Source organism: Macrobrachium rosenbergii, chromosome 54 (genome assembly GCF_040412425.1).
Source record: "Macrobrachium rosenbergii isolate ZJJX-2024 chromosome 54, ASM4041242v1, whole genome shotgun sequence".
Lineage (NCBI taxonomy): Eukaryota > Metazoa > Arthropoda > Malacostraca > Decapoda > Palaemonidae > Macrobrachium > Macrobrachium rosenbergii.
Genome location: NC_089794.1, coordinates 1,863,249 through 2,370,000, shown reverse-complemented (window position 1 = coordinate 2,370,000; position 506,752 = coordinate 1,863,249). Strand labels below are relative to the sequence as shown.

The following is a 506,752-nucleotide window of genomic DNA, read 5'->3' as shown; positions in this document are numbered from 1 at the left end:
TTACGCATTTGTGACTCCACAGGGGAAAACAACTGCGGTATCTTTGTCTAAAAGGTTTGTCTCGTAAAGGTTGTTCATCATCATCACCGTCACAGGTTACCCCCACAAACTCCTTCGTAACCTGAGAAGTGTTTGTGTTTGTGTTTGCACAAGAGATCCCAACCAAACACAAACACCTGTGGGTCCTTGAGGTCAGGTTGCCACAGGTGAAGAAGAGACGTGGGAGAGGGCGGGATGGCTGTAGACTCCCCGAGCGACAAGAAAAGCGAAAGAAGGATGTTCCTCCCATCAAGAATCATTGAGAGGCTGAAACACTTCAGTGAAGTTATAACTTGGCTATTTTCAGCCTTTGACTAGAAAATGGAAGGAAATCATTTTTGGATATAAAGCTAAAGAATCTATAAAGTTTTAGTCACATGTTTGGCTTACAATTACGAGTTACCTATTTAAGCTAGATTTTAATCAGTTTATTTTAAATTAAACTAATACATAACATCAAAGGGATTCTGGTGGAGAGTTAAAGTGGCAACAATAAATGACGGAAATGTTTAAAAGAAAGAAAAAAATCTACAAACACAACAGATTAATTCAAGCACAGCTACGCACTTTAGCAAGGCACATTTTCAAGGTGGGATTTCAAGGCTGCTTCTCGGTTTTAAATGGAGTCCGTTGGGAAGGGAAACCAAGTATTCATGGCTAGTCTCGACGTGAAGAAAACTGCAACGCTGGAATAATGAGAAATAAACAAAAAAAAGGGAGAGAAAACTTTCCCCAAAGTAAAGAGGAAAATAATCGGGTACAGAGGTGGAGGAGTTGAATTCCTGATCAGCAATCAGTCAGAAATATTTCCTTTAAAAATAAAGTTAGAAGATAGCAAACTCATTCCCTTCCCACTTTCGTCCCTCGACCGCCCCCCCCCGTTCCCCTTGCTAAACACCCCTTTCTATTTTTCCACCAATTTCAGTGAACCCAGAGTACCGCTGACAGAATCATATCACCAACAATAATGCTTTGAGAGAGAGAGAGAGAGAGAGAGAGAGAGAGAGAGAGAGAGAGAGAGTCCCCATCTGCTTATCCATGTAATAATTCACCCGTTGGAAACTTCCAAAGTTTGAGGCCAAAAAGACATCTCAGACTCACACTGCCTTCTCATCAAAGTCTGGCTGTTGTGAGATATTGAGGCAAAACAGAAAAGCCTGATTTCGGTCTCTGCAATGTTTTCCACTCGACAGAATTAGGCAAATGGCCCTTCTATATCATCCACTCGGTTTAAACTCCTTTTTCTGTACAAATGAGACCTGCTCGCGGATTGGAAGGAAGAAAGGAAGGAGAGAAATTATATCCGTACCAGAAGCAAGTTCTGAATCTCAGTCTCGGAATCTCAGACTCATTGAATCAGTGTCTCGTTTATCTCGAACTTTGTTCCAAAAGGTTCGTTTATTTACAACCGAGAAGACGTTTGGAGAAGCTTCAATGGGAAATGTGTCAAGATTCAAACGGTTCGTTTCGTTCAGAATTGACTTTTGTTAATCCTTCTTTCCTCATTTCGTTATACACTGGGGTAGTAACTAGATGACGCATTAAACTAAAAAATATAAAAATCTTATTTTACTAGTTCTGGCATAAATCTTCAAACTTCGGGTTCTGTGATTTTTTTTCATAATGTTCGAAACAATTTATGTCATCTTACAAGAGGGCACGATGGAGGCCCGACGGAAATTGTGGCGACAGAGGGCCAAGTTTGTCGGCCCCAACTCTCTCTAAATCAGCGTGCGAGGTCATAAGAGGTTGCAGAGGTTTGACATCTTGAAAGAGTTAGTGAGGAAAATCATATGATCCATTTTAACTTGACTTTTCCTTCAGAGGTGATTTCTGTGTGCCTAGGTAATTCATGTGATCAGACAGTTTCTCTCTCTCTCTCTCTCTCTCTCTCTCTCTCTCTCTCTCTCTCTCTCTCTCTCTCTCTCTCTCAAAAAAAAAGTGGGAAGGATAAGGAAAATACAATTTCCATAGTAAGAATATAAAATGGTCAGAAATAAATGAAGAAATAAACAAAGACTGGGAAAACATATTTGTAATTGATAATATACAGGTTAATATGGATATATTATATAGAATATTAGAGAAAATAGTGGATAAATATATACTGAAGAAGAAAAGTAAACATCAGTCTTGCATACCAAGAGACAGAAGGATCCTGTTCCAGAAAATCAGAAAGTGGAAAAAAGCTCTTTCGAAAGAAAAGAATGCATGGAAAGTAATGGAACTAAAAAGTAAGACAGAAAATGCAGAACAAAAGATTATACAATCAAAAGAAAATGAAAAACGGGACCTAGAAGAAAAGACCCTACAAAATATTAAGCAAAACCCCAAAATTTTTTACTCATTATGTGAAAAATATGAATAAAAGAAGAGTAGAAATAGGCCATCTAAGAATTGAAGAGCAATTAACGAATGAAAAAAAAGGAAATATGTAACATATTAGTAGAAAGATATAAGAGTGAATTTACACCTAGAATTGCTAATGAAGATAATGATACAGAAATAAGAGATTAAAATAGTGAATATTTATCGGACATGATATTAATGAAGCCGATATTGTGCAGGCTATTAATGAAATTAAAAATGGATCAGTGTCAGGGAATTCCGAAGACATTTTTCCCTGGTAAAGATAGCACTGCTTATTTGTGATTAGGTATGGTAAATCAAATCAGAAATTTAGAAATAAATGTTTAATTACAAATTTTAATACATTAACACCACTATGGATTATGAAATTAAGAGATAGATTATTGAAATAAGGAAATAAATAACGAACAACAAAAATATTAAGTAACTTATCTGTCTGACACCCTTTTAATATTAATTACCAAAATAATTCACCAAATATCTTGTTACGAATAAATACCTCAGCAATTGCTCAAGGAAAAATAAACCTTACAACACAGTACATAACACAAGTCACTGTTCATGGGTCTCTATGACATTTATCATACGCTAGATAATACACCAATTTGAATTTCGGATTCAGAGTCACTTATATAACGTATGCTTCAATGTAACAACGGGAACCTGTGATAATAGTTCAAGTATTTTCAAAAGTGCAGTAATTGCTCCGGGATTGTTTAAGGTCATGCACTGTTTCCCCAAGGGTCGAGGATTACCCTAGTGCATGGCTAGGTGATTATAACGTGACTAAAGAAAATACAAAATTTATTTTTCCAAGTCTATTATGGAACGGAAAAAACTACAAGGACAAAATCGTTAACAGAAACTTCTCCAAAACTGTAACTTCAAATCCAGTAAATAGATGGTGTTACTAACATTATGAAATTCTGAAACTTCGCAAATACTGTAACTTCAAATCCAGTCAATAGATGGTGTTACTAACATTATGAAATTCCCTGACAAAACCCCCATTAAGCCTTTTATATATAAAAGGTGAACATGGAATTTCATAGATATGACAAAATACCTTAACCTCTACTTAACAAATCAGCAAATATATTATTGGTACCCTTCACATGAACAACAGAGAAAGAATAAACTTGTAATGCCAAAGACCAACGCATTAGCCTTTCATTACTAGACTTTGAAGTCTCTAAATACATGAGTGGCTTATGATCACTTTCCAAGAGGAATTTTCTACCCATTAAGTAGTACTCAAACTTCTTTATTCCCCATACAATGGCCAAGCATTCTCGCTCGATGTTGCATATCGAGTCTCGGGGGGAAGAAGTTTCTTGCTTGTGAATGCAACTGGATAAGGTTCACCGTCTATATACTGCAGCAAAACTGCTCCTGGACCTGTAAACGATGCATCCTTTCTCATTAATCTAATATACGTCACACAAGCTGTGCTAAGGCCAAAAGGTAATCTTACATATTGCATTAGTCCAAGATTAGTTGAAAAGGCTGTATATTTGCAACTCTCTGGTGTTAGAGGAATCTGATGATATGCTTTGATTAAGCAAGCCGAGGGGTTATCCTGCAGATATCAAGTTCTGTAATGTACATAAAATCTGAAACTTATGTAGATCTTGCCCAAAGCTTGGCATGGGCTCACAATCAAAATCTGTAATTGCATTTAAAGTTCTAAAATCAACAACCAATCTGTAGTTACCTTCTTTCTTTTTGACAAGCAATGCAGGAGATGAATAATTAGAAGATGAGGGCTCTATTATTCCAAGATCAAGCAAACTTTGTACTTCGTCATTGAAATCCTTAGTTAAATGAGCTGGGATTGGATAATATTTACGAACAAAGGGTTCAGTAGTCTTAATCTTAATATTATGCTCTTGTAAAGAAGTTTTACCTGGTTTATCTGAAAATACATGTCTGTACTTCTGACGTAAGTTATGAAGATCATCTTTTTGTACATCTGAAAGATTAGGGTTTATGTTGCATGTACTCTGATTGATATCTACACTTTCAATTTTCAGATAATCATTCTCATCAGCATTAATAACAGCAACTTTGTTAACATGAACAGTGTTTATCATTCCAATCATATCTTCATCTGCTACATGTAACATATTAACATTCTCTCTACGGTAATATTTCTTCACAAGATTGATATGATACAGTCCCTTCTTACCCTCTACGTTTACCCAGTAGTCAACTGGACCATGCTTATCAATTATCTTGTATGGACCTCTCCATGAGAACTGCAATTTACCTTGTTTTTCTGGAATAAGCAAAAGCACTTCATCATCAGCTTTAAATCGGCGCTTACTACTCTTCAAATCAAAATAAGACTTATATGTACTGGAAGATATATTCATGTTTTGAACAGCCAAATCAGAAACATCAGACAACTTTTCACGTAGTTCCAAAACAAAAGAATAAAGATCAGTTTCCTTTGCAGACATCTCCGAATTTGTCCATAGTTCCTTCAATATTGTCAAGGGACCTCTCACTTGACGGCCATATAAAATCTCAAATGGTGAGAAACCTGTTGTATCACTTGGATTTCCCATCATGGCGAACAGTGCAGCTGGAAGGAAACGATGCCACTGATTATGTTTTAACTCACATATTTTCTTCAATGTACTCTTTAAAATCTGGTGTTGCCTTTCTATTCTTCCATTGGCAGCAGGGTGATATGGGATACTGAAAAGAGGTTTGACTCCTAATAACTTGTGTACTTGCAACATAAGTTCTGATCGAAATTGTGGTCCTCTGTCAGAAAGAATTTCTTTTGGCACTCCTACTCTGGAAAAAATAAATATTAATGCTTCTGCAATGTCTTCAGATGTTATGTTCTTCAAAGCTACCATGGTCAGAATATATCTATGACCTGCTTCACTAGGAGGAGAAATCGGGCCCACTAAGTCTATGGCAACTCGATAAAATGGCGTAGAGATCACTGGTAATTTAACCATCTGAGCCTTCTTTACTTTTCCAACAAGAGAAGATTTTTGGCATACATCACAAGAATTGCAATATTTATATATGTTAGACGTCATACCTTGCCACCAGAAAATTCCACTAATTTTACTAAAGGTTTTCCTATGAGAAAAATGTCCACTTACCGGAATATCATGTGCAAGGCGTAAAACTAATTTTATGCATTTAACTAGTACAACCAACTGTTCTTTTCCTAGTAACTGAGGCTTTTTACATTTCTGTATTTTCCTGTAGAGAAGTCCATTTCTCATCACGAACTCGTACTGCAAACCATTCTTGCAACATTTGACATCTCCAGACTGACTCATTTCTCTTGCATATTTCAAAGCTTCGCAATTCTGCTGTTCTCTAAGAAAAGATTCATGATCAATGGATATATCAAATGGTTCTGGTAAAGAAAGAGGGTGTACAATATTTCTCCATTTTACCTGTGCTCTTGTTACTGCATTTACTTCTATGGAAGAATCCGTATTTTTCCGAGGAAACAAATTATGGTCTTGAACACCTGGAATATTGCCTAATAAGACAGTACAGTACTTTATTGGAGCCTTCAACAGCGTTAACCCAACCTGTAAAGAGATTACATTTCAAATAAATCTTGACAATAGGAATCTGTCCTTCCTGCCCAAATAATCAATAAGAAGTAGAATATGAACAATTTGTTCCAGGATCAGGAATTAAATCTTCTGATACCACTACTCCTGAACAACCTGTATCTCTAAGTATTGTAGATACTGTAGTACCATTCACTGTTCCACATACCATAGGTCCACATACTCCTGTGTTATCCAGAACTTGTCCTATCTCAAGAGAAGATTCAGATTTCTTTTTGGGTAACTTGTTAGGACAGTTTCTTGAAATATGTCCACTCTGACCACAACCGTAACATGAAATCTTACCAGGACGTGAAGAATTAGTTTTCTCTGGTTTCTCACTCATACTGATCTTGTCACTGGAACTAGATACATTTGCATTGTGCCTAAAGGACTTCTGCTCATCCTTAGGATAACATTTGTGTGCCGAAGCATATGTGTCAGCCAATGATGAATAATCCTCTGGAGTTCTAGGTTTACGCTCCTTAAGGAAAAGACGCATTTCCTTAGGTAAAGTAGACATGAACTGATCACAGACGATAATGTTTCTCAAATCTTCGTAGTCTTTCGTTATCCTAAGACTATTTATCCACAAGTCAAAATTTCGAAATAATATATTCAAATATTGTTCATATGTGCTCTTGGAATCCATTTTTGCAGTTTTAAATGCTGTCCTGTACCACTCACTAGTCTTCTTGAATCCCTTCAAAAGAGCTTCCTTCAATGAATCATAGTCACTCGTAACATCGTCTGAGAGCGACGTGTAGATATCTAATGCCTTACCTCTTAAAAGTGATGCCAACTGAACTGACCAAGAGTTTCCGCTCCCAGTTGAGAGAAACTGCTACCTTTTCAAACCTTACTAGGCAGGCGGTGATATCATCAGCATCACAAAAAGGAAGAGTTCTAGTAGTATCCACAGCAACTGTCACATGGCTAGGGTTAGATGTTGCTCCTCTGAGCTTTTGCAATTCAAGTTCATGTGCCCTCTGCTTATCATTTTCTTCGAATTTAATCTTCAGAGCCCGTTCTTCTCTTTCAGCATGTCTTTTATCACGCTCATCACTATCTTTGATTTTCTTCTCTATAAAGTTCAAAAGAGCTTCATCTGAGAGTCCCATGGACAAACCTTCATCCTTCCAGAATTTATAAGACTCCATTTTACAATATCCAGTCTTTAACCATTGCCTACAAGCAACTTAATTTAAGAAACATTAAAGATACCTGTTACACATTGACAATAAGCAGAAACTGAATTGTACTAGAAATAATTATTATGAATAAAGGACAATCACACACTTTCATTACATAACAGTAACCATTCACCAAGTATCAAGATTCAACAATAAAGTTTTAATAAAAATAAATATAAAGTACAAAACAATAACTTTAAAATTGTCAAACCAGTATATCTCTAGAGTCAGCTGGACTCTTAAGTAACAACTATGTTACCGGACACTGCTTCAAGAATTCGGTTTACATTTAATTAACTATCGGAAGTCTCCCACTTGCGACCTTCCAGCCGAGTTCTTAAAATGCCCCACATACTCAAAATACAATTTCACCACTCCAATTAAAATTGCACTTTTATATGTTGTAATGAAAATAAATTATCACCAAACCAATCACAAAGTAACGCAGGCCACTATTAACAAGGAAATGTTTAAATTAGCCCTGGTCCGGCACACCGCTTAATGTCAGGGAATTCCGAAGACATTTTTCCCTGGTAAAGATAGCACTGCTTATTTGTGATTAGGTATGGTAAATCAAATCAGAAATTTAGAAATAAATGTTTAATTACAAATTTTAATACATTAACACCACTATGGATTATGAAATTAAGAGATAGATTATTGAAATAAGGAAATAAATAACGAACAACAAAAATATTAAGTAACTTATCTGTCTGACACCCTTTTAATATCAATTACCAAAATAATTCACCAAATATCTTGTTACGAATAAATACCTCAGCAATTGCTCAAGGAAAAATAAACCTTACAACACAGTACATAACACAAGTCACTGTTCATGGGTCTCTATGACATTTATCATACGCTAGATAATACACCAATTTGAATTTCGGATTCAGAGTCACTTATATAACGTATGCTTCAATGTAACAAAAGGGAACCTGTGATAATAGTTCAAAAGTATTTTCAAAAGTGCAGTAATTGCTCCGGGATTGTTTAAGGTCATGCACTGTTTCCCCAAGGGTCGAGGATTACCCTAGTGCACGGCTAGGTGATTATAACGTGACTAAAGAAAATACAAAATTTATTTTTCCAAGTCTATTATGGAACGGAAAAATACAAGGACAAAATCGTTAACAGAAACTTCGCAAATACTGTAACTTCAAATCCAGTCAATAGATGGTGCTACTAACATTATGAAATTCGAAACTTCGCAAATACTGTAACTTCAAATCCAGTCAATAGATGGTGTTACTAACATTATGAAATTCCCTGACAATCAGCAACAAGACCAGACGGAGTCCCTGCCATTTTGTTGAAGAAAGTGGTTCATTCAATCGCAAGCTGCTCACAATATTATTAAGACATAGTGTAGATACAGTCAAGATTTATGATGAGTATAAATTAGCATATATTTCCCATATTTTCAGAAGTGGATCAACACTAGAGTCAAGTAATTATAGGCCTGTGAGTCTGATATCTCATATTATGAAAGTGTATGAAAGGGTAATGAAGAAAAATATAATGAAACATTTAATGAAAAATAGTTTAATATAGGACAACATGGTTTTGTACTTGGAAAAAGTACACAAACCCAACTGTTAGTCCAGCATGAAAGCATATATAAAGATATGATAAACGAAAAGGATACAGATGTGGTTTACCTAGACTTTGCAAAAGCTTTTCACAAGGTAGACCATAATATATTAGTGAAAAAAATTAGAAAACATAACATTGTGGACAAAGTAGGAAGATGGATAAAAGAATTTTGCAAAACAGAAAACAGATAGTGATTGCAAATGACGAGAAATCGGATGAAGCTGAGGTAATATCCGGTGTGCCACAAGGTACGGTGTTAGCTGCATTGCTGTTTGTGATTATGATTGCAAAGATAGACAGTAATGTTAAGGACTCGGTAGTGAGAAGTTTTGCCGATGACACAAGAATAAGTAGAGAAATTACTTGTGATGAAGATAGGAACTTGCTACAAAGAGACCTAAACAAAATATATAAATGGGTAGAGGTAAATAGGATGGTATTTAACTCTGATAATTTGAATCAGTAAACTATGGTAATAAAGAAGGAATGCTATATGCATATAGAGAAACTAATAACGAGACAATCACAAATAAGGAAGCAGTGAAAGACCTTGGTGTGATGTTGAATAGGAACATGTTATGCAATGATCAAATAGCAATACTATTGGCAAAATGCAAAGCAAAAATGGGAATGTTGTTCCGGCACTTCAAAACAAGAAAAGCCGAACACATGATTATGCTTTATAAAACGTATGTACGTAGTCCACTTGAATATTGCAATATAATATGGTACCCTCACTACCAAAAGGATATTGCACAAACAGAGTGTACAAAGGTCCTTTACAGCTAGAATAGAAGAAGTTAAGGACCTTGACTACTGGGAAAGACTACAATTCTTAAATTTATAAAGTCTCGAAAGGAGAAGAGAACACTACATGATAATACAGGCATGGAAACAGATAGAAGGAATTACTGAAAACATCATGGAGCTAAAAATATCAGAAAGAGCAAGCAGAGGTAGATTAATAGTGCCCAAAACTATACCAGGAAAACTAAGGAAAGCACACAGGACATTAATCCACACGCACCAGCATCGATAATGCAGCGTTTATTCAATGCGCTACCAGCTCATCTGAGGAACATATCAGGAGTGAGCGTGGATGTGTTTAAGAAAAAGCTCGACAAATATCTAAGCTGCATCCCAGACCATCCAAGATTGAAAGATGCAAAATATACCGGAAGATGCATTAGCAATTCTCTGGTAGACATCAGAGGTGCCTCACACTGAGGGACCTCCTGGGGCAACCAGAACGAACTGTAAGGTAAGGTAAGGTAAGGTCTCTCTCTCATTTTAGGTTCATTTCCCATTGCAACAGACCCCATGTGGTTGTTGTGCAAAATTTTGCTATTTTTTTGTTACAAATAAGCTTGGAGCGTTATGCTACTCTTGACCCTTACATTATCCATTATTCTTCAGTGGAGAGAGAGAGAGAGAGATTAGTTTTTTCTTATTTCGTTCCTCAACCCGGTAATAGTTTCGGACGGGTGAAGAATTTCCAGGTACTGGGAAAACGTCTTTGGAGGAAAATTGACAGGATCAGATGATTTCCTTTCTCACCTCTCATCATCTCTTGAAGATGTCGAATCTACGACCCCGTATACTGATTTTAAAGAGAGTTTTGTCCGACAAACTTGGCCCTATATCACACTAATTTTCCTCCCGTAGGGGGAGGGGGTAGTGCCGCCAGTGCACCTCACTTGGTGCACAGTAGGCATTACTTAAGGGTCTTTGCAGCGTCCCTTCGGCCCCTAGCTGTAACCCCTTTCATTCTTTTACTGTACCTCCGTTTATATTGTCTTTGTTCCATCTTGCTTTCCTCAGCCCTCACCTAACAACTGTTTCTTAGCGCAACTGCAAAAGGTTTCCCTCCTGTTACACCTTTCAAGCCTCTTTACTCTGTTTCCCTTTCAGCGCTGAATGACCTCGTAGGTCCCAGCGCTTGGCCTTTTGACCTAAATTCTGTATTCCATTCTCTTCACCCTAATTTACGCCAGGCTTATATGGCGCTCTCGTTAGATGACATAAATTGTTTCAAAGGTCTGAAAAAATATTTCACAGAACCAGGAATTTGAAGATTTTTTTTATTAAATAAGGAAAAAATGTGCTCTGTTTTTTCGTTTACTTTTTTTTACAATTTAAGTTTCATTTGTAATGAAACAACTGTCTTTCTAAGTTTGTTTGGACTTGAGGCAATGACACATCCTGTCTCGTGTAAACAAAATAATAATACATTTTCACAAGACTGAATCTGCATTAGTAACCCTCTCTCTCTCTCTCTCTCTCTCTCTCTCTCCAGTGAAGGATAATGAAGAGAGAGAAGTATTTTTGTTTAACTGCATTAATGCAAAAACTACCATACCTCTCTCTCTCTCTGTGAAACTGGAAGTTTTCCAAGAGCGCGCGCGCGCGCGTGTGTGTGTGTGTACGTATATGTGTACGTGTGTGTGTTGCAGCCTCACAGGATAAGCAAAGAAAAAGAAACAGCTGGAAGCCCTTATCAATGAGAACGTCTTGTTCTGGGTATTACGAAATTCAGGGACTTCTTTGTCGCGTTTTTGCCAAGGAACAAAAAATGAATTAATAGATTTAGTTTCTATCTGTTCTCCAGGGCTTTTGGATTCAATAAGATATTTGAAATGAAATTATTTATTGGGTGGTGTGACTTAATGACTTTTTGCATGGATGGAATAATAAATTTAGTAAGGAATTGCGTCAAAAATGTTCATTTAGAAACTCGAAGGAATTAACATTGATAGATGCCTGAAAATGTGTTCGTGTGACAATAGGTGTTTTTGTTACGAGAACCTTCCATGGCTGATTATTTTAGCCTTTTTTTGAGTGAGAGAGAGAGAGTGAGTTATTTCAATATGATTCTTCCTTAATTAAATGACATTCGAGCTCAAGTTCATCACCTGAAGAGAGAAAAAGAGAAAAACAAAACGCAGAAAATTTGAAAATCTGGATCCGAGAACTGCATGTGAAAATCTTTTTGTGAAAAATCGATCATTCGTCTAACGAATGGGAGAGGGGTTTCTGACGAGAGAGAGAGAGAATTTTCATCGTTCTCTACTTATGGTCGTCGACTTGTTGTACACATGTTTGTGACATGTATGCGACGAGTTGCTGACGTGTGTTTGTGACATGTTTTACTGTGGTGTTGACGCACCGTTTAAACCTCAGATCCGACAAGATTGCTCAGAACTTCGATTCAATTAAAGGTTTATCATATTTTTGACAATTTTGTTTTCTGTTTTGTAATAAAATGGCATTTAACCAAAACAGCGTATAAGTTAATATTTTTAGAAACTAACTGTTGATTAATTTGTGTATATTGTTTATTCATTTTTGTTATTCAGTTACATTCTTTCTTTTTATGAGCTGTTAACAGTGTTGAATATCCTTGTGAATTTTTAAATCTTAGACCATTTCTAATCTTTTTCTTTAAATTCACTGAATTGACGGCAAATGTTTCTGCAAATTTGTACTGTTACTGAATCAGCGAGAAAGAAACATTGGAAAATGGAATTTATCTTTCAGGGAAAGTCTCTTTTTAAGAACATTATTGAGGTGAGTCTGAAAGTGAAAGGAAGGATCAGCTTTTTATACCATACTAGTCTACGTCAATTTCTCAATGAGGACAAGAGTAGGTTACGAGACAGGTATTTAAATTAGAAGTGATTTGAATCCTTGCCTGTCGCCAGAAGAATTCAGTCTTGACGGGAAGACTTGGAAAAGAACTTCGGCAAAAATCTCATTAAACCTCCATTGATTTTTTGTTTCAAAGAGAAATCTGGAAATAGATTGTACTGTACCTCGCCTTACCTGTGGAAAAATCCAACTGGAACCCCTTTCATTAATTTTACTATAACTCCATTCATATTCTCTTTCTCCCATCCTACATTCCATCCTCTCCTAACAATTGTTTCATAGTGCAGCTGCAAAGGTTTTCCTCCTCTTACACCTTTCAAACCTTTCTGCTCTCAATTTCCCAGTCAACGCTGAATGACCTCATAGTTATAGGTCCCAGCGCTTGGGCCTTTGATCTAAATTCTATGTTCCATTCCATTCCAACACCTGTTGACCAATCCCTTGGGACGATAGCTACTTCAACAGTGGCAAATCTTGCTTATTTTTATTCTTGATATTCCACCTTCCTACCTCCTCCTATTTCCGCTTTTTTATTCTTGATATTTCGCCTTCCTACCTCCTCCTATTTCCGCTCTTTTATTCTTGATATTTCGCCTTCCTACCCTACCTCATCCTATTTCCTCTTTTATTCTTGATATTTCTTCCTCTTTTTTCCGCTCTTTTATTCTTGATATTTCGCCTTCCTACCTCCTCCTATTTCCGCTCTTTTATTCTTGATATTTCGCCTTCCTACCTCCTCCTATTTCCGCTCTTTTATTCTTGATATTTCGCCTTCCTACCTCCTCCTATTTCATTCTTGATATTTCATTTCCGCTCTTTTATTCTTGATATTTCCTTCCTACCTCCTCCTATTTCTCTTTTAATATTTCGCCTTCCTACCTCCTCCTATTTCCGCTCTTTATTCTTGATATTTCGCCCCTCCTCCTATTTCCGCTCTTTTATTCTTGATATTTCGCCTTCCTACCTCATGATTTGGCTCTTTTATTCTTGATATTTCCCTACCTCCTCCTTTTCCCGGTACACTGAGCAGCTTTCGCTAACTTAACAGAATAGCCCTGATTAAGACGATAAGGAATGTGGTAACCGATTGACGTCCGTTTCCTGTATATTGCTTTTGAAATGAATAATGGAAGAAGCTTCTAAAGTTTTGTAGGATAAGATTAAACGGGGATTCAGTGTATTTAATGGAGGCTCTAGTCACTGATAACTGTGGCCAATTTGTCTGTTTCGTATCACTTAAATTGTCCAACTTTAAACTATAGATAGATATAGTTGTAGAAGACTTTCAGTAATGATTTTTGCAGAAGGAAAAGAAAGGAATCTAATACTGTTTGGGCCATAGAAATCACATTGATTGGTAAAAAAAAAAAAAAAATTTTTATTTCAGTATTAACAAAATATATGGGCTGTCTTAGTCAATAATAATTCCCTAAACATCATACATCCATCCATTCAAAAAACCACAGTAATGTATATAAGCGACTGTATTTTTAAAAATACAAAAAAGTTTTAAAAAAATTAGTTTTCGACCGTTTACATAACGGTCCCCTTCGGCCGACTGAATAAAAATACTTGTATTTCTTTAAAAGACAATTGACGAAATTTTTTGGTAACAGTCCAGGAAACCATCGAGCAATCTTTCGGCTTAGATTAAGAAATGCAATGGCTGCTTCCCCGCGTCTGTGTCTCGGTCGTACGGTGTTCCTTGCTATTATAGTGACTGGGTCATTCGTGGGTGGGGTGGTGTGGGGTGGGCGGTGAACTACTTTCAGCACCGGTTTCTGCGACAACAACTGCCACTTCGACAAGCCGTGCGGGGAGAGATGAGGGGGACACAGTATATATCGTATTCATTATCTGTTAATATACATGTAAGTGGGAACATTCAGGATGTACAACAAACCTAGGAAACTTTAAACTTTCTACATTTCTTAAACACTTGCAAATTTCATCAAACCTTGAACATAATGATTCTGGCAAAGGGTCATCCCACCCGTAGTTACTCCACAAACATTTAAGAAAATATTTACCTCTCACCTGCATTGGTAACAATAATCCTAGAGAATCAAACATTCGAGCTACTACTGATAAAACCTTTCGTTTGGTTAAAGGTCCTTTATACTCACAATTTACTTCCTTCAGTGACATCTCATCTTGTGCTAGATACCACTCTAAACCCAAAACGTTTACTCTTTCTTTGATAACATCTCTGGTTCTGTTAAACTCTGAATCATTACTGACCCATTCTTGTAGAGGCATATTAGCATCTTCAAGAATCGCATTTATTACTGGATACTCATCCATCAAGACTGACACATCCTTGTAAGTTTTACTAAAATTATCTACATAGAAATTCTTCATCAGAGATGATGCACGGGGATTATCATGTAAAGATAAATGATGCAAAAGGGTTTGCTGCAAGAGAAAGGGGGAGCATGTAGCTCCAAAACAAACTACACAAAACCGGTAAGTTACAGTAGACTTCAAATCGGAGGGATCAGTTATCCATAGAAATCTGCAATAATCACGACAGTCAGGTGAAATGCCTATCCTTAAAAAGGCTTTACTGATATCTGAAATCACAGCTACTGGGTTTGTACGGAAACTCAACAGGGCATCAAAAAGTTTAGTAGTTAATGAGGGACCAGTTAATAAACAATCATTTAAGGAAAGTTCTCCTTTAGCCTTTGAAGAAGCATTAAAAACTATTCGAATGGGAGTTGTTTCTGAATCCTTCAATACAGCATGGTGGGGGTAAATAATGCCCTATAATAGGGGAGCCTGAGGGAATTAATTCTATAAACCCAGACTGAACGTAATCTTTGATAATCTTATCATAATGAGCATACAAGGAGGGGTCAGATTCGAATCTATGTAACGAGGAATTTAATTGACCAATGGCTATTCTATAGTTAACAGGCGGTCTACTTTCATCTTTAAATGGTAAGGACACTTCATACTTATTGTCAACCCTTTTTACTTTATCCTTAAAACACTTAACTGATTCTCTTTCTTCAGGACTAATTTCAGATTGACGGATACCAACACTTTCTAAATCCCATAATTTTCTAACTTCACAACAAGAATTAATAGGGATTTCCTCTACTTCTATTCTTGAACAACATACATTTGATGTAGTAATCTCATTAGATTCTACATCGTCATAAGACCAACTAGGAAGAGGTCCAAAAATTAGTGCACCACCAGAACTATTCAATATCTGTATTCCAGAGCAAATTTGACTGTTCTGAATGAATTTTCCATAGTAATCAGCTCCAATGACTAATGCTATACCATTTACTTCATCTGAATTTAAATCATTATCTGCTAATTTTATGCCTTTACTCGTCAAGAACGCAGCTGACTTACTTAAACCTGGAGAATAAATTCTGGAATTAACTCTATCGAATGCAATGGCATTAATGACAGTACGAATCTTACCTAGTCTCACCACAACTCTTACTATATTACAATTAACTTCCATGGCATCACTGCCAAATGGTTTTACCTTTAAGGCTACTGTTGCTATGGACGGTAGACTAAGCTTATGAGCTAATTCCGTTGCGATAAACGTTCTTTGTGCACCAGAATCAAAGAGTGCTCTCTCAAAGGAACGATGTCCATTCCCTGACACAATTACATTAGCAGTAGGAAGAGCAGTCCAAACACAAATCTTATAGTCTGAGAATGATCAATACCCAAAGAAGCAGTCATAACTACTGGGGAATCACCTTTACTTACAGCACCTTTAGAATCATTATGAGATTTCCCAGAATTAACATTTGATTTACTAACATTAGCACTATTTACACTCAACTTTGGTGGAGCAGGATTAACAGGGTTTTCTGTTTTCTTACAAATCATCGGGTAATGAGGCCCATCACATATATTACATTTCGGCTTGTTTCTACATTCAGAGAATAAATGACCTCTTTTGAGGCAAGCAAAGCACAATCTTAAATATTTAACTCTGTCCCTTCTACTATCAATGGTTTTGAAAGTCTTACAATCGCGAGAGGCATGGTTCGATGAGCAAAACACACAATTATTGTAAGGACCACTATTACTAGGTTTACTGTTACTTGGTTGTGCTCTCTGCACGTTTTGCACATTTGAGGGAATCACTTTAGAATAGTTACCCTGATCCCGTTTTCTCTTATTAGAATTCTCACCATCGTAACAAAATTCCATTAATTCACAAACATATTTTGTGGTGAATACAATATAGCCTACTAGGCTAAACAACTGCTTTAAGTGGTGCTTGCTATCACCCTACTATTAATCAGTTTATTAACTGCAAGCTACAGAACATAAGACTGATCATTCATCCAACAAGTAATGTTGGACTAGCAGAACTATTCATTCAGTGGTGAATAACACATTAGAATAGATAGGTTACTCTAGGTTAGCTAAGTAATCACTGGCCTAGATGTTACAAACTGTAAAGTTTGTAAGTATAACTAAATCTGTACATTGACAGGTACTGTAGTTTGAACTCCCACTGGTACAATCACCATAAGTTCTAAGCTTAGGCTAACAAAATCGTAACTAACTGTTAAATATATCCCAAAATGCAAGCCTACCGTAGCTTGTTGACTTGATTATAGCTACTACTATTAGGTCTAGGTTCAAATGAAAAGCTGTTAATTTATAACAAAATATAATTAAAAAAATATATTGTCCTAGTATTATCATACTTTCCTTAAGGGTCTGAACATAGCTTACTGAATAATTAACTGCATTAGTGACAGGCAAAAATCAAGAGTCCACTTGGTGGCAATTTAAACACGAAATAGGCTATCGTTATCCTTAATTAAACAAGCAGTCATCTTACTAAAGCTTATTGGGTAGAAACTTAATCACATTGGAAATATCCCTACGATCTTGTGAACTAAACTATCTTAAATAAAACATATCCCAAAATGCAAGCTTATCATTGTTCTTCCCAACAACATTAGAAATGACTCGAAAATTCAGGTATCTTAATTGCTGGGAGTTTAGGGGAAATTCAAATTAGTTAAAATGGGAGCAAATGGAACATTAAGGAGGAGGCAAATGACAAAGGGCTGTTGATTTATATCTCCCACAGTGTCAATCTCGCTCATAGTTTTTCATACAGTAGCAATAGCTTTCAAACTTAACATCTAGTTATTGCAAACAAAACTTCCTCATAAAAACTATCATATTCACTATCCAGAAATGTGAAATAATCGTCACATTCTGTGAATCAACTATACTATCTTTTAAAAGCGTCGTGTTTCAGACCCTCAATAAGACAACGTTCATACATTACAAGGGTCGATTTTGGTGTATCAGTATCACCAATGCAGTTATCTGTCTCATCAATAGCAAATCTTGTATGGCTTTAAAGGAAATAAAAACTTTCCCATTGGAAATATCAATAACTAAACTGTTAATCTTGGAATCCATTTTCTTGTTAATGGATCAATAAGAAACTTGCTCAAATATCAAAAGGGTTAATGTAGCCGAAGGAGGAGGCAAATTATTTAAACCTGATTGAAAATATAACTAATCTTATTCATAGGTAGAATAACATTCACTGAATGATAGATAATTGCCTATGACCACGTATCATGTTCATCATCACTTCACAAAATAATCTGGACCAACTATCTTCAAAAACCTAAGTTCAACAACAAGGGTCAATTTTGGTGGATCTATCACCAATGCAGCTACCTTCATCAAGAAATCTTTCAAGAAATAATTTCCTTCAATAATCACTAATCTTGGAATCCAACAATAATGTTCAATAAAAAATGTAAATTATCTAAACCTGATTGAAAATATAACTAATCTTATTCATAGGACGAATAACATTCACTGAATGATAGATAATTTGACCACGTGCTCTTCATCACTTCACAAAATACATCTGGTCACGAAAACCTAAGTTCAAAATGGCTACGAAATTCAACAGGAATTTCTTCACAGAGTAATCACTAAATACGAACAATAATGTTCCATAAACAATAGATTACTTGCAAAACACTCCAAGTAATTCAATACCTTACCCTGCTCGCCAAATAACTTTGGACACTTGCCAGCTATACTATAATGACTTTAAAGCCAACCATCACCAACGTGAACTTTATTGCAAATTATCTTTAACATCCAAAAAAATCCTTTGTGAATCGTTATGGCATCCGGTTCGTTCGAAGGACCAAAGCAAATTACTACTATGTGAAACTTTAAAAATTTTAGGGCCACATTCGGTACGATTTCATTCAACCTTAAGCCCTCCTGCACTAGCTTTGAATGAGACCAAGTTACAGTGCTGAGGAGTTTACTAACTTACTTAAATATACCATGAAGTCAAGAAACATTGCATTTTTATCCAACAAAAATGCAGTTAAGAAACTATCAACTATATTTCCTGCACCAATTCTTTTTGGGTGATGCCACACGGGTTCACAAATACGCATTTAAAAGTTTAACACATATAATTAATATTTAAAGAACACAACAATCATCAAAGTTACGTTAAGAAGCAAGAAAACTTTAACACATTACTGCAAAAATTAACAAAACGTTACGTTACTTCGATAGAGGAAAACATAAATGGCCAAAAAGGGATTTCAGAATATTCTTATGAAGAAGTTACTGCATGGCGACGACAATTCACGAGGTGATGGGGCTGGATTCTACAAGAACTTCTTTTACATGCCTTCCTGGAGTTAGCTGCTAAACAGACAGAGCTTCACCTTTACACCCTAGAAGAAAACTCGGGAAGAGTATATTGCATAACACAGTTGTCACATCTACAAAATTACAGGGTTACGTAACAAAACATCAATTTAAAAACAAACATTAAGTGCTTTAATCGTAACCCAACATACAAAAAAAAGGGTTTCGTCCAGAAGGCAAGCTTAAATCACTGCCATGTGCCCTTACAATAAGAAAATAACATATATATTCTCCACAGGAAGAAGTTTGACAACACTGTAATGATACGTCATCTAATTTTATATAGATGGACAAAATTTGCAAAAAAGGTGGTTTATTACTTTGAATATCAATGTACTAATTTATACCAACTCATTGCTATAGTTACTATAATAAAAACTTCTTCTGTGGAGCAAAAATAATCATATCAACGTATTTTCATAGAAACTGGGAAATACATCAAAATAAGTATTAAAAAAAAAAACTTGGAAATTTTATTCAAGGGGGAATAAATGGCAATTTTTGACAATAATGAAGAATTAGCAGCAACCCCAGTTACCCCACGAAAAAGAAAGGTAATTCTACTGGTGCAAGTTATAGGCTTAATGGTTAGGGTTTCCAGGTTTGGGCACAAATCTATAAATATAATATCAGATTCAAACCTGGGATTCCCCAGGAAATATAGAATTACAATATATATGTTTTCCAGAATAAATAATCATGCACAGTTATTCCAGAACATCAGAGAACATGAATTTGATTTGGAAGAAGATTCTTAATGACATACTTTACAATTATTATTGTTATTAATTTCTTTATCATGGGATAAGTATCAGTACCAGTCATGTTTAATTATATATATTTATTTTAAACTACTACTCAGTGATGCTATTTTGATTTTCGATGTTTTGGGGTGTTTAAAGATATATATGAGTGGGCCTGTCAACTCACATATCTTCGTGTTAATTCGTTATCAGTTTAGTTTACATTATAGAAAGAAGTGACGTTCTAAGTTGTATACTTATTTTTTACCAGAGTGTTAATACAATATAGTAATAATTTGTTCATAACAATTGTTCATAACATTAATTATTCATAATTCCAATTTTTTTCGTTTTTGTAGAGAGAAATGTTTCATTTGTATCTTTTTTCTTAATTATGTAAATTGCAAGATATTAATGACTACAAAGAAATCATACATATATTCATTATTTTGTCAAATTATAAAAATGTGTTAAATATCAGAAAGTGTAATATAATAATTACGATAAAATCTACAATTTTGTACGATATTTTTACTGAAAAAACCATAAATTATCCATAATTTTGAGGAGCAAGTACGATAATTCCAATCGGAGAGTATGGCAACACTGCTCCTGGGCTCTCCTCTCCTCTCCTCCTCTGTAGCGACATAGTCACCCTGCTGCCCCCATCCATTTGTCATTGTCTGTTTCACCACAGTCTATAAGAAAGGATGGAGGCAGAGGATCCAACAGCGACGGTTGTTAACCCCTGCTTAAGTGGTATGTTGGAAGCAGTTCATGAGGCCGAAGAATTTCTGTTTAATAAAATGGAAGAAAAAACCAAAGGTAAAGAGTAGCACTGTTGCCGTTCATTCATAAATTGGTTGTAGCCTTAGCCGAATTATTTTGTGGGATCATTTTTGATAGCATTCTCACGATGACAAATCTTTTATAAGTTTACGCTAAATTTTCCTTAAACCATAGAGTCATCGGATTCCGGAGCTGAACTTGTTATTTCCTTCCCTTGGTTCACAACTTTGCTCACCTTCACCTGAGAGCAAATGAGTCGGCTAGCCTAGGCGCTACCCGCCCGCCCGCCCGCCCGCCTGGGCTGCCTACTGTTAAAAAGGACATTTTTCGTAAGCCTCCAGCCAGCCACTGGTACTGTAATTCTAAGCCGGCTGTCCGCGGTGAGCTAGACTGTGGCAATTGGCGTTTTTCTATGTTATTTTACTCTACTTCCTTTACAAGATTTTAAAGTCATATTTTGTCGGCCGGTTGTAACTAAACTGTGATTGACCTTTGAAGACTACACGACTTGAATTACCTAACGCAGGGTAGGTCTAAGCCGGCATTCCGCGGCAAGCCGCCCCCCCACCTCCATAGCTAATACGGGCAAAATTGTAACCAGTAAACACCTCTAGGGTACGTTATGTTGGTATTTTTAGGGGTGTTTACTGGTTACAATTTTGCCGTATTAGCTATGGAGGGTGGGGGCTTGCCGCGGAATGCTGGCTTAGACCTACCCTGCTTAGGCAATTCAAGTCTTGTACTCTTCAGAGGTCAATGACAGCTTAGTTACAGCCGGCCGACAAAATATTACTTGCCCTTATGGACATTAATTGCTTTCAGCATAAAATATAGGTTTTTCTGTTGTTTTATGATGTGATTTGAATGATTTTGAGTTTTATTTCCATCGCAAATGAATACTTATCCTTCCCCGGTAAATGGTATAATGTATACAAAATTAATAAAATTACGACTTGTCAGAATACTGCACCCCCTCTCCATAGCTAATAAAAACTGTGTTTACTGATTACAGTTTTGCCGTAAAAGGGGCAGTATTCTGACAAGTCGTAATTTTATTAATTTTGTATATATCATTTGCCGGGAAGGATAAGTATTCATTTGCGATGGAAATAAACTCAAAATCATTCAAATCACATCAAAATACAACAGGAAAACCTTTTTTTTATGTTGAAAGCAATTAATGTCCATAAGTAAAATTATACCATTAATTTACCCACAGAAAACGTCAATTGCCATAGTCTAGCTAGTTCAGCAGAATTACAATCCTAGTGAGCCAGACTGTGGCAGTTGACGTTTTCCTTGTTATTTTACACTACTTGCTTTACAAGAATTTAAAGTAATAATTTGCCGGTATTATTTTATAAGTTGCTAATACAACGCTATGACATTGTAACCTACATTTTTTTAAAAGAGCTCTTCATTCTCGTTATTTTGAACCCCATAAACACTATGCACAAATGATAAATAAAAAATGAATGAAATTACATTATGGTAAAACTTACCACTTATGAGGTAAGAATACCCCCCCCCCCTTCAGGGCTAATATGGCAAAATTGTAACCAGTAAACACCCCTAGGTTAAGTTATATTGGAATTTTAATTTTCTTTTAGTGCCCCATCACTTCGTAGTCATTTTTGCATGAAAAACCCAAAATGGTTTTTCATGCAAAAATAGCTGGCTGGAGTCTTATTGGCAACTTATAAAATTTTACCTTTTTGTTGGCCAGCTCTAACTAAACTGTAATTGACCTTTGAAGGCTACACGACAGGGTACTCTAAGCCGGCATTCCGTGGAGAGCCCCCCACCCCATCAGTAGTGTAGTCTTCAAAAGTCAATTACAGTTTAGTTACAGGCAGCCAACAAAATATTACTTTAAAATTCTTGTAAAGCAAGTAAAATAACAGAGGAAAACGTCAATTGCCATAATCTCTCTCACCGCAGAACTACGACTTAGAATTGCCCAGCCAGCCACTTCAAAGACTTCAGCTAGCCAATTTTGCATGAAAAACTATTTTGGGTTTTTCATGTAAAAATGGCTAGGAAATGGTAGGACACTAAAAGAACCTAAAAATACCAACCTAACGTACCCTAGGGTCGCTTACTGGTTACAATTTTGCCGTATTAGCTAAGGAGGGGGATGGGGGCCGGTATCGCCATAATTTGTAAGTCGTAATTTGATTAATTATTTTTCTCTCATTAAGCATTTGCGAAGGTTGTGTGTTGAGAAGAAAATTTTCAATTTGATGTGTTTTACCCAAGAAAAATAGAAATTATAAAGTGGGAGGTGCTGGATTCTTCCGAAAAATAACCGTTAAAAATGCCTGAGCCCGAAGCTATAGGCTCAGCCTAGTATCCTGCAAAAGCATGGGGGACCCAGTAGCAAACCAAGGTTTGTTTCGGGGGTTGGGCGGGGGGAATACGAAAGAGTGAAAGGTAAATATTGACAAAGAGGTAGCCTATTGAAACTTCCCCGTGACAGGCTACTAGGCTGGTGCATGCACGTGCTGATTGCGACGAGGCTGGGCTAAGGGAAGGTTTCGTGGAGGTTTTGAAAGCAACGTCCTGCACTGAGTAACTAAGTATGTCATGACCTAGGTTATGTTATTTGTGGGGTCTAAGGGGCCAAAGCCCTTTGCCAGGTTAGGTCACAACCTAATTATTTCTTGATTAAAACTTTTACTCCAAACCATCATTGCATTCTGGATTAGAAGCAGAACACCCTTAGCCAATATCCTACAGTTCAGAGGACCACAGTGGGACTTGGGTGAAACGCAAGTATGGATTTCACCCAGGCTAACAAGGAGTGTGGTTCCTTACCCTAGCCACAAGCCTTGCCTATTTGAACCCCCCAACCTAACTTAACCCAGGGGACTGAGTGCTTACCTAGCCATGGTACTTTTTCCCCCAGACCCCCTCCTTACCTAACCTAGGGCAGTGTAAACTGCAATGAATAGGGCTGTGACCCACCCTAAACACACCTGGCCTAACGTACGGCGCTAGGTCCTTTCCTGGCCCACCTAAGTTACCAGGTCCATATGTAGTGTATAATGTCACTTTAAAAGCATGCAATAAATTGTACTTGTTCCGACATGATATACAAACCATCATTCTTTTACATTAGGAATTACTTACAGCGAAGCTGGACACAGCCGTTAAACTCTTGAACAATGTTGTTAGGCAGTAACTACTGCCAGGTAGGTGGGGACACCCACCTGGCGGAATGTAAACATTCCAGTTTGCTTTCAGCCGTCATGCATTGCAGATGTATTTTTGGATCTCTTTGCTTGACTGTCGTTAAGCTCTTTATTATCCCGGTGGGATCTTCCCGTATTTTTTGCTGTGGTTCCACCTGTGTCTGTCTTGGGTTTGACAGCCAAGGCTGTATTTAGAGAGGCGTAACCAAGTGGTAATGCTTCTCTTCCAGTAGCCCTTTATGTAGATACTGAAGGCATTCCCCTGTACGTTCGCAGATATTAGTTGGGATGTAATATCTTTGCTCCCCTACATTGATCGGGAGGTAAGAGTTCGCTTCCCTTCTTGGGCGCCTGTCCTCCGTGTACAAGGGCATGACTACTTCCTTCCTGCTTGTACAGAGTGTTGTTTTTGCCACCTGCGCTATAGAGAGTTGCAGGGGGAGAGGTTGTGGGCGCCGTCGGTAAGTTCTGCTTCCACGGCACCCTTGGTAGCCTCCCCTCCTTCCTTCTCTCTCCCTGTAAGTTCTTCCTTATCTCTCCTTTGGTAGAGATCTCTCTCCTTCACCCTCTTCACTCACTCGTCGGGCGAAGACCCCGAGGATGGGGCTGCGGGCGGTTGGGCAGCCTCTTCCAGAGGCCTCCTCTCGCTGCATAAGTTAAGTATACCTTAGTTTAACCGGACCACTGAGCTGATTAACAGCTCTCCTAGGGCTGGCCCAAAGGATCAGACTTATTTTACGTGGCTAAGAGCCAGTTGGTTACCTAGCAATGGAACCTACAGCTTATTGTGGAATCCGAACCACATTACAAGGAGAAATTAATTTCTATCACTAGAAATAAATTCCTCTTATTCTTCATTGGCCGGTCGGAGATTCGAACTCGCGGCCAGCAGAGTGCTAGCTGAGAACGGAACCCACTCGCCCAACGAGGAACTTCTCGCTGCATAGGGCAGTTCTACCTTGTAGCGAGAGGAGTCTCCCTCAGCCAATCATCTTTGCTTTTTCTTTCAGGTTGAGAGAGCATCGCAGACACAGCAGTAGTTGGCTGGATATCTTAGGGGATATCTTGCATGAAGGAGTCCCTACGTTCATTCAATGTTACTTTGGGATCAACCACAGTACCTGGTTGGAATGGCATAGTTCCATGTTGGGATCATTCTGACTCTGGTCCCGCCAATGTGGATCGATCACTGTCATTACCAGCCTTCATGTATGCTGTGGCACTGCCTCTGGCGTATCTGTGGTCCATCTGCTCCTGCTGTGTCCTGTGTTATGCTCCTGTTAACTCGACGACAGTCTTTGGGTGCTCTTCTTGGTCTCCTGCCGCAGCCATCCTGATCGTTCCTGTCGCTGCCGGTGACTTTCTTCTGACATTCTTGGCTGTTGCTGTAGCTCCTGCCTTCCAAACCACTTCCATAGCTCATGCATGGGCTGTCCTGATCATACCTGCTGCTTCTCCTGGTGGTCGTGTCCTGGGCCACTTCTGTTGTGTTCCTGCCTAGCTGTCCTGGAGGTTATGATGTTTTGTGTCCACCATGCTGTAGAAGATGTCGGAGTGAAGGTGAAGGAAGTTGCCCTGTGGAAACAGCCGCCGTCTTCTTCAGCTTATCTTCAATTTCATCTTCTGCTGCCTCTTCCCTTCCTCTCCCAAGGTTCGAGGGGGTCCCGGGAACTGGACAGACCTCCGTTGGCCAAAGGAGAGGAAGGCTGCTTTTTTCCCCTTGGTGCCCTTGGACGTCTTGGGGCTTCCTTCTTCCAAGGAGGCAGTGAGTCTCTCGTTGGCTCTTCCCGACCTTCAGGTTAGCAAACCGATTTGCACACCGCTGGGTTTTGTGTTTCGGGAGTCGCGGATGTGCAGACCTTGGTTTGTGATTCCGTTCCCAGTCCTAGGTTTCACCTCTAAAACGGGGGCTGCTTTGGGCGCTTGTTCGTGAGCCACTCCAAGTGCCTGAGATATGGTGGAATGTTGAGTATCCCGATCTGGTCTGGAGAGTACCCTCCCTGGCCCAGTTCGGGGGCAGTGTGAGAGAAAGGGCCAAGGCGCCTACTAAGCATTTCAACGCCCGTGTCTTATCGTATTATTGTAATTACATCTAAACTACATTGCTGATTGACATGTCATTGTAAAACAGTTCGTTTTAGACCTTCCCCTATTTAGGAAAAATACAATAAGGTATGTACTCCCTCTCGTTGATGAAATTTATATTGATACATTATTAAAAAAACCTGAGTGAAGGCATAGTCATTAATATGACAATGGGCAACTCAGCCACTAGAGGCGGTTCCAGTTGTATGCTATCGTGACGTATGACTTCTTCCTTTGCCACACCCTCCCATTCATGAACGACTACTAACGTGTAGTAAAATAGGTTGGCAAGCTTGTTGGTCTGTGGTAAGGTTGAAAGAACACTGATGTTTGGTTTCGTAGGAATAATTCTAAAACTTGAATTCAGTTGAGTTTTTGCCCTTGAGTAATTAACTGATTTTCCTTTGAATATTTGCAATATTGATGGACCTGTTTCAAAACTAAATTATATGTTTTGTCAAAACTAAATTATAACTGTTTCTGATTTTTAGATTCGTTTGAACCAATACCTTTGGTAGTGTATGATATTACTGGGATAATAATACCAACTTTGTTTCTGATTTTTAGATTCAGCTTATTCTTCTATATATAGAACCATTAGCTTTATATATATATATGCAGAATATATATATATATATATATATATATATATATAACTTTATATTATATAATATATATCTATATTATTTATATATATATATATTATATATATATATATATATATATATATATATATATATATATATATATATATATATATATATATATATATATATATATATATATATATATATATATATATATATATATATATATATATATATATATTTATATAATATATATATATATATTTATATATATATATATATATATATATATATATATATATATATATATATATATGAATATATATATCATAGTATGGCTTAACTTATATATGCATCCCCTTTCACATGTGAAGTAAATGTGTGTGATCAAATTATAGTAGTCATAATGAGGTCGACTGAATGGATAGGGGTGGTGGGATGTTCATAGTATATGAAGGAAATTATTTTATTTCATATCATTATAAATAATAATGCAGTGCATTTTAAATGTTACAACGAATATGTCAAAAGACCAAAGGTAGAAAATAAAAGGAACACAGACATACATTTTCTCAACCCCCTTAATTTTACAAATCGGCATCATCTAAAATGAAATCATGCTCTTCATCCTCACTGGAAAGGGTTATGATTACAGGATCCATGATGTCGTGGACATTGTCTGCTAACCAATATTCCCTTTCAAATGCTTCAGAACGCTTAATGGCACCAGCCCACACTTCTTTTGTTGCACACAATTTTGCCTCCTCTAACCGTGCCATAAGATCTGCTCGGGTAAAGCGGTGTAGGGAAGAGCGTACATATCTTTTCATGACACCCCATACTTGCTCAATTGCATTAAGCTCTGGATGTGCTGGTGGTAACCGGACTACCTCATGTCCCCACTCACGAATGGTGTTATCAACAGTGTACTGGGGAGGTGGTCTGTTCTCCTGCATAATGAAAACAGCTCAGGTCGGTTTGGCGTATGGTGGGTAAGGGATATTGTGCCGCTCTAACCATCTTATCAGGTCATCTCTTTTGGTGGCAGTATTTGGACAATGCGTCCCCTCTGTAAGTTGACTGTGGTATGGCGCATTATCGATGACGAGGACTGATGGTTCTTCTAGTGAAGGCAGCAATTGCCTAGTGAGCCATCTGAGGAACAGTTGGGCATTCATTTCACCATGATAGTCTCCACTGCTGTTCCTGGCGGCATAACATAAAAAGGCCTCATTAACAAAACCGTTGCTGGTACCGGCTGCTACCACGACAAAACGTTCACCTTCACCTGGTTTTACCTGACGGCTGTAGGTGGCACTAGTGCATGGTTGAGTGGAGTCCACCCACTCTTTGTTGTGACTCATCCATTTTGTAAACCAAGTTTCGTCTACATATACCACCTCCCTTCCTTCTTCGCGGAACTGTCTGAGAGACCTGAGAGCACGGATTCTTTTGCAGACTATATCTAAAGACACTCTTCTTGCATAAATTTTCCGCTGAGCTGTCTTATAGCGGAATCCCATCTTATGAAGTATTCGCCATAAAGAAGTTTCTGAAGTTTTTTGTGGTATTATTCCCTCCTTCTTTAGATCTTTTGTTAGAGTTGAAATTGTGAAATTTTGCTTGGCTGAAAACTTCTGGTGTACAAATCTGCGAATATTATCAATAGCGAACTCATCGTATACGTTCATCTGTTGAATTAATGGCACGGTTTCTGGTGACTGTGTGGTAGACATTTGTACTGATTTTGATGGAGGTGTTAGCACTGATGATGGCAGCTGGGATGATGATGGCTGTGGAGTCGGTGGTGGTAGCAGGGATGATGATGGCAGTGTAGTTGATAGTGATAGCTGGGTTGATGATGGCAGTGGAGTTGGTGTTGGCAGCTGGGTTGATGATGGCAGTGGAGTCGGTGGTGGCAGCTGGGTTGATGATGGCAGTGGAGTTGGTGTTGGCAGCTGGGTTGATGATGGCAGTGGAGTTGATGGTGGCAGCTGGGTTGATGATGGCAGCAGAGTTGGTGATGCCAGCTGGGTTGATGATGGCATTGGGGTTGGTGGTGGTACTTGTTGCCCTACAACTGGGCGTGACCTTGTGTGGCGGTTGATCATCCTACAAACGGAATTGGTTGACATATTGAATACCTCAGCAACACGGTCGTATGGTCTGCAATGATAAAGAACAACCATTTTAATCAAGTTTACTCTTGATGGATCTCTGAAGGTTCAAGGCATATAATTGACAGTCTTAGTATATTGCAGTGTCCTTTCATTCCATTATGAGAATCCTTTCCTTGAGGGGACCAGCTGGGTAAAAATTTTTATTTTTTATTTTTTTACGGCAGGAATAGGATTCATAGCCTATTTGATAACAGATAGTGGCCATCTGCTGTGGAAGAAATTTTTGTTCAGCGAATTTTGGTTTTGCGATGCCATAATTTTTTCCAAGAAAAATTGCCATTTCATTATAATGACTTACCAAAACACTGTAAAAGCTTTTATCTCTTTAAAATCGACACGTCCGAGATATAAATTTTCAAACTGTTTGGAACGCTGATACAATTGGCGGGAGACCCAACCCCACCGGATGCCGTGGGGTAGCGTGGCAGGAGACATACCCATAGACCCAGGTCAGTTTCATTCTCGGGCGTATTGGGAACGCATCTCGCGCGTCCGTCTGCCTCAAACTGTTTGGTTTCCTTTGTCTGCTTGCGCTTAGTTGTGGCGTCTCTCCTTGGTGAAGTACTCAATTGCCTGTTTATTAATCTAGCTAGCCTAGCTCTGGGAATTCGTAGCTATGTCGGATTCAAGCTTCTCGGGATCCAGAGTTTGCGGAGGGAATTTGTGCTCCGCCAAACTAGTTAAACTTAAATACGATTGCCATTCTTTGTGTACAGCATGTAGGGGTCAAGAGTGTTCCCAGGAGAACACATGCAGTGAATGTATGGAATGGAGTCAGGAGTTTTGGCAAACATACAGTTCCCATCAGATAAAGCTGGTTAGGGATAGGGATAGGAAAGCCTTTTAAGCGTAAGGAAGCTAGGCTATCATCTTCTTCGGTGGTGGCATCGGCGTCACCTCCTCTACCGGCTGTTCCTTCCTCCTCTCCTACCCCCTCCTCTACCGCTGCTCTTTCCCCTCTCATATTCCCCCCTCTTCTTCACCAGCTTCCCAGTTTGTTTTCCCTAAAGCCAAGCCCAGCCTCGAGGCTGATAAATCAGAATTCGTTCTTTTCAGAAATCAAATGGAAGCGCAAATGAACGGTTTCATGGAGTCGGTCTTAAGTTTAGTGCGCTCGCACCGTAGTCCGGGCGTTAGCGTCGGTGATGACGTCAGTGTTGGTGTTGGTGATAACAATGTGGTTGTTCGCGATCGCGTTTCAGGCGAGTCTGCTCGTTTTTCTGAATCTTTTGAGCAAAGGCAACTGTCCTGCTCGCCTTCTGAGGCTAGAAGACAGTCCGGCGCTGGCGAAAAGGTCAGAAATTATTGCCTACGAGCAGGCTCGTCCTCTAAGGCACAGGAAAGCCTTAGTCCTGGTGGCGGAAGTAGTAAGCTTGACTCGCCTTCGAAGCGTTGAAAAGCTTCAGGGAGACGTGAAAGTGATCCATCGACGCGTCAATCTTCTCGCCATCGCCGACATCGCAGGATGGTGTCCCCAGAAGCTTCATCAAGGCGGTCGCAGTCGAAGCGGCACTACCTAAGATTAAGCTCTTCAGGTGAGAGTAGCAGCAGTTCATCTTCAGTCTCTTCATATTCCAGCTCTTCGGATCCCCCCCCTCCTTGTCATCGCAAGTGGGATCAGACCTCTCGGCCCTTAAAGAGGCAATCTTCGGATAATTCCTGCCCTAGGGTTACTAAACTCTTCAAGAAAAGGACAGCCAGCCCTATACCTGGTTGCTCAGCGTGGGGATCCGATCAAGAAAATACATTTCAGACGCTTCCTCCCAGGTCACCTAGTGCAGTCAAGAGGCCTAGCCCTCTCCAGGAAGTTCCGCCGCAAGTGCCTGGGCCTCTTACTCCTCCTCCTACACACGAAGTGTCTGCTCCTTTGGCTACATCCTCGCCCTCCCAGGAGTCTATTCTGTTGGAAGAGAAGCTAGAAAAGGTAGTCCGCAAAGTCCTTGGTATTCCTGAGGATAAAGAACTCGTTCCTCCTCAACTCCTGGACGGTCTGGGCACGGAACCGATTCTTTCTGGTGAAGAGGAAGGCCCAGGTGAATCGGGGCCTTCTTCTCATTACGCTTCTCTACTCAGCTTTCTGCTGCAGTCGTACCACAACATTTTCAGCCGACAGCCCCTCTTCTCCGACTTCTACGTTGCGTCTAGGAAAACAAGGTCCTGCCACTTCACTTCCCAAGTTGGTACTCTCCACCGCCTCCAAGAAAGCATTAAAAGAGGTAGAGGCGTGGTTGGAAGCTAAGAGGTCCTCGGGTAAGTCGTCGTTTGTGTACCCTCCTTCAAAGCTGTCGAAAAGGAGGCAAAATTATTACAGCACAGGAGCTTCTCCTTCACTGGGATCCGCAATTTCAGCACAAGGGGACTTCGGCTCCCTTGTGGACCCCTCAAGACTCATTTCATTCGAGGCAACCAAGACCTTCTTTTCTGCCCTAGATGTAGAACATTTTTCCAGGAACCTCTTCAAGCTCCTAGAGATTGTCAGCTTTATCGATTGGTCAATGGGAGCTATTTTTAAACAGGTGGAGCAGGCTAATGTCGCAGAAGCTGTCTTGGAGAAAATCACGGGGTTCCTTTCCTGCACCGATATTGCTATCCATGATGCGGCAGGCGAAATTTCCTCCCTCTTCGCCATGGCCACTCTGAAGAAGAGGGAAACTTGGTGCTCGTTCTTGTCTAAGGCTGTGACTTCTTCGCAGAGAACAGCGTTGATGTTCGCACCCTTTGACAAGGAGGGTCTCTTCCCAGAAGCAGTAGTGAAAGACGTCCTGTCAGCCATGGATAAGAGGGCGTCGTCGCACATCCTGTCTATGTCTTCCACCAGACCGAGGCCTGCTCCTGCTCCTTTGACCAAGATGGTATCTCCTCTTAACAGGCATCCGTTTCGTAACTCCAGGTCCAAACCTTACTCAAGGTCCCGCTCCAACTCCAGGGGTCACAAGTTCTCCTCGAAGCCACAAGGTCATCATCCCAGTAAGTAGGATCCCTGTCCTCCATGCGCCGGTGGGGGCCAGACTCAGCCTCTTTTGGGAGGAATGGAGAGACAGAGGTGCAGATCAGTGGGTGGTGCAAGTGCTCCAGCTAGGCTACCGCCTTCCGTTCACCCAACCTCCTCCTCTCTCCAGTTCTCCCATTTCCTTGACAGCATACTCAAGAGGCTCAGTCAAGTTTTCGGCCCTAGAGACAGAAGTCCGGTCTCTCTTAGGGAAAGCGGTCATCGAAGTAGTGCAGGACGTGTCAACCCCAGGTTTCTACAACCGCCTGTTTGTAGTCCCCAAGTCATGAGGAGGTTGGAGGCCAGTTCTCGACGTAAGTGCTCTCAATCGGTACTTAGTGAAAACCAAGTTCTCCATGGAAACGAACCGCTCAGTTCTTCAGGCACTAACTCGGGGGGATTGGATGGTGACCCTCGACATGGAAGATGCCTACTTCCACATTCCAGTACATCAGGACTCCAGGAGGTATCTTCGCTTTGTTTTCAAGGACAGAGTTTACCAGTTCCGGGCCCTCTGCTTCGGCCTGTCAACAGCCCCGCAAGTGTTCACCAGGATTCTCGCCCCGATAGGTCATTGGCTCCACCTGGAGGGAGTTTGGATCTCCTTGTACCTAGACGACTGGCTACTCCGTTCATCATCAAGGGACCGCTGCATGGAGGACCTTCACAGAACCCTAAGGTTAGCTCGGGACTTAAATTCTGCAAACAATTGCATATTTCAAAGAATCGAGCTTCAGTTCCTTCAAACAGAGGATTCTTTATTTGGGGATGACTCTGGACAGTCTAGCTTTTCGGGCTTTTCTGTCTCCCAAAAATTTAATCCTCCAGCCTTCAGATTTTGGAGAAGTTTCTCCTCCTGGACAGTTGCTCCGCCCGTCAGTGGATGGCTCTTCCTGGGAACTCTGTTCTTGTGAATATTATGTTTCTGGAGCTTCCCAGTCTGCAGTGAGACCTTTAAAGTTTTTCCTCAGGGCTCTTGGAACAGAAGGACAATAATTATAATGACGGCCCTTCAACAATTCCCCATCGTTTTAAGCATGGATCTTGTGTTTCTGTGGTTTTAGATCCTAATTAGGAGGGTCTTTCGAATAACTCATCCCAAGGAAAATTAATCCAATGTAAAAGAGTGTATGTTGCAACAACAGAAGGCATTTGGTCCAATGTTCAGCATGGGGTTCAGTGCCAGCTAATCCAGCTTTACAATCAGGTAGTCTTAGACTAGTAGTTGTAGTATAGTTTAGGAGTGTCAGAAAAAATCAGCCCCAGACCAGCTATGTTAGATAGCCATTGAATAGACAGGATCGCTCTGCCAGGAGAGCCGAGCCAAGGGGTATGGGGGCTGTACATGATGGTTCAGGCCAACTTTGCGTGGTGTTCAGATCACACAAATGGCACTGGATGAATGATGGGCTAGGTGTAGGGAGATCCGGAAACAGTTGAATCCCATACAGGAATGTGTGCCTTATTTAAGGTGGTAAAAGGATAACCCCTCTTCTAATCAAAAGTGAAATCATGGCAGAATGTGATGCCAATCCAATTTTGAGCAGTAGAAAAACAAACTGATTTGTGTTGTCTTTGTCAGAAGGACAAAAAGAGGTGGACCCTGACATCACCTCCAGTTTGTCATCATGTCCTAGAATCATGATGGGTACACAATGCTGGCAAGGAACATTCCCTTGTTCAGTGAAATTAATGAAATGCCAGTGATAATGGATCCAGACCCAAGGCTGGATGAAGGTGATTTAGAATTTGCCACTTCAGGAAAAATGCAGCAAAATACCATGTGAACTGTCTTGTTTAACAACACTAAACTGGACCATCAAGAAAGCGACAAGTGACCAGACCAGCAACACTGAGACTAGTCGCTGCAAAACTCCCGAACCAGTCATGACAATGTGGTTTGCATTTTCTGTCTGGTTATTCTGACTAAAGTGGCACCTGCATCTGATCTCAGACAGGCTAGTACTAGAGGGCCTTGACTTGAAATTGCGTGAATGTGCAGAGATACTTAGTGATGGCAAGCTGATAGCTAAGTTGACTGGTGGGGATGTCATTGCACAGGAGTTTAAGTATCAAGTGCCTGTCTTTGTGCCCCTACCTAAAAAGGTCCTACCTGAGGAGCCTTGAGAAAGACCAAGGTAGCACTGAGTCAGAAAAGATGTGTATCCACTATATCTTGCCAGAAATAGATCTCTCTGGCAGAGGCTTTTAAAGATCAAACCAGTTTTCCCAGGCTACTGACACGTGTGTGACAGACCTTTAAATCTCTTCGAGACAAACCCTGGGGCTTTCTGTTATAAGATTTTGGGGCTTTTGATTTTCCAGGTACTTTAATCTCCTTCCTTGGTGCCCTGCTCTCTCTCTCTCTCTTTTCACTGGTTTACGGTTTCTTTTTTTTTGGATGATGATCACCTTTTTTTTTGTCGACTTTTGGTAGATAAAATGTTTTATCATTATTACACAATTTATACTTAAAATTTAATTAATGCTATAGAAATAGGTGATATATTTCTTGTTCATTTTTACAAAATGGTTGAATTAAAATAAACTTCTTTTCGCCTATATCCACATCTATAACAGGTAGTAACGATCATCTTAAGTTTTAAATGAGGTTATTTTTTCAATCAAACTTTTTTTCCAACCACCACTGAGGTAAAAGCAAGGTGCGTTTTGTTTTTCAAGAGGTTTCCCTAGTCCTAATGGTATATATCATTTATTCAAAAAACTGTCATCAGACAATGCAGCCTATGTTGATGAAAAACTGACTTGTCTGACAGCCACATCTTGCCGGGCATCCTATTGAATTTCTCAACTCTCTCTTTGTTCTTCCAGTTTTGAAACATTGTTTATGCTTCTTGACTAAAATTTTAAGGTCTGCCAGTTTGAACTATTTTTCACCATTGGACTTCACTTGAGCCCAGTGTATTTTGATCTACCCAAGTTTCGTCGAGAAACATGATTTCTGCCCTGACTAAATTTGCAAGTGCACTGCTGTGTCTCTCTCAAAAATCTTGACCGAGCTACAGCACATCTTGCCTTTCCAAGAAAATTGCTTTGCAACCTTTTTTTTGAGAGACAGACAGAGATCAACTCTGTATCCTGAATGTTCTTTTTCTCTTGCCAAACTTAGTGTTATGCTTTATTTCATATTTTCTCTTTAGGAAATTTATTCTTTACTTGTTATCCCCACTATAAACGGGAAATCTGCCTGTGACTAATAATACTGTGATGACCGTGACCACCCCAACTCCTGGAGAAAATACAAGCTGCACCAGGATTTAAACGCACAATGGATCCGTTGGAGGTACTGGCTTAGGATTGGAGATGGCCATACATAGAAACTCTGATTCCGTTTCTTGTAATTGCTTAAAAAAACATTATCAATCGTGAACCTATATAATAGACTTGGAGCTGCAGTAACGAAAAAGGTTTTATTTGATATCTGTAATGGGAGAAATGATTTCATCTCATTCATTGTTATGACAAAATCATATATTCTCCAGGAAGACTTCAGACAAATATTTACATTCTACATTTTTCGAAAGGGTATAGTTCTGTCAGAACTGATGACATACAGTTTGAAAACAACCTTTGTTCAGATGATCCAGTCTGGAAAGATGTATTTCCATGTCTGCCAACAACGTCTGGAACAATTCTTGCACCAAGCTTCCACGAGACTCAAAGACTTCGAAGACAGCAGAGTCCACAGTTCCACTTGAACACATGGTGTTGAAGGAACTTGCCATATTCACCAGGTTCCGTCCAATTTTAGCTGTCCTCTAATGAGAGGTGCACAGCTGATGCCCTACAGCAATAATACAAACTCTGGCCTTGGCCAAATTCACCTCAGGGACATGACCCTAGAGAGTTGTGGAGAGTTGCACAAGGAGTTCTGGCTGGCAAGAACATTGTGCTCAAGACCAGTGAAGTTCTCAGCAATGAATCTTGTCCATGAGCAGACCAATGTTCTGGCATATTGGGCATGGAAAATGGATCCGCTCAGCACTCAGAAGATGGATGGTGGCTTCCCAGAGATCATCCTGACTACTGAACCATGTCTGCCTCATGACGAACAGAGGACAAAGTAAGGAGTCTAATGAGCAGACATTTGTGGCAGAACAAACACCAACTGCATTCTGAAGACATTCTGGAGAGAGTCAACTCAAGCTGTCATTGGCTTTGTGTCACTTGGGAAGTCCTAAAGAAGAGAGCCAGGATCTGTATTCCATTGACAACAAAGACATTGCCCACCCCAGCTCAGCAGAACTATCTACAGACACACCTTGGAGAGGCTGGTTTCAGAAGTTTTGAGACTCTTTGGAAACAATGCAGTCTCCTTCTATGAGCCGATAAAGATGTGAGAACAGAACTGACTTCTATCAGGCAAGAAGCTGCTGTAGAACAGTCAAGCAGAAACTTCTGAAGGAGGATTGCCAGCTTTGTTGCTCAAAGCTATTTATATCCTGTCAGAGCCGTGAATGTGATCTGCAGGAATTCTTCCAGGACGAGAATCAAACATTCCCAGCTTCCCTTAGTGAGGGTGGTAGGCAGTCTTTGTCAAAGTCTCTTTGACCTCGGTCCTGGAGAGTCATGTTACACTAGAGGACAAAGAACCAAGACTGATGTCCTCACATGATGGATCAGCCTTGGTCCATGCCCTCACTAAACCAAAGAAAGGAAAGACTGTTTGAGGGCTTCTCAGACTGGCTTGCCTGTGATAAATCCTTAGCAACAAGTACACATCATCACATCTTGTATGCACTTGATGGACAATACATCCAGCCTCAAAATTGAGACCAGGTTAAAAGAGGAATGTGGGTGACAAACAACAAGAACTGCAATCAATTCTGCGCAGCAAGACACGATGCCAACAAGATAGAGTTGTTTCTGTTCCTGGCTTTACAAAGTTGCTTGAGATGTCTGACCACAAATGTTGTTTGCCAAAGAGTCCTCAATAAAGCACTTCATGAGGCTAGTTTCAGGGACTGGAAAAGTTCTCATCGGAAGCTGACACCCACATCTTTCTCCATGTCTGTCTGTGGAGCCAAGACCATCATTGAAGCAAATGACACAGATGTTCTTGTCAATGTCTTTGTTGTCAATCCACTGGAATAGGGCAGAGAAGCTATGGGTGGAATTCCTGAAAAGGGACTTCTTCCTGGAAGTGTTGCGCTTATTGCTGACAGCATGACCTGACTCTCTGGAAGAAGGTCTTCTCTTTTTCCCTGATTGTTCATGGCTGTGATTGTGTCAGCCTGCTCAAGAAGACCGCCTCAGACTGGAACATCTTTCCAGAACCTCTGTCTTCTCCAAACTGAGTCACTACCCTCTCAGATCTGGAAGCCAGTGACCTGATCCATCTCCTGAGTGGTTTGTCATCTCTGTCAAGATCCAGCACTGCTTTTGTGGAAGGCTTAGATTGATCTGCTTGCTTGCAAAGAGCATGGAGGCCATTTCAAGAGCCATTGCTCCAACAACTGGCGTGCTGGTCTTGGCTGGTTGTGTGTGCCCCTTGCCAGACTCCTTGTGTCAGCTCACAGCCAGAGAACTCTCTAGTGGGGATGGCAAAATGTCCCTGAGAAGAATGGCAAGTCCTCTGTCAACAGACTCAGCCCTTAGCCAGAGGTAAAGCTACCAAATTGGATGCAAAGCAGGCTGTCAGGAAAGGTCAAGTGCAAGCTGGGTCTTCCTGCACAGCTCTGTGCACAAATTGAAGTCTCATAAAAGGACCTCTCTTCAGTAGATAATTCAGGCAAGTTCCAACGTGACAACACCATGTTCCTACCTGGAACTCCTGGACTCTGAGGTGTAGGTTGAGGAAGGTCACACCACTTAGTCTCATTTCTCTTTCCTTTCATTTTTGTTTGCTTTCAGTCTTAGACACAAGGTGTTGTATGCTGACCTCATACCATGTACTATTTCAGTTGAAAATGAAATGCAAACTGTCTGATCACATGAATATACCATTAAATAAAAACAGTTGGTCTCTCATGTTCCAGATGTGGATAGAAAAACTTTTATGGCAACCATTTTGTACGAGCATCTTGTTACAATTCATTTAGTAATGGTTTTCAATAAAATGTGTGGTAAAAAAATTTTTATAACCTAAAAGTCGATATTAAAAAAATGGCATATTTCCATCCAGTAGATGCTCCAAACCAGTTACCAGATAATTGTCTTTTGAAAAATAGCCGCCATCTTGTTTTCAGGCCACTGCCACTTTTCTAAGATTGCGTAGTTTTAGGAATGTTTGAAGCAATAATCAGCTGTTTGATTAATCTGAATCTTTTTACAGCAATTTTGCACTATTAGGGATTCTGATAAACACGGAAAAGTCGAGAGTTCCTTCACAGAGGATTCTTTATTTGGGGATGACTCATTCAGTCTAGCTTTATTTTTTCTGTCTCCCAAAAGGGTCTCCTCCTGCCTTCAGACGGTGGAAATAAGTTTCTCCTCCTGGACAGTTGCTCCGCCCGTCAGTGGATGGCTCTCCTGGGAACTCTGTCGTCAGCGGAGCAATTTGTAAGGTTAGGCCGTCTGCACATGAGACCTGTCTTTTTCCTCAGGGCTCTTGGGACAGAAGGACCCAAACGGACTCCACGGTCTTCAACATTCCCCTGACGTCAAGGGGCATCTTTCTGGACAAAAACTAAACTAAAGGCTTTACGGAGGGTCTAGATCTCCTCCCAAGACAACCATCCCTGCAGATGTTCTCAGACGGCATCCAATGTTGGGTGGGGAGCACATCTAGCCAACCTCAGGACGTCAGGAGTTTGGTCGGACGAACAGAAGAAGCTCCACATCAATGTCAAGGAACTGTTGGCCATTCACCTCGCTTATCCAGGACTTTTCGACCCACGTCTCAGGCCAAGCAGTCGCTGTTCACGCCGACAACTCGAGATCTAGCCTTACATCCGGAAACAGGGAGGTACCCATTCCTTCTCCCTGTTTAAAAGCTTTAGGACCTTCTTCTGTGGGCGGACAGCAACAGGGTGGCCCTGTTCCCTCGGTTTGTGCAGGAAAGCTGAACGTCCCTGGCGGACCAACTCGGCCGTCGGAACCAGACTCTCCCTACGGAGTGGACCCTGCACCCGCAAGTGTGCCTAGATCTGTGGAATCTGTGGGGCACTCCCATAATAGATCTCTTCGCTACCTCCAAGAACCATCGTCTCCCAGTGTTCTGCTCACCAGTTCCAGACCCACTGACTCACTTGGTGGACGCCATGCTCCTAGACTGGACGAACCTGTTTGCCTATGCCTTCCCTCCTTTCGGGCTCATCAGGCAAGTGATAAACAAAGTGAAATTCCATCAGAAGGTTGAGCTGATCCTCGTTGCCCCGTTCTGGCCAAGGAAGGAGTGGTTCCCGGACCTGCTAGATCTCCTGATAGACTTCCCAAGGCTTCTCCCTCAAAAGAAGTCGTTTCTCAGACAACCCCACCTAATGAAGTTCCACCAGGGATTGTCCACTCTCGCTCTGACAGGCTTCAGACTGTCAGGAAACTCATCAGAGCGCGAGGTTTTTCAAGCAAGGCTGCAGAGGCTATTGCGAGGTGCAGAAGGGACTCCTCGAGCAAATTATACCAATCCAAGTGGACAGTCTTCAGGAACTGGTGTAGAAAAAATAGTATCTCCTCTTCTTCGACGTCTATAACTCAACTTGCCGATTTTTCATTTACTTGAGGGATTCAAGAAAATTGATGCCATCAACCATCAAGGGCTACAGAGCTATGCTGTCCTCCGTCTTCTACCATAGGGGGTTAGACCTATCAAATAACCGAGACTTGTCAGACCTCCTCAAGTCCTTAGACACAGCTAAGACCCCAAAACCTGCCCTTGCCTGGAATTTAGATGTAGTTTTGAGGTGGTTGATGTCTCCAAGGTACGAACCTTTAGAAGATCTTTCTCTTAGAGACCTCACTAAGAAATCCCTTTTTCTGGTTACTTTAGCAACGGCAAAGAGGGTTAGTGAAATACAAGCCATTGACAAGGAAGTGGGTTTTTCACAAGGTAATGCTGTTTGCTCGTTCACCTTGAATTTTCTGGCCAAGAACGAGTCTCCTTCCAACCCATGGCCTCGGTCCTTTACCATTCAGAACCTCTCCGAAGTGGCTGGCCCTCAAGAATTGGAGGCTTCTTTGTGCCCCGTTAGAGCTATCAAAACTTACTTAGCCAGAACGGCCAGCATCAGAGGACGTTCCTCTAACCTGTGGTGTTCAGTGAAAGATCCAACCAGACCGTTATCCAAGAATGCCCTGGCTTTCTTCGTCAAGGAACTCATCTTAGAGGCGCACAGGCACATCAACGAAGAGGACGCACGCCTAGTCAAGTCTCACATTCACGAAGTGCGCTCAATAGCAACTTCAGTGGCTTTCCGTCATAATAAGTCACTTTCGCAGATCACACAGAGCACCTTCTGGAGGTCGAAGTCGGTGTTTGCGTCTCACTACCTTAGGGAGGTCGAAGTTGCGTATCAGGACCTGTTTGCGTTAGGTCCCGTATCGGTAGCAGGCTTGGTTTTAGGGGGAACACACTAGGGGGGTAGGTTCCTTATCTTTTCTTCCCCCTGTGGTTTTATGGTTGCTGAGTTAATGGGAAGCCGGGGGTGCTCAGTTCACCTGGAGTACCCTCCATTCTAGTTGAGCTGCTGAGGGTATAGGGAAGGGGGATGTATTTAACTGTTTTTAGGTTAGGCGGTGAGACCCGTTTTTCAGTCTGGTTGCTTTCCAATTGCTCAGGGCAAGAGCAAGAGGAAGTCACCCCTTGTCTTAGTCAGCGGTGTACTTCCCTGACTGCTTGGGTTGTTATGGAGCAGAGTGACTAGCAGTGCTTACGCCCAAGGCCTCTGCAGGTAATGGAGCTTCAACCAGCAGCAGTACCTCCCTGCAAAAGCCCATCTACCAGGTAAGGTGACTCCTGCCCTTTTGTTGGTATGGATCCTTAAGATACCCATGGTTAGAGTTTGTTCCTTTTTTTTTTTTTTTTGTGTGTAACCTTTCAATAACTGGTACCTCATCCCCTGCCCTTCCACCTTAAATGTGGAATCAGCTTTTACAGTGTTTTGGTAAGTCATTATAATGAAAATGACATTTTTATGATAAAATGATGTTTCATTATACTTACCAAAACACTGTAACGTAAAGGCCTCCTCCTCCCCGCAGGGGGAGACGTTATCTCAGGTTTTCACTAATTGTGTATACCAAGAATGAAACTGACCTGGGTTTATGGGTATGTCTCCTGCCACGCTACCCCCACCGGCATCCGGTGGGGTTGGGTCTCCCGCCAATTGTATCAGCGTTCCAAACAAAGTTTGAAAATTTATATCTCGGACGTGTCGATTTTAAAGAGATAAAAGCTTTTACAGTGTTTTGGTAAGTATAATGAAACATAATTTTATCATAAAAATGTCATTTTTCAAACTCTTCTGTTTTGCTATTTACTGTGAGTTCATGAAATCTATTTGTGTAATACAATAGGTTCAGAGTTACAAGAATTTAATCTGACTTTTTAGGAATACAGTAGTTATTTTTTTTTCAGTTATGAGTTCTTTTCCTTTATTTCCCACTTTTTCCACTTAAAGAAAAAGTGGGAAACAGGAAAAAACCCCATAACTCGGAAAATGACAACTATTCTCTAAAAGTCAAATCAAATTATTGTAGCTCTGAACCAAACCTATTTCTCATGTACATTTCATGAAATCACAGTAAATAGCAAAAAAGAAGATAGAGTTTGAAAATGGTCATTTTTGAGGGGGAAAAAAAACTATGGCACCGCTAAACTAAAATTCAATGAACAAAACGCATTTCCACAGCAGATGGCCATTATTGCATCTATCAAATAGGTAATCAATCAAATTCCTGTCACTAAAGAAAAAAGTTACCCAGCCGGTCCCCGTTCATTAGCTGATAAACAGGCGGCCAATCAAACAGCCCTATGGGATAGGGTGGGGCACGATCGTGGGGTGGGGTGGGATGAGAGTGACGTGGTAGTGGGGTAGGGTTGCTTTAGATTGGGCCATTACAGGTGTTCTTTTTATGGATTTTGATGAGTATGGATAAAATAAGACGACATAGCTTTTGTTTTCTTAATTGCAACGCAACGCCATGGATTGTCATAAAACTGATCATACAGCATTAAAAATGGTTGCACCGTTTGGATTAGGTAACGACATTTAGCATATCCCTCTCTGCTTCGGAACGAAACCTATTACCCCTATCCAGCATTGCCATTCGTACAATAATCATCTTACATGTACGATAATTGGAGGTCTTAGATGATAAAAATGCTGACATTTTCTGTCATGCACGATAATTTTGGAAATTGTAACTATGCAATAAAAAGCATAAATTACCCTAATTTAAACCCATTTTAAGAGAAAATACCTAAAAACCGACCAGTTTCAAGGTGTGTACGATAATAATCAGTAAAATACGATAATTTTGAGGCTGATGTATGATAATTTATTGATGAAAATCTGGCAACTATGGCCCTTTCCAAAGGTTCATGAGCCCTTTCGCTAACAAAAGGGGTCCCATTACTTTTGGGTCATACCAAGAATAAAGACGCAAACTTCCCTAACTGTATACTTGCAACTCAGTAATCATTTCAGCGTGTTTTGTTAATGTACTCTCTAAAAACTGCATTGCCAGACGTCCAATTAACTAAATGTTAATAGACATCTTATCCAAAATATGAAAAAAAAAAAAAAAAAAATACACCCCCTCCCCTCTCCCCTTGAGGCCAAGTAATTTAAATAGCGAATTAAAAACTTCACAGGACAGTTTGTTGGTAGCAACAATAATTTTTCCCTCTTTTTCAAGAGGCTATTCACATAATGCAAGAAAATAATGAATATATATATTATATATATATATATATATATATATATATATATATATATATATATATATATATATATATATATATATATTATATATATAAAATTAAATAAAAACAATGCAATACCAACTTCAAAATGAATTTTGCCCTCTACAATAAAATTTCGCTAGATATGCAATGAATATTTTTGCCTCTTGAGTTTCTTCGATAAAATCTTGGGATAATGCCTTTTTTTCTATCATGTAGCATATAATTGTCCAGACCTTATAGATCCATTTGTGTCTAAAGTACGCCTTGCAGAATTTATTCTCTGGACAACTTTGGTGTTGATGCCTTTGCTTGTCCGATACACCGTTTTAAGGATAGAAGGAAAAATAACAAAGTATAAATTATCTAAGAGGACGTTTCCCCTGTAATTAAGAATACGCAAGAGTGCTAATGTGGCATCTGCTTGATTTTATGCTAGACATTCTTGTAAACACAATGAAAAGGAATCTGAAATTTTCAGAAAACCTTATTTTATTTTAAGCTAAATATAATTTTTGCCTCTTGGCAACTCCATTACAGGGTGGGAAACTGTGAAAGATGATACCTACCTATTCAGGCTAATCCTCAAACGATTGTTTTCTTGCTCCATCTTAAAAACGTTGAAGAGTCGCAATATGAGCATATTACGGCAACCTTGCGGACAATTGCTCATTATGTTGGCCATATTGTAAATGCTATTATATTCAGGTGAATACGAATACAGCAAAACACAATGCTCCGGCTAACGTTGCTTCCTGTCAAAGGTCTCCGAATCTGACTTGACACCCTTGCTCATAGACTAATCAGTGTTCAGGTGACAAATTGATAATTTCTTTGAATTGATTGCTTAGGGATATAATCTCAACTTACTAAGACCAGATATAAATTCATTCTTAAACAGCATAGGCTCAGTATCCTTAAATCCCATCGAGTATCAATATATTTTAGTGTACGACGGGGTCATCCATGAATGGGAGGTGGGGCAAAGGTAAACGTCAGTCGTACGTCATGATCCACACTTCACACCTGAGCCGTCTTAGCGGCTGAGTTGCCTATTGTCATATTAATGACTATACCTTCACCCAGCTTATTCTAATGATGTATCGATATAAATTTCATCAACGAGAGGGAGTACATACCTTATTGTATTTTTTCTAAATAGGGGAAGGTCTAAAACGAACTGTTTTACAATGCCATGTCAATCAGCAATGTAGTTTAGATGTAATTACAATAATACGATAAGACACGGGCGTTGAAATGCTTAGTAGGTGTCTCAGCTCTTCCTGTCAGCACCACAAGCACTCCCCGAGTGCTTACCAGTTCTCGGTCGGGTTCCCAGCTTGGTGTCTATCCTATTGGTTCAAACACCAGAAGAAGCAGGGAAGCGATTCCCCTCGGGAGTCCTGCTGGACTTCTAAGGGACTCACTTGCTTCCTGAAAACAAGTTTCTCTCGTTGGCCCTTCCCGCCCTTGGGTGGGAACTGATTCACATTCTCCTCTGGGGTCTCATGTTTCGGGGGCCGCCTCTCGAGGCCACGCCCTTGTTAGTCTTAGAAGTCTGCGTCCAAGACTGGTTCTGTGCTTGGCTCTTTTCGATATAGGAAACTGGAAGCAGCTGCTCTTGATTTTTGGGAGTTTCGTGGGTTGCTTGAATTCTATGAACACGAGCGCGCTCCTGATGAGAGGCACAGGACAAGAGAAAGGTGTCTCGGTGCCGAAATGCCAGGTGTCTCGATACTGCCCGCCAGCTGCTTTGGTTGCTTGGCCGGATTTCATCCTTGTGTCTTGAACCTTAGGGTTCGAGCATGCAGGATAGCAGACACAGAATTCCCCTTCGAACCTTCTTCTCAAGGGGCCTCGGCCTTGGAGTTTAGAGTTCAGGAAACTAGTGCTAGCTCACGGCAGATGAGTTCCGCCCTGTCCAGTTCCGATCGTGTTTGCGCGATCAGCCTGGCTCAGCTCTGCTTGCTCAGCTTGCTCACCCCACCCATCCCCTGGTCGCGCTTGCAAGACTGGCATACTACCCTTGGATCGCGTTCTCGTGATCAGCTCGGTTTGGTGCAGCTCGGCTCAGCCCCACTTGGTTCTTCTGAATCGGGTTCTCGGCTCTGTTCGAATGAACTTTCAGCTCTTCCCAGGAAAGCATTTTGCCTCGGCACAAGCGCTCTTCCTCCCCCATGTGGCAGTAATCTCCTTCAGTTGATTGTTGCTCACGGTCTGCCTCTCCTGCTGGTCTTACTGGCAGGACAGGTAGAATACTCTTTTTCCTCACCTGTTCTCTTTTCCTCTCGGTTGTTCCGATAGGTGCGAGACGGACAGAGAGAGCTCCGACGAATTTGTTTTTGGAGTTCTGCTGCCTGCCGTGCTTTGGGTGTCGGTCCTTCGATTGTCTCATAGTACAACCAGGTAGCCGAGGAGGATTTATTGGGATCTGTCAAGGTCTCCCTCCAAGGAGAGAGATACAGGAGTTTTATGCTTCGGAAGCAGCGAGGGTCTGCCTCTTCATGTTACAATCTCCCTCATTTTCAGAGAACTTAGCGCCGATTCATCAGCATGAGGGTCCCCGGGACAGGACCGTGGCTCCCCCAATGAATAATCTTTATCACTCGCAACCCTTGCAGTTCCAGAGGGGCCGAGAGTGATGGGGGCCACTGCAGTCCTTGCTTCCGAGAGCGTTCTCAACCAGATGAATTCTTTTCTTCGGACAAGGAGTTCGTTCAGGTCGAGACGCCAAGCCTCTCCCCTTCCTCGACAGAGTACGAATTCTTCTTGCCTAGGAGGGTCTTGCTGACTGCAGTTCTGTGGGCAATTATGGTGCTAAGAAGAGGGACTTTGTCCCAATTCGGATCTCCAGTTTCGTAAGTCCTGAGTTGGCTTGACCCTTAGGAACGAACCTTTACTTGGTTCTGCCTTTCTCTTTCAGAGATTTGCCAGATACCGTGGTAATCAAGGTTCGTACCAGGGCACTGCCTTGTCCTTTAGACAATGGCCAAGACCTTTGGGTCTTAGTCATCTCAGCTCGACCTTGAGTTCAAGCCAGCCTCCCTCAACTCCTAAGAAGTCCCAGGCTTCAGAAGAAGATCACAGAACACATAGCCCCCTTCTTCCCTTCTAGGAAAGTGCACATAACTGTCTCTTTCCACCCTCTTTTCCATAAGGGAGGAGGGAAGAAGGGGAGAGAGAAAGAAGTATCAACCAGGAAGAAGTTCTCCTACTGCAGATGCCTGGATGAAATGATGCTTATCGAGTCTCTGGAGCTGGCAGCAACATTGCCGAGACTTGGGAATGGATTCCTTCGGGAGAAGTATCTATTTCCCTTGGGTCTCAGCATTCTTTTCAACAAACTTCCATCCCGCTTCCTCTTCTGTGCTCCCAATTCTGGAAATGCCAGCCAGGCTAGAGCTAACCGTCTCTGTATCCTGTCATCTTGCAGAAGCTTCCCCATGGTGGAGAATGGAGGTCTGCTCCCAGTCCTCCATCCTTCTTTCCTCTTTCAAGTATGAGGAAAGAGTTAGGCTAATGCCTGATTGAAGGAACCTTCAATATGCTTGAATATATTCCCCCTCACATCGTGTGTCTACTTCCGGATTCACCGATCAAGGAATAAGCACACACCTGTAAAACTTTGTCTTGAAGGTGTGTGACCGAGACTGTTAGTACCTTCTCATCAACATCCTGGACTCAAGGCAGCCTTTTGGCCTTCCGAGAATTCAGGATGAGTTTTGCGACAATCAGTGGTTTTATTGAACAACAAAACCACAGTCGTGGCATTCGTCGACAAATGAGGGAATAGTTTTTTCCTCCTGTTTCATCTGTGGACACTTACAGGTACTTGAGTGTTCTATATCGCACTCGACATCTCAATTAGCCAGATGCATTCCCGGTGGGGATGTATTGGTAGGCGAACTTGGCCTCAGGTTTGAGTGATTGGGATGAACGTGCTGTTCACTCTTTAATTCATGAAGATTCATGAAGAGACTGCTTGACTGAGAAATTCCTACAGTCTTTCTGTTGCCTCCCTGCATAACAAAGTCTGTTGTTTTTTCTTGCACCTTTGTACCAGACCCAGAGGCCATTACAGTGAGGCATGCTGTCTTTTTGGGAAAAATCGATATCTACGTTTGTTCCGACATGATATACAAACCGTCGGTCCTTTACATTAGGAATTATTTTCAGCGTAGGCTGGAAACGGCCGTTGAACTTTCAAACAAGGTTGTTAGGCAGTTAACTACCATCTGGGAGGCGGGAGTACCGCCTGCCCGGATGTAAACATTCCAATTTGCTTTCAGCCGTTTTAGACTGCAGACGTTTTCTCACTCTCTGCCTGACTGCTGTTGAGCTTTTCCCAGTAAGAACTTTCCTTTATCTTTTTCATTATGATTGTGGATAAGTCCTTTAAGCCCTCCTACCCCCAGCCTGTGTGTCCTTGGGTGGGAGGCAAAAATGTAACACATTTAGATCTAGCGTTGACATGGACCCACATGCCCTCTGCCCCACCTGCAGGGGACGTGTGTGTTCACGTGCTTCGCCCTGTACTGTTGCTCCTGGTCTTCCGAACAGTGGAAGAAGTTAGAAGGGAGGAGACGATACCGTAGGAAGCCCGCCAAGGAGTTGTCCGAGGGTAACATGCCCCGACGACTCCCATGGTGGCTGATCCATCGGGATCGTTTCTCCCTCCTGGCAAGCTTCCCCTTCTTGCTGCCTCTCCCTCGGGTGAGACCTCTTCGCCTTCCTCATTTGTTTCATTGGGTGTGGAAGGCCGCGGGGGAGCGGTTGCTCGGAACATCCTCTCTGGGGCCTCTCCTCATTCCGGGGGGAAATTTTTCCTCCCGGAGCGAGTAGAGGCTTTCCTTTTTGACCAGACTCTGTCCTCAGGTTTGGGGGTGGAAGCGTCCTCTGTTGGCCAGGTACCTGATGTCACCTCTGCCTGGCTTTCCATCACTGGAGGGTCTGGTGTCCCATTTGTCTGGCGCTCCAGCGACGACCCACACAGCCACCGCTTCCACCACCACGACTGTCACCATGTTGTCCTTCGGCAAGCTGCCCTGTGATGGTGGCCTCACACCTGGACACCCAGGTGTTGGCCACTCCTGCTACATACTACTCCGTGCTACTGCCTCCTGGGTTTCTGACCCCATTATCCCTGCCTGGCCCCTCACACATGGTGATTTCGTTGGTTCCGTATATGTCGATGCCTGCTCCTGTTGCTGACCTACGCTCCTTCATGACTATGGTTTCAGCTCCTCACTTCCCTGACCCTCGGTCCGGCCTGGCTTCCCATGCACCACCCGTGCCCCTGACCATGGCTTCGTCTCCTGACTGTCCTGGCTCCCGCGCTGCTGTGCCTGCCCCGGTAGCTGCTGGCCCGAGCACCGTCTCCGCTACCCAGGTTGCGCCTGCTTCCATGGCACCCCTGGTTGCTCCTGTGCCTTCTGCTGCTCCTCCGTGGATGGGGGACCTGACCGCCATCCTGAGGAAGATGGCAAAGAAGAAGTTGAAGAAGAGATCGAGGAAGGTGTTGTCATCTTCGTCTTTGTCGTCGTCATCATCTGCTGCCTCCTCTTCCTCTTCCCCTTCCGAGGCTTGCCAGCCAAGGAAGAGAAGCCTGCCTCTCCCCCCCTCCCCCTAAGAAGTCTCGCACCGAGACCTCTAAGGGACTGCCTACTTCCACAGGGAAGGCAGTGGGGTCTTTCGTTGGCTCTCCCCGGTCTACGGATCAGGGAACCGTTGCGTTGACCCCCGGGTCAGTCGTATCGGGAGCCGAGGGCGTGCAGACCGCGGTTTGCACTCCCCCTGCTGTGCCGAAGAAGCCTGCTTCTAAGGCCAGCGGGAATGTGTCGGACACTCGCTTGCGAGTCGCTCCGAGTACCCCGGTCTGGTACGGGAGAAACCTCAATCCGTATGGACTTGGGTGCAGGACGGGAGAAAGAGTACGGGCATGCAGGTGCTCCGACTCTTCCTGCTGGTACTACTTCTAGTACCAAGCCAGGTTCCCGGGAAGGTGCACTGGTCCTTCTGGTCCAGACACCTGGGGAGGCAGAGAAGAGGTCCCCTGCTCAGTCTTCCTGAGAGGTTTCAGCCTTGAAGAAGACTGGGGTGCGTCCAGAGGATAGCGCAAGTTCACGCCAGCCAGCCGCGCACTCGACTCCTCCCAGTCCTCAGCCACGTCCGCGTGGCCAGACTGGCTCGGGGGAGCCGAGTGGGCAGCTTGACTCACGCGAGCCGCTCCACTCTCCTTGGAGACTGCTTTGCCCAGGCGAAAGTGTTCTCCTCGACCCGGGTTGCCTTCACCACTGCAGGTTGATGACTGCTCCCGGCCCACTGCTCCTGTTGGTTCTGCCAGCAAGGCCAGTGGGAGTATCCGATCCTCCTTGCCTGACCCCTCTACCTCCTGGGCTCCTTTCAGGGGGCGCGAGTCGGACAGGAAGAATTCTGGTGAGTTGTCTCCCCAGAGTTCTACCTCGTGGATGTATGTGCTTGGCTCAGTCCTCGGTTCAGCCAGGTCGTATGCCCGCATGGTGCAGGAAGGATCACGAGGGTGTGCCAAGGTTCTCCCTCCTGCAGGGAGAGTAGATCTCGAGGACCGCACCCTGGAAGGACTCGAGGGTCCTCTTCCCCAGGACACGGACACCCCCGAGATACAGAGGACGTTTGCTGAGGTAATTGCGCTGATTCGTCAGCACAATGACCCTGGGGAAGGGACAGCGACCGGCTTGTTCACCAGGCAGTGGCCAAGACCTCCAGGTCTTCGCGTTCCACTGTGGCCAGGCCCTCAGGTCAGGCTAGCACTTCCTCAGCCCTACGAAGTCCAAGTCTTCGAAGGGATCCCATGGAAACACCCAGCCTTCTTCTTCTGGAAAGGGTGGATCTTCCCACCCCTTTCAGCCCGCTTTCCAGTCCAGAAAAGGGGGCAAGGGAAAGAAGAAGAAGGGGAAACGCTATGGGCGGCGTTCCCCCCCAAATGCTGCCGAAGGTGGGGTGGTGCCTGTTGAGCCGTTGGGCAACATGGCAGCGACACTGAGCCGAGACCTGGATAGTGGATGTCCTTTGGGAGGGATATCTACTACCCTTCGAGTCTCAGCCACCCCTCGCCTACTCTCCGTTCTGTCTCTGCACCTATGTCCAAGGAACTCCAAAGGACTCCGCACTACAGCAAGAAATGCAAGCCATGCTGAGCAATGGTGCTGTGGAAGTCGTGTTGGACCGGTCCCCAGGATTTTACAGCTGGGTCTTCCTCGTAGAGAAAGCCACGGGATGGAGACCGGTCATAGACCACTCTCCCCTGAACCGATTCGTTCGCCAGACTTGGTTCACGATGGAAACGACACATTCTGTGCTCACTTCCATCAGGGAGAACAATTTCATGCTTACGGTGGATTTGAGGGGTGCATATTTCCAAATACCCATTCATTCATCCTCTCGCAAGTACCTCCACTTTATCCTCGGGGAGATGGTCTTCCAATTCATAGCACTGCTTCAGGCTCTCGACCACTCCCCAGGTGTTCACGAGAGTGTTCTCTCTTGTGTCAGCTTGGGCCCATTCGCACGGGATACGTCTACTGATGTATCTCGACTGGCTCGTCTTAGCGAGCTCCCTCTTACAGTTGCTGCTGGACAGGGATCGACTCCTTGAGTTTTGCCGCGGTCTTGGGATCATGGTGAATCTCGAGAAGTCAGACCTCACCCCCAAGTACCTGGGCATGCTGATAGACACGGTAGCAGCGAAAGTCTTTACCTCGGACTCTTGTATCAACAGGTTCAGGCAGACAGCACAGCTGTTCCTGTCTCGGCAGGAACAGCCAGCCTGGCAATGGCAAGTCATCATCAGTCACCTGTTGTCGCTGGAGAAGCTGGTACCTCATGGGTACCTTCACCTTCGGTCTCTACAGTGGAGACTAAAGGAGTATTGGTCCCAGTCCTGAGACCCCAAGTCCTTTCTCATCCCTCTTTCTGAGGAGATGAGAGAGGACCTTTGCTGGTGGATGGACGACAGGAACCTCTTGATAGGAGTATCCCTGCATACTCCCCCTCTGGACATGCTGCTGTTCTGGGACTCATTGAATGAGGGATGGGGCATACACCCGGAGGAGTTGCTGACTTCGGGAGTATGGCACAGAGATGACAAGCACCTTCACATCAACATCCTGGAACTCAAGGCAGCCTTCCTGGCTCTCCAAGAGTTCCGGGATCGCGTGATGGGTCACTCCGTGGTACTGATGAGTGACAATACCATGGTAGTGGCATATGTCAACAAGGAGAGGGGGTTCTGGTATCCATCCTGCTCCACCAGTTGACTATGCAGGTGCACAAGTGGGCCGTAGCTCACTTGGTAGGGCTGTCAGCCAGGTACATTCCAGGCAAGAGGAATGTCTTGGCAGGCAAGCTCAGCTGCCAGAATCAGGTGATCGGAACCGAATGGTCCCTTCACTCGGAAGTCACGGGAAGGCTATTCGACCTGTGGGGGCATCCAGTCATCGACCTGTTCACCACCCAGCACAAGAGAAAACTACAGGTCTTCTGCTCTGTTGTGCCGGACCCATGGGCCACTGCGCAGGACGCATTCCAGCACCCGAAGGACAACCTCGACGTCTACGCCTTTCCTCCGTTCTGTCTGATTCGCAGTGATCAGCCAAGCGATGATCACTCTGAATCTCAGAATGATTCTGGTGGCACCCAAATGGCTTCAGGCTGTTTGGTATCCCAACCTGCTAGCTCTCATCTCCGAGACGCCAAGAGAGATCCTCCCGTGGCCCAGCCTGCTGCGTCAACCCCACATAGAGCAGTACCACCAGGCAGTGCTGTCCCTGTGTCTTCACGGCTAGAGGTTATCCACCATCTCCTGCGAGTGGGAGGCTTTCTCATTGTGCAGCAACGTAGATGGCCAGGTACCTCAGATGATCCTCCGCAGCAGTATACCAGGGGAAGTGGTCCATCTTCTGTGGTTGGTGTTGTGGAGGGGGTATCTCTCCGGTTGGAGCTACTATTCAGCAGGTCACAGACTTCTTCATCTTCCTTCGCCGAGAGAAGCTTCTCTCCGTTTCAGCTGTAAAAGGCTATTGCGCTGCACTCGGCCTAGTATTGCAGGTGAAAGGAGGAGACATCTCCTCCTCCTTCGAGATTTCTCTACTGATGAGACGTTTCGAAAGGTCTTGCCCACCCAGGGATCTTAGGCCCCCTGCGTGGGATGTGACTCTCGTTCTAAGGAGCCTGACTCGTGCACCGTACGAGCCTTTACGAGAGTCGTCAGACAGAGATCTGACCAGCTCAGCCGCCAGAATCAGGTGATCGGAACTGAATGATCCCTTCACTCGGAAGTCACAGAAAGGCTATTCGACCTGTGGGGGCGTCCAGTCATCGACCTGTTCGCCACCCATTACAACAGAAAACTCCAGGTCTTCTGCTCTGTCGTGCCGGACCCATGGGCAGCTGCGGAGGACGCGTTCCAGCGCCCGTGGGACAGCCTCGACATCTGCGCCTTTCCTTCGTTCTGTTTGATTCGCAGAGTGATCAGCCAAGCGGTGATCACTCCGAATCTCAGAATGATTCTGGTGGCACCCAAATGGCCGCATACTGTTTGATATCCCGACCTGTTAGCTCTCCTCTCCAAGGCTCCGAGAGAGATCCCCCCCGACCCAACCTGCTGTGTCAACCCCACGTAGAGCGGTATCACCAGGTAGTACAGTCCCTGTGTCTTCACGGCTGGAGGTTATCCACCATCTCCTGCAAGTGAGAGGCTTTTCATGTCGCACAGCAACGGAGATGGCCAGATACCTCAGACGATCCTCCCCTCGAAGTAGGTTCCTTCACGTGGTGAGGGTAAAGGGCCCTGGCTTTTTCTTCTTCTTCTTACGAAGAATAAGAGCCCGGCCCTGACGGATCACCTACAAACCTTTGATTTAAATGGCGTGGATATTTTCACTTTCGTACAAATTTCTTGGACCTGGTAAATAGGAAAAGGTATCATAGCTGGGATTGGGTTTATATCCGAAACTAAATAGTGAGAACGGTGGCAGACCATCAACTGCCCGATAATGTTCGGACCTGAGTTTTCAGGCGGAACTATTCTATGGGACTGGACCACGGATTCCAGGGGGGTCTAGTTCTGGGAATAGGACTCTCGGCATTCTGTCCGGTTTGCCCATAATGTGATTAGGGTGGGGATGATTGTATTCTAGTAATGCTCTCAGTCCTATCAAGCGGGTTGGCTTACACTTGAGCCACTCTAATCATGTTGTGCCATCCCCTTTGGGGTAGGGTAGGGATGCGGACATTTGGGAGTCGGTTCTCATTTGTGCCATTAGTGGAGGAATGAACTCCATGAAAGGCTGATGATATCTTTTTAAGATTTTCAGTTTTTTTTTTTTTTTTTTTTTTTTTTTTTTCCAATACTTTTATCTTTATGGACGGTATAAATAAGGATATAAGTACCCCTGGACCCTGTGATGATAACCAATCGGCACAGACAAAGACCTCTGCAACCTCGTCTCGAATACGCTGTACGGAAAACCCAAATAAACATTCCAGTGTAATAACACTGAAACCCTATGCTCCAGTATGGAGCAAAGATTTAATGGAAATGGTGATTGTGAAATTGGACCAGGAATATATGAACAGTCGTATGACAAATATTTGACCTTTAGCCTGGAAGAACTAAATTGTGACATTTTCAATGTATACAGGGATATTTTAAAGTGTTGTGGCCGAGAGCCTAAGATTAGTCCCGAAGGTAAAGGAAAGCTGACGGTTGAATCTACCTCAGCTAAAGAAAGTGAAAATCTAAAATCATTGTCTCGCCTTGGAGGAGTCAAAGTGGAATGTGCCGTACATGCCTATTGGAACCACTCCAAGGGTATGATATTTGCCCCACAGCTCATGACATATTCTGAGGAAAAGTTGTGGAAAAATTGAAAGATCAAGGAGTAATAAAAATAGAAAGAATGAAGAAAAAAGTAAATGGAGCCCTAGTCCCACTTCCCAACTTGATAATCACTTTTAATTCCACTCGATTGCCTAATATAGTGAAGGCAGCCTGGTTACGCTTCAAGGTCAAACAATACATCCCAAGGCCGAGGAGATGCTTTCATTGCCAGGAATTTGGACACATGTTAGGGTCATGCAGGCAGAAACTGCAAGGCAAACCTGCCATTTGTGTCAAGTGCAGAGAACCAGAGCATGGCATATGTAACAAGCATGCCAGGTGTGTACATTGTGGAGAGAATCACCATTCATCTTCAATAAATTGTGATGTATACATCATGGAAAAGGAGATTCAATCATTACGGGTAACTGAACGACTTACATTTAGAGAGGCAAGAGAGAGAGTATTAAACTTATATGTTAGACCAGGAATATCCTTTGCCAGTGTAGCCACCAACCAGAAAAATAGAATATAAATGGTACAAAGGCCAATCTAAACAAAACACCAGTGATGACTTGTAACCGAGCCTCTTCGGAGGCTGTGCCAGGGATGGCTGGCACTTCTGCCTCTTCGGAGGCTGTGCCAGGGATGGCTGGCACTTCTGCCTCTTCGGAGGCTGTGCCAGTGATGGCTGGCACTTCTGCCACTTTGGAGGCTGTGCCAGTGACTGCTGACACTTTTACCTCTTCGGAGGCTGCGCCAGTGGTTTCTGGCGTTCCTGCCTCCTTGGAGGCTGCGCCAGTGATTGCCAGCGGTTCCGCCTCTTCAGAGGCTGCTCCAGGCATTGCTGGCGCTTCTGCCTCTTTGGAGGTGCCACCAGTCATTGCTGGTGCTTCGGCCTCTTCGGAGGCTGCGCCAGTGGTTGCTGACGCCCCAGCCTCTTTGGAGGCTGCGCCAGTCATTGCTGGCGCTCCCCGACTCATCGGAGGCAGTGCCGGATGTAGCTGGCACTGCTGATCTTCACACCCTCCTCAGGAGACATCAGCTTTGTCTGGTGTCCCTGAAACCGACAACCCCTAAAAGGAAGGCCGCTATAAACAATCGGTCTCCTTCTAGAAAAAAGGAGCAAGGTAGCAAGCTGAAAGCGCTTAAAAGAGGCTCCAATATTACAGCCTCTAAAGGAAAATAAAATTCATTAACTTTCTCCAGTGGAACTGTCAGGGATTGAGAGCAAAGAGGGAAGAATTGAGACTGCTCATATCAGAAGTGTCTCCTGTTTGTATAGCTTTGCAGGAGACCATGATTGGCAACAACATGTGCCCCAGCCCACGAGAGTATACATCTTATTACCCACCTATAATTTAAATATGGGAAGTCATGGTGGTGTCGTTTTGTATGTTCGAAATGATACCCCACAAAATCCTATTAATATCCAGTCAGCTTTGCAAATAATAGGTGTACAGATCCATCTACAAAGAAAATATACAGTATGCTCTCTCTATCTACCACCAAATGAAGTCTCCCCAATCAATGAATTTAAATCTCTTATCCAACAGTTACCACGTCCCTTTATTATTTTGGGAGATATGAATTGCAGAAGCCCTCTTTGGGGTGATATTGTCACCAACCAAAGAGGAAGATGCCTAAGTTCCATCATAGAAGGTGAAAATGTGGGGATCCTCAACTCTGGGGAGTCTACACATTTTCACGTTCAAACAGGCACGCTATCGGCAATTGATCTATCTATATGTAGTGATGACTGCCTTATAGATTTTAATTGGAGAGTTATAAATGATAGATTCACCTGTGACCATTTAGCTTTAGTGGTTGACGTTCACGGCAAAATTTCAAACGCGTCCTCCATCTTCCAGGCTACCTGCCCTCTGATGGAATACAAAACTATTCCAACATGCTTCAGAATAATTTTGCCGTCACGCCGCAACATTGTTGTCAGTACTCGAGCAAATTTCATTGATGACTCTGCCTGATCGAGCTGTTTTCACTTGCGTGATGATGCTCTTGTTGGTTTTTAAGGCTTTGCAATTTTTCTCACCTGGTCAGGTTTTCTGATAATTATGTCAGATTCTGGGTCTTATACCTTAGGGTATGCAGCAAAGGCTGTAAGACTTGGTCAAATGCTAGTCTTGAAACTCATTCAATTTGAACTATGAGGTCTGCAGGTCAGGAATGTTACCGTATGAGAAAAAGTGAGATGAATGTGTCAGAATGACTGAAAAGATTGGAAGGCTCATTTCTTTGGAAATCAAAAAAGCTTGAAAAGATATCCAGGACAATCTTTATTTCTTCTTAAATCTCTCAGAAACCGGAATCCTCCTTAGTTTGGAAGAAACTTAGAAAAATAGCCGTGGCTACTAATTACTCCCTGACTCAACCCCTGAACCTTATCAAGATCAATCCAGATGGACGCCAGATGCAGACCCCAGTTAGTTGCGCCAAATGAGTTTGCTAATCAAATTTTCATGAGCGTAATGGATTGCAAAGAAAAATAATTTATCGACCAAAGTGTTAGTGTGGTGGCAGGAGATGGAACAAATGAAATAGATTTTAATTCTCCGTTGAGACCTGAGAAATACAATGATCCCTTTCCTGGGAGAATTTCATGCTAAATAAATGTAATGAATCAGGGTCCTGCTCTGGATGATATAACAGTCCTTTGTTTCAATGATTAAGCAAACCCCTTGGAAAATACGACTCAACAAGTGTCTTTCTTGAAGCTCCAGTGATTAACAGAATTTACAGGAGCATATCTTCCCATTGAAGATCTGGAATGTTAAAATTATTCAGAAGAAGAAACCTTTCGGAAAAGCCTTCCTGTTTTTTGGGAAGTCCGAAAATTATCGTCCAATTGAAGAGTCTTCTCCCATCATGCTCATGTGCAAGATCATGGAAAAAATGGTAAACCCACGCGTTGATGTGGTGTTTCTCCTTTGGTTTCACGTAAATTTCTGTCCCCTGCACCTCTTCCTCATCACGATCCTGGCTCTACTGATCAACTGACGTTCTACTTGGATCCTCGTCTTCAATGACTTTCTTCGAAGCTTTGCACAAGAAACATCACAAGCATCTTCTTTGATTTGGAAGGCCTGGTTCTTCTCCAGCAAAGCCTTCTGGAGTGTGGCATTTGATGCCTCCTTCATGAATGTAACCTGAGAGGCAATTTGCTCCTCCTCGATCTGTGTCTCTTAAGGCTCCTTTGGTTCAGGCTCAGGCTATTTCAGGCCTGGTTGGAGCAAAATCAGGCTCAGGCGCTCCCTCAAGATTTAGCAGTCAAGAAGCTCAAGGCCTCACAAGGAAGTGTTTTAGGTGAGGCGCCATCCCAGGCTCCTTGTTTGCCTTGGCAATCAATGAGGTTTGTGGCGCCAAATAAGGCTCCTCTTGATATAACAGTTCAGGCTCCTTTGTTGACGACCAGTTCAATCTCCTTTGTGCTTCAAGGATGGCAGGCTCAGGCTGAACCTCAAGCTCTTATTCAGGCTCTGCATCCTTCACAAGATGTGAAGTGGGCTGAGGTTAATGGTTTTTCTCCTATTTCGTTGAGGAAGACTTGTAAAAGTTTAACTATGCAGACTTTTGTCGGATTATAAGAAGCTTTCATCCTTTATCCAGATAATTTTCTGATTTTTCACCATGGCAAAGAATTCCTCTCTGTAAGTGAAACGAGGTTCTCCTACCTTGATTTTTAGTAAGTTAGACCTTTCTATTTCAAATCTGAAGTATATTAAGACCAAACTCCTGGTTGAAGACAAACGATCAGGGAAAACCACTTTCTGTTCCTCCTACAAGCTTTCTACTAAGGTGCAGACAGAACTTGCTACAGACACTGTTGAAGTTTTCTCTAAAGCTTCTGGTCTTTTCTCAAAATTAACGTCTCGTGGATGCTAAGTCGTTCTCTGCGATTACTCGTCTGCAAAGCTTCTCTCTTCAGAGTTGGACCACCTGCTGAAGAACGTTTTCACCAGTCATCAGTTTTATGGACTGGACTATTGGCGCTTTGGGTAGGAAGGTAAAGTCTTTTGGTCTTTCCATTGAGAGCATTTGGTAGATGATTTCTCTTATGTTATTCCTAAAATAGATAAAGGATTCGTGACCACTGAGCTGAGTTAGCATCATCTTCACATTAGGAGTTCTTAGAAGCCCGAAGGATTTGGTGCTCTTTGGAATGACAAGTCTCTAGGACTCAAAGATCGCTCTTCTTTCGCACTGGGACCTAATAAGTCACTTTTCCCTCAATGATGATGAATGAAAATGAAATTAAAACTGTAAAAGTCCACACAGGACCTTTTCAATCCACTGGAACAAAAGCACTCAACCTTCTCTGCCAGCGCAAACTCGTCCTTTTAACTCAAGATTCCATACATACTCACTAAAAAGGTATATAAAATCTAGTTTCCAAAAAGCAAGATTTGTCTCCAAGGCTATCAAACCCTTGTTTAAAAAATCTCATTATTCCATGATTTTTTTTTTCTTATAGTTTTCAATTAATTTGCAGCTTCTCCAGTGGAACATTAAAATGGATATTCTATCCCCTTTCAAGAGAACCCCCTGAAGATTCTTTGACAAATATTCCAGCAACTCGGAAAAATGCTATTCTGAGTGCGGAAATTTGATAATTTTAAAAGGTTATAGAGATGGAAGAAGTCAACTCTCCAGGCTTTAACCGCCTTAACTTGTTCAGCAAGGCAATCAGGGCATTTGGGAGACCAGTCCTGGACTGAGTTCTTCAACCTTTTCGTCCATGAAAACCAGTTTCTCGATGGAGACGACGCAATCCGTCCAGAATTCTCTTGTGCTTGTCTTGGATGGTCTCAATGATCTGATGAACTCCATTTTCCAACACTCCGATTTTCCCGGAGTGAGAAGTTTCTTCGCTATGTTTTCCAGGAGAAGAATTATTTTTCAGGGATTATAGCTTTGAATCTGTCCACAGCCCCTCAAGTATTCACAAGATTATGTCCAAATTATTAAAGCTCTTCATCTCAGAGGAATAAAGATTTTTATCTGATACTGGCTCCATAACTCAGTTTCCCAATCTCAGTCTCAGTGCTTGGTCTGGGATTTGAAAGTAACTTTTGACTTGACACAGAAGCTATATTCCAATCAATTGGAAGAAGTCTCACCTATCTCCCTCACAATCAGGATCTATTTAGGAATGAGACTGGAAACAGTTCTTTTCTGGCTTTTCCGCTCAGATCAAAGAATCTTGTGTCTATGGTATTCTGGAACTTTCTGAATGATTTTTCCATAAATATTTCCTGGGAACTGTGTACAATTCTCATTTTGTCTCATTGTCCAAGGAGGAGGCCCTTCATTTTATTATTACAGGTAAATGGAACAGGATTTAGACTCCTCAAACAATCTCTCGGACCTAATTGGGAAATCTAAGGTGGATGATTGTTTATAAAAAGGTCTCATCTCTTAATCCAAATAACTGTTTTAGTTGGAGAATCATTTGTCTGGATTCTCAGAGCACTCTTCATTGTTACTAGTTTGTGGAATGAGACAGAAAAAGAATGGCACATCAACATTCAACTTGTTGAAAGAATCCACCTGAGTCTCGAACACTTCCTGAACATTTCTAAGGCCCAAATTAGTTCTGGTTTTTCAGACAGCACCACAGCGTTGTCTTACATAAAAAAACATATACTCATTCTTACTCCCTAATCAACGATAGCAAGAGCACTCCTTTTTGGGCAGAGAATAAAAGATTCTGCTCCTAACGAGATTCATTCAGGGAGCCCTCAACGTGAGAGTTTGACTAGTTTTTAATTAGGTTTAATGTTCTGTTACAGAGTTTTTGATCTCATGAATGTTAAGTGTGTGGAGCTTCAACCTCTGTTCCTATGAGTATCAAATACTAATCCTAAAAATTTTCTGTTTGTCCCGGACCAAGCATACGGACGGTTTACTGATTTGGTCAAGTCTGGACCTTTTCTTCCTTTTTTCCAAGATTTATTTGTTGATAAAACACCACTGAACACCAGGATTTTCGTTGATGGCCCCCTTAAAGCCTTCAGATTGGTTCCCATTCATGGATATTTTTATTATGCTTTTATTAAACAGAGTGATTTACTTCTGACATGTTTTATTCAGGAGATGCTGAATAAAACCTGGCAAAATCATCCATATACTGCGTTCAGACTATCGAACGTCTACTCAAAGGTAGATTATTACTAAAGCGGCTCAATCCATCGCTAGAGCCAGAAGACCATCTTCGCCAAGGTCTATGAGTCCAAGTGGAATATGTTTTTTCAAGAGGCAAAGATCAGACATTTCATCTTCAGAACCTCACGGTGAAAACTGCGGATTTTCTTTTGTTCAATAAGAACCTTTCTGGATCCACACTTAAAGGTTAAATGTCCACGGATGTTATTTTCATGTCACAGAGGTTTGGATATCTTGCTAATAACCAAGATATAACGGACCTTATGCCTTTTCAATGTCAAAAAAGAGGTCAGATAGTAATTTGTTTTCGTTCAATCTTGATGTAGTCCTGAATCTTTATGTCTGAGAAATTTGAACAATCCAGTTCTCGATCTTTAAGAGATCTTACGATCTTTTTAGTTTTGTTAGCTACAGTCAAAATCAGTGAGATCCACGCCTTGGATAAGAGAGTATGTTAGCTTCAAAAAGCATTTGTTCTTTTTTCTGTTTTTTGCATGGACAAGAACTAGAAAGAAATTGGTCTGTAATTGTTTTTTGAGATTCCTGGGAGTCTTTTCCTGGTTTGGTAGGTATAGGAATAAGAGGTTCCTAGCCCAGTCAGAGCCTTGAAATTCATTTGGAAACTAAAGATATTAAGGTCCTTAAGATTCCTTATAAAACTTCTAATCAGGAACCCTCTTAGACCAATGTCCAAGAATGGCAGATCATTTTTAAAATCAAATTTCTGTCACTCCAATATTTCAGAGAATGATTTGAAAATGTTCAACAATGAAATTCTAACTCATCCATATTAAACTTCTCTCGCTTATAATAAAACCTCTCCCTTCAAGATATTGTGTTTCAAAATTTATTGTTATTAAGTCTGTATATTATTTTTGCATTATCTCTCGCAATGCAGACAGTGTTTGATTTTTGCAGCACGTTAGGGCCCTTTGTTGTATCTTTCACCTATTACATTAAATTTCTTTAGGAGGATTAACATTCTTTTCCTTATCTTGTTTTATGGCATGTCTAGGTTTTTTAACATTGTCTGTGAGGGTAATTTTTGGTAAATTTTTCCCCACAGTTTTTTGTTTTTATGGTTATGCTTTTAGAGAGGTGTGATACATTTTTTGTAATTCAAATGTTTCTTCCTTGAATTACTGAGCAGGGGCATACTTGTGGTAAATTTTGGCCATGATACTTTGGTGATATAGAGGTTTTAATGTATTAAGGTCAATTATAATATAGTTGCTCTTGGATAAGTTTACTGAGGCAATAACTGTAATCAGATTTATTTATTTTACTGAATTTTCTATTCAAATTATCTAATGTTTCCAACAACTTTTTAGCTTTTACATTTATTAATTCCTCCTAAAGGTTTCAATCACCATATGTAACTTAAGTTGTTTTGTTGGATGACATTTGGATTTTTATTCTAAAATTGCTTTATCAGCTGCATTTGTAATGAAATCAACAAGAAATTTATTAGTTTTATTCTGGTCTTTTGAATATTCAAATGGTGGGATATCCCAGGTAAGTGGAATTCATATTGGACTCCCAATCTGCTTTATAAATGTTATATTGAGGGACATAAGTTGTGTGGGGTTATTTTGTAAAAATAAAAATTAATATTGGGAAATGGTCACTTGTGACCATTTCCCAACTGGTGAGTTCAATCAAATCTCCATCTTCCAGGCTATTTTTGTTGGAATACAAAAAGCTGATTGAGGAAAATTCCAGGTTTTAGCAAAATATGTAGATGACTCTGCTGATGACTTTATTCAGCAAATGTCATGATGAATCTTGAATTTTTAAGTACAATATTGTTCTCGGCTGGTCTTCAGTCCATACCCAGGACATCCCGTATTTATCCGCCGACCGGTTCCCTGGGCACTTAAAATGCCAGGAACTATTAATATAGGTCTGCATTGGTGTACCGTGAGAAAAAATGATATTACTTTAAGTTTGTCTAAGCAAGAATTTTTATTTGGTTCAAAAAATTATAAAAGAATCTTGGATTATCTTTATTTATTCAATAAATTCTGACTCCTCTAACACTAGTTTGGAGATCATTAGAAAAATAGCAGGTAAGTTTGTCATAACAACCTTGTTATCAAGATCAATGGTTGTGAGGTAGCAGACCCCATTTAGTTGCAAATGAGTTTGCTAATCATTTTGAAGATGCAAAGAAAAATTTGATCGACCATTGGCTGAAATTGTTTTGATGGAACAAGTTGAAAAGATTTTAATACGTTGAGACATGAGAAATACAATGATCCGTTTATAATCATTGTATTTCTCCCTAAATAAATGTAATGAATCAGCTCTGGACTGACCATATAACGTTCCATTGATTATAGCAAACCCCTGAAAATATTTTAACAATTCATATTGAGCCTTTTAACAGAATTTTTTTGCATATTATCAAGATCTGGGAGATTTTAAAATTTTCTTTTGCAAAACCTGGAAAAGACTTTCTTTAAAGTAAAAATTATTAATTGCACATCATCATGTTTGTGCAAGATCATGGAAAAAATGGTAAACAAACGCTTGATGTGGTACTTAGAACGGGGTAAATATTGTCCCCAGCACAGTTTCTTATAACGTTTGTTACTCCACAACTGATGTTCTACTTTTTGGAGTCTTGCAAATGTGAAGCTTTTTCCACAAGAGTTGTCATCACATCATTCTTCTTTGATTTGGAGAAGGCTTGTTGATACAACATATATGGCATTTTGAGGATCCTTCATGAATGTAACCTAGGCAATTGCCCCTTGTCATTAAGGCTTTTATTAAAAATAGGCTATTTCAGGTCCTGGTTGGAACAATGTCCATTGGTTTTTAGTCAAGAAGAAGGAATATTCTTAACTGTTTTTGTTTTGTTGTTTGCCTTGGCAATCAATTGTTTTTGTAATTTGATATAACATATTCTCTTTTTGTTGACGACCTTGGTTTCTTTTGTTTTGGCAGTGGCTGTTCTTTCCAATGGCTCTGCATTTTATCTGAGGTTAATGGTTTTAAATTTTCTATAGTAAAACCTTCTATCTGTTTTGTCTGTAAGAGCATTTCCTGTGTTGTTTCTATTTGCAGATCTATTTCATAGGCAAAGAATTGGATAAAATGTTATCCATGAAACATTTGTCCCTGGTTCCTTTATTGATTTTTATATTTTAGATTTCCAAGGCATTAATTTCTTGCTTGAAAGAATTACTTTTCTGTTCTGTCTCATACTGTTGTATGCAGACAGAACTCATTGTTGAGATTTTGTTGTTAAAGAATAAAATTAACGTATGGATGCGTTTTACTCTGCAAAGACCCAATAGTCTTAAAATGCTCAATTTCATCATGGTGGGGTACAATTGTGTAATTTTAAATCATCTCCCATTGACAGAGCATGTTGGTAGATGCTGGTGAGGTTCTGGATCTTCATTACAAGCGTCTGCTTTCAACTCTGGTATATATTCCAGAGGCTACCAAGTCTTTTTGCATATGTATGGGAAGGGAAAGGCGTTGGCATTACAGTTTATGCACTTTGGTTCCCAACTTGCCATTCATTGTGTGGACATGTTTTTCAGGAACCAACAATATGCATACAGAGTTTTCATTTCAGACAATAACATTTGCTTGTCCACCTTTGCTGAATTCTGACATTGTAAAAGTGTTTTGTTTCATTATTTTATTTGGTTTATAAGTAAAATTGTCATTTTATGAGGTAAATCTTAAATATTATTAAAAGTAAAATTTATTTTGCAATTTTTAAGACTTGTTTATTCTTTTCTTTACTTGGTAGATCATATAGTTCTCAATCCTGTCACTTTGGGGTATCTCTTTTAATGAGTCCAACAGTTTATTTGTTTTCAACTGGCTCGTTATTATTCTCATAATAAGTACAATTTTACAAATAATAACATTAATAAAATCATGTTTTTTATTAATATATTTATGTTATCTATAAACTTTTATTGATAAATAATTTTCAGATTGACTTTTTGTCAAATTTTTCTTGTAATTCTCTATAAGCCAAGTCTTTTCTTTTATTTGTCTAAACAACATTTCAGTCGTAGAGTGTCTGTGTCTTAATAAATAATTTTCCAACTAAGGACAACTGCTATCTCTCTCTATTTTCTGGTCAATATCTCTCTCTCTCTCTTCTCTCCTTCAAAGAGCCAACTGTCACTCCCAATACTGCAATGTTTCTGGTAGTCAGTCTTTAACAAGTACAGTAAATAACTTTTTTGACTGATTTTCCCTTTGTACTGGAGCATATGGTTCCAGTGTTATTGCATTCTGAAACACAGTTTTGACTTTTCAAAGAGAATGTGACAGAATGAGGTTTTTAAAATGGTTGATCAACTTCTGCCGAATAGATCTACCATCAATGGGGAGGGGAGTCACAAATATTTCTTTTTTAAGGATACTGGTATTGTTAGATTGAAAGAAAAAAAAAAAAATTTCATTTAAAAGTTTAAACTGAAAACCATCTTTTGATATCTATCATAAGCCTTTCATGGATTCATTCCTCCATAATAAACTGGATATTTCAAGTGAGAACCGACTCCCAAATGTCCGCATCCCTGTGTTATTCTCTCACCCCAAAGGGGATAAATAATTTCATGATTAAGAAGGACAATCTGGCTCAAGTGTAAGCCAACCCTCTTGATAAGACTGAGAGCTCTTCTAGAATACAATCATCCCCACCCTAATCACATTTTGGGCAAACCGGACAGAATGCCGAGAGTCCTTTACCTCCCAGAACTAGACCCCTGGAAATTTGGTCCAGTCCGTAGAATAGTTCCTAGTGTTGCCTGAAAACTCAGGTCCATAATAACTAAGAGTTGTATTAGTCAAAATTGATGGTCCTGTTTGTTCTCACTATTTAGCATTTCAGATATAAACAAAGAGAAAGAACTCCCAACTAAAGTTGTTTTTCCTATTTACCATTCTCCAAATAGCGCGATTTGTAAGGGGGAGAAGTGAAAATATCCAATTCGCCATTTAAATCTCAGTTTTTATGTCAATCATTTATTTCTCTTTTCAAGGGTAATGATCCTAACTTTTAAATGAAATTACAGTAACTTTAATTTCATTTCAAAGAACAAGAATAAAAAGCCAGGAGCATGATTAGGGTCACCACGTTTAAGGAACCTTTAGAAATAAGCTTTATTAGGGAGATGCTGGTGAGGCGCCACTGGATCTTCATTACAAGCGTCTGCTGGTTCGGAGCTGGTATAGATTCCAGAGGCTACCTAAGTCTTTAACCAGCATATGTATGAGAAGGAAAGGCATTGGCATTATTATGAAAATCATCCCAAGCAACCGCATCCGTTTGCTTTTAGAGTAAACTTGATTCTCAGGGAATTAAATATGCCTAGGGTGAAGATTCTAACAGTAAAGTATTCTGTTATTCCCCTGGAAATTTCCAGAGGTAGAATTCTGCAAGTATTTTAATTTCACCAAGTCAGAATTGTCATGTGAGGCCATGCGGTCAATATTTTTAGAACATTCGATGGAACATGGCACCTACACACCAATCTTCACGGATGGCTCAAAGTCTGATGCTGGTGTCGGCTTTGGTGTAGCCTTCCCTGATATAGAGAGGAGTGGAAGGTTATCATCCGTTGCCTCAATTTTTACTGCCGAGATAAATGCAATTTTAAAAGCTTTAAAGGAGATTTTAATTCATAATGGAAACAATTTTATTATATATAGTGATTCAAAAGTGTACTTCAGGCACTGGAATCTTTTAATCCTTTAAACCCCTGATTTTAGAAGTATTAGAATGGTTGTTTTTATTGAAAAGAAGAGAGAAAGAAGTTAAGTTCTGTTGGGTGCCTTCCCATGTTGGGGTGGATGGGAACGAAAAAGCAGACCAACTAGCGAAATCAGTGGTCAACTCTCCAGAACCCACAAGATGCCTACTGCCATCGGGATGTATATCCTGTAGTAGGACAAACAATAAAAAGCGTTGGCAGTCCCAGTGGGAGAATATTTTAACAAATAGAAAAATGCGTAGTATTGCATCATCTGTGTCTCCTTGGTCATATCCCATATGCCAAGGAGACAGGAGACAATGCTATGCAGGTTGAGGATTGGACATACAAGACTCACGCATGGGTTCTTGATGTCCCGTGAGAATCATCCAATTTGTGAAGACTGTGCTGTACTCCTGAGTGTGGGACATTTGCTGGTTGAATGTCCCACACTTAGGAATTTGAGACAAAGGTTCCTGTCTTGGGGACGAGATGAAGTTGATAATTTTAATCTTGCTACAATCCTTGGAAAGGATTGTAACACTCAGCAACTGTATTCTTTTATGTTGGAGGCGGGCCTTCTGAAAAAAATTTAGCTTGTATATAGAATATATGAAGAAATTTATTTATATACATATCATTTAGATACTTTTATATAAAATTTATTTTAAACCTATTTCTTTTTATTCAAATATTTATATGCATACCTTTTAGATATTTTTATATGGAATTTTTTTTTTTTTTTTTTTAAATTTAAATAATTATATACATAACTTTTAGATATTTTTATATGAAATTTATTTTAAACTTAATTTTTATATTTAAATTTGTTTCGGCGTCAATAACCTAGATGTTATGACACCAGATTTAATAAACAAATCAATCAATCAATCAATCAGCCTAGTCTTGCAGCTGAAATGATAGAAGATCTCCCTCCTCCTCCGAGATTTCAAAAATGAGAAGGTTCAATGCTTGGTCTTGCCCACCCAGGGATCTAGCCCCTGTGGTATGTGACTTTGCTCTGACAGCCTGACTTGCTTAAAACTCCTTAAGAGTCATCAGACAGGGTCTGACTCTCAAGACTGTCTTCCTGCTGGCCCTGGCATCGAAAATCAGGATCAGGCTAAACTACACGGACTTTCCTTCAATGTTAAACTGCTCGAGGGGTTGGGGATCCGTTATGCCGATTTCATCACGGATTTCGTGGTGAAGACTCAGAATATTCAGTCCCTGATCAAACTCCCCACCTGATCCCTCCCTAGAGGACTTTGTCGGGCGCGAATTGAACCAGACAAGATACTGTGTCCTGTTACAGTGCTGCAGGTTATTTGAAGAGGACTCGATGTCCATGGCAGCTGAGTGTTGAGAACTCTTCAGAGACAATGGCTCGACCAAGAAAGCCAGGCTCCAAGAACACCATCTTTTCCGGCTTTGTGAGATGATAAGAGAGCGTATTCTGCTGCTGGAGAAGACCAGCCTCCCACCTATGCTACACCCGAGAGTCACTCCGCAATATCAGGTTAGAGTCCCTCACATTCAGGGAACATGTCGGTTCTGCAAGTGCTGAAGGCAGGTGTGTGGTCCCAACAGACCACTTTGGGTTCCTTCTACCTCCAGGATGTTGCTCTCGTTAATCCATTCTTGGACACTTTTTAGATTGGGTCCTGTTGTGGTTGGCTCAACAAGTTGTGTAGCTTATTCAGCTTTTTTTAACAGGACAGGTTGCATCTACCTAAATTTTGCTTGATGATTGGGAGAATGAATGTGGACCTGACTGGCCTCTTCTTTCTCCCCATCTTGGCTCTCTTCCCATGGGCAGGGAGCGGACATCCTGTTACATGCTGGATCTGGTGGTCGATGCAGGTAAGCACAATAATCTCCAAGCTCCTGTTCTAGTCTGTTCTGGTTTATAGAAACAACCCCATCTTCCTCTTGCCTAGGTCACATCATCCGGAGACCATGACAATAAAATAAACCCAATGCTTGCTGATAACCACGGATACTTATTAATGTCACCTGTGCTCCAAGATCTTCGGCACAGCAGGACTTTGCATGAACTGACGATTCCTCTTTCATGCAAAGGGAATGCTTTCTATCGTTGACAATTGATCCAGTGCGTTTCTCTACAACTCGATCATTTTGTCAGATCAGTTTTTCCTTCCTTTTATCAACCAGGAATACGAAGACAAGGTGTGGTGAACTCCAGTCAGCTCATCTATAACTCGGAGCGCTTTCATTCCTCCCTTCAACCTGTGAGTCTTCCTAATGTAAAGGTCTTCGAACAAATCAGTTTTTAAAAGTAAATTGTATTTTTCCGGAACTATACAAACCCCAGGTCCTTTACATTACATTTCTGCTGCCCACCTCATGACCCCTCAGTCTGATACCTGGGTTGAAAGGCAAAATTTGGAATGTTTGCACATCCCAGGGCAGGCAGCCTACCCCCGCCTCCCGGATCACGTTAACTGGCTGACCACCTTGTTCAAAATTCAAAGTCTTGTTTTGACCTATGCTGAAAGTAATTCCTAATTTATAGTTTTGAAAAATACAATTTACTTTTAAAAATTGTTATTTTTCCCTCCGTATTTGTCTGTTTCCACGGGTTCACAACATTGCTCACCCAGAGTTACAGACAAATGCTCCGGTGGACTTCTCGCCTTCTCCCGACCTGATAGCTCTGCTTCCAAGGCATCAAGAAGAGTTCTGCTTGACCCAACCTCCTGTAGCAGCTACCCAAGAAGTGGTTCTTCAGGCAGTACATCCCTGTGTGTTCAGGACTGGGAGACCTTCCAGCTTTCCTTGCAAGCACAGCCTTTTTTGCCAAGTGGCAACGAATATAGCTGGATACTGTATCTGTTGAAGTCCTCTGGAACACTGTCCTAGGAATTGGATCCATCTTTGCTGGTGGGTGTCGTTGACGGAACTTCTTCTCGGGTCAGAGTCGCTCTTCAAGTCTGGACTTCCTAGTCTTCTCTTCACGCCCAGGGTTCCTTCTGTTCTTTCATTTGTGAAGCCCCAGTTCACTCTTAACCTTCCTCATCTATCTGAAGTATTGGCCGCCTTCTCCGACTAATGCCTAGATATTTGTAGAACTCGTACGGTTTCAGGATGAGAAGCTTCTTTGGTCTTGGTGTTACTGTCAACTGTTCCCTGGATGGCATGTGACTCTTGTTTAGGGTTCCTGTCCTGTACTCTGCATGCTATTACCAGGTCTTAGAGATAGAGATGTTTAGGATTATAACCATCTAATCATCTTGCTTGAGCCTTGGCATAGAAGATGGAAGAACAGGTGAAGGGGATCAAAACCTCAACTCCTCCTCAGATGTCAAGTGGACTCCAAACCCCTTGGCATTGTTGTCGGGTTCGAGTATCTAACGTGATTCCCCTCCTCCTTGACCTTGTATCTATGATCCAGATCAGTTGTTACTTTGTCTTCTCCCGCTGTGTACTATCTCCCATAAATGGCTCAACATTCCTAACCTGGATATCCAGGCGCTATTTTCACTAGTTACTATCTCTCCCACCGAGGAAGAAGTGTCTAAAGACACATCTTTCTTCTGGCTCTTCGATGTAGCTTTCGCCTTCCTGGATTAGTTCGGCAGCTGGTGACAATAGGTTTGCTGGTACTTTCCACCTCTGCTTATGAACCCAATTCTGTCTTGTTGAGTGGAATTCCCTTTCATTCGTGCCAGTTTCTGTCGGTCTGGAAGCAAGACGTGATCTTTTGGACCACACTCCCCATCTTCATGGGGATTGCCCACAGGCCCTTGGAACCTTTTTCGACCACACGGCCTCTGGTGGCTGCTCAACAAGTTGTGTTTTCTTACCCAGCTCCTTCAAGAGGACATTAGCATCAATTATCAAAGGTGTTGGTTCTGGAAGTGGGAAGGATCTGGACCCGAGCTGACTTAAGCCTTTCTTCCTCCTTTTCCCCGTCCATTCTACTTCTCCTCCTTCCGGATGAGAATAGGCTAGAACCAATACTTGCTGGATCTGGCCTCTGATTTCAGTAAGATGGCACATGAGCACCCATTCTATTTTGTTTCTAGAACCATGAAGCAATTCCAGTCCTTCCTTTAGTAAGGGGAGGAAGGAGAGACTGGCAATAAGGGTCTCTATCTCGATTCCTCTGCCTCCAACACTAAGATTCTTCCCAGCCTATTTTGAACGAGGTACATTTCCTCACTTCATGCAAAATTCTTCAGTATCTGACATTTGATCTTACAGTTTCCACTGCTGATCAATATGTCAGGGTGCTCTGACTCCTCCTTCTTTCGACCAGGAGATAGCCCAGGTATTTCAACTCCTGTCAGTTCAAGAGACTCACTCAGATTCCTCCGGCAACCAGTTGGTCTTCCTAATGTAAAGGACCAATGGTTTGTGTATCGTGTTGGAACAAATCACAATTTTTGAAAGTTGTGCCATTTTGCTAAATAAGCAAACATCCCGAGGTTCTTTGTCATTGACACTTTATACCTGCCTCATGTTCAGGTCAATCTGAGCCTGGACTGAAAGGCAAATTGGAATGTTTACATCCAGGCAGGTGGGTATTCCCACTGGTTTCCTGATGTTTGTTACTGCCTAACCACCTTGTTCAAGAGTTTAACCTAGAGTTGAGCTTCCTCATTCATCGTAATTGCGTAAATCACCTCAGGTTTGTATAGTTAGTGCTCCTACAATTGCTACTCTTCAAAAATTTGATTTTGTTATACATTCCTTCTTACCAAGTAACTACATAGCTATTCTATTGATATCATTTATGCAACAGCTTAAATTTGAAAATTCGATTGGCGTTCCAACTTTTGGTGGTGACTGGATACTTTTGGGGAAGGATGGTTCAACACTTAACGAGCCCACTGTTTCTCCACGTTGACAGCATAACATGGTTGCCTAACTCTTGCTTTCTTTTGACTTTAGTATACTGTATTTTGCTGGATGATTTTCATTGTTGTTTGTTGAATTATTCTGATGTTGATCCTGGGGTTCTTGGATAATTGCATTAAATTTTTCCATTGCTTCAATTTTTTTTTTTTTTTCCTGCCAGGGTTGATTATGAGTCAGTTCTGCTAGTATCGGTTTTGCAGGTCGTCTTGTATTTTCGGCCTTCCTATCAAATATAACACTCAAACCATTTGTTGTAAATGTCTAGGACAAGCTTGCTCTGCAGTCTTGCTATCGAATGCAAAGAATGGGATCAGGGAAATGGAAGACTGTAACTGGTTACTTAGTAAACTGAGAAAAACAGATGTTCTCCGGCCTCGGCTAAGACCAGCCATCGAATTCAGTTAGTAAGGATTCTATCTTGTTTACATGCCCAGCCAAGGCTATATCTGCATTCTTCCTGGTGGTAACCCCTCCACCCTACCTGTGACTCCATTATCCAACTTGAACGTCTTAAAGATCAATGCCATTGCCAGCCTGGCAGCCAGAATGGACAAGAAAATTGGTCTCTGATTGAACACAGTAGCTTGGATGGGTTCTTCAGTGAGAAGGGATGGATAAGATTAGTCAGGTGGCAGTTGACATCAGTGCAAGTGTTGTGTCAGTGGAGGAGGTGACTCCTCGTCCCACCGATGCTCCTATCTCCACTCTCTCCCTCTCTCAAACTTGCCTAAACCTGGGATCCTTCTTCTCTTCAACGTTGGTGCTGGCCTGGATTTGGCCAGGGAGGTCGACCTGGTTTGCCCATTCATTCTTCTTCAAAAGAAAGGATTACCAGGACTTTAATCAGCCATGTACCACCTTCATCCATCTTGGAATTCATGCACTGAAGGGTGAGCGGATCCAAGTAGCAAAGCTGTCAGCAAGCGCAGCAAGACCAGCAAAAAGAACCACATCCAGGCCATTGAAAAGCCAATATGCTCAGGTTTTCTCTCAAAGAGTCTGAATAGTTACTCCGATCCTGTGCAAGCAGAACAGAGATCTCTTCACTCTGACAAACAGAGCACTGGTTTTTTGGGATGATCAATCGCATCATCATCAGTCGTAACCATCGCGATCTTTGTTTTAATTAAACAGTGGATTCCGAGGATCCATTCATTCTGAGCTGATCTATGGGCTGCCAAGGATCCAGATACACAGTGGGATCTAGAGGTCAAGATGCAATGAGTGAAAACCAGTTCAACCCAGTCCGTCACCTACATCAGTGCTCGATCAAACCCACCCGAGGGCAGAAGGGGCAGCCTGGCACCCTCAGAGCCAATCGTCCCGAGGATCCGTTTTGGAAGAAGATCAAACAACACCCTTATTCATATTATGGACCTTTTAAGTTCCAAACCATCAGTGACCTGATTTGAAATTTGGTACAGTCACCCATTTCATCTGAAACAGGTCTAGAAACAGGCAAGCCTGCCCACCGATCCTAAAAGGGCCCAGCCAAGAAATACTTCTTGTCTTGCTTCCGACTTCTTTTCTCCAGCGATTCCCCTTATTTGCATCTTTCACTTTATGATGAGACAGTTGGTGCATGCCTCAACGGCCACCATAAGATGGTGCTTCGAAATCGTTGAAAAAAGCTCTTCTCAAGCATTGATAGCTTTTTGGGATCACGGGGCCTAAAACAGAAAAGAAAATTCTCCCTGGACCAGATGCCAGTGGATCACAAGAGATCCCATTGCCAGTGATGGTCAACACTTGACGTCGTTGGGAGTTACTGCCTTCCTTTCAATGGGGTTTCTTCCAGTTTAATCTTTCTCTCACAGTCCTATCTCATCCTTCCTCCACAAGATCTGTTTGTGACACCAGCTCAACAACTCAGTGTTTGAGCTAAGCACGTCTTTAAGGTCTTGAGATCTGGTAACCTCACTGACTGGACTGTCTTCATATTAATAAAGAAAATAGAAGACCCTACCGCGCCTGCTTTTCCTTCCTCTCTCTAACTCAATATCAGACTGCTCTGGGAACGTCATCATGCAAACTGATAAAAGCTGACCCCAGGGATGGATCAACTCTCATGGCTATCTGGGTTCGCAGGCAGGCAAAAGGCAGCCGGAGCACAGCTCAGGCTTCATTGTTGGCAAAAACTCTCTCTCTCAGAGATCCACTCTCTTTTTCTCTTTCCTCAACAGGAACTTTCCCAACAGACCAGTGCATCATCACATCAAAAGCAGTGGAACTGCAAAAGAAATCCAGCTGCAGGACTTGGTCATCCTCAGTCCACCAAATTGGTTAGTCTCATCCATTGCACTCCCCCGTTAATCTCATCCTCAGCATTATCGTTTGCACTAGAAGAATCTTCACCATGCAGCAAACATTTCATGCCAAAGCAAACAGCCCCGTTCCAGCGATATTCCAAGGTCGAGTGCTAAGCTCAGGCTAACAAATCTTCTCTTTCTTTCTCTCTGGGCAGCTGCTCTTCCTCCGTCTCTCCAGAGCAGACTGCTTAAGCAGTTGTTTGGAGGCAAGTGGGAAAGACCAGGATGCAGAAACTTTATTTTAAAGGCTTAGGCCTGACTCCATCCCATTTCAACTGTTGACATGGAACCCTTCTCCACATCAACCAACATCCTAGGCTCTAGACTCAGATTATTTGGCCCTACCACCAAGATCTGCACCAGCCTCACTCCAGGCCGGATATAGTCCCAGTCCCTTTGACACTCATGTCTGGGTTCCTACTACTCGCCTGTTCATGGCCTCCCAAATCAAAACAATGCCCTTGGAGACCTGTTCTGGAGAGAATGCTGTAGTGCCATACCATTTTATATTCAGACTGCTCTGCCAACAAAAGAAAAACCTCCTCAAAATTATATCTTCAATCAGATTGGATGGCAACCATGCACACTGCAGGATGCATCTCTCTCTCTCTCTCTTCACTCTCTCTACCTGGTCTGTTCCAAGAGTATGACAAAAGCACAGATGGATGCTTTTTCATTTGACAGCCCCTCAAGTTTTCACCTAGTGGTGACAGCAGTGGCAAAATGGCTACATCTCATGTTCAACATCAGCTCATAATCTTGGCAATTGGCTTGACACGCATTTCCTCCAGTCTTCAAGTTGACCCAAGGACCCAAAGCAATCCACCATTAAAGTTGTCATTTGGAAAATCATTTCCCAGATTCAGTCTTAACATCAATCAAATTCTTTGTTTGGGAATGAAGATCAGCTCTCAGGATTTTCCTGCATCTGTACAGATCTGACAATCTCTAAAAGCCTGCATTCAGACAGTTCAGAAATTTCTAACTCTGCCCATCATGCTCAGCCAACAAATGGATGAGTCTACTGGGAACTCTTGGCATCCATAGAAAACAACGTTATTTCCCTTGGGAGACTTCACAAAGAGCACCACAATTCAGTTTAAAAGCCAGTTGCCCAGATTTTGGAAGCTTCTCCTGAGATCGTTTGTTTCCCAGTCACCCCTCCTGATCAAAGAGGACCTTTGATGGTGGCTTGCCCAGTTCGTTTGTGGAAGGGAAACCTTTACCAGCACTTTCTGAACCCCAACCTCACATTACACCCAGATGCATCGGATCTGGGTTGTTAGAAAAAATGCAAGGAAATCCTCCCATGATCTTGACCTGAGAGAGAATATCAACTGAAGGTCTGACTTTATCCAATACACTTAACAGAGAGTTCAACATTTCTCAGTCTTGGGATAGGACAATCTCCAAGATTTTACAGTAATGCTTTATATCATGATTCTGAAACTCAATGTCATAATGGATGAATTATTTTCATTAATACAAACAGGTATAACTACCCACTTGAATTGTTCACAATGCTCTAGAGTATGCATTAGCTCAGAGATGACTTGGGGAAAGCTGTTGATAGATCTATTTGCAGTGTCAGGAATCACCGTCTTCCTTTGAGATTGGCTTTCCTGAGGCCCTGGACCCTCTTCTGATGTGGGCTCAAAATGTCTTGCTAACCAGGACTCCTCAACCTGGATTTATTGATGCCTTCCCACCATTCCTGTATGTGAAGACGTTATTCAACAAATTCCTCTTTTTGGGCAATGTATCCCCTCGAAGTAGGTTCCTTCACGTGGTGAGGGGGTAAGGGCCCTGGCTTTTCTTCTTCGTTCTTATGAAGAATAAGAGCCCGGCCCTGACGGATCACCTACAAACCTTTCGATTTAAATGGCGTGGATATTTTCACTTTCGTACAAATTTCTTGGACCTGGTAAATAGGAAAAGGTATCATAGCTGGGATTGGGTTTATATCCGAAGCTAAATAGTGAGAACTGTGGCAGGACCATCAACTGCCCGATAATGTTCGGACCTGAGTTTTCAGGCGGAACTATTCTACGGACTGGACCACGGATTCCAGGGGGGTCTAGTTCTGGGAATAGGACTCTTGGCATTCTGTCCGGTTTGCCCATAATGTGATTAGGGTGGGGATGATTGTATTCTAGTAATGCTCTCAGTCCTATCAAGCGGGTTGGCTTACACTTGAGCCACTCTAATCATGTTGTGCCATCCCCTTTGGGGTAGGGTAGGGATGCGGACATTTGGGAGTCGGTTCTCACTTGTGCCATTAGTGGAGGAATGAACTCCATGAAAGGCTGATGATATCTTTTAAGGTTTTCAGGTTTTTTTTTTTTTTTTTTTTTTTTTTTTTTTTCTCTCCTCAAATCTTTATGCAAAGTGAAAATAAAGATTCGAGTACCCTGGGCCCTTTGATGGTAGTGACTTCGGCACAGATGACGACCGATGGAACCTCTTGTAACAACCTTTCTTTGGAAAAAACAAAAAGAATCCAAATATAATCACACTGGAACCTTATGCTCCAGTACACAACAAATCAAAAAAGTAAATATCGTCTTGACCCAACCTTGACTCACTTCGACTCCTCTTTGGGAGTGGAAGTTGGTCAAGGTTTCTAACCATGGAAACAGAACAGCAAATCTCAGCCCTAAAACTAGAAAACTTCTTATTAAAAGACACTCAACGACAGAAATGTCGTTTAGACAAATAAAAATGAAGACGTGGCTTATAGAAGCCACAACAAAAAACCAGTCTGAGGACTATCTGTCAATAAAAAATGTTGACAATGTAAATGTAAAAGTAAAAATGACACTATAAACAGCATTCAGGGTACTATTGTACTTCCTGAAAATAATGACGAACCAGTTGACAAAAATATACTGTTGGACTCTCTTAAAATGAGATATACCAAAATCCAGGACTGTGAGGTATATATAATACCAAGTAAACAAAATCATAAAGTATTAAGAATTGCAAAAATAAAATTTGAGGGTCAAGATTTACCTCAAAAAATAAAAATTTTGGGTCAAAATAGAGAATTGAAACTTAATGTTCCCAAACCACTACAATGTCAAATTGTAGTAAGTATGGACACACAAAGAAAAACTGTCGTAATGAACCTCTATGTGCTTATTGTGGATCTGACGAACATGCCACACAATGGAAATGTAGTGAGCCAAAATGTGTAAACTGTGGACAGGATCATCATGCAAGGTCCAAGGAGTGTGTGTACTATATATACAATACAGAGTTGAAAATGTTGCAAGAACGAACAGGGATGTCTATCAGAGAGGCTAAATTGGAATTAAAAGTGAGAGGAATGCAAGATCCATCTAAGAAACATTCATATTCCTCAATAACAAGAGCAAAAAATGAAGCAAAAACAGAAACAGATAGAAATAACAGAGCACAGACAAGTAAATCTCAAGAAAAATTAATAATTTAGAAATAAAAATAAAATTGTAAAAATAAAGAAACAGGTACAAATGAGATGGATAATATTTTGTCCAATTCATTTGAAATATTAATGCAGATAGAAACACAGGAGGATGCTGCTACTAAAGTGACAGAAGAGGGTAGAGATAGACAGGAAATTAAAGATAAAAAAGGCCTTGGAGAGAACACCACCCAAAACGAAGAAACCAACTATTATTAGAGAAACATCAGTTAAACCAAAGATAAAGGAGATGAAAAAGGAACAAAAACAAAAACAAGCTAAGAATATACCTTTATCTCCTAAAATAATAATAGAACCTATGAAGGCAAATGTCGAGAACACTGAAGAAGTGCAAGAGAATCATACCATAGATGATAATGATTATGTCAAGGGAGAAGAGATTACTCCTTCTCCAGTAATTGGAACAAGAGCAAATGAAAAGAGAAATACACATGATAATACTTGTGGATGTAATGATTGTTTCATTGAATTATGCAATAACAACAAAAGCATAACAAAAGATGGTTTAACAAACATTATAAGAAATTTTATGAAATATAGAAAAAAAGAAAACACAGATTTGAGTAACCATGAAAAGGGTGCATGTGCATTGAGCACTTAGTCTATTATAAGGAAAAACAGATGAATGTCGTGAGTAAATTGTTAGAAAAATTCCAAATTGATAATACAAAAAGAGAGTAAAACCCGACCGCTATAAAAAATATTTTCAATAGTTATATTATACAATGGAACGTAAATGGTCTACAGACCAGATTACACCTAGAGAAATACAACGGTTATTAAAAGAATATGAACCAATGATATTATGTTTGCAACATGTCAACAAAACAATATTAACGATAGGTAAATATACCTTAGCATCTGCATCAAGAGAGAAGAGGGAAATTTAGGTACTGCTATATATGTACATAACAAAGTATGTTATGACAAAGTACCTGTAAAATTTACTGATCTGCAAACGTCGAGTATTAGAATACGAATAAAAACGATAATTATGTAATTCATAATTTGTACAATCAACCTAATAAAAATTATGACGTTGACAAAATCAAAGAATTACTTAATAATACTAAGGAACCAACGTTAATAGTAGGTGATTTTAATGCCCACAACCCAATGTGGGACTGTAATTGTACAGAATCAAATAGAGCAGGAATTAAAATAGAGGAATTCATAGATTCATATGACATGTGCTGTATAAATGATGACGAAATCAGCACATATTTTTCTAAAACACATGGAACATATTCCTCAATTGACCTAACTCTATGTACAGCAAGCATAGTAGACAGATTGGACTGGAATACAGTAGATGACTTGCATACAAGTGATCATTTCCCCATATTAATTTCTTTATTACAAAATAACCCCACCAAACATGCCCCTCGATATAACATCTATAAAGCAGATTGGGAACAATATGAATTCCACACCAGGAATATCCCACCATTTGAATATTTGAAAGACCATAATGAAACTAATGAATTTCTTGTTGATTTCATTACAAATGCTGCTGATAAAGCAATACCAAAATCCAAATCTCATCCGACAAAACACAAAGTCCCATGGTGGTCTGAAAAATTAACAGAATTAATAAAATAAAACACCAAATTGGAAGACGACTAAATAATTTGAATAGAAAGTTCAGTAAATTAAACAAAACGTTACCAATATTAGAAGGAACCTTACAAAAAACTGACTATATTATTATTAGAAATTGATACATTAAAACCTCTGTATAATAAAATATCTGCAAAGTTTAAAAGAGAAGTAATACAGGGAAGAATCATTTCATGGAAAAAATATGTATCAGATCTCTCTAAAAATACTCCCATACAAAAATATGGGAAAAATTCAGGAAAATAAATGGTACCCATGTTAAACCACCTAGACATGCGCCATAATAAAAGATGGGAAAAGAATACTTGATCCTAAAGAAATTAGTAATGTAATAGGTGAAAATTTAGCAAAAGTAAGTAGCAACAAAATTTAGATGAGCATTTCCACACAAAGAAAAATAATATAGAATTAATAACAATAAATTTTGAAACAGTAGAAGATATATATTATAATAGAAAATTTAGTATGGAAGAGCTAGAATTTGCTCTGTTGAACAGCAATAAATCTGCCCCTGGAGGTGACAATATTTGTTTTGAAATGATATGCCATTTAGCACCTTTGGCAAAGACATACTTGTTAGAGTTTTATAACCACTTATGGCTTAGAAATTTATTTCCTGATGAATGGCGTAAAGCTATAATTATTCCAGTCCCCAAACCTGGAAAGGATCCCAGTAATGTAAATAATTACAGACCAATTTCTTTAACAAGTTGTTTGTGCAAATTACTAGAGAAAATGGTAAATGCTCGACTAACATGGCACATACGAGAAAATAAAATTTTAACTCCCACTCAGTTTGGGTCACAGTGTAACAGATCTACATTAGATTCTCTCTGTAACTTAGAAGACCATATACGCCGAGGTTTTGAACGAAAACAAATTACTGTAGCTGTCTTTTTGACATTGAAAAAGCATATGACACTACATGGAGGTATGCTATATTAAAAACTTTACAAAACAACAACATCTGTGGACATTTACCTAGGTTTATACAAAACTTTTTGACAAATCGCAGTTTTCAGGTGAGAATTGATGATGTTCTGTCTAGAACATTTCCTCTAGAAAATGGTGTTCCACAGGAAGCGTCCTTAGTGGCACACTGTTTACGTTAGCAATTAATGATATCAGTAAAAATCTACCTACTGGTATTAAAAGTAACTTGTATATGGATGATTTTGCCATATATTATTCAGCATCTCGAATAAAACATGCAGAACGAATCATTAATAAAAGCATAGTAAAAATAGATGAATGGGCTTTATCTGTAGGCTTTAAATTTTCCATAGATAAAACCTCAAGCAATCATGTTTTATAAAAACAAAAATGGAAAAAAGGAGAAGAAATAGACTTAAAAATCAAAACCATAGTATACCAATTGGCCAAACAGCAAAATTTTTAGGATTAGTATTTGATACTCACATGAACTGGAAAGCCCACATAACATACATGAAATCAAAATGTAAAAGAGCATTAAACCTAATTAAAAAACTGTCGAACACTACTTGGGGAGCCGATAGGCATACCCTTACTTTATTGTATAAAGCAACAGTGCTGTCTATCGTTGATTATGGAAGTGAAATATATGGCTCGGCATCAGACGCAACGCTGAAAACGGTAGACCCAATTCATAATGAGGGTCTTAGAATATGTTCAGGAGCTTTTCGATCATCACCAACATCATCTTTACAAGTTGAATGTGGTGAACTACCTCTGTCTCTCCATAGAGAGCTAGTAACGATGAAGAGTGCTCTGAGAATTCAGACAAATGATTCTCCAACCAAAAATTATTTGGATTAAGAGATGTGTTTATAAACAATCATCCACCTTCTTTCCCAATTAGGGCTAGAAGATTGTTAGAGTCACTAAATATGTATATACAATTGCCTGTAATGTTAAAATTGCCTCCTCCTTGGACAATGAATAAAATGAGAATTTGTACACACTTGAAATATTTATCAAAAAATCATTCATATACTCCAGAATACCAAAGACAACATGCAGTAGAGCATATAATCCGAAAAAGGTCCACATTACGCAATATACACTGACGGATCTAAATCACAATACGGAGGGGATATGCTGCGGTATCCCAAAACAAAACGTATCAGTTCTCCTTCCCAGACAAAGCCTCTGTATTTACAGCTGAGTTATGTGCAATAGTATCGGCCATAAAAATAATTAGAGAAGTCTCATATAATAATTTTGTAATTTATAGCGACTCCAGGAGTGCTATAGAAGCTATTCAAAGCTATAATCCCAAAAATAATATTGTACAACATATAAAGTTCTCAATCCATAAATTGTATAATAAGGGAAAAAATATTGAAATATGTTGGATCCCTGCCCATGTAGGGATTAAGGGAAATGAAGAGGCTGATAAAGCAGCTAAAGAAGCGGTCCACATGACAAGAACAAATGTAGACATCCCTATCAGTGACTATACAAAATATATAAAAACAGTCATTGTAAAAAAATGGCAAAATATATGGAACGAAGAACCTGAAAATAATAAATTAAAACAGATAAAATCCAGTGTTGGAAAATGGAATTCGTCATATCAAAGAGAGAGACAAGCACAAGTAATTCTGACACGTCTTCGAATAGGCCATACTCGTTTGACACATGGACACTTAATGAACAGTCCATGTGGCCCTCTTCCCAAATGCCCAGATTGCAATGTGCTGATAACAGTTAAGCATATACTGTGTGAATGTCCAAAATATAACGTGCAGCGACTATCAAATTTTGGAAATAGACCGATAGAAGAAATTTTGTCAGACTCTTCAACGTTCTCAATAGCACCCATTTTAATGTTCATGAGAAGCTGCAAATTAATTGGAAAAATATAAGAAAAAACAATCAATCAGTATAATGAATTTTAAAACAAGTAAATTTTATGATTTTACTTAATTTATTTTAAATTTTAATATACCTTTTTAGTGAGTATGTATGGAAGCATGAGTTTAAATGTATTTGTTGTGTGAGTGTGTTCCAGTATGAAAGCGTATGCCTTTTTACAGCTTTTAATTTCATTTTCATTTTCGTTTATCATCATTGACAAGTGACCTATTAGGTCCCAGTGCTAGGCTTCTAGCCTAGACTTGTCATTCCATCCTAATCCTTCGGGCCAGCCCTATGAGAGCTGATGGTCAGCTCAGTGGTCTGGTTAAACTATTTTAATAATAATAATAACAACAATGTATCGATGACCCTGGTAGCTCCCTTCTCTCCACAGAAAGAGTGGTTTCCAGATCTCCTCAATCTCCTAGTAGACTTCCCAAGATTGCTTCCACAACGATGAAATCTACTCAACAACTGCACTTTCACTGGTTCCATCTAAGACTATCCACTCGCTCTGACAGGCTTCAGGAAACTTGTCAGAGCGAAAGGTTTTTTGAGATTAGCTGCAGAAGCAGTTGCCGGATGTAGACGTCAGTCTTCCTCCAATGTCTACCAGAATAAATGGACAATATTCCACAGCTGGTGCAGAAGACACAAGATATCATCTTCTTCTACCTCTGTAGCACAAATAGCAGACTTCTTGCTATTTTTAAGGTCTTCACAAGGATTGGCCACGCCCATGATCAAAGGCTACAGAGCGATGCTCAACTCCGTTTTCAGACATAGAGGTCTGGATCTATCTACTGATAAAGACATCAGTGACCTTATCAAGTCACTAGATACTGCAAAGCAAGAGAAATCAGATTCCATATCCTGGAATCTACACCCCTCAGGGATCTTACAAGAAAAACACTATTTCTAGTCACTCTAGCTACTGCCAAGCGAATTAGTGAGTTACAGGCCCTGAGCAAGAAGGTAAGATTCTCACAGGGAGATGCGGTCTGTTGCTTTACTTTGGGATTCCTAGCGAAGAATGAAACGCTATCCTTTCCCTGGCCCCGTTCATTCACAATCAAAAGCTTAATGGACATTCTAGGTCCTATGGACCAAGAGAGAGCTCTTTGTCCAGTAAGAGCATTTAAGTAGTATTAAGAAAGAACTAAGAATATCAGTGGCGCATCCCCTAACCTCTGGTGTTCAGTTAAGGATCCAACACGTCCTTTGTCCAACAACGCATTGGCATTCTTCCTCAGAGACGTGATTTCTGAGTCGCACACTAAGATTTAAGAAGACGACTTGCCAATTTTCAAGGTTAAAGCCTATGAAATTAGGGCAGTAGCAACTTATATTTACTTCAAGAGGAATTTATCCCTATCTTCTATTTTACAATCCACTTTCTGGAGGTGCAAATCATTGTTTGCAAATTTTTATCTAAGTGACATCGAAACTGTTATGAGAACTGCAGTACCCTTGACCCATTATCTGTGGCTGGCATGGTATTTGAGGAGGAAGGGTAGGGGGTACCCTTACACTCCTCTATCTACTTGCCTTGAATTAAGTTGTGGAGTTTCGGAAAGTTGGGACCACGAGCACCTGGAGCCCCATCACTCGTTTTGTCGTGCTATGAATGGTTTATGGTATCTGATCTGTTTTATGGGGTATGTGTAACTTGTGTTTTATGGTTTTGGTTGGTACTGCGCCCAGGGCAAGGGCTTTTGTGTTTTGTATGCTTTGGTAGCTATCGGAGTACTCCTCGGCTGCAAAGCCCCACTAATGTAGAGACGCCTCTGGCTTCACTGCCACGCCACTACTGTCAAGATAAGCTGCATTAGAGGCAGTATTTTCCTGCTGGAGCTCTCTCGTCAGGTAGGTCACAACTAACATTCTTAATGTTAACTAATTACTATTTTAAAAATTCATCTCCATTCATGAGTGTTTTTTGAAGTTCCTGTAGTACATGCCCATGCATCCCACCTCCTGTCAATGTGGGATTCAGCTATGTAGTTACTTGGTAAGTTACTTACAAAAAAAGTGGCATTTTTTTAATAAAGTAAAGTTTTAAGTATGTAACTTACCCAGTAGTTACATTGCTATTGTTTCAAACCGAACGGCAGCTAGAATTCAAATTTTGCGCCAACAAAACAAAAAACAGTATGGTGGCTAGGAGATACCTCCTCTGTCTGCCGGTGGAGGAGTGAGGAACTACTTTAACACAAAAATTCAGTCGTTTCTGCCAGCTTATGCTGTTCACACTTGTTTGCAGCAGCTGCTAGAATTCATTATTATTCTGTTTATTGGAATTTGGTGATGTACTTAGTGTTTTGTCTTAAGGAATTAGTTAGGACAAGCAGTTACATCCTTTCCAGCTTGTGTTATTTTAGCTACCCTCTTTTCCTTGCAGTATGTCAGACTCAAGCTCAGGTAAGAACAGGGCAATTAGAGTATGCAGCAAAGGGTGCAAAAGTAGGTTAACTAAAGAAATTTATGATGCACATATCCTTTGCGCTACTTGTAGGGGTCAGGACTGTAACCCGGATTTAACATGTGATGAATGTAGAGATTGGGATGAAGGGAAGTGGAAAATTTATTTTATTAGGATGAAAAAATTAGATTCTGATAGGAAGTGGAAAGCTGCAGTTAGGGCTTCCTCTAAGGAAGTAGGTAATCAGGATCATGATCTTTCCATATCTCCCATAAACACCCCTCCTGTTAATCAACCTGTTCCTTCACCCAATCTCCTTTCACCCAAAACCGATGCCGTGACCAGCCTCGAAGCCCGTGCGAACGTGAAATTCTCGTTAATGCTCCAAGCCGTTGAGAAGTTGGGAGCTTCTGTAAAATCCTTGGAGGATAAAGTGATGAATGTTAGTGTTTGTGAAGTGGAGGAGGTGGCTACTCGGCCCGCTTGTGCTCCTAGGCAAAGGTCTCTGCTAGACTCCCCATCCCCGGGAGGAAGCATACTGGAGGCCCAAGGGAGGCGAGTGGGATCTGCTCCCGGGTAGTCGCCCCCTCAGGTGGATCTGATGTCAACTCCCAGACCGCTAGGGAGTGCCATTGGAAAGGCGTCTCCAGAGAAGAGTTTGCGGAGTTTGCGAACCTATTGAGTTCGGGAGAATCTTCGCCCAGGCACCAATGGTCTTCGGACAAGTCTCGCCGGCTTAAGAGGTCTCGCGGTTTCTCGCCTGAAGCGGTACCTAAGAAGCAAACGCTTATTCATGCGTCTACTTCCTCTGGTTGTAGCTGGTGGGAGGCTCCAGAGGTTTTTTCGCCTTCCCAAGACGTTGAGAGAGCACAGGCACTTGCTCCAAGGCGCGATTATCCTCTGATAAGAGTAAGAGGATTTCGCTTGATGTGGAGGCGCAAAAGCAGTCGTTTCGACTGGATGATGGAATAACGCCTGAGCGCCAGTACCAGAAGCGCACTCTTGCATCCGAAACCCCGACTCGTTCGTTGGTGCCAGCTCACCACTTGTCTGCCAGACGTTGACTTCTCCAACACGGATTTCAGAGCAGGAAATTGAGGACCTTTCGACGAATGCCATTCTGGCGAAGTTGGATAAGATTTTGGGTTTGGTTCAACCCACGCAGATCAAGACTCGTTCTCTTGTAGTCGTTTCGCCTACACATTCAGAGGAGGAAGCAGCCGAAGCAGACGATGAGGAAATAGAACAGGAGAGCCACAATTCCATAGCCTTCAAGAAACTTTTGAAATTCTTCGTTGAGAGTTTTCCGGATTCGTTCTCTCATGTAGTACCTTCCTCTCCGGACTCTTCTCTTTCGAGGGATTGGAAGAAGAGTGCTTCACAACTTATGAAGATTGTTTTGTCTTTTTCGGCTCGGAAAGCACTAAAAGGAATCGATGCTTGGCTACTTAAGAAAAGGGAGCAGGGCAAGACTGTCTTCTGTTTTCCTCCTTCCAGATTGACGTCTCGGAGACAACTCTGCTACGAGACTGGGGAAGCCTTCTCTTTGGGAGTTTCTGCCTCCTCCCAGGAAGACTTCTCAGGGCTTATCGACGCTTCGAGATGTTCAGTTTTTAATTTGGCGAAGGTTATGTTTTCTACGCTCGAACTGGATCACCTGTTGAAGCACATCTTTCGTATTTTTGAAGTGGTCAGTTTTTTGGACTGGTCCATATCTTAAGTATTTTTGAAATGGTCAGTTTTTTGGACTGGTCCATTGGAGCGTTGGGCCATAAGATCTCGACATGTTCTTCTTTAGATGAGGAGACCTTTACGGATTTATCGGGAGTCCTTAACATGTTAGATCAAGGAGTTATTGACGCTGCTGCGGGACTGACTGCTATGTTTTCCTTAGGCGTTCTTAAAAAGAGAGAATTATGGTGTTCTTTCCTTATGAAGGGCGTGTCAAGAATTCAGAGGTCGGCCTTGTTGTTTGCACCTCTTAATAAAAAGAACTTGTTTCCAGAGGAGCTGTTGGTGGAGATTTCTGCAGCTCTTCAGAAGAAATCTACGCAGGATTTACTGGCTCAGTCCTCCAAAAGAGCAAGAGAGGCTACTGTTGCTTCGCCAGTTGTACGCCCAACTTCGTCGTCTTCTGCATCTTCATCTTTGCGTGGAATGCCCTTTCAAGGTAGAGGAGGTTATAGAGGACTGGCAAACTCAAGAGGAAGAACAAGGGTCCCTCTTAGATCAATTAAGAAAGTTCCCCAGTTTGCCAACAATAAGTGAGAAACACATCCTCTGTGCACCGGTGGGAGCAAGACTTCTACAGTTTTGAAGGCGTTGGGAAGAGATAGGAGCAGAGAGCTGGGTTGTGGAGACTCTGAGAAGGGGCTACCGTATTCCTTTTATGGTTCGGCCTCCCCTTTCAAGAGTACCGATAGCTTTGATGGCTTACTTAGGCGACTCAAAGAAATACATGGCGCTTTCCGGGGAGGTGTCGACCCTGTTAGACAAGAGAGTGGTAGAAGCAGTGGAAGATCAGAGCTGTCCAGGCATCTACAATCGCCTGTTTTTAGTTCCAAAAGCTTCGGGGATTGGAGACACGTGTTGATGTCAGTGCTTTAAACAAGTTTGTAAAACGGACAAAATTCTGCATGGAGACCAACAACACGGTTCTATCATCCATCAGACAGGGAAATTGGATGGTAACGGTGGATATGCAGGACACATTTCCATGTCCCGATCCACCAAGAGTCTCGGAAGTACCTACGTTTTGTATTCGGGATCCAAGTTTTCCAGTTTCGGGCTCTCTGTTTCGGCCTTTTGACAACTCCTCAAGTTTTTACCAGGATTCTAACCCCATTCTCGAAATGGCTTCATCAACAGGGGATCAAGATATCTCTCTATCTCGACGACTGGCTTCTGCGGTCAGGAACTCGAGCAAAGTGCACAGAGGATCTTCAAATAACTTTAAGATTGGCAGAGGAGTTGGGTCTTCTAATCAACCATCAGAAGTCATGTCTGACCCCTTCTCAGAAGACAGTATATTTGGGAATTCAGGTAGATGCAGTGAGTTTTCGGGCTTCTCCGTCGACTCGGAGTCGAATCTTGCCTTCAAAAAGTTTTGAAATTTCTTACTTTCAAAACTTGCTCTGCGAACGAATGGATGAGCCTTCTGGGGACGTTATCATCCCTAGAGATGTTTGTGGATCTGGGTCACCTCCACATGAGACCTTTACAATTTTGTCTGAAAGCGAAGTGGCAGAGGAAGGAATTCCCAGACTCCTCCGTTTTCGAGATTTCCGAAGAAATCAAGAAGGATCTACTTTGGTGGCTGTCAAGAGAAAGATTGACGGAAGGAAAGTCTCTAGCTCTGCTGAACCCCGATCTAACATTCTTTTCAGACGCATTCGACCAGGGATGGGGTGCGGTTCTAGGGGACTTGGAGACGTTGGGAGTTTGGAGCAAAACCCAACAGAAGTGGCATATCAACATGAAAGAATTGGTAGCTGTCCATCTAGGGTTGACAAAATTTGCAGAGCAGATCAGAGGGAAGGTGGCTATAGTCCATTTGGACAATGTAACAGCTCTGTCATATATTCAGAAACAAGGAGGCACTCACTCGTTCTCCCTTTACGAGGCGACGAGGATTCTGCTATTGTGGCTGAAGCAAAATCAGACACAAGTATTAACAAGGTTTGTTCAAGGGAAACTAGACATAAAGGCAGACTTGCTCAGTCACAAGAAGCAAGTGATCTCAACGGAATGGACTTTGCACCCCATGGTATGTTGACAAATATGGAAGTGTTGGGGGACTCTGCTGGTAGACCTATTTGCCACAGCCAAGAACAACAGACTTCCAGTTTATTGTTCTCCAACTCCGAACCATCAGGCTTGGGCTACGGATACCATGGTTCAGAATTGGGAGAATCTGGACGTGTACGCCTTCCCGCCATTCAAGATAGTCAGGGCAGTATTGAACAAACTCAGGACTTACAAGAACGTCAGAATGACTCTGATCGCCCCATTTTGGCCATCGAGGGAATGGTTCCCGGATCTGCTGGAACTTCTGACAGATTATCCAAGGCTTCTACTTCAAAGGAGGGATCTTGTCAGGCAGCCTCACATAAAGTTCCACAAAGGTCTGTCGGTCTAGCGCTAACCGCATTCAGACTATCAACCGTCACCTCAGAGACAAGGGGTTTTCTCAACAAGCTTCAGAAGCTACTCAGAATGCAGAAGGAAATCTTCTTTGGACGTATACCAGGCCAGGTGGAATGTCTTTAGAGACTGGTGCAGGAGAAAGGGAGTCTCTTCTTCTAAGACATCTTTAGCACAAGTGGCCGATTTCTTCTTATATTTGAAGAAGACTAAACTTTTATCTACCTCTACCATTAAGGGGTACAGGGCTATGTTGGGCTCGGTGTTTCGACACTGTGGTCTAGATTTGTCTGGCAACAAAGATTTGTCAGACTTGGTTAAGTCTTTCGATAAGGGGAGGACAGAAGGACCAAGATTAATAGGCTGGAACTTGGACGTGGTTCTCAAGTGGCTTAGGAGTGATATTCGAACCTCTCAGTACAGTGCCTCTAAGGGAGGTGACAAGAAAGACGCTATTTCTAGTAGCCTTAGCTACAGCGAAGAGGGTAAGTGAATTGCATGTCTTAAATAAGTAGTAGGTTTTGCAAAGGGTAACGCGATTTGCTCCTTTAATTTGGGTTTTATGGCCAAGAATGAAACTCCATCCAGGCCTTGGCCATGGTCGTTCGAGATTCGTAATCTTACAGATCTAGTTGACGGAGAAGAGGATAGACTCTATGCCCCGTTAGATGAAATGTAATAGCTATGTGGTTACTTGGTAAGTATATATAAAACTTTATTTTATTATAAAAATGTCATTTTGATTATTTTAATGAAGAGCTCTGTATGGAAATATCATTTAGGCTTACTATTGAATTTTTTTGTCTGAACAATATAGAAAAATGCATTGTTCCCACACGGTATGCAAACCGTCAGTCCTTTTATTAGGAATTACTGTGCAGCTCAAAATGACTTTTGAACTTGCAAACAAGGTGGTTAGGCATTTAACTGTCGTCCTGGAGGTGGGAGGCCCCCCCTGGATGTAAACACTCCAATTTGCTTTTGGTCGTCGTGTGGTGCAGACGTGTTCCTTTGCTTTGTGCGCTGATACTCACTGAGCTGTTTTTTTCCCATTGGGATCTTTCTTTGTTGTTGCTTGTGTTTATATGTGTGTTTGTGTATTTTGATATCATGCAAACCCACGAATCTGAGAAGCCCGTTTGCAAGGCTGCCTTCCCCCAGCCTGTCTCTCCTGTGGTTGGCAGCAAGAAGTGCTGTACAGTAAACCCCCCGTATTTGCAGGGATGTGTATTAACCCCCCGCAAATAGCTAAAATCCACGAATACTGTACTTAAAACCCCTCTAAAAACACTTAGAACTGCCTATTTTGATAGTTCAAACATAAAAAAACTAAAAATGCTTATACCAGAATATTTTAATAGTTTTATCACAAAAAGTGCATTTAGTCATGAAAATGATATAAAAATACAGTAATTAGTGAATATTTCTCAGTGAAAAATACCGCGAATGGGCGAAATTTCCACGAATGTGTATATACGTTCTACAGAGAAATCCGTAAATAGGTGAATCCGCGAATCATGAGACCTCAAATACAGGGTGGTTTACTGTAATTTCTGCTCTTACATTGATGTTGATCCTCACACCCTCTGTACCTTCTGCAGGGGACGTGAGTGTACTCATGACTCTATTTGTGCTGAGTGTTGCTCCTGGTCGGCTGAGCAGTGGGCGAAGTTTGAAGGGAGGAAACAGTATCGGAGGAAGGCTGCCAGGGCGTTGTCTGAGGGTTATACGCCCCTGACTACACCCTTGATGACCACCCCTTCATCCTCATTTCTCCTGGCAGTCTTTCCTTCAGGAGAGAATGTAGAATGGCAGGGGTTGGGGGGGAGATGATCAGGACGACTTCCTCTCCGTGGCCTCCCCTCGCTCCGAGGGGGGAAAATTTTCCCTCAAAGGGAGAGGAGTCTCCCACCACTGACCCAACTTTTTTCTTCAGGTATGGTGGACGAGCATCCTCAGGCAACAGGTCTGGCTGCAGCTTGGCACTCCCCAGTTCTGGTTAGCACTCCTTCCCTGCAGGGCCTCCTGTCCCATCTGGTGAGGCCTGTAGTGACTCATGCTGCCACTACTGCAACCACTACCACTGACTTCGCATTCTTTTGTTAAAATGCTCATGATGGCCTTCGCCCGTCACCCTACAAATACGACTCCTGTGGTGATGGGCATGGCTGTACATCTTCTGGCACCTCAGTATGTGGTGCCACTGCCTCCGGGTTTTCCTGTGGCCCCGCCTGCTCCTGTTGGGTCTCCTGTGGCTGATGTTCCTAGTGTGACTTCTCCTGTGCCAGCTGTCCCCATAGTCTTGGAGGTTCAAGCTGCCCCTGCTGTGCTTCCTCCCCCGGCTGTGTCGATCACTTTGTTGCTGCTCCTGCTCCTGCCGCTCCCATTGCCTCGGCTGCCCTGGCTGCTCCTGTGATGTCTGCTGCTCCCTCTTGGATGGGGGATTTGATCACCACCCTGAAGAAGATGACAAAGAAGAAGTCAAGGAAGAGGTCCCGTAAGGTGTCGTCATCGTTGTCTTCTGCCTCCTCCTCCTCCTCCTCCTCTTCCGTTGCTTGTTAGCCAAAGAAGAAGAAGGCAGCCTCAACCCCCCTCCTAAGAAGTCTTGCCATGGGGCTTCTAAGGGACTGCTTCCCTCCACAGGGGAAGCAGTGGGATCCCTCGTCGGCTCTTCCTGGCCTTTAGGCTCGGGAACCAAATCTCCTACCTCACCAGGGTCATGTGTTTTGGGAGCCGTAGCACGCAGACTTTGGTTTGCGCTTCCGTCGCCAGTCCTAAGAAGTCCACATCTAAGACTGGTGCTGTGTCGGGTGCTCAACATGGTCAAGTCACTCTGAGTGCTCGAGTCTCTAAGGAGTCTTGAGCATCCAGAACCAGCGCCAGGGAGACCTCTCGGCGTCCAGGTTCAGGCACTGGGTGAGAGAAAGAGCTGAGACATGCAGGTGTCTCAGTTCTTCCTGCTGGCACTACCAGCAGTGCTCGGCCAGGTTCCCAACCTGGTGTCTAGGTTGTTCCGAGGGTCTGAACACCTGGAGAGACAGAGAGGAGGTCCCGTGTCCAGTCTTCTCGCTAGGTTTCAGCCTCGAAGAAGACTGGGGCATGTTAGTAGGACAGCGCAAGTTCTCAACAGCCAGCCGTGAATTCGACCCTGCCCAATCCCCGATCACGTTCAAGTGATTGGCTCAGCTCATGTGAACCTCTCCACTCTCCTTGTGACAGCGCTTTTCCAAGGCATAGGCGCTCCCCTGGACCATGTCGCCATCATCACCATGGGTTGATGGACTCACGGCCACAGAACAGGAGGAAGTGCCCGATCCCCCTCACCTATGCCCTCAACCTCCTGGAGGTGCGAGGCAGACAGGAGGAACTCTGGAGAGTCCTCTCCTCTAAGTCCGGCTACAAAGGCCTACGTTCCTAGCTCGGTCCTCTGATTGACTCGGTCGTACGGCCGAGTAGTAAGCGGTCTGCCAAGGTTCCCCCTCCTGCCGGGAGAGTAGATTGGGAGGACTGCACCCTAGAAGGACTAGAGGGTCCTCTTCCTCAGGATGCGGGCACTCCCGAAATACAGAGGACCTTTGCAGAGATCACCACCCTGGTTCATCAGCACAGTGATCTCGGGGAAGGGGCCACGGCCTCTTCTGTGGATTGTCCTTTGTGCCTCGAAACCTTTTGGGGCCCTAAGAAAGAATCAAAGGTTTCAGTGTGGCTACCATGGTCCTCGCTTGCCAAGGAGTTGCTCGACCAGGTGAATAATCTTGTCTCTGGGCAGGAGAATTCCTTCGGTCAAACCGCTCAGACAAGCTCCTTCCCCCTCCTCTCCCTTGACAGAAGTGTATCTACATGTCCTCGGAGGGGTCCTTGCTGACCAAGCAGGTTGATCAGGACCTGGTTTGTCTAGGCCAAGGTCTCTTGCTGCAGCACCTTGTTTCAGAAGGGGTCTCCCTTTCACAGTAAGAAGCAGTGAGCCGGGAGGTTACTGCCAAGGTGGCCCTCCAGGCAGTCTCCTGGTTGGATCTGTGGTCATTCACAGTGTCAAGGTGGCCGCCTTCACAGGTGCTATTGTCCCTGGAGATGACTCCACCTTTGGGAGACTGTGCCAGTCTGGAGGCAGAGCCATCTCCTACCGTGCCCACCAGACGGCAAATGTGGGTAAACCTGGTGCTGAAGAGAAAGGATGCTGTCCTGACTCTGATCGCTAGGCCGACTGTAGGTCCCAAGTTGGCACTGACCTTAAGGAGCGGACCATTGCTGGGTTCTGCCTCTCTCTTTCCTAGAGAGTTGGTGGATGCTGCAGTGGACAAGCGTTGGGCCGAAGACGTGACCGCCTTGTCCATCAGGCAGTGGCTAAGACCTCCGGGTCTTTGCATGCCCCTGCAGCCTGACCTTCGGGTCAGGCTAGCACTTCCTCTGCCCCTAAGAAGACCCAGGGTTCGAAGGGCACCCATGGGAACACCCAGCCTTCTTCTACCAAAAAGGGCTCACAGTCGTGCCCCTTTCAGCCCGCTTTCCAGTTTGGAAGAAGGGGAAATGCTGGGGGCGGCGTTCCCTTCCAGCTGCTGCCATTGGTGGGGGGGGGGGTTGCCTGTTGAGCCATTGGGCAACATGGCAGTGATGCGGAGCAGAACCTGGGTAATAGATGCCCTTTGGGAGGGATATCAACTCCCCTTCAAGTCTCAGTCACCCCTCACCAACTCTCCGGTCCATCTCCTAACCAACGTTCCTGGTTCGCTGAAGGATCTCACACTCCGGCAAGAAGTGCCAGCCATGCTGAGCAAGGGCGCTGTGGAAGTCATGTAGGGTTGGTCCCCAGGCTTTTATATCCATGTCTTTCTCATAGAGAAAGCCTCTGCCGGTTGGAGACCAATCATAAACCTCTCTCCTTTGAACCATTGCATTTGCCAGACTTGGTTCATGATGGAGATGGTGCGCTCCTTGCTCGCCCCATCAGGGGGGAACAACTTCGTGCTTATGGTAGACTTGAAGGATCGTATTTCCAAATACCCATCCATCCATCCTCCTGCAAGTACAATAAACCCCCATATTCGCGATCATGATTTGCGGACTCACATATTCATGGATTTCTCTTTGGGACATATCTACCCATTATTCAGGGAAAATTTGCCCATTCGTGGTATTTTTCACTGAGAAATATTTACTATATGCTGTATTTTCATATTTTCATGACTAAATGCACTTTTTGTGATATAACTATTAAAATACTCGGGTACTGCTTGAGTTACGATAATTCAATTTTGCAATGGGGTAAGCAATTAATACCGATAGGCAATATTATTTATAAAATATTTTAAAATTTGTGCGGGCACAGGCAGCAGCATAATCAGGCAGTGAGAGAGACCAAATTACAATAGACAACTTTTCATCCATCTCTTTATCCCATCTTTTAGTTGAAAAAGTAAAAGAGAATGATAAAAGTATTGTTAGTAACATTATACTCTTGGGTAAATGCGTACAGCCATAAACAACCGACCGAGAAACTTGTTTTGCTTATAACCAAATCGGATAACAACAGCTGTTTACCCGGTATTTCACCCATCGTACAGTAATAAACAATTACCATAGCTTATAGCACATATTACGTTAAGTAGAATAGGACTGATATATTTTTACATTATACCTTTATTCGGTGTGGTACTGTTAAATTTAAGCTGCAAGTTGTAGCTGAAGCTGAGAAAACAATGTTCAAGCTGCTAATGACTATACTGTAAATTATTGTGCATCAGCAACATGGATGAAACTTGATCGTAATTAAAATGGGAAAGTATTTTAATCAAAACTACTGGCCATGAAAGAACACATTACTGTTATTTTTACGCCTATAAACAATAAATACGTAAAACTCATATCATGATAAAATCAAGTGAAAATAGTGAATGGAATCTTGAATATTTTTTACACAAAATAAACGTCCCCAAACGGCCATCTGTTAACGAAAAAATAGATACCTGTATATTAACTTTACAACGAGACGAATTTTAGTTGTATTTCGACTTGAAAACACTTCGTATAACAAAAAATAACCTTGCCCCATATAAATAAAGTATCTAGAGATTCATTTATGCTAACTAGAAGCAAGAAAAGCACTCTGAACTGAATGAAATACGGCGAAATAAAAACAGCATAAATGATTTCCAAACCAAAACATTAATCGCTGTGACCGCAATTTATAATACAAAAGCAATATAAGAATATATATACAATATTATTGGATACAGTGAATTAAGGCATAACATTTTAAAAGATGTTTATTCATTATGTTGATGTTTGTATAATAGGATATGTGTGAATATAATATATAGAGTACAGTATAATGTAGGCTATACTACTGTATACTGTATATATGCAATGTACCATAGTGTAGGCTAAGCTAATTCTTGTAATTCAATTTCTCTTTGCACTGAATTATCATAAAAAGTCACTTTGCATGAACCTCCAGAATTAGCTGATATTAATAATTATACCGTGTATGTATAGAGTATACTTTATAGTGTAGGCTAGGCTACCATATATGTATACATGGTACCAAATACCCTAGTGTAGGCTAGGCTATGTTCAAGGTACATTTTGGTATTTCTTACGTTTTTTCTAACAAACGATGGGTTTTTTTTGGAACCTAACCCCATCGTAAGTAGGATAATACCTGTATAAGCATTTTTAGTTTGTTTTGTGTCTGTTTGAACTATAAATGTAGGCAGTTCAAAGTGTTTTTAGAAGGGTTCTAAGTATTCAGGGGTTTTAGCTATTTGCAGGGGGCTGTGATACGCGTCCCCCGCGAATATGGCGTGTTTACTGTACCTTCGTTTTATCCTTGGAGAGTCAGTATTCCAGTTCAGGGCACTCTTGTTTTGAACTCTCAACCACTCCTCAGGTGTTCAAGCGAGCATTCACCCTTCTATCAGCTTGAGCCTATTCGTATGGGATATTTCTGTTAAGGTATCTCGACAATTGGCTTGTCCTGGTGAGCTCCCTCTCGCAGTTGCTTCAGGACAGGGATCGGCTCCTCGAATTTTGCTAGGATCTATGGATTGTAGTAAATCTGCAGAAGTCCAATCTCACTCCCAAGCAGAGGATAAAGTACTCTACCAAGGCGTGCTGATAGATACGGTAGCAGTGAAAGTCTTCCCCTCGGACTCTTTTATCAGCAGGTTCAAGAAGGCAGCACAGCTGTTACTTTCTTGACAGGAGCATCCAGCTCAGCAATGGCAAGTTTTCATTGGTCACCTGTCATCCTTGGAGAAGCTGATCCCTCATGGGCGACTTCAACTTCATTCTCAACAGTGGAGACTGAAGGGGCACTGGTCCCAGTCTTGAGACCCGCAATCCTTTCTCATTCCTCTTGGATGAAGTGAGAGAGGATCTGGACTGGTGGCTGGACAACAGGAACCTCTCAATAAGAGTATGCTTGCATACTCCCCCTCCGGACATGCTTGTGTTCTCAAATGCATCGACCGATGGATGGGGCATACACCTGGAGGAGTTACTGACTTTGAAAGTTTGGACAAGCACCTTCACATCAATTTCCTGGAGTACAAGGTGGCCTTCCTAGCCCTCCAAGAGTTTCAGGATCGAGTGATGGGAGACACTGTGGTGTTGGTGAGCAACAGCACCCCAGTGGTGGCACATTTCAACAAGCGGGGAGGGCGGGGTCTCGTATCCCTTCCGCTTCATCAGAAGGCGATGCAGGTTCACGAGTGGCCAGTGACTCACTCGGTAGAGCTGTCAGCTAGATACATTCCAGGCAAGAGAAATGTAGTGGCAGACTAGCTCAGCCACCAGAATCAAGTGACAGGGACAGAATGGTCCCTTCACTTGGACATCATGGAGAGGTTGTTTGATCTGGGGGGGGGAATCCAGTCATAGATCTGTTTGCCAACTGCCCCCAACTTGGAACCACCTTGACGTGGTGAGGGGGCTCTTAAACCCCAGGAAGTTGTTCTGGGTTTGAGTCTAAGAGTCCCATATACCATTATATATTTCTTTGGATTAATTTTTGTGGAATTTTCCATTTTTGCTAAAATTTATTGGACCTTATAAATAGGAAAAGAGATCATAGCTGGGAATGGGTTTATATCCAAAGCTAAATAGTGAGGACTTTGGTAGGACCAACAACTGCCTGATAATGTTTGGACCTGAGAGTTATCAGATTGATAGCTCAAAGGCAGAACTATTCTTTAGGGCTGGACCACGGATTCCAGGGGCATCTGGTTCTGGGGATAGGACTCTCGGCATTCTATCCAGTTTGCCCATTACAGTCATACTCCGAACTTACGCGATGTTAGTTTCCAGAACCCCTTGCGCAGGGTGAATTTTCGTGTGTTTGGTATGGTCTCAAAAAATACTAATAAATGCTTATTTCTAAAGTTTAAACACTAAATATGATCCTAATCAGGCTCCCAAATTATTAAGTTAACTTTTAAATGATATTAAAGTTACTGTAATTTCATTTAAAAGTTAGCTTAATACATTACCCTTAAAAAAGAGAAATAAATGGTTGACAAAATTGAGATTTGGAAGAGAATTTCTCTCTCCCCCCCTTCCAATCGATCTATTTTTAGAATCGCCTCAACCTCTTTTTAACAACTTTATTCTGCGTCTCTTTCTGTTTGTTCTGAAATGCTTTTTCATGAACAAACAGCGTTTTATATTTTGACTAATACAACCCCTAGTTATTATGTGTCTATGTTTTAGAACACATTTGCAACACTAGCGCATTTACACTCCGTAGATGATACAGGTCAAATTAGATAAATTTAAACTATCTACTGTACAGGTAAAGACATACAGAGAATTATAAAGTTGTAAAAATGTGTGAGCGCTAACTATGAACGAGAGAGAGAGAGAGAGAGAGAGTGAAATTATTTATCAGTTATTATGGAGAGAATAAGACACGAGAGAGAGAGAGAGAGATATTGTCCTTACTTGAAATATCAAATTATATTATTTATGAATTATTACGGAGAGAGAGATATCAAAAGATGGAAATTCAGTGTTAAACTAATGTTTAAATGAAATTAAAGTTACTGTATTTTCATTTAAAAGTTAACTTAATACTTTACCCTTAAAAAAAGAAATAAATGGTTGACTTAAGAATATAAGAGTGTGTGACACTCTCCTTCATTCCACCGATCTATTTTTAGAAGTCTTCTCAACCTCGTTATTAAAAACTTCTTTATTCTGTCACTTTCTCTTTGTTCTGAAATGCTCTATGTTCTGAAATGTTTTATGTCTATGTTTTAGAATGGCGCATTTACAGTTTGTAAATGGTACGGGCAAAATTAGATCAATTCAAAATTATCTATTTTACAGTTAAAGACATACAGAGAAACAGTGCTGTAATATGTAGGTTGGCTAACTTCGAATGAGATATATATATATATATATATATATATATATATATATATATATATATATATATATATATATATATATATATATATATATATATATATATATATATATATATATTGTCCTATACTTAAGATATGAATATTTTTATGATATTATATAACAGTTGTCCTTACAAGACACACACACACACACACACACACACACACACACACACACACACACACACACACAATTACAAGAAAAATTTGACCACTGATTAGCAGCACTCCCCTTCTTGTCATGTTAAATGACATGTCTGACAGCTTTTGCCTTCCACCTTCTAACAAAAGATGAGGGAAGAATTTGTTTGTTCAAAACAATACGAATTTTGTAGTTACAGTTGTATTTCTGAGTCCAGTCCCGTGTCAGCCGGTGAAATTCCATACTAACACGAATTTCTAGGTATAAAATGCTAGATATACCAGAGAAAAAGAGCTTTCAGGAATGCTGGGGTTACTACCCCCAGATCGAGCGTCTTCCCTAAGGAAGACGTCGGTATAACCAAGGGTGAGTGAAAGGATCACAACCACAGAGCTACACTCGATAGATATCCCCATGTCAAAACTCCTCGAAGAGAGCGGTGAGCCGTTACAGCCCCCACGCACAGGCGTCCACCAGGCCGGCGACACCAGCGCCACCTACATCATTCCATTTTCTAGCACGTGATTATCATCACCAGGATTTTTGTGCTTGTGTTAATTTGGGTGTTTTCCTGCTTTTTCGCCATGTCTTCTAGCAGTTTCACCATCTCTAAGTTAAGTACCATCTTATTGTGGGATTTTTTCGATAAGTTTGGCTGCATCTGTCCATATTTCACAATTATGAGATTGTTGTTATGACGCCACGGCGTCCCCTAGCCAGCCATGCCGACCGTGAGGTTGCCCCTTCAGTCTTTTCTGTCGGGGTTGTCTCCTTGTCGTTATTTTACTTATCTTTTCCCCCCGGATCTCTTCCTGGCGGTGTTTCCTGGGTGGGGGTTTTATTGGAGTTTTGTTTAATTTACTGACCCCCATAGCGAGTCCCCCCTATAGGGTTCCCGTCATTCCCCGCTTAGGTCTCCCCTCCAGGATGAGTTCCCAGGTTGGTCTTACTTATTTACTATTATTATTACAGGCAGTCCCCGGTTTACGACGGTTCCGACTTCGACGTTCGAGTTACGACGCTTTTCAAATATATTCATCAGAAATTATTTCCCGGCTTACGACGCATGTTCGGGGTTATGACGCGTCGTCGTTTTCCGACGGAAGAAATATGGCCCCAAAACGGCAGAATAATCATAATTTGAAGGTTTTTTTATGTAAACTCAATAATAATGCAGTTTACATCGTCTTCAATGCACCCAGAGCATTAAAAGTAAGGTTTTCTTATGATTTTTGACGATTTTCGACGATTTTCCGGTTTACGACGATTTTCGGACGACGCGGCGCAAGAATGGAACTCCCGTCGTAAACCGGGGACCGCCTGTATTTATATTTTTGCGTTGGTGCTATATATATATATTGTTGCCTCTTCGGGGTAGCGTCAGCTCTATGTCTGGCCGCTCCTCGGAGTTAGGCTACGCACCTCGCATGAGCACATTATTCTTGGAATACATTTTTTTATGTATATTGTGTTTGTGATGGTTTTTATTTTATTTTGTGTGTGGGTTTTCTCCCTTGCCTTTCATATTGTTAGGCTCGTATTGCTTCCTTGTCCTCTCGCCCTCCTCGTAGGTTAGGTGTGGGGCGGATCATCGGGTTGAGGGAGTTTTGTTGCTGTTTCCTCCAGTGGCCGTTTTTGGGGTGGCAGAGTGAGCCCCTTTGTCCTCCCCCTTCTTTTCGAAGGGGTAGAGTTCATTGGGTGTGCCTCCTCTAGGCTATTTGCCTTTTTTGCCCCCTCCTTTTCGGTCCTGGTTGGTTCTCGGCACAGAATTTCTCTCCCTGTTATTCCCTCCCCCACCCTCCCCTTACTCCTTTCCGTTAGCCTAGGCCATGCCTAAGCACGGGCGTTTACCTAGGCTTTGCCTAGGCAGGAGTCGGGCGTTGAGTTTTTGGTAGCATCCCTTCCCTCAGGAGTAGGCTTGTCCTGCCAAGCTCGTATTATGTTTCTTGGCGTGGCGTGTGATTGCAGTCGAGCGGGTGAATTACTTTCCCTTGTCTCCTGTTTTCACTCTTCTTAGCCTACTCCTCTTCCCTACCCCCTCCCCCCCCCTCATCTCAGGCCAGCTCTTGCCTTTTCTCGTGCGGGTGACGCTAGATGGCGTTTTCTCCAGTTGGGGACTTCCTCTGGTGGAGAGATTCGTTCCTCCCAGAACTAGTCCCCGGCAGCGCTGTGTTTGTTTTGATGTTTCGTTTGCCACTCTCCAAGATCGAGCGGGTTTCGAACATTCTTTCTTTTGGTCTTGTCCACTCTCCGTCGAGTTGCTTTGGTTGGGTCGTTGGCGCCTGCTCCGGCTTATATTATACTTGGCCTTTCAATGACGGTCGCCTCACCCACCTTTGTTTCTCTGGTGGGGAGATTCGAGAGAGAGAGAGAGTGAGAGGGAGAGAGGGATACCTCCGGTCTCCGGAGGTGATTTTCTCATTATTACCATCACTTGTATCTTATATATATATTTATATTATCTGGCGGAGTGAGCTTGTCACTCCGCCACTACACTTATTTTATGTGTTTTATTGAGTCCGGTGCTCCACCCTGGGGTTCCGCCGTCTTTTTTGCTGGCAGCCCTTGTGGTGGGTCCCTGTTGTCTCAAACCTTCCGTTCCGCCGGAGTATTCCGATGACCGGGAGTATCTTGCCTTCCACTCTAAGTTATGGCTTGGTGGTCTCGTCTCTGACAAGGGGTTTTTCTCTCCACCGGAGCATTCCGGTGGTAAGCGGAAATACCCTGGCCTTCCAGCTTTAGGTTGCTTAGAGTGGTAGGTTCATGTACTTTTTTACACTTACAGACTGTTCGTTGTGAGGAGCCGGGGTGCACCGCTTCTCTCCAGCAACCGTATGGGCATGTGGTGTGCCAGACCCACGCTGGCTGTGCGGTCCGGTTGGACGACCTCATTGTTTGGCACCCCGACGGCTGTGAGGTTTGCTTCGCTCTGTGCGCTGGCATCCAGGACGAGTCGGTAAGATATAGCTTCTCATTTCTTACGTTCCTCATATCTGTGTAGTGCTTATATGGTTTTCGGGCTTATATTTCCGTTCAACCCTAATTGTCCGTTCTCTTACAGGCGGACTGGGTTCGGAAGAAATGTTCCGTCGGGGAAGCCTTATGTCCTCGACGCTAAGTTGCGGGACCTGCTTTACCCCGGCGCCCGGGTGGCTGCTGCGGTTCCCGAAGAGTTGGCCAACCCCATCATCCAGCAGATCCGGGATGCGACCCAGCCACCCCAAGAGGACATCCTTTATGCGGAGGTGTCGGAGGATGTCGCCGCGTTAGACTTGGACCTGGAACCGATGAACACAGAGCCGGACCAAGTGGTAGGTAACGAGGTAAGTGAGGTTGCGGGGGCGGGCGCCCTTTTTGATTCCCCATCTTCCTCTGTATCTTCATTTTCAGGTTTTGTTAAGTCTTCCACCTTGGGTGACAGGGGTCCATCAGCTGTCCCTAAGTTGAAGCTGAAGACTTCATGGAAGGCGAAGGGCTTTAAGTCCTCGTCTTCCAGGAAAGCATCTCCTTTCCCCCCGTCGAAGGCTAAGGTCCCCATACCTGTAGCCTCCGGGAGCAAACCTGGAACCTCGGGCAAAGGCGCGAGTAAGAGGGCATCAAGACCAAGCCCTCCTCGCCAGCCTGCCTTTGACCCTGAGGCGTTTGCAAACTTGCTGTTCGAGAGGTTCTCGGCGGAGGTCGAGTCGAAGTTCTCCCAAATTTCTGAGAAGCTTCACAGCCATGATAAAATACTGGCGGGAATGGCTCGCCCCGGCGGAGTCGAACCGCAGTATGCTATCCCTGACACGGCTGATCTCCCTCCTTTCGATGTCGGGAACCCTTGGCGTTTTGCCCTTCGTGCCATTCAGCACAAGGGGGTACATGACTGTTGAAGGTCTTGGCACGAGACGGTTAGAGGAACTTGAGTTTTTTCCTCCCGATCTCCTGCCCCCTTACCCAGGCTTCGTTAGGCTGACGGAGGAAGCCTGGGTACGCTCAGACAAGGTCCCTAGAGAGACAGTGATCTTCCCTAGGGACCAAGCTCAGTCGGCTCTCCTGCGCACTCTTACGGAGTGGCAGGCAGAGAACACAAAGCTTACACCTTTCAAGGGCAACTACACCATGTTCGCCCTAGGTGATAAGTTGCCAACTCCATGCGTAAACAAAGTGGCTCTGGCTACAGCTCGAGCATGCTTTGATGGCAACCCCTTGCCTCAATTAAGGGGGACAGACTCCACATCCCTGGTATTCCCAGGGGGTGAGGAGTTCTGGAGAGACCCACGCTTTACTGTGGGAAAGCTGGACGCTTACTGTGCGTCTACCCAGTTCAGCGAACAGCTTCCTAAGCTCCCGGAAGCCTTGCTGAAGACAGAATTTGAGGCCCGGACTAGGCTAGCCCGGTCCTTGAACTCCGTCTGCCTCACAGAAGCGACTGCCATCTCCTGTGCAGATGAGCCCTTCTTTCAGGTTCTGGCTAAATCCCTGTTAGCAGGTTTCAGGCAGACCTTTTTGACTTTATGATGGCTAAGCTAGAATGCAGGAGATTCATCTTTGCTGAAGCCACCATACGTCATGAGCCTAACAAGCTCATGAAGAGCTCTATCTGGGGCCCTAACCTCTTCCCAGAGGAAGAGGTAGCCAGTGTGCTGAGTGAGGCTACTAGAGCCAACCAGAGTCTTTGCTCTCGCTGGGGTATCTCAGCTTACAAGCGTAAGACCCCAGAATCTGGCGGCCCCCAGACTAAGACTGGTAAGCGGTTCAGGAGACACAAGAGGCCTCATCATCAGACGGTTGTTCAAGCTGTCCCGGTCTCGGCAGTCGCGCAGCCCTCCACCTCTAAAGCTCATCCCCAACAATACGTGCTGGTCCAACCAGCTCATTCCCTTGCTGCACCCTCGTACGTTGCCTCACCGGCGTACAATCCTACCTATGAAGGCCGTGGGTTCTTTCACAGCCTTAATAGGAGTGCAAGGGGGGGAAGAGGTCGGACCCCTTACAGAGGCAAGTCCAACACCGCCCCAAGAGGTAAACCTGGACGTGGTAGAGGAAACAAACCCGCTTCCTCCCACTGAGAACAGTCAGGTAGGTGGTCGCCTTTACTGGTTCAGAGACCAGTGGTCCTTCAGCCCTTGGGCACACAGCATTGTGTCCAAAGGTCTAGGTTGGAGCTGGACCAAGGACCCCCCTCCTCTGATCAGGTTTTACCAGCCATCCTCCAGAGTCCTACAGGACTATGTGGCGGAACTGCTCAACAAGCGAGCAATAAAGAAAGTAAGGCACCTCAAATTTCAAGGCAGGTTGTTCACTGTTCCGAAGAAAGACTCCGATCAGCAAAGAGTGATTCTGGATCTGTCGCGTCTAAATCATTACATAAAATGCGACAAATTTCGCATGCTTACGGTAGCGCAGGTATGGACTCTACTTCCGGCGTGGAGCCATCACCACCTCTATCGATCTTTCAGACGCTTACTATCACGTCCGGTTGCGCGAGCTTCTCTCCGTTCCTGGGTTTCAGACTCGGGAATCAAGCCTACTCCTTCAGGGTCATGCCTTTCGGTCTAAATATTGCACCCAGGATATTTACCAAGCTGGCGGACACGGTAGTTCAGCAACTCCGGTCCCGAGGGATATCCCTAGCAGCGTACCTAGATGATTGGATAATTTGGGCACCAACAGTTCTAGAATGCCGGAAGGCCACGGCCACGGTCATCAACTTCCTGGAGTCGTTAGGTTTTCAACTGAACAGAGAGAAGTCCCGGTTTCAGTGGCTGGGTCTCCAGTGGGATCTGCTTCGTACACGTTATCCCTCCCGCCTCCCAAGCGGAAGGAGATAGCCTCCCTTACCAGGAAATTCCTGAGAGACAAAGCAGCATCCCGCTGGGCCCAAGAAAGAATCCTCGGTTCCCTTCAATTTGCCTCAGTGACAGACCTGCTCTTAAAAGCAAAATTAAAAGACATAAACAGAGTGTGGCGGAGTCGAGCCAATGTCAGGCTCAGAGACAAGGTCTCCTCCATCCCCCGGATTTTAAAGGCGAGACTGCGGCCTTGGTCCACAGTCAGCGGCCTGTCCAAGACAGTCCCGCTTCAGTTCCCTCCTCCGGCGCTGGTAGTTCACACGGACGCCTCATTAAGCGGCTGGGGAGGGTATTCGCAAAACAAAAGTACAAGGAACGTGGTCTACAATGTTTCAACGGTTCCATATAAACACCTTGGAAGCTATGGCGGTATTTCTAACCTTAAAGAAAATCCGCCCCCCCAGCTGGATTCATATCAGACTGGTGTTGGACAGCGCCGTGGTAGTTCATTGCATCAACAGGGGCGGCTCCAAATCAGGTCGCGTAAACCAGGTTATGGTAGCTATTTTCTCCCTGGCGAACAAGCACAGCTGGCATCTGTCAGCCACCCACCTAGCGGGGGTGCGGAACATGGTGGCGGATTCCCTGTCCAGGACCACTCCGTTTGAGACGGAGTGGTCTCTGGACGGAGAGTCTTTCAATTGGATTTGCCGCCGGGTTCCGGGTCTCCAAGTGGATCTGTTCGCGATGGAGAGCAACTTCAAGCTTCCCTGTTATGTGGCCCTGAACCTAGATCCTCAGGCGTATGCCACGGATGCAATGACCATAGACTGGAACAATTGGGAGAAGATTTATCTGTTTCCCCCAATAAATTTGCTGTTGAAAGTACTGCACAAACTCAGGTCATTCAAGGGTCAACTAGCCCTGGTAGCCCCGTATTGGCCGAAGAGCAATTGGTTCCCTCTTCTTCAGGAACTCAGGTTGCGGAGTCTTCGGATTCCCAATCCCAAACTGACCCAAACAGTACAAACCAAGACTGTGTCAGCTTCCTCAAGAATTCAGAATGCCCTAGTTTTATGGACTTTATAAAGTTCGCAGCTCAAAGGGGAGCAAACATTGACCCCATTAACACTCTGTTTTTAGAATCAGACAAGAGATATTCTACTCTCAGACAATATGACTCAGCAGTCAAGAAATTGGCCTCTTTTTGAAGACATCTGAAGCCCAAACCATGACTACTAACCTAGCAGTTACCTTCTTTAGATCATTGTTTGAAAAAGGCCTTGCTCCGGCCACTATTACCACAGCTAAGTCAGCCCTGAAGAAGGTATTCTTATATGGTTTTAAAATTGACCTTACAGATTCTTACTTTTCATCTATTCCTAGAGCATGCGCTCGTCTGAGACCCGTATCGCGCCCACATTCTGTTACGTGGTTCCTCAATGATGTGCTTAAGTTAGCATCTGAGATTGACAACTCTCAATGCACTTATTTGGATCTGTTAAGGAAAACTTTATTTCTGATTAGCTTGGCTTCAGGTGCCAGAATTTCAGAGCTGTCGGCTCTCTCTAGAGGTGATGATTTTGTTAGTTTCCTCCCGTCCGGAGAAGCCCTCCTTTCTCCTGACCATAGATTTTTAGCTAAAAATGAGGACCCTCAAGACAGGTGGTCTCCTTGGAAGGTGGTGCCCTTTCCACAGGACCAGTCCTTATGCCCAGTCTATACCTTAAAGTCTTACCTTTTAAGAACTCCACAGTGTAAGTCGGGTCCTCTTTTTATCAGAGAGAAAGGTGGAACTCTTTCGTTAAATGCAATAAGGCAACAAATTCTGTATTTCATTAAACAAGCTAACCCGGATTCAGTCCCTAAGGTTCATGATATTCGTGCAGTAGCTACTTCCACTAATTATTTTCATAATATGGATTTTTCAGAACTTACCAAATATACGGGATGGAAATCACCTCTAGCGTTTAAACGCCATTATTTAAAATCACTCAAGCCCTGAAATTTTCTACAGTGGCTGTGGGAGTGTCATTCCCCACCTTAATTATCCATTATCCTTTATCCTTCCCCTCTCCCCGCCCGCCTGCCTCATTTACTTCTCTGCCTGCCCTTCTGGATGATCATGCCTCACTGCCTTGCTCCTCATATTGATATTATTATTGTCTTTTTATTATCTTTTGGGGATTGTATTTTGACATGCTGTAATTTTGGATTGTCTTAGGGGTACTGGGCTGTTTTTTTTTTAGTTATAAGTTCATATTTACTCCTTATAATCTTAAGTATTTTTGAACGTATTTTGCCTGCCATATTGTTTGGTGTATTGACTTTGTATTCTACTTTTAAGGTCGTATTACTGTATTTTCATGTTAATATTAATTTTTTCATGTGAGAGATATCCTCATTAAATCCGTTTCCATAGCTTGTGTTTTTCTTCAGATCACCTTTTGTTTCCTTGTAGTTTGCAGTCTTGGCATGATTCTCTATCACTATTTCACCGGCTGACACAGAGCTGGACTCAGAAAAGGGATTTTGACAAAGGAAAAATCTATTTCTGAGGAAGGCCCCGTGTCACCCGGTGACCCTCCCAGAAGTGGCTTCTGCTCCCCCCCTACTTGCACATGCCAAGCCTGGGGGTGGTGCTAGTCTGGAATGATGTAGGTGGCGCTGTGTCGCCGGCCTGGTGGACGCCTGTGCGTGGGGGCTGTAACGGCTCACCGCTCTCTTTGAGGAGTTTTGACATGGGGATATCTATCGAGTGTAGCTCTGTGGTTGTGATCCTTTCACTCACCCTTGGTTATACCGACGTCTTCCTTAGGGAAGACGCTCGATCTGGGGGTAGTAACCCCAGCATTCCTGAAAGCTCTTTTTCTCTGGTATATCTAGCATTTTATACCTAGAAATTCGTGTTAGTATGGAATTTCACCGGGTGACATGGGGCCTTCCTCAGAAATAGATTTTTCCTTTGTCAAAATCCCTTTATTATTATTATTATATTTAATTTTATTAATCATACTAATATTTGAAGATTAGTACTTATTAGGTAAACAGTTTATTTATCATACAAATGAACATACCTGTATACATGTACCATAAAAATTCATCTCACTAAAAGAGAGAGAGAGAAATTATTACTTTTAATAATATTTAATGTTAATTAATTTACACATAAAAGCTTGAAAACTTATAAATTACATAAAAAATTAAACAAACGCTTTTGCAAGGTTTCTCAGTGTTCGCAACTGTTCGCGTGTCTGTGAAAAACTCGTGTAAGACCGTAAGTTAGGTTCTAATGAAAAATTGTTGTCTGTGAATTCGTGCAACTAGAATCGCGCAAGTTCAGGGTATTACTGTCTATGATTGGGGTGGGGATGATTGCATTCTTGTAATATGTTCAGTCCTGGCAAGTGGGTTTGGCTTACACTTGGTCCACTCTAATCATGTTGCGCCATCCCCTGTAGGGTAGGGGGCGGGTATTTGGGAGTTGGTTCTCACTTGTGCCATTGGTGGAAGAATAAACTCCATGAAAGGCTGGTGATATCTTTTTAAGATTTTCAGGTTTATTTATTATTTATTTATTTTTTTTTTTCTATACTTAAATCTCTATGAATAGTAGTTATAAGGATTCAAGTAGGCCTACCCCTCGGCCCTTTGATGGTACAGTAAACCCCCCGTATTCGCGTTCTCATGGTTCGCGGACTCACGCATTCGCAGGTTTCTCTGTGGAACCTGAACGTCATCGTAATCATGGATGCAAACTACTGGACGATCATGGAAAACAGACTGGACCAAGTGTTGCCTATGTCAGGAGGTTAAGAAAGAAGATCTAAAATCTCCCCAGGCCAATCCTGCCAGAAGAGGGGATGATGGATATACAAACCTGGAAAAGAATATTCCTGTTTCACTCAATGCGCTACCAATCAAGCTAGACCCTGCAAGACTTGACGAAGGTTCTGGGATAGAGGAAACTTTGAGAAAAAATAAGGCACAACATCATGAGAGTTGCAGGCTTCTGTTCAACAACACAAAGTTACACAGAGCTGAAAAAAGAACAAGTCATGTAGGTACTAGTGATGAGGGCAGTAAAAGTAAGATTCCACGAAAGCTCCAAGAAACTAAAACAAAAGAATGATCCTTCTGAGAAACTGAAGGAGGGGAGCTTAGAGAAGCAATGACAATGCAAGTGAATAGGAGAATAAATGAATGTGCCAAAACACTCAGTGATACAGAACTTCTCTCCAAACTAAGTGCAGGAGATGTCATAGCCCAAGAAGTGAAATATCACCCTGGCTGTTTGGTGGCATTGTATAACCGAGAACAGGCATACCTAAAGGTGCGGGAGCAAGAAAAAGCACAGGAACACTGGAAGGATGTATATCCAATTGCATTCTCTGAACTAGCCACCTACATCAGCGAGATGAAAAATGCCAGTGAGAGGCCACCAATTTTCAACCTTGCTGATTTGACCAAGCTTTACAAGCAGAGGCTGGAACAGCTTGGTGTTGACTCGCCTGATGTTCATCCTACTCGACTCAAGGATCAGCTGCTTTTGCACATTCCACAGCTGCAAGCTAATTGCCAAGGACGAGAAGTTCTGTTGGCTGTTGAAACTGATGTAGGTTCAATCCTACAAGAAGCATCCCGTTATGGTGAAGCGATCCGTCTAGCAAAAGCCACTGGGATAATAAGACAAGTCATGCTCCGTCAGAAGTCGAATTTCAGCAGCTACTTTCATGACAAAGACTTAGAACAGACTGTGACACCATCACTGCTTCAGTTTGTATGCATGATCAAACATGGTGCAAACATCAAGTCCCAACTCCATCATGGAGCGTCGAAATCAGACTTTGCTATGTCACAACTTCTACAGTACAACTGCTTCGCCAAATACAAGGAAGGAACGGATGTCCACAGGCATTCCGGGAGCCACATTTTGCAGTCTATATGGGCCTGTACAGTATGTGTTTGCCAAGACGAGGAAGAGACAAATAATTGAAATGCTCCATGAGAATGGGCTCAGCATATCATATGACCGAGTCCTAGAAATCTCAGCACAGTTAGGAGAAGCAGTTGTTGCACAGTATGTGGAAGAGAGAAAGAATTTGTTCACAACTGGAGCAGTTGACAACATAGATCATAATCCAACTGCAACCACAGCTGAAACATCTTTACACGGTACAAGTGTGTCCATTTTCCAGTATCCAAACACAGGAAATCCTGGTGATGAATGTGAGCCACTCAAACTAGATATAGAGTCAAAAATGAAGGTTAAAAAGGTTCCAGAGCTTCCAGAAGCATACACCAATATTCGACCAGCATACATCACCAAAAACCCCAATCCTCCTCCAGTTGCAAGCCAATCCTTACCAGCATCAGAGTCGATCAGGTCACATGTGAAAGAAGAATATTCTTAGTTGGAGGAAGTCTTCCTCACTGAGAATGTGGCTGATGCAGTCAGCATCACATGGTCAGCATATCATGCAACACAGAAAAGGAACCTTCCATTTGAAGTGAGCATATCGGCAATGATGTCTATGTGTCGAGACCAGGCACACACTGTTGCAGCTATCAAGCATGCCATGGAGAAGGTCCGTGATACAGTGGCTTTTTTGAACCCACAGCAGACACCTGTAATTGTTGCTGACCAACCGTTGTATGCTCTGGCAAAACAAATACAGTGGAAGTGGTAAGAATATGGAGAGGACAAGTTCGTTGTCATGTTCGGAGGCCTTCATATAGAAATGGCTTCACTGAGATCGATAGGAACATTACTACAAGACAGTGGGTGGACCAGTGCCATTGTGGAAGCAGGGATGGCCTCATCTGGTACATCAGAGTCTTACTTGTCTGCATCCAGTGTTGCAAAGACAAGACAAGCACACCAGATTACAGCATGCAGCTTGTACAAACTGATGAAGAAGGCATATCATGATTTCTGCTCTGAAGAGTCTAGCACATCAGAAATAACCTTTGAGGATGGGTGTGAAAAATGGAAGAGAGTCCGCAGTTCCAATTCTGGAGTCTGGTGCTGGACATGGAACTCAACGATATTCACCCTCATCCGCTCATTCAGAGGAGACTTCAACTTGTACCGTGAAGCACTTTCAGAACTGGTGCCTTACTTCTTTGCAGATAACAGTGTTAACTATGCCCGGTGGATCACTGGTCACCTCTGAGATATGATGTCACTCGAACAACATTATCCAGACGTGGCCAAGGAGTTTCACAATGGTAACTTCATCATCCACAAGTCGAGAAGAGAATTCTCTGGCATGGCGATTGATCAAGTGTACGAGCACAATAATGCAGTGATCAAAGGTGACGGAGGAGCAATTGGGTTGACAGAAGACCCGTCAGCACTTCGTAGGTGGATGGTCGCTGGACCTGAAGTTAGTCGTCTACTAGCTGGATACGAGGCCATGTCTGGTATGAAGGATGCTACATACAGCAGCAGGCACCGAGTGCCCAGAAATCTTTCTTTGAAAGGGTGAAATCACACACTGCAGCAGACTTGATGGTGTTAGATACAAAGAACATTGCAGACCCAACTCTAGCTGAAATGGTAGCAACACATCACCGGCGAGGCAAAGAGCAGTTCCTATCATTTATGAAAGAGCTAGAGGATGAAGCTGAAAGTCTTTTCTATCATCCAATCAAGAACCCTGTTTCATTCTTCAAACAAGAACAGGCTGAGGGAATTTCTAAGGAGAAAGTCCTAAAAGATGACTGTCAGTTATTCTCGCGACTGTTCATCTCAAGCCAGAACAGACAGTGTGACTTGCAAGACTTCTTCAAGCACGAGAATCAGTCATACCCTGCATCTCTGTGACAGCGGCAAGCTTCATACGTGTCAGAAGTCACAGCTGGTTGAAATTCTTGAAGCGCAAGTGAATGTCCCTTTGGGAGAACCAAAGGGAGATACAATCATCATTGACGGCTCAGCACTTATCAGTGCCTCACCACATCAAAGACATTTAATGACTATGCCAAAGAAGACATCATCCCAAAGGTGGGTCTCTCTCTGTCCTCTTTTTCTTCTACTCCTTTTTTACTTCTTCCTCCAGCTTCTTTTTCAATTCTCTTCCATCTTCCTATCCACCCGCTATGACTACCGCTTCTATATATGTGTATGTATGTATGTATATGTATATATATGTGTATATATATGTACTGTATATATATGTATATTTTCCAACTCTTTGGTTTACATAGTGTGGATATTTCCACCTTCATTAAATTTCCTGTCTGTGTGAAAGGAAAGGGTATCATACCTTGGATTGGGGTTCATGTTCGAAGCTAAATGTGGGAACTCTGATTGGGAGCGTCACCCAATCCGATGATGTTTGGACCAGAAGGGTGTTAGTATGATGTCATATTGACACCCTGAAAGCGGAACTATCCCTGAGATCAGCCCGTGGATTCCAGGGGTGGGCTGTTATTAGGGGTAGGACTCCTGGCATATTTTCCAGTATGCCCACCGACATAGAGTGGGGATGATCGTATTCTAGTAATAGTCTCGGTCCCAACAAGCGGGTTAGGCTTACACTTGTGCCTCTCTGGTATGTTGGTGCTATCCCTTTTTGGGTAGGGTAAGGGGTTTGGACATCTGGGAGTCAGTTCCTACTGGTGTCGTTAGCTGAGAATAGGGCCCCATGAAAAGTCAATGGTGCCTCTTCAGTGTTCACCAGCAGTGTTTTTTTTTTTTTTTTTATGGAAGGTCCCCATGTTGAAGAAATTAGTACCCCTGGGCCAAGTGACAATCAGACACAGTTGACGACCCAATGCCAGGCAAGAAGGAATACAGCCAGGAATCCCCAACAAAAAGCATCTGGTTCCAGTATTGTCACACTGGAACCATTTGCAATAAAGAAAAGCAAGAAGTATGACATAGTTCCTGGGGTCTTTGTACCCAACTCATATGAAAAATATTTAAATGTGAAGCTCAATGGTGACAATATTGATATTTTTGAGGTAAACAGGAAATTGTAAAATGTTGTGGCAGACAACCGAAAATATCCCCTCAGAACAGTAATATGCTCCTGGTAGAGAGTATCTCCCCAGAGGAAAGCATGAAGTTGGACAATATTGATATTTTTGAGGTAAACAGGAAAATTGTAAAATGTTGTGGCAGACAACCAAAAATATCCCTTCAGAACAGTAATATGCTCCTGGTAGAGAGTATCTCCCCAGAGGAAAGCATGAAGTTGATGAGTTTGTCGGCCCTTGCTGGAGTAACGGTGGAGTGCACTCCCCACTCCAGCTTGAACTGCAGCAAGGGTTTGATTTATGCCCCTCAGCTAATGGGTTTCTCTGAGGAGAAACTTTCAAATGAATTGAAAGATCAGGGTGTAATTAAGGTGAACAGGATCACAAAGAAGGTGGATAGAGATCCGATACCTCAACCTACCTTGATATTGACATTCAATACATTAAGACTCCCAGAGTATGTCTCTGCAGCCTGGCATAGATACAAAATAAAACGGTACATCCCGAGGCCCAGAAGGTGTTTCCACTGCCAACGTTTTGGACACACCCTTCAGACGTGCCGGTCGAAAATACAAGAAAATCCTGCGGTTTGTGTCAACTGTGGAGATGATGAGCATGGTATGTGCACAAGGGAACCTAAATGTGTTCACTGTGGTGAGGGACATGCATCATCATCTCAACAGTGTGATATATATTTATTTGAAAAAGAAATTCAGGCATTAAGAGTGATGGAAAGGATAACTTTTAAGGAAGCAAGAGAGAGAGCAAAAGCTAAGATTGTAAGACCTGGTCTAAGTTTTGCCTCAGTAGTAGCAAAACTTAGAAACCAACAGAAAGAGACAAAGTAACCAAAATAAGAAGCACAAAGGTAGAGTCAAAAAAAGAATTGCTGAAAAGACGCCTAACAGATTCATCAGAATCTATTGATGATGGTAATTCGAAGACAAGGTTAAGTAGAACCAACAAGGAAGACGTCAACTTAGAGCTAAGAAAAATTGAAGTGTCAGTTGAGACACACCCTCCACCATCTGCCTCTTTGGAGGCGGGGCCAGCACTCGCTGGCCCGGTGCCAGCTTCTGTTGGTGCCAACTCCTCTTTGGAGGACAAACCAGCAGATGCTGGTCCCCCAGCGCCAGTCCTTGCTGGTGCTTCTGCCTCTTTAAAGGCAGAACTGGCTACTGCCAGCAATAGCAAGACAGTTGAGGAGGTCTCTTTAGAGAACACCTCTGCTCTCTCCGTCTCGATTGAGACAGAGGGAAAAGAAACTAAAAAACCGCTCGGTGTCAAAGACACTGAATGAAAGGATGTTGGCTCTTTCAAGGTGGTTATTCCCCCCAAGAAGCCAACAAAACTGCCCATTAAATTGCCCTCCCCAAGTAGAAAAAAGAACCCTCCCAATCTTGTAAAAAGGAACCATACTGATGGTCCCAGGCAGAAATAAATTCACTTCCATAATTCAGTGGAACTGTCAGGGACTCCGAGCAAAGTATGAGGAAGTGAAGCTTTTGCTCTATGAGCATTCTACTGTTGGGGTATGTTTGCAAGAGACCATGCTAGGTGAATATACCCCTTGTCCTAGGGAATATGTTCACTTCAGAACTGAATTTGATTTGGAAGTGGGAAATCACGGTGGATCCCTCATCTACATCCGTCGAGATACTCCACACTACAAAGTAAAACTAAACACTCCACTTCAATCTGTGGCTGTACGGATTAATTTAAGAAGGCAGTATACCATATGTTCCCTTTACATTCAACCCAATAGTCATGTCTCCCGAGAGGACTTAATATCCTTAATGTGGCAGCTACCAGAGCCATTTCTTCTTCTTGGTGACTTCAATAGCAGACATCCATTGTGGGGAGATGTAATATCAAACCAAAAAGGGAATATGATGGCATCTATCGTAGAAAATGAAGATATAGGCCTTCTTAATACTGGAGAACCTACCCATTATCACATTCAGACTGGTACTGTCTCCTGCATTGACCTTTCAATTTGTAGCTCTAATTGCAGTGTTGATTTTAGTTGGAGAACAAGTGATGACTGGCATACCAGTGACCATTCTCCAATTATAATCAGCACCAATGATGATCCACCTATCCCAAGATCACCACGATGGTGCTTAGAGAAAGCAAATTGGAAAAAATTCAAAGATTTGAGCGAGCTGGAAGGGGATGCCAAAGATTTCCCAAGTGTAGATGATGCCATCGATCTCCTCAATGGAACTTTCCATACTGCTGGCTTACATTCAATTCCTCGAACTAAAGGACTTTTCAGGAGACGGCCAGTTCCATGGTGGACAAAAGAATTAAGGCTGCTGCATCGAGCTACAAGGTCATCATTGACCAGGTGCCGTAGACATCGCACTGTGGATAATGTCATCACTTATAAACAGTGTAGGGCACGATTTCGAAAAGCTATGAAAGCTGCCAGAAGACAATCATGGGCAGGATATGTATCCTCTATTAACAGCAGAACACCAGTCAGCAGCATTTGGAAGAAAATAAGAAAAATTCAGGTAAATTTACACCCAATCCTCCTCCAGTCCTTAAAGTAAATAATAATCATGTCAATGATGCCACAGAAGTTAGTAATATATTTTCTGAACATTTTGCTCGAGTCTCTGAAAAATCAGATAGTTCCCCAGGACATCATTTCAGAATGATGGAAGAACAACAGGTACTTGATTTTTCATCAAACAAAAGTGAATCTTACAATATGCCTTTTTCTGAAAGGGAATTTGACTCTGCTTTAGCCAGGAGCAAGAACACTGCCCTGGCTCCAGATGAGATTCCTTATAAAATGTTTAAACACATTTCAAGGAACACAAAACTTTTATAATCAGCATTATCAATAGAATATGGGATGAAAGCAGCTACCCTAGCATATGGGAATTGGCAACCATGTTACCATTTCTTAAGCCTGGAAAAGATCCTCTCTATGCAGCAAGTTACCGCCCCATTGCGTTAACTTGCTGTTTGTGTAAATTAATGGAAAAAATGGTAAATGTAAGGCTGATGTGATATTTAGAGCACAACAGTATCTTAACACCTTCTCAGTGTGGCTTTCGAAAAATGCACTCCACACTGGATATCTTACTGCAACTTGAAACCTCTGTCTGTGAAGCATTTGCCTCCAAACAACACCACGTGACAGTGTTTTTTGATATAGAAAAGGCATATGACACTGCTTGGAGACGTGGAATTTCTAAAGACAGTGCATAATAGTGGTCTACGAGGAAAATTACCTTTATTTGTCAGATCATTTTTACATCGTAGGTATTTTAAAGTTAAAGTTGGCAGTACTTTATCAGAGAAAAGGTGCCAAGAAGAAGGTGTTCCCCAGGGCAGTGTTCTCAGTGTAACACTTTTTGCTCTGGCCATAAACAGTGTTACATCTGTTATTCCAAAAGAGGTCTTAAAGACGTTATTTGTGGATGACCTGTCAATATCTTTTGCTGCCACCCGGATGACTTTAGCCAAAAGAAAGTTACAATTAACGATAAATAAAATAACAAGTTGGGCTGAGAAACAGGGTTTTAAAATCTCTGTAAGTAAGACTACTGCTGTCCACTTCTGCCGGATTAGGGGAGTACATCCTGATCCAGACCTCTATTTGTATGGCCATAGAATCCCATGTGTAGAACAAGCACGCTTCTTAGGCCTAGTTTTTGACAGCAGAATGACTTGGGTCCCCCATATCAAACATATCAAAGCAAAGTGCTTAGAAGCTCTACACATCTTGAAGGTGCTGTCTCACACCAGTTGGGGAGCTAGTAGAAATCTTATACTAAAGCTTCATAAAACCTTAATTTTATCAAAGCTGTCATACAGTTGTGAAGTATATTCTTCAGCCTCTTCATCTAACTTAAAAATTTTAGATTCTGTTCATCATTCAGGTATTCGTATAGCCACAGGAGCTTTTCGTTCATCACCAATATCTAGTTTGCTAGTTGATGCAGGAGAAATGCCCCTTGAACTCTATCGTCAGTCATCATTGCTTTGATACTGGTTTAGAGTGCAAAGACTTCCCAAAACTGGCTTTTGCTGTGGCAAACAGAAATATTTTTAACAGTTTTTATGAAAATCATCCAAGGTATCCTACTCCTTTTAGCTATAGAATTAAAAAGATTTTAGAGGATACAAATATTGGAAAAATCCCCCTACTTCCTTGTGTGTATCCTATTACTCCTGTCTGGAAGTTACCTGCTGTGAAATTCTGCAGGTACTTAAGTGGAGCAAAGAGGGATAAATCTGATGAGGAAATGAGGGCAATATTTTTAGAGCATGCTTCAGAGCATATGGATACAAGATTTATATTTACCGATGGTTCCCAATCCAATGCTGGCGTTGGTTATGGAGTTTTTAGTGAATCTTTTAACCAAAGAGGTGAGCTTCCTTCAGTTGCTTCAAACTTTACAGCTGAGCTGTATGGCATCTTAGTAGCACTGGAACATATTGCAATACTCCCAGTGTCTGGCTACACAATATTTTGTGACTCTAAAAGTGCCTTAGAGTCCCTGGAAGTCTTCAATACTGATCATCCCTTAGTGTTGAAGATCTTGCAGTGGATCTTCTTGCACCATTGTAGAGGAAGCATTGTTTCTTTTTGTTGGGTTCCTGCCCATGTGAACATATCAGGAAATGAAAAGGCAGACCAGCTAGCCAAATCAGCAGCACAAATTCTGATACCCAGAAAATGTCCTGTTCCATATCGTGATGCATTCCATATTACTGTATATGGAAATCCATCCAGCAATTATGGGCACTTCAATTGGACAGAGTAGGCCCCAATAAAATGAAAGAAATCACTAGTCAGACACACCCTTGGAAATATGACCTAATGCCAAGGAAGTGGGAGGTTGTATTGTGTAGATTACGTATTGGCCATACACGTTTAACTCACGGCTTTGTGATGAATGGAGAGAATGAGCCCTTGTGTGACGATTGCTTGGTTCCACTGACTGTTAGGCATTTGCTGGTTGAGTGTCCCAGTTGTTCTACACATTGAGTGTCTGGTGGAACTTAAGAATCATTTTTTATCAAATAGCAGTGAAGCAGGTGGTAATTATAACATGGCAAAACTGTTGGGAGAAAGTATATGTATTAATAATGTTATCTCTTTTATCGAAGAAGCTGGTCTTCTCAAATATATTTGACAGCTGTGCTGTCTTAGTATATATATATAATTTTTTTTTCTAAAGTTATACTGTTTATCGGATCAAATTTATTAATAGTTCTTTTTAGCAGAATTTTATATATTTATTTATTTATTTATTTTAGCTAGTTTTCTTTTTTGTTTTTCTTTTTAATAAAATTTATATGTAGTTCTTTTTAGCAGAATTTTAATTTTAATTTTTATAACATACTATAAAAATGAAAAGATCACACTTAGTATTCGGCGTCGGTGACCCTGGTAGTTGTGACGCCAGAGAACCCTCAATTAATCAAGTCAAACTAATCAAATCCCAAAGGTGGAATCCTGTGGTGCTTGTTACAAGCAGGTGGACAAAGAAATCAAGTCTGAAATCAGAGACGAGGTCAAAAAGGGGGAAAGGAATCAGAAGAAGAGTGGCAGGAACAAGCAAGACACCAGGAAACTGGCACAGCTTCCTTTGTGACCCCAGCAACAAGACTGAATTGTTTCCCTTCCTGTCCGAAAAGATGTGTGAAGTAGAAACGACAAGCACAGTCATCGTCACAAAAGGAGAAGATGCCATTAGCAACACAGTGAGGTCTCTGGATGCTGTGTCCCCATGTCACGAAGAAGCTGACAGTTGAATATTTGTTCACGCTAGGGATGCAACGACTGACGGGGGCAAGTCTATAATCATCAAGGCTAATGACATAGATGTGCTAGTCATAGCAATATCTGTACTGCCATCCTTCCAGAAACTAGGTCTTCAGGAAATGTGGATTGCCTCTGGCCAAGGAGCCCATATGCGATGGATTCCAGTCCATGAGGTAGTTTCTGCAATTGGGCTTGAGAAAGCTAGAGGGATCCCCTACTTTCACGCATTCACTGGATGGGACGTGTATGCCTTCCATGGGAAAGCGAAGAAATCTGCATGGCAGACTTGGAATGTATTTGATGATATTACTGAAACATTCATCAGTCTCAGCCAGCATCCAACATTGATTCGTGGTCTTGACATGCAGAGGCTGGAAAGATTCGTTGTCCTCATGTATGAGAGATCAAGCGCAGCCACTGGTGTGGATGAAGCAAAACTAGATCTGTTTGCCCGCAAGCAGAGGATGTACAACTCAATTCCACCAACACAGGCAGCCCTCAGAGAATGTGCAAAGCATGCAGCCTGCCAGGCTGGGATCATCTGGGGCCAGGCAACCCACTGTAATCCACACATGAGCAGTCCAGCTGAATGGGGGTGGACACAGAAAGGAGAAGCATGGCAGGTACGGTACATTGGACAACACTACCACCGATTGCAGCAAGCTGTCAAGAATTGACAAAGTGCTCCTGTAAGATGGTTTGCAAAGGAAGATGCAAGTGCTCTCAGGCAGAGCTTCCCTGCACATCACTCTGCAGCTGCATATGTGAACAGTAGCAGATCGAGAAACAGCAGCACGGTATGCATAACTTTGAAAATGTACTAGCCAGGACAAAACTTGCATAAAGAAAGACAAACATCTTGTTGGTCATCTTGAGAAATATGTCTCTGAGTGCTTTTTAAACAGGAAAATATAGTTCAGTGGGCTTCAAAACATAGGAATCCACACTTAAATCATGCAAATCAGACAACTACAAATATTTCTAAGCAAAACATCTACTTTGGGTGGTTATTTTGGTGGTCATCTTGAAAATGGCTGCCATCTTGGATTTTCAATTGGCCAATCGGGCAGATTTGATTAGCATACCTTGGAGGACACTTGTGCCAAATTTGATGCTTGTATCATCATTTGCACGATTTTTCTGTTATCTGCCCCACTATGTGGTCTGAAAAACTTAAAAGAATTAATAAAAATAAAACACCATATTGGAAGATGATTGGGTAATTTGAATAGAAAGTTCAGTAAAATAAGTAAAACATTACCAATATTAGAAGAAAATTTATAAAAACTAACTATATTATTATTAGAAATTGATACATTAAAACTTCTATATAACAAAATATCTGCAAAATTTAAAAGAGAAGTAATTCAAGGAAGAATCATTTCATGGAGGAAATATGTATCAGATCTCTCTCTAATAATACTCCCATACAAAAAATATGGGAAGAATTCAGGAAAATAAATGGCACCATGTTAAACCCCCTAGACATTCCATAATAAAAGATGGGAAAAGAATACTTGATCCTAAAGAAATAATATAATAGGAGAAAATTTAGCAAAAGTAAGTACAGTAGTGATAAAAAAAAGATGAGCATTTCTGCACGAATAAAAATTGTATATATAGAGTTAATAATGATAAATTTTGAAACAATAGAAGATATATAATAGAATAGAAAATTTAACATGGAAGTATTTGTTTTGAAATGATTTGCCATTTAGCACCTTTTGCAAAGTCATATTTATTAGAGTTTTATAACCACTTATGGCTTTGAAACTTATTTCCTGATGAATGGCATAAAGCTATACAGTGAACCTCCAGATTCATGGGATGTGTCCCACCCCCCAAATAGGTAAAATCCAGCGAGGATGGTCAACCCCGCAAATCCATGAATGCTTAAAACCCTCTAAAAACACTTAGAACTGCCCATTTTGATAGCTTAAACCAAGAAAAACCCTGTAAAAATGCTTATACCTGAGTATTTTAATAGTTTTATCGCAAAAAGTGCATTTATTCATGAAAAATATATGAAAATACAGTAATTAGTGAATATTTCTCTGAAAAATACCGCGAATGGGCGAATTTTCTGCGAATGATGGCTAGATATGTTCCACAGAGAAACCCGCGAATGCGTGAGTCCGCGAACCATGAGAACATGAATACGGGGGGTTTACTGTAATTATTTCTACCCCCAAACATGGAAAAGATCCCAGTAATGTAAACAATTACAGACAAAGTTCTTTAACAAGTTGTTTATGCAGATTACTAGAGAAAATGGTAAATGCTTGACTAATATGGCACATTTGAAAAAATAAAATTTTGACTCCTACTCAATTTGGGTCACAATGTAACAGATCTACACTGGATTCTCTGTCTAACTTGGAAGACCACATACGAAGAGTTGAACGAAAACAAATTACTATAGTTGTCTTTTTTGACATTGAAAAAGCACGTTACTACATGGAGATATGCAACATTGAAAACGTTACATGAAAACAGCATCAGTGGACATTTACCTAGGTTCATCCAAAACTTTTTGACAAATCGCACTTTTCAAGTGAGAATTGATGATGTTGTAAGAGGTGCAAAATAATGATCAGGTGGACATGTACTGCTGGTTTATTGGGAAAGCAGGTCGCCTTATAAAGCGGTGTGCGGACGTCATACAAAGGCATACAATAGGATACAGGTGACCCAAGGTCAATTGTTCTCAATGTGATACGGGACAGGTAAATACAAATGACATGAAAGTAAAATTACAAGAATTTACACTAATATTCTGACACATGTACAACGTAAACAGGCATAAATAAATCAGTAATAGATATGTATTTACATAGATAAAAATGTGGCTGTTTAGCATGGCCTAGGCTTGTAGGAAAGGCACTGCAGAAAACGGGAGGTTCACCACAGAAAACCCGTTGAGCAGGGACTTTATAATACTCCCCCCCCAGGCGTAGGTAACGTCTGATCAAACTAGGTATCTGCTGGGCCGCCGGAGAGTACCGCGGCTCCCCAGTCAGGTGGGGGTGCGGTGTGAGCGGGAGCGGCTGTCTGTGGCACTGCCTGGATGCTTGCAGGGGCGTCCACGCGACTTCCTTTCAGGTTGGGCTGGCTGTGGGGGCGACGGTGCCTGCGGAGGGTGCTGCGTGGTGTTGTCGACATCTCCCTCCAACAGTGCGTGCTTGAGGCAGTCTACAGACACCCAGTCGTCCTTCCCATGTATGGCCAACCAGAATGCTTTGGCATTTCTCTCCAGCACGCAGAAGGCCCCCCTGTAGGGCCTGGTTAAGGGCGGGCGGACAGCGTCGTTCCTGATGAAGTCGTGGGTGGTGGAGGACAGGCCGGGAGGCGTGAAAGGTGATGTCCTATCAATGTACGTCCGCTGGCAGGGGGTGAACTTCCCGACCGTGTCACAGAGCCTCTGGACTGTCAGGTTGTGGCGATCCCCTGTGATGAGTTCGCCCGGGACTACGAGGGGCCCCCGTAGATTTTTTCTGCTGCGGACGAGTCGCCATTGGCTCTGGGCACAGTCCTCAGCCCGAGGAGGACCCAAGGCAGCTGGTACTTCCAATCCTTGGCGGTGCAGCAGGCCATGAGGGACGCGTTCAGGGACCTGTGGAATCTCTCTACCAATCCGTTGGCCGCGGGGTTGTAGGCAGTGGTGCTGTGGTGAGAGGTCCCCAGCAGGCGTGCCAGGGCGGACCACAGCTCGGACAGGAAGGCAGGACCCCTGTCGGTGGTTATGTGGTCCAGGACACCGAACCGGCTGACCCAGTTGGAGAGGAGGGCCTCAGCGCACGCACTGGTGGTGGCTTCCTGCATGGGCATCACTTCAGGCCACCTGGTGGAGGGGTTGACGATCGTCAGGAGATATCTGGCCCCACCTGATGGGGGAAGGGGGCCTACCACGTCTACATGGATGTGTCCGAACCGCCTCCCTGGCAAGGGAAACTCACCCACCCCCAACTCAGTGTGCCGCCCCACCTTGCTGGTCTGGCACCGGATGCACTGTCTCGCCCAGGCCGTCGCATCCTTCCGTATACCGTGCCAGATGAATTTCTCTGCCAACAGCTTGGCTGTCGTCCTGGTGGAGGGGTGGGACAGCCCGTGGATAACGTTGAACACCAGACAGCGGCGGGAGGTGGGTACCAGTGGGCGGGGTTGGCCAGTGCTTACATCGCACAGCAGTGTTGGCCCCCCAGGGGCGAGGGGCATGTCCTTCCACCTGAGCGATGTGATGGCGGTGTGGTAGGCTGGAATCTCTGGGTTGGTGGTCTGCTCCTGGGCGAGGTCCCCGTAGCCGATCCCGAGCTGCACCGCGTTGAGCTCGATCCTCGGGAGGGCGTCTGCTACAGGGTTCTTCCTGCCGGGGAGGTATTTGATTGTGCAGGTGAACTCTGTGAGATGCCGCTGCTGCCTGGAAGACCATGTGTCTCCCCTGCTTTGTGAAGGCGTGGAGCAGCGGCTGGTGATCCGTCCAGATTTGAAGGGCGTACCCTCCAGGAGGAACTTGAAGTGACGTACCGCCCGATACACTGTGCACAGTTCCCTGTCGAAGGTGCTGCAGTGGGACTCTGCGGGGCTGAACTTCCTGCTGAAGAAGGCGATGGGCTTGGGGGGGGGGCTCCGGCGACGACCTGCTCCAGGACGGCCCCACAGGCGACATTGCCAGCATCCGTCGTCAGCTGGAGGGGGGCATTGGGGTCCTGGTGGGCCAAGGCGGTTGCCTCGGCGAGGGCGGCCTTCATCAGGGAGAAGGCCTGCTGTTGGTCGGGTCCCCATGTGGCGGAATTTAAACCCACAAACAAAACAACACTCACCCTGATCTTCGGTTGCTGGAGATGGGTAAAGGTCCACGGTCACCAATCACAACACACAAAACCACAAAACAAAATTGCAAACCCTCCACCAACAACGAACGAAAAAAAAAGACACATGCACCATCAATATCAGTACCGGTATCCAAGACAAAAAAAACCAGACAAACTGCCCTTTCACTTTCAAGGTTGGACCTCAACTACTCAAGACTTCCCCAAAACCGAAAAACTCCCGACAGACAGACAGACAGCGCCGTAAACAAACTCCAACAACCGAACCACTCACAACGACAATTACACTCTCTCTCTCTCTCTCTCTCTCTCTCTCTCTCTCTCTCTCTCTCTCTCTCTCTCTCTCTCTCTCTCTCTCTCTCACAAAACGTTGGGAAATGCTAGATACAAACAAATTTATTCATCCCTCTATAATTCTCCCCCCTTTTAGCATTTCCCAACCAACACCTTTCACACTGCATTCAAATCGCCTTACTCAACACCCACGGATGCTCACTAGCAGGTCCTCTAGATCGCGTTCGCGGGCACGTAATCATTCTCTCAGAATCATTCTCTCTTCTTGCAACATTCAAATTCACATCTTCTCCTCCATTCTCTCTCAGATTCACACTATCCTCTTCACTATTACCACTCTCAATTTCATCCACAATCTCATCTATACCCTCTAACTCGTTCCCAAATACCTCCCCCAATTCTTCAACTAACCCATCCCATTCGCTCATTGACCTTTCCAATTCTTGCAACGATTCATTCATGCTTTCTATCACTCATATATTACTGCTACGCTCTCTTACTCTTACACTTCCGCTCACCTCCAACCGTTCACTAACCCCTACACGTTCAGTCAACTCAGTTATATCAAACCCGCATATGCTATACGTTCTATCCATACCATCCCATTCATCCGTATTACACGCTTTATCACTCATTTCCACTTTGGCACTCACACCTATCACACAACTTACGACCACTCCGTTCACTTATGTTCTTCCTTTTCTTACGTTTCCTACCATACTCTATCAAAACAAATTGCTGATCCTCCATACACAAGCTCTCATGCATACTTGGTTCACCCACATTCGATTTCAACCATTTATACACCCCATTCTCTCTCACATATTCCAGTACATCCTTCCATCTACGCAATTGGTTATGATGCGCTCGTATTTCTCTCACACTACCATCTACACATACTTCCCCTACAACATAACTAAGCCCACTGGGACCAACTTTCCACACTTCATACGGACCCTCAAATTTTTCATGCACTTTATTTACATTCAACCGCCCTTTCTCGATTACTTCTTTCAACACTTTCTCGCCCACCTTGTAACTTTCAAACCTCTCATGCGCCTTCTTCCATACCTCCCTATCATTCTCAGATATACCCAATCTCGGTCTCACTATCTTTTCAAAATTTAATACATATTTACATGGAGACATACCAATATCCTTATGCACGGTGGCGTTCTATACCCACAACGCTCGCCCAACATTTACATCCCAATCATTATCACATTCACTCATCATACGTAAGATCTCTGTCAACGTTCTCACCGTTCGTTCCGCCAATCCATTCGCACTGGGCATATACGGCGTAAAGTACACATGCTCTATGCCCCAATCACGCAACATTTGCTCAAACTCCCATCCAACAAATTCAGGCCCATTGTCACTCAACATTCGCGTCGGCTTGCACACACACATTGGCAACATCACTTGACCCACCATTCTCGCTACAGTCTCACTCTTTTTGTTGCGAATCGCCACCGCATATGCAAACTTACTCAAATGATCTACCATTACAACCATTCCCACATGCCCTCTAGCAGTCACAGGCAACGACACACAATCAATCACAACCATCTCAAATAACTCTTTCATCTGCAATCGCAACACAGGTGGATTCGCATGCACACTTTGATACTTACCCTTCTGACAGTCCGCACACGTAATCGCTACATCCGCACAAATTTTACTCAATCCAGGCACATACAATCTCTCTCTCATACATTCCCATAATTTATTTTTTCCCAGATGCCCAAACCTATCATGCACCAATAAACACATACCCACGGCTGCGTCTTCCGAAAATACTGGCACATACACTTCTCCATCCTATATTCCTTCCTGATGCAAAAAATAAACTATACCTTTACATACAACAAATCTCTTAGCACTTCGCTTATACACTTCTAATTCAGATGGCCAACTTCCTACTCTTACACCCCCTAACACACACACTCTTAACATATTTATTTTCATGCACTGATTTTGCATCTGCTTAATTTCCTCTTCACTCAGCAAATCATTTTCACTCCTTGCAATATCTACCATACCTACAAAACTAGTTTTAGACACATCCCCTCCTTTAACCTTCGTTATTTCCCTGCCCCCCTTTTCCTAAAATTCCCCTCCCGACATCCACACTTATATCATGCATTCTCAAAAACTCACATCCCAATAAAATATCATATCATTTGTACTCTCAATCACACAAAAATCACTTTCATCCATCATTACACCCCAATTTCTAACCGTTCACACACTCTTCCAACCACTGCTACCCCTAAATTTCCAATCCTCTTACCTCCCCTGACAATTCCTAATTTCACACGTATTCCTCAATTTCTCATATCCATTCTTAAATATGACATTCATACTACACCCGGTATCTACTAAGGCAATCAATCTTACTCCCTTACAACACACTTGCACACTCATGCACTTGTCAGTCTTTCCAGCAAAACCTCCCTCATGCAACAACCCCTCACATACATGCATCACACGCACCGCTTGCATCCTAGAGGATCCACCCATTTGAACCCCCTTCACACTCAGTTTCTCGAATTCGCTGTCACAGTCACCCTCTTTCGTCTACATACACTTGATACATGCCCTTCCATTCCACATTCGACACACTTCGCTCTCGGTTCTGAACACATTCTCGCATAATGCCCATTCTTACCACAGTTGCCACATATTACATTCACTCGGGTACCCCTACAACCATTAGCAATATGACCCACCTGTCCGCACCGGTAGCATTTAACCCCCCTATCTTTCGTACACTCCCTTACCAAATGTCCCGATTGCCCACACCCGAAACACGCTCCTAAAGCCCACCTACACTCATACTTTGTATGTCCTTCCTTTCCACATCTAAAACACTTCGCTCGACTTCCACTCATCGACCTTCCCCTTTGTACACTACTATCCCTAACCCGTCCAACCCGTTGTTCCTTTACAAACCCACCATTCATCCTCACTGGCACCTCCACATTACTTGCTCTTACACTCCTATCTATTACACTATCGGCCATTCTCATTGGGCCCCTCAACACTGCATCCCTAAAGCTTCCAAACTCTGGCACTCTCTCATCTACCCCAGCCCTTACACTTACACTTCTGCTCTCTTTATAACCCTGTCAAGCTCATAATCTTCTACAATTTCCAAAATTTCTCCCCAAGTCGACCTTTCACTCATCCATCTTTTCTTCTCCTTCTGCTTCAAGTTCACAAATTCTCTAACTCCATCTGGCACTGTCCCTAACAACTTCCGTACTAACTCCTTACATTCATCTATCCCATCATCCCCAAAACTTCTTCCTTGCCAACGTCTCCAGCCTACAAGCATATAGTGACAAGGTTTCCCCAGCTTTCATTCTTGCCTCATCAAATTCATTCTTCCTCTTATACTTAACACTCGCTTTCATACGCCTCGCTTGCTCAACTAGTCTAGCTTTCACCTTGTCATACTCAACATCTCCCACTCTCATAATAACCCTATACATATCAAGCAAAAACCCAGTCAAATATTCTCCTAATTCTCGTGCCCACACTCTCTTACTTTCCCCATACTTATCCTGACAAAACCTTTCATACTCCCTAAAGAAATCATGCACATCCCTACTTCCATACTCATTATACCTTTCACACGGGGGTACCTCCCTCACATACATAGCCTTTCTCACTTCTTTCTCACTTTCACTCTCACTTTCGCTACTTTCACTCTGTCCTTTCATACCCTCTTCCGAATACAAAGAGTCCACTTCCGCACTTACATTCATCTTACTCATTACACTCTTCTTCCCCCTCTTTTTATCCACTTTTATCCACTCACCTCCATCCACCTGGGATTGGTATTTGATACTCACTTGAACTGGAAAGCCCGCATAACATACATGAAATCAAAATGTAAAAGAGCATTGAACCTAATTAAAAAACTATCAAACACTCATTGGGGAACTGATAGACATACCCTTACTGTACTGTATAAAGCAACAGTGCTGCCTGTCATTGATTATGGAAGCGAAATATATAGCTCAGCATCAGGCGCAACACTGAAGATGTTAGACCCAGTTCATAATGAAGGCCGTAGAATATGTTCATGAGCTTTTCGATCATCAACAAAAGTCTTCATTACAGATAGGAAATGGTGAACATCTCTCTCTCTCTTTCGATCATCAACAAAAGTCTTCTTTACATATAGAAAATGGTGAATCTCTCTCTCTCTCTCTCTCTCTCTCTCTCTCTCTCTCTCTCTCTCTCTCTCTCTCTCTCTGATTCACTTAAGGGCTTACGAGACGTTTGTTTGGCGGCCTCTCTCTCTCTCTCTCTCTCTAAAGAGCTATAGCCGATTCACTTAAGGTAGATTCTTGGGCCTACGAGACGTTTGTTTGGCGGCCTCTGATTGGCTGGTACTGGGAGGTCTGGAGCTCGCTCACTGTTTCATTTTAACGTTTGTAGCTCAGAAAACTTGCAATATGTTTGTATTTCTTCATTTATCTCACGTTTTACACAAGATAGGAAAGTTCTGATCATACCATAGGATTTGTTATTAACTGAACAACTAAATCGTGATTTTCTGGAACCAGTAAGATAAAACACAAAGGAATTACAATGAGTAGAAGTGAAGAGAGAAGCATTTCATTCTTTATACCTGTTTTTTACATATCGTCGGATTTTGCATCATTCATGCGATCAAGATGAAATAAAACTCGTGTTTTCATACAATAAATTCACCCTGAATACGCTGGTGCTTTCAGATTTTAGATGCGTGTGGTATGTGTAGAGAAAATGCTAACAGTGAGAGCGTTGAGGCGCCGTTGACAGTTGCCAATTAGCGATATGAGAAGTTTGGAGTTTCGATAGTATTTACCGATTATTATGTCATTACATTTTCTGCACATAAATGCATAGAATTCACATTATGACTGTCGAACTTTTTCACTCCAATATCATATATGTCCGTATGTCTGGACATATCTGATAAGAAAAAATTAATAATCATATGGATACATCTGGTTGTGTTGGCTTCAATTTAGTCTAGATGAGAAATTTGCATTCTGTAGGCTACATGATAAATAACAGGCTAAATAATTATGAGTTCATTATTATGGCTGCTTGCTTTCTGGTCAATAACACGAAAAGCTGATGGTTTTATATGTTCATTCAATGAACGAAAGTACATCTTTTATTTCTTACCATAAAATCTATTGGCGATGTAACGAATATAAAATTCTGTCTTTTTCAGAATTTGTTTGAGCTGCATTTACACCAGAACGTTTATTCCTCTATATACATGTTATATTTGATAATTGTGCAGGCCTGTTATTTATCGTGTAGCCTACAGTATGCAAATTTCTCACCTAGCCTAAATTGAAGCCAACACATCCAGATGCATCCTTATGATTATTAATTTTTTCTTATCAGATATGTCCAGACGTACGGACATAATTATATGATATTGGAGTGAAAAAGTTCGACATTCATAATGGGAATTCTATGCCTTTATTTACAGAAAATGTAATGACATAACAATACGGTAAATATTGTCGAAACTGTTAACTTCTCATATTGCTAACTGGCAACTGTCAACGGCGCCTCAGCTTTGCAGATCACCGTCTCTCGGTTTCTACTGCCAAACTGAGTCAAGAACGGATGCAACATATCACATATCACACACATCTAAAATCTGAAAGCACCAGCGTATTCAGGGTGAATTTGTTGTATGAAAACACTAGTTTTATTTTATCTTGATCGCATGAATGATGCAAAATCCGACGATATGTAAAATCAGGTATAAAGAATGAAATGCTTCTCTCTTCACTTTTACTCGTTGTAATTCCTTTGTGTTTTATCTTACTGATTTCAGGAAATCATGATTTAGTTGTACAATTAATACCGAATTCTATGGTATGACCAAAACTGTCCTATCTTGTGTAAAACGTGAGACAAATGAAGAAATATAAAGATATTTCAAGTTTTCTGAGCTACAGACATTAAAATGCAACAGTGAGCGGGCTGCATACCTCCCAGTACCAGCCAATCGGAGGCCGCCAAACAAACGTCTCGTAGGCCCAAGAATCTACCTTAAGTGAATCGACTATAGTAACAATGAAGAGTGCTCTGAGAATTCAGAAAAATTATTCTCCAACCAAAAAATTATTTGGATTATAAGAAATGTGTTTTTAAACAATCATCCACCTCCTTTCCCAATTAGAACTAGAAGATTGAGTCGCTAAATATAAATATACATTTTATATAAGTAACTTACCAAGTAATTACATAGCTATGGTTCCCTAACCTACGGCAGCTTAGAAATTCAAAATTCGCGTGGTGGCGCTGTTATCGTTAGTGTGTAGATGATAACGTCCCGCCACCATCCGGGACTCAAGGAAACAAACCAGCGGATAGCTCAATTCGTTTTCAGCCGGCTTCCGGTTAACATCGGAAGTTTTTCACGCAGCTGCTTCTTCGCCTTTCGGCTTGGTTTTGCATGAATTTTGGTGAAGTACTCAGAATTTGTTGCTTTGTGGCTTGCTGCCATTGATTGAATTGTTGTTCGAGTTAACTTTAGTGTATTTAGTTAACGATGTCGGATTCCAGTTCATCTAGTATTCGCTTTCATTCCGAGGGTTGTAGAACTAGGCTAACTAAGCTTTCATACGATTCTCATACAAAATGCACTAAATGTAGGGGGGCAAGAATGTAGTAAGGATAATACTTGCATAGAGTGTCAGGGTTGGGAGGATAAGAAATGGAAAACATTGAAATCTCATCTAGACAAATTAGAAAGGGATAAGAAGAGGAAAGCAGCCATTAGGGCTGAAGGTAGGGCTAATGCAGAGTCCATTCCTTTGGAAAATGTAGGGGATGACAGAACTATCTCGTCCCTCCAGTTCTTCCTCCTCCTCCTCCTCCTCCTATCCTAACTCCTCCTACTTTACCATCTGCTCCTGTTCCAGGTTTCCGTGATTACGCTCTTAGTGCCATTGCCAGCCTTGAATCTAGGTTTGATCAGAAATATACTGTATTATTTAGTACCATTATGGAAATGGGGTCAGCTATTAAGTCTCTAATGAAAAAAATGTAAGTGTTGACAGTGCAGTGAGAAGTGATAGTGCTGTGAATATAGACAAAGGTCACTGTCGCGCTCCCCCGCACCGGGGAGAAGACATACCGGAGGTCCAAGGGAGGCTGGCGGGGTTTGCCCACGGGCAGTTGCCCCCTCTGTCGAGCCTGTCATCCGCTCCCAGGCTTCGACGAAACGCCATTGGAAAGGCGCTCCTGTGCATCAACTTTCTGATTCGGATTCTTCCAGTCCACGCAAGAAGCCATATCGCTACTCTTCTTCTTCGTGCCCACTCAAGAGACATGCGAATATTAGCGATTCTTCTCCCCTGGCTGTCAAGAGGCTCAGGGAGACTAGCCCTCAACCTTCCTGCAGCTTTCAAGTCCAGCCTGTTTCTCCTGCTTATTTCTTTGAAGACAGTCCTGAGCGCTATAAGCATTCTAAGCGCCCATCTTCTTCCAAGCGCCAAGCGCCCGCCGACTCGTGCCAAACTTCCACGGGTGAGTACCCGGCACCTGCCAACTCACGCAAGAATTCCGCCAATGAGCGCCCGGCGCCTGCCGATATTCGCCAGAATTCTGCCAATGAGCGCCCGCTGTCTCGCGCCAGATTTCAGCGCTAGACCGCCCGGCGCCAACTCCTGAACTTCCAATACCCACAACCGAATTCCTAGCTGCTTCTTCTGGAACCAATGCACCTTCGTCGGCTATTCCACCTTCTTCGATGGTCCAGGAAGATTCTTTAGTCCCACTTAAGCGACAATTGACCGAGCTTGTGGGTCTTTTGAAGAAATCTGCGTCTGCTCCAGAGTCCAAGGATAAATCATTGTCTCCTACCTCTTCGGAGGAAGAAGAGATTGTTCAGGATACGGTTCCCACTTCTTCCTACTCGTCTCTCCTGCGTTTTCTCTTGGAGAATTACCCAGACTTCTTCAGGCCTGCTTCACCTACTTCTCCAGCTTCTACCTACCTCATGAAAAAGCATCCGTCGGAAAGTACCAGACTACCCAAGCTTGTTCTTTCCTCCTCCTCGAAGAAAGCTCTCAAAGAAGTTCATGCCTGGCTGACCGCTAAGAGAGAACAGGGCAAAGTGACTTTCGCCTTTCTGCCCAGCAAATTGTTGAAGATGAGATACTCTTACTATGCCACGGGGAAGCTCCTTCCTTGGGAGTTTCTGCCTCCTCCCAAGGGGACTTCTCTGGTCTGGTGGATTCATCCCGTAGAAAGGCTTTATTGTCGGCCAAGATAATGTTTTCCTCAGCCGAACTAGACCACCTTATCAAGAATATTTTTAAGGTGTTTGAGATCTTTAGTTTCCTAGATTGGGCCATCGGGCCACTAGGGAGTAAGATTGAAGACTGCCCGGATTTAGCTGAAGATCTTGCCTCCAATTGGCTTGGAGTTATTTCATGCTCAGACAGAGTAATTAGAGATGGCTCTTTGGAACTCGCCTCCCTTTTTCTATAGGTGTCCTTAAGAAGAGGGAGCTCTGGTGTTCGTTCACCTCGAAAGGAGTCTCACCAACGCAGAAGGCAGCTCTACTCTTTGCTGCCTTAGACAAGTCTCACCTCTTTCCTCAAAACATAGTGAAGGATATTCTTTTAGAGTTACAGAGCAAGTCCACCTCTGACTTGTTGACTCAGTCCACTAGACGTCTTAAGGAGCCTGTGCCTTCCTCATCTAGATCATTCTCCCCTCTTCAGTCTCAACCCTTTCGTGAGGGAGAACTACGACCCAGCCTCAACCTAGATCAAACCTCCGACCTCCTACGAAGTCCATCAAGAGGTCTTCCTTTAAATCCAACCCCAAGAAGTAAGAAGTTAATCCTCCATGCCCAGGTAGGAGCCAGACTTCTACTTTTCTGGAAGGAATGGGAGAACAGAGGAGCAGACCCCTGGGTGATCAAGGTTCTCAAGGAGGGCTACTCCATTCCTTTCGTGAAGACTCCTCCCTTAACTACATCTCCTATCGCCTTGACGTACTCAAAAGGTTCCACGAAGTTTTTGGCCCTCTTTCAAGAAGTCGAACTCCTTCTTTCCAAAGGAGTAGTGGAAGAAGTCCTGGAGCCCCACTCAGAAGGTTTCTACAATCGCCTTTTCGTGGTTCCAAAGGCCTCGGGGGGGCTGGAGGCCCATTCTGGATGTAAGCACTTTGAATGTGTTCGTACTGAAGACAAAATTTCACATGGAGACCGTTCGCTCTGTCATGTCCTCACTACAACAAGGGGACTGGATGGTCACCCTGGATATGCAGGATACGTACTTTCACATCCCTGTTCATCCAGACTCTCAGAAATTTCTACGCTTCATTTTTCAGGACAGGATACTACAGTTCCGGGTCCTATGCTTCGGTTTATCGACGGCTCCTCAAGTTTTCACCCAAATCCTTGCTCCTCTGGGGAATTGGCTTCACCTTCTGGGAATCAACATCAACTTACAGTATATCTAGACAATTGGCTTCTACGCTTGTCGTCAAAGGAAAGGTGCGCGGAGGACTTGAAAAGAACTCTTCGCCTGACACAGGAGTTAGGCATCCTCATAAACAAAAAGAAATCCCTTCTGATTCCATATCGGGAGATTCCCTATTTAGGGATGATACTGAACTCTCAGACTTTTTGGGCTTTTCTGTCGCCCAAAAGAGTCGAGAACTGCCTTCAGACTGTCAGTCAGTACCTTGCTCTTCCTTCCTGCTCAGCAGTGCAGTGGATGAGTCTCCTGGGGACCCTTGCTTCAGTAGAGCAGTTTGTAAATCTAGGCAAACTGCACATGAGACCACTTCAGTTTTTCCTCAAAGCAAATTGGTGCAGGAAAACCCAACCAGACTCTTTCATCTTCCAGATTACGTTGGAAATCAAAGAGGATCTCCAGTGGTGATCGTGCAGAAAAAGACTTCGGGAAGGGAAGTCTCTTCTCCCAGTGCACCCAGACCTTCATTTTTATTCAGATGCCTCCAACCTAGGCTGGGGCGCGCTTCTGGAAGGCCGGGAAGTCTCCGGAACATGGACTACAGAACAAAAGAATGCTCACATCAACATAAAGGAACAGAGCAGTTCACCTGGGCTTTCTATACTTCTCGGATCTGGTCCACGGCAAGAAGATTGTAGTACACGTGGACAACACCACAGCTCTTGCATATATTCGCAAACAGGGGGGCCACTCATTCCTTCTCCCTGTACGAGACAGCGAAGGATCTCCTTCTGTGGGCGGAAGAGAACCAACTCTCTCTTGTCACCTGGTTCATTCAAGGGAGGATGAGCGTGATTGCGGACGAATTAAGCCGCCTCAAACAGGTCCTTCCAACCGAATGGACCTTAAATCCAGTAGTCTGCGGCAACCTTTGGAAACTGTGGGGCAAACCCACAGTGGATCTTTTCGCGACGTCGAGAAACCACTCTTTTGCTCTCCAGTCCCGGATCCTCAAGCATGGAGCACAGATGCAATGCTTTTGGATTGGACAAGCTTAGATGTGTATGCCTTCCCTCCCTTCGGAATGATCAGGGAAGTGATCAAGCTGTCAACGCATCAGAACACCTCCATGACCCTTGTAGCCCCATTTTGGCCGAACAAGGAATGGTTTCCAGACTTGATTCCCCTCCTGGTAGACTGCCCAAGACTACTTCTGCAAAAACGGTCTCTGCTCAGACAACCCCTCTTTCTCAGATTCCACCAAAGATTATCCGCTCTGGCTCTGACAGGCTTCAGACTGTCAAGCGCCTTGTCAGAGCAAAAGGGTTTTCGAGACAAGCTGCAGAGGCAATTGCGAAATACAGATAAGCTTCTTCTACAAAGCTCTACCAATCAAAATGGACAGTCTTCAGAAGGTGGTGCAGCCACCATAACGTCTCTTCTTCTGAGACATCTATAAGCCAAATAGCTGATTTTTTATTTTCGTAAAGTCCATCAGGAAGCTATCAACCTCTACCATCAAAGGGTATAGGTCGATGCTCAGCTCAGTTTTTAAGCACAGAGGAATGGACCTGTCTTCTAATCAAGATATCACCGACCTGATCAAATCCTTCAATACATCCAAGAAAGATAGTTCTTCCAACATCTTTTGGAACTTAGAAGTTGTACTGAAGTGGCTCTCAGGTCCTCAATTTGAACCTCTTCGTTCTGTTTCCCTGAGGAATCTCATGAAAAAGACTCTCTTTTTAACGGCTCTCGCTACTGCCAAACGTGTTAGCGAATTACAAGCAGTAGACAAAAGAATAGGCTTTGCACAAGGAGATGCAGTCTGCTCCTTTTCTCTTGGTTTCCTAGCAAAGAACGAGGACCCTACTAAATCTTGGCCTAGGTCCTTTTGTCATCAAGAACCTTATGGATATATTAGGACCTGAGGAAAAAGAAAGACTCCTATGCCCAGTGAGGTCCCTCAGGTACTATCTTCAGAGGACGGAAAAGATTAGAGGACCTTCGAGCAACCTCTGGTGCTCTGTTAAAAACCCAGTTTGCCCGCTCTCCAAAAATGCCATATCCTTTTTTCTGAGAGAATTAATATTAGAAGCCCACTCTCAAATCCAGGAAGAAGTGTTTCCTCTACCTAAGGTTAAAGCTCACGAAATTAGGGCAGTAGCAACTTCCCTCGCCTTTAAACACAACTTGTCTTTTTCTTCAATCCTACAGTCGATGTTTTGGAGATGAGTCCATATTTGCCTCTCACTACGTCAAGGACATAGAAACTGTTTTTGAAAATTGTAGCACTTTAGGACCTTTGTCTGTGGCTGGCATGGTGCTGGGAGAGGAAGCATGAGGAATCTATCTGTTTCTTTGCTATCCACTCGCCTTGTATTGACTTAAGGTTTTGAGTCGTTGGGAAGCCTGGGGGTACATTGTACCTGGAGTACCCACCAGTTCATACTTTATCTTTGATAACGGTTGGGTGTTATGGTTTTATACTGTGGTGTAGGTGACAGTGTTTTCATTTTGTATTCTGGTCTTCGCCCAGGGCAAGGGCATCTTTTAAAACTTTGTCAGCATACGGTGTACTTCCTCCGCTGCAAAGTTTCCCACTAATGTAGTGGCGACCCTTGGCTATACTGCCATGTCCACTACAAGTTGAGAGAAGTGCCGACCAGAGGCAGTACCTTCCTGCAGCAGCTCTCTCAACAGGTAAGGAAACAAACATTTATTCAATGTTAGCGACCTTCCTGGTCCAAACTCATTACTTTCTTAATGTTTTGGAGTAGAATATGTCCATGCTCTTTCCCACCTTCTTACAATGTGGAATCAGCTATGTAATTACTTGGTAAGTTACTTATATAAAAATGACATTTTTATGATAAAATAAAGTTTTATATATACTTACCAAGTACAGTAATTACATGATTGGAGCCCGCCCTCCTCCCCTTGCATGGACATAAGAGCATAAAACGAATTGAGCTATCCGCTGGTTTGTTTCCTCGAGTCCTGGATGGTGGTGGGACGTTATCACCTACACACTAATGATAACAGTGCCACCGCGCGAATGTTGAATTTCTAAGCTGCCGTAGGGTAGGGAACCATAGATATGTAATTACTTGGTAAGTATATATAAAACTTTATTTTATCATAAAAATGTCATATTACCTTTAGTAAAATTACCTCCTCCTTGGACTATGAATTTGTACACACCTGAAATAATTATCAAAAAGTTATTCATATACCCCAGAACACCATAGACAACATACAGTAGAACATATAATCCGAAAAGGTCCACATTAAGCAATATACACCAACGGATCTAAGTCACAATACGGAGTGGGATATGCTGCAGTATTCCCAGAAAAAGTATCAGTTCTCTCTGCCAGATAATGCCTCCATATTTACAGCTGAGTTATGTGCAATAGCATCAGCCATAAAAATAATTAAAGAAGCCTCATGTAATAATTTTGTGATTTATAGCGACTCCAGAAGTGCTATAGAAGCCATTCAAAGCTATAATAAAAAAATAATATTGTACAACATATTAAGTTTTCACTCCATGAGTTGTACAATAATGGAAAAAATATTGAAATATGTTGGATCCCTGCCCATGTGGGGATTAAGGGAAATGAAGCAGTCCTCATGACAAGAGCAAATGTAGACATCCCTATTAGTGACTATATAAGGTATATAAAAACAGTCATTGTAAGTAAATGGTAAAATACATGGAATGAGGAAACTGAAAATAATAAATTAAAACAGATAAAATCCAGTGTTGGAAAATGGAGTTTGTTATATCAGAGAGAGAGACACACACACACACACATGTAATTCTTATGCGTCTTCGAATAGGCCATACTCGTTTGACACATGGACACTTAATGAACAGTCCATGTGGCCCTCCTCCCGAATGCCCAGATTGCAAAGTGTTAATAACAGTTAAGCACGTACTGTGTGAATGTCCAGAATATAACCTGCAGCAATTATCAAATTTTGGAAATAGACCAATAAATGAAATTTTGTCGGAATCTTCAACATTTTCAGTAATACCCATTTTAATGTTCATGAGAAGCTGTGAGTTAATTGATAAAATATAAAAAGCAATCAGTCAGTGTAATGAATTTTAAAACTAGTAAATTTTAAGATTTTACCTAATCCATTTTGAATTTTAATATACCTTTTTAGTGAGTATACATGGAAACATGAGTATAAATGTATTTATTGTGTGAGTGTGTTCCAGTATGAAAGCGTATGCCTTTTTGTAGCTTTTAATTTCATTTTCATTCATTCATCACTACCGAGTGACCTATTTGGCCCCAGTGCTGGGCTTCATCCAAATCCTTCGGGCCAGCTCTGTGAGAGCTGATAGTCAACTCAGTGGTCTGGTTAAAGTCTTTTAATAATAATAATTCCCTTCACATCATGTGTCTACTTCCTGATTCACCGATCGAGGAATAGGCGCACACCTGTAAGACTGCCTTGAAGTTGTGTGGCCAAGACGATTAGTACCTTCTCATCAACATTCTAGACTCAAGACAGCCTTTTGGCCTTCCGAGAATTCAGGATGAGTTTTGCGACACTCAGTGGTTTCGTTGAACAACAAAACCATAGTACTGTAGTGGCATTCGTCAACAAACAGGAGGGAATAATTTTTTCCTCCTGTTTCATCTGTGGACAATTGCAGGTACTCGAGTGTTCTGTAGCGTATTCGACAGCTCAAAGCCAGATGCATTCCCAGTGGGGATGTATTGGTAGGCGAGCTTGGCCTCAGGTTTGAGTGATTGGGACGGAACGTGCTCTTCACTCTTTTCCTCACGAAGATTCACGGAGAGACTGCTCGACAGAGATCATTACCGTTTTTCTGGTGCCTCCCTGCACAACAAAGTCAGTAGCTGTTCTAACACGATATACAAACCGTCAGTCCTTTACATTATTAATTACTTTCAGCACAGCTAGAAACAGCCGTTGAACTTTCGAACAAGGTGGTTAGGCAGTTAACTACCATTCGGGAGGCAGGGGTACTGCCTGCCTGGATGTTAACATTTCCATTTACTTTCGGCTGTCATGTGCTGCAGATGTGTTTCTCACTCTCTGCCCTGACTGCCTTTGAGCTGTTTTTCCTGGTGGAATCTTTAATTTGTTCTTTAATCATGAATGTGGATAAATCTCGTAAACCCACCTTCTTCCAGCATGTGTGTCCTGGGGTGTGAGGAAAGAAATGTACAGGCAGTTCCCGGTTAATGGCAGGCTCGGTTAACAGTGATCTGGTTTTATGGGGCTTGTCTAGCGACAAAAATCGGCAATTTTCGGCACCAAAAATCACCAATTTCTGCTTATCGGCGCCGATAATTGGGTATTGGCGCCGATACAGTAACCGAAAATCGGCGCTTTTCGGTGCCGATAACCCCTGAAAATTGCTGATTTTTGGTTAGCGGCGATTTTCGGTTATCATCACACCCTCAGAAACGGAACCCCGCCGATAACCGGGGACTGCCTGTAACACCTTTCGCTCTAGCGTGGATATGGACCGACACGCCCTCTGCCCCACCTGCAGAGGATGTTTGTGTTTGCACGCTTCTCCTTGTGCAGAGTGTTGTTCATGGTCTGCCGGGCAATGGGCGAAGTTTGAGGAGAGGAGACAATACCATAGGAAGCCCGCCAAGCCGTTGTCCGAGGGTTATACGCCCCCGACAACTCGACTCCTATGGTGGCTGACCTGTCAGGATTGTTTCTCCCTCCCGGCAACCTTCCCCTTCTTGCTGCCTCTCCCTCAGGTGAGGACTCTGCCTCCCCTTCCTCATTCGTTTTGTGGGGTGTGGAGGGCTGCGGGGGAGGGGACGCTCAGGACATCCACTCTGGGGCCTCTCCTTTCTCCGGGGGTGAATTTTTTCCCTTGGAGCGAGTAGAGGCTTCCGTTTTTGACTTGACTCTTTCCTCAGGCTTGGCGGTGAAAGTGTCTCTTGGTAGCCAGGTATCCAACCTCGCCTCTACCTGGCTGCACCTGGGTCTGCCTTGTGTTCTGTCACTGGAGGGTCTGGTATCCCATCTGTCAGGTGCTCCGGTGACAACCCACACAGCCACCACATCCACCACCATGACCATCACCATGTCATCGTTCGGGAAGCTGCCTGTGACGGTGGTCTCGCACCTGGGCACCCAGGTGTTGGCCACTCCTGCCATGCTCCATTCCGTGCCACTGCCTCCTGGTTTCCTGGCCCCTTTACCCCTGCCTGGTCCCTCGCAGATGGTGACTTCTTCGGTGCCATACATATCCATGCCTGCTCCTGTTGCCAACCCACGCTCGTTCCTGACCCCGGCTCCAGCTCCTGGCTACCCTGACTCTCGGCCCGGCGTGGCTTCTCATGCATCATCTGTGCCTTCAGCCTACGCATCACCTACTGGCTTTCCTGGCTCCAGAGCTGCTCCACCTACCCCGGTAGCTGCTGGCCCGAGCGCCGTCTCCGCAAGACGGTGTTCCAGTTCAGGGCGCTCTGTTTTGGGCTCCTGACAGTTCCCTAGGTGTTCACACGAGTGTTAACCCTTATGTCAGCTTGGACCCATTCGTACGGGATACATCTGTTGAGGTATCTTGACGATTGGCTGGTCCTGGCGAGCTCTCGCTCACAGTTGCTTCAGCACAGAGATCAGCTCCTCGAGTTTTACACGGTCCAGGGAATGTGATAAATCTTGAAGTCGGATCTCACCCCCAAGCAGAGGGTAAAGTACCTTGGTTTGCTGATAGATACGGTAGCAGTAGGAGTCTTTTCCTTGGACTCTCTTATCAGCAGGTTCAGGAAGGCAGCACAGCTGTTCCTGTCTTGACAGGAGCAGCCATCTCTGCAAAGGCAAGTCATCATCGGTCACATGTTGTCGTTGGAGAAGCTGGTCCCTCATGGGCGCCAGCACCTTCGGCCCCTGCAGTGGCGACTAAAGGAGTACTGGTCCCAGTCTCGAGACCCCCAGCCCTTTCTCATCCCTCTTTCGGGGGAGGTGAGAGTGGACTTAGACTGGTGGATGGACGACAGGAACTTCTTAATAAGAGTATGCCTGCATAATCCCCCTCCGGACATGCTTCTGTTCTCAGGACGCATTGACCGAGGGATGGGCCACACACCTGGAGGAGTGCCCCCTTGATTTGGGACCACCTTGACTTGGTGAGGGGGATCTTGAACCCCAGGAATCTGTTCATGGGTTTGAGTCCAAGAGTCCCATGTACCATTATATATCTATTTGCAGTCATTTTTGGTGAATTTTCCACTTTAGCTGAACTTTATTGGACCTGATAAATAGGAAAAGATATCATAGCTGGGATTGGGTTTATATCTGAAGCTGAACAGTGAGAACTGTGGTAGGACCGTCAACTGCCCAATAATGTTTGGACCTGAGAGTTATTGGATTGATAGCTCAAAGGCGGAACTGTTCTTTAGGGCTGGACCACGAATTCCAGGGTCGTCTGGTTCTGGGGATAGGACTCTCAGGCATTCTATCTGGTTTGCCCATAATGTGATTAAGGTGGGGATGATGGTATTCTTTTAATACCTTTGGTCCTAGCAAGCAGGTCTGGCCTACACTTGGGCAACTCTAATCATGTTGTGCCATCCCCTGTGGGGTAGGGTAGGGATGTGGACATTTGGGAGTCAGTCTCACTTGTGCAATTGGTGGAGGAATAGACTCCATGAAAGGCTGATGATATCTTTTTAAAGTTTTCAGATTTAATTTTTCCCTTTTTTTAACTCAAAGTTTTATGACAAGTAGAAATAAAAATTCAAGTACCCCTGGGCCCTTTGATGGTAGAGACTCGGGAGAGTTGAGAGCCGCTGGAGCCTCCTCTGACAACCTTTCTCTGGAAAAGTCAAATAAAATTCCCAATGTAATTACACTGGAATCCAATGCTCCAGTCCAAAGTAAGCCAAAAAAGACCAAATATCTTCTCCCTCGATTTGGGACCACCTTGACGTGATGAGAGGGCTCTTGAGCCCCAGGAATCTGTTCCCAGGTTTGAGTCCAAGAGTCCCATATACCATTATATATTTCTTTAAATTAATTTTTGTGGAATTTTCTGCTTTTGCTAAAATTTATTGGGCCTGATAAACAGGAAAAGATATCATAACTGCGATTGAGTTTAATTCTGAAGGTAAGTGGGAACTTTGGTAGAACCATCAGCTACCCAATAATGTTCGGATCTGAGAGATATCAGGTGGAACTATTCTTTAGGGCTGGACCACGGATTCCATGGGGGGCCTCTGGTTCTGGGAATAGGACTCTCGGCATTCTGTCTGGTTTGCCTATAACACGATCAGAGTGAGGATGATGGTATTCTTGTGATACCTTTGATCCTAGCAAGCAGGTTTGCCTTACACTTGGGCCTCTATAATCGTGTTGTACCATCCCCTTTGGGTTAGGGTAGGGATGCAGACATTGGGAGTCAGTTCTCACTTGTGCCAATGGTGGAAGAATAATCCCCATGAAAGGCTGGTGATATCTTTTTAAGGTTTTCAGGTTTTTTATTATTTTTTTTTTACCCCTCTCAAATCTTCTTGTCTAGCATTTATAAGGATTTGGGTACCTCTGGACCCTCTGATGGTGCCGTTCTGGCACAGATGATGACCTCTGCACCCACCTTGGAGATTGAAATTTCTCCAAATGTTGATGACTTCTCAAAAAATAAATTGACAAAAAGCAGTAATAACAAATAACCTGATCCCCCTCCTGACTTCCCCTCCCCTGTACCCTCTAGCCATGCTTCATTGATGACAACTTCAAGCAAAGACATGGACTTCTCAAAGAAATTTCATCCAAAATTAAATCCTCAGCACAGCCAGGTTGTGTGAAAAATTGGAGAATGCTCCATATGGAAGACTTACCAGTCTGTTGTGATTATGAAATGATCTCGACAGCTCTGAAATCATTTGGAACTGTTGTAGAAATCAGGATGAATTTATTGATATTGAGTCTAAATGGGAAACGTGGGTTACCATTAGTAGCCATGATGAGGCTCCAAAGGATAGTAGTATGATAAGTGCCGTACAAATAGGTCATGCTACAGTATGAGGAGCCTTAACAAAGTTCCCATAGACATGGACGTTTATGTGCCATCTAAATGGGCTCAGGATAAACCAGAGAGAAAGCAGAATGCAGAGATAAGGACTCCTAAACCTCCTATGTGGGTGGTAGCTTCAGCCAAGGAGGAAAATTATAACTTACTATAAATTTTGCAGGTTTCCTCAGAAAAAGGTGAGAGGAATAAAGAGCAGTGATATTTCTCGTTTTGGGAAGAACACCGTTCTTATTCATGCCAAATCCACAACTCAAGCATATATGCTGACCTTGTTGGACATAAAAAATGATGAAGTGATTATGAAGATCAAGCCCTACTTAAGCTTTAGTTATGGGAGAGGAGTACTATTTGATAAAGACCTTTATGACATGACAGAAGAAATTCTAGAAATGAGTCCCACTTCAGTTTGGAGAGTGAAAAGGCAACTATTGCCAACATGATCATTTTAACCTTTGTAGACTGTGAAGTACCTTCTCATGTCATATTTGAAAATGAAAGGGTACAAGTATGTCCTTTCCAGCAAAGACCAGTGTAGTGCTATCATTGCTTTAAGTTTGGCCACCCATCAAAAAACTGCAAAAATGATAAAAATTTGTATAAACTGCTCTGGTGTCCATCATGATGATGAATGTAATAAAAAAGCAAAATGTGTAAATTGTCAACTGGAACATAATTCCAAAAACAAAAATTGTGAAATTTACAAATATGAACTGTCTGCACTAAATAAAGCCAATGCAGAGCATATAAGTATCGGTTTTGCAAAAAGACAATTAGGTCAACAACCTAGGAGCTATGCTGAAGTTCTTAAGTCACAACCCCTATCTACCACTAGGGGTGCAGTGGCAGCACCCTCTAATGTAGCAGGTGCATCAACCCTGTGGTAGTGGCCCAGCCATGTGGGTCAGGTGCTCGGCCTGTTGAGGCTAGAGCACAAGCCTCCAAGGAGGATAAGATGGCACGTAACCCAACCACCTTGGAATTGTCTTGGGCAGAGTCTCTGCCTGGTTTAATAGTGACTGAGGAGCAAATGCACCAAAATAGGAGATGTTCCCCCTCACTCTCTCCTCCAATTAAACATGCATCACCTAGTAATAGATATGAAGTACTAAGCTCGATGCAAGAACCCCAGCCTGAATTTAAACAAACTAACAAGAAAAGGAAACAAAATGTACCAGTAAATCAACAGATAATAAACCAAACCTGTCAAGACCAGTCCTTTCCAAATCATCTCTTGATAATCATAAACAAAAGAGAGTAAATGAGAAGGCTTCATTCAAAGGGCTTTTCACCAAGCTTAAAAAATAGTTTTCCCCATCAACACTACAATGGAATTGTAGAGGTATTAGGGCTCGAAGTGAAGAGCTGAAGGTACTGCTCCATGACCATAGCCCAGGTATTGTGTGTCTCCAGGAAACTAAGCTTGGATGCACACAATATAATCCTGGGTTAAATTACAGCATATATAATTCTCCACCACCAATCGGAGATAGAGCTAAGGGAGGTGCAGCAATTATTACGCATAAGTCGTTGCAGCACTTCTTGCTATCAATTAATACTCATCTTCAAACTGTGGCAGTAACTTTCATTTTAGACAAGCAAATTACAATTTCCTCCATCTATCTTCCTCCTGATTTGGATTTCACTTATAATGATATTCATTTACTGATCAATCAGCTTCCTACTCCTTTCCTCCTCCTTGTTGATTTTAATGCTCACAACCCCATATGGGGTGGGAACACGACAGATGCCAAGGGTAGGATGTTGGAGGATATTATGGATGATCTTAATATCATTATGCTCAATAATGGAGCCATGACTTACCCTAACATATACTCCAATACTTATTCGGCTATTGATCTGAGATTTTGCTCACCTAGTGTTCACATTGATTATGAATGGTCAGTAAATGAATATCCAAATGGGAGTGACCACTTCCCAATTCATATAAAAACAGTTAAGAATCAGCCCTTTGAGTCACCTTCCAAATGGAAGGCAGATGAAGCAGACTGGAAGAAATTTAATGAGTCTGTTCTCATGGACAAGAATGTAAAGTCATTTCCATCCATCTCAGAGGCATATAATTACTTCAATGACACCACCATCAACAGTGCAATTGCCTCTATTCCAACAACTACAGGAAATCCCTCTAGACCACCCGTTCCTTGGTGGAACAAAACCTGCCGTAGTATGAGAAAGATCACTAGAAAATGCTATAAAAAGTATAAGAGGAGTGGAACTGCCCAAGCCAAAGTTATTTACCAATGAGCTGTGGCCAAGCAAAATAAATATTTTAAAAAAGCAAAAAGAGTCGTGGATGTACTGCATTAATGGCATTAGCCCAAAACCACCATCCAAAGTGATTTGGAAGAAAATTAAAAAACTAAATGGCAAGTTTATCCCTGAACCTCTGCCTACCCTTAAGATAAATGGTGACCTAATCACCCAACCAGAGAGGTCACAGAAAAATTAGGAGAACATTTCTCGAGAATATTGAGTAGTGAGAACTATTCTGTAGAATTCCAGGACATTAGAAATGCCCAGATTTCTCTTGGTTTAAGCGAAAACAATTTTGAAGCATATAATGCAAAATTTACACTGCAGGAACTTAAAGATGCCTTGCAAAATACCAAACCATCAGCCCCTGGTGAAGATAAAATACTTTATGAAATGCTGAAACATCTCCCAGAAAAGTCAAAGAAATTTCTTTTAGATATAATAAATGAAATCTGGGAAACTGGTGTTATTCCTAAGAGCAGGAAATTATCATTAATCCTCCCAATGAAGAAACCAAACAGGGATCCTGCTTTACCCAGCAGCTACCGACCAATGGCTCTCACCAGTTGTGTTTGTAAGCTGATGGAAAAGATGATTAACACCAGACTTGTATGGCACTTAGAAACAAATAAATTGCTTTCTCCATTCCAGTTTGGCTTTAGGAAAACTAGATCTACTCTTTATCCCTTGCTGAGGCTCTCAAACCAAATACAACAAGGTTTTGCTAAAATGCCAAACAATAGGAGTTTTCTTTGATTTGGAAAAGGCATATGACACCACATGGCATTATGGTATTATAAAAAAGTTGTATAAGATGGGCATTAAAGGAAAAGTGGCCAGATTTATAAATTCGTTTTTATCAGAAAGATATATAAAGGTAAGAGTTGGGAATCTTGTATCACAACCTTTCTTAGAAGAAGAGGGAGTTCCTCAGGGTAGTGTCCTTAGTGTCACTCTCTTTGCTCTTGCCATTAATTAATAGAGTCTTAGAAAAGATATCACCAGTAAAAGGGTCTTTATTTGTAGATGATTTGGCCCTGTACTGCACAGGATATGATGCAGCATCTACTAGCAGGTTCATGCAAAGAGCCATTGATAAAGTAAGCAAGTGGGCTAATGAGGAAGGGCTTGATTTTCCGAATCTAAAAGTGTCGCTGTTTGGTTCTGCAGACGCTGAACTAAGGAAGCCATTCAACTCTTACAGTGAATGGAATTATTTTACTATAATATAATGAAATGAAATTTTGAGGAATTGTATTTGATGAAAACCTCAATTGGCAGAATCATATTGACTAGTTAAAAGAGAAAGTGAAGAGATCACTAAATATTTTGAAAGTAGTATCTAATTTGAATTGGGGTGCTGATAAGAAATCATTGTTAACGCTTTGTAATGCAGTATGTTTATCTAAGTTAGACTATGGCTACCAAGTATACTCATCTGCCTCAAAGACTAAGCTTAAGGAATTGGACGCTCTGCATAATATGGGGCTAAGGATCTGCACTGGAGCTTTAGAACTTCACCCACTGAAAGTATTTATGTAGACTCCCATCAGCTACCACTGGACTTAAGGAGGCATGAGCTAGGTCTGAGACATAGCATGCCCAGAATGCAAAGTGTTGATAACAGTCAAACGTGTTGTATGACTGTCCAAAACATAATCAACAGCAAGGATCAACCTTTGGAAATAAACCGATGGGGGAAATTTTGTCGGAATCTTATACATTTTCAGTCATCCCAATGTTAACATTCATGAAGAAGTGTAACTTAATAGACAAAATATAAATACAAAAGCCCATAGGACGTGTAATGAATAAAAAAATAAAATTATGTAATTTGTTTTGAATTTTAATTTTAATTTTTTTGAAATTTTATATTTTTAATCTTTTAATTTTTTTTTGTATGTATGGAAACGAGCAAATGTATATATCATATATGTGTGTTTCAGAGTAAAAGTATGTTCATTATACAGTTTTTTTCTTTTAAACTTAATTTTCATTTATTCGTCATCATGCGTTTGACCTATTTGGTCCCAGTTCTAGGCCTATAGCCTAGACCTGGTATTTCATCCTAATCCTTTGGGCCAGCCCTATGAGAGCTCTGTGGTCTTGTTAAACTATTTTAATAATAATAGAACTAGAAGATTGTTTGAGTTGCTGAATATGAATATACAAGTGCCTTTAATAGTAAAATCACCTCCTCCCTGGACAATGAATGAAATGAGAGTTTGCACACACCTCAAGCATTTATCACAAAGTAACTCATATACACCAGAACACCATAGAGAACATACAATAGAGCATGTAAGCCGAAAAGGTCCACATTACGCAATATATACAGATGGATCTAAATCAGAACATGGAGTGGGATATGCGGTAGTGTCCCTAGACAAAACTTATCAGTTCTCTCTTCCTAATAATGCTTCGGTATTTACAGCAGAATTGTGCGGAATTGCATCAGCTATAAAAATAATTAAAGAAACATCATTCAATAATTTTGTGATTTTTAGTGACTCAAGAAGTGCTGTAGAAGCTATTCAGAGTTACAAATCAAAAAATGATATAATGCAACAAATTAAATTATTTCTCCATAACTTATATAATAATGGAAAAAATGTAGAAATATATTGGATCCCTGCCCATGTAGGGATCAAAGGAAATGAAGATGCAGACAAAGCAGCCAAAGAAGCAACCCACATGACAAGATCAAATGTGAATATCCCTGCTACTGATTATGTAACATATAAAAATGGGTATCATAAATAAATGGCAATATATATGGGATGAAGAACCTGAAAGTAATAAATTGAAACAAATAAAACCTAATGTTAAAAAATGTGGTTCCTCATATCAGAGAGATGTCTCAGAATAGGCCATATTCATCAGACACATGGGCACTTAATGAGCAGCATACGTGGCCTGGCTCCTGAGTGCTCAGATTGCAAGGTGATAATACTTATTTTTTTGTTCTATCTAATATGATTCTTAATTTTTTACATCCATATTTTAACACAGAATTTTGCTAGTATATCATCATTCACCTATTCATTATCAATCAGATCAACCAGTGCTTAACACCCTCATCTCTCAGATTTTGCTGGAATTTGGTTTATAGGGAAATCATAGACCCTGAATCCATATGCTGTGCCAGGACATCATATATTAACCCTTAAACGCCGAGCCTCTATTTACAAAAGTGTCTGCCGTATGCCGGCGGCATTCGGTAGTTAGTGCCGAAGCGGAAAAAAGTTTAAAAAAAAAAAATCACAGCACGCTTAGTTTTTAAGATTAAGAGTTCATTTTTGACTCCTTTTTTTGTCATTGCCTGAAGTTTAGTATGCAACCATCAGAAATGAAAAAAAAATATCATTATCATATACAGTGAACCCCCCGTATTCGCGGGGGATGCGTCCCACACCCCCCCCACGAATAGGTCAAATCCGCTAATGCTTAAAACCCCTCTAAAAACACTTAGAACTGCCCATTTTGATAGCTTAAACCAAGAAAAACCCTGTAAAAATGCTTATACCTGAATATTTTAATAGTTTTATCACAAAAAGTGCATTTATTCATGAAAATTATATGAAAATACAGTAATTAGTGAATATTTCTCAGTGAAAAATACCGCGAATGGGCGAATTTTCCGCGAATGATGGCTAGATATGCGTGAGTCCACGAACCATGAGAACGCGAATAAATATTGAAATATACGAGTATGACAGCGTGAAAAAGAATTTCATATATAATTGTATACAAATCGCGCTGTGAGCAAAACGGTTAAAGCTAATGAGTTTTTTTTTTTTCGTTGTATTGTACACTTAATTGCGATGATTTTGGTATATAACAAATTGTAAAATGATCAAAGCAACACAGAGAAAATATTATCACAATATGATGCATGAATTCGTAACGCGCAGACGTAAAAAGATTTTTTTTTCAAAAATTCACCATAAATCGAAATGTTGTGCTAGAGACTTCCCGTTTGTTGCAAAACGAAGGTAATTGATTGAATATTACTAGACTGTAAGTGTTTTAGCTTAAAATTGCAGTTTTTTACAATTTCGGTCAAGTTAAAGTTGACCAAAGGTTGAATTTTTTCTATTTATCGTGATTTATATAAAAATATTTCAAAATTGATAAAAGCTACAACCATGAGTTATTTTTTGTTGTATTCTACATGAAATTGTGCACATTTTCATATATAACACTTTATGTAACGCCTAATAGAAAACTGTGCAAAAATTACAATAATGTGACTAAAGAAATTTGAGATTTTCAGCCGAGTTACCGCACGAGGTAAGGAAAAAGTTTTTTTCAAAAATTCACCATAAATCGAAATATTGTGCTAGGGACTTCCCGTTTGTTGCAAAATGAAGGTAAATGATTGAATGTTACTACAATTGCGTTTTTCGACCATTTCGGTCGAGTCAAAGTTGACCGAAGATTGAAATTTTGGCACATCGTGATTTATATGAAAATATTTCAAAACTGATAAAAGCTACAACCATGAGTTATTTTTTGTTGTATTCTACATGAAATTGCACACATTTTCATATATAAAACTTTATGTAACGGCTAATATAAAACGATGCAAACATTATGACAAAGTGACGAAAGAATTTCTGAGATTTTCGGCCGAGTTACAGCGCGCAGAGGTAAGGAAAAAGTTTTTTTCAAAAATTCACCATAAATTGAAATATTGTGCGAGAGACTTCCAATTTGTTGCAAAATGAAGGTAAATGATTGAATATTACTAGAATGTAAGAGTTTTAGCTTACAATTGCGTTTTTCGACCATTTCGGTCGAGTCAAAGTTGACCAAAGGTTGAAATTTTGGCCCTTATCGTGATTTATATGAAAATATTTCAAAACTTATAAAAGCTACAACCATGGGTTATTTTTTGTTGTATTTTACATGAAATTGCGCACATTTTCATATATAAAATTTTATGTAAAAGCTAATATAAAATGGTACAAAAATTACGACAAAGTGACGAAAGAATTTCTGAGATGCGTCACTGATGCTTTCTAGTGGAAGAAGAAAGAAATTCGCGCATGCGCAGCTGGATCACGCTTGTAAACAAAACAACAGCATGATCCGTGAACTCCCAGCATCCCTCAAGGCGCATGATATAAAATTTTTTGCAAACTAGGCCTATAAGTATTTTTCCGCGAATATTTAAAAAAATTTTTGTAGTCGATGTATTTTACGTCCACTTGGCACCCAACAGACAATTTTTGTCAACGTAAAAGACGTCCAGTCTGCGTTAAAGGGTTAACTGTAATGAGTTGTTCTAGCCAAAGAGGAGGCAGCAGAATTCAATACATTTTTCCAAAAAAAGAAATTGATGAAAGCATTGAAAATGCAAAATTTGTGTTGGCTAGCACATGAATCCATAAAGCAGGTGTTGTTCTTTGTTATAACTATTATTTCCAGTGCAGATTAGCAGTAATATAAGTTTTATTTCTTATTCTTTGTGTTTGCCAAGCTCAGTTTTATATCTAAGGACTAAGATATTACAATTCCTGGAATATATAAGCAGTTTATAAATTTGGTGTTTACTTAAGTGACATGAAAAGTACCAACAATGATTTTTTATTGTTTTGTTCACTTGTAAGTTAGTTACATAAAAAGTACCAACATTACCAAACATTTTTATGATTGTTCCTCATAGCTAAGAACCCTGTCTTTGTTTTTATATATTTAAAAAAGGGATTTTGACAAAGGAAAAATCTAATTCTGAGGGAGACCCCATGTCACCCGGTGAAATTCCATTCTAACACGAATTTCTAGGTATAAATATTGCTAAGCATACCAGAGAAAAATGCTTTCAGGAATGCTGGAGTTACTACCCCCAGATCGATCGACTTCCATATGGAAGACATCGGTATAACCAAGGGTGAGTGAAGGAATCACAACCACAGAGCCACACTCGACAGACATCCCCATGTCAAAATCCCTGGAAGAGTAGAGAGCCGTTCCAGCCCCCACGCTCACCCACCCGCCAAGCGGCGACTCCAGTGCCACCTACACCATTCCAGGCTAGCACCACCCCTGGGCTTGGCATGTGCAAGAAGGAGGGGAAACCAGGCCCTGGGAGGGTCACCGGGTGACATGGGGCCTCCCTCAGAAATAGATTTTTCCTTTGTCAAAATCCCTTTTCTGAGCTCGGCCCCATGTCACCCGGTGAAATAGTAACAGAGAACCATGCCAAGACTGCAAAGCTAAAAAGGGAAAAAATGATTAAGAACAAGGTGATTTGAACAAAAAACACATGCTATGAAAAATAGATTTAATAATCATAACTCTCTATACAAAAGCAGCCCAAAACAGGTAAGGGCAACAACTTAACTTTAAGAACAATGCACAGAAACAGATTACAGACGAATTACAGGTGGAAAACGACACACCCAACAAAATAAAGTCACAGACAATTAAACATGAACTTAAAACTAAGGGAAAAGAGAGACCTTACGATATAAAAAATCATTGAGGTACATGGAGCATAAATAAAAAACAGATCCAGTACCCCTAACACAATCCAAATTCACAGCACATCAAAATACAATCACCAAGATAATCCGAATACGGGCAATAGTAACATCAATTATGAGGAGCAAGGCAGTGAGGCATGATTGAACCATAAGAGCAGGTAGAGAAACAAATGAGGCAGGCGGGTGGGGGGAAAAGGAAGAGGATTAAGGATTATTTGGGTGGGGGGATGACACTCCCCACAGCCACTGCAGCAAATTTCAGGGCTTCGAGTGATTTTAAATAGTGGCGCTTAAACACTAGAGGTGATTTCCATCCTGTATACTTGGTAAGTTCAGCAAAATCCATGTTATGGAAATAATTGGTAGAGGTAGCTACCGCCCGGATATCATGAACTTTGGGGACTGAATCCGGGTTGGCTTGTTTAATAAAATATAGGATTTGCTGCCTTATAGCATTCAAAGAAAGAGTTCCACCTTTCTCCCTGATAAAAAGAGGACCCGACTTGCACTGTGGAGTTCTAAGTAGGTAGGACCTCAAGGTATGAACTGGGCATAAGGACTGGTCCTGTGGAAGAGGCACCACCTTCCAACGGGACCACCTGTCCTGAGGGTCTTCATTTTTAGCTAGGAACCTTTGATCAGGGGAGAGAAGGACTTCTCCGGATGGAAGGAAATCAACATGATCATCACCTCTAGCGAGAGCCGACAGCTCTGAAATTCTGGCACCTGAAGCCAAGCTAACCAGGAATAAGGTTTTCCTTAACAAATCCAGGTAAGAGCACTGTAAGTTGTCAATATCAGAGGCTAACTTAAGAACGTCGTTGAGGAACCACGTAACAGAATGCGGCCGTGTTACGGGTCTCAAACGCGCGCATGCTCTAGGGATTGATGAAAAGTATGAATCTGTAAAGTCAATTTGAAAACCATACAAAAATACCTTCTTCAAGGCTGATTTAGCTGTAGTAATAGTAGCCGGAGCAATGCCTTTTTCATACAATGACCTAAAGAAAGTAATCGCTAAGTTAGTAGTCATAGTATGAGCTTCAGATGCCTTCAAGAAGGATGCTAACTTTTTGACCGCTGAATCATATTGCCTGAGAGTAGACTCTCTTTATCCGACTCTAAAAACAGAGTGTTAGTGGGGTCAATGTTTGCTCCCTTATTAGCAGCGAACTTTACAAAGTCCATAAAACTAGGGCTTTCTGAATTCTTAAGGAAGCTGACACAGTCTTTGTTTGTACTACTTGGGTCAGTCTGGGATTGGGAATCTGATGACTCCGCAACTTGAGCTCCTGAAGTAGAGGAAACCAGTTGCTCTTCGGCCAATAGGGGGTTACTAGAGCCAGTTGGCCCTTGAATGACCTGAGTTTGTGTAGTACTTTGAACAGTATGTTTATTGGGGGAAACAAGTAAATTCTCTCCCAGTTGTTCCAATCTATGGTCATCGCGTCCGTGGCATAAGCCTGAGGGTCCAGGTTCGGAGCTACATAACAAGGGAGCTTGTGGTTGCTCTCCGTAGCAAACGGATCCACTTGGAGTCCCGGAACCCGGCGGCAAATCCAATTGAATGACTTTTCGTCGAGAGACCACTCCGACTCCAACGGAGTGGTTCTTGACAGGGAATCCGCCACCACGTTCCGCACCCCTGCTAGGTGGGTGGCTGACAGATGCCAACCGTGTTTGTTCGCCAGGGAGAAGATAGCTACCATCACCTGGTTTACGCTACCAGGCTTGGAGCCACCCCTGTTGATGCAATGAACCACTACAGCGCTGTCCAATACCAGCCTGATGTGAATGTGGTTGGTTGGGCGGAGCTTTTTTAGGGTTAGAAACACCACCATAGCTTCTAAGGTGTTTATATGGAACTGTTGGAACATTGTAGACCATGTCCCTTGTACTTTTTGTTTTGGTGAATACCCTCCCCAGCCGCTTAATGAAGCATCTGTGTGAATCACCAGCTCTGGAGGAGGGAATTGAAGCGGGACTGACTTCGACAGGCCCCTGGCTGTGGACCATGGCTGCAGTCTCGCCTTCAAAATCCGTGGGATAGACGAGACTCTGTCTCTGAGCCTGACATTAGCTCGTCTCCGCCACACACTGTTTATATCTTTTAACTTTGCTTTTAAGAGCAGGTCTGTCACTGAGGCAAATTGCAGGGAGCCGAGGACCCTCTCCTGGGACCGACGGGATGCTGCTTTGTCCTTTAAGAACCTTTTGGTAAGGGAGGCAATCTCTTTCCGCTTGGGCGGCGGAAGGGATAGCCTGTACGAAGACAGGTCCCACTGGAGGCCCAGCCACTGAAACTGGGACTCCGGAGTCAAGCGGGACTTCCCCCTGTTCAGCTGGAACCCTAACGATTCCAGGAACTTGATGACTATGGTCGTAGCCTTCCGGCACTCTTGAACTGTTGGAGCCCAGATTATCCAATCGTCCAGGTACGCTGCCAGGGAGATGCCCCGGGACCGGAGCTGTTGAACTACTGTCTCCGCCAGCTTTGTAAATATCCTGGGGGCTATATTGAGTCCGAAAGGCATGACTTTGAAGGAGTAGGCTTGTCTCCCTAGCCTGAAGCCCAGGTAGGGAGAGAAGTTCCGCGCAGTTGGGACGTGATAGTAAGCGTCTGAAAGATCGATAGAGGTGGTGACGGCTCCACGCGGCAGTAGAGTCCGTACTTGAGCCACCGTAAGCATGCGAAACTTGTCGCATTTTATATAGAGATTTAGACGCGACAGATCTAGAATCACCCTTTGCTGATCGGAACCTTTCTTTGGAACTTGAGGTGCCTAACTTTCTTTATTGCTCTCTTGTTGAGCAGTTCCGTCACATAGTCCTCCAGGACTGTGGAGGAGGGTTGGTAGAACCTGATCAGAGGTGGGGGATCTTTGATCCAGCTCCAACCCAGACCCTTCGATACAATGCTGTGTGCCCAAGTACTGAAGGACCACTGGTCTCTGAACCAGTAAAGCCGACCGCCTACCTGACTGATCTCAGTGGGAGGAAGCAGGTTTGTTTCCTCTACCACGGCCAACTTTTCCCTTGGAGGCGGAGCCAGGCTTGCCTCTGTATGGGGCCCGACCTCTGCCCCCCCTTGCGCTCCTATTAAGGCCGTGAAAGACCCCCCGGCCCTCATAGGTAGAATTGTACGCCGGAGAGGAGACGTATGAGGGTGCCGCAAGAGATTGGGCTGGTTGGACCAGAACAAATTGTTGGGGTTGAGCCTTGGAGGTGGAGGGTTGGCCCACCGCCGAGACCGGGACTGCCTGAACGACTGTTTGATGAAGGGGTCATTTATGGCGACGAAAGCGCTTCCCAGACTTAGACTGAGAGGTACCAGACTCTGGGGTTTTCCGCTTGTAGGCGGAGATGCCCCAACGAGAACGAAGGCTTTGGTTAGCTCTGGTAGCTTCGCCCAGAACACTTTCTACCTCAGCCTCTGGGAACAGGTTCGCCCCCCAGATAGAACTTTTCATGAGCTTGTTAGGCTCATGACGTATGGTGGCATCCACAAAAATGAACTTGCGGCACTCCAACCTTGCCACCATAAAGTCATACAGGTCTGACTGAAACCCTGCTAACAGGGATTTAGCTAGAGCCTGAAACAAGCGTTCTTCTGCGAAGGAGACGGCGGTTGCTTCCGTTATGCACAGGGAGCTCAAGGACCGGCCTAACCGAGACCGAGCATCAAACTCCGCCTTGAGCAAAGCTTCTGGGATCTTTGGAAGCTGCTCACTAAATTGGGAAGACGCACAGTCGGCGTCCAATTTACCTACTGTAAAAGTGGATGGAGCGTCATTCCAGAACTCGTCACCTCCCGGGAATACCAGGGATGTGGAGTCTGTCTCCCTTAGCTGAGGCAAGGGTTTGCCGTCAAAGCAAGCCTGGGCCATTGCTAGAGCGACCTTGTTAAGGCAGGGAGTGGGTAATTTGTCCCCCAAGGAGAACATGGTGTAATTCCCCTTGAAAGGCGTCAACTTAGTGTTGTCAGCCTGCCACTCCGTAAGAGTGCGCAGGAGAGCAGACTGTGCTTGGTCTCTTGGGAAAATCACTGTTTCCTTAGGGACCTTATCCGAGAGTACCCAGCCTTCCTCCGTCAGCCTAACGAAGCCTGGGTAAGGGGGCAGGAGATCAGGAGGGAAAAACTCTAACTCCTCCAGGCGTCTCGTGCCAAGACCTTCGATTGTTAAGGTGTCTTCATGCCGTATGGCACGAAGAGCAAAGCGCCACGGGTTCCCTACAGCGAAGGGAGGGAGGTCAGCCGTATCAGGGATCTCGTACTGTGGATCGGCTCCGCTGGAGCGCCATACCCGCCAGTAGAGAATCATGGCTGTGAAGCTTCTCCGCTAGTTTGGAGAGCTTCGCGTCAACCTCCGCCGAGAACCTCTCGAACAAGGAATTAGCAAAGGCCTCAGGGTCAAAGGCAGGCTGGCGAGGAGAGCTTGGTTTAGATGCTCTCTTACTTGCGCCAATGCCCGAGGTTCCTAGTTTGCTCCCGGAGGCCATAGGTACTGTGACCTTGGCCTTCGACGGGGGGAAAGGAGATGCTTTTCCGAGAAGACGAGGACTTTAGCCCTTCGCCTTCCATGAAGTCTTCAGCTTCAACTTGGGGACAGCAGATGGAGTCCTGTCCCGCAAGATGGAAGACTTCTGAAAACCTGAAAAGGAAGAAGCAGATGACGATGGGGAATCAAAAAGGGCGCCCGCCCCCATAGCCTCACTTACCTCTTTACCTACCTCTTGGTCCGGCTCTGTGTTCATAGGTTCCAGATCCAAATCTAAGGCGGCGACGTCCTCTGAAACTCCCTCGTACAAAGGGTCCTCTTGGGGTGGCTGGGTAGCGAGTTGTATCTGCCGGATGATTGGGGCAGCCAATTCCGCCGGGACAGCAGCAGCCACCTGGGCGCCGGGGTAGAGCAGGTCCCGCAAGTTGGCGTCGAGGACTAAGGACTCCCCGACGGAACGTTCCTTCCAAACCCAGCCACCCAGGCACGGAGGGACTCAAGGGCCTCCTTCTTAGAGGACTCGACAGCCTGAGGGAGAGAGGGAAGTCACAAATAATATATTGTAGCATAAGGATAGAATACAACATAAGCACATATCAAACTGGGAAAAAATGTGAGTGACGGAAGGCGAGGGCTTACCGATTCGTCCTGGACAGTGTTGACCAAGGCGAAGCAAACCTCACAGCCGTCAGGATGCCAAACGATGAGTTCATCCAACCGGACCGCACAACCCGCGTGGGTCCGGCACACCACATGTCCGTAAGGTTGATGGAGGGTGGCGGTGCATCCTGGCTCCTCACAACGCACAGTCTGTAAGTGTAAAAAGTACATGAACCTACCACTCTAAGAAACTTAAACTAGGTAGGCGTGGGTATTTCATTCTACCACCGGAGTACTCTGGAGGTAAGGGGTTCTCCGACCACCGGAATATTCCGGTGGGGCGAGAGAACTGAGTCAACTGGGTCCTACCACAAGGGATGCCGGAATAAAAACAGCGGGACCCGAGGGCAGGATACCGGACTCCGAACAAGTTAATGACTAATGGTGGAGTGAGCAGCTCACTCCGCCAGTGGATATGCATACATAAAATACAAGAGATGGTAACGAACTGGTAATAAACAAATACATTACACCTTCCGGAGTCCGGAGACACCCCCTCCGGAGATCCCCAACCCCTACCGGTAGAAAACAGAAGGAGGGTGAGGCAACCAACTATGCGAGGCCACAAGGGCCGGAGAAAGTGCCGGTCAACCCAACTAAAGTAATCTCGAATCAGGGAGAGGATGATGAGGGAAGCCCAAGAATGTTTGAAACTCGTTCGAGAGCGAGTTAACGAAACAATAAGCCAAGCACATTGCCACCGGAGATCTTTCCTGGGAGAGAACGAATCCCTCCACCAGGGAAAATCCCCAGACTCGGAGAAAACGTCCGTAGACGCCACCCGCACGAGAAGCAAGAGCTGGTTAGGGTTAAGAGGAGGGAGGGGGAAGGGTTGGTGGGGTATGGAAGAGGGTAGGCCCGAACCAGTGAAAACAGGAGACTGGGGAAGATACTTCACCCGCTCAACTGCAGTCACACACCGCGTCAAGTAAATTAATACTAGACGTGAAAGGTCGTAGCCTAACTCAGGGGAAAGCGACCTAAGGACTCGCCAGCTCGTACCTAGTCATAGCCTAGGTCAGTACCTGCACCTAGGCTACCAGGTTGAGAGAAGGGAAGGGAGGGGGAGGAAAAAACGGGGAGAGAAATTTCCGAGCCAGAAACCATCCAGAGTCGAACGTAAGAGAGGGATGCCATGACGGCCAAGAGGAGACGCACCATCGAAAGTTTAACCCTTCTGAGAGAAGGAGAAGACAATGGGGCTCACTCTACCACTCAAACAGTGACTCGTGGAAGGAACGACAACAGAAACTCCCTCAACCTGAAGATTCCTACCCTACACCTAACCTAACTGGGGAGAGCAGGAGACCCAGGAAGCTAGACTAGCCTAACATAAACATAGGGTATAATGAGGCTAAAAACTAGGACCAGAAAATCACCATCGCAAATAAAATAAAATACACATAAACCATAAATACTCGTGTTCGTGCAAGGCACATAGCCTAGCCGAGAGGAGCGTCAGTGTATTACCGATGCTCCTCCGTATAAATAGGGCATAAACAATAACACCAGCACAACAATAAAATCATGATAAAGCAGTTAATACTGTCAATGGGAACACACCTTGGTGGGGGAACCCAAGCGGGAATGATGGGAACCCTAATGAAGGGACCCGACAAGTGGATCAAAATAATTATAGAGAAACACCGCTACAACCCGCCCAGGAAACACCACCAGGGTGGAACCCAGGGGGAATAAGATAAGAATATAACGACAAGGAGAAAACCCAAACAGAACAAGCTGGATGGGTAAATCTCACGGTCGGCATGGCCGGCTGGGCGACGCCACGACGTCATAACAACAATCGGACAAAACTTTAAAATAATGATTGAACCAGCCAAACTTATCATAAAAACCCCGCAAGGAGATGGTACTTAACTTGGTGACAGAAAAGCTGCTCGACGACATGCTAGCCCAGGAGCATTAGGGTTAAACGTGGAAAAAAAATGTAGAAAGCTGAATTTTTGCACAGAGCGTCTTTGAGACCTATCAAGTCAAAATATCCAAAGTCTCCAAAATTTCTCCTTGTGCTTTCCGCGCATTAGCCATAAATCCAAGATGGCCGCCATCGTGCATGACGAAACTACAAATATTTCAATTAACATGGTTTATAGGATTGAAGTACCTCTTTTCATATGTTTTTTTGGATGATAGATCCAAAATAGCCTTATTATTGTGTTTTGGGCTTATCTGAAGGCTTCAGAAGGAAAATGTTTACCAATGCTGACCAGGGTCATTCAACGAAAAACGTCAACCCTTAGTGTGAATCTCAGAATTGATTCAAAATATATGATTTAAGGGAAAATTTAAGGGTAAACCCAAAATTTTACAAATGTAGATATATTTACTCTCTGTAGAATTTTTTCCTTTATCCTGTAGTGATTGGAGTTGGATGTACAATTTACCATAACTTCACATCAATTACCATTCTCAGGACATACTCTACTAGGTTTCTCTTTCTTCCAGAATGTATGCTGTTTGACATAAATAATATGAAAAGATGTACTAGTATTAAGTTGGAATTTATCTATAAGTGGGTTAGTGCTATTTCCTGGATTTTCTACAAGAATATTTGTCCATCAAAGAACGAACAGTATTCCTAGGATTGTATTCTGACTTAGTAAGTATTATCGATTTTTTCCATGCCTTTTGTGGGTGTATACTACATTTTTTTTCCTTTTTTCTTTTGGTTGATTGGGTTGATGTACTAATTCATCATGCATTCACAATAATTACCATTCTCAGGACATACTCTACTAGGTTTTTCTTTCTTACAGAATGCATGCTGTTTGACATAGATTATATGAATAGATGTATATGATGGAATTTGTCTATCAGTCGGTTAATGCTATATCCTGGATTTTTTACAAGGATATTTGTCCATCACAGAAAGAACAGTATTCTTAGGATTGTATTCTGACTTAGTAAGTATTATTGATTTTTCCATGCCTGCTACGTGTCTTCACTACAGTTTTTTTTTTTTTTCTTTGGTTGTTGGGGTTGGGTGTATTAACAATCATACATTCACAATAATTACCGTTCTCCAGACATGTCATACTAGGTTTCTCCTTTTTTTCCAGAATGCATGCTGTTTGACATTAAGGTGTTTAGGATTTAAGCTTAAGAGCAGTTGCTATTCAACTTCAGAGACATATTAGGATATTTGATGGTAACAATAATTAAAGATCAAGATGGCATCTCAGGAACAGTGTGATATTTGTGTTTTTTGTGATAAAGAAATTACTTCTGATTTTACCACTATAACTGAAAAAGAGGAATAACTAGCATTATTCAAATAAGTTCTGATTTAAAGGATGGACTCCATGAAAAATTGACTCATCTGGCCTGCCCAATTCCTGTTCATTTTTCATGTAAAAAGCAATACACTATGCCATCAAGTATAAAGAAAAGGAAAAGTCAAAGGGACGGCCTTCTGGTACAGTTAATACTGAGAAAAATGATGCTTTCCATAAATTGTGTGATCATATTGACAACAATAACCTTCATCAATATTCAATCAGTGATTTGATATCTCTATTAAAGAAATATTCAGATGAAGGGACTATTATACAGCAAAACATTTGAAGGTACGATTGCAAGAGTATTACAGAGATAACTTAATCATTACAAGTGAATATGGTAAAGAAACTATATACACTTTTCTTAATCATGGGAATGCTATTCTCAGAGACAGATATAAAGCAACAGGTCTCTCAGCAGAGGATATTGTTGATTTTGCAGCAACTCTCATTGACGATCAAATACGATCTTTTGTTTATAATTCAACACAGTATCCAAAATTCTCTGACTTGGAAAATAGCGAAACAATGGTTTCAGGACTTCTAATTAGATTCTTGAGTCGACTAACCAAAAGCAAACGTCGACAGTTAGGAATAGCTCACAGTATTACTGCTGCAGCTCGGCCCAGATCATTTGTATCCCCTATCTTATTAGCAATATCAGTTTATATCAACTCTAAGATGGAATCACGTGAGTTGATTGATTTGCTTAGTTCCCTTGGCTTTGCAGATGATTATCGAGAGGTTCAGAGACTTTTATGATGCAGTTGTTCCAACTGATGAGCCAATCTATGAATGGACAGATTCACTTGTTAATTTTGTGTTTGACAATGCCGATGTTGACATCCGCACATTAACAGGGCATGGAACTTGGCATGCTATGGGCGGTATAGTTGGGATCACCCCTGTGGCACTTACGTTGAACCAGTGATTAACCGCTCCACAAAGTTGAGACCAGCCACTGATATTGGAAAGCATGCAGAGATACCTTTGAAGAAATGGAGAAAACCTTCAGAGCCAGGTATGAAAAACGTTATTAGTCCACTGAAACTTATATACCCCAATATCCAAAGTTTGAAATTGGCTACATACCTGGACAATTTGTGGATGGCTAGTTATATTATGTTTGACCCAACTGAGTGCCCTCTGTGGAGTGGATTTAATCAAGCAGTTGTCACTCAAGGGTTATATGACATAAGTCGCATTGAGATGGTTACACTGATGTATCAAAATCTACTAAAGTAGCAGAACAAAATCGGCGAGGAGACCACAATGTTTCTGCAGATGTAATCTTTGAAAATAAAACACCTGTGGTTAACTCTCAACAATCAATTTTGGCAAATCGTAATAATAAGGCACGCATAATAAATAAGATGATGGAAGGTTTGGAAGTTGAAGGTATCAGGTGTTATCAGAGTGTAGCTGATGCTGATTATTTGATTGCAAGCACTACAATTCTAAAGGCAGACAGCAGGCAATTTCCAGTTGTTCTTGTGGGTAATGATACTGATTTGCTAGTAATGCTAATCCATGGGTCAAAGACAAAAAATGTCTACATGCAATTTGGTAAGGATTCTGCATATAATGTGCATAGTATTGTTCAAAACTTGAAATCATCTGTCTCTCGTCACATATTGATAGCACATGCCATATCAGGTTGTGATACAGTTTCAGCACTTTATGGTGTAGGGAAAAAAAAGGCAATAGCCGTGTTGGAAAAAGGGAATGGGAAATATTAGATGTTTTTCAAAGAAGTGATGCCACGCATGATGAGATAGCTAGAGCAGGTGAACAATTTCTTTAAGATTATATGGAGCCCCTAAAACATGTAATTCTCTTGATAAGTTAAGGTATATACAGTATATGCAAAAAAATTAGTAAAATATCTGGAACTTTTCAACTTAAAAGTCTCCCTCCTACTTCTGCAGCTGCAAAGTTTCACTCATACAGAGCTTACTATGCAGTCCAAGAATGGCTTGGTAAGTCAACAGATATTATGCCAACAGAATGGGGTTGGAAACAGCTAGGTGGGTCACTAAGTCCTGTTCTTACTGACAGGTCTGTTGCCTCAGAATCTGTTTTATTGATTGTTTCTTGTGGGTGCAAAATCAATTGTGGTAAGAGGTGTAAATGCCATAGAGCAAGACTTTATTGTACTCCTATGTGTTCTTCTTGCATTGGCCAAACTTGTACAAATGTCCCTGAACTAGATGGAGTAGATATTGAATAAATTTGCAGTTTTTGTCATAGGAAGGAAATAGTATTTGATGAGTGTAAAACTTTGATTCTGACATTTGAAATATTTTCCTGCACTGACATTAAACAATTTTGGTAATTTTTTTTTTTTCTAAGCAAAGGTTGCTATTGTCATCTGTTTGTTAAATGCTGAAAGGATTTTGCAGCAAAAATTGATATCACTTGGTAACTTTTAAATGTGCCACGATTTGAAGATCTGTTCATTCAACAATGATTTTACTGTCTAAGAGTTTCATGGATTTGCTTTTGTGTATTAATCTTATATCTTTAGTTTTTCACCAGGTTGTTAAATTATCAGAAATTACTATATATCTATTATTATTGAAATCTATAATATGAAGATTAAGACTGTAAATGTATCTGTCACTTTTTTAGAGAATTTCACAATAAAACGTAAACACGAATCAATACAATTAATAGCCCTTACCTAATTTTTCAAATTTGTATCTCTATATTGGTCTAAAAGAATAAGTAATGCCAGAAAACGACTTATCAGGCCCAAAATCATACTATTTGGTGTATTATATGCCTATATAATGTTTACATAAATATTCGATACTTTATGCCAGGCATGATGGCAGCCATTTTGAATTTGGCTCTCACGCGGAAAGCACAAGGAGAAATTTTGGAGACTTTGGTGTTTCTAGCTCTACAGACCTCTAACTACCACTGGACAAAAATTCAGCTTTCTACATTTTTTTCCAGGTTGACCCCAATTTTGACCTAATGCTCCTGGGCTATGCTGGGAAATCTTAAAACAGGCCAAAAACACGAGCACAAAAATTTTAGTAGTGAAAATCTCACATGCTAGAAATGGAATGATGTAGGTGGCGCTGGAGTTGCCGCCGGCTGGGCAGGTGAGCGTGGGGCTGGAACGGCTCTCTACTCTTCCGGGGGATTTTGACATGGGGATGTCTGTCGAGTGTGGCTCTGTGGTTGTGATTCCTTCACTCACCCTTGGTTATACCGACGTCTTCCATATGGAAGTCGATCGATCTAGGGGTAGTAACTCCAGCATTCCTGAAAGCATTTTTCTCTGGTATGCTTAGCAATATTTATACCTAGAAATTCGTGTTAGTATGGAATTTCACCGGGTGACATGGGGCCGAGCTCAGAAAATCTATACAGTATATCAAAGCATGAGCACAAGTGAGAAAATAGGTAGTTCACTGACGCCTGACTTATGAATATGGTGTTTACTTATGGGTTAGTTTCGTGAAAAATACTTACATACACAAACGTGTTTTTGCTGATTCTAATAGGTAATGCCCTTTTCTTCATTTTTTACATCTATAAAAAAATTTCTCATTTGATACTTGAGGTCAAATTGTGACCTCAGATTTTGATATTTGTATAACTATTTTATTTTCAACCTAGAGTTTTAAAACTTTTTTATTCTAAATATATATACATTTATGCAATTCTGATCATTATTAACCAAGTTATGGGTCGGTGAAAATATGTGACCTCACATGTGACCTCAAATTTCCCGAGGTCATATCTTTTGAACCGTTTGTCGGATTGATCTAAGAATTTCAGAAATGGATGCAGGGCCTATGATTTCCCTGTAAATAAAATTTTATCAAAATCTGAGAGATGAGGGTGTTAATTTAAAAAAATTTTGGTTGATTTAACAGAGAATGCCCCATATTTCACCTTCATTATGGCGCTGAATAATACGATGGGTTCCGGCGCTTGGTCTTCAAGACCTAAATTTCATAATCAGTCAATCAATACTGTACATACTGCTTAAGAAGTGAGTCACCATATAAAAGATAAAGATTTGTAATCTTACAGTAACAAATTGAAATTTCAAACTAATTTGTTCTTTCCTGGGTACTGTATATCTACCAGAAGTCTTTTTATCAAAATTTGAATTCTAAGCAACCTAACATCTGTCTGTTGCTTAAAGAAATATAACGCTGTATACCAAGTGAATGGATGGTCCTCTAACCCCTTCATTCACTTGTAGATAAGCATTTTTACTGTTCCCAGGTTTCAGTGACTGAACCAACTTTCGCCAAAGGTATTTCCAAATAAAAGACTAGGTTTGTATGATAGGGAAAGTGCAATTACAGGTGTACTTTAAAAATTTATAACTTGTGTAGGCAAGTTCAGCCAAGTTGTTGAATAACACATTTTGCTTACTAGTGTTTTATTTTTTAGTTATATGTTTAATACTCTATACAGCTAAAAATACAACATGATTAATATGTATTTCTTGGGATTCTATACAGTTTTTATTGGCAGTTGGTTATGGTAAGATTTTGAGGTGGCCTAGAGGGAGCTTAGCTAAGGCTAGTGAAGTCACTTTGTCCATTAACATTCTCTGGATGTGCTGTACATGCACCCCCTTTTAAATGTAGACTGTTAGTGTAGATGATCAAGGGATTACTTTATTTGAATTTCATTTATCAATAAAAAATAATTGACAGGGTAAGTATGTTTAACCCATTGTTTAGTATACAGAAATGCATTGAAATTTCAAGTGAAAATCTCAGAAATTCAGCATAGTCATCAGGAGCATGTCACTTTTTACAGTTTCACAATTTTTTTTTTTTTTTGTTTTCAGATCAATCGGATGTTATTTGTTCAGGGCAAGAGTAAATATTGAAAGTTACAAACATCATCATTAACACTTATTTCTCTGAAACTTAAGAAAACAAAATGTGACCATTAGTTAATCTGCCATTATAGATTTGTCCTATTGACTTAAGATGACATATACCTGGAAATTTAAATGAGTTAAATTATGTTGGATTAAAACAAAAAAATTGTCATATACAGTACTGTACTTAGAGAAATAATCATATACTACTTTTGTTGGGTTTAGCTCTTTATGTAATAATGTGGCTTCAAAAGTAAATTAGTGTCATAAATAAGATGATATCTTCCTGTCAAATTACATTATGGCATGAGGGAAAAAATGTAATTAAAAATTTATGATAATGATAGCAGTAGAGTAGCAATAACAAATTGTATATTGTACTTTTTATTTGAACAGCCCAAAGCCAGATAGGAATAGATCGACTGGCACTCAGCAAATGCACAGAAAAGCAAAGGTTAATGAGTGACTCTATGAAATCCCTGAGATTTGCCACTGCTTCAGAAGAAGTGGCTTTAATGCAAGAAAAATTCAAGCTCGCCATCAAAAAGTCTCAAGCTTCAAAGCACAGAGAAGAATTTGAGAAATCAAGAAACAAGGTAAGTTTAAGAGTAATGACCAAAGAATAGTCACTTCAGGTTTTGATTTTCATCCCTGTCATTCTGTCATTACAGGTAGAAATTGTCATTTACTTACCGCAAAACCAGAACATTCTGTTCAAAAGAAGTAGATGAGGGTAACAATCAGGGGTGTGCTGCTTTCTGGGGATAGGGCTCTAGTCATTCTGTCCAGTTTGCCCACCAAGATGATTATAGTGATGATGATTGCATTCATGTAATGCGCTGTTCCATCATGCGAGTTTGGCCTACACTTCAGCCACCATCCCTCTCAATGGGGGGGGAGGCCCTTTGTTGGCCGAACCGGTTGAGCTTCAGACTGTCATTCGATGGGCCAGAGTTCAATTCCCGGGGCCGGCTGATGAAGAGTTAGAGGAATTTATTTCTGGTGATAGAAATTCATTTCTCGCTATAATGTGGTTCGGATTCCACAATAAGCTGTAGGTCCCGTTGCTAAGTAACCAATTGGTTCTTAGCCACGTAAAATAAGTCTAATCCTTCGGGCCAGCCCTAGGAGAGCTGTTAACCAGCTCAGTGGTCTGGTAAAACTAAGGTATACTTAACTTTCTCAATGTGGGACCACCTTGACGTGGTGAGCAGGCTCTTGAACTCCAGGAATCTGTTTGCAGGTTTGAGTCCAAGAGTCTCATATATCAGTATATATTTCTTTGGAATAATTATTGTGGAATTTTCCAATTTTGCTAAAATTTATTGGACCTGATGAATAGGAAAAGATATCAACTTGGAACGGGTTTATATCCGAAGCTAAATAGTGGGAACTGTGGTAGGACCGTCAGTTACCCAATAATGTTTTGACCTGAGGGATATCAGAATGATAGCTCAAAGGCAGAACTATTCTTTTGGGCTGGACCACGGGTTCCAGGGGGCTCTGGTTCTAGGGCTAGAACTCTCGGCACTCTATCCAGTTTTGCCCATGATATGATTAGGGTGGGGATGATTGTATTCTTGTAATACTCTGTCTTAGCAAGCAGGTTTGGCTTACACTTGGGTCACTCTAATCATGTTGTGCCATCCCCTATGGGGTAGGGTAGGGGGCAGACATTTGAGAGTCTGTTCCATGAAAGGCTGATGAAATCTTTTTAAGATTTATTTATTTATTTTTTATACTTCAATCTTTGTCTAGTAGTTTTCAAAATTCAAGTGGCCCTGGGCCCTTTCATGGTAGTGACTCGGCACAGTTGACTACCGCTGGAACTTCTCTGACAACCTTTCTCTAGAAAAAAAAAAAAAATGAATGTAATTACACTGGAACCCTGTGCTCCAGTACAAAGCAAACTGAAAAAAAGCAAATATCTTGACCCAACCATGACTCACTTCGACTACCTCTTTAGGAGTGGAAGTTGGTCATGATTTCTGGCCTTAGAAACAGAGAAGAAAATATTGCCATTGAAATTAGAAAATGTCCCATTGAATCGACATTCTTTTCATTCAGACAAATAAAAGATTAGGTGTTGTTGATAGAAACCAGAACAAAAAATCAATCAGAAAATTACTTAACTATAAAAAATGTTGATAATATAAAGTTATATATAAAAAATGACAATATGAACGGGTGTACAGGATACCATAGTACTCCTTGATAATGATGAAGAACCAATAGAAAACAATATATTGCTGGATTCCCTTAAAAAAAAGGTACAACAGTGCACAAGACTGCGAAATATACAACATAGCCAGTAGACTGAGTAAAGGAAAAACATTGAGAATAACAAAGGTAAAATTTGAAGGCCATGAATTACCCTTAAAAATTAAAGCCATAGGCCAGAGCAGACAACTGAGATCATATGTTCCAAACCACTACAGTGCCAACACTGTAGTGCGTATGGACATACAAGGAAAAATTGCCGTAATACATCTATATGTGCGTTTTGTGGATCTGACAAACATACCACACAGTGGAGATGTGGTGAACCAAAATGTGTGAACTGTGGGCAAAATCACCATGCAAGATCTAAAGAGCGTATGTATTATATATACAATACAGAATTAAAATGACTTAGGAGAGAGCAGGAATGCCTATAAAAGAAGCCAAATTAGAAATAAGTTAGAGGAATGCATAATCCCACTAGGAAACGAACATTTTCTACCATAATAAGATCAAACAATGGAACAAAAATGGAAATAGGTAAGATTAACAAAACCCTGATAGATAAGTCTCAAGGAAAAATAACTACTTTGCAAGAAGAAACTAATATAGCAAAGAAGCAAGAAATGTATACAAATATTTGTTCAAATTCATTTGAAATATAAACAGAAATGGAAGCACAAGAAGGTAATACAAGTACCACAGAAATATTAGAAGAAAGTTATGATGAATTAGAAGCTGAAGAAAAAAAAAGAGGCCTTTAGAGAGAACTCCAAACAAGACCAACAAAAACCCAACTGTTATTAGAGACACATCAAGGAAACTAAAGACGGGAGACCTGAAGAAAGAACATAAGCCAAAAAATGGTAAGAGTGTAGCTTTTTCTCATAAAATGATATAAAACCAAGGGAAACAGATACCCAGAGCATCAAAGAAGCAGTAGAGGAACAAACCATTGACAAGAATGATTATGTGATGGGAGAAGAGATTACAGTACTCCATCACCAATAATTGGTGCAGCAAGAGTAAATGAAAAAATGACACATGGAAACACGTGGATGTAATGAATGTTTCATTGAACTGTGCAAAAAAAAACAAAAGCATAACAAAGGACAGTTGAACAAACACTATGTGAATTTATAAGATAAAGAAATAAAGAAACTACTAGTTTAGACACTCACAAAAAGGGCTGTATGTGCATTGGACACCTAATGTCTTATAAAGAAAAATAAATAAATGTTGTAAATAAAATTTTAGAAAAAATGCAAATTGGTGATCCACAAAAAGAAAATAACCCTTGAACAAACTAATGTAATATTTTCAATGATTGTATTGTACAATGGAACGTAAATGGTCTGTAGACCAGATTACATTTGGGAGAAAAATGACGATTACTAATATTCAAAATATGAACCAATGACATTGTTTATAACATGTCAACAAAACAATATCAACATTATGTAAATATACCTTAGTATCTACATTTAAGAGACAAACGTTTTCTACTATAATAAGATCAAACAATGGAACAAAAATGGAAATAGGTAAGAGTAACAAAACCCTGATAGATGAATCTCAAGGAAAAATAACTACTTTGCAAGAAGAAACTAATATTGTATAGCAAAGAAGCAAGAAACGTATACAGATATTTGTTCAAATTCATTTGGAATATTAACAGAAATGGAAGCACAAGAAGATAATACCCCCCTCGATTTGGGACCACCTTGATGTGGTGAAGGGCGGCTCTTGAACCCCAGGAATCTGTTCCCGGGTTTGAGTCCAAGAGTCCCATAGACCATTATATATTTCTTTGAATTAATTTTTGTGTAATTTTCCACTTTTGCTAAAATTTATTGGACCTGATAAACAGGAAAAGATATAACTAGGGTTGGGTTTATATCCGAAGCTGAATAATGGGAACTGTGGTAGGACCATCAGCGGCCCAATAATGTTTGGGCCTGAGAGGTATCAGGCGGAACTATTCTTTAGGGCTGGACCATGGGTTCCAGGGGGGCCCGGTCTGGGGATAGGACTCTCGGCATTCTATCCGGTTTGCCCATAACACGATCAGAGTGGGGATGATGGTATTCTCGTAATACCTTCAGTCCTAGCAAGCAGGTTTGGCTTACACTTGGGCCACTATAATCGTGTTTTGCCATCCCCTTTGGGGTAGGGTAGGGACGCAGACATTTGGGAGTCAGTTCTCACATGTGCTATTGGTGGAAGAATAATTCCCATGAAAGGCTGATGATACCTTTTTAAGGTTTTCAGGTTTATTATTATTTTTTTTATTTACCTCTCTCAGATCTTTATGTCTAGCATTTACTCCTAGACCCTAGACCCTCTGATGGTTCTGTTCTAGCACAGATGATGACCTCTGCACCCACCTTGGAGATTGAAATTTCTCCAAATATTGATGACTTCTTGAAAAATAAATTGACAAAAAGCAGTAATAGCAAACATCCTGATCCCACATCTGACTTCCCCTCCCCTGGACCCTCTAGCGGTGATGATGACTTTAAGCAAGAACGTGGACTTCTCTAAGAAATCTTCATCCAAAATTAAATCCTCAACACAGCCAGGTTGTGTGAAAAATTTGAGAATGCCCCATATCGAAGACTTACCAGTCTGTTGTGATTATGATTATAACTACTATAAATTTTGCAGGTTTCTTCAGAACAAGGTGGGAGGAATAAAGAGTGGTGATATTTCTCGTTTTGGGAAGAACACCGTTCTTATGCCAAATCCACAACCCAAGCATATATGCTGACCTTGTTGGACATAAAAAATGATGAAATGATTGTGAAGATCAAGCCCCATTTAAGCTTTAGTTATGGGAGAGGAGTACTATTTGATGAAGACCTGTATAACATAACAGAAGAAGAAATTTAGAAATGAGTCCCAATTCAGTTTGGAAAGTGAAAAAGACAGCTATTGCCAACATGATCATTTTAACCTTTGTAGACTGTGATAGTACCTTCTCATGTCATATTTAAATATGAAAGGGTACGAGTACGTCCTTTCCAGCAAAGACCAATGCAGTTTGTAAGGTTCTTCAGTTGTTTGAAGTAGTTAATTTGAAATGGCGTCGTTTCAACTGTCTGCCTGCCCTCCTGTGTTTCGTGTGCAGGGGCAAGGTGAAGTTTGTCTCTTGTTTTTCTTCATAGTCAGTCAGGATTTGGAAAGCGGATCAACCACTTCTCGACCAACCTCATGTCCGGAATGGAAGCAGCAGCAACTTTTGAAATATTGCTGTGCTGTTCATAATTGTTATTGCCTGATGATGGTAATGGTTGAACATTGATCATCGGAAAGGAAGACTTGTTCTTCAATGGCAACGAGCACTGTTGTCCCATCGGCACCATGGGAGTTGTAAGATGGAGGTTCGGTGATGTCTCAGCAGTGTGGCAATGGTTGTCCTCGAGGTTCTGCAGTGATGACGTGGATGGATACTGTTGTGATGAGTACGTCAACTCAGTTCTGAGGATGGTGGTGACTGAGCCTTGGTCATCAGTTTTGGAAGATGTGTTCTTCTTTTGCAACATGGTTGTTGTCGCATCGGCGCTGTGGTGATCTTGCAGTAAAGGATATCGGCGATAGTTCAGCAGTGTGGCGATGGTCGTCCTCGAGATTCTGTGGTTACAGTGTTAGGGTATACCGTTGTTTTGGATACTCCTGAGGATACTGTTTACCATTATTGTTTATTGAACATGTATCAGTATTATTATGATGGAATACGAGTACGAGTATGACTTGTGTTGAGCAGAAGTAGCTCATGTTGATGAATCATATTTATGATGTTAATAATGTATTGTTCATTTGTATGTTATGATGCTTTGTAATGCTGCTAATATTATTGATATTGATGGTTTATTTTACTAGTTTATTGATTGAGTAATTGTTGAAGTTAAAATAATATAGAGAGTTTATGGAAGTTTGATAAAGTAACGTGAAGTTATTTTGAGTAAAAATGATTAATTATGTTAATGATCAAGATTATGATTATTTTTGTCTCTCCACTTTCTAAATCCGAGTCTCAATGTAAATATGTAAAGTAATTAGGATTAATAAACTAGGTTTAAGGTCCCAGATTATTTTCTTGCGCCCCCTTTAAAGGTTTCTCTGTCCACCAGTCCATTCCAGTCTCAATATGATGTGTGGTTTAAGAACCTGGTAGTCACATTGAAAAGTGACTGTAACACAGTGCTATTATTGCTTTAAGCTTGGCCACCCATCAAAAAACTGCAAAAATGATAAAATTTGTATAAACTACTATATGTTGTCCATCATGATGATGAATGTAATAGAAAATCAAAATGTGTTAATTTTCAACTGGAACATAAATCCAATAACAAAAACTGTGAAATTTACAAATATGAACTGTCTGCACTAAATAAAGCCAATGCAGAGCATATAAGTATCTGTTTTGCAAAAAGACGATTAGGTCAACAACCAAGGAGCTATGCTGAAGTTCTTAAGCCACAACCCCTATCTACCACTAGGGGTGCAGTGGCAGCACCCTCTAATGTAGCAGGTGCATCAACCCCTCCAAGATGGATAAGATAGCACTTAACCCAACCACCTTGGAATTGTCTCATGCAGAGTCTCTGCCTGATTTAATGGAGACTGAGGAGCAAAAGCACCAAAAGAGGAGACATTCCCCCTCACTCTCTCCTCCAATTAAACATGCATCACCTACTAATAGATATGAAGTACTAAGCTCGATGGAAGAACCCCAGCCTGAATTTAAACAAACTGACAAGAAGGGGAAACAAAATGACACCAGTAAATTAACAGATAATAAACCAAACCTTTCAAGACCAGTCTTTTCCAAATCATCTCTTGTTAATACTTGTAAACAAGAGAGAGTAAATGAGAAGACTCCATTCAAAGGGCCTTCCACCAAGCCTAACTAATAGTTTTCCCGTCAATACTACTTTGGAATTGTAGAGGTCTTAGGGCTCGAAGTGAAGAGCTGAAGGTACTGCTCCATGACCATAGCCCAGGTATTGTGTGTCTCCAGGAAACTAAACTTGGATGCACACAATCCTTTACTTTATCAAGCAGGCTAACCCTGACTCAGTCCCAAAAGTTCATGATATTAGAGCTGTGGCCACCTCCATTAATTACTTTCATTACATGAATTTCACGGATCTTACCAGGTACACCGGTTGGAAGTCACCTGGTTTTCAAACGTCACTATTTGAAATCCTTGAAGCTCTTAAATTCTCAGCAGTCGCGGCAGGAACGTTGTCCCCCCCTCTGGTTCCCTTTCTGATTCCTAGTCATTTCTCCTCCACTGCCTCAGTTATCCCCTTACGGTCATTTCAGTCAGGCTTGCCTTGACTTCTCACCTGGCTGTGTTATCCATGTATTTGTCTAAATGACACATTTAAGTTATAAGGTTTTCAATATTGTATAGTTATTTGTTTATGTATTTTTAAGCTAACATCAGTTTCTTTTGTACATTATTGTTATTGTTACTAGTGATTAAAAAGTTTCTTTTGGACCTTCAATCTTCTGTTCAGAATTTTTATCTTTTAGTTTAAGAATTATGTTTATTTCTCTGTTAATTTTTTCATCGGCTGACACGGGACCCGATCCAGAAAAGGGATTTTGACGAAGGAAAATCTATTTCTGGAGAGGGGACCGTGTCAAGAGGCGATGACCCACCTCCATCATGTGTCATGTCCCTCCCATAGTAAACATCATTCTAGTGGGGTGTTGCTTTCATGGAATGCGGCTAGCAGTGTTTTGTGTCCACGGGTGGTACATGGGTTTGTAATAATGTGGGACTTTTTGACCTTATCTCATAAAGGTTCCGTGTTTTGTAGTTCACCTTTTTCCATACACGACTCCATCTGATGGAGCTCGCTCTGGGGTAGTAACTCCAGCATTTCATTTATTTCTCTGGTATCTAGCAACGGAATTACCTAGAAATAAGTGCTGAATGGACTTTTTCATCGGGTGACACGGTCCCCTCCCAGAAATAGATTTTCCTTCGTCAAAATCCCTTAATTCTGGGTTAAATTACAGCATATATAATTCTCCACCACCAGTCGGAGATAGAGCTAGAGGTGCAGCAATTATTGCGCATAAGTCGTTGCAGCACTTCTTGCTATCAATTAATACTCATCTTCAAACTGTGGCAGTAACATTTTAGACAAGCAAAATTACAATTTCCTCCATCTATCTTCCTCCTGATTTGGATTTCACTTATAATGATATTCATTTACTGATCAATCAGCTTCCTACCCTTTCCTCCTCCTTGTTGATTTTAATGCTCACAACCCCATATGGGTGGGAACACGACAGATGCCAAGGGTAGGATGTTGGAGGATATTATGGATGATCTTAATATCATTATGCTCAATAATGGAGCCATGACTTACCCTAACATATACTCCAATACTTATTCGGCTATTGATCCGAGATTTTGCTCACCTAGTGTTCACATTGATTATGAATGGTCAGTAAATGAATATCCAAATGGGAGTGACCACTTCCCAATTCATATAAAAACAGTTAAGAATCAGCCCTTTGAGTCACCTTCCAAATGGAAGGCAGATGAAGCAGACTGGAAGAAATTTAACGAGTCTGTTCTCATGGACAAGAATGTAAAATCATTTTCATCCATCTCAGAGGCATATAATTACTTCAATGACACCACCATCAACAGTGCAATTGCCTCTATTCCAACAACTACAGGAAATCCCTCTAGACCACCCGTTCCTTGGTGGAACAAAACCTGCCGTAGTATGAGAAAGATCACTAGAAAATGCTATAAAAAGTATAAGAGGAGTGGAACTGCCCAAGCCAAAGTTATTTACCAATGAGCTGTGGCCAAGCAAAATAAATATTTTAAAAAAGCAAAAAGAGAGTCGTGGATGTACTGCATTAATGGCATTAGCCCAAAACCACCATCCAAAGTGATTTGGAAGAAAATTAAAAAACTAAATGGCAAGTTTATCCCTGAACCTCTGCCTACCCTTAAGATAAATGGTGACCTAATCACCCAACCAGAGAGGGTCACAGAAAAATTAGGAGAACATTTCTCGAGAATATTGAGTAGTGAGAACTATTCTGTAGAATTCCAAGACATTAGAAATGCCCAGATTTCTCTTGGTTTAAGCGAAAACAATTTTGAAGCATATAATGCAAAATTTACACTGCAGGAACTTAAAGATGCCTTGCAAAATACCAAACCATCAGCCCCTGGTGAAGATAAAATACTTTATGAAATGCTGAAACATCTCCCAGAAAAGTCAAAGAAATTTCTTTTAGATATAATAAATGAAATCTGGGAAACTGGTGTTATTCCTAAGAGCAGGAAATTATCATTAATCCTCCCAATGAAGAAACCAAACAGGGATCCTGCTTTACCCAGCAGCTACCGACCAATGGCTCTCACCAGTTGTGTTTGTAAGCTGATGGAAAAGATGATTAACACCAGACTTGTATGGCACTTAGAAACAAATAAATTGCTTTCTCCATTCCAGTTTGGCTTAAGGAAAACTAGATCCCTTGCTGAGGCTCTCAAACCAAATACAAGGTTTTGCTAAAATGCCAAACAGTGGGAGTTTTCTTTGATTTGGAAAAGGCATATGACACCACATGGCATTATGGTATTATAAAAAAGTTGTATAAGATGGGCATTAAAGGAAAAGTGACCAGATTTATGAATTCGTTTTTATCAGAAAGATATATAACTGTAAGAGTTTTGAATCATGTATCACGACCTTTCTTAGAAGAAGAGGGAGTTCCTCAGGGTAATGTCCTTAGTGTCACTCTCTTTGCTATTGCCATTAATGGAGTCTTAGAAAAGATATCATCACCAGTAAAAGGGTCCTTATTTGTAGATGATTTATCTCTGTACTGCACAGGATAGGATATGGTGCAGCATCTACTAGTAGGTTCATGCAAAGAGCCATTGATAAAGTAAGCAAGTGGGCTAATGAGGAAGGGCTTGATTTTCCGAATCTAAAAGTGTCGCTGTTTGGTTCTGCAGACGCTGAACTAAGGAAGCCATTCCAACTCTTGCCTTAAATGGAATTATTATACCTTACTCTACTGAAGTGAAATTTTGAGGAATTGTATTTGATGGAAAGCTCACTTATAAGTTCCTCGGATGAATCGGTAGAGTTCTCGGTTAGCACTGTGCTAGGCCGGAGTTCAAGTCTCCGGCCGGCCAATGAAGAATTAGAGGAATTTATTTCTGGTGATAGAAATTCATTTCTCGGTATAATGTGGTTCGGATTCCACAATATGCTGTAGGTCATGTTGCTAGGTAACCAATTGGTTCTTAGCCACGTAAAATAAGTTTAATCCTTCAGGCCAGCCCTAGGAGAGCTGTTAATCAGCTCAGTGGTCTGGTTAAACTAAGGTATACTTAACTTTTTTCGCTTGGAATAATCATATTGACCAGTTAAAAGTGAAAGTGAAGAGATCACTAAATATTTAAAAGTAGTGTCTAATTTTAATTGGAGTGCTGATAAGAAATTGTTGTTAAGGCTTTATAATGCAGTATGTTTATCTAAGTTAGATTATGGCTGCCAAGTATACTCATCTGCTTCAAAGACTAAACTTAAGGAATTGGACGCTGTGTGTAATATGGGGCTAAGGATTTGCACTGGAGCTTTTAGAACTTCACCCATTGAAAGTATTTATGTAGACTCCCATCAGCTACCACTGGACTTAAGGAGGCATGAGCTAGGTCTGAGATGCACCATGCAGCTGAAAAGCTATAAGGAGAATCCCTCTTTTGAGATCTTAAAAGGCTTTTTGGATCTAGATCTTGTTTACCATTTCAAATCAGACAGCTGGGTGAACTGGAGGATGAAAGCATACAAATGCAGAAGATCCTACAAGTTAAACATCCTGCTATCCCTCCAAGGTTTATTCCAGCTATGGGTGTCTGCATTAAAGTGACCAAGAAGAAAGATCGTTCGGAAGAAGGGGTCAGAAACAAGTTTTTGGAGCATGATGATAGGCATATAAATGACCGGAATCTATAGTGACAGATCAAAATCGGAAGATGGAGTAGGATGTGCAGTGGTGTGTGAGGGGGAATCATATATAAAAAAGTCATCAGACTCCTCATGCATATTCACTGCTGAGGCAACAGCCATAGTTGATGCTTTAAATTTTGCATCTGATGAGAAATTTAAATCCACAGTAATATATAGTTGTAGGGGCTTTCTCTTTATAGTACACAATTGGGGCAGTATGATGGGAACAGTTTTGGAGGTTATTAGCCCTTAAACGCCTGTTGGACTTTTTAAACATCATCCAAAATTCTGTCGAATGCCGAGTGGACGTTGCAAACGTCGACTGAAAATGCTTTTTTTAAATATTCGCGGAAAAATAATTATAGGCCTAGTTTGCGGAAGATTTCAAATCCAGCGCCTCGGCGGATGCTGGGAGTTCACGGATCCAGCTGTTGTTTTGTTTCTGAGCGTCACCCAGACGCGCATGCGCGAATTTCCCCCATCTCGCATCAGAGAGCATCAGAGTAGCGCCTTGCGCGAGCGATATTTTGACGCAGACGTGTTTTGTTGAACTTTTGCGAGTGTTAGCGTATTCGTGCTGCAACAGAACGTTTGCAGAGATGTCGCAAAGGCGTCAGGAGCGTGAAAGGCGCACATTGCCTGTCGGAAGTGAGCGTGTGAGGCGAGTTTTGGACTTGGATGCTGGAGAAGGACCCAGCAACCAGTGACCCAGCTTCTCAGCAGCGTGTTGTTCGGCCACGTGTGACCTATGGCGACCAAGGACCACATCCCGTTCCTTTTACGACCCCTAAGAAGCATCGGGGTGTCCTGAGGGGCATCTGAAAACATTTGGGAGGCCTCCAACAGAAGGACATTGATGAGTACTTGTTGGAGCTCGATCAAGAGCAGGTCGAAAGTCCTGATTTCGGTGGTAGCTGGTCATCTAGCGATGACGACATAACGCCTGACGTCAGCGATGACGAGTATTTGCCCCCAATGTCCGTACGGGATCCTCAGCAGGAAAGTGAACTAGAGTTTAGTGGTTTTAGTGCCTACGAGGGAGAAAGTGAGTTGGAGGAGGAGGAGGAGGATGACTCGATTGTGGCTGGTGGGGACGAAACCGAAAGTGATGGGGAAAGTGAAGGAGACGGCCCAGCTGGGAGTGTGAGAGTGCGAAGACGTGCCCGTGCACGTGCGCGTGCGCGAGTGCAAACCCGTAGAAGGTCGCAACGTCGCGGCAGCTCGGGTGAAGGCCGTTCGTCCGAAAGTGATGAGGGGTGGTCGGAGGACCCCACCCCACCTAACATGCACCCATTCACGGCAGTACCTGGACTGACCGTCCCTGTGCCTCTCACGGTACTGGGGTTCATTCAGCTTTTCTTGATCGGGAATTGCTTGAATTCCTGGTTGCGGAGACGGTAGATTACGCTCGGTACTGCTGTGAGGAATTGCGGACGACGTTGTCGCACCGCTGGCGGGGCTGCAACCTCACGGACATGGCGCACTTTTTGGGGCTCCACATATTCTTTGGGATGATGCCTGCTGCTGACGTCAGGCAATATTGGAGGCGGAATTTTTTTTTAAGTACGCCTAATGTGGCCGGCATTATGTCCCGTGATAGTTTCCTGGCGTTGGACAGGTATTTCAACGCCTTCAACCGAAGGGCTATACCCGAATAACCCCGACCGCCTCATCTTAGTCCGCCCAGTGTTGGAGTTCATTCGTGAACGGTGCCAGACTCTCGTGGTTCCTTCAAGAACCTTTCTTTGGATGAGGGTATGATGCCATACAAAGGGCGTCTAAGTATCAAAGTGTACAACCCGAAGAAGCCAAAGAAGTATGGTGTAAAGTTATTTTTTATTACGGAAGCCAACACTGGATACGTCGTGGACTTCTTGGTGTGTTCTGGGGTCTTCTCCACACTGCGTGACACTGTCTTCGGTCTTGTGAATCGTTTCCGTAACCAGGGATACCACCTGTTTATGGATAATTATTATAACTCGGTATCCCTGGCCCAGGAACTGTATGAAGCAGGTGTGCACGTCAGTGGTACCCTTCGGTTGGTGCGTGGGGCCCGAATGTCCTCAAGAGGTTTACTAGCCACCCGCAACATCTTGCAAGAGGAGAGACAGAGTGGCGGCGGAAGGGAGATGTCTTCGTCATCTGTTGGAAGGGGGGTCCGACTTCGTGCCCATGATTACGACGAGTCATGAGCCTATCCAAGAGGAGATCACCCAGCGGAAGAAGACACGCCGGGGGCCGAAAGTTACATATGAGGAGTTTCGTGTCCAGCGCCCTACTGTCATCGGGCACTACAACAGGCACATGGGAGGAGTTGATCTCTTGATCAACTCATCCAGTATTATCCCTTCGCCAGGAGAACCAGGAGGTGGACACAGAAGCTCCTCAAATACCTCCTTCAGTTGGCCCTCCAGAATGCCTACATCATTTACTGTGGGTATAATTCGGACGCTCGGAGGTTGACCCACATCCAGTTTCTTGAGGTGGCTGGGAATGCCCTCATCAACTTCGATCCGGAGGAGTGGCCTTCCAACGGCGCCCCCCTGCCCCGAGCTCCAGCTCTGCCCCGAGAGGAAAGGTCAGATGTCGTGAGATACCCCGACATCATAATTCCTCATCCTGCCGGCGCCACCCCTGCTGCCGCCGACCTTGATGATGACGCCGCCCCTGAAGATGCCGCCACCCCTCGAATTCCAGTGTCCCGTCGGGTAGCCGACCCTGTGTGTCGGCTGCAGCCAGGAGATCACACACTGGAGCTCATCAAAGGGGGCAGACAGAAACGGTGCCGGGTGTGCCATATGAATGGCAAGAGGAGAGACAGCCGGTACGTGTGTCGCACCTGCAAGGTAGCACTTTGCAGGTTGGATGAGTGTAACCGCAGGTACCACAATGCGGTTATTTATTGGGGTGCGCCTGCCCGAGCGACACCGGAGGGCACAGCGAGCCGCCAAAGGGCGGCCCACCAGCAGTAAGGGCGCGCGTCTCCCTCCTCCGCTTGTGCCCCGTCATGTCGGGAGGAAAAAAATGCAAGACTCTTCAATGGAGGAGGGAGAAAACAAGAAACAGCACGAAGAGTCAGGATTACGAGTGAGTATTCTGCATTTATTTTTTTTTTAGTTTTATATTTACGAGTGAGTATTCTGCATTGAATTTATTTTTAGTTTTATATTTACGAGTGAGTATTCTGCATTGAATTTATTTTTAGTTTTATATTTATTACAAGTTTTTATATATCTGTATTCATTGCTGTTTTGTATAATTTCGTTTTATGCAAAAAGAAAGTTTTTCACAACCATTCCTTTTAGTTATGTTTTCGTAACAAAGTAAAAAACAATATAATTTATATGTGTTTATGTATGAATGTCTGTATATATATATATATATATATATATATATATATATATATATATATATATATATATATAATGTATATATATATATATATATATATAATTTTTTACTTGGGTCTCTTTTGGGTATAATATATTTTGGTGATATTCAATATTTTATTCATTTTGCAACAAACGGAAATATATAGCATATTTAGAATTTTGGTGATTTTTGGGAAAAAAATTTCCTCGCTCACAAGACGCGATATATTAATTTTTTATTATTCGTTACATAAAGTGTTATACATCAAAATGTGGTTTCATCAACAAAAAATAAATTATTCCTTTAGCTCTTCACAGTTTTTTAATATTTTCGCCGAAATCAAAAAAAATTTTAACATTCGGTCAACTTTATTCTGACCGAAATGATATTCCGTAATCCTTTTACTTCATTTCAATCACTTACCTTCATTTTGCAACAAACGGAAAGTCTCTAGCACAATATTTAGATTTTTGGTGAATTTTGAAAAAAAAAATTTCTCCCACTCCGCGCGCGCGGACTCCGCTGAAAATCGTGGCATTTCTTGCGTCAGCTTGCCGTACTTTTTTTTCGCCGATAAAAAAAGTGTTATACATCAAAATGTGCGCAATTTCATGTAGAATACAACAAAAATAAATCATTCCTTTAGCTCTTCACAGTTTTTTAATATTTTTCCGAAATCACGATAACTGACAATTTTAACATTTGGTCAACTTTGACTCGACCGAAATGATGTCATTTAATTATTACATTCGAGTAACAATCAATCATTTACATTTTGCAACAAACGGAAAGTCTCTAGCACAATATTTTCCGCTCCTTTCATGAAAATCGTATTCGTTTCATATTTGTTACATAAAGTGTTATACATCAAAAATGTACGCATTTCAAAATGTGCAGTTTTTAATATTTTCGCCGAAATCACGATAACTGACAAATTTTTAACATTTGGTCAACTTTGAATCGACAAAAAAAAAATCCGTAAGCCATTTATTACATTTAACAATCAATCATTTACCTTCATTTTTCTCTATTTAGATTTTTGGTGATTTTTGAACAAAATAATTTCCGAAAATCCGCGATAATCGTAGCATTTCTTGCGTCAAACATTAAGTGTTATACATCAAAATTAAATACAACAAAAATAAATCATTCTTTTAACTTTTTAATGTTTTCGCCGAAATGATAACGAAAAAACGCATCCGTGAAAAAACGCATCCGTAATTATTACATTCGAGTAACAATCAATCATTTACCTTCATTTTGCAACAAACGGAAAGTCTCTAGCACAATATTTAGATTTTGGTGAATTTAAAAAAAAAAATTCTCCGCTCCGCGCGCGCGGACTCCGCTGAAAATCGTGGCATTTCTTGCGTCAGCTTGCCGTAATTTTTTCGCCGTTTCATATTATTTGTTACATAAAGTGTTATACATCAAAATGTGCGCAATTTCATGTAGAATACAACGAAAAATAAATAATTCCTTTAGCTCTTCACCGTTTTTTAATATTTTCGCCGAAATCACGATAACTGACAAAATTTTAACATTTGGTCAACTTTGACTCGACCGAAATGATCGAAAAACGCATCCGTAAGCCATAATTATTACATTCGAGTAACAATCAATCATTTACCTTCATTTTGCAACAAACGGAAAGTCTCTAGCACAATATTTAGATTTTTGGTGAATTTTTGAAAAAAAAAAATTTCCTCCGCTCAGCGCGCGCGGACTCCGCTGAAAATCGTGGCATTTCTTGCGTCAGCTTAATTTTTTCGCCCTTTCATATTATTCGTTACAAAGTGTTTAGTAAAATTATTTTCATGTTACAACAAAAATAAATCATTAAGCTCTTCACAGTTTTTAATATTTTCAAATCAAAATGGTCAACTTTGCAATTTCATTCGTAGAATACAACAGAAAATAAATCATTTACCTTCATTTTGCAACAAACGGAAAGTCTCTAGCACAATATTTAGATTTTTGGTGAATTTTTGTTTTCGCCGAAAAATCGTGGCATTTCGATAATTTTTCGCCGACATATTATTCGTTACATAAAGTGTTATACATCAAAACGTGCGTAATTTCAACATTCCTTTACTCTTCACAGAATATTTTCGCCGAAATCACGATAACAAAAATTTTAACATTCGGTCATCCGTAAATGATCGATAAACGCATTATTACATTCGAGTAACAATCAATCATTTACCTTCATTTTGCAACTGCAACAAACGGAAAGAAAATCGTGGCATTTCTTGCGTCAGCTTGCAATTTTTTTATATTATTCGTTACATAAAGTTTATACATCAAAATGTGTGAATTTAATGAAAAAACAAAAAATAAATCATTCCTTTAGCTCTTCACAGTGTTTTAATATTTTCGCCGAAATCACGATAACTGACAAAATTTTAACATTCGGTCAACTTTGACTCGAAAATGATCGTGCATTCATTTTACATTAGAGTAACAATCAATCACTTACCTTCATTTTGCAACAAACGGAAAGTTTTTTTTGGTGAATTTTTGAACAAAATACTTTCCGTTTGATGTCATTTCTTGCGTCATTATTTTTCGCCGTTTCATATTATTCGTTACATAAAGTGTTATACATCAAAATGTGCGCAATTTCATGTAGAATACAACAAAAAATAAATCATTCCTTTAGCTCTTCACAGTGTTTAAATATTTTCGCCGAAATCACGATAACTGACAAAATTTTAACATTTGGTCAACTTTGACTCGACCGAAATGATCGAAAAACGCATCCGTAAGCCATAATTATTACATTCGAGTAACAATCAATCATTTACCTTCATTTTGCAACAAACGGAAAGTCTCTAGCACAATATTTAGATTTTTGGTGAATTTTTGAAAAAAATAATTTCCTCCGCTCCGCGCGCGCGGAATCCGCTGAAAATCGTGGCATTTCTTGCGTCAGCTTGCCGTAATTTTTTCGCCGTTTCATATTATTCGTTACATAAAGTGTTATACATCAAAACGTGCGTAATTTCATGTAAAATACAACAAAAAATAAATCATTCCTTTAGCTCTTCACAGTTTTTTAATATTTTCGCCGAAATCACGATAACTGACAAAATTTTAACATTCGGTCAACTTTGACTCGACCGAAATGATCGAAAAACGCATTCGTAAGCCATAATTATTACATTCGAGTAACAATCAATCACTTACCTTCATTTTGCAACAAACAGAAAGTCTCTAGCACAATATTTAGATTTTTGGTGAATTTTGAAAAAATAATTTCCTCCGACTCCGCTGAAAATCGTGGCATTTCTTGCGTCAGCTTGCCGTAATTTTTTCGCCGTTTCATATTATTCGTTACATAAAGTGTTATACATCAAAATGTGCGCAATTTAATGTAGAATACAACAAAAAATAAATCATTCCTTTAGCTCTTCACAGTGTTTTAATATTTTCGCCGAAATCACGATAACTGACAAAATTTTAACATTCGGTCAACTTTGACTCGAAAAATGATCGCAAAATGCATTGCGTAAGCCATAATTATTACATTAGAGTAACAATCAATCACTTACCTTCATTTTGCAACAAACGGAAAGTCTCTAGTATTTAGATTTTTGGTGAATTTTTGAAAAAATAATTTCGTTCCATAAAGTGTTAAAATGATGTCATTTCAAAATTTTTCGCGTTTCATATTATTCATAAAGTGTTATACATCAAAATGAATACAATAAAAAAAAATAAATCATTCCTTTAGCTCTTCACAGTGTTTTAATATTTTCGCCGAAATCACGATAACTGACAAAATTTTAACATTCGGTCAACTTTGACTCGACCGAAATGATCGGAAAATGCATTCGTAAGCCATAATTATTACATTAGAGTAACAATCAATCACTTACCTTCATTTTGCAACAAACGGAAAGTCTCTAGCACAATATTTAGATTTTTGGTGAATTTTTGAAAAAATAATTTCAAAAAAATCGTGGCATTTCTTGCGTCATTTCCTTTTTTTTCGCCGTTTCATATTATTCGTTACATAAAGTGTTATACATCAAAATGTGCGCACTTTAATGTAGAATACAACAAAAAATAAATCATTCCCTTAGCTCTTCACAGTGTTTTAATATTTTCGCCGAAATCACGATAACTGAAAAATTTTAACATTCGTCAACTTTGACTCGACCGAAATGATCGAAAAATGCATTCGTAAGCCATAATTATTACATTAGAGTAACAATCAATCACTTACCTTCATTTTTGCAACAAACGGAAAGTCTCTAGTATTTAGATTTTTGGTGAATTTTTGAACAAAATAATTTCCTCCACTCATGTAATGATGTCATTTCTTGCGTCAGTTTGCCGTAATTTTTCGTTTCATATTATTCGTTACATAAAGTGTTATACATCAAAATGTGTGCAATTTCATGTACAATACAACAAAAAATAAATCATTCCTTTAGCTCTTCACAGTTTTTAAATATTTACATCGAAATAACGACAAATAGAAAAAAATCAACCTTCGTTACATGAAAATAACATCCGTGGACATTTACCTATGTTTATCCAAAACTTCCCAACAAATCGCAGTTTTCAGGTGAGAATTGATGATGTTCTGTCTAGAACATTTCCTCTTGAAAATGGTGTTCCACAGGGAAGCGTCCTTAGTGGCACGCTGTTTACTTTAGCAATTAATGATATCAGTAATAATCTACCTATTGGTATTAAAAGTAACCTGTATATGGATGATTTTGCCATATATTATTCAGCATCTCGAATAAAACATGCAGAACGAATCATTAATAAAAGCATAATAAAAATAGATGAATGGGCTTTATCTGTAGGATTTAAATTTTCCATAGATAAAACCCAAGCAGTCATGTTTTATAAAAATAAAAAGTGGAAAAAAGGAGAAGAAATAGACTTGAAAATCAGAAACCATTGTATACCAATTGGCCAAACAGCAAAATTTTTGGGATTAGTATTTGATACTCACATGAACTGGAAAGCCCACATAACATACATGAAATCAAAATGCAAAAGAGCATTAAACCTAATTAAAAAACTATCGAACACTACTTGGGGAGCCGATAGACATACCCTTACTTTATTGTATAAAGCAACAGTGCTGTCTGTCGTTGATTATGGAAGTGAAATATATGGCTTGGCATCAGACGCAACGCTGAAAACGGTAGACCCAATTCATAATGAGGGTCTTAGAATATGTTCAGGAGCTTTTCGATCATCACCAACATCTTCTTTACAAGTTGAATGTGGTGAGCTGCCTCTGTCTCTCCATAGAGAGGTAGTAACAATGAAGAGTACTCTGAGAATTCAGACGAATGATTCTCCAGCCAAAAAATTATTTGGATTAAGAGATGTGTTTATAAACAGTCATCCACCTTCTTTCCCAATTAGAGCTAGAAGATTATTTGAGTTGTTAAATATATATATACAATTACCTTTAATATTAAAATTGCCTCCTCTTTGGACAATGAACAAAATGAGAATTTGTACACACTTGAAATATTTATCAAAAAGTCATTCATATACTCAAGAATACCATAGACAACAAGCAGTAGAGCATATAATCCGAAAAGGTCCACATTATGCAATATACACTGATGGATCTAAGTCACAATACGGAGTGAGATATGCTGCGGTATCCCAAAACAAAACATATCAGTTCTCTCTCCCAGACAAAGCCTCTGTATTTACAGCTGAGTTATGTGCAGTAGTATCAGCCATAAAAATAATTAGAGAAGTCTCATATAATTTTGTAATTTATAGCGAATCCAGAAGTGCTATAGAAGCTATTCAAAGCTATAATCAAAAAAATAATATTGTACAACATATAAAGTTCTCACTCCATAAATTGTATAATAAAGGAAAAATATTGAAATATGTTGATCCCTGCCCATGTAGGGATTAAGGGAAATGAAGAGGCTGATAAAGCAGCTAAAGATGCAGTCCAAATGACAAGAACAAATGTAGACATCCCTATCAGTGACTATACAAGATATATAAAAATAGTCATTGTAAAAAAATGGCAAAATATATGGAACGAAGAACCTGAAAATAATAAATTAAAACAGATAAAATCCAGTGTTGGAAAATGGAGTTCGTCATATCAAAGAGAGAGACAAGCACAAGTAATTCTGACACGTCTTCGAATAGGCCATACTCGTTTGACACATGGACACTTAATGAACAGTCCATGTGGCCCTCTTCCCAAATGCCCAGATTGCAATGTGCTGATAACAGTTAAGCATATACTGTGTGAATGGCCAAAATATAACCTGCAGCGATTATCAAATTTTGGAAATAGACCGATAGAAGAAATTTTGTCAATCTTCAACGGTCTCAATAGCACCCATTTTAATGTTCATGAGAAGCTGCAAATTAATTGGAAAAATATAAAAAAAACATTCAATCAGTATAATGAATTTTAAAACAAGTAAATTTTATGATTTTACTTAGTTTATTTTGGATTTTGATATACTTTTTTAGTGAGTATGTATGGAAGCACAAGTTTAAATGCATTTATTGTGTGAGTGTGTTCCAGTATGAAAGCGTATGCCTTTTTACAGCTTTTAATTTCATTTTCATTTTCGTTCATCATCATTGACAAGTGACCTATTAGGTCCCAGTGCTAGGCTTCTGGCCTAGACTTGTCATTCCATCCTAATCCTTTGGGCCAGCCCTATGAGAGCTGATGGTCAGCTCAGTGGTCTGGTTAAACTATTTTAATAATAATATGCATGCAGTGGACAATGACAAAGACTACTGGCATAAATTCACGATTGCCACATGTCTGACCATCATCAACCGATCACTGAATGACATGGAGACCCTGAACGTCTGTTGGAGCAAGTTGTGGCCGGAGTGTGTTCATGGTTACAGGGGCTTCTCTCCCGAAGAAATTTAATGTTTGGCCATTAATAAGGCTGTCCAGTTGGTGAGGATTCTAGGTGGAGAAGGCTTCGAGGATATCACCAAGGATGAAATCGGCACCCTCATTGATGCCCACTCTGACCCCCTGACGGACCAGGATTTGGAAGACCTGACGAAGTGTGCCAGTGGGGATGACGATACGCCAGGTTCAGGGGAGGAGCAGGATGAAGAGGAGGGCGGCCTGACTTTGGAACGTCTGTCCCATGTTAAGAGAATGATCAAGGATACGCAGGAGTATGTTTCAACATGGGATCCTTATATGGAACACTCCTTAAAGTTTTCAAACATCCTTGATTTAGCATTGGAGCCCTATAATCAAGCCCTCACCACCATGAAAAAGGAGCGACAGCAGCTGCCTATCACCATGTTCATCAAACGGATGAAGAAGGCCCCTCCAAAGCCTCCCAAATCACCCGAAGTAGTGCCTCTCGAATCGCCTAAAGAAGTGCCTCCTCAATAGCCTGAAGTAGTGCCTCCCAAATCAACTGAAGAAGTGCCTTCTGAAGCACCTCCTGAAGGTGAAGAGGCACCCTCAGATGAATTGTAACTCCTCTGCTTTGCTGTGCAGTCATATCTTCGTCATTCATCGGACTGCACAGCTAATTCATCATCATCTTTAGTCAACATTCATCACTGGTATGATTTACGTATGTAGTAATCTTAATATGTACGTAGTATTAAATTTTTTAAATGTGCATACGTTTTTTTTATTTTTTGTCTCTCGGTCTTTGTGAATTACATATAAATACCAATGGTTCCCTTCTGAAAGAAAACGGGATGGCTTGTAACTGTATGAAAGAAAATGTGCGTGGCTGAATACGTAGGGGGGACCGGATTATTTTCACCTACATCTATAAGCCATACAGTACGTATGTATATTTGTAACGATAAAATGTTTAAGATGGCTTGGAAATTATATAGTGGAGTGGGTAACTACAAAAAAATAGGGGAAAAGTGCAAATGGTGATACAAGCATGAAACTTGGCTCAGCTATTCTTCTTGTCCCTTGGTCTCATTATCAACCTCTGGCCACACAAAATTTTGCCATTTTCCAAGATGGCCGACCGACAGGTTTTCAAAATGGTGTCCTATGGATATTTGAATATTGGTATTTAATTGATTAATCACATTCAAATCCCTAAGTCACTCCCAGTTTATATTAAAATAGTAAAAACAAGCCTCTTTATATGTAGATACATCATTTCTCTGCATAGAAATATCCAAGATGGCTGTCACTATATCAAAAATGTCTGCCAAAATGCCAAAAATTGGTACTTAAGCTCATATATGAGGCTAAAGGTCAGGTAATACATGGATATGGGGTAACTTCAGCCTGATCAGTTAATTTTTTGTAGATTAGAAATCAAGTAATCCCCAGTTAATTAATTTTCATCCTCATTTAGAAAAAAAAATGGGTAATAAGCTTAATGTAAAGTGTAATAATGTAGTGTCAGTGTACTACCAGGGTATACTGGTTGACACTATAGCTGTGAAACTCAGCGTGGGGTTTAGTGCAAGCTAATGGCAGAGATTTATTAGTTTCCCAAATGCTGTTTAGCTAGCCCCACTTCAAAGTTAAACAGCTGCACCTGAATTGACAGGATGTGCCAGCATGGGATTGCCGAGCCAAGGAAGATGGAACTTTAGTCTTCTAGATGGTGTACAGATTACACAGGAATTGAATAGCATTGGATGAATGATCGGGCTAGGGGTAAGATTATGACATATCTGAGCCTAGTTGCATCCCATATCTGAAAGTGCATATATGCTATATAGGTGGTAAAAGGATAAACCCTCAGCCTGTAGAATAAAAGCAATGGCAGGACAATCTTGGAAGTCAGCGTCTTTCCTGAAGGGAGATAGTACGACCAACTGGAAGCCCTGCTGCTTGTGCCAAGAGGACACACGTGAAAGACTAGTTGATGCATCTGGTGCTGGCTATGTTACCCTTGCCACAAACACTCCTGAATTCTATAAGTTAAATGCAATGCCTATACCATTTCATCCCGAAAGGCTTGATGAAGGTGATGGAATTCTGCAGACCTTTGAAAATAGCAAAGCAACATATCATGAATCATGTATGCTGAAGTTCAAAACAACAAAACTAGAAAGGAAAAGGAAGTCATTGTGTAAGACAAAAGAAGATGATGCCCCATCAGCAAAATTCACACGTAGTAGCCAGAAGGCAGATGAAGAAGATGCAGAAGAATCTAGGACTAAGAAAGAAGGAATATGCTTTATTTGTGTCCAACCAGCACCAATCAAAGATTTACAATTGCTCATGACATTGCCTTTACATGAAAAGCTGCAATGATGTGCCACCAACCTACTAGATGAGAAACTTCTGGCCAAGCTTAGTGCTGGAGATATTGTTTCTCAGGACCATATGTATCACCCATCTTGTCTGACAAGTGTGTACAACAGGGAAAGGGCCTGGCTAAATTCCCAGAAAATTGGAGATGATTATGTGCAGTACAGACAAGAGGCATGTGTCCATGCTTTTGCTAAGCTTGAGATGTACATAAGAGACAAGCTGTTGACTACAGATGGGTGCTGCTATTTTACAATGGTAGAACTTTATGATTTGTACAAACAAAGACTGGAACAGCTAAATGTTGATGCTTCCTTTGTGCACCAAACACAGTTGAAAGAACAGATACTTGCCCACATCCAAGAACTGGAGGACTTTAAAAAGGGAAGAGAAATTTGGTTTGCCTACAAAAGGAAAATGGGAGAAGCCCTAGCCACAGCATGTGACTACAATGATGCACTAATCATGGCCAAAGCAGCCAAGATATTGAGGAAACAGATGCTTGAACATGAGATAAAATTTGATGGAACCTTACAGCATACACTAGAAGAGAATCTGTGCCACCAAGTTTGTTGGAATTTGTAAGTGTGCTACAAAACAGTGGCGATATAAAATCCCAACTTAAATATGGAACATCATCTACTGATCTAGCTGTAGCACAACTTTTGCACTTCAACTGTAGAAAGAATCCAGCATCTTCAACATTCTCCAGACATTCTAAGTCAAGAGAACCTCCGTTTCCAATATATATTGGTCTCCTGGTCTTTGCAAAAACCAGGGAGCGTCAGTTAATTGATACATTCCATCACCATGGAATCAGCATCAGCTATGGTAGGGTTATGGAATTGACTAAAGGGTTAGGAGAAGCAGTTGTAACAAGGGCTGTGGAGGAGGAAGTAGTTTGTCCCACTACACTAAGAAAAGGGCTCTTTACAACTTGTGCTGTTGACAATCTGGACCATAGTCCAAGTGCCACAACTGCACAAACATCCTTCAGTGGGACAGGCATAACTTTGTTTCAGCATCCGAGCACTGATGAAAAGGGTGAGGACGGAAACTTGGCCCAAATCATCCAAAGTGGAACAAAGTAAAAAAAAGTACCTTCTCTTCATGAATATTACACAAATGTACCTCCTGCTCACTTTAAACATGAGCATCCCCTCCCTTCATCTGGTGGAAGTGCAGGACACCATAAGTGTGGCTGCAAAAGGGAATGCCATGGCAGGTGCAAGTGCTACAAATCTGGACTTCGCTGCACAGCTCTCTGCAGCTGCACTTGCTAAAACTAATTGATAAACAAAACATATTTGTTTCTCTCGGGAGATACATACTTTTTTATCTTTGGCCGCCATTTTGGAAATATGGTGTTCATATTGTGGCCATTATATGGACAGTATGCAACTTTTATAGGTTTATGAAATGAAAATATTTGAAATATACAGCAAATTTACTGCCTTTTTGGAAAAGTGTCAGCCATCTTGGAAATAGCCAAATATTGAGGTGGCTGGAGGTTGATTTTGATTTATGGGGATAATAAGAGTTCTCATGCCAAATCTGTTGCTTGTTTCACCATTTGCACTTTTTTCCCATTATCTCGCTCCACTAATATTAATATCATTTTAAAGATTAGTACAGTAACAAGGTAATAGTTTAATGTATATTTGATGTATGCTTGTATTTTTAGGCATACTTTGGTGTTTGACCTTTCATGGTAGACATTTATAAGCGTTTTTAGAGGGGGTTCTAAGTATTCACGGATTTTAGCTATTCGCGGGGGCGTCTGGAACGCATCCCCCGCGAATACGGGGGTGTTTACAGTACAACAAAGTAGATATAGATTACACTGAATTACAAATTTCAGCAATAACGGTGAAAGTAGAAAATAATTTATTTGATATTATTAACTTATACAACCAGTCTAATAAAAAGTATGATTTAAACATATTACAGAAAATAATAAAAGATTTTAAGAATTCCATATTAATTGTAGGAGATTTCAATGCGCACAATCCAGTATGGGACTATAACAATATTACACCGGATAAAGATGGAGAAAAAATAGAAAACTTGATGAACACTAATAATCTCTTGTTGTCTGAATGACAACGAAGTAAATACGCATTGCATGAAAACGTATGGAACATTTTCCTCAATAGATGTCACCCTTTGTTCAACAAATATAGTTGACAAACTAGATTGGAATACTTGTGATGATTCCTACTCAAGGGATGATAACTCCTACTCAAGTGATCATTTTCCCATAATAATATCCTTATTAAATAATAAACCGAAACTATACTTGCCACATTATATAACATGCAAAAAGCAGATTGGGACATTTTTAACTTGCATACCAGAAATATACCGCCATATGATTATTTGAGAAATCACGAGAGAAACGAATTCTTTGTATCTTTCATTAAAAAGGTAGCAGACAAAGCTATTCCTCACTCAAAACCCCATAATATAAAAACATAAAGTTCTCTGGTGGTCAGATGATCTATCTGAATTAGTACGAGAAAAACTCTCTCTAGCAAGAAGGTTAGATATTCTAAATAGAAGATTCAATAAAATAAATCTAGACCATTCTTGGAAGAAAATATATTAAAAATGACACCTGTACTATTAGAAATAGATGCATTAAAACTTTTATACAGTATAATAAAATATCAGCTGAATTGAGAAAGGAAGTCATAAAAGGTAAAATAATATCTTGGAGGTCTTATGTATTGGAAATAACAAGTGAAACATCCATTCAAAAAGTATGGGAAAAATTCCTAAAAATAAGTGGAACAAACATTAGACCACCCAGACAAGCTATATTAGATAATGGGAAAAAAATTTAAATCCCTCCGAAATTAGTAACATACTTGGGGAAAATTTTGCCAAAATAAGAAGTGACCAAAATTTGGACAAACATTTAAAAAAAATAAAGAATAAAGCAGAATCTATAATACTTAATTTTGAAACAAAGGCAGATACTGTATATATTATAATAAGAAATTCATCATTCACCTATTCATTATCAGTCATATCATTAATTTGTATATTTCACCTTCATTACAGCGCTGAATAATCCTGGTGGGTTCCGGCACTGGGTCTTCAAGACACAAGTTTCATAATCAGTCAATCAGTATAGAAAAGCTGGAATATGCTCTCTTGAACAGCAATAAATCTGCTCCTGGAGGTGATGGTATTTGCTTTGAAATGATTTGACACCTAGCAACTTTGGCAAAATCATACTTATTAAAACTTTACAATCATTTATGACTCAGATGAATGGTGAAATGCCAAACCTGGAAGAGATCCTAGTAATGTGAACAATTATAGACCAATCTCTTTAACAAGTTGTCTATGCAATTTGTTGGAGAAAATGGTAAATGCACGACTTTGCCATTTGGCTCACAACGTAATCGCCATTTGGCTCACAATGTAATTGATCTACATTAGATTCTCTTTCTAATTTGGAAGACCACATACGTAGGGGTTTTGAAAGAAAGCAGATTACAGTAGCTGTCTTTTTTGACATCCAAAAAGCATATGACACCACATGGAGGTATGCAATATTAAAATCATTACATATTAATAATATACGCGGCTGTCTTCCTGAGTTTATTAAAAACTTTGTCTGATCGCACTTTCCAGGTGAGAGTAGATAATGTTTATTCCAAGACATTTCCACTTGAAAAGGGATTTCCACAAGGGAGTGTCCTTAGTGGTACTCTGTTTGCATTAGCAATTAATGATGTCAGTAACATGCTACCAGTTGGAATTAAAAGTAACCTGTATATGGATGATTTTGCCATATACAGCATCACGCATAAAGCATGCAGAACGAATGGTTAATAAAACCATAATACAAATAGATGAATGGACCTCATCTGTAGGCTTTATGCTTTCCTTAGAAAAAACTCAAGCTGTGATGTTTTATAAAAATAAAAATTGGAAAAAAGGTGAAGAAATAGAATTGAAAGTGAGAAACCATAATATACCAATTAGCCTAAATGCCAAATTTTTAGGATCAATATTTGATGCAAACCTGAATTGGAAAGCCCATATAACTTACATAAAATCAAAATGCAAAAGGGCGCCAGGTCTAATTGAAAAACTATCGCACACAAATTGGGGAGCTGATAGACACACTCACCATACTGCATAAAGCAACAGTGTAATCAGTCATTGACTACGGAAGTGAAATATATGGTTCAGCGTCAGTAGTAGCACTGAAAATATTAGATCCAATTCACAGTGAAGGACTAAGAATATGCACAGGAGCATTTAGATCCTCACCAGTCTCCTCATTACAAGTCGAATGTGGTGAACTGCCACTGTTCCTCCATAGAGAGTTCATAACAATGAAAAGTGCATTAAGAATGGAGACAATCATCCACCTCCATATAGATTGTTTGAGTCACTGAACATCGATATACAAGTACCTTCAACAGTGAAGTTACCACCTCATTGGACCATGAATAAAGTAAGGACTTGCACACAGTTGAAATATTTATCAAAAGTTCCTCATATACCCCAGAACACCATAGACAAAAAACCATAGATCACATGAGACAAAAACGTTCACATTACGCTATTTATACAGATGGGTCTAAATCACAACATGGAGTAGGATATGCAGCTATATCCCAGAACAAGTCATTTCAGTTATCTTTGCCTAATAGTGCCTCAGTCTTCACAGCAGAGTTGTGTGCAGTCGCAGTAGCCATCAAAATTATAAAGCAAATATCATTCAATAATTTTGTTACTTTTAGTGACTCAAGAAGCACTATAGAAGCTCTTCGAGGTTACTATTAAAAAAATAATATTGTACCCCATTTCCGGGGATCAGCCCATCGGAATCCAGAGGGGGCTGGTTTTTGGAGGTGGGACTCCTGACTTTTGTCCGGAAGCCCACCAGTATGGTTGGAGTGGGGAGTCAGCACCCATTATTGGGGGCAGAACTCCAAGCAGGTGGATTGGCTTATACCTGGGCCACTGCAAGCATATTGATGCTATCCTGAAAGGGTAGGGTATGGGGTGTACTGGTGGGAGTCAACTCTCACTTGTGCCATTGGTGGAGAATGCGAATACCTGACTGATCCACGATACTTTCTTGATTTAACCAAGCAGTTTCGGGTGGGTGGATGAGCCATTTTGTGCATGGTGGTCTGTCATGTGCTTACTTGGCATCTTGGGGTCTCTTCGTGGGCTTTGGGTTGGGGAAGCTTGGCAGTAGAAGCTGCCTGGTTTTCCCTTTCTTATGTACTGTCAGGGTCTGTGCGGGGCTCTTGGGTGTTGGGTGTGCACTTTTTGGACTTGTGTATGCAGATTGGTTTAAATTTATGGATTTGGCTATTAGTTCTCCCTCCCCTGGATCGGGCGACTTAATGGCACTGGCAGCAATTTCTGGCATGAACATGGATACAAGCTTGGCTGTTGGACAGAACCAAACACCGAGACACCAGGGTGTTAGTGAATCTGGTGGATTTGATTTAAATAATAGAGTCCTTAATTGCACTAATGTAGGTTTGTCATTAGATTATGAATGTTTATACAGTGTAGTAGAACAATTTGGCAAAGTGGAAAGAATTAGATTAATTCTAGAAAAAAGATAAGCAGTCATTTTTTGCTTTTGTGAGGCACATTCTAAATGACTCACTTCTCAGCACGAAAGTGTTTTCAGTGAAAAACTTAAATGATGAGCCATTTGATTTTATTCCTAAGACTGAAGAACATGGACCAGCCCCATGTACCAGAGCTCTTCCCCCTCGATATGGGACCACCTTGACGTGGTGAGGCGGCTTTTGAACCCCAGGAATCTGTCCAGGGTTTGAGTTCAAGAGTACCATATGCCATTGTATATTTGTTTGGATTAATTTTTGTGGAATTTTCCACTTTTACTAAATTTATTGGACCTGATAAACAGGAAAAGATATCATAGTTGGGAATGGGTTTATATCCGAAGCTAAGTAGTGAGAACTGTGGTAGGACCATCAACTGCCCAATAATGTTCAGACCTGAGAGTTATCAGATTGATAGCTCAAAGGCGGAACTCTTCTTTAGGGCTAGACCAAGGATTCCAGGGGGAGTTTGGTTCTAGGGATGGGGCTCTTGGCATTCTATCCGGTTTGCCCATAACCTGATTAGGGTGGGGATGATTGTATTCTTGTAATACTCTCGGTCCTAGCAAGTGGGTTTGGCTGACACTTGGGCCACTCTAATCATGTGCCATCCCCTATGGAGTAGGGTAGGGATGCGGACATTTGGGTCCTACCGCATTCGGAAGAATATGTCGGTACCACAGGTACTGAAGGCAGGTGTGTGGTCGACAGACTACCTTCACTTCCTTCTACCTCCGGGATGTTGCACACAAGTCCTTGGACACTTTCATTGGGTCCTGTGGTGGCTGCTCAATAAGTTGTGTAACATCAGCTCCCCTAACGGGACAGTTGCATCTCTCGCCTATGTTATGCAGTAGGATTGGGATGTTTGTTGGTGACTGGCCTCTTTCCTTCTCCCTATCCTAGCTCTCTTCCCACGGGCAGGGAGGCGGACGTGCCGTTACAAGCTGGACCGAGGCGTCGAGGCAGGTAAGCACATAACGTGAGCTTCCGTTCTATTCCTTTCAGGTTATAAAGCAACCCCCTCCTTTCTCTTGCAAGGGAGGAAGAGTAAATGACTTTGAGACAAACCCAGCTTGTTTTATATGTGTCATCCGGCGTCCATTTCTTCCTAACCTCGCCATGAACTGACGTTTCCCTACTTTTTCTAAAGGGTCCCACAAGTCTGACATAGATCTTGCGTTTCTTACAACCCGATCTTTTGTGCAGAGGTGATTTCCCTTCCTGGCTCTTACGACCAGGAAGGGGAAGACAAGATAGTGAACTCCAGTCAGTTCAGAGACTTTTTCAGATTCCTCCACTCAATCAGTAAGTCTCTAATGTAAGGACTGAGGAGTTTGTATATTGTGTGAACAAATAACAATTTTTGAGAGTAAATTGTATTTTCCTAACTATACAAGCGAGGTCCTTTGGTGCTCTTACCTCTGTATCCAGGCGGGGTGGAATGTTTACATCCCGGGCAGGCGGTGTCGCCTCCCGGACAATAACTCACTAACCACCTTGTTGAAGTTCAGCGGCCGTTTTCCAGCCTCGCCTGAAAGTATCTCTCCTAATATAAAGGACCTCGGGTTTGTATAGTTAGGAAAAATACAATTTACTTTCAAAAATTGTTATTTTTTACCATTTCAGTCGAGTTAAAGTTGACCGAAGGTTGAAATTTTGGCAGTTATCGTGATTTATATGAAAATATTTCAAAACTGATAAAGGCTACAACCATGAGTTATTTTCTGTTGTATTCTACATGAAATTGCGCACATTTCCATATATAAAAGTTTATGTAACGACTAATATAAACGAGTGCAATCATTACGACAGCGTGGCGAAAGAATTTCTGAAACGAACATAAGGGAAAAAGTTTTTTCAAAAATCACCATAAATCGAAATATTGTGCTAGAGACTTCCAATTTGTTGCAAAATGAAGGTAAATGATTGAATATTACTAGAATGTAAGAGTTTTAGCTTACAATTGCGTTTTTACCATTTCAGTCGAGTCAAAGTAGACCGAAGGTTGAAATTTTGGCAGTTATCGTGGTTTATATGAAAATATTTCCAAACTGATAAAAGCTGCAACCATGGGTTGTATTTTTGCTGTATTGTACATGAAATTGCACACATTTTCATATATAAAACTTTATATATGGCTAATATAAAACAGTGCAAAAATTCTGACAAAATAGCGAAAGAATTTCTACTGAAATTTTGGCAGAGTTACTGCGTGGCGTAAGGAAAAGTTTTCAAAGTGCCATAAATCGAATATTGTGCTAGAGACTTCCAATTTGTTGCAAAATGAAGGTACATGATTGAATATTACTAGAATGTAGGTTTTAGCTTACAATTGCATTTTCAACCATTTCAGTCAGTCAAAGTTGACCCGAAGGTTGAAATTTTGTAGTCGACGTACAGTCACGTCCACTTGACGCAACAGACAATTTTAGTCGACGTGTAGTCGTCAGTAAGTGTTTAGGGTTAATATAAAGTACAGTAGTGGCAAATTTTTAAATGTGCATAAATTTTTTAAAATGTTTGTCTCTTTTGTGAATTCGTGTATCGTAAATACCAATGTTCCCCAAAAAGCGGGACGGCTTATATAGCATATGAAAAGTAGTGTGGCTGAATCGTGAGGGACTGGATTATTTTCACCTACAGCTGTAAGCCATGCAATGCGATACATATAAATGTAACAATAAAATGTTTAAGATGACTTGAAATTATATTAATAGTATCATTTCAAAGATTAATACAGTAATAAGGTGTTTAATGTATATTTGATGTAAGTCAGTAATTTTTAGGCATACAGTACAGTACTTTGGTGTTGACCTTTCATGGTAGACAGGTACAAATATACGTAGTATTACATTTTTGTGAATTTCATACTGTATACGTAAATACCAATGGTTCCCTCTGAAAAGAAAATGGGATGGCTTATAACTGTATGAAAGAAAATGTGTGTGTGGCTGAATACGTAGGGGGGACTGGATTATTTTCACCTACAGGTGTAAGCCATAGAGTACATACATAAATGTAATGATACAATGTTTAAGATGGCTTGGAAATTATATTAATAGTATCATTTCAAAGATTATTACAGTAATAAGGTAATACTCGTAGTTTAATATATATTTGATGTAGGCTGGTATTTTTAGGCATACCTTGTGTTTGACCCTTCATGGTAGACAGGTATAGGCGTTTTTAGAGGCGTTATGGCATTACGGCGTGTTGACCTATTCGCAGGGGGGGTGTGGGACGCATCCCCCGCAAATACAGGTCGTTCACTGTAGAACAAAAATAAAGTAGTAAACGAAGCATATTTTAGCTCTTGTTCTTATTCCTCTTACTTTGTTCTTATTCCTCTTACTTTGTTGACAAAGAAAGTGTATGCTGTAATTAAACATTAGGTGGAATTAATAAGACAGTCAATCTACAGTAATATTTCTGCATATCTAGTAATGCTAAGCACATCAAAAACCTGAAAGGGAAACAAGGTATAATGTGTAATTTTAGACAACTGAAAATCCCGGGAATTCCCGGGATCCGGGATTAGGACTAATTTATCCCGAGTCCGGGAAAAAGAAAAGCTCTAAAGCGATAATCCCTAGTGTAGCCCCATCTGTGTGTGGAGGACACGGAACCTGATTTCCATCATTGTGTGGGCAAAGGCAAGCCCTGTAGTAAATTTGTCCCCAATTGTGGTAGACCTACATTCTCTGTTGTTTCGTGTCAGGGATGCAAATATACAAGAGAGGCCATGTGATGCATGTATGGTGGCAGTCACCACAAGGGTCTACCAGAAGAGACACTGTAAGAATGGCATTTCTCCAGGGAACCCACTCTTAACCCTTTGCCTTGCTTTTCAGTATTCATGCCTTTGCCAAGGCCATGCCCCCAAGTGACGCCTCCAGAAGGATGGTCAACCGCTTCATCAATGACAGCATCAGAGGGAGGCCCTAATGCCCAAGATATCCTCAAGAAGGCCATGGATTTCTGGGTCAAGGACGGCTCCTCTCCAGCAGATGGCAGTAGGTGACCTTCAAAGGTCCCCCATCATTGCCTCCCACCTTGTGGAGTCTAAGAAAGTTCAAATCATCCTCTCAGTAGACCCATCTTCCATCTTCTTCCCAAAAATTGGGCAAGAGTGAGAAGGAAGCATCCAAGAAGAGTTCATGGGCAGAATCAGCAACCGTTTCTTCCCCACCAGTGAAGTACCAGAGGATGGAGTGATCAGGATCTCCGAGGGGTGATAGCGGGAGCAGACATTCATCTCCATTCGCCTTCGTTGCCTCTTCCTTGGTTTCATTGGCATCCTGCCCTACTTCCCCCTAACGTCAGAGGGACAGATTAGCCTCTAGGATGAGCAGGAGAAGTGGTTTGTCCTGCAGTAGCAGCAGACAGCGCAGTGGAGCAACTGGAGGAAGCGGGTGGATCAAGACCAACCAGTCATGTCCTGTGCCCGACTGTCAGCAGTGCTAGCAGCAATTCCACTGAACACTACAGCGGCAGGAAACCCTGTCCCAATCTTGGAGCAGAGGGAGGATTCTGAAACCACTCTTCTCAGGCATCATCCCGAAGCCCACACAGTCTCCTGTGGGTCAGCAGGCAGACTCCTTTGGAGACCAGTCCCACCTCCTCTGGTAGGCATTCCTCTCCACAATTGAGGTTCTGACATCAGGACCAAGCAGGCCCAGAGCAAGGGGGCAGACAAAGGAAGAGAACTGGGAAGAGGGGAGGCTCTAGGTGAGATGACGATGACCCCCTCCCTCCTAGCTGCCATGGTTGGGCGGGTTGCTTGGCAACCAAGTGGTTGATTTGGCAGCAATACGGCCCAGAGGAGTGGACATTCCCTAGTCCTCAGCTGGGCTACAGACTACCCTTTAGGCCAATGGGTTATCTCTGGCCCCGAACACCAGTGCCATTCCCCTCCTGGGAACGACTTGTCTGACGGAGAGGCATTGGGTGGTTGGTGATTAGGATCTTCAGGATGCATACCTGCACATCCCCATCCACAAGGCCTCCAAGAAGTACCTGAAGTTTGTCTCCCAGGGAATAATCTCCCAGTTCAGGGCCACTCTGCTTCAGACTAATAGCCCCCACAGTTCACCTAGTCTTCAAACTGGAATCTTAGCAGGCACATTCAGAGGGATCAGACTGATGACTGACAGTACTTGGACAACGCTGCTTGAACCTGGCAAACTAAGTTTGAGATTTGGCACTGGGCAAAAATTTTGGCGGGTGATTGTGATTGTAACTACTAACCACACACACACACCAGAGCTGGATCTTTCCCCCAAACAGACGATCAAGTGCCTGGGATGCAGCTTGACATGGTGGCTGGAAAGAAGCGTGCCACCAGCAGAGAGGATCATAACCTCCTGAGGATCTTGGAATCATTCCTCACGATGCCTCAGCAGCAATAAAGCAGTGGCAGGTCCTCTCAGACACTTGATCTTCCTAGAAGCTGGTCCTCAGAGTAGAGCACACATCAAATCCTCCAATGGTAGTTAAAGATGTCCTGGAAGAACCAGAAAGTCCCCATTGCAGATGATTGAGTCAACAGAAGGTCAGAGGCGTGTGTGGTGGAGAGACCCAATGAACCACCTAAGAGTGCCACTCAGCCGTCCACACAGGAGATGCTGGTATTCTCAGATGCATCCTGTAGAAGAGGTGGGCAAACACCTGAGCTTGTTATTATTGCATTTCAGGGATGTGGGGTCCTAAGAAGAGGATAGAGAGTGCATCAACCTGCTGGAGATGCAAGGATTCTCAGCTGGCACTCCAACACTTGCAGAGCAACTTGTAGAAAAGTCAGCAGTCAACTAGGAGCATCAGCGCCATGGTGGTAGCTGACATAAACTATAATTAATTCACACCACCCTTGCATCTGATATCTAACCCCTTCTCTTATGATGCTCCTGATTGATCAGTCGGCGGGCTGGAAACTCGTTAGTCTGTTCCAGCCATCACCAAGTTAACATCTATGCTGCGACCTCTCCTCATGAAATATGTCTTTCAAAAGTTATAACTTTCATTGCACCTCAGTTTTACCCGAAGAAAAGTAGTGTTTCTCAATTTCATCACTAAACATCATCAAGCCAATGATTTAAGGATTATAATGATATATGAATTATGTACTTCAGTAAACTTGATGCTAAAATATAGTAGTGAAATAAACATGAAATTTTTAATATAAAATATATTCTTTCATTCCTTGCATGACATCCCAGTGCATTTATCAGTTTTTGTTCATAGCTTAAATGTCATGGATAACAATGCTAGCAAAAAATTGTAGGTAGGGCTATCAATATAAAATAACCAAGCAAAAAGATTAAAGAATATTAAAATGAGCACCGGTGTGTGCGGGCAACACTATTTGTTTATTTCACTATACATATTTTAGCATTAAGTTTGCACAGGTACATAATTCATATATTGTATAATCACTTAAATCATTGGCTTGTGATGTTTAGTGATGAGTGAAACACTACTTTTCTTTGGGTAAAACTGAGGTGTAATGAAGTTGCCAGGAAGTGCGGCGTGAATGTTGACTTGGTGACGGCTGGAATAGACTGACGAGTTTCCAGCCCTGTGACTGGCTGATCAATGGCCAATCAGGAGCGTCGTAAGAGATGGGGTTAGATATCAGATGCACGGGTACTGTGAACTGATAATAGCAGGGAGGCAATTTTGCAATTTTGAAGGATTTTACTTTAACATAAAGAATGTTAGCTTACCTTTCTATACCCATTTTACAGTGTACTGTACATTTCCATCCCTCTGGAGCTTCTTTTCAGCTAGACCCCTCTTTATTCTTTGGTGGTCCTCCCTTCAACATTGTGGCATATTACACAAGGCATTAAAATTAAGGTTTTCTTAGGATTTCTTATGATTTTCGACGATTTTTCGGCTTACGACGCAGTGTAGGACCAGAACCCAGGCCATAAACCAGGGACTGACTGTATAAATGAAATCCAAATCAGGAGGAAGATATATGAAGCAAACTGTAATTTCCTTGTCTAAAATGTAAGTTACTGCTACAGCTTGCAGATGAGTATTAACTGATAGCAAGAAGTGTTGCAACAACTTATGCACAATAATTGCTGCACCTCCCTTAGCTCTATCTCTGACTGGTGGTGGAGAATATATGCTGTAATTTAACCAAGGATTATATTGTGTGCTTCCAAGCTTAGTTTCCTGGAGACACACAATACCTGGGCTATGGTCATGGAGCAGTACCTTCAGCTCTTCACTTTGAGCCCTAAGACTTCTACAGTTCCATTGTAGTATTGACGTGAAAACTATTATTTGGGCCTGGTAGAAGGCCATTTGAATGGAGCCTTCTCATTTACTCTTTTGTTTATGAGTATTATCATGAGATGATTTGGAAAGGACTGGTCTTGACAGGTTTGGTTTATTATTTGTTGATTTACTGGTATCATTTTGTTTCCCCTTCTTGTCAATTTCTTTAAATTCAGGCTGGGGTTCTTGCATCGAGCTTAGTACTTCGTATCTATTACTAAAGTGATGCATGTTTGATTGGAGGAGAGGATGAGGGGGAACGTCTCCTCTTCTGGTGCATTTGCTCCTCAGTCTCCATTAACTCAGGCATAGACTCTGCCTGAGGCAATTCCATCTTATCCTCCTTGGAGGCTTGCGCTCTAGCCTCAACAGGCTGAGCACCTGACCCACATAGCTGGGCCACTACCACAGGGGCTACGTAATCTGCTAAGACAGAGGGTGCTGCCACTGCACCCCTAGTGGCAGATAGGGGTTGTGGCTAAGGAACTTCAGCATAGCTCCTTGGTTGTTGTCCTATTTGTCTTTTTGGAAAACAGATACTTATATGCTCTGCATTGGCTTTACTTAGTGCAGATAGTTCATGTTTGTAAATTTCACAATTTTTGTTACTGGATTTATGTTCCAGTTGACAATTAACACATTTTGCTTTTCTATTACATTCATCATCACGATGGACACCACAGCAGTTTATACAAGTTTTATCAGTTTTGCAATTTTTGGAGGGGTGGCCAAACTTAAAGCAATGCTAGCACAGCATTGATCTTTGCTGGAAAGGACGTACTCATACCTTTTCATTTTCAAATATGACTTGAGAAGGTACTTCTGAGTCTACAAAGGTTAAAATGATCATGTTGGCAATAGCTGCCTTCTTCTCTCTCAAAACTGAAGTGGGACTCATTTCTAGAATTTCCTCTTCTGTCAAATAGTACTCCTCTCCCATAACTAAACCTTAAGTGGGACTTGATCTTCGTGATCATTTCATAATTTTTTATGTCCAACAAGGTCAGTATATATGCTTGGGTTGTGGATTTGGCATGAACAAGAACGGTGTTCTTCCCAAAACGAGAAATGTCACCACTCTTTATTCCTCACACCTTTTTTCTGAAGAAACCTGCAAAATTTATAATAGTTATAATTTTCATTTATTCTGGCTTTTGCCCGACAATTCAGCCCAGACAATGGTGCAAACAATTCAGCGTAGACAATTCCGCCAAAGACAATTCAGTGCTTCCTTTTAAAGACAATTCCAGCGCAAAGACAATTCAGCGCAAAGATACTTAAAAGGAAATTATATAACAAAAACACCAAGAAGTTAAAATTCGAAAATAAAATAACTAGCTACTCAGTTCAAAGTAATTATGTAGTGCTTCTCCAAACATTAGTCAAAAAAATAAATTACCTAGCCACTTGTTCAAAGTAATTAAGTATCTAAGTCTTTAATCATTTATTCCTGTTTCAATAATGTTTTTTCAAAGGAGAAAGCAAGTTATTACACTTTCAGACACTAGCCAAGATGGAGCGAATTCTTTGAGAAAAACCGTGAGCAAATAATTTTAAATGGATTCTTTTTATCACTTAGACAGAAAGCTTCCAGTGGAAAGGAGTCGGCAATCGTTGATGAAAAAATATAAAGGTCGACCATGTTGATGGCGGTTCTTCTTGAAGACAGTGACTGAACATAATCATGCCGTGAACCTGCAGTAGCTGACGTGAAGAAAGTACTCTCTCGAATTAGAGAGAGCTGTCTGGTTCAAACGATATACCAAGAAGAATTATTCAAGAAAGTTGTGTTCGCTTGAGCACTGGAACCAACTGCTCTTCTCCCAAAGTATCGTCAATACAACGAAATGTACAACGTATAGAAGAAAAAGAGGACAAGGCAATCCAGCTCCTAATACAGTGACTGATATTGAAATACCCGAATGGTTATGCAAAACACACAATGGAGATAATTTTTGGGCTATGATTCAGGTGTAGATGATCCAGACCATCTTTTGTATTTTGTACCCTGGAAAATTTAAAACCTGAAAGAAATAAGCATTGGTGTGCTGATGGCACTTTCAAGTGGCACCCAATCTCTTCTACCAAGTTCATGTTATACATAATAAAAGAAGGTCGTGTTTATCAATGTTTTATGCATTGCTGCAGAATAAAAGTCAAGAAGCATACAAAAAAATTTTAGATGTGCTTCTTTATTTGGAACCTGGTATACAACCCGGATACAATTTTGTGTGACTTGAAAAGGCATTCTATAATGCTATAAATTAAAAGTTTTCTGGCACTTGTATAGTTGGCTGCTTGTTTTCATCTGGGACAAAGTGTTTGGAGAAAAATCAGTAGCCTGAATCTAACAAGCCTATATTTACATAATGAAAGCATAAACTTATTTTGCAAGATGCTAGTTGCACTGGCTTTCGTTCCTATTAGATGATGTTATTGAAGTCTTTGAAAAATTGCAGGATGAAATACAGATGATTTAGACGACCTCGTTTGCTTATTTCGAAGACACATATATAGGACGCCCATTTCACGCAGAAGAAAAAGATCCTCATTTAAGCCTCCGAGTATGGAATATTTATGAAACTAATTGTCAGAAATCTTCCCAAGACAATCGCGCAGTAGAAGGGCAGCATCGCATTTCCAGACTTCACTTGGTTATAACCACCCAACAATTTAAAATTCATTGAATTTCTTCGATGATGGAACAAGATCATACAGAAAAAAAGCTATTTGAATAATGCTGGAAAACAGGACACTGCAAAACACTCAAAATATGAAACGAGCTTATTCCGCCATAAAAACAATGTTTGAATATGATACGCTGTGCTGACAACCAGAATATTTGTGATTTAGTTTTCGAATAACATCAAAATAGGGAATTAAAAATTTGCTTAGCATTTATTTTTATTTTATATAATAAATTTTTTTGTACTAAATCCAATAAATAAATTTTTTGTACTAAATCCAATAAATAAACTTTGGGGCTTCAATTATTTTTGTATTTAAATTCAGTAAATAAATGTTTTTACATTATTTTTTGCTTTTCACCCGTTTATAATTTTCTTTTAAGTGTCTTTGTTGAATTGTCTTTGTTTGAATTGTCTAGCGCTGAATTGTTCATGCTGAATCATGTCACGCACTCCATATAGGAGGTTTAGGAGTTCCATTTCTGCATTCTGCTTTCTAGCTCGTTTATCCTGAGCCCATTTAGATGGCACATAAGCGTCCATGTCTTTGGGGACTTTGTCTGTTAAGGCTCCTCGTACTGTAGCATGACCTATTTGTATGGCATTTTCCATACTACTAGCCTTTAGGGCCTCATCACGGCTATTAAAGGTAACCCACGCTTCCCATTTACACTCAATATCAATAAAGTTCATCCTGATTTCTACAACAGTTCCAAATGATTTCAGAGCTGTCGAGATCATTTCATAATCACAACAGACTGGTAAGTCTTTGATATGGAGCATTCTCAAATTTTTCACACAACCTGGCTGTGTTGAGGATTTAATTTTGGATGAAGTTTTCTTGCTTGAAGTCGTCATCAGTGAAGCATGGCTAGAGGGTACAGGGGAGGGGAAGTCAGGAGGGGGATCAGGATATTTGTTATTACTGCTTTTTGTCAATTTATTTTTCGAGAAGCCATCAACATTTGCAGAAACTTCAATCTCCAAGGTGGGTGCAGAGGTCATCATCTGTGCCAGAACAGCACCATCAGAAGGCCCAGGGGTACTAGAATCCTTATAAATGCTAGACATAAAGATCTGAGAGGGGTAAAAAAATAATAGCATTAATAAACCTGAAAATCTTAAAAAGATATCATCAGCCTTTCATGGGTTTAGTCTTCCACCAATGGCACAAGTGAGAGCCGACTCCCAAATGTGCGCGTCCCTACCCTACCCCACAGGGGATGTCACAACATGATTATCATGGCCCAGGTGTAAGCCAAACCCGCTTGCTAGGACCGAAGGTATTACGAGAATACTATCATCCCCACTCTAATCATGTTATGGGCAAACCGGATAGAATGCAGAGTCCTACCTCCAGAACCGGAACCCCTGAAATCCCAATCCCAGTTATATCTTTTCCTGTTAATCAGGTCCAATAAATTTAGCAAATGTGGAAAATTCCACAAAAATTAATTCCAAGAAAAATATGGTATATGGGACTCTTGGACTCAAACCCGGAACAGATTCCTGGGGTTCAAGAGCCCCCTCACCACGTCAAGGTGGTCCCACATCGAAAGACAGAAACAGAACCTCAGCCAAACAATGACCACAAAGTACACAGATGTCCTTTTAAACAACATAGACTTGACAAAATAAGCAAGATGAATGGATTGTACCATTACTCTACAATTATATGTTAGTATAACCATTGGAAACATCTCCCTTATTTTACGCAAAGTATTAGTATGATTCAATATATGTACAGTATTCTGCATCAAACCAAAATTAAACCTCAAGGATTCTAATGACACTAAACAAAATCCGACATTCCCAAAAATTTTACATCTAATTTCACACCAGTTGGATTTTTTCTTTTAAAACATAATAAAAAGTACAGGTATACAGCTTCAAAATGACACCATAGCTAGGTTTATGCCATGAAAAATAAATTTACTGGGAACATATTAAAAATGACATTACTTATTTGTGGAAAAAATTTTCAAGACATACTGAGGAATCCTTCAATCTCAAAGGGTTGAGTGATTTTTCAAAGACATACTCTGGGAATCCATATAATCTCAAAGGGTTAACATTAAATAGCATGTAAGGTATCCTCACTTATGAAAAACTACTAACCACAAAGAAGACTTTTTTTCTCAAGCCTCATCTGAAGAAGTTCTTTTTTCTTTGACTCCTCTGCTAAAGTAATGGCTGGATTACTCAGCTTAACCTACCGTAGAAATGCAAAGCACTCTCCACTATATCATCACATAATTGTTCATGGTTCTTATGTGTCATGTAGGCCTGAAAAATTAAACAAATATGTAATGCTACAGAATATACCAATACATTCCCATCAAAACAGAAGCTTACTACTGATGTCACATTAAAAGAAATTTAGATCTAAATTATAAGGTAACAACTCAAATTGATTGATTATGAAATTGAAAATTGGAGCAAAGTTCAACAAAAACCACAAAAAAAATCACAGCACAGCGTAAAGAAAACCATTTGGCGAGAAAGCTTGAAGCGAAGTGGCTGCGAGAGAGAGACAAGGGGAGATGCTGGGTTCTGAGCATCAGTCTGGCACTAATCACAAGCCATTAGAAATCGGGAAGTTGTAATTTGTCGTCTCTCCCATGCACCAATCACAGCCCGTGTTACAACGCACTTAGTCACCGAGATGGTACGCTTGTGTTTTCCCAACAATGGAAACACGCGGTACTGTACCGTGGCAGGCATCACTTTCAGATGGTTTTTTTTTTTTTTTGTCATAGTTACACCAAAATATCTGCTTTTTGCTATTTTACGCTTGTTTAATTGTTCTTAGACTAGGAAATACTATTTACTATTAATATTTTAATGGATTTAATGAAAAATTTTTGGGTGAATTCATGATAATCGAATCGCAAAGTAGTGAGGGGTCACTGTATATTAAATTTTTATGTTCAAAATATATACTTCATATATAAAATAAATATGACGAAAACCTTCATTAAATATGCTAAGATCACATCTCGTTAAAATAACCAGATTCTTTCAGATAACCCATAAGGTTATCTACCTCAATGTGATCATTTAAATTTTTTAAAATAGTCTTCCTTGTTAGTAAGTACTTTGCCCTAAGGAGATTAAATTTAAGTACACCAGCATGTGCTTAACGGATAGCTGACCACCACAGTGAGCACAAACTGGGGCCACTGGTTCCCTCTAAAATATAGCTATGAGTGAAGCGGCTATGGCCAATCCTAAGCCATGTTAGGATGATCTCAAATCTTCTGTTACGATTAAAACCAGAACTCTAAAAATCGATACTTTTTCTAATGTTTCTGTACTTCCTATTTGTGGATAAAATGGGGGACGTACATTTCTGCTGCCATTTTGTACGAAAGTACAAATGTGGCACCTTATTAGTTAAGAAATCACATCATTCCCTTCTAGATCAGTGTGGCCAGGAGTCCAACAAAACTTTATTCATTTGTGGTAAACACAAACATGAAAAAGCCATTCCTGAGCCTTTTGAATTAAGGGATGGGTATGGTTAACCTGGTTTAGGGCTTCTAAAACACTTCTTGAGTCACTATATATTACTGTCGATTTAAATTTCTTATCACATGATTTAAAGCATCAACTATGGCTGTTGCTTCAGCAGTGAATATGGATGAGGAGTCTGATAGCTTTTTTATATATGATTCCCCCTCACACACCACTGCACATCCTACTCCGTCTTCCGATTTTGATCCGTCAGTATAGATTTTCCTGTCATTTATATGCCTCTCATCATGCTCCGAAAACTTGTTTCTGACTTCTTCTTTGGGACGACCTTTCTTCTTTGTCTCTTTAATGCAGACATCTATTGCTGGAATAAACCATGGAGGGATAGAAGGATGTTTAGCTTGTAGAATCTTCTGCATTTTTATACTTTTATCCCCCAGTTCACCCAGCTGTCTGATTTGAAATGATGGCTTGAGACCTAGATCCAAAAGACTTGAGTCCACAAGAGTTTTAAGATCTCAAATTTCTTTTATTTGTTCTTATTGTAGCAATTATTGGCCGATGGCGTAATCTTCAGGCCTTTGACATATTCATTATTGTCCAGTGGTACGATTTTCTTCCCACTTCTCGGTATTTTGAATCAGTATCCATTGGTTTTACTGTTATTTTAGAGATAACGTTATATTCTTAACTTGTTTTTGTTTCAGTTCTTTCTTGGTATCTTTTATCTTGATAAACATACTTCCTTGACAATTGGGTTTCTTTGTTAACGATTTCTTATCAAACACCCTAATTAAAATTAGATACTTTAAAATATTTTAGTGATCTCTTCACCTCCTTTTAACTGGTCAGTAGTATGATTATTCCAAGTTCCTATTTTCATCAAAGACCATTCCTAAAATGTTTACTCCAGTAGAGTAAGGTAAATAGTTCCATTTATTCTAAGAGCGGAATGGTTTCCTTGGGCATTAATTTCGTCTGTGAACCGGAACAGTGACAGTTTTAAATTTATTTCGAAATCCTTGTTTCATTACTGGTTCCTTTGTTGATGGCTATATGAACTTAGATGGATATTGCATCATATCCTTTTAAGTCAGAGCCAGCCATCTTGATAGACATCCTTTACTGGTTGATATTCATTTCTAATACTTCATTAATGTAATAGCAAAGACGCTGACACTTGAACTAGCCTGAGGAACCTGTCCACAGTTGTAAGAATGGTCGACTACATTTCCAACTTTACCTGTATATGTCTTTTGATAAAAATCAAATGTATAAACAGGTTCATGGTAATTTTTCCTAATGCCCCATCTTTACTGCAACTTTTTATATTACCGTAATGCCCTGGGAACATATATGCCTTTTCCAAATCAAAGAAAACCTTAGTTTTTGAGGTAAACCTTAGCAAAACCTTTTATTTTTGAGAGCCTTAATAAGGGATTAAAGTAGTTTATTTGGTATTATAAAGCCAAACTGAAATGGAGAATGCAATTTTGTCAACCACAAGGTCTGGTGATTATTTTCCATCAAGTTACAAACAGTACTGGTGAGAATGCTGGTCTGTAGTGCAAAGCAGGATCCTTGTTTCACACTGTCAACACTGGATTAATGATAATAGTCTTAGAGTGGTTTTGTTGTGGCTTCTCACAGCCTTATTATATCTAAAGAAATTTCTTTGGCTTTTCTAATAAGTTTTCCAACTTTAGGGCTGAGATTTGTTGTTCTGTTTCTGTGCAAGGCACTTTGAGTAACCTGCAGTAAAGCAGTGAGGTTCAAAAATTATTTTCACTTAAATCACGACGATATTTACATTTTTGATGTGTTGTGTACTGAGATACAGGTTCCAGTGTGATTACTTCCTTTTTGTTTTTCTCAAAGAGATTGTTACAGGAGGTTCCAGTGACCGTCATCTGTGTTGAGTGATTAAGGGGTCTGGCCCAGGTGATTAAATCTTAATTTACTTATCATAAAGATTTGAGGACAGAAAAATGCCATTTAGTTTTTAGATATCCAAATCATTTTGGAGTTTTATTTTGACCTATTGCAAAAAGTGAGAACTGATGACCCTGTTTCCGCTCCTTTAAAATATTTATTTTGGATGACCACACCATTGGTAAATAGAGTGGCCTATGGGGCAGTTCCCGCCTCTGTGGACTTTTTGTAGCATTTTCTAGAATACAATCGTCCCCATACTAATCAGGGTTGTGTTCAAACCAGATAGAAACTGCTGGTCTAGAGGGCCAGACCCCTGTTGTGGTCCAGCTTAACAATTATTCCGCCTTGAGCTGTCAATAAAGGTTAACTCTCGGTCTGAAATTATTGGAAACATTTGATGGTCCAAGACAACTGTCCACTATATTTAGCTTCAGACTGCTAAACCCTTCCAGTCTGTGATATCTTACCTTTCCATTTCCAGAGGTGACTAAAATGGAAAATTCTCAACTGATTTTATCCAAATTGGGAAGTGGTCACTGAGATTTGGATATTCTCTTTACTGAGAATTCAATTCCTGGGGGTGCAAGAGCCCTCACCACGCTGAACAGCACCATCAGAGGGTCCAGGGTACTTGACTTATAAATGCTAGGTCCAAAGATTTGAGGCCAGGGATTAAAATAATGATAATAATAACCTAAAAACCTTAAAAACTGCACATAGGCACATGGGGTTTTATACTGAAACCAACGGCACAATAAATACATTTACTCAGGCTGTGTTGTCGCTACCCTACCTAAAAAGATGGTACAACATGATTATGGTGGTCTAAGTAATATTCAAACTTTGCCCTTTGCCAGGACAGAAGGCAAAAGAGAATTCTGTGTTTCATCCCCACTCTAATTTTTATTTTTATTAACCCCAAGAATGCCGAGCCTCCTATTTACAAAACTGTCTGCCCTTGAACGTCGCCATTCGGGCCGGGAGAATAGTTCCAAGCTGAAAAGAGTTTTTTCAAAAATCACAGCATGCTTGGTTGGTCCTGATTAAGAGCTCCATTCTGGCTATTTTTTGTCACTGCTTGATTTAAACCCAACCCCAGAAATGAAAAAATATCCTATTTATCATATATAAATATTAGCAAAGCGGAAAATCCTACAAAAATTCAAAGAAATTGTATATATATGGGACTTGAGCAAAAACGGGAACAGAGTTATTTTTTTGCATTGTCACCACGTCAAGGTGGTCTCAAATCAAATTGGTTTCCGATTTTGTCAACACAGAGAAAATATTATCACAAATGATGCATGAATGTTAATAACAAAAAAAAGTTTTTTCAAAATTCACCATAAATCTAAATATTATGCTAGAGAAATCCTGCTTGTTGCAAAATGCGAATTGATTGAATATTACTAGAATGTAAGTGTTTTAGCTTGATTAATTGCAGTTTTCGACCATTTCGGTCGAGTTAAAAGTTGACTGAAGGTCGAATTTTTCTAATTATCGTGATTTATAAGAAAATATTTCAAAATGATTGAAAGCAAACCATGGTTATTTTTGTTGTATTCAACATGAAATTTGCCATTTTTCATGCCATAACGAACGCAGTTTATGTAACGCCTAATAAAACAGTGGAAAGATTACGACTGGTCAAAGAAATTTTGAGATTTTCAAAAAATTCACCATAAATCGAAATATTGTAGAATAGAGGGTCATTTGTTGGTCAAATGAAGGTAAATGATTGAATGTTACTAGAATGTACTTTTTAAAACGCAATTGCATTTTTTCGACCATTTTGGTAAAATCAAAGCGATCCTAAGAATTAAATTCTTGGCACTTATCGTAATTTATATGAATATATTTCAAAACTGATAAAAGCTAAGCAACTATTGAGTTATTTTTGTTGTATTTGCATGAAATTTCGACATTTTTATGTATAACACTTTATGTAACGTATAGAAATTGTGAAAATTACGAAAGGTGAGACGCAAAGAAATTATGAGATTTTCAGCTGAATGACCGTGAGCAGAGGTAAGGAAAAAATTTTTTCAAAAATTCACCATAAATCGAAATATTGTGGTTAGAGACTTTCCGTTTGTTGCAAAAAAAGGTAAATGATTGAATGTTACTATAATGTAAGATGTTAGTTTATAATTATATTTTTCGATCATTTATATCGGGTCAAAGTTACCGTATTTAAATTTTGTCACTTATCGATTTATATGCAAATATTTCAAAACTGATAAAAGCTACATCCATGAGTTATTTTTTGTTGTATTCTGCATGAAATTGCGCACATTTGATATATAAAACTTTAATTAACGCAATAGAAAACTGGCAAAAATTACGACAGTGACTAAAATGATTCTGAGATTGAAAGAGCCTGACATTTTTTCCTTTAAAATCTAAATTGTGATCTCTTTCGGAGTGCAAAATTTTATGTTTAGACAGAAACGATACACAGTAATTTGATTGAGAAGATGCGTTTTGAACATTATGAGTACATGATTAGAATGTTTGTTGGCAATGTTAAAGTTTTGGGGGATTGTACATACATCAAGACAACAAAGGTAGGGAGAAACAAACGGAAGATATTGGGTATTGAAATCGAGTTCCTTTAGATGAAAGAAAACGAGATAACAGGTAATATTGTCCACCCGATGGACGACGAACACACACGTGTTTGAAGAGATTGCGCCAGGTTTTCAAAGATTTTCAACAGAGTTAGCTCGGACGAATATGTAAAATGTTTTTTGTAAATTCATAAATCTAAATATTGTGCTAGAGACTTTCCGTTTGTTGCAAAATGAGTAAATGATTGAATATTACTAGAATGTAAGAACAGAGAGCTTACAATTGCATTTTTTACTATTTCGGTCGAGTCAAAGAAATTGACCGAAAGAAAAAATTTTGTAAATATCATGATTTATATGAAAATATGTCAAAATTGATAAAAGTAAAACTAATGAGTTATTTTTTGTTGTATTCTACATGAATTTGCCACATTTTGATGTATAAAACTTTATGTAACAATAAAAACAGCGAAAAAATTACGACAAGAGCTAGAATTGACTGGATTTTCAACAAAGGATGATGGATCGAAAGGATAAGGAAAAAAGCCCTTTTAAAAGTTCACCATAAAATCGGAAAAATTGTGCTAGACTTTCCGTTTGTTGCAAAATGTTACAAAATGATTGAATGTTACTCAGATGTAAGAGCTTTAGCTATGCGTTTTTCGATCATTTCAGTAAGAAAGTCAGTAAATCGTGATTCATATGAAATGGGTCATAATTGAAAAGCCAGAATCTGGTTATTCGCCTCAGTTGTGAGCTCATAAAAATTTTATGCCTTTTCAAATATAAAACTTTAAAAGTCTCTGTTAGAAGGTTCTGTTGCAAAACTCATGACAAAGTTCAACAAAATAATTTCTGAAGTCAAAATTCAGCAGAGTGCTGCTCTGATGCTTCTCTGAATTACAGAAAGAAATTCGACTGATGCGGCATGTAAACTGTGACAGCCTTGGTAAACAAAACAACAGTGGATCCGTGAACAAAAGCAGGCTAAATCCTCATGGCGGGAAAAATCTATACTAACGAGGCCTATAATATTTTTCCTGCGAATATTTAAAAGTTTTTTGACTAGTCGATATTTTAATTATCCACTGGCATTTGACAAACTTTAGTTGAGTTTAAAATATCTAACAGGTTTAAGCGCATTATAGGGTTAATTAAGATTCGACATTTATTAAAATGGCGACATCAAAATCCTTTACAATTGAAACATTAAAACTTGACAAAATTTCTGTAACAAATAAAATTAGAAAAGACTAAAATATGAGCACCAGGACCTGAATTCTGACCATTTTGCCTTGTAAGACAATTATCTAAGTACTGTTTTGAGACTATGAAAGCATTGCGTCTGCCTGGTCTTATGAACTAGTATATCGGATTCTGTGGCTAGTAGTTTGTGAAAGACCTGTTGATATATTTAGACGTGTATGGTCAACATCGAGAAAGGCTAAACAAGAACATCCGGAAGTTTGAAAGTCACATAACGCAACTTCTGTAACATACAAGTTCTGAACATTTGGCATAACCATTGTTGTAAACATGTGTATCAATCACCATTTTTGCATTGATGAGAAGCATTTTATAAAGACTTAATGCCTCACCAAATCATGTGAATCAAACTGTATGTATGCAGTGCAATCAGACGCCAACAGTCTAGTGTATTTCAGGGATAAATTATGCTACTGCATTAAAATATTATTAGTATGGCAAACTCAAAAGGCCATATAACAATCACGGCCTTTGGCTCAAAACCTTTATTGAATGGACTAGAGCTGAAAAATACTACTCTATGAACAGAGTTCAAATAATATAGGCTCTGAATGAAGAGAGTTAGAGGAATTTATTTGTAAATATAGTAATTTTTTCATAGTTGGTCGGACTTCCGACATTTTTACAAAGAAGCTAAAAAAATTATAGAATTAAAAAAATTTAAAAATTCTTTTAAAATGTAGGAGCTGTTAAAATCAGCTCAGCGGTTTGATTAAAACTTATTTTTATATTTTGTTAATGTGATATGAGAGTTTTATCATTGAACGCTTTAGTAATGTCTTGGAAATCGCCATCTGAAACGTAATTTCAAAAATTGACCTGTTTTGTGTAGATACTTGAACACTTGCGGCTCATCATCCATGGAAATAACAACTTCTGAAGATTCTGAAACAATTAGTTACTCTTATTTTGAGCATTCAGACACCCAGCCATTTATGTCACTTTAGGTTCCTTAAATATAAATTCTGAGATGTTAAAAGAAAGAATTGGTGTCTCTCTCTTTGATATAAAACAACTCCATTTTTTTAACATTAGGTTTTATTTGTTATGGAATTTACTATTTTCAGGTTCTTCATTCCATATATATCTTACCATTTATTTATAATACCCATTTATATGTGTGTTACATAATCAGTAACAGGGATCAACGATCTTGTCATGTGGGCTGCTTGAACTCAGCACTTCATTTCTTTTTCCCTAAAATGTTTCTACATTTTTCCAGTTTTATTATAAAATCATGGAGAAATAATTTAATTTGTTGTACTAGATCCTATTTTTTATTTGTAACTCTCAAACAGGTTTCATAGCACTTCTGAAAGTCACTAAAAATCACAAAATTATTGAATGATGATTCTTTAATTATTTTTTATAACTGATGGCAGTTCCATACAATTCTGCTGTAAATGAAAAATTATTAAAACATCGAGAACAAATGTTGGCTTGGGACACTGCAGCATATTTGTCTTCGTGTTCTGATTTAGATCATCTGTATATATGGTGTAATTTGGACCTTTTCTGTTTATATATCCTTGTCCCATGCATTTTGTATACCTGTCTTGTCGGATATGAGTAACTGTGTAAATCTTTCGGTTTTATCTGATGTCCAAGGAGGAGGTTGATTGAATTATGAAAACGACTGTCTTGAGTGGACAGTGTTGGAACAAATTCTTCAGCGCCATTGTGGTTATTAGTTAGTTGATAATGAAGGTGAAATATATAAGAATATATGACTGATAATAAATAGGTGAATGGCACTTGTATACTTTACTATTAGCTGCACTTGTATATTTATATTCAGCAACTCTTCTAGCTCTAAGTTGGGAAAGGTGGTGGATGGTTATTTATAAATACATCTCTAATTCAAATAATTTTTGATTGGGGAATCACTTATCTGAATTCTTAGAGCACTTTTCATTGTTACCAGCTCTCTATGGAGAAAAGAGGTAGTTCACTACATTCAACTTATAAAGATGATTTTGGCGATGATCTAAAGGTTCTTGAGCATATTCTAAGACCTTCATTGTGAAATAGAGTCTAACATTTTCAACACTGCATCAGATGCTGAGCTACATACTTGCTTCGCTATAATCAATGATAGACAGAACTGTTACTTTATACAGTAAAGTAAAGGTATGTCTATCGGCTTCCCAAGTAGTGTTCGATAGTTTTTTAATTAGGTTCAATGCTCTTTTACATTTTGATTTTACATATGTTATGTGGGCTTTCCAGTACAAGTGAGTATCAAATACTAATCCCAAAAATTTTGCTGTTTGTCCAACTGGTATACTGTACTATGGTCTCTGATTTTTAAACATATTTCCTCACCTTTTTTCCACTTTTTATTTTTATAAAAAACATGATTGCTTGAGTTTATCTATAGAAAATTTAAAGCCTAGAGGTGAGGCCATTCATCTATTTTTATTATAGTTTTATTAATGATTCACTCCTGCATGTTTTATACAGATGCTGAATAATGTATGGCAAAATCATCCATATACAAGTTACTTTTAATTCCAATAGGTAGATTATTACTGATATCATTGATATTGCTAAAGTAAACAGTGTTCCACATGGACACTTCCTGGGAACACCGTTTTCGAAATGGAAATGTACTAGACAAATCATCATCAATCTCACCTGAAAAGTGCAATTTGTCAGAAAGTTCTGATAAACCTAGGTAAATGTCCACATATGCTGCTTGTTCTGTAACGTTTTTAATATTGCATATCATGTAGCATCATGTGCCTTTTCAATGTCAAAAAGATGGCTACAGTAATTGTTTTCATTCAAATCCTCTACATATGTGGTCTTCTAAGTTAGACAAAGAATCCAGTGTAGATCTGCATTGTGACTCCGCAACTGAGTGGGAGTTAAAATTTTCTTGAATGTGCCATGTTAGTTGGGAGCATATACCATTTTCTCCTAACAATTTGCATAAGCAAATTTGTTAAAAAAATTGGTCTGTAATTGCTTTACGTTTACTGGGATCCTTTCCATGTTTGGGGACAGGAATAATTACAGATTTACGCCATTCATCAGGAAATAAATTTCAAGCCATAAATGATTATAAAACTCTAATAAGTATACACTTTGCCAAAGATACTAAATGGCAAATCATCTCCAAAACAAAGCACCTCCAGGAACTTCAAATTGCTGTTCCATATTCCATCTCCTGACATATTTTTTCTATTATAATATATATCGTCAATTGTTTCAAAATTTATTTTATTAATTCTATTTTATTTTTTTTTGCACGGAAATGTTCATCCAAATTTCTTGTCTACTTACATTTGCTAAATTTTCTCCCATTATATTACTTATTTCTTTAGGATCAAGTATTCTTTTCCATCTTTATTATGGCATGTCTAGGTGGTTTAACATGGGTACCATTTATTTTCCTGAATTTTTCCCATATTTTTGCATGGGAGTATTTAGAGAGATCTGATCGTGTTTCCTCCACGAAGTGATTCTTCCTTGAATTACTTCTTTTAAATTTTGCAGATACTTTTGTTATATATAGGTTTTAATGTTTCAATTTCTAGTAATAATATAGTCATTTTTTTAAAAGTTCTTTCTAATATTGGTAATTTTTATTTATTTACTGAACTTTCTATTCAAATTAGCTGTATCGTCTCTATTTGGTTTTTTATTTTATTCATTAATCGTCTGTTAACTAATACAATTTTCAGACCACCATAGACTTTGTGTTTTGTTGGATGAGTTTTGCCTTTGGTATTAAGCTTTATCAGCAGCATTTTTAATGAAATCAACAAGAAATTTATCAGTTTCATTATGGTCTTTTAAATATTCAAATGGTGGGATATTTCTAGTGTGGAATCCACATTGCTATTCCAGTCTAATCTGTCAACTATGTTTGTTGTACATAAGAGTTGAGTCAATTGAGGAAAATGTTCCATGTGTTTTAGAAAAATATGTGCTGATTTCGTTATCATTTATAGAGTACATGTCATATGAATATATGAATTCTTCCATTTTACTTTCTGCTCTATTTGAGTCTGTACAATTACAGTCCCACATCGGGTTGTGAGCATTAAAATCACCTACTATTAATATAGGTTCCTTGGCATTATTGACTGATTGACTGATTATGAAATTTAGGTCTTGAAGATCAAGCACCAGAACCCATCAGGATTATTCAGCGCATTATTACGTAAATCTCTAAGATTGTCAAAGTCATAATTTCTATTAGGCTGGTTGTACAAATTATAACTTACATAATTATCATTTTTTATTCGTACTTCAATACTTGATATTTGCTGATCAGTAAAGTTTACAGGCACTTCGTCATAACACACTTTGTTATGTACACTCGGCAAGGAAAGTTAGGATACAGTTTTTTAAAATCTTCGGACATATATTGCTTAATAATGCGACATCTGGCAATCTTTACAAAGGGAGAGAGTAGTGTTATTGTGTTTGTTTTTGCTTGACCTCCTATAACTTTCAATCATATTCTACGATTCTGAAATCATTGATACTTTTAAATGCAGTAGTGTTTACAGTATTCAATTCAAGTTGTAATTTGCAGTGACAATTTGAGCAAAATAAACATTTTTCGACATAACCTACGAAGTTAACTTTACAAATGAATTTGAGACACCAAATGATTGAAATGCTTGCATAATCGAAACGGATTTTCCATAATGAAATCAAGAGTTAAATTTGAGAGATATCCAACTGAAAAAACGGGGAACAATAAAGGAACAAATGCAATGGCTGCTCAACAAGTTGTGTAACAGACCCAGCTCCTGTACAGGGCCGAGTTGTGTCTCGTCTGTTGTACGTGCATGATTGGGCGTGAAAGGTGAGTGACTGGTTCTCTCTTCCCTCCTATCATCCAACTTTTTACCCTCGGGCAGAGAGTTTAGGCCGTACAAGCTGAACCAGACGTCAGACGCAGGTGAGTTTCATTCCTTGAGTATCCTAATCTTTGTTGCCTTTCAGGTACGCATTAGATGTAATGTCCCCTCTTTCCCCTGCGAGGCAGGGAAGGGGTTGCAGGCTAACTACCAAACCCATTCTTCATGTTGGTCCTTAGTTCCTGACACTTCCCAATCACCTCTTATGTGGCTGGGAAAGGTTCTCTCTAGCTTTCACCTCGCTGTGTGTTCGCTTACCGTAACCTCATCATAGCAAGGGTGGTCTAGTAGACTGGTCCGTGACACTACAGTTCTCATAACGGTGATCATGGTCCAGTGGCCGTGTCGTCCTGGCTCTTACCGGGAGAACACAAAGGTGCGGTTGAGCTTCCAGTCATCCAGGGCCTCCACTCAGATTCCTCCCACCAGATCTTGGGTCCCCCATATAAGTAAAGGACCAAGGGTTTGTATTGTCTAGGAACAAATCGCATTTTTAAAAAAGTAAAAATAAATTTTTCCTAACACATACAAACCTGAGGTCCTTCACTCAGATCCACCACCTCAGCCTCCCCACAATCTGCCCTAGACCAGAAAATAGAGTGAGTGCGTGAAGCCGGGCAGTTGGTACTGTGGGTTTCCCACTGTTACCAACCATCTTCCTGGCTGGTAGTAATACCAACACATGCCTTGTAAGTCTTTAGTGGCCAGTTCAGCTTCGCTGAAAGTGTTCCCCATGTAAGTAAAGGACCTAGGGTTTGTATGTTAGGAAAAATGCATTTTACTTTTAAAAAATGCAATTTTTTTGATGAAACAAATTTTTATACAGTATATACTTACCTAGTAATTACATAGCTATGAGCTTCCTACCTACAGCACCCTAAAAATTCACAATTCGCAGTAGTGCTAGCATTTGTTTTGGTGTAGGTGCATGCCCCGCCTGCTTTCAGGGACTGAGGAACAACTAAGCAGAGCTTCAATTCGTTTGTGCCATTACGTCCAAAATGAGGGGAGGAGGGAGGGCTCTGATTATGTAGTTACTTGGTAAGTATATATAAAACTTTATTTTATCATAAAAATGTCAGTTTTATATAAGCAACTTACCAAGTAACTACATAGCTGATTCCACATTGAAAGGAGGTGGGATCCTCGGACATAATCCATACCAAAACATTAAATAAGGTAATGACTTTGACATAGAACAGTTGCCAGCATTGAGACAATGCTTGTTGTTCCTTACCTGGCGAGGGAGCACTCGAGATAGGTACTGCCTCTGGTTGGTGCTCCTCTTGACCTGTAGCAAGGAAAGTACACCTCACGGCTTGCAAAGTTACAAAGATACCCTTGCCTAGGCACGGACAGAATAACCCACAACACTATTGCCTACAGCATAAATTAAAACCATCACCCAAACCACTTTAAAACCACAATTTGGGCCTCCATACACAAAGTGCCCCAGGCTTCCCAACTCAACACCTTAATTCAAGAGCGAGGAAAGCAGAGGGATAGAGGTCCACTATGCTTCCTCTCCCAACTTTCATACCAGCTTACGGATAAAGGTCCTAACATTCTGCAATTTTTAAATGGTCTCACATCCTTGAGATAGCACGAAGCGAAAATGGATTTGCACTTCCAGAGGTTGATTGTAGAATGCAAAGAGACATCTGATGTCTGAATGCAAGAGAGGTTGCGATAGCCCTGACCTCATGGTCTTTCACTTTAAAAGTCTATAATACTTCTTCTCAAATCTGGGAATGGGACTCAGTAATCAAGCTTCTCAGAAGGAAGGAAAGAGCATTCTTGGAGAGAGAGGATGGGATGGGTTTTCAACTGAACCTGAACAATGTTTGAAGAAGGACCCTAATCTTCTCAGTCCTCTGAAGGTAGTACCTCACAGCTCTTATTGGACATGAAGCCTCTCCTCTTCCGTTGGTGCGAGAATGTCCAATAAATTCTTGGTGGAAACGGGGCCATGGGTTAGAAGGGTCCTCGTTCTTGGCCAGGAATCCAAGAAAGAGGGAGCAAACTGCATTCCCTTGTGAAAATCGGATTCTCTTGTCGATCTTGGATTTCACTAATACGTTTGGCTGTTGCCAACGTAACCAAGACGAGGGTTTTCTTGGTCAGGTTCTTCAGAGGGGTGGAGCGAAGAGGTTCGTAGGGGGGGCATGAGAGCCATTTTAAGACAACATCTAAATTCCACAGATCGCATCAGTTTTGCTTGGTGGAATGGAAGACTAATGAGGTTAGTTAGGTCTTGGTTGAAGGGGACAGATCCAAGTCTCATCTTAAATACAGAACTAAGCATGTATATCTATATCCTTGATAGTCAAGGTAGAAGTTTTCTTAGAGGTCCTCAGGTATAGCAAAAGTGAAGCTACTTGGCTGACAGGGGTCTCATGGGAAGTCATCTCGCGATGGCTCCTGCAGCTCGCTTTGAAAACCTCTTCTCTCTGACCGAGCTGCATGACGGTCTGCAACCTGTCAGGGCCAGGCCGGACAATCCTTGGTGGAATCTTGGGAAGTGGGGCTGTTTGAGCTTTTTGTTAGTGCGAGCCTCAGGAAGTCTACCAATAGTTGCAGCAGGTCTGAAACCATTCTTTCCTTGGCCAAAAGGGGCGCTAAAGTCGATGAACATTCTGGTGAGAAGTCAGTTGATTCGCCTCATGATCATGCTGAAGGGAGGGAAGGCGTCAACATTGAGACCTGTCCAATTCAGCAGCAAAGCGTCTGTCTTCCAAGCTAGAGGATCTGGATCGGGAACAGGAGCGAGGAAGCCTGTGATTTCTTGAAGCTGCAAACAAGTTTATGGATGGTGTGCCCCACAACCTCCATAGATCATTGCAAACTAAAGGATCCAATGTCCATTCGTTGAAAGACTTACTCGAGGTGACTCAAACTATCTGCTAGAACATTCATCCTCGCGGATGGATGGATGGATGGATGTATGATATTTAGGGCAAAAGCCCAGGCACTGGGGCCAACAAGGCCATTCAGCGCCGTAATGGAAAGAAAATAAATTATGTTAAAGTTATGAATTCATGAAGGAAATGATTAATAAATAAAATGAAGTGATGTGACCAATAAATAAGGGTATGAAGTTTAATGAATGATGTGCTATATACAAAAAAAAATTAATGTCATTAAAATTCTACATTGATGTAATATTAAATTAAATTAAATATCGTTAAAAATTTTATTACACTTTAAAAAGAGATAATGCAGAAATATCTGCTTCATCTCTAAAATATCAGACAGGATTTACCCTGAAAATATCTCTCTCTTTGATTTAAAATATCTGGGGCAGACCACCAGAATGTGCTCACTGGTAGTGTCTCAATCACAGTAAGCACACTCTGGAGGGCTGCTTCCTTCTAAAATAAACTGATGGGTTAGGCAAGTGTGCCCAATCATAATCTCGTTAAAATAACCTCTGTTAGTCTGTCAAGCTGGAATGGCAGACCACGGTAGTACATTATCCCTAATATTTCTATATTTCTTATTATTGGCAAGAAGGAGAAGTCCACCTTTCTTGCCATTTATAAAACATGAATCTAATGGATTTAGATCATGTGAGGCACTAAAAAGAGGTTTCTGATAAAATACTAGCAGCTTTCGCTTCCCTGTCTGCCATCTGTTTTCCATGAATCCCACGTGAGAAGGGACCCAACAGAAAGAGACTGATTTACGTCAATAATATATCAGAAAAAGCCACTCCTGAACTTTTTCCAATTAATGGATGAAAGCTATTAAATTTTTAATAGCTTCTAGGTCAACTTCTAGAGTCTGGAGTATATGACAAAATTAAGTCACTACTTTGAAAAAACTAAATCTAGGGCATGATTTTCGACATTAATTCGGCAGTAAATATTGATGCAGAAGTCTCAGGTAATTTAGCTGTATGCGGCTGTATCACCAAGGATAACAGGCGCAACCAACACCACTATCTGGCTTGATCCATCTGTATAAATTTTTGTAAAATTAGTATGAACATACTCATTACTCTAGAATTTTCCCTAATCTGTCTTCTACAATGCAGGATCCTTTTGATGTAAGTTTCTTACATATTGATGCTTCTGGGATAAGCCATGGAGGATTTACAGGATATTCTACTTCCAGGACTTTCTGGGATTTAAGGTGATTATTCCTAACATCCTCATTCAGTCCGAATTTGGAATGGTTTAGAAGCTCTTGTACCAAACTTCGAGAGTCTGTTCCTTTAGTGCTTGAAAGGAGGGATTGCAGAGAGCACTTTTCATTCTAGCCATGTATGTAACCCCTAGCTCTGCCTTCTTAGATCAGGGGTAAAATGATCTGTGTCGACATAAAATGCTTTCAACAGGCGAGTTCTAAAAGCCCTGACATATTCTCAACCCCATGTTGTGTACAACATCCAGTTCCTTTAGCTTGGTTTACAGGCTGAGGAATAAATCTGACAGCCATAGTCTAACTTAGATCGACCTGAGAGTCATATAGCCTCAGAAGGGATTTCTTATCAGCCCCCAACTAAATCCAGAGACAACCTTTAAATATTCTGGAATTGTTTAACATTAAACTTTAGAGGGCGACATGGCTAGCCCATGTTAATTTATGGTCAATAGTCATCCCCAAATTTAACTTCACTCTCGTAAGGAAGGATGGACCCTTTTAAACTAAGTGTAGACCTCTTCCACGCCGGCCTAGTGAATCTTACTGCAACTGTTTTGGAAGAGGAGAATTTGAAACCATTCTCATCAGCCCACTTAGTAATAACATTAATAGACCTTTGCAAATGTTTACATACGGACAGAATCATATCCTGCATGCAGTATATTGCAAGGTCATCGACAAGCGAGCATTTAACAGGGCGAGATTTTTTCAATCATATTATTGCCACTGAAAAAGTGTTACACTTAAAGCGCTTCCTTGGGAACTCCTTCCTCCTGCATAAGGTTAGAGGAGTTTCCCACTCTTCTAAAGTCTGTCTGATAAAAGGAATATATAAAGTAACGTACGGTGTTTCATGATGCCAATTCTCCAGGTAGTGTCTTATGCTTTCTCCAGAATCAAATATGCCAATGGTCTGACACTTTTGGCGAATCCCTTGCTGGATTTGGTTGGTCAGCCTCAACAAGGATCAAAGGGGTGGAGCGGTTTTTCTGAAACCAGAATTGAAATGGCGATAGTAATCCTTTGGTCTCAGGTGCCAAACCAGTCTAAATATTTATCATTTTCTCCATCAGCTTACATACACAGCTGGTAGAGCTATTGGTCTATAGCTGGTGGCAGGAAGCTTTATCTTTGTTAGGCTTTTGCTGGGACAATTATGGATATTTTCCAGTCCTTGGGTAAAATTCCAGTTCCATTTTGTTTATAATCTTCAGTAAATATTTTTTGGCATCATCTGGGAGGTGTTTCAGCATTTCATATATGATTGTATCCTCACCTGGAGCTGTGGATTCACTTGAGGAGCGCCTCACGAGTTCTCTTAGGAAAATTTGTAGTTATGGTTCCAGATTTTCCCGAATCAAACTTCAGACACATTTCAGAAATTCTAATTTGCTGAAATTCTGGACAATAATTATTAGGGCTGGAAACTTTAGAAAAGTGTTTTCCTAGCTCATTGGCAACTTCAGTGGGCTCTGTGATTAGAGTGTCATTTATTTTTAGCAGGGCATGGTGGCCTTTACAAATTTTCCACTCAGTTTCCCTTATTTTTAAGCCACCATTCTTGAGTAGGGTCTTGGGTTATTCCATTAATATAGTAAAGCCAACATTCTCTTTTGGCTTTCTTATAAAAAGCCTTAGCTGCTTGGCTAAAAGCACGTTTGTGAATTAATTTAGACTGAGGGGAGCCACTGGTTTTATACTTGTCTAATTCGTGCTATAATGGAATTTCACCGGTGACACGGGACCTTCCTCAGAAATAGATTTTTCCTCTGTCAAAATCCCTTTTTTATTAAGTTTTTCATCAAAAAAACCTCCAAATTTTTATTATTCTGCCTTTTGTAGCCATATTTCTTCCGTTGGATCGGTGTTGTAAGCATCGTAACCCTGGAATATGCGTCGTAAACTGAGAAATAATTTCTGATGAATATATTTCAAAAGTGTCATAACCTCGGAACGTCGTAAGACAGACCTGTCGTAACCCGGGGGCTGCCTGTAATGATATTCATTTACTGATCAATCAGCTTCCTTCTCCTTTCCTCCACCTTCGTGATTTTAATCCTCACAACCCCATATGGGGTGGGAATGTGCCAGATGCCAAGGCTAGGATGTTGGAGGATATTATGGATGATCATAATATCACTATACTCAATAATGGAGCCATGACTTACCATAACATCCACTCCAATACTCATTTGGCCGTCGATCTGCGGTTTTGCTCATCTAGTGTTCACATTGATTATGAATGGTCAGTAAATGAATATCCAAATGGGAGTGACCACTTCCCAATTCATAGAAAAACAGTTAAGAATCAGTCCTCTGAGTCACCTCCCAATTAAAAGGTAGATGAAGCAGACTGGAAGAAATTTAGTGAGTCTGTTCTCATAGACAAGAATGTAAAATCATTTCCATCCACCTCAGAGGCATGTAATTACTTAAGTGACACCACCATCAGCAGTGCAGTTGCCTCTGTTCCAACAACAAAAGGGAAGTCCTCTAGACCAGCAGTTCCTTGGTGGAACAAAACCTGTAGTAGTATGAGAAAGATCACTAGAAAATGCTACAAAAAGTATAAGAGGAGTGGAACTGCCCAAGCCAAAGTTATTTACCAACGTGCTGTGGCCAAGCAAATAAATATTTTAAAAAAGCAAAAAGAGAGTCATGGATGTACTGCATTAATGGCATTAGCTCAAAAACACCATCCAAAATGATTTAGAAGAAAATTAAAAAACTAAATGGCAAGTTTATCCCTGAACCTCTGCCTACCCTTAAGATAAATGGTGACCTAATCACCCAACCAGAGAGGGTCACAGAAAAATTAGGAGAACATTTCTCGAGAATATGAAGTAGTGAGAACTTTTGTCTAGAATTCCAAGACATTAGAAATGCCCAGATTTCTCTTGATTTAAGTGAAAACAATTTTGAAGCATATAATGCAAAATTTACACTGCAGGAACTTAAAGATGCCTTTGCAGAATACCAAACCATCACCCCCTGGTGAAGATAAAATACTTTATGAAATGCTGAAACATCTCCCAGAAAAGTCAAAGAAATTTCTTTTAAATATAATAAATGAAATCTGGGAAACTGGTATTATTCCTAAGAGCTGGAAATTATCATTAATCCTCCTTATAAAGAAACCAAACAAGGATCCTGTTTTACCCAGCAGCTACAGAACAATAGCTCTCACCAGTTGTGTTTGTAAGCTGATGGAAAAGATGATTAACAGCAGACTTGTATGGCACTTAGAAGCAAAAAATTGCTTTTTCCATTCCAGTTTGGCTTTAGGAAAACCAGATCTACTGTAGATCCCTTGCTGAGGCTCTCAAACCAAGTACCACAAGGTTTTGCTAAATAGAGCCAAACAATAGGAGTTTTGTTTGATTTGGGAAAGGCATATGACACCACATGGCGCTGTGATATTATAAAAAAGTTGTATAAGATGGGCATTAAAGCAAAAATGATCAACTTTATAAATTCATTTTTATCAGAAAGATATATAAAGGTAAGAGTTGGGAATCATGTATCACGACCTTTCTTAGAAGAAGAGGGAGTTCTTCGAATCTCCGACCGGCCAGTGAAAAACAAGAGGAATTTGTTTCTGGTGATAGAAATTCATTTCTCGCTATAATGTGGTTCGGATTCCACAATAAGCTGTAGGGCCCGTTGCTAGGTAACCAGTTGGTTCTTAGCCACGTAAAAATAAGTCTAATCCTTCGGGCCAGCCCTAGGAGAGCTGTTAATCAGCTCAGTGGTCTGGTTAAACTAAGATATACTTAACTCAGGGTAGTGTCCTTAGTGTCACTCTCTTTGTTATGACCATTAATGGAGTCTTAGAAAAGATATCATAACCAGTAAAAGGGTCTTTATTTGTAGATGATTTGGCTCTGTACTGCACAGGATATGATGCAGCATCTACTAGCAGGTTCACGCAAAGAGCCATTGATAAAGTAAGCAAGTGGGCTAATGAGGAAGGGTTTCAGTTTTCCAAATCTAAAACTGTTCCTGTTCGTTTCTGCAGACACTGAACTAAGGAAACCATTCCAACTATTACCTTAAATGGAATTATTTTACCTTACTCTACTGAAGTAAAATTTTGAGGAATGGTACTTTAAATGGAATTATTTTACCTTACTCTACTGAAGTAAAATTTTGAGGAATGGTACTTGATGAAAAGCTCACTTGGAATAATCATATTGACCAGTTAAAAGTGAAAGTGAAGAGATCACTAAATATTTTAAAGTAGTGTCTAATTTGAATTGGGGTGCTGATAAGAAATCGTTGTTAAGTTTTATAATGCAATATGTTTATCCAAGTTAGACTATGGCTGCCAAGTATGCTCATCTGCTTCAAAGACTAAACTTAAGGAATTGGACACTGTGCATAATATGGGGCTAAGGATTTGCACTGGAGTTTTTAGAACCTCACCCATTGAAAGTATTTATGTAGACTCCCATCAGCTACCACTGGACTTAAGGAGGCATGATCTAGGTCTGAGGCCGACCATACGGCTGAAAAGCTCAAAGGAGGATCTTCTTTTGAGATCTGAAAACAGTGTGACTCAAGTCTTTTTAGATCTAAGTCTTCAATATCATTTCAAATCAGACAGCTGGGGGAACTGGAGGAGGAAAGCATGAAAACGCAGAAGATCCTACAAGTTAAACATCATGCTGTTCCTCCATGGTTTATTCCAGCAATAGATGTCTGCATTAAAGAGACAGAAGAAAGGTCGTCCGGAAGAAGTCAGAAACAAGTTTTCGGAGATGATGAGGGGGATATAAATGGCAGGAAAATCTATACTGTCCTATCATAATCGGAAGATAAAGTAGGATGTGCAGTGGTGTGTGAGAGGGAATCATATATAAAAAAGTTATCAGACTCCTCATTCATATTCACTGCTGAAGCAACAGCTATAGTTGATGCTTTAAATCTTGCATGTGATAAGAAATTTAAATCCACAGTAATATATAGTGACTCAATGAGCATTTTAGAATCCCTAAAAAAGTTTAACCCTACCCATCCCTTAATTCAAAAGGCTCAGGAATGGCTTTTTCATGTTTGTGTTTACCACAAATGAATAAAGTTTTGTTGGATTCCTGGGCACAGTGGTCTAGAAGGGAACAAAGTGGCTGATAGTAAAGCAAAGGATGCTGCAAGATGTGATTTCTTAACTAATAAGGTGCCACATTTGGATATGCCTCCAGTTATCAGACGATACATTTGTACAAAATGGCAGCGGAGATGGACTTCCCCAATTTTATCCACAAATAAGAAGTACAGAAATATTAGAAGTAGTATTGATTTTTGGAGTTCGTGTTTTAATCGTAACAGAAAATTTGAGATCATCCTCCCCCTCGAATTGGGACCACCTTGACGTGTTGAGGAGGCTCTTGAACCACAGGAATCTGTTCCTGGGTTTGAGACCAAGAGTCGTCCCATAGACCATTATGTATATCTTTGCCCCTCGAAGTAGGTTCCTTCACGTGGTGAGGGTAAAGGCCCTGGCTTTTCTTCTTCGTTCTTACTGAAGAATAAGAGCCAGGCCCTGACGGATCACCTACAAAACCTTTCGATTTAAATGACGGGATATTTTCACTTTACACAAATTTCTTGGACCTGGTAAATAGGAAAAGGTATCATAGCTGGGATTAGGTTTATATCCGAAGCTAAATAGTGAGAACCGTGGCAGGACCATCAACTGCCCGATAATGTTCGGACCTGAGTTTTCAGGCGGAACTATTCTACGGGACTGGACCACGGATTCCAGGGGTCTAGTTATGGGAATAGGACTCTCGGCATTCTGTCCGTTTGCCCATAATGTGATTAGGGTGGGGATGATTGTATTCTAGTAATGCTCTCAGTCCCATCAAGTGGGTTGGCTTACACTTGAGCCACTCTAATCATGTTGTGCCATCCCCTTGGGGTAGGGTAGGATGCGGACATTTGGGGAGTCGGTTCTCACTTGTGCCATTAGTGGAGGAATGAACTCCATGAAAGGCTGATGATATCATTTTAAGGTTTTCAGGTTTTTTTATTTATTTATTTATTTTTTTTTTATTTATTTATTTTTATTTATTTATTTATTTATTTTCTTTCCTTCAACCTCTATGATAGTAGTGTCAAAGATTTAAGTACCCCTGACCCTCTGATGGCATTGTTCCGGCACAGATGACGACCGCTGCTCCAGCACAGAGCAAATCTAGCTTGGAATGGACAATTCTCAGGATAGTCCAAGTAATCACAGAGTGGTATTAAACCTATACCCAGTACTCATTAAAAGAAAAAAGTAAATATCGTCTTGACCCAACCTTGACTCACTTCGACTCTCTCTTTGGGAGTGGAAGTTGGTCAAGGTTTCTAACCATGGAAACAGACCAAAAAATTTCAGCCCTAAAACTAGAGAATTATTTGTTAAATAGACATCCAACGACAGAAATGTCGTTTAGACAAATAAAGGAAAAAACTTGGCTAATAGAAGCCACAACAAAAAGTCAGTCTGAGGACTATTTGTCTCTAAAAATATTGACAGTATTAAATTAAAGTAAAAAAACATGATACTATGAACAGCATTCAGGGTACCATTGTACTTCCTGAAAACAACAACGAACCAGTTGATAAAAAAATACTGTTGGACTCTCTTAAAAAAGATACCCCAAATGTCCAAGATTGTGAGGTATATACTCTATCAAGTAAAAAAAATAATAAACAAATGTTAAAAATAGCAAAAATAAAATTTGAAGGTGAAGATCTACCTCAAAAAATAAAAATATTAGGCCAAACTAGAGAGTTAAGACCCTATGTCCCAAAACCACTGCAATGTCAAAATTGCAGTAAGTATGGCCACACACACAAAAACTGTAGAAATGAACCAGTATGTGCTTTATTGTGGATCTACTGAACATACCACACAATGGGAAATGCAGTGAACCAAAATGTGTGAACTGTGACAAAATCATCATGCAAGATCCAAAGAATGCATGTACTACATATACAATACTGAATTGAAAATACTTACAAGAACGAAACAGGTATGTCTATAAAAGAGCTAAGTTGGAATTAAAAGTGAGAGGAATGCAAGATCCATCTAAGAAACATTCATATTCCTCAATAACAAGAGCAAAAATGAAGAAAAAACGAAACAGATAGAAGTAACAGAGCACAGAAAAGTAAGTCTCAAGAAAAAAATTAATAATTTAGAAATAAAAAATAAAATAGAGAATAAAGAAACAGGTACAAATGAGATGGATAATATTTTATCAATTCATTTGAAATATTAATGCAAATAGAAACATAGGAGGATGCTGCTACTAAAGTGACAGAAGAGGGTAGAGATAGACAGGAAATTAAAGATAAAAAAGGCCTTTGGAGAGAACACCACCCAAAACAAGAAACCAATTATTATTAGAGAAACATCAGTTAAACCAAAGATAAAGGAGATGAAAAAGGAACAAAAACAAAACAAGCTAAGAATATACCTTTATCTTCTAAAATAATAATAGAACCTATGAATGCAAATGTCGAGAACACAGAAGAAGTGAAAGAGAATCATACCATAGATGATAATGATTATGTCACAGGAGAAGAGATTACTCTTCTCCAGTAATTGGTACAAGAGCAAATGAAAAGAGAAATACACATGGTAATACTTGTGGATGTAATGATTGTTTCATTGAATTATGCAATAACAACAAAGCATAACAAATGATGGTTTAACAAACATTATAAGAAATTTTATGAAATATAGAAAAAAAGAAAACACAGATTTGAGTAACCATGAAAAAGGGTGCATGTGCATTGAGCACTTAGTCTATTATAAGGAAAAAACAGATGAATGTCATGAGTAAATTATTAGAAAAATTCCAAATTGATAATACAAAAAGAGAGTAAAACCTGACCGCTAAAAAAATATTTTCAATAGTTATATTATACAATGGAACGTAAATGGTCTACAGACCAGATTACACCTAGGAGAAATACAACGGTTATTAAAAAAGAATATGAACCAATGATATTATGTTTGCAACATGTCAACAAAACAATATTAACGATAGGTAAATATACCTTAGCATCTGCATCAAGAGAGGAAGAGGGAAATTTAGGTACTGCTATATATGTACATAACAAAGTATGTTATGACAAAGTACCTGTAAACTTTACTGATCTGCAAACGTCGAGTATTAGAATACGAATAAAAACGATAATTATGTAATTCATAATTTGTACAATCAACCTAATAAAAATTATGACGTTGACAAAATCAAAGAATTACTTAATAATACTAAGGAACCAACGTTAATAGTAGGTGATTTTAATGCCCACAACCCAATGTGGGACTGTAATTGTACAGAATCAAATAGAGCAGGAATTGAAAATAGAGGAATTCATAGATTCATATGACGTGCTGTATAAATGATAACGAAATCAGCACATATTTTCTAAAACACATGGAACATATTCCTCAATTGACCTAACTCTCTGTACAACAGACATAGTAGACAGATTGGACTGGAATACGGTAGATGACTTGCATACAAGTGATCATTTCCCCATATTAATTTCTTTTATTACAAAATAACCCCACCAAACATGCCTCCTCGATATAACATTTATAAAGCAGATTGGGAACAATATGAATTCCACACTAGGAATATCCCACCATTTGAATATTTGAAAGACCATAATGAAACTATTAAATTTCTTGTTGATTTCATTACAAATGCTGCTGATAAAGCAATACCAAAATCCAAATCTCATCCAACAAAACATAAAGTCCCATGGTGGTCTGAAAAACTAACAGAATTAATAAAAATAAAACACCAAATTGGAAGACGACTAAATAATTTGAATAGAAAATTCAGTAAATTAAACAAAACGTTACCGATATTAGTGGAACCTTACAAAAACTGACTATATTATTATTAGAAATTGATACATTAAAACCTCTGTATAATAAAATATCTGCAAAGTTTAAAAGAGAAGTAATACAAGGAAGAGTCATTTCATGGAAAAAATATGTATCTGATCTCTCTAAAAATACTCCCATACAAAAAATATGGGAAAAATTCAGGAAAATAAATGGTACCCATGTTAAACCACCTAGACATGCCATAATAAAGATGGGAAAAGAATACTTGATCTTAAAGAAATTAGTAATGTAATAGGTGAAAATTTAGCAAAAGTAAGTAGGAATAAAAATTTAGATGAGCATTTCCGCACAAAGAAAAATAATATAGAATTAATAACAATAAATTTTGAAAACAGTAGAAGATATATATTATAATAGAAAATTTAGTATGGAAGAGCTAGAATTTGCTCTGTTGAACAGCAATAAATCTGCCCTGGAGGTGACAATATTTGTTTTGAAATGATATGCCATTTAGCACCTTTGGCAAGACATACTTGTTAGAGTTTTATAACCATTTCTGGATCAGGTCCCGTGTCACCTGTGAAATAGTCCATTCAGCACTTATTTCTAGGTAATTCCGTTGCTAGATACCAGATCAGCTAAATGAAATGCTGGAGTTACTACCCCAGAGCGAGCTCCACTAGATGGAGTCGTGTATGGAAAAGGGTGAACTACAAAAACACGGAACCTTATCTTATAGAGATTCCCAATGTCAAAAGTCCCAACGAGAGGTGCCGATACAAGCCCATGCACTACTCGCGGACTGTATACAAGGCAACACTAGCCGCATTCCATTTTAGCACGTTTTTCGTTCACACGTAATTTCGTTGTGATCCTTATTTTGTGCTCTATTTTGGATTTTTATGGCATCCTCATAAGGTTCTTCTTCAATTATTTGAGTACCAGTGTTTTTGTTGTTTTTAGGCGATTGAGGCTTCTTATTTTCCTTTAGTTTAATAATTAAAGGAATTTATAAAATAATCTCGATCTCCTCTCACGCCATCTCTTGACCTCTTGGTCTTGGATCGGCATTTTGTTTTGTGTTTTTTATTTGTATCCTTTTTATTTGGGATGTTTTACCATTAATGATCCCTATCTTTAGTGGGTTTGATTAATTTTTGTTTGTTCTGTACCCATTTACTACGAGAAGTGCTGTTTAGCGTTTAGGCTCGAGGCCCCTCGGGCCCATTCGCTTTTTCATGACTTCATTCAGAGTGATTTTATTATGGTAGTGATGTTTAGCGTTTAGGCTACAGAAGCTGCCCACTAAAGGGAGCCCATTCGCCTTTATCATGGCTTCTTTACGGGAGTGATGTTTAGCGTTTAGGCTTTACAAGCTACCCCCTCGGCCCATTCGCTTTTTATCGTGGCTTCAAACACTGAATGTTGTTGAGCGTTTAGGCTACTGAAAGCTTCCCCTCGAGCCCATTCGCTTATTATCATGGCCTCATTATGCTTTATTTTTGTCACCACTTCTCTTAGCCTTTGGGGATCTTATTTTCATTGGTACTGTTATGTTTTACTTTGTTTTCATAATTTTGTTTATTTTGTGAATTTTGTGTTCCCTTCCTGATCAAAACTGCTGTCTTGCTGTTTAGGCTACTGGTTCCCCCTCTATTTACTTTATTTTGGCTTTATTTTGTCTTGTTTTAGACTCACTTCTCTAAGTGTATGGGAACATGATTTTCATTGTTACATTTAATTTTTGACCTTGTGCTTGGATGCTTTTGAATTTTGGGGATACTTTCATTTAACTGGAGGTCGGTCATGTCCCTTCACGTCCATGTTGTGTTGGGCCTGCCTATCCTCCTACATGTACCTTATAGACAATTTTTGTTTTATTATGATTTTTTTGAGTTATTTGTTAGCCTTTACCTCTCTCCAGGCTTCCTTCCTTTGATCACCTCAGTTAGGTTAGCCTAGGGGTTGGCTGTAACACTTTTTCCTTCGGGGAAAAATTCGTTTAGAGAGGGACGATCTCGATCTGTACGTATGAGTTTCATGTCGGTGATCTCGTTCTGTACATGTGTGTTTTATGTCTGGTGCTTCCCTTTGTTTGGTTTTTTGACTTGGATATATTGCCTACCTACGTCCACCCTCTCCCTGTTTCGGCTTTTCACTTAGGCTAATGTTCCTAATAAGTTAAGCTGGAATAGCGAGGGTTTACCTGCAGTAGCCTATCCTAGTTCAATCCTTCTTTGGGTTGCTTACCAATGGTGACTGGGAGTGCTCTCCCCACTCCTGTTCACACTTCTTTTACCGACTATATATATGTTATTTTGTGGTTTGAGAGTCCCCTTCTCTCCCTTTTATCCTTTGCTCTCTCTCTCCCCTTGGTTTGTTTTCAAAGTTTGTTAACTTTCCAAGGCTTGAGAGCAATTATCCTTATTTTATGTCGTAGCCTAAATCCCCTCCTCTGCATTGATTGATTGTCCTTCGGTGTGTCTGAGTTGGCACTCCACCTGGACCTGGAGGCGACCAGGAGTGCTCTCCCCACTCCTGTTCACACTCCTTTTATCTTTCATTGCTCTCCTGGCCGTAGAGGTTTTTGCCCTTCCTCTCTTTTTCTCTCGCTCTTGTCTGCAACACAGCTTACATAGCGAGGGGATCTATGAGAATCTCTGGGCGCCCGGGAGTGCTGTCCCACCCTGGTCGCTGCTTTGGGTTATCAACCTCCTGGCCTATCCTTCCCCCTTCCTTTTACGTCGACTATTTCCCTTGTGGTGCTTCCTACATGTTCGCACCTCACTGTTGGGATCTCATACGAGGCCAGTTAGTTCTCCACCTAACTGTCTTCTGCTTTATTTACTTTCAAAGTTCCCCCTCCTCCTTTGCTACTACCTGTTCGGTGTTTCGTTATCTTGTTGGGCGCTCTCCTTGCTTACTGCTACGGTTTTAGTGTTTAGCGGTCGGCGTTTATTCCCCACCGCTATCACCGTTCAGGATATCCTCCTCCGGGGTTTTCCTCTCCTGGCTCAGTGCGCCCACTTCCGAACAGTTCATAACCTTCCACATTTTGTTCAAACATGATCGCTTGGAATGTTCCGTTGACTCTGTTTTTATGTCTATGAGTTTTGTCCTGTTAGCCCTGTTTTCTCTCCGGTTTTCTCCGGGGTTTTCCTGGTCTGACTAGGCTTTGGCTTGGAATCTGGGGACTCTGCTCCGGCATCCGTTCCAGCATGCCTTTTTCTCATACGTTTTCGGCTGGTTTTGTCAAGTGCAGGAATGCTCCGCTATCCTACAACAAACCAGCGGTCACGGAGTCTATAGCTCCCATTCCGGTGCTGAGTCTGTTTTGGATTTATAGTTTGGCACGGAAGGTTATGAAGTACGCTATATGCTCTCCTCGAGCAGGCTTCTTGATGAACCTGTAGGTTTTATATACCTGTCGGTTTCGTCTCCGCCAAACTCCGCCTCATGTGACTTATTCTTGACTCGGAAGGTTGTTAAATCGCTATGCTCTCTCCGAGCAGGCTACTTGATGAATCCGTAGGTTTTATTTACACCAGTCGGTTTTATCGCCGCCAAACGCCGCCTCCTTTGGCTTATTATTAGTCGTTTGGCACCCGGCAGGTTCTGGCGTTATGCGCTATGCTCTCCCGAGCAGGCTACCTGATGAATCCGTAGGTTTCATATATACCTGTTGGTTTTACCTCCGTCAAGCTCCACCTTATGTGGCTTAGGTTAATATCGCTCTTTTCGAACTCCGTCTCGGGCGGGATTCTTGTTAATTCGGTAGGTTTCATATAAACCTATCGGTTTCTCCGCCTCTTGTGGCTTATTAATAGTTAATCTTTCGGTGTTTGGGCTCTCTCCGGCGAGATTCTCGATGGATCGGTAGGTTTCATATACGCCTATCGATTTCCTCCGCCAAACTCCGTTTCCAGGCGAGATTCTCGTAAATTGGTAGGTTTCATATACACCTATCGGTTTTTCCTTCGCCAAACTCCGTCTTATATAAATTATTGATAGTTGTTCCTCCGGTGTCTGGGGTTCTAATTTTTCCCCCTCCTGGAGGCCGGCCACAAGTCTCGTAACTCTTAAGCAAGTTAATTGTTTACGGAGAGTTTTCTGAAGACGTTATGGCCTTCTGTCTCTCTTCTCGGACCTGTGAACATCGTCCCGGAGCGATAAGTAGGTGCGGGAATAATTGAGACAAACCTTTTTCCGCTTAGCTCGAATTAGGTGAGGCAAACTTTTTCCTTTAGGGACAGTTACCTTCTCATCCCTTTCGACGGTTCCTGGTCTACCGTCCCTAAGGTGAAGTAGTAAAAAAAAAAAAAAAACCACCCTTTTTAAACCAAGAAGACCCGCTCCGGGCCCCTCAAGGACATCTCAGATCTCTAATCCAGTGCCATCTGGAGAGTTTGGCCTCGTCTTCTGGAAAGGGACACGGCCCAACGCAAAGCAAGGCGGTTACCCCTCCTTCCTTTGTTGAAAACTCTTTTACGGGTCTCCTTATAAGGAGCTCGTTATGAGGGTCATTGTCAACCTATTAAACTAACTATCTACGTCATGGTCCATGCCTTCCCTTTCCCAGGAGCTTAAATCCCAAGAGATTAATCTCAAGACTCATTGTCAATGGATCACCTGTTAAGTCCTGCTCCGTTCTGGAATTCTATCGTTCCGGACATCTCCACCTCTTTTCCCCTCCAGTCTGGGGAATCTTGGTGCCTTCCCTTTATGCTTCCCAGCATGAAGGCACCCTCCTGTCGGGGTATGGGCACACGGAGGTTGGTGGAAGGGCATTTCTTCCCTTCCGGTCTGGTATCCTCTTATCCGGGTTTTACCAGACTGTCAGAACGAGCATGGCATCTGTCTGGCAGGATCCATAAGTGAGCCCTCAGCTAGGGGCTGGACACATCGTCTCCCTGAGGACTCTAACGGAGTGGCAGGCGGAGAATTCCAAGTTCACGCCAGCTGTGGGGTCTTACCGTGCTCTCTTTGAGAGCCCTGTTTCTTACCCCTTGTGCTCCAATGTAGCCCTCTTATCAACAGGCTTGTTTTGAAAATGTATCGCTGAGGCATTTCCAGGAGACAGATATCACAGATACATTCACAGTGAATCTTCTAACCCTGGACTACGCTTCTAATTTATTCAGCGTACAGCTCCCAAGCTTCCGGAGTCAATTTTTCGGAAGCTGAAACAGGGTGTAAGTCAGGCTTGCCTGTTCCGCCTTGAGCTGAAAAATCTTATGAACAGTTTCACCTGGAGAATTAATCTTTTCCCAGGTGGGCATTGTTACGGCCCATCTGGGGCTACTATTGTTACCCAGAGCCTCCGTTCTCATGGGTGTCTACCCTACGAGCAGAAACGGTCTGATCTTGCCGGGACCTGTCCCAAGTCCGGCAAGAAGTTCATGTAGTTCAAGAGCCCCCCTGCTCAGGCGGTGGTGCAGGCTCTTCAGGTCTCTGCCCCTAGACAGCCGTCAGCTCACTCCCAGCCTCCACCTCGATGTGTGCGGGTTCAGCCAACACATCAGCCCCTTGTAACGCCCCGTGTCTCTGCCTCCCCACGGAAAGAGATGCAATGCCCGCCGGGTTTTCTTTGCTTCATACGAAAACCTAAGGAAAGAATTTTCACTAGACATTTGGCCAGAGGGCTCTGACCCTCAGGGTTATCATAGGAGCAGGGATGCATCCTACTCCTCTCCGAGAATTGGGAAGGCATTCGCTTCACGGGAGGCAATCAAGCCTCCTCCCTGTAGTATTTCTCATATGGGTGGGAGGCTGTACCATTTTTCGGCCACTGGAACTTCAGTTCCTGGGCCCAGAGTATAGTTATCAGGGCCCGGGGAGCTGGACTGTTGTTCCCCCCAATCAGGTTCAATCAGCCTCCGGCCAGAGTTCTGGGGGTCTTTGCGAATGGCCTGTCAGGCTTTTTCAGTCTGCCAAGGAAGTTCCCTTTCCACTGGAAAATTTTTTTCCGGGTGTGTCCCGTTTGTTTTCCTTATTCATGCGGCAAGTCTCGGTTGCTTACAGTCTTGTGGGTTCGGATCCTACTGCGCCGTGGAGCCGTAACCACCTCTATAGACCTTTCCGATGCTTCCTTTCACATCTTGGTTGCAGAAAGGTCCTATCCCTTCTTGGGATTCAGACTCGGGGAGCAGGCGTTCCCCTTCAGGTTCATGCCCTCCTCAATGCGGCTCCAGAGTCTTTGCCAGTTTGAACAATACCGTGTAGTTCAACAGCTCCATATTAGGAGGCTATGCTAGCTGCATATCTAGTTGCCTGGCTCATTTGGGCACCCAGCGTCGGGAATTGCCTGAGGCGCCGGTCATTATAATCGGTTTCTAGTCTTTGGGCTTCTAAGTAACCAGGAAGGAATCCCACCTGATTCAGGAGGGTAGCCTTCCGTAGTTATGAATCCAGTGGAAGTGGAAAGAGATAGCAAGGGCATCTTATCATTTCATCATCTCAAGCATACCTCTCCCGTGCCCAAGAAAAGGTCCTGGTTTTCTCCAGTTTGCTTTAGTGACGGTTCTCCTTCTGAAGTCAAAGCTGGAGTTTATGACCGGGGTATGGTGGAGTCAGGGACGTGTCTCCTTGATTCCTCTTGCTTGAATAGTGGCCTCCGGCCTTGCACAACTGTCAAGTGCTTACCGGTCAGTTCCTCTCCAGCTTTCCCCCTCCGGCCTCAGTATTCCACACCGTCACCTCTCTGGCGGGTGAGGTGGATATTTTTGGCCCAATGAAGTACATGGTACTTAGTCGGTCACGCGTTCGACAGTTCCATATCAACGCTTTGGAGGGCGGTGACAGTCTTCCTGTCCTTGGGAAACTTCTTCCCCAAGAGGTTTCCTTTTTAGGCTGGTTCTGAACAAAACAGCAATAGTGCGCTGCGTAAACAAGTGGTTTTGGACTCGAATTGCTCCGTTCAGGTTATGGTTCATTCTTCTCCATAACCAACAGACGCAGGTGCCTCTGTCTACCACCCTTCTTCGTAGGGGTCCAAAAGGTCACTGCTTTTTCCCTATCCAGGGCCTCCCCTGGTGTCGGAATAGTCCTTAGGCGGAGCATCATTCAGGTAGTCTTGTGACCTTTTCCTGGGCCTGGAAGTAGGTCTGTTTGCAACCCAATTCAGCCACAAACTATCAAGCTGTCCCGTCTGGTATAAACTCAGCCTGCGTCAGCCCTCAAACTCTGATGTCCTGGCTTTGTGGTCTTTGTGAATCTTACAGTTTAGGAGGAAACTGATATTGGTCCTGTTATTTCTGTTTTCCTGAAATCAGTTAAGGGATCCTATTCTACTGCAGTATGGTTCTGCAGTTAAGTAACTAGCACTCTTCACATAGTTTTTAAAGCTATAGTACTGATGCGACCGCATTGGCCTCGAGAAAGTGTTTTGTTGGAACCAGACTCACAGGCCCTTAACTTTCATCCCTAAGGTCTGTGTTCGTCTAAGAACAGTACTCCGTCCACATTCGGTTTCCTGGTCTTTGAGTAATGTATCGGAGTTAGCTTCGGTAACCAACAATCATCTTGTTCTTATCTTTCCTTGTTAAGGAAGTCCCAAAAATTTTTAATCAGCTTAGCTTCTAGTGTTAGTTTTCCTGTACTGTCTGCCCTGTCTGGCGGAACCAATCAGTTTGGTTTGTCTGGTGGAACCAATCAGTTTGGTTTCCCCTCATCAGGGGTAGTGTTGTGAATTCCTCACCCTAACTTTCTATCTACAATTGAAGGTCCTCATTTTCGGTGGTCACCTTGGAAAGTACTCCCCCTTTTACAAACAACTGTTTCTGTGTCCAGTTTTTCTTCTTGCAGGCTTTTTTAGACAGGACCTCGCAATTTTGTCAGGTCCTCTCCTTTAAAAAAAAGGGGGCACTGTCATTGGGTCTGCTATTAGGCAGGAAGTATTTTCTTAATACAAGCCTATTCAGGTGCTGTTCTAAGCTCATGATCTTAGACGGTGACCACTTACATTATTTTCATTACATGAACTTAGAGGACCTTACTTATGTTCAGGGTAGAATTCTCCTAGTTTTCAACGTTTCTATTTAAGTCTTTAATAGCATAAGAATGATGTTTATTTCTCTGTTACTATTTCACCGGGTGACAGGGACCCTCCATCCAGAAAAAGGATTTTGACAAAGGAAAAATCTATTTCTGGAGAGGGGCCGATGTCACCCGGCAGACCCACCCCTGTTTTTTTCATTCTCTCCCTCCCTTGATAAACTTCATTCTAGTGAGGTGGGTGCTAACATGGAATGCGGCTAGTGTTGCCTTGTATACAGTCCGCGAGTAGTGCATGGGCTTTGTATCGGCACCTCTCTCGGGGACTTTTGACATTGGGAATCTCTATAAGATAAGGTTCAAGTGTTTTTGTAGTTCACCCTTTTCCATACACGACTCCATCTAGTGGAGCTCGCTCTGGGGTAGTAACTCCAGCATTTCATTTAGCTTTCTCTGGTATCTAGCAACGGAATTACCTAGAAATAAGTGCTGAATGGACTATTTCACCGGGTGACACGGCCCCTCTCCAGAAATAGATTTTTCCTTTGTCAAAATCCTTTAATAATAATGAAACTTAGAAATTTATTTCCTGATGAATGACAGGATGCATTTGCTGGCAAGCTTAAGATATTCAATCCCACCACCTGGTTCAATCCCTGTAATGTAAGCAATTACAGACCAATTTCTTTAACAAGTTGTTTGTGCAAATTACTTTGAGAAAATGGTAAATGGCTCAACATGGCCATACTAGAAAATAAAATTTTAACTCCCACTCAGTTTGGGTCACAGTGTAACAGATCTACATTAATTCTCTCTGAACTGAAGACCATATCTTTTTTTGAATGAAAACAAATTACTGTAGCTGTCTTTTTGACATTGAAAAAGCATACGAATACTACATGGATATGCTAATATTAAAACTTTACAAAACAAAACATCTGTGGACATTTACCTAGGTTTATACAAAACTTTTTGACAAATCAAGTTTTCAGGTGAGAATTGATGATGTTCTGTCTGAACACCAGTAGAAAATGGTGTTCCAAGGAAGTGTCATGGGCACACTGTTTACTGATAAAAGTAATGATATCAGTAAAAATCTACAGAGATGGTATTAAAAAACAGTATATGGATGATTTTGCCATTTATTATTCAATGCATCTCGAATAAAACATGCAGAACATGAATCATTAATAAAAGCATAGTAAAATAAATGAATGGGCTTTATCTGTTGAGAACTCAAAATTTTCATAGATAAAACCCAAAGAACAATCATGTTTTATAAAAACAAAAAATGGGAAAAGGGAAAAATAGACTTAAAAATCAGAAACCAATAGTATACCAATTGGCCAGAACCAGTACAAAATTTTTAGGATTAGTATTTGATAGCCCTCCACATGAACTGGAAAGCCCACATAACATGCATGAAATCAAAATGTAAAAGAGCATTAAACCTAATTGAAAAACTTAGTCAAACACTACTTGGGACTATGGACATACCTTTACAGATTGTATAAAGCAACAGTGCAGACCTGAGCGTTGATTGACAAAATCAAATAAGGCTCCGTATCATCATTCAATGTCAAAACCATAGACCCAATTCATAATGAGGGTCTTAGAATATGTTCAGAGTTTTCGATCATCACCAACATCTTAATTAAGAAGGATTGAATGTGCCAGTGAAAATTGTCTCTCCATAAGAGCTAGTAACAATGAAGAGTGCTCTGAGAATTCAGACAAATGATTCTCCAACCAAAAAATTATTTGAAAAAGAGATGTGTTTATAAACAATCATCCACCTTCTTTCAATTAGGGCTAGAAGATTGTTTGAGTCACTAAATATTTATATACAATTACCTGTAATGTTAAAATTGGACTCCTAAGGGACAATGAATAAAATGAGAATTTGTACCCAGTTGAAATATTTATCAAAAAATCATTCATATACTCCAGAATACCAAAGACAACATGCTGTAGAGCATATAATCCGAAATCTTCCATCATTACGCAATATACACTTTTATCTAAATCACATTAGATGTGAGATATGCTGTCATATCCCAAAACAAAACGTATCAGTTCTCTTTCCCAGACAAAGCCTCTGTATTTACAGCTGAGTTATGTGCAATAGTATCGGCCATAAAAATAATTAGAAGTCTCATATAATAATTTTGTAATTTATAAACTGACTCCAGAAGTGCTATAGAAGCTATTCAAAGCTATAATCCCAAAATGTTATTGTACAACATATAAAGTTCTGTCTAAATTGTATAATAAGGAAAAAATATTGAAATATGTTGGATCCCTGCCCATGTAAAATTAAGGACTTGAAGAGGCTGATAAAGCAGCTAAAGAAGTTCCTCCATATGACAAGAACAAATGTAGACATCCCTATCAGTGACTATTAAGACAAAATATATAAAAACAGTCATTGTAAAAAATGGCAAAATATATGGAACGAAGAACCTGAAAAATAATAAATTAAAACAGATAAAATCCAGTGTTGGAAAATGGAATTCCTTGCATATCAAAAGAGACAAGCACAAGTAATTCAACAATTTTAGGCCATACTTTTGACACATGGACACTTAATGAACAGTCCATGTGGCCCTCTTCCCAAATGCCCAGATTGCAATGTGCTGATAACAGTTAAATATATACTGTGTGAATGTCCAAAATAAACGGAAAAAATTATCAAATTTTGGAAATAGACCGATAAAAGAAATTTTGAAGAATCTGATCAACGTTCTCAAAGCACCCATTTTAATGTTCATGAGAAATGCAAATTAATTGGAAAAATATAAGAAAAAAAATCAATCAGTATAATGAATTTTAAAACAAGTAAATTTTATGATTTTAAATAATTTATTTTAAATTTTAATATACCTTTTAGTGAGTATGTATGTCAGCATGAGTTTAAATGTATTTATTGTGTGAGTGTGTTCCAGTAGAAAGCCATGCCTTTTGACAGCTTTTAATTTCATTTTCATTTTCGTTTATCATCATTGACAATGTAACCTATTAGGTCCCAGTGCAAACATTCTTGTGCCTAGACTTGTCATTCCATCCTAATCCTTTGGGCCAGCCGATGAGAAATGATGGTCAGCTCTTATCTGGTTTTCAACATTTTAAAATTAATAATAATAATAATGAAGAAGTGTAACTTAATAGACAAAATATAAAACCAAGTAAATACTGAAAATACAGAAGCCCGTAGGGCGTTTAATGAAATTGAAAAAAAAGTAAATATGTAAATTATTCTGAATTTTAATTTTTAATTTATTTGAAATTTTATTTTATTTTTAATCTAATTTTTTTTTTTTATGTATGGAAACGAGCAAATGTATTTATTGTATGCTTGTGTTTCAGTGTAAAAGCATGTTTATTATACAGTTTTTTCTTTTAAAGTTCATTTTCATTTATTCATCATTACACGAATGACCTATTTGGTCCCAGTTTTAGGCCTGTGGCCTAGAGCTGGTATTTCATCCTAATCCTTCGAGTCAGCCCTATGAGAGCTGATAGTCAGCTCAGTGGTCTGGTTAAACTATCTTATCAATCAATCAATCTCTAATAATACTCCCATGCAAAAAATATGGGAAAAATTCAGGAAAATAAATGGTACCATTGTTAAACCACCTAGAAATGCAATAATAAAAGATGGGAAAAGAATACTTGAGCCTAAAGAAATAAGTAATGAAATAGGAGAAAATTTAGCAAAACTAAGTAGTGACACAAATTTGGATGAGCATTTCCGCACAAAGAAAAATAGTATGAAATTAAACAATAAATTTTGAAACAATAGAAGAAATATATTATAATAGAAAATTTAATATGGAAGAGTTAGATTTCCTCCGTTGAATAACAATAAATCTGCCCCTGGACGTGACAGTATTTGTTTTGAAATGATCTACCATTTAGCACCTTTGGGAAAGACATACTTATTAGGGTTTTATAACCACTTATGGCTTCGAAATTTATTTCTTGATGAATGGCGTAAAGCTATAATTATTCCTGTCCCCAAACCTGGAAAATATCCCTGTAATGTAAACAGTCACAGACCAATTTCTTTAACTAGTGGTTTATGCAGATTACTAGAAAAAATGTAAGTGCCTGGCTAACATGGCAATTTGGGTCACAATATAACTGATCTACATTGGATTCTCTGTCTAACTTGGAAGACCACATACGCATTTGAACGAAAACCAATTACCATAGCTGTCTTTTTCGACATTGAAAAGTCATATAATACTACATGGAGATATGCCATATTAAAAACGTTACATAAAAACAGTGTCCGTGGACATGCACCTAGGTTTATCGAGAACTTTCTGACAAATCGCACTTTTCAAGTGAGAATTGATGATGTATTGTCAAATACATTTCCACTTGAAAATGGTGTTCCACAAGGAAGCGTCCTTAGTGGCATGCTGTTTACTTTAGCAATAAATTATATCAGTAATAATCTACCTATTGGAATTAGAAGTAACTTGTATATGGATGATTTTGCCATATATTATTCAGCATCTCGCATAAAACATGCATAGCAAATCATTAATAAAACTGTAATAAAAATAGATGAATGGGCCTTATCTGTAGGTTTCAAATTTTCTATACAAAAGACTCAAGCAGTAATGTTTTATAAAAATAAAAATAAAAAAAATGGAAAAAAGGTTAAGAAACAGATTTAAAAATCAGAAATCATTCCATACCAATTGGCCAAACAGCAAAATTTTTGGGATTAGTGTTTAATAATCACTTGAACTGGAAAGCCCACATAACATACATGAAATAAAAATGTAAAAGTGCATTAAACCTAATTAAAAAACTATCGAACACTACTTGGGGAGCTGCTAGACATACCCTTACTGTACTGTATAAAGCAACAGTGCTGTCTATCATTGATTATGGAAGTGAAATATATGGCTCGGCATCAAACGCAATGCTAAAAACGTTAGACCCAGTTCATAATGAAGACCTTAGAATATGTTCAGGAGCTTTTCGATCATCACCAATGTCTTCTTTACAAGTTGAATGTGGTGAACTACAGAGAGCTAGTAACAGTGAAGAGTGCTCTGAGAATTCAGACAAAAGATTATCCAACCAAAAAATTATTTAGATGAAGATATGTGTTTATAAATAATCATCCACCTCCTTTCCCAATTAGAGCTAGAAGATTGTTTAAGTCACTAAATATAAATACAGTATACCATTATCTTTAGTAGTTAAATTACCTCCTCCTTAGATAATGCATAAAATGAGAATTTGTACACGCTTAAAATATTTATCAAAAATCTGTTCATATACCCTAGAACACCATAGACTACATACAGTAGAACAAATAATCCGAAAAGGTCAGTATACACTGACGGATCGAAGTCTCAGTATGGCGTGGGACATGCTGCAGTATCCCAAAACAAAACATATCAGTTCTCTCTACCAGATAATGCCTCAGTATTTGCAGCTGAGTTATGTGCAATAGCATCAACCATAAAAATAATTAAAAAAGGGATTTTGACAAAGGAAAAATCTATTTCTGAGGGAGGCCCTGTGTCACCTGGTGAAATTCCTTACTAGCACGAATTTCTAGGTATAAATATTGCTAAATATACCAGAGAAAAAAGCTATCAGGAATGCTGGGGTTACTACCCCCAGATTGAGCATCTATAATGAAAATAGACGTCGGTATGGGCAAGGGTGAGTGAAGTCATCACTACCACAGAACCACACTCCGAAGACATCCCAATGACAAAACCCCGGAAGAGCGGAGAGCCGACCCAGCTCCCATAGACTCACCCGCCCCGCCAACGGCGACCCCAGCGCCATCTGAACTCATTCCAGGCTAGCACCATCCCCAGGCTTGGTATGCCTGTGCAGGGGGAAACTAGGACCTGGGAGGGTCACCGGGTGACACAGGGCCTCCCTCAGAAATAGATTTTTCCTTTGTCAAAATCCCTTTTCTGAGTTCGTCCCTGTGTCACCCGGTGAAATCGTAACAGAGAACCATACCAAGACTGTGAAGATGTTAGAAAACAATTATTTAGGGTGATCATGCATAAAAACGCGTACTATAAGAAAATAAATTTAATTATTTCTCATGACCAATTCAGAATTTCACAACAGAAGAAATCAGAATAATAGTTAGGCAAAGCCTATGTAATCATACAAATTGACATGAAAATATAAACGTACGGCAAAAAACATGAAAGGAGGTACAAAAATAATGAATACAAAAATACAGAAGTACCTCAGGACTTAAATCTACAAAATAGCACACATCAAAAACATAATCACAATAAACATAATCTTAAGGCCAACAATTCCAAGTATCATATAAATTGAGGAGCCAGGCAGTGAGGTATGATTGGCCCATGAAAATTGGCAGGGTAAATAAATGAGGCAGGCGGGGCGGGTGGGAAAGGATAAGGTTAAAGGATAATTTTAAGGTGGGGGGATGACACTCCCGACAGCCACCGTAGGAAATTTCAGAGCTTCAAGTGTTTTCAGGTAGTGGCGTTTAAACATTAATGGAGATTTCCACCCCGTGTATTTTGTCAACTCAGCAAAATCCATATTATGAAAATAATTGGTAGAGGTAGCTACTGCTCGGATATCATGAACCTTGGGAACTGAATCTGGGTTAGCCTGTTTAATGAAGTATAGGATTTGCTGTCTTATAGCCTTTAAAGAAAGTGTTCCACCTTTTTCCCTGATAAAAAGAGGACCAGACAAACACTGAGAAGTTCTTTGCAAGTAAGCCCTCAAGGTAGCGACTGGGCACAAAGACAGGTCTTGTGGAAGAGGGACCACCTTCCAAGGGGACCATTTATCTTGAGGGTCTTCATTTTTCGCTAGGAATCTATGATCTGGGAAAGCAGAACTTCTCCTGACGGGAGAAATCTATGTGATCGACTCCTCTAGAGAGAGCAGACAGTTCTGAGATTCTGGCACCTGAAGCTAAACTAATCAGGAATAAAGTCTTCCTTAACAGATCTAGATAAGAGCATTGGGCATTATTAATATCTGAGGCTAATTTCAGAACGTCATTAAGGAACCAGGTAACCGAATGTGGGCGTGTTACCAGCCTTAAACGAGCACATGCTCTAGGGATGGAAGAAAAGTATGAGTCAGTTAGGTCAATCTTGAAGCCATGCAAAAACACCTTTCTCAAAGCTGATTTTGCTGTTGCAATAGTGGCCGGGGCTAGGCCTTTTTCAAACAATGATCTAAAGAAGGTTATCGCTAAATTAGTGGTCATAGTTTGAGCTTCAGATGCCTTCAGATAAGATGCCAATTTTTTGACTGCTGAGTCATACTGTCTGAGAATAGAATCTCTCTTATCAGATTCAATAAACAGAGTATTAACAGGTCAATATTTGCCCCCTTTGGGTGGCAAACTTCATAAAGTCCATAAAGCCAGGGCATTCAGAATTTTTGAGGAAGCTGACACAGTCTTCGTTTGTACTATCTGAGTCAGCCTGGGTCTGGGTATCTGACACGCAAGTAACTTGAGTTCCAGGAGAAGAGGGAACCAGTTGCTCTTCGGCCAATTGGGGCCTACTAGGCTACTTGACCTTGAATGACCTGAGCTTGTGCAAGACTTTCATCAATATGTTTATTGGGGGAAACAGATAGATTCTCTCCCAACTGTTCCAGTCTATGGACATTGCATCTGTGGCGTAAGCTTGAGGATCTAGATTGGGAGCCACATAACAAGGGAGTTTGTGATTGCTCTCCGTGGCAAACAGATCTACCTGAAGTCCCGGAACACGATGGCAGATCCAGTTGAAGGAGTCCTTGTCTAGGGACCATTGGAGTCGACCTGGACAGAGAATCCGCCACTACGTTCCGCACTCCCACTAGATGGGTAGCTGACAAATGCCAGCTGTGTTTGTCCGCCAGGGAGAAGATGGCTAACATCACCTGGTTTATCCGACTCGATTTGGAACCCCCCTGTTTATGCAATGTACCACTACGGCGCGCTGTCCAACACCAGCCTGATGTGAATCTGGTTGGGGGGACAGAAGCTTTTTCAGGGTTAGAAACACTGCCATTGCTTCCAAAGTGTTTATATGGAACTGTTGAAACATTGTAGACCATGTCCCCTGTACCTTTTGTTTTGGTGAGTATCCTCCCCCAGCCGCTTCATGAAGCGTCTGTGTGATTACCTGAGCTGGAGGGGAAACTAAAGAGGGACTGACTTTGAGAGGCCCTTGACTGTGGACCATGGCGAGTCTTTTCTTTAAGATTTGCGGAGGAATTGATGAGACCCTGTCCCTGAGTCTGACATTGGCTCGTCTCCGCCACACTCTGTTTATGTCTTTAATCTCGCTTTTAGGAGCAGGTCTGTTACAGAGGTGAACTGAAGAGAACCCAAAATTCTTTCTTGTGTCCGGCGGGAGGCTTTCCTGTAATTCAGAAACTTTCTGGTAGCTGTGGCTATTTCCCTCCGCTTTGGCCGGCGGAAGAGATAGCCTGTGCGAGGTTAGGTCCCACTGGATACCCAGCCACTGAAACCGAGCTTCCGGAGTTAGGCGGGACTTCTCCCTGTTCAATTGGAAGCCTAAGGATTCCAGAAATTCGATCACCATGGCCGTAGCTCTCCGGCACTCCTCGACGGTTGAAGCCCAAATTATGCAATCGCCCAGGTACACCGCTAACGATATCCCCCGGGACTGCAACTGCTGAACTACTGTTTCCGCCAGTTTTGTGAATATTCTGGGTGCTATATTGAGCCCGAAAGGCATGACCCTGAAGGAGTAGGCCTGTTTCCCCAGTCTGAAACCCAGGAAGGGAGAGAAGTTCCGCGCAATCGGGACGTGATATTATGCATCTGAAAGATCGATAGAGGTGGTGACGGCTCCACGCGGAAGTAGAGTCCGTACCTGTGCAACTGTAAACATGCAAAATTTGTCGCATTGTATGTAAGGATTTAGACGCGATAGATCCAGGATTACTCTTTGTCGACTGGAGTCTTTTTTGGGAACAGTAAACAGCCTGCCTTGGAATTTGAGGTGTCTCACTTTCTTTATTGCTCTCTTCCTGAGCAGTTCCGTCACAAAGTCCTGTAGGGCTTTGGAGGAGGGTTGATGAAACCTGGTCAAGGGAGGAGGACCCTTGATCCAGCTCCAACCTAAACCTTTGGACATTATGCTGTGTGCCCATGGACTGAAGGACCACTGGTCTCTGAACCAGAATAGTCTTCCGCCTACCTGGCTGGTCTCATTGGGAGGAAGCGGGTTTGTTACCTCTACCGCGGCCTCCTCTTCCCTGGGAGAGGGACCGTAGGGCAGCCTTTCCTCTATAGGAGGCTCTAGCTCTACCTCCCCTTGCACTCCTGTTAAGGCCATGAAAGGCCCCACGACTCTCATAAGAAGGGTTATATGCCGGTGACGACACATAAGGAGGAGTGGCAAGGGAGTGTTGAGCTGGCTGAACCAGCACAAACTGTTGAGGTTGAGCCTTGGAGGTGGAAGGTTGGCTCACCGCCAAGACAGGTACCACCTGGACAACAGACTGATGCTGCTGTCTTCTATGCCTCCTGTACCTTTTTCCCGGTCTATACTGGGAGCCGCCGGACTCTGGGGTCTTTCGTTTAAAGGCCGGAATACCCCACCGGGAGCGCAGACTTTGGTTAGCCCTGGTTGCCTCAGCCAGGACACTGGTGACTTCTTCTTCCGGGAACAGATTGGCTCTCCAGAAGGAACTCTTCATGAGCTCGTTGGGCTCATGTCGAATGGTAGCGTCGGCGAAGATGAATTTGCGACAATTCAGCCGCGCCACCATGAAGTCAAATAGGTCCGACTGAAACCCTGCTAACAAGGATTTCGTCAAGACCTGAAATAGCAGCTCCTCGGAAAAAGAGACGGCGGTTGCCTCCGCCAGGCACAGCGAGTTCAGAGACCGGCTCAAGCGACACCGTGCCTCGAACTCAGCCTTCAGGAGAGCTTCTGGCAGTTTGGGAAGCTGCTCACTGAACTGGTTGGATGCGCATTCTGCGTCCAGTTTACCAGCCGTAAACATGGCCGGAGCATCCTTCCAGAAGTCATCACTCCCTGGGAAGATCAGAGACGTGGGGTCCGTCTCCCTGAGCTGAGGCAAAGGTTTGCCCTCAGAACATGCCTGAGCTGTTGCGAGAGCTACCTTAGTCAAGCAGGGGGTTGGGAGCTTATCCCCAAGGGAGAACATGGTGAAGATGCCCTTGAAGGGGGTCAACATAGTGTTCTCCGTTTGCCACTCTGTAAAAGTGCGCATCAGAGCCGATTGCGCCTGGTCCCAAGGGAAGATCACTGTCTCCTTAGGGACCTTGTCAGAGTGTACCCAGGCTTCTTCTGTCAGCCTAGCGAAGCCTGGGTAGGGAGGCAGAAGATCTGGAGGGAAGAATTCTAACTCCTCCAGTCTACGAGTGCCTAAACCTTCAGTGGTCAAGGTGTCTTCATGCCGGGGAGCATGAAGGGCTAAACGCCACGGGTTCCCTTTGTCAAATGGAGGGAGGGCGGAGGCGTCCGGGATGGGATAGTGCACCGCAGTCCCCCCGGAACGCACAATATCGGAGAGCATAGTCTCCTGGCTCTGAAGCCTCTCCGTGAGCTTGCTCAACTTCGCCTCTACCTCCGTAGAGAACCTCTCAAGCAGCATCCCAGCAAATGCCTCAGGGTCAAAGGCAGGCTGGCGAGGAGGGCTAGGCTTGGCCGCTCTCTTACTCGCACCTCTGCCCGAGGTACTTGGTCTGCTCCCGGAGGCCACCAGACCAGCGCCCTGTGGCTTCAACGGGGTAAAGGGGGGATGCCTTGCGGGAAGACGAAGACTTATAGCCTTTCGCCTTCCACGACTAATTCAGCTTGGGGACAGTAGACTGGGCTCTGTCCTTCAAGAGAGAAGATTTATGGAAGCCCTGAAAAGAAGAAACGGATGATGACGGGAATCAAACAGGGCGCCCGCCCCCACTGCCTCACTTACCTCCCTACCTACCTCCTGGTCCTGTTCCGTGTTCATCGGTTCCAGGTCGAGATCTAAAGCAGCGACGTCTCCAACACCACCTCGTACAGTGGGTCATCCTGAATGGGCTGGGTCTCTACCCGGATTTGCTCGATGATGGGGGCGGCAACCTCAGCTGGAACAGCCGCAGCAATCCGGGCGCCGGGGTACAGGATGTTCCTTAGGTTCTCATCGAGAACATAAGGTTTCCCCAACGGAACGTTCCTGCCGAACCCAGCCACCCAGGCACGGAGGGACTCGAGGGCATCCTTGCGGGAGGATTCGTCGGCCTGAAAAAGAGGGGGAGTATCAAAGACCGAACTATTATGGTAAGATCAGTATGAACCAAAATTTTTAACCATAACATTATATGTGAGAGCCCCAGGAGGCGAAACAAAAACAATCGGCTTAAAATACTCGTCCTGGATACACCCGTGAGAAACGTTTATATATTTGAAGCAAACCTCACAGCCATCCGGGTGCCACACGATCAGGTCGTCCAGACGTGACAGCGCAGCCAGCGTGGGTCGACGGCACACCACGTGCCCGTCAGGGCTGGTGCAAGATAGCAGTGCACCCGGGCTCCTCACAACGAACAGTCTGTAAGTGTGAACAGTATATGAACCTACTAATCTAAGATAACTTAAACTAAAGTAGGTACTAAGTAATTTCATACCGTGCTACCGGAGCACTCCGGTGGGATGAAAAAACCATAGAATATGAACCTACCAATCCAAGATAACTTGAACTACAGTAAGTATTAAGAATTTCGCACCGTACCGCCGGAATACTCTGGCAGAACGAAAATACTGAGCCAGACAAGACACTCTATCTCAAGGAATGCCGGAGATAATATGGCGGAACCCAAAGACAGGATCACTGGACTCATGGTACAAAATAATTAAACTAATCAAAATTTTGGAATCCAAACTGGCTACAATAACATGAGGCCACGGGATAATCCAGTATGATAGATAAAGCGATGGCACAAATATTTGGTTAACAACACATTAAAGAATAATACATCATAAGCCCCCGGGTTCTGGCACAAACCCCTCCGGGATCCAGAGCCTCCGAAGCTAGAGCACAGCAGAAAGGCGAGGCAGTACATCACAGCTGATCATAACATGGTCAGGTGGAAAAGCCAAATCAAACCCATCCATTATGACTCAAAACGCCGAAGTGATAGCAGGGCGGGGGCAACGGGAGGGCCGGGGATGGCGGAGCAGAGAGAAGTGAGAGAATGAGCCCTGAGAGTGGTCGGAAATCCGCTCGATCCGGAGAGAGCAAATCAACGAGACACTAGCCAAGTAATTGCCATCAGAACCGACCCCAGGAGGGAGCGTGCCCCTCTACTAGGGTAGGCCTGTCTACCTCGGGGTGACCATCGGAAGCCCGGCGTCTCGAGTCTAAGGAGATGACAAACAACTTGAACCTCAGTCAGGGGAGGGGGGGAAAAGGAGGAAGGAAAGGGCAGTACTTGAAGGAGAGGGTCAAGAGAAATAATAAGAACAGGAGACTGGGGACTGTACCCTCCGCTCAACTGTAACCCCACCAAGGTAGAAGGTATCCAGAGGGTTACCTAAGTACAGGAGTCTCATGACCCACCACAAGTACAGGGGAAGGATAGGGAACAGCACTAAACCAAACCACACCACGCTCTCACCCTCCTAGAAGGCATAGCCTAGATAACAAGGAGGAGAGAAGGAAGGAGAGTAAAAACAGGGAGAGAAATTCCTGTGTCGAAGGCCAACCGTAACCGACTAGAGTAAGGGAAAAGGTTGTGGGAAGCGTGAAGGAGACTCTCCAAATAAAATCCTCCTCCCCACTAGTGATAGAAGGGGGGGAAAATGGGACACTTCAAACTTCAGGAACCCAAACAAGCGGTAGGCGGATGGAACAACAACAGAAACTCCCTCGACCTGACTATCCCCCTCCTACCCCCTCAAGCGATGACACGGGAGAGCAGGAGGTTAGGTAAACAGCTAAATAAAGAGGTAGCCTAATCCACAAACTAGTGATAGGACTAGGCTAGCATCCCCATAAATGATATAAATATGTTAACCAAAAAGCAAATAAATAACCATCAAATAAATATAAAAAAATATAAGCTTGTGCTAGGCGTATAGCCTAACCGAACGAGCGACAGAATGTAAACAGCCAACAGGCCGCACCTGACGTTTCTTCTCGGATATAATTAAAATAATTTCGCGTCATCAAGCACATACAATGAAAAATTCAACGCACTGTCCAAAAAGGGAGACATCCTGGGGAGAAAACTAAACGAGTGGAATCTTCGGATACCCTAAACAATAGCAAGAACCCCTATGAGAGGAAACTCACAAAGAATAATATTAAAGGAGACCCAAAGACACACCTAAGAGAACGCCACCAGGATGATCCCAAACGGGGAATTTAAAGATAATTAGTGTAAACGACCAAGAGAAACCCAAACAGAACAAGCTGAATGGGTGTACCTCGAGGTCGGTTGGCTGACAAGAGGGCCTATAACAGCGCCCAAACAAAACCACGTATAATTTATATATACGGGCTTAAACAGCCAAACTAATCATAAAACCCCACAAGAAGATGGTACTTAACTTGGAGACAGTAAAGCTGCTCGATGCCATGATGCAAAAGCAAAATAAATGCTGGGAAAAGCACAAGCAGAAAAAAAGCAACAATCGTAGAGATCACGTGCTAGAATGGAATAAGTTCAGATGGCGCTGGGAAATGTCCACTTTTGGCGGTAAATAAAAATGAGTGCGGGAGCTGGGTCGGCTCTCCGCTCTTCCGGGTTTTGTCATTGGGATGTCTTCAGAGTGTGGTTCTGTGGTAGTGATGACTTCACTCACCCTTGCCCATACTGACGTCTATTTTCATTATAGATGCTCGATCTGGGGTAGTAACCCCAGCATTCCTGATAGCTTTTTCTCTGGTATATTTAGCAATATTTATACCTAGAAATTCGTGCTAGTAAGGAATTTCACCGGGTGACACAGGGACGAGCTCAGAAAAGCCTAATGTAATAATTTGTGATTTATAGCTATAATAAAAAAAATAATGTACAAAAAATTAAGTTTTCACTCCATAAATTGTATAATAATGGAAAAAATATAGAAATATGTTGGATCCCTGCCCATGTAGGGATTAAAGGAAATGAAGAGACTGATAAAGCAGCTAAAGAAGCGGTCCACATGACAAGAGCAAATGTAGACATCCCTATTAGTGACTATATAAGATATATAAAAACAATCATTGTAAGTAAATGGCAAAATGTACGGAATGAAGAACTTGAAAATAATAAATTAAAACAGATAAAATCCAGTGTTGGAAAATGAGTTCGTCATATCAGAGAGAGGGACACACACAAGTAATTCTGACACGTCTTCGAATAGGCCATACTCGTTTGACACATGAACACTTAATGAACAGTCCATGTGGCCCTCCTCCCAAATGCCCAGATTGCAAAGTGTTGATAACTGTGAAACATTATTGTGTGAATGTCCAAAATATAACCTGCAGCGATTATCAGGTTTTGGAAATGGATCAATAAAAGAAATTTTGTCGGAATCTTCAACATTTTCAGTAAAACCCATTTTAATGTTCATGAGTAGCTGTGATTTAATTGATAAAATATAAAAAGCAAATGATAAATATATGGAAACCTAATGAATTTTAAAATAACTAAATTTAAAAATTTTACTTAATAATTTTACTTAATTTATTTTGAATTTTAATATACATTTTTAGTGAGTATATATGGAAACATGAGTATAAATGTATTTATTGTGAGAGTGTGTACCAGTATGAGAGTGTATACCTTTGTGCAACTTTTAATTTCATTTTCATTCATTCATCATTAACGAGTGACCTATTTGGTCCCAGTGCTAGGCTTCTAGCCTAGACCTGTCATTTCATTCAGATCCTTTGGGCCAGCCCTATGAGAGCTGTTAGTCAGCTCAGTGTTCTGGTTAAACTTTTTTAATAATAATAATCTTCTTCATGGAAACCCTCTCTGACCAGTCAACAGGTCTCTTTCAAGTGATTTGCCATCCCCATTATGTACTGGTAGGTATTGCACACTTCATCCTCATAGTCTTCAGTCCATAATTCCTAGAGAACCTACATCAATCCTCACAGTCCTGTACATTAGCTCGGAATGGTGAAAATTCAATGCTCAACTGCTGTACCCACTGATATGCAAACAGGATTACTGGTATATACCAGTCTGAAATATTCAGCCCAAGAGCTGAGCTAAGTCATAGCTGAATGAGTGCATAAATTTTCAGTCAACTAGTTTGTCATTTATTGCATTTTATTTAAGTGGAATGAACTGACTTGAGGTTCCCATGCAACATACGGTTATGCTGAGTTAAAGCAATGGGTGTGTGTGGATAGTAATTATTTTCTTTTCATGACAGAGAGAGTGGAGAGAATTCATTGTTTATATCTTAGCCCTGTTAAGGGAAAAGCTAATATAAAATGATGATGATGAAATTTTCACATTACTCAATGTGATTGATTGTTACATGTATTAATCAGAATATTTATTTGCAGAAATTAAAGTATTGGAGAACAATGATATTGAATCACTGGTTACTGAGAAGAAGGAAATTCTGAAGGAGATTATAGATCTGAAGACCAAGATAAGCCTTTATGATGAAAACTGTGAAAATGAACAAAAGGGAATAGACAGTTCAGCAGAAGAAAATGACCAGATGGTTATGAGGTAGGGCATGTTATTTTCTAGTAATTTCAATAAAAATCACTTGGTAAGTTTTTATTGTAGAATTAGTCAGTCAGAAGTTCTTTTCCAGTCAGGTCTGGCTTACTCAAGTATGTGACAAGAGTCACAGCCACTCTAGTCCACCGTCAGTTGTCCCCTCGAGTAGGACGCCTTGACGAGGTGAGGGGCTAAGGGACCCTGGCCTTTGGGCCCGGGTCCTGATGAATCATCTTACGTAGTTTAGGTTTAAATGGCTTGGACATTTCCACATTCGAAAAATTTTACTGCTTTGTTGAATCTGAGAAGGGGTCGTTTTTTTGGAAGGGGTTTGCATTTGAAGCTAATTGTGGGAGTTGTGGTGGTTGAGTCGCCACCCGATATGGTTTGGACCTAAGAGATAGTGATAGGATTTTCCCATTGCTACCTTGGGGGGCAGAACCATCTCTGGGGATCAGCCCATCAGAACCAGGGGGGGCTGGTTTTTGGAGGTGGGACTCCTGGCTTTTGTGCGGAAGCCCACCAGTACGTATGGAGTGGGGAGTCAGTCCCCATTAGGGGGGCAGAACTCCCAGCAGGCAGATAGGCTTATACCTGGGCCACTGCAAATGTATTGGTGCTATCCCGAAAGGGTAGGGTATGGGGTGGACTGTTGGGAGTCAACTCTCACTTGTGCCATTGGTGGAGAATGCGAATACCTGACTGATCCACAATACTTTCTTGATATAACCAAGCAGTTTTGGGTGGGTGGATGAACCAGTTTGTGTGTGGTGGTCTGATGTGTGCATGCTTGGCATCTTGGGGTCTCTTCGCAGGCTTTGGGAGTGTGTTGGGGTGGGGAAGCTGGGCAGTAGAGCTGCCCAGTTTGCCCTTTTTGATATGCTGTTGGGGTCTGTGCGGGGCTCTTGGGTGTCGGGTGTGCACTTTTGGACCTTTGCATGTGGACTGGTTTAAATTTATGGACTTGGCTATTAGTTCTCCCTCCCCTGGATCAGAAGACTTAACGGCACTGGGAACAACTTCTGGCATGAACATGGATACTATCTTGGCTTTTGGACAGAACCAAACACTGAGACACTGGGGTGTTAGTAAATCTGGTGGATTTGATTCAAATAATAGGGTCCTTTATTGCACTAATGTAAGCTTGTCATTAGATTACGAATGTTTATACATTGTAGTAAAACAATTTGGCAAAGTGAAAAGAATTAAATTAATTCTAGATAAAGATAAGCAGTCATTTTGTGCTTTTGTTAAATTTTCCTCTCCTTTGGAAGCTAGTGAGGCACAACAAAGACTCCATGGCCACATTCTAAATGACTCAGTTCTCAGCACGAAAGTGTTTTCAGTGAAAAACTTGAATGATGAGCCATTTGACTTTATTCCAAAGGCTGAAGAACATGGACCAGTCCCATGTACCAGAGCTCTTCCTCCCCCTTTATGGCATGTTGCTATCTACAAGGAGGGAGGGAAAAATTTGATAAAAGCTGCTGACTGCATTGAGAGCAAGGTTGGTTCCATTCCCATTGGAAATTTGAAACGGTATGGAAAGAACCTTCTAATAAAAGTGTGTAATGAGACAAGCGGTTCTGCCATCAAATTTTAAACCTCCTGAAAGTGGAAATATTGAATGTATTTCATCTCACAGATTCTTTAACACACTGAAAGGAGTAGTTTACTCAAAAGACTTGCATGTTTTTAAAGAGGAGATGATTCTCCATCGATGCCCTCCTTGTGTATCTCGTGTTAAAAAACTGGGTGGGGATGCAGCTATCCTTTTAACCTTCTCCTCCAGTTACCTACCTGATACCATCATTGTTGGCCATGAGAGGATGCAGGTTAAAAAATATAAAAGAAATCCTAAACAGTGTCGCAAATGCTTTGAATATGGCCACATTCAAAACTCTTGCGATAACAATAAAAGATGTCCTGTGTGCTCTGCAGAGCACGATAATTTTGATGATTGCTAAGCAGCCCGATACTGTTTTCTTTGTAAGGGTGATCACACTCCAAATTCTAGGGCTTGTCCCAGATATAAATTTGAACAAGAAGTGTTGGCAGTGGCTGATAATGAACATATCAGCATTAGTGAAGCAAAGCACACGGTAATGGGGGCAAACAAAAGTGCCAACACTACGTATGCTTCTGTAATAAAACTTATGAAAACTTCCAACAATGTAAGGCCACCAATAACTGTGTCTGATAGTAGATATCACAAACCTGCTATTTCTCGAACTGTAAATAATAATGAAAATCTCCAAACTGGTCAGAAACTTTTAGTCGGCAAGTGCTTTTGAGTCCAATACCAAAAATTGTACTTCCAAAAGCACAGAAAATTTATCTTCCACCACATCCACAGCTGTCGATTCATCTCCAAAAATAAGGGTGCCAAAATCAACCAATAATTCAGGAAAATATTCTGAAAATACTTCAAACAAAAATAAGCTAAAGGAACAATCCCAATTAGATAGAGCTAGTTCAGAGCCATCAATCGCCACAGCCACAAACAAAAATAATAATAAAACTACAGTTGCAACTACCAAGAAACGCACAAGAAATAGTTCCCCAAATAATGATAATTTTATAATAAAAACTTCAAATGGGTTCAGTGTTTTGGAAGAGATCTCTCCTCCTAGAAAGGTGGTTCCAAAAGTAGTTTCAGAACAAAAACAACTGAGTTCAGTTCAGTCTTGCCACCCTAAGACAAATAGGATTAGTGGTGCACAGAACCACAGTAGTAATTCTGAACATCAGGTTCATAATAAAAAATATGAAGATCAACCAAAGACCCTGAACACCAATTCAGATGAAAAGGGATTAAGAAAACAATCTCTTATAAAGGAGAATTTCCCACTCCACCCTAGGAACAGTACTTCCCCTCCAAGGAGTGGGAAGTAGCACATTTTACCACCTTAGCATTCTTGCTCGATATTCTTCAGTGGAACTGTAAAGGTCTCAGAGCCCGTACAGAAGACCTTAAAGTTTTAATGCATGAATTCAATGCAGGGATTATATGCCTACAGGAAACAATGTTAGGCAACTCTGCTTATAATCCTGGACTAAATTATTCAATATTTAAAGCATATCCCCCAACTGGTGATCATGCCCATGTGTAGGTGCTGCAATTATTATTAATAAATCTCTACAGCACTCCACAATACAATTAAATACAACACTACAAGCTGTTGCTATTTCAGTCATTTTGGAAAAGAGGATAACAATCTGCTCCTTATACCTTCCACCAGACCTTGCTTTTAACATTGGAGATATTCAGTCGTTAATTGACCAACTTCCAGCTCCTTTACTTCTGCTAGGTGATTTTATTGCCCACAACCCCCTTTGGGGAAGTCGGTTTTTAGATAGTAAAGGGAAATTAATCGAAGACCTTATTGACAGGAATGATGTTACCCTGTATAATAATGGGTCAATGACTTTCCACAACATTCACGATAATCATTTCTCTGCACTGGACCTTAGTATTTCTTCAACTAGTATCCACCTTGATTTTAATTGGTCTGTTAATGAAGATTTAAATGGAAGTGATCACTACCCGATCCATTTGAAATATGCTCTGAATGCACCATCTGAAGTTTTACCTAAGTGGAAGGTAGAGGACGCAGACTGGGATAAATTCAGTAAGGGTGTCAATCTAGATAGGGAGTTTGAGTCCTTTCATTCTCATCTAGATGCCTATGATTACTTTATTGAATCTACTTTGAAGAGTGCTGAAAGCTCGATTCCAAAAACAAAAGGCAAACCTCGTAGACCTGCAGTTCCCTGGTGGAATAAGACGTGGTATTCTGAGAAAAGTGACTAGGAAATGCTACAGACGTTACAAAACTAGTGGCTCCCCTCAGTCTAAATTAATCTACAAACGTGCTTTAGCCAAGCAGCGGTGCTTTTATAAGAAAGCCAAAAGAGAATGTTGGCTTTACAATATTAATGGAATAAACTCCAAGACCCCACTAAGAGTGGTGTGGCGCAAAATAAGGAAACTGAGTGGAAAATTTGTAGCGTCACCATTGCCCTCTTTAAAAGTAAATGACTCTAATCACAGAGCCCACTGAAGTTGCCAATGAGCTAGGAAAGCACTTTTCTAAAGTTTCCAGCCCTAACAATTATTCTCCAGAATTTCAAAGAATTAGGAATTCTGAAATGTGTCTGAAGTTTGATTCGGGAAAATCTGAACCATACAACTACAAATTTTCCCTAAGAGAACTTCGTGAGGCGCTCTCCTCAAGTGAATCCACAGCTCCAGGTGAGGATACAATCATATATGAAATGCTGAAACACCTCCCAGATGATGCCAAAAAATATTTACTGAAGATACTAAACAAAATATGGGAAACTGGAATTTTACCCAAGGACTGGAAAATATCCATAATTGTCCCTATTAAAAAGCCTAATAAAGATGCTTCCCAAGCCACCAGCTATAGACCAATAGCTCTTACCAGTTGTGTATGTAAGCTGATGGAGAAAATGATAAATACTAGACTAGTTTGGCACCTGGAGACCAAAGGATTACTATCGCAATTTCAATTTGGTTTCAGAAAAAACCGCTCCACCCTTGATCCCCTGCTGAGGCTGACCAACCAAATCCAGCACGGATTCGCCAAGCAGTGTCAGACCGTTGGAATATTTTTTGACTTGGAGAAAGCATATGACACTACCTGGAGAATTGGCATCATGAAACAATTGCACAAGATGGGCATATGTGGAAGAATGATCAGGTTTATATATTCCTTTTTATCAGACAGACTTTTTAAGGTAAGAGTGGGAAACTCCTTCTCCCAACCTTTTATGCAGGAGGAAGGAGTTCCCCAAGGAAGCGTTTTAAGTGTAACGCTTTTTTCAGTGGCAATAAATAGTGTGATTGAAAAAATCTTGCCCCCTGTTAAATGCTCGCTTTTTGTCGATGATCTTGCAATATACTGCACAGGAAATGATTCCTTGTCTGTATGTAAACATTTGCAAAGGTCTATTAAGGCTATTACTAAGTGGGCTGATGAGAATGGTTTCAAATTCTCCTCTTCCAAAACAGTTGCAGTAAGATTCACCAGGTGCCGGCGTGTGGAAGAGGTTGCCACACTTAGTTTAAAAGGGTCCATCCTTCCTTACGAGAGTGAAGTTAAATTTCTGGGGATGACTATTGACCATAAATTAACATGGGCTAGCCACATAAATGCCCTAAAGTTTAATGTTAAACAATCTATGAATATTTTAAAGGTTGTTTGTGGATTTAGTTGGGGGGCTGATAAGAAATCCCTTCTGAGGCTATATGACTCTGTGTCAATCTAAGCTAGACTATGGCTGTCAGATTTATTACTCGGCCTGTAAAACCAAGCTAAAGGAACTGGATGTTGTACACAACATGGGGTTGAGAATATGCTGAGGGGCTTTTAGAACTTCGCCTGTTGAAAGCATTTATGTCGACACAGATCATTTACCCCTTGATCTAAGAAGGCAAGAGCTAGGGTTGTGATACATGGCTAGAATGAAAAGTGCTCCCAAAAATCCCTCCTTTCAAGCACTATAGGAAACAGACTCTCGAAGTTTTTTCTGGTACAAGAGCTTCTAAACCATTCCAAATTTGACTGAATGAGGATGTTAGGAACAATCACCTTAAATCCCAGAAAGTCCTGGAAGTAGAATATCCTGTAAATCCTCCATTGCTTATCCCAGAAACACCAATATGTAAGAAACTGTTTAACAAAAAGGACTGCACTGTAGAAGAGATTAGGGGAAAATTCTTAGAGCACGATGTTACCCATACTAATTTTACAAAAATTTATACAGATGGGTCTAAGTCAGATAGTGGTGTTGGTTGCGCTGTTATCCTTGGTGATACAGCGTACACAGCTAAATTACCTGACTCTGCATCAATATTTAGTGCCGAATTAACAGCCGTAGTGTCTGCCCTAGATTTAGTTTTTCAAAGTAGTGACTCTAATTTTGTCATATACTCAGACTCTAGAAGCACCTTAGAAGCTATTAAAAAAATTAATAGCTTCCATCCATTAATTCAAAAAGTTCAGGAGTGGCTTTTTCGTATATATTGTAGACGTAAATCGTCCCTTTCTGTTGGGTCCCTTCTCACGTGGGGATTCGCGGAAACGAGATGGTAGACAGGGAAGCGAAAGCTGCAAGTATTTTATCAGAAACCTGTTTCAGAAAAGTGCCTCATACAGACCTAAAAGGTCCCATTAGATCTTATGTTTTAAGTAAATGGCAAGAAAGGTGGACTTCTCTTCTTGCCAATAATAAGAAGTATAGAAATATTAGGGATAATATACTACCGTGGTCTTCGTCATTCCAGCTTGACAGACGAACAGAGGTTATTTTAACGAGATTAAGGATTGGGCACACTCGTCTGACCCATCAGTTTATTTTAGAAGGAAGCAGCCCTCCAGAGTGTGCTTACTGTGATGAGACACTAACAGTGGAGCACATTCTGGTGGTCTGCCCCAGATATTTTAACTAAAGAGAGAGATATTTTCAGGGTAAATCCCTGTCTGATATTTTGGGAGATGAAGCAGATATTTCTGCTATCATCTCTTTTTTAAAGTGTATTAAAATTTTTAACGATATTTAATTTTTCTGAGCTCGTCCCTGTGTCACCCGGTGAAATTTCTTACTAACACGAATTTCTAGGTATAAATATTGCTAAATACAGTGGTACCTCGGTTTCCGACGCTAATCTGTTCTAGAAGGAATGTCGAGATTCGATTTTGTCGAATTCCGAATCAATTTCGACCATAAGAAATAACTGAAAATGGATTAATCCGTTCCTGACCACCAGTCACTACTCCAACCTTGTCTTTTTATACAAAACACTACACACATTACAATTAAATAAGTTCAGAGTTACATAACTTACCTTATTAGAAGTCTTCTTACAGTTTTAAATGCATACTGTATCAAAAAAATTGGCCTACCAGTGGTAGACCGAGCGCTGCACGCTAGGCTAGGCTAGGCAGCCCATATGCACTCCAGAATGTACAGTACTGTACTGTAACGGGTACGCACAAAAACTGTTGTTAATGATAAATACAATGAAAAACAAGCCTGGTCATTACATTAAATTAATAATATATAAAAATAAGCCGAATGTACTGTAGAGTCTGTTATAAAAATTAAGAAAAACCTTAAGTTACGTCGGCATCGGCAGCTTGGGCAAGCGCGAATGTAAACAAACCAGGGCGCCGTCCTGGTGGCGTATCCTTGGCTACTGTAATTACATAAACATTGTGTACGTTCAGGATTGTATTAATTTATGGTAAATTCCATTCAGAGTCTACTGTAATGTATAAAATCACTGCAAAACATCTTTCAATAAATGTTATGATACCCTAACATGTATTTTTCAATAAAATATCCTTGTAAGCAGAATCCCCGAGTTAACCTTAGGCTAACCCCTTCTTTACCGAGAATCTTACGGCATTCACTAACGGACAGCACACGTAAACACTGCATTCGCTACAGAAATGCACAAGTGCGCCTCTGTCTAAAAAAAAATCGAGCATGAGACTATTCCTTGTAAGCAGAATCTCCGAGTTAACCTCAGGCTAAGCTCTTCTTTACCGAGAACCTTACAGCATTCACTAACGAACAGCACACGTAAACATTGCATTCGCTACAGAAATGCGCAAGTGTGCCTCTGTCTAAAAAAAAAAAAAAATCGAGCATGAGACTGTTCCTTGTATGTAAGCAGAATCTCTGAGTTAACCTCAGGCTAAGCTCTTCTTTACCGAGAACCTTAAGGCATTCACTAACGAACAGCACATGTAAACATTGCATTCGCTACAGAAATGCAAACGTGCGCCTGTCTAAAAAAAAAAAAATAAAACCAACATGAGACTGTAGCCTATGTACGCTGCAGTTACACTTGTTTCCAAATTAGTGTATGTATGTAATACCATACTGTATGTACTAAATTTTCGTCATCAATTATTGTTACATATGTACAGTATGTGTATCCAAATGTCTGAATGTACAGCACTGTACGTACAGTAGACAGCCAGCAATGTTTTGCTTCATCATACACCTGGCAGCAGTGGACAGCCTCCGATGCTTTGTTTTTCTCTATGTACCGTAGTAGAAATCTTAAAGAGGCCTACCACCTCCGTGTACCCGACACGTATTATGCAGTATTAAACGGGTAAAAAAATGGAGTTTTGAGGGAGAGAGGAAGTTACTGTACAGTAACCCAACATAGACAACACAAAATCTTAAGAGGCCTACCACCTCCGTGTACCCATTACTATGCAATATTAAACTGGTAAAAATATGGAGTTTTGAGGGAGAGAGGAAGTAAGCCTTAAGAGGCCTACCGCCGTCGTGTACCTGTTACTATGCAATGTTAAAGGGATAAACAAGAAAACCAGAAATTAACTAATTTTTCATTTTATTATTGCACTGTATGTACTTAATGATTACTAAAACTAGTCTACAAAAGGAATCCTTAATACTAGCACAAACATAAGACTTAATACTACTGTATACTTAACACTACTTAATACTGTACGTACGTTGCTACTGACTATGGACTGTATACCTTACACCTAAATTGAAATGTACACGTTCTAATGCTACACCTAAATTGAAATTACTGTACACCATTTACTGTACACGTTCTACTGCTACACTTAAATTTACTGTACTGTACACTCTATGTTACACAGCTGCTCCTCTCAGGACTTGCACTTCAACAGAAGTGTAAACCTGTGGAATAAACACAAAATCAAATGTAGAAATGGTTTGAGCTGTAGGCTAATTTACAAAAAAACCCTTAATCTTACTGTATGCACAAGCATTTCCAGGTCACTTATAATCACAAAAACTTTTTCACAACCAGTAGGCTACAGCTTTATCCATACCTTGACGTTGATGAATATGTACAGTTGCCCCTCACACAAGCACTGAACTCCTCCAGGACTTTCATTCAACGAAGAGTAAACCTGTGGAATAAACACAAAATCAAATGTAAAAATGGTTTGAGCTGTAGGCTAATCTACAAAAGAATCCTTAATCTTACAGTACAAGCATTTCCAGGTCACTTATAATCAAATTAAAAACTTTTTCACAACCAGTAGGCTACAGCTTTATCCATACCTTGACGTTGATGAATATGAACAGTTGCCCCCCCACACAAGAACTGAACTCCTCCAGGAACTTCACTCAATTACTGCACAGTAATCTGTGGATTAAACACAAAATAACATGTAGAAACATCATTTCCTGTTATGAGCTGTAATAATACACAAAAGCCTTAATCTTACAAGCATCTTTAGGTCATTTATAAACATTAAAAAGGTTTTAACAACTAATACGGCATGGCCCATACCTTGACACTCATGAACAGCCCAGACTCAACGGCTTTGGGAGATTCATTCAATGGAGTGCAGTACTGTACAGTAACCTGTGGATTAAACACAAATTGAAATGTACTGTTAGTAACTCAATGTGTACTGTATTTATGGCACCTTTCATTGCTTTAACTTGCATGAATAAATATTCACTGTACTGTATCTCTAGGTCATTTATAAACACTAATAAAAGTTTTTAACCACGACAGTAGGGCCCATACCTTGGCATTGATGAGGATCTGGATCTGTGGAGATGGATGTGGAGAGGAGGTATGGAGAGAGCATCACTGGTTGGAAGGGAATCTCCTTCCATACAGTCTGATTGCTGCTCTTCAGGAGATTCCTCTTTTCTCTGTTTTTGGCACTGGGACCGGGCTGGTTTTCTTCTTTAGAAAAACCTGTACAGGGTCGTCTGCTGTTGACGTTTTTTCAGGTGTTTCCTGTACACATTGACTAAGTTGTCGTCAACATAGTCAATAGCCCGGTTCACTACAGCCTTGTCATGGTGATGCTTCTCGAAGAATTCCTGGAATTTCTCCCAGTGCATCAGCATCTCCTTGATTTCTTTAGTGCCTGTAGTAGGCACCTCCTTGCTCTCCTCCTCTTCAGACACCTCCTCAGCCAAAACCTTCTGCTGCTCCTTGTGAAGTTCCTGGAGTTCCTCTGTTGTCAGCTCCGTGTTGTGTTCTGCCACCAGCTCCTCTACATCATCAGAACTCACCTCCAAGCCCATGGACTTGGCCACAGAAACAATTTCCTCAACATCAGCGTCAGGCAGAGGAAGGGGTTCAGCTTCAGGGTCATCTCCAAGCTGACTTGGGTCATCAAAACCCTCGAAGTCCCTAAGAGGAGCCCCATCAGGCCAAAGGTTTCTCCAGCCTGCTGTAAGGGTCCTCTTAGAAACTTCGGCCCATGCTTTATTTATCAGCCTAACACAACTGAGGATGTGGAAATGTTCCTTCAAAATTCAGTAAGTGTTAGGCTGGTTTCATTGGTGACTTCAAAACACCTTTGGAAGAGTGCCTTGGTGTACAGCTTTTGAAGTTTGCAATGATCTGCTGGTCCATGGGCTGGAGTAGTGAGGTAGTTCTGGGTGGCAAAAACTTGACTGACCTTAAGCCAGCTGAACTCGTCAGCCAGCTCATATTCCATGTCGGGGGTGGGCAGGGCATTGTCCATGACGAGGAGTGCTTTCAGTGGCAAACCTTTCTCTTCGAGGTATTCCTTGATAGTGGGGCACACACTTCAGAAACCCACTCTCGAAAGATTTGCCTAGTTACCCAGGCCTTAGCATTTGATTTCCACATTACATTCAGCTTATTTTTAAGAATTTTATGTTTCTTAAAAACTCTGGGGTTTCAGGTGATACACTAGCAGAGGCTTGATCTTAAAACTAGCGTTTGCACACAACAGTAGAGTTAACCTATCCTTCATGGGTTTATGGCCAGGCAATTTCTTCTCCTCTTTTTGTAATATAGGTCCTCTTTGGCATTTTCTTCCAAAAGAGGCCTGTCTCATCACAATTGAACACTTGGTTTGATACGAAACCATTCTCATCCACGTACTGCTGGAATTCAGTCACGTACTTTTCTGCAGCTTTCTTATCAGCACTCAAGCTGCCTCCCATGCCTAAGAACACTGTGGATGCCACTTCTTTTCTTAAACCTATCAAACCATCCACGACTGGCCATAAACTCATGATCTGTACTCGAACCTGGTGTACTTTTTATCAAGTCAGTGTGCAAACTTTTGGCCTTCGCACAAATCATGGCCTCAGATACGCTATCCCCAAAGCTGTTTTTCATTGACCCAAACTAATAACAGTTTCTCAATTTCCTCTATTATGGGGGCCTCTGCTTCGTCAAACTCATAACCCCCTAGCAACACTAGCACTCTTAATGGCTTCTTTGTTCTTTAAAAATGTGCTGATGGTGGACCTGGGTAACCTATACTCCAACGCTAAATCAGTCACACGAATGCCCCTTTCATACTTTTCAATTACCTCCTTCTTCAGTTCAATAGTAGTCCTCACAGTCTTCCTCTTCTGCTTATCAGCTGTGGCTGGCTTGGGACCCATGATTCCGAGAGAATGTAGAATTTTGCAGGAGACAAAAAAATTCACCTGTACAAGCCTGCACTTCTTGTTTCAAACAGCAGCGGCAGCGTGAGTGGGCTTTAAGTGCTTTTAAATGTGCGTGGGAAGAACGCCACCACCAACAACGCCAACTAGCGGCGGCGTTACCAAAACACTTTTGTTTACAAACATCATATGTTTCGTCGACGGGTCGGATCGCGTCGGGTCGGATTCCGGTTTTTGTTCGGGAACCGGCGCAAACTTTTCTCGGCATTTCGTGTCGGAATCCGATTTTGTCAAGTTTCGGTACGGTCGAAGACCGAGGTACCACTGTATACCAGAGAAAAATGCTATCAGGAATGCTGGGGTTACTACCCCCAGATCGATCATCTATAATGAAAATAGATGTTATGGGTAAAAAATTAGTGAAGTTATCACTGCCACAGAACCACACTCTGAAGACATCCCAATGACAAAACCCCGGAAGAGCGGAGAGCCGACCCAGCTCCCTCACTCACCCGCCCGCCCGACGGCGACCCCAGCGCCATCTGAACTCATTCCAGGCTAGCACATGATCTCTGCTGTTATTAGATCTTTTTCTTGTGTTTTTCCAGCAATTTCTGCTTTATCTCATCATGGCATCGAGCAGCTTTACTGTCTCCAAGTTAAGTACCATCTTCTTGTGGTGTTTTATGATTAGTTTGGCTGTTTTAGCCCGTATTTATAATATTATATGTGGTTTTTGTTTGACGCTGCACATAGCAGTCCCTTTGTCAGCCATGTTGACCTCGAGGTACACCCATTCAGCTTGTTCTGTTTGGGTTTCTCTCGGTCGTTTACACTAATTGTATTTATATTCCCTGTCATGGGATCATCCTGGTGGAGATTTCTTAGGGTGTGTCTTTGGGTCTCCTTTAATTTTTAATTTTTGAGAGTCTCCTCTCATTGGGGTTCTTGCTATTGTTTGGGGTATCCAAAGTTTCCACTCTTTTGCTTTTCTCCCCGGGATGTCTCCCTTTTTGATGAGTACGTAAAAATAATTTCTTGTATGTGCTTGATGTCGCGAAATTATATTATTATATTATTATTTCCGAGTGTGGCGTCAGGTACGGCCTGTTGGCTGTTTACATTCTGTCGCCTAGTTCGGTTAGGCTATTCGCCTAGCACAAGCTTATACATTTTATTTACATTTTATATTATTAGATGGTTATTTATTTGTCTTTGACAACATGTGTATATCATTTAATGGTCGCAGCCTAGTCTTATCACTAGTTGGTGGGTTAGGCTACCTCCTTTTTTAGCTGCTCTACCTAACCTCCTGCTCTCCCGTGTCTCGCTTGAGAGGGTAGGAGGGAGAGGGGGGATAGTCAGGTCGAGGGAGTTTCTGTTGTTCCATCCGTCTACCGCTTGGTTGGGTTGCTGAAGTTTTGAGACCCCAGTTCCCCCCCCCCCCTGCTATCACTAGTGGTGTAGGAGGATTTTATCCTGGAGAGTCTCCTTCACGCTTTCCTCAACCCTTTCCCTTTCTTTAGTCGGTTACGGTTGGCCTTCGACACAGGAATTTCTCTCCCTGCTTTTCTCCTCTCCCTTCCCTTCTCTCCTCCCGGTTATTAGGCTAGGCCTTCTAGGAGGGTGAGAGCGTGGTGTGGTTTGGTTTAGGACAGTTCCTTTTTAAAATTGTACTTGTGGTGGGTCATGAGTCTCCCTGTACGTAGGTACCCTCTGGATACCTTCTACCTCGCGGGGTTACAGTTGAGCGGAGGGTACAGTCCCCCCAGTCTCCTGTCCTGTTATTTCTCTTGACCCTCTCCTTCAAGTACTGTTCTTTCCTTCCTGATTTCCCCCCCGCTTCCCCCCCCCTCCTCCCCTGTGTGAGGTTGAAGTTGTTTGTCATCTCCTTGCGCTCGTGACGTCGGGCATCCGATGGTCACCCCGAGGCAGTCAGGCCTACCCTAGTAGAGGGGCACACTCCCTCCTGGGGTAGGTTCTGTTGACATCACTTGGCTAGTGTCTCGTTGATTCGCTCTCTCCGGATCGAGCGGATTTCCGACCACTCTCAGGGCTCGCTCTCTCACTTCCCTCGACTCCGCCTTCCCCGGCCCTCCCGTTGCCTCCGCCCTATTATCGCTTCGGCGCTTTGAATCATGTGGATAGGTTTGACTGGCTTTTCCACCTGACCAGATTCTGATCAGCTGTGATGTACTGCCTCACCTTTCTGCTATGCTCTAGCCTCGGAGGCTCGGGATCCTGGAGGGGTTTGCGCCGGAACCTGGGGGCTTATATCAAATTATTCCTTATGCACTGTTAAGGGGATCGGCCGCCTAAAAAGCCCAAAAAATCTTTAAAAAATTCGACTTGCTGAAAAAAATTCTATGGCTTCGTATAGCGTTCAAGAATGTGTCCACGAAATATTATGCTAAAATTTGCCTTATTTCTCTAGTTATGGCCTCAAATGTAACAATAACTATATACCCATAAAACACCAGTAGCTCAAATGATTTAGTCTGGTATAGTTTTTGCGATGTGTGTTATGAAAACTTCCTTTGAAATGAAATATATAATGTCAATAATATCCTACTTGGCACCTTTTTAGTTATTCCTAGCCATGACAACGCACACGTCATACCATGACGCCGACTGTGGCCGAGAGTTGCCTATAAACTTCCAAGCCAGAAGGACACGTTTTTCACGCTCGCTAGCCTTGACTGAACTCTGTATTTTCTGCGGTGTTTTTGTTTTTTCACCGTGCCTGAAAGGTCCAAGAGTTCACTTCATGCTTCTAGAATGCCGAAAAGCCAAGTGGAAAAGTCCAGGCGAGAAGTAGAAGAAAGAATTCAAGAAATTAGTGCCATAGAGGGGAATGGAGTGACGGAGAGAGAGAGAGAGACTGTCGCCCAGCAAACAGCGCAGGCAGCGATCACTGCTGACCAGAGACCAACCACATCTACCCCTAAAAGCCTCTTTATTCGTTCGTCACTACTAAAGGGCAAAGATATTTTAGAAGAAGAAAGCAGTGGCTCGGAGGCTGATATTATAGACGATCCTGAAAATAAAATGATCATAATAAGTGAAGCAAGACTTGATGAATTACTTGAATCACGAATCCCTAATTGTGAATGTAAAGTAATTCCCAGGATCCATTTGGCAAGGGATGGATTCGAGACACTAATAAAAAAGTGTAGGCAACTATGATACCCTAGAGTAATACCTTGCAGCAAGATCAGACAGGGGGGGACCAGGAACCTAAAATTTATAAGAATGTGTCTTAGGAACATAAATAATCAATTAATATTCTTATTTATAATCATTTTGCATTAATTAATACCCAAAAATAAAAATTAAAACCATAGAATTAATTGTAACACAGTCTTTGAAGTCCCTTTTACTTTTTTATGTAACTAAAACTTTGAAGGCCCGTTTCTCAAAACATAAGTTTTTCACCTTTAAAATGTATCTCCTCCTTAGTATTGGACCAATCTAAATGAAATTTCAAATATAACATGAGGAAACATGGTAGATTAAAACAAAGCCCGGGATTTTTAATATTTTGAGTTTCTGATTTTTGGCAATTTTTTTCTGTAATTTTTCCGGGAAAATTTCATAAAAAAAATAAAAATTCATATCTCGAAAAATAATTGAAAAATAAAAAATCCCTGGCTTTATATCGAAGGTCCATATGTGTTTTATACGTGGTTCAAATCTCATCCCTTAAAACCAAAAAGCAAAGGAGGAGATGCATTTTGAAAATGGCCATTTTTGGCCGAAAAATGCTCTGGCGTCACAAAACCTAAGGTCACTGAACAAAAATTTTTTCCCCAGAAGTTCCACACAATATCCTTTAACAAACCCCCTATATATCAACAATCTGTCGTTAAAAAAAGTCGGAAACCATACTGATCCCCTTAAGAAAATGCTGTTGTACTCTCATAAAATGAGATATCCTGAAGTCCAAGATTGTGAGGTTTATATAATACCAAGTAAACAGAATAATAAAGTATTAAGAATTGCAAAAATAAAATTTGAAGGTCAAGATCTACCTCAAAAAATAAAAATTTTGGGCCAAAATAGAGAACTGAGACCGTATTTTCCAAAGTCACTACAATGTTAAAATTGTAATAAATATGTACACACGAAGAAAAACTGTCAAAATAAACTATATGTGGTTATTGTGGATCTGACGAACATGTACCCCAGAACACCATAGACAACATGCAGTAGAAATATAATGCCAAAAGGCCCTCTTTACCCAATATACACTGATGGATCTAAGTCACAATATGTAGTGGGATATGCTGCAGTTTCCCAAGACAAAACATATCAGTTCTGTCTACCAGATAATGCCTCAATATTTACAGCTGAGTTATGTGCAATAGCATCCTCATTTAATAAGTTTGTGAGTTATAGCGACTCCAAAAGCGCCATAGAAGCCATTCAAAGCTATAATAAAAAAATAATTTTGTACAACAAATTAAGTTTCCACTCCATAAATTGTATAATAATGGAAAAAATATTGAAATATGCTGGATTCCTGTCCATGTAGGGATTAAAGGAAATGAAGAGGCTGATAAAGCAGCTCAAGAAGCAGTCCACGTGACAAGAGCAAATGTAAACATCCCTACATGTATTATGTGAATGTCCAAAATATAACCTGCAGCAATTATCAAATTTTGGAAACAGAACAATGAAAGAAATTTCATCAGAATCTTCAACATTCTCAGTAATACCCATTTTAATGTTCATGAGGAGCTGTGATTTAATTGATAAAATATAAAAAGTAAAATAAATAATAAAATACGAAAACCTAATGAATTTTAAAACCACTAAATTTTAAAATTTTACAAAATTTTTTTTGAATTTTGATATACCTTTTTAGTGAGTATATATGGAAACATGAGTTTAAATGTATTTATTGCATGAGTGTATACCAGTATGAGAGTGTATACCTTTGTGCAACGTTTAATTTCATTTTCATTCATGCATCACCATATCAAATGATCTATTTAGTCCCAGTGCTAGGCTTCTAGCCTAGACCTGTCATTTCATCTAAATCCTTTGGGCCAGCCCTATGAGAGCGGATAGTCAGCTCAGTAGTCTGGTTAAACATTTTTAATGATAATAATATATAACTGACAACATGCCACACAATGGAAATGTAGTGAGCCAAAATGTGTAAACTGTGAACAAAATTGTAAAGTCCCCGCTCAACGCGTTCGCTATAGAGAACATCCCGTTTTCTGCGGTGCCTTCACATTGACCTAGGGTCGATCAGAATATATATATTCATCACCATAATTGTAAATTGTATATTTATTGTCTTTCTAAACAATCATGCTTTACGTACAAGTAATGAATTATTTATTTTATGTGTCAGACATTATTGATCACTATGTTTTCTGTATGAACCTGTCCTATTTTTGTAAAGAATTAGTTTGACCTCAGGTCAACTATAAATCTTAGTACCCACGGTCTCTGCGAAGTACGCAGACGTCCGCATCCCACTTTATAAGCAGCTCGCTTCATCAATAAACCAGCAGTACTTGTCTTTCTGGTCATTATTTCGCACCTCTCTCACAGTGGTGACCCCTGGAGTGGTTCCCGGAAGCCATTAACGGACCCAAACGGCGACTGAGTCTTGGCCCGATGAACCTTACCCATGCCCCTAACAGACTAACTACGGCGCTCTAACAAAGCGTTCGGGCGTTTATCGACCCTCGTCGGCAGGTCGCCAACGCCATTAATGGACCCACACGGCACGCTCCGCCAGTGTGTATTGGCGCGAGTATTCCCTCACACTCCACGTGAGAGTGCGAAATGAGCTTGGACGTGGGCATTCCCAACCACGTACAAATTACTGCGAACCTCTCAGAGGCAGACACCTCTCTCTCGCAACCCCCTCCTGCACACACCTCCACACCGGTACCTGCGCCCCACACGAAGCATGTGAGAGTAGCAACCATGACCCCCCAACCTTAAAGACCCGTGTAGGAGCATGTGAGCAATGTGAGACCACCTTGAATGTGGTGAGGGGGCTCTTGAACCCCAGGAACTTGTTTCTGGGTTTGAGTCCAAGAGTCTCATACACCATCATATATTATTTTGGATTAAATTTGTGGAATTTTCCACTTTAATAAAATTTAATAGACCTGATAAACAGGAAAAGAGATCATAGCTGGGAATGGGTTTATATCCGAAGCTAAATAGTGAGAACTGTGGCAGGACCATCAACTGCCCGATAATGTTCAGACCCGAGAGTTACCAGATTGGTAGCTCAAAGGCAGAACTATTTGTTAGGGCTGGACCACAGATTCCAGGGGGGTCTGGTTCTATGGATAGGACTCTCGGCATTTTATCCGGTTTGCCCATAACATGATTAGGGTGGGGATGATTGTATTCTTGTAATACTCTCAGTCCTAGCAAGTGGGTTTGGCTTACACTTGGGCCACTCTAATCATATTGTGCCATCCCCTTTTGGGGTAGGGTAGGGAGCGGACATTTGGGAGTCAGTTCTCACTTGTGCCATTAGTGGAAGAATAAACTCCATGAAAGGCTGATGATATCTTTTTAAGGTTTTCAGTTTTTTTTTTTCCCCTCAATCTTTATGACAAGTCAGTTTAAGGATTTGAGTACCCTGGACCCTTTGATGGTAGCACAATCATGGTCACCATGTTGACAACCATTGGAACCTCATCTGACAACCCTTCTTTAGAAAAGTCAAAACAAAATCAGAATGCAATAACATTGGAACCATATGCTCCAGTATAAAGGAAACTCCCTCTTTGGGAGTGGCAGTTGGTCAAGGTTTCTAACCTTAGAAACTGACCAGAAAATATCAGCACTCAAGTTGGGAAATTATTTATTGAGCAGACACTTGTGTTCGGGACTGAAATGTCTTTTAGACAAATAAAAGAAAAGACTTGGCTTATAGAGGCCACAACAAAAAGTCAACCTGAAAATTATTTAACAATAAAAATATAGATAACATAAATATAAAAATAAAAAAACACGATATTATGAACAGTATTCAGGTACCATTGTACTTCCTGAGAATAATAACGAGCCAGTTGAAAAAAAATACTGTTAGACTCACTTGAAAAGAGATACCCCAAAGTACAGGATTGCGAACTATATGATCTGCCAAGTAAACAGGTGAATAAACAAGTCTTAAAAATCTCAAAATAAAATTTGAGGCCAAGACCTACCTCAGAAAATAAAAATTTTAGGCCAAACTAGAGAAGTAAGACCATACGTCCCAAAGCCGCACAATGTCAGAAATTGCAGTAAATATGGACATGGAAAAAATATTGTCGAAATGAACCTGTATGCGCGTATTGCGGATCTGAAGAACATGCCACACAATGGAAGTGCAGTGAACCAAAGTGCATAAACTGTGGGCAAAACCATCATGCAAGATCCAAAGAATGTATGTACTATATATACAATACAGAGTTGAAAATATTGCAAAAGAAAGGAACAGATGTCTGTAAAAGAAGCTAAATTAGAATTGAAAGTAAGAGGAATTCAAGATCCGTCTAAGAAACGTACATATTCTTTTAACAAAAAACCAATAATGAAACAAAAATGCATACAAATAGAAAATAACGGAGCACAGAAAAGTAATTCTCAGGAAGAAATTAATGCTTTAGAAATAAAAAACTAAAACAGTAAAGAATAAAGAAAACCCGGTACAGATGGGATGGATAATATTTTATCCAATTCATTTGAAATATTAATGCAAATAGAAACAACACAGGAGGATGCTACTAATTTAAATAACAGAGGAGGGACCTGATAGACTGAAATTAAAGATAAAGAAGGCCATTGGAAAGAACACCACCCAAAACAAAGAAACCAATAATTGTTAGAGAAACATCAGTCAAAACAAAAAACAAAAGATATGAAGAAAGAACAAAAAAAGTTAAGAATATACCATTATCTCCTAAAATAATAGTAAAACCAATGGATACAGATATCCAAAATACCGAAGAAGTGGAGACAACCATGTACCTTAGACAACAATGAATATGTCAAAGGAGAAGAGATTACTCCATCACCAATAATTGGTACAACGAGAAAATAAATAAAGAAAGAAATATATATGACAACTCTTGTGGATGTAATGATTGTTTCATTGCATTGTGCAACAATAAAAAACATAACAAAAGATGGCTTAACAAACATTATTAGAAACTTTATGAAATATAGAAAAAAGAAACCACAGATTTGAGTACCCCCTGAAAAAGGTTGCTTAACGTTGAGGATGGGGCATTAGTATATTATAAAGAAAAACAAATGAATGTCGTGAGAAAATTATTAGAAAAATCCAAATTGATAATGCAAAAAAGAGTAAAAGAGTCGACCGTTATAATGAAATATTTTCAATAGCTGTATAATACAATGGAACGTAAATGGTCTGCAGACCAGATTACACATATTTAGAGAAATACAATGATTGCTAAAAGAATACGAACTCTATGATATTATGTTTACAACATGTCAACAAAACAATATTAACAATAGGTAAATATATATAGCATCTTCATCTAGAGAGGAAGAAGGAAATTTAGGTACTGCTATATTATTGCTCGACCACATGAAAGGTGAAAATTAAAGACCAGGTACCAAGCCTTTCGTGTATTGTGCCCGACTTCTTCCATCCATACAAAGTAAAAATAAAGAGAGACATAAACAAGAAAACTTCAAAACAAAGATCAAAGCCACTAACAAGCTAAACATCATTACTGAATGCAATCACTAGTTTGAAGTCAAATTGTCACATACGAAACAAAAAATACTTTAAAAATACTTAAGAACTGAAACTACAGTTAGAACAGGCTATTGCTAAAAGGTTTAAAATTGTACTTCCCTACAATTTTATGAACAAGGTAACTATCTAATTTAAAAAGACCTGAACTAATATTCATAAGTTGATTGTTAAAATGCTTAATAAAGGCAGATTCAATTATATTTCTCTTAACAATGTGGTTACAAAAATTATCTCAGATGAATTTTTCCAGTCTATACAATGGTTAAAATCATTCATATGTACAAATAAAGCACTTGTCAATTGGCTGTGTTCGAACTGCGTAACGATGCTGTTTTAGACGATAATCTAGTTCTTTACCAGTTTGACCAAGGTATTTATTACTACATCCAGCACAAGGAATCTGTGTAAATACAGCCATTAATTTGTTTTGGGAGTTACGAACAATGATATTCTGAAGTGTCCCTGAATTCTTGTAAACAACAGTTATCTTGAAAATTTTCAGTAATTTTTAATGAAACAAAGATTTACGTTATATGGAAGTGTCAAAATATTTTCTCTCACCTTTAGCTTCTGACAAAATTTTAGAATTGATAAAATTATGTGTTAAGGATTGCAAGTTTGTTTTAAAAATGGAAATTATTACCTTCAAAAGTTTGGGATGGCTATGGAAACCCCTTTCCCAGTTCTTAGCAACCTATATATGGAGTTTTTGAAAGTAAAATATTGCCTGCTATTTTGCTAAGGGGTTCTTTGGTTTCGATACGTTGATGACATATTCTGTGTTTGGCCCATGTGCGAAAATTTGAACAGTTTTTGGACAAGGTAAATCATTTGGTACCTTCTATTAAATTCACCGTTGAAGAGGAAAATAATTGTTCATTACCATTTTTAGATGTTTTGGTTCATTGAAGGGATAGAACTTTTGTGTTTGATGTTTGAGAAACCTAAGAATTCAAATGTCTGTTCTTATGTCCACTATTATTCAGATCACCACGTTAATGTAAAACTCTCAGTTTTTTGTAGCATGTTTTTAAGGGCATTAAGGATATGCAGCCCGGAATTCTTAGACTGAATTTTGTAAAATTTAGATTGACGTGGGAATTATGTTAAAACCATACCCAAAGTTTTTAATCGACAAAATCTTTACAGAAAATGAGAAACATTTTTATTCCAATAACAATAGGGAGCCTTTGGTGAGAGAAAATATTTTGACACTTCCATATAACGTAAATCTTTGTTTCATTAAAAATTACTGAAAATTTTCAAGATAACTGTTGTTTACAAGAATTCAGGACACTTCAGAATATCATTGTTCGTAACTCCCAAAACAAATTAATGGCTGTATTTACACGATTCCTTGGGCTGGATGTAGTAATAAATACCTTGGTCAAACTGGTAAAGAACTAGATTATCGTCTAAAAATGCATCGTTACACAGTTCAACAGGCCAATTGACAAATGCTTTATTTGTACATATGAATGATTTTAACCATTGTATAGACTGGAAAAATTCATCTGAGATAATTTTTGTAACCACATTGTTAAGAGAAATATAATTGAATCTGCCTTTATTAAGCATTTTAACAATCAACTTATGAATATTAGTTCGGGTCTTTTTAAATTAGATAGTTACCTTGTTCATAAAATTGTAGGGAAGTACAATGTTACCTTTTAGCAATAGCCTGTTCTAACTGTAGTTTCAGTTCTTAAGTATTTTTAAAGTATTTTTGTTTCGTATGTGACAATTTGACTTCAAACTAGTGATTGCATTCAGTAATGATGTTTAGCTTGTTAGTGGCTTTGATCTTTGTTTTGTGAAGTTTTCTTGTTTATGTCTCTCATGACACTACCTGGAGAATTGGCATCATGAAACAATTGCACAAGATGGGCATATGTGGAAGAATGGTCAGGTTTATATATTCCTTTTTATCAGACAGACTTTTTAAGGTAAGAGTGGAAACTCCTTCTCCCAACCTTTTATGCAGGAGGAAGGAGTTCCCAAGGAAGCGTTTAAGTGTAACACTTTTTTCAGTGGCAATAAATAGTGTGATTGAAAAAATCGCCCCCTGTTAAATGCTCGCTTTTTGTCGATGACCTTGCAATATACTGCACAGGATATGATTCCTTGTCCGTATGTAAACACCTTGTCCGTATGTAAACATTTGCAAAGGTCTATTAATGCTATTACTAAGTGGGCTGATGAGAATGGTTTCAAATTCTCCTCTTCCAAAACAGTTGCAGTAAGATTCACCAGGTGCCGGCGTGTGGAAGAGGTTCCCACACTTAGTTTAAAAGGGTCCATCCTTCCTTACGAGAGTGAAGTTAAATTTCTGGGGATGACTATTGACCATAAATTAACATGGGCTAGCCACATAAATGCCCTAAAGTTTAATGTTAAACAATCTATGAATATTTTAAAGGTTGTCTCTGGATTTAGTTGGGGGGCTGATAAGAAATCCCTTCTGAGGTTATATGACTCTCTGTGTCGATCTAAGTTAGACTATGGCTGTCAGATTTATTCCTCAGCCTGTAAAACCAAGCTAAAGGAACTGGATGTTGTACACAACATGGGGTTGAGAATATGCTCAGGGGCTTTTAGAACTTCGCCTGTTGAAAGCATTTATGTCGACACAGATCATTTACCCCTTGATCTAAGAAGGCAAGAGCTAGGGTTGCGATACATGGCTAGAATGAAAGTGCTCCCAAAAATCCCTCCTTTCAAGCACTAAAGGAAACAGACTCTCGAAGTTTTCTGGTACAAGAGCTTCTAAACCATTCCAAATTCGACTGAATGAGGATGTTAGAATAATCACCTTAAATCCCAGAAAGTCCTGGAAGTAAAATATCCTGTAAATCCTCCATGGCTTATCCCAGAAGCATCAATATGTAAGAAACTGTTTAACAAAAAGTACTGCACTGTAGAAGAGATTAGGGAAAATTCTTAGAGCACGATGTTACCCATACTAATTTTACAAAAATTTATACAGATGGATCTAAGTCAGATAGTGGTGTTGGTTGCGCTGTTATCCTCCTGGTGATACAGCGTACACAGCTAAATTACCCTGACTCTGCATCAATATTTACTGCCGAATTAACAGCCGTAGTGTCTGCCATAGATTTAGTTTTTCAAAGTAGTGTCTCTAATTTTTGTCATATACTCAGACTCTAGAAGCACCTTAGAAGCTATTAAAAATTTAATAGCTTTCATCCATTAATTGAAAAAGTTCAGGAGTGGCTTTTTCGTATATATTGTCGACGTAAATCAGTCTCTTTCTGTTGGGTCCCTTCTCACGTGGGGATTCAGGAAACGAGATGGCAGACAGGGAAGCGAAAGCTGCTAGTGTTTTATCAGAAACCTCTTTTAGAAAAGTGCCTCATACAGATCTAAAAGGTCCCATTAGATCTTATGTTTTATAAATGGCAAGAAAGGTGGACTTCTCCCCTTCTTGCCAATAATAAGAAATATAGAAATATTAGGGATAATGTACTACCGTGGTCTTCGTCATTCCAGCTTGACAGACGAACAGAGGTTATTTTAACGAGATTAAGGATTGGGCACACTCGTCTAACCCATCAGTTTATTTTAGAAGGAAGCAGCCCTCCAGAGTGTGCTTACTGTGACGAGACACTAACAGTGGAGCACATTCTGGTGGTCTGCCCCAGATATTTTAACCAAAGAGAGAGATATTTTCAGGGTAAATCCCTGTCTGATATTTTGGGAGATGAAGCAGATATTTCTGCTATCATCTCTTTTTAAAGTGTATTAAAATTTTTAACGATATTTAATTTTATTTAATAATTTATTACATCACGTAGAATTTTAATGACATTAATTTTTTTTTTTATATAGCACATCATTCATTAAACTTCATACCCTTATTTATTGGTCACATCACTTCATTTTATTTATTAATCATTTCCTTCATGAATTCATAACTTTAACATAATTTATTTTCTTTCCATTACGGCACTGAATGGCCTTGTTGGCCCCAGTGCCTGGGCTTTTGCCCTAAATATCATACATCCATCCATCCATCCTAATCCTTCGGACCAGCCCTATGAGAGCTGATGGTCAGCTCAGTGGTCTGGTTAAACTATTTTAATAATAATAATATACCCCTGTGGCCCCTTGCATGGACACAAAAAGTCCTTAGCATCTAACCCTCCAGTGGTCCCATGCAGATCATTAAGGCTTAATGAAAAAGAGCCCGCTCGAGATGGAACTATGAGCGTGAGGCGGGGGGCGGGGGGGGTGTAGATAAATGAAATGTGAGACTGTACATTAACTACTACTTTATTATGCCTGCATTCATTACATTATCGTGTACCCTTTATATACCCACTATGAATATTATTGATGTATCATGTATAATAAATACACCTATGTCCTTTACATTATACTTTTGTTTCATTTGGTAACATTGTATTTTTCCCACCTGGCCATTGCATGAATTCAATGTATTGTCCAGTCTTCGCCCGTGACGGATGTCTCTCCATCCGCTTATACGTAAGCACTCAAATGAACCTACTAGCTTATACATAGTGTTTCTTCCCCCCTTCAAGAGAAACAGTCACAGCATGTATTTAGCCCTATTATGGCTCAATAAGGAGACCCCAATAATTTATATATATTTGCTTTTAGATATTTGTCATATGAAACTACTTTCAAATTCATTAATTTATTTTTTAATTTCCTATTTTAATTTATTACGGCGTCAGTAACCTAGGTGTTGTAACACCAGTTTTAGTAGCTATAACCAGTCAATCAATCCTAACTACAATTCTCACGGAGGATTGTAGTTTAGAGCAGTTATATGTGTTTGTGAGGGAGGCAGGTCGCCTCAACTGATTTTAAATCATATACAAATTATGTATATATATACTATATATAAATTGACAGCTGTGATTATATCTATACATAAATATTTACATATTCATTCCCTGTATGAAACCCCTTTTTAAGTTTGTTTGTCTTTTCAGTATCCTATTTAATTCTATTACAGCGTCAAAACCTCGGTGTTCTGACTCCAGTTGTAGTAGTCATAAATCAAATCAAATTAACAATAGCAAAACTACCTCCTCCTTGGACCATGAATAAAATAATAAAATAAGAATTTGCATACACTTTAGATATTTATCAAAAAGTTACTCATATACCCAAGAATACCATAAACAACATACAATAGAGCATATAAGCTGAAAAGGTTCACATTACACAATGTACACAGATGGATCTAAATCACAGTACGTAGTGGGATATTCTGCAGTATCCCAAGACAAAAGGTATCAATTCTCTCTGCCTGATAATGCCTCAGTATTCACAGAAGAGCCATAAAAATAGTTAAAGAAACCTCATTCAATAATTTTGTGATTTTTAGCGACTCGAGAAGCACTATAGAAGATATTCAAAGTTACAGACCAAAAAATAACATTGTACAGCAAATTAAGGTATTAGTCCATAAGATCTATAATAATGGGAAAACTGTAGAACTATGTTGGATCCCTTCCCACATTGGGATCAGGGGAAATGAGGAGGCTGATAAACCAGCCAAAAAAGTAACCTGTATTACAAGATCAAATGTAAAGGTTGCTATTAATGATTATATAGCACATATAAAAATAAGTACTATTATAAAAAATGGTAAAATATATGGAATGAAGAACCTAAAAGCAATAAATTAAAACAAATAAAACCTAGCCTTAGGAAGTAGAGTTCATAATACCAAAAAAGACACACACGCAAGTAATTCTGGCGCATCTCTGTAAAGGCCATTCTCGTCTAACACATGAATAATTCTCATAACCTCGCTCCTGAATGCTCTGTATGTAAAGCAATGATAACAAAAACATTTTTTGTATGAATATCCATTCTACAATTAGCAGAGAACATTAAGTTTCGGAAATAAATCGATCAGTGAAATTTTGTCAGAAACTTCAATTTTGAAAAACTGTAATTTAATTGACAAAATATAAATAAGAAATATAGGTACAAACTAATCCTTTGGACCAGCCTTATGAGAGCTGATAATCAGCTCGGTGGTCTGGTAAAACTGTTTTAATAATAGACAGCTTGCAGCCACAGTAAATTTGTAGCAACTTTTTCTAGTGGTGAGCGTATCCTTGGTAAATCATGTTACTTACTGGCAGCCACACCTCCAACTCCTCTGCTAGACTTCAATACTGACTTTATTCTTAAATGACAAAGGCTAGTTAGGACTTTGTAAAAGGAATGTTTGTTTTCTACACTGAAGTTTTCTGAGTGGTGTATACTTTGCTTTAAGTGTTATCACTGTAATAGTTAGTATAATATTCATTCTCAAATTTTCTGGCTAACTGCTTTTAAGAATACCATTTAAGGCTAAGGAGACTGAGGTGTGCATAATTGATGCCATTAGAGCTAAGGGGACTGAGGTCTGTCTAATTGAAATGTACGAACAAACAGAAAGGAAAACTTATTCAAAAGGATTTAATGTAACTTTCACCCTGTCTTGCATAGGAAAACGATTGAACTCAAGAGGGTTGAAGACGACTTAGCCCTTCTTCAAGGACAGTACATGATCCGCAAGCAAGAACTTGAGGAAGCAAAACAAAACCTAAGGTAAGTGCTTTATTGATATAGAGATGCAGTACTTGGTTTGCTTTCTGTTTCTTTTAGATTTTCAAAAGTGTAATTTTTAGTTGGGCCTTTTTGAAGCTCATGTTTGTCTCATGTTTTTGAATGATTTTGTTTTAGACCATATTTTTGTATGTATTCACAGCATTGTTTTTAATTTTCCCCAGTGTCATTTTTTTGGGGGATGGCTTTGTTTTACTCTCACTTTTATGTTTTTCGATGGAAAAGAAATAGTAATAAAAAGAACAGGCTTTAAAGTAGAAATGCAGCACCCATAAAGTTTGTTTTTTCGGTGACGAACAGAAATGCCAATTGTCCTCAGCAGAATGAACTGCAAGTTCAGGTTTGTAAAGTTGGTCTCTCTCTCTCTCTCTCTCTCTCTCTCTCTCTCTCTCTCTCTCTCTCTCTCTCTCTCTCTCTCTCTCTCTCGACGAGGTGGAGAGGCTTAGGGATCCACTGCAAAGAGAGTATGCTCTATTACTCTTACTCTCTCTACTGTGGATTCAACCCCCCCTCAATTTGAGAGCACCTTGACGTGGTGAGGGGGCTCTTGAACCCCAGGAATCTGTTCCCGGGTTTGAGTCCAAGAGTCCCATATACCATTCTGTATTTCTTTGAATTAATTTTTGCGGAATTTTCCGCTTTTGCTAAAATTTATTGGACCTGATAATTAGGAAAAGATATCATAACTGGGATTGGTTTTATATCCGAAGCTAAATAGTGGGAACTGTGGTAGGACCATCAGCTGCCAAATAATGTTCAGACCTGAGAGATACCAGGCAGAACTATTCTTTAGGGTTGGACCAGGGATTCCAGGGGTGCTCGGTTCTGGGGATAGGACTCTCGGCATTCTATCCGGTTTGCCCATAACACGATTAGAGTGGGGATGATAGTATTTTCGTAATACCTTTGGCCCTAACAAGCAGGTTTGGCGTATACTTGGGCCACTATAATCGTGCTGTGCCACCCTCTGTGGTGTAGGGTATGGACGCGGACATTTGGAAGTCAGTTCTCACTTGTGCCATTGGTGGAAGAATAATCACCAAGAAAGGCTGATGATATCTTTTTAAGGTTTTCAGGTTTATTATTATTTTTTTTTACCCCTCTCAAATCTTCTTGTCTAGCATTTATAAGGATTCTGATGGTGCTGTTCTGGCACAGATGATGACTTCTGCACCCACCTTGGAGATTGAAATTTCTGCAAATGCTGATGACCTCTCGAAAAATAAATTGACCAAAAGCAGTAATAACAAATATCCTGATCACCCTCCTGACTTCCCCTCCCCTGGACCCTCTAGCCATGCTTCATTGATGACGACTTCAAGCAAGGACACGGACTTTCCCTAAGAAATCTTCATCCAAAATTAAATCCTCAACACAGCCAGGTTGTGTGAAAAATTTGAGAATGCTCCACATCGAAGACTTACCAGTGTTGTGATTATGAAATGATCTCGACAGCTCTGAAATCATTTGGAACTGTTGTAGAAATCAGGATGAACTTTATTGATATTAAATGTAGATGGGAAGCGCGGGTTACCTTTAGTAGCCATGATGAGGCTCTAAAGGCTAGTAGTCCCTCTCGATTTGGGACCACCTTGACGTGGTGAGGGGGCTCTTGAACCCCAGGAATCTGTTTCTGGGTTTGAGTCCAAGAGTCCCATAATTGAATTAATTTTTGCTGAATTTTCTGCTTTTGCTAAAATTTATTGGACCTGATAAATAGGGAAAGATATCATAACTGGGATTGAGTTTATATCTGAAGCTAAATAGTGGGAAATGTGTTAGGACCGTCAACTGCCCGATAATGTTCAGACTTGAGAGATACCAGGCAGAACTATTCTTTAGGGCTGGACCATGGATTCCAGGGGTGTCTGGTTCTGGGTATAGGACTCTTGCCATTCTATCCGGTTTGAGCATAACATCATTAGGGTGGGAATGATTGTATTCCAGTAATATTGTCAGTCCCAGCAAGCGGGTTTGGCTTACACTTGGGCCACTCTAATCATGTTGTGCCATCCCCTGTGGGTTAGGGTAGGGAGCAGACGTTTGGGAGTCAGTTGCCATTGGTGGAAGAATAAAACTCTATGAAAGGCTGATGATATCTTTTTAAGGTTTTTAGGTTTATTTGTTTATTTTTTAAATTTTTTTCATATACTGTACCTCGATCCTTATGCCTACTAATTATAAAGATTTAAGTACTCCTGGGCCCTTTCATGGTAGCGACTTGGCACTGCTGACAACCACTGGAACCTCCCCTAACAACCTCTCTCTGGAAAACTCAGAAAAAAATACTGATGTAACTACACTGGAGCCCTATACTCCAGTTAAAAGCAGACAGAAAAACCAGATATCTTGACCCAACCTTGACTCACTTCGACTCCCTCTTTGGAAGTGGAAGTTGGTCACGATTCCAGACCTTAGCAACAGAGAAGAAAATATCGGCATTGAAATTAGAAAACTTCTTGTTGAATCAACATTCAACTACTGAAATGTCATTCAGACAAATAAAAGATCAGATGTGATTGATAGAAACCGCAACAAAAAATCAATCACAAAACTACTTAACTATAAAAAATATTGACAATATAAAGGTACATGTTAAAAAACAGCGCAAAATAAAGTGTACAGGGTACCATAGTACTCCCTGATAATGATGAAGAATCAATAGAAAAAAAATATATTGCTGGATTCCCTTAAAGAAAGGTACAACAATGTACAAGATTGCGAAATGTACAACATAGCCAGTTGACAGAGTAATGGAAAGACACTGGGAACAGCAAATGTAAAATTCGAAGGCCATGAATTACCCTTGGAAATTAAAACAATGGGCCAGAGCAGAGAACTGAGACCGTATGTTCCAAAACCACTACACTGCCAAAACTGTAGTATGTATGGACATGCAAAGAAAAATTGCCATAATAAATCTATATGTGCATATTGTGAATCTGACAAACATACCACAAAGTGGAGGTGTGGTGAACCGAAATTTGTTAACTGTGGACAAAATCACCATGCAAGATCTAAGGAGTGTATGTATTATATATACAATATAGAATTAAAATTACTTCAGGAAAGGACAGGAATGCCTATATAAGAGGCCAAACTAGAATTAAAAATTAGAGAGATGCATGATCCCGCTAGGAAACGAATGTTTTCTACTGTAACTAGATCAAACAGTGAAACAAAAACGGAAATAGATAAGAGTAACAAAACCCTGATAGATCAGTCTCAAAGAAAAATAACTACTTTGCAAGAAGAAATTAATATAGCAAAGAATCAAGAAAAGTATACAAATGTTAGTTCAAATTCATTTGAGATATTAAGAGAAATGGAAACGCTAGAAGATAATACAGTGGTACCTCGGTTTCCGACGCTAATCCGTTCTAGAAGGAATGTCGAGATTCGATTTTGTCGAATTCCGAATCAATTTCGACCATAAGAAATAACTGAAAATGGATTAATCCGTTCCTGACCACCAGTCACTACTCCAACCTTGTCTTTTTATACAAAACACTACACACATTACAATTAAATAAGTTCAGAGTTAAATAACACCTTATTAAAAGTCTTCTTACAGTTTTAAATGCATACTGTATCAAAAAAATTGGCCTACCAGTGGTAGACCGAGCGAGCTGCAGGCTAGGCTAGGCAGCCCATATGCACTCAGAATGTACAGTACTGTACTGTAATGGGTACGCACAAAAACTGTTGTTAATGATAAATACAATGAAAAAACAAGCCTGGTCATTACATTAAATTAATAATATAATATTAAAAATAAGCCGAATGTACTGTAGAGTCTGTTATAAAAATTAAGAAAAAGTCTTAAGTTACGTCGGCATCGCAGCTTGTGGCAAGCGAATGTAAACAAACCAGGGCGCCCCTGGTGGCGATCGCGTACTACTGTAATTACATAAACATTGTGTACGTTCAGGATTGTATTAATTTATGGTAAATTCCATTCAGAGTCTACTGTAATGTATAAAATCACTGCAAAACATCTTTCAATAAATGTTATGATACCTAACAAGTATTTTTCAATAAAATATCCTTGTAAGCAGAATCCCCAGTTAACCTTAGGCTAACCCCTTCTTTACCGAGAATCTTACGGCATTCACTAACGGACAGCACACTAAACATTGCATTCGCTGAGAAATGCACAAGTGCGCCTCTGTCTAAAAAAAAATCGAGCATGAGACTATTCCTTGTAAGCAGAATCTCCGAGTTAACCTCAGGCTAAGCTCTTCTTTACCGAGAACCTTACGGCATTCACTAACGAACAGCACACGTAAACATTGCATTCGCTACAGAAATGCACAAGTGTGCCTCTGTCTAAAAAAAAAAAAAATCGAGCATGAGAATGTTCCTTGTATGTAAGCAGAATCTCTGAGTTAACCTCAGGCTAAGCTCTTCTTTACCGAGAACCTTACGGCATTCACTAACGAACAGCACACGTAAACATTGCATTCGCTACAGAAATGCACAAGGGTGCCTCTGTCTAAAAAAAAAAATCGAGCATGAGACTGTTCCTTGTATGTAAGCAGAATCTCTGAGTTAACCTCAGGCTAAGCTCTTCTTTACCGAGAACCTTAAGGCATTCACTAACGAACAGCACATGTAAACATTGCATTCGCTACAGAAATGCAAACGTGCGCCTGTCTAAAAAAAAAAAAAATAAAACCAACATGAGACTGTAGCCTATGTACGCTGCAGTTACACTTGTTTCCAAATTAGTGTATGTACGTAATACCATACTGTATATACTAAATTTTCGTCATCAATTATTGTTACATATGTACAGTATGTGTATCCAAATGTCTGAATGTACAGCACTGTACGTACAGCCAGCAATGTTTTGCTTCATCATACACCTGGCAGCAGTGGACAACCTCCGATGCTTTGTTTTTCTCTATGTACCGTAGTAGAAATCTTAAAGAGGCCTACCACCTCCGTGTACCCGACACGTATTATGCAATATTAAACGGGTAAAAATGGAGTTTGAGGGAGAGAGGAAGTTACTGTACAGTAACCCAACATAGACAACACAAAATCTTAAGAGGCCTACCACCACCTCCGTGTACCCGTTACTATGCAATATTAAACTGGTAAAAATATGGAGTTTTGAGGAGAGAGGAAGTAAACCTTAAGAGGCCTACCGCTGTCGTGTACCAATTACTATGCAATGTTAAAGGGATAAACAAGAAAACCAGAAATTAACTCATTTTTCATTTTATTATTGCACTGTATGTACTTAATGATTACTAAAACTAGTCTACAAAAGGAATCCTTAATACTAGCACAAACATAAGACTTAATACTACTGTATACTTAACACTACTTAATACTGTACGTACGTTGCTACTGACTATGGACTGTACACCTTACACCTAAATTGAAATGTACTGTACACGTTCTAATGCTACACCTAAATTGAAATTACTGTACACTATTTACTGTACACGTTCTACTGCTACTCTTAAATTTACTGTACTGTACACTCTGTTACACAGCTGCTCCTCTCCAGGACTTGCACGCAACGAAGGGTAAACCTGTGGAATAAACACAAAATCAAATGTAGAAATGGTTTGAGCTGTAGGCTAATTTACAAAAACCCTTAATCTTACTGTATGCACAAGCATTTCCAGGTCACTTATAATCACAAAAACTTTTCACAACCAGTAGGCTACAGCTTTATCCATACTGTACCTTGACGTTGATGAATATGTACAGTTGCCCCTCACACAAGCACTGAACTCCTCCAGGACTTTCATTCAACGAAGAGTAAACCTGTGGAATAAACACAAAATCAAATGTAAAAATGGTTTGAGCTGTAGGCTAATCTACAAAAGAATCCTTAATCTTACTGTACAAGCATTTCCAGGTCACTTATAATCAAATTAAAAACTTTTCACAACCAGTAGGCTACAGCTTTATCCATACCTTGACGTTGATGAATATGAACAGTTGCCCCCACACAAGAACTGAACTCCTCCAGGAACTTCACTCAATTACTGCACAGTAATCTGTGGATTAAACACAAAATAACATGTAGAAACATCATTTCCTGTTATGAGCTGTAATAATACACAAAAGCCTTAATCTTACAAGCATCTTTAGGTCATTTATAAACATTAAAAAGGTTTTAACAACTAATACGGCATGGCCCATACCTTGACACTCATGAACAGCTCAGATGAACAGCCCAGACTCAACGGGCTTTGGGAGATTCATTCAATGGAGTGCAGTACTGTACAGTAACCTGTGGATTAAACACAAATTGAAATGTACTGTTAGTAACTCAATGTGTACTGTATTTATGGCACCTTTCATTGCTTTAACTTGCATGAATAAATATTCACTGTACTGTATCTCTAGGTCATTTATAAACACTAATAAAAGTTTTTAACCACGACAGTAGGGCCCATACCTTGGCATTGATGAGGATCTGGATCTGTGGAGATGGATGTGGAGAGGAGGTATGGAGAGAGCATCACTGGTTGGAAGGGGAATCTCCTTCCATACAGTCTGATTGCTGCTCTTCAGGAGATTCCTCTTTCTCTGTTTTTGGCACTGGGACCGGGCTGGTTTTCTTCTTTAGAAAAACCTGTACAGGGTCGTCTGCTGTTGACGTTTTTTCAGGTGTTTCCTGTACACATTGACTAAGTTGTCGTCAACATAGTCAATAGCCCGGTTCACTACAGCCTTGTCATGGTGATGCTTCTCGAAGAATTCCTGGAATTTCTCCCAGTGCATCAGCATCTCCTTGATTTCTTTAGTGCCTGTAGTAGGCACCTCCTTGCTCTCCTCCTCTTCAGACACCTCAGCCAAAACCTTCTGCTGCTCCTTGTGAAGTTCCTGGAGTTCCTCTGTTGTCAGTTCCGTGTTGTGTTCTGCCACCAGCTCCTCTACATCATCAGAACTCACCTCCAAGCCCATGGACTTGGCCACAGAAACAATTTCCTCAACATCAGCGTCAGGCAGAGGAAGGGGTTCAGCTTCAGGGTCATCTCCAAGCTGACTTGGGGAATCAAAACCCTCGAAGTCCCTAAGAGGAGCCCCATCAGGCCAAAGGTTTCTCCAGCCTGCTGTAAGGGTCCTCTTAGAAACTTCGGCCCATGCTTTATTTATCAGCCTAACACAACTGAGGATGTGGAAATGTTCCTTCCAAAATTCAGTAAGTGTTAGGCTGGTTTCATTGGTGACTTCAAAACACCTTTGGAAGAGTGCCTTGGTGTACAGCTTTTTGAAGTTTGCAATGATCTGCTGGTCCATGGGCTGGAGTAGTGAGGTAGTTCTGGGTGGCAAAAACTTGACCTTAAGCCAGCTGAACTCGTCAGCCAGCTCATATTCCATGTCGGGGTGGGCAGGGGCATTGTCCATGACGAGGAGTGCTTTCAGTGGCAAACCTTTCTCTTCGAGGTATTCCTTGATAGTGGGGCACACACTTCAGAAACCCACTCTCGAAAGATTTGCCTAGTTACCCAGGCCTTAGCATTTGATTTCCACATTACATTCAGCTTATTTTTAAGAACTTTATGTTTCTTAAAAACTCTGGGGGTTTCGGAGTGATACACTAGCAGAGGCTTGATCTTAAGGTCCCCACTAGCGTTTGCACACAACAGTAGAGTTAACCTATCCTTCATGGGTTTATGGCCAGGCAATTTCTTCTCCTCTTTTGTAATATAGGTCCTCTTTGGCATTTTCTTCCAAAAGAGGCCTGTCTCATCACAATTGAACACTTGGTTTGATACGAAACCATTCTCATCCACGTACTGCTGGAATTCAGTCACGTACTTTTCTGCAGCTTTCTTATCAGCACTCGCTGCCTCCCCATGCCTAACAACACTGTGGATGCCACTTCTTTTCTTAAACCTATCAAACCATCCACGACTGGCCATAAACTCATGATCGGTACTCGAACCTGGTGTACTTTTTATCAAGTCAGTGTGCAAACTTTTAGCCTTCGCACAAATCATGGCCTCGGATACGCTATCCCCCGCAAGCTGTTTTTCATTGACCCAAACTAATAATAGTTTCTCAATTTCCTCTATTACGGGGGCCTCTGCTTCACAAACTCGAACCCCCTTAGCAACACTAGCACTCTTAATGGCTTCTTTGTTCTTTAAAAATGTGCTGATGGTGGACCTGGGTAACCTATACTCCAACGCTAAATCAGTCACACGAATGCCCCTTTCATACTTTCAATTACCTCCTTCTTCAGTTCAATAGTAGTCCTCACAGTCTTCCTCTTCTGCTTATCAGCTGTGGCTGGCTTGGGACCCATGATTCCGAGAGAATGTAGAATTTTGCAGGAGACAAAAAAATTCACCTGTACAAGCCTGCACTTCTTGTTTCAAACAGCAGCGGCAGCGTGAGTGGGCTTTAAGTGCTTTTAAATGTGCGTGGGAAGAACGCCACCACCAACAACGCCAACTAGCGGCAGCGTTACCAAAACACTTTTGTTTACAAACATCATATGTTTCGTCGACGGGTCGGATCGCGTCGGGTCTGATTCCGGTTTTTGTTCGGGAACCGGCGCAAACTTTTCTCGGCATTTCGTGTCGGAATCCGATTTTGTCGAGTTTCGGTACGGTCGAAGACCGAGGTACCACTGTACAAGCACGACAAAAATATTGGGAGATAGTTATGATGAATTAGAAGCTAAAGAAAAAAAGAGGCCTTTAGAGAGAGCTCCACCCAAGACCACCAAAAAACCAACTATTATTAGAGATACAGCCTTTAAAATGAAGGCGAGACACCCGAAGAAAGAACAAAAACCATAAAAAGATAAGAATATACCTTTGTCTCCTAAAGTAATAACAAAACCAATGGAAACAGATAACCAGAACATCAAAGAAATAGTAGAGGAACAAACCATTGACAAGAATGATCATGTGATGGGAGAAGAGATTACTCCATCACCAATAATAGATGCAGCAAGAGTAAACGAAGAAACGACACATGAAAACTCGTGGATGTAATGAATAATTTATTGAACTATGCAACAAAAACAAAAGCATAACAAAGGACAGTTTATCAAACACTATACAAATTTTTTTAAGATACAGAAATAAAGAAACTACTATACTCAGTTTATTTTACCGAGGTGCATTTGCACCGACTCGCAGGGGTGCCCTTTTAGCTCGGAAATGTTTCCTGCTAGCTGACTGGTTGCAAGTATTTTGTCCGAATAGCATCATTGTTTTCAAATAATTACCAAGTAATGTGAATCGAAACCTATATACTAACCTAACTTTCTCCCTCAGATATATGTTTTGCCAATAAATAATGTTAACGAATAAAGAGATTATGAAGTATTGTGATGGTAAGTCTAAATTTAATAACAACGTCCGCCGAAGTCAACGACAGGAGCTTGTTTTCGGATGCACGCTGCATAATTTTTTTACTTTTCACATATTTTAACACCAATGGGGATAAATTACACTAAGCATAAGAAAAACATGTTATTATAAACTTACTTTGAATACCAGAATCTACTAAAAACATGGAATTAATAAAACTTGCTATTGGTGAAAACTTCCTGGGAGGTAAAAGGAACAGCCTGTGGCATTAGATAAAATTTAGATAAAATTACCTAGATAGGTAGGCCTAGTTATTCATATGGTATCCACATGCCAGCAAATGTTGATGGGCAAGAAAACGTTACAGATACGTATCATCTTTCATAGGCTTTTGTGCTGAAGCCTTTTGTTATATCATTATGATTTTTTTTTTTAACGTTAGTTTAACCAGACCACTGAGTTAATATTAACTCTCCTAGGGCTGGGCCGAAGGATTAGACAAGCTATTTAAACTCTCTAAGAATTTAATTAAAACTAGCGACATATGTTAATCTAAGAACTAATGAAGTTAATTAGGAATATATAAATTATTCTATGAATTTTATATTTTATCATATAAATGATTAAATTTAAGGAATTTTAAAATATTAAAAAGTGAAAATTTGTCATTTTCTGACAGTATATCTTTAAAGGAATATCTTCTAAATAAAATGTCTCTTTGGATTCTATATTTTGGACATACCTTTAAAATATGCTTTACTGTTATTTGTACATTACATATTTCGCACATAGGTATAGGGGCATGGGGGTTACTCATCAGGTAACCCTGTGTCAGTTTAGTGTGACCAATTCTTAGCCGTGTCAACATTACCGAAAACCTGCGGCAATTCTCTTAATTTATTGTTTATTGTTAAGACTGCTTTCCCTCCAGTTATTTTGCCATTTCTTCTTAATCACCGCTTTACTGTATCTAGTATAATCTTCTAATGGTAATAATTCTGCTGATATTGGGAGTGTTCTGGCCTCTTTTGCATAGGTGTCAGCTTTTTCATTGCCTTCTAATCCTATGTGAGATGGTATCCAACATAGAGTAACAGATATCTTTTGCATTTTCATTTTATGTAATGTATATCTAATTTCATTTACAATTTTATTTTTTGGAGTATAAGAGTTTATTGCATTTATTGAACTTGGTGAATCGCTAAAGATGGTTACTTCATTAAACTGGTTTTCATATATAGTTGTTAATGCTGTTTTTATTGCTAGCAACTCAGCAGTGAACACTGATGCTTTGTTATGTAAAGAGACTTGGCTCTTTATATTGTTTCCGTAAACAGCGAGTCCAACTCCCATATCATCCTTGGAACCATCAGTATATAAATGTAATAAATGATTATTACTGTGTACCTTGATATGTTCCAGAGCATACAGTTTCATAGCAAGTGGGTTATTCAATTTATTGACTGGTATTGTACATAGTTTGTTACATATCTGGGGAGCACTTATCATCCATGGAGGCATTATTTTGTTAAAATTGTAAAATCTAATATTATAAAGATCATTGTTAATAAATAATCTATTAGCTCTAACAGGGAAGGATGGGGTAATTTTTGTATTCCAGAAACAATCTGGTTTTTTAAATAAATCTTTGGTTTTTGCTGGACTATTTATAATTTTCAAACCTCTGCACATCGTTGTTATTTTGAATTTATAAGATAGTGGCATTTCTCCACTTTCTACAATCAAGGGTTGGACTGGTGATGATTTGAATGCTCCGGTGGCTAACCGAATCCCAAGGTGATGTACTGGATCTAGCATTTTGAGAGTAGTCTCACTAGCAGAACTATAAATTGGACTGCCATATTCTAATATTGGTAGAACTGTAGCCTTATAAAGTTTCAATAAAATATCTCTGTCAGCACCCCATGAAGTGTGAGCTAATTTTTTTAATATATTTAAAGATTTTAAGGCCTTTGCTTTGGTATGTCTTACATGGGCCTTCCAGTTCAAATGATTGTCAAAATATAGGCCTAAGAGTTTGACTTCTGGATAAAATTGGATGGGAGTGTTATTCATGGTAAGAACTATGTCTTCGTTTCTGAGCCAACGTTTATCCCTATAAAATGCTATTGCTTGTGTTTTTTCATCAGAAAATTTAAATCCAACAGGTAATGCCCATTGTTCAGTTTTATTTATGGAGATATTTAAGATTCTTTGGATGTATAAAGTTGTTTGAGTGTAAAAATGGCAAAATCATCAACATATAAACTGTTGTTTACATCTTTTGGAAGTGTTTTAACTATATTATTGATAGCTAGTGCAAATAATGTGCTGCTTAGTACGCTTCCTTGAGGGATACCTTCTTTTATTTCAAATGTTTCCGATAATACCGTTTCAATTCTAGTTTGAAATGTTCTTTCTGTTAGGAAATTTCGTATGAAAATTGGGAGTTCACCCCTTAGATTTATGTCATATAGAGTTTTTATAATTAAATGTCTCCATGTTGTATCATAAGCTTTTTGAATGTCAAATAAGACTGCAACAGTGATTTTCTTTTGTACAAATCCTCTTTTGATTTGATCTTCTAGTGATGTTAGTGAGTTTAAAGTTGAATGATTTTTCCTACTTCCAGAATGAGTGGCTGCTAAAACTTTATTTTTCTCTAAATACCATATGAGTCTATTATTTACCATTTTTTCCATGAGTTTACAAAGACAACTAGTTAGTGATATAGGTCTATGATTATTTACTGATGTTGGATCTTTGCCAGGTTTGGGTATAGGAATTACTATAGCATGTTTCCATGCTTTGGGAAGTAGTTTCTTTTTCCACAGGTGATTATAAAATTTCAGTAAGTATTCTTTGGCTTTAATGTTAAGATGTATAAGAAGTTCAAAAGAGATATTATCTTTTCCTGGGGCAGAGTTACTACAAGATTTTAATGCAGCATCAAATTCTTCTAATGTAAATGGGACATTGTAGTATAGTTGTTGACTTGTTTCAAAATTAATTATAATTTTTCTTCGTTCCTTTTTCTATTTCGAAAATGTTCGTCTAAATTCAAGCTATTACTTATTGATTCTAGGATGACCTATTATATTTGATATTTCTTTTAAATCATGAACTCTTTCTCCATTATGTAATATTGGGGATCTAGGTGATCGACTATATTTGCCATTAATTTTTCGAAATCTATCCACATTTGTTTAACAGTGTCATTTGAGAAATTGGAAACGTAATTGTCCCAAGATGACTTCCTATTACTAATAACTTTTTTCCTGAATTGAGCAGATATTTTATTCAATAAAGGTTTGATATAATCAAATTTCCAATGCTATTAATACTAAGACTTTCAATGTATATTTGTTACTTTTATATAATTAGTTATATCTTTGGTTTAGTCTGGCTAATCGTCTACTTATTTTGTGCTTCAGTTTGATAATTTCTGAAAGTTCTGTAGACCACCATGGAACAGGATTTATTTTTGGTTTATAAGTAGTCATTGGTATTGATTTGTGTCCAGAACTAATTCCAAAATCTGAAAAATATGAATTAATTTCATTGTGATCATTGTTACTTTGGAAAGGGGAAACATTTTTGGTAACTAAATTATACTTTTCCCAGTCAGCTTTTTTAAAATTAAATTTTGGTATAAATTGTTGATGATTATCTTCAAGACATGTGATTACAATTGGGTAGTGATCACTGGTATAAAGATCATCTAGAGTATTCCACTCCAATCTGTCTACTAATGAGGTGGAACAAATAGACAGGTCTACAGATGATAGGGTCCCATGAGTTTTTGAAAAGTATGTTGGGGTTTCATTTTCATTTAAACAACAATAGTTGTAATTAAGTATTAGATTTTCTATGTCTTTACCTGCTCTATCTGCATCTATGATACTGGCATCCCATAAAGGGTGGTGAGCATTAAAATCACCTAAAACTAAAATAGGTTCATTGAACTGTGATAAAATGTTTGATAAATCAGTCATATCATAATTTTCATTAGGTTGATTATAAAGATTGCAGACTAAAAAGCTAGATTTGTTTGTTAGATGCAGGTGAATTGAAGAAATTTGAAATGAATTACTATTAACTGTAAATTTATCATACGTTACGCGATTATGAACATATATTGCTGTTCCTAACTTGCCTTCTCCTGAAACGGAGGAGGCTAGAAAGTAATTACATATTGATGGAACTGGATCATTAACATGCTGTAAACATATGCACATTGGTTCATGTTGTTTTAGGAGTCTTTGTATTTCACCCAAGTGCATTCTTGTTTTCAAACCATTTATGTTCCATTGAATAATAGTATAATTGAATGGAATGAAAGTTAAATGATTTTGTATAGTTGATTATTAATTTTTTCAATAATTTTTAAACAATGGGTAATTATTCTCTTAATTAGATTTAATTTTCTTTTTGGTTTTTTGACATTTCTGTGTAAACTTCTGAATCAGTAGATAATTTAATTTCTTCTTGTCTGGCTAAGAAATTGTCTAATACTGCTATTTTACTCTCACGATATTATAGCAAATGTCCAATACACATACAATCTTTGGTATGTAATTCTAGCTAACTTGAGGTATTATCTTTTCTAGTTAAGAAATTCCTTATTACGTTTGTCAATTTTTCCTTATTTAAGGGTTTTGTTTCTTTGCAATATTGCAAAAAGCACTTACGGCATCCACATCGTTCATGATGAGGTTCAGTTTGTGGTGTTATACCTTCTTGGCTACACTGTTGACACACAATTATCATTTTGCCTTCCTTGGATTGATTGAATTTTGTCTTGAAATTTACATGGAAACACTGGTGAAGGACTTATTTCATCAATGTTATCTAAATTAGCGGATGTTTTCCTGTTGAGTTTGGGCATTTTTTCTTCTTTGTGTCATTGGTGTTAACCTGAGTTTTTGGGGGAGAAATTATTTCTCTACCTCGTTTTCTTCTTGTTTCGTCAGCATGATTTTCTTCCTCTTCAGAGTCTATTGATTACAATTCTTCATCTTTCATTAGTATTTCATAAGGGTTGCTTATTAGTACTGTGTTACTAGATTCTCTAAGAGACTTTATGTTAATTTCTATGTCTGTTGACCTTGTTGTTTCTTTATCATTTGCTTTTTCAGGTATTTTAACATTTTTCTTGGGTAATACTTTTTCTACGGCACCTCTATATGATTTATTTCTAGCAGGTTCCCCCCTCGAAGTAGGTTCCTTCACGTGGTGAGGGGGTAAGGGGCCCTGGCTTTTCTTCTTCGTTCTTACGAAGAATAAGAGCCCGGGCCCTGACGGATCACCTACAAACCTTTCGATTTAAATGGCGTGGATATTTTCACTTTCGTACAAATTTCTTGGACCTGGTAAATAGGAAAAGGTATCATAGCTGGGATTAGGTTTATATCCGAAGCTAAATAGTGAGAACCGTGACAGGACCATCAACTGCCCGATAATGTTCGGACCTGAGTTTTCAGGCGGAACTATTCTACGGGACTGGACCACGGATTCCAGGGGTTTCTAGTTCTGGGAATAGGACTCTCGGCATTCTGTCCGATTTGCCCATAATGTGATTAAGGTGGGGATGATTGTATTCTAGTAATGCTCTCAGTCCTATCAAGCAGGTTGGCTTACACTTGAGCCACTCTAATCATGTTGTGCCATCCCCTTTGGGGTAGGGTAGGATGCGGACATTTGGGAGTCGGTTCTCACTTGTGCCATTAGTGGAGGAATGAACTCCATGAAAGGCTGGTGATATCTTTTAAGGTTTTCAGGTTTATTTACTTTTTTAAATTTTTTTTTCAATTTTTACTTGTCTTAATGCAAAGTTGTGTTAACGATTTAAGTACCCCTGGACCCTTTGATGGTAGCGATTCGGCACAGTTAACGACTGCAGGAACCTCCTCTGACCTCTCTCTGGAAAGTCAGTAAAAAATACGAACGTTATTACACTGGAGCCCTATGCTCCAATGAAAAACAAGCCAAAAAAAAACAAATATCTTGACCCAACATTGACCCACTTCGACTCCCTCATTGGGAGTGGAAGTTGGTCAAGATTCCTAACATTAGAAATGGAGAAAAAAATATCGCCATTGAAATTAGAAAACTTCTTATTGAATCGACATTCAACTAGTGAAATGTCATTCAGACAAGTAAAAGAACAGATGTGGTTGATAGAAACCACTACAAGAAATCAATCGGAAAACTACTTAAATATAAAAATATTGATAATGTTAAAGTACATATTAAAAAACATGACAATTTGAACAGTGTCCAGGGTACCATAGTACTCCCTGATAATGATGAACCAATAGAAAAGAATATATTGCTAGATTCCCTTAAAAAAGGTACAACAATATACAAGACTGCGAAATTTACAACATAGCTAGTAGACGGAGTAATGAAAAATACTAAGAATAGCAAAGATAAAATTTGAAGGCCATGAATTACCCTTAAAAATAAAAATCTTAGGCCAAAGCAGAGAACTGAGACCATATGTCCCTAAAACCACTACAGTGCCAAAACTGTAGTATGTATGGACATACAAGAAAAAATTGCCATAATACATCTGTATGTGCAAACTGTGGATCTGACAAACATGCCACACAGTGGAGGTGTGGTGAACCAAAATGCGTGAACTGTGGACAAAATCACCATGCAAGATCTAAGGAATGTATGTATTATATATACAATACAGAATTGAAATTACTTCAGGAAAGGACAGGAATGCTATAAAAGAGGCCAAATTAGAATTAAAGGTTAGAGGAATGCATGATCCCGCTAAGAAACAAACTTTTTCTGCAGCAATAAGATCAAACAAAGAAACAAAAATGGAAATAAATAAGAATAACAAAACCCTGGTAGATCAATCTCAAAGAAAAAAATAACCACTTTGCAAGAAGAAACCAATATAGCAAAGGACCAAGAAATGTATACAAATCTTTGCTCAAATTCATTTGAGATTTTAAGAGAAATAGAATCACTAGAAGACAATACAAGCACCATAGAAATATTAAAAGATAGTTCTGATGAATTAGAAACTAAAGAAAAAAAGAGGCCTTTAGAGAGAACTCCACCCAAGACCAACAAAAAACCAACTATTATTAGAGATACATCCATTAAAATAAAGGCGGGAGACCCCAAGAAAGAACATAAACCAAATAATAAGAAAATACCTTTGTCTCCTAAAGTAATAATAAAACCAATAGAAACAGATACCCAAAACATCAAAGAAATAGTAAAGGGACAAACCATTGACAAAAATGATTATGTGATGGGAGAAGAGATTACCCTATCACCAACAATAGGTACAGCAAGAGTAAATGAAAAAACGACACACGAAAACACATGTGGATGTAATGAATGTTTCATTGAACTGTGCAACAAAAATGAAAGCATAACAAAGGACAGTTTAACAAACACTATACAAAATTTTATAAGATACAGAAATAAAGAAACTACTAGTTTGGACACTCACGAAAAGGGCTGTATGTGCATTGGACACATAATATCTTATAAAGAAAAACAAATAAATATTGTAAATAAATTTTAGAAAAATGCAAATTGATGATCCACAAAAAGAAAATAACACTTGAACACACTAACGTTATACTTTCAATAATTATATTATACAATGGAACGTAAATGGTCTACAGACCAGATTACATTTGGGAGAAATACAACGATTACTAAAGGAATATGAGCCAATGATAATATGTTTACAACATGTCAACAAAACAATACCAACAATAGGTAAATATACCTTAGTATCTACATCTAGAGAAGAAGAAGGAAATTTAGGTACTGCTATATATGTACATAACAAAGTATGTTATGACATAGTACCTGTAAATTTTACTGACTTGCAAATATCAAGTATTAAAATACGAATAAAAATGATAATTACATAATTTATAACTTATATAACCAACCTAATAAAAATTACGATATTGATTAACTTAAAGATTTACTTAACAATACCAAGGAACCTACATTAATAGTAGGTGATTTTAACGCCCACAACCCAATATGGGACTGTCATTGTACAAACTCAAATAGAATAGGTAGTAAAATAGAAGAGTTCATGGATTCCAACAACATGTGCTGTATAAATGATGACGAAATTAGCACATATTTTCAAAAACACATGGAAACATTTTCCTCAGTAGACTTAACTTTATGTACAACAAGCATAGTTGACAGATTGGATTGGAATACAGTTGATGACTTGCACACCAGTGATCATTTCCCAATATTAATTTGCTTATTGCAAAATAATCCTGCAAAACATGTCCCTCACTATAACATTTATAAAGCAGATTTGGAGCGATATGAAATGCACACTAGAAATATCCCACAATTTGAATATTTAAAAGACCATAATGAAACTAATAAATTTCTTGTTGATTTCATTAAAAATGCTGCTGATAAAGCAATACCAAAGTCAAAACCCCATCCAACAAAACACAAAGTTCCCTGGTGGTCTGATGAGTTAACAGAATTATATAATAAATATGAAACATTCAATAGGGAGACGATTAGATAATTTGAATAGAAAGTTCAATAAAATGAATAAAAAATTACCGATATTAGAAAGAACTTTACAAAAAATGACTGTATTATTACTAGAAATTGATACATTAAAACCTGTATACAACAAAATATCTGCAAAATTTAAAAAAGAAGTAATTCAAGGAAGAATCATTTCATGGAGGAAATACGTATCAGATCTCTCTAATAATACTCCCATACAAAAAATATGGGAAAAATTCAGGAAAATAAATGGTACCCATGTCAAACCACCTAGACATGCCATATTAAAAGATGGGAAAAGAACACTTGATCCAAAAGAAATAAGTAATATAATGGTGAAAATTTAGCAAATGTAAGTAGTGATAAAATTTAGATGAACAATTCCGCAAAAAAAAAAAAAATAAAGAATTAATAACAATAAATTTTGAAACAATCGACGATATATATTATAATAGAAAATTTAGTATGTCAGAGATGGAATATGCTCTCTTGAACAGCAATAAATCTGCTCCTGGAGGTGACAATATTTGTTTTGAAATGATCTGCCATTTAGCACCTTTGGCAAAGTCATACTTATTACAATTTTATAATCATTTATGGCTTCGAAATTTATTTCCAGATGATTGGCATAAAGCTATAATAATTCCTATCCCCAAACCTGGAAAGGATCCCAGAATTGTAAATAATTACAGACCAATTTCTTTAACAAGCTGCTTATGCAAATTGTTAGAGAAAATGGTAAATGCTCGACTAACATGGCACATTCGAGAAAATAAAATTTTAACTCCCACTCAGTTTGGGTCACAGTGTAACAGATCTACATTGGATTCTCTCTGTAACTTAGAAGACCGTATACGTAGAGGTTTTGAATGAAAACATTACTGTAGCTGTCTTTTTTTGACATTGAAAAGGCATACGATACCACATGGAGGGATGCTATATTAAAATCTTTACAAAACAACAACATCCCTGGACATTTACCTAGGTTTATACAGAACTTTTTGACAAACCGCAATTTTCAGGTGAGAATTGATGATGATTTGTCTAGAACATTTCCACTTGAAAATGGTGTTCCACAGGGAAGCGTCCTTAGTGGAACACTGTTTACTTTAGCAATTAATGATATCAGTAAAAATCTACCTATTGGCATTAAAAGTAACCTGTACATGGATGATTTTGCCATATATTATTCAGCATCCTGAATAAAACATGCAGAACGAATCATTAATAAAAGCATAGTAAAAATAGATGAATGGGCCTCATCTGTAGGCTTTAAATTTTCCATAGATAAAACTCAAGCAATCATGTTTTATAAAAATAAAAAGTGGAAAAAGGTGAAGAAATAGATTTAAAAATCAAAAACCATAGTATACCAATTGGCCAAACAGCAAAATTTTTGGGATTAGTATTTGATACTCACTTGAACTGGAGAGCCCACATTACATATGTAAAATCTAAAATGTAAAAGAGCATTAAATCTAATTAGAAAACTATCGAACACTACTTGGGGAGCCGATAGACATACCCTTACTGTGCTGTATAAGGCAACAGTTCTGTCCATCATTGATTATGGAAGCGAAGTATATGGCTCAGCATCTGACGCAGTTCTGAAAATGTTAGACCCTGTTCACAATGAAGGCCTTAGAATATGCTCAGGAGCCTTTAGATCATCACCAAAATCATCTGTTACAAGTTGAATGTGGTGAACTGCCTTTGTCTCTCCATAGAGAGCTAGTAACAATGAAAAGTGCTTTAAGAATTCAAACTAGTGATTCTCCAACCAAAAAATTATTTGAATTAAGAGATGTATTTATAAACAACCATCCACCACCTTTCCCAATTAGAGCTAGAAGATTGTTTGAGTCGCTGAATATAAATATACAAGTGCCTGTAATAGTAAAATCACCTCCTCCTGGACAATGAATAAAACGAGAATTTGCACACACCTCAAGTATTTATCAAAAAGTAACTCATATACAACAGAACACCATAGACAGCATACAATAGAGCATATAAACCAAAAAGGTCCACATTACGCAATATATACAGATGGATCTAAATCAGAACACGGAGTAGGATATGCTGCAGTGTCCCAAGACAAAACTTATCAGTTCTCTCTTCCTAATAATGCTTCTGTATTTACAGCAGAATTGTGTGGAATTGCATCAGCTATAAAAATAATTAAAGAATCATCATTCAATAATTTTGTGATTTTTAGTGACTCAAGAAGCGCTATAGAAGCTATTCAAAGTTACAAATCAAAAAATAATATAGTACAACAAATTAAATTATATCTCCATAACTTATATAATAATGGAAAAAATGTTGAAATATGTTGGATCCCTGCCCATGTAGGGATCAAAGGAAATGAAGATGCAGACAAAGCAGCTAAAGAAGCAACCCACATGACTAAGATCAGATGTGAATGGGTATCATAAATAAATGGCAATATATATGGGATGAAGAACCTGAAAGTAATAAATTGAAAGAAATAAAACCTAATGTTAAAAAATGGAGTTCATCATATCAGAGAGAGAGACACGCACAAGTAATTTTAACACGTCTCAGAATAGGCCATACTCGTCTGACACATGGGCACTTAATGAGCAGCCCACATGGCCCGGCTCCTGAGTGCTCAGAATGCAGAGTAATAATAACAGTCAGACATGTGTTATGTGAATGTCCAAAGTATGACCAACAACGAATGTCTACTTTTGGAAATAGATCAATGAAAGAAATTTTGTCAGAATCTTTTACATTTTCAATCATTCCAATTTTGATGTTCTTGAAGAACTGTAATTTAATTAATAAAATATAAAAATAAGTAAATAATAAAAGCATGAAAACCCTTTTAACATTTGAATTTTAAAAAGAAATGAAAATTTTAAAATTTTGTTTAATTTATATTCTGAATTTTAATATACCTCTTTAGTATGTATGTAAGGAAGCATGAGTAAATGTATTTATTGTGTGATGTGTTCTAGAGAGAACGTGACCCTATGTGCAGTTTTTTAAATTTAATTTTACATCAAAATGATGAAATGATTACTGAGATTAAGCCTCAGCTTAAGTTTAGTTATGGGAGACTACTATTTAATAAAGATCTTTATGGCATGACAGAAGAAGAATTCTAGAAATGAGTCCCACTTCAGTTTGGAGAGTGAAAAATCAGCTATTGCCAACATGATCATTTTAAACTTTGTCGACTCTGAATTACCTTCTCATGTCATATTTGAAAATGAAACAGTATGAGTACGTCCTTTCCAGGAAAGACCAATGCAGCACTGTCATTGCTTTGAGTTTGGCCACACATCAAAAAACTGCAAAAATGATAAAATTTGTATAAACTGCTCTGGTGTCCATCACAAAAATTATGAAATTTACAAATATGAAGTGTCTGCACTAAATAAAGCCATTGCAGAGCATATAAGTATCGGTTTTGCAAAATGACAATAAGGACAACAACCTGGAGGAGCTGTGTTCAAGTTCTTAAATAAACTGCTTTATCTACCACTAGGGTGCAATGGCAGCACCCTCTAATGTAAGGTGCATCAACCCCTGTGGTAATGGCCCAGCATGTGGGTGGCATAGGTGCATCGGCCTGTTGAGGCTAGAGCACAAGCTATTCATAGTGAGGATAAGATGGCACTTAACCCAACCACCTTGGGTATTGTCTCTTCTGAGTCTCTGCCTGATTTAATGGAGACTGAGGAGCAAAAGCATCAAAGAGGAGACATTCCCCATCATCATCTCCTCCCATTAAACATGCATCACTTAGTAATAGATACAGAAGTACTAAGCTCAATGCAAGAACCCAGCCTGAATTTAAACAAATTGACAAGAAAGGAAACAAAATGACACCAGTAAATTAAACAGATAATAAACCAAACCTGTCAAGACCAGTCAGCTCAAAAATCATCTCTTCATAATACTCATAAACAAAAGAGAGTAAATGAGAAGGCTCCATTCAAAGGGCCTTCCACCAAGCCCAAAAAGTAGTTTTCACATCAATGCTACAATGGAACTGTAGAGGTCTTAGGACTCAAAGTGAAGAGCTGAAGGTACTGCTGCATGACCATAGCCCAGGTATTGTGTGTCTCCAGGAAACTAAGCTTGAAGCATTCAATATAATCCTGCACGTTAAATTTACTGCATATATAATTCTCAACCACTAATCGGAGATAAAACTAAAATAAAATTTGAGGTGCAACAATTATTGCGCATAAGTCGTTGCAACACTCCTTGCTATCAGTTAATACTCATATGCAAGCTGCAGCAGTAACTATCGTTTTAGACAAGCAAATTACAGTTTGCTCCATCTATCTTCCTCCTAATATGGATTTCACTTATAATGATATTCATTTATTGATCAGTCAACCTCTTACTCCTTTCCTCCTCCTTGTTGATTTTAATGCTCACAACCCCATATGGGGTGGGAACACAACAGATGCCAAGGGCAGGATGTTGGAAGATATTATGGATGATCATAATTTCACTACACTCAATAATGCAGCCATGACTTACCATAACATCTACTCCAGTGCTTATTCGGCTATCGATCCGAGCTTTTGCTCATCTAGTGTTCACATTGACTATGAATGGTCAGTAAGTGAATATCCAAATGGGAGTGACCACTTCCCAATTCATATAAAAACAGATAAGAATCAGTCCTCTGAATTACCTCCAAAATGGAAGGTAGCTGAAGCAGACTGGAAGAAATTTAATGAGTCTGTTCTGAGGGATAAGGATGTGTAATCATTTCTATCTCGGAGACATATAATTACTTCAGTGAAACCACCATCGACAGTGCAATTGCCTGTATTCCAACAACAAAAGGGAAGCCTTCCAGATCAGCAGTTCCTTGGTGGAACAAAACCTACAGTAGTATGAGAAAGATCGCTAGAAAATGCTACAAAAAGTATAAGAGGAGTGGAGCTGCCAAAGCCAAAGTTATTTACCAACATGCTGTGACCAATCAAAACAAATATTTTAAAAAAGCAAAAAGAGAGTCATGGTTGTACTACATTAATGGCCATAGCTCAAAAACACCATCGAAAATGATTTGGAAGAAAATTAAAAACTAAATGGGAAGTTTGTCCTGAACCTCTGCCTGCCCTTAAGATAAATGGTGACCTAATCACCCAACCAGAGAGGGGTCACAGAAAAATTAGGAGAACATTTCTTGAGAATATCAAGTCATGAGAACTATTCTCTCAGAATTCCAAGACATTAGAAATGCCCAAATTTCTCTCGATTTAAGTGAAAATAATTTTGAACCATATAATGCAAAATTTACACTGCAGGAACTCAAGGATTCCGTTCAGAATACCAAACCATCAGCCCCCTGGTGAAGATAAAATTCTCTATGAAATGCTGAAACATCTCCCAGAAAAGTCAAAGAAATTTCTTTTAGATATAACAAATAAAATCTGAGAAACTGGTATTATTCCTAAGAGCTGGAAATTATCATTAATCCTCCCTATGAAGAAACCAAACAACGATCCTGCTTTACCCAGCAGCTACAGACCAATAGCTCTCACCAGCTGTGTTTGTAAGCTGATGGAAAAGATGATTAACACCAGACTTGTATGGCACGTAGAAACAAATAAATTGCTTTCTCCATTCCCGTTTGGCTTTCAGAAAACTAGATCATTAAACCCCTTGCTCAGGCTCTCAAACCAAACACAACAAGGTTTTGCTAAACAGAGCCAGACAATAAGAGTTTTTCTTTGATTTTGGAAAAGGCATATGACACCACATGGCGTTATGGTATTATAAAAAATGTTTTATAAGGTCGGTATTAAAGGAAAAATGATCAGATTTATAAAGTCATTTTTATCAGAAAGATATGTAAGAGTAAGAGTTGGGAATCATGTATCAAGATCTTTCTTACAAGAAGAGGGAGTTCCTCAGGGTAGTGTCCTTAGTGTAACCCTTTTTCCTGTTGCCATTAATGGAGTATTAGAAAAGATATCATCACCAGTGAAAGGGTCTTTATTTGTAGATGATTTGGCCCTCTAATCTGAAAGGATATGATGCAGCATCTAACGTCATATTCATGCAAAGAGCCATCTTGTAAAGTAAGCAGTGGGCTAATGAGGAAGGGTTTCGATTTTCCAAATTTAAAACTGTCGCTGTTCGGTTCTGCAGATGTCGAACTAAGGAAGCCATTCCAACTCGTACCTTAAATGGAATTATTTTACCTTACTGTACTGAAGTAAAATTTTGAGGGATGGTCTTTGATGAAAAGCTCACTTGAAATAATCATATTGACCAGTTGAAAGTGAAAGTGAAGAGATCACTAAATATTTTAAAAGTAGTATCTACAGTAATTTTTATTGGGGTGCTGATAAGAAATCGTTGTTAAGGCTTTATAATGCAGTACGTTTATCTAAGTTAGACTATGGCTGCCAGGTATACTTATCTGCTTCCAAGACTAAACTTAAGGAATTGGACACTGTGCATAATATGGGGCTAAGGGTCTGCACTGCAGCTTTTAGAACTTCACCTATTGAAAGTATTTATGTAGACTCCCATCAGCTACCACTGGACTTACGGAGGCATGAGCTAGGTCTGAGACTCACCATGCGGCTGAAAAGTTCAAAGGAGAATCCTTCTTTTGAGACCTTAAAACAGTGTGACTCAAGTCTTTCTAGATCTAGATCTTCAGTACCATTTCAAATCAGACAGCTGGGTGAGCTGGAGGATGAAAGCTTAAAAACGCAGAAGATCCTCCATGGTTTATTCCAGCAATAGATGTCTGCATTAAAGAGACAAAGAAGAAAGATCATCTAGAAGAAGAAGTCAGAAACATGTTTTGGAGCATGATGAGAGGCATATAAATGACAGGAAAATCTATACTGACGGATCAAAATCGGAAGATGGAGTAGAATGTGCAGTGGTGAGTAAGCTGGAATAATATATAAAAAAGTTATCAGACTTCTCATCCATATTCACTGCTGAAGCAACAGCCATAGTTGATGCTTTAATTCTTGCATCTGATAAGAAATTTAAATCCACAGTAATATATAGTGACTCAAGTGTTTTAGAAGCCCTAAAGAAGTTTAACCCTACACATCCCTTTTGTTGGATTTCTGGCCACACTAGTCTAGAAGGGAACGAACTGGCTGATGGTAAAGCAAAGAATGCTGTAAGATATGATTTCTTAACTAATAAGGTGCTACATTTGGATATGCGTCCAGTTATCAGATGATACATTTGTACAAAATGGCAGCAGACGGACTTCCCCCATTTTATCCACAAATAGGAAGTACAGAAACATTAGAAAAAGTATCGGTTTTTGGAGTTATGGTTTTAATCATAACAGATTTGAGATCATCCTAACACAGCTTAGTATTGGCCATACCCGCTTCACTCATAGCTATATTTTAAAGGGAGCCAGTACCCCAGTTGTGCTCACTGCGGTGGTCATCTATCCGTTGAGCACATGCTGGTGCAGTGTCCTAAATTTAATCACCTCAGGGCAAAGTACTTACTAACTGGGAAGACTATTTTACAAAATTTTAAATGATAACATTTAGGTAGATAACCCAATGAGTTATCTGAAAGAATCTGGTTATTTTGATTAGATATGATTTCAGTATATATGTAATAAAGATTTTAGTCATATTTATTCTTATACTAAGTATATATTTTGAATATAAAAGTTTAATATATACTTATTTTTTGTTGGTTCTCTCCAATATAATTGTTCATTTTTTTACATTCATATTTTAACACTGAATTTTTAGTATATCATCATTCACCTATTCATTATGAATCATACAATTAATTTGTATATTTCACCTTCATTACAGTGCTAAATAATCCTGATTGGTTTCGGCGCTTGGTCTTCAAGACTTAATTTTCATAATCATTCAATCAATAATTCAGGTGTTGTGACGCTAGTTTTAGTACCTATAATCAATCCCCTGAACCCAGAAGGTCATCAAAATCAGATCGAGCATGGTGGGCAGAACCCGACTTGATACTTATACCTTGCTGCACTACCGTATATCATCTACTCAAATTCTACTAGTGAAAATGCATGCCTTCCCACCTCACCTTCATGTTCAGAGAGCAATAAAAGTCACATTCAGTGTCATATATGGTCAAATAACAAAAGATCAATCATTACAGGGCAAGCAAATAAAAAAGAAAGCAACAAAGAAAGTAAGGGAAAGACCTACTTAATGTAGTCCTCCTTAATTTGGGACCACCTTGACGTGGTGAGGGGGCTCTTGAACCCCAGGAATCTGTTCCCGGGTTTGAGTCCAAGAGTCCCATATGCCATTGTATATTTGTTTGGATTTAATTTTGTGGAATTTTCCACTTTTGCTAAAATTTATTGGACCTGATAAATAGGAAAAAATTTCATAGCTGGGATTGGATTTATATCCAAAGCTAAATAGTGGGAACTGTAGTAGGACCATCAACTGCTCTATAATGTTCGGACCTGAGAGTTTATCAGATAGCTCAAAGGTGGAACTATTCTTTAGGGCTGGACCACAGATTCCAGGGGGGTCTGGTTCTGGGGATAGGACTCTCGGCATTCTATCTGGTTTGCCCATAATATGATTAGGGTGGGGATGATTGTATTCTTGTAATACTCTCAGTCCTAGCAAGCAGGTTTGGCTTACACTTGGGCCACTCTAATCATGTTGTGCCATCCCCTGTGGGGTAGGGTAGGGATGCAGACATTTGGGAGTCAGTTCTCACTTGTGCCATTGGTGGAAGAATAAACTCCATGAAAGGCTGATGATATCTTTTTAAGGTTTTCAGGTTTTTTTTTTTTTTTCCCCTTGAATCTTTATGACAAGTTATGTAAAATTAAAGATTTGAGTACCCCTGGACCCTTTGATGGTAGTGACTCACCACAGATGACAACCGCTGGAACCTCAGCACTGAAAAACTTCTTTGGAAAAATCAAAAAAAATCCAAATGTAATCACACTGGAACCTTATGCTCCAGTACAAAACAAACCAAAAAAAGTAAATATCGTCTTGACCCAACCTTGACTCACTTTCTTCGACTCCCTCTTTGGGAGTGGAAGTTGGTCAAGGTTTCTAACCATGGAAACAGAACAAAAAATATCAGCCCTAAAGTTAGAAAATTATTTATTAAATAGACATCCATAACAGAAATGTCGTTTAGACAAATAAAAAAAAAAACTTGGCTTATAGAAACCACAACAAAAACAGTCTGAAAACTATTTAACAATAAAAAATAGATAATATAAATGTAAAAGTAAAAAAACATGATACTATGAACAGCATTCAGGGTACCATTGTACTTCCTGAAAATAATAACGAACCAGTTGAAAAAAAATACTGTTGGACTCTCTTAAAAAAAAGATACCCAAAAGTCCAAGATTGTGAGGTATATATCTATACAAGTAAACAAAATAATAAACAAATCTTAAAAATCAAAAAAAAAAATTTGAGGGTCAAGATCTACCTCAAAAAAAAAAAATTTTAGGCCAAAATAGAGAATTAAGACCTTATGTCCCAAAGCCACTACAATGTCAAAATTGTAGTAAATATGGACACACAAAAAAAAAATTGTCAAAATGAACCTGTATGTGCTTATTGTGGATCTGAAGAACATACCACACAATGGAAATGCAGTGAACCAAAATGTGTAAACTGTGGGCAAAATCATCATGCAAGATCCAAAGAATGTATGTACTATATATACAATACAGAATTGAAAATACTACAAGAAAGAACAGGGATGTCTATAAAAGAGGCTAAATTGGAATTAAAAGTGAGAGGAATGCAAGATCCATCTAAGAAACATTCATATTCTTCAATAACAAGAACAAAAATGAAGCAAAAATGCAAACAGATAGAAATAACAGAGCACAGAAAAGTAAATCTCAAGAAAAAATTAATAATTTAGAAATAAAAATAAAATGGTAAAGAATAAAGAAACAGGTACAAATGAGATGGATAATATTTTATCCAATTCATTTGAAATATTAATGCAAATAGAAACACAGGAGGATGCTACTACTAAAAGTAACAGAAGAAGGTAGAGATAGACTGGAAATTAAATTAAAAAAAAAAAGGCCTTTGGAGAGAACACCACCCAAAACGAAGAAACCAACTATTATTAGAGAAAACATCAGTTAAACCAAAGATAAAGGATATGAAAAAAGAACAAAAACAAAAACAAAAAACAAAACTAAGAATATACCTTTATCTCCTAAAATAATAATAGAACCTATGAAGGCAAATGAAGAACAAATGAAATGAAACACTGAAGAAGTGAAAGAGAATCATTTTTACCATAGATGATAATGATTATGTCAAGGGAGAAGAGATTACTCCTTCTCCAATAATTGGTACAAGAGCAAATGAAAAGAGAAATACACATGATAATACTTGTGGATGTAATGATTGTTTCATTGAATTATGCAATAACAAAACAAAAGCATAACAAAAATGGTTTAACAAACATTTATAAGAAATTTTATGAAATATAGAAAAAAAAAAAACAGATTTGAGTAACCATGAAAAAGGGTGCATGTGCATTGAGCACTTAGTCTATTATAAAAAAAAACAGATGAATGTCATTTAGAGTGAGTAAATTATTAGAAAAAATTTTAGCAAAATTTAATAATGAAAAAAAAAGAAAAACCCGACCGCTATAAAAAATATTTTTAGCAATAGTTATATTATACAATGGAACGTAAATGGTCTACAGACCAGATTACACCTAGGAGAAATACAACGGTTATTAAAAGAATATGAACCAATGATATTATGTTTGCAACATGTCAACAAAACAATATTAACAATAGGTAAATATACCTTAGCATCTTACATCTAGAGAAAAGAAGGAAATTTTTAGGTACTTAATATATGTACATAACAAAGTATGTTATGACAAAGTACCTGTAAACTTTACTGATCTGCAAACGTCGAGTATTAGAATACGAATAAAAAAAAACGATAATTATGTAATTCATAATTTGTAAAATCAACCTAATAAAAATTATGACATTGACAAAATCAAAGATCTGAGTATTACTTAATAATACTAAGGAACCAACGTTAATAGTAGGTGATTTTAATGCCCACAACCCAATGTGGGACTGTAATTGTACAGAATCAAATAAAAGCAGGAAATAAAATAGAATTCATTCATAGATTCATATGACATGTGCTGTATAAATGATACGAAATCAGCACAATATTTTCCGATTTCTTTTCTAAAACACATGGAACATTTTCCTCAAATCGACTTAACTCTATGTACAACAAACATAGTAGACAGATTGGATTGAAACTCAATAAAATGCAGAAATACAGTTGATGACTTGCATACAAGTGATCATTTCCCCATATTAATTTCAGAAACCGGGGACCATTACAAAATAACCCCACCAAACATGCCCCTCATATAACATTTATAAAGCAGATTGGGAACAATATGAATTCCACACCAGGAATATCCCACCATTTGAATATTTGAAAGACCATAATGAAAAAGCTAATAAATTTCTTGTTGATTTCATTACAAATGCAATGCTGATAAAGCAATACCAAAATCCAAATCTCATCCAACAAAACACAAAGTCCCATGGTGGTCTGAAAAAACTAACAGAATTAATAAAAAAAAAAATAAAACACCAAATTGGAAATTTCTTGACTAAATAATTTGAATAGAAAATTCAGTAAATAAATTAAAACAAAACATTACCACAGATATTAGAAGAACCTTACAAAAAAACTGACTATATTATTATTAGAAATTGATGACATTAAAACCTCTATATAATAAAATATCTGCAAAATTTAAAAGAGAAGTAATTCAAGGAAGAATCATTTCATGGAAAAAATATGTATCAGATCTCTCTAATAATACTCCCATACAAAAAAATATGGGAAAAATTCAGGAAAATAAATGGTACCCATGTTAAACCACCCTAGACATGCCATAATAAAAGATGGGAAAAAACACTTGATCCTAAAGAAATTAGTAATGTAATAGGTGAAAATTTAGCAAAAGTAAGTAGTGACAAAAATTTAGATGAACATTTCCACAAAAGGAAAATAATATAGAATTAATAACAATAAATTTTGAAACAATAGAAGATATATATTATAATAGAAAATTTAATATGGAAGAGCTGGAATTTGCTCTGTTGAACAGCAATAAATCTGCCCCTGGAGGTGACAGTATTTGTTTTGAAATGATCTGCCATTTAGCACCTTTGGCAAAGACATACTTATTAGAGTTTTATAACCACTTATGGCTTCGAAATTTATTTCCTGATGAATGGCGTAAAGCTATAATTATTCCTATCCCCAAACCTGGAAAAGATCCCAGTAATGTAAACAATTACAGACCAATTTCTTTAACAAGTTGTTTATGCAAATTACTAGAGAAAATGGTAAATGCTCGACTAACATGGCACATTCGAGAAAATAAAATTTTAACTTCACTCAATTTGGGTCACAATGTAACAGATCTACATTATGGATTTCTCTGTGTAACTTGGAGAAGACCATATACAAAGAGGTTTTGAACGAAAACAAATTACTATAGCTGTCTTTTTTGACATTGAAAAGGCATATGATACTACATGGAGATATGCAATATTAAAAAAATTTAAAAACAACATCCGTGGACATTTACCTTAGGTTTATCCAAAACTTTTTGACAAATCGCAGTTTTCAAGTGAGAATTGATGATGTATCTGTCTAGAACATTTCCACTTGAAAATGGTGTTCCACAGGGAAGTGTCCTCAGCTGCACACTGTTTACTTAGGCAATAAATGATATCAGTAATAATGTACGTATTGGATTTAAGAATTGAAAGTAACCTGTATATGGATGATTTTGCCATATATTATTCAGCATCTCAATAAAACATGCAGAACGAATCATTAATAAAACATAGTAAAAATAGATGAATGGGCCTCATCTGTAGGCTTTAAATTTTCCATAAAAAACTCAAGCAGTAATGTTTTATAAAAATAAAAAATGGAAAAAAGGTGAAGAAATAGATTTAAAAATCAGAAATCATTCCATACCAATTGGCCAAACAGCAAAATTTTTGGGATTAGTATTTGATACTCACTTGAACTGGAAAGCCCACATAACATACATGAAATCAAAATGTAAAAGAGCATTAAACCTAATTAAAAAAACTATCGAACACTACTTGGGGAGCCGATAGACATACCCTTACTTTACTGTATAAAGCAACAGTGCTGTCTATCATTGATTATGGAAGTGAAATATATGGCTCAGCATCAGATGATGCAATGCAAAAAGCTGAAAACATTTTTAAAGGAATGGAGACCCAGTTCATAATGAAGGCTTAGAATATGTTCAGGAGCTTTTCAAATCATCACCAAAATCTTCTTTACAAGTTGAATTTATAAAGTGAACTGCCTCTGTCTCTCCATAGAGAGCTAGTAACAATGAAAAGTGCTCTGAGAATTCAGACAAATGATTCTCCAACCAAAAAATTATTTGGATTAAGAGATGTGTTTATAAACAATCATCCACCTCCTTTCCCAATTAGAGCTAGAAGATTGTTTGAGTCATGAATATAAATATACAAATACCTTAATAGTAAAATTACCTCCTCCTCCTTGACAATGAATAAAATGAGAATTTGTACACACTTGAAATATTTATCAAAAAAAAATTCATATACACCAGAATACCATAGATAACATACAGTAGAACATATAATCCAAAAAGGTCCACATTGCGCAATACACGCTGACGGATCTAAGTCAAAATGCGGAGTGGGATATGCTGCAGTATCCCAAAACCAAACGTATCAGTTCTCTCTACCAGATAACGCCTCAGTATTTACAGCTGAGTTATGTGCAATAGCATCAGCCATGAAAATAATTAGAGAAGCCTCATGTAATAATTTTGTAATTTATAGAGACTCCAGAAGTGCTATAGAAGCTATTCAAAGTTACTATAATCAAAAAATAATATTGTACAACAAATTAAAGTTTTCACTCCATAAATTGTATAATAATGAAATATGTTGGATCCCTGCCCATGTAGGGATTAAAGGAAATGAAGAGGCTGATAAAGCAGCTAAAGAAGCAGTCCACATGACAAGAACAAATGTAGACATCCATATTAGTGACTATATAAATATATATAAAAAACAATCATTGTAAAAAAATGGCAAAATATATGGAATGAAGAACCTGAAAATAATAAATTAAAACAGATAAAATCCAGTGTTGGAAAATGGAGTTCATCATATCAGAGAGAGACACACACAAGTAATTCTGAATTCTGACACGTCTTCGAATAGGCCATACTTCGTTTGACACATGGACACTTAATGAACAGTCCATGTGGCCCTCTTCCTAATGCCCAGATTGCAATGTGTTGATAACAGTTAAGCATGTACTTAAAATGTGAATGTCCAAAATATAACCTGGAAAATATTTATCAAATTTTGGAAATAGATCAGTAAAATAAAAAATTTTATCAGAATCTTCAACATTTTCAAGTTACTGTATAGAGCATTTTAATGTTCATGAGAATGTGAATTTAATTGATAAAATATAAAAAAAAATAATAAAAATAAAAAAAATAATATTTTAAAAACACCTAAATTTTAAAATTTTACTTAATTTATTTAAATTTTAATATAACTTTTAGTGAGTATTTATAATAAACATGAGTTTAAATGTATTTATTGTGACATCAGTGTGTACTAGAAAAGTGTATGCCTTTGTGCAGTTTTAATTTCATTTTCATTCATTCATTCAACAAATGGAGACCTATTTGGTTTAGTGGGTGGTCCCAGTGCACATTCTAGCCTAGAATTTTGAATTCCTAATCCAATAATAAAATGAGAGATTACTGTTCAACCTGGATTCTCTGTGGACTTGGAAAAACTATGACCAATAAGAAAATGAACAATGTTCTTATTAATGTAATTTTTGAATCCATCTTTTTGACATCGAAAAGTTTTCTGATCAACATGAAGGTATGCAATTTTCTTTTAACGCTACATTTTTAACAGCATCCGTGGACATTTAAAAGTTTATCAAAAATTTCTGAACAAATCGCAAATGTTCAAGTGAGAATTTGATGTAAAATTTTTGCAATTTTAATAACTTGAAAATGGTGTTCCAGGAAACATCTTGCATCATGTTTTAAATCTGTTTGACTAAATTAATTCAATGATTTAAATCAATAATCTACCAATTGGTTGGAAATTAAAGAACGTGTACATGGATGATTTTGCCATATATTATTCAGCATCTCTGAATAAAACGATGCAGATGCAATCATTGATAAAACTATAATAAAAGTAGTAGATGAATGGGCCTCATCTGTATTTCAAATTTCATTTGGAAAAAGAAAAATTGGCAATAATGTTTTAAAAAATAAAACGTGGAAAAAGGTGAAGAAATAGATTTAAAAATTGAGATATTCAGCCATAATTGACCAAACAGCAACATTTTTGGGTTTAGTGATTTTAATCAAACCCAACTTTGGGGAAGCCCACTTTTCAGACAGATGAGTCAAAATGTAAAAGAATTAAACCTAATTAAAAAAATATGAACACTATTTATAATAATTGGAATACCCTTACTTTACTTTAACAGTCCTCTAATCTATTGTTGATTATGGACCAAAATTTAAAGAATGGCATCAGACACAATGCTGAAAATGGTAACCCAGTTCATAATGAAGGTCTTAAATATGCTCAGAGCTTTTCAATCATGTTCTCACCAACAAGGGTCATTTAAAAGTTGAATGTGGTCCAACTACCTGTGTCTTACCATAGAAAGCTGGTAACAATAAAAATCTTTCAAAAAGCTTGAGAATTCAGAAAATGATTCTCCAATCAAAAATTATTTGGATTAAGAGAAAATATAAAAATTATCCACCTTTTTTCCCAATTAGATAGGAGATTGTTGAGTCATTTCATTAAATATACTAATTTCCTTTAATTATTTAAATTGAATCTACTTCTTGAAGAATGAATAAAATGAAATTTGTAACATTCCAAAATTTATCAAAAAAGGCATATACCTCCAGAATACCTTTTGACAACATGAGTGAAACAAGACTTCGATGTAGATTCACCTTGACGTGGTGAAAAGTGACTTGAACCCCAGGAATTTGTTTCTGTTCTTATGAAAATCCAAGAGTCTCATCATCATATATTATTTTGGATTAAATTTGCGGGAATTTTCCACTTTTGCTAAAATTTATTGGACCTGATAAATAGGAAAAGATATCATAGCTGGGATTGAGTTTATATCCGAAGTAAATAGTGAGAACCTGTGGTAGGACCATCAACTGCCCTAGGTAGGACCATCAACTGCCTTAATGTTCAGACCTGAGAGTTATCAGATTGATAGCTCAAAGGGCAGAACTATTCTTTTAGGGACTGATCACGGATTCCAGGGGGGTCTGGTTCTGGGAATAGGACTCTCGGCATTCTATCCGGTTTGCCCATAACATGATTAGGGTGGGGATGATTGTATTCTTGAAATACTGCTCAGTCCTAGCAAGCGGGTTTGGCTTACACTTGAGGCCACTCTAATCATGTTGTGCCATCCCCTTGGGGTAGGGTAGGGATGCATATTTGGGAGTCGGTTCTCACTTGTGCCATTCGTGGAAGAATAAACCCCATGAAAGGCTGATGATATCTTTTTAAGGTTTTCAGGTTTATTTAATTTTTTTTTTTTTTTTTTTTTTTTCTTTCAATCTTTATGCTAAGTTGTGTTAAAGATTTAAGTACCCTGGACCCTTTGATGGTAGCCACTCAGCACAGATGACAACCATAGGAAATTCCTGAACCTGTATGTGACCTCTCTTTGGAAAAAAAAAAAAAAATACCAAATGTAATTGGACACTGGAGCCCTATGCTCCAAATGAAAAACAAAAAAAAAAAAAAAATATATCTTGACCCAACCTTTGACTCACTTCAGACTCCCTCTTTGGGAGTGGAAGTTGGTCAAGATTGGCTGACCCTGGAAACAGAGAAAAAAATATCAGCCCTGAAATTAGAAAACTGGCATATTGAATCGACATTCAACTACTGAAATGTCATTTAGACAAATAAAGAACAGATTGGTTATAGAAACCACTACAAAAATTAATCAGAAAATTACTTAAATAAAAAATATTGACAATGTAAAAGTACAAAAGTTAAAAAACATGACAATATGAACAGTGTTCAGGGTACCATTGTACTTCCTGATAATGATGAACCAATAGAAAAGAAAATAACAATATACTGCTAGATTCCCTTAAAAAAAGATACAACAATGTAATGGACTGTGAAATATACAAATCAGCTTTAGTAAACAAAATAATGAAAAAACTTAAGAATAAAATAGCAAAAATAAAATTTGAAGGTCAAGAAGAATTACCCTTAAAAATAAAAATCTTGGGCCAAAATAGAGAACTGAGACCCTTATGTTCCAAAACCACTACAATGTCAAAATTGTAGTAAGTATGGACACACAAAGAAAAATTGTAAAATGAACATCTGTATGTGCTATATTGTGGATCTGACAAACATGCCACACAATGGAAATGTGGTGAACCAAAAATGTGTGAACTGTGGACAAAATCATCATGCAAGATCTAAAGAATGTATGTATTATATATACAATACAGAATTAAAAATACTTCAAGAAAGGACAGGAATGTCTATAAAAGAGGCTAAATTAGAATTAAAAGTTAGAGGAATGCAAGATCCATCTAAGAAACATTCATTTTTCTGCAATAACAAGAACAAAAAATGAAACAAAAATAGGAAATAAGATAAGAAATAACAAAACCTGATAGAAAAGTAAATCAAAAAAAATTAATAATTTACTTTGCAAAATAAAACTGAAATAAAGCAAAGGACCAATGAAATGGATAATATTTTATCAAATTCATTTGAAATATTAAGAGAAATAGAAACACAGGAAACCTACAAGCAAAGTAACAGAAGAAGGTAGTTATGATGAATTAGAAAAAAAGAAAAAAAAGGGCCTTTAGAGAGAACTCCACCCAAACCAACAAAAAACCAACTATTATTAGAGAAACATCCATTAAACCAAAGATAAAGGAGATGAAGAAAGAACAAAACAAAAACAAGCTAAGAATACCCTTTGTCTCCTAAAATAATAATAAAACCAATGAAAACAGATACCCAGAACACTCAAAGAAATAGTAGAGAGAACAAACCATTGATGATAATGATTATGTGATGGGAGAAGAGATTACTCCATCACCAACAATTGGTGCAACAAGAGCAAATGAAAAAAAAATACACATGATAATACATGTGGATGTAATGAATGTTTCATTGAATTAACAACAAAAACACAAGTGTTAAGCATAAAAAACAGTTTAACAAACATTATAAGAAATTTTATAAAATACAGAAAAAAGAAAACTACTAGATTTGAGTAACTCATGAAAAAGGGCTGTATGTGCATTGAGCACATAATGTCTTTATAAAGAAAAACAAATAAATATTGTAAATAAATTTTTAGAAAAATGCAAATTGATGATCCAAAAAAAGAAAATAAAACTTGAACACACTAAACGTTATATATTTTCAATAATTATATTATACAATGGAACATAAATGGTCTACAGACCAGATTACATTTAGGAGAAATACAACGATTACTAAAAGAATATGAACCAATGATAATATGTTTACAACATGTCAACAAAACAATATCAACAATAGGTAAATATACCTTAGCATCTACATCTAGAGAAGAAGAAGGAAATTTAGGTACTGAGTATATATATATGTACATAACAAAGTATGTTATGACAAAGTACCTGTAAATTTTACTGACTTGCAAATATCAAGTATTAAAATACGAATAAAAAATGATAATTATGTAATTTATAATTTATATAACCAACCTAATAAAAATTATGACATTGATAAAACTTAAAGATTTACTTAATAATACCAAGGAACCTACATTAATAGTAGGTGATTTTAATGCCCACAACCCAATATGGGACTGTAATTGTACAAACTCAAATAGAACAGGAAGTAAAATAGAAGAGTTCATGGAGATTCAAATGACATGTGCTGTATAAATGATGACGAAATCAGCACATATTTTTCAAAAACACATGGAACATTTTCCTCAATAGACTTAACTTTATGTACAACAAGCATAGTTGACAGATTGGATTGGAATACAGTTGATGACTTGCACACAAGTGATCATTTCCCAATATTAATTTCCTTATTATTAAAATAATCCCCACAAAACATGTCCTCAATATAACATTTATAAAGCAGATTGGGAACAATATGAATGCACAGAAGAAATATCCCACCATTTGAATATTTAAAAGACCATAATGAAACTAATAAATTTCTTGTTGATTTCATTAAAAATGCTGCTGATAAAGCAATACCAAAATCAAAACCCCATCCAACAAAACACAAAGTTCCATGGTGGTCTGATGAAACTAACAGAATTAATAAATATAAAACACCAAATTGGAAGACGATTAGATAATTTGAATAGAAAGTTCAATAAAATGAAACAAAAATTACCAATATTAGAAAGAACTTTACAAAAATGACTATATTATTATTAGAAGAAATTGATACATCAGCACCTCTATACAACAAAAAAATCTGCAAAATTGAAAAAAAGAAGTAATTCAAGGAAAAATCATTTAATGGGGGGAAATATGTATCAGATCTTTCGAATAATACTCTCACACAAAAAAGATGGGAGAAATTCAGGAAAATAAATGGTACCCATGTTAAACCACCTAGACATGCCATATTAAAAGATGGGAAAAGAACACTTGATCCAAAAGAAATAAGTAATGTAATGGGAGAAAATTTAGCAAAAGTAAGTAGTGATAAAAATTTAGATGAACATTTCCGCACAAAAAAAAAAAAAATAATTAATAACAATAAATTTTGAAACAATAGAAGATATATATTATAATAGAAAATTTAGTATGGAAGAGCTGAATTTGCTCTGTTGAACAGCAATAAATCTGCCCTGGAGGTGACAATATTTGTTTTGAGATGATCTGCCATTTAGCACCTTTGGCAAAGTCATACTTATTAGAGTTTTATAATCATTTATGGCTTAGAAATTTATTTCCAGATGAATGGCGTAAAGCTATAATTATTCCAATCCCCAAACCTGGAAAAGATCCCAGTAATGTAAATAATTACAGACCAATTTCTTTAACAAGTTGTTTATGCAAATTGTTAGAGAAAATGGTAAATGCTCGACTAACATGGCACATTCGAGAAAATAAAATTTTAACTCCCACTCAGTTTGGGTCACAGTGTAACAGATCTACATTGGATTCTCTCTGTAACTAGAAGACCATATACGCCGAGGTTTTGAACGAAAACAAATTACTGTAGCTGTCTTTTTTGACATTGAAAAAGCATACGATACTACATGGAGGTATGCTATATTAAAAACTTTACAAAACAACAACATCCGTGGACATTTACCTAGGTTTATACAAAACTTTTTGACAAATCGCAGTTTTCAGGTGAGAATTGATGATGATCTGTCTAGAACATTTCCACTTGAAAATGGTGTTCCACAGGGAAGCGTCCTTAGTGGCACACTGTTTACTTTAGCAATTAATGATATCAGTAAAAATCTACCTATTGGTATTAAAAGTAACCTGTATATGGATGATTTTGCCATATATTATTCAGCATCCCGAATAAAACATGCAGAACGAATCATTAATAAAAGCATAGTAAAAATAGATGAATGGGCTTTATCTGTAGGCTTTAAATTTTCCATAGATAAAACTCAAGCAATCATGTTTTATAAAAATAAAAATGGAAAAAAGGTGAAGAAATAGATTTAAAAATCAGAAACCATAGTATACCAATTGGCCAAACAGCAAAATTTTTTGGGATTAGTATTTGATACTCACTTGAACTGGAAAGCCCACATAACATATGAAAATCTAAAATGTAAAAGAGCATTAAATCTAATTAAAAAACTATCGAACACTACTTGGGGAGCCGATAGACATACCCTTACTGTACTGTATAAAGCAACAGTTCTGTCCATCATTGATTATGGAAGTGAAATATATGGCTCAGCATCAGATGCAGTGCTGAAAACGTTAGACCCAGTTCATAATGAAGGCCTTAGAATATGCTCAGGAGCCTTTAGATCATCACCAAAATCATCGTTACAAGTTGAATGTGGTGAACTGCCTTTGTCTCTCCATAGAGAGCTAGTAACAATGAAAAGTGCTTTGAGAATTCAAACAAGTGATTCTCCAACCAAAAAATTATTTGAATTAAGAGATGTATTTATAAACAACCATCCACCACCTTTCCCATTAGAGCTAGAAGATTGTTTGAGTCGCTGAATATAAATATACAATTGCCTGTAATAGTAAAATCACCTCCTCCTGGACAATGAATAAAATGAGAATTTGTACACACCTGAAATATTTATCAAAAAATAACTCATATACAACCAGAACACCATAGACAACATACAATAGAGCATATAAACCGAAAAGGTCCACATTACGCAATATATACAGATGGATCTAAATCAGAACATGGAGTGGATATGCTGCAGTGTCCCAAAACAAAACTTATCAGTTCTCTCTTCCTAATAATGCTTCTGTATTTACAGCAGAATTATGTGGAATTGCATCAGCTATAAAAATAATTAAAGAATCATCATTCAATAATTTTGTAATTTTCAGTGACTCAAGAAGTGCTATAGAAGCTATTCAAAGTTACAAATCAAAAAATAATATTGTACAACAAATTAAATTATATCTCCATAAATTATATAATAATGGAAAAAATATTGAAATATGTTGGATCCCTGCCCATGTAGGGATTAAAGGAAATGAAGATGCAGACAAAGCAGCTAAAGAAGCAACTCACATGACAAGATCAAATGTGAATATCCCTATTACTGATTATGTAACTCATATAAAAAACAGGTATCATAAAAAATGGCAAAATATATGGGATGAAGAACCTGAAAATAATAAATTAAAACAGAAATAAAACCTAATGTTAAAAAAATGGAGTTCATCATATCAGAGAGAGAGACACGCACAAGTAATTTTAACACGTCTCAGAATAGGCCATACTCGTCTGACACATGGGCACTTAATGAGCAGTCCATGTGGCCCAGGCTCCCCAAATGCCCAGAATGCAGAGTAATATAACAGTCAGACATGTGTTATGTGTGAATGTCCAAAATATGACCAACAACGAATGTCAAATTTTGGAAATAGATCAATGAAAGAAATTTTGTCAGAATCTTTCACATTTTCAATCGTTCCAATTTTATGTTCTTGAAGAACTGTAATAAATTAATAAAATATAAAAAAAAATAATAAAAATCATGAAAAACCCCTTTTAACATTTGAATTTTAAAAAAAAGTAAATTTAAAATTTTGTTTTAATTTATATTCTGAATTTTAATATACCTTTTAGTATGTATGTATGGAAGCATGAGTTTAAATGTATTTATTGTATGAGTGTGTTCCAGTATGAAAGTGTATGCCTTTTGCAGTTTTTAATTTCATTTTAATTCATTCATCATTGACAAGTGATCTATTGGGTCCTAGTGCTTGGCTTCTAGGCCTGGACCTGTATTTTAATCAAAATCCTTCAGGCCAGCCCTATGAGAGCTGAAAATCAGCTCAGTGGTCTGGTTAAACTATTTTAATAATAATAATAATAACAATAATGATAATTTCTAACTGAAATTAATTAAAGTAAACATAAAATCCAAAATTGTAAATTATAAAATGACCGACAGTTTCTAAGTAATCATTTTCATAAATTGCATGCATTGTAACAAAAAAATCAGATCTTTGACCAAACTAATGCCTCAATTTACAGCTGAGTTATGTATCAATATCAGCCATAGAAATGGCTAGAGAAGCCTCATGATAATAAAAACTTTTGATTCAGTAGTACAGACAAAAATTTTGCTCAAGCTTCAAAGCTATGGAATAAAAAAATAATTTGTATACATATAAAGTTTTCTCATAAATGTATATAATTAATCAAAAATTTTTGAAATAATGTTGATCCCTGCATGTAGATGAATTTCAACATTCTAATATGAGAAAAGCTTGCTAAAGAAGCATCCAATGACAAAAAAATGTAGACATCCCTATTAGTGACTATACAAGATATATAAAAACAATCATTGTAAGTAAATGGCAAAATATATGGAACGAAGAACCTGAAAATAATAAATTAAAAACATAAAATCCAGTATTGAAATCTGATGAAGTTCATCATATCAGAGAGAAATATACACACAAAAATTTGACGCGTCTCGATATAATAGGCATTTATACTGTTTTGACACATGGATTTTTAATGAACAGTCCATTGGCCCTCCTCCCAAATGCCCACATTGCAAAACATTTTTTACAGTTGAAAGCATGTACTGTGTGAATGTCCAAAATATAACCTGCAACAAAACTGTCAAAACATGGAAATAAAAGTAATAAAAGAAATTTTGTCAGAATCTTCAACATTTTCAGTAATACCCATTTTGATGTTCCTGAAAACAAATTAATTGATTAAGTATAAAAAATCTATAATAAATATAACTAATTTTAAAACAAGAAATTTTATGATTTATAACTTAATTTATTTTGAATTTTAATATACCTTTGTTATGAGTAAATTTTACTTAATTTATTTTGAATTTTAATATTGCCTTTTTATTTAATATTGAAAACATGAGTATAAATGTATTTATTGTTTGAGTGTGTTCATGGGGATATTGAAAGCAAAAAAAATTTTTAAAAATTTTTTTGATTTCATTTTTATTTTATTTATTTTCATTCATCATTAACATTTAGTGACCTATTTGTCGAAGTGCTTGGGTTTCTAGCCTAATTAATTAGCATTGATAATTTCCTAATCTTTTGGGATCAACTGACAGGTAAAAGAATAAATTAAATTGGTTAAACTTGAAATAAAAAAATGACAAAATAATTCAAAAATACATAGATAAAAAAATGAATGGACATTTACCAAAGTTTATTAAAAACTTTCTAACAAATGGCAAAAAAGATTGGAATTGATCAGCTGTATTATCAAAGAATTTTTAAAATGGTTTTCTTGTAAGAATAAATTAATGGCACTTTATGTCTGTTAATGTTTCATTGATAAAAGATTGTTTTTTTTGTAATAATCTGTCAAAGCATTGAAAACCAGTCAAATGTAAATTGACACCAAGGATGATTTTGCCATATAGGATTCAAAGCATCTTCGATAAAAACATGCTTATGAATCATTAATCTGAAAAATAATAAATTAATGATAAAAATATTGGTGAAATTTGTAGGCTTCAAAATTTTCAACTATACAAAAACTCAAGCAGTAATGTTTATATAAAGAAAAAATGGAAAAAAAAAGATTAGAAATCATTTAAAAATCAGAAATCATTTATACTCATTGGCCAAACAGCAAAATTTTTGCATTAAAAAAAATGAAACTAAACTGAACTGGAAAACACCCACATAATATTCATGCCAATGAAATCAAAATGTAAAATAGCATTGAACCTAATTAAAAACTTGAACACATTTATTATGGAGCCGACAGACATACCCTTACTTATGCTATTTGAAAAAGATACAGTAAATATAAAGTCTATCATTGATTATGGAAGCAAATTATATTCAGTATGAGACTTGCAACTCTGAAAAACTGTGTTAGACTTGAGTTCATGATGAAGGCCCTAGAATTTGTTCAAAACACCAAATCATCACCATCATCTTTTACAAGTTGAATGTACATTTTGTGCTTGAAAGAAATATTCTAGATGCTAGAAAGAATGAAGAGCTGCATGAGAATTCAGAAAATGATTCTCAACCAAAAAATTATTTAGATTAAGACAGATTGTTTATAAACAATTCCACCTTTTTTCCCAGTTAGAGCTAGGCTTGTTTGAGGAAAATTTAGAAATAAAATATTTAAAATTGAAATTACCTTCCTCCACTGACAATGAAATAAAATAATTCGATTTTTTACACACTTAAAATATTTATCAAAAAATTATGCATATATTTATCAAAAAGTTATGCATATACTTTATCTCATTAAAATATTTATCAAAAAATGTGTTAAATGCATATATTTATTAAAAATTGTTATTGTCAACATTATTAAACAAGAACCACAAAAATGCCAAATTTCATTTGACATAGAACATATAAACAACAAAGGTCCACATTGTTGCAATATACACCTAAAATACACCAAGTCACAAGATGGAGTGGGATATGCTGCAGTATCCCAAAACCCTGAAAAGTATCAGTTCCTCTACCAGATAAAATAACGCAAATTTACAGCTGAGTTATGATGCAATAGCATCAGCCATGAAAATAATTAAAGAAACAAATGAATTTAATAAAAAACCTGTGATTTAAGTTGTAGCAGTTGCACAGTTTACCTTAATTTACAAATAAATACAATTATTAAGTTTTAATCCTGTAAATAATAAATAATGAAAAAAAATTGAAATATGTTGGATCTGCTCAAAAAGTAGTAAATTAAAGGAAATGATTAAAAACTGAGGCTGAAAAGAAAAAAAAATATCAGAAATCAATGACAAGAAATACGTAAATTAAACATCCCTATTGTTGACTATATAATTATATAAAAATAATCATTGTATAGATTTTCCATGAGGTCCTAAATGGTCAAAATATATGGAAGATGAAAACCTGAAAATTAAAATTTAAAAGATAAAATCCACTGTAAATGGAAAATGGACCAGTTGTTTTAAAATTCAGAGAGAGAGACTAAAGGGTAATTTTTAAATTAATTTTTATTTGAAATATATTTATTCACACATGGATACTTAATGAACAGTGCTTAATTATAACAGTATTGAAAAAATATTAGATTGAAAAATGTTGATAACAATGAATTAGATAAATTAATGTGAATGTCCAAAATATAAAACTGTCTGATTTGGACTTTAAATTATAAATTTTCATTTTTGAAATTGCAACACCAAGAAATTTTATCAAAATTATCAACATTTTCAGTTATACCCATTTTAATGTTCACATGGAGCTGTGGATTTAATTGATAAAATATATAAAAAAACAATAAATGGCTTATACAGAAAACTCATGAATTTTTAAACAACTAAATTTTACTTGATTTATTTTGAACTTTAGTATACAAAATTTAGTGAGTATATATCTCTTGTTGAAACATGAGTTTCAGGTATTTATTGTGTCAATGTAGTTTGCCATTTTAATGAGAGCGATTGAGCTTTTAACAAAATTAAAATTATTTTCATCCATTCATCACTATAACAAGTCCCCTCGAGTAGGACGCCTTGACGATGTGTGAGGGCTAAGGGACCCTGGCCTTTGGGCCCGGGTCCTGATCATAATCATCCTACATAGTTTTTGGTTTAAAATGGCGTGGACATTTCCACATTCATAAAATTTTACTGCTTAGGTGAGTCTGAGAAGGGATCGTTTTTTGGAAGGGGTTAATTTGTTCTGCTAATTGTGGGAGTTGTGGTGGTTGAGTCGCCACCCGAGATAGTTTGGACCTAAGAGATGGTGATGGGATTTTTTCCCATGCTATCTTGAGGGCAAACCATTTCTGGGGATCAGCCCATCGGAATCCAGGGGGCTGGTTTTTGGAGGTGGGACTCTGGCTTTTGTCCGAAGCCCACCAGTACATTTGGAGTGGGGGGAGTCAGTCCCCATTAGTGGGGGCAGAACTCCCAGCAGGCGGATTGGCTTATACCTGGGCCACTGCAAAAATGGTGCTATCCTGAAAGGGTAGGGTATGGGGTGGACTGTTGGGAGTCAACTCTCACTTGTGCCATTGGTGGAGAATGCGAATACCTGACTGATCTACGATACTTTCTTGATATGACCAAGCAGTTTTGGGTGGGTGGATGAACCAGTTTGTGTGTGGTGGTCTGATGTGTGCATGCTTGGCATCTTGGGGTCTCTTTTCAGGGGCTTTGGGAGTGTGTTATTGGGGAAGCTGAGCAGTAGAGCTGCCCAGTTTGTCCTTTTTGATATGCTGTCGGGTCTGTGCAGGGGGCTCTTGGGTGTCGGGTGTGCACTTTTTGGACCTTTGCATGTGGACTGGTTTAAACTTATGGATTTGGCTTTTAGTTCTCCCTCCCCTGGATCCGATGACTTAACGGCACTGGCAACGACTTCTGGCATGAACATGGATACGGGCTTGGCTGTTGGACAGAACCAAACACTGAGACACCAGGGTGTTAATAAATCTGGTGGATTTGATTCAAATAATAGGGTCCTTTATTGCACTAATGTAAAACTTATCAAAGATTACGAATGTTTATACAGTGTAGTAAAGCAATTCAGGCAAAGTGGAAAGAATTAAATTAATTCTAGAAAAAGATAAGCAGTCATTTTGTGCTTTTATCAAATTTTCCTCCCTTGGAAGCTAGTGAGGCACAACAAAGACTCCATGGCCACATTCTAAAATGACTCAAATTGTCAGCACGAAAGTGTTTTCAGTGAAAAACTTGAATGATGAGCCATTTGACTTTGTTCCAAAGGCTGAAGAACATGGACCAGTCCCATGTACCAGAGCTCTTCCTCCCCTTTATGGCATGTTGCTATCTACAAGGAGGGAGGGAAAAATTTGATAAAAGCTGCTGACTGCATTGAGAGCAAGGTTGGTTCCATTCCCATTGGAAATTTGAAACGGTATGGAAAGAATTTCTAATAAAAAGCTGGAAATGAGACTCAAGCAGTTCTGTTAGCTAACTTTTTTACCTCCTGAAAGTGGAAATATTGAATCTATTTCATCTCACAGATTTTTTAATACACTGAAAGGAGTAGTTTACTCAAAAGATTTTGCATGTTTTTAAAGAGGAGGAGATTCTCCATCGATGCCCTCCTTGTGTATCTCATGTAAAAAAACTGGGTGGTGATGCAGCTATCCTTTAACCTTCTCCTCCAATTACCTACCTGATACCATCATTGTTGGCCATGAGAGGATGCAGGTTAAAAATATAAAAGAAGTCCTAGACAGTGTCATGAAATGCTTTGAATATGGCCACATTCAAAACTCTTAATGATAACAATAAAAGATGTCCTGTGTGCTCTGCAGAGCACGATAATTTTGATGATTGCAAAGCAGCCCGATACTGTTTTCTTTGCAAGGGTGATCACACACCAAACTCTAGGGCTTGTCCCAGATATAAATTTGAACAAGAAGTGTTGGCAGTGGCAGATAATGAACATATTAGCATTAGTGAAGCAAAGCTAAATTTGTAATGGGGGCAAACAAAAGTGCCAACACTACGTATGCTTCTGTAATAAAACTTATGAAAACTTCCAACAATGTTGTAAGGCCACCAATAACTGTGTCTGATGGAAGATATCACAAACCTGGTATTTCTCGAACCATAAATAATAATGAAAATCTCCAAACTGGTGAGAAACTTTTTCGTCGAAGTGCTTTGAAGTCCAATAGCAAAATTGTAATCTTCCAAAAGCACAGAAAATTTATCTTCCACCACATCCACAGCTGTCAATTCATCTCCAAAAATAAGGGTGCCAAAATCAGCCAATAATTCAGGAAAATATTCTGAAAAATACTTCAAACCAAAATAAGCTAAAGGAACAATCCCAATTAGATAGAGCTAGTTCAGAGCCATCAATCGCCACAGCCACAAACAAAAATAATAATAAAACTACGGTTTGCAACTTGTTAAGAAACGCACAAGAAATAGTTCCCAAATAATGATAATTTTATAATAAAAAAACTTCAAATGGGTTCAGTGTTTTGGAAGACATCTCTCCTCCTAGAAAGGTGGTTCCAAAAGTAGTTTCAGAACAAAAATCATCTGAGTTTCAATTCAGTCTTGCCAATTTTAAGACAAATAGGATTAGTGGTGCACAGAACTTAGTTGGTAATAATTCTGAACATCAGGTTCATAATAAAAAAATATGAAGATCAACCAAAGACCCTGAACACCAATTCAGATGAAAATTTAGGATTAAGAAAACAATCTCTTATAAAGGAGAATTTCCCTCCACCCTATAACAGTACTTCCCCTCCAAGGAGTGGGAAGTAACATTTTACCACCTTAGCATTCTTGCTCGATATTCTTCAGTGGAACTGTAAAGGTCTCAGAGCCTGTACAGAAGACCTTAAAGTTTTAATGCATGAATTTAATCCAGGGATTATATGCCTACAGGAAACAATGTTAGGCAACTCTGTTTATAATCCTGACTAAATTATTCAATATTTAAATCATATCCCCAATTGGTGATCGTGCCCATGGAGGTGCTGCAATTATTATTAATAAATCTCTACAGCACTCCACAATACAATTAAATACAACACTACAAGCTGCTATTTCAGTCATTTTGGAAAAGAGGATAACAATCTGCTCCTTATACCTTCCACCAGACCTTGATTTTAACATTGGAGATATTCAGTCGTTAATTGACCAACTTCCAGCTCCTTTACTTCTTGCTAGGTGATTTTAATGCCAAAAACCCAATTGGGAAGTCGGTTTTAGATAGTAAAGGGAAATTAATCGAAGACCTTATTGACAGGAATGATGTTACCCTGTATAATAATGGGTCAATGACTTTCCACAACATTCACGATAATCATTTCTCTGCACTGGACCTTAGTATTTCTTCAACTAGTATCCACCTTGATTTTAATTGGTCTGTTAATGAAGATTTAAATGGAAGTGATCACTACCCGATCCATTTGAAATATGCTCTGAATGCTCCATCTGAAGTTTTACCTAAAAGGTAGAGGACGCAGACTGGGATAAATTTAGTAAGGGTGTCAATCTAAAATATAGGGAGTTTGAGTCCTTTCATTCTCATCTAGATGCCTATGATTACTTTATTGAATCTACTTTGAAGAGTGCTGAAAGCTCGATTCCAAAAACAAAGGCAAACCTAAACTGTAGACCTGCAGTTCCCTGGTGGAATAAGACATGTGGTATTCTGAGAAAAGTGACTAGGAAATGCTTTACAGACGTTACAAAACTAGTGGCTCCCCTCAGTCTAAATTAATCTACAAACGTTAGCTTTAGCCAAACAGCAGCATGTCTTTTATAAGAAAGCCAAAAGAGAATGTTGGCTTTACTATATTAATGGAATAAACTCCAAGACCCCACTAAGAGTGGTGTTGCGCAAAATAAGGAAACTTGAGTGGAAAATTTGTAGCGTCACCATTGCCCTCATTAAAAATAAAATGACACTAAAATCACAGAGCCCACTGAAGATCAAAATGAGCTAGGAAAACACTTTTCTAAAGTTTCCAGCCTTGCTTTTATTCTCCAGAATTTCAAAGAATTAGGAATTCTGAAATGTGTCTGAAGTTTGATTCATTAAAATCTGAACCATACAACTACAAATTTTCCTAAGAGAACTTCGTGAGGCCTCTCCTCAAGTGAATCCACAGCTCCAGGTGAGGATACAATCATATATGAAATGCTGAAACACCTCCCAGATGATGCTAAAAATATTTACTGAAGATTATAAACAAAATATGGGAAACTGGAATTTTACCCAACGACTGGAAAATATCCATAATTGTCCCTCTAAATGATCTCTCTGTCCTCTTTTTCTTCTACTCCTTTTTTTACCAAACCACCAGCTATTTTTCAATAGCTCTTACCAGCTTGTATGTAATGACTATGGAGAAAATGATAAATATAGACTGGTTTATATGGATATATGTAATGTATATTATATATATTTATAATATGTATGGTTTCAGAAAACCACTCCACCCTTGATCCCTTTTGAGGCTGATAGTGTGGATATTTCCATTCTTCATTAAATTTCAGACCATGTCTGTGTGAAAGGAAAGGGCATCATACCTTGGATTGGGGTTCAATTGGCATTCATGAAACAAATGTGGGAAGATGGGCATGATTGGGAGAATGGTCACCCAATATATGATGTTTTCATCAGACCAGACTTTTTTTAGTATGATGTCATATTGACACCCTGAAGGCGGAACTATCCCTGAGATCAGCCCATGGATTCCAGGGGTGGGCTTCAGTGGCAATTCAAATAGTGTGTATTGAAAACTCCTGGCATATTTTTTTTGTATGCCCACCAACATAGTCAGAGTGGGGATGATTGTATTCATTTGTAATAGTCTCAAATCCCAACAAGCGGGTTAGATGAGACACTGGTGTGCCTCTCTGGTATGTTGTTGGTGCTAAAACTTTTGGGTAGGGTAAGGGGTGGACATCTGGGAGTCAGTTCCTACTGGTGTCGTTAGCTGAGAATAGGGCCCCATGAAAAGTCAATGGTGCCTCTTCAGTGTTCACCAGCAGTGTTTTTTTTTTTTTTTTTTTTTTTTTTTTTTTTTTTCATGGAAGGTCCCCATGTTGAAATTAGTACCCTGGGCCAAATGTGACTATTGACAATCTGACACGGTTGACAACCCAATGCCAGGCAAGAAGGAATACAGCCAGGAATCCCCAACAAAAGCATCTGGTTCCAGTATTGTCACACTGGAACCATTTGCAATAAAGAAAAGCAAGAAGTATGAAATAGTTCCTGGGTCTCTTTGTACCCAACTCATATGAAAAAATATTTAAATTTGAAGCTTAATGGTGACAATATTGATATTTTTGAGGTAAACAGGAAATTGTAAAATGTTGTGGCAGACAACCGAAAATATCCCCTCAGAACAGTAATATGCTCCTGGTAGAGAGTATCTCCCCAGAGGAAAGCATGAAGTTGATGAGTTTGTCGGCCCTTGCAGGGAGTAATGGTGGAGTGCACTCCCACTCCAGCTTGAACTGCAGCAAGGGTTTGATTTATGCCCTCAGCTAATGGGTTTCTCTGAGGAGAAACTTTCAAATGAATTGAAAGATCAGGGTGTAATTAAGGTGAACAGGATCACAAAGAAGGTGGATAGAGATCGGATACCTCAACCTACCTTGATATTGACATTCAATAAGATGTTATACATCTTAAGACTCCCAGAGTATGTCTCTGCAGCCTGGCATAGATACAAAATAAAACAGTACATCCCCCCTTTTTTCCCAGAAGATGTTTCCACTGCCAACGTTTTGGACACACCCTTCAGACGTGCTGGTCGAAAATACAAGAAAATCCTGCTGGTTTGTGTCAACTGTGGAGATGATGAGCATGGTATGTGCACAAGGGAACCTAAATGTGTTCACTGTGGTGAGGGACATGCATCATCATCTCAACAGTGTGATATATATTTATTTGAAAAAGAAATTCAGGCATTAAGAGTGATGGAAAGGATAACTTTTAAGGAAGCAAGAGAGAGAGCAAAAGCTAAGATTGTAAGACCTGGTCTAAGTTTTGCCTCAGTAGTAGCAAAACCTAGAAACCAACAAAGAACAAATAAAACTAAAGTAAAATAAGAAGCACAAAGGTAGAGTAAAGAATCGCTGAAAAGACGCCTAACAGATTCATCAGAATCTATTGATGATGGTAATGCAAAGACAAGGTTCAGTAGAACCAACAAGGAAGACGTCAACATAGAGCTAAGAAAAATTGAAGTGTCAGTTGAGACACACCTCCACCATCTGCCTCTTTGGAGGCGGGGCCAGCACTCGCTGGCCCGGTGCCAGCTTCTGTTGGTGCCAACTCCTCTTGGAGGACAAACCAGCAGATGCTGGTCCCCAGCACCAGTCCTTGCTGGTGCTTCTGCCTCTTTAAAGGCAGAGCTGGCTACTGCCAGCAATAGCAAGATAGTTGAGGAGGTCTCTTTAGAGAACACCTTGCTCTCTCCGTCCTGATTGAGACAGAGAGAAAAGAAACAAAAACCCTCAGTGTCAAAGACACTGAAGGAAAGGATGTTGGCTCTTTCAAGGTGGTTATTCCCCAAGAAGCCAACAAAACTGCCCATTAAATTGTCCTCCCAAATAGAAAACCCTCCCAATCTTGTAAAAAGGAACCATACTGATGGTCCCAGACAGAAATAAATTCACTTCTATAATTCAGTGGAACTGTCAGGGACTCCGAGCAAAGTATGAGGAAGTGAAGCTTTTGCTCTATGAGCATTCTCCTGTTGGGGTATGTTTGCAAGAGACCATGCTAGGTGAATATAGCCTACCCCTTGTCCTAGGGAATATGTTCACTTCAGAACTGAATTTGATTTGGAAGTGGGAAATCACGTGTGGATCCTCATCTACATCCGTCGAGATACTCCACACTACAAAGTAAAACTAAATACTCCACTTCAAGCTGTGGCTGTACGGATTAATTTAAGAAGGCAGTATACTATATGTTCCCTTTACATTCCACCCAATAGTCATGTCTCCTGAGAGGACTTAATATCCTTAATGTGGCAGCTACCAGAGCCATTTCTTCTTCTTGGTGACTTCAACAGCAGACATCCATTGTGGGGAGATGTAACATCAAACCAAAAAGGGAATATGATGGCATCTATCGTAGAAAATGAAGATATAGGCCTTCTTAATACTGGAGAACCTACCCATTATCACATTCAGACTGGTACTGTCTCCTGCATTGACCTTTCAATTTGTAGCTCTAATTGCAGTGTTGATTTTAGTTGGAGAACAAGTGATGACTGGCATACCAGTGACCATTCTCCAATTATAATCAGCACCAATGATGATCCACCTATCCCAAGATCACCACGATGGTGCTTAGAGAAAGCAAATTGGAAAAAATTCAAAAGATTTGAGCGAGCTGGAAGGGGATGCCAAAGATTTCCCAAGTGTAGATGATGCCATCGATCTACTCAATGGAACTTTCCATACTGCTGGCTTACATTCAATTCCTCGAACTAAAGGACTTTTCAGGAGACGGCCAGTTCCATGGTGGTCAGAAGAATTAAGGCTGCTGCATCGAGCTACAAGGTCATCATTGACCAGGTGCCATAGACATCGCACTGTGGATAATGTCATCACTTATAAACAGTGTATAAGGCACGATTTCGAAAAGCTAAAAGCTGCCAGAAGACAATCATGGGCAGGATATGTATCCTCTATTAACAGCAGAACACCAGTCAGCAGCATTTGGAAGAAAATAAGAAAAATTCAGGGTAAATTTACACCCAATCCTCCTCCAGTCCTTAAAGTAAATAATAATCATGTCACTGATGCCACAGAAGTTAGTAATATATTTTCTGAACACTTTGCTCAAGTCTCTGAAAAATCAGATAGTTCCCAGGACATCATTTCAGAATGATGGAAGAACAACAGGTACTTGATTTTTCATCAAACAAAAGTGAATCTTACAATATGCCTTTTTCTGAAAGGGAATTTGACTCTGCTTTAGCCAGGAGCAAGAACACTGCCCCTGGCCCAGATGAGATTCCTTATAAAATGTTTAAACACATTTCAAGGAACACAAAACTTTTTATAATCAGCATTATCAATAGAATATGGGATGAAAGCAGCTACCCTAGCATATGGGAATTGGCAACCATGTTACCATTTCTTAAGCCTGGAAAAGATCTCTCTATGCAGCAAGTTACCACCCCATTGCGTTAACTTGCTGTTTGTGTAAATTAATGGAAAAAATGGTAAATGTAAGGCTGATGTGGTATTTAGAGCACAACAGTATTTTAACACCTTCTCAGTGTGGCTTTCGAAAAATGCACTCCACACTGGATATCTTACTGCAACTTGAAACCTCTGTCTGTGAAGCATTTGCCTCCAAACAACACCACGTGACAGTGTTTTTGATATAGAAAAGGCATATGACACTGCTTGGAGACATGGAATTCTCAAGACAATGCATAATAGTGGTCTACGAGGAAAATTACCTTTATTTGTCAGATCATTTTTACATCGTAGGTATTTTAAAGTTAAAGTTGGCAGTACTTTATCAGAGAAAAGGTGCCAAGAAGAAGGTGTTCTCCAGGGCAGTGTTCTCAGTGTAACACTTTTTGCTCTGGCCATAAACAGTGTTACATCTGTTATTCCAAAAGAGGTCTTAAAGACGTTATTTGTGGATGACCTGTCAATATCTTTTGCTGCCACCCGGATGACTGTAGCCGAAAGAAAGTTACAATTAACGATAAATAAAATAACAAGTTGGGCTGAGAAACAGGGTTTTAAAATCTCTGTAAGCAAGACTACTGCTGTCCACTTCTGCCGGATTAGGGGAGTACATCCTGATCCAGACCTCTATTTGTATGGCCATAGAATCCCATGTGTAGAACAAGCGCGCTTCTTAGGCCTAGTTTTTGACAGCAGAATGACTTGGGTCCCCCATATCAAACATATCAAAGCAAAGTGCCTAGAAGCTCTACACATCTTGAAGGTGCTGTCTCACACCAGTTGGGGAGCTAGTAGAAATCTTATACTAAAGCTTCATAAAACCTTAATTTTATCAAAGCTGTCATACAGTTGTGAAGTATATTCTTCAGCCTCTTCATCTAACTTAAAAATTTTAGATTCTGTTCATCATTCAGGTATTCGTATAGCCACAGGAGCTTTTCGTTCATCACCAATATCTAGTTTGCTTAGTTGATGCAGGAGAAATGCCCTTGAACTCTATCGTCAGTCATCATTGCTTTCATACTGGTTTAGAGTGCAAAGACTTCCCAAATCTCTGGCTTTGCTGTGGCAAACAGAAATATTTTTAACAATTTTTATGAAAATCATCCAAGGTATCCTACTCCTTTTAGCTATAGAATTAAAAAGATTTTAGAGGATACAAATATTGGAAAAATCCCTGTACTTCCTTGTGTGTATCCCATTACTCCTGTCTGGAAGGTACCTGCTGTGAAATTCTGCAGGTACTTCAGTGGAGCAAAGAGGGATAAATCTGATGAGGAAATGAGGGCAATATTTTTTAGAGCATGCTTCAGAGCATATGGATACAAGATTTATATTTACTGATGGTTCCAAATCCAATGCTGGCGTTGGTTATGGAGTTTTTAGTGAATCTTTTAACCGAAGAGGTGCGCTTTTCAGTTGTTTCAAACTTTACAGCTGAGCTGTATGGCATCTTAGTAGCACTGGAACATATTGCAATACTCCCAGTGTCTGGCTACACAATATTTTGTGACTCTAAAAGTGCCTTAGAGTCCCTGGAAGTCTTCAATACTGATCATCCCTTAGTGTTGAAGATCTTGCAGTGGATCTTCTTGCACCATTGTAGAGGAAGCATTGTTTCTTTTTGTTGGGTTCCTGCCCATGTGAACATATCAGGAAATGAAAAGGCAGACCAGCTAGCCAAATCAGCAGCACAAATTCTGATACCCAGAAAATGTCCTGTTCCATATCGTGATGCATTCCATATTATATGGAAATCCATCCAGCAATTATGGGCACTTCAGTGGGACAGAGTAGGCCCCAATAAAATGAAAGAAATCACTAGTCAGACACACCCTTGGAAATATGACCTAATGCCAAGGAAGTGGGAGGTTGTATTGTGTAGATTACGTATTGGCCATACACGTTTAACTCACGGCTTTGTGATGAATGGGGAGAATGAGCCCTTCTGTGACGATTGCTTGGTTCCACTGACTGTTAGGCATTTGCTGGTTGAGTGTCCCAGTCTGGTGGAACTTAGGAATCATTTTTTATCAAATAGCAGTGAAGCAGGTGGTAATTATAACATGGCAAAACTGTTGGGAGAAAGTATGGTATTAATAATGTTATCTCTTGACCAACCAAATCCAGCAAGGATTCTGCCAAAAGTGTCAGACCATTGGCATATTTTTTGACTTGGAGAAAGCATATGACACTACCTGGAGAATTGGCATCATGAAACAATTGCACAAGATGGGCATATGTGGAAGAATGGTCAGGTTTATATATTCCTTTTTATCAGACAGACTTTTTTTTCTAAAGGGAAACTCCTTCTCCCAACCTTTTATGCAGGAGGAAGGAGTTCCCCAAGGAAGCATTTTTAAGTGTAACACTTTTTCAGTGGCAATAAATAGTGTGATTGAAAAATCTACCCTGTTAAATGCTCGCTTTTTGTCGATGACCTTGCAATTACTGAAGGATATGATTCCTTTTCTGTATGTAAACATTTGCAAAGGTCTATTAATGCTATTACTAAAAAATGATGAGAATGGTTTCAAATTCTCCTCTTCCAAAACAGTTGCAGTAAGATTCACCAGGTGCCGACGTGGAAGAGGTTCCCAACTTAGTTTAAAAGGGTCCATCCTTCCTAACGAGAGTGAAGTTAAATTTCTGGGGATGACTATTGACCATAAATTAACATGGGCTAGCCACATAAATGCCCTAAAGTTTAATGTTAAACAATCTATGAATATTTTAAAGGTTGTTTCTGGATTTAGTTGGGGGCTGATAAGAAATCCCTTCTGAGGCTATATGACTCTCTGTGTCGATCTAAGCTAGACTATGGCTGTCAGATTTATTCCTCAGCCTGTAAAACCAAGCTAAAGGAACTGGATGTTGTACACAACATGGGGTTGAGAATATGCTCAGGGCTTTTAGAACTTCGCCTGTTGAAAGCATTTATGTCGACACAGATCATTTACCCTTGATCTAAGAAGGCAAGAGCTAGGGTTGCAATACATGGCTAGAATGAAAAGTGCTCCCAAAAATCCCTCCTTTCAAGCACTAAAGGAAACAGACTCTCGAAGTTTTTCTGGTACAAGAGCTTCTAAACCATTCCAAATTCGACTGAATGAGGATGTTAGGAATAATCACCTTAAATCCCAGAAAGTCCTGGAAGTAGAATATCCTGTAAATCCTCCATGGCTTATCCCAGAAGCATCAATATGTAAGAAACTGTTTAACAAAAAGGACTGCACTGTAGAAGAGATTAGGGAAAATTCTTAGAGCACGATGTTACCCATACTAATTTTACAAAAATTTATACAGATGGATCTAAGTCAGATAGTGGTGTTGGTTGCGCTGTTATCCTTGGTGATACAGCGTACACAGCTAAATTACCTGACTCTGCATCAATATTTACTGCCGAATTAACAGCCGTAGTGTCTGCCCTAGATTTAGTTTTTCAAAGTAGTGACTCTAATTTTGTCATATACTCAGACTCTAGAAGCACCTTAGAAGCTATTAAAAATTTAATAGCTTTCATCCATTAATTCAAAAAGTTCAGGAGTGGCTTTTTCGTATATATTGTCGACGTAAATCAGTCTCTTTTCTGTTGGGTCCCTTCTCACGTGGGGATTCGCGGAAACGAGATGGCAGACAGGGAAGCAAAAGCTGCTAGTATTTTATCAGAAACCTCTTTTAGAAAAGTGCCTCATACAGATCTAAAAGGTCCCATTAGATCTTATGTTTTAAATAAATGGCAAGAAAGGTGGACTTCTCCTCTTCTTGCCAATAATAAGAAATATAGAAATATTAGGGATAATATACTACCGTGGTCTTCGTCATTCCAGCTTGACAGACGAACAGAGGTTATTTTAACGAGATTAAGGATTGGGCACACTCGTTTGACCCATCAGTTTATTTTAGAAGGAAGCAGCCCTCCAGAGTGTGCTTACTGTGATGAGACACTAACAGTGGAGCACATTCTGGTGGTCTGCCCCAGATATTTTAACCAAAGAGAGAGATATTTTCAGGGTAAATTCTCTCTGATATTTTGGGAGATGAAGCAGATATTTCTGCTATCATCTCTTTTTTAAAGTGTATTAAAATTTTTAACGATATTTAATTTTATTTAATAATTATTACATCACGTAGAATTTTAATGACATTAATTTTTTTTTTTTTTGTATATAGCACATCATTCATTAAACTTCATACCCTTATTTATTGGTCACATCACTTCATTTTATTTATTAATCATTTCCTTCATGAATTCATAACTTTAACATAATTTATTTTCTTTCCATTACGGCGCTGAATGGCCTTGTTGGCCCCAGTGCCTGGGCTTTTGCCCTAAATATCATACATCCATCCATCCATCCATCACTAACAAGTGACCTATTTGGTCCCAGTGCTAGGCTTCTAGCCTAGACCTTTCATTTCATCCAAATCCTTCTGGCTAGTCCTATAAGAGCTGATAGTCAGCTCAGTGGTCTGGCTAAATTTTTAAGCGATTATAATACTTAATGTACCAATAAAAGAAATTTTAGTCTGGTAAACTTAACCATTTTAATGTTCTGAGCACTTTTCTTGTACATATGATTTTCAATTTATAGCAGGTCAGTCATCATTTTCATCTTATCTAGTTTATAATATTTTAAAATATATATTTCAGAGAATGCAGAGTTGGGGACCAGCTGAAATTGGGGGTATCCCAAAATTGGACACTTGAACAGTCTCAGTCTGAGTTAGCTGAGAGGGAATACTTTAAGCATCATGCTAAAACCCCCTCTGGCAGAAATACCTTCACAGAGATGCAAGATAACCCTTCAAGTGGAGAAATTCAACCTAAAATCACTCCCTCAACACCTCAGACTTTTACTAGAAATCCAGCCCCTCCAACTCCAATGGAAGTGAGTGTTGAGAGTATTCATAATTTTTATTCATTGATGTGTATTAACATTTTTTGCAGCATCCATTTGTTTCCAGTGTATTGTTCTCTACCTTTTACTTTTCATTTATTCCCTACAGTCTCTATACTTATCTGTCCAGCTTTAGCTTGCTTCAATAGACATTTACCACATAAGTGGGCCAAATGCAATGAATTTGTTTTGAATTTTTTCTTTCAGAACAATGAAAATTCCAAAAAGTGAATCACAATAGAACTGACACAACTCCTGTATGTTGCTTTGAAAGAAGGAAAAGTTTTGGCTCATGCCTTTGTGTAGTAAGTCATTAGTGTTGCTTATGTTGTGCTTTCCAGAGCCTGAGATGTGTTCAGTGGCCTTCAGATCTAGAACAGTCAACCTTTGCTTTGCGGGTTTGACAGTTAAGGTGGTATTGATCCTAACAGTATCACTCCCATCTTTTTGAAAAGAAACTACTGATTTTAATGCTAGTAAGGTTACTACTGTTTTCCATACCTTAGTTGGACTTGCAAGTTTTCCTTCCGTTTGGAGGAAAGGAAACATTGCCACAGAAGTCCATCTTCATACCTCTCAGAACATAGGCCAGTTTCAGTTACTCCTGTTTTAGCTAACATTTTTAGAAGCTCCTCTCTAAACATCTTTGTAGGTTTTGTTGAAGATAATAACTTGCTACCAGCTTGGATTTTGTAAAGGCTTTGGTACTTGTGATACACTCTTGTCAGTATCTGTTATGGTGGGTAGTTCTCTTAATGAGGGTGAAGAGACACACATAGTCCGTTTAGATTTTAGTGCAGTCTGTGATTGTGCGAATCATAAAGAACTTAACAACAAGCTAAGATTATTGGGGAATTGGTGGATTTTTCTTAATATTTTAAATGATTTTGGAATTGGCAGAATCCATAGCGTAGATGTTGATGGTTAGTATAGTAGCTTTAGTATTGTCATTTGAGGTGTTCCTCCAGGTAGTGTTCTTGGACCTCTCCTATTTATTAAGTATACTAGTGACATGTGGCAAGGTCTGGAGAACAAATTGATTGCATATTCTGACATTTATTCATGGGCGGAGTAGACTTTGGAGCACACAGCTTAACTCCTTCCAAAACTCAAAGTATGATCATTAAAGTGTCCAGAACACTATCCATGTTTTCTTAGACCAAATTTGACAAGGTGAAAAGCTGCATCCAACAAGAATTTGTTCCCCAGGTTTGTGTCCAAGAGTCCCATATATCATTATATATTTGTTTGGATTAATTTTTGTGGAATTTTCCACTTTTGCTAAAATTTATTGGCCCTTTTAAATAGGAAAAGATATCATAGCTGGGATTGGGTTTATATCGGAAGTTAAGTAGTGGGAACTGTGGTTGGACCATCAACTTCCCGATAATGTTCAGACCTGAGAGTTATCAGATTGATAGCTCACCTGAAATATGTATCAAAAAGTTACCCATATACACCAGAACACCATAGACAACATATAATAGAGCATATAAGCCGAAAAGGTCCACATTACGCAATATATACAGATGGATCTAAATCAGAACACGGAGTGGTATATGCTTCAGTATTCACAGTTTAGAATTGATAATCTAACACTTCAGCTATAAAAATAATTAAAGAAACATCATTCAAAAATTTTGTGATTTTTAGTGACTCGAGAAGTGCTATAGAAGCTATTCAGGGTTACAAATCTCAAAAAATAATATTGTACAACAAATTAAATTATTTCTTCATAAATTAAAAATAATGGAAAATGTAGAAATATATTGGATCCCTGCCCATGTGGTGATCAAAGGAAATGAAGAGGCAGATAAAACAGCCAAAAAAACAATCCACATGACAGAACAAATGTGAATATCCCTATTACTGATTATGTAACACACATAAAGGTGGGTATCATAAACAAATGGCAATACATATGGGATGAAGAACCTGAAAATGGTAAATTAAAACAAATTAAACCTAAAGTTGAAAACTGGAGTTCATCATATCAGAGAGAGAGAGACACGCACAAGTAATTCTAACACGTCTCAGAATAGGTCATACTCGTCTGACACATGTACACTTAATGAGCAGCCCACGTGGCCTGGCTCCAGAGTGCTCAGAGTGCAAGGTGATGGTAATGGTCAAATATGTATTGTGTGGGTGTCCAAAGTATGACCAACAGCGACTATCAACTTTTGGAAATAAATCAACAAAGGAAATTTTGTCAGAATCTCTTACAGTTTCAGTCGTTCTGATTTTGTTGTTCATGAGGAACTGTGATTTGATAGGTAAAATATAAAAATAAGTAAATAATTAAAGCACGAAAACAGCATTTGTCGATTTTAAATTTAAATTTTTTTTTTAAACATAACTTATTATGAATTTCAATATACCTTTTTAGTGTGGAAGCAGGAGTAAATGCATTTATTGTGTGTATGTGTTACAGTATGAGAACGTAAGCCTACGTGGTATTTTATCCTAATCCTTTGGGCCAGCTCTATAAGAGCTGAAGGTCAGCTCCGTGATCTGGTTAAACTACTTTAATACTACTCAAGGCGGAATTACTCTTTGGGACTGGACCATTTTACTAGTACAGTATGTTGTCATTCACCTTTTCATTTATCAATCACATCATTAATTTATATATTTCATTTTCATCGAAGCTGAATAATCCTGAACTGGGTTCCATCAACTGCCGGATAATGTTCAAGACCTAAATTTCAACTAATCAGTCACCACGAATTCAGAGTCTGGTTCTGGGATAGGATCGGATTCTGTCTTGCCCTATCCGGTTAGGGTGGGGATGATTGTATTCTTTAAATACTCTCAGTCCTAGCAAGCGGGTTTGGCTTACACTTGGGGCACTCTAACCATGTTGTGCCACCCCCTGTGGGGTAGAGTAGGGGGCAGACATTTGGGAGTCGATTCTCACTTGTGCCAATGGTGGAAAAATAAACTCCATGAAAGGCCGATGAAATCTTTTTAAGGTTTTCAGGTTTAATCATGTTTTATTATTCACTTCAGTCTTAATGCTAAGTTTTTTGACCCTTTGATGGTAGTGACTTTTTCCATCCAATCTTTCTGACAAGTCATTATAAGGATTCGAGTAACCCTGGGGCATAAAACACCCAAAAAGACTAAATATCGATATGATCCATCCTTAACTCACTTCGACTCCCTCTTTGGGAGTGGAAGTTGGTCAAGGTTTCTAACCATGGAAGCTAACCAAAATATTTCAGTCTAAAAGTTGGAAAACTACTTATTAAAAAGATATCCAACAACAGAAATGTCATTCAGACAAATAAAAGAAAGGACATGGCTTATAGAAGCCACAACAAAAAACCAATCTGAAGACTGTTTTTTCATAAAAAGTATCGATAATGTAAATGTAATTAAAAAAAAAATATGGCATTATGAACAGCATTCAAGGTACTGTTGTACTTCCTTGAAAATAATAACGAACCGGTCAAGAAGAATATACAACTGGACTCTCCTAAAATGAGATATCCCAAAGTCCAAGATTGTGAGATGTATATAATATCAAGTAAACAGAATAATAAAATATTAAGAATTGCAAAAATAAAATTTGAAGGTCAAGACCTACCTCAAAAAGTAAAAATTTTGGGCCAAAATATAGAGCTGAGACCTTACGTTCCAAATGACTACATTGTCAAAATTGTAGTATAGGCCTATATGGGCACACGAAGAAAAACTCGAAATGAATGTATATGTGCTTATTGTGGTTCTGATGAACATGCCACACAATGAAAATGTAATAGGCCAAAGTGTTTAAACTGTGGGCAAGATCATCACTCAAGATCCAAAGAATGCATGTTTTAAATGTACAATACATGATTGAAAATCTTACAAGAAAGGACTGGGATGTCTATAAAGGAAGCAAAATTGGAACTTAAAGTTAGAGGAATTCAAGATCTGTCTAAGATATATACATATTCTTCAGTAACAAAAACCAGTAATGAAACAAAAACGCTTGAGCACAGAAAAAAAATCCCAAGAAGAAAATGCCTTACAAACAATAACTAAACTGGTAATAAATAAAAAAACGGGAACAAATGATATGGATAATATTTTATCAGATTCGTTTGAAATATTAATGCACATAGCACAAGGAGATGCTACCACAGAAGTAGCAGAGGAAAGTTGTGATGGACCAGAAATTAAAGATAAAAAGAGACCGTTGGAGAGAACACCACCCAAAATGAAGAAAGCAACTATTAATAGAGAAACTTCGGTTAAACCAAAGACAAAGGATATAAAGAGAGAACAAAAACAGAAACAAGCTGAGAATATACATCTGTCTCCTAAAATAATAGTAAAACACATCGAAGCAAATGTCCAAAACACTGAAGTTGAAGAGATCCATACCATAGATGTCCCTCGAGTAGGACACCTGACGAGAAGAGATTACTCCTATCACACCAATAGTTGGGCCCGGGTCCTGAAATGAAAAATCCTACACAGTTTTTGGTTTAAATGGCGTGGACATTTCACAATTGCAAAATTTTACTGCTTAAGTGAATCTGAAAAGGGATCGTTTTTGGAAGGGGTTTATAAGATTCAGAAATAAACTAATTGTGGGAGTTGGGGTAGTTGAGTCACCACCCAATACAGTTTGGACCTAAGAGATAGTGATGGGATTCTCCAATTGCTATCTTGGGGGGCGGAACCATCTCTGGGGATCAGCCCATCGGAATCCAGGGGGGGCTGGTTTTTGGGGATGGGACTCCTGGCTTTTGTCCGGAAGCCCACCAATTTGTTTGGAATAGGGAGTCAGTCACCATCAGTGGTTGGCAGAACTCCCAGCAGGCGGATTGGCTTATACCTGGGCCACTGCAAGCGTATTGGTGCTATCCTGAAAGGGTAGGGTATGGGGTGGACTGTTGGGAGTCGACTCTCACTTGTGGAGAATGCGAATACCTGACTGATCCACGATACTTTCTTGATATAAGCAAGCAGTTTTGGGTGGGTGAATGAGCCAGTTTGTGTGTGGCAGTATGATGTGTTCATGCTTGGCATCTTGGGGTCTCTTTGTGGGTTTTGGGAGTGTGTTGGGTTGGGGAAGCTGGGCAGTAGAAGCTGCTTGGTTTTCTCTTTCTGATGTGCTGTCGGGGTCTGTGCGAGGGTTCTTGGGTGTTGGGTGTGCACTTTTTGGAATTCTGCATGCAGACTGGTTTAAATTTATGGATTTGGCTATTAGTTTTCCCTCCCCTGGATCCGACGATTTACCGGCACTGGCAACGACTTCTGGTATGAACTTGGATACAAGGTTGGCTGTTGGACAGAACCAAACACTGAGACACCAGGGTGTTAATAAATCTGGTGGATTTGATTCAAATAATAGGGTCCTTTATTGCATTAATGTAGGCTTGTCATTAGATTATGAATATTTATATAGTGTAGTAAAACAATTTGGCAAAGTGGAAAGAATTAAATTAATTCTATAAAAAGATAAACAGTCATTTTCTGCTTTTGTTAAATTTTCCTCTCCCCTGGAAGCTAGTGAGGCACAACAAAAACTCCATGGCCACATTCTAAATGACTCAGTTCTCATTGCAAAAGTGTTTTCAGTGAAAAACTTAAATGATGAGCCATTTGATTTTATTCCTGACTGAAGAACATGGACCAGCCCCATGTACCAGAGCTCTTCCTCCCCCTTTATGGCATGTTGCTATCTAAAGCTGTTGAATGTATTGAGAGCAAGGTTGGTTCCATTCCCATTCGAAATTCAAAACGCTATGGAAAGAACCTTCTAATAAAAGCTGGTAATGAGACTCAAGCAGTTCTGCTATCAAACTTTAAACCTCCTGAAAGTGGAAATATTGAATGTATTTCATCTCAAAGGTTCTTTAACACACTGAAAGGGGTATTTTACTCAAAAGACTTGCATGTTTTTAAAGAGGAAGAGATTCTCCATCGATGTCCTCCTTGTGAATCTCATGTAAAAAAACTGGGTGGGGATGCAACTATCCTTTTAACCTTCTCCTCCAATTACCTACCTGGTACCATCATTGTTGGCCATAAGAGGATGCAGGTTAAAAAATATAAAAGAAATCCCAAACAGTGTCGCAAATGCTTTGAATATGGCCACATTCAAAACTCCTGTGATAACAATAAAAGATGTTCCATGTGCTCTTGCAGAGCAAATAATTTCCTGATTGCAAATGATAAGCAGCCCGAAACTGTTGTCCCAGATATAAATTTGAACAAGATAGTGTTGGCTGATAATGAACATACCAGCATTAGTAAAGCAAAACGCATGGTAATGGGGGTAAACAAAAGTGCAAACTCTACTTATGTTTCTGTAATAAAACTTATGAAAATTCCAGCAATGTAAGGCCATTAAAAACTGCATCTGCTATTCCTCGGACTGTAAATAATAATGAAAATCTCCACACTGGTCAGAAACTTTTGTCGGCAAGTGCTTTAGAGTCCAGTACCAAAAATTGTACTTCCAAAAACACAGAAAATATATCTTCCAAAGTCGATACAAATTCCACTTCTACAATAGCTGCCAATTCATCTCCAGAAATAAATGTGCCAAAATCAACTAATAATTCAAAAAGATGTTTTAAAAATACTTAAAAAAAATAAGCTGAAGGAGCAATCCCAATTAGATAGAGCTAGTTCAGAGCCATCAATCGTCACAGCCACAAACAAAAATAATAACAAAGCTACAGTTACAAATACCAAGATGCGCACAAGAAATGTTTCCCCAAATAATGATAGCTTTGTAATCAAAACTTAAATGCGTTCAGTGTTTTGGAAGAGATCTCTCCTCCTAGAAGGGTGGTTCCAAAAATAGATTCAGAACAAAAACATCTGAGTTCAATTCAGTCTTGCTGCCCTAAGACAAAGAGGATTAATGGTGCACAGAATCACAGTAGAAATTCTGAACATCAGGACCATAATAAAAAATATGAAGGTCAGCCAGAGACCCTGAACTCCAATTCATATGAAAATGGATTAAGAAAACAATCTCTTATAAAGGAGAATTTCCCACTCCACCTTAGGAACAGTACTTCCCCTCCAAGGAGTGGGAAGTAGCACATTTTACCACTTAGCATTCATGCTCGATATCCTCTAGTGGAATTGTAAAGGTCTCAGAGCCTGTACAGAAGACTTGAAGTTTCAATGCATGAATTCAATCCAGGGATGATATGGCTGCAGGAAACAGTGTTAGGCAACTCTCCTTTTAATCCTGAACTAAATTATTCAATATTTAAATCATATCCCCCTATTGGTGATCGTGCCCATGGAGGTGCTGCAATTATTATTAATAAATCTCTACAGCACTCCACAAAACAATTAAATACAACTCTACAAGCTGTTGCTATTTCAGTCAATTTGGAAAAGAGGATAACAATCTGCTCCTTATACCTTCCACCAGACCTTGCTTTGGAGATATTCAGTCCTTAATTAACCAACTTTCAGCCCCTTTACTTCTGCTAGGTGATTTTAATGCCCACAACCCCCTTTGGGGAAGTCGGTTTATAGACAGCAAAGGAAAATTAATCGAAGACGTTATTGACAGGAATGATGTTATTACCCTATATAATAATGGGTCATTGACTTTCCACAACATTCATGATAATCATTTCTCTGCACTGGACCTTAGTATTTCTTCAACAAGTATCCACCTTGATTTTGATTGGTCTGTTAATGAAAATTTAAATGGAAGTGATCACTACCCAATCCATTCGAAATATGCTCTAAATGCTCCATCTGAAGTTTTACCTAAGTGGAAGGTAAAGGATGCAGACTGGGAAAAATTCAGTAAGGGTGTCAATCTAGATAGGGAGTTTGGGCCCTTTCATTCTCATCTAGATGCCTATGATTATTTTATCGAATCTACTTTGAAGAGTGCTGAAGGCTCGATTCCAAAAACAAAATGCAAACCTCATAGACCTGCAATTCCCTGGTGGAATAAGACGTGGTATTCTGAGGAAAGTGACTAGGAAGTGCTACAGACGTTACAAAACTAGTGACTCCCCTCAGTCTAAATTAATCTACAAACGTGCTTTAGCCAAGCAGTGGCACTTTTTTAAGAAAGCCAAAAGAGAATGTTGGCTTTACTATATTAATGGAGTAAACTCCAAGACCCCACTAAGAGTGGTGTGGCGCAAAATAAGGAAACTGAGTGGAAATTTTGTTGCGTCACCATTGCCCTCATTAAAAATAAATGACATTCTAATCACAGAGCGCACTGAAGTTGCCAATGAGCTAGGAAAACACTTTCAAAAGTTTCCAGCCCTAACAATTATTCTTCAGAATTTCAAAGAATTAGGAATTCTGAAATGATTCTGAAATTTGATTCGGGAAAATCTGAACCATATAACTACAAATTTTCCCTCAGAGAATTTCGTGAGGCGCTCTCCTCAAGTGAATCCACAGTCCAGGTGAGGATACAATCATATTTGAAATGCTGAAACACCTCCCAGATGATGCCAAAAATATTTACTGAAGATTATAAACAAAATATGGGAAACTGTAATTTTACCCAAGGACTGGAAAATATCCATAATTGTTCCTATTAAAAAGCCTAATAAAGATGCTTCCCAAGCCGGCAGCGATAGACCAATAGCTCTTACCAGCTGTGTGTATAAGCTGATGGAGAAAATGGTAAATACCAGACTAGTTTGGCACCTGGAAACCAAAGGATTAATATCACCATTCAATTTGGTTTCAGGAAAAACCCCCCCTCGATTTGGGACCACCTTGACGTGGTGAGGGGGCTCTTGAACCCCAGGAATCTGTTCCCGGGTTTGAGTCCAAGAGTCCCATATACCATTCTGTATTTCTTTGAATTAATTTTTGCAGAATTTTCCACTTTTGCTAAAATTTATTGAACCTGATAAATAGGTAAAGATATCATAGCTGGGATTGGGTTTATGTCCAAAGCTAATTAGTGGGAACTGGTAGGACCATCAACTGCCCGATAATGTTCAGACCTGAGAGTTATCAGATTTATAGCTCAAAGGCAGAACTATTCTTTAGGGCTGGACCACGGATTCCAGGGTGGTCTGGTTCTGGGGATAGGACTCTCGGCATTCTATCTGGTTGCCCATAACATGATTGGAGTGGGAATGATTGTATTTTTGTAATACTCTCAGTCCTAGCAAGCGGGTTTGGCTTACACTTGAGCCACTCTAATCATGTTGTGCCATCCCCTAAGGGGACAGGCAGGGTAGGGAATGGACATTTGGGAGTCAGTTCTCACTTTGCCATTGGTGGAAGAATAAAACTCCATGAAAAGCTGATGATATCTTTTTAAGGTTTTTTTTTTCTCCCTCAAATCTTTATGCCAAGTGAAAATGAAGATTCGAGTACCCCTGGGCCCTTTGATGGGAATGACACGGCACAATTGACACCCGCTGGAACCTCCTGTACTGTAACAACCTTTCTTTAGAAAAAACAAAAAAGAATCCAAATGTAATCACACTGGAACCTTATGCTCCAGTTCACAACAAATCCAAAAGAAATATCGCGTTGACCCAACCTTGACTCCTTTCGACTCCCTTTTTGGGAGTGAAAGTTGGTCAAGGTTACTAACCATAGAAACAGAGCAACAAATTTCAGCCCTAAAGTTGGAAAACTTCTTATTAAAAAGACACTCAACGACAGAAATGTCGTTTAGACAAATAAAAATGAAGACGTGGCTTCTATATCTGTCCATAAAAAGAATCAACAATGTGAATGTAAAAGTAAAGAAGCATGACACTATGAACAGCATTCAGGGTACTATTGTGCTTCCTGAAAATAATGACGAACCGGTTGATAAGAATGTGCTGTTGGACTCTCTTAAAATGAGATGTACCAAAGTCCAAGATTGTGAGGTATCTGTGGTGCATCGCTATATTATGATCGAAAATAATGAGTAAAAAGGCCACAATAATGTTATTGATAAACTGTATTTTTCAAGATACAAAAAAGGATACAAACAAGGGAGCTTTCGACTGTTTGCACAACGGTCCTCTTCAGCCAGCTGAATAAAAGTACTTGTTTTTCTTAAAAAGACACGTTGAAAAGAATTTTCGTGACAGTCGATCCAGGAAAAAAAAATCTCATCGAACAATCTTTCGGCATGAACTCAAAAAATTTGTAATTAATTTTCAAAAAATAATAATTCTGCCAATAATTGTAGTTATGTAAGTTTTTGTTGTAGCTGTTTGGTTAGTGGGTGTCCGTTCTGTATCAAACTCCCATACAGCCAAATACGCCATTACCTGTTTCTCTCAATTTTAAGAACAATGTAACAAATGAAGGGTCTAACACAGATTTATGTGACTAATAATTTTGGTGATATACTAGCAGACTGTATATATCATTATAAATATTTAAAAAAATTATAATGCTTTCATTTATCAAAATCTTCTGGTTCAGGATGGCTTACTTCTGGTGGTTTTAGCTCATCAGTCTCTTTATTCTAACAACAAAAACGATTCAGCTGGATTGTATGATGCCAACACAGGAGTTATTTTGAAAGCTGCTACATTTTATTTTATGGTTGATCAGGTATTTTGTTCTTTTCTCATTTTTTGTTTTATAAAAGTTGGGACAATATTATATCTGATGATAAATTGCAACTGTAAGGATTGACCACTTCGACAACTTTCTGTGGTTGATCACAGGAGAGATGATGCAAAATTTAAATCAAATTCCCAGTTACTGGCAATAGACAAAAATGGACAGAATTCCTAACATTTAATCAAATCAGTCCAATTCATGAAAAATAATAATCACAGATAAATGGATGTTAAGGGAGCATAATGAAGAGATAAAAATAGTGTTTTAAGGTTAAAATTGGGATGACAGTTCAGACTAAAGAAATGTTTTCCTACCAAGGAAGACTGTGCTTTGGGAAATTCAGTCTTTTAAACTTTGTTATGTTAATCATGGAACTGAGGGCTGCAGAAAGATAGGAAAAATTTAATTCGTATTTAAAGAAGTTTTATTTGCAAAATTATCTTTCTTTTTTTTTGGCAATAGCCCTTTATGCATTAAGGAAATTTTACACATCATTGGTCTGAAGGTAGGAATGGCAATTGTTTGGTTTATCTTGGCTTTCATTTCAGGAGGCCCCTGAAAACTTAATGCCCTATAAGCCACCTAAAAAAGCCAATACCATCTTTCAACCATGAAACAAGGTTTCTAACCATGGCCAGAACAACAAATTTCAGTCTGAAGTAATTCAACAACAGAAATGTTTTTATCGTTGGCTTATAGAAGCCACAACAAAGATTGTTGTCCCAAAGACTGTTTGTCCAAAAAGTATTGGTTGAATGTGAATATAAAGAAAAACAAGCTATGACACTATACAGCATTCAGGGACTATTGTACATATGGTTTAATAATGAACCGATCGAGAAGAAAATACTGTTGGACTCTTTAAAATGAGATATCATCAAGTCCAAGCTTTTTTTACTGTTGAAGTATATATAAAATACCAAGTAAACAAAATAATAAAATATTAAGAATTGCAAAAATAAAATTTGAGGGTCAAGATCTACCTCAAAAAAATAAAAATTTTGGGCCAAAATAGAGAACTGAGACCTTATGTTCCAAAGCCAATACAATGTCAAAATTGTAGTAAATGCACACGAAGAAAAACTGAAATGAACCTGTATAATGCTTATTGTGGAATGACAGAACATGCCACACAATGGAAATGTAATGAGCCCAAGATCATCATGCAAGGTCCAAAGAATGTGTGTACTATATTATACAATACAAATTAAAAACCTTACAAGAACGAACTGGGATGTCTATAAAAGAAGCTAAATTGAATTAAAAGTTCAGAGAATTCAAGATCCATCTAAGAAACACACATATTCTTCAATAACAAGAACCAATAATGAAACAAAAATGCATACAAATAGAAGTAACGGACAGAGCACAGAAAAGCAAATCTCAAGAAAAAATTAATGTTTTAGAAATAAAAAAATAAAATGGTAAAGAATAAAGAAATGGGTACAAATGAGATGGATAATATTTTATCCAATTCATTTGAAATATTAATGCAAATAGGAACAGGAGGATGCTACTACTAAAGTAACAGAAGAGGGTATGATAGACTGGAAATTAAAGATAAAAAAAATTACTTTGGAGAGAACACTACCCAAAACAAAGAAACCAACAATTGTTAGAGAAACATCTGTCAAATCAAAGACAAAAGTTATGAAGAAAGAGCAAAAACAAAGACAAGTTAAGAATATACCATTATCTCCTAAAATAATAGTAAAACCTATGGATATAGATATCCAAAATACTGAAGAAGTGGAAGACAACCATATCATAGACAACAGTGAATATGTCAAAGGAGAAGAGATTACTCCATCACCAGTAATTGGTACAACAAGAACACATAAAAAAGAAATATACATGACAACACTTGTGGATGTAATGATTCTTTTGTAGAATTGTGCAATAATAAAAAAAACATAACAAAAGATGGTTTGACAAATATTATAAGAAATTTTATGAAATATAGAAAAAAGAAACCACAGATTTGAGTACCCATGAAAAAGGTTGCATGTGCATTGAGCACTTGGTATATTATAACGAAAAACAAATGAATGTTGTGAGTAAATTATTAGAAAAAATGCAAGTTGATAATACAAAAAAGAGAGTAAAACTTGACCGTTATAATAAAATATTTTCCATAACTATATTATACAATGGAATGTAAATGGTCTGCAGACTGGATTTCACCTGGGAGAAATACATCGATTACTATAAGAATACGAACCAATGATATTATGTTTACAGCAGGTCAACAATAGGTAAATATACCTTAGCATCTTCATCTAGAGAGGAAGAAGGAAATTTAGGTACTGCTATATAGTTGAGGAGCTGGATAACGGTTCCCATGCACCCCTGACATATACTTGCAGATTTAAAACCAAAAAAAAGCAAAAGTCATCTAGAAAATGGTAAGCCTTATTAACAGGTGATCAAAATGTCCCAGGTATGTTTTGTATTAAATTAGTGCAGCCATTATGGAAAAATCGTTTTCCCAATATCTCCATTAGTATTCAATATGGGAAAGCAAATGAGGTGTCTGGAACTCCTATATTTTGAGGGTCAATAGTTATGTTAATGGTATTGTTGAAGTGTTACAGGGACAGTCTAGTAGACTTGGGACATAACAAAAGTCATAGAAACTAAAATATACATCAATTAGCAAGTGCTTTGTCAAAATTTGTATCCCATTTATTGTAAATAAAGACAAACATGTCACTGTATCACCAATTACAATAGATATCCTCTAACTGGACACTAATTAATGTTCTTGAGGATTAAAAGATATCAATTTGCTTTAACATCAAGATATGTGAACATGAAACCTACAACAAAACTCATACAAGTAACATCCAGGTAAATGTTGCAAGATAAGCAAACACAGCCAATAACAATGGCATTGACAAGAAATGTCACTCATAAAATAGTAGACAAGAAATATCACTCATCAGAGTCATCGTCACTGTCAAACACACCATCATAGTCAAACTCATTCTCTGGTTCATTCTCATCTTAAAACAAAACTGTGTGCAGCAAGTCTAAAAAATGAAGGTGGTAAAAATAATTTCCTGGGACCAGATTGGTTCCAAGATCCCATTCTCAAAAAAATATCCAGCCTTGCCCATCTGCATGGGGTTGAAATGCTTCCAGGATAGGGTCATCAGCTCTCTTGTATATAAAAGCACGGTGATTAGCACGCTGAATATGTGGAATCAAAGCAGCCTGGCAAAGGGAGGCAAATGAGATCGACCTTGGACTTTGAGGTAAGCCTTTCATCTTCACCCACCATCTTAATAAGCAGTTTTGCAACAATATTGACAGATGTCTCACGACTCATTCCATACATGATGCAAGTGAACTGCTCTAAGCTCTGAAGAAGACCCTGATTGGTTTGCCATTCATCCCATTTTTTTTCTAATTCCTCTATGAACAGCAGTCGCAAAGAAGACAGTTTCACAACCTCATTGTCAAATGATATGCTCTGAATGTGTTCCACCACTGAAACAAAAATGCTTTTCATGGGCAGCTAATCTTTGCTTGTTCTGTGTCTTGGGCATCTCTCACATTTTCAAACTTGCGTTCGTGGTTCTTAATGCAGTGAGAAAGGACTGGTAGCATGATGGATGGAACTGGGCCTCACAAGCAAACAAATCTTTGTCTTTGTCTTTCAAAGTCTATAAAGTTACATAAGACCCATTTTTTTGGGCCGTGACTCAACTTCCTCCCATGCATTTGATTTGTTTCTATATGAAAATGCGAAATACCATGTCGTTCTGTGTTTGCGTTTAGCATCTTTTATCTCTATTTTCTCACAGAAGATACATTCAGCAGGGAATATAGGTCCTCCAGAAGCCAATTTAAGAGGGGAATGATGTCTCTGTGAAGTAGATTCTTCATCTTTGGTTTCATCTTTCAAACGATGAAGGTTTGCACTGAAACGCTGGTAACACTGCTGATGGTAAATGTTCTGCAGTTCATCAGGAAGTGTTTCAGGAAATTGTTCACATATGACTTGCAAGACGATATGGTGAATCCAGTGGTTGTCTGTACCTTTGATCTCGAATATCATGTAGGTGTTCCAATTTCTCAGAGGTGTCCCTTTGATGTTGCTGAAGGATATGAAGTTCCCATGGTCATTCAAAGTAGCATCATGGAGTATACATATAGATGTTACAGGAACAGTTTTACTGTATTTTCTTTTTGCATATTTTCCACCACCACAGTTTAGCATCTACTCTCTAAAGACTGTTCACTTGCAACCATTACTGTAAAAATTTACCAAACACATGCACACATGCACATCTCCAACACCAGTTACCTGAAGGAAAAACAAAGCAGTAATGTATAGCATGAAAAGAAGCTATTTTGGCCACAATATCAGCAGAATATTCACTTTGACCTTACAATACATGCTAAAACTGACATTACAAATAGCTTTATCCAACTCCCTGACCCTACAAATGTAGGGTTAGACACCTTGTTTGCTTTGCTATCTTCAATAGTAATGGAGATATTGTGGAAAAACAAATTTTCAAGAATGGCTAAGTACAAATTTACAATAAAACATACGTGGGACATTTTGATCACCTGTTAATAAGGCTTATCATTTTCTAGAACAATATCAACATTTGCTAAATTTTGGTACCATTTGCAAGTATATGTCAGGGGTGCATGGGAACCCTATCTATGTACTAGACTAATATGTGTACAGCGCAAAGGATGTTATGACAAAGTACCTGTAAACTTTACTTATCTGCAGATATCGGGTATTAAAAAACGAATAAAAAACGATAATTATGTAATTTATAATTTATACAACCAACCCAATAAAAATTATGACTTTGACAAACTTAAAGAATTACATAATGCTAAGGAACCTATATTAATAGTAGGTGATTTTAATGCCCACAACCCGAAGTGGGACTGTAATTGTACAGAGTCAAATAGAGCAGGAAGCAAAATAGAAGAGTTCGTGAATTCATATGACATGTGCTGTATAAATGAACGAAATCAGCACATACTTTTCTAAAACACATGGAACATTTTCCTCAGTCGACTTAACTCTATGTACAACAGACATAATAGACTGATTGGATTGGAATACAGTTGACGACTTGCATACAAGTGACCATTTTCCAATATAAATTTCATTATTACAAAATAATCCTACCAAGCATGTCCCTCAATATAACATTTATAAAGCAGATTGGGAGCAATATGAATTCCACACAAGGAATATCCCACCATTTGAATATTTAAAAGAGCATAATGAAACTAAAAATTTTCTTGTTGATTTCATTACAAATGCTGCTGATAAAGCAATACCAAAGTCAAAACCCCATCCAACAAAACACAAAGTTCCATGGTGGTATGATAAGTTAACAGAATTAATAAATATAAAACACTCAATAGGGAGATGATTAGATAACTTGAATAGAAAGTTCAGTAAAATAAATAAAACATTACCAATATTAGAAGGAACTTTACTAAAAATGACTTATGTTATTACTAGAAATTGATACATTAAAACCTCTATACAACAAAATATCTGCAAAATTTAAAAAAGAAGTAATTGAAGGAAGAATCATTTCATGAAGGAAATACGTATCAGATCTCTCAAATGATACTTCCATACAAAAAATTTGGGAAAATTCAGGAAAATGAATGGTACCCATGTTAAACCACCTAGACAGCCATATTAAAAGATGGGAAAAGAACACTTGATCCAAAAGAAATAAGCAATATAATGGGAGAAAATTTAGCAAATGTAAGTAGTGATAAAAATTTAGAAGAATACTTCCACACAAAGAAAAATAAAATAGAATTAATAACAATAAATTTTGAAACAATAGAAGATGTATATTAAATAGAAAATGTAATATGTCAGAGTTGGAATATGCTCTCTGGAACAGCAATAACTCTGTTCCTGGAGGTTACAGTATTTGTTTTGAAATGATCAGCCACTTAGCACTTTTGGCAAAGTCATACTTATTAGAGTTTTATAATCATTTATGGCTTCGAAATTTATTTCCAGATGAATGGCGTAAAGCTATAATAATTCCTATCCCCAAACCTGGAAAGGATCCCAGTAATGTGAATAATTACAGACCAATTTCTTTAACAAGCTGCTTATGCAAACTCCTAAAGAAAATGGTAAATGCTCGACTTACATGGCACTCAGTTCGGGTCAAAGTGTAACAGATCTACTTTAGATTCTCTCCGTAACTTAGAAGGCCATACACATAGAGGTTTTGAACGAAAACAAATTACTTTAGCTGTCTTTTTTGACATTGAAAAAGCATATGATACTACATGGAGGCATGCTATATTAAAAACTTTTCAAAACAACAGCATCTGTGGACATTTATCTAGGTTTATACAAAACTTTTTGACAAATCGCAGTTTTCAGGTGAGAATTGATGATGTTCTGTCTAGAACATTTCCACTTGAAAATGGTGTTCCACAGGGAAGCGTCCTTAGTGGCACACTGTTTACTTTAGCAATTAATGATATCAGTAATAATCTACCTGTTGGCATTAAAAGTAACCTGTATGTGGATGATTTTGCTATACTGTATATTATTCAGCATCCCAGATAAAACATGCAGAACGAATCATTAATAAAAGCATAGTAAAAATAGATGAATGGGCCTCATCTTTAGGCTTTAAATTTTCAATAGATAAAACCCAAACAATCATGTTTTATAAAAATAAAAAGTGAAAAAAGGTGAAGAAATAGACTTAAAAATCAGAAATCATTCCATACCAATTGGCCAAACAGCAAAATTTTTGGGATTAGTATTTGATACTCACTTGAACTGGAAAACCCACATAACATGTAAAATCTAAATGTAAAAGAGCATTAAATCTAATTAGAAAACTATCAAACACTACTTGGGGAGCTGATAGACATACCCTTACTGTACTGTATAAAGCAACAGTTCTGTCTATCATTGATTATGGAAGCGAAATATATGGCTCAGCATCTGACGCAGCGCTGAAAATGTTAGACCCTGTTCACAATGAAGGCCTTAGAATATGCTCAGGAGCCTTTAGATCATCACCAAAATCATCTTTACAAGTTGAATGTGGTGAACTGCCTCTGTCTCTCCATAGAGAGCTAGTAACAATGAAAAGTGCTCTTAAGAATTCAAACTAGATTCTCCAACAAAAAATTATTTGAATTAAGAGATGTATTTATAAATAGCCATCCACCACCTTTCCTAATTAGAGCTAGAAGACTGCTTGAGTCGCTGAATATAAATATGCAAGTAAAATCACCTCCACCCAGGACAGTGAATAAAATGAGAATTTGTACACACCTCAAGTATTTATAAAAAAGTTACTCATATACAACAGAACACCATAGACAACATACAATAGAGCATATAAGCCGAAAAGGTCCACATTACACAATATATACTGATGGCTCTAAATCAGAACACGGAGTGAGATATGCTGCAGTGTCCCGGGAGAGGACTTATCAGTTCTCTCTTCCTAAGAATGCTTCAGTATTCACAGCAGAATTGCATCAGCTATAAAAATAATTGAATAAACACCATTCAATCATTTTGTGATTTTTAGTGACCCGAGAAATGCTATAGAAGCTATTCAGGGTTACAAATCAAAAAATAATATAGTACAACAAATTAAATTTCTCCATAACTTATATAATAACGGAAAAAATGTAGAAATCAAAGGAAATGAAGATGCAGACCAAGGAGCCAAAAAAGCAACCCACATGACAAGATCAAATGTGAATATCCTGTTACTGATTATGTAACGCACATAAAAATGGGTATCATAAATAAATGGCAGTAAATATGGAACGAAGAACCTGAAAATAAATTGAAACAATAAAACCTAATGTTAAAAAATGGAGTTCATCATATCAGAGAAAAAGAGACACGACATGTAATTCTAACACATCTCAGAATAGGCCATACTCGTCTGACACATGGGCACTTAATGAGCAGCCCACATGGCCTGGCTCCCGAGTGCTCAGAGTGCAGGGTAGTAATAACAGTCAGACATGTGTTATGTGAGTGCACAAAGTATGACCAACAGCGATTGTCAACTTTTGGGAATGAATCAATTAATGAAATTTTATCAGAATCTTTTACATTTTCAGTCGTTTCTATTTTGTTGTGAGGAACTGTGATATGATTGATAAAAATATAAAAATAAGTAAATAATAAAAGCATGAAAACATAGCATTTGCCGAATATAAATAAGGGATTTTGACGAAGGAAAAATCTATTTCTAGAGAGGGGACCGTGTCACACGGTGAAAAAGTCCATTCAGCACTTATTTCTAGGTAATTCCGTTGCTAGATACCAGAGAAAGCTAAATGAAATGCTGGAGTTACTACCCCAGAGCGAGCTCCATCAGATGGAGTCGTGTATGGAAAAGGGTGAACTACAAAACATGGAACCTTATCCTGTAGAGATCCCAAAGTCAAAAGTCCCACAGGGAGGTGCCGTTACAAACCCATGCACCACTCAAATAATGGACAGCACACAAAACACCGCTAGCCGCATTCCATGAAGGCATCACCCCACCAGAATGATGTTTACTATGGGAGGGACATGACACATGATGGAGGTGGGTCACCAGACACGGTCCCCTCTCCAGAAATAGATTTTCCTTCGTCAAAATCCCTTTTCTGGATCGGGTCCCGTGTCACCCGGTGAAAAAATTAACAGAGAAATAAATATCATTCTTAAACTAAAGAGATAATAATTCTAAGTTAACAGAAGACCGAAGGTCCAAAAAGAAATTTTTTAATCACTATTAACAATAACAATAATGTACAAATGAAACTGATGTTAGCTTAAAATTAACATGACAATATGAAAAATATACATAAAATAACTATACAATATTGAAAACCTTATAACTTAAATGTGTCATTTAGACAAACATATAGATAACACAGCCAGGTGAGAAGTCAAGGCAAGCCTGACTGAAATGACCGTAAGGGGATAACTGAGGCAGTGGAGGAGGAAATGACTAGGAATCAGAAAAAGGAACCAGAGGGAGGAACAACATTCCCTGCCGCGACTGCTGAGAATTTAAGAGCTTCTAAAGATTTCAAATAGTGACGTTTGAAAACCAAGGGTGACTTCCAACCAGTGTACCTGGTAAGATCCGTGAAATTCATGTAATGAAAGTAATTAATGGAGGTGGCCACAGCTCTAATATCATGAACTCTTGGGACTGAGTCAGGATTAGCCTGTTTGATAAAGTAAAGGATCTGTTGTCTAATAGCAGACATAGAGAGATTACCCCCTCTTCCCTGATAAAGAGAGGCCCAGAAGAGATGTGAGAGGACCTGTCTAAATAAGCCCTCAAAGTATGAACTGGGCACAGGGACAGGTCTTGAGGCAGGGGAGAATTTTCCAAGGCGACCACCTATGCTTCCGGATCTTCATTTTTGGCCAGGAAGGTAGGGTGAGGAATCAGCAAAACCTCCCTGATGGAAGGAAGTCAACATGGTTGGGCTCCCCCTAGAGAGTGCAGACAGCTCTGAAATTCTAGCACCTGAAGCTAGGCTAACTAAGAACAACATTTTCCTCAACAAGGAAAGGTAGGGGCAAGACTGATTATCGATATCTGAATAACTTTCAACACGTCATTTAAAAACCAGGAAACCGTATGTGGACGGATTACTGGCCTCAGACGTGCACATGCTTTAGGGATGGAAGAAAAGTAAAAAATATGGTCTGTGAGGTCAATTTTGAAACCATACAAGAACATATTTTTCGTAAAGCCGACTTGACTGTAGTAACAGTACTAGCGGCTAAACCCTTCTCAAACAGTGATCTAAAAAATAGATTGCTAAATTTATGGTCATTACTGTAGCCTCAGATTCTTTCAAAAGAGTGCTAGTTTCTTAATTGCTGAGTCGTACTGACGAAGAGTGGAGACCCGCTTATCTGATTCCAAGAACATGGTATTGACAGGATCAACGTTAGCATCCCTTTGAGCCGCAAACTTCATAAAGTCCACAAAGCCAGGGCACTTTGGATTTTTGAGGAAGCTGACACAGTCCGAGTTTGTACTACTTGTGTTAGTTTCGGACTGGGGATTTGGATGTGGCAAAGTTTCAGTTCTAGCAGAAGAGGAAACCAGCTGCTCTTTTGGCCAGTAGGGAGCCACTAGAGCTACTTGACCCTTGAACGTCCTCAATTTGTGAAGGACCTTTAACAACAAGTTCACTGGAGGGAACAGATAAGATCACCTTCCACCTGTTCCAATCCAATGACATTGCGTCCGTGAAAAGAGCTTGAGGGCCCAGGTTGGGAGCTACGTAATGAGGGAGCTTGTTGTTGAGCTTGGTTGCAAACAAATCTACCTCCAGACCCGGAACTTGTTTGCAGATCCAATTGAACGAAAGCCTCTGTCTAGGGACCACTCCGACTCGAGGAGTTGTCCTTGATAGAGAATCTGCTCGACGTTCCGGACCCCTGCAAGATGGGTGGCAGATAGGTGCCACTTGTTCTTGCATGCCAAGGAGAAAAGTGCAATCATTACCTGGTTGATCCGGCTCGATTTTGAACCTCCCCTGTTTATGCAGTGGACTACCGTGGCGCTGTCCAGAACCAGTCTTATGTGAATCTTCTTGGGGAAGAAGCTTCTTCAAGGTAAGGAAGACCGCCATGGCCTCCAGAACGTTTATATGGAACTGGCGGAACATGAGGGACCAAGTCCCCTGTACTTCTTGGTGTTGAGAATATCCTCCCCACCTGCTTAGGGAGGCGTCTGTGTGGATAACCAACGCCGGAGGAGGAAATTGAGAGGGGACTGACTTGGACAGGCTCTTGACAGTCGACCAAGGCCGAGTCTCTTCTTCAAGATGTGAGGATCAGAGACACCTTGTCCCTGAGACTGATATTTGCCCGACTCCGCCACACTCTGTTGATATCTTTCAGCTTCACTTTCAGCAACAGGTCTGTCACTGAAGCGAACTGAAGGGAGCCCAAGACTCGTTCTTGGGTCCGCCATGAGAGGCCCTTTTGGATTTGAGAAACTGCCTGGTTGCTCTGGCTATATCCTTCCTCTTGGGAGGAGGAAGAGAGAGCGTGTGAGAATTCAGATCCCACTGGATTCCTAGCCATTGAAAAACAACTGCTCCAGAACCAGGCGGGACTTCTCCTGTTTACACGAAAGCCCAAGGATTCTAGAAAGTCGACCACCACGGATGTAACTCTCCGGCATTCCTCGACGTTGGATGCCCAGATGATCCAGTCGCTCGAGATACGCCGCCAGCGTAATCCCTTGAGACCGGAGTTGTTGTATGACCGTGTCTGTCAACTTGGTAAAAATCCTTGGGGCTATGTTGAGGCCGAAAGGCATCACCTTGAAGGAATATGCCTGCCTTCCGAGCCTGAACCCCAGAAAGGGGGAGAACCTTCTCACTGCAACCGGGACGTGATAATAGGCGCCGGAAAGATGTAGAGAGGTGGTTACGGCTCCACGGGGCAGTAGGGTCCGAACTTGGGAGACAGTAAGCATCCGAAACTTGTCGCAACGAATGTAGGAATTCAGACGGGACAAGTCCAGAATTACTCTCCGTTTGTTGGAACCCTTCTTGGGAACACTGAAGAGCCTGCCTTGGAACTTCAAAGTCCTCACTTTCCTTATAGCCTGTTTCTGTAGGAGATCCTCCACAAAGTCCTCGATATCCTTGGTCGTAGCCTGATAAAACTTGACTGGTGGAGGGGGATTGTCGATCCAACTCCAGCCTAGGCCCTTGGAAACTATACTCTGAGCCCAGGGACAGAAGGTTCACCGAGCTCGAAAAATGGTACAGCCTCCCGCCCACAGGATGTATGTCATCGGTCCTGTGTTTGCTTCCCCCCCTCTGGAGCCTCTACCTCCCTGTTCCTGGGAGAGGAGGCGGGGGGCTCCCCTTCCTCTAGCGAAGCCACGGGCTTATTGCCTCTGGTTGATTGTCTGGGCAGAAATTTCCCTGACTTTCTATGCAGGATTGAAAGCTGGGGAGGAGACATAGGAGCTGAGTAGCCAAAGACTGATGCGCCGGGTTCACCAGGACATACTGAGGCGGAGGATGGGAGGAAGAGGTCGAAGGCTGACCTTGTAAAGGAACCTGAACCAAGGACTGAGCTGGAAGACGTTTGAAATGTTTAAATTTCTTACTGGACTTTGTGGGAGGGCCGGTAAGATCAGACTGTTTCCTTGTTTCCTTTTATAGGGCAGACCCCAACGGGAACGGAGACTCTGATTGACCCTAGCTGCCTCAGATAAGACTGCATCAACTTCTTCTTGTGGGAAAAGATTAGCTCCCAGATCGAACTCTTAAAAGCTTATTTGGTTCATGCCGAACTGTGGCTGCTGAAAAGATGTGCTTCCGGCAGGCCAGTCGGGCAGTCATAAAGTCAAACAGGTCTTGTTGAAAACTCGCCAAGAGAGGTTTCGTCAAGACCTGGAATAATGGATCTTCCCTATAAACCAAAGAAGTTGCTTCCGCTAAAGCCAAAGAGTTCAAAGATCTGGCGAGCCTTTCCTTAGTGTCAGCCTCTGTTTTCAAGAGCGTCTCCGGGATCTTAGGGAGCTGCTCACTGAACAGATCAGAAGCGCAGTCTGGGTCAAGCCGGAGTCACCGTCACCGTCCGTATTAGGGGCTCCTTCCAGAACTCGGTGCCTCCAGGAAAGACGAGAGATGTTTTTTCCGTCTCTGGAGGTGAGGAAGGGGTTTACCTTCGAAGCAAGCCTGACTAGTCAGGAGGCCACTTTCGAAGTGCAAGGGAGAAGGAGAACATCAATGAGTGAACATAGTGAACACTCCCTTAGCTGGTGTAAGCCTAGTGTTCTCCGCTTGCCACTCCGTGGGGTCCTCATCAAAGACGACTGGGCTTGGTCCCTAGGATAGATAACCGTCTCAGGGGACTTTATCAGACCTGTTCCAAACCTCTCCCTTCAGCCTGGCAAACCCAGTGTAGGAGATGTCAGGTCCGGAGGATGGAACTCCAACTCTTCCAGACTCCTCGTGCCCAAACCCTCTATGGTAAGAGTACCTTCGTGGACAGGAGCATAAAGGGCAGACGCCAAGGATTCCCCAGATCAAAGGGAGGGAGAGTGGAAGGGTCAGGAACAGAATGAGACCTTGGCTGAACAGAAGGCAACCTTGTTGTGATTCCACCTTCTCCGAAAGAGACTGAAAAGAAGAAGCAAGACCAGACAGCTTGCTTGTCTACCCTAAACGTCGATCTTCTCAAACCTCGCGTCGATTCTTTCCAGGAATTGTTCAAAAAATGAAACTGTATCCAAAGAAGGAGGAGGGGAACTACCTGACGTGACTGAGGCTCCGCTTGGGACCGGAAGGGGGAGGCTGTACTCGTCGACGGAATGGGGCTTGCCGCCGTGCCGCCGCCGGAGGGACCCCATATCGGCCTGCTGGAGTAGGTAAGGTTTTCTTTTTAACGGACTTCACCTTAGGGGCAATAGACCCAGAACGTGCCCGTAAGGTATGAAGATTTAGAAAACCTTTAAAAGGAGCAACAGAGGAAGAAGGAGAGCTAAACAGTGAAGAACCTGCCTCACTTACCCCCTTACCTGCTTGATGCTCCGGGATAATGCTCGGAGACTCAAGGCGAATCGAATGAGACTCGTCTTCTGGAAACCCTCCGCTCAGAGCCGAACCGTCTGGAGAGGGCTGGGTCAACTCCCCAATCCCGGCAATCAACGGAGCAGCAACTTCATCGGTGACAGAAGCTGTGATCCAGTGCGGAAAAAGGACATTACAAATGTCCTTCGAGAGTATGTAATTGCCAGCTCCTACATTGCGCCCAAACCGCTAACCCAGACTTTAAGGGCCTGAAGCGAAGCATCACGAGACTTGCGGTCAGCCTGCGGAAGAAAAACATTATTGCGGTTTACCATGAGGGGGGGAAATTAAAAAATATGTAAACATTACAGTTGGCTAAGAAGGAAAAGATGCATGATCACCTACCGAATCATCGATAGCCTGCTCGTAAAGAGCGTAGCAAACATCACATCCGTCAGGGTGCCAAACAATAAGATCCCCTACGTGGACCGCACATCCGGGTGAGACCGACAAAAATTCGTGGCCAGCTTGGCCTGATGGAGGCTGCAGAGCACCCTTCTTCTTGGCAGCGTACCACCTGTAAGAGTATGAGATTATGAGTACACTAGTGAAAAAGTGCGGAGTAGTGTGCGGGCAACACAGTATTAAACAAAACCGTGAAACCAGCCGGAATGATCCGGGAAGGTAACCGGGTAAAGAAAAAAATCATACAAACAAAACAAAATAAATAATAAAATAATAAATAAAACAAAAAAATAAACTTTACCGGAACTAGCTGGAGTAACATGCCTTAAAGTAAGTGACGGATACAAAATGAAATGGGAAATTGGTTAAACTGTCCTGAAAATTCATTCCAAACTAAAAATAATATGAAACTAGCGATAACGGAAGACCGATTCTGAAAATAGAACCGCCAAAATAAGCTAAGGAATGCGCTCCGATAGTAGACAGTAGTTAGCTAAGGGCCACGTCAAAAGTCGAACACGAAGACAGTCAGGCGGAAAGCTCTAAAGAAACGCAACGAAGAATTCCTGAACCGGTGTCACCAAATTAAACGACACGCCGGAGAAGACAGTTTGAAGAAGGGGAGGGAATGAAAACCCGGAGGAAAAAGAACCGAAAATGAATGACCAGAGAGTGGGAATGCAAATCCGGGCGTTCCAGTGTCCTCCCCTGACTGAGTCATTACCCAGCAAACGCGAGAGAAGCAGGAGAGGAACAGGAACAACCTCCATGGTGGGGAATAAAAGAGATAAAGATGGCCAAAGATGGTGGACAGGAGAGAAAAGCCCTCCCGGCCACCAACAATCCCAGGAGGGAGAGTAAATTGGTAAAGTCACGGACCGTACCAAGGAAGAGCCAAACAATGCAGAGGAAGGGGGCATAAGCTATAGGCTAAAAAGGAAGGAATGCTAATTAAACCTCAGATAAGTTAACAAGATTGAAAACAAAACAAGGGAAGAGAGGGCACTCGGGAGGGGAATTGGGAAAGGGTGGGTCGACATAACCAAAAACTGAAACTAACCTTAAGTAAAGACCAAACTAGGGTAGGCTACATGAAGCCCCTCGCTATCCCAGCTTAACCAAGAGGCTCATTAGCCTACGAAAAGCCAAACAGGGAGAGGAAGCAACATGAGATCCTCGCTTTCAATTTCAGCTTAAAAAACGAGAGGCTTATTAGCCTATGCAAAAATACCAAAACAGGGAAGGGAACAAAAATATGAGAAGACCCTAGTAAAACTTAAGAAAAGTCCTCCATTGGAAAATTACATGCTTGAACACAAAACCTTATGAAGGGCATGTGAACGAAAAAAATGAACGACCCCCTTTTTCATGGAAAAAGGGGGCAATAACCTAACGCCCCAAAAAGGAAATCCAAAGCTAACAACCAACCCATAAAAAAATGGATAAAATAAAAACATAACAAAACAAGAGGAGGACCATACCCAACACGATGTGGACGTGAAGGGAAATGGCCCCCGATAACAAAGAAATATCCATAATAATCATCAAATATCAAATGCATCCGAACACTGGGTTAAAAAATAAAACAAAAAATACTTAAAAGTACTAACGTAAATAAAATTCCCAGAAGCTAAGAGAAGAGAAGAGCAAAAATAAGGCATGTTAATGAATTGATAAAAAGGCGAATAGGCTGGGGAAGCCCGACGCCTAAACACCAGCCCTCATCTCGAAGCAAAGGGAAACAAGCGTTAATCAATCAAAATCACTAATTAGACCTCATGAAAAGGAAAATTATCCTAAACACGAAGAGGAACCGTGAGAAAGATCGAAAAACAGGGCGACCCAAGATCACGAACCACGCATGGAGGTCACGTGAGGCGCGAGAGGAGATCGAGATTTTGTTATAAATCCCTTTAATTATTAAACTAAAGGAAATGAGCCTCAATCGCCTCAACTAAAAAACGAAATACTGGTACTCAACTTAGGTGACGAAAGACCTTGTGAGGAAGCCATAATGATGCAAAAATGCACAAGATTAAAAGCACAACGAAAAAACGTGTGACCGTAAAAGCTTACTGAAATGGAATGCGGCTAGCGGTGTTTTGTGTAAAAATAAATGACACTCTAGTGGTGCATGGGTTTGTTATTGCACCTCCTGTGGGACTTTTGACTTTGGGATCTCTATAGGATAAAATATTCCGTGTTTTTGTAGTTCACCCTTTTCCATACACGACTCCATCTGATAATCTGAACCTTGCTCTGGGGTTTTCTCAGCATTTCATTTAGCTTTCTCTGGTATCTAGCAACGGAATTACCTGAAATAAGTGCTGAATGGACTTTTTCATCGGGTGACACGGGACCCGATCCAGAAAAATATTTTTTTAAATATTATAAACAAATTATGAATTTTAATATTACCTTTTTGGTTTGGAAAATATCGTTATTGTAACTGTATTTAAAAGTGTATGTGTTACAGTAAGAACGTGAGCCTATGTGGTATCCTAATTCTTCTTACCAGCCCTATAAGAGCTGATGGAGAAAATGCTAAGTGGTCTGGTTAAACTACTTTAGAAAATAAAATAATAAATAAAAATCAGGAAAAACCACTCCACCCTTGATCCCTTGCTGAGACTGACCAACCAAATCCAGCAAGGATTTCCCATTGAATGTCAGACCATCGGCATATTTTTTGACTTCGAGAAAGCATATGACACTACCTGGAGAATTGGCATCATGAAACAACTGCACAAGATGGGCATATATGGAAGAATGATCAGGTTTATATATTCCTTTTTAACAGAGAGATTTTTTAAGGCAAGAGTGGGAAACTCCCTCTCCCAACCTTTTATGCAGGAGGAAGGAGTTCCCCAAGAAAGCGTTTTAAGTGTAACACTTTTCAGTGGCAATAAATAGTGTGGTTGAAAAAATCTCGCCCCTTGTTAAATGCTCGCTTTTTGTCGATGACCTTGCAATATACTGCACAGGATATGATTCCTTATCTGTATGTAAACATTTGCAAAGTTCTATTAATGCTATTACTAAGTGGGCTGATGAGAATGGTTTCAAATTCTCCTCTTCCAAAACAGTTGCAGTAAGATTTACCAGGTGTTGGCATGTGGAAGAGGTTCCCACACCTAGTCTAAAAGGGTCTATCATTCCTTATGAGAACGAAGTAAAATTTCTGGGGATGACTATAGACCATAAATTAACGTGGGCCAGCCATATAAATGCCCTAAAGATTAATGTTAAACAGTCTTTGAATATTTTAAAGGTTGTTTCTGGATTTAGTTGGGGGGCCGATAAGAAATCCCTTCCGAGGCTATACGACTCTCTATGTTGATCTAAGCTAGACTATGCTGTCAAATTTATTCCTCAGCTTGTAAAACCAAGCTAAAAGAACTGGATGTTCTACACAACATGGGGTTGAGAATATGCTCAGGGGCTTTTAGAACTTCACCTGGTGAAAGCATATATGTCGATACAGATCATTTTCCCCTGGATCTAAGAAGGCAAGAGGTAGGGTTGCGATACGTGGCTAGAATGAAAAGTGCTCCCAAAAATCCCTCCTTTCAAGTACTAAAGGAAACAGACTCTCGAAGTTTTTTTTGTACAAGAGCTTCTAAAACATTCCAAATTCGACTGAATGAGGATGTTAGGAATAATCATCTTAAATCACCGGAAGTCCTGGAAGTAGAATATCCTGTAAATTCTCCACGGCTTATTCCAGAAGCATTAGTATGTAAGAAATTGTTTAACAAAAAGGACTGCACTGAAGAAGAGATTAGGGGAAAATTTTTAGAGCACGACTCGATTTTGTTGTTCATGAAGAACTTGGTTTGATAGATAAAATCTAAAAAATAAGTCAATAATAAAAAGTTTGCCAAAACATAGCTAATTTAAATTGAAAAAAAAAATATTACTTAATTTACCAGATGGATCAAGTAAATGATTTAGTGGTGTTACAGTTGTGAGCCTGTTATTTTATCCTAATCCTTCAGTATAAGATTGAAGGTTTGCTCAGTGGTCTGGTTAAACTACTTTAATACTAGCTAAGTGAACGATTACCCATGAATTATACAAAGATCTATAAAGATGGATCAAAGTCAGATAGTGATGTTGGTTACGCTGTTACCCTTGGTGATACAGGGTACACAGCTAAATTACCTAACTCTGCGTCAGTATTTACTGCCGAATTAACAGCCGTAGTTTCTGCCGTAGATTTAGTTTTTCAAAGTAGTGACACTAATTTTGTCATCCACTCAGATTCTAAAAGCACTTTGGAAGATATTCAAAAATTTAATAGCTTTCATCCATTAATTCAAAAATTTCAGGAGTGGCTTTTTCGTATCTATTGTCGGCGTAAATCAGTCTCTTTCTGTTGGGTCCCTTCTCGCGTGGGGATTCGCGGAAACGAGATGTCAGACAGGGAAGCGCAAGCTGCTAGTATTTTATGAGAAACTTCTTTCAGAAAAGTGCCTCATACAGACCTAAAAGGCCCTATTAGATCTTATGTTTTAAGTAAATGGCAAGAAAGGTGGACTTCTCCTCTTCTTGCCAGTAATAAAAATATAGAAATATTAGAGATAATATACTGCCGTGGTCCTCGTCATTCCAGCTTGACAGCGAACAGATTAAGGATTTGGCACACTCGTTTAACCCATCTGTTTATTTCAGAAGGAAGCAGCCCTCCACAGTGTGCTTACTGTGACGAGACTAACAGTGGAGCACATTCTGGTAGTCTGCCCTAGATATTTTAACCAAAGAGAAAGATTTTTCCAGGGTAAATCTCTCTCTGATATTTTGGGAGATGAAGCAGATATTTCTGCCATCATCTCTTTTTTAAAGTGTATAAAAATATTTAACGATATTTAATTTTTTTCCTAATATATTTATTGCATCACAGAATTTTAATGACATTAGATTTTTTATTGTGTATATATCACATCATTCATTAAACTTCATATCTTTATCTATTGGTCACATCACTTCATTTTATTTATTAATCATTTCCTTCACTAATTCATAAATTCATTTCCCTTAACATAATTTATTTCCTCTTCATTATGGCGCTGAATGGACTTCTTGGCCCCAGTGCCTGTGCTTTTGCTGTAGATATCATACATCCATCCATCCAACCACCTTGGAATTGTCTCAGGCAGAGTCTATGCCTGATTTAATGGAGACTAAGTAAAGTAAGTATACCTTAGTTTTACCAGACCACTGAGCTGATTAACAGCTCTCCTAGGGCTGGCCCGAACTATTAGACTTATTTAACGTGGCTAAGAACCAATTGGTTACTTAGCAACGGGACCTACAGCTTATTGTGGAATCCGAACCACATTATAGCGAGAAATGAATTTCTATCACCAGAAATAAATTCCTCTAACTCTTCATTAGCCAGCTGGAGAGTCGAACTCGGGCCTAACGAGTGCAAGGCAACAACTCTACCAACTCGCTCAACAAAGAGCTAATGGAGACTGAGGAGGAAAGGCACCAAAAGAGGGGACGTTCCCCCTCACCCTCTCTACCAATTAAACATGCATCACTTAGTAATAGATACGAAGTACTAAGCTCGATGCAAGAACCCCAGCCTGAATTTAAACAAACTGACAAGAAAGGGAAACAAAATGACACCAGTAAATCAACAGATAATAAACCAAACCTGTCAAGACCAGTCCTTTCCAAATCATCTCTTGATAATACTCATAAACGAAAGAGAGTAAATGAGAAGGCTCCATTCAGAGGGCCTTCCACCAAGCCCAAAAAATAATTTTCACGTCAATACTACAATGGAATTGTAGAGGTCTTAGGGCTCTAAGTGAAGAGCTGAAGGTATTGCTCCGTGACCATAGCCCAGGTATTGTGTGTCTCCAGGAAACTAAGCTTGGAAGCACACAGTATAATCCTGGGTTAAGTTACAGCATATATAATTTTCCACCACCAATCGGAGATAAAGCTAAGGGAGGTGCAGCAATTATTGCGCATAAGTCGTTGCAACACTCCTTGCTATCAATTAATACTCATCTGCGAGCTGTAGCAGTGACTTTCAATTTAGACAAGCAGATACAGTTTCCTCCATTTATCTTCCTCATGATTTGGATTTCACTTATAATGATATTCATTTACTGAACAATCAGCTTCCTACTCCTTTCCTCCTTGGTGATTTTAATGCTCACAACCCCATATGGGGTGGGAACACAACAGAATCCAAGGGTAGGATGTTGGAGGATATTAATGATGATCATAATATCACTATACTCAATAATGGAGCCTTGACTTACCATAACATCTACTCCAATACTTATTTGGCTATCGATCTGAGCTTTGCTCATCTAGTGATCACATTGATTATGAATGGTCAGTGAATGAATATCCAAATGTGAGTGACCACTTCCCAATTCATATAAAAACAGTTAAGAATCAGCCCTCTGAATCACCTTCCAAATGGAAGGTAGATGAAGCAGACTGGAAGAAATTTAATGAGTCTGTTCTCATGGACAAGAATGTAAAATCGTTTCCATCCATCTCGGAGGCATATAATTACTTCAATGACACCATCATCAACAGTGCAATTGCCTCTATTCCAACAACAAAAGTTCCTTGGTGGAACAAAACCTGCAGTAGTATGAGAAATATCACTAGAAAATGCTACAAAAAGTAGAAGAGGAGTGGAGCTGCCCAAGCCAGAGTTATTTACCAAGCAAAATAAATATTTTAAAAAGCAAAAAGAGAGTCATGGATGCACTACATAAATGGCATTAGCTCAAAAACACCATCTAAAAAGATTTGGAAGAAAATTAAAAAACTAAATGGCAAGTTTGTCCCTGAAACTCTGCCCACCCTTAAAATAAATGGTGACCTAATCACCCAACCAGAGAGGTCAGTTAAAAAATTAGGAGAATATTTATCGAGAATATCAAGTAGTGAGAACTATTCTGTAGAATTCCAAGACATTAGAAATGCCCAGATTTCTCTCGATTTAAGTGAAAATGATTTTGAACCATATACTGTAATGCAAAATTTACATTGCAGGAACTCAAAGATACCTTGCAGAATACCAAACCATCAGTCCCTGGTGAAGATAAAATACTTTATGAAATGCTGAAACATCTCACAGAAAAGTCAAAGAAATATCTATGGATATAATAAATGAAATCTGGGAAACTGGTATTATTCCTAGGAGCTGGAAATTATCAATAATCCTCCCTATGAAGAAACCAGACAAGGATCCTGCTTCACCCAGCAACTACAGACCAGTAGCTCTCACCAGTTGTGTTTGTAAGCTGATGGAAAAGATGATTAATACCAAACTTGTATGGCACCTAGAAACAAGTAAATTGCTTTCTCCATTCCAGTTTGGCTTTAGGAAAACTAGGTCTACTTTAGGTCCCTTGCTCAGGCTCTCAAACCAAATACAACAAGGTTTTGCTTAACAGAGCCAAACAATAGTTTTCTTAGATTTGGAAAAGGCACATGACACCACATGGCATCATGGTATTATAAAAAGTTGTATAAGATGGGCATTAAAGGAAAAATGATCAGATTTATAAATTCGTTTTTATCAGAAAGATATATAAAGGTAAGAGTTGGGAATCATGTATCACGACCTTTCTTACAAGAAGAGGGAGTTCCTCAGGGTAGTGTCCTTAGTGTCACCCTCTTTGCTGTTGCCATTGATGGAGTATTAGAAAAGATATCATCACCAGTAAAAGGGTCTTTATTTGTAGATGATTTGGCTCTGTACTGCACAGGATATGATGCAGCATCTACTAGCAGGTTCATGCAAAGAACCATCGATAAAGCAAGTGGTCTAATGAGCAAGGGTTTCGATTTTCCGAATCTAAAACTGTCACTGTTCGGTTCTGCAGATGCCGAACTAAGGAAACCTTTCCAACTCTTACCTTAAATGGAATTATTTTACTTTACTCTCCCCCCTCAACTTGGGACCACCTTGACTTGGTGGGGGTCTTGAACCCCAGGAATCTGTTTCTTATTTAAGTCCAAGAGTCCCATTTGGCATTATAAACCTTGGATTAAATTATGTGGAATTTTCCACTGTTGCTAAAATTTATTATACCTGATAAATAGGAAAAAATATCAAAGCTGGAAATGGGTTTATATCCGAAGATAAATAGTGAGAACTGTGGTAGGACCATCAACTGCCCGATAATGTTCAGACCCAAAAGTTACCAGATTGGTAGCTCAAAGGCGGAACTATTTGTTAGGGCTGGACCACGGATTCCAGGGGGGTCTGGTTCTATGGATAGGACTCTTGGCATTCTATCCAATTTCCCATAACATGATTAGGGTGGGGATGATTGCATTCTTGTAATACTCTCAGTTCAAGCCATCCCTTTTAATCATGGTGACATCCCCTTTGGGTTTTGGGAAAACGGACATTTGGGAGTCAGTTCTCACTTGTGCCATTGGTGGAAGAATAAACTTCATGAAAGGCTGATGATATCTTTTTAAGGTTTTCAGGTTTATTTATTTTTTTTTTCTTCCTTCAACAATCTTTATGCTTAGTAGTGTTAAAGATTTAAGTACCCCTGGACCCTCTGATGGCATTGTTCCGGCACAGATGACGACCACTGCTCCAGCACAGAGCACTTCTTCTAGCATGGAAAAAGACAATTCTCAGGATAATCCAAATCAGAGTGGTATTAAAACCTTAATACCCTATAAAACTCCCAAAAGGAATAAATACTGACATGACCCAACCTTGACTCACTTCGACTCCCTCTTTGGGAGTAGAAGTTGGTCAAGGTTTCTAACCATGGAAGCTGACCAAAATATTTCAGCCCTAAAACTAGAAAATTATTAAACAGACATCCAACGACAGATATGTCGTTGAGAAAAATAAAGGAAAAAACTTGGCTTATAGAAGCCACAACAAAAAGTCAGTTTGAGGACTATTTGTCTTTGAGAAATATAGGCAGTGTTAACATATAAGTGAAAAAACACGATACTGTGAACAGCATTCAGGGTACCATTGTACTTCCTGAAAACAATAACGAACCAGTCGATAAGAAAATGCTATTGGACTCTCAAAAAAAGATACCCAAATGTCCAAGATTGTGAGGTTATATGCTGTACCAAGTAAAAACATCCCTGAGGGTGAAGATCTACCTCAAAAAATAAAAATTTTAGGCCAAAATAGAGAGTTGAGACCCTATGTCCCAAAGCCACTGCAGTGTCGAAATTGCAGTAAGTATGGACACACACACACAAAAATTGTAGAAATGAACCGGTATGCTGTTATTGTGGATCTACTGAACATACCACGCAGTGGAAGTGCAGTGAACCTAAGTGTGTAAACTGTGGGCAAAATCATCATGCAAGATCCAAAGAATGCATGTATTATATATACAATACGGAATTAAAAATACTACAAGAACGAACGGGGATGTCTATAAAAGAGGCTAAATTAGGAATTAAAAGTTAGAGGAATTCAAGATCCGTCTAAGAAACATTCATATTCTTCAATAACAAGAACAAAAAACTGAAGCAAAAACGCAAACAGATAGAAGTAACAGAGCACAGAAAAGTAAATCTCAAGAAAAATTAATAATTTAGAAATAAAAATAAAATAGAGAATAAAGAAACAGGTACAAATTAAATGGATAATATTTTATCCAATTCATTTGAAATATTAATGCAAATAGAAACACAGGAGGATGCTGCTGCTAAAGTAACAGAATTTAGGGTAGTTTGGTGGACTGGAAATTAAAGATAAAAAGGCCTTTGGAGAGAACACCACCCAAAACGAAGAAACCAACTATTATTAGAGAAACATCAGTTAAACCAAAGAAAAAGGAGATGAAAAAGAAAAAAACAAAACAAGCTAAGAATATGCCTTTCTCCTAAAATAGTATAATAAAACCTATGAAGGCAAATGTCGAGAACACTGAAGAAATGAAAGAAACCATACCATAGATAACAATGATTATGTCAAGGGAGAAGAGATTACTCCATCTCCAGTAATTGGTACAACAGCAAATGAAAAGAGAAATACACATAATAATACTTGTGGGGATGTAATGATTGTTTCATTGAATTATGCAGTAATGACAAAAGCATAACAAAAATGGTTTAACAAACATTATAAGAAATTTTATGAAATATAGAAGAAAAGAAACCACAGATTTGAGTAATCATGAAAAAGGGTGCATGTGCATTGAGCACTTAGTATATTATAAGGAAAGACAAATGAATGTCGTGAGTAAATTATTAGAAAAAAATCCAAATTGATAATACAGAAAAAGAGAGTAAAACTCGACTGCTATAAAAAAATATTTTCAATTGTTATATTATACAATGGAAAGTAAATGGTCTGCAGACCAGATTACACCTAGGAGAAATACAACGGTTATTAAAAGAATATGAACCAACGATATTATGTTTGCAACATGTCAACAAAACAATATTAACGATAGGTAAATATACCTTAGCATCTGCATCAAGAGAGGAAGAAAATTTAAATTTACTGCTATATATGTACATAACAAAGTATGTTATGACAAACTGTAAACTTTTACTGATCTGCAAACGTCGAGTATTAGAATACGAATAAAAAACGATAATTATGTAATTCATAATTTGTACAATCAACCTAATAAAAATTATGACTTTGACAAAATCAAAGAATTACTTAATAATACTAAGGAACCAACAATAATAGTAGGTGATTTTAATGCCCACAACCCAATGTGGGACTGTAATTGTACAGAATCAAATAGAGCAGGAAGTAAAATAGAGCAATTCATAGATTCAATATGACATGTGCTGTATAAATGATAACGAAATCAGCACATATTTTCCAAAACACATGGAACATTTTCCTCAATCGACTTAACTCTATGTACAACAAACATAGTAGACAGATTGGACTGGAATACAGTAGATGACTGATCCCAAAGTGATCATTTCCCCATATTAATTTCTTTATTACAAAATAACAAGAGAAACATATGCCCTTTATAACATTTATAAAGCAGATTGGGAACAATTCAAACACCATTATCCCACCATTTAATTTGAAAGACCATAATGAAACTAATAAATTCCCCCTTCCCTTTTCCTCTGCTGTTGATACTTTGGCATGATTTTGGAATTCAAATTAACAAAAAACTCTTTGAAGTTGATGGAGGGTGGAAAACTGGAAATGCATGCCTAAAACTCCAACCCGACGACTCAATACCTGAATAGAAAATCGATTAAAAACGTTACCAATAAAGTTTAATGTCAAAACACAACCTCAGTGCCGGGTCGTGATCTCGACGGACATCATGACGCTCTTTAGCACTGGGGGTAAATGTAACCGGATATTACCCCTAGGACAGCCCATAATTAAATATGACCTGTCCTCTAATTGTGACTCCATGGTGGGTATGGGGAATATCTGGATGAATTAAATTTACTTCTTTTTATGTCAACCCCTTATTTCTGCTGATGACTCTATGCTTTCCTCAAAGGACTTGGCCATGGAATCCCTCCAAAACTCTAGTATGGCTACTTTACATGCCATATTTACCAAACACTCAATCTAAAGGAGAAGAACATTTAAAAGAATGACCCTTGAGGATCTTTTTTATCCTCCAGTGTGGGCTCAGTATATCACTCACTTTAAGTGAAGAAGTAACCCCTCTAAATATGACTTGGTTATATACCGTTCACTTAAGAAAATTCTTGGCTGTGACAATCTTAAATTCTCCGTGGAAAAAAAAACAAAATCATAGTAAAAGCTAAATCTGAAGAAGAATAAAAAAACTACTTGAAACTACAAAACTTGAATTCATCATGTAAATGCTTCTGACGAGGCGCATTATAACACTAGAATTGGAACTATGTTGTTGGATAAACTTAGTGTTGAAAATGACACCAATGAATCTGTGTGTGTGAAACATTAAAAGAAGTCCTGCAAGATCAAAAAAATAATGTTAAATCTGTTATTGTCAATGAGAACAGAAGTGTTAAAACTGGAACGAAGTCTGAAGATAGCTAAAATAACTTTTTGTTTGAGCAAACAATTCCAACATTTATGAAAATAGGCAACAAAAAATAGCAATTAAAGAAGAATATCCAAAACCTATGCAATGTAAGATTTGCTTGAAATTTGAACATACAGCAAAACGATGCAAGTCTTTGGCCTCACCTAGATGCTTTAAATGTGGCTCCTTGATATCAGCCCCAAAAATGTTTTAATTGTAATGGTTCAACCACGCTTATGCAAGGGAGTGTGTATATTTCAGATATTTCCAAGAACCCCTTACCAGATCAAGAAAATATGGTATAACAGTCAAAGGAAGCTAAAGAAGACATGAAAGAAGAAGGAATGCAACTTCCCTCATAAAAAAATTTGCAGATGCACTCAAATCTCAAAAGTAAAACAACATCCAATGATGTCTCACAAACCACCCAATCTTCTAACACCAGAAATCAAATAACTGTTTTAGAATCAGATAAAAAGCAAATACCATGGAGATGAGTAATAAATTCAAAATACTGTCCAACCTTGCTGTACATGATCATCTTGATGAACAGAGAGAAGATATCTCTGATAATTTACATCTTAACAAAAGCCAAAACAAAGAAGAAGATATATCTCAAATGATAATCCATAACAAAAACAAACTACAAAATACTAAAGAAATCGAAGAAATACTAAGAGAACTAGATGTACCACCAGAGATAGGAAAAAGACCTAGATCACACAGTGTAACGTCCTCTCGCCTAAGAAAGAGAACGACCTTCATAGTCCAAATAGTAAATGTCTAAAAACTACAAGTTCAGAGGAAACCATTGTTTATACCACCAATAGTAAAAACCTTCTGAAAATAATTCTTCTAAAATAATTTCACAGAATTCTAAGGAACCTAAAAGAAAACCAAATATAAAAACACATAAGTCACTGATAAAAGACTATGCCAATGGCCACCTGATTACAGAAAAGGTGCAGGAAGCAAAATTCCATTGTACAACAACAAAGATATTATCAAAAGTTCCAATTCAAGAAATAAAGTGGACTTAATTTGACCAACTCAGAATCAAGACTAAAGTAATGTAAGTAAAATTCAATTCTAAAAATAATAATGACACTCCTTCATTTATATTACAATGGAACATTCAGTTAACAAAAACAAATTAGAATTAAAAAATTAATTGATGAATATAGCCCAATTTGTATTTGCCTCAATGAAAAATTTTTACCCCATTTCCTAGTTTTACAAAACCTAAGTTTTATACATCTTATCAACCTCACTCATTGCTAATCAGAAAGGAAATATGATTCTCGTCAGAAAAAATGTATACCTTTCATAGTACATGATGTTTCATCTGAAATAAATGCCTTAGCAGTTCAGATTAAACTAGAGGAAATTATAACAATTTGTTCTATATATCTAAACCCAATAATAATATAGATTTAGAAAAATGAATGACTTAGTCAAGCAGCTCCCCAACCATTTTTCCCCTCGAGTAGGACGCCTTGACGAGGTGAGGGGCTAAGGGACCCTGGCCTTTGGGCCCGGGTCCTGACGAATCATCCTACATAGTTTTTGGTTTAAATGGCGTGGACATTTCCACATTCAAAAAATTTTACTGCTTAGGTGAGTCTGAGAAGGGATCGTTTTTGGAAGGGGTTCGCATTCGAAGCTAATTGTGGGAGTTGTGGTGGTTGAGTCGCCACCGAGATAGTTTGGACCTAAGAGATGGTGATGGGATTTTTCCCACTGCTATCTTGAGGGCGGAACCATCTCTGGGGATCAGCCCATCGGAATCCAGGGGCTGGTTTTTGAGGTGGGACTCCTGGCTTTTGTCCGGAAGCCCACGAGTATGGTTGGGAGTGGGGAGTCAGTCCCCATTAGTGGGGCAGAACTCCCAGCAGGCGGATTGGCTTATACCTGGGCCACTGCAAGCGTACTGGTGCTATCCTGAAAGGGTAGGGTATGGGGTGGACTGTTGGGAGTCAACTCTCACTTGTGCCATTGGTGGAGAATGCGAATACCTGACTGATCTACGATACTTTCTTGATATGACCAAGCAGTTTTGGGTGGGTGGATGAACCAGTTTGTGTGTGGTGGTCTGATGTGTGCATGCTTGGCATCTTGGGGTCTCTTCGTGGGCTTTGGGAGTGTGTTGGGGTGGGGAAGCTGAGCAGTAGAGCTGCCCAGTTTGTCCTTTTGATATGCTGTCGGGGTCTGTGCGGGGCTCTTGGGTGTCGGGTGTGCACTTTTGGACCTTTGCATGTGGACTGGTTTAAACTTATGGATTTGGCTTTTAGTTCTCCCTCCCCTGGATCCGATGACTTAACGGCACTGGCAACGACTTCTGGCATGAACATGGATACGGGCTTGGCTGTTGGACAGAACCAAACACTGAGACACCAGGGTGTTAATAAATCTGGTGGATTTGATTCAAATAATAGGGTCCTTTATTGCACTAATGTAAACTTATCATTAGATTACGAATGTTTATACAGTGTAGTGAAGCAATTCGGCAAAGTGGAAAGAATTAAATTAATTCTAGAAAAGATAAGCAGTCATTTTGTGCTTTTATCAAATTTTCCTCTCCCTTGGAAGCTAGTGAGGCACAACAAAGACTCCATGGCCACATTCTAAATGACTCAGTTGTCAGCACGAAAGTGTTTTCAGTGAAAAACTTGAATGATGAGCCATTTGACTTTGTTCCAAAGGCTGAAGAACATGGACCAGTCCCATGTACCAGAGCTCTTCCTCCCCCTCTATGGCATGTTGCTATCTACAAGGAGGGAGGGAAAAATTTGATAAAAGCTGCTGACTGCATTGAGAGCAAGGTTGGTTCCATTCCCATTGGAAATTTGAAACGGTATGGAAAGAATCTTCTAATAAAAGCTGGAAATGAGACTCAAGCAGTTCTGTTAGCTAACTTTAAACCTCCTGAAAGTGGAAATATTGAATCTATTTCATCTCACAGATTCTTTAATACACTGAAAGGAGTAGTTTACTCAAAAGATCTGCATGTTTTTAAAGAGGAAGAGATTCTCCATCGATGCCCTCCTTGTGTATCTCATGTAAAAAACTGGGTGGTGATGCAGCTATCCTTTTAACCTTCTCCTCCAATTACCTACCTGATACCATCATTGTTGGCCATGAGAGGATGCAGGTTAAAAATATAAAAGAAGTCCTAGACAGTGTCGCAAATGCTTTGAATATGGCCACATTCAAAACTCTTGCGATAACAATAAAAGATGTCCTGTGTGCTCTGCAGAGCACGATAATTTTGATGATTGCAAAGCAGCCCGATACTGTTTTCTTTGCAAGGGTGATCACACACCAAACTCTAGGGCTTGTCCCAGATATAAATTTGAACAAGAAGTGTTGGCAGTGGCAGATAATGAACATATTAGCATTAGTGAAGCAAAGCGCACGGTAATGGGGGCAAACAAAAGTGCCAACACTACGTATGCTTCTGTAATAAAACTTATGAAAACTTCCAACAATGTAAGGCCACCAATAACTGTGTCTGATGGAAGATATCACAAACCTGGTATTTCTCGAACCATAAATAATAATGAAAATCTCCAAACTGGTGAGAAACTTTCGTCGGCAAGTGCTTTGAAGTCCAATAGCAAAAATTGTACTTCCAAAAGCACAGAAAATTTATCTTCCACCACATCCACAGCTGTCGATTCATCTCCAAAAATAAGGGTGCCAAAATCAGCCAATAATTCAGGAAAATATTCTGAAAATACTTCAAACCAAAATAAGCTAAAGGAACAATCCCAATTAGATAGAGCTAGTTCAGAGCCATCAATCGCCACAGCCACAAACAAAAATAATAATAAAACTACGGTTGCAACTACCAAGAAACGCACAAGAAATAGTTCCCCAAATAATGATAATTTTATAATAAAAACTTCAAATGGGTTCAGTGTTTTGGAAGACATCTCTCCTCCTAGAAAGGTGGTTCCAAAAGTAGTTTCAGAACAAAAACATCTGAGTTCAATTCAGTCTTGCCGCCCTAAGACAAATAGGATTAGTGGTGCACAGAACCACAGCAATAATTCTGAACATCAGGTTCATAATAAAAATATGAAGATCAACCAAAGACCCTGAACACCAATTCAGATGAAAAGGGATTAAGAAAACAATCTCTTATAAAGGAGAATTTCCTCCCACCCTAGGAACAGTACTTCCCCCAAAGGAGTGGGAAGTAGCACATTTTACCACCTTAGCATTCTTGCTCGATATTCTTCAGTGGAACTGTAAAGGTCTCAGAGCCCGTACAGAAGACCTTAAAGTTTTAATGCATGAATTTAATCCAGGGATTATATGCCTACAGGAAACAATGTTAGGCAACTCTGTTTATAATCCTGGACTAAATTATTCAATATTTAAATCATATCCCCAATTGGTGATCGTGCCCATGGAGGTGCTGCAATTATTATTAATAAATCTCTACAGCACTCCACAATACAATTAAATACAACACTACAAGCTGTCGCTATTTCAGTCATTTTGGAAAAGAGGATAACAATCTGCTCCTTATACCTTCCACCAGACCTTGATTTTAACATTGGAGATATTCAGTCGTTAATTGACCAACTTCCAGCTCCTTTACTTCTGCTAGGTGATTTTAATGCCCACAACCCCTTTGGGGAAGTCGGTTTTAGATAGTAAAGGGAAATTAATCGAAGACCTTATTGACAGGAATGATGTTACCCTGTATAATAATGGGTCAATGACTTTCCACAACATTCACGATAATCATTTCTCTGCACTGGACCTTAGTATTTCTTCAACTAGTATCCACCTTGATTTTAATTGGTCTGTTAATGAAGATTTAAATGGAAGTGATCACTACCCGATCCATTTGAAATATGCTCTGAATGCTCCATCTGAAGTTTTACCTAAGTGGAAGGTAGAGGACGCAGACTGGGATAAATTTAGTAAGGGTGTCAATCTAGATAGGGAGTTTGAGTCCTTTCATTCTCATCTAGATGCCTATGATTACTTTATTGAATCTACTTTGAAGAGTGCTGAAAGCTCGATTCCAAAAACAAAAGGCAAACCTCGTAGACCTGCAGTTCCCTGGTGGAATAAGACATGTGGTATTCTGAGAAAAGTGACTAGGAAATGCTACAGACGTTACAAAACTAGTGGCTCCCCTCAGTCTAAATTAATCTACAAACGTGCTTTAGCCAAGCAGCGGCGCTTTTATAAGAAAGCCAAAAGAGAATGTTGGCTTTACTATATTAATGGAATAAACTCCAAGACCCCACTAAGAGTGGTGTGGCGCAAAATAAGGAAACTGAGTGGAAAATTTGTAGCGTCACCATTGCCCTCATTAAAAATAAATGACACTCTAATCACAGAGCCCACTGAAGTTGCCAATGAGCTAGGAAAACACTTTTCTAAAGTTTCCAGCCCTAACAATTATTCTCCAGAATTTCAAAGAATTAGGAATTCTGAAATGTGTCTGAAGTTTGATTCAGGGAAAATCTGAACCATACAACTACAAATTTTCCTAAGAGAACTTCGTGAGGCGCTCTCCTCAAGTGAATCCACAGCTCCAGGTGAGGATACAATCATATATGAAATGCTGAAACACCTCCCAGATGATGCCAAAAATATTTACTGAAGATTATAAACAAAATATGGGAAACTGGAATTTTACCCAAGGACTGGAAAATATCCATAATTGTCCCTGTTAAAAAGCCTAATAAAGATGCTTCCCAAGCCACCAGCTATAGACCAATAGCTCTTACCAGCTGTGTATGTAAGCTGATGGAGAAAATGATAAATACTAGACTGGTTTGGCACCTGGAGACCAAAGGATTACTATCGCCATTTCAATTTGGTTTCAGAAAAAACCGCTCCACCCTTGATCCCTTGCTGAGGCTGACCAACCAAATCCAGCAAGGATTCGCCAAAAAGTGTCAGACCATTGGCATATTTTTTTGACTTGGAGAAAGCATATGACACTACCTGGAGAATTGGCATCATGAAACAATTGCACAAGATGGGCATATGTGGAAGAATGGTCAGGTTTATATATTCCTTTTATCAGACAGACTTTTTAAGGTAAGAGTGGGAAACTCCTTCTCCCAACCTTTTATGCAGGAGGAAGGAGTTCCCCAAGGAAGCGTTTTAAGTGTAACACTTTTTCAGTGGCAATAAATAGTGTGATTGAAAAAATCTCGCCCCTGTTAAATGCTCGCTTTTTGTCGATGACCTTGCAATATACTGCACAGGATATGATTCCTTGTCCGTATGTAAACATTTGCAAAGGTCTATTAATGCTATTACTAAGTGGGCTGATGAGAATGGTTTCAAATTCTCCTCTTCCAAAACAGTTGCAGTAAGATTCACCAGGTGCCGGCGTGTGGAAGAGGTTCCCACACTTAGTTTAAAAGGGTCCATCCTTCCTTACGAGAGTGAAGTTAAATTTCTGGGGATGACTATTGACCATAAATTAACATGGGCTAGCCACATAAATGCCCTAAAGTTTAATGTTAAACAATCTATGAATATTTTAAAGGTTGTCTCTGGATTTAGTTGGGGGGCTGATAAGAAATCCCTTCTGAGGCTATATGACTCTCTGTGTCGATCTAAGTTAGACTATGGCTGTCAGATTTATTCCTCAGCCTGTAAAACCAAGCTAAAGGAACTGGATGTTGTACACAACATGGGGTTGAGAATATGCTCAGGGGCTTTTAGAACTTCGCCTGTTGAAAGCATTTATGTCGACACAGATCATTTACCCCTTGATCTAAGAAGGCAAGAGCTAGGGTTGCGATACATGGCTAGAATGAAAAGTGCTCCCAAAAATCCCTCCTTTCAAGCACTAAAGGAAACAGACTCTCAGAAGTTTTTCTGGTACAAGAGCTTCTAAACCATTCCAAATTCGACTGAATGAGGATGTTAGGAATAATCACCTTAAATCCCAGAAAGTCCTGGAAGTAGAATATCCTGTAAATCCTCCATGGCTTATCCCAGAAGCATCAATATGTAAGAAACTGTTTAACAAAAAGGACTGCACTGTAGAAGAGATTAGGGAAAATTCTTAGAGCACGATGTTACCCATACTAATTTTACAAAAATTTATACAGATGGATCTAAGTCAGATAGTGGTGTTGGTTGCGCTGTTATCCTTGGTGATACAGCGTACACAGCTAAATTACCTGACTCTGCATCAATATTTACTGCCGAATTAACAGCCGTAGTGTCTGCCCTAGATTTAGTTTTTCAAAGTAGTGACTCTAATTTTGTCATATACTCAGACTCTAGAAGCACCTTAGAAGCTATTAAAAATTTAATAGCTTCATCCATTAATTCAAAAAGTTCAGGAGTGGCTTTTTCGTTATATATTGTCGACGTAAATCAGTCTCTTTCTGTTGGGTCCCTTCTCACGTGGGGATTCGCGGAAACGAGATGGCAGACAGGGAAGCGAAAGCTGCTAGTATTTTATCAGAAACCTCTTTTAGAAAAGTGCCTCATACAGATCTAAAAGGTCCCATTAGATCTTATGTTTTAAACAAATGGCAAGAAAGATGGACTTCTCCCTTCTTGCCAATAATAAGAAATATAGAAATATTAGGGATAATGTACTACCGTGGTCTTCGTCATTCCAGCTTGACAGACGAACAGAGGTTATTTTAACGAGATTAAGGATTGGGCACACTCGTCTGACCCATCAGTTTATTTTTGAAGGAAGCAGCCCTCCAGAGTGTGCTTACTGTGACGAGACACTAACAGTGGAGCACATTCTGGTGGTCTGCCCCAGATATTTTAACCAAAGAGAGAGATATTTTCAGGGTAAATCCCTGTCTGATATTTTGGGAGATGAAGCAGATATTTCTGCTATCATCTCTTTTTTAAAGTGTATTAAAATTTTTAACGATATTTAATTTTATTTAATTTATTACATCACGTAGAATTTTAATGACATTAATTTTTTTTTATGTATATAGCACATCATTCATTAAACTTCATACCCTTATTTATTGGTCACATCACTTCATTTTATTTATTAATCATTTCCTTCATGAATTCATAACTTTAACATAATTTATTTTCTTTCCATTACGGCGCTGAATGGCCTTGTTGGCCCCAGTGCCTGGGCTTTTGCCCTAAATATCATACATCCATCCATCCATCCAACCATTTTTACTTATAGGAGATTTCAATGCAAGACATTTATCATGGCATGATGTAAAATCAAACTCTAGAAACATTATACTTGATTTTATTATAGATAATCAACTCTTCATGTTTGATGAAGACAAACCAACTCATTTTGATCAACGAACAAAGAATTACTCTCACATAGATTTGTCCTTGTGTTCACAAGATCTAGAGTGCTGAGATAAATATTTCTTGAACACTTATGACGATTTGTGTGGTAGTTTCCTCATTTTCTGTCTTGATTAATATTCTAAATTTCACTGGAGAGGTAGCAATCAATAAATTTGATGTTAGTAAAGCCAATTTATTTTGGTGAATGCACAGAGAATTTTCCAATGGGATGATAATTTGGATTTAGAAACTATTTTAGTTATGTTTTTAATTCTGGTAATTGATGCTGCAGAATCATCAATGCCAGATATCACATGTGAAAATCAAATGCCCAGTTCCGTGGTGGAATGAGAAGTGTAAAAAAAAAGAAGCTAAAAAATAAAGCCCAAAAGAAAATTTAAAAGTCTAGAAATGATGGACAATAGAATATAAAGGTCATTGTGCTGCTCGCAAAACGAACGTTTAATGAAGCACAAAGAAAATCTTGGTGTAACTACCTAAAATCGGTGTGCAAAGATACACCCTTAAGAAAGATTGGAAAAGAACTCCCAAAAAAAGTGCATAAAATACTAGGAAAGCAGGGTTCAGATCCCATGTACCAGTTTTGAAAATTAACAGCAAACTGATATATGATACTAAAGAGGTAGATCACTTGATTTAGGAGAACATTGAAGTAATATCTCCAAAGGTTCATCAATAAAATCTTTTCACAACATTAAAGAAAAGGAAGAAAAAAATCAAAAAAATTTTGAGACTGATCAATGTTATTCATACAATGAAAAATGCTTTACCATGGATGAACTCTTATCGGCATTGTCAACATGTTCTAATACCCCTGTGAAGATTTGATCACTTTTGAAATGTTGAAACACCTTACCTAACAGTTTACAATATTTATTAAAGCTATACAACAAAATATGGATAGAAATATATTTTCCACAAGATTGGGAAATGCACTGGACCTTCCATTCTTGAAGCCAGGCAAAGATCCTTAGTGACACAAATAGCTACAGACCAATCTCATTAACAAGCTGTTTATGTAAAACTGTTTGAAAAAATGATTAACAACAGATTAATCTGGTATCTTGAAAAAAAAGGATACTTTTCTGTTTCCAATATGGATATAGGAAACTGAGATCTACCTTGATCCAAAATAACTTTACTTGACGCTGATATTGGGAAAGCTTTACTTCAAAATAATGCAACAGAAATTTTCTTTGAATGGAAAAGGCCTATGACAAGACATGGAAACATCAGATTTTAAAAGAAATGCATTATTCTGGAAAGAGGGTGTTTACCAAAACATAGTACAATTTTAAAAAAAGACCTTTAAAGTTAAGATAAATGGTGTTTTATCTAAGGAGTAAAAATGAAGGAGTTCTCAAGGTAGTGTTTTGAGCATACACCCTTTATTATGGCTATAAATGACATTACAAAACAACTACTAACTGGTGTACAGTGTTCTTTGTATGTAGATGATTTTGCTATTTGGATCATCCACTCAGATATTTATACAGGACAAAGTATATTACAAAAATCTCTTGATCTTATTGTATCAATGGACCACTGCACATGGATTCACTATATCGACAAATAAAACTGTAGCCATTACTTTTACAAATAAGAAAAATGTACAAAAATGAAATTAATATAATAAAATAATTAATTTTGTGAGCTCAGACCAAGTTTCTGGGGTTGTATTTTACCAACAAATGACTTGGAAATTTCAAAAACCTACGTAAAATTGTAGTAAAGTAAAGAATCATCTAAGAAAGAAATTGTCACAACCAATGATAGAAGTACATTTTTATTTACACAAGACCTGATATTGAGTAAAATTGATTATGGGTCGCATCTATATGCTTCTGCATCTGCCAGTACATTGAAAAAATTAGATCCTCTTCATAATGCAGGTTTGAGATATGCTACTGGGTGCATTTAAATCTAAACCTGTTATTTCTTTGTATTGGAAACAGGTCTATGTTCACTTGATCAAAGAAGAAACGAATATAGTTTAAACTTCTATTCGTGGACATTAAGATACCCATCAAAATTGAGTAGAATTATAAATAATACCAGCATTCCAAAAGAGTTGGACCAATCTTTTTATTCATTTGTTATACGACTGAAAATATTTAGTTATAGAGAAATATAGTATTCCACCATTAAAATTCCTGAAACTTACCAAATTCAACACCTTTTTGGAAATGGAATAAACCTCATATATGCTATGAATTGTTTGACTTGGGGAAGAGGAAATTTTAAATTGCTATCAAACAAATTTTTCTGGAACACCAAGAAGAAGCAAATACACTCTCCATTTATACAGATGGTTCTAAAACTGAAAGCTGCTGTGGGATTCAAATTGAAAAGACGAGGAATGTTATTATGGAAGAATGCCTATATATAGCTGTAATATTTTCCATTGAATTAGCAGGAATTTCATTGGCTCATAATAAAAAGAAAAACTCCCAACAAACATTATAAGAAATTTTAGTGATTCAAAAAGTGCTATTCAAGCAATAGATTTGAATAAAATCATCATCACCCTGCTATTAGAGCAATACAAGAAAATATTCATTTTTAAGCATTCAAATATAAAGATATCCTTGTGCTGGATGAGGCCATGTTGGAATTGAAGGTAATGAAATTGCTGATAAAATGCAAAAGAAAGAAGGTTAAACGATAAAAAAAAATGTACAAAACTTATTAATAAGGACTCAAAAAGTATTTTAAATCTATATTAGATAAAATCTGGGGAGAAATGGTTGTCACTTGAAAATAACAAACTTAGAGGAATAAAGACAATGGATACCCTTTTAATAGTTTTACAGAAGCAGAGAAACCATGAGGTTGCTTTGTGCAGGCTGCGTAATACAACAATTACTAAAATGGCTTTCTTATGACTGAACCTCCTCCAGAATGTGATTCCTGTCAAACCAGAATAACAGTGAAACAATTTTAATTGAATGCTCCAAATATTCACATATTAGACATAAATTACATTTGGATCATCTCCTAGAATGCAGGACATTCTGGGATGATGATGACTCAAAAGTTTTTAAGATTTTTAGATTTTAACAGATACTGATCTCTTAAAATATATATAGATAATTTTATTCTTACACATTTTAAAAAGTAAAATGTTTTATCTATTTGGATGTTTGTTTATTTGATTTTTTTTTTGATACATATAGCTTACTTATTACAATTTTAAGCATAAATATAGATGTAGTGAGTGTGTGTTTGTGTGTGATAAATGCTTAAGTTTCTGCAATTTTAGAGATATTTGTATATATGTAGACTGTAATCAGTTTCCTCATTTTAAATATTTAGGAAAATTCTATACTTTAATTTTAATTTATTTATTTATTTTTTAATAATTGATAATCCCGTGAATATAGATATTTATTTTCTTTCTCTGTGTTTCAAATATATATAAAATGATATAAGTACTGAATTTAAATTAAAACAATAGGTTCCATAAATATATTCTATTTAAAACAGCATATTCATAGATTTTATCTCATTAAGCAGCCGATTGGACTTAGTCGGAAGTCTTGTACAACAAAAACAAATAATTTAATAATAATAATGGAATACATACAAGTGATCATTTCCCAATATTAATTTCATTATTGCAAAATAATCCTACCAAACATGTCCCTCAATATAACATTTATAAAGCAGATTGGGAGCAATATGAATTCCACACTAGGAATATCCCACCATTTGAATATTTGAAAGACCATAATGAAACTAATAAATTTCTTGTTGATTTCATTACAAATGCTGCTGATAAAGCAATACCAAAATCCAAATCTCATCCAACAAAACACAAAGTTCCATGGTGGTCTGAAAAACTAACAGATTTAATAAAAATAAAATACCAAATTGGAAGAAGACTAAATAATTTGAATAGAAAATTCAGTAAATTAAACAAAACAGGACCGATATTAGAAGGAACCTTACAAAAACTATATTATTATTAGAAATTGATGCATTAAAACCTCTCTATAACAAAATATCTGCAAAGTTTAAAAGAGAAGTAATTCAAGGAAGAATCATTTCATGGAAAAAATATGTATCAGATCTCTCTAAAAATACTCCCATACAAAAATATGGGAAAAATTCAGGAAAATAAATGGTACCCATGTTAAACCACCTAGACATGCCATAATAAAAGATGGGAAAAGAATATACTTGATCCTAAAGAAATTAGTAATGTAATAGGTGAAAATTTAGCAAAATAAGTAGCAACAAAAATTTAGATGAGCATTTCCACACAAAGAAAAAATAATATAGAATTAATAACAATAAATTTTGAAACAATAGAAGATATATATTATAATAGAAAATTTAATATGGAAGAGCTAGAATTTGCTCTGTTGAACAGCAATAAATCTGCCCCTGGAGGTGACAATATTTGTTTTGAAATGATATGCCATTTAGCACCTTTGGCAAAGACATACTTGTTAGAGTTTTATAACCACTTATGGCTTAGAAATTTATTTCCTGATGAATGGCGTAAAGCTATAATTATTCCTATCCCCAAACCTGGAAAAGATCCCAGTAATGTAAACAATTACAGACCAATTTCTTTAACAAGTTGTTTGTGCAAATTACTAGAGAAAATGGTAAATGCTCGACTAACATGGCACATTTGAGAAAATAAAATTTTGACTCCCACTCAGTTTGGGTCACAGTGTAACAGATCTACATTAGATTCTCTCTGTAACTTAGAAGACCATATACGCCGAGGTTTTGAACGAAAACAAATTACTGTAGCTGTCTTTTTGACATTGAAAAAAGCATATGATACTACATGGAGGTATGCTACATTAAAAACTTTACAAAACAACAACATCTGTGGACATTTACCTAGGTTTATACAAAACTTTTTGACAAATCGCAGTTTTCAGGTGAGAATTGATGATGTTCTGTCTAGAACATTTCCTCTTGAAAATGGTGTTCCACAGGGAAGCGTCCTTAGTGGCACACTGTTTACTTTAGCAATTAATGATATCAGTAAAAATCTACCTATTGGTATTAAAAGTAACCTGTATATGGATGATTTTGCCATATATTATTCAGCATCTCGAATAAAATATGCAGAACTTATCATTAATAAAAGCATAGTAAAAATAGATGAATGGGCTTTATCTGTAGGCTTTAAATTTTCCATAGATAAAACCAAGCAATCATGTTTTATAAAAATAAAAATGGAAAAAAGGAGAAGAAATAGACTTAAAAATCAGAAACCATAGTATACCAATTGGCCAAACAGCAAAATTTTTAGGATTAGTATTTGATACTCACATGAACTGGAAAGCCCACATAACATACATGAAATCAAAATGTAAAAGAGCATTAAACCTAATTAAAAAACTATCGAACACTACTTGGGGAGCCGATAGACATACCCTTACTTTATTGTATAAAGCAACAGTGCTGTCTATCGTTGATTATGGAAGTGAAATATATGGCTCGGCATCAGACGCAACGCTGAAAACGGTAGACCCAGTTCATAATGAGGGCCTTAGAATATGTTCAGGAGCTTTTCGATCATCACCAACATCATCTTTACAAGTTGAATGTGGTGAACTACCTCTGTCTCTCCATAGAGAGCTAGTAACAATGAAGAGTGCTCTGAGAATTCAGACAAATGATTCTCCAACCAAAAATTATTTGGATTAAGAGATGTGTTTATAAACAATCATCCACCTCCTTTCCCAATTAGAGCTAGAAGATTGTTTGAGTCGCTAAATATAAATATACAATTACCTTTAATATTAAAATTACCTCCTCCTTGGACAATGAATAAAATGAGAATTTGTACACACTTGAAATATTTATCGAAAAGTCATTCATATACTCCAGAATACCATAGACAACATACAGTAGAACATATAATCCAAAAAAGTCCACATTACGCAATATACACCGACGGATCTAAGTCACAATACGGAGTGGGATATGCTGCAGTATCCCAAGACAAAACGTATCAGTTCTCTCTCCCAGATAAAGCCTCTGTATTTACAGCTGAATTATGTGCAATAGTATCAGCCATAAAAATAATTAGAGAAGTTTCATGTAACAATTTTGTGATTTATAGCGACTCCAGAAGTGCTATAGAAGCCATTCAAAGTTATAACAAAAAAAATAATATTGTATAACATATAAAGTTTTCACTCCATAAATTGTATAATAAGGGAAAAATATTGAAATATGATCCCTGCCTGTTAAGGGATTAAATAAATGAAGGCAGTAATAAAAATTTTTAATTTAAAACCAAAGATGTTGAACTGGATGATCCCATAGGGATCAGTGACTATCAAATAAAGAAAACAGGATAATAAAATAAATAACTATACAAATAAATTATAATAATAATAATAAATAATAAATAATATAATAACAAAATAATTAACTTTGGCTGGTATGATCGAAAGGACCTTAGATAGGATGGGTCCAGGATCTTCTGGAATATGGTCTTCAGATATCTGGATGACGATGGATAGGTCCAAGATCTTCTATTACTGGGTCTTCAAGAGAGCTCTGTCGGGAAAACATCGATTTGCAATTACGACGGGAGCCACCTTCATAATCAGGGGAACTCAGGAACAACTTCCAGCAAGGGCAGGATCCAGTTAAATGGCCACCAAGGATCCACCAAAATCAATGAATAACTTCAAAGTCCTCACAGATACAAATCCAAATCAAGTTCTCTCAATAACAGGTTGAACTCAAATCCAGTCAGGTTCTCCTCACGGGAAAGAAAAGGTGACTTCTCATCAAATCCAGTCAAATTCTCCTCAATAGGATTAATTTGCACTACTTCCCATCCGATGATGCAGTTCCAAGCTCGGTTGCCCAAACCAACCACCAAAGAGGAGAAATAAGTATCAGTCTTAACCAGCCAATTATATGAGAGAACAACTAAACGAGAATAATAAATATTAATAAAACATAATTTATGGCCATCAATGAACAATTAGTCAAAAGGGTTAAACTGCCATTATTTTGAAAAAAGCAGCTAACTGCAGCAACAAAAATACGGATGTCAAAACTGATAAACAACCAACTATGTTGACGAGTTACTAAACTATCGTTGAAAGTGACAACAAATAAACCATAAAGGCAGAAATAAAAAACAAAATGTATTATAAATACGAACTCATGGGTTGGATAAACTGACTGTAGGGATTAAGGGAAATGAAGAGGCTGATAAAGCACTAAAAAGCAGTCCACATGACAAGAGGAAATGGCATTAGTGACTATACAAGATATGTAAAAACAGTCATTGTTAAAAAAAATGCCAAAATATATGGAACGAAGAACCTGAAAATAATAAATTAAAACAGATAACATCCAGTGTTCGAAAATGGAGTTTGTCATATCAGAGAGAGAGACACGCAGAAGTAATTCTGACGCGTATTCAAATAGGCCATACTCGTTTGACACATGGACGCTTAATGAACAGTCCATGTGGCCCTCTTCCCAAATGCCCAGATTGCAATGTGTTGATAACAGTTAAGCATATACTGTGTGAATGTCCAAAATATAACCTGCAGCGATTATCAAATTTTGGAAATAGACCAATAGAAGAAATTTTGTCAGAATCTTCAACATTCTCAATAGTACCCATTTTAATGTTCATGAGAAGCTGCAAATTAATTGGAAAATATAAAAAAAAATCAATCAATCAGTATAATGAATTTTAAAACAAGTAAATTTTATGATTTTACTTAATTTATTTTAAATTTTAATATACCTTTTTAGTGAGTATATATGGAAGCATGAGTTTAAATGTATTTATTGTGTGAGTGTGTTCCAGTATGAAAGCGTGTGCCTTTTTACAGCTTTTAATATCATTTTCATTTTCGTTCATTCAGTTGACCTATTAGGTCCCAGTGCTAGGCTTCTAGCCTAGACTTGTCATTTCATCCTAATCCTTCGGGCCAGCCCTGTGAGAGCTGATGGTCAGCTCAGTGGTCTGGTTAAACTATTTTAATAATTATAATAATAATTTTACTTTACTGAATAAAAATTGATGAAAACCTCACTTGGAATAATCATATTAACCAGTTAAAAGTAAAAGTGAAGAGATCACTAAATATTTTAAAAGTAGTATCTAATTTTAATTTGGGTGCTGATAAGAAATCGTTGTTAAGCTTTATAATGCGGTATGTTTATCTAAGTTAGACTATGGCTGCCAAGTATACTCACCTGCTTCAAAGACTAAACTTAAGGAACTGGACGCTGTGCATAATATGGGGCTAAGGATCTGCACTGGAGCTTTTAGAACTTCACCCATTGAAAGTATTTATGTAGACTCCCATCAGCTACCTTTGGACTTAAGGAGGCACGAGCTAGGTCTGAGACACACCATGCAGCTGAAAAGCTCAAAGGAGAACCTTTCTTTTGAGATTTTAAACAGTGTAACTCAGTCTTTTTAGATCTAGATTTTCAATACCATTTCAAATCAGACAGCTGGGTGAACTGGAGGATGAAAGTGTAAAAAAGTAGAAGATCCTACAAGTTAAACATCCATGGTTTATTCCAGCAATAGATGTCTGCATTAAAGAGACAAAGAAGAAAGGTCGTCCGGAAGAAGTCAGAAACAAGTTTTTGGAGCATGATGAGAGACATAAATGACAGGAAAATGTATGCTGACGGATCAAAATCGGAAGATGGAGTAGGATGTGCAGTGGTTTGTGAGGGGGAATCATCATATATAAAAAAGTTATCAGACTCCTCATCCATATTCACTGCTAAAGCAACAGCTATAGTTGATGCTTTAAATCTTGCATGTGATAAGAAATTTAAATCCACAGTAATATATAGTGACTTGAAGGGTGTTTTAGAAGCCCTAAATAAGTTTAACCTTACCGATCCCTTAATTCAAAAGGCTCAGGAATGGCTTTTTCATCTTTGTGTTCGCCACAAATGAGTAAAGTTTTGTTGGATTCCTGGGCACACTGGTCTAGAAGGAAATGAACTGGCTGATAGTCAAGCAAGGATGCTGCAAGATGTGATTTCTTAACTAATAAGGTGCCAAATTTGGATATGCGTCCAGTTATCAGACGATACATTTGTACAAAATGGCAGCAGAGATGGACTTCCCCCATTTTATCCACAAATAGGAAGTACAGAAACATTAGAAAAAGTATCAATTTCTGGAGTTCCGGTTTTAATCGTAACAGAAGATTTGAGATCATCCTAACACGGCTTAGTGTTGGTCTTACCCACTTCACTCATAGCTATATTTTAGAGGGAGCCAGTGTCCCAGTTTGTGCCCACTGTGGTGGTCAGCTATCCGTTGAGCACATGCTGGTGCACTGTCCTAAATTTATTCGCCTTAGGGCAAAGTACTTAAACTGGGAAGACTATTTTAGAAATTTTAAATGATGACGTTGAGGTAGATAACCTTATGAGTTATTTGAAAGAATCTGATTATTTTAATGAGATATGATTTCAGTATATATTTAATAAAGATTTTATTCATATTTATTCTTATACTAAGTATGTATTTTGAATATGAAAGCTTAATATATACTTATTTTTTGTTGGTACTATCTAATATCATTCTGCACTTTTTACGTTCATATTTTAATTCTGAATTTTACTAGTATATTATCATTCACGTGTTTACTATGAATCATATCATTAATTTGTATATTTCACCTTCATTACGGCACTGAGTAATCCTGGTGGGTTGTGGTGCTTGTCAAGACCTAAATTTCATAATCAATCAATCAGTCATAGTTGGACAAAGTTCCAGAGGCTTCCTAGAATACTAATAGCTGCCAAAGTGACAAGTAACAAGTGTATGTATATAAAATGTGAGAAGAAAGCGAGACATTGAGAGGTCATTGTGGTTATTATAGATTCATATGTATTTGGTAAAAAAATGACCAGTAGGTTCTATGTATGGGAGTACTGTATATTTTTTTTTTTTGTTAATCTAATGTATGTTTATTTTTATGTATACACATACCTGCATATATATTTTAGCACAGGATATCATTGTCATTGACTTTTGGTGTCACAGTGCCAGAGATTTCAAATCAAATTAAATGAAAGATCACCTTCAAGACTTGTGCCCCCTCAATTTGGGACCAGCTTGATGTGGTGAGGGGGCTTTTGAACCCCAGGAATCTGTTCCCAGGTTTAAGTCCAAGAGTCCCCATATACCATTCTATATTCCTTTGAATTAATTTATGGGGAATTTTCCACTTTTGCTAAAATTTATTGGACCTGATAAATAGGAAAAGATATCATAACTGGGATTGGGTTTATCTGAAGCTAAATGGTGGAAACTATGGTAAGATCATCAACTACCTGATAATGTTCGGACATGAGAGATGTCAGAACGATATCTCAAGGGCGGAACTATTCTGCGGGGCTGGGCCGTGGATTCCTGGGGGGTCTACCTCTGGGATAGGACTTTCGGCATTCTATCCGGTTTGCCCATAATATGATTAGGGTAGGGATGATTGTATTCTTGTAATACTCTTGGTCCTAGAAGGTTTGGCTTACACTTGGGCCACTCTTAATCATGCTGTGCCATCCCCTATGGGGTAGGGTAGGGGGCGGACATTTGGGAGTCGGCTCTCACTTGTGCCATTAGTGGAAGAATAAACCCCATGAAAGGCTAATGATATCTTTTTAAAGTTTTCAGGTTTATTATTTTTTTTCCTAATATTCAATATTTATGACTAGTAACAATAAAGAATCAAGTACCCCTGGGCCCTTTGATGATACTGTTTTGGCACAAATGATGACCTCTGCACCCACCTTGGAGATTGAAAATTCTCCAAATGTTGATGGCCCATGCGAGGAAAAGGATATCCCTCTAAAAAAAGTACCTGGCACTATCACAATGGAACCATTCTCCTTTGAGCCAGATGTTTCTGTGCCTGTGTCCCTATCAAAAAAATAGGAACAAAAAATAGTTAAAACTTTTCAAGCATGGGCCCTTTGGAGACTAAAAGAATAAATAAAAGAAAATATAGACCAGACTCAACCTTGGTTCACTTTGATTCCCTTTTTGGAGAATCAAACTGGTCAAGGTTTTTGAATTTACAAGCCGACCAAGAAATATCCTTATTAAAATTGGAAAATACTTGTTGAACCGATGTCCATCAGAAGAGATGAGCATAAAACAAATTTAAATAAGCGAATGGTTGGTTGAAACAACAACCAGAATCCAATAAGAAAACTATCAAAATATTAAAAACGTAGAGAACACAAATGTAAGCGTTACAAGGCATGATACCATGAACAGTGTACAAGGCACATTGATATTACCAAATCTAGAAGAAGAAATACAAAACAAATCAATGTTTCTAGATTCATTACAGAAAAGATACAGCAATGTTGAAGACTACGAACTATATCAGGTCCCAAGCAGGAAAGACAAAAATAAATCTATCAAAACAGCAAAAATAAAGTTCAGTGGCCAAACCTTGTCCTTGAAAATTAAAATACTGGGATTAAACAGGGAACTAAGACCTTATGTTCCCAAAACCGTGTAATGCAAGAACTGTTGCGAATATAGCCATACAGCCATTAAGTGCAGAAATTTTCCCAGATATGCCTATTGCAGTTTGTAAGGACATAAAACACGCTGGGACTGTGGCCAACCAAAATGCATAAATTGTGGCCTAGAACATCATGCCCGATCTAAAGCGTGCATTCTATATTTGCAATACCGAACTTAAATTACTACAAGAACGAACTGGAATGTCGATCAGGGAAGCAAAGTTAGAACTAAAAGTGAGAGGATTGAATGACCCAGCTAAGAAATTTAGATATGCAGATACTTCAAAATCAAACAATACCCAAAGTGAAGTGAATGACAATAAAAATAAAGAAATATCACTAAAAAAAATGCATGATCAGAAGAATTCTTCTATGGAGATTTCATACAACAGTGACATTATCACAGTTGACAATAGATTTACCTCCTTACCAGAAACAGATACGAATATTGACGTAGAGAAAGACGAAGAAGAATTAAAATCACAAGAATGTAACAAAACGGATAGCACAACAAAGCTGTAAAAAGATAAATAACCCACCAATCTCACCAAAAGTTAAAGTTCAGAAACAGAACATTAAATTAAACATTCCACTGTCTCCCATAGTAACAATAATACCTCCAGGAGCAGAATCTCAAAATTCAGATGGAATGGAAAGCCAAAACATAGATAACTACGATGAAAGCAAAGAAATTCACCCATCACCAATTATAGGCACCACAAGAAAAACCAAGAAGGAACAACAAACTAAAAAAACACGAAGATATATGTGGTTGTAGTAAATGCTTTGTAGCAATGTGCCACAAAAATAAAACTATAACTAAAGAAAGCCTAACGAACACCATAGGAAATTTCATGGGGTATAGGAATAAGGAAAAAAACAGACATCAAATCTCATGAAGAAGGTTGCATGTGTATTGAACATTTAGAATACTACAAAGAAAAACACGTCAGTGTCGTAGATAATATTTAAAAAAAAATCCAAATGGAAAAATTGAATCAAGATAGTAAAAAATGTAATAGTCAACGAAAGTCAATATAAAACAACAAAAAATTAATCAAGACCTACAAAAATACAAATTAACTTATGACAAATAAAAAAATCAACTTAAAAAATTTAGAGTAATTTCACCACTCTCATATTACACCATTCAATCGTTGTATAATTCAATGAAATATAAATGGATTATTAACGAGAATGCACTTAGGAGAAGTACAACGACTTATAAATGAATAGGAACCAATGAGTATATGTATACAACACGTTGGAAAATTTGTTCCAAATATAGGTAAATATCTACTAGCCACAACATCAAAGGAAAATGAAAATAACTTAGGAACAGCAATATATGTCCATAATAAAATGATATACGACAAAGCAGATATAGATTACACTGAATCACAAATTTCAGCAATAACAAAGAAAATAGAAAATAATTTATTTGATATTATTAACTTATACAACCAGTCAATAGATGCCATCCCTTTGTTCAACAAATAATTTGATATTAACTTATACAACCAGTCAATAGATGCCCTTGCCCAGGTTCAACAAATTTAGTTGACAAACAGATTGAATAATTGTAAGGACTGACTCAAGTGATCATTTTTAATAATAATATCCTTATTAAATAATAAACCGAAACCATACCCTTCCATTATAACATTGGCAGATTGGGACATTTTTAGCTCAGTACCAGAATCATATACTTCCATATGATTATTTGAGAAATCACAATGAGACAAGCCAATTTTTGTATCTTTCACTAAAAGGCAGCAGACAAAGCTATTCCTCACTCAAAACCCCATAATAAAAACATAAAGTTCCCTGCCAAGTCATCACCTCAATCTTAATTAGTGCGAGAAAACTACTCTCCAGCAAGAAGGTTAGATACTCTAAACAGAAGATTCAATAAAATAAATAAATCAAAACATTCTTGGAAGAAAATATATTAAAAATGACAATTGTACTATTGGAAATAGATGCATTAAAACCTTTGTATAATAAAATGTCAGCTGAATTGAGAAAGGAAGTCATAAAAGGTAAAATAATATTTTGAAGGTCATATGTATCGGAAATAACAAGCGAAACATCCATTAAAAAAAATATAGGAAAAAATCCGAAAAATAAATGGAACAAACATTAGACCACCCAGGCAAGCCATATTAGATAACGGCAAAAAAATATTAGATCCCTTCAAAATTAGTAACATACTTGGGGAAAGTTTTGCCAAAATAAGTAGTGACCAAAATTTGGACAAACATTTCAAACAAATAAAGAGTAAACAAAGGAAGATATATATTATAATAAGAAATTCAATATGGAAGAACTGGAATATGCTCTCTTGAACAGCAATAAATCTGCTCTTGGAGGTGATGATATTTGCTTTAAAATGATTTGCCACTAGCACCTTTGGCAAAATCTACTTATTGAAACTATACAATTATTTATGGCTTGAAGAAACTTGTTTCCAGATGAATGGCAAAATGAATAATTCCTATACAAAAACCTGGAAGAGATCCTAAAAATGTGAACAATTATAGACCAATCTCTTTAAAAAGTTGTCTAATTGTTGGAGAAATGGTAAATGCATGACTTATGGCACATATGCTGTTAAAATTTTAACTCCTTCCCAGTTTGGCTCACAACGTAAAATCTACAGTACTTTAGATTCTACTAGTTTGGAAGACCACATTAGTAAGGATTTGAAAGAAAGCAAATTACAGTAGCTGTTTTTTGACATCCAAAAGGCATGCAAATTTAAATGGGGATATAATTCAAAAATCATTACATAATCATACGTGAAAGTTTATTAAAAACTTTATGACTGATCGCAAGGTGGGAATAGGTAATGCAAAAATCCAAGACATTTCCACTTGAAAATGGAGTTCCACAGGGGAGTGCCCTTAATGGTACTCTGTTTACATTAGCAATTAATGATATTAATAACATTCTACCCCCCTCGATTTGGGACCACCTTGAGGTGGTGAGGGGGCTCTTGAACCCCAGGAATCTGTTCCCGGGTTTTAGTCCAAGAGTCCCATATACCATTCTGTATTTCTTTGAATTAATTTTTGCGGAATTTTCTGCTTTTGCTAAAATTTATTGAACCTGATAAACAGGAAAAGATATCATAACTGGTATTGGGTTTAATTCCGAAGCTAAATAGGGCGAACTGTGGTAGGACCATCAGCTGCCCGATAATGTTCAGACCTGAGAGATATCAGGTGGAACTATTCTTTAGGGCTGGACCACGGATTCCAGGGGGGACCGGTTCTGGGGAAAGGACTCTCGGCATTCTATCCGGTTTGCCCATAACATGATTAGAGTGGGGATGATGGTATTTTCGTAATATCTTCGGTCCTAGCAAGCAGGTTAGGCTTACACTTGGGGCACTGTAATTGTGTTGTGCCATCCCCTGTGGGGTAGAGTAGAGATGCGGACATTTGGGAGTCAGTTTGCACTTGTGCCATTGGTAGAGGAATAATCCCCATGAAAGGCTGATGATATCTTTTTAAGGTTTTCAGGTTTATTATTATTTTTTTTTACCCCTCTCAAATCTTTATGTCTAGCATTTATAAGGATTTGTGTACCCCTGGACCCTCTGATAGTGCTGTTCTGGCACAGATGATGACCTCTGCACCCACCTTGGAGATTGAAATTTCTCCAAATGTTGATGACTTCTCGAAAATTAAATTGACAAAAAGCAGTAATAACAAATATCCTGATCCCCCTCCTGACTTCCCCTCCCCTGGATCCTCTAGCCATGCTTCACTGATGACGACTTCAAGCAAGGACACGGACTTCTTTAAGAAATCTTCATCCAAAATTAAATCCTCAGCACAGCCGGGTTTTGTGAAAAATTTGAGAATGCTCCACATCGAAGACTTACCAGTCTGTTGCGATTATGAAATGATCTCGACAGCTCTGAAATCATTTGGAACTGTTGTAGAAATCAGGATGAACTGTATTGATATTGAATGTAAATGGGCAGCGTGGGTTACCTTTAGTAGCCATGACGAGGCTGTAAAGGCTAGTGCTATACAAATAGGTCAAGCTACAGTACGAGGAGCCATAACTGACAAAGTTCCCAAGACATGGACGTTTGTGTGCCATCTAAATGGGCTCAGGATAAACCAGAGAGAAAGCAGAATGCAGAGATAAGGACTCCTAAACCTCCTATGCGGGTGGTAGCTTCAGCCAAGGAGGACAATTATAACTACTATAAATTTTGCAGGTTTCTTCAGAAGGTGGGAGGAATAAAGAGCGGTGATATTTCTCGTTTTGGGAAGAACACCATTCTTATTCATGCCAAATCCACAACCCAAGCATATATACTGACCTTGTTGGACATAAAAGATGAAATGATGATGAAGATCAAGCCCCATGTAAGCTTTAGTTATGGGAGAGGAGTAGTATTTGATAAAGACCTTTATGACATGACAGAAGAAGAAATTCTAGAGATGAGTCCCACTTCAGTTTGGAGAGTGAAAGAGGCAGCTATTGCCAACATGATCATTTTAACCTTTGCAGACTCTGAAGTACCTTTTCATGTCATATTTGAAAATGAAAGGGTACGAGTATGTCCTTTCCAGCTAAGACCAAGGCAGTGCTATCATTGCTGTAAGTTTGGCCACCTATCAAAAATCTGCAAAAATGATAAAATTTGTATAAGCTGCTCTGGTGTCCATCATGATGATGAATGTAACAGAAAAGCAAAATGTGTTAATTGTCAACTGGAACATAAATCCAATAACAAAAATTGTGAAATTTACAAATATGAACTGTCTGCACTAAATAAAGCCAATGCAGAATGCAGCTATGCAAAATGACAATGGGACAACAACCTAGGAGCTATCTTAAGCCACTACCCTATCTACCACTAGGGGTGCAGTGGCAGCACCCTCTAATGTAGCAGGTGCATCAACCCCTGTGGTAGTGGCCCAGCCATGTGGGTCAGGTGCTCGGCCTGTTGAGGCTAGAGCACAAGCCTCCAAGGAGGATAAGATGGCACTTAACCCATCCACCTTGGAACTGTCTCGTGCAGAGTCTCTGCCTGATTTAATGGAGACTGAGGAGCAAAAGCACCAGAAGAGGAGACGTTCCCCCTCATCCTCTCCTCCAATTAAACATGCATCACTTAGTAATAGATACAGAGTACTAAGCTCGATGCAAGAACACCAGCCTGAATTTAAGCAAACTGACAAGAAAGGGAAACAAAATGACACCAGTAAATCAACAGATAATAAACGGAACCTGTCAAGACCAGTCCTTTCCTTTCCACATCATCTCTTGATAATACTCATAAACAAAAGAGAGTAAATGAGAAGGCTGCAGTCAAAGGGCCTTCCACCAAGCCCAAAAAATAGTTTTCACGTCAATACTACAATGGAACTGTAGAGGTCTTAGGGCTCGAAGTGAAGAGCTGAAGGTACTGCTCCATGACCATAGCCCAGGTATTGTGTCTCCAGGAAACTAAGCTTGGAAGCACACAATATAATCCTAGGTTAAATTACAGCATATATAATTCTCCACCACCAGTTGGAGATAGAGCTAAGGGAGGTGCAGAAACTATTGCGCATAAGTCGTTGCAACACTCCTTGCTGTCAATTAATACTCATCTCCAAGCTGTAGCAGTAATTTTCATTTTAGACAAGCAAATTACAGTTTGCTCCATCTATCTTCCTCGTGATTTGAATTTCACTTGTAATGATAGTGATTTACGGATTAATCAGCTTCCTACTTCTTTCCTCCTCCTTGGTGATTTTAATGCTCACAACGCCATATGGGGTGGGAACACGACAGATGCCAAGGGTAGGATGTTGGAGGATGTTATGGTTGATCTTAATATCACTATACTGAATAATGGAGCCATGACTTGCCTTAACATCTACTCCAATACTTATTCAGCTATCAATCTGAGCTTTTGCTCATCTAGTGTTCACATTGATTATGAATGGTCAGTAAATGAATATCCAAATGTGAGTGACCACTTCCCAATTCATATAAAAACAGTTAAGAATCAGCCCTCTGAGTCACCTCGAAATGGAAGGCAGATGAAGCAGACTGGAAGAAATTTGATGAGTCTGTTCTCATGGACAAGAATGTAAAATCATTTGCATCCATCTCAATCTACTTCAATGACACCATCAACACTAATTATTTCAACAACAAAAGGGAAGCCCTGACACCACCGTCAACAGTGCAATTCCTCTATTCCAACAACAAAAGGGAAGCCCTGTACACCAGCAGTTCCTTGGTGGAACAAAACCTGCACTAATATGAGAAAGATCACTGGAAAATGCTATAAAAAGTATAAGAGTGGAACTGCCCAAGCCAAAGTTATTTACCAACGTGCTGTATCCAAGAAAAATAACTATTTTAAAGAAGCAAAAAGAGAGCCATGGATGTACTACATTAATGGCATTAGCTCAAAAAAACCATCTAAAATGATTTGGAAGAAAATTAAAAAACTAAATGTGAAGTTTGTCCCTGAACCTCTGCCTACCCTTAAGATAAATGGTGACCTAATCACCCATCCTGAGAGGGTCGCAGAAAAATTAGAACATTTCTCGAGTACATTCTGTAGAATCCCAAGAATTTAGAAAATGCCCAGATTTCTCTTGATTTAAGTGAAAACAATTTTGAACCATATAATGCAAAATTTACACTGCAGGAACTCAAAGATGCCTTGCAGAATACCAAACCATCAGCCCCTGGTGAAGATAAAATACTCTATGAAATGCTGAAACATCTCCCAGAAAAGTCAAAGAAATTTCTTTTAGATATAATAAATGAAATCTGGGAAACTGGTATTATTCCTAAGAGCTGGAAATTATCATTAATCCTCCCTATGAAGAAACCAAACAAGGATCCTGCCTTACCCAGCAGCTACAGGCCAATAGCTCTCAAAAGTTGTGTTTGTAAGCTGATGGAAAAGATGATTAACACCAGACTTGTATGGCACTTAGAAACAAATAAATTGCTTTCTCCATTCCAGTTTGGCTTTCGGAAAAGTAGATCTACTCTAGATCCCTTGCTCAGGCTCTCAAACCAAATACAACAAGGTTTTGCTAAACAGAGCCAAACAATAGGAGTTTTCTTTGATTTGGAAAAGGCATATGACACCACATGGCATTATGGTATTATAAAAAGTTGTATAAGATGGGCATTAAAGGAAAAATGATCAGATTTATAAATTCGTTTTTATCAGAAAGATATATAAAGGTAAGAGTTGGGAATCATGTATCACAACCTTTCTTATAAGAAGAGGGAGTTCCTCAGGGTAGTGTCCTTAGTGTCACTCTCTTTGCTGTTGCCATTAATGGAGTATTAGAAAAGATATCATCACCAGTAAACGGGTCTTTATTTGTAGATGATTTGACTCTGTACTACACAGGATGTGATGCAGCATCTACTAGCAGGTTCAAGAAAAGAGCCATAGATAAAGTAAGCAAGTGGGCTAATGAGCAAGGGTTTCGATTTCCCGAATCTAAAAGTGTCGCTGTTCTGTTCTGCAGATGCCGAACTAAGGAAACCATTCCAACTCTTACCTTAGATGGAATTATTTTACCTTACTCTACTGAAGTGAAATTTTTAGGAATGGTATTTGATGAAAAGCTCACTTGGAATAATCATATTGACCAGTCAAAAGTGAAAGTGAAGAGATCAATAAATATTTTAAAAGTGGTGTCTAATTTTAATTTGGGTGCTGATAAGAAATTGTTGTTAAGGCTTTATTTCTGGATCGGGTCCCGTGTCAGCCGGTGAAAAAGTCCATTCAGCACTTATTTCTAGGTAATTCCGTTGCTAGATACCAGAGAAAGCTAAATGAAATGCTGGAGTTACTACCCCAGAGCGAGCTCCATTAGATGGAGTCGTGTATGGAAAAGGGTGAACTATAAAAACACGGAACCTTATCCTATAGAGATCCCAAAGTCAAAAGTCCCACAGAGAGGTGCCGTTACAAACCCATGCACCACTCAGTGTGACAGTACACAAACCACCGCTAGCCTCATTCCATTTCAGCAAGCACCTACGGTCACACGTATTTTCGTTGTGCTTTTTATCTTGTGCTTTTTGCATCATTATGGCTTCCTCACAAGGTTTTTCTTCATCTAAGTTGAGTACCAGTATTTCGTTTTTATTTGAGGCGATTGAGGCTCCTTATTTCCCTTTAGTTTAATAATTAAGGGGATTTATAATGCCTGGAAAATCTCCTCTTGCGGCCCTCACGTGACCTCCATGCGTGGTTCGTGAACTTGGGTCGCCCTGTTTTTCGATCTTTCTCACTGTTCCTCTTCATGTTTAGGATAATTTTCCTTTTCATGAGGTCTAATTAGTGATTTTGATTGATTGACTTTGATCCCTTTGCTTCGAGAGTGAAGGCTGGTGTTTAGGCTTTGGGCTACCCCCAACCCTATTCGCCTCTTATCATTTCCTTAACATGCCTTATTTTTGCCCTTCACTTCTCTTAGCTTCTGGGAATTTTATTTACGTTGGTACTGTTAAGATTTTTTGTTTTATCTTTACCCTTGTGTTCGGATGCATTTGATATTTGATGATTATTATGGATATTTCTTTTGTTAGGAGGCGGCCATTTCCCTTCACGTCCACATCGGGTTGGGTATGGTCCTCCTCTTATTTTTGTTTTGTTGATTATTTTATCCATTTATCATGGGTTGGTTGTTAGCTTTAGTATTACCTTTTTTGGGGCGTTATTTATTGCCCCTTTTTTCCATGAAAAAGGGGGTGGTCGATCATTCATTTCGTTCACATGCCCTTCATAGGGTTTTGTGTACGTTTTTTCCAATGCGGCGCTCTCCTTAAGTTTTGACTAGGGTCTTTTCATCTTATGTTTTTTCCCTTCCCCTGTTTCGCTTTTTTCGTAGGCTAATAGGCCTCTTGTTTAAATGCTGAAATAGCGAGGATCTCGTGTAGCTTCCTCCCCTGTTTCAAGACTTTCGCTAGGCTAATTAGCCTCTTGGTTAAGCTGGGATAGCGAGGGACATCACGTAGCCTACCCTAGTTTGGTCATTTCTTAAGGTTAGTTTCAGTTTTTGGTTATGTCGACCCACCCTTTCCCTTCTTCCTCCCGAGTGCTCTCTCCCCTTGATTCGTTTTCAGTCTTGTTAACTCATCAAGGCTTGGGAGCATTCCTTTCCTTTTAGCCTATAGCCTGTGTCCCCTTCCTCTGCATTGTTTGGCCTTTCCTTGGTACGGTCTCTGACTTTACCAGCATATACCCCCCCTCCTGGGACTGCTGGTGGCCGAGAGCTTCCCCTCTCCCGTCCACCATCTTTGGCCATCTTTGCCTCCTTCCCCCTTATGACCATGGAGGTTGTTCCTCTCCCAATCCTGCTTCTCTCACGCTTGCTGGGTAGCGTCTCAGTCAGCGAGTGGGACTGAGACCGGAGCGCCCGGATTGTGCATTCCCACTCTCTGGTCGCTCCTTTACGGTTCTTCCTTCTGGTTTTTTCATCCCTCCCCTCCATACGTCATCTCCAGCGTGTCGTTTAATTTGGCGACACTCCGGTTTAGTCCTTTTCTCGTGGCCAGTTAGTGCTTTCCACCTGACTGTCTTCGTGTCCGGACCTTTGACGTTCCCTGCCTTTAGCTAACTACTGTCTGCTATCGAGGCACATTCCTTGCTTCCCGCTCTGGCGGTTCTAGCGTTTACTGGTCTTCCGTTATCGCTAGTTTCATTTCATTCTTAGTTGCCGGGAATACGCTTACTCTGGACAGTTTTAACCTTCCCATTTTATTTTGTATCCGTCACTTACTTTTAAGGCATGTTACTCCGGTTAGTTCCGGTAAATTTATTTTATTTATTATGTTTATTTTGTATGAGATTTTATTTTAATCTGGTTACCTCCCGGATCCTTCCGGCTGGTTTCACGGCTTTATATACTACTGTGTTGCTCCGGCACACTACTCCGGCACCTTACACGGTGTACTCATAATCTCATACTTTTACAGGTGGTACGCTGCCAAGAACAGGGTGCTCCGCAGCCCTCCATCAGGCCAGCGCCACGAAGTTTGTCGGTCCCACTCCGGATGTGCGGTCCACGAGGGGATCTAATTGTTTGGCACCCTGACGGATGTGATGTTTGCTACCCTCTTTATGAGCAGGCTATCGATGATTCGGTAGGTTGTCATGCATCTTTCCTTTTTAGCCAACTGTATTCTTTACGTATTACCGATTTCCCGCCTTGATAAACCGCACAATGTTTTTCTTCCGCAGGCTGACCGTAAGTCTCGTGATGCTTCGCTCCAGGCCCTTAAAGTCTGGGTTAGCGGCTTGGACGCAACGAGGAGCTGGCAATCCATATATACTCTCGAAGGACATTTGCAATGTCCTTTTTCCCGGCGCTTGGATCACAGCTTCAGTCACCGACGATGTTGCTGCTCCGTTGATTGCCGGGATTCGGGAGTTGACCCAGCCCTCTCCAGACGGTTGGGCCCTGAGCGGTGGCGTTTCAGAAGACGCGGCGGACCTTGACCTCGGCCTTGAATCTCCGAGCATTATCCCGGAGCATCAAGCAGGTAAGGGGGTAAGTGAGGCAGGTTCTTCACTGTTTAGCTCTCCTTCTTCCTCCGTTTCTTCTTTTAAAGGCTTCTCTAAATCTTCATACCTTACGGGCATGTCTGGATCTATTGTCCCGAAGGTGAAGTCCATCAGGAAGAAAACCTTACCTCCTCCGGCAGGTTGATCTGGGGTCCCTCCGGCGGCGGCACGGGCGGCGAGCCCCGTTCTGTCGACGAGTACAGCCTCCCCCTCCGGGTCACAAGCGGAGTCTCAATCGCGTCAGGTGGTTCCCCCTCCTCCTTCTTTGGATACGATTCCTTTCTTTGAGCAATTCCTTGAGAGAATCAACGCGAGATTTGAGAGGATCGACGCGAGGGTAGACAGCAAGCTGTCTGGTCTTGCTAATTCTTTTCAGTCTCTTTCGGAGAAGGTGGAATCACAACAGGAATTCATCCAAGGATCTCGTTCTAGGTCTCATTCTGTTCCTGACCCTTCCACTCTCCCTCCCTTCGATCTGGGGAATCCTTGGCGTCTGGCCCTTTATGCTCCCGAGTACGAAGGTACTCTTACCATAGAGGGTTTGGGCACGAGGAGAGTGGAAGAGTTGGAGTTCTATCCTCCGGACCTGACATCCCCCTACACAGGTTTCGCCAGACTGAAGGGAGAGGTTTGGAACAGGTCTGATAAAGTCCCTAAGGAGACCGTTATCTATCCTAGGGACCAAGCCCAGTCGTCTTTGATGAGGACTTTCTTACGGAGTGGCAAGCAGAGAACACTAAGCTTACACCAGCCAAGGGAGTGTTCACTATGTTCACTCTCAGTGATGTTCTCCTTCCTCCTTGCACTTCGAAAGTGGCCTCTGACTAGTCAGGCTTGCTTTGAAGGTAAACCCTCCCCTCATCTCCGGGAGACGGACCCGACATCTCTCGTCTTTCCCTTTAACCGAATTCTGGAAGGGAGCCCCTAATACGTTTACAGTGACTCGGCTTGACCCAGACTGCGCTTGATCTGTTCAGTGAGCAGCTCCTAAGATCCCGGAGTTGCTCCTGAAAGCAGAGGCTGATACTAAGGATAGGCTCGCCAGGTCTTTGAACTCTTTGTCTTTGGCAAAAGCAACTTCTTTGGTCTATAGGGAAGATTCTTTGTTCCAGGTCTTGACGAAATCTCTCTTGAGGAGTTTTCAACAAGACCTGTTTGACTTTATGACTGCCCGACTGGCCTGCCGGAAGCATATCTTTTCAGCAGCCACAGTTCGGCATGAACCAAATAAGCTTCTTAAGAGTTCGATCTGGGGAGCTAATCTTTTCCCACAAGAAGAAGTTGACGCAGTCTTATCTGAGGCAGCTAGGGTCAATCAGAGTCTCCATTCTCGTTGGGGTCTGTCCTATAAACGGAAGCAGTCTGATCTTGCCGGACTTCCCAAAGTCCAGCAAGAAATTTAAACATTTCAAACGCCTCCCAGCTCAGTCCTTGGTCCAGGTTCCTTTACAAGGTCAGCCTTCAACCTCTTCCTCCCAACCTCCGCCTCAGTATGTCCTGGTGAACCCGGCGCATCAGTCTTTGGCTACCCCCTCCTATGTCTCCTCTCCAGCTTTCAATCCTGCATATGAAAGTCAGGGAAATTTCGCCCAGGCAGTCAACCAGAGGCAACATGCCCCGTGGCTATGTTAGGGGAAGAGGAGCCCCAAAAGGGCCAGGAACAGAGGAGGTAGAGGCTCCAGAGGGGGGAAGCAAACACAGGACCGATGACATACATCCTGTGGGCGGGAGGCTGTACCATTTTCGGGCTCGGTGGACCTTCTGTCCCTGGGCTCAGAGTATAGTTTCCAAGGGCCTAGGTTGGAGTTGGATCGACAATCCCCCTCCACCAGTCAAGTTTTATCAGGCTACGACCAAGGATCTCGAGGACTTTGTGGAAGATCTTCTACAGAAACAGGCTATAAGGAAAGTGAGGACTCTGAAGTTCCAAGGCAGGCTCTTCAGTGTTCCCAAGAAAGGTTCCAACAAACGGAGAGTAATTCTGGACTTGTCCCGTCTGAATTCCTACATTCGTTGCGACAAGTTTCGGTTGCTTACTGTCTCCCAAGTTCGGACCCTACTGCCCCGTGGAGCCGTAACCACCTCTCTAGATCTTTCCGACGCCTATTATCACGTCCCGGTTGCGAGAAGGTTCTCCCCTTTCTGGGGTTCAGGCTCGGAAGGCAGGCTTATTCCTTCAAGGTGATGCCTTTCGGCCTCAACATAGCCCCAAGGATTTTTACAAGTTGACAGACACGGTCGCACAACAACTCCGGTCTCAAGGGGATTACGCTGGCCGCGTATCTGACAACTGGATCATCTGGGCATCCAGCGTCGAGGAATGCCGGAGAGTTACATCCGTGGTGGTCGACTTTCTAGAATCCTGGGCTTTCGTTAAACAGGAGAAGTCCCCTGGTTCCGAGCAGTTGTTTTCAATAGCTAGGAATCCAGTGGGATCTGAATTCTCACAAGCTCTCTCTTCCTCCTCCCAAGAGGAAAGAGATAGCCAGAGCAACCAGACAGTTTCTCAAGTCCAAACGAGCCCAATCGACGGGCCCAAGAAAGAGTCTTGGGCTCCCTTCAGTTCGCTTCAGTGACAGATCTGTTGCTGAAGGTAAAACTGAAAGATATCAACAGAGTGTGGCGGAGTCGAGCAAATGTCAGTCTCAGAGACAAGGTGTCTCTGATTCCTCCCATCTTGAAAAAGAGACTCCGGCCTTGGTCGACTGTCAAGAGCCTGTCCAAGTCAGTCCCCCTGCAATTTCCTCCTCCGGCGTTGGTTTTCCACACAGACGACGCCTCCCTAAGCGGGTGGGGAGGATATTCTCAACACCAAGAAGTGCAGGGACTTGGTCCCCATGTTCCGCCAGTTCCATATAAACGTTCTGGAGGCCATGGCGGTCTTCCTTACTTTGAAGAAGCTTCTTCCCCCCAAGAAGATTCATATAAGGCTGGTTCTGGACAGCGCCACGGTAGTCCACTGCATAAACAGGGGAGGATCAAAATCGAGCCGGATCAACCAGGTAATGATTGCACTTTTCTCCTTGGCGTGCAAGAACAAGTGGCACCTGTCTGCCACTCATCTTGCAGGGGTCCGGAACGTCGTAGTGGATTTTCTTTCAAGGACAACTCCCCTCGAGTCGGAGTGGTCCCTAGACAGGGCCTCGTTCAATTGGATCTGCAACCAAGTTCTGGGCCTGGAGGTAGATTTGTTCGCAACCAAGCTCAACAACAAGCTTCCTCATTACGTAGCTCCCAACCTGGACCCTCAAGCCCCCTCGAAGTAGGTTCCTTCACGTGGTGAGGGGGTGGGGCCCTGGCTTTTCTTCTTCGTTCTTATGAAGAATAAGAGCCCGGCCCTGACGGATCACCTACAACCTTTCGATTTAAATAGCGTGGATATTTTCACTTTTGCTACAAATTTCTTGGACCTGGTAAATAGGAAAAGGTATCATAGCTGGGATTGGGTTTATATCCGAAGCTAAATAGTGAGAACTGTGGCAGGACCATCAACTGCCCAATAATGTTCGGACCTGAGTTTTCAGGCGAACTATTCTACGGGACTGGACCACGGATTCCAGGGGGTCTAGTTCTGGGAATAGGACTCTTGGCATTCTGTCTGGTTTGCCCATAATGTGATTAGGTGGGGATGATTGTATTCTAGTAATGCTCTCAGTCCTATCAAGCAGGTTGGCTTACACTTGAGCCACTCTAATCATGTTGTGCCATCCCCTTTGGGGTAGGGTAGGGATGCGGACATTTGGGAGTCAGTTCTCACTTGTGCCATTAGTGGAGGAATGAACTCCATGAAAGGCTGATGATATCTTTTTAAGGTTTTCAGGTTGTTTTTTTTTTTTTTTTTTTTTTTTTTTTAATCTTTATGCAAAGTGAAAATAAAGATTGAGTACCCCTGGGCCCTTTGATGGTAGTGACTTAGCACAGATGACGACCGATGGAACCTCTTCCTAACAACCTTTCTTTGGAAAAACAATAAAGAATCCAAATATAATCACACTGGAACCTTATGCTCCAGTACACAACAAATCAAAAAAAGTAAATATCGTTTGACCCAACCTTGACTCACTTCGACTCCTCTTTGGGAGTGGAAGTTGGTCAAGGTTTCTAACCATGGAAACAGAACAGCAAATCTCAGCCCTAAAGTTAGAAAACTTCTTATTAAAAGACACTCAACGACAGAAATGTCGTTTAGACAAATAAAAATGAAGACGTGGCTTATAGAAGCCACAACCAAAAACCTGTCTGAGGACTATCTGTCAATAAAAAGTGTTGACAATGTAAATGTAAAAGTAAGGAAGCATGACACTATGAACAGCATTCAGGGTACTATTGTACTTCCTGAAAATAATGACGAACCAGTTGACAAAAATATACTGTTGGACTCTCTTAAAATGAGATATACCAAAATCCAAGACTGTGAGGTATATATAATACCAAGTAAACAAAATAATAAAGCATTAAGAATTGCAAAAATAAAATTTGAGGGTCAAGAGTTACCTCAAAAAATAAAAAATTTTGGGTCAAAATAGAGAATTGAGACCTTATGTTCCCAAACCGCTACAATGTCAAAATTGTAGTAAGTATGGACACACAAAGAAAAACTGTCGTAATGAACCTGTATGTGCTTATTGTGGATCTAACGAACATGCCACACAATGGAAATGTAGTGAACCCAAATGTGTAAACTGTGGACAGGATCATCATGCTAGGTCCAAGGAGTGTGTGTACTACATATACAATACAGAGTTGAAAATGTTGCAAGAACGAACAGGGATGTCTATCAGAGAGGCTAAATTGGAATTAAAAGTGAGAGGAATGCAAGATCCATCTAAGAAACATTCATATTCCTCAATAACAAGAGCAAATAATGAAGCAAAACGGAAACAGATAGAAATAACAGAACACAGACAAGTAAATCTCAAGAAAAATTAATAATTTAGAAATAAAAATAAAATTGTAAAAAATAAAGAAACAGGTACAAATGAGATGGATAATATTTTGTCCAATTCATTTGAAATATTAATGCAGATAGAAACACAGGAGGATGCTGCTACTAAAGTGACAGAAGAGGGTAGAGATAGACAGGAAATTAAAGATAAAAAAAGGCCTTTGGAGAGAACACCACCCAAAACGAAGAAACCAACTATTATTAGAGAAACATCAGTTAAACCAAAGATAAAGGAGATGAAAAAGGAACAAAAACAAAAACAAGCTAAGAATATACCTTTATCTCCTAAAATAATAATAGAACCTATGAAGGCAAAATGTCGAGAACACTGAAGAAGTGCAAGAGAATCATACCATAGATGATAATGATTATGTCAAGGGAGAAGAGATTACTCCTTCTCCAGTAATTGGAACAAGAGCAAATGTAAAGAGAAATACACATGATAATACTTGTGGGTGTAATGATTGTTTCATTGAATTATGCAATAACAACAAAAGCATAACAAAAGATGGTTTAACAAACATTATAAGAAATTTTATGAAATATAGAAAAAGAAAACACAGATTTGAGTAACCATGAAAAAGGGTGCATGTGCATTGAGCACTTAGTCTATTATAAGGAAAAACAGATGAATGTCGTGAGTAAATTGTTAGAAAAATTCCAAATTGATAATACAAAAAGAGAGTAAAACCCGACCGCTATAAAAAAATATTTTCAATAGTTATATTATACAATGGAACGTAAATGGTCTACAGACCAGATTACACCTAGGAGAAAATACAACGGTTATTAAAAGAATAGGAACCAATGATATGTTTGCAACATATCAACAAAACAATATTAACGATAGGTAAATATACCTTAGCATCTGCATCAAGAGAGGAAGAGGGAAATTTAGGTACTGCTATATATGTACATAACAAAGTATGTTATGACAAAGTACCTGTAAAATTTACTGATCTGCAAACGTCGAGTATTAGAATACGAATAAAAACGATAATTATGTAATTCATAATTTGTACAATCAACCTAATAAAAATTATGACGTTGACAAAATCAAAGAATTACTTGATAATACTAAGGAATCAACGTTAATAGTAGGTGATTTTAATGCCCACAACCCAATGTGGGACTGTAATTGTACAGAATCAAATAGAGCAGGAATTAAAATAGAGGAATTCATAGATTCATATGACATGTGCTGTATAAATGATGACGAAATCAGCACATATTTTTCTAAAACACATGGAACATATTCCTCAATTGACCTAACTCTATGTACAGCAGACATAGTAGACAGATTGGACTGGAATACAGTAGATGACTTGCATACAAGTGATCATTTCCCATATTAATTTCTTTTTATTACAAAATAACCCCACCAAACATGCCCTCGATATAACATTTATAAAGCAGATTGGGAACAATATGAATTCCACACCAGGAATATCCCACCATTTGAATATTTGAAAGACCATAATGAAACTAATGAATTTCTTGTTGATTTCATTACAAATGCTGCTGATAAAGCAATACCAAAATCCAAATCTCATCCGACAAAAACACAAAGTCCCATGGTGGTCTGAAAACTAACAGAATTAATAAAAATAAAACACCAAATTGGAAGACGACTAAATAATTTGAATAGAAAATTCAGTAAATTAAACAAAACGTTACCAATATTAGAAGGAACCTTACAAAAACTGACTATATTATTATTAGAAATTGATACATTAAAACCTCTGTATAATAAAATATCTGCAAAGTTTAAAAGAGAAGTAATACAAGGAAGAATCATTTCATGGAAAAATATGTATCAGATCTCTCTAAAAATACTCCCATACAAAAATATGGGAAAAATTCAGGAAAATAAATGGTACCCATGTTAAACCACCTAGACATGCCATAATAAAAGATGGGAAAAGAATACTTGATCCTAAAGAAATTAGTAATGTAATAGGTGAAAATTTAGCAAAAGTAAGTAGCAACAAAAATTTAGATGAGCATTTCCACAAAGAAAAATAATATAGAATTAATAACGATAAATTTTGAAACAGTAGAAGATATATATTATAATAGAAAATTTAGTATGGAAGAGCTAGAATTTGCTCTGTTGAACAGCAATAAATCTGCCCCTGGAGGTGACAATATTTGTTTTGAAATGATATGCCATTTAGCACCTTTGGCAAAGACATACTTGTTAGAGTTTTATAACCACTTATGGCTTAGAAATTTATTTCTGATGAATGGCGTAAAGCTATAATTATTCCAATCCCCAAACCTGGAAAAGATCCCAGTAATGTAAGCAATTACAGACCAATTTCTTTAACAAGTTGTATGTGCAAATTACTAGAGAAAATGGTAAATGCTCGACTAACATGGCACATACGAGAAAATAAAATTTTAACTCCCACTCAGTTTGGGTCACAGTGTAACAGATCTACATTAGATTCTCTCTGTAACTTAGAAGACCATATACGCCGAGGTTTTGAACGAAAACAAATTACTGTAGCTGTCTTTTTTGACATTGAAAAAGCATATGACACTACATGGAGGTATGCTATATTAAAAACTTTACAAAACAACATCATCTGTGGACATTTACCTAGGTTTATACAAAACTTTTTGACAAATCGCAGTTTTCAGGTGAGAATTGATGATGTTATGTCTAGAACATTTCCTCTAGAAAATGGTGTTCCACAGGGAAGCGTCCTTAGTGGCACACTGTTTACGTTAGCAATTAATGATGTCAGTAAAAATCTACCTACTGGTATTAAAAGTAACTTGTATATGGATGATTTTGCCATATATTATTCAGCATCTCGAATAAAACATGCAGAACGAATCATTAATAAAAGCATAGTAAAAATAGATGAATGGGCTTTATCTGTAGGCTTTAAATTTTCCATAGATAAAACCAAGCAATCATGTTTTATAAAAACAAAAAATGGAAAAAGGAGAAGAAATAGACTTAGAAATCAGAAACCATAGTATACCAATTGGCCAAACAGCTAAATTTTTAGGATTAGTATTTGATACTCACATGAACTGGAAAGCCCACATAACATACATGAAATCAAAATGTAAAAGAGCATTAAACCTAATTAAAAACTGTCGAACACTACTTGGGGAGCCGATAGGCATACCCTTACTTTATTGTATAAAGCAACAGTGCTGTCTATCGTTGATTATGGAAGTGAAATATATGGCTCGGCATCAGACGCAACGCTGAAAACGGTAGACCCAATTCATAATGAGGGTCTTAGAATATGTTCAGGAGAGTTTTCGATCATCACCAACATCTTCTTTACAAGTTGAATGTGGTGAACTACCTCTGTCTCTCCATAGAGAGCTAGTAACGATGAAGAGTGCTCTGAGAATTCAGACAAATGATTCTCCAACCAAAAAATTATTTGGATTAAGAGATGTGTTTATAAACAATCATCCACCTTCTTTCCCAATTAGGGCTAGAAGATTGTTAGAGTCACTAAATATGTATATACAATTGCCTGTAATGTTAAAATTGCCTCCTCCTTGGACAATGAATAAAATGAAAATTTGTACACACTTGAAATATTTATCAAAAAATCATTCATATACTCCAGAATACCAAAGACAACATGCAGTAGAGCATATAATCCGAAAAGGTCCACATTACGCAATATACACTGACGGATCTAAATCACAATACGGAGTGGGATATGCTGCGGTATCCCAAAACAAAACGTATCAGTTCTCCTTCCCAGACAAAGCCTCTGTATTTACAGCTGAGTTATGTGCAATAGTATCGGCCATAAAAATAATTAGAGAAGTCTCATATAATAATTTTGTAATTTATAGCGACTCCAGAAGTGCTATAGAAGCTATTCAAAGCTATAATCCCAAAAAATAATATTGTACAACATATAAAGTTCTCAATCCATAAATTGTATAATAAGGAAAAAATATTGAAATATGTTGGATCCCTGCCCATGTAGGGATTAAGGGAAATGAAGAGGCTGATAAAGCAGCTAAAGAAGCGGTCTACATGACAAGAACAAATGTAGACATCCCTATCAGTGACTATACAAAATATATAAAAACAGTCATTGTAAAAAATGGCAAAATATATGGAACGAAGAACCTGAAAATAATAAATTAAAACAGATAAAATCCAGTGTTGGAAAATGGAATTCATCATATCAAAGGGAGAGACAAGCACAAGTAATTCTGACACGTCTTCGAATAGGCCATACTCGTTTGACACATGGACACTTAATGAACAGTCCATGTGGCCCTCTTCCCAAATGCCCAGATTGCAATGTGCTGATAACAGTTAAGCATATACTGCGTGAATGTCCAAAATATAACGTGCAGCGATTATCAAATTTTGGAAATAGACCGATAGAAGAAATTTTGTCAGAATCTTCAACGTTCTCAATAGCACCCATTTTAATGTTCATGAGAAGCTGCAAATTAATTGGAAAATATAAGAAAAACAATCAATCAGTATAATGAATTTTAAAACAAGTAAATTTTATGATTTTACTTAATTTATTTTAAATTTTAATATACCTTTTTAGTGAGTATGTATGGAAGCATGAGTTTAAATGTATTTATTGTGTGAGTGTGTTCCAGTATGAAAGCGTATGCCTTTTTACAGCTTTTAATTTCATTTTCATTTTCGTTTATCATCATTGACAAGTGACCTATTAGGTCCCAGTGCTAGGCTTCTAGCCTAGACTTGTCATTCCATCCTAATCCTTCTCAAGCCCTATGAGAGCTGGTGGTCAGCTCAGTGGTCTGGTTAAACTATTTTAATAATAATAATAATGGACCCTCAAGCTCTTTTCACGGACGCAATGTCATTGGATTGGAACAGGTGGAAGAAGATTTATCTGTTCCCTCCAGTAAACTTGTTGTTAAAGGTCCTTCACAAACTCAGGACATTCAAGGGTCAAGTAGCTCTAGTGGCTCCCTACTGGCCAAAGAGCAGCTGGTTTCCACTTCTGCTGAAACTGAAACTTCGCCACATTCAACTCCCCAGTCCAAAACTCACACAAGTAGTACAAACTCAGACTGTGTCAGCTTCCTCAAAAATTCAAAATGCCCTGGCTTTGTGGACTTTATGAAATTTGCGGCTCAAAGGGATGCTAACGTTGATCCTGTCAATACCATGTTGTTGGAATCAGATAAGCGGGTCTCCACTCTTCGGCAGTACGACTCAGCAATTAAGAAGCTAGCACTCTTTTTGAAAGAATCTGAGGCTACAGTAATGACCATAAATTTGGCAATCTCCTTTTTTAGGTCACTTTTTGAGAAGGGTTTAGCCTCTAGTACTGTTACTACAGTCAAGTCGGCTTTACGAAAAGTATTTTTGTATGGTTTCAAAATTGACCTCACAGATCCTTACTTTTCTTCCATCCCTAAGGCCTGTGCATGACTGAGACCAGTAATCCGTCCACATACGGTTTCCTGGTTTTTGAATCACGTGTTGAAGTTAGCCTCAGATATTGATAATCAGTCTTGCCCCTACCTTTCCTTATTGAGGAAAACGTTATTCTTAGTTAGCCTAGCTTCGGGTCCTAGAATTTCAGAGCTGTCTGCACTCTCTAGGAGCCCAACCATGTCGACTTCCTTCCATCAGGGAGGTTTTGCTGATTCCTCACCCTAAATTTTTGGCCAAAATGAAGATCCGCAGAATAGGTGGTCGCCTTGGAAAATTCTCCCCCCTTCCTCAAGACCTGTCCCTGTGTCCAGTTCATACTTTGAGGGCCTATTTAGACAGGTCCTCTCACATCTCATCTCGGCCTCTCTTTATCAGGGAAGGGGGTAATATCTCTATGTCTGCTATTAGACAACAAATCCTTTACTTTATCAAGCAGGCTAATCCTGACTCAGTCCCAAGAGTTCATGATATTAGAGCTGTGGCCACCTCCATTAACTACTTCCATTACATGAAGTTCACGGATCTTACCAAATACACTGGTTGGAAGTCACCCTGGTTTTCAAACGTCACTATTTGAAATCCTTAGAAGCTCTTAAATTCTCAGCAGTCGCGGCAGGGAATGTTGTCCCTCCCTCTGGTTCCCTTTCTGATTCCTAGTCAATTCTTTCTCCACTGCCTCAGTTATCCCCTTACAGTCATTTCAGTCAGGCGTGCCTTGTCTTTCTAACCTGACCGTGTTATCTGTATTTTTGTCTAATTGACACATTTATGTTATAATGTTTTCAATTTTGTATAGTTATTTTGTTTAAGTATATTTTTTATGTTGTCATGTTAATTTTAAGCTCCCATCAGTTTCATTTGTACATTATTGTTATTATTGCTAGCAATTAAAAATTTTTTTCTGGCGGACCTTTGGTCTTCTGTTCCCCTTACATTTCGTTATCTCTTACAGTTTAAGAATGATATTTATTTCTCTGTTAATTTTTCACCGGCTGACACGGGACCCGATCCAGAAAAGGGATTTTGACAAAGGAAAAATCTATTTCTGGAGAGGGGACCGTGTCACCCGGTGACCCACCTCTGTCATGTGTCGTGTCCCCCCCATAGTAAACATCATTCTGGTGGGGTGATGCTTTCATGGAATGAGGCTAGCGGTGGTTTGTGTACTGTCCGCGAGTGGTGCATGGGTTTGTAACGGCACCTCTCTGTGGGACTTTTGACTTTGGGATCTCTATAGGATAAGGTTCCGTGTTTTTATAGTTCACCCTTTTCCATACACGACTCCATCTAATGGAGCTCGCTCTGGGGGTAGTAACTCCAGCATTTCATTTAGCTTTCTCTGGTATCTAGCAACGGAATTACCTAGAAATAAGTGCTGAATGGACTTTTTCACCGGCTGACACGGTCCCCTCTCCAGAAATAGATTTTTCCTTTGTCAAAATCCCTTAATGCAGTATGTTTATCAAAATTAGACTATGGCTGCCAAGTATACTCATCTGCTTCAAAGACTAAACTTAAGGAATTGGATGCTGTGTATAACATGGGGCTAAGGATCCGCACTGGAGCTTTTAGAACTTCACCCATTGAAAGCATTTATGTAGACTCCCATCAGCTACCACTGGACTTAAGGAGGCATGAGCTAGGTCTGAGATACACCATGCGGCTGAAAAGATCAAAGGAGAATCCTTCTTTTGAGACCTTAAAACAGTGTGACTCAATGCTTTTTAGATCTAGATCTTCAGTACCATCTCAAATCAGACAGCTGGGTGAACTGGAGGATGAAAGCATAAAAACGCAGAGGATTCTACAAGTTAAACATCCTGCTATCCCTCCATGGTTTATTTCAGCAATGGATGTCTGCATTAAAGAGACAAAGAAGAAAGATCGTTTGGAAGAAGTCAGAAACATGTTTTTGCAGCATGGTGAGAGGCATATAAATGTAGGAAAATCTGTACTGATGGATCAAAATCGGAAGATGGAGTAGGATGTGCAGTGGTGTGTGAGCGATAAAAAAGTTATCAGACTCCTCATCCATTTTCACTGATGCTTTAAATCTTCCATCCAATAAGAAATTCAAATCGACAGTAATATATAGTGACTCGAGTGTTTTAGAATCCCTAAAGACGTTTAACTCTACCCATCCCTTAATTCAAAATGCTCAGGAATGGCTTTTTTATCATTCTGTTCGCCACAAATGAGTAAAGTTTTGTTGGATTCCTGGGCACACTGGTCTAGAAGGGAACAAACTGGCTGATAGTAAAGCAAAGGATGCTGCAAGATATGATTTCTTAACTAATAAGGTGCCACATTTGGATATGCGTCCAGTTATCAGACAATACGTTAGTACAAAATGGCAGCAGAGATGGACTTCCCTCATTTTATCCACAAGTAGGAAGTACAGAAACATTAGAAGAAGTATCGATTTTCGGAGTTCTGGTTTTAATCGTAACAGAAGATTTGAGATCATCCTAACACGGCTTAGGATTGGCCATACCCACTTCACTCATAGCTATATTTTAGAGGGAGCCAGTGCCCCAGTTTGTGCACACTGTGGTGGTCAGCTATCTGTTGAGCACCTGCTGGTGCACTGTCTTAAATTTAATCGCCTTGGTGCAAAGTACTTACTAACTTGGAAGACTATTTCAGAAATTTTAAATGATCACGTTGAGGTAGATAACCTTATGGGTTATCTGAAAGAATCTGTTTATTTTAATGAGATATGATCTTGGTATATTCAATAAAGATTTTTGTCAAATTTATTTTATATACTATGTATATATTTTGAATATAAAAGTTTAATATATATTCTATTGCAATACATTCCCTGAACACCTGAATTAGCCCTGGTCACTGACCAGCCTGAACTATATCCCCATAATTTTACCCACAAAATAGGTAATTAACTGTCAGTGTTACCAACGCTACGGGAAAAATCTTGTCAAGTGAGTTACCCGAGGTACTGTTGACAACGCTGCTGCAAATACCAGCTGACATAGGCCGACATCCCCTATTGTTATTTGTTTGCTGTGCTGTGTGGGCGTGCCCCACATCAGGCGAACTTTTGGTCATTTAGCCCGACCCCCATTTAAAGAATTTGGACATCAGATTATGATTTTGGACTGTTTAACACCTTTTCTCCTGGATTTATACTTTATTGACTGGATTTGGAACTTCTCTCCCGGTTTAACTTTGGATCAGTACTTTGGACTCGATTGGATAAGTCAAACAAGAAGACGTCGCTGTCTGCTAGCGCTGCTGCTTCCACTTCGCCTACATCTTCAACGACCAAGCCTTCTACTGCTGGAGATGCTGCCGCCCATCGGTCATGCACGTCTTGTAAGCGTAGGGTGAGTACCCTCAAACACGATCGACATTTTGTTTGTATTTTATGTAGGAAGGTTCAGTGTAGTATCAGTCTGAGATGTGACGAGTATAGATCTTGGTCAGTAAATCAAAAGGAGGATTATTTGAAACACAAAATCCTTTGCCTCGAAGAGTAAGTGTAGGTCAGAATCAGCTGTTGGGTTACAATCAGTAGATAAGGAAGCATTAAATTCAGAGTTATTCAAGAAGTTAGAGGACAGTTTATCATCCAGTATGTCTAGCCTATTTCTAGCCTGATGAGTAAGTTAACAGAGAATAGAGATAGTGATAGTAGTAGCATAGTTGATTCTAATCGTTCTTTTTCAGCCACCCTGCATGTTCCAGAACCAGCCCTAATGGGTGCCGGGGGTCATGGAGAACCGCAAGCCTCGAAGTTAGGTTCTGCCCCTTGGCGAGGAGCAGGCAGTGTTGGCAGCAGTTTTCCCCCCCTTCCCACTCAAGGTGTAAGTTCTGAGGTCGATGTAGAGTTAGGTAAAGACACAGAAGAATAGGAAAAATAGGTTAGGAAGAGTTCAGGAAAAGAAGTGGGAGGTGCAGTCTTTTTTGGGTTCAGGTTCGGTTGGGGTTTCTAGTGTGATGACTTCGTCTTGGATCCATCTTCGGTTCTATTTCCTGCTTCGATTTCTTTACAACAGAAGGTTTCTAAGTCCGTGGTTCGTCATTCGGATGTGGTTTCGGGTTTGTCGGGTTATGTAGTGTTGGAGGATGCTCCTTTGTCCTTGAGGGTTCCTTTTCCTTCGGTGGATGAGTTTGGTTCGTCTTGCGGTGGTGGTAATTCTGGTGATAGGGTTTTCAGTTTGTCTCAATATAATGCAGAATCGTTGGGTTTGTCACAGGGGTATAGATTACTGGTTAGGCAGTGTTTTCAATTTTGGGTTTTCCAATATACACGATCATGTCTTGAAGAATTTTCCTGAGTTTGCTAGTGATGTCTGTCAAGATTATCAAGGGGGAAGAGAGTCGGTCTAGTTTTCTTTTGCAAAAAAAAAAAAAACTATAGCCTCTTCTGCTGCTGCTGAGTTTTCCTTTTTTCCCCGATTTCTTCTAAGCCTTCTTCCAATGTCTTTACACAACCTTCTTTATCGAGTCTGTCTTTGGAGTCTTCTCTCGCTCATCCTGTTTTCTTTGCCATTAAGTCAGCAGAGCAAAGAATTTTCTTTGGTGCAATCCTGTAATGTACGAGTTTTCAGCAGCTCCCTCTGTCTCTTCGGGGTTGGGGTAAGGTATACAGCCAGCTGATTTACATTAAATGTAAATCTGATCTGGATATGATGGTCTTTGAATCATGGGAGTGAGACAATGGCAGGTGCATGCGCCGAGCTGCTAGATGTTGTCACACATGTTTTAACAAACAAGTTTTCGAACTGCACTTCACTAACACAGGAATTGTACACTTCCTCTGCCATAACTGTTTTCGAACAACCCGCTTAGCTAACTGTTCACGACTAACACATGCAATAAATTCCTGGCAAAGCACTTCCTAATTCCTAAATATCAGTCTTCTGGCATCACAACACAGCTGCTATTCTTGTTACAATGCAAAATTTCATGGGCAGTTATTCTGCATTGCTAAATTAAGAATTTTTTTTTGTGCCCTCACCTTCTTTGGCGGGCTGTCTTCTTTAGCACCATACACCGGTGCTGTAGTTTTCTCAGGCTTCTGGTCTAGATGCTTCACAGGCGGTTGCAGAGTCTTCCGCAACTCCGTATTTTCTTCCTTTACTGGGTTTAAAACGTAATGTGTCCACTGCAGTTCTTGCGGATGCTACAGCATTTGGCGTTTCGTCTGCATCATTGTTGAGTGTATCAGTACCGATGGTGTCCTCAGCCTCTCCTTTTCACTAGAGTAGCTGGTAATTTTCCTTCTTCGGTCCCCATTGGTTCCGCAACTCGTAGCTTGTCCTGAGAGACACCTTTGAGTACTAGACCAGTTGGTATGTTCTCCACCTGTCCAACGTTGGCGGTAGGTGCTCCGGTGGTTATTCCGAGTGTGGCTGCTTTCTTTTCTCTCCTTCTTCTACTTCTTTCTCAACTTTTCCTGTGGCTATTTCTGTTCCTCCTTCTAAGGTGTTCAGTGTGGGTTCGGCTTTGGTTCCAGGTCATCAGAGAGTTCTTCCTCCCTCTGCCTGAATCAGTGTGACTTCAGCTGCGGATACCCGTCCTGGTGCGGGCATTGGTTCACCTGGCGTTGGGTGGATCAGGTGTTGCTGCCTCTCCGCTCGCAGGAGTGGCCGTTTGTCGCCCAGGTGTGGTCCTCCCAGGTGTTACGTCATTGTTGCTGGGTGGTGCGGGGTTTGCACAGTCGAGTGCGTCTGACTCATGAGTTTTGTCATCGGCTTTAGTTGGTACAGGGTTTGCACAACCAGGTTACGGTTGGCTCAGGTATGATTGGGTTAAGTATGTCAGGTGTTGGTCCCACACATCCTGTTGTAGCAAGTTCCGGGTTATCGGGTGCAGCTCTCTCTTTTCCTGTCCCGGTTCGGTCGGACCAGTCTGACAGAGAATGCTCTTTTGAAGAAGAGGAGCCGGTACGAGATACAGGTTTTTTCTCCAGCGAATGAAAGCGAGTATAAGCTGATGGTGTACTTTATCCATTCTCTCTATTCGTGGCCCAGGCTCCTGAGGAACTTACACAACCAAACCAAGGAATGTTTGAATCGTTGTAAGCAGCTAAACCAGTAGTCTCCCAAACATCAAGTAAACTGGTCTGGTTTGGCCGAGTCGGGCATGTGTTGAGGGAGGCGGACCCTAGGTTATCTTCTCTTATCAGGCTGGGTAGACAGGATTCAACCTTGCTTCCTGATTGGAAGGGGTTCTATAGGGTAGCTGGTAACCCTTCTGCCAGTGTCAGAGTTCCTCTCAGCGAATCTGTTGAGGCTCTTCTCTCTTGGGTTCCTTCGTCGAATTATTTGGTAGCAGTTATATCTCGTGAGGCTTGTATTTTGGAGGACACTTTTCACAGCCGGTCTGAGGCCTTGTCCCACTCTTTGTGGATGTCCGGGTTGATGGGGTTTTCTCAAACAAGTTGGATATACTCCCTCCAATCCTGTACTGTTGGACAACCTCATCACTTTGGTTTCGATGGGGTTGGCATACCAGGCTAACATTTCGGCTGGCTGTACAATGTTCTTTGGCGAGAAGAGGAGAGACTTCTTTTTAAATCATCTTCCGCCTCACTATCTGGACATACATAAGAGGGTTCTGTTGAGGGCGCCTTTTTGCATTCTGCAACAGTCTTTTTAGAGATGAGGATGTCCCCTTGGTCAATTTCGTGTTGTCATCGTCAGCAATAGCATCACAGGAGGCTATGATTCGTGTGGCTGCTCAGGGTTCAGGTGATGTGACCTATGACAGACTTTGTTGCTTCTAACTCATGCCTCGGGTGTCAGCAATTATGCATCGTTGAGGGTCAGAATGGTGAAGTATCTAGCCCTTGGCTGACCCTTTCCTCCTCTTTAGAGGAGCTAGTAAGGGCGAGGGACTTCTTACTGAATCTGTGCGAGATAATAGGATTTCATCTAATCTTTGCCAAGAGTTGCCTGGTCCCAAGACAGTCTGTAAGCTTTCAGGGATGAGGATTCTCTTTCTTCCTTTGAGTTTTTTTTCCCAACCCTAGAGAGGATCCAGTTGGTCCTTCAGGAAGTAGAGGTGTTCCTGTCCAAAATGGAACAGCCGGTACCAGTTTGGAGAAGCCTCATAAGGAGAATGTCTTCTCACTCTCTTTAAATTCCAGGGTCTCGTCTCCAGATGTGTTTCTCTTCAGGTATGTCTCAGGAATCGGTGGGACTTCTGCAACGAGAACGCAGTTATAGTCTGTAGTGATTCTTGCCTGTCGGATCTTCTTTGGTGTTCAAAAGAAGTGCATCTGACACCTGGAAGGTCTATCGACTCCTCTCTTCCCAACGTTCATCTGTACTCAGATGCCTCAGATCAAGGTTGGGGAGCAACCTTGGAGGAAACCCAGGCTTCGGGCCTCTGGAGGGATTGGGAATGAGAGGAGTCAATGAATCATCGGGAACTCAGAGCTGTAAAGGAAGCCCCCAGGTGTTTTTCAGTCCTAGTGCACAACAGAGTAGTGGCTCTGTTTTGCGACAACATAACTCCGTGTCATATCTGAAGAACTCGGGGGGGATCAAGATCGACAGAACTCAATACTATAACACATGAGTACTGAGAAGGTGTGAAGAACAGAAAATGTCTCTTCTTCCCCAACTTGTATCGGGGAGTCTCAACGTACTTGCCAATTCGTTAAGTCGCTCTTGTCAGGTATTTTGGGGAGAGTGGACTTTGGCTCAGGAAGTAGTATGTCAGGTTCTCTGGAAGTGGCCAGCATCTGTGGGCTTTTTCGCGACGAGATTAAACCATCGTCTTCCGGTTTATTTCTCACCAGTGGTGGACCCCATGTCGATAGGCACCATTGCGACATTACAAAATTGGAATCACTTGCAGTTTTATGCTTTCCGCCATTTGGTCTCATTCATCAGGTAATCAGGAAATTGCGGGAGAGTGTCAAGACGTTTATGACTCTAATAACTCCTTGCTGGCCCTACGCCCTTGGTTTCCGGAACTCCTAAGCTCCTTATGGAAGTTCCGATCTTCCTTCCCATGCGGAAGATCTTCTCAGACAACCGCTTTTTCACCATTATCATCCAAACCCTCACGTGCTGAACCTAGTTGCAAGGCGACTGCCGAGCAAGCAGCTAGACAGACCGGACTCTCTAAAGCTATGTCTAGACAGCTTCCTTTCAGCTTGAGAAAGTCAACCTGTAAGCTTTACCAGGTCAGCTGGACAATGTATAGAAATTGGTGTCTTAAGGAAGGTCATTCCATCTTTAGACCTTCCATAACCAAAATAGCTGATTTTCTTTTATTCCTTCGGAAAGTCAAGGTTCTTTCGTATTCGGTGATTGCTGGCTACCACTCAACGCTTAGCAGTACATGTAGTTTCCATCTTCCCAAAAATTTCTAGTAGTAAGATCATCCATGATTTATTACGTCCCTGTAAGATTAAACGTCCTGTCTTGCCGACTCGGGCTCCTCCATGGGATTTGTCGGAAGTTCTAACGTTAAGACAGCTGATTAAGAAGTGTTTTTTCTTATGGCTTTAACTACAGCTAGAAAGGTGGGCGAGCCTTAGGTAGTTTCTAGGCTGGTTTCCATACAGGAAATGATATGTATTTGTCTCTTCTTCTGGAATTTGTGGCGAAGTCGGAATCAGAGGGGAACGCTTTGCCTCTTTCATTTAGGGTTCTTTATCGGCAAGAGTTCATTACCGGCGATCCAGCGGAGATGTCCTAATGTCCGGTGTGAGCATTAAAAGTCTATTTACCAAAGGTTGAGAAACTCCGTCCGCGTCCGCGTACACTTCTCGTCTCTCCGCGGAATCCTTCTCGTCCGCTGCCAAAGAATGCAATTAGTTACTTTCTGCGGGAGATGATTTCCCAGGCTTCTCAGGGTTCTTCTTCATCATCTTCAAGCTCTGTATTACCCCGAGCACACAGTATTCGGAATTTCAGAGTACAGTAAACCCCCCGTATTCATAATCTCATGATTTGCGGACTCACATATTCACAGATTTCTCTTTGGAATGTATATACCCATTATTCGTGGAAAATTCGCCCAGTCGCGGTATTTTTCACCGAGAAATATTCACTAAATACTGTATTTTCATGACTAAATGCACTTTTTGTGATAAAACTAGTAAAATACTCAGGTACTGCTCGAATTACAATAATTCATCTTACGATAATTCGATTATGCAATGGGGTAAGCAATTAATACCAATATGACAGTATTATTTATAAAATATTTTTAAATTTTGTGCGGGCGCAGGAAGCAGTGTAATCAGGCAGCAAGAGAGACCAAATTACAATAGACAACTTTTCCTCCATCTCTTTATCCCATCTTCTAGTTAAAAAAGTAAAAGAGAATGATAAAAGTATTGTTAGTAATGTTATACTTTTGCATAAATGCATTCAGCCATAAACAACCGAGCAAGAAACTGTTGTTTTGCTTATAACCGAATCGGATAACAACACCCGTTTACCTGGTATTTCAACCATTGTATGGTAATAAACAATCACCGCAGGTTATGGCACAAATGACGTTAAGTAGAATAGGACTGATATATTTTTACATTATACCGTTTTTCGGTATGGATAAAAAAAAAAAGATCGTCAAGGAAATATACTGCTAACTTTAAGATGCAAGTTGTAGCTGAAGCTGAGAAAACATTGTTCATGCTGCTAATGACTATACTGTAAATTATCGTGCATCTGCAACATGGATGAAACTCGATCGTGATTAAAATTGGAGAGAACGTGTTTTAATCAAAACTACTGGGCATGAAAGAACACATTACTGCTATTTTTATGCCGATAAACAATAAATACATAAAGCTCGCATTATGACGAAATAAAGTGAAAATAGCGAATGTAATCTGGAATTTTTTTACACAAAACAAACGCCCCAAAACGGCCATCGTCATCTATTAATGAAAATAATAGAAGAATTAATTTCACAACGAGACATATTTTAGATATATTTCTACTTAAAAACACTTTGTATAACGAAAAATAACCTTGCCCCTTATAAATAAAGTATCTAGACTCTAGAGATTCATCTACGCTAACTAGAAGCAAGAAAAGCGCTCAGAACTGAGTTAAATGCGACAAAATAAACACCGCGTAAACGTTTCCAGACCAAAACATTGATCGCTATGATCGTAATTTATAATACAAAAGCAGTATTGGAATATATACACTATGATTGGATACAGTGAATTAAGGCATAACATTTTAAAAGATCCATGGAAAAGATGCATATGCGTTATGTTGACGTTTGTATAATATGATATGTGAATATAGAGTAGCATATAATGTAGGCTATGGTATTTCTATTGAATTATCATAATTCACATTGCATGAACCTCCAGAATTAGCTGATATTAATAGTGTAGGCTAGGCTACCATATATGTATACATGGTACCGAACACCCTAGTGTAGGCTAGGCAGTGTTCGAGATACGTTTTGGTATTCATACGTTTTTTTCCAACAAACGATGTGTTTTTGTGGAACCTAACCCCATCATAAGTAAGATAATACCTTTAGAATCATTTTTAGTTTGTTTTGTGTATGTTTGAACTATCAAAATAGGCAGTTCTAAGTGTTTTTAGAAGGGTTCTAAGTATTTGCTGGTTCTAGCTATTCGCAGGGGGTGTGGTAACATCCCCCGCGAATATGGGGGTTAATTGTATGGCCACTTCATCTTCCTTTCTAAGAAATTGTTCAGTGTCTTCTATTCTGGAGGCAGCTACTCGGAAGTCTGTCTCAATGTTTACTTCCTTTTACTTAAGAGATGTTCAATTAGCCTCATCGGAGGGTTATTCTTAGTCCGTTTGTAGCAGCTTTCATTTAGCTGAGGTGGTATTCTCTTAGTGTGGAGTTTCTTATGTTAATCAGATAAAGGAATTCCTTTTAGTCTTTAGAATCTTAGGCAGCAGTAATAGTATAATCACATGAACTTAGGTTTAGTACATTTTTAAGTATCTTAGTCTTCGATAATTTCCCTACGAGAGTCCAAGGGGTTCTCTAGTAGGCTAGGTTCTTTTGTTGGCGCTGAGATACCTCTTCACTCATTGATCGTCGGGCCTTATCCAGAGGATCAGCGGCTCAGCACACTGCTTCATCCCCCTCCATACATGAGAGGCTCTGAATAGCCACATGGGAGGTTCATCATACTCCTCCATATATGAGAGGCTCTGAATAGCCATATGGGAGGTTCATCGTACTCCTCCATACATGAGAGGTTCTGAAGAGCCACATGGGAGGTCGACGGGCCGAGACAGTACTGACCTGACTGATGATCAAAGTACTCTCCAGCATGTCTCTTCACCGAAAGCATTGATTGATATGGTGAGTGTATGACTCAACAGATATCGTATGCAGAGCAGATCAGTGAGCTACCATCTCTGCGGTTGTAAAAAGGGGGCATGCTGCAACCTAGATGGGTCTCCCTCCAGCATGTCTCACCACTGAAAGCATTGACTGATATGGTGACATACATAGTAGGTTGATAATGAGTTACCTGCTTATTCTCCATTGACAGGTAGAGCTGAATTAGATTGATCCCACCTCCGTTAAAATTTTGTTAATCGGGCTAATTCAGGTGTCCAGGGAATGTATTGCAATATGAAGTTTTCATAATAAAACTAATATTGTAATACTTACCTGAACACCTGAATGACCTAAATTTCATAATCAATCAATCAACATGTTACTGGTAGGAATTAAAAGTAACCTGTATATGGATGATTTTGCCATATATTATACAGCAACACGCATAAATTATGCAGAACGAATGATCAATAAAACCATAATAAAAATAGATGAATGGACCTCATCTGTAGGATTTAGGTTTTCCATAGAAAAAACACAAGCTGTCATGTTTTATATAAATAAAACTTGGAAAAAAGTTTAAGAAATAGAATTTAAAATCAGAAACCATAATATACCAATTAGCCAAACTGCAAAATTTTTAGGATTAGTATTTGATGTACACCTGAATTGGAAAGCCCATATAACTTACATAAAATCAAAATGTGAAAGGGCGCTAAGTCTAATTAAAAACTATCACACACAAATTGGGGAGCTGATAGACACTCTTACCGTACTGTATAAAGCGACAGTGTTATCAATCATTGACTACGGAAGTGAAATATATGGTTCAGTGTCAGAAACAGTACTGAAAATATTAGATCCAATTCACAATGAAGGACTAAGCATATGCACAGGGGCATTTAGATCCTCACCAGTCTCCTCAGTACAAGTTGAATGTAGCGAGCTGCCACTGTTCCTCCATAGAGAGTTCATAACAATGAAAAGTGCATTAGGAATCAAGACAAGTGATTCACCAACAAAAAAATCTATTTGATCTAAGGGATATATTCATAAACAATCATTCACCTCCTTTCCCAATTAGAGCTAATAGATTGTTTGAGTCACTGAACACTGATATACAAGTACCTTCAACAGTGAAGTTACCACCTCATTGGACCATGAATAAAGTAAGGACTTGCACGCAGTTGAAGTATTTATCAAAAAGTTCCTCATATACCCCAGAACACCATACACAAAAAACCATAGATCATATAGGACAAAAACGTTCACATTACGCTATTTATACAGATGGGTCTAAATCACAACAGGGAGTAGGATATGTAGCTATATCCCAGAACAAGTCATATCAGTTATCTTTGCCTAATAATGCCTCAGTCTTCACAAAAGAGTTGTGTGCAATCGCAGTAGCCATCAAAATTATAAAGCAAATATCATACAATAATTTTGTTATTTTTAGCGACTCAAGAAGCGCTATAGAAGCCATTCAGGGTTACTACTCAAAAAATAATATTGTATAGGAAATTAAATATGAACTCCATATTAAGTATGAACTCCATAAATTGTATAATAATTAAAAAAATATTGAAATATGTTGGATCCCTGCCCATGTAGGGATTAAAGGAAATGAAGAAGCTGATAAAGCATCTAAAGAAGCAGTCCACATGGCAAGAGCAAATGTAAAAATCCCAATTAGTGATTACATAAGAGATATAAAAACAACCATTGTATATAAATGGCAAAATATATGGAACGAGGAACCTATAAATAATAAATTGAAACAGATAAAATCCAGTTTTGGAAAATGGAGCTCATCATGTCAGAGAGATAGACACACACACAGAAGTAATACTGACACGTCTGTGAATAGATCATACTCGTTTGACACATGGACACTTGATGAACAGTCCACATGGCCCTCCTCCCGAATGCCCAGAATGCAAAGTGTTGATAACAATCAAACATGTGTTGTGTGATTGTCCAAAGTATAACACTGGGGAACAATTTAAAAACAATTTTTTGTTGAGTTGGATTTTTGAGCTTATTTAGACTAAAATTGGCTTGCTGATTCCAAATCTGTAGTTAGTTTTTTTCTAGCTTGTCAAGTTTTTTCTAAACAGCTTACCTACCAGATAAGCAAAATTCCACTGTAGTAAAACTTGCCAGCTGATAATGATTTGACTCATCTAGAGCTATGTGACAACTTGTTTGTGCAGTTGCAATTGAGACAGTGCAGTGAAAGGTGTGTGCAGCTCCCAATAGGTCAGTATTGTCAATATCTGCAAACAGAAAGCTAGGATAGTAGGAATTAGGAGGATTTGATATGGCTTTTCTATTAACCTTGTAACAAGATACCATTGTAATTTCTATTTCGTTTAATACTTTTTTTTTTAAGCTTGTCACTATTCCAGCCCAGTGTTTTATTTACATAGGTATATATTTCTTTTGTTTCAGATCATGTCTGCTCCTGCTACATCTCATCGTAAATGCCTAAACAACCCTGACTCCTTCTGCTATATATGTGGTAGTTTCACCATTCCAAGTCAGAGGGCAAACATCAGCGTAATTATCAAATAAACATATTTCGGTAATCAAGAAAAACCATGGGCCCCTCACAAAGTGCGCAAGTAGTGTGTCGAGAGTTTACAGATGTGGACCAAAGGAACACGTGAAAAGATGCCATTTGGTATCCCCATGGTTTGGCGAGAGCAAAAAGATACTTATGTTCAGTGAAAACATCAGGATTTGACAAGAAAAATAAAAGTAAAATAGAATATCCTAATATACCGTCAGCTATAAGACCAATGCCTCATTCAGATGAAATTTCCAGTGCCAGTTTTTGAACAACTACCTCCTCTAGAAGATCTGAGTGATGTTGAAGAACGCAGTGACAGCAATGATGCAGATTTTGACATTCACGAGGATCCAGTTTGTAGGGGATTTGATCAGCACGAGTTGAATGATTTAGCACGTGATTTGGGCCTATCAAAAAAAGCTTCAGAAATACTAGCATCAAGACTGAATGAGAAAAACCTACTTGAACAAGGGGTGAAGGTATCATACTTTCGAACCAGAGATAGTACATTTCTGCAATACTTTCGAAGTGACACTGGTTTTGTGTTTTGCCATAACATTCCTGGTTTACTGAAGGAATTAGGGCTTTCAAACTACAATCCAAATAAATGGCAAATGTTTATTGATAGCTTGTAAAGACTGGGTATTGAGTGACATACTGACTGGGTGTTTATTGGTTTATTGGTAGTTCCTTACTGAGATAAACGTACAGAATCTGTGGAGATGTTATTGGCCAGTGTGTAGCATCTACACAGAGACAGAGCAAAACAGAGATACAGACTCAGACATCTGTGTTTGTCGGCAGACAAACAGATGGCGATATTGATAGACATGATTAACATACAGTGATGAAACATATATCAATGGAAAGGCCAGGAAATTATTCATATGGCCAATTGCATGAGATTCAAGACAGATTAATGAATACAATGCAGTAGCATAATATATGTAAAATGGAGACATTTGGCGTCTTCACAAACAGAAACACACATACAGTTTGATACAGGAGATTTGGTGGAACGTTATGAGTACATGATTAGAATGCTTGCATGGCAATGCAAGTAACGGTGATTGCACACAAATCGAGACAACAATGGTTAGGGAGAAACAGACAGAAATATTGTATGGTTGAAATCGTGTTCTGCCAGAGAAAGAAAACGATATGCTTGCTTTGTCCTGTCCACTCCGATGGATGACGATTGACGAACACACGTTTGGAAGAGACAGTGTCGGGCTCTTACAAATACTCTCCCCCAATACGTGGGTAATGTCTGATTGTTTGGAAGAGACGGCGACGAGCTCTTACAATGTTCCCCCCCATAAGCGAGGCATCGATGCGGAAATTGTCTTGCCAACAATTGTAGTTGGCTCGAAGGGCTTGGGCTAGGGGCGGGTAGGAGGCTGAAGGGCGGCGCCAGCCAGCAGGAGCTCGAGGAGGACGGGAGCGGGTTGAAGGGTGACGTCGGATGATCCTTCGGTGGCCGGCTCGAGGGCTGAAGGATGACGGCGGCTGATCCTTGGTAGCCAGCTCGAGAGGGGCAGCAGCAGGCTGAAGGATGACGTGGCTGGTCCTTCGTTGGTCAGCTCGTCCAGTACTAGTGAGGGGGCGGCTTCAGTTTTCCTGGAGGAGGCATCCAGGGCTCCGGTGGTGGGGTGGGTCATCTTGGAGGGTCGGACTTCTACTGAGAACTCAGGAACAGCGGGAAACAGCGAGGCGGCGAAGGGTCTGTCGGCACGTGGGTCGTCACCTTGGGTCGGCCGAATCCTTCGGGTCACTCCAGGGTCACCAGTGGAAGGACTGTGTATTGAGTGACATACTGGCTGGATGTTTATTGGTTTATTGGTAGTTCCTTACTGAGATCAACGTACAGAATCTGCAGAGATGTTATTGGCCAGTGCGGACCGCAACATACCGTCTACACACAGACAGAGCAAAACAGAGATACAGACTCGGACATCTGTGTTTGTCAGTAGACAAACAGATGGCGATTTTGATAGACATGATTAACATACAGTGATGAATCATATATCAGTGGAAAGGCCAGGAAATTCTACATATGGCCAATTGCATGAGATTCAAGACAGATTAATGAATACAATGCAGTAGCATAATATATGTAAAATGTAGAGACGTTTGGCGTCTTCACAAACAGAAACACAAATACAGTTTGGTACAGAAGATTCGGTGGAACGTTTATGAGTACATGATTAGAATGCTTGCATGGCAATGCAAGTAATGGTGATTGTACACAAATCGAGACAACAATGATTAGGGAGAAACAGACGGAAATATTATATGGTTGAAATCGCGTTCTGCCAGAGAAAGAAAACGAGATGCTTGCTTTGTCCTGTCCACTCCAATGGATGACGATTGACAAACACACGTGTTTGGAAGAGACAGCGTTGGGCTCTTACAAGCTCAAAGCGGAGCTTGAAGTATGTCCTTCTACACAATGTCAATTTGTTTGGCGCAGTCCCTATTGGGCATTCGGTCTGTCTTCGTGAAGAATATGGAGATGTAAAGAGAGTTATTGAGTTATTACAATATGACAGTCACAATTGGATCATCTGTGTTGACCTTAATATGGTGTCCTTCCTTCTTGGTCAGCAACGTGGATACACAATGCATCCCTGCTTTCTCTGTATGTGGGATAGCAGAGCTCGAGAGAAGCATTGGGTTGAGAAGAATTGGCCTCCGAGATCTGGTCTTAAACCTAGAAATCCTAACATTGTACATGAGCCACTTGTTGACAGGAAGAAAATATTATTCCCACCTCTGCACATAAAACTAGGTCTCATGAAACAATCTTTAAAAGCATTGTCAACTGATGGCGACTGTTTGAAATACATCATCTTGACATTTCCTGGACTGTCAATTAAAAAAATCAAGGCCGGTGTGTTTGATGGTCCACAAATTCGACAGCTCATCAAAGATGAACAGTTCACTGGTACTATGTCAGACCTTGAAAAGAATGCTTGGCTATCATTCAAAGATGTCGTCAATAACTTTCTTGGAAATACACGTGCAAGTAATTACACAGAAATTGTTCAGAAACTATTAGAGAGCTACAAAGAGCTTGGTTGCAACATGAGTATTAAGTTACATTTTTTGCAATACCATCTTGCCAACTTTCCAGAAAATCTTGGTGCTGCTAGCGACGAGCAAGGTGAGCGATTTCACCAAGATTTGAAGGTTATGGAAGAACGTTACCAGGGTAGATGGGATGTCCATATGATGGCTGACTATTGTTGGAGCATCAAACGCGATTGTCCTCAAGTTGAACACTCCAGAAAAAGCAACAAGCGTAAATTTTTACCTTAACCTGCACACAGTTATAGCCTTATCCTTTGTAAAAACATAATAATGTTAAATAAACATCTATTCATGCCTATTTCTTTCATTTTTCATTGTATGTTAATATTTGCAACTTTTTATAAAACAAGCACTGTAACTGTTATCTTCAGTATTTTTCATATTTTTTAAGAAAACGAAAATCCTATAGTTCAAAAACTTGACGTGATAGAGAAAAACTGAGATCAGTTTTGGATTCAGCACCCAAAAATTACTTACGAACAACTGTCAGACTTAACAAAAATTGTTCCCCAGTGAACAAAGAGTATCAACCTTTGGAAAGAAATCGATGGGGGAAATTTTATCAGAATCTTATACATTTTTGGTCATCCCAATTTTAACATTCATGAAGTGTAACATAATGAAAATACAGAAGCCCGTAGGGCGTTTAATGAATTAAAAATAATATGTAATTTATTCTGAATTTTAATTTTTTTTTTTTGAAATTTTATTTCATCCTTTTTAATCTTTAAATTTTTATCTTTGGTATGTATGAAACGAGCAAATGTATATATCGTATGCATGTGTTTCAGCCTGTTCATGCAGTTTTTTCTTTTAAACTTCATTTTCATTTATTCATCATTACCCGAATGACCTATTTGATCAGTTCTAGGCCTATGGCCTAGACCTGGTATTTCATCCTAATCCTTCGGGCCAGCCCTATGAGAGCTGATAGTCAGCTCAGTGGTCTGGTTAAACTATCTTATCAATCATAACAATGAAAAGTGCGTTAAGAATCAAGAAGACAAGTGATTCACCAACAAAAATCTATCAGATCTAAGGGATATATTTATAAACAATCATCTACCTCCTTTCCCAATTAGAGCTAATAGATTGTTTGAGTCACTGAACATAGATATACAAGTACCTTCAACAGTGACGTTACCACCCCATTGGACCATGAATAAAGTAAGGACTTGCACACAGTTGAAATATTTATCCAAAAGTTCTTCATATACCCCAGAACACCATAGACAAAAAACCATAGCTCATATAAGACAAAAACGTTCACATTACGCAATTTATAGAGATAGGTCTAAATCACAACTAGGAGTAGGATATGCAGCTACATCCAAGAACAAGTCATATCAGTTATCTTTGCCTAATAGTGCCTCAGTCTTCACAGCAGAGTTGTGTGCAATCGCGGTAGCCAACAGAATAATAAAACATACCATTCAATAATTTTGTTATTTTTAGCGACTCAAGAAGCTCTATAGAAGCCGTTCAAGTTAACTACTCAAAAAATAATAATGTACAGGAAATTAGATATGAACTCCACAAATTGTATAATAATGGAAAAAATATTGAAATATGTTGGATCCCTGCCCATGTAGGGATTAAAGGAAATGAAGAAGCTGATAAAGCATCTAAAGAAGCAGTCCACATGGCAAGAGCAAATGTAAAAATCCCATTTAGTGATTACATAAGCTATATAAAAACAATCATTGTAAATAAATGGCAAAATATATGGAACGAGAAACTATAAATAATGAATTGAAACAGATAAAATCCAGTGTTGGAAAATCGAGCTCATCATGTCAGAGAGAGGGAGACGCACACAAGTAATACTGACGCGTCTGGAAATAGGCCACACTCGTTTGGCACATGGACACTTGATGAACAGTCCACATGGCCCTCCTCCTGAATGCCCAGAATGCAAGTTTTGATAACAGTCAAACATGTGTTGTGTGACTGTCCAATGTATAAACAGCTAGTATCAATCTTTGGAAATAAATCGATGGGGGAAATTTTGTTGGAATCTTATACATTTTCAGTCAACCCAATTTTAACATTCATGAAGAAGTGTAACTTAATAGACAAAATGTAAAACCAATTAAATAATGAAAATACAGAAGCCCATAGGGCGTTTACCAAAAAAAAATTTATGTAATTCTGAATTAATTTTTAATTTTTTTCACATTTTATTTTATTCTTTGTAATCTTTAATTTTTTTGTATGTATGGAAACAGCAAATGTATTTATCGTATGCATGTGTTTCAGTGTAAAAGCATATACAGTTTTTTCTTTTAAACTTCATTTTCATTTATTCATCATCATGAGAATGACCTATTTGGTCCCAGTTCTAGGCCTATGGCCTGGACCTGGTATTTCATCCTAATCCTTCGGGCCAGCCCTGTGAGAGCTGATAGTCAGCTCAGTGGTCTGGTTAAACTATCTTATTAATTAATAATTAATTGAAGACTTGTGAATAAATTTTTTTTTAGAAAAAAAATTTTTTGGGCTCTCCCTCAGATTACGGCTTCAGGAATTCCTTTGCATCTGCTGGGTGGCTTTACACGTATTCTCACTGACAGTTCTTCAGATGGGAATGGCTGTGGCATCACCAGAAGAGAAGAAACACAGGAAGATAAAACTCATGGACATTCATCAGACAAGCGTTTCATTTCAGATTCTGAATAGTATTTCAATAAAGAGTGAAAAGGAAAATTCATTTAGTAAAAGAATATGTTACTGCAGGAAAACCACTTTTTTACCAGAAATATATAGAGGAGGTGTTCATCTCAGATCTTAAAGTTTTTTTTTTTTTTTTGCATCCAAGGAAATGTTTTGAATAACTTCTAGAAGTTGTCAAGCTTTGGTACCCAGCACTGGAGTATTATCATTCCCATTATGGATTCAAAATGTGACTGCATATGTAATTGGAATACGGTACATAATAGTTTTATTATAGCTATTTGGACTGTGTTGAACGATAATTGATCATGTACGTGGAATGAAAAAGTGTACAGACAACCGTTACCATACAGTTAGCTTAGGTTCTGCAAATAACAGATTGTTATTGATCAGATTTTTAATGTGGGTTCTTAACCTCTCAAAATGACGAAGAAAAAATCAGAAAAGAGCCTTCTACATAACGAAAGCCCTTAATTTGCAATAATTATCCACAAAACAACACATAATGTGAAACAAGATAATTGAAAGAAAAGAAATTAAGTAATTGAATAACAAAAGAATAAAAGAAACAGAAGCAGTTATAACACAATCACTGAGGCACCCACCAACTGCAGAACATGTAGGTATCATTGCCGTAAGTGATGTATGTATCTGTAAGGATAATTAAATAAAAGCATATGATTTAAACAAAAACATAGAGTCGTTGATGAAAAAGAAGATTACACAATGAAATTAAATTGGAGGGCTATTTAAACGAAAAGAAGAGCAAAGATTAAAAAACCAATAGAAATTATTATATGGAGATGGAGGGAAAGATTGGCAGTAAGTAATGCTGCATACATATAATTAAGCAGAGTAAAGAAATTGAAATTAAAAGATGAGAAGATAAGCATATCATAAGATATGATTAGGCACTTGCTGAGAGGACAACGAGCACCTGGTGTATCCCTCCAATGCAATGCTGACTTGAAAGCCAACATGCTGTAGAGCATGGGTTTTCCTTCTGCTGATTACATGTGCATAACTGCAGAGCATGGGACCTTCTTTTTTCCAAAAGTCATTTCAGGTTAGGAAATAAGACAGATAGGTAATATAAAATTATAATTCAATAACTTAGCTGCTAATTCCAAAATGATAATTTCGTAACTTTCATACTAGCTAAGTATGCAGTTTTATATAAGAAACCTCTTTAGCATATGATGAACTGGTGACATAAGATGTAGCCAACTCAGCCTACTAATTATTTTCCATTAGTGCAAACGGTTTAGGGGAACTTAACCTTTTCTGAAACCCTTAACCTAACTTTGGGTGTTTGCAGGGAGGAGTTCCTTGGCTACGGGAAAATGGCGGCCAAGTATTTCCTGTTTTCTTGAAGGCTTTCTTTTGACAAACTGGTATGTCAAGTATTTTTTATGTCTTTTGCTCTCATTAAGAGTGAAAATAATATATAAAATATGTCGTTATTGTAAAAGCATCTATAGATAACATTCATAAGCATTAAAATCAATAATTATGAGGGAAATATTTCAATCTGCCGTATTTGTGGTTTTATAATTAGCATGTGTTTTGTTTTACAACATGATAAGTATGTTTGTGATTTATAAAGGACCAAGTCTCTGTGTTTGTAACTTATGATATAACCTACTATTTCACCACACATCCAGTTGCTTCTGTCTCTTATCCACACTAGAAAAAATGTATAATATAATAATATACACCTTAATTTAATGAGACACAAATAAGAGTATTACATGACTGTACAAGATCAGTAGACATCACACCATTTGCAAATTTCCTGCAGTAAATTCATAGCACAGAATTTAACTTCAAGTATTGTGATATAGAATTCAGAAAAAATTGGTCTTGATTGCAAAAATAGTCAGAGGGTGAGTGGATAGAATGTTGGTTAGGAAAAGTTTTTGATTGGATAAGCAGTCAAACATTTATCAATGAATTGTTTACCAATAGTAGTGTGTATATATTTCAAGTTTTACACGCCATCAAGTGGGAAGTGGAGTTAACACAAGACTTACTGAACACATGTTATAAATTCTGATTCTAAATACTGTCTTTATTTTCTTCTTTGAAATGTGGGAAGTTCTCGCTCTCTGTTTTGCAGTTAATATCTCATAGCTTACTCAAGGTGGTTGTAATATCAGACTATGTATTAGATTAATTGAAGCTGCCTGTTGGGTAGTCATTATTTCACTTTTTGCAAATCCTATTTGCCTGAATTGTAATTGCCGTCTATCTTTCCCACCGAGAGATTGTTTCATAGATTACTTTTACTGTCAGATAGATCAGAATTATCTTAAACTTATGCTGATACATCATAAGTAACCAATAACTTTTGGTTATTTTGTATGTTCTGAAAACCATGTAAGTTTGTTGTAATTTTACTTTAAAGCATATCAAAGTTATTGAAGTGTTTGTGAGTGCATGTTCAAATTTGTATAAAGTGTTTTCAGGTTCACCATTTCTTGTGAAGATTTGCCCCTTTCAGGCAGTTGGATTACTGATGATACGTGTGCTGAGTCTCTAGTAACTTTTAGTTGTACATAGTTCCATCACTTCTGCTATATATTAATATATTTTCCTTTCAGAAATTAACAGAGATTATTGTCATTTGTTATTACCATTTTATCAAACATAGTTTTTGTAATTTCTATGAATGGAACTGTAAATTTTATTTGGTACATCTTATGAAAAGAGCGGTCAGTTTTTAAGTTTTTTTATGAGGATATGCTAGTTATCAAAAGATTCTGATGAGAGCCTACAGTTTGAATTGAAATACAAAAAATTTTTTGTTACACAGAGTTTTATTTGAAGTGTTATTGATGTATTTCAAGACAAAATATACATGGGTCTTACTATGGAGGTAACACGACTCCAGTAGAGTCAGAAAGGTTTCCTATAGCTTCCAGACATATCAGTATTATTGTAAGTGGTCTTGTTCCATCTACACGTGAACTTTATCAGCTGTAGATATACAAACTTCATACCTTACTTATGCTCTGCTGAATTTATAATTACAAAATGCAGTAGTTTTACAAGTGGCTTACACTGGGAACGTTGCCAAGAGGTGAGGGTTTCAGAGGCCGGAAAATAGAATGAGTTCAAAGATTTAATGGGCAAGAAAATGTGATAAGAAAGGGAGAAAATCATTTATTCATTATGTTAACAAAAGAAGCACTAGGTTGAAGTGAGTTGATAACCAATTTCCCCAAACTTCAAACAGATATTCCACCAGCTGTTGGTACAGGGACCATTTTGTCCCTTAGACCTACCATTGGTGATTGACCTGGAGTACCCCCTTGATCCTAATCCCTTGATGAGGTGGGGGGCTTAGCGTTCCACTGCAGGGAGTGTATGCTCCTTTATACCTACTCTCTCTGCTGTAGATTCAACTGAACATTGGGACCAAGGACTCCTTTAATCTTCCTCACCCTATAAATATTCCCCTTCCCTTCTTCCACTTTCGTTAACAACCTTGCCATGGTATTGGATTATGGAAATCACTGGAGGGTGGAGTTGGACGGCATGCTGCTCCACTTGTAGAACTAGAGTACCCAACATGGTCGAGCAAGGGGAAATTTTTATGTCAAGCCATGTCCTCAGTGCTGGGTCCAATTCCAACAGACTGACAACCCTGAAGGTACTGAGGGCATAGTATATGTCCAGGTGAGGATCCCAGAACAGTTACCACTTTAGCTGACATTATTGCTCCCCCCCCCCCTTGTTGGGCCTCCATGGTGAGAGGGACCTCAGCCTGGACGAATTTTATATTTTTTGTTTTATGGAAAACAAACCAAACCTCCCTACGACTTCTGGCATAGCTATGAACTGTTCTAAGGAAAGCCCAAATTACAGAAGTCAAAGTGGTATTAAAACATTAATACCATTTAGTAAACCCAAAAAAACTAAGTACCATCATTACCCAACCTTAACTCACTTCGATTCCCTCTTTGGGAATGGAAGTTGGTCAAGGTTTCTAGCCCTGGAAACTGACCAAAATATTTCAACATTAAAATTAGAAAATTATTTAATAAGTAGGCATTCAACGGTGGAAATGTCGTTCAGACATATGAAAGAGAAGACTTAGGTCATAGACGCCACTGCAAAAAGGCAGTCCGATGACTGTCTTTGAAAAATATAGATATTTGCCCTCTGTCGTCTTCACATTTGCCACACTCGTTTAACACATGAGTTTTTAATGACGGGCAGGCCTTGCCCATACTGCTTAGTCCCCTTGACTGTAAAGCATTTGTTGGTCGAATGCCCCAGTCTCGGGGACTTAAAAGTTCAATACCACTCTGAAGCTCGGCGTGGGGATGGCAGGTACACCCTTGACAAGATCCTTGGAGAGGATGTGATGTATGATGCTAGTAGCATTTTTAAATATATTTTAGAAGCTGGAGTTTTACATAGGTAATTTTATTTCCTGCAAGTTTTAATTATATAAATATACTACACCATGTAGTCCTTTAATTAACATCGGCGTCAATGACCATAGAAGTGACAACGCCTGATAACTTAAAGTCATTCATTCTTTCATTGGGGATTTAAGATTTCGATATCTCTCAGAAGCTCGGGATGGGGATGACTTGTACATCCTCGCCAAGATCCTTGGAGAGGATGTGATGTATGATGCTAGTGGTATTTTTAAATATATTGTAGGAGCTGGAATTTTACAGAAGATATACCCCCTTGATTTGGGACCACCTTGACGAGGTGAGGGGACTCTTGAACCCCAGGAATTTGTTCCCCGGTTTGAGTCCAAAAGTCTCAGATATCATTACACATTTCTTTGAACTAATTTTGTGGGATTTTCAACTTTTGCTAAAATTTATTGGGCCGGTTAAATAGGAAAAGATATAGCTGGAACTGGGTTTATATCCTAAGCTAAACAACGAAAACTGTTTAATACTTGGATTAAACAGGAACTAAGACCATATGTTCCCAGACCCAATGCAATGCAAGAACTGTTGCAAATATAGCCATACAGCCATTAAATGCAGAAATTTTCCCAGATATGCCTATTGCAGTTTGCAAGAACATAAAACACGCTGGGACTGTGGCCAACCAAAATGCATAAATTGTGTCCTAGAACATCATGCCCGATCTAAAGCGTGCATTCTATATTTACAATAGCGAACTTAAATTACTACAAGAACGAACTGGAATGTCAATCAGGGAAGCAAAGTTAGAACTAAAAGTAAGAGGACTGAATGACCCAGCTAAGAAATTTAGATGTGCAGATACGTCAAAATCAAACAATACCCAAACTGAAGTGAATGATAATAAAAATAAAGAAATGTCACTAAAAAAATACATGATCAAAACAACTCTTCTATGGAGATTTCATACAACAGTGACATTATCACAGCTGACAATAGATTTACGTCCTCACCAGAAATACATACAAATATTGACATAGAAAATTAGAATCACAAGAATGTGGCAAAATGGATAACACAACTCTAGAGAGGCAACTAGATAAGACCCCACCTAATTCCACCAAACAAAGCTGTAAAAAGATAAATAACCCACCAATCTCACCAAAAGCTAAAGTTCAGGAACAGAACATTAAATCAAACATTCCACCAACTCCCATAGTAACAATAATACCTCTAGGAGCAGAATCACAAAATTCAGATGAAATGGAAAACCAACACATAGATAACTACGATGAAAGCAAAGAAATTCACCCATCACCAATTACAGGCACCACAAGAAAAACCAAGAAGGAGCAACAAACTAATGAACATGAAGATACATGTGATTGCAGTAAATGCTTTGTAGCATTGTGCCACAAAAATAAAACTATAACTAAAGAAAGCCTAACGAACACCATAAGAAATTTCATGAGGTATAGGAATAAGGAAAAAACAAACATCAAGTCTCATGAAGAAGGTTGCATGTGTATTGAACATTTAGAATATTTCAAAGAAAAATATATCAGTGTTGTAGACTTACATGGCACATAAGTGAAAATAAAATTTTAATTTCTTCCCGGTTTGGCTCACAACGTATGAGATTCGAGACAGATTAATGAATACAGTGCAGTAGCATAATCTATGTGAAATGGCGAGACGTTTGGCGTCTTCAGAAACAGAAGCATACATACAGTTTGATACAGAAGATTCAGTGGAACATTATGAGTACATGATTGGAATGCTTACATGGCAATGCAGGTAGTGGTGATTGTACATAAATCGAGACAACAATGGTTAGGGAGAAACAAACAGAAATATTGTATGGTAGAAGTTGCATTCCTTAAGAGAGAGAAAACGGGATGCTCTCGTTTTTGTCTTGTTCCCTCCGATGGATGACGCACACACACGTGCACTTGAAAGAGACCGCATCGCAGTCTCTTACAAGACTACTTTGCAGCTCGCACCAGCCAATAACAACTTCAAAGATTCTGTACATTGATTCAGTAAGGAAACACCAATAAACCAGTCAACATCCAGCCAGTATGTCACTCTATACCATCCTTACAAGGCCAGCCCAGTGAGAGTTAAGAATGTTAACTCAATGATGTGATTAAACTATTTATTTATAGTAACAGTAATGTGGCTGTATTTTGTCTTAATTATTGGAATTTTGGAAACCTTGATTTTTAGGGCTGTTTTGTATGAGAGAATTTTTCTTGGATCAAGATTCCTTTGTACTTTCAATCCAGTTTAGCTTTTGTTGCTCCCATTCCTCTTCTTGTCATTAGTAGCTTTAATTCTGTGTCATATATTTATAATGAAAATATTCTTTATACCTTGCATAATGTGCAAGTCCACACATTATGCATTTATAGTAGTAAAGGTCCAGTTTTGTGCTTTGATCTTCAGCTACACATATTGCATAAATCTCTTTTATGTTGACATTTGTTAAATTATCGGTAAATCTGAGGCATAACTTAAGAATGGGCATATTTCTCTTTTCATCACCATTATAACATTTTTACATCAGCTTTTCCTTTTACGGGGTTAGGTTCAAAATGATTTCTCTCCTCTCCAGATATTTCTGTCTTCTGATCGAGGATATTTTTATTTCCTGTGATAAGTTTTGTTAGGTGAATTTAATTGTTACAATTTTTGATAATGTAGCCGCTTGTTTTGTCCTCAAGGAGTTACCCCCCCCCATGGTCTGCCAGGGCTCCATGGTGACTAGACTAATATCAAAGAAATTACTTTTAGCCTGATCTTGTAGCCGGTTATTGTGTTGTAATGGTAAACATTATAACATGTGATAGAGTATAATGGACTCAAAGATAAAGGGCATTTTCCCTTACCTTCAGCAAAGCTGAGCCCAGTTTACCAACATCAAAACCTTCACAAAGAAGTGAGTATTGCGCATGCACATACGCCATCTTGTTCACGACCGGGCTGGTAAAAGAGTGGAGGAGCCACTAACTCTAGTCAACGTAAAGTGCGTACATCAAGCGAGTGCTCTGTACTAAAAGCTTGTGAGAGAGGTGCGAAATAATGAGCAGGAAGACAAGTACTGCTGCTTTATTGATGAAGGGCCGAGGGGCACGTCCTCCCACTTCAGCGACGTGACGGCTGTGCGGTAGGCTGGGGTCTCTGGGTCCGCGGACAAGGTCCTCGTAGTCGATCCCGAGCTGCACTGCGTCGATCTCAATCCTCAAGAGGACGTCGGCTACTGGGTTCTTCTTGCCAGGGAGGTATTTGATGGTGCAGGTGAACTCCGCGACGGCCACGAGGAGCCGCTGCTGCCTAGAGGACCATGTGTCCCCCAACTTCGTGAAGCATGGACCGGCGGCTGGTGGTCAGTCCAAATCATGAATGGCGTACCCTCCAGGAGGAACTTGAAGTGAGGTACTGCCTGGTATACTGCGAAGAGTTCCCGGTCGAAGGTGCTGTAGCAGGACTCGTTGGGGCTGAGCTTCCTGCTGAAGAAGGCGATGGGCTGAGGGGTCCCTCTGATGACTTGTTCCAGGACGGCCACGCAGGCGACATTACTGGTGTCCGTCGTCAGCTGGAGGGGAGCGCTGGGGTCCTGGTGGGCCAAAGATGTTTCCTTGGCGAGGGCGGCCTTCATCAGGAAGAAGGCCTTCTGCTGGTCAGGGCCCCACACTAAGGTCTTTGGACCACCCTTGAGGACCTCTGTCAGGGGGGCCATGGTGTGCGCAATCCCAGGGATGAATCTCCTGTAGTAGTTGACCATTCCGAGGAATTCTTGTACGGCCCTGATGGAGGTAAGGGTGGGGAACTTCTCGACAGCCTTGACCTTCGACGACATTGGGCAGACACCCCCTGGGAATACCTCATGGCCCAGGAATTCCACCTTCTCAACGCTGAAGGTGCACTTATCGAACCTGACGACAAGGCCGCTCTTCTGCAGGTGCTGCAGGACCTTCCGGATGTGCCGCAGGTGTTCCTTCTGAGATCTGGAAAAAATTAGGATATCATCGACGTAGCAGACGCAGAAGTCCAGGTCCCCCAGGATGCTGTCCATCAGCCTCTGGAAGGTCACGCCCGTCCTCAGGCCGAAGGTGGAGAAGGCGAAGACATAGGACCCGAAGGGCGTGACGATGGCGGTTTTGGGGATGTCTTCTGGCGCTACTGGTACCTGAGAATATGATTTTAAGAGATCTATCTTTGAGAATATTTTGGCCCCGTGGAACGAGGCCATTAGGTCCTGCATGTTTGTACAGGGTAATGGTCGCGTTCTGTAGAGAGGTTCAGCTGCCTGTAGTCGCCGCAGGGCCTCCAGGTGCCGTCCGCTTTCTGCGCCATGTGAAGGTGGGAGGCCCATGGGCTGGGAGCCTTTCTGCATATGCCCATCCTTTCCATCTCAGCAAAGGCCTTCTTGGCCTCCTGAAGGCACTGTGGGGGAAGCCTCCAGAACTTCACGTGTGTTGGGGGGCCCTTTGTTTTGATGTGATGATATATCCCATGTTTGGCAGGGCACCTGGTGAAGCTCGGGTTTGAAGACTTCTGGGAATTCCTTCAGGAGGGAACCATACTGGTGGGGAGCAACGGAACAGATGGCGGGCTCCCTGGAGCCCGGCGACAAGGGCAGGGACTGGCAGGACTGTGTCCAGCAGGCGTTTGCGGCTGATGTCGACTGCCAGTCCGAAGTGGGCCAGGAAGTCTGCACCCTGGAGCGGGGTCCTAACGTCCACGATGATGAATTTCCACCTGTACCTCCAGCCAAGGATGGAGATTGACCGGAGCTTGGTGCTGTAGGAGAGGATGGGGGACCCGTTGGCAGCCATCAGGGAGGCATTCGGGTCCAGCGGACATCTGCGGTCCTCTCTGGAAGGCAGGAACACTGACCGCGTGGCTCCGGTGTCGATCAACATCATCCTGCTGGAGATGGTGTTGCGGACGTAAAAGCCTACTGGTGCGGGGCTCCTGGGTGTTTCTGTTGCTGCTGCCATGGCGGCCTGTGTGGGTGGCCACTGCCTCCTCCGTTTTTTGGAGAGAACAAAAGGCAGGGGGCTTCGCATTTCCAGGCATCTTTCCCGAACCTCTTGTGGTAATAGCAAAGCCCCGACCTCTCCTACTTCTGCTGGTGGGATGGCTTCCTCTGGGCGACGACGTTGATGCCCTCTGTGGTGGGGTCCTCCAGCTGGAGGCAGTTGATGTGTGCGGGTGTGGACACCCGCTTTTCCCCTTTCGTGGAGTCCGTCAGCTGCTGCGCCACCCTGATCAGGTCCTCGACCGTCAGGGTGTATGTCTCTGTGATCTGCCCACAGACCTCTGGCAGTAGCTGCCGCAGGAAGATCTCCCTCGACAGGCTGATTTCTTTGCACCTGCTGCTGCTGTCAGTCTCGTGGAGGAGGAGGAGGAGGTCCTGGAGGGCATGCCACGTTTCCAAGAGGTTTCCCTCCTGCCAGGGATTGAGGGCGAGGTCGAGGGCGTGGGCAGCTCTCTCAGAGACCGACAGGGAGCAGGTCTCGACGAGAGTGGGTTTTAACTCCTGGAAGGTGGCGGGGCTCAATGTTGTCATTAACCACAGGGTGATCTTCTTGTATATCTCCTCCGGAAGAGCGTTGATGGCGATGTCCGCCTTCAACACCTCGTCGGTTAGGCCTGTTATCCTGAATTGCCCCTCGACCCTGTAGAACCAGGACGCTGCGTTTTGATGGGTGAATGGCGGCAGCCTTATGCTGAGGGCCGCCTTTGGTTGGTCTGTCAGGGGGGTCATCGCGCTGGGTGTGGGTACCGGCATGGAGGAGCGCATGGGAGGGGGTTGCATGAGGGAGGCGTCTGCCTCAGAGAAGTTCACGGTAATTTGTATGTGGTTGGGAATGTCTGCGTCCATGCTCATGACACGCTCTCACTTGGAGTGTGAGGGAACACTCGCATCAATACACGCTTGGGAGCGTGCCGTGTGGGTCCGCTAATGACGCCGGTGACCTGCCGACGAGGATCGGTAACACCCGAACGCCTTGTTAGTGCGCCGTAGTTAGTCCGTTAGGGGCGTGGGTTGGTTCATTGGGCCAAGACTTATTCGCTGTTTGGGTCCGTTAATGGCTTCCGGGAACCATTCCAGGGGTCACCACTGTGAGAGAGGTGCGAAATAATGAGCAGGAAGACAAGTGCTGCTGGTTTATTGATGAAGCAATCTGCTTCTAAAGCGGCGTGTGGACGTCTGTGTATAACGCAGAGACCGCGGGTACAAAGATTTACAGGTGCCCTGAGGTCAAACTATTTCTCTACAAAAACAGGACAGGTACATACAGAAAACATGATTAACAATGTCTGGTCTGTTACAGAAATACTCTGTTACATATACATAATGCATGGTCACTTGAACAGACAATAAAATATACAATTCACAATAATGATAATGTGTTCAGCCGACCCTAGGCCAAATGTGAATTCACCGCAGAAAACGGGATGTTCATTACAGAGAACACATGGAGTGGCGACTTTACAAGTTCTTCAGTTCTCTATTTTCTCATCAGCGAGGATCATGGAAACATCTAAATTTGAAAGTTAAGTACTTATTTTTAAGCTCCAGTTAAAAATTATTAGTAACTGTGGAACAGGTATTTTACTTGTGTATGAAAACTGGAAACAGGCCTTTGTTTTGCAAGCACATGGTTGGTGCTTTCTCACAATCTATGTTTGCTATTTGTGAAAAGCGCAAATTGTTTTGAAGAATTTGTTATTCTATTTGGAAGTTTTAACTAAAGAAACGTTCCACAATTTATTATTAATTTATATAAATCCTTTCAGATAACGATGTCTACAACAGCCTAGGTAGTAGTTTCATGAGATGGTAGCCTAACAGCAGTGGCTTCACTATGGGGGCCCCTGGCCCCCCAGTCAGATGCTTGGCCACCACACTGGCCCCCCAGTTGAAATTTCTCTTGTAGCCAAACTATAACTTTGGTGTTCAAAAGCAGATATTCTCACCTTAGCGAACATGTCCCAAGACAGTCGAAAGCGACTTTTAACCACAACGTTTAAAAAACGCCACATTACACCGGTGTTGTAGAATAGGAATTATCAGAGAACCTTTCTGTCAACATTGATCATTTGCCATATTTTTAGTTTATTTACAGTTGTGCTATATATCTAATGACATTATTTTGGTTCTTGTTACCCTTACAACTTATATAGAGCTGAGAAATAATGGATATAGTTATAGGTTTTTAACACAAATGACATGTTTGTTCATGATACTTTGATCCAACGTAATGCTATCAACTTATGTATGAAGTGATTGAAACCATAGTAACAGTTTTGATAAGTGCAGTGCAATTTGCTACTGCTGCTTAGAGTTAATTACCAGGGAGAGGAGATGAAGAAGAGGGAATGGGATAGGTTGAAATTTTGAAGAGATTTTGGAGGGAAATAGTCTTTTGCATTATTGCTGATATGCACTATTTTGATATATTTACATGACAAGGGTATTATACTATCGTTGAAAATTAAAACCTGATAATAGAAATTAGGCTAGTAATGAATAAAAGTTGTGAAGAAATTTACAAAGCAGTATTTGATACATTTGCAGATAGTAAGAGTTGAAAATTAATGGAAAATTGAGCTCTATAATTTCAAATACAGGTTTGCTAATTACTAATACTATTACTGTATTTTCCTTCATTACATGGATATACATTCGAGAATAGTTTATTTTAATAATTATACTAATTACAGAATTGGTACATTAGTTTTGTGTGATTTTCTTTGCCCTCCCCACCCCCCACAAAATATCTTGACCCCACCTAGGCGCCCCACTGATGGAATACCAACTATGCCACTGCCTAACAGATTCAGTGAGAATAATTTAGACTATAGTAAATGCTGTCTGTAGCCTATAACCTAGGATTACATACCCTTAAGGGTGATCTCAATAACCTGGATTAGGTACGTTAGCTAAATTAAGGTAAGTAAGAACCTTTAAAGACATATACTTTTATGGGCCTAGGCAGCATTCGTTTACACCAAGGACCCTATGATTAGATAAACAGGCTACAGACATTTTTCCTTTTATATACCCTGTGTACTTAAGCATGATCTAAATAATCCAGTATTAGGCAGTACCTTATAATAAGTTAAGTGATAAATTTTTACAAAACATCCCTTAATTGGACTAAATCATTAGCCTCTAGAGACCATGTAACCTAGGACTAGATGAAAATAGTAACCTGTGCTGGATGAGATGGTAGCCTAGCTTAAAGGCACATACCAAGGTAATTGTGTTCTATGCAACCCATACCCTTAAGTGTGAATTAAATAATCCAGATTAGGCAGTATCCTAGATTAGAGTAAGTGATAGCCTAGCAATAAGGGTACATATTAGTGGGTTACTGTTTTATATAGTAGACCAAATAGCCTAGGATTTGATACAAACAACAACCTGGGTTAGACAAAAATAGCACCCTAACTGTAAGGTTACATATTAGTAAGTTTCTGTTTTTATATAGCCTATACATTTAAGAGTGATCTATAATAATCTGGATTAGGCAATACCCTATACTAGGCTAAGAAAGAACAAATAAGCTTAGGATTATATATAAACAGTATTCTAGGCTCAATAAAATAACCAACCTTTTATAACTCTGTAGCCTATCTGTAAGGCTACATACTAGTAGGGTCTTATGTAGCCAATATCCTTAAAAGTTATATAAATATAGAATGGGCAGTAGCCTTGTAAGAGGCCTTGTCGCGCCGATCGCGATCTCTTTCGAGCACACGTGTGTGTGCATGCGTCATACCTTCGGAGGGACCCAGACAGAGAGAAAAACAAGAGCATCCCGTTTTCTCTTGTTCCACCGAATCTTTTGTATTAAACTGCATGTATGTTTCTGTTTGTGAAGACGCCAAACGTCTCGCCATTTCACATATATTATGCTACTGCATTGTATTCATTAATCTGTCTCGAATCTCATGCAACTGTCCATATGTGGAATTTCTTGGCCATTCCATTGATATTTGTTTTATCACTGTACGTTTATCATGTCTCTCATAATTGCCATCTGTTTGTCTGCTGACAAACACAGATGAACGAAACATTACCTCTGTTTTGCCCTGTCTGTGTGTAGATGCGACTTTGTGGCTCGCACCAGCCAATAACAACTTCGAAGATTCTGTACATTCATTCAGAAAGGAACCACCAATAAACCAGACAACACCCAGCCAGTATGTCACTCAATCCTGTCCTTACACTGGTGACCCCGGAGTGACCCGAAAGAGCTGATGGCAGACGTCCGGCCCAAGATGACGACCCATGCACCAACGAACCCTTTGTTGCCTCCCCGCTTCCAGCCGTTCCCTAGTGCCCAGTAAATGTCCGACCCTCCGAGATGACCCACCCCACCACTGGAGCCCTGGACGCCTCCTCCAGGAAGCCTGACGCCGCCCCCGAACTCGTACCGGGCGAGCTGACCAACAAAGGATCAGCCGACGTCATCCTTCAACCTGCTGCCGCCCTCCTCGAGCTGGCTACCAAAGGATCAGCCGCCGTCATCCTTCAGCCTACTGCCGTCCCCCTCAAACTGGCTACCAAAGGGTCAACCGACGTCATCCTTCAACCTGCTACCATCCTCCTCGTGTTCCTGCCGGCCGGCGCCCTCCTTCAGCCTCCTACCCGCCCCAAGCCAATTGTCAGCAAGACGATTTCCGCATCAATGCCTGCCTTGTGGTGGGGGGAGTATTGTAAGAGACCTCGTCGCGCTGATCGCAGTCCCTTTCGAGCACACGTGTGTGCGTGCGTCATACCTTCGGAGGGACCCAGACAGAAAGAAAAACAAGAGCATCCCATTTTCTCTCTCTCAAGGAACGCAACTTCTACCATACAATATTTCTGTCTGTTTCTCCCTAACCATTGTTGTCTCGATTTATGTACAATCACCACTACTTGCATTGCCATTCAAGCATTCTAATCATGTACTCGTAATGTTCCACTGAATCTTTTGTATATGTGGAATTTCCTGGCCTTTCCATTGATATATGTTTTATCACTGTACATTTATCATGTCGCTCACAATTGCCATCTGTTTGTCTGCCAACAAACACAGATGTCCGAAACATACCTCTGTTTTGCCCTGTCTGTGTGCAGATGCTACTTTGTGGCTCGCATCAGCCAGTAACAACTTCGAAGATTTTGTACATTCATTCAGTAAGGAACCACCAATAAACCAGACAACACCCAGCCAGTATGTCACTCAATCCCGTCCTTACACTGGTGACCCCTGAGTGACCCGAAGGAGCCGATAGCAGACATCCGGCCCAAGATGACGACCCACGCACCAACGAACCCTTCGTCGCCTCCCCACTTCCAGCCGTTCCCTAGTGCCCAGTAAATGTCCGACCCTCCGAGATGACCCACTCACCACCGGAGTCCTGGACGCCTCCTCCAGGAAGCCTGATGCTGCCCCCGAACTCGTACCAGACGAGCTGACCAACGAAGAACCAGCTGACGTCATCCTTCAACCTGCTGCTGCCCCCCTCGAGCTAGCTACCGAAGGATCAGCCGCCATCATTTTTCAGCCTACTGCCGACCCCCTCAAACTGGCTACCGAAGGATCAACCGACGTCATCCTTCAATCTGCTACCGTCCTCCTCGAGTTCCTGCCGGCCGGCACCGCCCTTCAGCCTCCTAACCACCCCAAGCCCAAGCCCTTTGCACCCATTCCAAATCTCAGCAAGACGATTTCTGCATCGATGCCTTGCTTGTGGGGGGAGTATTGTAAGAGACCTCGTTGCGCTGATCGCGGTCTCTTTCGAGCACACGTGTGTGAGTGTGTCATACCTTCGGAGGGACGCAGACGGAGAGAAAAATGAGCATCCCGTTTTCTCTCTCTCAAGGAGCGCAACTTCTACCATACAATATTTCTGTCTGTTTCTCCCTAACCATTGTTGTCTCAATTTATGTACAATCACCACTACTTGCATTGCCATGCAAGCATTCTAATCACATACTCATAATGTTCCACCGAATCTTCTGTATCAAACTGTATGTATGTTTCTGTTTGTGAAGACACCAAACATCTTGCCATTTCACATATATTATGCTACTGCATTGTATTCATTAATCTGTCTCGAATCCCACACAACTGTCCATATGTGGAATTTCCTGGCCTTTCCGTTGATATATGTTTTATCACTGTACATTTATCATTTCTCTCACAATCGCCATCTGTTTGTCTGCCGACAAACACAGATGTCCGAAACATTACCTCTGTTTTGCCCTGTCTGTGTGTAGATGCTACTTTGCTGCTCGCACCAGCCAATAACAACTTCGAAGATTCTGTACATTTATTCAGTAAGGAACCGCCAATAAACCATACAACACCCAGCCAGTATGTCACTCAATCCCGTCCTTACAGCCTTGTAAGAGCCCGTCGCCCTGACGCCGTCTCTTCCAAACACACGTGTGTGTTCATGTGTTCATCATCCATCGGAGGGGACAAGACAGAACAAGAGCATCTCGTTTTCATTCTCTGACGGAACGCGACTTCAACCATACAATATTTCCGTCTTTTTCTCCCTAACCATTGTTGTCTCGATTTATGTACAATCACAACTACTTGCATTGCCATGCAAGCATTCTAATCATGTGCTCATGATGTTCCACCCAATCTTCTGTATCAAACTGTATGTATGTTTATGTATTTTTCTGTTTGTGAAGACGCCAAACGTCTCGCCATTTCACATATATTATGCTACTGCATTGTATTCATTAATCTGTCTCGAATCTCATGCAATTGGCCATATGCAGAATTTCCTGACCTTTCCATTGATGTATGTTTTAACACTGTACGTTTATTATGTTTCTCAATATCAGCATCTGTTTGTCTGCCGACAAACACAGATGTCTGAATCTTTACCTCTGTTTTGTTTTGTCTGTGTGTAGACGCTACTTTACTGCCCACACGGGCCAATAACAACTTCGAAGATTCTGTACATTTATTCAGTAAGGAACTACCAATAAACCATTCAACACCCAGCCGGTATGTCACTCAATCTCCCATCCTTACAGTCTAACCAGATTAAGTAGGAACCCCTTTTTAAGGGAGTATCCTACTACTACTATTCTAGGCTTAAAACTTAGGATATAAACTATACAGAAAATAAGTCTCTTATAATCTAGTTTTCTGTTTATGTGGCCAAGACTACCCTTTTGTCTGATACTCAGCCACACTGTTTTTTAAACATTTGTCTGATACTCAGCCACACTGTTTTTTAAACAGTGTGACTGAGTATCAGACAAAAGGGTAGTCTTGGCCACATAAACAGAAAACTAGATTATAAGAGACTTATTTTCTGTATAGTTTATATCCTTAAGTTTTAAGCCTAGAATAGGCAGTGACTTAGAACAGGGGAAGCGAAAACCTTCTAAGAAATCCTCTATTTTTAGTTTAACATAGATTTTACTAGAAACATTAACCTAAGCCATATAAAACAGTAGCTTGGGTTAGTTAAACAAATTAGTTAATAGAAGATTAGTCTGAATGGCATAACAATTTAGAATCAAAATTTCATACAACTATTTCAAAATGGCAAACAGTTTTAAGTTAATACATCAATACAAGGGTGTCAAAACTAACCTAAACCTAAAAGGGCTTAAGTTAACATAGATATCTAATAAAATGTATTACAACTACACATGTGAGGTTCAAGAAATGTCAGAAGTGAAAGACTGATTCTTTATTATTCTCAACAGGTGTTTATAATGCTGAAAGCAGACGGAAAGGTAGCGGGCGACCTGAGGCCCCCACTGCGTCCATACAGAAATTATGTTTGTTAACAGGCATAAGAAGACATATATAATGCGATACAGAACATGTAAAAGGCAGATATATATATCAGCAGAAAGGCTGTACAATGATGCATACAATGAGATACATAAAGAATCTGAAATAATAACGAGTAACATACACGACGTGATTAATGTACATATGAAGAGCGAAACACAAGAATGGAGAGGCAATTTGATGCCCTTGCAAATACTTCCCCCCCCCCAAGAAAGTAATTAAAGGGGCAATTATTGGATGAAACAACATCAATCACGCAAACGCTGAGGTAGTTGGAGTGGGGCCCCTACTCCTGGAGAACTGTGGGCATGGGGTGGAAACGACATCTGGGGTTGGCTTGATGTGTCCCTGGGCTGCCCTGGACCCAGCTTTGGTGGGGGATGGGTGTGTCTGCGGGGAGGTATTGACGGGGAACTCTGGGACGCCTGCCTGCCTCCTTGTATAATTCACTACCCAACAGGAATGATGGATGTCAATGAGGTATGCCTTGGCGGCCCACCTGTTGACTCGGTGGGCCCCCCGGTGTGGCCTGGTTAAGGGCGGTCGACGGGCATCCCCTGACGAAGACATAGGTGCAGGAGTCTAAGGTGGGTGGGCTGTAGGTGATGGTTCTGTCGGTGAAGGTCTTATGGCAGGGCGCGAACTTCTGTGCGAGTTCCCTCAACCTCGGGAGGGGGTTGCCGGTGCCGTCGGCCGACAGCGGGAAGAATTCTCTGGGAACGGCCAGTGTCTCCCCGTAGACTTTCTCAGCAGGGCAGGCATTGGCATTTGCCTTTGGTGCGGAGACCCAGCAGAACCCAGGGCAGCAATGTGCCATGACACCATACCTATCCAACCTGCAGAGGAGAACATACCAAGATTTGAAGAATGGTTGTTACATCACTTCTTATCCACGACCTTTAACACAACCAGGGAACCTTTACCTGTGATGACGGGCAAGCAGCACTACATACACTTATTGCTTGATGCCGTACCTTATGCCTGTCACACGCCGGCAGCAATCCCTAAGCATTGGGAAGAGGAGGTCAAGGCCCAGCTTGATGAGGACATCCGGAAGGGTGTGACAGAACCAGTCCCGGCAGGGGATGCAGTGGAGTAGTGTGCAAGGATGGTCGTGGTAGCCAAGAAGACGGGCCAACCTCGCCGCAGAGTAGACTTCCAGCACCTCAATGCCCACTGTCTTCGTGAGACTCATCATACACCGGCACCCTTCAACATGATTTCCAGCATCCCCATACACACATACAAGACTACAGCGGACACCCATTGGGGTTTCCACCAAGTGGAATTGGATGTGGACAGCCGCCTACTTACGACCTTCATCACCCCAAGGGGACAGTATCGTTATCGTAGAACACCCATGGGTCACTGTTCAGCTTTCGACGCCTACACGAAAAGGTTCAACGACGCCCTAAAGGACATCACAAGAAAGCATAAATGCATCGACGACACCTTGCTATACGATCACAGCATCGAAGAGGCATTCTGGCATGTATATGAATTCTTGTCAACGTGCGCCTCTGCAGGTATTACACTCAAGCCCAAGAAGTTCAAATTCTGCAAGAGAGAGGTTACCTTCGTCGGGTACCACTTGGGATGGGAGTCATACAAGCCTGCAGATGAACGACTAGACGCCATTCGTAACTTCCACATGCCAGAGAGGCCCTGCATCACTGATATTAGGTTGTGGTTCGGATTCGTGAATCAGTTAGCCCCCTTCCTTGCAACGGCGCCCATCATGGAGCCCTTTAGGGACCTCCTCAGAAAGCCCATGGGGAAAAAGTCTACTGGGATAGCCAGCTACGTAGCAAACTCCAGCAGGCACAGGAGGTTATCTGTCAATTAGCCAAGGACGGCTTGGCATATTACGACAAGACACACCCTACGATAATCATGACGGATTGGAGCAAGGAAGGCATTGGTTTCGTCATCCTTCAGCAGTATTGTGCTTGTCAATCAGCTGACAACCCCTTTTGTTGCAAGGGTGGCTGGCGTCTTGCTTATGTGGCAGTCGACACCTCACCCCCTCTGAAGCAGGGTATGCCCCTGTGGAAGGAGAAGCCCTTGCAGTCACCTGGTGCTTGCAGAAGGCCAGGTTGTTCCTACTTGGGTGCCCTAATCTCACCATCATCATGGACCACCGTCCACTTGTCAAACTGCTGCGTGATAGGGCTCTTAAGGACGTCATCAACCCAAGATTGTTTAACCTGAAGGAGAAGACACTCCAGTTCAAGTTTCACATCAAATACCTGCCCGCCCCTCGAAGTAGGTTCCTTCACGTGGTGAGGGGGTAAGGGGCCCTGGCTTTTCTTCTTCGTTCTTACGAAGAATAAGAGCCCGGGCCCTGACGGATCACCTACAAACCTTTCAATTTAAATGGCGTGGATATTTTCACTTTCGTACAAATTTCTTGGACCTGGTAAATAGGAAAAGGTATCATAGCTGGGATTGGGTTTATATCTGAAGCTAAATAGTGAGAACTGTGGCAGGACCATCAACTGCCCGATAATGTTCGGACCTGAGTTTTCAGGCGGAACTATTCTACGGGACTGGACCACGGATTCCAGGGGTCTAGTTCTGGGAATAGGACTCTCGGCAATCTGTCCGGTTTGCCCATAATGTGATTAGGGTGGGGATGATTGTATTCTAGTAATGCTCTCAGTCCTATCAAGCGGGTTGGCTTACACTTGAGCCACTCTAATCATGTTGTGCCATCCCCTTTGGGGTAGGGTAGGGATGCGGACATTTGGGAGTCGGTTCTCACTTGTGCCATTAGTGGAGGAATGAACTCCATGAAAGGCTGATGATATCTCTTTAAGGTTTTCAGGTTTACTTTTTTTTTTTTCTTTTTCTCCTCCTCAATCTTTATGACAAGTCAGTTTAAGGATTTGAGTACCCCTGGACCCTTTGATGGTAGCGAATCGGCACGGTTGACAACCATTGGAACCTCATCTGACAACCCTTCTTTAGAAAAGTCAAAACAAATTCAGAATGCAGTAACACTGGAACCATATGCTCCAGTACAAAGGAAACCAGTAAAAAGTAAATACCGTCTTGACCCAACCTTGACTCACTTTGACTCCCTCTTTGGGAGTGACAGTTGGTCAAGGTTTCTAACCCTAGAAACGGACCAGAAAATATCAGCACTCAAGTTGGAAAATTATTTATTAAGCAGACACTCTACGACTGAAATGTCGTTTAGACAAATAAAAGAAAAGACTTGGCTTATAGAGGCCACGACAAAAAGTCAATCTGAAAATTATTTATCAATAGAAATATAGATAACATAAATATAAAAATAAAAAAACATGATACTATGAACAGTATTCAGGTACCATTGTACTTCCTGAGAATAATAACGAGCCAGTTGAAAAGCAAATACTGTTAGACTCACTTAAAAAGAGATACTCCAAAGTACAGGATTGCGAACTATATGATCTGCCAAGCAAAGAAAAGAACAAACAAGTCTTAAAAATCGCAAAAATAAAATTTGAAGGCCAAGACCTACCTCAGAAAATAAAAATTTTAGGCCAAACCAGAGAAGTAAGACCATACGTCCCAAAGCCGCTACAATGTCAGAATTGCAGTAAATATGGACATGCAAAAAATATTGTCGAAATGAACTTGTATGCGCGTATTGTGGATCTGAAGAACATGCCACACAATGGAAGTGCGGGAACCAAAGTGCATAAACTGTGGGCAAAACCATCATGCAAGATCCAAAGAATGTATGTACTATATATATAATACAGAGTTGAAAATATTGCAAGAAAAAGAACTGGAATGTCTGTAAAAGAAGCTAAATTAGAATTGAAAGTTAGAGGAATTCAAGATCCGTCTAAGAAACGTACATATTCTTTAACAACAAAAACCAATAATGAAACAAAATGCATACAAATAGAAATAACGGAGCACAGAAAAGTAATTCTCAGGAAGAAATTAATGCCTTAGAAATAAAAACTACAATGGTAAAGAATAAAGAAACAGGGACAAATGATATGGATAACATTTTATCCAATTCATTTGAAAATATTAATGCAAATAGAAACAACACAGGAGGATGCTACTACAGAAATAACAGAGGAGGGACCTGATAGACTGGAAATTAAAGATAAAAAAGGCCATTGGAAAGAACACCACCCAAAACAAAGAAACCAACAATTGTTAGAGAAACGTCAGTCAAAACAAAAACAAGAGATTTGAAGAAAGAACAAAAACAAAAACTAGTTAAGAATATTCCATTATCTCCTAAAATAATAGTAAAACCAATGGATACAGATATCCAAAATACCGAAGAAGTGGGAGACAACCATACCTTAGACAACAGTGAATATGTCAAAGGAGAAGAGATTACTCCATCACCAATAATTAACACAACAAGAACAAATAAAGAAAGAAATATACATGACAACTCTTGTGGATGCAATGATTGTTTCATTGCATTGTGCAACGATAACAAAAACATAACAAAAGATGGCTTAACAAACGTTATAAGAAACTTTATGAAATATAGAAAAAAAGAAACCACAGATTTGAGTACCCATGAAAAAGGTTGCATGTGCGTTGAGCACTTAATATATTATAAAGAAAAACAAATGAATGTCGTAAGAAAATTATTAGAAAAATCCAAATTGATAATACAAAAAAGAGAGTAAAACTCGACCGTTATAATAAAATATTTTCAATAGCTATATAATACAATGGAACGTAAATGGTCTGCAGACCAGATTACACCTAGGAGAAATACAACGATTACTAAAAGAATATGAACCTATGATAATTATGTTTACAACATGTCAACAAAACAATATCAACAATAGGTAAATATACCTTAGCATCTTCATCTAGAGAGGAAGAAGGAAATTTAGGTACTGCTATATATGTACATAACAAAGTATGTTATGACAAAGTACCTGTAAACTTTAATGATCTGCAAATATCGAGTATCAGAATACGAATAAAAAACGATAATTATGTAATTTATAATTTATACAACCAACCCAATAAAAATTATGACTTAGACAAACTTAAAGAATTACCTAATAACACCAAAGAACCTATATTAATAGTAGGTGATTTTAATGCCCATAACCCGATGTGGGACTGTAATTGTACAGACTCAAATAGAGCAGGGAGTAAAATAGAAGAATTCATAGATTCATATGACATTTGCTGCATAAATGACAACGAAATCAACACATATTTTTCTAAAACACATGGAACATTTTCCTCAATCGACTTAACTCTATGTACAACAAAAATAGTAGATAGATTAGATTGGAATACAGTTGATGACCTGCATACAAGTGACCATTTCCCAATATTAATTTCATTTTACAAAATAACCCCACCAAGCATGTCCCTCAATATAACATTTATAAAGCAGATTGGGAGCAATATGAATTCCACACTAGAGATATCCCACCATTTGAATATTCAAAAGACCACAATAAAACTAATAAATTTCTTGTGGATTTCATTACAAATGCAGCTGATAAAGCAATACCAAAATCCAAATCTCATCCAACAAAACACAAAGTCCCATGGTGGTCTGAAAAACTAACAGAATTAATAAAAATAAAACACCAAATTGGGAGACGATTAGATAATTTGAATAGAAAATTCAGTAAGATAAATAAATCATTACCGATATTAGAAGAAAACTTACAAAACTGACTATATTATTATTAGAAATTAATACATTAAAACCTCTATATAACAAAGTATCTGCAAAATTTAAAAGAGAAGTAATTCAAGGAAGAATCATTTCATAGAGAAAATATGTATCAGATCTCTAATAATACTCCCATACAAAAATATGGGAAAATTTAGGAAAATAAATGGTACCCATGTTAAACCACCTAGACATGCCATAATAAAAGATGGGAAAAGAATGCTTGATCCTAAAGAAATAAGTAATGTAATAGGTGAAAATTTAGCAAAAGTAAGTAGCGACAAAAATTTAGATGAGCATTTCCGAACAAGGAAAAATAATATAGAGTTAATAACAATAAATTTTGAAACCATAGAAGATATTTATTATAATAGAAAGTTTAATATGGAAGAGTTAGAATTTGCATTGTTGAACAGCAATAAATCTGCCCCTGGAGGTGACAGTATTTGTTTTGAAATGATCTGCCATTTAGCACCTTTGGCAAAGGCATACTTATTAGAGTTTTATAACCACTTATGGCTTCGAAATTTATTTCCTAATGAATGGCGTAAAGCTATAATTATTCCTATCCCCAAACCAGGAAAAGATCCCAGTAATGTAAACAATTACAGACCAATTTCTTTAACTAGTTGTCTATGCAAATTACTAGAAAAATGGTAAATGCTCGACTAACATGGCACATTCGAGAAAACAAAATTTTGACTCCCACTCAATTTGGATCACAATGTAACAGATCGACACTGGATTCTCTATCTAACTTAGAAGATCACATAGGAAGAGGATTTGAACGAAAACAAATTACTATAGCCGTGTTTTTTGACATTGAAAAGGCATATGATACTACATGGAGGTATGCAATATTAAAAACGTTACATGAAAATAACATCCGTGGACATTTACCTATGTTTATCCAAAACTTTTGACAAATCGCAGTTTTCAGGTGAGAATTGATGATGTTCTGTCTAGAACATTTCCTCTTGAAAATGGTGTTCCACAGGAAGCGTCCTTAGTGGCACGCTGTTTACTTTAGCAATCAATGATATCAGTAATAATCTACCTATTGGTATTAAAAGTAACCTGTATATGGATGATTTTGCCATATATTATTCAGCATATCGAATAAAACATGCAGAACGAATCATTAATAAAAGCATAATAAAATAGATGAATGGGCTTTATCTGTAGGCTTTAAATTTTCCATAGGTAAAACCTAAGCAATCATGTTTTATAAAAATAAAAAGTGGAAAAAGGAGAAGAAATAGACTTGAAAATCAGAAACCATAGTATACCAATTGGCCAAACAGCAAAATTTTTAGGATTAGTATTTGATACTCACATGAACTGGAAAGCCCACATAACATACATGAAATCAAAATGTAAAAGAGCATTAAACCTAATTAAAAACTATCAAACACTACTTGGGGAGCCGATAGATACCCTTACTTTATTGTATAAAGCAACAGTGCTGTCTATCGTTGATTATGGAAGTGAAATATATGGCTCAGCATCAGACGCAACGCTGAAAACGGTAGACCCAGTTCATAATGAGGGCCTTAGAATATGTTCAGGAGCTTGATCATCACCAACATCATCTTTACAAGTTGAATGTGGTGAACTACCTCTGTCTCTCCATAGAGACCCTCCTCAGCTTGTAAGGTGAGGGCTAAACCCTGGCCTTTGATCCTGACGAATCATCCTACATAGTTTTTGGTTTAAATGGCGTGGACATTTCCACATTCGCAAAAAATTTTACTGCTTAGGTGAGTCTGAGAAGGATCGTTTTTGGAAGGGGTTCGCATTCTGAAGCTAATTGTGGGAGTTGTGGTGGTTGAGTCGCCACCGAGATAGTTTGGACCTAAGAGATGGTGATGGGATTTTTCCCACTGCTATCTTGAGGGCGGAACCATCTCTGGGGATCAGCCCATCGGAATCCAGGGGGCTGGTTTTGGAGGTGGGACTCCTGGCTTTTGTCCGGAAGCCCACGAGTACGGTTGAGTGGGGAGTCAGTCCCCATTAGTGGGGGCAGAACTCCCAGCAGGCGGATTGGCTTATACCTGGGCCACTGCAAGCGTACTGGTGCTATCCTGAAAGGGTAGGGTATGGGTGGACTGTTGGGAGTCAACTCTCACTTGTGCCATTGGTGGAGAATGCAATACCTGACTGATCTACGATACTTTCTTGATATGACCAAGCAGTTTTGGGTGGGTGGATGAACCAGTTTGTGTGTGGTGGTCTGATGTGTACATGCTTGGCAGCTTAGGGTCTCTTCGTGGGCTTTGGGAGTGTGTTGGGGTGGGGAAGCTGAGCAGTGGAGCTGCCCAGTTTGTCCTTTTGATATGCTGTCGGGGTCTGTGCCCTCTTGGGTGTCGGTGCACTTTTGGACCTTTGCATGTGGACTGGTTTAAACTTATGGATTTGGCTTCTAGTTCTCCCTCCCCTGGATCCGATGACTTAACGGCACTGGCAACGACTTCTGGCATGAACATGGATACGGGCTTGGCTGTTGGACAGAACCAAACACTGAGACACCAGGGTGTTAATAAATCTGGTGGATTTGATTCAAATAATAGGGTCCTTTATTGCACTAATGTAAACTTATCATTAGATTACGAATGTTTATACAGTGTAGTGAAGCAATTTGGCAAAGTGGAAAGAATTAAATTAGTTCTAGAAAAGATAAGCAGTCATTTTTGTGCTTTTATCAAATTTTCCTCTCCCAGGAAGCTAGTGAGGCACAACAGAGACTCCATGGCCACATTCTAAATGACTCAGTTGTCAGCACGAAAGTGTTTTCAGTGAAAAACTTGAATGATGAGCCATTTGACTTTGTTCCAAAGGCTGAAGAACATGGACCAGTCCCATGTACAGAGAGCTCTTCCTCCCCTCTATGGCATGTTGCTATCTACAAGGAGGGAGGGAAAAATTTGATAAAAGCTGCTGACTGCATTGAGAGCAAGGTTGGTTCCATTCCCATTGAAATTTGAAACGGTATGGAAAGAATCTTCTAATAAAAGCTGGAAATGAGACTCAAGCAGTTCTGTTAGCTAACTTTAAACCTCCTGAAAGTGGAAATATTGAATCTATTTCATCTCACAGATTCTTTAATACACTGAAAGGAGTAGTTTACTCAAAAGATCTGCATGTTTTTAAAGAGGAGGAAGATTCTCCATCGATGCCCTCCTTGTGTATCTCATGTAAAAAAACTGGGTGGTGATGCAGCTATCCTTTTAACCTTCTCCTCAATTACCTACCTGATACCATCATTGTTGGCCATGAGAGGATGCAGGTTAAAAATATAAAAGAAGTCCTAGACAGTGTCGCAAATGCTTTGAATATGGCCACATTCAAAACACTTGCGATAACAATAAAGATGTCCTGTGTGCTCTGCAGAGCACGATAATTTTGATGATTGCAAAGCAGCCCGATACTGTTTTCTTTGCAAGGGTGATCACACACCAAACTCTAGGGCTTGTCCCAGATATAAATTTGAACAAGACGTGTTGGCAGTGGCAGATAATGAACATATTAGCATTAGTGAAGCAAAGCGCACGGTAATGGGGGCAAACAAAAGTGCCAACACTACGTATGCTTCTGTAATAAAACTTATGAAAACTTCCAACAATGTAAGGCCACCAATAACTGTGTCTGATGGAAGATATCACAAACCTGGTATTTCTCGAACCATAAATAATAATGAAAATCTCCAAACTGGTGAGAAACTTTCGTCGGCAAGTGCTTTGAAGTCCAGTAGCAAAAATTGTACTTCAAAAAGCACAGAAAATTTATCTTCCACCACATCCACAGCTGTCGATTCATCTCCAAAAATAAGGGTGCCAAAATCGGCCAATAATTCAGGAAAATATTCTGAAAATACTTCAAACCAAAATAAGCTAAAGGAACAATCCCAATTAGATAGAGCTAGTTCAGAGCCATCAATCGCCACAGCCACAAACAAAAATAATAATAAAACTACGGTTGCAACTACCAAGAAACGCACAAGAAATAGTTCCCCAAATAATGATAATTTTATAATAAAAACTTCAAATGGGTTCAGTGTTTTGGAAGACATCTCTCCTCCTAGAAAGGTGGTTCCAAAAGTAGTTTCAGAACAAAAACATCTGAGTTCAATTCAGTCTTGCTGCCCTAAGACAAATAGGATTAGTGGTGCACAGAACCACAGCAATAATTCTGAACATCAGGTTCATAATAAAAAATATGAAGATCAACCAAAGACCCTGAACACCAATTCAGATGAAAGGGATTAAGAAAACAATCTCTTATAAAGGAGAATTTCCCTCCCACCTAGGAACAGTACTTCCCCCAAGGAGTGGGAAGTAGCACATTTTACCACCTTAGCATTCTTGCTCGATATTCTTCAGTGGAACTGTAAAGGTCTCAGAGCCCGTACAGAAGACCTTAAAGTTTTAATGCATGAAGTTAATCCAGGGATTATATGCCTACAGGAAACAATGTTAGGCAACTCTGTTTATAATCCTGGACTAAATTATTCAATATTTAAATCATATCCCCAATTGGTGATCGTGCCCATGGAGGTGCTGCAATTATTATTAATAAATCTCTACAGCACTCCACAATACAATTAAATACAACACTACAAGCTATCGCTATTTCAGTCATTTTGGAAAAGAGGATAACAATCTGCTCCTTATACCTTCCACCAGACCTTGATTTTAACATTGGAGATATTCAGTCGTTAATTGACCAACTTCCAGCTCCTTTACTTTTGCTAGGTGATTTTAATGCCCACAATCCCTTTGGGGAAGTCGGTTTTTAGATAGTAAAGGAAATTAATCGAAGACCTTATTGACAGGAATGATGTTACCCTGTATAATAATGGGTCAATGACTTTCCACAACATTCACGATAATCATTTCTCTGCACTGGACCTTAGTATTTCTTCAACTAGTATCCACCTTGATTTTAATTGGTCTGTTAATGAAGATTTAAATGGAAGTGATCACTACCCGATCCATTTGAAATATGCTCTGAATGCTCCATCTGAAGTTTTACCTAAGTGGAAGGTAGAGGACGCAGACTGGGATAAATTTAGTAAGGGTGTCAATCTAGATAGGGAGTTTGAGTCCTTTCATTCTCATCTAGATGCCTATGATTACTTTATTGAATCTACTTTGAAGAGTGCTGAAAGCTCGATTCCAAAAACAAAAGGCAAACCTCGTAGACCTGCAGTTCCCTGGTGGAATAAGACATGTGGTATTCTGAGAAAAGTGACTAGGAAATGCTACAGACGTTACAAAACTAGTGGCTCCCCTCAGTCTAAATTAATCTACAAACGTGCTTTAGCCAAGCAGCGCTTTTTATAAGAAAGCCAAAAGAGAATGTTGGCTTTACTATATTAATGGAATAAACTCCAAGACCCCACTAAGAGTGGTGTGGCGCAAAATAAGGAAACTGAGTGGAAAATTTGTAGCGTCACCATTGCCCTCGTTAAAAATAAATGACACTCTAATCACAGAGCCCACTGAAGTTGCCAATGAGCTAGGAAAACACTTTTCTAAAGTTTCCAGCCCTAACAATTATTCTCCAGAATTTCAAAGAATTAGGAATTCTGAAATGTGTCTGAAGTTTGATTCGGGAAAATCTGAACCATACAACTACAAATTTTCCTAAGAGAACTTCGTGAGGCGCTCTCCTCAAGTGAATCCACAGCTCCAGGTGAGGATACAATCATATATGAAATGCTGAAACACCTCCCAGATGATGCCAAAAATATTTACTGAAGATTATAAACAAAATATGGGAAACTGAATTTTACCCAAGGACTGGAAAATATCCATAATTGTCCCAGTTAAAAAGCCTAATAAAGATGCTTCCCAAGCCACCAGCTATAGACCAATAGCTCTTACCAGCTGTGTATGTAAGCTGATGGAGAAAATGATAAATACTAGACTGGTTTGGCACCTGGAGACCAAAGGATTACTATCGCCATTTCAATTTGGTTTCAGAAAAAACCGCTCCACCCTTGATCCTTGCTGAGGCTGACCAACCAAATCCAGCAAGGATTCGCCAAAAAGTGTCAGACCATTGGCATATTTTTTGACTTGGAGAAAGCATATGACACTACCTGGAGAATTGGCATCATGAAACAATTGCACAAGATGGGCATATGTGGAAGAATGGTCAGGTTTATATATTCCTTTTTATCAGACAGACTTTTTAAGGTAAGAGTGGGAAACTCCTTCTCCCAACCTTTTATGCAGGAGGAAGGAGTTCCCAAAGGAAGCGTTTTAAGTGTAACACTTTTTTCAGTGGCAATAAATAGCGTGATTGAAAAATCTCGCCCCTGTTAAATGCTCGCTTTTGTCGATGACCTTGCAATATACTGCACAGGATATGATTCCTTGTCCGTATGTAAACATTTGCAAAGGTCTATTAATGCTATTACTAAGTGGGCTGATGAGAATGGTTTCAAATTCTCCTCTTCCAAAACAGTTGCAGTAAGATTCACCAGGTGCCGGCGTGTGGAAGAGGTTCCCACACTTAGTTTAAAAGGGTCCATCCTTCCTTACGAGTGAAGTTAAATTTCTGGGGATGACTATTGACCATAAATTAACATGGGCTAGCCACATAAATGCCCTAAAGTTTAATGTTAAACAATCTATGAATATTTTAAAGGTTGTCTCTGGATTTAGTTGGGGGCTGATAAGAAATCCCTTCTGAGGCTATATGACTCTCTGTGTCGATCTAAGTTAGACTATGGCTGTCAGATTTATTCCTCAGCCTGTAAAACCAAGCTAAAGGAACTGGATGTTGTACACAACATGGGGTTGAGAATATGCTCAGGGCTTTTAGAACTTCGCCTGTTGAAAGCATTTATGTCGACACAGATCATTTACCCCTTGATCTAAGAAGGCAAGAGCTAGGGGTTGCGATACATGGCTAGAATGAAAAGTGCTCCCAAAAATCCCTCCTTTCAAGCACTAAAGGAAACAGACTCTCGAAGTTTTTCTGGTACAAGAGCTTCTAAACCATTCCAAATTCGACTGAATGAGGATGTTCGGAATAATCACCTTAAATCCCAGAAAGTCCTGGAAGTAGAATATCCTGTAAATCCTCCATGGCTTATCCCAGAAGCATCAATATGTAAGAAACTGTTTAACAAAAAGGACTGCACTGTAGAAGAGATTAGGGAAAATTCTTAGAGCACGATGTTACCCATACTAATTTTACAAAAATTTATACAGATGGATCTAAGTCAGATAGTGGTGTTGGTTGCGCTGTTATCCTTGGTGATACAGCGTACACAGCTAAATTACCTGACTCTGCATCAATATTTACTGCCGAATTAACAGCCGTAGTGTCTGCCCTAGATTTAGTTTTTCAAAAACAGTGACTCTAATTTTGTCATATACTCAGACTCTAGAAGCACCTTAGAAGCTATTAAAAATTTAATAGCTTTCATCCATTAATTGAAAAAGTTCAGGAGTGGCTTTTTCGTATATATTGTCGACGTAAATCAGTCTCTTTCTGTTGGGTCCCTTCTCACGTGGGGATTCGCGGAAACGAGATGGCAGACAGGGAAGCGAAAGCTGCTAGTATTTTATCAGAAACCTCTTTTAGAAAAGTGCCTCATACAGATCTAAAAGGTCCCATTAGATCTTATGTTTTAAGTAAATGGCAAGAAAGGTGGACTTCTCCCTTCTTGCCAATAATAAGAAATATAGAAATATTAGGGATAATGTACTACCGTGGTCTTCGTCATTCCAGCTTGACAGACGAACAGAGGTTATTTTAACGAGATTAAGGATTGGGCACACTCGTCTAACCCATCAGTTTATTTTAGAAGGAAGCAGCCCTCCAGAGTGTGCTTACTGTGACGAGACACTAACAGTGGAGCACATTCTGGTGGTCTGCCCCAGATATTTTTAACCAAAGAGAGATATTTTCAGGGTAAATCCCTGTCTGATATTTTGGGAGATGAAGCAGATATTTCTGCTATCATCTCTTTTAAAAGTGTATTAAAATTTTTAACGATATTTAATTTTATTTAATTTATTACATCACGTAGAATTTTAATGACATTAATTTTTTTTTTTTTTTGTATATAGCACATCATTCATTAAACTTCATACCCTTATTTATTGGTCACATCACTTCATTTTATTTATTAATCATTTCCTTCATGAATTCATAACTTTAACATAATTTATTTTCTTTCCATTACGGCGCTGAATGGCCTTGTTGGCCCCAGTGCCTGGGCTTTTGCCCTAAATATCATACATCCATCCATTCTCCATAGAGAGCTAGTAACAATGAAGAGTGCTCTGAGAATTCAGACAAATGATTCTCCAACCAAAAAATTATTTGGATTAAGAGATGTGTTTATAAACAATCATCCACCTTCTTTCCCAATTAGAGCTACAAGATTGTTTGAGTCGCTAAATATACATATACAATTACCTGTAATAATAAAATCGCCTCCTCCTTGGACAATGAACAAAATGAAAATTTGTACACACTTGAAATATTTATCAAAAAGTCATTTATATACTCCAGAATACCATAGACAACATGCAGTAGAGCATATAATCCGAAAAGGTCCACATTACGCAATATATACTGACGGATCTAAGTCACAATACGGAGTGGGATATGCCGCGGTATCCCAAAACAAAACGTATCAGTTCTCTCTCCCAGACAAAGCTTCTGTATTTACAGCTGAGTTATGTGCAATAGTATCAGCCATAAAAATAATAAGAGAAGTCTCATATAATAATTTTGTAATTTATAGCGACTCCAGAAGTGCTATAGAAGCTATTCAAAGCTATAATAAAAAAAATAATATTGTACAACATATAAAGTTCTCTCTCCATAAATTGTATAATAAGGAAAAAATATTGAAATATGTTGGATCCCTGCCCATGTAGGGATTAAGGGAAATGAAGAGGCTGATAAAGCAGCTAAAGAAGCGGTCCACATGACAAGAACAAATGTAGACATCCCTATCAGTGACTATACAAGATATATAAAAACAGTCCTTGTAAAAAAATGGCAAAATATATGGAACGAAGAACCTGAAAATAATAAATTAAAACAGATAAAATCCAGTGTTGGAAAATGGAGTAGTTCGTCATATCAAAGAGAGACAAGCACAAGTAATTCTGACACGGCTTCGAATAGGCCATACTCGTTTGACACATGGACACTTAATGAACAGTCCATGTGGCCCTCTTCCCAAATGCCCAGATTGCAATGTGCTGATAACAGTTAAGCATATACTGTGTGAATGTCCAAAATATAACCTGCAGCGATTATCAAATTTTCGAAATAGACCGATAGAAGAAATTTTGTCAGAATCTTCAACGTTCTCAATAACACCCATTCTAATGTTTATGAGAAGCTGCAAATTAATTGGAAAAATATAAAAAAAAAAAAATCAGAATAATGAATTTTAAAACAAGTAAATTTTATGATTTTACCTAATTTATTTTGAATTTTTATATACCTTTTTAGTGAGTATGTATGGAAGCATGAGTTTAAATGTATTTATTGTGTGAGTGTGTTCCAGTATGAAAGCGTATACCTTTTTACAGCTTTTAATTTCATTTTCATTCATCATCATTGACAAGTGACCTATTAGGTCCCAGTGCTAGGCTTCTAGCCTAGACTTGTCATTCCATCCTAATCCTTCGGGCCAGCCCTATGAGAGCTGATGGTCAGCTCAGTGGTCTGGTTAAACTATTTTAATAAAAAAAAAAAAAAAAAATACCTGCCCGGAAAAAAGGAACACTGTCGTGGATTTTCTATCAAGGTACTCGACCATACGAGCACCCCACAAAGCTTCCGACGTGGATTTGAAGGACGACATTCAAGTGGCAGTGGCATGTGCAACCGTGGCCGCTTTGGAACCGGACATCATCGTGTTGGATGAAGACTGCGTCAGGAGCGCCGCGTCTAACGACCCAGTGTATCAGCTCTTGCTTGCTAGGGTCGCAGCGGGTGATTGGCCCCAACAGAAGTCACAAGAACTCTCCTGTTTTCGTCCCTTCTTCAGCGTTCGGGATCGGCTAGCCATCAACCAGGATCTGGTGACATACTCGGTGGACCAAGGAAGCATACGTTTGGTTGTCTCCGAAGATTTACGTCATCAAGTAGCCGCTAACCTACACGCAAGACACCAAGGCCTCGACTCTACGCTTAGACGGGCCAGGCAGTCAGTCTACTGGCCAGGAATAGAAGGAGACCGTCAGCATCGCCATGCCCAATGCACTTCATGTGATGAACACGCCCCTTCACTGCCTCCCGAAAAAATGATGCACATGCCGCCAGCAGAATACCCCTTCCAGCAAGTTGTCGCAGATATGTTTCAAATAGAAGGCAATGTATACATGGTATACACAGATAGACTAACTGGTTGGTTAGTAGTTCACTTCCTCAGTGGCGCCACGTCCAACAAAATAAGCAATCACCTTCGATCCTATTTTTCACATTGGGGAGCCCCAGAACAAATATCGACTGACGGAGGTACTAACTTAGCCAGTGAGGAGATGGAGGCCTTCTTCAGGAGATGGGGAGTCAAGGTCCGTCTGTCATCAGCCCAGTATCCCCAGTCCAACGGCAGGGCAGAAGCAGCTATCAAATTGGCAAAGAGGCTACTCGTAGAAAACACATCAAAAGGTGGAGCCCTTGAGTCAGACAAGATGGCCCTGGCGATACTCCAATATCTCAACACGTCTCTCAGGGATATTAACAAGTCGCCATCTCAGCTTGCAACGGGTCGCCAGCTGCGTGACAGGGTACCGACAGCTAAAAGACACCTGTTAGTGGACATGTATTGGAGACGGATATGTTGGAGGGAGCTACAGGTTGCAAAATCGCAGGAGGCTATGCGCGCCCTTGATACCACCAGGATACTGCCGCCCATCAAACTAGGTACCCATGTACGCATACAAAACCAAGCTACTAAGCAGTGGGACAGAACGGGCGTAGTATCGGAAACTAGGCCCCATTGCCAGTACACGGTCAAGCTCAATGGGAGTGGCAGGCTCTCAAAAAGGAACAGACGACACTTGAGAGTCATTGCTCCGCCCCCTAGCGCACCTGTGTCTCCTCAGCATGACACCCCTGTGAACCCTACGCCCATAGAACCAGTAATACAACCCATAAAGCTGCCGCCCTTCACGCACAGCAACCCGTCATCATGGCTCTGCAGGGTTGAGGGGCAGTTCAGGCTGGCGGGACTTACCAACAAGGTGCTGCAGGCAGACGCCGTGATCAACGCCCTCCCGTGGGTGTCTGCCGCATGTCCCGTCACCTACCAGAATCTGAGAACCTCTCTTGTCGAGACCTGCTCCCTGCCGGTCTCCGAGAGGGCTGCCTGCACCCTTGACCTCGTGAACAACCCTCGACACGACCAGAACCTCCTGGAAACTTGGGGCGTGATCCAGGACCTCCTCACCCTTCCCGAGATGGACAACAGCAGCAGGTAGTCAGAGATTAGCCTGTCAAGGGAGATCTTCCTCCATCAGCTCCTCCCGCAGGTCCGAACCCAGATCCTTGAGCCTTATGCAATGCCACTCGGGGGCCTGATCAGGACGGCGCAGCAGCTGACAGACTCCACATGGGCAGCGAAGTGGGCATCCACGCCCGCACACCCCATCAGCTCCCTCTAGCCGGAGGAAAATGCGGAGGAGGAGATAAGTGCCATCACCAGGAAGTGGCCAACTTACCACCACAAGAAACATCCACCAGGGCCTTGCTACCACCACCAGCGGTACGGCAAGGACGCCCAGAACTGCCAACCCCCCTGCTCTTTCGCCCATCCAAAAAACAGGGGAGGCAGCGGTCAACAGAACAGGCTGCCATGGCAGCAGAGGAACCCAGGAGCCCAAAACCAGTAGGTTTCTACGTTCGCGACACCGTCTTCGGCAGGATGATGCTGGTCAACACTGGGGCCGTTTGATCAGTGTTCCTGCCATCCAGAGAGGACCGCAAACGCCCACCGGACCCGGCTGCCTTCCTGATGGCCGCCAACGGGTCCCCCATCCTCTTCTACGGCACCAGGCTCCTGTCGATCTCCATCCTCGGCCGGAGGTACACTTGGAACTTCATTGTCGTGGACGTGAGGACCCCACTCGTGGGCGCGGACTTCCTCACCCACTTTGGTCTGGCAGTTGACGTCGGTCGCAAGTGTCTATTGGATACCGACTCCTGCCAGTCCCTCCCCCTGGCGACGGGCCCCAGCGTGCCCGCCATCTGCTCCGTCGCCCCGCACCATTACGCCCAGCTGCTCAAGGAGTTCCCTGACGTCTTCAAGCCCGAACTGCACCAGGTGCCCAGGGCCCCTGCAAAGCACGGAATCTATCATCACATTAAGACAAAGGTCCCCCCAACACACGCAAAGTTCCGGAGGCTTCCCCCTCGGTGCCTTCAGGAGGCCAAGGACGTTTTCGCTGAGATGAAGTGGATGGGCATATGCAGGAAGGCCTCCAGCCTGTGGGCCTCTCCCCTCCACATGGTGCAGAAACCGGACAGCTCCTGGAGACCCTGCAGCAACTACAGGTGGCTCAACCTCGCAACTGAACCAGATCATTACCCCCTCCCAAACATGCAAGATCTCATGGCCTCCTTTCACGGGGCCAAAATATTCTTTAAACTAGACCTTTTGAAGTCCTACTTCCAGGCACCAGTTGCTCCAGAGGACATCCCCAAAACCACCATCATCACGCCATTCGGGTCCTACATCTTCGCCTTCTCCACCTTGGGCCTGAGGAATGCGGGGGCAACCTTCCAGAGACTGATGGACAACATCCTTGGGGACCTGAACTTCTGCGTCTGTTACGTAGATGACATTCTGATTTTTTCCAGATCCCCCAAAGAGCACCTGCGGCACATCCGAAAGGTCCTGCAGCGCCTGCAGGAGAACGGCCTCGTCTTCAGGTTTGATAAATGCACCTTTGGCGTCGAAAAAGCTGACTTCCTGGGCCACAAGATATCCCCAGAGGGCGTCCGTCCACTCGCATCGAAGGTCGCAACTGTTACCAGGTTCCCCACCCCTACCTCCGTCAAGGCCGTACAACAATTCCTCGGGATGGTCAACCACTACAGGAGGTTCATCCCCGGGGTCGCGCACACCATGGCCCCCTGACGGAGATCCTGAAGGGCCACCCGAAGTCCTTAGTTTGGGGACCCGACCAGCAGCAGGCCTTCTCGCTGACAAAGGCCGCCCTTGCCGAGACAACTTCCTTGGCCCACCAGGACCCCAACGCCCCCCTTCAGCTGACGACGGGCGCCAGCAACATCGCCTGTGGAGCCGTCCTGTAGCAGGTCTTGCCGGAGCCCCCCAGCCCATCGCCTTCTTCAGCAAGAAGTTCAGCCCCACGGAGTCCCGCTACAGCACCTTCGACAAGGAACTCTGCGCAGTATATCGGGCGGTACGTCACTTCAAGTTCCTCCTGGAGGGTACGCCCTTCACAATTTGGACAGACCACCAGCCGCTGGTCCACGCCTTCACAAAGCAAGGGGACACATGGTCTTCCAGGCAGCAGTGGCATCTCGCGACCATCACGGAGTTCACCTGCACAATCAAATACCTCCCCGGCAGGAAGAACCCTGTAACGGACGCCCTCTCGAGGATCAAGCTCAACGCAGTGCAACTCGGGATCAACTACGAGGACCTCGCCCGGGAGCAGACCGCTGACCCAGAGACTCCAGCCTACCATGCCGCCATCACGTCGCTCAAGTGGAAGGACTTGCCCCTCACCCCTGGGGGGCCAACACTGCTGTACGACGTAAGCACTAGCCAACCTCGCCCCCTGGTACCCACCTCCCGCTGCCGTCTGGTGTTTGACATCATCCACAGGCTGTCCCACCCCTCCGGCAGGTCGACGGCCAAGCTGTTGGCAGAGAAGTTCATCTGGCATGGTATGTGGAAGGACGCGACGGCCTGGGCGAGACAGTGCATCCGGTGCCAGACCAGCAAAGTAGGGCAGCACACCAAAATGGGGGTGGGTGAGTTTCCCCAGCCGGGGAGGCAGTTCGGACACATCCATGTAGACATGGTGGGCCCCCTTCCCCCATCAGGCAGGGCCAGATATCTCCTGACGATCGTCGACCGCTCCACCAGGTGGCCTGAAGCGACGCCCATGCATGAAGCCACTGCCAGTGCATGCGCCGAGGCCCTCCTCTCCAGCTGGGTCAGCTGGTTCGGTGTTCCGGACCACATAACTGCCGACAGGGTTCCTGCCCTCCTGTCCGAGCTGTGGTCCGCCTTGTCACGCCTGCTGGGGACCTCTCACCACACCACCACCACTTACAACCCCACGGCCAATGGATTGGTGGAGCGGTTCCACAGGTCCCTGAAGGCGTCCCTCATGGCCCACTGCACCGCCGAGGATTGGAAGTACCAGCTGCCTTGGGTCCTCCTCGGGCTGAGGACCATCCCCAGAGCCAACGGCAACCCATCCACAGCAGAGAAAGTCTACAGGGAGCCCCTCGTAGTCCCGGGCAAACTCGTCACGGGAGACCGCCACAACCTGACAGTCCAGAGGCTCCGTGACACAGTCGGGAAGTTCACCCCCTGCCAGCGGACGTACACCGATAGGACAACATCGTTCACGCCTCCCGGTCTGTCCTCCACCACCCATGTCTTTGTCAGGAACGACGCCATCCGCCCGCCCCTAACCAGGCCCTACAAGGGGCCCTTCCTCATGCTGGAGTGGAACACCAAAGCATTCCGGCTGGCCGTGCACGGGAAGGACGATTGGGTGTCTGTTGGCCATCTCAAGCCCGCCCTGTTGGAGGAGGTCGTCAACGATACCACGCAGCGCCCTCTGTGGGGACCATCACCCCCGCAGCCAGCTCAACCCAAAAGAAAGTTGTGTGGCTGCCCCCAGAAGCACCAGGGCAGTGCCGCAGCCAGCCGCTCCTGCTCACACCACACCCCCCAGCTGACTTCGTGGAACCACGGCACTCTCCAGCGGCCCAGCAGATACCTAGTTTAATCAAACGTTACCCACGTCTTGGGGGGAGTATTGTAAATTCCCCGCTCAACGGGTTTTCTGTGGTGAACTACCCGTTTTCTACGGTGACTCTCCTATAAGCCTAGGTCAAGCCAAATAGCCACATTTTTATCTATGTAAATACGTATCTGTTACTGATTTATTTATGCCTGTTTACTTTTTATGTGTGTCAGAGTATTATTGTGTCAATTCTTGTAATCTGATCTTTTATGCTATTTGTGTTTGCCTGTCCGAATTCACATTGAGAGCAATTGACCTCAGGTCACCTGTATCCTATTGTATTCCTTTGTATGACGTCCGCACGCCGCTTTATAAGCAGCCAGCTTTCCTAATAAACCAGCAGTACATGTCCACCTGCTCATTATTTCGCACCTCTTATAGTATTTGAATGCCACCAAGCAGCATACTCAGTGTATGTAACTGCGTGTTTTGGTATTGAAAAGTTAGTTAATTTTTTCTTCATCTCTCATCAACATAATCGTAGTGACATTTGCCCCTTTAATTTTTGCCATGTATATGTATAATCTTGAGGGGGGATGTACGATATGTTTCTGTAATGCACTGCCAAGCATGAACCGGCAACGCGTTTCCGAGTCAGTCGGCTCTCTGGATTCTTACAATAAACTTGTCACCAAGATGTCGTCTCATTGCAAACCCAACAATCTAGGATAATGAGGACAACTCGTTACATGTTCAAAATCATAATTCACAGCAAAATTCTTAAAATCTTCACTACTGAACTGGGGACCATTGTCAGATATCACAACAGTATCTTGCAAAATGAGCTTTCAATTTTCTTAATACAGTACTTGCATTAGTGTTTTCAAGATGGTCATTTCCCTAAAACTACCATAGTAATCAATGGTTACCAAGTAATTATGGTTCTTGATACTCATCAAATCGACACCTACTTTTCCCCATGGTCTGTCTGCCAACTCATGTGATTTCAAACACTCTTTCTGTTGACCAATAGGGTATCTATTACGTATTTCACATTTTGAAACAAATATTTTTACATCTGCATTCATACAAGGCCAATACAAACATTCCCTGGCTCTTCTCAAACAACTTTCTATACCCATATGTGATGTATGTTTAGATTCTAAAATAGCTGACCTCATTTTCAGGGGAATAACTACTTGGTCACCCTTTAAGATAAGACCGTTTTGAACACAAAATTCATCCCTGATACAATAATAAGGTTTAAGTACACTTGGAATACCATTCGTATTATCAGGCCAACCATTCAGAATCACCAATTTCAGTAAATGAATACTTCATCGTCATCAGTTTCTTTCTGGATCGTTATTAAATGCTCTGGCCCAATAGGTAACAGGTTAATCATATTGATATGGTCAAACAATCTATTCCTACCATCGTAAGGCAAATAGGATCTTGACAAATAATCAGCCAATAGCATCTCACTACCTTCCTTATGCTTTACTTCAACATCATATTGTAAAATTCTCATCAATATACCTTGCAGATGCTTTGGTGACCTACATGATGGTTTTAGAATGATTGTTTCAAGTGGTTTATGGTCATTTTCTATTATAGTTTTTCTACCAAATGTATAATCGTGAAATTTCTCTAGAGCAAAAACTATTGACAAAGCCTCTTTTTCTATCTGGGCATATCTAGTCTCAGCATCTGTTAGTGCTCTGCTTGCATATGCTACCGGTTTGCCGCACTGCATCAAGGCGGCACCTATTCCTTTCTGTGAGGCATCACACTGAATAGCCAATGCCTTATTTGGATCGGAATACTGTAAAACAGGCGTCATAGAGATCAGTTCCTTAATTCTATAAAAAGCATTTTCATGAACCTCAGTCCACTCCCACTTGACACCTTAATGCGTCAGTTTTCTTAACGGTTCCACCTCATCAGATAGGTTGGGTAGAAATTTCCCTAAATAATTTAACATGGCACCTAATTTCTGAATACCAGTCATATCTGTAGGTGGTTCCATTTTTAAGATAGCCTCCACTTTTGAAGGATCTGCCATTAGACCATTACCAGTTACCTTATGACCTAAAAAAGTAACTTCTGACTTTCTTAAATCAGTTTTTGCTTTATTAAGTTTTATAGCCTTTTCCTTACACTTAGTCAGCAATTTATGTAACTTGTTATCGTGATCTTTTACAGCTTGTTCATAAGTATCACCAACACCATATACCAAAATATCATCTGTAATGCAGGTAATACCCTCAAGACCTTCTAGAGCCATTTGCAACCTCTTTTGGAAAATGTCACTACTTGCCGCTAAACTAAAAGGTAGCCTTAGCCATCTGTACCGGCCCCATGGGGTCTGAAAGGTTGTTAATAAACTTGACTCTTCATCGGGTACACATTGCCAATATCCACTTTTTAAGTCAAACTTAGAAAAAAATTTAGCTTTGGACAATTCGGGCAGTGCGTCATCAATCAAAGGCATTGGATGAAATTCTCTTTTAAAAGCTTTATTTAAGACCTGGGGATCAATTCATACCCTAATATCCCCATTAACTTTAGTTGCTGTTACCATCCTGCTGACCCAATCCGTTGGTTGATCAACTTTACACACAATTTTATTCCCAGCCATTTCATCAATAACCTTCTTTACTTTACCTTTTTGATTAATTGGAATTCTGCATGATGTTATTGCCACGGGTTGTACTGCTTCATCAACAGTTAAGTGTACCTCACCTGTCAGAGTGCCTATCTCATCATCAAAAACATCAGAATGAATAGACAATGTATCATTTACAACACAAATATTTTCATAATTTATGGTTATCAAACCTATTTGGTCAGATGTCCTTTTACCAAGAAGAGGTTTAAAATTCTCTTTCACCACTACAAATTCTACAGAATGTTTTTTTTTTTTTTTATTATTCATACAATTCCTTAAAGTTGCTCTACACTTACCCAGTGGTTTAACAGTAGTGGATGTCCATGCCTCTAGCATTGTATTACTTGGACATAACTCATGGTTAGGTACATATTTTGCAGGAATGACATTTCTGCAGATACTAATTTATCACTCATTGGAATCTTATCCACTTTAAGGACATATTCAACACTGGAATCATCCGATTCTTTAGTTTCGACCGTCTCTAACTCATTTACTTTACTGTTACCCTTAGGCTTGATTTTGTATTCCGAATTACTGAGACATTTCACAGCAAAATTATTTAATCTACTACATTTGGAGCAACGTTTTCCATAAGCAGGACATGATTCTGATTACAAAATTTACAATTTTTAAGATTTATACCTTTTGAGCCAGCAGCCATAGCCCCTTTCACATTCTAAGTACTTATATTATGTCTATCACTTGACAGCTTTGGCTTCTGACTCACCTTTTGCACAGTATCAATATTACCCTCTTTATACACAGACATTTGTTTCCTTGAAGCTTGGTAACTTATGCAAATATCAGTTGTTTTCTGCAAGTCTAAATTTTCAGCTTCAAAAAACTTTTTTCTTAGTTCATCATCAGCGCAGCCAAAAACAATTTGGTTCCAGAGAGCTTTATCCTTTTCATTGTCATACTCACAATCTTTGATAATAATTTTAAGAGTTGTAATGTAAGATTCCACAGACTCACCAGTATTTTGAGTACACTTCCTAAACTTATACCGTGCTGCCAATTCATTCTTTCTTGGAGCAAAGTAGTATCTAATTTATCAAGAACGGTTGGCAACACTTGCGATGGATCATCGTCATCATCTGGGTTGCTTGGCCTAGGAAAATCCAAGGAGTTATAAATTTCCAATAGCTCCTCACCCCAAGTCGTCAGCAACAATGCAACTTTCACATCTTCAGTCTTTCTATCCTTTTCTGTAGCTTTAAGATACAACCGGAATTTTTGTTTAAAAAGCTTCCATGTCTTCTTACTGTCGCCACAAAGGGCTAGCCTACTAGGTGGGCTCACATGGCTAACCTCTGTTGCCATCTTCTTGGCACAATTTTAGGTAAGATGGGATCACACGGACGATTACCCTTGTAAGGCCGGGATTGAGTGACATACTGGCTGGGTGTTGACTGGTTTATTGGTGGTTCCTTACTGCATAAATGTACAGAATCTTCGAAGTTGTTATTGGCTGGTGCGAGCCACAGGACAAAACAGAGGTAATGTTTCGGACATCTGTGTTTGTCGGCAGACAAACAGATGGCGATTGTGAGAGACATAATAAACATACAATGATAAAACATATATCAATGGAAAGGTCAGAAAATTCCACATATGGACAGTTGCATGAGATTCGAGACAGATTAATGAATATGATGCAGTAGCATAATATATGTGAAATGGCGAGATGTTTGGCATCTTCACAAACATAAACATACATACAGTTTGATACAGACGATTCGGTGGAACATTATGAGTTCATGATTGGAATGCTTGCATGGCAATGCAAGCAGTGATGATTGTACATAAATCGAGACAACAATGGTTAGGGAGAAACAGACGGAAATATTGTATGGTAGAAGTTGCGTTCCTTGAGAGAGAGAAAACAGGATGCTCTTGTTTTTGTGTTATCCCCTCCGATGGAATGACACAGTCGTGTGCTTGAAAGAAACCGCGATCGGTGCGACGCGTCTCTTACAATACTCACCCCCCAAGCAAGGCGTCAATGCGGAAATTGTCTTGCTGACAATTGGAATGGGCGCAAAGGGCTTGGGCTTGAGGCGGGTAGGATGCTGAAGGGTGGCGCTGGCCAGCAGGAACTCGAGGAGGATGGTAGTGGGTTGAAGGATGACGTCAGCTGGTCCTTCGGTAGCCAGCTTGAGGGGGACGGCAGTAGGCTGAAGGATGACAGTATAAAAGGTGCAAAAGAAACAAGCAGGAAAAATTTACTGCTGATTTATTGGTGACCCAGGCGGTTTATATAGCGGCAGACTGACGTCAAGCTGCGGAAGACAATGACAACAAGGGTGACCTGAGGTCGATAATAATTAACAATAAATACAGTGAACGAATACACTTTGAATCATATAAATGGACAGCAATGGAGCTGAATACAATCTGATGCCTGCGAAAGAAGAATACATGATATACAAATTGGAGACAGGTAAATAATTATATACATAATTCAAATGATTGGATCAGCGTGACCCGTCACGCCAGGTATGACGAATTGTAGAGCCAAAGAAAATGGGACGTCACCATAGAAAACTTGCTCAGCAGAGACTTTACAAATACCGCCCCCTCAAGACGTGGGTAACGTCTGATTAGTCAGCATATCTGCTGGGGTGCTGAAGGGTGCCGCGGCTACATGAGGACACCGGGGAAACACCCTGTGTGTAGGGGCGGCTGGCTGCTGGTGTGGGCGGGTGTTTCTGGGGGCGGCCGCATGTCCACTTCTTACGGGGGGCCAGCTGCAGCGACGACTGTCCAGGTGGAGGGTGCGGTGTGGTGACATCTGTCCTCCTCCAGGAGGGCGGGCTTGATGCGGTCTACCGACACCCAGTTGTTCTTCCCGTGAAGGGCGAGCAGGAACGCCTTGCTGTTCCTCTTCAGCACGCGGAAGGGCCCCCTGTAGGGCCTGGTCAGTGGCGGGTGGATGGCGTCATCCCTGACAAAGATGTGGGTGGTGGAGGACAAGCCGGGTGGCGTGGAGGTGATCGACCTGTCGATATATGTCTGTTTGCAGAGGGCGAACTTGCCAACTATGTCGTGAAGCCTCTGGACAGATGGGTTGTGGCGGCCCTCTGTAACTAGCTCACCCGGGACCACGAGGGGCTCGCCATAGGTTCTCTCAGCTGCGGACAGGGCGCCGTCGGCCCTGGGGGCAGTTCTCAGCCCAAGGAGGACCCACGGTAGCTGGTATTTCCAATCCTCAGCGGTGCAGCGGGCCATGAAGGACACCTTCAGGGACCTGTGAAACTGTTCAACCAAGCCGTTGGCTGCAGGGTTGTAGGCCGTGGTGGTGTGATGAGCTGTCCCCAGCAGTCGTGCCAGGGCGGACCACAATTCAGTTCTAATGTGGTCAGGGACGCCGAAGCAGCTGATCCAACTGGAGAGTAGGGCCTCGGCGCACAAGCTGGCGGTGGCTTCTTGCATGGGCATGGCTTCAGGCCACCTTGTTGAGCGGTCGACCGCCGTCAGGAGATATCTGGCCAAGCCTGACGGGGGAAGGGGCCCGACAATGTCGATGTGAACATGGCCAAACCGCCGCCCTGGCTGCAGAAACATGCCAATTCCAGACTCTGTGTGACGCCCCACTTTGCTGGTTTGGCACTGCAGGCACTGCCTCACCCAGGTCCTCGCGTCCTTCTGCACTCTGTGCCAGACGAACTTCGCTGCCAGCAGCTTGGCCATCATCCTGCCAGAGGGATGGGACAGCCCGTGGATGACGTTGAATACCTGGCAGCGGCAGGAGGCAGGCACCAGAGGGTGGGGCTGGCCGGTGCTGACGTCGCAGAGGAGATTTGGGCCCCCAGGGGCGAGGGGCATGTCCCTCCAATTCAGGGACATGATGGCGGTGCGATAGGCTGGGGTCTCTGGGTCGGTGGCCTGCTCCCTGGCGAGGTCCTCGTAGTTGATCCTGAGCTGCACTGCGTTAAGCTCGACTCTGGAGAGGGTGTCTGCCACAGGGTTCTTCCTGCTGGGGAGGTACTTGATGGAGCAGGTGAACTCCGCGATGGCCGCGAGGTGTCGCTGCTGCCTGGAAGACCATGTGTCACCCTGCTTGGTGAAGGCGTGGACCAGCGGCTGGTGGTTCGTGTAGATTGTGAAGGGCGTGCCCTCCAGGAGGAACTTGAAGTGCCGGACTGCCCGATATACTGCGCAGAGTTCCCTGTCGAAAGTGCTGTAGCGGGCCTCTGCGGGGCTGAACCTCTTGCTGAAGAAGACGATGGGCTGGGGGGCACTGTCGACGACCTGCTCCAGGACGGCTCCACAGGCAACGCTGCTGGCGTCCGTTGTCAGCTGGAGAGGAGCGATGGGGTCCTGGTGGGCCAAGGTGGTTGCCACGGCGAGGGCGGCCTTCGTCAGGGAGAAGGCCTGCTGCTGGCTGGGTCCCCACACTAAGGATTTTGGTTGGCCTCTCAGGGTTTCCATCAGGGGGACCATGGTGTGTTCGATCCCAGGAATGAACCTCCTGTAGTAGTTGACCATCCCGAGGAACTCCTGGACGGCCTTGACGGAGGTGGGGACGGGAAACCTGGTGATGGCCGCGACTTTGGATGTGAGTGGGCAGACACCATCCGGGGATATCTCGTGGCCCAGGAAGTCAGCTTTCTGGACACCGAAGGTGCATTTGTCGAACCTTACGACGAGGCCATTCTCCGGCAGGCGCTGCAGGACTGCCTGGATGTGCCTCTGGTGCTCCTTGCGGGACCTGGAAAATATAAGGATATCATCCACATGGCAGACGGAGAACTTCAGGTCCCCCAGGATGATGTCCATGAGCTGCTGGAAAGTCTCCCCGCGTTCCTCAGGCCGAAGGTAGGACCCAAAAGGCATGATGATGGCGGTCTTCGGGACGTCCTCTGGGGCGACTGGTACCTGGAAATAAGATTTCAAGAGATCCAACTTAGAAAATATTTTGGCCCCGTAGAAGGAGGCCGTGAGATCCTGCATGTTCAGCAGGGGGTAATGGTCAGGTTCCGTTGCGAGGTTGAGCCGCCTGTAGTCGCCGCAGGGTCTCCTGGAGCCGTCCGGTTTCTGCACCATGTGGAGAGGGGAGGCCCACGGGCTGGAGGCCTTCTTGCATATTTCCATCCGTTCCACTTCGGCGAAGGCGTTCTTGGCCTTCTGAAGGCGCTGAGGGGGAAGCCTCTGGAACCTTACGTGTGCAGGGGGCCCTTCGTTTTTATGTGATGGTAGATGCCATGTTTAGCTGGGGCCCAGGGTACCTGGTGGAGCTCAGGCCTGAACACGTCAGGGAACTCCTTCAGCAGCTGTGAGTACTGGTGGAGGGTGACAGAGCAGATGGTGGGTGCCTTGGGTCCCGTTGCTAACAGGAGGGACTGGCAGGAGTTGGTGTCAAGGAGGCGCTTCCGACCGACGTCGACTGCCAGCCCGAAGCGGGCAAGAAAATCCGCACCCAGGAGCGGGGTCCTTATGCCCGCAATGATGAAGTCCCAGGAATACCTCCGGCTAAGGATGGAGATCGACAGGAGCCTGGTGCCGTAGGAGAGGATGGGGGACCCGTTGGCGGCCGTCAGGAAGGCAGATGGGTCCAGTGACGCTTGTGGTCCTCTCTGGACAGCGGGAAGATTGGTCTAACGGTCCCTGTGTCGACCAACATCATCCTGCCGGAGACGGTGTCGCAGACATAGAAGCCTACTGGCTCTGGGCCCCTGGGTTCTTCTGTTGCCATGGTGGCCTGTCCTGCAGGCCGCCGGCTCCCCTGTTTTTTGGACGGGCGAATGAGCACGGCAGCTGGCAGTTCCGGGCATCCCTGCCGAACCGCCTGTGGTAGTGGCAAGGACCTGGGGGATTCCACCTGATGTGAGGCGTTGGGTGCCTCCTGGTGATGGCGTTTACCCCCTCCTCCTGCTGGATGGCGCTGACGGGGAGTGCGGGCGCTGGTGCCGGCTTCGTTGCCTTCACGGAGTCTGTTAGGTGCTGCGCCGTGAGGATCAGGACCTCGAGGGGCATGGCGTAGGGCTCAGGGATTTGAGTGCGGACCTCTGGGAGGAGCTGATGGAGGAGGAGCTCCCGACAGGCTTATTTCGAGTTGTTTTCCACTGCTGTCGGTGTCAGGGAGGGTGAGGAGGTCCTGTATCATGCCCCATGACTCCATGACACTCTGATCCTGACGCGGGCTGACGGTGAGGTCGAGGGCGCGGGCGGCCCGCTCGGCAACCTGCAGGGAGCATGTCTCGGGGAGGGACTTTTTCAGGAGACTGTAGGTGAGGGAGCGTGCGGCGGACACCCATGGGACGAATTTCCTGTAGATCTCCCCCAGCAGGGCATTGAGTACTGTGTCTGCTTGTAGCACCTCGTCATTGAGTTCCGCCAGCCTGAATTGACTCTCGACCCTGTACAGCCACGCCGATGGGTTTCTCTGAGTGAAAGGCGGCAGCTTTATGGTCAGGGAGGCCTTTGCTTGTTCTGCCGGACAGGGGAGAGTGCGGGGTGCAGGCAGGGGTGTGGAGGAGCACGGGAGCCTCGGCACGGGGGTGGGCGCGGGTGATATGGGTGGGAGGTAGACATCCGAATCCACAAGGTTAGCGGTTAATTGAACGAGGGGGGGGATGTCTGCGTCCATGCTCGCTCTTGCCCTCTTAATTGGAGTGGGATACTCGCGTCAAAACGCACTTGGAAGCGCGCTGTGTGAGTCCGTTAATGACACTGGTGATTTGCCGACGAGAGTCAGTATGCCCGAACACTGGTTACAGCGCCATAGTGAGACCGTTAGGGGCATGGATAGTTCCTGGAGCCAAGACTGAGTCGCCGTGTGAATCCGCTAATGGCTCCGGGAACCACTCCAGGGTCACCACTATAAGAGGTGCAAAAGAAACGAGCAGGAAAAATTTACTGCTGATTTATTGGTGACCCAGGCGGAACACAATGAGAACAAGGGTGACCTGAGGTCGATAATAATTAACAATAAGTACAGTGAACAAATACACTTTGAATCATATAATTGGACAGAAATGGAGTTGAATACAATCTGATGCCTGCGAAAGAAGAATACATGATATACTAATTGGAGACAGGTAAATAATTATATACATAATTCAAATGATTGGATCGGCGTGACCCGTCACGCCAGGTGTGACGAATTGTAGAGGCAAAGAAAATGGGACGTCACCATAGAAAACTCGCTCAGCAGAGACTTTACAACAGCGGCTGATCATTTGGTAGCCAGCTCGAGGGGGACGGCAGCAGGCTGAAGGATAACGTCGGCTGGTCCTTTGTTGGTCAGCTTGTCCAGTATGAGTTCAGGGGCGGTGTCAGGCTTCCTGGAGGAGGCGTCCAGGGCTCTTGTGGTGGGGTGGGTCATCTCGGAGAGTCTGACATCTACTGAGCACTCGGGAACAGCTGGAAGCTGGGAGGCGGCGAAGGGTTTGTTGGCGCGTGGGTCATCATCTTGAGTCAGACGTCTACCATCGTCTCCTTCCGGTCACCCCGGGGTCACCAGTGTAAGGATGGGACTGAGTGACATACTGGCTGGGTGTTGACTGATTTATTGGTGGTTCCTTACTGGATAAATGTACAGAATCTTCGAAGTTGTTATTGGCTGGTACGAGCCGCAAAGTAGCGTCTACACACAGACAGGGCAAAACATAGGTAATGTTTCGGACATCTGTGTTTGTCAGCAGAAAAACAGATGGTGATTGTGAGACATAATAAACGTACAATTATAAAAGGGATTTTGACAAAGGAAAAATCTATTTCTGAGGAAGGTCCCGTGTCACCCGGTGAAATTCCATTATAGCACGAATTTCTAGGTATAATATGCTAGATATACCAGAGAAAAAAGAGCTTTCAGGAAAGCTGGGGTTACTACCCCCAGATCGAGCGTCTTCTCCAGGGAAGACGTCGGTATAACGAAGGGTGAGTGAAAGATCACTACCACGGAGTCTTACTCGAAAGATCTCTCCCTATCAAAACCCCCAGAACAGAGCGGTGAGCCGTTACAGCCCCTACACCCAACACCCGCCAGCTCGGCGACACCAGCGCCACCTACCTCATTCCATGCTAGCACTAACCCCAGACTTGGCATGTGCAAGTAGGGGGGGGGAGCAATAGGTGAGTCAGGGAGGGTCACCGGGTGACACGGGACCTTCCTCAGAAATAGATTTTTCCTTTGTCAAAATCCCTTTTCTGAGTCCAGTCCCATGTCAGCCGGTGAAATAGTGACAGAGAATCATGCCAAGGCTGCAAACTACGAGGAAACAAGGTAATCTGAAGAAAAAAACATAAATTACGAAAACAGTTTTAATCAGGGAATCTCTTACATGTAGCAAGAACACTAAACCTAAGGCACATCAAAGACTTAACATTACGAAAAAGTGGGGAAGTCCCCAGCACGACGGGGAAGAGGCCCCAAAAATACTTAATACTACTAAAGCATAACGACATATGAAATTTGCATAGGTTAAATGGCATATACAATCTTAAAGCTACACACGTAAACTTAAGCTAAACACGTAAGAGACAAAATCAAATGGGAAATAAAATATACAGTACATATATATATACCTGGGGTACATGGAGCAAAATAAAAACCGCCCAGTACCCCACAAGAAAATACAATCATAACATGTCAGATTACAGTTTCCACTCAACAGAGACAAGATACATCAATATGAGGAGCTAGGCAGTGAGGCATGATCAACCAGGAGGATAAGCAGAGAAGTAAATGAGGCAGGCGGGCGGGGGGAAAGGGGAGGATAAGGATATGATTAGTTAAGGTGGGGAGATGACACTTCCCACAGCTATTGTAGAAAATTTCAGGGCTTCAGACGATTTTAAATAGTGGCGTTTAAACACTAGAGGTGATTTCCAACCCGTGTATTTAGATAGTTCTGAGAAGTCATATTATGAAAGTAATTAATGGAAGTAGCAACTGCTCGAATATCATGAACCTTAGGAACTGAATCTGGGTTGGCCTGTTTAATAAAATACAGAATTTGTTGTCTTATAGCATTCAGTGAAAGAGTACCACCTTTCTCCCTGATAAAAAGAGGACCCGACTTACTCTGTGGAGTTCTTAAAAGGTAAGATTTAAGTGTATAAACTGGACATAAAGACTGGTCTTGTGGAAGGGCACCACCTTCCAAGGAGACCATCTGTCTTGTGGGTCTTCGTTTTTGGCTAAGAATCTAGGGTCAGGGGAAAGGAGGACCTCTCTGACGGGAGGAAGTTCACAAAATTATCACCTCTAGTGAGAGCCGATAGCTCTGAGATTCTAGCACCTGAAGCCAAGCTAATCAGAAATAAGGTCTTCCTTAACAGATCCTGATAAGAGCATTGAAAGTTGTCCATCTCTGATGCTAACTTAAGGACGTCATTGAGAAACCACGTAACAGGAATGTGGGCGTGATACTGGGTCTCAGACGAGCGCATGCTCTGGGGATAGATGAAAAATAGGAATCTGTAAGGTCGATTTTAAAGCCGTATAGAAATACTTTCTTCAGGGCTGACTTGGCTGTGGTAATAGTGGCCGGAGCAAGGCCTTTCTCAAACAGTGACCTAAAGAAAGAAACTCCTAAATTAGTCGTCATGATTTTGGCTTCAGATGCTTTCAGGAAGGAGGCTAACTTTTTGACTGCTGAGTCATACTGTCTAAGAGTAGAATCTCTTTTATCTGATTCAAGAAACAGAGTGTTGACAGGGTCAATGTTTGCTCCTTTTGGGCTGCAAATTTTATAAAGTCCATAAAACTAGGGCATTCTGAATTCTTGAAGAAGCTGACACAGTCTTGGTTTGTACTGTCTGGGTCAGTATGGGCTTGGGAATCCGAAGACTCCACAATCCCAGTTCCTGAAGAAGAGGGAACCAATTGCTCTTCGGCCAATAGGGGCTACTAGGGCTGGTTGACCTTTGAATGTCCTGAGTTTGTGTAATACTTTCAGCAGTAAATTTATTGGAGGGAACTGATAAATTTTCTCCCAATTGTTCCAATCTATTGTCATTGCGTCCGTGGCGTACGCCTGAGGGTCCAGGTTGGGGGCCACATAACAGGGGAGCTTGAAGTTGCTCTCCGTCGCGAACAGATCCACTTGGAGACCCGGAACCCGGCGGCAAATCCATTTGAAAGACTCCTCGTCCAGGGACCACTCCGTCTCCAACGGAGTAGCCCTGGACAGGGAATCCGCCACCACGTTCCGTACCCCCGCTAGGTGGGTGGCTGACAGGTGCCAGCCGTGCTTGTTCGCCAGGGAGAAGATAGCAACCATTACTTGGTTTACTCGACCTGATTTGGAGCCGCCCCTGTTGATGCAATGAACTACCACTGCGCTGTCCAATACCAGCCTGATATGAATCCGGTTGGGGGCGGATTTTCTTTAGAGTTAGAAAGACCGCCATAGCTTCCAGGGTGTTTATATGGAACTGCTGAAACATTGTGGACCACGTTCCTTGTACTTTTGTTTTGGTGAATATCCCCCCAGCCGCTTAGGGAAGCGTCTGTGTGAACAACTAGTGCCGGAGGGGGAAATTGAAGCGGAACTGACTTGGACAGGCCTCTGACTGTGGCCCAAGGCCGCAGTCTTGTTTTTAAGATTCGAGGAATAGAGGAGACCTTGTCTCTGAGCTTGACATTGGCTCGACTCCGCCACACTCTGTTTATGTCTTTTAGTTTCGCTTTTAAGAGCAGGTCCGTCACTGAGGCAAATTGAAGAGACCCAAGGACCCTTTCTTGGGATCGGCGGGATGCTGATTGATTTTTGAGAAATTTCCTGGTGAGAGATGCTATCTCTTTCCTCTTGGGAGCCGGGAGAGATAACGTGTGAGAGGACAGATCCCACTGGAGACCCAGCCACTGAAACCGGGACTCCGGAGTCAGGCGGGACTTCTCTCTGTTCAGTTGAAAACCCAACGACTCCAGGAAGTTGATGACTATGGACGTAGCCTTCTGACACTCCAGAACTGTTGGTGCCCAAATTATCCAATCGTCTAGGTACGCTGCTAGGGATATCCCTCGGGACCGGAGTTGTTGAACTACTGTGTCCGCCAGCTTGGTGAATACCCTGGGCGCAATGTTTAGACCGAAGGGCATGACCCTGAACGAGTAGGCTTGATTCCCAAGTCTGAAACCGAGGAACTGAGAGAAGTTCCACGCAATCGGGACGTGATAATAAGCGTCTGAAAGATCGATAGAGGTGGTGACGGCTCCACGCGGAAGTAGAGTCCGTACCTGAGCTGCCGTAAGCATGCGAAATTTGTCGCATTTTATGTAGAGATTTAGACGCGACAGATCCAGGATCACTCTTTGCTGATCGGAGTCTTTTTGGGAACAGTGAATAACCTGCCTTGAAACTTTAGGTGCCTTACTTTCTTTATTGCTTGTTTGTTGAGCAATTCTGCCACGTAATCCTGTAAGATTGATGAGGGTGGCTGGTAAAACCTGGTTGGAGGAGGAGGGTCCTTGATCCAGCTCCATCCTAGACCTTTGGACACAATGCTGTGTGCCCAAGGGCTGAAGGTCCATTGGTCCCTGAACCAATACAGGCGACCACCTACCTGTGTTCTCTCAGTGGGAGGGAGCGGGTTTGTTCCCTCTACCACATCCAGGTTTTCCTCTTGGGGTGGTGTTTGCTTTTCCTCTATGAGGGGCCCTGCCTCTTCCCCCCCTTGCGATCCTGTTAAGGCCGTGAAAGTATCCACGGTCCTCATAGGTGGGGTTGTATGCTGGCGAAGCAACATACGAGGGCGCAGCAAGGGAATGAGCTGGTTGGACCAGCACATATTGTTGGGGGTGAGCCTTTGAGGTGGAGGGCTGTGCCACTGCCGAGACCGGGACGGCTTGAACTACCGCCTGATGGTGGGGCCTCTTATGCCTCCTGAAACGTTTGCCTCCTCTCGTCTGGGGGCCGCCAGATTCTGGGGTCTTGCGCTTGTAGGCAGAAATGCCCCAGCGAGAGCGCAGACTCTGGTTGGCCCTTGTAGCCTCAGCCATAACATTCGTAACCTCTTCTTCTGGGAAGAGGTTAGGCCCCCAGATCGAGCTCTTTACGAGCTTGTTAGGCTCGTGACGGATAGTGGCATCAGCAAAAATGAATTTTCTGCATTCCAGTCTGGCCATGATGAATTCAAAAAGGTCAGACTGAAAGCCAGCTAGCAGGGACTTAGCCAAGACTTGGAAAAATGGCTCGTCCGCGCAGGAGACGGCAGTGGCTTCCGTGAGGCAGACGGAGTTCAGGGACCGGGCTAGCTTAGTCCGGGCATCAAACTCCGCCTTTAGCAAAGATTCCGGCAGCTTGGGGAGCTGTTCACTAAACTGTGAGGAAGCACAGAAGGGGTCCAACTTCCCGACAGTGAAAGTGGACGGAGCATCCATCCAGAACTCGTCACTTCCCGGGAATACCAGGGAAGTGGGGTCTGTTTCCCTCAGCTGCAGTAATGGATTACCTTCAAAGCACGCTCGGGCCGTAGCCAGAGCGACTTTGTTCAAACAGGGGGTTGGTAAGTTGTCTCCCAGGGCAAACATGGTAAAGTTGCCCTTGAAAGGAGTCAACTTTGTGTTGTCTGCCTGCCACTCCGTCAGAGTGCGCAGGAGAGCCGACTGAGCTTGGTCCCTAGGGACGATGACAGTCTCCCTAGGAATCTTATCCGAACGTACCCATGCTTCCTCTGTTAGTCTTACGAAGCCTGGGTAGGGGGGCAAGAGATCGGCGGGGAAGAATTCTAATTCCTCCAACCGTCTCATGCCAAGACCTTCAATTGTAAGTTTGCCATCATGTTGGATGGCCCGGAGGGCGAAACGCCAAGGGTTACCGACATCGAAAGGCGGGAGGTCCGCTGTGTCGGGAATGACATACTGGGGTTCGGCTGGGGGTGGTTTAGCCATTCCCGCCAGTATATTGTCATAATTGGCAAACTTTTCGGATATCTTATTGAACTTGGTGTCGATATCCTCCGTGAACCTTTTAAAAAGCTGGTTCGCGAAGGCCTCCGCGTCAAAGGCAGGCTGGCGAGGAGGGCTTGGTTTTGCTGCCCTCTTACTCGCGCCTTTGCCGGAGGAACCAGACTTGCTCCCGGAGGCTACAGGTGCTGAGACCTTAGCCTTCGACGGGGGGAAAGGCGATGCTTTCTTGGAGGACGAGGACTTATAGCCCTTCGCCTTCCATGAAGTCTTCAACTTCAACTTGGGGATAGCTGATGGAGCTCTATCACCCAAGGAGGAAGACTTCCCAAAACCTGAAAAGGAAGAAATGGACGAAGCTGGGGAGTCAAAAAGGGGGCCCGCCCCAACAACCTCACCTACCTCGCTACTTACCACCTGGTCCTGTTCGGTAGCCATAGGTTCCAAGGCGGTGACGTCCTCTGAAACCTCAGCGTAGAGGATATCCACTTGGGGTGGCTGGGTCGCATCCCGGATCTGCTGGATGATGGGGGTGGCAAGATCTTCTGGCACTGCGGCCACCACCCGTGCGCCGGGGTAGAGCAGGTCCCTCAACTTCGCGTCGAGGATGTAGGGCTTCCCCGACGGAACATTTCTACCAAACCCAGCCACCCAGGCCCGGAGGGATTCCAAGGCCGACTTCTTGGAGGACTCGTCCATCTGTAAGAAAACCAGCAATTAGCCAAGGACGAAAAAACAGTCCGGGAACCACGTAAACAACATTCAATATGAGGAGCGTAAAATGGAGGAAGACTGTCACTTACCGACTCATCCTGGACGGTTGCGCACAAGGCGAAGCAAACCTCACAACCATCAGGGTGCCATACTACAAGATCGTCGAGCCGGACCGCACAACCAGCGTGGGTCCGGCACACTACGTGACCGTAAGGTTGCTGTAGTGACGCGGTACACCCCGGCTCCTCACAGCGAACAGTCTGTAAGTGGAAAAAGTACATGAACCTACCACTCTAAGCAATCTAAAGCCGGCAAGGCCGGGAATTTCAACTGCAACCGGAATACTCCAGTGGAGAAGAAATCCCTTATCATAAACTAGGCCAATAAGCTCTAAAATACACAGAGTGGAAGGTAAAGGCTTCCAGACCCCGGAATACTCCGGGGAATGAAAGGAATGAGACAACAAGAACTCACCGCAAGGGTTGCCAGTAAAAATAACGGCGGAACCCCCGGGTGTAGAACCGGACTCACGTATAAATATAAATGAGGAGAGTACTCCGTTAGATAAACACACTTATCTAAATATGTATATTCATAAACAATAACATTAAATAAGTGATGGTACAAAGGGCAAATGCTCCGGAGACCGGAGGGATCCGCTCCCCTTACATATATTTATATGAATCCCTTCCTCACTTACTTCCCCGCCAGAGAAACAAGGTGGGCAAGATGCTCGTATATACATAACATAAGCCGGAGCAAGTATAATAACCCAGCCAAGTAACCCGACGGGGAGAAAGAAGTGCGGGATAGAGTGTTCGAACACGTTCGAGCTACGAGTAAACGAAACACCAACACCAACACAGCGATGCTAGGGACTGTATGGGAGGGAGCGAATCCCTCTACCAAATGGAGGAGTCCCTGAACTCGGAGAAAACGCCATCTAGCGTCACCCGCACGAGTAGAGCAAGGCTGGAGGGGTGGAGTAGGGAGAGTGGTAGGCTACGAAGAAAGAGAACAGGAGACAGGGGGAAATATATAACCCGCTCAACTGCACATATACACCACTCCAAGAAAAATGAAACTTAGGAGGGTGGCCTACTACTAAGGGAGGGACACGACCAAGCCTCGATGCCCGACTCCTGCCTAGGCAAAGCCTAATAGGGACCTAACCTAGTATAGGCTAGGAAAATGGAAGGAGTGCGGAGGGGAGGAGGAAGCAAACAGGGAGAGAAATTTTGTGCCGAGAACCAACCGGGATCGAGAAGAGGGGGCAAGAAGGCGATTAGCCTAGAGGAGACACATCCAGAGAACTCTGTTCCCCCAAAGGAAGGAAGAGGACTAAGGGGCTCACTCTGCCCACCAAAAAACGACCCTGGAGGAAACAGCAACCAAAACTCCCTCAACCTGATGAATCTCCACGCCGAGGGCAAGGGGATGGAAGCAAAATAAGCCTACTCCACTAAATAACCATCACACATAACATGGAAACAAAAATGTGCTCAATAGGGTGCGTAGCCTACCTCGGGGCAGCGGTTAGATCTGAGGCTGCCGCTACCACGAGGAGGTAAACAGTGAATAAAATAAATTAAACAGAGAGCACCATCGCCAAGAATAAAATAATTAGCCTAATACAGACTAAAAATAATAAGGAACCCAACCTGGGGGTACCTGGACGGGGCATCACCCTCAAAAAGGCCGGTAGGCCAATAATATGTAAATTTCGAAAAAAGGGGGCCACCGCAGGAAACCCGCCAGGAGGAGAACCATGGGGCAAAAAATAACATCTATAACGACAAGGAGACAACCCCAACAGAAAAGAACTGATGGGGTCGCCTCGCGGTCGACATGGCTGGCGGAGGACGCCGTGGCGTCATAATAAGATCTCAATATTTATAAAAAGACGAGACCATAACAGCCAAAATATAGAACAAAACCCCAGAATAAGATGGTACTTAACTTGGAGATGGTAAAGCTGCTCGATGACAAGGCGAAAGATGAAATAAATCCAAAAAAAGGCACGAGCACACAAAAAGAAAAGGTAGCTATCACGTGCTAGAAAATGGAATGAGGTAGGTGTCGCCGAGCTGTTGGGTGTAGGGGCTGTAACGGCTCACCGCTCTGTTCTGGGGGTTTTGATAGGGAGAGATCTTTCGAGTAAGACTCCGTGGTAGTGATCTTTCACTCACCCTTCGTTATACCGACGTCTTCCCTGGAGAAGACGCTCGATCTGGGGGTAGTAACCCCAGCTTTCCTGAAAGCTCTTTTTTCTCTGGTATATCTAGCATATTATACCTAGAAATTCGTGCTATAATGGAATTTCACCGGCTGACACGGGACTGGACTCAGAAAACATATATCCATGGAAAGGCCAGGAAATTCCACATATGGACAGTTGCATGAAATTCGAGACAGATTAATGAATACAATGCAGTAGCATAATATATGTGAAATGGCGAGACGTTTGGCGTCTCCACAAACAGAAACATACATACAATTTGATACGGAAGATTCGGTGGAACATTTTGAGTACATGATTAGAATGCTTGCATGGGAATGCAAGTAGCGGTGATTGTACATAAATCGAGACAACAATGGTTAGGGAGCAACAGACGGAAATATTGTATGGTAGAAGTTGCGTTCCTTGAGAGAGAGAAAACGGGATGCTCTTGTTTTTGTCTTGTACCCTCTGATGGAATGACTCACAGTTGTGTGCTTAAAAGAGACCACGATCGGTGCGATGTGTCTCTTACACCCTCACCTTAGGGCAAAAATGGCACAAACAGCTTTATTCCCGATGACTACTAGCCTGAAGATGTAGGTCTTACTAGTCTATGCTACCAGTCCCATCTGAGGCATCAACAACATAGCCTATCCTATTCAGTACCACTTTGGCTAGCTTACAGCATCTTAACATGAAGAGATTTAGTCACGGCTAGGCTGGCACACAGGATACCTTGGACACTTCTTAGCTGGCCTAGGCCGAAATAACTGATTATCTGGGCAGACAACGGCTGTGACAGTGATGAAAACTCAATTAACCTACTGCAGCCGACTAGCTTCTAGCCTATGCCTCGGAATGTTTCTCAGCATTCACTTATTTTGCAGTGCTGACGTCGTTTTTTAGCCCACATACCTCTATACACCATATCTGCTGCTATGGTGCAAACACCACTGCCACTATGTTGAAGTATTGGGGTTCCATTCGATTAATAATCGTTAATGGAGGTGGGCAGAATAGAAACACCAATATTGGTATCTGAATATTATTGTTTACATGCGTCAATCACAAACTAGGCGTGGTAATGCATCTTTACAAGAATGACATAGGTCTTACATCTTTACACAATTACATATATTAACTCAAATAATTATAGAAATATCAATTATTGTAACACCGGCTTTCACACAAATTAATTACCAACTCTAAAGGAACATAAACTTAAGCACTTAACTTTCTTCTTTAAATGTATCCATGATATTCGCTGTTGGAAATTTTACCTCCGATGCACTAGTTCTAGGTGGAGATGTTAGCTGACTCGCGATAACCTGGCCTGAAGGGCAAAATCCTGCAAACATCTAACAGAAGGTCCAGCAAGATTCAGTTTGGGTTCTTTTACAGTTTTATTGCAAAATAGACTAATTAGGTTTAACAAACACAGAGCCAACGGACCATGAGGTCTACGACAAAGTGCACAATTCAAATGCAAGTAAAATTTGTGACATTGACCCAAAAAGGGTACGGTTATATATTTATGTTACTTCTGGATCATTAAGCAATGCCTTGGATAAACTTTAATGACGTCAAGTCGTGGTGACAAAAATACAAAGAGATTACATTGTAAAGTCCCCGCTCAACGGGTTCTCTATGATGAACATCCCGTTTTCTGCGGTGCCTTCACAGCCGACCTAAGGTCGCACGTACACAACCTTATTATCATTATTGTGATTTGTATATTTATTACCTGTTCATTTGCCCTTGTACCACGTATATGTGTCAGAGTATTTTTATGTCCAACCAGCTATTGTTAATCATCATGTTTTCTATATGTACCTGTCCTGTTTTGTGTAGAGAAATAGTTTGACCTCAGGTCACTTGTAAATTTTTGTACTCGCGGTCTCTGCGTATACGCAGACGTCCGCACGCCGCTTTATAAACTTGTTTTCCTGCTCATTATTTTGCACCTCTCTCACAGTGGTTACCCCCGGAGTGGTTCCTGGAGCCATTAACGAACCCAAACGGCGACTTAGTCTTGGCCCGATGAACCAACCCACACCTCTAACGGACTAACTATGGCGCTCTAACAAAGCGTTCGGGCATTACCGACCCTCGTCGGCAAATCACCACCGTCATTAGTGGTCCCACACGGCACACTCCCAAGCGTGTATTGACGCGAGTGTTCCCTCACACTCCAAGTGAGAGCGCGGAATGAGCATGAACACAGACATCCCCACCCACATAAAATTACCACAAACTTCTCGGAGGCAGACTTCTCTCTCGCGCAACCCCCTCCTGCGCGCTCCTCCATGCCGTTGCCAACTCCCCACACGATGCCCCTCCTGATGAATCAACCAAGGGTGGCCCTCAGCATAAAGCTGCCGCCTTTCACCCATCAGAACCCAGCATCCTGGCTCTACAAGGTCGGGGGGCAATTCAGGGTGGCAGGCCTGACCAACGAGGTGTTGAAGGTGGACATCGCCATCAACGCCCTATCGGAGGTGATATACAAGCAGGTCGCCCCATGGGTGATGACAACTACGAGCCCTGCCACCTTCCAGGAGTTAAAGGCCACTCTCGTCGAGACCTGCTCCCTGCCGGTCTCCGAGAGAGCCGCCCGTGCCCTCAACCTCGCCATCAACCCCTGGCGGGACACGAACCTCTTGGGGACGTGGCATGCCCTCCAGGAGCTCCTCCTCCTCCCCGAGACTGACAGCAGCAGCAGGCACAAAGAGATTAGCCTGTCGAGGGAAATCCTCCTGCAGCAGTTACTCCCAGAGGTCCATGGGCAGATCACAGAGCCATACACCCTGCCGGTCGAGGACCTGATCACAGTGGCGCAGCAGCTGACGGACTCCACGAGGGCAGCGAAGTGGGCGTTCACGCCCGCACACCCCATCAACTGCCTCCAGCCAGAGGACCCCACCACAGAGGGCATCAATGCCGTCAACAGGAGGAGGCCACCGCACCAGCAGAAGAAGGAAAGGCTGGGGCTTTTCTATTACCACCAGAGGTTCAGTAAAACTGCCTGAAATTGTGAAGCCCCCTGCCTTTTCTCCCCCCCCAAAAACGGGGGAAGCGGCAGCCACCCTCATGGGCCGCCATGGCAGCAGCACCCGAAACACCCAGGGGTCCCGCACCAGTGGGCTTCTATGTCCACAACACCATCTCCAGCAGGATGATGCTGATCGACACTGGGGCCATGCCTTCCAGAGAGGACTGCAAATGTCTGCTGGACCTGGCTGCCTCCCTGACGGCCACCAATGGGTCCCCCATCCTCTCCTACGGCTCCAGGCTCCTGTTGTTCTCCATCCTTGGCCGGAGGTACGAGTGGGACTTCATCGTCATGGACGTTAGGACCCCCCTCCTGGGTGCCGACTTCCTCGCCCACTCCGGACTGGCGGTCAACATTGGCTGCCAGCGCCTGCTGGACACCAAGTCCTGCCAGTCCCCGCCCTTGTCGCCAGGCCCAAGGGAGCCCACAATCTGTTCTGTCACTCCCCACCACTACGGCTCCTTCCTGAAGGAATTCCTGGAGGTGTTCAAACCCAAGCTTCGTCAGGTGCCCGGGGCCCCTGCCAAGCATGGAATGTATCATCACATCAAGAGAAGGGGCCCTCTGATGCACTCAAAGTTCCGAAGGCTTCCCCCACAGCGCCCTCAGGAGGCCAAGAAGGTCTTTGCTAAGATGGAACGGATGGGCCTATGCAAGAAGACTCCCAGCCCATGGGCCTCCCCCTTCACATGGTACTGAAAGCAGATGGCACCTGGAGACCCTGCGGCAACTACAGGCAGCTCAACCTCACTACAGAACCCGACCACTACCCTGTACCAAACATGCAGGACCTAATGGTCTCCTTCCACGGGGCCAAAATATTCTCAAGGTTAGATCTCTTGAAATCATAGTTCCAGGTACCAGTAGCTCCAGAGGACATCCACAAAACCACCATCGTCATGCCTTTCGGGTCCTACGTCTTCGTCCTCTCCACCTTCGACCTGAGGAACGCAGGGGTGACCTTTCAGAGACTGATGGACAGCATCCTGGGCGACCTGAACTTCTGCGTCTACTACGTCGATGATATCCTAATTTTTTCCAGATCCCACAAGGAACACCTACGGCATATCTGGAAGGTCCTGCAGCGCCTGCAGGAGAGTGGCCTCGTCGTCAGGTTCGCTAAGTGCACCTTCGTCATCGATAAGGTGGAATTCCTAGTTCACGAGATATCCCCAGGAGGCGTCCACCCAGTTTCATCGAAAGTCGAGGCCGTCATCAAGTTCCCCACCCCTACCTCTGTCAGGGCCGTATTAGAATTCCTCGGAATGGTCAACTACTACAGGAGATTCATCCCGGGGATCGCACACACCATGGCCCCCCTGACGGAAATCCTCAAGGGCCATCTGAAGACCCTGGAGTGGGGTCCCAACCAGCAAAGGGCCTTTTCCCTTATGAAGGTCGCCCTTGCCAAGGACCCCAGCGCTCCCCTCCAGCTAACAACGGACGCCAGCAATGTCGCCTGTGGGGCTGTCCTGGAGCAAGTCGTCAACGGGGCCCCTCAGCCCATCGCCTTCTTCAGCAGAAAACTCAGCCCCACCGAGTCCTGCTACAGCACCTTTGACAGGGAACTCTTCGCGGTGTACCAGGCAGTACGCCACTTCAAATTCCTCCTGGAGGGTATGCCCTTCACAGTTTGGACGGACCACCAGCCGCTGGTCCACGCCTTCACAAAGCTAGGGGATGCATGGTCTTCCAGGCAGCAGCGGCACTTCACGGCCATCATGGAGTTCACCTGCACCATCAAGACCTCCCCGGCAGGAAGAACACAGTAGCCGACACCCTCTCAAGGATCGAAATCGACGCAGTGCAGCTCGGGATCGACTATGAGGACCTCGCCCATGAACAAACCGCCGACCCAGAGACTCCAGCTTACCACAACGCCATCACGTCGCTGAAGTGGAAGGACGTGTCCCTCGGCCCTGGAGGGCCAACGCTGCTGAGCGACGTAAGCACAGGCCACCCCTGCCCACTGGTGCCTGCCTCCCATCGTCAGCTGGTCTTCGACGTCATCCACGGACTGTCCCACCCCTCCGGCAGAATGACGGCCAGGCCACTGACGGAGAAGTTCATCTGGCACATCATACAGAAGGACACAACGGCCTGGGCAAGGCAGTGCATACAGTGCCAGGCCAGCAAAATAGGGCGGCACACCGAATCGGGGGTGGGCGACTTTCCCCAGCTGGGGAGACATTCGGGCACATTCACGTCGACAGAGTGGTTCCTCTTCCCCCATCAGGAGGAGCAAGATACCTTCTAACAGTCGTCAACCGCTCCACCAGGTGGCCCAAAGCTGCGCCCATGAAAGAAGCCACCTCCAGTGCGTGCGCAGAGGCCCTCCTCTCCAGCTGGATCAGCCGGTTCAATATCCCGGACCATATAACTACAGAAAGGGGCCCCGCCTTCCTGTCCGAGCTGTGGATCGCCCTGGCAAGCCTGCTGGGGACCACTCACCACAGCACCACTGCCTACAACCCCGCAGCCAATGGAGGAAAGGTTCCACAGGTCCTTGAAGGCGTCCCTCATGGCTCGTTGCACCTCCGAGAACTGGAAGTACCAGCAGCCCTGGGTCCTCCTCAGGCTGAGGACTGCCCCCAGAGCCAACGGCGACCCATCCGCAGCAGAAAAGGTCTTCGGGAGACCCTCATAGTCCCAGGGGAACTCATCACAAAGGACCGGGATGACTTAACAACACAGAGGCTCCGCGACAGGGTTGGGAAGTTCGCCCCCTGCAGGCGGACATATACCGACAGGACGTCCCCCTTCATGACTCCCAGTCTGTCCTCCACCACCCACGTCTTCGTCAGGAATGATGCTGTACGTCCACCCTTAACCAGGCCCTACAGGGGGCCTTTCCTCATACTTGAGAGAAACAAGAAGGCATTCCAGGTGGCCGTCCACAGGAAGGCAGACTGGGTATCGATAGACTGCCTCAAGTCCGCATTCCTGGAGGAAGACGTCGGGGGCACTTCCCAAAGACCCCGCAGGAGGTGGTCCCCCCCCCCCCCACAGCCTGTCCCGTCCGCAAGAAAACCTAGTGGGTGCCCCTGGAAGGCCCCGGGTATGAGCAGGAGGGCAACCCAACACACCTATCCACAGGGCACCGAAGAAGATGAACACCGCCCCCCCCCCCAGCTGGCATCGAGAAGGCGGGACCCCCTCCGTCGCCCCAGCAGATACCTGCTTTGATCAGACGTTATCTATGTCTTGGGGGAGGAGTATTGTAAAGTCCCCGCTCAACAGGTTCTCTATGATGAAAATCCCGTTTTCTGCGGTGCCTTCACAGCCGACCTAAGGTCACACGTACACAATCTTATTATCATTATTGTGATTTGTATATTTATTACATGTTCATTTGCCTTTGTACCACGTATATGTGTCAGAGTATTTTTATGTCCAACCAGCTGTTGTTAATCATCATGTTTTCTGTATATTCCTGTCCTGTTTTGTGTAGAGAAATAGTTTGACCTCAGGTCAATTGTAAATTTTTGTACTCACGGTCTCTGCGTATATGCAGACATCCGCACGCGGCTTTACAAGCGGGTCGCTTCATCAATAAACCAGCAGTACTTGTCTTCCTGCTCATTATTTCGCACCTCTCTCACAACGTAAGCACACTATATGAACCAGCTCTTGGCTGAGAAATTGCGAGGTGCATGAGTTTTAAGTAAGTATACCTTAGTTTTACCAGACCACTGAGCTGATTAACAGCTCTCCTAGGGCTGGCCCGAAGGATTAGACTTATTTTACGTGGCTAAGAACCATTTGGTTACTTAGCAACGGGACCTACAGCTTATTGTGGAATCCGAACCACATTATAGCAAGAAATTAATTTCTATCACCAGAAATAAATTCCTCTAAACTCTTCATCAGCCGGCCGCGGGAATTGAACTCCGGCCCATCGAATGACAGTCTAAGACTCCTACTTGTTTCTCATTATGGTACCCCCAATAAAAGACACCGAGCACACCTCTGCATGGTCCTTTGACACTTCGTTTTGCTAATCAAATGATTTACACCGGATATTTTGTTCAAATTCAATCTTTATTTACTAAAAGGTGAGTTCTATTAATATACATAATACTATTTATGCAAACAATCTCGATGTCAAGAATTTTTCTTGGGTATTTTCACAAAAAAGGGAACCACAGTTTGGCCATCTGAACATTGTGAAGATTGTCAGGAAAAAACGGATCAAATATTTTTTCACGACATTCTCCACATCAGAAATTCTGGCCGGCCAAACGGTGAGACTCAAAGGGTCTGAGCTCTGTCATGGCCTACATTCAAAGCAGCTCACGACTGAGATACACTACGCAAACACGAGAGTAATCACTCTCAGAAAACTTACTGACACCTAATTCGTGTCGTACAAAGGGGTTCATAACATGTACATAAAATACAAATATACCTGTGCGCTGCTAGTGCTGGCAGCATGAGGGATACGATACTGACAACGATCATTTCTATTCCCTTCCTAACTCTTCAAATCCTCTCTAACATCTCCACACTCCACAAAATCCTATCTTTTGGTTTACAGCACACTTCATTATTCCTAACCCATTCCTCCATTCTAAGTCTTTGGGCTATCGCTGCCCTTCTTTTCGGTCTTGCTCACTCACTTATAGAGTCTAGGTCTTCAGCACGATCAGTATATTGTTCTGTCTCACCCTGTTCAAGTTCATCTTTAACTTGAGAACCAACACTTTCTCCTTGCTCACTTTCCACACTCAATTCGATATGCTCATTCCAACTCACTTCTTCAATTTGTTCATCATCTGTCGTAAACATTCATCTCAAGTAGAATGATGTGCTCCACAGTTCATAGACTTTCTTCATCTTCATAGAGCACTTTGACAGATCGTATGACTCCATGGTCATTGGGGTAAATTGTTACAGTTCTACCTACCAGTCAGTAACTCCATTTTCTTTGATCGAGTTTTACCAACACCACATCTCCAATGACTAGTGTCATCTTAGCTCCCTGTCGAAAGTCATGTCTCTGCTGCAAAGAGCTCAAGTACTCCGTCTGCCACCGATGTCGAAAGATTTGCAGGGTGCTGGTGAGGCAGAAATACTGATGCCGCATCTGCTTCATCGTCAGCGTGTGATACATATCCTCATGCAGGACAACAGGAGGCATTAAATGGATCATGGATCCTCGAACCAGATGAGAAGGAGCAGGAACTTCGTTCTGGCAGCTATTGCCCGTATACTTAGAGGCCTGTTATTCACTACTGCTTCTGCCTCTTTGATTACTGTTTGGAGCTGTTCTTTGTTGAAGACTTTGCGTCTGAACGATACTTCTAAGGTGCATTTCACAACCCCTATGAAGACTTTCGAAAAAACCTCCTTTCCAAGGAGATTGTGGTGTGTGAAAGGTCCACTGAATCCTACAATGTCCTGTAGGAAGGTACTGGTGGCACGGAAGGTCTGGTGGTTATCACTGTAGATCAGTGTTTCTCAACCCTTTTTACCTAAGGGCGCACCTACGAAAAACCAAAACTTTGGGGGCACATCTTTGATTTTAATATGGAAAAATTACCCATGAAATTTTAAAATAAGAACATGATAAAGACGTACCTGAAATAACCATATATTTTTAAGATATTTTTCATTCAAGTATCGGAATGTGAAACGTGCTTGATGAGATTTTGCAATTTTCTGAATCTTGGCCTTTTATGTGATAAACATACTCTCATCTTTTCATCAATGGATTTAGTATTTGATCTATTTTTACATTTAATGTTGGTAGAGAAAATCCTTGTTCACAGAGAGACGATGTGGACAACTGCAGTAAATCGGTCAAAGTTTTCCTAGCTATTGAAGGATATTCTTCTTTGATTGAAATGCAGAACTGGCCGATGGGCACCTCCTTCTGCTTGATCTTTAAGCCACCATCAGTAGATATGGTAGCCAGCTCCTTCTGCTAACGAAAAGCCAGTGTTATCAGTTGAAATGTCAGATTACCTTCCAGAATTGCTAAATGGTCCCCTATTAAAGAATTAAATTGTCTGAATGGCCTTCTTGAACCAAAGGAATCATTTCCAACAGCCTACTCTAGCTTTTCTTTTCCAAACTGCTGGTTATTTTTGGAATGCTTGAATTTTGTCGATAGATGAGAGAAGGTTTTCATTTCCACTTTGCATGGACACGTTCTCACTATTCAGGTGTTGAAACATTTCGGTCAGATATCTCATTTTTGAAGTCCAAAACTCACATTTCAGAAGTTAAAATTTACTTTTCCTTTCTTTCTCAAAAGATGCCAACAGTTCTTGACAAAGTTCAGAGTACTTTACCTCTTGATAGCCATGTAACTTATGTGTGCAAAAGTAAGCGTGTAAAGCCACCTACAGAGCCGTCAGCGGAGTCTCCAATCGAACGTGTCATTCGCTAAGTCTCCGCTGAGCAAGTTTTCTATGGTGGCGTCCCATTTTCTTCGCCTATACAATTGGTCACGCCTAAAGTGCCAGGTCACACGATTTCAATCATTTAAACTATGTATGTATTTGTTCACCTGTTGTCAATTGTGTATCTTGTATTTCTTCGTTCGCAGGCATCAAGATTATATCCATATTGGAATTCCATGTTTTTATATTGTAAATTGTACTTGCTCGCTGTATATTATTGTTAATTATTATCGACCTCAGGTCACACACAATCTCATTGTCTTTCGCGGCACGGCGCCAGTCTGCCGCTATATAAACTGCCTGGATCTCGAATAAAGCAGCACTTCTCTTTCACCTGCTCGTTTTTTTGCACCTCTTACAGTGGTGACCCCCGGAGTAGTCCTGGAGCTATTAGCGGACCCATACGGTGACTCAGTCTTGGCTCCAGGAACTCACTCACGTCCTAGCGGACTAACGACGGCGCTGTAACCAGCGTTTGTGCGTGCTGACACTCGTCGGCAAAATCACCAGTGTCACTTACGGACTCACACGGCGTGCTTCCAAGTGCGTTTTGACGTGAGTACCCCACTCCAGTAAGAGGGCAAGGAGCGAGCATGGACACGGACATCCCCTCCCTCATGCAGTTAACCGCGAACCTCGCGGACACAGAGGTCTACCTTCCTCCCATCTCACCTGCGCCCGTCCCCACGCTGAGGCTCTCACGCTCCTCCACACCCATGCCCGCGCCCCGCACACTCCCCGGCCCGGCAACACAGTCACGGGCTGCCCTGTCCGTAAAGCTGCCGCTGTTCACACAGGGGAACCCAACGACGTGGCTGTACAGGGTTGAGAGCCAGTTCAGGATAGTGGACCTTACCGACGAAGTGCTGCAGGCTGACACAGTCCTTAACACCCTGCCGGAGGAAGTATATAAGAAACTCGTCCCGCAAGTGTCCCCTGCACGCCCCCTCACATACCACATCCTGAAGAAGGTCCTCCTGGAGACATGCTCCCTACCAATCGCCGAGCGGGCCGCCCGCGCCATCAACCTTACTGTCAACCCGCAGCATGATCTGAACGCGGTGGAGTCATGGGGCATGATCGAGGACCTGCTCTCATTCCCAGACTTCGACGGCAGCAAAAGGCAGCAGGAATTAAGCCTGTCGCAGGAGATCTACCTTCGCCAGCTCCTCCCGGAGGTCCGTACCCAGATTCCTCACCCCTACACCATGCCCCTCGATGTCCTCATCCAAACGGCGCAGCACCTGACGGACTGCGTGAGGGCAACGAAGCGGTTAACAGCACCCACACTTCCAGTGAACTTCATCCAGCAGGAAGAAGCCGAGGAGCAGGAAGTCAATGTCGTCACCAGGAGGCAACCACCGCCCCACAACAAATGGAGTTCCCCAGGCCTGTGCCACTACCACAAGTGGTTTGGCAAAGATGCCCGGAACTTCCTGCTGCCCTGTTCATTTGCCCGTTCAAAAAACGGGGGAGGCGGCGGCCAGCAGGACAGACCGCCATGGAAGCCGAAAAACCCAGGGGCCCAGAATCACTAGGCTTCTACGTCCGCGGCACAGTCTCCGGCAGGATGATGCTGGTCGACACGGGGGCCATTAGATCGATCTTCCCAGCATCCAAGGAGGACCTCAAGCAGGAACCGGATCCGGCTGCCTTCCTGACAGCCGCCAACGGATCCCCCATCCTCTCCTACGGCACCAGGCCCCTGTCGATCTCCATCCTTGGCCGGAGTTATTCCTGGGACTTCATCGTTGTGGACGTAGGGACCCCGCTCCTGGGTGCTGATTTCCGTGCGCACTTCGGGCTGGCAGTTGACGTCGGGCGGAAGCACCTCCTCGACACCGACTCCTGCCAGTCCCTCCCGTTGGCAACGGGACCCAAGGCGCCCACCATCTGCTCCGTCGCCCCCCACCAGTATGCACAGCTGCTGACGGAGTTTCCGGACGTGTTCAGGCCCGAGCTCCGCCAAGTCCCCAGGGCCCCAGCCAAACATGGCATATACCATCATATAATAACTAAGGGCCCCCCTACACATGCGAAGTTCTGGAGGCTTCCCCCATGGCGTCTTCAGGAGGCCAAAAATGCATTTGCAGAAATGGAGCGAATGGGAATCTGCAAAAAGGCCTCCAGTCCATGGGCCTCCCCCCTCCACATGGTGCAGAAACCGGATGGCTCCTGGAGACCTTGTGGCGACTACAGGCGTCTTAACATTGCAACGGAGCCCGACCGCTACCCCCTGCCGAACATGCAGGACCTCACGGCCTCCTTTCACGGGGCCAAAATATTCACTAAATTAGACCTTCTAAAATCATATTTTCAGGTACCTGTCGCACCAGAGGATATACCAAAGACCGCCATCATCATGCCTTTCGGGTCCTACGTGTTCGCCTTCACCTTTGGCCTGAGGAATGCCGGGGCGACCTTCCAGCGGCTCATGGACAGCATCCTCGGGGACCTGAAGTGCTGCGTCTGCTACGTAGATGATATCCTCATATTTTCCAGGTCCCACAGTGAGCACCAGAAACACATCTGGGCAGTCCTGCAGTGCCTGCAGGAGAACAGCCTTGTCGTGCATTTCGACAAGTGCACCTTCAGCGTCCAGAAAGCTGACTTCCTAGGCCACGAGGTATCCCTGGCAGGTGTCCGCCCGCTCACATCCAAGGTCGCAGCCGTCACCAGGTTCCCCACCCCCACCTCCGTCAAGGCCGTCCAAGAGTTCCTCGGGATGGTGAACTACTACAGGCGGTTCATCCCCGGGATCGCGCACACCACGGCCCCCCTGACGGAAGTTCTCAAAGGCCAACCAAAGTCCCTGTCGTGGGGACCCAGCCAGCAGCAGACCTTCTCCCTGACGAAGGCCGCCCTCGCCGAGGCAACCGCCTTGGCACACCAGGATCCCAGCGCCCCCCTCCAGCTGACAACGGACACCAGCAACGTCGCCTGTGGTGCTGTCCTGGAGCAGGTCATCAACGGCGTTCCCCAGCCCATCGCCTTCTTCAGCAAGAAGTTCAATCCCGCAGAGGCCCGCTACAGCACCTTCGACAGGGGACTCTGCGCAGTGTACCGCGCAGTCCGGCACTTCAAGTTACTCCTGGAGGGGACACCCTTCACAATCTTCATGGACCACCAGCCGTTGGTTCACGCCTTCACTAAGCAGGGGGACGCATGGTCTTCCAGGCAGCAGCGACACCTCTCAGCCATCGCCGAATTCACCTGCTCTGTCAGGTACCTCCCCGGCAAGAAAAATCCTGTGGCAGACACCCTCTCCAGAGTCGAGATGAACGCGGTGCAGCTCGGGGTAAACTACGAAGACCTCGCCAAGGAACAGATCGCGGACCCAGAAACCCCAGCCTACCGCACCGCCGTCATGTCCCTTAAGTAGAGGGACATGCCCCTTACCCCCAAGGGCCCAAGTCTCCTCTGCGACATCAGTACTGGCCAGCCCCGCCCCTTGGTTCCAGCCTCCCGCGGCCGCCAGGTATTCGACATCATTCACGGCCTCTCACATCCCTCTGGCAGGACAACGGCCAAGCTGCTATCAAAGAAGTTTGTCTGGCACGGAGTGCAGAAAGATGCCAGGTCCTGGGTGAAACAGTGCCTGCAGTGCCAAACCAGCAGGGAGGGATGTCACACACAGTCCAGGGTAGGCAAGTTCCCGCAGCCAGAGCGGCGCTTCGGCCACATCCACATCGATGTCATCGGGCCCCTTCCCCCATCAGGCGGGTCCAGATATCTCCTGACGGTGGTAGATCGCTCAACGAGGTGGCCTGAAGCCACACCGATGCAAGAAGCCACCACCAGCGCTTGTGCCGAGGCCCTGCTTTCCAGTTGGGTCAGCCGCTTTGGCGTCCCGGACCACATCACAACCGACAGGGGCCCCACTTTCCTGTCTGAGTTGTGGTCCGCCCTGGCTCGGCTGCTGGGGACAACGCATCACACCACCACGGCTTACAACCCGGCGGCCAATGGCCTGCTCAAGCGGTTTCACAGGTCCCTGAAGGCGTCTCTCATGGTCCGCTGCACCGCCGAGGATTGGAAATATCAACTGCCGTGGGTCCTCCTCGGTTTGAGAACCTCCCCCAGGGCCGACGGCGCCCCGTCCGCAGCTGAGAAAACTTACGGCGAGTCCCTCGTGGTCCCGGGCGAACTTGTGACAGAAGATCGCCACAACCCGTCAGTGCAGAGGCTCCGCGATGTGGTCGGCAAGTTCGCCCCCTGCAAGCATACATACACCGACAGGTCGGCCACTTTCACACTGCCGGGGCTGGCATCCACCACTCACGTCTTCGTCAGGAATGACGCCGTCTGCCCGCCACTTACCAGGCCCTACAGGGGCCCCTTCCGCGTGCTGGAGCGGAACAACAAGGCATTCCTGCTTGCACTTTCCGGGAGGAACGATTGGGTTTCGATAGACCGGGTAAAGCCCGCCCTCCTGGAGGAAGACGCAGACGTCACCGCAGCGCACCCCCTGCCCGGCCACCCTTCGCCGCCACCGGGTCCCCGCAAGCAGCGGGCGCGCGGCCGCCCCAGAAAAAAGCCGCCCTCACCCGCAGTCAGGCAGCCTCACGCACAGAGTGCTCCCCCATTGTCCTCACGCAGCAGTGGCATCCTTCAGCACCCCAGCAGATACGCAGACTGATCAGACGTGTCCCGCGTCTTGGGGAGGGAGTATTTGTAAAGCCACCTACAGAACCGTCAGCGGAGTCTCCATTGAACATGTCATTTGCTAAGTCTCCGCTGAGCAAGTTTTCTATGGTGGTGTCCCATTTTCTTCGCCTATACAATTGGTCACGGCTAACGTGCCAGGTCACGCGATTTCAATCATTTAAACTATGTACTGTATGTATTTGTTCACCTGTTGTCAATTGCGTATCTTGTGTTTCTTCGTTTGCAGGCATCAAGATTATATCCATATTGGAATTCCGTCTGTTTTTATATTGTAAATTGTACTTGCTCGCTGTATATTATTGTTAATTATATTATCGACCTCAGGTCACACACAATCTCATTCTCTTTCGTGGCACGGCGCCAGTCTGCCGCTATATAAACTGCCTGGATCTCGAATAAACCAGCAATTCTCTTTTACCTGCTCGTTTTTTTGCACCTCTTACAAGCGTGTGTGTTGTGAATCCATGTTTTCACAAAGCTCATATATACAGGCTTTTACCATTCCAACAACTCTGTCTTGATCAAAAGCTTCTGTCAATTTAGTATCAAGTGTTTTTGCCATCAGGGGCCTCTATGCAAGAAACACTGAGTTGTTATAGTTTTGATATGGTGTTGCTTTACAAACCATGGAAGACCTTCAATAGAACCAGTCATTAATGGAGCTCCATCAGTACAAACACCGGCACACAACTTCTAGGATAAATTCCATTTCTCAAAAGAATTATTTAAATTATGAAGCATAGCTTCGCCTGTAGTAGTGGTAAGCAGTTCTTTGCAACAAAGATACTGATTTACTATAGTTTCCCCATCAATAAAGCGAATAAAGGCAGGCAACTGCGCTTTCTTGGCTATTTCGGTTGGTTCATCAACTTGGAGTGCAGAGTATGGACCCTGAAGTTTATTACAGCAAACATTTTCTTCAATATTGTTAGAATGCACCTCTGAACACTATCATTTGATGATGGAATTTTACTTATCTGTTTCTCTATATGGTCTCCTGAAATAGTCTTCACCATCTTCTTACAAGCGGGCAAAATAATAGATTCAGCGAGAGTATGTGACCACATTTTTACGGCTGTCATTTCCGATATTTCCTAAGAAGCAATTTGAGCTTTCGCAGACACCGTTGCTCTGCTTTTGAAAGCGTTAATCAAGTCATCTTTTGAAATAACTTAGGTACATATTTTCCTTGAAGATTGCAATGTGATGCTTGAAAATGCTTGCTTCATTTACTAAGAAGCATCGTCTCGTTTGACAGTTTGCTTCCACAAACCAAACACAATGGCCGAGGCTGATTGCCATCTCCAGTCCACGTGAAGGAAGCCATAACTTGAACAACTTCTGTCGTGTTTCCAGATGGGTCTGCTCTTATTTTTCTTGGCTGGACGTTTCACGTCACTCGAAATAGTTTCATTATTAGAATCAAGTTCTTCACTGGAGCGTTTCTTGTTTAAAAATCTATTCATTGTATGGGTAGTTTATTTTTTTTTATATGTAAAAAAATAATTATAATTCACCAAGTGTCTTGAACGAGAACTTTGAAAAGTAATGTAGCAGCACATGGGTACCTCCTCAGACTGACCACAATCGCAGAAAACTTCGCATTTATAGGACAAAGAGGTCATTGTCCAGAATTATGAACCCCCTTTGAACTGTCATTCACCACGTGGTGAAGTTATTAACCTGGATTATGTGTCACCAACCTGGAATACTGTATTTTGGTTTAGTCATACTTAATTCTATCATCTATTACCAACTGACCTCAAGGGAAATTTGAAACCAACTTTGTCCTTTTCATTTATCATATGGTGAAGTCATTGGCCTTTACCGGTTGTCATTTGTGGCTAACATTTCAAAAGGAGATTAGCAGGAGATGGAATTATAGACAGTATCTATTTTTTTTTTTTTGAGAGAGAGAGAGGTGAGTAATGACCGATTTAAATCCCCAAAGAAAGGAAAAGGAAAACGATTATCCATTGCTTCTTGAAGATAAAGCCATTAAGGAATTTACTTTCCAGTTCAAAATGTCAAGTGGCAAAGACTTGACTCAGACTTAGAAACCACATACTTGATGTTTCTAAAATATATGAAAATCAAAGTTTTAAAATATAAACATATTACATAAATCTTTTGTTATCTTGGGGCGCACCTGGCTACCTTCCGCAGCGCACCTGTTGAGAAACTCTGCTGTAGATGCTACAGGGCACCCCATGTGTTGCAGCAAACTTCCTTAACATCAAAATAAATGTGGCAGTCTCGAATGTCGAACAATAATCCAAATAGACAGTGTGGCTGCTCATACAGGTGACTACCAACACGTAGCCTACTCCCCCTTCCACCTGGAAGGGACCGGTGTGGTCAATGCTGATGTTGGCGAATGGACGTGCTATCTGGGTTTGTGCTATCTGGGTGGCGTAGAGGTGGTTTGAAGGCCTTTATACAAACTCCACATCCACCCACCACCTTTTTCGCCAAACATCTCAGCCCTGGACACAACATTCCTGGCAATAAATAGCTATTAGCGAATTCACGCCACAATGCATGTTTAGCGTATGCGTCTCAGGTATTACTGTACTAATTTCCATTTTGTGGGTAACAAGATTAAATTATCTCTGTTTCCTACAGCATTCTTTATTCTATTTCTTGAGTATATTATGCCATCAATCAAAACTAACCCTAATTGGTTAACAAAATTAATGATATTACTGGATACTTTAGATCCCTTTTCTAAATAACTATAAACTGAAGGCAAAAATGCCTTTGTTACAAATGAACAAGTTTCAAAATAGTTTAGCATTACTTTTTAAGAACTTAATACATTTTTCATTATACCCAGCAAAACACTAAATTCTACAATACACTCCATTATAGGCCAGATGTCTGCTGGTTGTACCACGGCTACTAATTCCTGTAGTTCATGGAGGGCGGCAACAACTTGCTTACTAGCCTGGTTTTGTGAGGTTTCATCATGATTCTGTGGCGGTTCGGCAGATCTTCACAATGAAGAAACTGGGGTCCTCAGTGCCACAATTGGCAGGCTGCCAGCTCTCTCAAACTAGTCCCTCTTTACTACTGGCAACTTAATTTCCTGGCTAACTGACTTGAAACGAAGCTACGTTGACTCTTGGTGTCCAAAAACACTCTAGTTGGAACCTGACAGCTC

At 40.5% G+C, this 506,752-nt stretch overlaps 1 protein-coding gene and 1 long non-coding RNA gene across 6 annotated transcripts; one reads left to right on the top strand and one right to left on the bottom strand.

The window, feature by feature from the left end:
- The first annotated feature begins 20,494 nt into the window (after positions 1 to 20,494).
- Positions 20,495 to 435,952, top strand: LOC136834728 (uncharacterized). Of its 4 annotated transcripts, none has more exons than XM_067097315.1 (6): positions 20,495 to 20,715; positions 251,962 to 252,133; positions 278,823 to 278,924; positions 335,951 to 336,188; positions 416,743 to 416,868; positions 427,256 to 428,021. In XM_067097315.1, the coding sequence occupies exons 1-6, from the start codon at positions 20,601 to 20,603 to the stop codon at positions 427,376 to 427,378; spliced, it is 876 nt and encodes a 291-aa protein (XP_066953416.1). In that variant the 5' UTR covers positions 20,495 to 20,600; the 3' UTR covers positions 427,379 to 428,021. The 4 variants fall into 4 exon arrangements, with proteins under 4 accessions (XP_066953416.1, XP_066953417.1, XP_066953419.1 ...); XM_067097316.1 differs by having other exon boundaries at positions 20,497 to 20,715; positions 416,720 to 416,868; XM_067097318.1 differs by lacking the exon at positions 416,743 to 416,868 and having other exon boundaries at positions 20,499 to 20,715.
- On the bottom strand, positions 284,153 to 285,495 carry LOC136834495 (uncharacterized). Of its 2 annotated transcripts, XR_010851827.1 has the most exons (4): positions 285,367 to 285,495; positions 284,880 to 285,198; positions 284,646 to 284,726; positions 284,153 to 284,488 (listed from the first exon to the last, which is right to left on the bottom strand). It is a non-coding gene; the product is annotated as an uncharacterized lncRNA (long non-coding RNA). The 2 variants fall into 2 exon arrangements; XR_010851826.1 differs by having other exon boundaries at positions 284,880 to 285,488.
- Positions 435,953 to 506,752: the final 70,800 nt, after the last annotated feature.

Excerpts from the sequence above, each read along its gene's own strand:
- LOC136834728 (XM_067097315.1), top strand. The coding sequence starts at position 20,601 with ATGGAGGCAGAGGATCCAACAGCGACGGTTGTTAACCCCTGCTTAAGT. Across the intron at positions 336,189-416,742 it reads CCCCTCCAACTCCAATGGAA|TCAAACAAGAAGACGTCGCT; the intron begins GTGAGTGTTGAG and ends CGATTGGATAAG. Across the intron at positions 416,869-427,255 it reads GCACGTCTTGTAAGCGTAGG|ATCATGTCTGCTCCTGCTAC; the intron begins GTGAGTACCCTC and ends CTTTTGTTTCAG.